This window comes from Crotalus tigris, unplaced genomic scaffold (assembly GCF_016545835.1).
Source record: "Crotalus tigris isolate CLP2741 ecotype Arizona unplaced genomic scaffold, ASM1654583v1 scf7180000018219.524809, whole genome shotgun sequence".
NCBI classification, from domain to species: Eukaryota; Metazoa; Chordata; class Lepidosauria; order Squamata; family Viperidae; genus Crotalus; species Crotalus tigris.
In genome coordinates this window covers 1-524,809 of record NW_024096888.1, presented here as the reverse complement: position 1 = coordinate 524,809, position 524,809 = coordinate 1, and the positions used below count along the sequence as shown (strand labels likewise).

The window sequence follows — 524,809 nt, the reverse complement described above, 5'->3', positions numbered from 1 at the left end:
TTGGACTTTTGACCTCATAAGATGTTGCTAGCTAAGTGTTAGGTTTGGCTCTTCAAATCAAATCAATCTTCATTCAGTTATAGACCAGCAAATAAAACATAAGAGTCACAATTAATTATAGTAAAAAGGAAAAAAATAATTATTCTAAAATATCTAAGAAGAATGAGAGTTAATACTGTGGCATTCAATGCAGTTTCTAGAACTGTGCTTGGCTGTAGTCAAGGAAATAAGATCAGATTGATCCAATAATAACATCTTGAGGTAAAGCAAATCAGAACTACCAAGATATTTAGTAAGGAATAGAACTAATAATACTAGGTGAACACCTGCGAAGAAGGGGCAATGCCTGTTGGAACAACCTCCAACAGAATAATGGAACAACTTGTTCCATTGTTTTGATTATTATCTCACTTCATGGACACAGTTTCTGTTCAAAGGAGATCTTTTGGTATCTCCCTTCAATAATGGTTCTTGGGAGGGTCTTAAATGTGGCTAAGGATAAGGCGCTTTCAAAGTTTTGGATTGTTATGTGCCTGAGGTAGCTATCTGGTTGGAGAAGATAGAGGCTCAAGAAGAGGTTTCGGGGTAGAGCCGGAAAGACTGCTTGTGGTTCTAAATCAATGGCCTGCTGTCTGGGATCAGCTAGTATGTGTATATAGCTTATCAAGATGAATCAGTTTCTCTATTTGCCACAGGAGAAGGTTGGACTAGATGGTCTCCAAGGACCTAACAGGATCTCTGAGTCCATTGTTAACAAAAACAAAACAGAAACAGAATTTAATCTAGGAGAAATATCAGGAAACAGGAACTGCTATGCATACACATACATGGTCCACAGCCCTTTGCCAGGCTGTGAATGCACGAAGCTGCATTTGTGCAAGTGGTACATGCATGATAACCCATCCCTTCCCCCCCCCCATTACCACTGACAGTCCATGGAGCCAAAAGGTTGGGGAACCACTATATTATATAATCTTAAACTGTTCATCTGTCTTAACAAATTGTTCCTGCAATCTTTATATACAGAGTATATCCAAGTTCACATCTATGTATCTAAACACACTTTTGCAATCTTAGTGCTCTATCATCAAAAGCACAAACCAGCCTTATGGTAGCCTTCTATGCAGCAGTATCATTAAAGTCTGCTGAAAAGCATCACACCAGGCAGCAAAATAAAAGTTAGAGTCACCTTATCATGGCACAGATACAGCATGAAATAACAAAGAGATTAGAAATCAAAAAAAGACTGAAAAGAAAATATAACCAACTCTAAGTTTGCTGACTCAAAGGAAACAACATGAAGAAATATATATAAAGATTGTTATGATCATAGGCCATTAGCGAGACTGAGTTAGGTATTTCCTGTAGCAATTTAAAAGTGATATTATTTGTCAGTTCCACTATTATTATTTTTCTTTGTTAATAGAACTCATAATGTCTCTTAAAAAGCCTAAATATAAAACCAAAGGGCAGAAGGAAAACTCTTGGTGTGGATTTATTAAGTCAATTTTGTATGTAAACAATCACTTACCCTACATCATGATGAAATACTAGAATCCCCCATCGCTACCAAAATCATGTAAAAAGAAAAAGGAAGATCAATATCGGTCAAAAATTAGTTGTTGATTCATGATTTAGTCATTGCAAATATTTTAAAACAGGAAAAACACAATGAAATCCTTGGATCTTATTAATTAAGTTACATTGTGAAGTCGCCACAAACTTTACTCTAGGCCATCTGTATCAATAATAATGATGATGTGGTGGTAATAATAATAACCAGTGAAATTGGGGGCAACTTGAATAAATACGATGTTTTCTCAAAAAAAAAAAAAAAAACCTGAGGCAGGGGGCAGATTCAGTCCAAAAATTCAAGAAACACAAGAGTGATTTCCCAGTCTCGGGTCACTTGGAAGTCAGATGAGGAAATCAAATAGGAGATCTGTACTTACTTTATGAAATAAGTATCTTATAAGCATACTTTATGACTTTAGATTATTTATCTAACTCAAAAATCCCTGCCAATTAGAGTGGCATTGTATGTTCTGAGAACATTGCATTACATTATTAATTTTACATTAAATGAAAGTTCTTGATATTGAATGCACCCAAAATTCTACCAATAAATTATCACCTTATCCCCTGTATTTTACTAAGGTTGGACTTCAATAAATTATCAAACTGAAAAATCTCTAGGGCTTTAAAACAAATGAACTTCCAAAATTAAAAAGAAATAATATGCAATCACGTGTACTCATTGATTATGAATGCTACCAGAATTATGTTTCAAACAATTTGTTTTGTTTTTTCTCGTGTTACTTTCTGAACTTACCCATCCTGATTATAACTGGGATGACAGAAGCAATATTCTGCAGTTCTAAAGATGTTTGAATCATAAGGACTCAAAAAAAACACCAAGGAGACATGAAAATCGGTGCACAGTGCCCTCTGCTGGTCATTTGATTCCAAAAGCAATGCTGTTTTACATTTTTTAAGACAAAATCAGCTGGCCTTCCCATCTTAAAAAAAATAGCACATTTATGAGTAAAGAGCATCAAAACTCCATGCTGCCTTTGCCATTGTGTCTTTCATTCCTGCCTCCATGGAAGTTTTAATTAGAAATATTCTAAATAATCAGGGATGGGAAAATGCTAGTGTTTGATGCTGAGAGCAAGCTTTTTCTGATTCCATACAGTGGGTTTGTGACTAATCACATACCCAAACAGCCTGTTGGATATATATCCAATAGAATAGAATAGAATAGAATAGAATAGAATAGAATAGAATAGAATAGAATAGAATAGTTGGAAGGGACCTGGGAGATCTTCTAGTCCCGTGGTGGCAAACCTCTGGCACGCGTGCCACAGGTGGCACGCAGAGCCCTCTCTGTGGGCACGCGCGCCCTAACCCCAGTCCTAGGCCTTCAACTGGGTTTTATAAAATCTTTTTGCTTTAGGTCTCCGCCACCGTGTGCAAAAAAAAAAAAAGTTCAATCAATCAATCAATTTCAACTTCTCACAGGAAAAAAAAGATCTCGCAAAGTTGGAATTGATTGATTGAACATTTTAGTCCCACCCAGTCTGCCATGACCACCGCAGCCATGCCCACTCAATGGGCCACACCCACCCAATGAGCCACACCCCCACCCAGCACCCGACGATACATAAGTGGATTTTGGGTTGCAGTTTGGGCACTCGGTCTCTAAAAGGTTTGCCATCACTGTTCTAGTCCATCCCCTGCATAGGCAAGAAACCCTATAACATTTCAGACAAATGGCTGTCCAGTCTCTTCTTAAAAATTTTCAGTGTTGGAGAATTCACAGCTTCTGTAGGCAGGTTGTTCCACTGATAAATTGTTCTAATTGTCAGGAAATTTCTTCTTAATTCTAGGTTGCTTTTCTTCTTGATTAGTTTCCATCCATTTCTTCTTGTTCTGCCTTCAGGTGCTTTGGAGAATAGCCTGACTCCCTCTTCTTTGTGGCAACCCCTGAGATACTGGAACACTGCTTTCATGTCACCCCTAGTATACTGGACTATATATAATAGTGCCTCTTTCCTTATGTCTTTCAAACCTAAAGAGTCAGTTTGTTTAAGGCATCAGGCAAAAAATAGGAGAAGGTGAATTTTAATCACACTTTAGACATAAACCCAGATGGGTGACCTTGGGTTAGGCACAATTATTACATTACTATATTATGATTATTTTTATAGATATTTCATTAGTTTTTAACTATAACAATCTCCAGTGCGTGGTGTATAGTGTGGTGTCTTGGTTTATATTTTAACAAAGAAAAGAACAGTAATAATTAACAATCAATAATAATTAAATTTGATAATTCCATAATTAATATATTACATTTCTTTGATCTTCCCTTTTCCCATTTGTATTCTCCTTCTTCAACCTTAGCCAAAATATAATTCTTAATATTTTCAATATATAAATGATTAGATATAGGCATTTTTTTATATTTATACAAATAGTAATAATTTCTATACATAACATTTTTTCAGTTTATATTATTCTCATAACCATCATCTCATTAGTTCAACATACATCCTATTTTTATAATTTTTGTTCACTTAAATTCCCTTATATTCAATCCAATTCTTATCAGTCATAATTTCTTCATATTAGTCATTTAACTGTCCAAATTTTCCCATTTAGGTACATCCTCCCAATATTTTATATCATGCATTATAAAAATACTATACTTTTTATCTATCTTATAATATCTAGATATAACATCCTTTTTAATCAGTTTATATTTCACTTATATATTAATAAAAGTTACATCAACCTACTATTTTAACATTTCATATATTATAAAACATACTATATTACTTAAATCTCTTATCTTTCTTGTTATAAAGCCCCTTTGTGTTCAAAATTCTCTGTTCTTTTAGCCATATTCAAACAAATGTTTATTCACGTAATAGTCCATCTGGTAGGGTGAGTCAAATCTCTTGTATCTCTCTCTGGTCTTCTTCTTCTGCCGAGTAATTTTCCAAGTTGATGTAATCCACTTACCCAGCAGTTCCTGTATTTTGACAAATGTTGTTGGGAATACAAAAGATGAAGCAAGTAAGATAGATACTTTCTGTCTCCCAAACTTTGATGGTTCTCCTGATAATTCTATTTTTCTTGTTGCATCAGAACCTTGAAGATTTTTCACTGTTTGTGTGAAATTCTTTTCCTTTGTTGTTTCATCAATTTGATCATACTCTCCTAATTTGTAGTCTGCTGTCTGATTTATTTGTGCCTTTGTTGTTATTTCCTGGGTATTTTTTAGCTGTAAATTTAGATTGAAAATATGCTTATTTAAATCATCAAAGTCGTTTCGGATTTCCCTGTGGTTTGAGTCTATTGTCATTTGTATTTGTCCTAACATTACATATATTTCCTCCTGGAAAGTATTTATCCTGCCTTGAAGTGTTGCATTTGGAGGCCCTTGATTTTCCAGGCTAAGTCCTTCAGGAGAAAATATTGAATGTGGTATCCTGTCATTTTTTGATACATATGTGATATCCATGTTGTCTCCCCCCTTCAAATAATCTTTCATCAATGTTTTAATTCAAAAGTCAATTGATCAGTCAGTCCAAATTACAGTTCAGTATGTTAAGCCACTTTAAATCCTTCCTACAGATTCTCCTCTAAAAGAATAGCCAAAAAGCCAAGGTTTTTCTTTTCCATAAACAGTTCTTAGATTTAAGCAACAGTCCAGGTGTTTTTGTTTATGTTTTTTTTTCTTTTTCTTTCAAACACTTTTTAATCTTGTAGCTGCCTCTTCCTTTGTTCCCAGCTGTCTTCAAGGTTATTTGCAATTCAAAGGAACAACTTTTTCTTTGTTTTTAAGGCACTCTGCCAATTTCTGGGTCCTTATTGTTACTGTTCTATTCTCTGAATCTCTATTAGATGTCAGCAGTATTTCTTTTTTCAGTTTTTCTTTCAATCAAAAAGTTATTTTTGCTATATATTTTTATAATTTCATCAAAAAAATTTGGGGTATAATCTTGATAGTTTTTTAATTCCTAAATTTGTCCAGACTGAAGTATTTTAAATCAAATTTTAATATATTTCTTCCCTCCTTTAATATTAATTTGTCACTTCCCCTCCCTTCACTTCTGGAGGTTTTCTTGTTTTGGGGATCTTTTCAAGGATTTAGATAGTGATAGAAGAAAGAAGACCAGTACTCTCACCAATTCTAAGCATGCTGTTCACCGATGGTTAAGTTCGTGCTCTGTGACTTCGGCTGCAAGCAGCTTGGGCTAGAGGCTGATCTCACACTAGCCTTTCTCCTGTCAGGTTCAGAGGGCTTTCCCCAGATCAAACGAAGTGATTGCCATCACTTCGTGATCAATGGGGTGCCTCTCCTTCATGCTCACCTCTCTGGAGCAACTTTGGACCCATCTAGGATCCCCCAAGCAGGAATAAACTAGCCGTGGGGAGCAGAGGACTGCTCTCACGCAGCCATGCGCTGTGGGCACAAAACCGGAAGTCCTCTACATTACTATATTAAAAGGAGGTATTGAAAATAATGTAGATAGTAGCAGCCTGACAACTTTAGAATTAATATTTTTGGTAAAAAAACTAAAATGAATAATTGTTGATAAGGTAAAAAAAAAGCCTCGATAGTGGACATTATAGTACCTGGAGACAGCAGAATATATGAGAAAGAACTGGAGAAGATCACAAAATACAAAGACCTGCAAATTAAAATAGAATGACTGTGGTGGAAAAAAGCAACAGTAGTACCAATAGTAATAGATGTCTTGGGTGCAATCCCAAAACATCTGGAATACCATTTGAACACCATTGGCATTGACAAAATCACCATCAATCAATTGAGAAAAGCAGCTTACATCCTATAATGATACTTTTAACATCATGAAACAACAACATCTACTTACTCATGTCCTTGGGAAGGACTTGCTAGGTGGACAAAAAATGCCCAATCCTATCTAAAGATATGGCTGATTGTGCGGCCAATAAGAATACTTGAACGATATAAAAAGAAAAGCTGATAAAAACCCTATATAAAGTTGGTTAAGATCAGGGTGTTAAAGAAAGAAGCTGAAAACTTTATTTTAGCAACTTAAGAACAAGCTTTGCAAGCTAATTGAATGAAAGTGAAAACTGAACATGTATCAAACTACATCAAATGTCACCTTTGTATTGAAAATAAATGAAACATTTGATCAGCGGCGGAAGCAAAATTTCACAAACTGACTATAAGCAGCATCAAAACCAAATTGCCAAAATTATCCATTAGAAACTTTGGCAGAAGTTTGGGTTTGAATGTAATAAAAAGTATTGGATCCATTAAGTTGAAAAGGTTTGGGAAAATAAGCAGATTAAGATCTTATGGGACTTTAAGATAATTTGCCTGATATAACAGTTATTGAAAAAAAGAAAGTCTGGTTCACTGAAGTTGCTATACTGGATGATGCTAGGATTGAGGGAAAACGATTGAAAAAAAATTACAAAATATCGGGACTTGCAGATCAAAGTGGAACACTCATCGAAAAAGAAATCCATTCTTTTGATGAAATGATAGAATATATTTTAAAAAATAGAACTGTATTTGTTGGATTTATATTATTATTTTAAACAGAAAAAATACGCTGTAATAGAGACAGAGTAAGAGCCACTTGTGATAAGGAAAAAATTAGTTTTAATGAACGATCTATTATTAAGGATACCTGAAATCCCAACTATATGTCTATTGAAATGTAACTGAAATAAGACAATTGCAATTAGTAAAGCTTAAAACAGGATATAGATTATCATAATTGCAAGGTGATTGAGGATCTTTGTTTGATTGAACTTTATCTAAAATTGTATTAACTTTAATTTTAATAAGTAATATTATTCCTTACAGTGAGCAAATTGTTTATAATTAATTTGAGCTATATGTATATGACTTTGTTTTTGAATGATTTGACACTCTGACCACCATGTTGTGTCCTAAGCTTTTGTATAAAAAAATGGAAAAAACCAATAAAACTTATATATATATATAAAAAAAGAAATCCATTCTTATTTGTGATTGGAGTCCTTGGAGCAACAGCTAAAGGACTACCTCAATATTTGAAATGTTGAATTTATTGGACCTGATTTTACGAAAAACCTACCCAGTTTGGAACTGCCTATATTCTTAGGCGCTGTTGTAATAATTCTTAGTCCTTGGTTAGGACTTGAACTACTAAGTTTCCACCAGTCTTGCACTTTTTGCCAAGAGTGTATTTAGAGCTGGGATAGTCAACCTTGGCTCTTTTATGAGTCATGGACTTCAACTCCCAGAATTCCTGAGCCAGCTGGACTCAGGAGTTGAAGTCCACGAGTCATTAAAAAAGCCAAGGTTGACTACCCCTGATTTAGAGGGATATTGATGCATACAGGCTTCAGCGTACTTTCTATATTCTATACTGAACTACACCGGCAAGGTAATTGGCTTAAAAATAGCTAAATTTGACTTTCCTACCTGGAGATAGAGGAATACAAGAGACATACACAGGGTCTTCATGTCTAAAAGGAGAGGAAATCATGAAATAACTTCAGAAGTCTTTCTTCCCTCTTTTCTTTCTTTAAGTTTAATGACACATGACAGAAGAATCATATCTTTCTCCTCTGTTCACACCTGGCACCCTAAAGGACAGTATTTTTTATTTCCTCTGATGGATGTCAGCAACATCTTTCAGTCCATTATGAACATTTAGTTCTGAAACTAACCTGATTTATGGCAGAAGATCATCCAGTTGCTGCATGGCTTGTAAGCAGCAAAGTCTCTTATTTTTTTGCCTTCGCACTGGGGCTGCCAAAGTTTCATATGGGAATTTATGTAGACGACAATATTATTAGTTGTTGCCTGGAAGCAAGAGCCTTGGCAAGGCATTTTGGGAGGAAAGACACATCATGGTTCATTAAATGATATTTTATTACTTGAAAGAGTTTTTAGAGGTGCTTTCCTCCTCTCCCAAATCAGTGAACTTTGCCTCCTCCCTCCCTCCCTCCCTCCCTCCCTCCCTCTCTCTCTCTCTCTCTCTCTCTCTCTCTCTCACACACACACACACACACACACACACACACACAAATTTCTGCCAAATAATAGAGTTTTTGCTTTGAAAAGAATGGGAAAGCAATTCTAAGAATATCTTGTCTGGGAAGAGAAATGTCAACTTTGCATGTGAAAATCTTTGCCTAATTGACAGCAGCTGTATGCATAAATGTAAAAAAACAAAACCCTTCTCATTTTCAGTTGTTGGTTTTCCAGTCCTTACCAATCTCTTCACATAGGATTACACTGATGTCAAATGGATTATTGAGGTCAGGCATCCTCCTGCTGTAAAGTATTTTAAATACATAGACGCACATATGCAGATACCACATTACCATACAGAGTATATCAAGTGATACGTAGCAAATTGTGTGTGTGCATTTATGTGTCTATGAGTTTGTACCTGTTGTGTGTGTGTGTTTGTACCTGTTGTATGTGCAGTAGTTAAGTACTGAACTGGGAGTGAGAGTCAACTTCAAACTTTTCTTAAGAATGCAAACTAACTGGATGACTTTTGGTCAGTTACTCTGTCTCAGACCTAGCTGGGAAAGTCAAAAAGCACCAATTTATATCACACTTATATCTCAGTGTGAATATATTAAATTTCCATTTCAGGATGAAGGTGTCTTCATTGAAGGTTATAGACCATAATCTATCGTGTTATTTTAATGTGGGTTTGTAGATAGGAATAGTAGATTATGATCCATAACCTTCAGCGAAGACACCTTCATCCTGCAGTGGAGATACATATACATATACTTTCACAATCACACTGAGAAAAAATCATTAATTCATCAGTATTCCCTTTTGTGTGATTTGAGAACTGAGGCTAAGAAATAATAATATATCTAATGTTGAAGATCTGAAAAGGCGTTTAAGCCCAAAAGATTAAGATCTAAAGCATTTCTCTTTATATAGAAACAGAGGGAGTAAATCAGATAAATTTTAAATTATCAAGCTTGGCAATTATGCAGAAATCATCCTAATTTTCAGAAGGATTTATGGACAGTTTCATGAGCACTGAACTGTGGCCAGAGATAGAGTTTTAGAGTTTTTTATTAGCCTACCTAGCTCATGTAAGTCCTGGGAGAATAGGAATGGGAAAGTGAAAGGGCAGGTATGTAAGTGTGTTTGTATGTGTCTGTGTGTAAAACTCATTGAAACATCCATATAGCTTTCTTGGTAATAACACAAAAGTGATTTGCCATCGCCTAATGCATTTTTTGGGGGGGAAGGTGTTTTTTTTTCCTAGTCACTGGATTTCCTGACAATCCGATCCAAATCATAACCAGGTTTGACCTTGCTTGTTTCAATTTTCCCATGAGCAGCCAAAGTTGATCTGGCTTTAAATGTATAAGGCACTACTTCTTTTTCTCATTTATGCCAGGGTTCCATTCTTTTCTCTGTTTTTTCTACAAATAGTCCTCAGTTTACAGCAGTTTGTTTAGTGACTATTTGAAGTTACAATGACATCGAGAAAGTGACTTATGACCACATTTCACACTGATGACCATTGCTGCATCCACACAGTCATGTGATCAAAATTCACAGCTTGGCAGCTGACTCATATTTATGATGGTTGCAGTGTCCCAGGGTCATGTGATCACTTTTGGCGACCTTCTGACAAGCAAAGTCAATGAAGAAGCCAGATTCATTTCACAGGCATGTTCCTAACTTATCAACTGCAGTGATTCACTTAACAATAGTGGCAAGAAAGATCATAAAATGGAGCAAAATTCACTTAGCAACTGTCTCACTTAGCGACAGAAATTTTGGACTCCGTTAAGTCGAGGACTACCTTACATTTGTTTCCCAGTTGCAAGACTGTTCTTATTCTATGCATAGAATCAGTTATAGGAATGTGCTTCTCTCTCTTTTCGTTAGTGCTGGGATGGTTTCATTCTCCTAAATCTAGTCCTATTTTTTTCCATACTGTCAAAACATGTGAGGTTCTGCTCCAAATAGTAATATGAAAAATGAACTTGGTAAAATTGTTTGTTGTTCCAGGGGCACCCTTTATGCGAGTCCTGCAGTTAAACTACTATAACAAATAGTGATAGCCTTCAAAGTCCATTACAAAAGGACTCTCGCCTACCGTTTTATTGACTGTCAGAAAACAATTCCCATTTTGTACAACAATAAAATCAAATTTAGTGTAAATTTTCTCAAGGTTAGAGCCCGTAACTTTCTAACATCAGAAGTGGAAGATGCCATAGGCCTTTTTAGCTCACCTTATCCCAGCTTGAAAAGAAACCTGAACTTCTGTCATAAGTTCTGTTCCAGAGAAAGATGTTTACAGCATTCTGATATATGACCACATAGCAACACACAGCCATGGCCTCAGAAAATGCTTCCAACTTTTGGTTTCCATTCATCTGACACACTGCAACTCACTGGGGAAAACTGAAGAGTGCCACTCTTATACCAATGAAGCTTTTTTTTCTCTCTCTTACTCTAAGTAGAAAAGTCAAGATGCAAAGAAATCCCTTTCTTCCCAGTGAATGATTTAAAAAAAAAATTAAGTGTTCATGTAACAACTAGCAGGGCACCACGAAGATTAATTTAATGTTGTTGTTGTTGTTTTAAAAAAATTCCTTTAAAATCTTGTTCATTACTGAACAATTACATCCAGGACTTACTTCTAAACAATTATTACACCAAGGATGCAACATATTAAATAGAATCAGTTTGGTTTTATTGTTGCTGCTTATGTATAATACCTATATTTTCACGATGTGGAAGCTAAGAAAATAATAATGAACAAATCAGTCTGGAGGCCCACTAAGGAGGGAGGGGCTGTCTCCCACAGACAAAATGACAGCAGAGCTTGGAATGTCTGGTAGGCAGGGAAAGATGATTCCTCTCTAACAGTTCAAAGAATATATCTGTAGCTATGCAGATAGTTGCTTTAGTCTGGCAAGATTCTGTCTGTAGGTAAACAATAAAAAAAAACCTATTCGGAAGTAACTCCAAGTGCTATTGTTGATACTTGGGCATGACAAAATCTTTAGGATGGAAAGATCAAGACATGAAAGATTTGTTTGTTTATTGTTACTTATTAAATTTATGAGAACTAGCTTCTTAGCAACTAAAGCACTTCTTTTTCATAATAATGGGATAACATGGAAATTTATTTAAATGGGCTTATGTGACATAGGTATCCCTCAACTTACAACCAGTTGCTTAGCAATTGTTGAAAGTTACAATGGACCCTCACACAAAGCTACTTATGACCCTGTTTCAAAATGGAAATCAACATTTATTTCTTGTTTCCAGCAAACCTATCCCATAGAGAACAAGGAAAGTAACAATTGTGGTATTCCCTCAATGACCACCACAAAAAAGGTCATAAAATCCAGTCCAGTAATGTGGTGACCTGCTTTATGATCATCATGGCTTCCAATCGTAATTGCCAGGCTCAGCTACAGACTTAAGTCAAGGACTATCTATAATTTGAATTACACTAAATAAATCTGTGGTATTGTGTATGCTTAGGAGGTCCTTTACTTTTTGAACCTGCATTATCATTGTTTCCTGGTAAAATACATGGGAAAATCCTATTGAGGAAAATTGCAATTAGGGTTAGGATTAGCTCACCATGAACTCGGAGAGCAAAATGGCCATCACCAGCAATCGTGGAGTGCTAGGGTAAGGTGAGAAGGGCAGTGACTTTTATAGCCTGCCTCCTGGTAAAATACATGGAAAAATCCCATTGGGGAAAATTCCACTTAGGGTTAGGGTTAGGTCACCGTCAATTCAGAGAGCAAAATGGATATCGCCAACAGACTCGGAGTGCTTGGGTATGCTTAGGAGGGCCCTTACTTTTCGAGCCTGTACTATCATTGTTTCCTGGTAAAATACATGGAAAGTCATATTGCTGAAAATTCCACTTAGGGTTAGGGTTAGGTCACCATGAACTCGGAGAGCAAAATGGCCATCGCCAGCAATCTTGGAGTGCTAGGGTATGGTTAGGAGGGCATTTACTTTTGAGCCTGTCTAATCTAGGTTTCCTGATAAAATCCATGAAAAAATCCCATTGGGAAAAATTCCACTTAGGGTTAGGGTTAGGTCACAGTCAACTCGGAGAGCAAAATGGATATTGCCAACAGACTCAGAGTTCTTGGGTATGCTTAGGAAGGTACTTACTTTTTGAGACTGCATTATCAATCTTTCCTTGTAAAATACATGGAAAAATCCCATTTGAGAAAATTCCACTTAGGTTAGGGTTAGGTCATTGTCAACTCAGAGAGCAAAATGGATATCGCCAACAAACTGGGAGTGCTTGGGTATCCTTTGGTGGACACTTACTTTTTGAACCATATATGGAAAATACATGGAAAAATACCATTGGTGAAAATTCCACTTATGGTTAAGAGCAAAATGGATATTGCCAATAAACTCAGAGTTCTTGGGTATAGTTAGAAGGGCCCTTACTTTTCAAGCCTGCCTAATCTAGGTTTCCCGGTAAAATACATGGAAAATCCTATTGAGGAAAATTCCACTTAGGGTTGGGGTTAGGTCACCATGAACTCGGAGAGCAAAATGGCCATCACCAGCTATCTTGGAGTGCAAGGGTAAAGTTAGGAAGGCAGTAATTTTTTTATCCTGCCCTATCTATGTTTCCTGGTAAAATACATGGAAAAATCCCCTTGGGGAAATTTCCACTTAGGCTTAGGGTTAGGTCACCATCAACTTGGAGAGCAAAATGGATATCGCCAACAAACTGAGAGTGCTTGGGTATCCTTTGGTGGGCACTTACTATTTGAACCAGCCTAATCTAGGTTTCCTGGTAAAATACATAGAAAAATCCCATTGTTGAAAATTCCACTTAGTGTTAGGGTTAGGTCACCATCAACTCAGAGAGCAAAATGAATATCGCCAATAATTTCAGAGTGCTTGGATATGCTTAGGTGGGCGCGTACTTTTAGACCCTGCAATATCTATGTTTCCTGATAAAATACATTGGAAAATCTCATTTGGGAAAATTCCACTTAGGGTTAGGGTTACGTCACGGTCAACTCTGAGAGCAAAATGGACTGTGCCAATGGACTCAGAGTGCTTGGGAATACTTCGGGGGGCATTTATGTTTCAAGTGTGCCTCATCAAGATTTCTTTCTAAGATAAATGGGAAAATCCTATTTGGGAAAATTCCACTTATGGTTAGAGTTAGGGCACCATGAACTCGGAGAGCAAAATGGATATTGCCAACAACCTCGGAGTGTTTAAGGCACTTAGTTTTCAAGCCTGCACTATGAATGTTTCCTCTTAAAACACCTGGAAAAATCCCATTGGGGAAAATTCCACTTTGGTTTAGGGTCAGGTCACTGTCAACTCAGAGAGCAGAATGGATATTGCCAACAAACTTGGAGTGTTTGGGTATGCTTAGGGGGGACAGTTACTTTTCGAGTTAGGTAAAATACATAGGAAAATCCAATTGGAGGAAAATTCCACTTAGGGTTAGGGTTACGTCACCATGAACTCATAGAGCAAAATGGACTTCACCAACAAATTCGGAGTGCTTGGATATGGTTAGGAGAGCACTGGCTTTTCTAGCCTGCCCTATCTATGTTTCCTAGTAAAATACATGGGAAAATCCCATTGGAGGAAATTCCACTTAGGGTTAGGGTTACATCACCATGAACCCTGAGAGGAAAATGGATATTGCCAACAAATTTGGAGTGCTTGGGTATGGTTAGGAAGGCACTGACTTTTCTGGTCTTCCATACCTATGTTTCATGGTAAAATACATGGGAAAATCCCATTGGAGAAAAATTCCACTTAGGGTTAGGGTTACGTAACCATCAACCCTGAGAGGAAAATGGGTGTCGCCAACAAATTTGGAGTGCTTGGGTATGGTTAGGAGGGCTCTGACTTTTCTGGTCTGCCCTATGTAACCCTAACCCTAAGTGGAATTTTCCTCCAATGGGATTTTCCCATGTATTTTACCAGGAAACATAGATAGGGCAGGGTGCAAAGGTCAGTGCTGTCCTAAGCATGCCCAACAATTCGAATTTGTTGGTGATGTCCATTTTACTTTATGAGTTCATGGTGATGTAACTCTAACCCTAAGTAGAATTTTCCTCCAAAGGGTTTATCCCATGTATTTTATCAGGAAACATAGATAGGGCAGGCTAGAAAAGCGAGGGCCCTCCTAACCATACACAAGCATTCAGAATTTGTTGGCAAAGTCCATTTTACTCTATGAGTTCATGGTGATGTAACCCTAACCCTAAGTGGAATTTTCCTCCAATGGGATTTTCCTATGTATTTTACTAGGAAACAGAGATAGGCCAGGCTAGAAAAGCCAGCGCCCTCCTAACCATATCCAAGCACTCCGAATTTGTTGGTGAAGTCCATTTTGCTCTATGAGTTCATGGTGACGTAACCCTAACCCTAAGTGGAATTTTCACCCATGGGATTTTCCCATGTATTTTACCAGGAAACATAGATAGGACATGCTAGAAAAGCTAGAGCCCGCCTAACCATATCCAAGCAGATCCGAATTTGTTGACGATGTCCATTTTCCTATGTGAGTTCATGGTGATGTAACCCTAACCCTAAGTGGAATTTTCCTCCAATGGGATTTTCCCATGAAACGTAAGTATGGAAGACCAAAAAAGTCAGTGCCTTCCCAACCATACCCAAGCACTCCGAATTGGTTGGCAATATCCATTTTCCTCTCAGGGTTCATGGTGATGTAACCCTAACCCTAAGTGGAATTTTCCTCCAATGGGATTTTCCCATGAAACATAGGTATGGAAGACCAAAAAAGTCAGTGCCCTCCTAACCATATCCAAGCACTCCGAATTTGTTAGCGAAGTCTATTTTACTCAATGAGTTCATGATGACGTAACCCTAACCCTAAGTGGAATTTTGCTCCAATGGGATTTTCCAATGTATTTTACTAGGAAACATAGATTGGGCAGGGTGCAAAGGTCAGTGCCGTCCTAACCATACCCAAAAATTTGAATTTGTTGGTGACGTCCATTTTACTCTATGAGTTCATGGTGACGTAACCCTAACCCTAAGTGAAATTTTCCTTCAATGGTATTTTCCCATGTATTTTATCATGAAACATAGATATGGTAGGCCAGAAAAGTCAGTGCCCTCCTAACCATATCCAAGAACTCCAAATTTGTTGGCGACATCCATTTTCCTCTCACGGTTCATGGTGATGTAACCCTAACCCTAAGTGGAATTTTCACCCATGGGATTTTCCCATGTATTTTACTAGGAAACATAGATAGGACATGCTAGAAAAGCCAGAGCCCTCCTAACCATATCCAAGCAGTCCGAATTTGATGGCAACGTCCATTTTCCTATGTGAGTTCATGGTGATGTAACCCTAACCCTAAGTGGAATTTTCCTCCAATGGGATTTTCCCATGAAACATAGGTGTGGAACACCAAAAAAGTCAGTGCCTTCCCAACCATACCCAAGCACTCCGAATTGGTTGGCAATACCCATTTTCCTCTCAGGGTTCATGGTGATGTAACCCTAATCCTAAGTGGAATTTTCCTCCAATGGGATTTTCCCATTTATTTTACTAGGAAACATAGATTGGGCAGGGTGCAAAGGTCAATGCTGTCCTAACCATATCCAAGCACTCAGAATTTGTTGGTGAAGTCCATTTTACTCTATGAGTTCATGGTGACGTAACCCTAACCCTACGTGCAATTTTCCTTCAATGAGATTTTCCCATGTATTTTTCCATGAAACATAGGTATGGCAGACCAGAAAAGTCAGAGCCATCCTAACCAAACCCACGCACTCCAAATTTGTTGGCGACACCCATTTTCCTCTCAGGGTTGATGGTGACGTAACCCTAACCCTAAGTGGAATTTTCCTCCAATGGGATTTACCCATGTATTTTACCATGAAATAGGTATGAAAGACGAGAAAAGTCAGTGCCTTCCTAACCATACCCAAGCAGTCCGAATTTGTTGACAATGTCCATTTTCCTTTGTGAGTTCATGGTGATGTAACCCTAACCCTAAGTGGAATTTTCACCCATGGGATTTTCCCATGTATTTTACCAGGAAACATAGATAGGATATGCTAGAAAAGCCAGAGCCCTCCTAACCGTATCCAAGCAGTCCGAATTTGTTGACAACGTCCATTTCCCTATGTGAGTTATGGTGATGTAACCCTAACCCTAAGTGGAATTTTCCTCCAATGGGATTTTCCCATGTATTTTACCAGGAAACATAGAGAGGGCAGGCTAGCAAAGCCAGTGCCCTCCTAACCATATCCAAGAACTCCGAATTTGTTGGCGAAGTCCATTTTACTCTATGAGTTCATGGTGATGTAACCCTAACCCTAAGTGGAATTTTCCTCCAATGGGATTTTCCCATGTATTTTACCAGGAAACATAGATATGGCAGGGTGGAAATGTCAGTGCCCTCCTAACCATACACAAGCATTCCGAATTTGCTGGCAATGTCCATTTTACTCGATGAGTTCATGGTGACGTAACCCTAACCCTAAGTGTAATATTCCTCCAATGGGATTTTCCTATGTATTTTACTAGGAAACATAGAGAGGGCAGGCTAGCAAAGCCAGTGCCCTCCTAACCATATCCAAGCACTCCGAATTTGTTGGTGAAGTCCATTTTGCTCTATGGGTTCATGGTGACGTAACCCTAACCCTAAGTGGAATTTTCACCCATGGGATTTTCCCATGTATTTTACCAGGAAACATAGATAGGACATGCTAGAAAAGCCAGCGCCTTCCTAACCATATCCAAGCAGTCCGAATTTGTTCACGATGTCCATTTTCCTATGTGAGTTCATGGTGATGTAACCCTAACCCTAAGTGGAATTTTCCTCCAATGGGTTTATCCCATGTATTTTATCAGGAAACATAGATAGGGCAGGCTAGAAAAGCCACTGCCCTCCTAACCATATCCAAGCACTCTGAATTTGTTGGCGAAGTCCATTTTACTCTATGAGTTCATGGTGACGTAACCCTAACCCTAAGTGGAATTTTCCTTCAATGGGATTTTCCCATGTATTTTATCATGTAACATAGATATGGTAGGCCAGAAAAGTCAGTGCCCTCCTAACCATACCCAAGCACTCTGAATTTGTTGGTGATGTCCATTTTACTATATGAGTTCAGGGTGACGTAACCCTAACCCTAAGTGGAATTTTCCTCCAATGGGATTTTCCCATGTATTGTACTAGGAAACATAGATAGGCCAGGCTAGAAAAGCCAGTGCCCTCCTAACCATATCCAAGCACTCCAAATTTGTTGGTGAAGTCCATTTTGCTCTATGAGTTCATGGTAACGTAACCCTAACCCTAAGTGTAATTTTCCTCCAATGGGATTTTCCCATGTATTTTACCAGGAAAAATAGATAGGGCAGGGTGGAAAGTCAGTGCCCTCCTCACCATACACAAGCATTCCGAATTTGCTGACAATGTCCATTTTACTCTATGAGTTCATGGTGATATAACCCTAACCCCAAGTGGAATTTTCCTCCAATGGAATTTTCCTATGTATTTTGTCAGGAAACATAGATAGGGCAGGCTAAAAAAGACAGCGCCCCCTTAAGCATATCCAAGCACACTGAATTTGTGGACAATGTCCATTTTCCTATGTGAGTTCATGTTGACGTAACCCTAACCCTAAGTGGAATTTTCACCCATGGGATTTTCCCATGTATTTTACCAGGAAACATAGATAGGACATGCTAGAAAAGCCAGCGCCCTCCCAACGATATCCAAGCAGTCCGAATTTGTTGACGATGTCCATTTTCCTGTATGAGTTCATGGTGATGTAACCCTAACCCTAAGTGGAATTTTCCTCAAATGGGATTTTCCCATGAAACATAGGTATGGAAAACCAAAAAAGTCAGTGCCCTCCTAACCATATCCAAGCACTCCGAATATGTTGGCGAAGTCTATTTTACTCAATGAGTTCATGATGACGTAACCCTAACCCTAAGTGGAATTTTGCTCCAATGGGATTTTCCAATGTATTTTACTAGGAAACATAGATTGGGCAGGGTGCAAAGGTCAGTGCTGTCCTAACCATATCCAAGCACTCCGAATTTGTTGGCGAAGTCCATTTTACTCTATGAGTTCATGGTGACGTAACCCTAACACTAAGTGGAATTTTCCTTCAATGGGATTTTCCCCTGTGTTTTACAATGAAACATAGGTATGGCAGACCAGAAAAGTCAGAGCCCTCCTAATCATACCCACGCACTCCAAATTTGTTGGCGACACCCATTTTTCTTTCAGGGTTGATGGTGACGTAACCCTAACCCTAAGTGGAATTTTCCTCCAATGGGATTTTCCCATGTATTTTACCAGGAAACATAGATAGGCCAGGGTGGAAAGTCAGTGCCCTCCTCACCATACACAAGCATTCCGAATTTGCTGGCAATGTCCATTTTACTCTATGAGTTCATGGTGACATAACCCTAACCCCAAGTGGAATTTTCCTCCAATGGAATTTTCCTATGTATTTTATCAGGAAACATAGATAGGGCAGGATAAAAAAGCCAGCGCCCTCTTAAGCATATCCAAGCACTCTGAATTTGTGGACGATATCCATTTTCCTATGTGAGTTCATGGTGACGTAACCCTAACCCTAAGTGGAATTTTCACCCATGGGATTTTCCCATGAAACATAGGTATGGAAGACCAAAAAAGTCAGTGCCCTCCTAACCATATCCAAGCACTCCGAATTTGTTGGCGAAGTCTATTTTACTCAATGAGTTCATTGTGATGTAACCCTAACCCTAAGTGGAATTTTGCTCCAATGGGATTTTCCCATGTATTTTACTAGGAAACATAGATTGGGCAGGGTGCAAAGGTCAGTGCTGTCCTAACCATATCCAAGTTCTCCGAATTTGCTGGCGAAGTCCATTTTACTCTATGAGTTCATGGTGACGTAACCCTAACCCTAAGTGGAATTTTCCTTCAATGGGATTTTCCCCTGTGTTTTACCATGAAACATAGGTATGGCAGACTAGAAAAGTCAGAACCCTCCTAACCATACCCACGCACTCCAAATTTGTTGGCGACACCCATTTTTCTCTCATGGTTGATGGTGACGTAACCCTAACCCTAAGTGGAATTTTCCTCCAATGGGATTTATCCTATGTATTTTACCAGGAAACATAGATAGGGCAGGGTGGAAAGTAAGTGCCCTCCTAACCGTACACAAGCATTCCGAATTTGCTGGCAATGTCCATTTTACTCTATGAGTTCATGGTGACGTAACCCTAACCCTAAGTGTAATTTTCCTCCAATGGGATTTATCCTATGTATTTTACTAGGAAACATAGATAGGCCAGGCTAGAAAAGCAAGTGCCCTCCTAACCATATCCAAGAACTCTGAATTTGTTGGTGAAGTCCATTTTGCTCTATGAGTTCATGGTGACGTAACCCTAACCCTAAATGGAATTTTCACCCATGGGATTTTCCAATGTATTTTACCAGGAAACATAGATAGGACATGCTAGAAAAGCCAGCACCCTCCTAACCATATCCAAGCAGTCCGAATTTGTTCACGATGTCCATTTTCCTATGTGAGTTCATAGTGATGTAACCCTAACCCTAAGTGGAATTTTCCTCCAATGGGATTTTCACATGAAACATACGTATGGAAGACCAAAAAAGTCAGTGCCTTCCCAACCATACCCAAGCACTCCGAATTGGTTGGCAATATCCATTTTCCTCTCAGGGTTCATGGTGATATAACCCTAATCCTAAGTGGAATTTTCCTCCAATGGGATTTTCCCGTGTATTTTACCAGGAAACATAGATAGGGCAGGGTGCAAAGGTCAGTGCTGTCCTAACCATACCCAAGAATTCGAATTTGTTGGTGATGTCCATTTTACTTTATGAGTTCATGGTAACGTAACTCTAACCCTAAGTGGAATGTTCCTCCAAAGGGTTTATACCATGTATTTTATCAGGAAACATAGATAGGGCAGGCTAGCAAAGCCAGTGCCCTCCTAACCATATCCAAGCACTCCGAATTTGTTGGCGAAGTCTATTTTACTCAATGAGTTCATGGTGACGTAACCCTAACCCTAAGTGGAATTTTCCTCCAATGGGATTTTCCCATGTATTTTACTAGGAAACATAGATTGGGCAGGGTGCAAAGGTCAGTGCTGTCCTAACCATATCCAAGCACTCTGAATTTTTTGGCAAAGTCCATTTTACTCTATGAGTTCATGGTGACGTAACCCTAACCCTAAGTGGAATTTTCTTTCAATGGGATTTTCCCCTGTGTTTTACCATGAAACATAGGTATGGCAGACCAGAAAAGTCAGAGCCATCCTAACCATACCCACGCACTCCAAATTTGTTGACGACACCCATTTTTCTCTCAGGGTTGATGGTGACGTAACCCTAACCCTAAGTGGAATTTTCCTCCAATGGGATTTTCCCATGTATTTTACCATGAAACATAGATAGGGCAGGGTGGAAAAGTCAGTGCCCTCCTAACCATACCCAAGCATTCCGAATTTACTGGCAATGTCCATTTTACTCTGTGAGTTCATGGTGACGTAACCCTAACCCTAAGTGTAATTTTCCTCCAATGGGATTTTCCAAATATATTTTACTAGGAAACATAGATTGGGCAGGGTGCAAAGGTCAGTGCTGTCCTAACCATATCCAAGCACTACGAATTTGTTGGCGAAGTCTATTTTACTCAATGAGTTCATGGTGACGTAACCCTAACCCTAAGTGGAATTTTCCTCCAATGGGATTTTCCCATGTATTTTACTAGGAAACATAGATTGGGCAGGGTGCAAAGGTCAGTGCTGTCCTAACCATATCCAAGCACTCCGAATTTGTTGGCGAAGTCCATTTTACTCTATGAGTTCATGGAGACGTAACCCAAACCCTAAGTGGAATTTTCACCCATGGGATTTTCCCGTTTATTTTACCAGGAAACATAGATAGGACGTGCTAGAAAAACCAGCGCCTTCCTAACCATATCCAAGCAGTCCGAATTTGTTCACGATGTCCATTTTCCTATGTGAGTTCATGGTGATGTAACCCTAACCCTAAGTGGAATTTTCCTCCAATGGGATTTTCCCATGAAACATAGGTATGGAAGACCAAAAAAGTCAGTGCCTTCCCAACCATACCCAACCACTCCGAAAAGGTTGGCAATATCCATTTTCCTCTCAGGGTTCATGATGATATAACCCTAATCCTAAGTGGAATTTTCCTCCAATGGGATTTTCCCATGTATTTTACCAGGAAACATAGATAGGACAGGGTGCCAAGGTCACTGCTGTCCTAACCATACCCAAGAATTTGAATTTGTTGGTGATGCCCATTTTGCTTTATGAGTTCATGGTGACTTAACTCTAACCCTAAGTGGAATTTTCCTCCAATGGGTTTATCCCATGTATTTTATCAGGAAACATAGATAGGGCAGGTTAGAAAAGCCAGTGCCCTCCTAACCATATCCAAGCACTCTGAATTTGTTGACGAAGTCCATTTTACTCTGTGAGTTCATGGTGACGTAACCCTAACCCTAACTGGAATTTTCCTTCAATGGTATTTTCCCATGTAGTTTATCATGAAACATAGATATTGTAGGCCAGAAAAGTCAGTGCCCTCCTACCCATATCCAAGAACTCCCAATTTGTTGGTGATGTCCATTTTACTTTATGAGTTCATGGTGACGTAACTCTAACCCTAAGTGGAATATTCCTCAAAAGGGTTTATCCCATGTATTTTATCAGGAAACATAGATAGGGCACACGAGAAAAGTCAGAGCCCTCCTAACCATACCCAAGAAATCCAAATTTGTTGGCGACACCCATTTTACTCTCAGGGTTGATGGTGACGTAAGCCTAACACTAAGTGTAATTTTCCTCCAATGGGATTTTCCCTTCTATTTTACCAGGAAAAATAAATAGGGCAGGCTAGAAAAGATAATGCCCTCCGAACCATACCCAAGCACTCTGAATTTGTTGGTGATGTCCATTTTACTCTATGAGTTCATGGTGACGTAACCTTACTCCGACGTGGAATTTTCCTTCAATTGGATTTTCCCATATATTTTACCAGGAAACATAGATAGGGCAGGGTGCAAAGGTCAGTGCTGTCCTAACAATACCCAAGAATTCGAATTTGTTGGTGATGTCCATTTTACTTTATGAGTTCATGGTGACGTAACTCTAGCCCTAAGTGGAATTTTCCTCCAATGGGTTTATCCCATGTATTTTATCAGGAAACATAGATAGGGCAGGCTAGAAAAGCAATTGCCCTCCTAACCATATCCAAGAACTCCGAATTTGTTGGCGAAGTCCATTTTACTCTATGAGTTCATGGTGACGTAACCCTAACCCTAAGTGGAATTTTCCTTCAATGGGTTTTCCCATGTATTTTATCATGAAACATAGATAGGGTAGGCCAGAAAAGTCAGTGCCCTCCTAACCACACCCAAGCACTCTGAATTTGTTGGTGATGTCCATTTTACTATATGAGTTCATGGTGACGTAACCCTAACCCTAAGTGGAATTTTCCTCCAATGGGATTTTCCCATGTATTGTACAAGGAAACATAGATAGGCCAGGCAAGAAAAGCCAGTGCCCTCCTAACCATATCCAAGCACTCCGAATTTGTTGGTGAAGTCCATTTTGCTCTATGAGTTCATGGTAACGTAACCCTAACCCTAAGTGGAATTTTCCTCCAATGGGATTTTCCCATGTATTTTATCAGGAAACATAGATAGGGCAGGGTGGAAAGTCAGTGCCCTCCTCACCATACACAAGCATTCCGAATTTGCTGGCAATGTCCATTTTCGTATGTGAGTTCATGGTAACGTAACCCTAACCCTAAGTGGAATTTTCCTCCAATGGGATTTTCCCATGTATTTTACCAGGATACATAGATAGGGCAGGGTGCAAAGGTCAGTGCTATCCTAACCATACCCAAGAATTCGAATTTGTTGGTGATGCCCATTTTGCTTTATGAGTTCATGGTGACGTAACTCTAACCCTAAGTGGAATTTTCCTCCAATGGGATTTACCCATGTATTTTACCATGAAACATAGGTATGGAAGACGAGAAAAGTCAGTGCCTTCCTAACCATAGCCAAGCAGTCCGAATTTGTTGACGATGTCCATTTTCCGATGTGAGTTCATGGTGATGTAACCCTAACCCTAAGTGGAATTTTCCTCCAATGGGGTTTTCCCATGAAACATAGGTATGGAAGACCAAAAAAGGCAGTGCCTTCCCAACCATACCCAAGCACTCCGAATTGGTTGGCAATATCCATTTTCCTCTCAGGGTTCATGGTGATATAACCCTAATCCTAAGTGGAATTTTCCTCCAATGGGATTTTCCCATGTATTTTACCAGGAAACATAGATAGGGAAGGGTGCAAAGGTCAGTGCTGTCCTAACCATACCCAAGAATTCGAATTTGTTGGTGATGTCCGTTTTACTTTATGAGTTCATGGTAACGTAACTCTAACCCTAAGTGGAATGTTCCTCCAAAGGGTTTATCCCATGTATTTTATCAGGAAACATAGATAGGGCAGGCTAGCAAAGCCAGTGCCCTCCTAACCATATCCAAGCACTCGGAATTTGTTGCCGAAGTCCATTTTACTCTATGAGTTCATGGTGACGTAACCCTAACCCTAAGTGTAATTTTCCTCCAATGGGATTTTCCCATGAATTTTACCAGGAAAAATAGATAGGGCAGGGTGGAAAGTCAGTGCCCTCCTCACCATACACAAGCATTCCGAATTTGCTGGCAATGTCCATTTTCCTATGTGAATTCATGGTGATGTAACCCTAACCTTAAGTGGAATTTTCACCCATGGGATTTTCCTGTGTATTTTATCAGGAAACATAGATAGGGCAGGCTAAAAAAGCCAGCACCCTCTTAAGCATATCCAACCACTCTGAATTTGTGGACGATGTCCATTTTCCTATGTGAGTTCATGGTGACGTAACCCTAACCCTAAGTGGAATTTTCACCCATGGGATTTTCCTATGTATTTTATCAGGAAACATAGCTAGGGCAGGCTAAAACAGCCAGCGCCCTCTTAAGCATATCCAACCACTCTGAATTTGTGGACGATCTCCATTTTCCTATGTGAGTTCATGGTGACGTAACCCTAACCCTAAGTGGAATTTTCACCCATGGGATTTTCCCATGTATTTTACCAGGAAACATAGATAGGACATGCTAGAAAAGCCAGCGCCCTCCTAACCATATCCAAGCAGTCCGAATTTGTTGACGATGTCCATTATCCTATGTGAGTTCATGGTGATGTAACCCTAACCCTAAGTGGAATTTTCCTCCAATGGGATTTTCCCATGAAACATAGATATGGAAGACCAAAAAAGTCAGTGCCTTCCCAACCATACCCAAGCACTCTGAATTGGTTGGCAATATCCATTTTCCTCTCAGGGTTCATGGTGATGTAACCCTAATCCTAACTGGAATTTTCCTACAATGGGATTTTCCCATGTATTTTACTAGGAAACATAGATTGGGCAGGATGCAAACGTCAATGCTCTCCTAACCATATCCAAGCACTTGGAATTTGTTGGCGAAGTGCGTTTTACTCTATGAGTTCATGGTGACGTAACCCTAACCCTAAGTGCAATTTTCCTTCAATGGGATTTTCCCATATATTTTTCCATGAAACATAGGTATGGCAGACCAGAAAAGTCAGAGCCATCCTAACCATAGCCACGCACTCAAAATTTGTTGGCGACACCCATTTTCCTGTCAGCGTTGATGGTGACGTAACCCTAACACTAAGTGGAATTTTCCTCCAATGGGATTTACCCATGTATTTTACCATGAAACATAGGTATGGAAGACGAGAAAAGTCAGTGCCTTCCTAACCATAGCCAAGCAATCCGAATTTGTTGACGATGTTGACGATGTCCATTTTCCTATGTGAGTTCATGGTGATGTAACCCTAACCCTAAGTGGAATTTTCCTCCAATGGGGTTTTCCCATGAAACATAGGTATGGAAGACCAAAAAAGTCAGTGCCTTCCCAACCATACCCAAGCACTCCGAATTGGTTGGCAATATCCATTTTCCTCTCAGGGTTCATGGTAATATAACCCTAATCCTAAATGGAATTTTCCTCCAATGGGATTTTCCCATGTATTTTACCAGGAAACATAGATAGGGCAGGATGGAAAAGTCAGTGCTCTCCTAACCATACACAAACATTCCGAATTTGCTGGCAATGTCCATTTTACTCCACGTTTTACTCTATTAGTTCATGGTGACGTAACCCTAACCCTAACCCTAAGTGGAATTTTCCTCCAATGGGGTTTTCCCATGAAACATAGGTATGGAAGACCAAAAAAGTCAGTGCCTTCCCAACCATACCCAAGCACTCCGAATTGGTTGGCAATATCCATTTTCCTCTCAGGGTTCATGGTGATATAACCCTAACCCTAAGTGGAATTTTCCTCCAATGGGATTTTCCCATGTATTTTACCAGGAAACATAGATAGGGCAGGGTGCAAAGGTCAGTGCTGTCCTAACCATACCCAAGAATTCGAATTTGTTGGTGATGTCCATTTTACTTTATGAGTTCATGGTAACGTAACTCTAACCCTAAGTGGAATGTTCCTCCAAAGCGTTTATCCCATGTATTTTATCAGGAAACATAGATAGGGCAGGCTAGCAAAGCCAGTGCCCTCCTAACCATATCCAAGCACTCGGAATTTGTTGCCGAAGTCCATTTTACTCTATGAGTTCATGGTGACGTAACCCTAACCCTAAGTGTAATTTTCCTTCAATTGGATTTTCCCATATATTTTACCAGGAAACATAGATAGGGCAGGGTGGAAAGTCAGTGCCCTCCTCACCATACACAAGCATTCCGAATTTGCTGGCAATGTCCATTTTCCTATGTGAGTTCATGGTGATGTAACCCTAACCTTAAGTGGAATTTTCACCCATCGGATTTTCCTATGTATTTTATCAGGAAACATAGATAGGGCAGGCTAAAACAGCCAGCGCCCTCTTAAGCATATCCAACCACTCTGAATTTGTGGACGATGTCCATTTTCCTATGTGAGTTCATGGTGACGTAACCCTAACCCTAAGTGGAATTTTCACCCATGGGATTTTCCCATGTATTTTACCAGGAAACATAGATAGGACATGCTAAAAAAGCCAGCGCCCTCCTAACCATATCCAAGCAGTCCGAATTTGTTGACAATGTCCATTTTCCTATGTGAGTTCATGGTGATGTAACCCTAACCCTAAGTGGAATTTTCCTCCAATGGGATTTTCCCATGAAACATAGATATGGAAGACCAAAAAAGTCAGTGCCTTCCCAACCATACCCAAGCACTCCGAATTGGTTGGCAATATCCATTTTCCTCTCAGGGTTCATGGTGATGTAACCCTAATCCTAAGTGGAATTTTCCTCCAATGGGATTTACCCATGTATTTTACTAGGAAACATAGATTGGGCAGGATGCAAAGGTCAATGCTCTCCTAACCATATCCAAGCACTCGGAATTTGTTGCCGAAGTCCATTTTACTCTATGAGTTCATGGTGACGTAACCCTAACCCTAAGTGTAATTTTCCTCCAATGGGATTTTCCCATGAATTTTACCAGGAAAAATAGATAGGGCAGGGTGGAAAGTCAGTGCCCTCCTCACCATACACAAGCATTCCGAATTTGCTGGCAATGTCCATTTTCCTATGTGAGTTCATGGTGATGTAACCCTAACCTTAAGTGGAATTTTCACCCATGGGATTTTCCTGTGTATTTTATCAGGAAACATAGATAGGGCAGGCTAAAAAAGCCAGCACCCTCTTAAGCATATCCAACCACTCTGAATTTGTGGACGATCTCCATTTTCCTATGTGAGTTCATGGTGACGTAACCCTAACCCTAAGTGGAATTTTCCTCCAAAGAGTTTATCCCATGTATTTTATCAGGAAACATAGATAGGGCAGGCTAGAAAAGCCAGCGCCCTCCTAACCATATCCAAGCAGTCCAAATTTGTTGATGATGTCCATTTTACTTTATGAGTTCATGGTGACGTAACTCTAACCCTAAGTCGAATTCTCCTCCAATGGGTTTATCCCATGTATTTTATCAGGAAACATAGATAGGGCAGGCTAGAAAAGCCACTGCCCTCCTCACCATATCCAAGCACTCTGAATTTGTTGACGAAGTCCATTTTACTCTATGAGTTCATGGTGACGTAACCCTAACCCTAAGTGGAATTTTCCTTCAATGGTATTTTCCCATGTATTTTATCATGAAACATAGATATGGTAGGCCAGAAAAGTCAGTGCCCTCCTACCCACATCCAAGAACTCCGAATTTATTGGTGATGTCCATTTTACTTTATGAGTTCATGGTGACGTAACTCTAACCCTAAGTGGAATTTTCCTCCAAAGGGATTTTCCCATGAATTTTACCAGGAAAAATAGATAGGGCAGGGTGGAAAGTCAGTGCCCTCCTCACCATACACAAGCATTCCGAATTTGCTGGCAATGTCCATTTTCCTATGTGAATTCATGGTGATGTAACCCTAACCTTAAGTGGAATTTTCACCCATGGGATTTTCCTGTGTATTTTATCAGGAAACATAGATAGGGCAGGCTAAAAAAGCCAGCACCCTCTTAAGCATATCCAACCACTCTGAATTTGTGGACGATGTCCATTTTCCTATGTGAGTTCATGGTGACGTAACCCTAACCCTAAGTGGAATTTTCACCCATGGGATTTTCCTATGTATTTTATCAGGAAACATAGCTAGGGCAGGCTAAAACAGCCAGCGCCCTCTTAAGCATATCCAACCACTCTGAATTTGTGGACGATCTCCATTTTCCTATGTGAATTCATGGTGACGTAACCCTAACCCTAAGTGGAATTTTCACCCATGGGATTTTCCCATGTATTTTACCAGGAAACATAGATAGGACATGCTAGAAAAGCCAGCGCCCTCCTAACCATATCCAAGCAGTCCGAATTTGTTGACGATGTCCATTATCCTATGTGAGTTCATGGTGATGTAACCCTAACCCTAAGTGGAATTTTCCTCCAATGGGATTTTCCCATGAAACATAGATATGGAAGACCAAAAAAGTCAGTGCCTTCCCAACCATACCCAAGCACTCCGAATTGGTTGGCAATATCCATTTTCCTCTCAGGGTTCATGGTGATGTAACCCTAATCCTAACTGGAATTTTCCTACAATGGGATTTTCCCATGTATTTTACTAGGAAACATAGATTGGGCAGGATGCAAACGTCAATGCTCTCCTAACCATATCCAAGCACTTGGAATTTGTTGGCGAAGTGCGTTTTACTCTATGAGTTCATGGTGACGTAACCCTAACCCTAAGTGCAATTTTCCTTCAATGGGATTTTCCCATATATTTTTCCATGAAACATAGGTATGGCAGACCAGAAAAGTCAGAGCCATCCTAACCATAGCCACGCACTCAAAATTTGTTGGCGACACCCATTTTCCTGTCAGGGTTGATGGTGACGTAACCCTAACCCTAAGTGGAATTTTCCTCCAATGGGATTTACCCATGTATTTTACCATGAAACATAGGTATGGAAGACGAGAAAAGTCAGTGCCTTCCTAACCATAGCCAAGCAGTCCGAATTTGTTGACGATGTCCATTTTCCTATGTGAGTTCATGGTGATGTAACCCTAACCCTAAGTGGAATTTTCCTCCAATGGGGTTTTCCCATGAAACATAGGTATGGAAGACCAAAAAAGTCAGTGCCTTCCCAACCATACCCAAGCACTCCGAATTGGTTGGCAATATCCATTTTCCTCTCAGGGTTCATGGTAATATAACCCTAATCCTAAATGGAATTTTCCTCCAATGGGATTTTCCCATGTATTTTACCAGGAAACATAGATAGGGCAGGATGGAAAAGTCAGTGCTCTCCTAACCATACACAAACATTCCGAATTTGCTGGCAATGTCCATTTTACTCTATTAGTTCATGGTGACGTAACCCTAACCCTAAGTGGAATTTTCCTCCAATGGGATTTTCCCATGTATTTTACCAGGATACATAGATAGGGCAGGGTGCAAAGGTCAGTGCTGTCCTAACCATACCCAAGAATTCGAATTTGTTGGTGATGCCCATTTTGCTTTATGAGTTCATGGTGACGTAACTCTAACCCTAAGTGGAATTTTCCTCCAATGGGGTTTTCCCATGAAACATAGGTATGGAAGACCAAAAAAGTCAGTGCCTTCCCAACCATACCCAAGCACTCCGAATTGGTTGGCAATATCCATTTTCCTCTCAGGGTTCATGGTGATATAACCCTAATCCTAAGTGGAATTTTCCTCCAATGGGATTTTCCCGTGTATTTTACCAGGAAACATAGATAGGGCAGGGTGCAAAGGTCAGTGCTGTCCTAACCATACCCAAGAATTCGAATTTGTTGGTGATGTCCATTTTACTTTATGAGTTCATGGTAACGTAACTCTAACCCTAAGTGGAATGTTCCTCCAAAGCGTTTATCCCATGTATTTTATCAGGAAACATAGATAGGGCAGGCTAGCAAAGCCAGTGCCCTCCTAACCATATCCAAGCACTCGGAATTTGTTGCCGAAGTCCATTTTACTCTATGAGTTCATGGTGACGTAACCCTAACCCTAAGTGTAATTTTCCTTCAATTGGATTTTCCCATATATTTTACCAGGAAACATAGATAGGGCAGGGTGGAAAGTCAGTGCCCTCCTCACCATACACAAGCATTCCGAATTTGCTGGCAATGTCCATTTTCCTATGTGAGTTCATGGTGATGTAACCCTAACCTTAAGTGGAATTTTCACCCATCGGATTTTCCTATGTATTTTATCAGGAAACATAGATAGCGCAGGCTAAAACAGCCAGCGCCCTCTTAAGCATATCCAACCACTCTGAATTTGTGGACGATGTCCATTTTCCTATGTGAGTTCATGGTGACGTAACCCTAACCCTAAGTGGAATTTTCACCCATGGGATTTTCCCATGTATTTTACCAGGAAACATAGATAGGACATGCTAGAAAAGCCAGCGCCCTCCTAACCATATCCAAGCAGTCCGAATTTGTTGACAATGTCCATTTTCCTATGTGAGTTCATGGTGATGTAACCCTAACCCTAAGTGGAATTTTCCTCCAATGGGATTTTCCCATGAAACATAGATATGGAAGACCAAAAAAGTCAGTGCCTTCCCAACCATACCCAAGCACTCCGAATTGGTTGGCAATATCCATTTTCCTCTCAGGGTTCATGGTGATGTAACCCTAATCCTAACTGGAATTTTCCTACAATGGGATTTTCCCATGTATTTTACTAGGAAACATAGATTGGGCAGGATGCAAAGGTCAATGCTCTCCTAACCATATCCAAGCACTCGGAATTTGTTGCCGAAGTCCATTTTACTCTATGAGTTCATGGTGACGTAACCCTAACCCTAAGTGTAATTTTCCTCCAATGGGATTTTCCCATGAATTTTACCAGGAAAAATAGATAGGGCAGGGTGGAAAGTCAGTGCCCTCCTCACCATACACAAGCATTCCGAATTTGCTGGCAATGTCCATTTTCCTATGTATTTTATCAGGAAACATAGATAGCGCAGGCTAAAACAGCCAGCGCCCTCTTAAGCATATCCAACCACTCTGAATTTGTGGACGATGTCCATTTTCCTATGTGAGTTCATGGTGATGTAACCCTAACCTTAAGTGGAATTTTCACCCATGGGATTTTCCTGTGTATTTTATCAGGAAACATAGATAGGGCAGGCTAAAAAAGCCAGCACCCTCTTAAGCATATCCAACCACTCTGAATTTGTGGACGATCTCCATTTTCCTATGTGAGTTCATGGTGACGTAACCCTAACCCTAAGTGGAATTTTCCTCCAAAGAGTTTATCCCATGTATTTTATCAGGAAACATAGATAGGGCAGGCTAGAAAAGCCAGCGCCCTCCTAACCATATCCAAGCAGTCCAAATTTGTTGATGATGTCCATTTTACTTTATGAGTTCATGGTGACGTAACTCTAACCCTAAGTCGAATTCTCCTCCAATGGGTTTATCCCATGTATTTTATCAGGAAACATAGATAGGGCAGGCTAGAAAAGCCACTGCCCTCCTCACCATATCCAAGCACTCTGAATTTGTTGACGAAGTCCATTTTACTCTATGAGTTCATGGTGACGTAACCCTAACCCTAAGTGGAATTTTCCTTCAATGGTATTTTCCCATGTATTTTATCATGAAACATAGATATGGTAGGCCAGAAAAGTCAGTGCCCTCCTACCCACATCCAAGAACTCCGAATTTATTGGTGATGTCCATTTTACTTTATGAGTTCATGGTGATGTAGCCCTAACCCTAAGTGGAATTTTCCTCCAAAGGGTTTATCCCATGTATTTTATCAGGAAACATAGATAGGGCAGACGACAAAAGTCAGAGCCCTCCTAACCATACCCAAGCACTCCAAATTTGTTGGCGACACCCATTTTCCTCTCAGGGTTGATGGTGACATAACCCTAACACTAAATGTAATTTTCCTCCAATGGGATTTTCCCATCTATTTTACCAGGAAACATGGATAGGGTAGGCCAGAAAAGTCAGTGCCGTCCTAACCATACCCAAGCACTCTGAATTTGTTGGTGATGTCCATTTTACTATATGAGTTCATGGTGACGTAACCCTAACCCTAAGTGGAATTTTCCTCCAATGGGATTTTCCCATGTATTGTACTAGGAAACATAGATAGGCCAGGCTAGAAAAGCCAGTGCCCTCCTAGCCATATCCAAGCACTCCGAATTTGTTGGTGAAGTCCATTTTGCTCTACGAGTTCATGGTAACGTAACCCTAACCCTAAGTGGAATTTTCCTTCAATGGGATTTTCCCATGTATTTTACCAGGAAACATAGATAGGGCAGGGTGCAAAGGTCAGTGCTGTCCTAACAATACCCAAGAATTCGAATTTGTTGGTGATGTCCATTTTACTTTACGAGTTCATGGTGACGTAACTCTAACCCTAAGTGGAATTTTCCTCCAATGGGTTTATCCCATGTATTTTATCAGGAAACATAGAAAGGGCAGGCTAGAAAAGCAAGTGCCCTCCTAACCATATCCAAGAACTCCGAATTTGTTGGCGAAGTCCATTTTACTCTATGAGTTCATGGTGACGTAACCCTAACCCTAAGTGGAATTTTCCTTCAATGGGATTTTCCCATGTATTTTATCATGAAACATAGATATGGTAGGCCAGAAAAGTCAGTGCCCTCCTAACCATACCCAAGCACTCAGATTTGTTGGTGATGTCCATTTTACTATATGAGTTCATGGTGACGTAACCCTAACCCTAAGTGGAATTTTCCTCCAATGGGATTTTCCCATGTATTGTACTAGGAAACATAGATAGGCCAGGCTAGAAAAGCCAGTGCCCTCCTAACCATATCCAAGCACTCCGAATTTGTTCGTGAAGTCCATTTTGCTCTATGAGTTCATGGTAACGTAACCCTAACCCTAAGTGTAATTTTCCTCCAATGGGATTTTCCCATGTATTTTACCAGGAAAAATAGATATGGCAGGGTGGAAAGTCAGTGCACTCCTCACCATACACAAGCATTCCGAATTTGCTGGCAATGTCCATTTTACTCTGTGAGGTCATGGTGACATAACCCTAACCCTAAGTGGAATTTTCCTCCAATGGAATTTTCCTATGTATTTTATCAGGAAACATACATAGGGCAGGCTAAAAAAGCCAGCGCCCTCTTAAGCATATCCAAGCACTCTGAATTTGTGAATGATGTCCACTTTCCTATGTGAGTTCATGGTGACGTAACCCTAACCCTAAGTGGAATTTTCACCCATGGGATTTTCCCATGTATTTTACCAGGAAACATAGATAGGACATGCTAGAAAAGCCAGCGCCCTCCTAACCATATCCAAGCAGTCCGAATTTGTTGACGATGTCCATTATCCTATGTGAGTTCATGGTGATGTAACCCTAACCCTAAGTGGAATTTTCCTCCAATGGGATTTTCCCATGAAACATAGATATGGAAGACCAAAAAAGTCAGTGCCTTCCCAACCATACCCAAGCACTCCGAATTGGTTGGCAATATCCATTTTCCTCTCAGGGTTCATGGTGATGTAACCCTAATCCTAACTGGAATTTTCCTACAATGGGATTTTCCCATGTATTTTACTAGGAAACATAGATTGGGCAGGATGCAAAGGTCAATGCTCTCCTAACCATATCCAAGCACTTGGAATTTGTTGGCGAAGTGCATTTTACTCTATGAGTTCATGGTGACGTAACCCTAACCCTAAGTGCAATTTTCCTTCAATGGGATTTTCCCATATATTTTTCCATGAAACATAGGTATGGCAGACCAGAAAAGTCAGAGCCATCCTAACCATAGCCACGCACTCAAAATTTGTTGGCGACACCCATTTTCCTGTCAGCGTTGATGGTGACGTAACCCTAACACTAAGTGGAATTTTCCTCCAATGGGATTTACCCATGTATTTTACCATGAAACATAGGTATGGAAGACGAGAAAAGTCAGTGCCTTCCTAACCATAGCCAAGCAATCCGAATTTGTTGACGATGTCCATTTTCCTATGTGAGTTCATGGTGATGTAACCCTAACCCTAAGTGGAATTTTCCTCCAATGGGGTTTTCCCATGAAACATAGGTATGGAAGACCAAAAAAGTCAGTGCCTTCCCAACCATACCCAAGCACTCCGAATTGGTTGGCAATATCCATTTTCCTCTCAGGGTTCATGGTAATATAACCCTAATCCTAAATGGAATTTTCCTCCAATGGGATTTTCCCATGTATTTTACCAGGAAACATAGATAGGGCAGGATGGAAAAGTCAGTGCTCTCCTAACCATACACAAACATTCCGAATTTGCTGGCAATGTCCATTTTACTCTATTAGTTCATGGTGACGTAACCCTAACCCTAACTGGAATTTTCCTCCAATGGAATTTTCCTATGTATTTTACTTGGAAACATAGATAGGCCAGGCTAGAAAAGCCAGCGCCTTCCTAACCATATCCAAGCATTCCGAATTTGTTGGTTAAGTCCATTTTGCTCTATGAGTTCATGGTGACGTAACCCTAACCCTAAGTGGAATTTTCACCCATGGGATTTTCCCATGTATTTTACCAGGAAACATAGATAGGACATGCTAGAAAAGCCATCGCCTTCCTAACCATATCCAAGCAGTCCGAATTTGTTCAAGATGTCCATTTTCCTATGTGAGTTCATGGTGATGTAACCCTAACCCTAAGTGGAATTTTCCTCCAATGGGATTTTCCCATGTATTTTACCAGGAAACATAGATAGGGCAGGGTGCAAAGGTCAGTGCTGTCCTAACCATACCCAAGAATTTGAATTTGTTGGTGATGTCCATTTTGCTTTATGAGTTCATGGTGACGTAACTCTAACCCTAAGTGGAATTTTCCTCCAAAGAGTTTATCCCATGTATTTTATCAGGAAACATAGATAGGGCAGGCTAGAAAAGCCAGGGCCCTCCTAACCATATCCAAGCAGTCCAAATTTGTAGATGATGTCCATTTTACTTTATGAGTTCATGGTGACGTAACTCTAACCCTAAGTCGAATTCTCCTCCAATGGTATTTTCCCATGTATTTTATCATGAAACATAGATATGGTAGGCCAGAAAAGTCAGTGCCCTCCTACCCACATCCAAGAACTCCGAATTTATTGGTGATGTCCATTTTACTTTATGAGTTCATGGTGATGTAGCCCTAACCCTAAGTGGAATTTTCCTCCAAAGGGTTTATCCCATGTATTTTATCAGGAAACGTAGATAGGGCAGACGACAAAAGTCAGAGCCCTCCTAACCATACCCAAGCACTCCAAATTTGTTGGCGACACCCATTTTCCTCTCAGGGTTGATGGTGACGTAACCCTAACACTAAGTGTAATTTTCCTCCAATGGGATTTTCCCATCTATTTTACCAGGAAACATGGATAGGGTAGGCCAGAAAAGTCAGTGCCCTCCTAACCATACCCAAGCACTCTGAATTTGTTGGTGATGTCCGTTTTACTATATGAGTTCATGGTGACGTAACCCTAACCCTAAGTGGAATTTTCCTCCAATGGGATTTTCCCATGTATTGTACTAGGAAACATAGATAGGCCAGGCTAGAAAAGCCAGTGCCCTCCTAGCCATATCCAAGCACTCCGAATTTGTTGGTGAAGTCCATTTTGCTCTACGAGTTCATGGTAACGTAACCCTAACCCTAAGTGGAATTTTCCTTCAATGGGATTTTCCCATGTATTTTACAAGGAAACATAGATAGGGCAGGGTGCAAAGGTCAGTGCTGTCCTAACAATAACCAAGAATTCGAATTTGTTGGTGATGTCCATTTTACTTTAAGTTCATGGTGACGTAACTCTAACCCTAAGTGGCAATGGGTTTATCCCATGTATTTTATCAGGAAACATAGAAAGGGCAGGCCAAGTGCCCTCCTAACCATATCCAAGAACTCGAATTTGTTGGCGAAGTCCATTTTACTCTATGAGTTCATGGTGACGTAACCCTAACCCTAAGTGGAATTTTCCTTCAATGGGATTTTCCCATGTATTTTATCATGAAACATAGATATGGTAGGCCAGAAAAGTCAGTGCCCTCCTAACCATACCCAAGCACTCAGATTTGTTGGTGATGTCCATTTTACTATATGAGTTCATGGTGACGTAACCCTAACCCTAAGTGGAATTTTCCTCCAATGGGATTTTCCCATGTATTGTACTAGGAAACATAGATAGGCCAGGCTAGAAAAGCCAGTGCCCTCCTAACCATATCCAAGCACTCCGAATTTGTTCGTGAAGTCCATTTTGCTCTATGAGTTCATGGTAACGTAACCCTAACCCTAAGTGTAATTTTCCTCCAATGGGATTTTCCCATGTATTTTACCCGGAAAAATAGATATGGCAGGGTGGAAAGTCAGTGCCCTCCTCACCATACACAAGCATTCCGAATTTGCTGGCAATGTCCATTTTACTCTATGAGTTCATGGTGACATAACCCTAACCCTAAGTGGAATTTTCCTCCAATGGAATTTTCCTATGTATTTTATCAGGAAACATACATAGGGCAGGCTAAAAAAGCCAGCGCCCTCTTAAGCATATCCAAGCACTCTGAATTTGTGAACGATGTCCACTTTCCTATGTGAGTTCATGGTGACGTAACCCTAACCCTAAGTGGAATTTTCACCCATGGGATTTTCCCATGTATTTTACCAGGAAACATAGATAGGACATGCTAGAAAAGCCAGCGCCCTCCTAACTTATCCAAGCAGTCCAATTTTGTTGACGATGTCCATTTTCCTATATGAGTTCATGGTGATGTAACCCTAACCCTAAGTGGAATTTTCCTCCAATGGGATTTTCCCATGAAACCTAGGTATGGAAGACCAAAAAAGTCAGTGCCTTCCCAACCATACCCAAGCACTCCGAATTGGTTGGCAATATCCATTTTCCTCTCAGGGTTCATGGTGATGTAGCCCTAATCCTAACCTGAATTTTCCTCCAATGGGATTTTCCCATGTATTTTACTAGGAAACATAGATTGGGCAGGATGCAAAGGTCAATGCTGTCCTAACCATATCCAAGCACTCGGAATTTGTTGGCGAAGTCCATTTTACTCTGTGAGTTCATGGTGACGTAACCCTAACCCTAAGTGCAATTCTCCTTCAATGGGATTTTCCCATGTATTTTTCCATGAAACATAGATAGGGCAGGCTAGAAAAGCCACTGCCCTCCTAACCATATCCAAGCACTCCGAATTTGTTGGTGAAGTCTATTTTGCTCTATGAGTTCATGGTGACGTAACCCTAACCCTAAGTGGAATTTTCACCCATGGGATTTTCCCATATATTTTACCAGGAAAAATAAATAGGACATGCTAGAAAAGGCAGCGCCTTCCTAACCATATCCAAGCAGTCCGAATTTGTTCAAGATGTCCATTTTTCCTATGTGAGTTCATGGTGATGTAACCCTAACCCTAAGTGGAATTTTCCTCCAATGGGATTTTCCCATGAAACATAGATATGGAAGACCAAAAAAGTCAGTGCCTTCCCAACCATACCCAAGCACTCCGAATTGGTTGGCAATATCCATTTTCCTCTCAGGGTTCATGGTGATATAACCCTAATCCTAAGTGGAATTTTCCTCCAATGGGATTTTCCCATGAAAAATAGGTATGGAAGACCAAAAAAGTCAGTGCCTTCCCAACCATACCCAAGCACTCGAATTGGTTGGCAATATCCATTTTCTCTCAGGGTTCATGGTAATATAACCCTAATCCTAAGTGGAATTTTCCTCCAATGGGATTTTCCCATGTATTTTACCAGGAAACATTGATAGGGCAGGGTGGAAAAGTCAGTGCCCTCCTAACCATACACAAACATTCCAAATTTGCTGGCAATGTCCTTTTTACTCTATGAGTTCATGGTGACGTAACCCTAACCCTAAGTGGAATTTTCCTCCAATGGGATTTTCCTATGTATTTTACTAGGAAACATAGATAGGCCAGGCTAGAAAAGACAGCGCCTTCCTAACCACATCCAAGCACTCCGACTTTGTTGGTGAAGTCCATTTTGCTCTATGAGTTCATGGTGACGTAACCCTAACCCTAAGTGGAATTTTCACCCATGGGATTTTCCCATGTATTTTACCAGAAAACATAGATAGGACATGCTAGAAAAGCCAGCGCCTTCCTAACCATATCCAAGCAGTCCGAATTTGTTCAAGATGTCCATTTTCCTATGTGAGTTCATGGTGATGTAACCCTAACCCTAAGTGGAATTTTCCTCCAATGGGATTTTCCCATGAAACATAGGTATGGAAGACCAAAAAATCAGTGCCTTCCCAACCATACCCAAGCACTCCGAATTGGTTGGCAATATCCATTTTCCTCTCAGGGTTCAATGTGATATAACCGTAATCCTAAGTGGAATTTTCCTCCAATGGGATTTTCCCATGTATTTTACCAGGAAACATAGATAGGGCAGGGTGCAAAGGTCAGTGCTGTCCTAACCATACCCAAGAATTTGAATTTGTTGGTGATGTCCATTTTGCTTTATGAGTTCATGGTGACGTAACTCTAACCCTAAGTGGAATTTTCCTCCAATGGGTTTATGTCATGTATTTTATCAGGAAACATAAATAGGGCAGGCTAGAAAAGCCAGCGCCCTCCTAACCATATCCAAGCAGTCCAAATTTGTTGATGATGTCCATTTTACTTTATGAGTTCATGGTGACGTAACTCTAACCCTAAGTCGAATTCTCCTCCAATGGGTTTATCCCATGTATTTTATCAGAAAACATAGATAGGGCAGGCTAGAAAATTCACTGCCCTCCTATCCATATCCAAGCCCTCTGAATTTGTTGGAGAAGTCCATTTTACTCTATGAGTTCATGGTGATGTAACCCTAACCCTAAGTGGAATTTTCCTTCAATGGTATTTTCCCATGTATTTTATCATGAAACATAGATATGGTAGGCCAGAAAAGTCAGTGCCCTCCTACCCATATCCAAGAACTCCGAATTTATTGGTGATGTCCATTTTACTTTATGAGTTCATGGTGACGTAACTCTAACCCTAAGTGGAATTTTCCTCCAAAGGGTTTATCCCATGTATTTTATCAGGAAACATAGATAGGGCAGACGAGAAAAGTCAGAGCCCTCCTAACCATACCCAAGCACTCCAAATTTGTTGGTGACACCCATTTTCCTCTCAGGGTTGATGGTGACGTAACCCTAACAGTAAGTGTAATTTTCCTCCAATGGGATTTTCCATCTATTTTACCAGGAAACATTGATAGGGTTAGCCAGAAAATTCAGTGCCCTCCTACCCATACCAGGCACTCTGAATTTGTTGGTGATGTCCATTTTACTATATGAGTTCATGGTGACGTAACCCTAACCTTAAGTGGAATTTTCCTCCAATGGGATTTTCCCATGTATTGTACTAGGAAACATAGATAGGCCAGGCTAGAAAAGCCAGTGCCCTCCTAACCATATCCAAGCACTCCGAATTTGTTGGTGAAGTCCATTTTGCTCTACGAGTTCATGGTAACGTAACCCTAACCCTAAGTGGAATTTTCCTCCAATGGGATTTTCCCATGTATTTTACCAGGAAACATAGATAGGGCAGGGTGCAAAGGTCAGTGCTGTCCTAACAATACCCAAGAATTCGAATTTGTTGGTGATGTCCATTTTACTTTATGAGTTCATGGTGACGTAACTCTAACCCTAAGTGGAATTTTCCTCCAATGGGTTTATCCCATGTATTTTATCAGGAAACATAGAAAGGGCAGGCTAGAAAAGCAAGTGCCCTCCTAACCATATCCAAGAACTCCGAATTTGTTGGCGAAGTCCATTTTACTCTATGAGTTCATGGTGACGTAACCCTAACCCTAAGTGGAATTTTCCTTCAATGGGATTTTCCCATGCATTTTATCATGAAACATAGATATGGTAGGCCAGAAAAGTCAGTGCCCTCCTAACCATACCCAAGCACTCTGAATTTGTTGGTGATGTCCATTTTACTATATGAGTTCATGGTGACGTAACCCTAACCCTAAGTGGAATTTTCCTCCAATGGGATTTTCCCATGTATTGTACTAGGAAACATAGATAGGCCAGGCTAGAAAAGCGAGGGCCCTCCTAACCATATCCAAGCACTCCGAATTTGTTGGCGAAGTCCATTTTACTTTATGAGTTCATGGTGACGTAACCCTAACCCTAAGTGGAATTTTCCTTCAATGGGATTTTCCCATGTATTTTATCATGAAACATAGATATGGTAGGCCAGAAAAGTCAGTGCCCTCCTACCCATATCCAAGACCTCCGAATTTATTGGTGATGTCCATTTTACTTTATGAGTTCATGGTGACGTAACTCTAACCCTAAGTGGAATTTTCCTCCAAAGGGTTTATCCCATGTATTTTATCAGGAAACATAGATAGGGCAGACGAGAAAAGTCAGAGCCCTCCTAACCATATCCAAGCACTCCAAATTAGTTGGTGACACCCATTTTCCTCTCAGGGTTGATGGTGACGTAACCCTAACAGTAAGTGTAATTTTCCTCCAATGGGATTTTCCATCTATTTTACCAGGAAACATTGATAGGGTAGGCCAGAAAAGTCAGTGCCCTCCTAATCATACCAGGCACTCTGAATTTGTTGGTGATGTCCATTTTACTATATGAGTTCATGGTGACGTAACCCTAACCTTAAGTGGAATTTTCCTCCAATGGGATTTTCCCATGTATTGTACTAGGAAACATAGATAGGCCAGGCTAGAAAAGCCAGTGCCCTCCTAACCATATCCAAGCACTCCGAATTTGTTGGTGAAGTCCATTTTGCTCTACGAGTTCATGGTAACGTAACCCTAACCCTAAGTGGAATTTTCCTTCAATGGGATTTTCCCATGTATTTTACAAGGAAACATAGATAGGGCAGGGTGCAAAGGTCAGTGCTGTCCTAACAATAACCAAGAATTCGAATTTGTTGGTGATGTCCATTTTACTTTACGAGTTCATGGTGACGTAACTCTAACCCTAAGTGGAATTTTCCTCCAATGGGTTTATCCCATGTATTTTATCAGGAAACATAGAAAGGGCAGGCTAGAAAAGCAAGTGCCCTCCTAACCATATCCAAGAACTCCGAATTTGTTGGCGAAGTCCATTTTACTCTATGAGTTCATGGTGACGTAACCCTAAACCTAAGTGGAATTTTCCTTCAATGGGATTTTCCCATGTATTTTATCATGAAACATAGATATGGTAGGCCAGAAAAGTCAGTGCCCTCCTAACCATACCCAAGCACTCAGATTTGTTGGTGATGTCCATTTTACTATATGAGTTCATGGTGACGTAACCCTAACCCTAAGTGGAATTTTCCTCCAATGGGATTTTCCCATGTCTTGTACTAGGAAACATAGATAGGCCAGGCTAGAAAAGCCAGTGCCCTCCTAACCATATCCAAGCACTCCGAATTTGTTGGTGAAGTCCATTTTGCTCTATGAGTTCATGGTAATGTAACCCTAACCCTAAGTGTAATTTTCCTCCAATGGGATTTTCCCATGTATTTTACCAGGAAAAATAGATAGGGCAGTGTGGAAAGTCAGTGCCCTCCTCACCATACACAATCATTCCGAATTTGCTGGCAATGTCCATTTTACTCTATGAGTTCATGGTGACGTAACCCTAGCCCTAAGTGCAATTTTCCTTCAATGGGATTTTCCCATGTATTTTTCCATGAAACATAGGTATGGCAGACCAGAAAAGTCAGAGCCATCCTAACCGTAGCCACGCACTCCAAATTTGTTGGCGACACCCATTTTCCTCTCAGGGTTGATGGTGACGTAACCCTAACCCTAAGTGGAATTTTCCTCCAATGGGATTTACCCATTTATTTTACCATGAAACATAGGTATGGAAGACGAGAAAAGTCAGTGCCTTCCTAACCATACCCAAGCAGCCCGAATTTGCTGACGACGTCCATTTTCCTATGTGAGTTCATGGTGATGTAACCCTAACCCTAAGTGGAATTTTCCTCCAATGGGATTTTCCCATGAAACATAGGTATGGAAGACCAAAAAAGTCAGTGCCTTCCCAACCATACCGAAGCACTCCGAATTGGTTGGCAATATCCATTTTCCTCTAAGGGTTCATGGTAATATAACGCTAATCCTAAGTGGAATTTTCCTCCAATGGGATTTTCCCATGTATTTTAGCAGGAAACATAGATAGGGCAGGGTGGAAAAGTCAGTGCCCTCCTAACCATACACAAACATTCCGAATTTACTGGCAATGTCCATTTTACTCTATGAGTTCATGGTGATGTAAACCTAACCCTAAGTGGAATTTTCCTCCAATGGGATTTTCATATGTATTTTACTAGGAAACATAGATAGGCCAGGCTAGAAAAGCCAGTGCCCTCCTAACCATATCCAAGCACTCCGAATTTGTTGGTGAAGTCCATTTTGCTCTACGATTTCATGGTAACGTAACCCTAACCCTAAGTGGAATTTTCCTCCAATGGGATTTTCCCATGTATTTTACCAGGAAACATAGATAGGGCAGGGTGCAAAGGTCAGTGCTGTCCTAACCATACCGAAGAATTCGAATTTGTTGGTGATGTCCATTTTGCTTTATGAGTTCATGGTGATGTAACTCTAACCCTAAGTGGAATTTTCCTCCAATGGGTTTATCCCATGTATTTTATCAGGAAACATAAATAGGGCAGGCTAGAAAAGCCAGCGCCCTCCTAACCATATCCAAGCAGTCCAAATTTGTTGATGATGTCCATTTTACTTTATGAGTTCATGGTGACGTAACTCTAACCCTAAGTCGAATTCTACTCCAATGGGTTTATCCCATGTATTTTATCAGGAAACATAGATAGGGCAGGCTAGAAAATTCACTGCCCTCCTAACCATATCCAAGCCCTCTGAATTTGTTGGAGAAGTCCATTTTACTCTATGAGTTCATGGTGATGTAACCCTAACCCTAAGTGGAATTTTCCTTCAATGGTATTTTCCCATGTATTTTATCATGAAACATAGATATGGTAGGCCAGAAAAGTCAGTGCCCTCCTACCCATATCCAAGAACTCCGAATTTATTGGTGATGTCCATTTTACTTTATGAGTTCATGGTGACGTAACTCTAACCCTAAGTGGAATTTTCCTCCAAAGGGTTTATCCCATGTATTTTATCAGGAAACATAGATAGGGCAGACGAGAAAAGTCAGAGCCCTACTAACCATACCCAAGCACTCCAAATTAGTTGGTGACACCCATTTTCCTCTCAGGGTTGATGGTGACGTAACCCTAACAGTAAGTGTAATTTTCCTCCAATGGGATTTTCCATCTATTTTACCAGGAAACATTGATAGGGTAGGCCAGAAAAGTCAGTGCCCTCCTAACCATACCAGGCACTCTGAATTTGTTGGTGATGTCCATTTTACTATATGAGTTCATGGTGACGTAACCCTAACCCTAAGTGGAATTTTCCTCCAATGGGTTTATCCCATGTATTTTATAGGAAACATAGAAAGGCAGGCTAGAAAAGCAAGTGCCCTCCTAACCATATCCAAGAACTCCGAATTTGTTGGCGAAGTCCATTTTACTCTATGAGTTCATGGTGACGTAAACCCTAACCCTAAGTGGAATTTTCCTTCAATGGGATTTTCCCATGCATTTTATCATGAAACATAGACATGTTAGGCCAGAAAAGTCAGTGCCCTCCTAACCATACCCAAGCACTCTGAATTTGTTGGTGATGTCCATTTTACTATATGAGTTCATGGTGATGTAACCCTAACCCTAAGTGGAATTTTCCTCCAATGGGATTTTCCCATGTATTGTACTAGGAAACATAGATAGGCCAGGCTAGAAAAGCGAGGGCCCTCCTAACCATATCCAAGCACTCCGAATTTGTTGGCGAAGTCCATTTTACTCTATGAGTTCATGGTGATGTAACCCTAACCCTAAGTGGAATTTTCCTTCAATGGTATTTTCCCATGTATTTTATCATGAAACATAGATATGGTAGGCCAGAAAAATTCAGTGCCACTCTACCCATCCCAAGCACTCTGAATGTTGGTGATTGTCCATTTGCCTACGAGTTCATGGTAACGTAACATAACCCCTAAGTGAAGTTTTCCTCCAAGGGTTTATCAATGTATTTTATCAGGAAACATAGATAGGCAGACGAGAAAAGTTCAGACGCCCTCTAACCATACCAAGCATCAAAGTAGTGTGACACCCATTTTCCTCTCAGGGTTGATGGTGACGTAACCCTAACAGTAAGTGTAATTTTCCTCCAATGGGATTTTCCATCTATTTTACCATGAAACATTGATAGGGTAGGCCAGAAAAGTCAGTGCCCTCCTAACCATACCAGGCACTCTGAATTTGTTGGTGATGTCCATTTTACTATATGAGTTCATGGTGACGTAACCCTAACCCTAAGTGGAATTTAACTCCAATGGGATTTTCCCATGTATTGTACTAGGAAACATAGATAGGCCAGGCTAGAAAAGCCAGTGCCCTCCTAACCATATCCAAGCACTCCGAATTTGTTGGTGAAGTCCATTTTGCTCTACGAGTTCATGGTAACGTAACCCTAACCCTAAGTGGAATTTTCCTCCAATGGGATTTTCCCATGTATTTTACCAGGAAACATAGATAGGGCAGGGTGCAAAGGTCAGTGCTGTCCTAACCATACCGAAGAATTCGAATTTGTTGGTGATGTCCATTTTGCTTTATGAGTTCATGGTGATGTAACTCTAACCCTAAGTGGAATTTTCCTCCAATGGGTTTATCCCATGTATTTTATCAGGAAACATAAATAGGGCAGGCTAGAAAAGCCAGCGCCCTCCTAACCATATCCAAGCAGTCCAAATTTGTTGATGATGTCCATTTTACTTTATGAGTTCATGGTGACGTAACTCTAACCCTAAGTCGAATTCTACTCCAATGGGTTTATCCCATGTATTTTATCAGGAAACATAGATAGGGCAGGCTAGAAAATTCACTGCCCTCCTAACCATATCCAAGCCCTCTGAATTTGTTGGAGAAGTCCATTTTACTCTATGAGTTCATGGTGATGTAACCCTAACCCTAAGTGGAATTTTCCTTCAATGGTATTTTCCCATGTATTTTATCATGAAACATAGATATGGTAGGCCAGAAAAGTCAGTGCCCTCCTACACATATCCAAGAACTCCGAATTTATTGGTGATGTCCATTTTACTTTATGAGTTCATGGTGACGTAACTCTAACCCTAAGTGGAATTTTCCTCCAAAGGGTTTATCCCATGTATTTTATCAGGAAACATAGATAGGGCAGACGAGAAAAGTCAGAGCCCTACTAACCATACCCAAGCACTCCAAATTAGTTGGTGACACCCATTTTCCTCTCAGGGTTGATGGTGACGTAACCCTAACAGTAAGTGTAATTTTCCTCCAATGGGATTTTCCATCTATTTTACCAGGAAACATTGATAGGGTAGGCCAGAAAAGTCAGTTCCCTCCTAACCATACCAGGCACTCTGAATTTGTTGGTGATGTCCATTTTACTATATGAGTTCATGGTGACGTAACCCTAACCCTAAGTGGAATTTTCCTCCAATGGGATTTTCCCATGTATTGTACTAGGAAACATAGATAGGCCAGGCTAGAAAATCCAGTGCCCTCCTAACCATATCCAAGCACTCCGAATTTGTTGGTGAAGTCCATTTTGCTCTACGAGTTCATGGTAACGTAACCCTAACCCTAAGTGGAATTTTCCTCCAATGGGATTTTCCCATGTATTTTACCAGGAAACATAGATAGGGCAGGGTGCAAAGGTCAGTGCTGTCCTAACAATACCCAAGAATTCGAATTTGTTGGTGATGTCCATTTTACTTTATGAGTTCATGGTGACGTAACTCTAACCCTAAGTGGAATTTTCCTCCAATGGGTTTATCCCATGTATTTTATCAGGAAACATAGAAAGGGCAGGCTAGAAAAGCAAGTGCCCTCCTAACCATATCCAAGAACTCCGAATTTGTTGGCGAAGTCCATTTTACTCTATGAGTTCATGGTGACGTAACCCTAACCCTAAGTGGAATTTTCCTTTAATGGGATTTTCCCATGCATTTTATCATGAAACATAGATATGGTAGGCCAGAAAAGTCAGTGCCCTCCTAACCATACCCAAGCACTCTGAATTTGTTGGTGATCTCCATTTTACTATATGAGTTCATGGTGACGTAACCCTAACCCTAAGTGGAATTTTCCTCCAATGGGATTTTCCCATGTATTGTACTAGGAAACATAGATAGGCCAGGCTAGAAAAGCGAGGGCCCTCCTAACCATATCCAAGCACTCCGAATTTGTTGGCGAAGTCCATTTTACTCTATGAGTTCATGGTGATGTAACCCTAACCCTAAGTGGAATTTTCCTTCAATGGTATTTTCCCATGTATTTTATCATGAAACATAGATATGGTAGGCCAGAAAAGTCAGTGCCCTCCTACCCATATCCAAGAACTCCGAATTTATTGGTGATGTCCATTTTACTTTATGAGTTCATGGTGACGTAACTCTAACCCTAAGTGGAATTTTCCTCCAAAGGGTTTATCCCATGTATTTTACCAGGAAACATACATAGGGCAGCCTAGAAAAGTCAGTGCCCTCCTAACCATACCCAATGGCACTCCAGAAATTTGTTTGTGACACCCTTTTTCCTCGCAGGGTTGATGGTGACGTAACCCCTACCAGTAAGTGTAGATTTTCCTCCAATGTATTTTCCATCTATTTTTACCAGGATACCATTGTAGGTAGGCCAGAAAGTCCAGTGCCCTGCTAACCTAACCATGCACTCTGAATTTGTTGGTGATGTCCATTTACTATAATGAGTTTCATGGTTACGTAACCCTAACCCTAAGTGGAATTTTTCCTCCATGGGATTTTCCCATTACTTGTATCTAGGAAACATAGATAGGGCAGTCTAGAAAAGTAAGTGCCCTCCTAACCATACCCATGAACTCCGAGTTTTTTGACGGTGTCCATTTAGTTCTATGAGTTCATGGTGACCTAACCCTAACCCTAAGTGAATTTTCCTCCTATGGGATATTCCCATGTATTTTACCAGGAAACATAGATAGGGCAGCCTAGAAAAGTAAGTGCCCTCCTAACCATACCCAAGAATTGCGAGTTTGTTGGCAGTGTCGATTTTGCTCTATGAGTTCATGGTGACCTAACCCTAACCCTAAGTGGAATTTTCCTCCTATTGGATTTTCCCATGTATTTTAAAATGAAACATATAAAGGTCAGGCTTACCACAAAGCAGTGCCCTTCCTACCATATCCAAGAACTCTGATTTGTTGGCGAAGTTCCTTTTACTCTATGAGTTCATGTGACTAACCCTAACCCTAAAGTGGAATTGTTCCTTCAATGGATTTCCATGCATTTTATCATGAAACATAGATATGGTAGGCCAGAAGTCAGTGCCGAGGGGGCGCGACCATAACCAATCACTCTGAATTTGTTGGTGATGTCCATTTTACTATATGAATTTTCATGTGACGTAACCCTAACCCTAGTGGAATTTATCCTCCAATGGGATTTTCCATTATTTGTATCTAGGAACATAGATAGCCAGGCTAGAAAGCGAGGGCTCCTCCTAACCATTCCAACGGAAGGGGCCCCCAAAACTCCCCCCCGAAAAAAAATTTGTTGGCGAAGTCCATTTTACTCTATGAGTTCATGGTGATGTAACCCTAACCCTACGTGGAATTTTCCTTCAATGGTATTTTCCCATGTATTTTATCATGAAACATAGATATGGTAGGCCAGAAAAGTCAGTGCCCTCCTACCCATATCCAAGAACTCCGAATTTATTGGTGATGTCCATTTTACTTTATGAGTTCATGGTGAAGTAACTCTAACCCTAAGTGGAATTTTCCTCCAAAGGGTTTATCCCATGTATTTTATCAGGAAACATAGATAGGGCAGACGAGAAAAGTCAGAGCCCTCCTAGCCATACCCAAGCACTCCAAATTTTTTGGTGACACCCATTTTCCTCTCAGGGTTGATGGTGACGTAACCCTAACAGTAAGTGTAATTTTCCTCCAATGGGATTTTCCATCTATTTTACCAGGAAACATTGATAGGGTAGGCCAGAAAAGTCAGTGCCCTCCTCACCATACCAGGCACTCTGAATTTGTTGGTGATGTCCATTTTACTATATGAGTTCATGGTGACGTAACCCTAACCCTAAGTGGAATTTTCCTCCAATGGGATTTTCCCATGTATTGTACTAGGAAACATAGATAGGCCAGGCAAGAAAAGCCAGTGCCCTCCTAACCATATCCAAGCACTCCGAATTTGTTGGTGAAGTCCATTTTGCTCTATGAGTTCATGGTAACGTAACCCTAACCCTAAATGGAATTTTCCTCCAATGGGATTTTCCCATGTATTTTACCAGGAAACATAGATAGGGCAAGGTGCAAAGGTCAGTGCTGTCCTAACAATACCCAAGAATTCGAATTTGTTGGTGATGTCCATTTTACTTTATGAGTTCATGGTGACGTAACTCTAACCCTAAGTGGAATTTTCCTCCAATGGGTTTATCCCATGTATTTTATCAGGAAACATAGAAAGGGCAGGCTAGAAAAGCAAGTGCCCTCCTAACCATATCCAAGAATTCCGAATTTGTTGGCGAAGTCCATTTTTCTCTATGAGTTCATGGTGACGTAACCCTAACCCTAAGTGGAATTTTCCTTCAATGGGATTTTCCCATGCATTTTATCATGAAACATAGATATGGTAGGCCACAAAAGCCAGCGCCCTCCTAACCATATCCAAGCAGTCCAAATTTGTTGATGATGTCCATTTTACTTTATGAGTTCATGGTGACGTAACTCTAACCCTAAGTCGAATTCTCCTCCAATGGGTTTATCCCATGTATTTTATCAGGAAACATAGATAGGGCAGGCTAGAAAATTCACTGCCCTCCTAACCATATCCAAGCCCTCTGAATTTGTTGGCGAAGTCCATTTTACTCTATGAGTTCATGGTGATGTAACCCTAACCCTAAGTGGAATTTTCCTTCAATGGTATTTTCACATGTATTTTATCATGAAACATATATATGGTAGGCCAGAAAAGTCAGTGCCCTCCTACCCATATCACAAGAACGTCCGAATTATTGGTAATGTCCATTTACTTTCTGAAGTTTCATGGGAAGTAACTCTAACCCATAAGTGGAATTTCCCTCCAAAGGTTTATCCCATGTATTTTATCAGGCACATAGATAGGCAGACGAGAAAAGTCAGAGGCCCTCCTAACCATACCCAACCTCCAATTGTTTTGTGCACTCGCATTTTCCTCTCAGGTGATGTGAGTAACACTAACAGAGTGTAATTTGATCCAATTGAGTTTCCATTCTATTTTACCAGGCAAACTTGATAGGGTAGGCCAGAAAAGTCAGTGCCCTCCTAACCATACCAGGCACTCTGAATTTGTTTGTGATGTCCATTTTACTATATGAGTTCATGGTGACGTAACCCTAACCCTAAGTGGAATTTTCCTCCAATGGGATTTTCCCATGTATTGTACTAGGAAACATAGATAGGCCAGGCTAGAAAAGCCAGTGCCCTCCTAACCATATCCAAGCACTCCGACTTTGTTGGTGAAGTCCATTTTGCTCTACGAGTTCATGGTAACGTAACCCTAACCCTAAGTGGAATTTTCCTCCAATGGGATTTTCCCATGTATTTTACCAGGAAACATAGATAGGGCAGGGTGCAAAGGTCAGTGCTGTCCTAACCATACCGAAGAATTCGAATTTGTTGGTGATGTCCATTTTGCTTTATGAGTTCATGGTGACGTAACTCTAACCCTAAGTGGAATTTTCCTCCAATGGATTTATCCCATGTATTTTATCAGGAAACATAAATAGGGCAGGCTAGAAAAGCCACCGCCCTCCTAACCATATCCAAGCAGTCCAAATTTGTTGATGATGTCCATTTTACTTTATGAGTTCATGGTGACGTAACTCTAACCCTAAGTCGAATTCTCCTCCAATGGGTTTATCCCATGTATTTTATCAGGAAACATAGATAGGGCAGGCTAGAAAATTCACTGCCCTCCTAACCATATCCAAGCCCTCTGAATTTGTTGGCGAAGTCCATTTTACTCTATGAGTTCATGGTGATGTAACCCTAACCCTACGTGGAATTTTCCTTCAATGGTATTTTCCCATGTATTTTATCATGAAACATAGATATGGTAGGCCAGAAAAGTCAGTGCCCTCCTACCCATATCCAAGAACTCCGAATTTATTGGTGATGTCCATTTTACTTTATGAGTTCATGGTGACGTAACTCTAACCCTAAGTGGAATTTTCCTCCAAAGGGTTTATCCCATGTATTTTATCAGGAAACATAGAAAGGGCAGGCTAGAAAAGCAAGTGCCCTCCTAACCATATCCAAGAACTCCGAATTTGTTGGCGAAGTCCATTTTACTCTATGAGTTCATGGTGACGTAACCCTAACCCTAAGTGGAATTTTCCTTCAATGGGTTTTCCCATGTATTTTATCATGAAACATAGATAGGGTAGGCCAGAAAAGTCAGTGCCCTCCTAACCACACCCAAGCACTCTGAATTTGTTGGTGATGTCCATTTTACTATATGAGTTCATGGTGACGTAACCCTAACCCTAAGTGGAATTTTCCTCCAATGGGATTTTCCCATGTATTGTACTAGGAAACATAGATAGGCCAGGCTAGAAAAGCGAGGGCCCTCCTAACCATATCCAAGCACTCCGAATTTGTTGGCGAAGTCCATTTTACTCTATGAGTTCATGGTGATGTAACCCTAACCCTAAGTGGAATTTTCCTTCAATGGTATTTTCCCATGTATTTTATCATGAAACATAGATATGGTAGGCCAGAAAAGTCAGTGCCCTCCTACCCATATCCAAGAACTCCGAATTTATTGGTGATGTCCATTTTACTTTATGAGTTCATGGTGACGTAACTCTAACCCTAAGTGGAATTTTCCTCCAAAGGTTTTATCCCATGTATTTTATCAGGAAACATAGATAGGGCAGACGAGAAAAGTCAGAGCCCTCCTAACCATACCCAAGCACTCCAAATTAGTTGGTGACACCCATTTTCCTCTCAGGGTTGATGGTGACGTAACCCTAACAGTAAGTGTAATTTTCCTCCAATGGGATTTTCCATCTATTTTACCAGGAAACATTTATAGGGTAGGCCAGAAAAGTCAGTGCCCTCCTAACCATACCAGGCACTCTGAATTTGTTGGTGATGTCCCTTTTACTATATGAGTTCATGGTGACGTAACCCTAACCCTAAGTGGAATTTTCCTCCAATGGGATTTTCCCATGTATTGTACTAGGAAACATAGATAGGCCAGGCTAGAAAAGCCAGTGCCCTCCTACCCATATCCAAGAACTCCGAATTTATTGGTGATGTCCATTTTACTTATGAGTTCATGGTGACGTAACTCTAACCCTAAGTGGAATTTTCCTCCAAAGGGTTTATCCCATGTATTTTATCAGGAAACATAGATAGGGCAGACGAGAAAAGTCAGAGCCCTCCTAACCATACCCAAGCACTCCAAATTAGTTGGTGACACCCATTTTCCTCTCAGGGTTGATGGTGACGTAACCCTAACAGTAAGTGTAATTTTCCTCCAATGGGATTTTCCATCTATTTTACCAGGAAACATTGATAGGGTAGGCCAGAAAAGTCAGTGCCCTCCTAACCATACCAGGCTCTCTGAATTTGTTGGTGATGTCCATTTTACTATATGAGTTCATGGTGACGTAACCCTAACCCTAAGTGGAATTTTCCTCCAATGGGATTTTCCCATGTATTGTACTAGGAAACATAGATAGGCCAGGCTAGAAAAGCCAGTGCCCTCCTACCCATATCCAAGAACTCCGAATTTATTGGTGATGTCCATTTTACTTTATGAGTTCATGGTGACGTAACTCTAACCCTAAGTGGAATTTTCCTCCAAAGGGTTTATCCCATGTATTTTATCAGGAAACATAGATAGGGCAGACGAGAAAAGTCAGAGCCCTCCTAACCATACCCAAGCACTCCAAATTAGTTGGTGACACCCATTTTCCTCTCAGGGTTGATGGTGACGTAACCCTAACAGTAAGTGTAATTTTCCTCCAATGGGATTTTCCATCTATTTTACCAGGAAACATTGATAGGGTAGGCCAGAAAAGTCAGTGCCCTCCTAACCATACCAGGCACTCTGAATTTGTTGGTGAAGTCCATTTTGCTCTACGAGTTCATGGTAACGTAACCCTAACCCTAAGTGGAATTTTCCTCCAATGGGATTTTCCCATGTATTTTACCAGGAAACATAGATAGGGCAGGGTGCAAAGGTCAGTGCTGTCCTAACCATACCCAAGAATTCGAATTTGTTGGTGATGTCCATTTTACGTTATGAGTTCATGGTGACGTAACTCTAACCCTAAGTGGAATTTTCCTCCAATGCGTTTATCCCATGTATTTTATCAGGAAACATAGAAAGGGCAGGCTAGAAAAGCAAGTGCCCTCCTAACCATATCCAAGAACTCCGAATTTGTTGGCGAAGTCCATTTTACTCTATGAGTTCATGGTGACGTAACCCTAACCCTAAGTGGAATTTTCCTTTAATGGGATTTTCCCATGCATTTTATCATGAAACATAGATATGGTAGGCCAGAAAAGTCAGTGCCCTCCTAACCATACCCAAGCACTCTGAATTTGTTGGTGATGTCCATTTTACTATATGAGTTCATGGTGACGTAACCCTAACCCTAAGTGGAATTTTCCTCCAATGGGATTTTCCCATGTATTGTACTAGGAAACATAGATAGGCCAGGCTAGAAAAGCGAGGGCCCTCCTAACCATATCCAAGCACTCCAAATTTGTTGGTGAAGTCCATTTTGCTCTATGAGTTCATGGTAATGTAACCCTAACCCTAAGTGTAATTTTCCTCCAATGGGATTTTCCCATGTATTTTACCAGGAAAAATAGATAGGGCAGTGTGGAAAGTCAGTGCCCTCCTCACCATACACAATCATTCCGAATTTGCTGGCAATGTCCATTTTACTCTATGAGTTCATGGTGACGTAACCCTAACCCTAAGTGCAATTTTCCTTCAATGGGATTTTCCCATGTATTTTTCCATGAAACATAGGTATGGCAGACCAGAAAAGTCAGAGCCATCCTAACCGTAGCCACGCACTCCAAATTTGTTGGCGACACCCATTTTCCTCTCAGGGTTGATGGTGACGTAACCCTAACCCTAAGTGGAATTTTCCTCCAATGGGATTTTCCCATGTATTGTACTAGGAAACATAGATAGGCCAGGCTAGAAAAGCGACGGCCCTCCTAACCATATCCAAGCACTCCGATTTGTTGGCGAAGTCCATTTTACTCTATGAGTTCATGGTGATGTAACCCTAACCCTAAGTGGAATTTTCCTTCAATGGTATTTTCCCATGTATTTTATCATGAAACATAGATATGGTAGGCCAGAAAAGTCAGTGCCCTCCTACCCATATCCAAGAACTCCGAATTTATTGGTGATGTCCATTTTACTTTATGAGTTCATGGTGACGTAACTCTAACCCTAAGTGGAATTTTCCTCCAAAGGGTTTATCCCATGTATTTTATCAGGAAACATAGATAGGGCAGACGAGAAAAGTCAGAGCCCTCCTAACCATACCCAAGCACTCCAAATTTTTTGGTGACACCCATTTTCCTCTCAGGGTTGATGGTGACGTAACCCTAACAGTAAGTGTAATTTTCCTCCAATGGGATTTTCCATCTATTTTACCAGGAAACATTGATAGGGTAGGCCAGAAAAGTCAGTGCCCTCCTAACCATACCAGGCACTCTGAATTTGTTGGTGATGTCCATTTTACTATATGAGTTCATGGTGACGTAACCCTAACCCTAAGTGGAATTTTCCTCCAATGGGATTTTCCCATGTATTGTACTAGGAAACATAGATAGGCCAGGCTAGAAAGCACTCCGAATTTGTTGGTGAAGTCCATTTTCCAGTGCCCTCCTCCAATGGGATTTTCCCATGTATTTTCAGGAAACATAGATAGGGCAGGGTGCAAAGGTCAGTGCTGTCCTAAATACCCAAGAATTCGAATTTGTTGGTGATGTCCATTTTACTTTATGAGTTCATGGTGACGTAACTCTAACCCTAAGTGGAATTTTCCTCCAATGGGTTTATCCCATGTATTTTATCAGGAAACATAGAAGGGCAGGCTAGAAAAGCAGTGCCCTCCTAACCATACCCAAGAACTCCGAATTTGTTGGTGAAGTCCATTTTACTCTATGAGTTCATGGTGACGTAACCCTAACCCTAAGTGGAATTTTCCTCCAATGGGATTTTCCCATGCATTTTATCATGAAACATAGATATGGTAGGCCAGAAAAGTCAGTGCCCTCCTAACCATACCCAAGCACTCTGAATTTGTTGGTGATGTCCATTTTACTATATGAGTTCATGGTGACGTAACCCTAACCCTAAGTGGAATTTTCCTCCAATGGGATTTTCCCATGTATTGTACTAGGAAACATAGATAGGCCAGGCTAGAAAAGCCAGTGCCCTCCTAACCATATCCAAGCACTCCGAATTTGTTGGTGAAGTCCATTTTGCTCTACGAGTTCATGGTAACGTAACCCTAACCCTAAGTGGAATTTTCCTCCAATGGGATTTTCCCATGTATTTTACCAGGAAACATAGATAGGGCAGGGTGCAAAGGTCAGTGCTGTCCTAACCATACCGAAGAATTCGAATTTGTTGGTGATGTCCATTTTGCTTTATGAGTTCATGGTGACGTAACTCTAACCCTAAGTGGAATTTTCCTCCAATGGGTTTATCCCATGTATTTTATCAGGAAACATAAATAGGGCAGGCTAGAAAAGCCAGCGCCCTCCTAACCATATCCAAGCAGTCCAAATTTGTTGATGATGTCCATTTTACTTTATGAGTTCATGGTGACGTAACTCTAACCCTAAGTCGAATTCTACTCCAATGGGTTTATCCCATGTATTTTATCAGGAAACATAGATAGGGCAGGCTAGAAAATTCACTGCCCTCCTAACCATATCCAAGCCCTCTGAATTTGTTGGAGAAGTCCATTTTACTCTATGAGTTCATGGTGATGTAACCCTAACCCTAAGTGGAATTTTCCTTCAATGGTATTTTCCCATGTATTTTATCATGAAACATAGATATGGTAGGCCAGAAAAGTCAGTGCCCTCCTACACATATCCAAGAACTCCGAATTTATTGGTGATGTCCATTTTACTTTATGAGTTCATGGTGACGTAACTCTAACCCTAAGTGGAATTTTCCTCCAAAGGGTTTATCCCATGTATTTTATCAGGAAACATAGATAGGGCAGACGAGAAAAGTCAGAGCCCTACTAACCATACCCAAGCACTCCAAATTAGTTGGTGACACCCATTTTCCTCTCAGGGTTGATGGTGACGTAACCCTAACAGTAAGTGTAATTTTCCTCCAATGGGATTTTCCATCTATTTTACCAGGAAACATTGATAGGGTAGGCCAGAAAAGTCAGTGCCCTCCTAACCATACCAGGCACTCTGAATTTGTTGGTGATGTCCATTTTACTATATGAGTTCATGGTGACGTAACCCTAACCCTAAGTGGAATTTTCCTCCAATGGGATTTTCCCATGTATTGTACTAGGAAACATAGATAGGCCAGGCTAGAAAAGCCAGTGCCCTCCTAACCATATCCAAGCACTCCGAATTTGTTGGTGAAGTCCATTTTGCTCTACGAGTTCATGGTAACGTAACCCTAACCCTAAGTGGAATTTTCCTCCAATGGGATTTTCCCATGTATTTTACCAGGAAACATAGATAGGGCAGGGTGCAAAGGTCAGTGCTGTCCTAACCATACCCAAGAATTCGAATTTGTTGGTGATGTCCATTTTACTTTATGAGTTCATGGTGACGTAACTCTAACCCTAAGTGGAATTTTCCTCCAATGGGTTTATCCCATGTATTTTATCAGGAAACATAGAAAGGGCAGGCTAGAAAAGCAAGTGCCCTCCTAACCATATCCAAGAACTCCGAATTTGTTGGCGAAGTCCATTTTACTCTATGAGTTCATGGTGACGTAACCCTAACCCTAAGTGGAATTTTCCTTCAATGGGATTTTCCCATGCATTTTATCATGAAACATAGATATGGTAGGCCAGAAAAGTCAGTGCCCTCCTAACCATACCCAAGCACTCTGAATTTGTTGGTGATGTCCATTTTACTATATGAGTTCATGGTGACGTAACCCTAACCCTAAGTGGAATTTTCCTCCAATGGGATTTTCCCATGTATTGTACTAGGAAACATAGATAGGCCAGGCTAGAAAAGCGAGGGCCCTCCTAACCATATCCAAGCACTCCGAATTTGTTGGCGAAGTCCATTTTACTCTATGAGTTCATGGTGATGTAACCCTAACCCTAAGTGGAATTTTCCTTCAATGGTATTTTCCCATGTATTTTATCATGAAACATAGATATGGTAGGCCAGAAAAGTCAGTGCCCTCCTACCCATATCCAAGAACTCCGAATTTATTGGTGATGTCCATTTTACTTTATGAGTTCATGGTGACGTAACTCTAACCCTAAGTGGAATTTTCCTCCAAAGGGTTTATCCCATGTATTTTATCAGGAAACATAGATAGGGCAGACGAGAAAAGTCAGAGCCCTCCTAACCATACCCAAGCACTCCAAATTAGTTGGTGACACCCATTTTCCTCTCAGGGTTGATGGTGACGTAACCCTAACAGTAAGTGTAATTTTCCTCCAATGGGATTTTCCATCTATTTTACCAGGAAACATTGATAGGGTAGGCCAGAAAAGTCAGTGCCCTCCTAACCATACCAGGCACTCTGAATTTGTTGGTGATGTCCATTTTACTATATGAGTTCATGGTGACGTAACCCTAACCCTAAGTGGAATTTTCCTCCAATGGGATTTTCCCATGTATTGTACTAGGAAACATAGATAGGCCAGGCTAGAAAAGCCAGTGCCCTCCTAACCATATCCAAGCACTCCGAATTTGTTGGTGAAGTCCATTTTGCTCTACGGGTTCATGGTAACGTAACCCTAACCCTAAGTGGAATTTTCCTCCAATGGGATTTTCCCATGTATTTTACCAGGAAACATAGATAGGGCAGGGTGCAAAGGTCAGTGCTGTCCTAACCATACCGAAGAATTCGAATTTGTTGGTGATGTCCATTTTGCTTTATGAGTTCATGGTGACGTAACTCTAACCCTAAGTGGAATTTTCCTCCAATGGATTTATCCCATGTATTTTATCAGGAAACATAAATAGGGCAGGCTAGAAAAGCCACCGCCCTCCTAACCATATCCAAGCAGTCCAAATTTGTTGATGATGTCCATTTTACTTTATGAGTTCATGGTGACGTAACTCTAACCCTAAGTCGAATTCTCCTCCAATGGGTTTATCCCATGTATTTTATCAGAAAACATAGATAGGGCAGGCTAGAAAATTCACTGCCCTCCTATCCATATCCAAGCCCTCTGAATTTGTTGGAGAAGTCCATTTTACTCTATGAGTTCATGGTGATGTAACCCTAACCCTAAGTGGAATTTTCCTTCAATGGTATTTTCCCATGTATTTTATCATGAAACATAGATATGGTAGGCCAGAAAAGTCAGTGCCCTCCTACACATATCCAAGAACTCCGAATTTATTGGTGATGTCCATTTTACTTTATGAGTTCATGGTGACGTAACTCTAACCCTAAGTGGAATTTTCCTCCAAAGGGTTTATCCCATGTATTTTATCAGGAAACATAGATAGGGCAGACGAGAAAAGTCAGAGCCCTACTAACCATACCCAAGCACTCCAAATTAGTTGGTGACACCCATTTTCCTCTCAGGGTTGATGGTGACGTAACCCTAACAGTAAGTGTAATTTTCCTCCAATGGGATTTTCCATCTATTTTACCAGGAAACATTTATAGGGTAGGCCAGAAAAGTCAGTGCCCTCCTAACCATACCAGGCACTCTGAATTTGTTGGTGATGTCCCTTTTACTATATGAGTTCATGGTGACGTAACCCTAACCCTAAGTGGAATTTTCCTCCAATGGGATTTTCCCATGTATTGTACTAGGAAACATAGATAGGCCAGGCAAGAAAAGCCAGTGCCCTCCTAACCATATCCAAGCACTCCGAATTTGTTGGTGAAGTCCATTTTGCTCTACGAGTTCATGGTAACATAACCCTAACCCTAAGTGGAATTTTCCTCCAATGGGATTTTCCCATGTATTTTACCAGGAAACATAGATAGGGCAGGGTGCAAAGGTCAGTGCTGTCCTAACAATACCCAAGAATTCGAATTTGTTGGTGATGTCCATTTTACTTTATGAGTTCATGGTGACGTAACTCTAACCCTAAGTGGAATTTTCCTCCAAAGGGTTTATCCCATGTATTTTATCAGGAAACATAGAAAGGGCAGGCTAGAAAAGCAAGTGCCCTCCTAACCATATCCAAGAACTCCGAATTTGTTGGCGAAGTCCATTTTACTCTATGAGTTCATGGTGACGTAACCCTAACCCTAAGTGGAATTTTCCTTCAATGGGATTTTCCCATGCATTTTATCATGAAACATAGATATGGTAGGCCAGAAAAGTCAGTGCCCTCCTAACCATACCCAAGCACTCAGATTTGTTGGTGATGTCCATTTTACTATATGAGTTCATGGTGACGTAACCCTAACCCTAAGTGGAATTTTCCTCCAATGGGATTTTCCCATGTATTGTACTAGGAAACATAGATAGGCCAGGCTAGAAAAGCCAGTGCCCTCCTAACCATATCCAAGCACTCCGAATTTGTTCGTGATGTCCATTTTGCTCTATGAGTTCATGGTAACGTAACCCTAACCCTAAGTGTAATTTTCCTCCAATGGGATTTTCCCATGTATTTTACCCGGAAAAATAGATATGGCAGGGTGGAAAGTCAGTGCCCCCTAGCCCATATCAAGAACTCCGATTTATTGGTGATGCCATTTTACTTTATGAGTTCATTGGTGACGTATAACTCTAACCCTAAGTGGAATTTCCTCCAAAGGGTTTACTCCCAGTATTGTATCAGGAACCATAGATAGGGCAGGACGAGAAAAGTCAGAGCCTCCTAAACCAGACCAAAGCACTCCAAATTAGTTGGTGACACCCATTTCTCTCAAGGGTGAGGGTGACATAACCCTAACAGGTAATAGGTAATTTTCCTCCAATGGGATTTTCCATCTATTTTACCAGGAAACATTGATAGGGTAGGCCAGAAAAGTCAGTGCCCTCCTAACCATACCAGGCACTCTGAATTTGTTGGTGATGTCCCTTTTACTATATGAGTTCATGGTGACGTAACCCTAACCCTAAGTGGAATTTTCCTCCAATGGGATTTTCCCATGTATTGTACTAGGAAACATAGATAGGCCAGGCTAGAAAAGCCAGTGCCCTCCTACCCATATCCAAGAACTCCGAATTTATTGGTAATGTCCATTTTACTTTATGAGTTCATGGTGACGTAACTCTAACCCTAAGTGGAATTTTCCTCCAAAGGGTTTATCCCATGTATTTTATCAGGAAACATAGATAGGGCAGACGAGAAAAGTCAGAGCCCTCCTAACCATACCCAAGCACTCCAAATTAGTTGGTGACACCCATTTTCCTCTCACGGTTGATGGTGACGTAACCCTAACAGTAAGTGTAATTTTCCTCCAATGGGATTTTCCATCTATTTTACCAGGAAACATTGATAGGGTAGGCCAGAAAAGTCAGTGCCCTCCTAACCATACCAGGAACTCTGAATTTGTTGGTGAAGTCCATTTTGCTCTACGAGTTCATGGTAACGTAACCCTAACCCTAAGTGGAATTTTCCTCCAATGGGATTTTCCCATGTATTTTATCAGGAAACATAGATAGGGCAGGGTGCAAAGGTCAGTGCTGTCCTAACCATACCCAAGAATTCGAATTTGTTGGTGATGTCCATTTTACGTTATGAGTTCATGGTGACGTAACTCTAACCCTAAGTGGAATTTTCCTCCAATGCGTTTATCCCATGTATTTTATCAGGAAACATAGAAAGGGCAGGCTAGAAAAGCAAGTGCCCTCCTAACCATATCCAAGAACTCCGAATTTGTTGGCGAAGTCCATTTTACTCTATGAGTTCATGGTGACGTAACCCTAACCCTAAGTGGAATTTTCCTTTAATGGGATTTTCCCATGCATTTTATCATGAAACATAGATATGGTAGGCCAGAAAAGTCAGTGCCCTCCTAACCATACCCAAGCACTCTGAATTTGTTGGTGATCTCCATTTTCCTCTCAGGGTTGATGGTGACGTAACCCTAACCCTAAGTGGAATTTTCCTCCAATGGGATTTTCCCATGTATTGTACTAGGAAACATAGATAGGCCAGGCTAGAAAAGCCAGTGCCCTCCTAACCATACCCAAGCACTCTGAATTTGTTGGTGATGTCCATTTTACTATATGAGTTCATGGTGACGTAACCCTAACCCTAAGTGGAATTTTCCTCCAATGGGATTTTCCCATGTATTGTACTAGGAAACATAGATAGGCCAGGCTCGAAAAGCGAGGGCCCTCCTAACCATATCCAAGCACTCCGATTTGTTGCCGAAGTCCGATTTTACTCTATGAGTTCATGGGGTGGTAACCCTAACCTAGTGAATTTGCTTCATGGTATTTTCCCCCATGTATTTTATTCATAAACATAGATTATGGTGGCAGAAAAGTCAGTGCCCTCCTACCGTATCCGATAACTTCCGAATTTATTGTGATGTCCATTTTACCTTATGAGTTCATGGTTACGAACTCTAAACCCTACATTGGCATTTTCCTCCAAAGGGTTTTATCCCCATGTTTGATCAGGAAAACATAGATAGGGCAACGAGAAAAGTCAGAGCCCTCCTACCATATTACCCAAGCACTCCAAATTGTTGGTGACACCATTTCCTCTCACGGTTTTTTGAATGGTGACGTAACCTAACAGTCAAGTGTAAAATTTTCCTCCATGGGATTTTTCCATCTGTTTTTAAACCAGGAAACATTGATAGGGTAGGCCAGAAAGTCGTGCACCTCCTAACCATACATGAAATCTTAATTTGTTGGCGATGTCCAATTTGCTCTAGGATTTCATGGTGACGTAACCCTAACCCTAAGTGGAATTTTCCTCCAATGGGATTTTCCCATGTAGTTTACCAGGAAACATAGGTAGGGCAGCCTAGAAAAGTCAGTGCCCTCCTAACCATACCCAAGCACTCCGAGTTTCTTGGCACTGTCCATTTTGCTCTATGAGGTCATGGTGACCTAACCCTAAGTGGAATTTTCCTTTAATGGGATTTTCCCATGTAGTTTACCAGGAAACATAGATAGGGCAGCCTAGAAAAGTCAGTGCCCTCCTAACCATACCCAAGCACTCGGAGTTTGTTGGCAGTGTCTATTTTGCTCTAGATTCATGGTGACGTAACCCTAACCCTAAGTGGAATTTTCCTTTAATGGGATTTTCCCATGCATTTTATCATGAAACATAGATATGGTAGGCCAGAAAAGTCAGTGCCCTCCTAACCATACCCAAGCACTCTGAATTTGTTGGTGATCTCCATTTTACTATATGAGTTCATGGTGACGTAACCCTAACCCTAAGTGGAATTTTCCTCCAATGGGATTTTCCCATGTATTGTACTAGGAAACATAGATAGGCCAGGCTAGAAAAGCGAGGGCCCTCCTAACCATATCCAAGCACTCCAAATTTGTTGGTGAAGTCCATTTTGCTCTATGAGTTCATGGTAATGTAACCCTAACCCTAAGTGTAATTTTCCTCCAATGGGATTTTCCCATGTATTTTACCAGGAAAAATAGATAGGGCCGTGTGGAAAGTCGAGTGCCCTCCTCACCATACAAATCATTCCGAATTTGCTGGCATGTCCCATTTTACCTATCGTTCTGGTGACTAACCCTAACCCTAAGTGCACTTTTCCTTCCATGGGATTTTCCATGTATTTTTCCATGAACATAGGTCTGTCAGACCACAAACTCAGAGCATCCTACCGTAGGCCACGCCAATCCAAATTTGTTGGCGACACCCTTTTCCTCTCAAGGGTTCATGGTGACGTAACCCTAACCCTAAGTGGAATTTTCCTCCAATGGGTTTATCCCATGTATTTTATCAGGAAACATAGAAAGGGCAGGCTAGAAAAGCAAGTGCCCTCCTAACCATATCCAAGAACTCCGAATTTGTTGGCGAAGTCCATTTTACTCTATGAGTTCATGGTGATGTAACCCTAACCCTAAGTGGAATTTTCCTTCAATGGTATTTTCCCATGTATTTTATCATGAAACATAGATATGGTAGGCCAGAAAATTCAGTGCCCTCCTAACCATACCCAAGCACTCTGAATTTGTTGGTGATGTCCATTTTGCTCTACGAGTTCATGGTAACGTAACTCTAACCCTAAGTGGAATTTTCCTCCAAAGGGTTTATCCCATGTATTTTATCAGGAAACATAGATAGGGCAGACGAGAAAAGTCAGAGCCCTCCTAACCATACCCAAGCACTCCAAATTAGTTGGTGACACCCATTTTCCTCTCAGGGTTGATGGTGACGTAACCCTAACAGTAAGTGTAATTTTCCTCCAATGGGATTTTCCATCTATTTTACCAGGAAACATTGATAGGGTAGGCCAGAAAAGTCAGTGCCCTCCTAACCATACCAGGCACTCTGAATTTGTTGGTGATGTCCATTTTACTATATGAGTTCATGGTGACGTAACCCTAACCCTAAGTGGAATTTTCCTCCAATGGGATTTTCCCATGTATTGTACTAGGAAACATAGATAGGCCAGGCTAGAAAAGCCAGTGCCCTCCTAACCATATCCAAGCACTCCGAATTTGTTGGTGAAGTCCATTTTGCTCTACGAGTTCATGGTAATGTAACCCTAACCCTAAGTGGAATTTTCCTCCAATGGGATTTTCCCATGTATTTTACCAGGAAACATAGATAGGGCAGGGTGCAAAGGTCAGTGCTGTCCTAACCATACCCAAGAATTCGAATTTGTTGGTGATGTCCATTTTACTTTATGAGTTCATGGTGACGTAACTCTAACCCTAAGTGGAACTTTCCTCCAATGGGTTTATCCCATGTATTTTATCAGGAAACATAGAAAGGGCAGGCTAGAAAAGCAAGTGCCCTCCTAACCATATCCAAGAACTCCGAATTTGTTGGCGAAGTCCATTTTACTCTATGAGTTCATGGTGACGTAACCCTAACCCTAAGTGGAATTTTCCTTCAATGGGATTTTCCCATGCATTTTATCATGAAACATAGATATGGTAGGCCAGAAAAGTCAGTGCCCTCCTAACCATACCCAAGCACTCTGAATTTGTTGGTGATGTCCATTTTACTATATGAGTTCATGGTGACGTAACCCTAACCCTAAGTGGAATTTTCCTCCAATGGGATTTTCCCATGTATTGTACTAGGAAACATAGATAGGCCAGGCTAGAAAAGCGAGGGCCCTCCTAACCATATCCAAGCACTCCGAATTTGTTGGCGAAGTCCATTTTACTCTATGAGTTCATGGTGATGTAACCCTAACCCTAAGTGGAATTTTCCTTCAATGGTATTTTCCCATGTATTTTATCATGAAACATAGATATGGTAGGCCAGAAAAGTCAGTGCCCTCCTACCCATATCCAAGAACTCCGAATTTATTGGTGATGTCCATTTTACTTTATGAGTTCATGGTGACGTAACTCTAACCCTAAGTGGAATTTTCCTCCAAAGGGTTTATCCCATGTATTTTATCAGGAAACATAGATAGGGCAGACGAGAAAAGTCAGAGCCCTCCTAACCATACCCAAGCACTCCAAATTAGTTGGTGACACCCATTTTCCTCTCAGGGTTGATGGTGACGTAACCCTAACAGTAAGTGTAATTTTCCTCCAATGGGATTTTCCATCTATTTTACCAGGAAACATTGATAGGGTAGGCCAGAAAAGTCAGTGCCCTCCTAACCATACCAGGCACTCTGAATTTGTTGGTGATGTCCATTTTACTATATGAGTTCATGGTGACGTAACCCTAACCCTAAGTGGAATTTTCCTCCAATGGGATTTTCCCATGTATTGTACTAGGAAACATAGATAGGCCAGGCTAGAAAAGCCAGTGCCCTCCTAACCATATCCAAGCACTCCGAATTTGTTGGTGAAGTCCATTTTGCTCTACGAGTTCATGGTAATGTAACCCTAACCCTAAGTGGAATTTTCCTCCAATGGGATTTTCCCATGTATTTTACCAGGAAACATAGATAGGGCAGGGTGCAAAGGTCAGTGCTGTCCTAACCATACCCAAGAATTCGAATTTGTTGGTGATGTCCATTTTACTTTATGAGTTCATGGTGACGTAACTCTAACCCTAAGTGGAACTTTCCTCCAATGGGTTTATCCCATGTATTTTATCAGGAAACATAGAAAGGGCAGGCTAGAAAAGCAAGTGCCCTCCTAACCATATCCAAGAACTCCGAATTTGTTGGCGAAGTCCATTTTACTCTATGAGTTCATGGTGACGTAACCCTAAACCTAAGTGGAATTTTCCTTCAATGGGATTTTCCCATGTATTTTATCATGAAACATAGATATGGTAGGCCAGAAAAGTCAGTGCCCTCCTAACCATACCCAAGCACTCAGATTTGTTGGTGATGTCCATTTTACTATATGAGTTCATGGTGACGTAACCCTAACCCTAAGTGGAATTTTCCTCCAATGGGATTTTCCCATGTATTGTACTAGGAAACATAGATAGGCCAGGCTAGAAAAGCGAGGGCCCTCCTAACCATATCCAAGCACTCCAAATTTGTTGGTGAAGTCCATTTTGCTCTATGAGTTCATGGTAATGTAACCCTAACCCTAAGTGTAATTTTCCTCCAATGGGATTTTCCCATGTATTTTACCAGGAAAAATAGATAGGGCAGTGTGGAAAGTCAGTGCCCTCCTCACCATACACAATCATTCCGAATTTGCTGGCAATGTCCATTTTACTCTATGAGTTCATGGTGACGTAACCCTAACCCTAAGTGCAATTTTCCTTCAATGGGATTTTCCCATGTATTTTTCCATGAAACATAGGTATGGCAGACCAGAAAAGTCAGAGCCATCCTCACCGTAGCCACGCACTCCAAATTTGTTGGCGACACCCATTTTCCTCTCAGGGTTGATGGTGACGTAACCCTAACCCTAAGTGGAATTTTCCTCCAATGGGATTTTCCCATGTATTGTACTAGGAAACATAGATAGGCCAGGCTAGAAAAGCGACGGCCCTCCTAACCATATCCAAGCACTCCGATTTGTTGGCGAAGTCCATTTTACTCTATGAGTTCATGGTGATGTAACCCTAACCCTAAGTGGAATTTTCCTTCAATGGTATTTTCCCATGTATTTTATCATGAAACATAGATATGGTAGGCCAGAAAAGTCAGTGCCCTCCTACCCATATCCAAGAACTCCGAATTTATTGGTGATGTCCATTTTACTTTATGAGTTCATGGTGACGTAACTCTAACCCTAAGTGGAATTTTCCTCCAAAGGGTTTATCCCATGTATTTTATCAGGAAACATAGATAGGGCAGACGAGAAAAGTCAGAGCCCTCCTAGCCATACCCAAGCACTCCAAATTTTTTGGTGACACCCATTTTCCTCTCAGGGTTGATGGTGACGTAACCCTAACAGTAAGTGTAATTTTCCTCCAATGGGATTTTCCATCTATTTTACCAGGAAACATTGATAGGGTTAGCCAGAAAATTCAGTGCCCTCCTAACCATACCAGGCACTCTGAATTTGTTGGTGATGTCCATTTTACTATATGAGTTCATGGTGACGTAACCCTAACCTTAAGTGGAATTTTCCTCCAATGGGATTTTCCCATGTATTGTACTAGGAAACATAGATAGGCCAGGCTAGAAAAGCCAGTGCCCTCCTAACCATATCCAAGCACTCCGAATTTGTTGGTGACGTCCATTTTGCTCTACGAGTTCATGGTAACGTAACCCTAACCCTAAGTGGAATTTTCCTCCAATGGGATTTTCCCATGTATTTTACCAGGAAACATAGATAGGGCAGGGTGCAAAGGTCAGTGCTGTCCTAACAATACCCAAGAATTCGAATTTGTTGGTGATGTCCATTTTACTATATGAGTTCATGGTGACGTAACCCTAACCCTAAGTGGAATTTTCCTCCAATGGGTTTATCCCATGTATTTTATCAGGAAACATAGAAAGGGCAGGCTAGAAAAGCAAGTGCCCTCCTAACCATATCCAAGAACTCCGAATTTGTTGGCGAAGTCCATTTTACTCTATGAGTTCATGGTGACGTAACCCTAAACCTAAGTGGAATTTTCCTTCAATGGGATTTTCCCATGTATTTTATCATGAAACATAGATATGGTAGGCCAGAAAAGTCAGTGCCCTCCTAACCATACCCAAGCACTCAGATTTGTTGGTGATGTCCATTTTACTATATGAGTTCATGGTGACGTAACCCTAACCCTAAGTGGAATTTTCCTCCAATGGGATTTTCCCATGTATTGTACTAGGAAACATAGATAGGCCAGGCTAGAAAAGCGAGGGCCCTCCTAACCATATCCAAGCACTCCGAATTTGTTGGCGAAGTCCATTTTACTCTATGAGTTCATGGTGATGTAACCCTAACCCTAAGTGGAATTTTCCTTCAATGGTATTTTCCCATGTATTTTATCATGAAACATAGATATGGTAGGCCAGAAAAGTCAGTGCCCTCCTACCCATATCCAAGAACTCCGAATTGATTGGTGATGTCCATTTTACTTTATGAGTTCATGGTGACGTAACTCTAACCCTAAGTGGAATTTTCCTCCAAAGGGTTTATCCCATGTATTTTATCAGGAAACATAGATAGGGCAGACGAGAAAAGTCAGAGCCCTCCTAACCATACCCAAGCACTCCAAATTTGTTGGTGACACCCATTTTCCTCTCAGGGTTGATGGTGACGTAACCCTAACAGTAAGTGTAATTTTCCTCCAATGGGATTTTCCATCTATTTTACCAGGAAACATTGATAGGGTAGGCCAGAAAAGTCAGTGCCCTTCTAACCATACCAGGCACTCTGAATTTGTTGGTGATGTCCATTTTACTATATGAGTTCATGGTGACGTAACCCTAACCCTAAGTGGAATTTTCCTCCAATGGGATTTTCCCATGTATTGTACTAGGAAACATAGATAGGCCAGGCTAGAAAAGCCAGTGCCCTCCTAACCATATCCAAGCACTCCGAATTTGTTGGTGAAGTCCATTTTGCTCTACGAGTTCATGGTAACGTAACCCTAACCCTAAGTGGAATTTTCCTCCAATGGGATTTTCCCATGTATTTTACCAGGAAACATAGATAGGGCAGGGTGCAAAGGTCAGTGCTGTCCTAACCATACCCAAGAATTCGAATTTGTTGGTGATGTCCATTTTACTTTATGAGTTCATGGTGACGTAACTCTAACCCTAAGTGGAATTTTCCTCCAATGGGTTTATCCCATGTATTTTATCAGGAAACATAGAAAGGGCAGGCTAGAAAAGCAAGTGCCCTCCTAACCATATCCAAGAACTCCGAATTTGTTGGCGAAGTCCATTTTACTCTATGAGTTCATGGTGACGTAACCCTAACCCTAAGTGGAATTTTCCTTCAATGGGATTTTCCCATGCATTTTATCATGAAACATAGATATGGTAGGCCAGAAAAGTCAGTGCCCTCCTAACCATACCCAAGCACTCTGAATTTGTTGGTGATGTCCATTTTACTATATGAGTTCATGGTGACGTAACCCTAACCCTAAGTGGAATTTTCCTCCAATGGGATTTTCCCATGTATTGTACTAGGAAACATAGATAGGCCAGGCTAGAAAAGCGAGGGCCCTCCTAACCATATCCAAGCACTCCAAATTTGTTGGTGAAGTCCATTTTGCTCTATGAGTTCATGGTAATGTAACCCTAACCCTAAGTGTAATTTTCCTCCAATGGGATTTTCCCATGTATTTTACCAGGAAAAATAGATAGGGCAGTGTGGAAAGTCAGTGCCCTCCTCACCATACACAATCATTCCGAATTTGCTGGCAATGTCCATTTTACTCTATGAGTTCATGGTGACGTAACCCTAACCCTAAGTGCAATTTTCCTTCAATGGGATTTTCCCATGTATTTTTCCATGAAACATAGGTATGGCAGACCAGAAAAGTCAGAGCCATCCTAACCGTAGCCACGCACTCCAAATTTGTTGGCGACACCCATTTTCCTCTCAGGGTTGATGGTGACGTAACCCTAACCCTAAGTGGAATTTTCCTCCAATGGGATTTACCCATTTATTTTACCATGAAACATAGGTATGGAAGACGAGAAAAGTCAGTGCCTTCCTAACCATACCCAAGCAGCCCGAATTTGCTGACGACGTCCATTTTCCTATGTGAGTTCATGGTGATGTAACCCTAACCCTAAGTGGAATTTTCCTCCAATGGGATTTTCCCATGAAACATAGGTATGGAAGACCAAAAAAGTCAGTGCCTTCCCAACCATACCGAAGCACTCCGAATTGGTTGGCAATATCCATTTTCCTCTAAGGGTTCATGGTAATATAACGCTAATCCTAAGTGGAATTTTCCTCCAATGGGATTTTCCCATGTATTTTAGCAGGAAACATAGATAGGGCAGGGTGGAAAAGTCAGTGCCCTCCTAACCATACACAAACATTCCGAATTTACTGGCAATGTCCATTTTACTCTATGAGTTCATGGTGATGTAAACCTAACCCTAAGTGGAATTTTCCTCCAATGGGATTTTCATATGTATTTTACTAGGAAACATAGATAGGCCAGGCTAGAAAAGCAAGTGCCCTCCTAACCATATCCAAGCACTCCGAATTTGTTGGTGAAGTCCATTTTGCTCTATGAGTTCATGGTGATGTAACCCTAACCCTAAGTGGAATTTTCACCCATGGGATTTTCCCATGTATTTTACCAGGAAACATAGATAGGACATGCTAGAAAAGCCAGCGCCTTCCTAACCATGTCCAAGCACTCCGAATTTGTTCACGATGTCCATTTTACTATATGAGTTCATGGTGACGTAACCCTAACCCTAACTGGAATTTTCCTCCAATGGGATTTTGCCATGTATTGTACTAGGAAACATAGGTAGGCTAGGCTAGAAAAGCCAGTGCCCTCCTAACCATATCCAAGCACTCCGAATTTGTTGGTGAAGTCCATTTTGCTCTATGAGTTCATGGTAACGTAACCCTAACCTTAAGTGTAATTTTCCTACAATGGGATTTTCCCATGTATTTTACCAGGAAAAGTAGATAGGGCAGGGTGGAAAGTCAGTGCCCTCCTCACCATACACAAGCATTCTGAATTTGCTGGCAATGTCCATTTTACTCTATGAGTTCATGGTGACATATCCCTAATCCTAAGTGGAATTTTCCTCCAATGGAATTTTCCTATGTATTTTAACAGGAAACATAGATAGGGCAGGCTAAAAAAGCCAGCGCCCTCTTAAGCATATCCAAGCACTCTGAATTTGTGGACGATGTCCATTTTCCTATGTGAGTTCATGGTGAGGTAACCCTAACCCTAAGTGGAATTTTCATCCATGGGATTTTCCCATGTATTTTACCAGGAAACATAGATAGGACATGCTAGAAAAGCCAGCGCCCTCCTAACCATATCCAAGCAGTCCGAATTTGTTGACGATGTCCATTATCCTATGTGAGTTCAGGGTGATGTAACCCTAACCCTAAGTGGAATTTTCCTCCAATGGGATTTTCCCATGAAACATAGGTATGGAAGACCAAAAAAGTCAGTGCCTTCCCAACCATACCCAAGCACTCCGAATTGGTTGGCAATATCCATTTTCCTATGTGAGTTCATGGTGATGTAACCCTAATCCTAACTGGAATTTTCCTCCAATGGGATTTTCCCATGTATTTTACTAGGAAACATAGATTGGGCAGGATGCAAAGGTCAATGCTGTCCTAACCATATCCAAGCACTCCGAATTTGTTGACGAAGTCCATTTTACTCTATGAGTTCATGGTGGCGTAACCCTAACCCTAAGTACAATTTTCCTTCAATGGGATTTTCCCATGTATTTTTCCATGAAACATAGATATGGCAGACCAATAAAATCAGAGCCATCCTAACCATAGCCACGCACTCCAAATTTGTTGGGGACACCCATTTTACTCTCAGGGTTGATGGTGACGTAACCCTAACCCTAAGTGGAATTTTTCTCCAATGGGATTTACCCATGTTTTTTAGCCTGAAACATAAGTATGGAAGACGAGAAAAGTCAGTGCCTTCCTAACCAAACCCAAGCAGTCCGAATTTGTTGGCAATATCCATTTTCCTCTCAGGGTTCATGGTAATATAACCCTAACCCTAAGTGTAATTTTCCTCCAATGGGATTTTCCTATGTATTTTACTAGGAAACATAGATAGGCCAGGCTAGAAAAGCAAGTGCCCTCCTACCCATATCCAAGAACTCCGAATTTATTGGTGATGTCCATTTTACTTTATGAGTTCATGGTGACGTAACTCTAACCCTACGTGGAATTTTCCTCCAAAGGGTTTATCCCATGTATTTTATCAGGAAACATAGATAGGGCAGACGAGAAAAGTCAGAGCCCTCCTAACCATACCCAAGCACTCCAAATTTGTTGGCGACACCCATTTTTCCTATCAGGGTTGATGGTGACGTAACCCTAACCCTAAGTGTAATTTTCCTCCAATGGGATTTTCCCATGAAACATAGGTATGGAAGACCAAAAAAGTCAGTGCCTTCCCAACCATACCCAAGCACTCCGAATTGGTTGGCAATATCCATTTTCCTCTCAGGGTTCATGGTAATATAACCCTAACCCTAAGTGTAATTTTCCTCCAATGGGATTTTCCTATGTATTTTACTAGGAAACATAGATAGGCCAGGCTAGAAAAGCAAGTGCCCTCCTACCCATATCCAAGAACTCCGAATTTATTGGTGATGTCCATTTTACTTTATGAGTTCATGGTGACGTAACTCTAACCCTAAGTGGAATTTTCCTCCAAAGGGTTTATCCCATGTATTTTATCAGGAAACATAGATAGGGCAGAGAGAAAAGTCAGAGCCCTCCTAACCATACCCAAGCACTCCAAATTTGTTGGCGACACCCATTTTCCTATCAGGGTTGATGGTGACGTAACCCTAACCCTAAGTGTAATTTTCCTCCAATGGGATTTTCCCATCTATTTTACCAGGAAACCTAAATAGGGTAGGCCAAAAAAGTGAGTGCCCTCCTAACCATACCCAAGCACTCTGAATTTGTTGGTGATGTCCATTTTACTATATGAGTTCATGGTGACGTAACCCTAACCCTAAGTGGAATTTTCCTCTAATGGGATTTTCCCATGCATTTTTCCAGGAAAAATAAATAGGGCAGGCTAGAAAAGTTAATGCCCTCCTAACCATACCCAAGCACTCTGAATTTGTTGGTGATGTCCATTTTACTCTATGAGTTCATGGTGACGTAACCTTACTCCGACGTGGAATTTTCCTTCAATTGGATTTTCCCATGTATTTTACCAGGAAACATAGATAGGGTAGGCCAGAAAAGTCAGTGCCTTCCTAACCATACACAAGCACTCTGAATTTGTTAATGATGTCCATTTTACTCTATGAGTTCATGGTTACGTAACCCTAACCCTAAGTGGAATTTTCCTCCAATGGGATTTTCCCATGTATTTTAGCATGAAACATAGATAGGACATACTAGAAAAGTCAGTGCCTTCCTAACCATACCCAAGCAGTCTGACTTTGTTGACGATGTCCATTTTCCTATGTGAATTCATGGTGATGTAGACCTAACCCTAAGTGGAATTTTCCTCCAATGGATATGGTTAGGAGGGCACTGACTTTTCTGGCCTACCCTACCTATGTTTCCTGGTAAAATACATGGGAAAATCCAATTGAAGGAAAATTCCACTATGTTTCCTGGTAAAATACATGGGAAAATCCAATTGAAGGAAAATTCCACTTAGGGTTAGGGTTACGTCACCATGAACTCATATAGTAAAATGGACATCACCAACAAATTCAGAGTGCTTGGGTATGGTTAGGAGGGCACTGACCTTTCTGGCCTACCCTATCTCTGTTTCCTGAAAAAATACATGGGATAAACCCATTGGAGGAAAACGTCACCATACTCATAAAGTAAAATGGACATCACCAACAAATTCGAATTCTTGGGTATGGTTAGGACAGCACTGACCTTTGCACCCTGCCCTATCTATGTTTCCTGGTAAAATACATTCCCATTGGAGGAAAATTCCACTTAGGATTAGGGTTATATCACCATGAACCCAGAGAGGAAAATGGATATTGCCAACCAATTCGGAGTGCTTTGGTATGGTTGGGAAGGCACTGACTTTTTGGGTCTTCCATACCTATGTTTTATGGGAAAATCCCTTTGGAGGAAAATTCCACTTAGGGTTAGGGTTACATCACCATGAACTCACATAGGAAAATGGACATTGTCAACAAATTCGGACTGCTTGGATATAGTTAGGAGGGCGCTGGCTTTTCTAGCATGTCCAATCTATGTTTCCTGGTAAAATACATGGGAAAATCCCATGGGTGAAAATTCCTCTTAGGGTTATGGTTACGTCACCATCAACCCGGAGAGGAAAATGGATGTCGCCAACAAATTTGCAGTGCTTGGGTATGGTTAGGAGGGCTCTGACTTTTCTCGTCTGCGCTATCTATGTTTCCTGATAAAATACATGGGATAAACCCATTGGAGGAAAATTTCACTTAGGGTTAGGGTTACGTCACCATGAACTCATAAAGTAAAATGGACATCACCAACAAATTCAGAGTGCTTGGGTATGGTTAGGAGGGCACTGACTTTTCTGGCCTACCCTATCTATGTTTCCTGGTAAAATACATGGGAAAATCCAATTGAAGGAAAATTCCACTTTGGAGTAAGGTTATGTCACCATGAACTCATAGACTAAAATGGACATCACCAACAAATTCAGAGTGCTTGGGTATGGTTAGGAGGGCATTAGTTTTTCTAGCCTGCCCTATTTATTTTTCCTGGAAAAATGCATGGGAAAATCCCATTATTGGAAAATTACACTTAGGGTTAGGGTTACGTCACCATGAATCACATAGTAAAATGGATATCACCAACAAATTCAGAGTGCTTGGGTATGGTTAGGAGGGCACTGACTTTTCCACCCTGCCCTATCTATGTTTCCTGGTAAAATACATGGGAAAATCCCATTGGAGGAAAATTACACTTAGGGTTAGGGTTACGTCACCATCAACCCTGAGAGGAAAATGGGTGTCGCCAACCAATTCAGAGTGCTTGGGTATGGTTAGGAGGGCTCTGACTTTTCTGGTCTGATCTAACTATGTTTCCTGATAAAATACATGGGATAAACCCATTGGAGGAAAATTCCACTTACGGTTAGGGTTACGTCACCATGAACTCATAGAGTAAAATGGACATCACCAACAAATTCGGAGTGCTTGGATATGGTTAGGAGGGCACTGGCTTTTCTAGCCTGCCCTATCTATGTTTCCTGATAAAATACATGGGATAAACCCATTGCAGGAAAATTCCACTTAGGGTTAGAGTTATGTCACCATGAACTCATAAAGTAAAATGGACATCACCAACAAATTCAAATTCTTGGGTATGGTTAGGACAGCACTGACTTTTGAACCCTGCCCTATCTATCTTTCCTGGTAAAATACATGCGAAAATCCCATTGGAGGAAAATTCCACTTAGGATTAGGGTTATATCACCATGAACCCTGAGAGGAAAATGGATATTGCCAACCAATTCGGAGTGCTTGGGTATGGTTGGGAAGGCACTGACTTTTTTGATCTTCCATACCTATGTTTCATGGGAAAATCCCATTGGAGGAAAATACCACTTAGGGTTAGGGTTACATCACCATGAACTCAGATAGGAAAATGGACATCGTCAACAAATTCGGACTGCTTGGATATGGTTAGGTGGGCGCTGGCTTTTCTAGCATGTCCTATCTATGTTTCCTGGTAAAATACATGGGAAAATCCCATCGGTGAAAATTCCACTTAGGGTTAGGGTTACGTCACCATGAACTCACATAGGAAAATGGACATCGTCGACAAATTCACAGTGCTTGGATATGCTTAGTAGGACACTGGCTTTTGTAGCCTGCCTTATCTATCTTTCCTGGTAAAATACATAGGAAAATCCCATTGGAGGAAAATTCCACTTAGGGTTAGGGTTACGTCACCATGAACTCACATAGGAAAATGGACGTCGTCAACAAATTCGGACTGCTTGGATATGGTTAGGTGGGCGCTGGCTTTTCTAGCATGTCCTATCTATGTTTTTTTTGGTAAAATACATGGGAAAATCCCATTGAAGGAAAATTCCACTTAGGGTTAGGGTTACGTCACCATGAACTCACATAGGAAAATGGACATTGCCAGCAAATTCGGAATGCTTGTGTATAGTTTGGAGGGCACTGACTTTCCACCCTGCCCTATCTATGTTTCCTGGTAAAATACATGGGAAAATCCCATTGGAGAAAAATTACACTTAGGGTTAGGGTTACGTCACCATGAACTCATAGAGTAAAATGGACATCACCAACAAATTCAGAGTGCTTGAGTATGGTTAGGGGGCACTGTCATTTCTGGCCTACCCTGTCTATGTTTCCTGGTAAAATACATGGGAAAATCCAATTGAAGGAAAATTCCACTTCGGAGTAATGTTACGTCACCATGAACTCATAGAGTAAAATGGACATAACCAACAAATTCAGAGTGCTTGGGTATGGTTAGGAGGGCACTGACTTTTCTGGCCTACCCTATCTATGTTTCCTGGTAAAATACATGGGAAAATCCAATTGAAGGAAAATTCCACTTTGGAGTAAGGTTATGTCACCATGAACTCATAGAGTAAAATGGACATCACCAACAAATTCAGAGTGCTTGGGTATGGTTAGGAGGGCTCTGACTTTTCTAGCCTGCCCTATTTATTTTTCCTGGAAAAATGCATGGGAAAATCCCATTATTGGAAAATTCCACTTAGGGTTAGGGTTACGTCACCATGAATCATATAGTAAAATGGATATCACCAACAAATTCAGAGTGCTTGGGTATGGTTAGGAGGGCACTGACTTTTCCACCCTGCCCTATCTATGTTTCCTGGTAAAATACATGGGAAAATCCCATTGGAGGAAAATTACACTTAGGGTTAGGGTTACGTCACCATCAACCCTGAGAGGAAAATGGGTGTCGCCAACCAATTCAGAGTGCTTGGGTATGGTTAGGAGGGCTCTGACTTTTCTGGTCTGATCTATCTATGTTTCCTGATAAAATACATGGGATAAACCCATTGGAGGAAAATTCCACTTACGGTTAGGGTTACGTCACCATGAACTCATAGAGTAAAATGGACATCACCAACAAATTCGGAGTGCTTGGATATGGTTAGGAGGGCACTGGCTTTTCTAGCCTGCCCTATCTATATTTCCTGATAAAATACATGGGATAAACCCATTGCAGGAAAATTCCACTTAGGGTTAGAGTTATGTCACCATGAACTCATAAAGTAAAATGGATATCACCAAAAAATTCGAATTCTTGGGTATGGTTAGGACAGCACTGACCTTTGCACCCTGCCCTATCGATGTTTCCTGGTAAAATACATGGGAAAATCCCATTGGAGGAAAATTCCACTTAGGATTAGGGTTATATCACCATGAACTCTGAGAGGAAAATGGATATTGCCAACCAATTCGGAGTGCTTGGGTATGGTTGCGAAGGCACTGACTTTTTTGGTTTTCCATACCTATCTTTCATGGGAAAAGCCCATTGGAGGAAAATTCCACTTAGGGTTAGGGTTACATCACCATGAACTCAGATAGGAAAATGGACATCGTCAACAAATTTGGACTGCTTGGATATGGTTAGGAGGGCGCTGGCTTTTCTAGCATGTCCTATCTATGTTTCCTGGTAAAATACATGGGAAAATCCCATTTTTTGAAAATTCCACTTAGGGTTAGGGTTACCTCACCATGAACTCACATAGGAAAATGGACATCGTCCACATATTCAGAGTGCTTGGATATGCTTAGGAGGTCGCTGGCTTTTGTAGCCTGCCCTATCTATGTTTCATGGTAAAATACATGGGAAAATCCCATTGGAGGAAAATTCCACTTAGGGTTAGGGTTACGTCACCATGAACTCACATAGGAAAATGGACGTCGTCAACAAATTCGGACTGCTTGGATATGGTTAGGTGGGCGCTGGCTTTTCTAGCATGTCCTATCTATGTTTTTTTTGGTAAAATACATGGGAAAATCCCATTGAAGGAAAATTCCACTTAGGGTTAGGGTTATGTCACCATGAACTCACATAGGAAAATGGACATTGCCAGCAAATTCGGAATGCTTGTGTATAGTTTGGAGGGCACTGACTTTCCACCCTGCCCTATCTATGTTTCCTGGTAAAATACATGGGAAAATCCCATTGGAGGAAAATTACACTTAGGGTTAGGGTTACGTCACCATGAACTCATAGAGTAAAATGGACATCACCAACAAATTCAGAGTGCTTGAATATGGTTAGGGGGCATTGTCATTTCTGGCCTACCCTGTCTATGTTTCCTGGTAAAATACATGGGAAAATCCAATTGAAGGAAAATTCCACTTCGGAGTAATGTTACGTCACCATGAACTCATAGAGTAAAATGGACATAACCAACAAATTCAGAGTGCTTGGGTATGGTTAGGAGGGCATTAGCTTTTCTAGCCTGCCCTATTTATTTTTCCTGGAAAAATGCATGGCAAAATCCCATTAGAGGAAAATTCCACTTATGATTAGGGTTACATCACCATGATCCCTGAGGGGAAAATTGATATTGCCAACCAATTTGGACTGCTTGGGTATGGTTGCGAAGGCACTGACTTTTTTGGTCTTCCATACCTATGTTTCATGGGAAAATCCCATTGGAGGAAAATTGTACTCAGGGTTAGGGTTACATCACCATGAACTCACATAGGAAAATGGACATCTTGAACAAATTCGGACTGCTTTGGTATGGTTAGGAGGACGCTGGCTTTTCTAGCATGTCCTATTTATGTTTCCAAGTAAAATACATGGGGAAATCCCATGGGTGAAAATTCCACTTAGGGTTAGGGTTACATCACCATGAACTCACATAGGAAAATGGACATCGTCCACAAATTCAGAGTGCTTGGTTATGCTTAGGAGGTCGCTGGCATTTGTAGCCTGCCCTATCTATGTTTCATGGTAAAATACATGGGAAAATCCCATTGGAGGAAAATTCCACTTAGGGTTAGGTTTACGTCACCATGAACTCACATAGGAAAATGGACGTCGTCAACAAATTCGGACTGCTTGGATATGGTTAGGTGGGCGCTGGCTTTTCTAGCATGTCCTATCTATGTTTCCTGGTAAAATACATGGGAAAATCTCATTGAAGGAAAATTCCACTTAGGGTTAGGGTTACGTCACCATGAACTCCCAAAGGAAAATGGACATTGTCCACAAATTCAGAGTTCTTGGATATGGTTAGGAGGGCGCTGGCTTTTGTAGCATGTCCTATCTATATTTCCTGGTAAATTACATAGGAAAATCCCATTGGAGGAAAATTCCACTTAGGGTTAGGGTTATGTCACCATGAACTCATAGAGTAAACTGGACATTGCCAGCAAATTCGGAATACTTCTGTATAGTTGGGAGGGCACTGACTTTCCACCCTGCCCTATCTATGTTTCCTGGTAAAATATATGGGAAAATCCCATTGGAGGAAAATTAGACTTAGGGTTAAGGTTACGTCACCATGAACTCATAGAGTAAAATGGACATCACCAACAAATTCAGAGTGCTTGGGTATGGTTAGGAGAGCATTGCCATTTCTGGCCTACCCTGTCTATGTTTCCTGGTAAAATACATGGGATAATCCAATTGAAGGAAAATTCCACTTCGGAGTAAGGTTACGTCACCATGAACTCATAGAGTAAAATGGACATCACCAACAAATTCAGAGTGCTTGGGTATGGTTAGGAGGGCATTAGCTTTTCTAGCCTGAACTATTTATTTTTCTTGGAAAAAAGCATGGGAAAATCCCATTAGAGGAAAATTCCACTTAGGGTTAGGGTTAGGTCACCATGAACTCATAGAGTAAAATGGACATCACCAACAAATTCAGAGTGCTTGGGTATGGTTAGGAGGGCATTAGCTTTTCTAGCCTGAACTATTTATTTTTCTTGGAAAAAAGCATGGGAAAATCCCATTAGAGGAAAATTCCACTTAGGGTTAGGGTTAGGTCACCATGAACTCATAGAGTAAAATGGACATCACCAACAAATTCAGAGTGCTTGGGTATGGTTAGGAGGGCTCTGACTTTTCTGGTCTGCCCTATCTATGTTTCCTGATAAAATACATGGGATAAACCCATTGGAGGAAAATTCCACTTAAGGTTAGAGTTACGTCACCATGAACTCATAAAGTAAAATGGACTTCACCACCAAATTCGGAGTTCTTCGATATGGTTAGGAGGGCACTGACTTTTCTGGCCTACCATATCTATGTTTCATGATAAAATACATGGGAAAATCCCATTGGAGGAAAATTCCACTCAGGGTTAGGGTTACGTCACCATGAACTCATAGAGTAAAATGGACTTCGCCAACAAATTCGAAGTGCTTGGATATGGTTAGGAGGGCGCTGTCTTTTTAGCATGTCCTATCTAAGTTTCCTGGTAAAATACATGGGAAAATCCAATGGGTGAATATTCCACTTAGGGTTAGGGTTACGTCACCATGAACTCACATAGGAAAATGGACATCGTCCACAAATTCAGATTGCTTGGTTATGCTTAGGAGGTCGCTGGCATTTGTAGCCTGCCCTATCTATGTTTCATGGTAAAAAACATGGGAAAATCCCATTGGAGGAAAATTCCACTTAGGGTTAGGTTTACGTCACCATGAACTCACATAGGAAAATGGACGTCGTCAACAAATTTGGACTGCTTGGATATGGTTAGGAGGCCGCTGGCTTTTGTAGCATGTCCTATCTATATTTCCTGGTAAATTACATAGGAAAATCCCATTGGAGGAAAATTCCACTTAGGGTTAGGGTTATGTCACCATGAACTCATAGAGTAAACTGGACATTGCCAGCAAATTCCGAATACTTCTGTATTGTTGGGAGGGCACTGACTTTCCACCCTGCCCTATCTATGTTTCCTGGTAAAATACATGGGAAAATCCCATTGGAGGAAAATTCCACTTAGAGTTAGGGTTACGTCACCATGAACTCATAGAGTAAAATGGACATCACCAACAAATTCAGAGTGTTTGGGTATGGTTTGGAGGGCTCTGACTTTTCTGGTCTGCCCTATATATGTTTCCTGATAAAATACATGGGATAAACCCATTGGAGGAAAATTCCACTTAGGGTTAGAGTTACGTCACCATGAACTCATAAAGTAAAATGGACTTCACCAACAAATTCGGAGTTCTTCGATATGGTTAGGAGGGCACTGACTTTTCTGGACTACCATATCTCTGTTTCATGATAAAATACATGGGAAAATCCCATTGAAGGAAAATTCCACTCAGGGTTAGGGTTACGTCATCATGAACTCATAGAGTAAAATGGACTTCGCCAACAAATTCAAAGTGCTTGGATATGGTTAGGAGGGCGCTGGATTTTACAACATGTCTAATCTATGTTTCCGGGTAAAATACATGGGAAAATCCCATGGGTGAAAATTCCACTTACGGTTAGGGTTACGTCACCATGAACTCACATAGGAAAATGGACATCGTCCACATATTCAGAGTGCTTGGATATGCTTAGGAGGTCGCTGGCTTTTGTAGCCTGCCCTATCTGTGTTTCATGGTAAAATACATGGGAAAATCCCATTGGAGGAAAATTCCACTTAGGGTTAGGGTTACGTCACCATGAACTCACATAGGAAAATGGACATCGTCAACAAATTCGGACTGCTTGGATATGGTTAGGTGGGCGCTGGCTTTTCTAGCATGTCCTATCTATGTTTTTTTTTGGTAAAATACATGGGAAAATCCCATTGAAGGAAAATTCCACTTAGGGTTAAGGTTACGTCACCATGAACTCACATAGGAAAATGGACATCGTCCACAAATTCACAGTTCTTGGATATCCTTAGGAAGGCACTGGCTTTTGTAGCATGTCCTATCTATGTTTCCTGGTAAAATACATAGGAAAATCCCATTGGAGGAAAAAATCACTTAGGTTTAGGGTTATGTCACCATGAACTCATAGAGTAAAAGGGACATTGCCAGCAAATTCGGAATGCTTGTGTATAGTTAGGAGGGCACTGACTTTCCAGCCTGCCCTATCTATGTTTCCTGGTAAAATACATGGGAAAAATCCATTGGAGGAAAATTACACTTAGGGTTAGGGTTACGTCACCATGAACTCATAGAGTAAAATGGACATCACCAACAAATTCAGAGTGCTTGGGTATGGTGAGGAGGGCACTGTGATTTCAGGCCTACCCTATCTATGTTTCCTGGTAAAATACATGGGAAAAATCAATTGAAGGAAAATTCCACTTCGGAGTAAGGTTACATCACCATGAACTCAAAGAGTAAAATGGACTTCGCCAACAAATTCGGAGTACTTGGATATGGTTAGGACAGCACTGACCTTTGCACCCTGCCCTATCTATGTTTCCTGGTAAAATACATGGGAAAATCCCATTGGAGGAAATTTCCACTTAAGATTAGGGTTATATCACCATGAACCCTGAGAGGAAAATGCATATTGCCAACCAATTCGGAGTGCTTGGGTATGGTTGGGAAGGCACTGACTTTTTTGGTCTTCCATACCTATGTTTCATGGGAAAATCCCATTGGAGGAAAATTCCACTCAGGGTTAGGATTACATCACCATGAACTCACATAGGAAAATGGACATCTTGAACAAATTCGGACTGCTTGGGTATGGTTAGGAGGACGCTGGCTTTTCTAGCATGTCCTATCTATGTTTCCAAGTAAAATACATGGGAAAATCCCATGGGTGAAAATTCCACTTAGGGTTAGGGTTACGTCACCATGAACTCACATAGGAAAATGGACATCGTCCACAAATTCAGAGTGCTTGGTTATGCTTAGGAGGTCGCTGGCATTTGTAGCCTGCCCTATCTATGTTTCATGGTAAAATACATGGGAAAATCCCATTGGAGGAAAATTCCACTTAGGGTTAGGTTTACGTCACAATGAACTCACATAGGTAAATGGACATTGTCCACAAATTCAGAGTTCTTGGATATGGTTAGGAGGGCGCTGGCTTTTGTAGCATGTCCTATCTATGTTTCCTGGTAGATTACATAGGAAAATCCCATTGGAGGAAAATTCCACTTAGGGTTAGGGTTATGTCATCATGAACTCATAGAGTAAAGTGGACATTGCCAGCAAATTCGGAATACTTCTGTATAGTTGGGAGGGCACTGACTTTCCACCCTGCCCTATCTATGTTTCCTGGTAAAATACATGGGAAAATCCCATTGGAGGAAAATTACACTTAGGGTTAGTGTTACGTCACCATGAACTCATAGAGTAAAATGGACATCACCAACAAATTCAGAGTGCTTGGGTATGGTTAGGAGGGCACTGACTTTTCTGGCCTACCCTATCTATGTTTCCTGGTAAAATACATGGGAAAAATCAATTGAAGGAAAATTCCACTTCGGAGTAAGGTTACGTCACCATGAACTCATAGAGTAAAATGGACATCACCAACAATTTCAGAGCGCTTGGGTATGGTTAGGAGGGCACTGACTTTTCCACACTGCCCTATCTATGTTTCCTGGCAAAATACATGGGAAAATCCCATTGGAGGAAAATTCCACTTAGGGTTAGGGTTACGTCACCATCAACCCTGAGAGGATTATGGGTGTCGCCAACAAATTCAGAGTGCTTGGGTATGGTTAGGAGGGCTCTGACTTTTCTGGTCTGCCCTATCTATGTTTCCTGATAAAATACGTGGGATAAACCCATTGGAGGAAAATTCCACTTAGGGTTAGAGTTATGTCACCATGAACTCATAAAGTAAAATGGACATCACCAAAAAATTCGGAGTTCTTGGATATGGTTAGGAGGGCACTGACTTTTCTGGCCTACCATATCTATGTTTCATGATAAAATATATGGGAAAATCCCATTGAAGGAAAATTCAACTCAGGGTTAGGGTTACGTCACCATGAACTCATAGAGTAAAATGGACTTCGCCAACAAATTCGGAGTGTTTGGATATGGTTAGGAGGGCACTGACTTTTCTAGCCTGCCCTATCTATGTTTCCTGATAAAATACATGGGATAAACCCATTGGAGGAAAATTCCACTTAGGGTTAGGATTACGTCACCATGAACTCATAGAGTAAAATGGACATCATCAACAAATTCAGAGTGCTTGGTTATGGTTAGGAGGGCACTGACTTTTCTGGCCTACCCTATCTATGTTTCATCATAAAATACATGGGAAAATCCAATTGAAGGAAAATTCCACTTCGGAGTAAGGTCACGTCACCATGAACTCATAAAGTAAAATGGACATCACCAACAAATTCGGAGTTCTTGGATATGGTTAGGAGGGCACTGACTTTTCTGGCCTACCATATCTATGTTTCATCATAAAATACATGGGAAAATCCCATTGAAAGAAAATTCCACTCAGGGTTAGGGTTACATCACCATGAACTCATAGAGTAAAATGGACATTGCCAGCAAATTCAGAATGCTTGTGTATGGTTAGGAGGGCACTGACTTTTCTACCATGCCCTATCTATGTTTCCTGGTAAAATACATGGGGAAATCCAATTGGAGGAAAATTCCACTTAGGGTTAGGGTTACGTCACGATGAACTCATAGAGTAAAATGGACATCACCAACAAATTCAGAGTGCTTGGGTATGGTTAGGAGGGCACTCACTTTTCTGGCCTACCCTATCTATGTTTCCTGGTAAAATACATGGCAAAATCCAATTGAAGGAAAATTCCACTTTGGAGTAAAGTTATGTCACCATGAATTGATAGAGTAAAATGGACATCACCAACAAATTCGAATTCTTGGTTATGGTTAGGACGGCAATGACCTTTGAACCCTGCCCTATCTACGTTTCCTGTTAAAATACATGGGAAAATCCAATTGGAGGAAAATTCCACTTAGGATTAGGGTTATATCACCATGAACCCTGAGAGGAAAATGGATATTGCCAACCAATTCGGAGTGCTTGGGTATGGTTGGGAAGGCACCGACTTTTTTGGTCTTCCATACCTATGTTTCATGGGAAAATCCCATTGGAGGAAAATTCCACTTAGGGTTAGGGTTACATCACCATGAACTCACATAGGAAAATGGACATCGTCAACAAATTCGGACTGCTTGGATATGGTTAGGAGGGCGCTGGCTTTTCTAGCATATCCTATCTATGTTTCCTGGTAAAATACATGGGAAAATCCCATGGGTGAAAATTCCACTTAGGGTTAAGGGTTACGTCACCATGAACACACATAGGATAATGGACATCGTCCACAAATTCAGAGTGCTTGGATATGCTTAAGAGGGCGCTTGCTTTTTTAGCCTGCCCTATCTATGTTTCCTGATAAAATACATAGGAAAATTCCATTGTGGGAAAATTCCACTTAGGTTTAGGGTTATGTCACCATGAACTCATAGAGTAAAATGGACATTGCCAGCAAATTTGGAATGCTTGTGTATGGTGAGGAGGGCACTGACTTTCCACCCTGCCCTATCTATTTTTCCTAGTAAAATACATGGGAAAATCCCATTGGAGGAAAATTCCACTTAGGGTTAGGGTTACGTTACCATGAACTCATAGAGCAAAATGGACTTCACCAACAAATTCTGAGTGCTTGGATATGGTTAGGAGGGCACTGGCTTTTCTAGCCTGGCCTATCTATGTTTCCTAGTAAATACATGGGAAAATCCCATTGGAGGAAAATTCCACTTAGGGTTAGGGTTACGTCACCATGAACTCATAGAGTAAAATGGACATTGCCAGCAAATTCGGAATGCTTGTGTATGGTTAGGAGGGCACTTACTTTCCACCCTGCCCTATCTATGTTTCCTGGTAAAATACATAGGATAAATCCCATTGGAGGAAAATTCCACTTAGGGTTAGGGTTACGTCACCATCAACCATGAGAGAAAAATGGGTGTCGCCAACAAATTTGGAGTGCGTGGGTATGGTTAGGAGGGCTCTGACTTTTCTGGTCTGCCATACCTATGTTTCATGGTAAAATACATGGGAAAATCCCATTGAAGGAAAATTCCACTTAGGGTTAGGGTTACGTCACCATGAACTCATAGAGTAAAATGGACTTCGCCAACAAATTCGGAGTCCTTGGATATGGTTAGGACAGCACTGACCTTTGCACCCTGCCCAATCTATGTTTCCTAGTAAATTACATGGGAAAATCCCATTGGAGGAAAATTCCACTTAGGATTAGGGTTACATCACCATGAACCCTGAGAGGAAAATGGACATCGTCCACAAATTCAGAGTGCTTGGATATGCTTAAGAGGGCGCTGGCTTTTTTAGTCTGCCCTATCTATGTTTCCTGGTAAAATACATGAGAAAATCCCGTTGGAGGAAAATTCCACTTAGGGTTAGGGTTACTTCACCATGAACTCATAGAGTAAAATGGACATCACCAACAAATTCAGAGTGCTTGGGTATGGTTAGGAGGGCACTGACTTTTCTGGCCTACCCTATCTATGTTTCCTGGTAAAATACATGGCAAAATCCAATTGAAGGAAAATTCCACTTTGGAGTAAGGTTATGTCACCATGAACTCATAGAGTCAAATGGACATCACCAACAAATTCAGAGTGCTTGGGTATGGTTAGGAGGGCACTGACTTTTCTGGCCTACCCTATGTTTCCTGGTAAAATACATGGCAAAATCCAATTGAAGGAAAATTCCACTTTGGAGTAAGGTTATGTCACCATGAACTCATAGAGTCAAATGGACATCACCAACAAATTCAGAGTGCTTGGGTATGGTTAGGAGGGCATTAGCTTTTCTAGCCTGCCCTATTTATTTTTCCTGAAAAATGCATGGGAAAATCCCATTGGAGGAAAATTCCACTTAGGGTTAGGGTTACGTCACCATGAACTCATAGAGTAAAATGGACTTCGCCAACAAATTCGGAGTGCTTGGATATGGTTAGGAGGGCACTGGCTCTTCTAGCCTGCCCTATCTATGTTTCCTGATAAAATACATGGGAAAATCCCATTGGAAGAAAATTCCACTTAGGATTAGGGTTATATCACCATGAACCCTGAGAGGAAAATGGATATTGCCAACCAATTCGGAGTGCTTGGGTATGGTTTGGAGGGCACTGACTTTTCTGGCCTACCATATCTATGTTTCATGGGAAAATCCCATTGGAGGAAAATTCCATTTAGGGTTAGGGTTACATCACCATGAACTCACATAGGAAAACGGACATCGTCAACAAATTCGGACTGCTTGGATATGGTTAGGAGGGCTCTGGCTTTTCTAGCATGTCCTATCTATGTTTCGTGGTAAAATACATGGGAAAATCCCATGGGTGAAAATTCCACTTAGGGTTAGGGTTACGTCACCATGAACTCACATAGGAAAATGGACATCGTCCACAAATTCAGACTGCTTGGACATGCTTAAGAGGGCGCTGGCTTTTGTAGCCTGCCCTATCTATCTTTCCTGATAAAATACATAGGAAAATTCCATTGGAGGAAAATTCCACTTGGGGTTAGGGTTATGTCACCATGAACTCATAGAGTAAAATGGACATTGCCAGCAAATTCGGAATGCTTGTGTATGGTTAGGAGGGCACTGACTTTCCACCCTGCCCTATCTATGTTTCCTGGTAAAATACATGGAAAAATCCCACTGGAGGAAAATTACACTTAGGGTTAGGGTTACGTTACCAGGAACTCATAGAGCAAAATGGACTTCACCAATAAATTCTGAGTGATTGGATATGGTTAGGAGGGCACTCGCTTTTCTAGCCTGGCCTATGTATGTTTCCTAGTAAAATACATAGGAAAATCCCATTGGAGGAAAATTACACTTAGGGTTAGGGTTAGGACACCATGAACTCATAGAGTAAAATGGACATTGCCAGCAAATTCGGAATGCTTGTGTATGGTTAGGAGGGCACTGACTTTCCACCCTGCCCTATCTATGTTTCCTGGTAAAATACATGGGAAAATCCCACTGGAGGAAAATTACACTTAGGGTTAGGGTTACGTTACCAGGAACTCATAGAGCAAAATGGACTTCACCAATAAATTCTGAGTGATTGGATATGGTTAGGAGGGCACTCGCTTTTCTAGCCTGGCCTATGTATGTTTCCTAGTAAAATACATAGGAAAATCCCATTGGAGGAAAATTACACTTAGGGTTAGGGTTAGGACACCATGAACTCATAGAGTAAAATGGACATTGCCAGCAAATTCGGAATGCTTGTGTATGGTTAGGAGGGCACTGACTTTTCTGGCCTACCATATCTATGTTTCCTGGTAAAATACATGGGAAAATCCCATTGGAGGAAAATTCCACTTAGGGTAAGGGTTACATCACCATCAACCCTGAGAGGAAAATGGACATCGTCCACAAATTCAGAGTGCTTGGATATGCTTAAGAGGGTGCTGGCTTTTGTAGCCTGCCCTATCTATCTTTCCTGATAAAATACATAGGAAAATCCCATTGGAGGAAAATTCCACTTAGGGTTAGGGTTATGTCACCATGAACTCATAGAGTAAAATGGACATTGCCAGCAAATTCGGAATGCTTGTGTATGGTTTGGAGGGCACTGACTTTCCACCCTGCCCTATCTATGTTTTCTGGTAAAATACATGGGAAAATCCAATTGGAGGAAAATTCCACTTAGGGTTAGGGTTACGTCACCATGAACTCATAGAGTAAAATGGACATCACCAACAAATTCAGAGTGCTTGGGTATGGTTAGGAGGGCACTGACTTTTCTGGCCTACCCTATCTATGTTTCCTGGTAAAATACATGGCAAAATCCAGTTGAAGGAAAATTCCACTTTGGAGTAAGGTTATGTCACCATGAACTCATAGAGTCAAATGGACATCACCAACAAATTCAGAGTGCTGGGGTATGGTTATGGTTAGGAGTGCGCATTAGCTTTTTCTAGCCTGCATATATTCTTCCCTGAAAAATGGCATGGGAAAATACCATTGGAGGAAAATCCACTTAGGGTTAGGGTTACGTCACCATCAACCCTGAGAGGAAAATGGGTGTCGCCAACAAATTTGGAGTGCTTGGGTATGGTTAGGAGGGCTCTGACTTTTCTGGTCTACCCTATCTATGTTTCCTGATAAAATACATGTGATAAACCCATTGGAGGAAAATTCCACTTAGGGTTAGAGTTACGTCACCATGAACTCATAAAGTAAAATGGACATCACCAACAAATTCGGAGTTCTTGGATATGGTTAGGAGGGCACTGACTTTTCTGGCCTACCATATCTATGTTTCATGATAAAATGCATGGGAAAATCCCATTGAAGGAAAATTCCACTTAGGGTTAGGGTTACGTCACCATGAACTCATAGAGTAAAATGGACTTCGCCAACAAATTCGGAGTGCTTGGATATGGTTAGGACGGCACTGGTTCTTCTAGCCTGCCCTATCTATGTTTCCTGATAAAATACATGGGATAAACCCTTTGGAGGAAAATTCCACTTAGGGTTAAAGTTACGTCACCATGAACTCATAAAGTAAAATGGACATCACCAACAAAATCGAATTCTTGGGTATGGTTAGGACGGCACTGACCTTTGCACCCTGCCCTATCTATGTTTCCTGTTAAAATACATGGGAAAATCCCATTGGAGGAAAATTCCACTTAGGATTAGGGTTATATCACCATGAACCCTGAGAGGAAAATGGATATTGCCAACCAATTCAGAGTGCTTGGGTATGGTTGGGAAGGCCCTGACTTTTTTGGTCTTCCGTACCTATGTTTCATGGGAAAATCCCATTTGAGGAAAATTCCACTTAGGGTTAGGGTTACATCACCATGAACTCACATAGGAAAATGGACGTCGTCAACAAATTCGGAGTACTTGGATATGGTTAGGAGGGCACTGGCTTTTCTAGCATGTCCTATCTATGTTTCCTGGTAAAATACATGGGAAAATCCCATGGGTGAAAATTCCACTTAGGGTTAGGGTTACGTCACCATGAACTCACATAGGAAAATGGACATCGTCCACAAATTCAGAGTGCTTGGATATAGTTAAGAGGGCGCTGGCTTTTGTAGCCTGCCCTATCTATCTTTCCTGATAAAATACATAGGAAAATCCCATTGGAGGAAAATTCCACTTAGGGTTAGGGTTATGTCACCATGAACTCATAGAGTAAAATGGACATAGAGTAAAATGGACATTGCCAGCAAATTCGGAGTGCTTGGATATGGTTAGGAGGGCACTGGCTTTTCTGGCCTACCCTATCTATGTTTCCTGGTAAAATACATGGCAAAATCCAGTTGAAGGAAAATTCCACTTTGGAGTAAGGTTATGTCACCATGAACTCATAGAGTCAAATGGACATCACCAACAAATTCAGAGTGCTTGGGTATGGTTAGGAGGGCATTAGCTTTTCTAGCCTGCCCTATTTATTTTTCCTGAAAAATGCATGGGAAAATCCCATTGGAGGAAAATTCCACTTAGGGTTAGGGTTACGTCACCATCAACCCTGAGAGGAAAATGGGTGTCGCCAACAAATTTGGAGTGCTTGGGTATGGTTAGGAGGGCTCTGACTTTTCTGGTCTACCCTATCTATGTTTCCTGATAAAATACATGTGATAAACCCATTGGAGGAAAATTCCACTTAGGGTTAGAGTTACGTCACCATGAACTCATAAAGTAAAATGGACATCACCAACAAATTCGGAGTTCTTGGATATGGTTAGGAGGGCACTGACTTTTCTGGCCTACCATATCTATGTTTCATGATAAAATACATGGGAAAATCCCATTGAAGGAAAATTCCACTTAGGGTTAGGGTTACGTCACCATGAACTCATAGAGTAAAATGGACTTCGCCAACAAATTCGGAGTGCTTGGATATGGTTAGGACGGCACTGGTTCTTCTAGCCTGCCCTATCTATGTTTCCTGATAAAATACATGGGATAAACCCTTTGGAGGAAAATTCCACTTAGGGTTAAAGTTACGTCACCATGAACTCATAAAGTAAAATGGACATCACCAACAAATTCGAATTCTTGGGTATGGTTAGGACGGCACTGACCTTTGCACCCTGCCCTATCTATGTTTCCTGTTAAAATACATGGGAAAATCCCATTGGAGGAAAATTCCACTTAGGATTAGGGTTATATCACCATCAACCCTGAGAGGAAAATGGATATTGCCAACCAATTCAGAGTGCTTGGGTATGGTTGGGAAGGCCCTGACTTTTTTGGTCTTCCGTACCTATGTTTCATGGGAAAATCACATTTGAGGAAAATTCCACTTAGGGTTAGGGTTACATCACCATGAACTCACATAGGAAAATGGACTTTGTCAACAAATTCGGAGTACTTGGATATGGTTAGGAGGGCACTGGCTTTTCTAGCATGTCCTATCTATGTTTCCTGGTAAAATACATGGGAAAATCCCATGGGTGAAAATTCCACTTAGGGTTAGGGTTACGTCACCATGAACTCACATAGGAAAATGGACATCGTCCACAAATTCAGAGTGCTTGGATATAGTTAAGAGGGCGCTGGCTTTTGTAGCCTGCCCTATCTATCTTTCCTGATAAAATACATAGGAAAATCCCATTGGAGGAAAATTCCACTTAGGGTTAGGGTTATGTCACCATGAACTCATAGAGTAAAATGGACATTGCCAGCAAATTCGGAATGTTTGTGTATAGTTAGGAGGGCACTGACTTTCCACCCTGCCCTATCTATGTTTTCTGGTAAAATACATGGGAAAATACCATTGGAGGAAAATTACACTTAGGGTTAGGGTTACGTTACCATGAACTCATAGACCAAAATGGACTTCACCAATAAATTCTGAGTGCTTGGATATGGTTAGGAGGGCACTGGCTTTTCTAGCCTGGCCTATCTATGTTTCCTAGTAAAATACATAGGAAAATCCCATTGGAGGAAAATTCCACTTACGGTTAGGGTTAGGTCACCATGAACTCATAGAGTAAAATGGACATTGCCAGCAAATTCGGAATGCTTGTGTATGGTTAGGAGGGCACTGACTTTTCCACCCTGCCCTATGTATATTTCATGGGAAAATACATGGGAAAATCCCATGAGAGGAAAATTACACTTAGGGTTAGGGTTACGTCACCATGAACTCATAGAAAAAAATGGACTTCACCAACAATTTCAGAGTGCTTGGGTATGGTTAGGTGGGCACTGACTTTTCTGGCCTACCATATCTATGTTTCCTGGTAAAATACATGGGAAAATCTCATTGGAGGAAAATTGCACTTAGGGTTAGGGTTACGTCACCATCAACCCTGAGAGGAAAATGGGTGTCGCCAACAAATTTGGACTGCGTGGGTATGGTTAGGAGGGCTCTGACTTTTCTGGTCTGCCATACCTATGTTTCATGATAAAATACATGGGAAAATCCCATTGAAGGAAAATTCCACTTAGGGTTAGGGTTACGTCACCATGAACTCATTGAGTAAAATGTACTTCGCCAACAAATTCAGAGTGCTTGGATATGGTTAGGACAGCACTGACCTTTGCACCCTGCCCAATCTATGTTTCCTAGTAAAATACATGGGAAAATCCCATTGGAGGAAAATTCCACTTCGGATTAGGGTTACATCACCATGAACCCTGAGAGGAAAATGGATATTGCCAACCAATTTAGAGTGCTTGGGTATGGTTAGGAAGGCACTGACTTTTTTGGTCTTCCATAACTATGTTTCCTGGTAAAATACATGGGAAAATCCCATTGGGGGAAAATTCCACTTAGGATTAGGTTTACATCACCATGAACCCTGAGAGGAAAATGTATATTGCCAACCAATTTCGAGTTCTTGAGTATGGTTAGGAAGGCACTGACTTTTCTGGTCTTCCATGCCTATGTTTCATGGTAAAATACATGGGAAAATCCCATTGCAGAAAAATTCCACTTAGGGTTAGGGTTACGTCACCATGAACTCACATAGGAAAATGGACATTGTCCACAAATTCAGAGTGCTTGGATATGGTTAGGAGGGCGCTGGCTTTTGTCGCCTGCCCTATCTATGTTTCTTGATAAAATACATGGGAAAATCCAATTGAAGGAAAATTCCACTTCGGAGTAAGGTTACGTGACCATGAACTCATAGAGCAAAATGGACTTCACCAACAAATTAGGAGTGCTTGGATATGGTTAGGAGGGCACTGGCTTTTCTAGCCTGCCCTATCTATGTTTCCTGGTAAAATACATGGGATAAACCCATTGGAGGAAAATTCCACTTAGGGTTAGGGTTACGTCACCATGAACTCAGTGAGTAAAATGTACTTCGCCAACAAATTCAGAGTGCTTGGATATGGTTAGGACAGCACTGACCTTTGCACCCTGCCCAATCTATGTTTCCTAGTAAAATACATGGGAAAATCCCATTGGAGGAAAATTCCACTTAGGATTAGGGTTACATCACCATGAACCCTGAGAGGAAAATGGATATTGCCAACCAATTTAGCGTGCTTGGGTATGGTTAGGAAGGCACTGACTTTTTTGGTCTTCCATAACTATGTTTCATGGTAAAATACATGGGAAAATCCCATTGGGGGAAAATTCCACTTAGGATTAGGTTTACATCACCATGAACCCTGAGAGGAAAATGTATATTGCCAACCAATTTCGAGTTCTTGAGTATGGTTAGGAAGGCACTGACTTTTCTGGTCTTCCATGCCTATGTTTCATGGTAAAATATATGGGAAAATCCCATTGCAGAAAAATTCCACTTAGGGTTAGGGTTACGTCACCATGAACTCACATAGGAAAATGGACATTGTCCACAAATTCAGAGTGCTTGGATATGGTTAGGAGGGCGCTGGCTTTTGTCGCCTGCCCTATCTATGTTTCTTGATAAAATACATGGGAAAATCCAATTGAAGGAAAATTCCACTTCGGAGTAAGGTTACGTGACCATGAACTCATAGAGCAAAATGGACTTCACCAACAAATTAGGAGTGCTTGGATATGGTTAGGAGGGCACTGGCTTTTCTAGCCTGCCCTATCTATGTTTCCTGGTAAAATACATGGGATAAACCCATTGGAGGAAAATTCCACTTAGGGTTAGGGTTACGTCACCATGAACTCATTGAGTAAAATGGACTTCACCAACAAATTCAGAGTGCTTGGATATGGTTAGGACAGCACTGACCTTTGCACCCTGCCCTATCTATTTTTCCTAGTAAAATACATGGAAAAATCCCATTGAAGGAAAATTCCTCTTAGGATTAGGGTTACATCACGATGAACCCTGAGAGGAAAATGGATATTGCCAACCAATTTGGAGTGCTTGGGTATGGTTAGGAAAGCACTGACTTTTTTGGTCTTCCATCCCTATGTTTCATGGTAAAATACATGGGAAAATCCCATTGGAGGAAAATTCCTCTTAGGATTAGGGTTACATCACCATGAACCCTGAGAGGAAAATGGATATTGCCAACCAATTTGGAGTTCTTGGGTATGGTTAGGAAGGCACTGACTTTTCTGGTCTTCCATGCCTATGTTTCATGGTAAAATATATGGGAAAATCCCATTGCAGAAAAATTCCACTTAGGGTTAGGGTTACTTCACCATGAACTCACATAGGAAAAATGACATCGTCCACAAATTCAGAGTGCTTGGATATGGTTAGGAGGGCGCTTGCTTTTTGAGCCTGCCCTATCTATGTTTCCTGATAAAATACATAGGAAAATTCCATTGTAGGAAAATTCCACTTAGGTTTAGGGTTATGTCACCATGAACTCATAGACTAAAATGGACATTGCCAGCAAATTTGGAATGCTTGTGTATGGTGAGGAGGGCACTGACTTTCCACCATGCCCTATCTATTTTTCCTGGTAAAATACATGGGAAAATCTCCTTGGAGGAAAATTACACTTAGGGTTAGGGTTACTTCACTATGAACTCACATAGGAAAAATGACATCGTCCACAAATTCAGAGTGCTTGGATATGGTTAGGAGGGCACTGGCTTTTCTAGCCTGGCCTATCTATGTTTCCTAGTAAAATACATAGGAAAATCCCATTGGAGGAAAATTACACTTAGGGTTAGGGTTAGGTCACCATGAACTCATAGAGTAAAATGGACATTGCCAGCAAATTCGGAATGCTTGTGTATGGTTAGGAGGGCACTGACTTTTCTGGCCTACCATATCTATGTTTCCTGGTAAAATACATGGGAAAATCCCATTGGAGGAAAATTCCACTTAGGGTTAGGGTTACATCACCATCAACCCTGAGAGGAAAATGGGTGTCGCCAACAAATTTGGAGTGCGTGGGTATGGTTAGGAGGGCTCTGACTTTTCTGGTCTGCCATACCTATGTTTCATGGTAAAATACATGGGAAAATCCCATTGAAGGAAAATTCCACTTAGGGTTAGTGTTACGTCACCATGAACTCATAGAGTAAAATGGACTTCGCCAACAAATTCGGAGTCCTTGGATATGGTTAGGACAGCACTGACCTTTGCACCCTGCCCAATCTATGTTTCCTAGTAAATTACATGGGAAAATCCCATTGGAGGAAAATTCCACTTAGGATTAGGGTTACATCACCATGAACCCTGAGAGGAAAATGGACATCGTCCACAAATTCAGAGTGCTTGGATATGCTTAAGAGGGCGCTGGCTTTTTTAGTCTGCCCTATCTATGTTTCCTGGTAAAATACATGAGAAAATCCCGTTGGAGGAAAATTCCACTTAGGGTTAGGGTTACTTCACCATGAACTCATAGAGTAAAATGGACATCACCAACAAATTCAGAGTGCTTGGGTATGGTTAGGAGGGCACTGACTTTTCTGGCCTACCCTATCTATGTTTCCTGGTAAAATACATGGCAAAATCCAATTGAAGGAAAATTCCACTTTGGAGTAAGGTTATGTCACCATGAACTCATAGAGTCAAATGGACATCACCAACAAATTCAGAGTGCTTGGGTATGGTTAGGAGGGCATTAGCTTTTCTAGCCTGCCCTATTTATTTTTCCTGAAAAATGCATGGGAAAATCCCATTGGAGGAAAATTCCACTTAGGGTTAGGGTTACGTCACCATGAACTCATAGAGTAAAATGGACTTTGCCAACAAATTCGGAGTGCTTGGATATGGTTAGGAGGGCACTAGCTCTTCTAGCCTGCCCTATCTATGTTTCCTGATAAAATACATGGGATAAACCCTTTCGAGGAAAATTCCACTTAGGGTTAGAGTTACGTCACCATGAACTCATAAAGTAAAATGGACATCATCAACAAATTCGAATTCTTGGGTATGGTTAGGACGGCACTGACCTTTGCACCCTGCCCTCTCTATGTTTCCTGTTAAAATACATGGGAAAATCCCATTGGAGGAAAATTCCACTTAGGATTAGGGTTATATCACCATGAACCCTGAGAGGAAAATGGATATTGCCAACCAATTCGGAGTGCTTGGGTATGGTTGGGAAGGCACTGACTTTTTTGGTCTTCCATATCTATGTTTCATGGGAAAATCCCATTGGAGGAAAATTCCATTTAGGGTTAGGGTTACATCACCATGAACTCACATAGGAAAATGGACATCGTCAACAAATTCGGACTGCTTGGATATGGTTAGGAGGGCGCTGGCTTTTCTAGCATGTCCTATCTATGTTTCCTGGTAAAATACATGGGAAAATCGCATGGGTGAAAATTCCACTTAGGGTTAGGGTTACGTCACCATGAACTCACATAGGAAAATGGACATCGTCCACAAATTCAGACTGCTTGGATATGCTTAAGAGGGCGCTGGCTTTTGTAGCCTGCCCTATCTATCTTTCCTGATAAAATACATAGGAAAATTCCATTGGAGGAAAATTCCACTTGGGGTTAGGGTTATGTCACCATGAACTCATAGAGTAAAATGGACATTGCCAGCAAATTCGGAATGCTTGTGTATGGTTAGGAGGGCACTGACTTTCCACCCTGCCCTATCTATGTTTCCTGGTAAAATACATGGGAAAATCCCACTGGAGGAAAATTACACTTAGGGTTAGGGTTACGTTACCAGGAACTCATAGAGCAAAATGGACTTCACCAATAAATTCTGAGTGATTGGATATGGTTAGGAGGGCACTCGCTTTTCTAGCCTGGCCTATGTATGTTTCCTAGTAAAATACATAGGAAAATCCCATTGGAGGAAAATTACACTTAGGGTTAGGGTTAGGTCACCATGAACTCATAGAGTAAAATGGACATTGCCAGCAAATTCGGAATGCTTGTGTATGGTTAGGAGGGCACTGACTTTTCTGGCCTACCATATCTATGTTTTCTGGTAAAATACATGGGAAAATCCCATTGGAGGAAAATTCCACTTAGGGTTAGGGTTACATCACCATCAACCCTGAGAGGAAAATGGACATCGTCCACAAATTCAGAGTGCTTGGATATGCTTAAGAGGGTGCTGGCTTTTGTAGCCTGCCCTATCTATCTTTCCTGATAAAATACATAGGAAAATCCCATTGGAGGAAAATTCCACTTAGGGTTAGGGTTATGTCACCATGAACTCATAGAGTAAAATGGACATTGCCAGCAAATTCGGAATGCTTGTGTATGGTTTGGAGGGCACTGACTTTCCACCCTGCCCTATCTATGTTTTCTGGTAAAATACATGGGAAAATCCAATTGGAGGAAAATTCCACTTAGGGTTAGGGTTACGTCACCATGAACTCATAGAGTAAAATGGACATCACCAACAAATTCAGAGTGCTTGGGTATGGTTAGGAGGGCACTGACTTTTCTGGCCTACCCTATCTATGTTTCCTGGTAAAATACATGGCAAAATCCAGTTGAAGGAAAATTCCACTTTGGAGTAAGGTTATGTCACCATGAACTCATAGAGTCAAATGGACATCACCAACAAATTCAGAGTGCTTGGGTATGGTTAGGAGGGCATTAGCTTTTCTAGCCTGCACTATTTATTATTCCTGAAAAATGCATGGGAAAATCCCATTGGAGGAAAATTCCACTTAGGGTTAGGGTTACGTCACCATCAACCCTGAGAGGAAAATGGGTGTCGCCAACAAATTTGGAGTGCTTGGGTATGGTTAGGAGGGCTCTGACTTTTCTGGTCTACCCTATCTATGTTTCCTGATAAAATACATGGGATAAACCCATTGGAGGAAAATTCCACTTAGGGTTAGGGTTACGTCACCATGAACTCATAGAGTAAAATGGACTTCGCCAACAAATTCGGAGTTCTTGGATATGGTTAGGAGGGCACTGACTTTTCTAGCCTGCCCTATCTATGTTTCCTGATAAAATACATGGGATAAACCATTGGAGGAAAATTCCACTTAGGGTTAGAGTTACGTCACCATGAACTCATAAAGTAAAATGGACATCACCAACAAATTCGAATTCTTGGGTATGGTTAGGACGGCACTGACCTTTGCACCCTGCCCTATCTATGTTTCCTGTTAAAATACATGGGAAAATCCCATTGGAGGAAAATTCCACTTAGGATTAGGGTTATATCACCATGAACCCTGAGAGGAAAATGGATATTGCCAACCAATTCAGAGTGCTTGGGTATGGTTGGGAAGGCCCTGACTTTTTTGGTCTTCCGTACCTATGTTTCATGGGAAAATCCCATTTGAGGAAAATTCCACTTAGGGTTAGGGTTACATCACCATGAACTCACATAGGAAAATGGACTTTGTCAACAAATTCGGAGTACTTGGATATGGTTAGGAGGGCACTGGCTTTTCTAGCATGTCCTATCTATGTTTCCTGGTAAAATACATGGGAAAATCCCATGGGTGAAAATTCCACTTAGGGTTAGGGTTACGTCACCATGAACTCACATAGGAAAATGGACATCATCCACAAATTCAGAGTGCTTGGATATAGTTAAGAGGGCGCTGGCTTTTGTAGCCTGCCCTATCTATCTTTCCTGATAAAATACATAGGAAAATCCCATTGGAGGAAAATTCCACTTAGGGTTAGGGTTATGTCACCATGAACTCATAGAGTAAAATGGACATTGCCAGCAAATTCGGAATGCTTGTGTATAGTTAGGAGGGCACTGACTTTCCACCCTGCCCTATCTATGTTTTCTGGTAAAATACATGGGAAAATACCATTGGAGGAAAATTACACTTAGGGTTAGGGTTACGTTACCATGAACTCATAGACCAAAATGGACTTCACCAATAAATTCTGAGTGCTTGGATATGGTTAGGAGGGCACTGGCTTTTCTAGCCTGGCCTATCTATGTTTCCTAGTAAAATACATGGAAAAATCCCATTGAAGGAAAATTCCTCTTAGGATTAGGGTTACATCACGATGAACCCTGAGAGGAAAATGGATATTGCCAACCAATTTGGAGTGCTTGGGTATGGTTAGGAAAGCACTGACTTTTTTGGTCTTCCATCCCTATGTTTCATGATAAAATACATGGGAAAATCCCATTGGAGGAAAATTCCACTTAGGGTTAGGGTTACATCACCATGAACCCTGAGAGGAAAATGGATATTGCCAACCAATTTGGAGTTCTTGGGTATGGTTAGGAAGGCACTGACTTTTCTGGTCTTCCATGCCTATGTTTCATGGTAAAATATATGGGAAAATCCCATTGCAGAAAAATTCCACTTAGGGTTAGGGTTACTTCACCATGAACTCACATAGGAAAAATGACATCGTCCACAAATTCAGAGTGCTTGGATATGGTTAGGAGGGCGCTTGCTTTTTGAGCCTGCCCTATCTATGTTTCCTGATAAAATACATAGGAAAATTCCATTGTAGGAAAATTCCACTTAGGTTTAGGGTTATGTCACCATGAACTCATAGACTAAAATGGACATTGCCAGCAAATTTGGAATGCTTGTGTATGGTGAGGAGGGCACTGACTTTCCACCCTGCCCTATCTATTTTTCCTGGTAAAATACATGGGAAAATCTCCTTGGAGGAAAATTACACTTAGGGTTAGGGTTACTTCACCATGAACTCACATAGGAAAAATGACATCGTCCACAAATTCAGAGTGCTTGGATATGGTTAGGAGGGCACTGGCTTTTCTAGCCTGGCCTATCTATGTTTCCTAGTAAAATACATAGGAAAATCCCATTGGAGGAAAATTACACTTAGGGTTAGGGTTAGGTCACCATGAACTCATAGAGTAAAATGGACATTGCCAGCAAATTCGGAATGCTTGTGTATGGTTAGGAGGGCACTGACTTTTCTGGCCTACCATATCTATGTTTCCTGGTAAAATACATGGGAAAATCCCATTGGAGGAAAAGTCCACTTAGGGTTAGGGTTACATCACCATCAACCCTGAGAGGAAAATGGGTGTCGCCAACAAATTTGGAGTGCGTGGGTATGGTTAGGAGGGCTCTGACTTTTCTGGTCTGCCATACCTATGTTTCATGGTAAAATACATGGGAAAATCCCATTGAAGGAAAATTCCACTTAGGGTTAGTGTTACGTCACCATGAACTCATAGAGTAAAATGGACTTCGCCAACAAATTCGGAGTCCTTGGATATGGTTAGGACAGCACTGACCTTTGCACCCTGCCCAATCTATGTTTCCTAGTAAATTACATGGGAAAATCCCATTGGAGGAAAATTCCACTTAGGATTAGGGTTACATCACCATGAACCCTGAGAGGAAAATGGACATCGTCCACAAATTCAGAGTGCTTGGATATGCTTAAGAGGGCGCTGGCTTTTTTAGTCTGCCCTATCTATGTTTCCTGGTAAAATACATGGGAAAATCCCGTTGGAGGAAAATTCCACTTAGGGTTAGGGTTACTTCACCATGAACTCATAGAGTAAAATGGACATCACCAACAAATTCAGAGTGCTTGGGTATGGTTAGGAGGGCACTGACTTTTCTGGCCTACCCTATCTATGTTTCCTGGTAAAATACATGGCAAAATCCAATTGAAGGAAAATTCCACTTTGGAGTAAGGTTATGTCACCATGAACTCATAGAGTCAAATGGACATCACCAACAAATTCAGAGTGCTTGGGTATGGTTAGGAGGGCATTAGCTTTTCTAGCCTGCCCTATTTATTTTTCCTGAAAAATGCATGGGAAAATCCCATTGGAGGAAAATTCCACTTAGGGTTAGGGTTACGTCACCATGAACTCATAGAGTAAAATGGACTTTGCCAACAAATTCGGAGTGCTTGGATATGGTTAGGAGGGCACTAGCTCTTCTAGCCTGCCCTATCTATGTTTCCTGATAAAATACATGGGATAAACCCTTTCGAGGAAAATTCCACTTAGGGTTAGAGTTACGTCACCATGAACTCATAAAGTAAAATGGACATCATCAACAAATTCGAATTCTTGGGTATGGTTAGGACGGCACTGACCTTTGCACCCTGCCCTATCTATGTTTCCTGTTAAAATACATGGGAAAATCCCATTGGAGGAAAATTCCACTTAGGATTAGGGTTATATCACCATGAACCCTGAGAGGAAAATGGATATTGCCAACCAATTCGGAGTGCTTGGGTATGGTTTGGAGGGCACTGACTTTTCTGGCCTACCATATCTATGTTTCATGGGAAAATCCCATTGGAGGAAAATTCCATTTAGGGTTAGGGTTACATCACCATGAACTCACATAGGAAAATGGACATCGTCAACAAATTCGGACTGCTTGGATATGGTTAGGAGGGCGCTGGCTTTTCTAGCATGTCCTATCTATGTTTCCTGGTAAAATACATGGGAAAATCCCATGGGTGAAAATTCCACTTAGGGTTAGGGTTACGTCACCATGAACTCACATAGGAAAATGGACATCGTCCACAAATTCAGACTGCTTGGATATGCTTAAGAGGGCGCTGGCTTTTGTAGCCTGCCCTATCTATCTTTCCTGATAAAATACATAGGAAAATTCCATTGGAGGAAAATTCCACTTGGGGTTAGGGTTATGTCACCATGAACTCATAGAGTAAAATGGACATTGCCAGCAAATTCGGAATGCTTGTGTATGGTTAGGAGGGCACTGACTTTCCACCCTGCCCTATCTATGTTTCCTGGTAAAATACATGGGAAAATCCCACTGGAGGAAAATTACACTTAGGGTTAGGGTTACGTTACCAGGAACTCATAGAGCAAAATGGACTTCACCAATAAATTCTGAGTGATTGGATATGGTTAGGAGGGCACTCGCTTTTCTAGCCTGGCCTATGTATGTTTCCTAGTAAAATACATAGGAAAATCCCATTGGAGGAAAATTACACTTAGGGTTAGGGTTAGGTCACCATGAACTCATAGAGTAAAATGGACATTGCCAGCAAATTCGGAATGCTTGTGTATGGTTAGGAGGGCACTGACTTTTCTGGCCTACCATATCTATGTTTTCTGGTAAAATACATGGGAAAATCCCATTGGAGGAAAATTCCACTTAGGGTTAGGGTTACATCACCATCAACCCTGAGAGGAAAATGGACATCGTCCACAAATTCAGAGTGCTTGGATATGCTTAAGAGGGTGCTGGCTTTTGTAGCCTGCCCTATCTATCTTTCCTGATAAAATACATAGGAAAATCCCATTGGAGGAAAATTCCACTTAGGGTTAGGGTTATGTCACCATGAACTCATAGAGTAAAATGGACATTGCCAGCAAATTCGGAATGCTTGTGTATGGTTTGGAGGGCACTGACTTTCCACCCTGCCCTATCTATGTTTTCTGGTAAAATACATGGGAAAATCCAATTGGAGGAAAATTCCACTTAGGGTTAGGGTTACGTCACCATGAACTCATAGAGTAAAATGGACATCACCAACAAATTCAGAGTGCTTGGGTATGGTTAGGAGGGCACTGACTTTTCTGGCCTACCCTATCTATGTTTCCTGGTAAAATACATGGCAAAATCCAGTTGAAGGAAAATTCCACTTTGGAGTAAGGTTATGTCACCATGAACTCATAGAGTCAAATGGACATCACCAACAAATTCAGAGTGCTTGGGTATGGTTAGGAGGGCATTAGCTTTTCTAGCCTGCACTATTTATTATTCCTGAAAAATGCATGGGAAAATCCCATTGGAGGAAAATTCCACCTAGGGTTAGGGTTACGTCACCATCAACCCTGAGAGGAAAATGGGTGTCGCCAACAAATTTGGAGTGCTTGGGTATGGTTAGGAGGGCTCTGACTTTTCTGGTCTACCCTATCTATGTTTCCTGATAAAATACATGTGATAAACCCATTGGAGGAAAATTCCACTTAGGGTTAGGGTTACGTCACCATGAACTCATAGAGTAAAATGGACTTCGCCAACAAATTCGGAGTGCTTGGATATGGTTAGGACGGCACTGGTTCTTCTAGCCTGCCCTATCTATGTTTCCTGATAAAATACATGGGATAAACCCTTTGGAGGAAAATTCCACTTAGGGTTAAAGTTACGTCACCATGAACTCATAAAGTAAAATGGACATCACCAACAAATTCGAATTCTTGGGTATGGTTAGGACGGCACTGACCTTTGCACCCTGCCCTATCTATGTTTCCTGTTAAAATACATGGGAAAATCCCATTGGAGGAAAATTCCACTTAGGATTAGGGTTATATCACCATGAACCCTGAGAGGAAAATGGATATTGCCAACCAATTCAGAGTGCTTGGGTATGGTTGGGAAGGCCCTGACTTTTTTGGTCTTCCGTACCTATGTTTCATGGGAAAATCCCATTTGAGGAAAATTCCACTTAGGGTTAGGGTTACATCACCATGAACTCACATAGGAAAATGGACTTTGTCAACAAATTCGGAGTACTTGGATATGGTTAGGAGGGCACTGGCTTTTCTAGCATGTCCTATCTATGTTTCCTGGTAAAATACATGGGAAAATCCCATGGGTGAAAATTCCACTTAGGGTTAGGGTTACGTCACCATGAACTCACATAGGAAAATGGACATCGTCCACAAATTCAGAGTGCTTGGATATAGTTAAGAGGGCGCTGGCTTTTGTAGCCTGCCCTATCTATCTTTCCTGATAAAATACATAGGAAAATCCCATTGGAGGAAAATTCCACTTAGGGTTAGGGTTATGTCACCATGAACTCATAGAGTAAAATGGACATTGCCAGCAAATTCGGAATGCTTGTGTATAGTTAGGAGGGCACTGACTTTCCACCCTGCCCTATCTATGTTTTCTGGTAATATACATGGAAAAATACCATTGGAGGAAAATTACACTTAGGGTTAGGGTTACGTTACCATGAACTCATAGACCAAAATGGACTTCACCAATAAATTCTGAGTGCTTGGATATGGTTAGGAGGGCACTGGCTTTTCTAGCCTGGCCTATCTATGTTTCCTAGTAAAATACATGGTAAAATCCCATTGAAGGAAAATTCCTCTTAGGATTAGGGTTACATCACGATGAACCCTGAGAGGAAAATGGATATTGCCAACCAATTTGGAGTGCTTGGGTATGGTTAGGAAAGCACTGACTTTTTTGGTCTTCCATCCCTATGTTTCATGATAAAATACATGGGAAAATCCCATTGGAGGAAAATTCCACTTAGGGTTAGGGTTACATCACCATGAACCCTGAGAGGAAAATGGATATTGCCAACCAATTTGGAGTTCTTGGGTATGGTTAGGAAGGCACTGACTTTTCTGGTCTTCCATGCCTATGTTTCATGGTAAAATATATGGGAAAATCCCATTGCAGAAAAATTCCACTTAGGGTTAGGGTTACTTCACCATGAACTCACATAGGAAAAATGACATCGTCCACAAATTCAGAGTGCTTGGATATGGTTAGGAGGGCGCTTGCTTTTTTAGCCTGCCCTATCTATGTTTCCTGATAAAATACATAGGAAAATTCCATTGTAGGAAAATTCCACTTAGGTTTAGGGTTATGTCACCATGAACTCATAGAGTAAAATGGACATTGCCAGCAAATTTGGAATGCTTGTGTATGGTGAGGAGGGCACTGACTTTCCACCCTGCCCTATCTATTTTTCCTGGTAAAATACATGGGAAAATCTCCTTGGAGGAAAATTACACTTAGGGTTAGGGTTACGTTACCATGAACTCATAGAGCAAAATGGACTTCACCAATAAATTCTGAGTGCTTGGATATGGTTAGGAGGGCACTGGCTTTTCTAGCCTGGCCTATCTATGTTTCCTAGTAAAATACATAGGAAAATCCCATTGGAGGAAAATTACACTTAGGGTTAGGGTTAGGTCACCATGAACTCATAGAGTAAAATGGACATTGCCAGCAAATTCGGAATGCTTGTGTATGGTTAGGAGGGCACTGACTTTTCTGGCCTACCATATCTATGTTTCCTGGTAAAATACATGGGAAAATCCCATTGGAGGAAAATTCCACTTAGGGTTAGGGTTACATCACCATCAACCCTGAGAGGAAAATGGGTGTCGCCAACAAATTTGGAGTGCGTGGGTATGGTTAGGAGGGCTCTGACTTTTCTGGTCTGCCATACCTATGTTTCATGGTAAAATACATGGGAAAATCCCATTGAAGGAAAATTCCACTTAGGGTTAGGGTTACGTCACCATGAACTCATAGAGTAAAATGGACTTCGCCAACAAATTCGGAGTCCTTGGATATGGTTAGGACAGCACTGACCTTTGCACCCTGCCCAATCTATGTTTCCTAGTAAATTACATGGGAAAATCCCATTGGAGGAAAATTCCACTTAGGATTAGGGTTACATCACCATGAACCCTGAGAGGAAAATGGACATCGTCCACAAATTCAGAGTGCTTGGATATGCTTAAGAGGGCGCTGGCTTTTTTAGTCTGCCCTATCTATGTTTCCTGGTAAAATACATGGGAAAATCCCATTGGAGGAAAATTCCACTTAGGGTTAGGGTTACGTCACCATGAACTCATAGAGTAAAATGGACTTCGCCAACAAATTCGGAGTGCTTGGATATGGTTAGGAGGGCACTGGCTCTTCTAGCCTGCCCTATCTATGTTTCCTGATAAAATACATGGGATAAACCCTTTCGAGGAAAATTCCACTTAGGATTAGGGTTATATCACCATGAACCCTGAGAGGAAAATGGATATTGCCAACCAATTCGGAGTGCTTGGGTATGGTTGGGAGGGCACTGACTTTTCTGGCCTACCATATCTATGTTTCATGGGAAAATCCCATTGGAGGAAAATTCCATTTAGGGTTAGGGTTACATCACCATGAACTCACATAGGAAAATGGACATCGTCAACAAATTCGGACTGCTTGGATATGGTTAGGAGGGCGCTGGCTTTTCTAGCATGTCCTATCTATGTTTCCTGGTAAAATACATGGGAAAATCGCATGGGTGAAAATTCCACTTAGGGTTAGGGTTACGTCACCATGAACTCACATAGGAAAATGGACATCGTCCACAAATTCAGACTGCTTGGATATGCTTAAGAGGGCGCTGGCTTTTGTAGCCTGCCCTATCTATCTTTCCTGATAAAATACATAGGAAAAGTCCATTGGAGGAAAATTCCACTTGGGGTTAGGGTTATGTCACCATGAACTCATAGAGTAAAATGGACATTGCCAGCAAATTCGGAATGCTTGTGTATGGTTAGGAGGGCACTGACTTTCCACCCTGCCCTATCTATGTTTCCTGGTAAAATACATGGGAAAATCCCACTGGAGGAAAATTACACTTAGGGTTAGGGTTACGTTACCAGGAACTCATAGAGCAAAATGGACTTCACCAATAAATTCTGAGTGATTGGATATGGTTAGGAGGGCACTCGCTTTTCTAGCCTGGCCTATGTATGTTTCCTAGTAAAATACATAGGAAAATCCCATTGGAGGAAAATTACACTTAGGATTAGGGTTAGGTCACCATGAACTCATAGAGTAAAATGGACATTGCCAGCAAATTCGGAATGCTTGTGTATGGTTAGGAGGGCACTGACTTTTCTGGCCTACCATATCTATGTTTTCTGGTAAAATACATGGGAAAATCCCATTGGAGGAAAATTCCACTTAGGGTTAGGGTTACATCACCATCAACCCTGAGAGGAAAATGGACATCGTCCACAAATTCAGAGTGCTTGGATATGCTTAAGAGGGTGCTGGCTTTTGTAGCCTGCCCTATCTATCTTTCCTGATAAAATACATAGGAAAATCCCATTGGAGGAAAATTCCACTTAGGGTTAGGGTTATGTCACCATGAACTCATAGAGTAAAATGGACATTGCCAGCAAATTCGGAATGCTTGTGTATGGTTAGGAGGGCACTGACTTTCCACCCAGCCCTATCTATGTTTTCTGGTAAAATACATGGGAAAATTCAATTGGAGGAAAATTCCACTTAGGGTTAGGGTTACGTCACCATGAACTCATAGAGTAAAATGGACATCACCAACAAATTCAGAGTGCTTGGGTATGGTTAGGAGGGCACTGACTTTTCTGGCCTACCCTATCTATGTTTCCTGGTAAAATACATGGCAAAATCCAGTTGAAGGAAAATTCCACTTTGGAGTAAGGTTATGTCACCATGAACTCATAGAGTCAAATGGACATCACCAACAAATTCAGAGTGCTTGGGTATGGTTAGGAGGGCATTAGCTTTTCTAGCCTGCCCTATTTATTTTTCCTGAAAAATGCATGGGAAAATCCCATTGGAGGAAAATTCCACTTAGGGTTAGGGTTATGTCACCATCAACCCTGAGAGGAAAATGGGTGTCGCCAACAAATTTGGAGTGCTTGGGTATGGTTAGGAGGGCTCTGACTTTTCTGGTCTGCCCTATCTATGTTTCCTGATAAAATACATGGATAAACCCATTGGAGGAAAATTCCACTTAGGGTTAGAGTTACGTCACCATGAACTCATAAAGTAAAATGGACATCACCAACAAATTCGGAGTTCTTGGATATGGTTAGGAGGGCACTGACTTTTTGAACCCTGCCCTATCTATGTTTCCTGGTAAAATACATGGGAAAATCCCATTGGAGGAAAATTCCACTTAGGATTAGGGTTATATCACCATGAACCCTGAGAGGAAAATGGATATTGCCAACCAATTCGGAGTGCTTGGGTATGGTTGGGAGGGCACTGACTTTTCTGGCCTACCATATCTATGTTTCATGGGAAAATCCCATTGGAGGAAAATTCCATTTAGGGTTAGGGTTACATCACCATGAACTCACATAGGAAAATGGACATCGTCAACAAATTCGGACTGCTTGGATATGGTTAGGAGGGCGCTGGCTTTTCTAGCATGTCCTATCTATGTTTCCTGGTAAAATACATGGGAAAATCCCATGGGTGAAAATTCCACTTAGGGTTAGGGTTACGTCACCATGAACTCACATAGGAAAATGGACATCGTCCACAAATTCAGACTGCTTGGATATGCTTAAGAGGGCGCTGGCTTTTGTAGCCTGCCCTATCTATCTTTCCTGATAAAATATATAGGAAAATTCCATTGGAGGAAAATTCCACTTGGGGTTAGGGTTATGTCACCATGAACTCATAGAGTAAAATGGACATCACCAACAAATTCGAATTCTTGGGTATGGTTAGGACGGCACTGACCTTTGCACCCTGCCCTATCTATGTTTCCTGTTAAAATACATGGGAAAATCCCATTGGAGGAAAATTCCACTTAGGATTAGGGTTATATCACCATCAACCCTGAGAGGAAAATGGATATTGCCAACCAATTCAGAGTGCTTGGGTATGGTTGGGAAGGCCCTGACTTTTTTGGTCTTCCGTACCTATGTTTCATGGGAAAATCACATTTGAGGAAAATTCCACTTAGGGTTAGGGTTACATCACCATGAACTCACATAGGAAAATGGACTTTGTCAACAAATTCGGAGTACTTGGATATGGTTAGGAGGGCACTGGCTTTTCTAGCATGTCCTATCTATGTTTCCTGGTAAAATACATGGGAAAATCCCATGGGTGAAAATTCCACTTAGGGTTAGGGTTACGTCACCATGAACTCACATAGGAAAATGGACATCATCCACAAATTCAGAGTGCTTGGATATAGTTAAGAGGGCGCTGGCTTTTGTAGCCTGCCCTATCTATCTTTCCTGATAAAATACATAGGAAAATCCCATTGGAGGAAAATTCCACTTAGGGTTAGGGTTATGTCACCATGAACTCATAGAGTAAAATGGACATTGCCAGCAAATTCGGAATGCTTGTGTATAGTTAGGAGGGCACTGACTTTCCACCCTGCCCTATCTATGTTTTCTGGTAATATACATGGAAAAATACCATTGGAGGAAAATTACACTTAGGGTTAGGGTTACGTTACCATGAACTCATAGACCAAAATGGACTTCACCAATAAATTCTGAGTGCTTGGATATGGTTAGGAGGGCACTGGCTTTTCTAGCCTGGCCTATCTATGTTTCCTAGTAAAATACATGGAAAAATCCCATTGAAGGAAAATTCCTCTTAGGATTAGGGTTACATCACGATGAACCCTGAGAGGAAAATGGATATTGCCAACCAATTTGGAGTGCTTGGGTATGGTTAGGAAAGCACTGACTTTTTTGGTCTTCCATCCCTATGTTTCATGATAAAATACATGGGAAAATCCCATTGGAGGAAAATTCCACTTAGGGTTAGGGTTACATCACCATGAACCCTGAGAGGAAAATGGATATTGCCAACCAATTTGGAGTTCTTGGGTATGGTTAGGAAGGCACTGACTTTTCTCGTCTTCCATACCTATGTTTCCTGGTAAAATACATGGGAAAATCCCATGGGGGAAGATTCCACTTAGGGTTAGGGTTACTTCACCATGAACTCACATAGGAAAAATGACATCGTCCACAAATTCAGAGTGCTTGGATATGGTTAGGAGGGCGCTTGCTTTTTTAGCCTGCCCTATCTATGTTTCCTGATAAAATACATAGGAAAATTCCATTGTAGGAAAATTCCACTTAGGTTTAGGGTTACGTCACCATGAACTCATAGAGTAAAATGGACTTCGCCAACAAATTCGGAGTGCTTGGATATGGTGAGGAGGGCACTGACTTTCCACCCTGCCCTATCTATTTTTCCTGGTAAAATACATGGGAAAATCTCCTTGGAGGAAAATTACACTTAGGGTTAGGGTTACGTTACCATGAACTCATAGAGCAAAATGGACTTCACCAATAAATTCTGAGTGCTTGGATATGGTTAGGAGGGCACTGGCTTTTCTAGCCTGGCCTATCTATGTTTCCTAGTAAAATACATAGGAAAATCCCATTGGAGGAAAATTACACTTAGGGTTAGGGTTAGGTCACCATGAACTCATAGAGTAAAATGGACATTGCCAGAAAATTCGGAATGCTTGTGTATGGTTAGGAGGGCACTGACTTTTCTGGCCTACCATATCTATGTTTCCTGGTAAAATACATGGGAAAATCCCATTGGAGGAAAATTCCACTTAGGGTTAGGGTTACATCACCATCAACCCTGAGAGGAAAATGGGTGTCGCCAACAAATTTGGAGTGCGTGGGTATGGTTAGGAGGGCTCTGACTTTTCTGGTCTGCCATACCTATGTTTCATGGTAAAATACATGGGAAAATCCCATTGAAGGAAAATTCCACTTAGGGTTAGTGTTACGTCACCATGAACTCATAGAGTAAAATGGACTTCGCCAACAAATTCGGAGTCCTTGGATATGGTTAGGACAGCACTGACCTTTGCACCCTGCCCAATCTATGTTTCCTAGTAAATTACATGGGAAAATCCCATTGGAGGAAAATTCCACTTAGGATTAGGGTTACATCACCATGAACCCTGAGAGGAAAATGGACATCGTCCACAAATTCAGAGTGCTTGGATATGCTTAAGAGGGCGCTGGCTTTTTTAGTCTGCCCTATCTATGTTTCCTGGTAAAATACATGGGAAAATCCCATTGGAGGAAAATTCCACTTAGGGTTAGGGTTACGTCGCCATGAACTCATAGAGTAAAATGGACTTCGCCAACAAATTCGGAGTGCTTGGATATGGTTAGGAGGGCACTGGTTCTTCTAGCCTGCCCTATCTATGTTTCCTGATAAAATACATGGGATAAACCCTTTCGAGGAAAATTCCACTTAGGGTTAGAGTTACGTCACCATGAACTCATAAAGTAAAATGGACATCACCAACAAATTCGGAGTTCTTGGATATGGTTAGGAGGGCACTGACTTTTCTGGCCTACCATATCTATGTTTCCTGTTAAAATACATGGGAAAATCCCATTGGAGGAAAATTCCACTTAGGATTAGGGTTATATCACCATGAACCCTGAGAGGAAAATGGATATTGCCAACCAATTCGGAGTGCTTGGGTATGGTTGGGAGGGCACTGACTTTTCTGGCCTACCATATCTATGTTTCATGGGAAAATCCCATTGGAGGAAAATTCCATTTAGGGTTAGGGTTACATCACCATGAACTCACATAGGAAAATGGACATCGTCAACAAATTCGGACTGCTTGGATATGGTTAGGAGGGCGCTGGCTTTTCTAGCATGTCCTATCTATGTTTCCTGGTAAAATACATGGGAAAATCCCATGGGTGAAAATTCCACTTAGGGTTAGGGTTACGTCACCATGAACTCACATAGGAAAATGGACATCGTCCACAAATTCAGACTGCTTGGATATGCTTAAGAGGGCGCTGGCTTTTGTAGCCTGCCCTATCTATCTTTCCTGATAAAATACATAGGAAAATTCCATTGGAGGAAAATTCCACTTGGGGTTAGGGTTATGTCACCATGAACTCATAGAGTAAAATGGACATTGCCAGCAAATTCGGAATGCTTGTGTATGGTTAGGAGGGCACTGACTTTCCACCCTGCCCTATCTATGTTTCCTGGTAAAATACATGGAAAAATCCCACTGGAGGAAAATTACACTTAGGGTTAGGGTTACGTTACCAGGAACTCATAGAGCAAAATGGACTTCACCAATAAATTCTGAGTGATTGGATATGGTTAGGAGGGCACTCGCTTTTCTAGCCTGGCCTATGTATGTTTCCTAGTAAAATACATAGGAAAATCCCATTGGAGGAAAATTACACTTAGGATTAGGGTTAGGTCACCATGAACTCATAGAGTAAAATGGACATTGCCAGCAAATTCGGAATGCTTGTGTATGGTTAGGAGGGCACTGACTTTTCTGGCCTACCATATCTATGTTTTCTGGTAAAATACATGGGAAAATCCCATTGGAGGAAAATTCCACTTAGGGTTAGGGTTACATCACCATCAACCCTGAGAGGAAAATGGACATCGTCCACAAATTCAGAGTGCTTGGATATGCTTAAGAGGGTGCTGGCTTTTGTAGCCTGCCCTATCTATCTTTCCTGATAAAATACATAGGAAAATCCCATTGGAGGAAAATTCCACTTAGGGTTAGGGTTATGTCACCATGAACTCATAGAGTAAAATGGACATTGCCAGCAAATTCGGAATGCTTGTGTATGGTTAGGAGGGCACTGACTTTCCACCCTGCCCTATCTATGTTTTCTGGTAAAATACATGGGAAAATCCAATTGGAGGAAAATTCCACTTAGGGTTAGGGTTACGTCACCATGAACTCATAGAGTAAAATGGACATCACCAACAAATTCAGAGTGTTTGGGTATGGTTAGGAGGGCACTGACTTTTCTGGCCTACCCTATCTATGTTTCCTGGTAAAATACATGGCAAAATCCAGTTGAAGGAAAATTCCACTTTGGAGTAAGGTTATGTCACCATGAACTCATAGAGTCAAATGGACATCACCAACAAATTCAGAGTGCTTGGGTATGGTTAGGAGGGCATTAGCTTTTCTAGCCTGCCCTATTTATTTTTCCTGAAAAATGCATGGGAAAATCCCATTGGAGGAAAATTCCACTTAGGGTTAGGGTTATGTCACCATCAACCCTGAGAGGAAAATGGGTGTCGCCAACAAATTTGGAGTGCTTGGGTATGGTTAGGAGGGCTCTGACTTTTCTGGTCTACCCTATCTATGTTTCCTGATAAAATACATGTGATAAACCCATTGGAGGAAAATTCCACTTAGGGTTAGAGTTACGTCACCATGAACTCATAAAGTAAAATGGACATCACCAACAAATTCGGAGTTCTTGGATATGGTTAGGAGGGCACTGACTTTTCTGGCCTACCATATCTATGTTTCATGATAAAATACATGGGAAAATCCCATTGAAGGAAAATTCCACTTAGGGTTAGGGTTACGTCACCATGAACTCATAAAGTAAAATGGACATCACCAACAAATTCGAATTCTTGGGTATGGTTAGGACGGCACTGACCTTTGCACCCTGCCCTATCTATGTTTCCTGTTAAAATACATGGGAAAATCCCATTGGAGGAAAATTCCACTTAGGATTAGGGTTATATCACCATGAACCCTGAGAGGAAAATGGATATTGCCAACCAATTCAGAGTGCTTGGGTATGGTTGGGAAGGCCCTGACTTTTTTGGTCTTCCGTACCTATGTTTCATGGGAAAATCCCATTTGAGGAAAATTCCACTTAGGGTTAGGGTTACATCACCATGAACTCACATAGGAAAATGGACTTTGTCAACAAATTCGGAGTACTTGGATATGGTTAGGAGGGCACTGGTTTTTCTAGCATGTCCTATCTATGTTTCCTGGTAAAATACATGGGAAAATCCCATGGGTGAAAATTCCACTTAGGGTTAGGGTTACGTCACCATGAACTCACATAGGAAAATGGACATCGTCCACAAATTCAGAGTGCTTGGATATAGTTAAGAGGGCGCTGGCTTTTGTAGCCTGCCCTATCTATCTTTCCTGATAAAATACATAGGAAAATCCCATTGGAGGAAAATTCCACTTAGGGTTAGGGTTATGTCACCATGAACTCATAGAGTAAAATGGACATTGCCAGCAAATTCGGAATGCTTGTGTATAGTTAGGAGGGCACTGACTTTCCACCCTGCCCTATCTATGTTTTCTGGTAAAATACATGGGAAAATACCATTGGAGGAAAATTACACTTAGGGTTAGGGTTACGTTACCATGAACTCATAGACCAAAATGGACTTCACCAATAAATTCTGAGTGCTTGGATATGGTTAGGAGGGCACTGGCTTTTCTAGCCTGGCCTATCTATGTTTCCTAGTAAAATACATAGGAAAATCCCATTGGAGGAAAATTCCATTTACGGTTAGGGTTAGGTCACCATGAACTCATAGAGTAAAATGGACATTGCCAGCAAATTCGGAATGCTTGTGTATGGTTAGGAGGGCACTGACTTTTCCACCCTGCCCTATGTATATTTCATGGGAAAATACATGGGAAAATCCCATGAGAGGAAAATTACACTTAGGGTTAGGGTTACGTCACCATGAACTCATAGAAAAAAATGGACTTCACCAACAATTTCAGAGTGCTTGGGTATGGTTAGGTGGGCACTGACTTTTCTGGCCTACCATATCTATGTTTCCTGGTAAAATACATGGGAAAATCTCATTGGAGGAAAATTGCACTTAGGGTTAGGGTTACGTCACCATCAACCCTGAGAGGAAAATGGGTGTCGCCAACAAATTTGGACTGCGTGGGTATGGTTAGGAGGGCTCTGACTTTTCTGGTCTGCCATACCTATGTTTCATGATAAAATACATGGGAAAATCCCATTGAAGGAAAATTCCACTTAGGGTTAGGGTTACGTCACCATGAACTCATTGAGTAAAATGTACTTCGCCAACAAATTCAGAGTGCTTGGATATGGTTAGGACAGCACTGACCTTTGCACCCTGCCCAATCTATGTTTCCTAGTAAAATACATGGGAAAATCCCATTGGAGGAAAATTCCACTTCGGATTAGGGTTACATCACCATGAACCCTGAGAGGAAAATGGATATTGCCAACCAATTTAGAGTGCTTGGGTATGGTTAGGAAGGCACTGACTTTTTTGGTCTTCCATAACTATGTTTCATGGTAAAATACATGGGAAAATCCCATTGGGGGAAAATTCCACTTAGGATTAGGTTTACATCACCATGAACCCTGAGAGGAAAATGTATATTGCCAACCAATTTGGAGTTCTTGGGTATGGTTAGGAAGGCACTGACTTTTCTCGTCTTCCATACCTAAGTTTCCTGGTAAAATACATGGGAAAATCCCATGGGGGAAAATTCCACTTAGGGTTAGGGTTACTTCACCATGAACTCACATAGGAAAAATGACATCGTCCACAGATTCAGAGTGCTTGGATATGGTTAGGAGGGCGCTGTCTTTTGTAGCCTGCCCTATCTATGTTTCTTGATAAAATACATGGGAAAATCCAATTGAAGGAAAATTCCACTTCGGAGTAAGGTTACGTCACCATGAACTCATAGAGTAAAATGGACATCACCAACAAATTCAGAGTGCTTGGGTATGGTTAGGAGGGCATTAGCTTTTCTAGCCTGCCCTATTTATTTTTCCTGGAAAAATGCATGGGAAAATCCCATTAGAGGAAAATTCCACTTAGGGTTAGGGTTACGTCACCATGAACTCATATAGTAAAATGGACATCACCAACAAATTCAGAGTGCTTGGGTATGGTTAGGAGGGCACTGACTTTTCTGGCCTACCATATCTATGTTTCCTGGTAAAATACATGGGAAAATCCCATTGAAGGAAAATTCCACTTAGGGTTAGGGTTACGTCACCATGAACTCATAGAGTAAAATGGACTTCGCCAACAAATTCGGAGTGCTTGGATATGGTTAGGACAGCACTGACCTTTGCACCCTGCCCAATCTATGTTTCCTAGTAAAATACATGGAAAAATCCCATTGGAGGAAAATTCCACTTAGGATTAGGGTTGCATCACCATGAACCCTGAGAGGAAAATGGATATTGCCAACCAATTTAGAGTGCTTGGGTATGGTTAGGAAGGCTTTGACTTTTTTGGTCTTCTATACCTATGTTTCATGGTAAAATACATGGGAAAATCTCATTGGAGGAAAATTCCACTTAGGGTTAGGGTTACATCATCATGAACCCTGAGAGGAAAATGGATATTGCCAGCAAATTCAGAATGCTTTTGTATGGTTAGGAGGGCACTGACTTTTCTAATATGCCCTATCTATGTTTCCTGGTAAAAAAATGGAAAATTCCCTTTGGGAAAATTCCACTTAGTGTTAGTGTTAGGTCCTCAAGAACTCATAGAGCAAAATGGAGATCGCCAACAGACTCGGAGGGCTTGGGTATGATAAGGAAGGCACTGTCCTTTCGAGGTTGCACAATCTAGGTTTCCTGGCAAAATAAATGGGAAAATCCCATTGGAGGAATATTCCACTTAGGTTTAGGGTTAGGTCATCATGAATATGGACCATTAAAATGTGTAGTTATTCATGGGCAAGCCAGTCCAAGCACAAAATGTTGGTCTTTCTCACAAAGAGGTGACCTTGTTTAAACTGGCTCAAATCATGTGTCATAATTACACATTACATTACAGCTACAACAGACATTGTGTCAGATATTAATTTATTTCTGGAAGGCTCATTGGTCTTTAGAGATCTTTGGGTTTTTTGGAATGATATACCAGGCACCTGGAAAGCAAATGATGCCATGGTTTCCAAGAGGTTAATTTTGATTCCTTGCCTTTATCCTGCTGTATTTTGGCCAGATATTTTTTTAGTGTGCAATGAAATAAAATCCCATTACATCTATAATAAACATTTTTATCTTTCCTTGTTTGGCATAGGAAGTGTTTACCTAAATAATAAATAAACTTGTCCACAACAACAGAATGTAGCCAGGAAAGGAAAGTAGGAAACCCTTTTTATGATAATAAAAACAGATGAGCAATTTAGGCTGGAGAGTCTATCAGCTTTATTCTCTTGGCCATCCGGACACTTTCCAGGTTGAAGAATGTCGCAGTTTAGTTCCTTCCAAGTGGTGGAGCTGTGTCATTTCAGCTACCAGGGACAATGTGATTAGTGGTATAGAATCCTTTGAGCATGAATACTTATGGAGAGAGAGAGAGAGAGAGAGAGAAGGGACTATTGTAAACAGATTTTAAAGCAATTTTCATGCTTCATTTATTTTTTCACATGATGCAAGGTACTTCTTTCACATGCTTGGCAAAACCAGAATAATTAAGCAATCTCCCAATTTGTTCCAAAGCTGAGCATCTTGCCTGACAGAACAATAGCATCAACTTGTTAACTACCATTGCATCAATTTCTTTTAACCTCTTTCTCGGCTGCTGACTTTGGCTTCTTATTGATTTTATCTCAACTCCTTGCTCTTGCCTTGCTCCCGTTTCTGACTTTCAGCCTGTATTCTCATTATGATTTCTGTCTTTGGACAATTTAATTGTCTACCCTCAGTTACAGCCAATGCACAGCTGAACTCCGGGCCTAATAATCCTTTCAGTGCTTCAAAAACACAGGATCATCACATATATTTGAACTGTACTGTGGTCTTTGAAATCGATTTGTTCATTTCAACATCTTTTAATATTATCAAAATGCAAATATACCATGGAATAAGTGGACATAATGGTGTTTCATGTTAGATTTCAACCTGCCAAAAAGAGTATGGTTTGAAAAACTTAGTTTTTAGATGGGATGGTAAAAATTGGCAATTAAAATCCATGGAAGATTTAATACAAGAAAACATTATTTATTCATGGTTTCAGTATAGACAATTATTGGAAAGGTGGAAGATAGATTGCAAGGTGGGTTTGCTCAGAGAGGATGAGAATTTGTTCAAACAAATAAAAGATCAAAGACGAACCCATATTAAAAGAATTTATGGGGTGTTAGTGGAATTGGATTCAGAAGCAGAACTAGTTAAAGATTGTATGGTTAAATGGGCACAAAATTTTGATGAATTGGTTCCATTAGATACTTGGGAGATTATTTGGGTGAGGAATGTCAAATTTACACAAGCCCCAAACTTACGGGAAAACTTTTATAAAATGTTTTACAGATGGCACCTTGATCCACAAAAAATGTCTCGTATGTATTCAAACTTGCAGCCTAAATGTTGGAGATGTGGTTGCTTGGACGCCACTTATTATCATATTTGGTGGTTATGCAAAAATATAAAAGCTTTTTGGATTAAGATATGGTGGAATATTCAAAGAATTTTTAAAAGAAGGATAAAATTTACTCCACAATTGTTTTTGTTGGGTATTGTTTCCGATTGTGACAGTAAAGAAACTATATTAATGTTAAATCTAATTACAGCGGCTAGGTTGTTAGTAGGGCAATGTTGGAAGAAGGAATCTTTGCCTACTTTGCAAGAATGGTTTCTTAAAGTTTCTCATTTAGCAGAAATGGCAAAGATTTCGGCTTTCTTGAAAGATCAATCGCAAGAGAAGTACCTTTTGGTATGGAAAAGATGGATAAATTTTATACAATACAAGTATGATATAAAAAATATTATTTAGCTTTTGAATAATTTATATTCAAAGTTTAAGATATTTTTTAGATATTTTTTTTCTTTCTAATTTCTTTTTTTTTCTTTTTTCTTCTTTTTCTTGTTTCTTTTCTTTTTCTCTTTCTGCTTTTTAAATATTGGTGTTAAAGTATTTTATGATTTGTTTAATTATTGTAACCAAATTTGTATATGGTTTATTTGTGTTTAAAATTTTTTCTTTTAAATTTTAATTAAGCCTGTATTCAGCTCTGGGAAGGTTGGAGGAGGGTTGGGGTGGGTTGGGAGGGTTTGGGGAAGGGAACGTTTTTGTAAAATTTTAAAAATTTTCAATAAAAAAAAAGAAAGAAAAACTTAGTTTTACTGATGATTGTGTTAATAAAGAAAAGCTATGTTGGATCTCATCTTAAATTTGAACTCTCAGACTTTCAGAATTCAAACAGACAAGCACCTGCAACATAACACCCCAGACCTAACAACTGTCGATAAGAAAGACAAAAAAGTCTGGATAGTGGATGTGGCAGTGCCTGGAGACAGCCGAACAGAAGAGAAAGAGCTGGAGAAGATAACAAAATAGAAAGACCTACAAATAGAAATAGAAAGACTGTGGCAAAAGCAAGCAAGGGTAGTACCAATAGTCATAGGCGCCTTGGGTGCAATCCCAAAACAACTGGAGCACCACTTGAACATCATTGGCATTGACAAATTCTCTATTAGTCAATTGCAAAAGGCGGCCTTACTAGGAACTGCTTCCATCCTGCGACAATATCTGTAATACCATCAAACATCCACATCTGCCTATCCCAGGTCCTGGGTAAGGACTCGATAGATAGACAAAATGCCAAATCCAGTCTGAACATCTGGCTGACTGTGTGATGATTAATAATAATAATAATAATAATAATGTAATAAAGTTGGAAGGGATCTTGGAGGTCATCTAGTCCAACCCTCTGCTCAGGCAGGAAACCCTATACCATTTCAGACAAATGGCTGTCCAGTCTCTTCTTAAAAACTTCCAGTGTTGGAGCATTCACCATTGGTGGAGGCAAGTTAGAGTTATAAAAATAAAAATTATATTATTTTTAAAATAAAAAATAAATGCATTACTAGTTACAGTTGAATTTCAGAGCATTCCTTTTAAGAAGCATGTTTTGAAATACAGTATTGAAGGCATTATTACCTCTGAAAGTGGGAGATTTAAGACAAGAAATAATATAATTCACCACTAGAGAGCGCCTTTAGTAAACAAAATTTCATCATAGATAGGTGTTTCATATTTATGTGTGCATTTGTGTAATGTGACACTGGTAGCATTTCATACACATGCTGTCTCTGCACGTGGATAACAAGGCTTCTGATCTACAAATCTGTATAATAATGCAGTTGTAACACTATGTAAATACAGTTTGTTTTTCTGTTTTACATGCATTACTGTAAAAATTTCCAGAATATAAATATTTTGTTTAATGCAAGGAAATGTCATTATATATGAATGTACAATCTGGGTGTTTACAAGTGTGCATACATTTGCTAAATTTTAATAATTATTTTAATATTTTTTTATAAAAAATTAGGGTTTCAGAAATCAGTTCTATGATATTACATTTTCTTGTGGTACAATGCATATCTATTTAAAAAATTAATTCAGTAATTAGTTGCCTTATGCTATGAAAAGTATTACAAGCATTGGTGTTTACCACCAATTATCAATTATTTTTTCAGACTTTTTTTCCCATGAATACTTTGCATTAGCTTTAAGGCCTCCAGGAAAGAAATATAACACAGGCCTCTAAGAATCATAACATAGATCAGCAAATAAGAAATGGATCTGTTTTTGGTGCAAAAGATGGGGCAATACTGGAGGAGAAAGATCACATTTTACTAAAACAATGTTTGTTGGATTCTAAATTATTAAGGAAAAAGAACAGATCTTTTAGAAAGACTTTTTTTAAAAAAAAATTTAATTGTGGATGGGAAATTTTAGGGCTCTGGTTTGCTGTTAGTATCTTGGGATCATTTAGAGAAAACAGGATCAGTTTGATTGTGTAAGAAGACCCATTTCATTCTTTAAAATCACTGTACATTTTAGAGGTGCCAGGGGCCTGGAAATAGCCAGTTTCTTGTTAGCAAGTGGAAAAATGTTGAAAGAATAAGATGCTTACCACCTAGTTATTTTGGCTTCTTTTGTTATTAGATTTGCCTTAGCCACAGGCATCTTTGATGACTCTGTACCAGTGATGGCGAACCTTTTAGAGACCAAGTGCCCAAAAATCGCCAACGCCTCATCCACCCGCAGGGCTACCATTGCCTCTATGGCCCACCACAGCAGATCACCCAGGTGGCCCAGCAGCATCATGGCAGCCACGCCCTCCACCCGTGCCCCACAGCATCATCTTGTCCCCGTTGCCCAGCTGCCATATCCTTGGCTATGCTGCTCAGTGTGGGCCGCACCTGGGGGTAACTCTCCTCCGGGGGACTGCTGGTAAGGAGGGGGCCATGGGAGGAAGCGGGGCTGAGTGCCTCCTCTGGCACACATGCCATTGGTTCGCCACCACTGCTCTATACAATTTCATTCAACCTTTGTTAATAGTGAGATGCTTCTTTCTTTTCAGCATATAACAGCTTCGTTTAGAGACAGATTCGTTCCTTTGAGCCTGACAGGATTATGTAAGATGGGGGACTGAACTGGTCCCAATCGTATTTTCAAGATCAGGGGGAACTATCCTAGGAATAAACTGTCATCTCATCCCATAAGAGACTTTTATTTCATCAAGGAAGTATCTTCCTAATTTGAGTTTCTGAAAACAGTTAAGTATTATAGAGCCAGTATGGTGCAGTGGTTAAGGCAATAGGCTAGAAATCAGAATATTGTGAGTTCTACTCCTGTTTTAGGCATGAAAGCCTCCAGTCACTTTCTCTCAGCCCAACCTACTGCACAGAGTTGTTGTCGGGGGAGGGAAGGAGGAAGAAGGAATGTTATGTATGTTTACCACCTTAAGTTATTTATAAAGTAATAAAGGCTTGGTAAAAATCTAATAATTAAATAATGTAACAACAATGAAGACGCAATCATTATATACCAATACATAATAGAAATAAAAATAAGGAAGTTTATCTTTTATCTTGAAAATCCACTCTTGGGGAATTAAGTATGGAAACATGAAAAATAGGGAAGCTTTCATTTTATGTGCATTTTAATCAAATCAGTAAATATCAAAGTGCCAATTTAGTTTCTATATTTTAGTTGTTGCCCATGTGTAAGAATGTCGTTTAGTTTTGACACAATGTGCAGATTGTGCTGAAAAACGTACATTCAGATTATCAAGTTTGATGGGTACTTTCCACTAGGGAAAGTACCCGTCAAACTTATTAAGCTGTTGTTTTGCTACATACGGTTTTACTGTCCACTTTGGAAATCAGATTTCTATTTTCCTGCATCATATCCAGACTTATATATTTTTCCCCTTACTTTTATTTGTAAAAATGAGGAAAGAATGATGCAATCTGAATCATGACCCAAACTCTATCATTAAATACTTGCATGCAACATTGTGACACAAGTATGAAAGGGTGGAGTTTGCATAATATCTCTACGCAAGTTTCATCACTGTGGCTAGCGGTGGACATTTCTGAATGAATAAAACACACCGTATTAAATGCTAGTGTAATTTGATTTTCTTTAGTTTTCCGTTGAAAATTGTTGCAAACCAATGCCTTGATCAGTTATTATGGCCTAAAACTTCACAGTGTCGATCTGCAATTCCCAGGATCCTTTGCAGATATGTCAGAATTAATCAGGAATTCTGGGCATTGTAACCCAATTCTGGGCTGGGAAAACTGGCTGAGCTCTTGTTGTATTAGTAACCTTAACCAAGGTTAGCCAAGAAAGAGACTTTGAATCTCCCTTAATCTGAAGAATATTTCCTCTGGTCATAGAACAAGAAGAGACGATATTAGAGCACAGCAAAGTATTTCCTTACCTTTCTCATTCCCCCAGTACAGAAATAACCTAAGTGGTCCAGGCCAGGCAAAACGAGGTCAGATATGAAAAGACAAGTTCCATACAGATAAATTTCAGGTGGTAAAAGCAACTGTAGTTTGCTGATTTTTTTTTTTTTTTTAGGTAATGCATATACTAGAATTAATGTTTTGCTGATGGAAAAAAAGTTCTTCAAAAGGAGTGTTGTGAATTCAGAGAACATGGTATTACTGAAAAATTTCCACCAGATGGTGTAATCCTCAAGAGACTGAAACGGATTTTTCTCTTAGCCCCTTGTTCAGAATTTCAGAAATATACATACAATAGCAAGAAAAATAAACATCTAAAGAGACAAAATGAAGAAAGCTCAAGTATTTAACGTCTTTTCTTCAAATGTTTAAAAATATATAACGGGGGAAAAAAACCTATATTGAAAGGGGAAGGAGAATGGTTAAGTTCATCTCAATTATGCCTCTTATATAACTAGGCAGTTGTAATGCATCTTTGTGAGTTGAAGGGTTGTCTATTTAGACAGCAGTGACTGCTCCCGAATTCCTCAGCAGGTTGCCCATCAAAATAGATTCTCTCTCTCTCTCTCTCTCTCTCTCTCTCTCTCTCTCTCTCTCTCTCTTTCCCCCATAGTTAATGATTTCATAGATGCACACCAGAGATCTCTATTTTCACTATTTCTCTGGCAAACTTCCAATGAAATCTATGAGAACTAAGAGTCAGATGAGATCTTTTTTTCCCCTGGTGATTCTGGAATAAAACAATCTGATTGCAAGTCCTCCAAAATTTTTAAATGTCAAATCAACATCATTACCCTGGGAATCATGCTAGATTTAGATAATAATAATAATAATAATAATAATAATAACAACAACAACAACAACAACAACAACAACAACAAGAACGTTGGAAGGGACCTTGGAGGTCATCGAGTCCAACCCCCTGCTCAGGCAGGAAACTCTATACCATTTCAGACAAATGGCTGTCCAGTCTCTTCTTAAAAACTTCCAGTGTTGGAGCATTCACAACTTCTGGAGGCAGGTTGTTCCACTGGTTAATTATTCTCACTATCAGGAAGTTTCTCCTCAGTTCTAGGTTGCTTCTCTTTGGAGAATAGCTTGACTCCCTCTTCTTTGGGGCAGCCCCTGAGATATTGGAACACTGCTATCATGTCCCCCCTTGTCCTTCTCTTCATTAAACTAGACATACCCAATTCCAGCAACCGTTCCTTATATATTTTAGCCTCCAGTCCCCTAATCGTCTTTGTTGCTCTTCTCTGTACTCTTTCTAGAGTCTCAGCATAAGTACTGAAGGCCATTCCTCCTCAGAAGCAACCTATACTATTGGTGGTTGCAATTTGTGTCTGGTTGGGTTGGGTGTTCTCCATGCTATCTTGCTTCGAACAGTTGTGTCTCATTATTGCTGTTAGCTTAAATTATTCCCTTTGTTAGCCACTTTATCAAAGATTGATAGATGCATCAACCATGTCCTTTCATTCCCTTGAAAAGATACAAAGCACTGAAGCATTTTGTAGACAGATGAGGCAGTAACCAGCACACTTTACAGAGCCTTAAATCTATGTAATGCCACTTTTTTCCTCTATTTGGGGGAGAATGTTAAGCAATTAAGTCCATTGCATCCCTAGTTTTTTTCCTTGGTAGTATATCCAGCACCTTTCTCTTCTACTCTTGAGTTTTTTAGCATCTGATCATAGAGATAGATGGACTTCAAAATTTATCTCAAACTAATTAGCAAAGTTATAAATACTAACTCTTTGTCCATGGTCCTCTTCTGCTTTCTCTCTTTCAGTGTCTATCTCTGAAAACCTGGAAAAGAGAGTATGATGTGAATAGGTCTGAAGGAAGTGGTTCTCTCTCTATTCTATAGCACTGCACTCTCCAAGATGGACACAATTTTTTATTGAGCAAGCTACACAGAACACAGTGATAAGGCAATTGTAGGACATAGCAATTAATGGTATAGCTGTGGTGGCGCAGTGGTTAGAATGCAGTACTGCAGGCTAATTCTGCCGACTGCCAGCAGTTTGGCAATTCAATTCCCACAGGCTCAAGATTGACTCAGCCTTCCATCCTTCCAAGGTCGGTAAAGTGAGTGCCCAGTGTGGTTTCAAAATGGTATTTCTGTTTTTATTTAATTTGATGGTTGCAAAAATTAAAACACCCCAAGGAGTATGACATACTGAGGTTCTAGGAAATTCTCCTCACCAATCCCAAGAAAAATGTTTAGAAAGAACTATGGAAATAAGAAAATCAAGTCTGATCCTTGATTTCCTTATTTCCAGAGCAGAAAAGAGGAGGATTTTTTTTAAAAAAGAAGTTTCCAAACAACCATTGGCATAAACAACAACAACGGCCACAATACATTTCAGTGAAAGCAGACTCAAAACTGGAGAGATTTTCCATTTCAAGCAGTTTTTATTTTGTTTATTTCTTCTTGCCTTCTTTGCTTTCTCATTCATCCTCACACTGAGAAACATAACTAGCTTTGCTGTTACTTAATGTCCAACTTCATCTTCTTGCTGATAAGAAAGGAAACATTCAGAACAGGGAGCTCATTACAGCTCCTAAAAGTAATGTTAGCTCAATAGATTTTTAAACTCATCGCTGAAAAGGTATAGCTAGCATTGAAAGTGTAGTGACCTTTCACCGAAAAATAATGAAGTGAATCACAGGATTTTTTCAACTTTGGGTATTATCTTTAGTACTCCCTATACTGCAAGCAACTACACAGTAATAACTAAATCTTGCTGCATTGTCAAATGACACAGTCCTGTAAAAAGCTATAGTTGTTGTTCCATTCCATTCCATTCCATTCCAGATGGGCTTGTAAACAATCAAATGATTGGCTGAACAATCATTTATCCCTATTATGCTGGGGATTAAGACATTCAACTTTAACACTACCCTTTTATTACATCCTGAGAAAGTAGAAAATATAATATTTAAAAAATACATTGGATAAAAATAGACACATCTAAATGGCACTGTTGTAATCAGCACTCATTAATTGAAGACAATTATCCCCATATTGCTACAGGTTAGAGGTATGAACTAAAATTGAATGCATAGTATTATTGTACAGAAACACACAGCAATATATTGTCATACAGCTGCATATACCAATATACACAGTTACTAGCTCCTCAAGCATTCTAGTCAATATTACTTCAAGAGCAGTATCTAATACTAATACACACAACTAATACTTACAGCCCACTAGGATGGTTTTGGGTTCAGGCAAGTATTGAGTAGGCAAGTTTGGGGCCCAGAAACTGAATGTAGAATCCCAGGATTTTGAGATGAAAAATTGTTGCTAGATTCATAAGCTTAATTTTCAATCATATCCATATTACTTAACTTGACAGAGGTTAATATTTTTCATATGTCTCTACTGCAGTGGTTCTCAACCTGTGGGTCGGGACCCCATTTGGGGTCGAACGACCATTTCATGGGGGTCGCCAAACAACACAGTCTGCCATTTTTTCCCCCTTTTCCTTAGCTGTGCTACTCCCTTTTATTCTATTGGCTTTTGAAAGCCAATATAATAGACTCTCTTGAATAGAGTCTAATTCTATTGGCTTTCAAAAGCCAATAGGACTTGTCCAGGCTGTCTCTGCCCTGCTGAGCCTGCCAAAAGTCCCATTCTGCAAACGGTGCTGCACCAGTTGAGTAGTCCTTGACTTATGACCGGTTGAGTAGTCCTCAACTTACGACCGGTTGGGGGCCACGGCATTAAAAAGGTTGAGAACCACTGCTCTACTGGAAGTAATCGTGATTGTCCTTTAACTTAAAGTTAAAAGATTTCTTTTGAAATACAATGTATTTTAGGGATGTTTGCAAAACATACACAGTTAGAACTCTTTCAGTCTTAGAAGTAGGCCAAAAACACTTTGGAGTGTGTATACAGTAGCCTCCCTCAAATACTGCAATCCAAATATGTTGGAATGAAAGTCTGGCTGGGGATTCTGGGAGCTGTAGTTTCCACACTTTATACAACTGGCACCTGGAGGATGTTTAAATATAGGTGAGCAAAATAAGAATACAGGTGGTCTTTGACTTACAATTACAACTGACCCCAAAATTTCTGTTGCTAAGTGAGTCATTTGTTAAGTGATTTTTTTCTCATTTTATGAATTTTCTGCCACAGTTGTTAAGTAAATCATTGCAATTGTTAAGTTAGTGACATGGTTGTTAAGTGAATCTGGTTTCCCATTGACTTTGCTTGTCAGAAGATCACAAATCTTCACATGATTCCAGGACATTACAACCGTCCTAAATATGAATCGTTGCCAAGCATTTGAATTTTGATGACATGACCATGGGGATGCACACCACAAGTGTGAAAAATAGTCATAAATCACTTTTTTTCAGGGCCAGTTGTAACTGCATGAACTATTGTAAGTCAAGGATTACCTGTGGAAGTACCTAATTTAGTGTCTTGAAAATACTATCAGTTTTCAACTTGTGCAGGGTTTACTGAAAAATTATCATAATTCCTTGGATGGTTGAAAGAGCAATTTCCCTTTGACAATAAACATACCCACTTCATCACTTTGATGCCCATTTATCATATTGATTCTCTGAAGGACTAAATAGAGGAAACTTGACACTGCAGCAAACATGAGTATGTTTGAAGGCTACATTTGAGGCCATGAACATGCTGCTTTTCCTAGGACAGAGCTGCAGTGTAATCTCCAAGTGTGCGATGAGTCACAGATCTTGAAAGGGTAGCTGAAGCTTTGGGATTTCCTTTTCTGTTGGTTGGGACGTGGTGGGAAGACATATTTTGTCCCCTGGAGGCTTATATGCTCCTTTTCCCCCCCTTTTCCAAATGAGGTGTGAATTGAAATTTTGAAAGCTGGCTGAATCTATGCATCAGCTCATTGCAGTGCTCCAGGAACTAAAAAAGGACTGGCGACAAGTTACCTTAATATTTCCTCTTTATGCCAGTTGCTGCACTCAAAACAAGCCCCATGTTGTTTTTCTGTTTGGGTGATATGGTAGACCAATTCTGGTTGGTTTGCTTTTTCTAGCTGAGTAGAAAAAAAGCTTCAGCATCCATTTTGAGATTAGAATGAGCGCAGTTTAGCATGTACAAAGCATTTTCATTTCTTATCTGCTCTCCTTTTAAGTAAAAGAAAAGTTCAAAGCAGGTTCTCAGTGAGTAAAAAAACTGGAAAAAATAAGCGGGGATAAAGCTAAGATTATATTTAATGCAGAGCATAAGGCTTTCTGTTTTCATTAATTCAAGTCATAGCAGTTTTGGGAGTTGTCAATGACATAGGCAAAAAGGTTTATCCCTTCTAGCTTGATGCTTTTAGAATCAGAGTTGGAATTACACACAGGAGTCATATGTCACATGCTACATCCCCACTAAAATATACTTTTTAATTGGTTTAAAAAGAAATTTACAGGTTTCAGCATTAAGCTGGATCTCAGATTATTCAAAAAGAAGGAATAAGAGGGACAGAGTAGTCATGATTGCCTATTTCTACTCAAAATTTTTACTTCTGCATTTTTGGTACCAATAGGGGATGTGACAGCCATCTTCAAAAAGCACCTAGACCAGGGGTGTCAAACTGCCGGCCCGCGGGCCAGATGCATCATAGCGAAATCGCATCCACCCCATTGCCGGCAATGGCAAAAAAGTTGTGATACGTCACAACATTTCACATGATGTTGTGAGTTTGACACCCCTGACCTAGACAAATAGGAGTTGCTCCATACTGAACTGCATACATTCCCACAGCAGAGACTATTATCCTGCTTTGTTATTTAACTCTGAAGCAGGCATATGAAGGTTTGATTCCAAAATGTGGACACAACATCTAGATGTCAGTAAAGGAAAACTCAACAGCTCAAAATCCAGTATTTTGTTTATTTATAATAAATACATACTAAAGTTTGTATACTGCTGTGTTGGCTTAGTTACTCAGTTGCAATTGAATTCCTTTCTAGATGCCCTTTTTTGTCTTTTTAACCTTTCTTAATCTTTTCACCGCTTTTTCCATTGTGTTGGGTTTTTCTTAGCAGTTTTTACTCTCAAATTCTGTTAGAAAGCAGCAATTTTCCAAGGAACTGGTTTTGTACAGACCTTCCCAGACACTTGCTCCTTAAACAAGGAGCAAGTGTGCACGATTATACTTTGTGCAGCCTTTTCCTTTTCAAAGAGGAGGAGCTTAAAACAGTTGCTAAGTCAAAAGCTAGCATTTCAAAGGGCTTAACAAGACAACAAGGCAATTTTGGAATTTTAATTTGAGATAACTCTCAATAAATAGCCATGGCAATAGCCCTTAGACTTATATACTGTTCCATCGTGCTTTACAGCACTCTCTAAGCAGTTTACAGAGTCAGCATATTGCCCCCAACAATCTGGGTCTTCATTTTATTGATCTCACAAGGATATAAGTTTGAGTAAAATAAAAGCAGTTCTTTCTCAGAGTGAGGCCCTAACAAACTGAATTTGGCTCACATACTGCTCACATCCTTTTCTTCTAGGTTTTTTTTTTTTGGGGGGGGGAAATGGCTCTACTTTGGCTGTAATTTTAATGCCATCTAATTTCCCTAGGATACTAAGGATCTACATTAAAAATCATGAAATAAATCCATTGTGAAGCAGAACGATTTTTTTTCCAATTCATGGAAGGGAGGGGGGGCTACACAATCTTTGACATTTCATTAAAATATCCACCAAAGATTTTTGTGAATGTTTTTTATTTATATGTATCTAGAAGCAGATACATAAATTCTTATACAATTCTTTTCAAAAAATGTGCAAGAAATTACTATAATCTTTTTAACAAACCAAAACACATTTAAAATCAATGGACTTTGGATAATTCATTCTGTTGTGTGCTTAGTACAAATAGTGCACACATTATTGAAACATACAGAAAAGTGTAAACTACAGCAATCTGGATTTTAAGTATTAATTTCATGGCACTCCATCACCACTATAAAATTTTTTCCCAATACACAGTAATACAAAATTTGATAATTCCCCTCCCCTCCCATTATTGGCGTAAAGAGTTTGAATAATTTTCCAAATACTTCAAACTTTACAGTATTTTTTTTTTTAGGAACTATCCCAACTTTGTTAACAAATGTATAATTCACATTTTATAACATTTAAGGTTTACAATACTAATGGATTGTTGATGTAATTATATTTTAGCTTATTAAAATTTCAGTTATGTGGCTGAAGACCATTCCTTACTGGAATTCACAGTCAGTTTATTGCTGGTATTTTTGATTTTATTTAACAATTCCAATATTTACATATTAAGAAATGCATTTCTGTGAAAATTTACCCAATGATCTAAGTAAATTCAGGGATAATAGTAAATTATCTGATAACAAATTTATTGATAATAGCAGCTGGAACCTGCATTCCCTTTCACTCAAGCAATCCAATCTAAATTACTCTGTAAAAGGCAAATTCTGTTTTTGCAGTTACAGATGTTTTGAAATATATTGAGAGCTTCACTACTTTTAATTCCAATTCTACAATACGTAAGATTTTCCATTGGAAAAAAAATTCCCCACATCAAAGATCTAGATTTAGGTGAAACATCCTTTTAAGTTTATCATGATACTCTTTGTGAGCTGTGTGACAAGATCCTTGAAATATGAAAACCATTGTTTTGGCTCTGTTCAGTGAATTCCTGTAAGACATTATGTCCAGTGCTGATAATCACAGAAGGCAGGAGCTGCAAGTAAAAGCAGTCTTATACTTGATATGTAAGATTTAAGTATGTGTTTTTGCCTTATGAACAGACAAAAGTAGTATCCATTTGCGTGGTTTGGGGAAGTACTGAAATAAGTAACGTTTGAGACTATGGCATTCTGTTTATAGACCAAATGTAAAGCATTGGCTAATATATATTATATGGAAAAGAGAAACAAGAAACTTGCTGCTTGTACATGAACCAATGTGCCAGATTTTCTGCCTCACAGATAAATATATATAGCACTCTCTTTCCCTCATAGATAAGATAGTTATAGATAGATGATAGATTGATTGATAGATAGAGCTTTTTATCTCTATTGCCTTCATATGCTATTTCTGAAAATTTCTAAGTCAAAATTATTTTCTAATTTATTAAAGATAACAGCTAGATAAGGGACAGATATATCTCAGCAACACTGAAAATAACTGTTGCTTCTAACAATTTAATCTATTAAAAGATTTGGCAAATTTTTAAAGATTCTCTTATTTTTGAAATCAATCTGAAATCTTCTAAGTGTGCATGTAGATTGGTCATTTATTTCTCTTACAATCTACAAAAATTGATCACTTTAGACTCAGGATTTCTTTACTGCAGCTCTCATTTAAAAAAAAACAACTTTTTTGTTGAATACAGAGAAATGCAACCATAAAAGCAACTTTTGTTATTGCTTTATTTTTATGATTAACTTTGTTACACAGTGGGTTTTTTTGTTATTTTACTCTTCCTCTACTGTAACCTTTTTTAAAAAAATTGTTACTAATATTTTCCAATTGCATTTATTAACTCAAAGTAGATTAATATGCAGGCTAGAGTAATTTCTTAAAAATTAATCAAATTTAGGTTTATATTAATACTGTCAGAATGGATTTGTTTCTTCTGTCAACATTTCAATAGCACAAACCAATAGAATCTAAATTTCTCATTGTGTTACAAGAAATGTTAGGCAACTAAGGTTTTCCACCTTAAGGGTGCCCCTTTTCTTAAATATAAGCATTTCTTCTTAAAATTTACTAAACATGTAATAGCCTTTGTGATCTCCGACATGAGCAGCACATTTGCTCAAGCAATGTAATATTTGAAAGAAAAATACAATTTTGTTGCAGCACTTTTTGTAAATAGGTATTTCCATGTTTCAGGAGTTGTTCTGAATTGTCACACTGAATAAGGGAGCACTTGCTAACCGAAATAGGTAGAAGAACAGAAAGCAACATATACTTATGGCTAAAAGATACTTGCTTTCTACAATGATTAAACAAGCAAGAAAGGCAATTCGCAAGAAAGTTTTGATGACATTTTCAATCAAAAGTCATTGAAGAATTTGCCATTCTTTTTTTTTAATTTAATGTGCAACCTACTACTAATCAACATACACAGAGAGAGATACAGCAAAGATCTTAATTGGCACAATGAAGATTAGGATGTTCAAAGCAATTGTCAGTAACTGCTTGTCTTACTATCTTAAAGAGCTGCTACTCAAAAGACCTAGGTGGATTACTTCTCAAGTGTTTCCCAACTTTCTATCTAACCAGGAGCTGCCATAGCCAACCAAAGCAGAAAACAAAGACAGTATTGCCTTTGCTAGGTTGTCTGTTCATCAGCCTGGAAGAACAAAATAGATCTGCTCCTACTGATGTACAATTCTTGTTCAGCCAAATGCAGGTAGCTCAAGGCTCGTTCCTGTCAGTTTTACTCATTAGTGTTTAGTGAATGAGGGACTAGTGCATGACACTGGCTGTAGCTATTCTAGTCTGGCTCTCTGGAAAATGAGGGGCAGACAGAAAGGGTAAGGAGAGTACTAAAGAAAGATCTTCTCATTCACATTGCCATTTGTTAATATATGGTGTCTTTCCGAGTTCTATATTATGAGAAAAAGTTGTTTATTCTGTGAGGGATACTAGGCGTGCAATACAAATAGTAATGAACTGAAGATGTAAAAAGATGGTGACAAATGCAGTAAGCAGGTTCAGTGTCTACCATACAGCCAGAAATATGATCGGGCTATTAAAAATATAAATATGGAATTGTAATACCACCATAGTTCCTCAAATCATTCTTTGTTAAATACTGGGACTTTAAAAAAAACTGTCATAATATACATTAGTTACTCCAGAGAACTTTCTTCATCTACCACTAACTAAACAGTCCTTTATTTGATATATCCTAGAGACAAGGATTTTACTCTAACATGTACTTTCCTACTGTAGAAAAAAAATTCCTTTTCTTCACTAGGCAAAACATGGTACCATCATATATCATTGTGCCTTTTATATATAAAATTTGTAATCTTGCTTGGGAGTAAAAAGTAAAAAAAAACAAAAATGAAGATTTTGCATAAATATCAGAATGGCAAAGCCAAGATACACACATAGAAAAATTTTGCCCAGGAATTTAAGAACATCTCTCTTTATATAATTTATTTTTCAAAATCTATTATTCTGTAACTTAGTAAGAGAGCTGTTTCCCCCCTCTATATCCCAGAGCAAAAGACATACTTTGTCTCCGATACTCTCATTTTTTATGATCTAAAAAATATTTTTTTTAAAAAAATAGAAATTTAGCATATTGACTTACACAACCCAAGATGTCAGGCCACTGCAGCACTTTCATATGTTAATTGTATAAATTCAGAAAAACCACAAAAAAGGTAGAAGACGCAGGAGTGAAATACCCTAAAATAAAGATTTCTCAAATTTTCATCACCCTTTAAATGTTTTAATAATCTGCAAAATATTCAGTATTCAAATGAGAAAATGCAAACAAAAATGAAAGACACATCGCAGTGGCACAAACTAATTTCTGTAACTTTAAAACCACACTCTCAAATTGCATGATTTTATTCAGAAATTTCAGAATACAATTTCCTATTTGTTAAGATTTTGGTTCACAGAAATTCTTATAAACGTAAGAATGCTTTGCCTCCACAGTATAATGTTCATCATGGAAAAACTTGCAGAAATAGTCTTTTGACCACAAATATTTTTAAACAGTTAGGCTGTAATTCTTTATAAACGTATTGGATTTTTTTCTACAAAAACATACACAAAACAACACCATCAGACTTAAAGCCTACTGAAGGCAATGCAGCCAATTAACATCAACTTTCCCCAATTTTTCATCAAAACAGGAGAAGGCCTTTGTCAAGACTGAGTCAAGGCTGTAAAACAGCCTCATTTATAGGCCTTCCAATTCATTGGAAATTTCTCCTATGCAGACCCCACTAAAGTGAGAGAAAATAATATACTGAGGCTGTGGAAATCCCGTTGTTCCTGGCAGATTATCCCATTACAAGTATCCAAAATTGTATGGATTTTCCTTTTTTCACATAAGAACTTGTAGAAATGAAAGTGGTAACCCATTTGAATATTTCCTATGGTGACTATTTTGCTATTTAATGTCATTGTCTTTAATTTTAAAACATGCACTTTTATTTTAAAGATTAATAATCGGAGGTTAATTTAGGTCCTCGTCACTTGCCAATTAAACTAAATTATAACGATGGAAAATTAATGCTGAACAATAAAGTACATTTAAAACTGAGGCCATATTCTATCAAAATTAAGTACTTCTTAATCTTATCATTTTCCATGGGAAAAGGTTATACATGTGGTTAACTCATCCAAGGAAATTAATGGAATTTAAATTCCCTTTAAGATGAGCTGTTTAAGATCCAATTGTTGGTAGTAATTGCAGGATACAGGTAGAACTGGAACCAGATTTCTGTTAATAAACAAGGTAGTGGTTCTGCCCAATGTTGTTATCTTTTTTGTTATTATCTTTTATTAAGAGAATCACTACAGTTAAGTAACCCATGTAGTTGTTAACAGAATCTGGCTTCCCCCATGACACAAATGTCATAAATGGCATTCACATGACCCCATGATGCTATAAATGTCATAAATATACTGGTGTACAGGTAGCCAAGCAACTGAATTTTGATCATGTGACCATGGGGATGGTGTGTCCTAACTGCAAGGACCAGCTGTCTGTTTTTTTTTTTCAGTATCATAACTAAATGAATGGTTGTAAATTAAGGACTACCTGTACTTTTAAATTCAATGCCACATATTTTTAAAGTTTCAGTGGGGACAAATCTCACAGTTCTGAAGTTACCTGAATAGTTTTATTTAAATCAGATTTCTATAACCCCTTCAAATATTTTTAAAATGTTTTAAGTAAGTTTAGCTTTTGTCTGAATATTATTAATGACTTTCAGTATTTATTTTACAAATGTTTTTCAACGGCTATTTTCAAATTAAAAATGCTTAAGAATGAAAAAAAGAAACAAAGCAACATCTGCAATAATGGAACTGCTTAGGAGAAAGGAAGCTTTCCAAATATATGATGCAAACTGTATTGGATCACATATTCCCTCCAACCAACAGTTAGGGAATTGTTTTAAGCATATATCCAAGTTCGGTACATCAGTATATTTTACCCCAAATTTTTTTTAAATTAACAAAAAAAACCAAAAAAAAAAAAAAAACCAGACCATTTGAAAACGACAAAATATATCCTATCAAATTTCAATTTTTTACTTATGGTTGAAAACACATGAAATGTGCTTCAAATGCATAAAAATCACAGTGGATTAGCAGCAAAGGAGATGGGGAGTTCAAGGACAATGTTTATCATTCACATTGTGGTTATTTTGCACACTGAATGAAAGATAGTTATTTTACTCTTCTAAAAAACCCGTTGACATCATTGTTTTAGAAAAGAAAACCCCCAAATATCATTAAACTCAAAATGCATTACTCTTCTTTATGCACAAAAATGAAATTATGGCAGCAAAAAAACCCTAGTAATAATTAAGTTTGTAAACTGTGTATCAACCGCTCTCTTTAATTTTTTGTTGTTGTTCTTATTCCCAAAGTGCAAGCTGCAAGTTTCCCATAAGCCTTCAGTAGTGCTTTTCTTGTAAATAATCCTTCATTTTGTTTGGCAAAGGCAGTTTCTGAATCAGATCTATTCTAGTGTACTGACGTATAACAAATCGACACAGATACTGCAAGGAACGCACTTGCATGAAACGAGATACTGGATTGGTTAGTCTCACTGGGTAAGTTGTAGATCCAGGTAATCGAGATCTCGAATAGCAAAATGCACCATTTTCAGAGTCCCTAACTGAGTGTTCAATTAGGTCAACTATAGAAGTATGTCCTTCCACATCTGGTTGTTCGTAAAAGCTAAACCTACCATTTGAATGCTCAATTCTAGTATGAAGTGTTTTACCATGAGAACGGAAACTCAGACTTAAAAGATAACGGTCATCAGAGCTGTCTCGCACAAGAAATGAACCATCAGGAACATTAGCCAATTTTCCCTCGGCTTCCCATCGTGTAATTGGACCCCAGTACCATCCTTGTTTTGCTAGTTTTTTTAGTTCTTCTGTGAGACTTGTTACAACCATCGGGCCACTATTTTGTACAGAATCATAGACTCTTGCAACTCCAGGCACAGAGTTAGGATCAAAATTCAAATGGCAGCGCATACTTTCAGCCACATGAACATCTGTGCCATTCAGGCTGTTAAAGTTCCTTTGGATTTGATTATTCTGTATTGGAGGTAGCAATGGCGAGAGCGGAGGAACATCATTAACTCTTGGACTTTGCAACATGATTCCTGTTGTACCAATCAATAAACCATTTACTGCTTGGTCCACAAAGATATCCGGAGCAACTACTACGTCTTGATTCACTGAACCCTCTTCTTCGTGAAATGTACTACTACCCATCTGAGAAGAAACAGTTGAAACCTCCATGGGTGAGGAACTATCCAGACAGTAACTACGTGATCCTTCCAAAGGATACATTCCCTCATCTAAAGGCACAGTGTACTGAATGTAGTCCTGAGGCATAAGTCCAATAACTACAGGCACGTGTTCATCAATATGAAGATGCAAATCTCCATTCTGAGATTCTGTACTTTTGAATGCACTGTTTTGTTCGTGGAACCTGCTGTCTGGCTGCAAGTCGTGGAAACCTTTACGAACACCATTCAGTGCAGGACTTGGGTTTGAAGAGTGGACCAAGGCCTTTACTTTCACTTCCATTTTTATACATGTTTCTTCTGAGTTTGTTGGCCGAAGGGGCCATGGTGTTGGACTGTAATGGTGGTTTCGGAGGGATGTGGATCGAAGAGGTCTTTGAGCTCTTACATCTTTGAAAGTTATTGGAGCAGAAGAAGAAGAAAAGGTATCTTCATCAGCAGAGCTCACGGATGGCGTGCTCCCCTTTCCACCTTTTTGCTTCTGTTTTGCTGAAAGTCGTCTTTTTAATGTACCCATTAAGCTTTCAGTCTTTGATCTGCTTTTGCCACCTTTCTCGTCTTCACTGTTGATGTCACAACTAGCCAAATCTTTACTATAACAGCTGGCAAACATGGAGTCATCTTTTCCAAAATCATTTAATGATGGCTGTGCAACCACAACAAAGTCACTGTCATCTTTACTTTTATTTAAGTTAAAAGATTTGCGGATGGTCTTGAGACTAATTTTCTTCATTGTGAGATGCAGCAATTCTGGAAGGGTTTTTATTTATTCTTTACTGTTCCAGAGATCTGTCCCTAAAACGTATGAAGCAGATGCTTCCACATTGATGCGTCTTATCCAGACTCATTAACTCTCAAGACCCATTTCCTGAAAACAAACAAACAAACAATAAATTTCATGCAGGATATGATTTGTATAGTAGATTAGTAAAGAAATTTGAACAACCAAAATAGAAACTAACAAAATCAGCAAAGCACAATTAATATCAACATTATTAATGATCAATAAGGGGGTAATTTATTGAGCAAAGTTTATTTCATATATTATGTTAAGCTTTGTTCTGTTGGTTTATTCTTTGTTTCTCATATTTTGGGTTAGGACATATTACAGTTCAGAAAACTGTCATCAAACTGTACATTCACATATTTCATAGCTATTATTTTACATCATTTTTCTTCTGTTTCTATTAGCTTTAATACTATAGTGCTAAAATGACCAAACTGGCAAATCTCAGTTGGTGCCTGTCCAATAAATTGAATTTTAAAATATGCTTTTTCTTCTGATTATAATCTGAAAGAAGATAACCATTTCATTCTGTTTCAGACACTCATTAAATTTGGCAAGTATTTTCTATAATCATCCCAAATTGAAGAGGCTTATGGTTAAAAGCATTAGCCTATAATTTGTTTGGATGTCCAATCTGATAGGCATCTGGACCTCACATATGTAAGGGCAAAGAAGAAAGCCCAATAAGAAAAAGGAAATGCAACTCTGTGATTGATAATTTTGCTTCCAATAAGCAAATTACTTTACACAAGCTCTCTTTTTCATGTCCAACAGCCATGTTCTCTGGAATAATATAAAAAATGCATTAATAATAACTGTAGAAAATATATTAAAGGATATATACAGGATATATATATTAAACACCATACAGTAATACAAGTCAAAACCAAATCACATTATATATCCAAAATTCTAAGACATGCTGTTATCCTGGCTTCAGACCCCCTTTTATTTTATTTATATTTATATATATACATATATATTATATATATACATACACACACACACATACACACACACACACCCTTGCTAACCACAGCTTGCCCGTCCAATGTACTCGAAAACAAGATATTGAGAGGGAATTACATAACTATGAAATGTATTATTGCTTATAAAGAAGTAGCAGTCATGGAGATAAAAGATTCAATTACGGTATGTAGGAAGAGGATTAATACTAGGCTCCTTTTGAAAACTTCCTTCTCAAAGCTGGTATTGTGTCAGGAAAAAAATAGCTATTGATACAGCTTTTCTTCTACATAAACAGCTTTAGGGAAAAGGCTGATGAGTCAAGGCATGCCATGGTGTAAAAACTTACGTCCTTTTTTATTACTATTTAAATTATATATTTTAGCAGTAAAGAGGCAAGCTATAATGATTTACTAATTTATTACATCTGAACATCTCTCTCATATATCATATCTGCGCTTTTAATACTAAGTTACAATATATATTTGGGGGGCTATTAGTTTTACTGCAATTGTGCCAATTTACTTAATGAGTAGATATAGAAATTACCAAATTGATTTCTAATACAATGCACAGTGTGAACCACAATACGAAACACATACACTTATCTTATTTCTTTAATGGCTCTAAAATGACCCAAGACCAAGTATTCACAATATCATTATCTGCAGAGCAACCTTGTATATGCCAGGAAGTTTGGATTATCTCTGAGAGACAATGCCTTGTAAGTAATTTCAGCTGTAATCCAAAACCACTGATAGTAAAAACAAACAAACAAACCTATAGTAATTGGATTTGGCTTTCTGCTTGCAAACTATCAGCTTACATGTTTAGTATATAACTTTGCAAGTAATATTAAGTTCCCAATGATTTTCCAAGTATGCCTAAATTAAAACTGCATGTTTGTATTAAAATGAAAAGAACTACCTAGCTATTAAGTGAGACTAGCTACACTGGAAAAATTAATCAATACTTTCCTGTTTAAACTCAGTGTAATGATGGTGAAAAATGTCAAATACAAAACTTCAGGAAAGTTTCAGGAGAATCTTAGTGGATTAGGAAAAATTCTCAACTTCCACATAGAAATAATAATAGAAAACAAATCTGGGTTGCCTATCCTAATAAACTGTGGCTACCGTTAGTCATTCCACTATTATGGCCTAGATCGGGGTCTACAACCCCTGGTTCGTGGACTGGTACCAGTCCATGGCATACCATCAACCAGGCCACCTAAACAAGCAAAGCTCCATCCACAGGATGCAGGCAGCATGCTAAACCATATCCCCTCCAGTTCACGGAAAAACCTTTCTCCGTGGAACCAGTCCCTAATGCCAAAAGGTTGGAGGCCGCTGGCCTAGATGTTTTAAAGTAATTCTTCAAAAATCTGTAAGAATATTTGAAATTTTGCAAATCCCATTCTGAATTTTTGCAAGCCTGAAGAAAATACATGGAATACTGGCATGCTCATGCAATAGGTTGTGGTTCTCATGAGAGCTGAGCCACATTTAATTTTTTCAGTTTTAAAAATTATTTTAAGCAACATACATACATACATACACACCCCATGCTAGTCTCATTTGTGACAAGCAGTATTATGCAAAAGAGAGAAAAGAGTAGAAAACAACAAGCAAGATGAATTAAATACATTAAATATCAATCCAATTTGTTATAATTCTCCATATCTTTCTATCCTTGCAAACCATCCTTGCTTCCAATGTACTGCAGGTACTTGTTAGTTTTGGGATGCAGGCTAAATTCTCATGAGAACCACAGCCTATTGCATGAGCACTCCAGCATTCCTTATATTTTCTTTTTGCAGGAATTGGGATTTGCAGAATTTCGAATATTCTGACTTACCCAATAGTTTCTAGTTTAGGGATCCTAGCTTCCACAGAATCATATAAGCATTCTTGTGGCTCTTTATGTAGAACTGGTTTATTTGTGCTTGTGGCATTCTGGCTGTAATTTTCAGAATTGACCAGTGCTATAATTATTATTGGTAGGAAATGCTACCATGTGACATAAGTCCAGTTATGTCTGAAAACCTAGTCTATGTCTTCCTATTTACTAAAAAAAATGTAAAAAGAATATTTTTAATTTATTTATAGAAGTTTGTGAACACTATTGAAGAAGGAATATTTCTCCAGCACTGTGTTATAACTCCGGCTTTAGGATTATTTCCATAAAAATATCTTTAGAAAGGTTAGACATATTTCAACTAATAACAAGCACAGATTTTGTAAAACAGATGCCATAAGGTCCTATGCATAGCCACTGACATCCTTGCAACTCTGCAACTAACTGCAGTTTTTAAAGATTCTTCCAAATTAGCCATATAATTTGATCTGTTGTCTTTTTTAATCACGTAAGTACAGACATTTTTTAATACAAAAGTTATTGTTTGTAAAGATATTAACTATTTATTATCAACAATAGTTTGTGCAATTAATAAGTGCATAATCATTTGTTGTAAATTGTTTAAATATTGTGATACATTATTAGTAGAAATTAATTAACTTTGGGGCCCTAAATTTTATTTTGCTTAAGATTCATGCAAACGAAGTGCCACTGCACCCAATGCTTCTTTTAAAGCAAAGATTTCCATGGTGTCTAAATCTGCCTTCAAACTGTTGATTATAATGTCTCCTATTAAGTGCCCAGATATTAAAATATGCATATATCATCAGTCATATCGTCACACTTCATCTCCACACAGCTTTGTTAAGATAATTTAGTTCTCTATCATTTCAGCACTCTTTTATTTGCTAAGATTTTTCAGAACTTTGAAAGCAAGTAACAGCCTTGCATACTTGGCTGATTTTGAAAAAGCTAAGCAGGGTCAGACTTAGATATGAGACCACCAGGAAATCCAAAGGCTATGAGGAAAAAAAATCTTATAAGTAAGAGAGCAAATTAAAGCCACACTGTTAACTAAACAAACAACTATTTCCATATAGTTCCCAAGACTATATAGGCAGTCCTTGACTTCTGACAGTTTAATTATGGTTCAAAGTTACAAATGCCTTGGGAAAAAATGATTTATGACCTCTATTCGCATATATGAACATCACAGCATCACCATGGTCATATGACTGCAATTTGGGTTCTTGGCAACTGGCTCACATTTATGACCATTTACAGTACCCTGTAAGGCATGTGATAACAACTGTGTGATTTGGCTTAATGACCGTGCTGAATTGTCTTTACTTAGCAATCATCACAAAATTGTTGTAAAATTACTCATCTTATGACCACAACAACTTATGGTGGAAATTCAAGTCCAATTGTGGTTGTAAGTTGAGGACAACCCACAGCTTGACTTACCGCATTGTGACAGCACACAGCAGAATAAGACCAGTTTACTATTTGGATTGAAGGCTACCAGGAAATTTCGAAATTATAGCCCAGACCAGAAAGTTAAAAACAATCCTGAAGAACTCCCATATTTTTGCCAGGATAAATAAGTGGATGTGTAATTTATTGACTGGGTTGCATGCTGCTTTCATTACCAGACTAACTCTAGGTAAGAAGTATTCATTTTATTTATTTGCCAAATTTATATAGCTGTCCAACTCTCAAAAAGTTGGTGATAAGTTGGTGCCACTTGTGTCTGATACTTTTGGTGTCAAAATTATACTTGAACTTGGATTTGCAAACTTGAAGGCTATTATTCCATAAAGAAGATAATAATAAATAAAAATAAAGTAGATATCTAAATTTAATTTGAAATGAATTAAAAGTAAATTCATAAAAATGATTGCTCTTACTGTATTTTAAAATATCCCCAGATCTGGGGAGTTTATTCAAGGCTCTGTGGGTCCTTTGATTGTGTCTCTTTGTTCTGTCATTCTTTATCTGTTTTGAATACTGAATATGCAACTTAGGATATTCATCTATAAAATATTGTCAATTAACAGATATTGTTACATGTTCCATGAAAGCACAATGCTTGAAAAATTAGCTTGCTGCTCATTTGTCATCTGTTTGACTGTTAACAGTGAAATGATTTTTATAAATGTCCGGAGTACACTTTGTTTGCTTTATCATAAAATATCAAAGCAAGTATAACTTGTTTTTTTTTTAAAAAAAAAAAAAACAAAGCGCAACTAATAAAAAGGAAGAAATTTAATGAGCCATTTGGATATTTTCATGTAGTTCCATATAAGAACCATCAGCAAATATAAGTGGACATTGTTCACAAACAGCATTATCAGCACAATTCAGAAACAACAACTCAGTTGGGATGATTGTAACCCACAATTCAGGAAGCCTGGATGAAAAACAGGAATAAATAATAGGGTGAAATATTCCTTCCCTATTATCCTTCCGCCATGGAATGGTTTTAGAACAAAAACTCTGTTCTGTATCTAGCTAAGATTGCCAATTACATCAAGCAGGAGAACTTTGAATTAGATAAATAACCATCATTTCCCATAATGGGAGGTGGCAAAAAGAACCATTTATGACACCATGGGGATCATTCATTTCTTAAAAATGAAAACCAAAACTTGATATCAAATATATGTGTTTATGTAGCATTTATGTAGTATTTTTATCAAGGGGAGAATTTATGCTCCCTTCCTCTTCCCACAACGTATACACACATAACCCATTTCCTCATGGATAGAAAAGGTGTTGTAATTTTAATCTGTAAACTATCCCTGTATAGAAAGACTTGATAGCGATGTGCAATCTGTTGCTTTTCAGATGCTGATATGGCCATGCTGGTGGGCATTTGGGAATATATTTCCACAATTCTGGAGGGCTATTTTTTATGCTTCACCAGCCTTCCTCTAATCAACCTTGTAAATCTTACAGGAGTAAAAAAGAAAGCCATTCAGAATGCAATTTGTTAGCTATAGTATATACAATAGTGCTGGATTAAATGTACAGTAAAACTAACACAACTAAGGTTATTGTTGAATAGTGAAAGGTTAAACAATTGGTCAATTTAAGCATATTTTTGAAACTCTTGAAAAAAAGAGAGGTCCTTGGTTCTGTTCTAATGTTCTGTATTAAACTATACTTTTACAGAAAGCCAACAAGGATAACCAGAGATTAGAAACTGAGCCCTATGAAGAGAGTCAGAAAGAGCTGATATATTTAATACTGCAAAAAGAAGACAGAGGAATCTGATAGCGCTCTTCAGATACCTGAACAGATGTCACATCAAAAAGGCCAGGACCTGTTCTTTATCAAGGAAGAATAGATTTAAATGATAGAAAATGAATTCAGCTGGGATGTTAGGGAAAAGCATCTCAAGAGTAAATACATTTCAACAGTGGAATTACCCAGACTCCTAATCAACAGCTCTTTACTACATGCATTCAAGGAGAGGCTTGATAACCATCTCCTGGGGATGCTTGAACTTTGATATTTAAATTGATTCTTGCCAACAACAGATGATTAAATTTTAGCTTACATGGCTATTTCTTCTTAAGGATTCTACTTTATCTTTTATAGAAAAATAATAATTGAAAGTATCATTAACAGAACTTCTTTTTTTCTGGCACTTGACTTGAAAGCTATTAACATGCATGCCCAAGCCAGAGGAGCTGTCCTTCCCTTATCCAATTTTCTTTACTCCTGCTGCAAATGAGGCAAATGAGAGCAAGACACAGAACTCACAGAAAGCTGGTAGCTCTTTTTTTTTTAAAAGAGCTACATAAAATAATTTTTAGCCTGCTATTACATAACACATAATAATTTCAACATAATAAAAATGTGTGAGTTGGACACACAAACTAAACAAATAAATAAAAGCTGAATGGAGAAATCAAAGGATTATCTGATTGTACACGTGCCCACACTGTGGGACTTTTCCTAGAAGATTATTCAGATAACACAGAGGAACCCTTGAATTATCTGCAGTGATTCTTAAAAAATAACAGCACCTTGGTACTTAAAACAGCAATTTAGAGCAGTGTTTCACAAAGCATCCCTCCAAATTGTTCACATAGCCCTAATATTTAAGGTGAATTTCTGGCAAAACTGATAATGATCATCAACCAACACAGAAGTCTATGGTTAGATGCATACAGAAGGAACTGAAAGGTTAAAAAGAAAAACTTCTGGCTTAAACGGGCATCCTGATGAAATTCAGAGCAACAACAACAACAACAACAATAAGATGATGGTGATGATGATATAGTTGGAAGGGACCTTGGAAGTCTTCTAGTCCAATCCCCTGCTCAGGCACGAAACCCTATACCATTTCAGATAAATGGTTGTCCAGTCTGTTCTTAAAAACTTCCAGTGTTGGAGCATTCACCACTTCTGGAGGCAGTTTGTTCCACTGATTAATTGTTCTAAGTGTCAAGAAATTTCTCCTTAGTTCTAGGTTGCTTCTCTCTTTGGTTAGTTTCCAACTGTTGCTTCTTGTCCTGCCTTCAGGTGCTGTGGAAAATAGCTTGACTCCCTCTTCTTTGTTGTAGCCCCTGAGATATTGGAACACTGCTATCATGTCACCCATCGTCCTTCTCTTCATTCAAATAAACATACCCAATTCCAGCAACTGTTCTTTATATGCTTTAGCCTCCAGTCCCCTAATCATCTTTGTTGCTCTTCCCTGTACTCTTTCTAGAGTCTCAACATCTTTTTTACATCGTGGTGACCAAAACTGGATGCACTATTCCAAGTGTGGCCTTGGAATTATTATGGAATTAATGAAAAATATACAAAGACATGAGTTTCCTTTTAATTTATCTGAATGAAAACAAATAGCTCCATGGATAACCCTAATAAAAATTCTTACAAAAATGTCTCCATTCTTGTTCTCTTCATTTTTTTGCTTCCTAAATAACCTTATGTCAGAGCAGATGGATGATTTTGAAAAAGCGATGAGACATTACCCATGGCTTTGTATCCAAGTTAAAATAGATTGCTAAAGTGTTCGATATTGCTGAAATCCCAACTCAAGTTACAAAGCTCAATGGTGTGACCTTAAATAAACTCTATTTTGTACAACTCTGCTCCAACTACTTTACTGTAACAATATATTGGGGCACTGGCATAGATATGCACATTTATGTTTCTTTGTATGCTGCCAAAAAAAGAAATGAAGGAACCAAAAAAGAAAATAAATAAAAAGGAATGGGAATGGTATTTGGGGAAAAACTTGAGAGACAGGGCAAAGAGATGCTGCCTAGGAAATGGTCGGATAAGAGACAGCATAGTCTACAGTTGGTAAATGGACAGGACAGGAAACTCAAAAAGGACCCTCCCTAGTTTCTCAACATGTAAAGGAGACCGCAAGAAAATTGTACTTTTAGACTTGCAAGATTCTATTAATGTAGCTTTACAATAAAATAGAATTAGGTTATCTGGTCATGTTTCCTATTGCCTGGTAAGGCTGACAGGAATAGAAATCTATTTCTTCAGTTCAGCTGCCATAGTCTTCTAAAGAAACAGCATAGGCTATTCATGTTTTTTGTCTATACACATTGTACCTAGATTGTAGACAATTTGCACGCAACAACAAATACTGGCTTATCATGTTTGAATTAATAGGCTGATGCATACTCCTCACTATTTCTTGCCTGTCTTCCACTACTAGCAGGGAATAGTTACACAAAACAGGAATCCCCATCTGTGATTTGTTTAGTACTACACATAAATCAAGATACTAAACTTATTATTCTTAAAAGAAGTCAAGATGAAGCCTAGTTTTAAATCCCAACATGTCAAGGAAGGCCAAACAAAGTATACTTATGAATTTCCAAACTAGTTGTGCCAAAGAAGGAGTTAAGTGTGGATCAGTATACTTAGTCACGACATATGTGAATCATGTAACTATAAACCTTTATACTGTAGTTTCTCCCCAGCTTATCGCTTTAAAGTTCAATAAATTATGCAACAATGAAGAATTCTATACCAAATTAGATAGCAAAGCAAATTCTATTTTTTCTGTGTCTGCATGTAAATAATTTTAAAAGGCTCCTAGACAAATCAATTTATAGCATCATGCTTCACCTCTTACCCCCATCTAAATCTGATACAGCCACTATACTATATTGCCAAAGATCTGCCTATTTAATGATTATTCCATTTCAAATAGCTGTAAGAAATTGCAACTGACTCACTGATGGTAGACACTATATACTAATACAGATTTGAATTTATGAAAATTAGTGAGTAATTTATGGACAACTCTTTGTTCCTCCTCCATTCACTTGTTTTTATTCTGGCTGTGAAGGAAAGCTTACCCATCTTTAGCTCTACCAGACTAAGAGCATAGTCTTCCCTGTGAAAACACAAGCTATTCAGAAATACAAGCAAGCTACTATCTTTTAAAATATATTTACAAGCTGCCTTAATTTTTAAGAACATCATCTTAAAAACACTACTAAGAAAAGAAATAAGCAATCTGGTCCCTTCAAAAGTTTAGAATTTTGATTCAAAATCAGGATGCCTAGACTGAACTAGAGTTAACTGAACAAAACTTACATTTTTAAACACTGTATAGCATATCTGCATAAATTATTGCTATTATTTAAAAATAATTATAACTGATGTTTGTAAAGCCCTCAGCATTTTGTTATTTATTAATCAAATTTATATAGCCACACATCTCACAATAAGTGACTCTGGGCAGTATATAATAATCAATAAAAAAGGATATTGTATAAAAAACCAATTTAAGAATAGAAAAATCAGCATTAAAATGAAAATGATTAAAACTCAAAATATACATATAACCCCAATCTAAAGCCATCTAAACAAATTTCCAATAGCATGGGAATACCAGGCCTGATAGCATAATCAGGCCTTGAGGGATTTCCACAATAAAAGGCTAATATAATTGGGAGGAGGCGGTCCCTCAGATAATTCAGTCCTATGCCACAAAGAGCTTTAAGGATTAAAACCTTTAAAGTGCCTTCAATTGGACCTGGAAGCAAACTGGCAACCAATGAAACTCACTCAGGGAAAACAGATGAGTAATATGAGCTGTCTTAAGACCACATATAACTGCCTGTCTCATTGCATCATGTACTTCCAAATGCTCTTCAAGGGCAGCCTCATGTAGAGGGCATTACAACGGTCCAATCTGGAGTTGAGTAGGCCTAGGGCATGCATGACTGTGACCAGAGACTCCCCATCTAGGAATAGATGTAAATGCTACAACTCAAAGCTGTGCAAGGTCCCTACTAACCACAACTGCCACCTGGTCCTTGAGAAGAAATTGTGAGTCTTAGGAAGACCTAGATTGCACACTGGGTCTGTCTGGCGTAGTGTGACCTCATCCAGCACCAAAGATAGCATAGTCCTAGAACTAGTAGATCCCCAAACCTGGATCTATTCAGTTTTGCTAGGAGCCTGTTGTTCCCCAACCAGATCTCCAGACACAAGCTTAGCCAGGAGCTAAGATATATAACTGGATATCATCAACATACTGATGATACCTCACCCCATAGTAATAGATAAGTTTATCCAGTGGCTTCGTGTAGATGTTAAAAGGTATGTTCAAAGGAAGGTTTCATCTCTCTCTCTCTCTCTCTCTCTCTCTCTCTCTCTCTCTCTCTCTCTGTATGTGTGTGTGTGTATGTATGTATGTATGTATGTGTGTATATATATACACACACATACATACACACACACACACACACACACACATACACATATATATATACACACACACATACATACACACACACACACACTCATATATACAGGGCTTTTTTGTCACAGAACACACTAGAACAGACAGATTTTCCAGAGTTGTGTTCTTTTCCTGTTGTTTCCCTTCCTGTCCCTGTTTGTTTTTGAAAATGCCCCGCTGGTGGTACAGTGTGAGCGGGGTCCCTCCGGCACTGTCTGCCTCCTCTAGGAGCAGCTATGAGGCACTGGAGCACCACAGCCAGGGCGTGGCTTGATTGGCTGGGTCAGACCATGTGGTGTGGAAGTCGATGGTGGCGGTGGGAGACACATAAACATGGAGGCCATCTTTCACAAGAGCGTGAGTGAGCCTTTTGTTTTCCCTTATAGAGGTGGGGTGTGAAGTTAAAAAGAGACGAAGCAAGAGGAAAGAAAGGCGGCTGGCGTGGAAGCTTGCCCGACAGCAAAACTTTGCTGTCTCAGTTCTTTGAGTAGTTCAAAGGCTGGGATGTCTACGAAAATCTCTTTTTAGTCTTTTATACTTTATATTCAAACTGCAGAGGGGAAGAATAAGAATAAAGGCAATGTCTTGTGATTTGGAGGTATTATTATTATTAATATATATAATCTGATCTATTTATTAAATTGGATTTAACTTAAAAGGTAAATTAAAAGAAATCTATTCACTGACAAAATTTCAACTTTAATTTGTTTCAAGTCAATATCCATATTAAACTCCTAATGTAAAATTTTCTACTTTGACAACTTCTTAAAAATAATTCAATCTTTTACAAGCAACCAAATTTATATATACTGCTCACAAAAATAAAGGAACACAAACGTATACGTTTGTGTTCCCATTATTTTTGTGATCAGTATATATTTGGTGATGGAATGTATGATAACTTTGAGGAAAAGGGAGTGGCACTATTGCATAGGAAACCATCTAACAAGGCTGGCAAAGCCCATAAAAGTTTAACAATCAAAGAAAAAAAAACTTAAGGAGAGCCTGCCCTAATGATTCTAGCAGTTAAAAATGGCAGGCAGAAAAACTGTACTTTCAGATTTGCAAGATTCTGTTAATGTAGCTTTACAATAAATGTAGCTCATCCAGTCATGCTTACTATCCAATTTACAGTTCAAATGAACTGTAATACTGAGAATTAATGACAGTACATATACAGAAATATAAATTATGTATACAGGTAGTCCTTGGTTTATGAGCAGTCGTTTAACAATCATTCAATTTATGATGGCCTTGGAAAGGATGTTTTCTGGACTGTAAAGCACTTCTGACCATAGTAAAAGTTCCTGGTAGCTCATTACCCCATCACACAACCATTTCAGACACCTGGAAATCTGTTTGTACTTACGACTGGCCAAGAGCCCTGCAATAACGTGTTCATTATTTGCAATATTCTTTGCTGACTTGCCCAGAAATCAAACGGGGAAGTTGGCAGGGAAGTTTACAAGCTGCTACTCCAAGGCTCCTTCCAAACTTTTATTCTGCCAAGAGGATACCTTCTCATCTCTAGGAGCTGGCTGAAAGATCTGCCTACCAAGTGGAGCTCAGCCTCTCCACCAGGATGCAGAAAGGAGCTTGGATCCCAAAGAAGACTAGCCAACACCATAGTATTTGTGATAGTTTAAAAGGCCCTTTCTCTAAATTGCATGATGAACTAAATTGCAAATGCACAGGTATAGTATAGGAGTGGTACCTTGCTCAATAGTAGCAACTGTGAGAGGGATCTTGGAGTCCTAGTGGACAATCACTTAATATGAACAGTGTGCTGCAGCTGCCAAAAAGGCCAACACAGTGCTAGGCTGCATTAACAGAGGGAGAGAATCAAGATCACTTTACAATGCCTTGGTAAGGCCACACTTGGAATACTGCATCCAGTTTTGCTTACCACGATGTAAAAAAAGATATTAAGACTTTAGAAAGATACAGAGAAGAGCAACAAAGATGATCAGAGGACTGGAGGTTAAAACGTAAGGAACGGTTGCTGGAATTGTGTATGTCTAGTTTAATGAAGAGAAGGACAAAGGGTGACAAGATAGCAGTGTTCCAATATCTCAGGGGCTGCAACAAAGAAGAGGGAGTCAAGCTATTCTTCAAAGCACCTGAAGGTAGGATAAGAAGCAACAGATGGAAACTAACCAAAGAGAGAAGCAACCTAGAACTAAGGAGAAATTTCCTGACAGTTAGAACAATTAATCAGTGGAACAACCTACCTCCGGAAGCTGTGAATGCTCCAACATTGGAAGTTTTTAAGAAGACACTGGATAGCCATTTGTCTGAAATGGTATAGGGTTTTCTGCCTGAGCAGGGGTTGGACTAAATAACCTCCAAGGTCCCTTCCAACAACAACAACTTATTATTATTATTATTATTATTATTATTATGGATCATTGCACAGTCAGCCAGATGTTCAGACTGGATTTGGCATTTTGTCTACCTATCGAGTCCTTACCCAGGACCTGGGATAGCCATATGTGGATGTTTGATGGTATTACAGATATCGTCGCAGGATGGAAGCAGTTCCTAGTAAGGCCACCTTTTGCAATTGACTAATAGTGAATTTGTCAATGCCAATGGTGTTCAAGTGGTGCTCCAGTTGTTTTAGGATTGCACCCAAGAAGCCTATGACTATTGGTACTATCCTTGCTTGCTTTTGCCACAATCTTTCTATTTCTATTTGTAGGTCTTTGTATTTTGTTATCTTCTCCAGTTCTTTCTCGTCTATTCTGCTGTCTCCAGGCACTGCCACGTCCACTATCCAGACTTTTTTGTCTTTCTTATCAACAATTGTTAAGTCTGGGGTGTTATGTTGCAGGTGCTTGTCTGTTTGAATTCTGAAGTCCCAGAGCAGTTTAATTTTATCATTTTCTATGACTTTCTCTATTTATGATCCCACCAGTTTTTGCTTACAGGCAAATGATATTTTTTGCAGATCTTCCAATGCACCATTGTTGCTACTTTGTCATGCCGCTGCTTGTAGTCAGTCTGTGCAATCTTCTTGCAACAGCTTACCAGGTGGTCCACTGTTTCTTCAGCTTCTTTGCATAGGCGGCACTTACTGTCTGTTGCTGTCTTCTCAATTTTGACTTTGTATGCATTTGTCCTTAAGGCTTGGTCTTGTGCAGCCAGAATTAGTCCCTCGGTCTCTTTCTTCAATTTTCCTGCTCTTAGCCATTGCCAGGTCTTGTTATTATCTGCTTTCCCAGCTATTTTTTTCATGTATTGGCCATGTAGTGCTTTGTCTTCCCATGCCTCTATTCTGTTCTTCATTTGGTCTTTCTTGTAGGCCAGTTTGGTCTCTCCAGTAATCAGTAAGCCTTCCTGATATACTAATTTAAGTGCATCTTCAGCATTGTTTTTCAGATATTCTTCCAAAGCTATTTTTTCTTCTTCAACCATCTGATGTACTTGTAGCATTCCACACCCACCTATTTGCCTTGGTAGATAAAGTCTGTCAATGTCACTGCGTGGATGAAGGGCATGATTCATTGTAATTATTTTTCTGGTCTGCCTATCCATTGCTTTTAGTTCTGCTTGAGTCCAGTCCACTATTCCAGCTGTGTACCTAATGACTGGAATTGCCCAGGTGTTGATTGCCTTTATGGTATTTCCTCCACTGAGTTTGGACTTTAAGATCTTCTTCACTCTCTTGATGTATTCACCTCTAATCTTTTTCTTGACTTCAGTGTGCTTGATGTTGTCAGCTTGAAGGATACCCAAGTATTTGTAGTAATCTTCCTCATCCAGACTCTTAATGTTATTTTCGTGGGGCATCTTGATTCCTTCAGTTTTCACTACTTTTCCTTGTTTGATAGTAAGTGTGGCACATTTGTCCAAGCCAAACTCCATAACAATATCTTGGCTATATATACGGACAGTGTTGAGCAGCAATTCTATTTCAGATGATGTTTTTCCAAACAGCTTCAGATCATCCATGTAAAGGAGATGGGATAGTCTGGTAGATGTTTTTGATGTTTGATAGCCATGTCCTGAGTTATTCAGTATTGTTGACAGAGGAAACAGTGCAATAACAAATAGAAATGGTGACAATGAATCTCCTTGAAATATTCCTCTCTTGATATTAACCTCTCCCAGTCTCTCACCAATGATCTGCAATTGTGTCTTCCATTGTGCCATTGATCTTTGCACAAATTTTGTGATGTTTCTACTGACTCCTGTTATTTCTAGGCACTTGATTATCCAGTCATGTGGCAGAGAGTCAAATACCTTTTTGTAGTCAATCTATGCCACATTCAGGTTGGTCTTTCTTTTCCTGCAGTTTTCCAAGATCATTTTGTCTATTAGGAGTTGATCTTTTGTTCCTCTGCTATTGGGGCGGTTTCCTTACTACTACTACTACTACTACTACTACTACTACTACTACTACTACTACTACTACTATATTATTATCTTTCCAATGATTGCAAGAAGCTGCCTGCAGCACAGTAAATGGAGGCCTCAGTAGGAAGGCATTCATCACGTTGGCTGGGCATGTCTACAGCTGCAGAAAAAGCCAAAGGCGAGTGAATCTGGTTATGGTGGGGCGGGTAGAGAGTCCAGGTCTCCCAGCATGGTGGGGCACGGAGTGTGCTTCAACATTACTTTGCTCAGGAAGATTTTGGTTACAACTGTGGCTATAACTTGAGCACCATCTGTATATTCTAGGAAATGCAATAAGTTGCATTTTTATCATTCCAGCTGCTCTGATTTAGTTAAAACACATTATCCTACAATCTAATAACTAATGTTCTTAGAGAGTTGCTAATGAAATTATAGAGGTTAATAAGCATCTAGAAAATTTGTATCAGGAAGAATGTTTTTTGGCAAATGGAATTTATGATCTTGTAGTAGTATGCTTAACTTCATGGTACCTTTGAATGACTTTCTGTATTTCACTGAACTCCAGTTTACAACATTTCTTACCATTAATAATGATAAAAATTCAAGCATCTAAAGCAATATACAGTGGGGCAAAAAAGTATTTAGTCAGCCACCAATTGTGCAAGTTCTCCCACTTAAAAAGATGAGAGAGGCCTGTAATTGTCATCATAGGTAGACCTCAACTATGAGAGACAAAATGAGAAAACAAATCCAAACAATCACATTGTCTGATTCGGAAAGAATTTATTTGCAAATTATGGTGGAAAATAAGTATGTGGTCAATATCAAAAGTTCATTTCAATACTTTGTTATATATCCTTTGTTGGCAATGACAAAGGTCAAGCGTTTTCTGTAAATCTTCACAAGATTGGCACACACTGTTGCTGGTATGTTGGCCCATTCCTCCATGCAGATCTCCTCTAGAGCAGTGATTTTTTGGGGCTGTTGCTGGGCAACATGGACTTTCAACTCCCTCCAAAGATTTTCTATGGGGTTGAGATCTGGAGACTAGCTAGGCCACTCCAGGACCTTGAAATGCTTCTTACGAAGCCACTCCTTCGTTGCACGGGCGGTGTGTTTGGGATCATTGTCATGCTGAAAGACCCAGCCACATTTCATCTTCAATGCCCTTGCTGATGGAAGGAGATTTGCACTCAAAATCTCACGATACATGGCCCCATTCATTCTTTCCTGTACACTGATCAGTCGTCCTGGTCTCTTTGCAGAGTAACAGCCCCAAAGCATGATGTTGCCACCCCCATGCTTCACAGTAGGTATGGTGTTCTTTGGATGCAACTCAGTATTCTCTCTCCTCCAAACACGACGAGTTGTGTTTCTACCAAACAGTCCTACTTTGGTTTCATCTGACCATATGACATTCTCCCAATCCTCTTCTGGATCATCCAAATGCTGTCTAGCAAACTTCAGATGGGCCCGGTCATGTACTGGCTTAAGCAGGGGGACACATCTGGCACTGCAGGATCTGAGTCCCTGGCAGCGTAGTGTATTACTGATGGTTACCTTTGTTACGTTGGTCCCAGCTCTCTGCAGGCCATTCACTAGGTCCCCCTGTGTGGTTCTGGGATTTTTGCTCACCATTCTTGTGATCATGTTGACCCCACGGGATGAGATCTTGTGAGAAGCCCCAGATCGAGGGAGATTATCAGTGGTCTTGTATGTCTTCCATTTTCTAATTATTGCTCCCACAGTTGATTTCTTCACACCAAGCTGCTTGCCTATTGCAGATTCGGTCTTCCCAGCCTGGTACAGGTCTACAATTTTGTTTCTGGTATCCTTCGACAGCTCTTTGGTCTTCATCATAGTGGAGTTCGGAGTGTGACTATTTGAGGTTGTGGACAGGTATCTTTTATACTGATAACAAGTTCAAACAGGTGCCATTAATACAGGTAATGAGTGGAATACAGAGGAGCCTCTTAAAGAAGAAGTTACAGGTCTGTGAGAAATCTTGCTTGTTTGTAGGTGACCACATACTTATTTTCCACCATAATTTGCAAATAAATTCTTTCTAAATCAAACAATGTGATTGTCTGGATTTGTTTTCTCATTTTGTCTCTCATAGTTGAGGTCTACCTATGATGACAATTACAGGCCTCTCTCATCTTTTTAAGTGGGAAACTTGCACAATTGGTGGCTGACTAAATACTTTTTTGCCCCACTGTTATCAACAAGAAACACACACACACACACGGAGTACACATTATTTTAGTATTCAATTTCTCCATTCCTTTTTTTAATATTACCTAAATTCCATAATTGTAACATATAGAATCAAAACAATTGCAATGCTTATATTGCTTTCTAATCCAAAAGTTGAGGCACAAGGATAAGTTTTAACTGGCAGTTCATCATTTTGTAAGTGAAATACCTTGGTGTTTAATGAATGATCACCGATCAAGATCCACACCTATAACCACACCTATTAGTTCACATACAATTGGCTTTTATATTGTAAGCTGTGAATATCCAAGTAATCAAGTAATCAAACAATATACATGCAGTATTCTTTTAAACATTTATGAATCCATTTTCCCAAAGAAGAAAAAGAGATTGTTTAACATATGCCTCCTCCCTGGAACATCTTAGCACTGTCTATAATACACAGGAATAGGTATTTGAATTAAAGGTAACACAGGCTTTACCAAATCCTTTTGTTGGTCACAGGAAGAAAAGAGTCATGTATTATTTATTATCTAGAAACACATCCGTGGGAGGATTTATCATCGCTAGACTGGTCTTCCTGTACTTACTTGACTCAAACCTATGCCTCCCACTGAATTTAGCTACTTACAGCAACTTCATAGCTATAAAATTATCACCACCAGATTTTTTAGTTTGAAATGTTTTCACAGCAACAATTGTTTTATTATTTGAATAAAGTATCGTAGTATTTATCTGTTGGAAGTTCAAAGGGATGCATTTTATGAATAACACAACTTCCTTAGTTCAAGATAACAAATGATTATTTCTTTTAAATAGCTTAAAATACAGTAAGTATACTATATTAAAAGCCATGCATTTGTCACCAGATAGCACTTACATGACGCTAACTGCCTTTCCCTTTAAGGTAATTTTATTGTTTGATGTTACTATGGATATAAAACATTCCATACATCAACTGATAATGACCTTGAAAAAGATAAAAGATAAAGTCTTGAACTTGATTAGTTCTTGGATTAAAAACCACAAAGAAATCCAGGACAGTGGAATACAGTAGGCTGGATGATTAAACAGATGAATGGCAAATCTTTATCATATTGATGTCAAGAAAGCGACATAGATCTGTCCACATAGTCACCATGGATTAAGCCTTACTCCAGGAAGACTGTACCTTAACTTGCTTCAACTAAAATGCTTGTTAAATAATTAACCAATAATTTGTTTTATAACATATCATATTATGTATTTCCAGTCAAATAATTTCCTTGAAGTGCCATTTCATTAATGTTTGATAAAATTATACTCATTCTATGTCCTCATCAAGAATGAATTCTACATCTCATTCTTTTATATCAGTAAATGAGAAATATTAAACATATTTGAGTACTTAAGTCTATTCCTGTAGCAATTCTACCTTTGCCCAATAAAATCTTCTCTTAAGAAAGTTGTATAGAACAGTACAATTAGAAAAAAGCTTTGCCAGTTAAATTTAGAAAGGCCATTTGCTGCATCTTGAGTTTTCTGCAGAGGTGGCGCAGCAGTTAGAGTGCAGTACTGCAGGCCACTTTAGCTGACTGTATTCAGCAGGTCAGCGGTTCAAATCTCACCGGCTCAAGGTTGACTCAGCCTTCCATCCTTCTGAGGTAGGTAAAATGAGGACCCAGATTGTTGGGGGCAATGTAAATATATATATGCATTGCTTACTGGTGTACACCGCTTAGAGAGTGCTTGCACTTAAAGCGGTATATAAGTTTCATAAATAAATAAATAAATAAATTTAAATAAAGGAGAGTAAAAATGATTAATCCATAATTTCAAATTTGCTACATGAAACATTTCTAGTCTTTAATTAAAAATACTTAACACTAAACCTGAATAGTATTATACCATCGATACAATATTATCAGATAGCATTAAAGTTTAGCTTTTTCTGAAAGGTAAGTATATTCCAGTCTTTTTCCTTTATTTTTACAATTACACTAAAACTGTCAATATCTTTTATTTGTATTGTATCTTTAAACTAGCAACTAAAAGAACTAAAAACAACATATCCAATTATTAAAATGTAGAAAATAAGAATTTAGGAAAAAAAATTGAAAGAGTACATAAAAGTCCTTTGGAACTGTGATGTAATATAAAAACACTTAATAAATAATAAATGCATAAATAACTAAATGCAGATGAAGAAAAAGCAATTCATATGTCAATATAAATCATGTAGTGAGGAAGTGATATATAGAACAGAACGCTCATTTTTGCTAAATGCAGGAAATTTAAGAAAAAATGAAAGTAGTTCTGAAGGGAGGCAGAAATGAAAGAGTATATATTATGAAAAGAAATCCCAATGCACTTTTACCATTTTTTTAGTTAACTATTTACCAGGTAATAAGCGCACAATTATTATTCAGTTTTTTGAAGAGAATTGAAACTACAACATTTTGTCACTGGAAAAAAATCTGTTTCCTCTCTTTATGCTCATATATAGCTTTTGGGTGTGCCACTTATGCTGACCTTATGCAACATCACAGGAAGTCAGGACATTTTGCTAACCAAAATTATCCCAAATTATTTTAAAGTTTACTTTTTAAATGAATCAATTTCCGTGTCCCACCAACAGGAGAACCTCATCCAATATTTAAAAACTAAGGATGAAATTAGTCACCACCAGATGAACTTTACTTTTGCATAAATTTGTCTCATTTATTGTATTTCATTTATTTTATATTTAATTGTAGATTTTATTCAGTCTTTCCATCTTTGAACTGTATGATAGTAAAAAGACAACTAGGCTACCCATGATGCAACAAAGATACTTTACATATGTCATGGACACAGAATGAAAAAAATTCTCCACTATAACTTTCTGTACTTGGTGCATCCAGACTTATTAAATTATAATGGCCATGCTAACTGGAGTAGAATCACCATTGCCTGGACATTCTAGCTCAACTCAACTGGAAGATACAAAGTTCAAGCAAGTTATTCTCTCAGAACTGATTTCAGCTAACTCTATAGTACTAATAAGTGTGGTCTTTTAACACTTAGGTAAATGATGCAATGTGATTTTTTTTTTACAGATCTGAAAAACAGTATCTATTATATCTGCAAATGATAGTTAAATTCAAAATAAGCACAATTGTAGTATGTTGAGGAAGAGAAAGGTAAGCTGAAGAATCTATGTTAAATATTAAAAACCAAAATGTGATCATGTAGTTATCTGGTTTCCTAGAATTTTATAGGCCACAAATGGATGAGTTTACTGAACACATTGACATGATTTTGCTATTAAAAATATTTAAACTTATTTAAACATTGAATGCAAACAAAGTATCTATTCCAGTACTAAGTCCAAGGTTTATAACCTTGAGCATTTGAATGGACAGTCCCTAGTTCCTGGATATGTGATTAATTCAAACTATTAAAGTTAACTAAAATCCGCATTGTATCATTTGTATGGGTACAGTAGCAACAGAAGTCAAATTATTTTACGAAGTAATTATTAGAATGTAGAAATGAATCTTGGCAATGTATAGTATTCAGACTGTAAACACCCCAACCCTAAAAATATGTGTTCACACTGATATTAGGCTTAACTGCACACAATGCACATAGAAATGAACAAGAAACTAAACAAGATCTAAGTTATGTTCTATGTAGGCCATTTTATACATGACTCTCATCATACTATTTTAGCTTCACCAGAAGCCTTCCTCCTGTTAAAATTACACTAGCATATGAACTTTAATACATGTTTTATAGATTGTTTTCAATTTTATATAAAGGCAAACTCCCTGAAAAAAAAAACTTCAGTAAAAGTTGAAATACAACTTTAGGATCACCTTCTACATATTTTATGCAGGATATTTACACAAAGAAAGTAACATAGTTTCCCTGAATTTTGTACCATTTGGGCACCAGCCTTAGAGCCAACTGTCTCAACTAACAAGTTAAATACACTTTTTCCAAGATGAAAGTGAGTGAGGATGGTGTACTGTTAATGAATGTTTACTTCAGAGAGATTATTGGACTCGGTTTGTGAGAGGCCTACTTTAGAACAAAATTAATTGTCTAGACTTCATTGTTTCTGATGTGTGAAAGAAGAAAGGAGGCTGGTATGGGGCTATACTTTGGATTCCCAGTAGGAGTTCTTCAGATCCTTCCATCATCAATCTCAGCCTGTTCCCTATTCTCCCCGCCTTTCACCCTGCAGTTCAAAGGGGGTTCTCAAAATGAATAAAAACAGATAAAAGCACACTGCAGTTCTCCCCCCCCCCTTCCTTTGGCACCCATACTAGTGCCTGGGACTTCAGAGGGTGGAGGAAGGAACATCAGGATGGTGTTGAAAAGTGCTTAGAAGGTGAGCAGGAAGTTTATAAGCCAGACTTTTCCAGGTGGCCCCGAACTCCAAAGGGAACCCAATCCCAACGCTGTTCTTAGGGGTGATTCGATTCCTTAGGGTCCGGGCGCAGCTGATTTTGGCTGGGGATGGGGGAGCTGTTAGGAAGGTGGAGGCTGTAACAGAGAGCCGGGATAAAACCGCAGGACAGTCCCCTGGATGACCACGCTGCGCCTCCCTATCCCCTCGCAGGCGCCAGCAAAGCTCCTTCCCCCCCCCCCAGGCCTCGGCTGTGCAGCTGCAACCCCCCGACAGAACAAAAGGGGAAACGAACGGGGCTGAACAGGGATGGGCGAACTAAGGCCGAGAGTCAGGCCAAGCAGGAAGACTTCCACGCTAAAGGCCGTCGCTTGGCTTCATCGGGGCCTGAGTTCCCCCACCACCTCCCACAACCAACCCAGGCCTGGATTCCCGTTCTTGCACCGCCCGAACGCGCGGCTCTCGGACAGGAAGCGTAAGAACAGGAACCGCGCAGAAGAGGACTCACCGAAGGCAGCCAATGCCGCTGCCGCTGCCAGTGGCGGCCGTCGTAATGAGCTGAGTCCAGGCCGGCCGGGCTCAAGCGCCGGCTCCGCCTCCGCCAAGCTCCCTTCTCGTCTGCCGCCGCTACTTCCTCCTCCTCCTCCTCCTCCTGCTGCTGCTGCTCCGTTGCAGCTGCCCCCGCCTCCTCGTCCTCCTTCCTCCTCCTGCGCCCTCCGTCTCCGCAGGGGCGCGAGGGGGGATGGCGAGGGCGCTACTGCCGCCGTCAGTTCACGTACGAGAAAGCTTCACACGCGCCTGCCGTGGCAGGGCAGAAGGGACGGAGTCCAGGCCTGCCGTCTCCCTTTCGCGTTATTTGTTGTTTCGCCGTCCGTGACGGCCGTCCGCATTCCTTACGCCCCCGTCCCTCTGGTGCCCCGCTTTGCCCTCAGATGCTCGCCTTTTTCTTTTTGGCCAGTTTTATCTTTTTAGAGCAGCTTCTTTTCACACTCCCAACCTCAACGCAGCCGTGCACTTTAACTGGGCAAAACATATTGTCACTGTTCGGTTTTCTTTCCTCAGTTAAGGAGTTGAGATCTCGTCCGACGCTGCCCGTGAAAGGGCTTGCATTTCCCAAGAAGACGCACAGTACTCCATGCCTGTTAATATGCGTGTCGAACCGCCTACATTTCAGTGGAGTTCGCTACCTTTGCCCATCTTTTCTGGAAATAATAAAGTACGCCTTTCTAGCTGTTCCCCTGCAAATCAAGAAACGACCGTTAAAGGCTGGGCGAATTGACAGGATTACAAAATGTTTTGTAAACTATTAGTTTTTTTTTGATAGAACGCATCATGCATAGCTTCACATGATTTGAAAGGGGAGGGAATACGAAGAGCTTTTTAACTTCCTTCCTTGTCCGGGTTGGCTGACCTTCTCTAGATAGTTAAGACATAGTGGCTGTATAAGGAATTGCATGTTGTTGCTTTCTATTGGCTGCTAGCGTGAACCACGTTTTATTGTAGTATCTGTGGCAGCCTTTCTTAGGCTGATGCTCTCCAGTTGATTTTGACTACAATTCCCAGAAATCAAAATCAACATGGCTGTTAAATTGCAGGTTTAAAATTCTGGTAGTCATAGCCAGTGCTACATATAGGAGACTGCCAAGTTCAAAAAGACTATCTACTCTTAATATTAGAAACAAAACAAAACAAAAAAATCCTCAAAGCATTGATGGTTCCTTTTGCTACTTTAGATGTATCAAAGTATCAAACTGGAAATCAGAGTGAAAAATTATGGGCTAGGTATATATAACGTTTAGAAATCTGATTCCTGCAATCTTTGGGCCCATCTGATGTTTCAATAAAAATAGTTTAAAAGTTTGAAATCTGAAAGTTTTCATTTTCCTGTAATTTCTACTCCTATTATCTGCTGCAATTTTAACTCAAAAAAATGCAAAGTTGTGGAATTAATGTTTTGCTTTGATTCTTAAGTCCTTTTGTTCATCCATGTCTTTGCATGAGTTTATCCTTTTTCATAGTTCTCTGAGTTTAGCTGGTTTTAGCATTTAAAAATAGATTTTGCTGTTGTTTTTATTCCAACTGAGGGTGGTCTCACTCAATTGGGAAGACTAAAGAGTTCAAAGAGAAGTAGTGGACATTTTGGAAAGAAATAACCATGTAATGCTGGATTTCTTGATTTGAAGGAGATAAATTGAGGTTAGTCAAATGTATTCTTAAAATAGATTTTAATAAACATTAATTATTTAATAAGTAAGAGAAGTATAAGTAAATAAGTAAGTAAGTAAGTGAGGTTAATAAGGAGCCAAATATCTAGAGAGCAAAAAAAGAGATAGCAAAAGCACAAAATAATTCTATCAAGGGAGAAAATGTAACCCAATATTGAAAGCTAGTATGACTACACAAAACCTAAAATAAATAGAGACAGATGCAGGCAGTGGAAAGAAGTACTTTTGCAAGAAAGAATATGCAGAGATAGCCAGATTCCTAAAGATAATGTGAATAAAAGGTAAACTTTAGAGTGAACTAAGGTTAGCTGAGAAGAAATAAAAATGATTTCTTTGGATATGTTTTTAAATGAAAATGAAAAGAACTTCAACTACTTTATGAAGATGGCAGAAGTATGAGATTAGACAGAAATACTCAATGATCTTTTCTAGAAAGCTGCATGATCCATAGGCAGTTGGAAAAACTGGTCTGAAGGATTAATATTCTGTTTTGAGCTTGACAGAATCTTGAATGAATTCAAATCTCCAAGGGTAGGATTGAATGTTAAAGTACTGTAGAAACTTGAAGAACAAAGATTCCTTATTTTCACAAAAGGGTGGAGGGAGGGGACAAAAACAATGGGAAAAGGGGAAAAAATCTGAATTCCAATCAGTCTAATATCAGAACCTATAATCTAGAAAGATTAATCTACAACATATAAAAATGATTGAATCGTAGGTACTTTGAAAACAGCGTTCAACCAGCCGTCAATATGTATTTTGTTGTGGAGATAAAAGCAACAAAATATCTTTTAATGGCATAAAACAACTACAGTGATCACTGGATTCTTTGCCAATGCAAAGCAAAAGAATCCCAAAGCCCACAAGGCTACAAGTTAGGGTTAGGGTTATGTATCATAAAAATGATACATAAGCTGGCACCTTGATCCACAAAAGATGTCTCGTATGTATCCAAATGTGCAGCCTAAATGTTGGAGATGTGGTTGTTTGGATGCAACGTACTATCATATTTGGTGGTCATGTAGAAATATAAAGGCTTTTTGGATTAAGATTTGGTGGAACATTCAGAAAAATTTTAATAGAAGGATAAAATTTACACCAAAATTGTTTTTGTTAGGTATTATTGTTGATTGTGATGATAAAGAAATTATTCTAATGTTGAATTTAATTACAGCAGCAAGGTTGCTGATTGGGCAATATTGGAAGAACTCTTTGCCTACTTTAGAAGAATGGTTTCTTAAAGTTTCTTATTTATCTGAAATGGCAAAAATTTCGGCTTATCTGAAAGATCAATCGCAAGAGAAATATATTTTGGTGTGGAAAAGATGGGTGAATTTTATACAGAATAAATATGAGATTAGAAAGTATTACTTAGTTTTTGAATAATCTATGTTTAAGAGTAATGGTTAGAATCTTTGCTTTTATGTACTGGAGTTAAAGTATTTAAAATTTTGTTTTTTGGATGTATGTATAATTGTTTGGTGTTCATTTAAGTTGTATGTTTTTTGTTGTTTTTAACCCTGTATTCAGCTCTAGGAAGGAGGGGGGAGGGTGATGGCGGGGTGGGAGGGGGGGATATTTTATTGTAAAACTTTAAAAATTCTCAATTAAAAAAAAATGATACATAAGCTTACAGAAGCAGTATCAAGTATAACATGACCTTTATTGCAGGAATAAGGGATGAGGAAAACATGGGTTAATTTACTATGGCCTGACTTGGCATTTCTACAATCTACTCTTCTAAAAATATTCCAAGCTTGCCCTTTCTACTGACTTAGCACCTTCTAATGGGATCAATGTCCTTTATCGTATCCATATATTGACTCACATTAGACCATGAAAAAGAAAACAACCTGATTTTTGTTATGCATCTCCTTTACTTCCAGGGTCATCAGGTAATTTCAGTTTGCTTGCTCTAATATGCACTTCAGAATTATATATATATATTGTATATCCCACGATTTGCTGACTTAATTTTTTATTGGTTAATGTCTTAGTGAGTTTGTGGAAAATATGCTGCAGATCTACGGTAATATAACTTGACTTGAGTAGAACAGTTGATAAAGTACCTGAATGGCTTGCTGGTTGAAGATATTGTTTGCAAACTACTTAAGAAGTTCATCAATATTTTTATTCAAATAATGCTCATCAAACTGGGAAAAGATAATAAGTAGAGATCCCAAGGATTTGTATGAAGTTGACTCTTCATTTTATATGACATATAAGAAAAGCAAGGGATTAGAAATTCTGTACCAAGAGACTGAGGAAAATTGGTATGTGTAGTTTGAGAAAAAACGATTGAGGGGAAATGTCAAAGTACTCTTCACTTCAAGGCCTACTATAAAGAAGAGCATATTATAATAGATTTATATTACAGAAAGACAATTTCCAATTGAGTATCAGGGAACTTGCCATTGTGGAAGAATTTTCATAGTGGAACATATCACTAATGTAGTGGTATCTCCTCTTTACTGGATGTGATCAAGAGCTGTGAAGAGCTATTTGTTTATTGAATTTATATGCCACCTACCTCGCTATTAAGCAACTTTTAAGCCATGCATTAGAGATTTTAAACTGGATTCCAGATAGTATGGAATCAGGCTGGAGGGCCTTTTCTAACTTTCATGATTCTATGCGCAGATAATCCTTGTCTACCCATTACAATTGTAAGACATGATGGCTGTAAAGCAGGTCATCACATAACTGACCCAATTTTACTTTTGTGGTAGTCATTAACCGAATCACCATGGTTAAATGACTCTGCAGTTGTTAAGCAAATCCACTGTTTATTATGGGGCATTTTTTGCCCCAAACCAGAAGTAAATGCCAGTTTTTGGCAAAAATATTGTAAATCACATCCATATGGCTGCAAGATGTTGCAAAGGGCCATAAATGCAGGCTGGTTAGTGAATGTCCAAAATATAACCATGTGATCATAATGGGGGGCTCACCTCTGGAACTTTGAAACAGGTCATAGTACCTGGGGGGGGGGGTCTATCATGGTTTCAACTGATCTCTAAGCGACTAATCAGAAATCAAAGATTACCTGTATGCAAACAGTAAGCTTTGCTGGAAGTATTTCAATTATATTTAGTCTTTTTTGAGTGCAGAATCTGGATCTACCCACTCCCTTAACTGCTGCATCACATTGGTGTGTGTGTGCATGTGGTACTTGCAATTGAAGAGTCTGTTTCAGAGTTTACTTGCAAAGCTGTTTCTTTTAAACCCATGCTACTCCTGGTCCAGAGATAGGCCTGCTTATGTTATATTTAACACTGAAACCTACTTTGGGACATTTTCACAGGATGCATGTACAGATTTATCATGCATTTAATTTCAAGGCCACCCAAATCCAAGGTGAATCTGGGTAATTTACAAATTAAAAAGGAAATAAGTCACATCAGGAAAAAAACAAAAAAAACCCTGACCAGACGTTTGATCTAAAGCAGTGGTTCTTAACCTTTTTGAACGAATCGCCCCCTTGAGCCAATGAGGAAGTTGTCATCGCCCCCCTCCCCCAACATAACCTCTCAGTCACAACATAGGAAATAATTCTTTAATTTATGCAAACACTTTTTTTGTTTTCTTTAAAATTGTCATCAGGACATATCGATGCAAATAATTTATTTCCAGTCTTTTCCCCACATCTCCCATATTCTGGCCAATAGCGCACCACTGTATGGGTAGAGGCTACTGCACAACGTGCATGAAGATGCGTATTCACATATGTACGGCTAGCTGGAGGAACTGTACTGTATTGTAGCTAGCTGGAGGGACAGTTGAAAACAATTCAATCCGCTAATAGCGAGCGATCTGATGTTTTTGTATGACAGATATGCAGCAATTCACTGTACGAAAAAGTCTCAAAAGTGTCCCCAAAACTTCTCGCTCCATCGCCCCATATCGCCCCCTTTTCGTTCCTTCACCCCCGCATCGCTCCTTTTCGTTCCATCGCCCCCCTGAAAAATGAAATCGCCCCCTGGGGGGCAATATCGCCCAGGTTAAGAACCACTGATCTAAAGAATCAAACAGCAAAAAGAAAAAAAAAAGCTAAAGGGGCTCAACCACCTAGGAGAACAATCAGGTGTTTAGCAGTACGTATGTATTTCCCACCTTTATTACTTTTAAAAATAAGTCAAGGTAGTAAACACACAATATTCCTCCCTCTTCCTATTTTCCCCACCACAACAACCCTGTGAAGTGAGTTGGGCTGAGACAGGAAGACTTATCCAAAGTTATCCAGCTGGCTTTCATGGCTAAGATGGGACTTGAAGTCATGGTTTCTCATTTTCTAGCCTGGTAGCTTTCAGTTTGCATCTATATAGTTATCTATTCGAAAGAAATGATAGAGTTTGTGATTATTTTAAAAAGATATGAGATAAAATATTGGTAGGATTACAAATATTGATATTGAATTCATCCAATCTGTGCATACATAAGCTTTCAAGATTCATTATGGTGTGGCAGTATATAAAGTAAAATACATAAATTTGAGTACCTATGTGATTTTTAAATACTGTAGCCTATTGGCAATGCCCTTTTTAAAAGTCAGATTTAAAATGACCCTTAATCTCTATTTTCACTTAATTGACTAGAGGCTAAAGAATCATGTGTAACATTCATTCATCATTATGCCACATGTCATTACTTTATATTCCCATCTGCATTATCCAGCTGTTTTTTTTCTTACAGCATTTGTATTGCAAATGTGCTGAAATGAATTTATTGTAAATTTGCATCAGGATGTGAATGGAATTTGTCTGAAAACATGTAAGATGCAATCATGCATATTTGTGAAAATTGCTAGGTGAAGCAAATAAATTCATTGGATACCTTCTTTATTTAGACCAGTTAAGTTAATAAAGCATCAAATTTGCACAACCAACTATAAAAAATTAATCTGTTAAGGTAATTTTAAATTGTATTTAATATGTAAGAAACATGATATTAAATACTAACTTTTACTCCAATCTTATTACATTATGATTTCTAAGGTTACTTAGACATTTTAAAGAAATACATCTTAATTAGATCAAAAATATTTTCTAGTAAGAATGAAATATGGAAAGAGGAATCATCCTAATAAATCATCATTAAAACATCAATTGTCAATGTTTGTTCTTTAATACAGCTATTTCTTCAGTAGAAGAACAATGTTCTATCATTACAATTTAAATCTGTCGCAATAGAACTCATAGTCATATGTCTATTTCCTGGCAAAATACAAATTTCTTAGTTTTATCCTTGAACTAAAAACTGGCATCTATTTTGTAATTACATTTATCTTATAAGGGCAGGATGTGTCACTGGCTAATTTCCTTCTGCTTTAATTTTAATTTGGAGGATAGCAGCAACTATTTTTTAGTAGCAATGTTGCTACACAGAAATTGAGTTTTGAAAAAAAAATCAGATAAACAAAGAAATGAAGTACAAGCTGTTCTTTTTAGAAATAACCATTTAACAGCAGCTTTAGTTTATGTGTGGATCTTTTGTTTCTGGTTCTGGGAATGGCATATGGACAATTCCTCTTACCCTTAGAGGTCAGATTCCATTATATGTAACTGCCACATTACAAATTAACAAACAATGCTATTTGTGAGCATTCACTACTCTTCTTTGTTAGTCATGCAAATGGTTCTGCAGTGATGCTATTTCAGCTTTCTCAGATGATTGTTGTTTCAACAACAAAATGTAAATAAAAATCCAAAGCATTAAAGACTATTAAATGTGAGCAAAGTAACATAATTCAACAATAGAAATGAGTAATAAAACACATGTTGCCATACTTTTGTTTTATGTTGTAATATATTGTAACTGAAATTCAAAGATTAATTCTTGAATGTAAAATTCACAAAAGTGCAGAGAAAGCCTTATCCATCTGCAGCAAACAAATTCTGCTCACACTGATAATAATTTAGTCAATAAGACCATAAAGGCATCAAATGAATTTCTATATTTTCGGGGAGTAAGCTGTATAACTGGTATCTCCCATCACGCTCCATCATGGTTTAATTATGGTTTGAAATACACGGCAATAAACTGCATTTATATAAGTCACTAAACCACAAACCATGGTTTCAGTAACCATTCTGTCTAGATTTGGGCAACAGTCTAAACCAAACAAACCAGATGATACTATGTTGTGTGAATCTGTCTCTGGGTATTATAAAAAGTAGATTTGGGCTGTTCCCAATGAAGATTTACTGATAAGTTTGAAGTCCTCAATCTATTATTTCTTTCTCCCTGGATATATTCAGACTAAACTGTAGTAACTATTTTTGATAATGGCCATATTTCTTTTAATGGAAGCATTTTTTATTTATAGAACTAGAAAGGAAAACCTTTTTTCTGGCCGCATTTCCCCTGTGCTTTACTTACATAGGTGGACGTCCTTTGCATTAATCCACAGGCATAAATCTACTGGCATATGCTGGATGCCACCCTTAATATTTTAAATACCAATATTATTTTTAAAGTTATATCTGTCTGCAAGAACAGTATTTTGAAAGATGGCATAGCCATAGAATAAATTTGAGCTTCAAAACCTTAGATGTCCACTAGATGGCAACTAAGAGTTGTCTGTATCTTTTTACTTTAGCGGTCATTCATAGATTTGCAGTCAAGATATCATAAAGTCAGCACTGAGGCTTCATATATACATACAGTACATACATACATAAGCAAGCAAGGAAGCAATCAAGCTATACCAAACTAAAATTGCTTTCTGAATGAAGACCTTACCAGTATATTGCATTATTCCTGTAGAATTCAGATTATTGACAATAAAACTGATCACTATTATTTTTATTGATCCAAAATAAATGCAAAAATAACCATGAATTCAGAAAAAAGCAGGATTATAGCACTCAGTTTAAATGCTTGTTTGTCTATAAAAATGCTGAAACTGTGCTATGTTAATACTATAAAAATATACAGAAAAGGAATACTGTAATTTAGGCAGATGTTATTATCTTACCCTACAAAATATCTAATATTTACATTAACCATATAGTACATTTTATGGCCAGTCATAACTTGCAGATGATAAAAGGGCAATCAAATCCAACTGTTCAAAGCAATTAAGAATCAAATCACAAGACTTCAGTTGCCTTAAGGCTCTCTGCTAGATCTGGCTTTGTGTCCTGGATCTGCTGAATCATCATCTGACTGGCAGCTGATAACAAACAGCATTTCTCCTAAAACACAGAACATTCAGTCTCATCTGACTATAGTGTTTCTAGCAAAACAATTCTCTTAATTCATATGTAACTACAAAATTACATTTTCAGGGCAATTTACAAAACTTTTATCTAGTGGGACAAATGCCCTTTGACAGGTTGTACAGAAGTCTGACTGTTTTTGATTCAGGCCCTGTCTCACTGAATAATCGTATCCCAACAAAATCAATCATGCCCTTTATTTGCATCACATTGCTTTTATCTTATCCCAGTCCACGAGTAAGTTACTCTAAAGTCATAATTAAATATACCAATTTAAGTTCAGTATTTTCTTCTTTAAGTCAACACTACCCCTACTAAGATTCATGATGTATAAAGGTAATGTTTTATCACTTTTTATTCTGGACACGAGCCTATGAGACATGGATTTTTATGCATAATATACCTGCAAGATGTAGAAGTATAAGCTACCAATATTGTACAAATTGAAGAATATGATCCTAAATATACTTGTTCACCAGCAGATATTTTAGAGTAAACATAGGACTGCAAGGTGTGGATGTTTACACTTAGACTGCAAGGTGTAGATGTTACACTTAGACTGCAAGGTGTGGATGTTTACACTTAGAGCTCTTCTGCAGACGTGTGTGTACCCTTCCCATACATGCCTTCTACCTTTCCCCAAAGCTGGAAAAGGGTGATAGGAAGAAAACACTGCTCAACTTCTGTGATGATTGTTTTGCAGTGAACTGTTTTCTGGATACATGAATGGTTAGACAAAATATAGCAAAAATATCATTATTCTAAATAGCAATCAGCAATCTCTAAATTCAGTGATTAAGAGATATGAAATGATTTTATTACAATAACAGTATTTTACTTTTATTCAAAAATTTACTGTGGCTTCTAAAATGTTATTTGCTTTGCACAATCCAAAGAGTTATTCTAATAGTGCCTTTGTATTGTTCAACTAGAAACTGTTTTCCTCTGATTATATTACCCACTACATAACAAACTGTTTTTGAAACCCAATTTCAAAATTCATTTGAGTATCGCTGGTAAAGGACCGTTTGCTGTTCAAATAAACATTTTATAATCCAGCATCTTGAATATTAAGAACTAGATAAATACTGTTTGAGATCCTAGCAATTTCTAGAAAAGAAAACATTTAATGAACACCACCAAGCTTGGCATCCACTATAGATATGCTAGATTATAACGCCCATAATTCCAGCCATGTGTGGGAAGTCACCCCCCCCCAGAGAGGAAAATATTAAAAGAGCAGAAAAAATATATTTCTTCAGGATCTTGGAGTCGCAGGAAAGCATGCCCAGTTTTCTAATAGTCTCAAGTCTGTCTACCCCAAGCAGAAACCAGCTCTATAGAAATGCAGATGCAGACCATTCAGGAAAGTTGGAGCTAGAACAGTGGTTCTCAACCTTTTTAATGCTGTGACCCCCAACCGGTCATAAGTCGAGGACTACCCAACCGGTCATAAGTCGAGGACTACCCAACCGGTCGTAAGTCGAGGACTTTCCCTGCCCGGGAGTGCCGCGCATGCGTGGTGCTGCTCTCTACGCCAGCCGAGGTGTAGCTGTCAAGCGGCAGAGACGGCGCAGGCCGACCACCGGCTGGGCCACCAGCTGGCCCAGCCCAAGGGAGGTAAGGCTGGACCCCACGCTGGACCCCACGCACACCAGCAACCCTCCCTGCGCCCACCGGCCTCCCACCTCCCACTCCTGGCCCTCTTTTACTTATATTTTAGTAGTTGCTCAGCAGGGAGGGGTAGAAACTTTCAGACAGCTCGCCTTCGCTGCAGACAACTTGCAGCACCGTTTGCAGAATGGGGCTTTTGGCGGGCTCAGCAGGGCAGAGACAGCCTGGACAATTCCTATTGGCTTTGGGAAAGCCAATAGAATTAAACTCTATTTAAGAGAGTCTATTCTATTGGCTTTCAAAAGCTAATAGAATAAAAGGGAGTAGCACAGCTAAGGAAAAGGGGGAAAAAATGGCGGACTGCGTTGTTTGGCGACCCCCGTGAAATGGTCGTTCGACCCCAACTGGGGTCCTGACCCACAGGTTGAGAACCGCTGAGCTAGAAGATTAAGAAGACAAAGACCTAAAATCTGCATACCTCACCCAAACTCATTAGCCCAGTCCCAGGGAAGCAGGATATGATCTTTGGGACATAATAGGCTATAATACCAAGGCCCAGAAAAGCACACTCAGACTCAGTTCAAAGTTCATGCCACAGGAACAGGAAACAACTCAAAAGAAAAGGCTTCAGAAGGTATAAAAAATCCACTCCCTACATGTGTTCCCTTTCTTTTCTGCCAGAGCCATCTTCCTGACTGGGTCTCCTTTCCAATAAACTACAACCTTCTTCCCAAAGCATTTGCCATGTTTATTCCCAGCTTGGATGAACCAGGATGAAGACTTTTCTTCCAACACATGGAAGCTGGAAATTATAGAGTTAAACTTGTACTGACCAAATGCTCTCATTAAAATACTTCTCTTGTATTCATTCATTTGTACAAAGTTTAAGCTATTCATCACTAGTGTGAGAATTCCTACTATTACGTTTAGGAAAAAAAAACTAGTTGTGCCTATATGAGTCAAAAGTCACCCAATAAAATAGGTCTTTTCTTGTTTTTCTTTCTTCAGAAATTTATGAAATTATTAAAATGTGGGAAATATTATTGCATATGAGATTCCAGCTCATTTTGTTGTTTCAGTTCATAATCAACTTCCTGCAAACTTAAAACAGCTGCTTCTGGGAAGATCCAAATTTCAAGTCATGAACATCTGAGGCCTAAATGAATAACATAGTTCCCATTTTCTGAACTTCAGATTATGTAAAAGAAACAAAAACTTTTTAGCCATGGATTCTACTAATAGATATTCTTCAACTTACAACAGTTCATTTAGTGACCGTTTGAAGTTACAATGGCATTGAAAAAAGTGACTTAGGACCATTTTTCATACATATGACTGTGCAGCATCTCCATGGTCATTTGATCAAAATTCAGATGCTTGACAACTGACTCATATTTATAACAGTTACAGTGTCCTGGGGTCATGTGATCATCTTTTGCAACCTTCTGACAAGCAAGTGGGACAGATGCACTTAGCAATAGTGTTACTAACTTAACAACTGCAGTGATTAACTTAACAACTGTGGCAAAGGAAGGTTGCAAAAGGGACAAATCTCACTTTACAAATGTTTTACTTAGCAACCAAAATTTTGGGCTCAACTGTAGTCATAGGTTGAGGACTACCTAAATAGTGATCTCTAATTTCATGTCCTCCTGATATGTTTGTAATTGGTTCTATTAATTTTTTTTTATTGGAAATCTGTTCCTGACATTCAACCCAAAGCTTTCCTGTAACTTAAAACCATTATTTCATGTGCCGCCATTTATTGTGGGATGCTTCTGAAGAGATATCATGGAGAGGACAGCTATCATTTCTTTCTGTTATAACAGTACTAAAGATTTTCAGCTCCTCTTTACAAGACTGATGCTTAATCTTCAAGTTTGCATTTGAATGATTCATGTAGTCACTGTTAATCCAGTTTTCTGGGTTTCTAAGGTACATATATTCAGGGGGGAAGGTGGCAGGGGAGGGGGGGCAATCATCATCCAAGATTGTTTAGCTGACCTCTTTTTTCAAGTGGGCTTTTAATTGTAACACTTCTGTGGAAAGGATCCTAAGAAGTTTATTAATGTTTCATCACATTTGTTACATTTTTATTTACAATTGTTTATATAGTTAAACCCCTTTGAAATGATTACTCCGATAGATGAGAAGTAAATAATTGCAGCTAATAATAAACTTGCCTCATGAACTGGATTTGCATAATATACTAGGTAGAAATGGTTCAATGTGTTGAGCGGGTACACACACACACACACACACACACACACACACGTTCTTCGAAGTACTGTGTTCCCAGCGATACATTTGATTCCAATACACACTACCAATACACACTTCAGTGCTGCTTGAAAAGTCAGAGACATGCACATAACACACCACTGGAAGAACCTCGCTGCCAGAATAAATAAACAAATTGAATGTAAAGTAGAAATTGGGTTGTGATGGAAATAATGTTCCAATGTTCCACCCGCTATATATTAAGCTTTATAGTCTTCAGTTACACTTAAGATTGCCGCAACTACAACTCCCAGAATTCCCAGTCAGTCTAGATTCTAGAAAATAGAAACAACTTCATGAAATGTTATTCTGTATTCTGGCAGTTGTGATCCAAAATCGTAGGATTAGGGACGGTTCAGAAAAGGTGTTGTATACGCTCGCCTAGAGGAAAAAATTCTGGCAGAGGTTTTGCCATTGAGAAGACGACCTAGGCTGAAAGCCAGACGGATTAATTTAGTTCCTTGCAGTTAAACCCGTCGTTAAAAAAAGGGCGCCACTAGCAGAACGACGCTTCCAGAACGCGAGGGGAAAAAACCTTGTTCTCTAGGCAACTAGAAGACTCGAGTCAAAACTCGCGAGAATTACCAACCACGCGAAAACTATCTCCAATAAAGAGCCTCGTCTGGGAATACACAGGACATATGGGCGGAGCCAGAGATGGAACTACATTTCCCAGCAGCCTCTTGAGAGAAATAGTCTCCCGCTTTTTCCTAGCGCATTCGCGTTCGCTACGGCGCGGCGGTTGAACCTGGGCCGCTCTGGGAAGGCGGTCGCGATGGCTGGGTGCAATGTTAATGCCTCGTCTCCCCCAATCGAGTTGACTTCGCTTATCCGGAAACTTCGTAAGTGCTTGGTTTGTCCGCACGGGCTGCAACGGGCTGCAATTCGGCGGCTGTTTTTACTTTTGAATCCCTAAAAGTTGATAATGGGTTTGCTTTGGGGATGAAAAAAAGTAGTCCTAAATCACTGTTTAGCTGCGCACAAACTCCCAATCCAGTATTGTCAGAGTATGCAAACCCCAGTATGAATCTGTTGATTGTATGCAGAAAAGTAGCATATTCTGCTCCTATTTCTCTACTTTTTGTTTTGAGTTTGGTAGATTTTTCAATACGATCCCTTTTCAAATCGCATATATTTTTATACATATTGATTGGTGACTGTGTGCCATCACATCGGTGTCAACTCTTAACGACCACGCAAAACAGATAAATGGCCATCAAAATCTTCTATACAAAGGGAATGCCAAAAGTAGGGGAAATTTATAAGAGTGTAGATGTTAACATTGTTGCAGTAGAACTGCACAAAATTGACTAGAATATAATGAACAGAGGAAGTTTGGAAACTAAAATATTGAAACTATCAGGAAGTGGAAAAATTGCCATTGCAAAAACAATAATCAACGCTTTTAACAATAAATATTCCTAATATTAAAAGAAGAAAAATGCTTAGAGAATAGATTATATGAGATTATAGTTGAAAGATGAACATCACATGCCTTGTCTTTTCTAAAAAAGTATCCTAAATTTTCAGTGTGATGTTTCAACACAAAATCGATTCACTAGCTAGTTTTATGTAAAGCAATACCTGTTAGTGAATATACAGGCATGTATGTGTGTGGATATCACATACACAAGAGTAGATATGGCTTGGTGGTTACATTGCTGGATTAGGAGTGCAGAGACTCAGGCTTCTAATCCATCCATAGCCGCAGAAGCTCATTGGATAATTTTGGACCAATCACTGTCTCAGCCCTAGGCTAGGAAGTTAAAAACATCTGTGTATCACCTGCATTAGATCACTATGCTAAATTATGGTCTGTAATCTTCAGTGAAGACACCTGTATTCTGCAGTGGATTGATTGGAACTCATAAAATGTGTGAATGTGGGTGTGTGTATGTAAAAAAAAAATAACTTTCTCTTGCAATGTTTCCCTTTTTTAAAAAATTTAACAGGTCACGAGCTGTCTGAAATTAGAGAAAGAGCACTTAGGAATATTTTGTCTAAATTAAATCACAGTTTGATTACATATGATGATCTGGTTCAAGAAAAGCTACTGTTTGTCAGTGTTTTAGAATGGTTCAACTTTCCTGTAGTACCAATGAAGGAAGAAGTTTTGAACTTAGTGACCAACTTGTTAAAGGTATTGCTATCCGTATTCCTTTTTTCTGAAAGTGTAATAGAAGTAGCTAACAACTAATGTCTATATTTATATTTAAAAAAGCAGAGCATTACTCAATTTAATTTAAACATTCTTTTGAAACAAAAACCTTAAAATATGCACTTTGTTACATTTTAAAATTTTGCCAATAGAGATAGTCTTTGATTAACAATGGTAATCGGGTCTGGAATTTCCATCGCTAAGAAATATGGTCATAAACTGCAACATTATAGTACTGCATTGGTCAGTGAAAGTGCCGGTAGTCCTTGACTTACGACCACAATTGAGTCCCAAATTTCTGTGGTTGAGTGAGACATTTATTAAATGAGCTGGGCCCCATTTTAATGACCTTGCTTGTCACAGTTTTTAAGTTAGTCACACAGTTGTTACTGGGTCACTGCAACTGTCATAAATATGGATCAGTTGCCAAGTATCTGGATTTTGATCAAGTGACCATGGGGGATGCTGCAATGGCTGTAAGTATTAACAATGGTCCTAAGTCACTTTTTTCAGTGCTGTGTAATTTTGAACAGTCACTAAATGAACTATTTTAAGTTGAGGACTACCTGTAGTTCTGGCACTCCCTGTTGCCATTATTAAGTAAAATCATGAGTTATTAAGCAAGTGCCAGGCAGCTTATAAGCAGGCTGCCTATTAGGAAAGGGTGCTGCTGTGTGTGAGAAGGTGGATGGTTTTTGGCGGCGGGGGGAGGGAAGTTTCACAGGTTGCCTATGAGGCATGATATGAACGCAACAGGGCTGGGGGTGGCTGTTTCTGGGCGAGAAATTATGTGAGCAACTCACTGAAGCAACTTGTGACCTTCCCTGGCAGTTTCCCTATTAACTTTGCTGATGGGAAGCCAGCAGGGAAAGTTGCAAGACACTGCAACTATGGTAACTGTGACCCAACTGCCAAGCACACAGATTGACTGTAGGAGTGCTAGGACAGCCAAAACTTCGAGAACCCAGTCATAAGTAACACTCATTCAGACCTACTGTAACTTCAAATGGTGCTGAACAAGAGAATGTTAAATGAGGACTACCCAAACAGCATATTCAGAATATGTCTAGCAACAGAACATTGGGAACTAATATTCGAGATTACTTTATGTATTTGTTCGTTCATTTATAAGGCTACCTCAATTGCAATTAAGCTTAATTCAAAATTCTGTGCTGTACAGAGGAAAAAAAAGTGCTAGTATGATACTTATACTATGTACTATATAGTACACACAATGAATGAACTCTATGTAGTGTAAATCTATATGCTTATGTGTACAAATATAGAGATAAGTATTAAAATATAGTAACAAGGAGGCAAATACTACATGAAACAGAGAGTCTAAACTACCCAAGCCCCAGATTCTATATTTGCAACCAGGAAAAGATGAGGGTTTTTGTTATTGCTGTTGTTTGGCTTTTTTTGTTGTTGTTGTTGAAAAGTTTGCTGTAATTAAAGACCTAATACTTGTTTAACTCAGAAGAGTTTAGTCATTTTTCCGATAATTTTAAATTTAATATTGCATTTGTAATTTTAGCGTCCTTCTGTTGTGGAACAATTGGTTGGGATTGGGGCAGTAGAGTTCTTCACTCAGCTTCGCCCCAATGTGGATTCCAATCTACAAGCAGTGATTGATGGGATTCTTGATGGGCTGTTTGTGCTGCCTTCAGACATCACTTTGAATTATCAAACAAAGCCTTCTCAAGGTGGACCAGAACCTAATACAGGTAATTTATTCATTATTCACAGTGTGTTATTAGCAAAGTTTCCTGAATCTAATGCTGTTCGTGTTCAGCACTGTTGATCCTTTAAGTACAGGTAGTCCTCAACTTACAATTTGTTTAAAGACCGTTCAGTGTTATGACACTGAAGAAAGTGACTTACAGTCCTCACACTTGCAATGGCTGCAACATATCCACAGTTACATGATTAAAATTTGGGCTCTTGGCAACCAGCATATATTTAGGACAGTTGCAGCATCCTGGAGGGGGGGGGGGAGAGGCCACGTGATTGCTATTTGCAATCTTCCCAGCTGCCTGACAGGTTCAAAATAGCCGGAGCATTCTTGAGTTCAGAGCACTGAAAAGTAAGCCAGATTCACTTAAGGTAGACATGTCAAACTCGCGATGTCATGTGATGTTGCGCAACATACTGGGAGTGTTTTGCCATTGCTGGCAATGGGGTGGGCGCAGCTTCCATATGATGTGTCCGGCCCATGGGCCGGCAGTTTGACACCCCTGACTTACAGTAAGGACTGTGTGATTCACTTAATGACCTCAGTGATTTGCTTAACAGCCAGGGCAGAAAAATGTTGCAAAATTCAGTGTGACTCATTTAACAACCATCTTGCTTAGCAGCAGAAATTGTCATCCTCGTTGTGGTAGTAAGTTGAGCTCTACCTATGATTCCAAGAAGAAAAACGTAAAATTCTCGATAAATAGTGGCATTGGGGATCTGGACTATAACAATAGAAAAATAAATAAAAATAATGCTGATACATACTATTGTTTTATGTCTTGTCAAGTAATTCCCCAAGAATCTCATGCTGGATATTTTCATCAAGGGAAAAACCATTCACAAGAGTCCGAAACGCCACCCAAACAGCTAACTGGTAGGTAATTGCAATATTTATTTGTAAATTTTCTCTCAGTAATTTATCATTGATCAACACAGAAATTACAGCTAATAGTAATAGCAGATGTTTACAGAGCTGGAGTGTATACAATTGGTTTATCAGCTAAGCATGTTTTGTCCCAATATTTAATTATTTCTTGCACTAACCACCTAATTAGAAAAATATATGTAATATTTTTCTATCCATCCAGGAGTCTTAGCTAAAGAGAAGCTGTTTCTAATTATATCTCTGTTCTGTAAGTATAAGGACAGCACATAAGCAATTGATTCAGCTTTATCAGCACCAAATAGGTAGATGTGATCCAAGTATTTTATATATATATGTCTGGCTGAAGAGAATTAAGAAGCTCAAAATAGCTATTCCATTTCTCCCTTTATTCTTTGTTAGCAATCTAAAAAAATGTATATGTAAATGATGCCACAGTTGGTGACTGCTGCCTGTGGATGGCTCTAGATTGAGCTGATACAGGCAAAAGAGAAAAAAAAGAAAAAGAAAAAGAAAGAAGATTTCTTTCTCCCATATTTGGGCCGACAGGGTGCATCAAAAAAACACTCAAGGTAAATCTCCTTCCCCGCCGGTATGCTCCAGTCCTCATCCCCTCATTAGGGGATGACACTTCTTCCGGATGTCTCAGGGAATGCGGGAGATATCTTGCCACACTGGACGTTGTTCCTTTATTATACAGTAGCCTTCTAGTTCTTTGGGGCTGCTGAGGGGTGGTTGTTTCTTCCATGGTCTCATTCTCTTGATTGCATGGCACATAGTTGGATTGTCTTCCTTGGGGTGGGCGGTTGTGTGTGCTCCACATCCTCAACGTCTGGTGCGCCGGGCAGAGATCAATGCGCCGGTTGATTGAATCCCTATCAGAGAGCCAAGTTTCTTTAAGTAGCCGGCCCCCTTTTGTGGTATCACTGGACAGGATATGCACCTTGTTGAAATCAAATTGGTGGCTAAACTCAGCCATGTGCGTCCAAACCTGTGAATATTGCTCACCCCTTTTGATAGCCAGTTTATGCTCATGGATCCGAGTTTTTAATCTCTTGGAGGTCTCTACCATGTAGTTACTGCGGCAGTTTTTATAATTGATCTTATATACCACCGCAAATTTCTCCATGTTGGGGAGTGGGTCTTTGGGGCGCATGACCTTGGAACGCAATGTCTGATTAGGTCTATGGGCCACCTTCACGTTGTGGGGAGCTGGTAGTCTGGCTGTTGCTTCAGAGACATTATTGATGTAGGGGAGGAAGATGCGTGTCATCTGTGATGGTGATCTGCCAGTTTGCAGGTTCTCCCGGGGTTTAGGTGGCATGCTATGGCACCTAATGAACCTCATCGTAATGGCTATCCGTTATAAAGCTGCATTTAGGACACATTAGTGCTTAATAATGCCTTAAAATTTTTATATGTAAATAATTTGGAGCTAGATAGTAGTTGAGTCTGAAATATGCCGGAAATATGTTAAAAGCTAAGACAAATAATAGCCCTCTACCATGTGATGTAATTTAAGAATGGCTAATATGTTCTTTCAGACCAGTTGTTCATATATGCTGAATGTCAGTAGTCCTTGACTTGTGACCATTCATTTAAGGACAGTTCAAAAGTATGATGGCCTTGAAAAAAATGACTTATGGCCTTTACTTGCAATTATGACCATCAGTTCACCCATGGTCTGGTGACTGAAATTGGATGCTTAATAACTAACTCTCATTTAAGATTGGTTGCAGTGTCCTGCAGTCACATGATCTCTATTTGCTACCTTTTTTGCATATTTCCAGCAAAAGACATCCATTGGGGAAGTTGGATTTGCTTAATGACTATGTGATTTGGTTAAAGACTATGATGAATTGCTTAAACCTTTATACAAATTGTCATAAAAGTGGTTCTGACTCAACGATTGCAACAACTTAAGACAGAAATTCTCGTCCAATTGTAGTTGTAAGTTGAAGACAACTTATATGTCTTCCAGGATATATTAAACATCCATTCATTGTTCAGCAGGTAGATTTTGTTTTGCCTTTCAGCAAAGAACATTTGTTTTTGTTTTATATTAATTAATTTGTAGTTCTTTTTCTAAGCAATACAGAACAGGTTTCTCTAAGCTTCTCAAATCTGTTGGTGAGATAAGAAGGAATGCTGTATTCTCATGTTATAAAAGAATCAATATATGGTTTTCCACTGTGAGGAGAAGTAGATATTAACGATCAGACTGATTGTTTGAAATGTGACAAGGAATGATAAATTTACTCAATTTACTTTTAGCTTATTGATAACAATGAGCTTCAGTGTTACTTTTTTCTCTGTTTGGGGTATTGTGTGTTCTGTTGTTATAGCAATGAGATCTCTGACATAGTGATGGATTGAATGTTTTGATGGCGATAGAATTTTTATGAAAATTTTAAATACTTTTGGTATGTATTGGTTAGAAAAATTGGTAGGTTTGGAACTAAAATTAAACTTTACATAAAAGAAGACTACGTAGTGTAACTGTTGATTAACGGTGTAAAGACTGAATAAATTAAAGAAATGGGGAAACTTGGCGGGGGGAATATTTCAAAGTTGTATAAAAATACTACCCAGTAAAGTAATAAACTGAATATGAAAAGATAAGTGGTTTGAACAAAAAGGGGAAAATGAAAGAACCCTGACCTTATGTTGAGAAAGACCAGAAAAAACTGAATCATTAAGAGAGGAATTAGACCCAAGAATGGGAAGAAGCCTGAGAACAAAATCAAAATAATTCCACTTTAGTTTTATTTGGTGTAAGATAGAGCAGAGAGTAACTCTGTCAGGTTCTGGAGATTCTGTTCTAGTCTATCATAATGACGAGCACTGCTGGAATCCCTGCTGTGCCTCTTTCTAACCTTGCCTGGCTCAAAAGCTGAAAACAGAAGAGCATGGAGGACATTAAGATGGCTTCTAAAGAAACAAAGAAATATTGAACTGTGAGGATTGAGCTTCCATATATGTCCACAATCACCAGTCATCCACTTTAAGGCCAAAAGTACCATTCAAAAAGTCTGCCAAACTGTGGGAAATATCATGGTTCTGACAGATGAAACCCTTCAAAAGGCATTGTTTTCCTTGAATCTTTTATTAGGGAAGCAAAGTATCAGCACTACATAGTTGAACCCAAAACGAAATTCCCTTCCCCCGATACAAAGTAACAAAGTACAATTCCCAATAAATTGTCATAAATCACATTCCCCAATTAGCTTAAAGTACAGGCTTTCTCCTTAGCTCCACAGCTCACCAAAACGTTATCAGCTTGTCCTTGGGTTCTCCCACAGCCTTATGTTATGGCTAGCTGAGCCTACATTCCAACACCCACCCCCCTTGCTGCACCTGATTTCTAAAGCAAGAAATCATTTAAAGGAATAGAGAAAATGGCTGCATTTTCATCAGTTGTCAAAGTGGGAACATCCAATGTTAGCAGCGTTGACAGGAAGAATGGGAAAAAGAAGTTGCAGAATTAATCTAAACAGTGTAAGAGGGCAATTAATTACTTTATGTATTCCCCTTAGTATCAAGAAAAAGTTTTATCTAGCCATCAGTTCGAGTGAATTCATCTGAGGTTGAACCATGCTGAATTGAGTTTCTCATAATTTACGCAAATAGTTTAAGCCATCCAGTTGTAGATCTCCAGCATATTTTTCGTTCCTGTATTAAAAAGTTGTGCTGCAGCCAATTAAGTAATAAATATTTAAAATCTAGTTTCAAACTCAATTTCAAAGTACGTGTTTACTTTTTAATGTAGAATTTTGAAACTGGACATTAGCAATGCCAGATTTTTTTCCTTAAAAAATATTAACATTAGGGGTAGTATAAACACTGTTGTGTAAACACTGTCTGTTCCTATAAGGAAAGCATTTGAATAATTTACACTTGCTTTTTTTTCTTCCAGTGAGGCATGTAGTGAAATGTCTGAAGTTTTCTACCTTTCCTTGGTTATCCCTGACCACCACAGACAGACATGTTCTTTCATCAAGTGAAAGGTAAAATAAAATTAGTGCTATTATTTATCTCAGAATATTAAGTGTATTTTGCCTCAATTTATGAATGACTTTGAAGAGTGTAACTTTAGCAAAGCTATGACAAAATCAACTTAAGCCTCCCCCCCCCCTGCTTAATTGGACAAAAGTTCAATTCTGCCCCTCAAATTGATGCTCTTGCTGAAGCTAGATTTTCCCAGCTTGGGTTGATTTCATTGGTGAAACATTAATCTCCTTAATGGTAAGCTCCCATTGATTAACCTTATGCATTTAAAAGGCTGTGGTGTACTGAAATACATGGGGCTTAAAAGGTCCTAGATTTGCCTGAATTGGGCTCAAGAGCAGCTACCTGTATTGTAATGTTGTTAGCTACTGTCTTAAAACAGTATATACAGTATATATTCTTTATACATACAGTACTGGAGAGCCTCAAGACATGAAAATTAGATCTCACAGATCTCAAAGGAGTGTTAGGTTATGCTACGGGCTGTAAGAAAGCTTGCTAGGAGGCAGTATTTGAAGGCTCCCAGTGGCTAGAAATTTGATAACTTTCTATTGGATTAGCACTGCACTAAAACCAACAACAGAATAAACATTCTTGTAACTCTGCAAATCAGTGCAGGGTTTTTTTTCCTCCTTGCATAACATCTCAGACTCATTTCTAGAAAAACTCATGAGTAGCAAAAGGCAGAGATACCATGTGATAAAGTGATGATTGCTGGATGCTCCATAGAATACTAAGACAGAACTCTGTTCTCAATCTATGTTGTATGTCTCAACATTTAAACTATGCTGTTGTTGGTTTATTATCCAGTCTAAAACTAAATTAATAAGAAAGATTTAGATAGATTTGCAAGGCAAATGCCTAGCGTCATTGTTTACATGTGTTTTTTAGTTCACTGAGAAGCAAAAATTCCAAGTTAATTTGGAATACTTGTGAGCTTCTGCGAGATGTTATCATGCAAGACTTCCCTGCTGAGATCTTTTTACAGAGGCCAAAGATTGTTCAGGTTAGAATGCTTTCATTTAATTAAAATGTTTCACTGGTTCCTTTGGGTAAACTAATATTTGGAAACCTTGAAGTTGTCAGGATCTCTGCTTTGAAACACAGTGTGACAGCAAGACATTTTTCTATACTGAAGCCAATATATTCAAAAGTGGACATTTTCCTCCTACTAACTTCAGAGGTAGATCTTAGATTTTCTTGATGTTACTTCCTGTGAGAAGGATCAGTTCATTGCAAAAGGCAGCGTTACTTAGAACAGCTTGCATCCTCTGACAATATCTTTAACACCATCAAACATCATCTGCCTATCCCAGGTCCTTGGGAAGTACTTGATAGGTGGATAACAATGCTAAATTCAGTCTAAACATCTGGCTGAATGATATTGACCTGCATGACTTTAATTTCTCTGGGAACACAAAAGTTTCGCTTCCTGAAAAACTTGGTTATTATGATAGGCTCTTTCAAACTGAACACAAAGATAGTTTTAGAATGACTGTATCTCCTAGGAATCTTGAGAAATATGAAATTAACTCTTAAAGACTATTATGTGTAATGTTTCTGACCTGCATGAGTTCAAGGCTAAAAGTGTTTTGCTACTGATTTTCAGTATCAGTATCTGATGTATCTCGCTGCAGTGTCCAACAGGAGTCAGCCATCATTGATGGATTCCAGTTGCCCATTTTTCCATTGTGGCAATGTCTTGGTGAAAGCTTTCACCATATTCACCCCTGACTGCACCTAAATTTTTCAGGAAAGAAGTCCAAGTGTGAATGCAGAAAATGACATAGTAACATGTTGCATTTCAAGGTCTTGTACGCTGTAAGAAGTTTGTCAACTAGCTGAATGCATTTTGGTATTCTATAGTTGCCCAAAAAATTCTTAACAGCATCCTTGAATGCTTTCCAGACATCTCTGAACCATCTTAAGGCTTTGAATTGGAAATTGGAAGTAGTGGCTTATTATGTCTGTCTTCTTATGCCTGACAAATCTGACATTTGATCATATAAGTAATATGAGAAGGAAAGGTAATGTTTGCCTGATACATGCCTGAGATTCATCTAAAATATGAATTGCTTTGATTATATGGATATGACTCCATTTAATGTACAGCCTATAATTTAGGGTATTTATATAAAACTCCAGGGATAGATGTTTATACTCGCATCGAAAATTGCAATCCCTAAGGGTGTTTACAAGACAGTTCACTTCTTGAACAAAATAAAAATCATCCTCCTGGAATATAGTTTCAGGAAATAAATGTTTTATAGTCAGTCCTTTATCATGGACAAAGAATAAAATGCAAATGTTTTATATTGAAATAATCTGTCGAAAAATACAACTGTAAAAGTCCCGAATGATTGCATAGCAAAAATTCCATGGACTTTGGGTTTGTTTCTGATTTGCAACATTTGACAATATTTAGGAAAGAAGCATATGCATACATATTTAGGACATACTGAATATATTAATCAGGCAGACGTGTCTATTTTAAAAGTATTTTGCTCAAGTCAACAAAATGTACTTGTTTTTTATTTTAGAGTCTTCTGAGTCTAACAACACTAGGCCTTGCAAAAGATGGACAACATCACTTGGCATTGCAGGCTGTCTTATCTTTAGAGCAACTTTGTGTTTTGTTAAGGAACAGACTGAACTTCCATAGAGATCCAAGTTTTGTCTCAAGTGATACAGGTTTGCATATAGCTCATCAGGATAACCCAAGTCTGTTTTATTCATCATTAACTTAATGATGTCTTTTTTTCCTGTTTTAAGTAAGATGTAGAAGTGTAATTGCTCAAATGGCTTTTACTATGTGAAAAAAAAAGAATAGTGGAGAAGAGTTTCGGGATTCAAACTCAATTTACTTCCTGCAGCTAAGGAGTCTGTTCTATCTAAAAATGTTAATAAGAAAATGTAATGGTGGGTTGTAACAGTTAAAATAGTGAAATGAATATAGCAGAGTACATTTCAGGAGTAATCATTTTAAGCAGTGAATAATGGAATTATAAATATTATTTATGTTCAGCATACCATGTAACATTCAGCGGATCCTAGATCTGACTTTATTTTTGCATTTTTTCAGGATTTCCTTCATTAATGACAGAGTGACAAATGGTTCTAGATATGTTGGCTGTGCAGGTAGTCCTCGACTTACAACCACAATGGAGCCCAAAATTTCTTTTGCTAAGCAAGACAGATGCTAAGTGAGTTTTGCCCCATTTTGCGACCTTTCTTGCCACAGCTGTTAAGTGAATCACTGCAGTTGTTAAGTTAGTTAACAGGGTTGTTAAGTAAATCTGGCTTTCCCCCTTGGCTTTGCTTGTCAGAAGATCATAAAAGAGGATCACGTGACCCCAGGACATTGCAGTCGTCATAAATATGAGTCAGTTGCCAAGCATCTGAATTTTGATCATGTGACCATGGGGAGGCTGCAACTGTCGTAAGTGTGAAAAACAGTTAAAAGTCACTTTTTCCGTCACTAAATGAACTGTTGTAAGTCAAGGACTATATGTATCACACATAGGAACATTCTATAGCTATTGCAGCAAGGGCTTTATTTGAAACTCCTTAGCTAATACCATAGATCATACCAGCCTTTCCTCATTATGTTTTATTGGTATATGGGTCCCCATTTAGATATACATTAATCCTGCTTTGCATTCATTATTTCTCACCTTTATATATTTGTTCATTTCCCTCCCCCCATTTTTGCTGCATTTTCTAGTTATAGCAAAAGGAAAAAAAAATATTCTAACTGAATCTTCTGAGTATTTGAATATAGCCTGAAGGCAGGGATAATGGTGTCCATTGAATTTTTTTTCCTTGCGCAGCAAGAAATAGATTTTTCCTTTTAAGTAAAAGTATGTATTTCTGATATGACAGAGGTCATATGTTTCTATCTATGTATGTTATGAAAGGTACCATTTCCCAGAATTCCTCAATGTCATATTGCCAAGATGCCCGAAGATTTCCTCATTCCCAGAATCCATCTCCTGGAAGCAGCAGCCCTCGACCTTCTGTAATAGGACGAATAGGCCAACGTCCAAGGGGTGATGGTCAGGATTGGGATGCAGAATCTTCCAGGTAAGAAGACTGCTGGGAATATTATGATTGTTACAAAAGGAATGCGTTTCTCCTCCTCCTCCTCCTCCTCCTCCTCCTCCTCCTCCTCCTCCTCCTCCTCCTCCTCCTCCTCTGTATTTGCATTATTTAGTTGTTGACTTGTAGTTTATTGAAAGACCAAAAAAGATCCTTATTGAAGGACCAATAGTAGTTTAAATGAAATGATATGTAAACTTTGTCCTTGTTCTTATTTGTATCAATTATATTGGTTGAACAACGCAGTAAATCATTGAACAACGCAGTAAAACATAATATACCTGTAAGTCTGGAGTAATTTAAACTTCCTTCTGCTGCCATTAAATTAAGCTAGGATTCACAAATGAAGGCAAATGTACATGTCCCAGGATAATGTTGCAGGATACAATCTGGGTCGGTCACCGGGACCAGAGGTTTAGTTTTCTGAGCTTTTGGACTCATGCTGGAGCCCATCTTCAGGGAGCTTCTCTCTCATCAGAATGCTCAGAAGACTAAACTTCTGGTCCCAGTGACCAACCCAGATTGTAAACTAGGATTATTTGGGATTGTATTTCCTTTTATGTAAGTATTTCAGTGTTGCTATTCCCAAAAATAACCAAAATAACCAAAAATAGCACAAAATAAAATTCTAATTTTATTAATATTTCATAAAAGGTATTTTATTGTATGCAATTATACCCTTTTCCAGAAATTTTTATCATTGCATGTACAAACACATAATGAGTTCACATCCTTGATCACATAGGAACTATAAACAACAAGACATACATTTGAGCAAAATATAGGATGAGATATATAAAATTTTTGTGGTAGAAGATGTAGATAAATAGTTATGTACCCAATGATTGTGCTGAACTTGGCTATGAAGTCCTAATTGGCTTAGGGAAATGTAAAACTCTTTGAAGTTGCAGTTATCTTAAAAAGCTTTATAGCCCATCACCAAAAATAGGTTACTTGGTGGGAACAAGGGATCCTGTGGCAGCATCCTAAATATGGAATTATCTTGCCAGAGAGGATAAATTAGCTCCAATACTAATATATTTTTATGTAGGTAGAAAGAAGGCTTTTGATTCTTACTTGCCTTCAGTGGCACTCAATTCTAACCTCTCCATTTTCTTTGACTTGTTAAGGTCTGTTTTCAATTTTATTTGATATACCTGATTTTTTAAGAGGTTTGATAGTATCATAAATCACCTATAAAGTTCTTGTTGACAAAAGATATAGAAATTTGTTTTATCCACAGGATAAGAAACATGGGTGGAATTACATTAGGTCCATCAATTGTTGTTTGAGTGGAAGAATTTTTTTAGGCCAGTTTTCCCATTCTTCCTGATTATTGGTTATTTTTATAATATAGTGCTGGCTATAGAAACATAATGTCTTTTTTACATATATCATTGTTTTGTTTTTTCATAGTGGAAGCAGCACTCATGGTAATGTAACTTCTGCAATATCTAATCCATCACCTTTGGATATGGGTCATGTTGACCTGCCAGAATTGGAAAATGTGGACGTTTTGGAGCTACAGTTTCAACAATTTAGTCTTCCTCAGTTCTGTGTAGCCATTTTGGAACATGCGGTGCCTCTTCTTAAAACAGGTAACGTTTATTTTTAAAGGAATTTTTGCTTATAGTACTTTATTTGTGACTGTTCTTCTTTTACTACACAAAAAATGTACTTGACATGTCAATCTGAATGGTTTAGTTGTGAATCTAAGCACCTCCATTTGCATTTTTCTATCTGTGTAGTAGTCAGTGTGAAAACTGCAATGTTTTGGAAAATTTAACACTTGCATTTGGGGTTCTGCCTTATATTCATCTTATCTCCTTTTAATTTATAATTCTTTCTGCGCTAAGGGAAGCTCAAAAGCAAAATAGAATAGCTACAGTTATATTTCTATTTCAAACTTATGTTTATAAAGATTAATAGTTCACCCAATATAATTTTATGCCGTCTTTCCTTCAAGTTGATTAGGACATTCTTCATGGTTCTTCCTTCCCTCCATCCCCTTCCTTATAGCAACCAATTGAGCTATGTCAGTTTGAGAGATAGTTTATAAAGCTGCTTGAGGTTACTGTTTTATTTTAACATTAAGCTGTCTAGTTTTACTGTCTTTTTACCATTTTACTTTAAGATTAAAAGAAGATATTTTGACAAATGGGTGGGAGAGATAGAAGAACTGTTGGAGGCAATGGATAGGAAGATCATGTGGGATTTAATAGCTCCACTTTCTTGAGGCATTGCAGGAAAAAAATGCCCTCTTTATGGCATGTAATTTGTAACTAGCTGATTGATAAAGTGGTAGCTGTTTATAATGTAGTTTCACGTAGAGAGAAGAACTGAAGAAAGTAGCAGACTTGGTCGGAAGAATTTTCATACTGTTTTCAGCAGGAAGGCACTGCCTCCAAAATATAGAAACTTCAGAAGTTCTAGAAGTTATTGAGCAGTAAGGTTGAGGCAATGACGTGATGCCAATCTGTTTTAGTTGTTCTAATTACACTCTGTTTCTAAGGCTAGTTTGAAGAGTTGTTGCTGATACTTAAAATAAGCATTCAATATCTGAAGTGCAGTCTTCTTTACGAATAACCCTTCCTGAACTACCTCTGAAACTTTTGTTCTGGCTGCACTCACAAAAGAAAACCATGTGCAGTTTATAGTGTGGGACACTATTTATGGAATGCCTTTGTCCGATTATTACCATAAAGGCCTCAGATTAAGTTTTGATAGTTTGATTTTGAAATGTTGAGGAGCTAGTTGTGTTCAAATGGAAGGTTTTATATACACTACTTTTCTTTTGTTATTTACTGATTTATGCTACTTTTTATTTCTTTTTACTTCTTATAATGGCATGGTACTCCACTGAAAGCTTTTGTTAAAATATACAAGTGGTCCTCATTTAAACATCTATTCATTCAACAATAATTCAAAGTTGACTTGTGACATGTTCTTCCAGTTAGAACTGTCAGGGCGTCCCTGTGGCCACATGATAAAAATTTGAATCAGCTCTCATTTATGGCTACCCTCCTCCTGCTGACCTTTGTCATCTTCACCTACTTCCTCTCTACTGAGGACTCACCATCCTGGCCTTGGCCAGAGAGGTGCTTTGTGCATTGCTTAGTGATGGAAGTTCCAATCCCAATTACTGTTTTTAACTGAGGACTACTTGCAGTAGTATTATATAACAATATTTCATTTAGAAAATATTAAACTTCTAAACAGGGGAGTCAAACTCGCAACATCATGTAACATGTCGCGACGTATCACAACTTTTTTTTGCCATTGCTGGCAATGGGGTGGACACGGTTTTGTATGATGCATCCGGCCCGTGGGCCGGCAATTTGAAACCCCTGTTCTAAACTGTCTCTGGCAAGGAAAAAAAAAATCTTAAGTTTTCAAAGCTACTGCTGGTATTTAGTATAGTGCAGTTTCATCCGAGCAACAACCATCACGATGCAAGGAAGGGAAATGAATAGTGTTCCTTTTTTCAATTCTTGATTATTTAAGAAATCCTTACTAATTAACATATTGTATTATTCAACAAGAAGGAACTTTACTAATCTTACTCTCTTATCAATTCTCAGGTAGTAGGAGAATAACCATACAAGTGTTGGAATTGGTTGCCAAAGATCTGTTACTTATTGTTGATGCTGTGTCTGAAGATGTTTGGGAAGACGAGAGTCTCTTTGGTCTAGAATTTGTGAGGATTTAAAATTCTTCTATTTTAACCAGAAAAAATTGCTTATTTATTTGTTTGCTACTGTAGTTATATTTATGCACCGCCATAATCAAGGACCAGTTCTGTACAGTGATTGTCAGCGTATCTTAAATGTGTCATCTTTTTATCTTTAAGATGGTTATATTACATCTACTTTATCTCTGTTTTAATTCTATCATTATGATTGGTTAGGAGCAATAATAACTGAATGATCTGTATTTTTTTAAATGCAGTCATAATGGGTATAAGTAAAATTCATTGGGGGACTCAAGAACAATCTTTCTCTCTCCATTATGTGGCCTTCTCCTTAAAATCCTATTCATATTTTTCAGACTGCCTTGCTTTATTTTTTTCACTAGAGCAGTCTGCTTCTTTCTCTTCTTAAGAGTAAGAATTTGCAAATAATGTTGTGACAAACTTGACTTTTTCTCTCTACTTGTCTTAAAAAAAGTCCTTGAAACATAAAGTAACAAAGAACAAAAGAACATTCTTAAAGGAGAGCATCCTAAACTAATGCAATAAGCTGTTAACCCAGGGCTTTGGCTGTTCATTAGTGAAGAAGTCCACCTCACTTCAGCAATTGCCCTTACATGGTATTTTTAAAAAATAGGTTGGCACATACTTTCTTTGTAGATTTGTAATGATTAAAAAAATTGTTCAAGAATCTATTAGGTACCCTATTTTGACATGAATGGAGATAGTAGAAATACATATTTGTGGTTTTTATTTTGGTTAGCCGACATAAATGCTATTCATTGATGGGATTATGAGATATAAATTAAATAACTAAATAAATTAAACAATGAATAAATTCTCCAGGGAGTCTTTACCTTCAAACGGTTCCTGCATTAGCAAGTGACTGTATTCCTGGCTTCTGTTGGGAGTATTGATTTGCAATTTTTTTTTCATCTACAGAAAGAAAAACTGATTGGAATTCTAGATTTATTAGGTGAAGTCATTACCTATCACAAAAGTAACACCAGCTCAGAAAAACCTGAGCTTGCAGTAGTGCACCACAGGATGGCATTTGTTAGTGTTTCACTTTTCACAGTTCGACTCCTGCAAGTATTGCTACCTGTAGAGAAGGTGAGATGTGCCAATTTCTTTACATCTTCAAAGTTACTTTGGGAGAAAATGTGTAAGATAGTATGCATTTAAATGGTACTATTTCAATTAGACACAGATAAAGGGAAATATAGTGCAGAACTCTTAAAAACAAGAAAGAGCCCTCTTTGTTATGTAAAGGTTTTTCCCTGTTTCCCTCAAAGTCATCTCCCTGACTCTCTACAATATCAAACAACCTGTAGCATCTAATAGATTACTAGAAGTAGTTGGTGTTCTGTCTGGTTTTGAAACATACTCATCAGTATCTAGTTTTCATTGTTTTGTTTCCGTCATGCTAAGCTGTTGCTTTGACTTGGTGTTCAAATTTCATATTCCTTATAGTGATGTTTTCAATTGCAGTTGTCAAACACAAGCCACTTGATGTTGCTTTCATGCAGAATAGATTTCTGGTTAGAGTTAAAGACCTTGTACTGTAATGTTTTGCAATACACTGTGGAACCGATTGCAAAATAGCATTTTAAAGGGCCAAGTATAAAAATGACAAGTGTATTGTCTGCCCCCTAGTGGCTGGATAAGAACCTTACATCTTAAATGACAGTGCCGTTAAGCTAGAGATTTTCTGATAATCGTCAATTCTGCTGTTGTGTCTGAGCAGGTCTGGAGCTTATTGTTATCTCTGATTTCAATTAGAGGTTGGTACAGATAGTCCTTGATTTGCAAACCATTTGTTTAGCAACTATCCAAAGTTACAGTGGAACTTTAAAAAGGATTGGGACTTTCGATGGGTCCTTGCACTTATGACTGTCACAGCATCCTCGCAGTCTCATAGGTGCCTGGAAACCGGCATGTATTTATGACAGTTGCAGTGTCCCAACATCATACGATTGCCATTTGTGACTTCCCACCTGGTTTCCAACAAGCAAAGTCAATCCGGAAGCTGGATTCATTTAACAACCACGATTCTCTTAAGAACCGCAGTGATACATCTAACAACTATAGCACAAAAGGTCATGAATCCCGGTGCTACTTACTCAACAATGTCCTCAACAATGGAGATTCTGGAGCCAATTGTGGTTGAAAGTCTAAAGAACATTGCTGGGCATTTTATAATTTTGCTCCTCTATTCCTTCTTTAAAATTGCTTTACTGCCTTGTGAACTTCAACGGATACCGATATCATTTGCACGTTTATAAACTAGATAATTCTGGTTGATGTTTTTCCTTTATAGAACCACTTAAAATAATATGTATTTGTGAAGATAGATTCATTCCATGTGATAATGCAATATAATTTATGAAGCAACTAAAATAGTTAATAAAAGGAGGCTGAAATATATTTTACCTGATGGGGGCAGATATAAGCAAATTATAATTATACTGTCAATATTTATCTTTTTGGATTATTGAAATCTCTTTTGGGGATAGGAGAAGGTATAACTCAGTTCCTAAGTGTTTATCTAGGATTTTAGATCTTTTAAATAATCTAGAAGAAAGTGATAAGAGATTAAAAATCTTGACATATGTCTATCGTAGGAAATTGAACAGTTACCTTTTTGATTTAAGCCTAGTTTTTTGCAAACATTCTACAAAAACCTGGGTTGCTATATTTATGCTGGAGGTTATGAATTCTATAGCTCTATGCAATGCATCCCAAGAGGTTTGCCATCACTTTGATGTAAATTGATGTAATATCTCTACAAATTAAATACAATTTTGTTTGAAGAAAATATGTTGGCCAAATATTTACCAATAATCAAAAGTTAAGGCTAAAAATTATGAAATAGGTTGACTTTTCAATAGACTTATTTCTAAATCTTTTTTCTTTTTCTCCCTCAAGGCCACTAGTGTTTTACCAGAGACTTTAGTGACAGCTTTGTTTGTCCTTTCCATGGACATGCCATTTTCTTTGGAATATCCAAATATACATGAATCAGTTACATCTTATTTGGAACAAATGAATTCAGAAAACTACAGTATTTATAAACAAGCTGCAGAAGCTGCCTATTCAATTGAGTGTGCTTGTAATTTTATGCTGGATGTCCGCAAGGAGGTAAGACTTAAATTGGCTTAAATGAAAATCAGTGGTTAGAAAATGATGTAAATGCATTCCTAGACTTACTTAGGTGTTGTGAGAGTACTGTACTCCTGATAATCCATACAATTCCCAAGGAGTCATTTGAATCCTTCAAATATTTATATTTTCAGCCTTGGCTCATGGTAACAGGCATTTGGTTATATTGTTTTGGCCATTCCCACCTAGCTCCTTTTACTGATGGGTTCTGAAAGACATATTTCTATGGGTTGTTATAACAGAATAACAGAATTGGAAGGATTATCATGATATATTGTCGTGATAAAACATGTTAGTTATCAGATATCTGTTATCAGAGTTATTATGGTATGTGTGAACTGGGATTCTTGGATTGTCACGAATGAAGGCAGATGTCCCAGAATAACGTTGCAGGATCCAATCTGAGTTGGTCACCGGGACTAGAGGTTTAGTCTTTGAGTATTTGGATTTGTGCTCTCATATTCTGGTGAGAGAGAAGTTCCCTGAGGGTGGGCCCCAGCACAAGTCCAAAAGCTTGGAAGACCGTACCTCTGGTCCCGATGTTCAACCCAGATTGGATACTTGGATTGTCTCTCAGGTCAGCTAGGACTAAGAAGAATAAAACTTGGCTTGTGCCTTTGGCTTGTTAGAAAGCGTCTCTGGACCTTTCAATTGCCACATGTTGGTAAGGAATCATCCACTGAATTAAAACTTTGAATTTCGAAGCTGTATGAATAATACTGGTAGTATTCTCATTTCTTAAAAAGATAGCAGAATTATATATTCTGTTAGAGATATCATTCATCATCTTATGTGAAGAACATGTTTGGTTTTTTTCCCCCATCTTGTCATGTTTTGTATATTGAGATTTCTGTGTGTATACATTTTTGTGGGGAAGAAAAAGAAAGAGAGAGCTTTGACTCAGGTGCAGGATATTTCTTTTGATACAAATATCACCCTGTTCTTTAAATTTGATCTATGCTAAAAGTATTATGCAAGCTTAGTCCCTTTTGCAGAAGATACTCATAAAGTTTTGACCAAAAATGTAATATTATGACATTAACATTAATAGGTATATTAATTTCTGATGAATTATAAATTGTGGCATTCTGCAGTTAATAGTTACCCAAACCAAAGTTTGCTATCTATGCTAAATAAAAAACAAAAAAGTAACCCCATCTTGCTATTGATGAGCAAAGTAAAAAAAATCTGTTGATATTACTGGCATAGATCTTCTTGAATCTATTTGATCAAATCCTTCATTATTCCCCCAGTCATCTCAATTTAATGAAATGGTGGTGGCAGATCCATTTGTACATGGGGAAAAAAAACTTGTCTCTGTGTTCCATCCCTATTAACTTTAGTCAGTTTTTTCCCCAATATTTAATAATTTGATATGATTGTTGGTAATCCTACTGGTAAACTGGTTCGTCTTCTTGTTTATAGAAATGTTGAGAATTTCTGCTTACTTGTTACATTCATCATTATTGGTAAATTATTTTTGTTGATCATAGGACTGTAAGCTAGTTCGTAGATCATTAATTCATCTGTCCCTTAAAATTAAATACATTTTAATTTTTTAAAAGGGAGAAAAAAATCTTCTTGATTTAGTTGAACTGGCAGAACAAGCCATAAAAAGTCTTCCATGTCACCAGTATTTTGATCTACTTAAGGAATTCCTCAACATTTGCTCAGATATGTAAGTCGGGCAATTTGCATTCAATATTTAAATCTTATGATGTGGTTCTGTGATGATATTTCAGCCATTAAATACATAATCAATATAAATTGTTATTTCAACTATCAATAAACATATTGGATAAATTATTTATGTTTTGTTGCTTTCAAAATAATAATGGAAAATAAAAAAACCCCGAAAGGAACAAAATGCAAAAATACATACGTTATTAGAAAAAGAATACATAATGAATGCTTAAAAATAAGTGAAAAAATTTAAATTACTATATTTTGTATAAATGAGCCCCATATATATACTTATCCATATAAAATTTATGTTTACAGAGGATATTTTATAAATCTATGACATCATTATTCTGATAAAGGGATGGGGAATTTGCACAATTTGGTGCCATTTATGTGGTAACTTAGCTATGTATTGATTAATTTTTTAGACAGTCCAACATACACATCTGTCTAATCAAAATATAGATTTTTGTGTTTGTGTGTTATCTACATCTTATGGTTTACAAAGAAATTTTAAGGCAAGCAATGATCACAAAAGCTTCCCAAACTTTACTACCTTGACAATGGTGACATCCACAAATGTATCAGAAAGAGCAAAAAGTGTTAAAAGTAAAAACTTCCTTCATTTCCATACAGTATTAACCTTGTGAACTCTAAAGCTTCCTCCTTCTGTTATGTATTCAAGATGGACAGTGATTAATATTTATATGTTACTTATGCGTAAAAGGTATAAGTCTATACATATGCTATATATAGTATGTTTAGTTTAAGCAACTAAATTTCATTTTTAATGTGTGCCATTGTGCCCACAGTAAAAAAATGACAATAAAGGTCTGTCTGTCTGTCTGTCTGTCTATCTACCTACCTACCTACCTACCTACCTACCTACCTACCTACCTACCTACCTACTTACCTACCTACCTACCTACCTATCTATCTAGCTATCTAGCTATCATCTATTTTTCTTCAGAATAAAAACTACAAAATCAGTTTAACTGGTTAAATTAACCCAGGTCTCTTAGCTTGCCAGATTTCATCTTCTTAGGGAATCTAGTCAGGAAAGACAATGAATAAATAATTGGGTAATAATCCAAGACCTCTGTATGTCTTGAGTAGGGAGAATTTGCTATCTAAGCCTTGAAGCCATTTCTGTTATACTCTGTTTTTCTTGTTGTAGCTGGAGATCTGCTGGAGCTGACCCACTACTGCAGACTGAAAGTCAGAAGGTGCTTTTCCATCTGTTATCGCATCCTGTGCCAAATATTAGAACAGAAGCCTATCGCTGCTGTCTTGAAATTGTTAAGGTTAGTATTTTACAAGGCCTGTGGTTTCTTCAGAATTTCTTCTTTTTCCCTCCACCCGCTTTTATATGTAAATTCCCCCTTTTTCCATTTAATAATCTCACAGGGATTTGGTCAGGCTGAAAAACTGAATCTTTCACTAAATAAAGTTGGGATTGCCTGATGTTAATTAATTCTGAGTTCTTTTTTAATTTGCTGAATTTCAAAGAGGAAAGGATATCTGCTTGGTTTTCTTTCTTAATATAATATATTATGATTTAATGATATCATTGCCTTATGGAAATAACTGCATAGTGGACAGTTCTTTTTTGTCTTCACCTATTGTCAGATGAGAGCATTCCCTCACGTTCTTGCTATTTTCTTCTCGTTCTCTCCCAGCAATCTTAAAGGTTGGCAGGAGGGATCAAGCAGAAAAGCTTTCTTTATTCCAAATTACTCCTCTTGTGGATCACTGGTTTCTTGCTGTGAGAAACTAGCAGTTTTGAGCTTGGATGACAGGATGTATTAGCCATAGGAAACCAGCAGTATAGCTCTCAGTTGTGAGCTTGAAAAGTTTTATGGATATGGATATGGTTGCATGTATATCTGTGTGTGTGTGTGTTTGTGTATTCAAGTCTGAAAGTGGGTTGCTCTATCTAATTCAGTAGACTTTTGGTATTTTCATGTGTTGTCAGGATAATATTTAAACATCTTTTATCTTTGTTTTAGAAATGTTTAGGCATTCATAATACTGTAAAGTCTATTCCTTCAATCAGTTGTGGTGTACATTTTCTGCTTCATCCCAAAGTTCTTTATGAAATATGCACTTTTGGGCTTCAGGATTCCCAGCATGAGGTACATCTTTCTGAATATGATACCCTTCCTTGAATTAATCTGTAAATTAAAAGAAATTAGTAGATCAAAAGCTTTGTACCTTTAGAAACTCTACCGTGTTTAGCTTGTTAATTAATTGTTATCTTGCAACTGACTATCTGCATTATATTTATTATTTTTACTAAAATTAAAGGAACTTGCTATTGTTTTCAGTATGCTTAGGATTGCAACAAATTTCAGTTTGAGAATTTTCAAAAGTATAAAAATAATTTTAAGTAATGGAGAAAATGACGAAAGTGCAGTTAGTCATTTGGTAGCACTCAGGCTTGCTTTTGATTTTTATATAATTATTTTTCATTTGTTTACTGAATATTTCTGTCTCTCTCTCTCTCTCTCTCTTTCTCTCTCTCTCTCTCTCTCACACACACACGTACACACACACGTACACACACACACACACACACAGAGTTGTCGTAAGATTGAAGTTCAATTCGTATCTTAAGATCTTTCTCTAATATGCTCTTCTTTTTTTATGGGTAATAAGCAAACCAACCTTAAGTTGTGAAGATTTTCTAAATGCTTAGACTAGGGCAGGGGTCCCCAACCCCCAGTCCATGGACCAGCACCGGTCTGCAGCATGTCAGAAACTGGTCCGTGCAAACAAGCAAAGCCCCATATGCAGGATGCAGGCAGCACGCAAAACCACACCCCCTCCGGTCCGCAAAAAAAAACCTCTCTCCACAAAACCGGTCTCTGGTGCCCAAAAGGTTGGGGACCTCTGGACTAGGGCACTATTTTTAAAAGCCCTCTTCCGTGCTTTATTGAGGGCATTTCTTGATCTGAATCACACTCTGCTTGAAGACTGTTCAGTGCTAACAGGCAGATTCTTGACAATATTTTATCACTGTTCTTGTTTTTTTTAAAAAGGAAAAAGAAAACCACAAAAGCTATTTGGTGCAATGTTCCAAGGCAAAGCCTAATTTCCATTTCTGACAGCAGCAAATTGGTTTGAACACTCTTTATTGCGCTATTGTATCTTCTCTCATTAAAACAGGTGTGCTCAGCTGCCACATTTCTACTGATGTATCTTCTTCAAGGCCGATTGATGATGGCAGCAGAGACCTGGAACAAGTTTATTGAAACTCTCTATCCTGTTATTCCAATTCTTCAGGTAATCTCATCTTCTTGAAAAGTAGTTTATCTTCAGATAAGCTTAATTGCTTGGCTGAAAAAAGCAGTACTGACACTACACAATAGGGGAAAATATGTAAGCAAGGCAACCAGAAATAAAGGTGTTGCCACTAGAGTTGTTGCTTGAATGCTTGTAACTAAAGCTGAATGGGTAAGTGGCATTGGACTTTTTAAATAAGACATATCATCTTGGAATTGGTGATGTTATCGGGAGGGATATCTACTGTTCAGAACCATCCTGAATTTTTATTGATCATAACTTGAAGGTTACTTGGGGAAAAGGCTTGTGGGATATGTGGATCAATTTAATATAATTACTCAATCAGGAAGCATCTTATAAATATTGCCTAAAACTTTTTCAAACACAGTTCCAAGCTCATCTTGTGAAAGTTGTATTTTGCGTGTGTCACATGCCAATATTCTTCTACCTACACATAAAGCAAAATTCTTCATCTTTTTTGAATAGAAGAGAGAATATTTGTAGGTCAGGGTTGAACTGTGGGGTCCCTGGTGCTCCCTGGCTTGATTGTTTTCTTGCCGATGCTTCATTACCAAACTAGGTAACATCATGATGTTTGGTAATGAAACATCTGCAAGAAAACAACCAAGCTCAGGGAGCACCAGGGACCCCACACTTTTAGAATGTTAAGAATGTTTGTTTGTTTGTTTGTTTATTTGAAAGTACTGAGTGCAGACCCCCATTTTTCTTCTTGGAACACAATGTAGGAGGTACATAACTATTCCAATTAAAAATATTTTTAAAATCCTGATTATTATATTTTTTTAAAGAAAATGTCAGAGGTCGCATGGAACGCACTAAAGGAACGTTAATGAACCTGGGCATTACATAAGGAACTCCCACTATAGGTAGTGCTGGAAACATTTTGCTGTATTTCTGGTGGGCAGTGGCGATGTCAGCACAACCCAACAAGGCAAAATTGCTGAGAAAATGGAACATGCTTTGTCAGAAGTTTGTTCCTGAGATTGGAACATCTCCCACAAACAATGAATGTTTGAAAAACAAATGGCAATTGCCTATCAATTGGTCTATTAACTTCCTGTTGCCAATTACTGAGAGAGTTTTCTTGATAATAAAGCAATAGTGTCTCTTTTGGAGCATGATATTTACTTATGCTAATTACCTGCCTCTGTTAACTTGTAAGTATTTACTTAGGGTTATGCAAACACAGAAGAACCTCTAGGTAACTGTATTCTCACCCTGAGTGAAACAACTACTGAAAATGAAGGGATTCTCCCAAGAACTACTAGGTTAAGAGCTTCTCTTCGTCTTCTCTTCTCGAAAAAGCCACTGTGAGTAAATTACTACATGTCCTTTTAGCCAATTTGCAAAAAGATAGAAAATGGCATGCAGCCCAAGTCACAACCCTCCACTTAGATAAATCATTTTAGAATGAAATAGCACATCCTTTAGAATGAAGTAGCACATCCTGGAAACTATGCCAATCCTTAGAAGGTTGTAAAATGTCTGAAAGACACTAATTTGAAAAAGCAGAGGAGTGTAGAAATTGATTATGACTGACTGGGCTGAAAAAGTAGTGACAAGATTGTTTTACTACTGGGAAAGTAGAGTACAGAAATTATAATACTGTTTGAGGTGACAAGCAAATCAACCTGTAAAACATTGGCATTGAAATCTCATCTCCTGCATTTTTACATTAACACTGAGTTGATACTGGACTATTTGATTCTGTGTACTTTTTTTGAAAACCTAAATTATTACCTGGCAGCCAGTGCTGTCTGATGTCATGCACATATTTGAAACATTTTAATTCAGCCAACCTGGCTTTTAACAGGAACAATTAGTCTGTGGTCATAAGACATGTACACATATTTCTTCAGTAAAAGTTTGGAAATCTTCTAAGGCAATACTTTGCTTCCCCAGAGTTCGTTCTGTGGCACTCAAACAGTTAATGTTTCACCTTGTGGAAGAAGAAGAGTCCCATCTGAAACGTCCCCTGTTGCACGGCAGCATTCTCTCAAGTGTTTCTAACATCCTTATTGTGGAAAACCCTATTGAACTCAAGCTGGATGACACAAGAGAATCTGTTTTTAAGGTGAACGTAGAAAACTTTGTACAAGGGGAGAGATCTCCTAAGCAATGAAATAGCAATAATAGCACTTAGACCTATATACTTATGCTTATACTTATATACCGCTTCATAGTGCTATACAACCGTCTCTAAGCAGTTTACAGAGTCAGCATATTGCCGCCAACAATCTGGGTCCTCATTTTACTGGTGTCAGAAGGATGGAAAGCTGAGTCAACTTTAAGAAATGTAGTGCAGATGATCCTGTTGAAATATAAATGGCACTGAAAAAAAGGATTTATGATCATTTTTCACACTAGTATTCCACCGTCCCCATGGTCAAAAAATCAACATTCAGAAGCTTGGCAATTAATTCATATTTATGATGGTTGCAGTGCCCCAGAGTCATATGATCACCTTTTGCGACCTGAGACGCAAAGTCAACAGCAAAGCCAAATTCACTTAACAACTGTGCCGTTAACAACTGCAATGATTCACTTAATAACTGTGGCAAGAAAGGGCTTAAAATGGGACAAAACTCACTTAACAAATGTCTCACTTAGCAACAGAAAAATTGAGCTCAGTGGTGGTCGTAAATCAAGGACTACCTGTATAAAACAATTAGGATAACCTATTTTCTCATATAATCTACTAGAGATTATACAGTCACACAACAGGAAATCCTAGCAACTCCCCAATTCTCTATAAGCCCTGAAAATGAATTTGGGAAGATTATAAAGCATCACAAGCAAATCATTTTATGAGATATCAGCCTCAAAAATGGATATTTGGGCTTTACCTCTAGAGACGACAATATTCTAGCTTGATCTTGTGAGTATTTAGTTCTGAGCTGTTGTGAGAGAAAATTGAAGCCCAAGGTAGTGCTATGTATTGTGCTCCTTCTTGGTGACATTAGTCTTGAGATGGCTTGAGATGATATGGGAAAATATTTGAACAGATAAATAAGAGGATATATTTGTTTTATCTTTAGGCAGAGACAGTTGAAAAATTGTACAGTATCTTTATATCAGACACTATTGATTTGACTTTGAGGAAGTCAGCAGCGGAGCAATTAGTGATAATCATGCAAGGTAAAGTTCTTCAAAATACAATTTACCATTAAGATACAAAGTTGTTCCAACATGGGGAAAGTCATGGCATGATGGATAATTCAGGTGATTATTTTTCTCTTGTAATAAAATCCGAATCACCTTTAGCCATTTTTTATGTATTGTGTATGTTCTTGCTGCTTATATGCCAATAGTATGATCTCCTAATTCACTTTCCTTAAAACGAAACCCAAAGACACTGTATAAATGGAGTAATATGAGAAAGGGATTGGCTTGCTAGCTAGAAAGATGAATACTGCGTTTCCCTGAAAATAAGACCGGGTCTTATATTAATTTTTGCTCCAAAAGACACATTAGGGCTTATTTTCTATTTAGGGCTTATGTTTGGGGAAATACGGTACTAAATGTGTCTGGCTGATGATTTTAATTGGGGCTTATTTTGGGGGTGTGGCTTATATTACGAGCGTCCTGAAAAATCATGCTTATTTTCTGGTTGGATCTTATTTTGGGGAAAACACAATAGAAGCACTTTACTCTGCAACATTTTGTGGCAAGTTTCATGCACATTTTTAGCTCCTCTTTCAATTCTCCAGGATCTGGTTCAAAATACTTCTCTTCAAGTACATCAGCATATCCAGAAGGCATCAGAGTTAGCAAAAATATTAAAAAGCTAGGAGGAAAAAAAAAAACCTATACCAGTAATTCCCACTATCCCCTCCCTACCTCAAAATGGACCAAAGATTTGTAACTGAAGAGTACATTCAATGCATTATTGTTGGCAGGGCAGGAGAGTAGGGTGGTAATCAGAAAGCTAGAGTTAAGATATTTGGAAGAGTGACAGGGAACTGAAGTTGACGACAAATCAGGACTTGTGATTCACTATTTAAATCTAGATTGCAGGAATGAGATACATTTACTTATCCGTACGTAATTTATCTAGTACCTAGTATCTATTTAAAGATAAAGCAATTCTGAATCGAGTGTTATAAGTTGTTGTAAAAGTGTATATATGGAAAGTTAATGTTTTATTTTTTTTCTTCCAGATTCTAAATTACATCCAATTATCAAAAGTATGGGTGCAGTGGACAGAATTCTTGCATACTTTACTAAGTGTGTTGCTCAAGATGGCAAGGTAAATATACTTCAACTTTTCTCTCAGAAGAACCATCCCACGGCTCCTAATATTGTATGTTCAGTCAAATAATTTTAAATAGGAATTAAATATTTTCTATTTGGAATATGATATTGTCTCAAGATGGTGACTAAACATGTGGACTACTTCAGTGTCTAATTCTTAGACTCTATATCACTTCTCAGCTTGTAAAAAAGAGCTAAAAAAAATCCTCATACAGAAATGTGCTGTTTAAACATGTTTATACAGAGCAAGAAAGGAGCTAATATGGAACCCCAGACTCATGTTCTTCCTCTTCTTTCTCCTCTTTCTATTTGATTAGGAAGCAGAATAGTTTGTTATAATTTAGCTGATCCCCAAGCTTAATTTAGCTGATCCCCAAACTTAATTTAGCAGATCCCCAAGCTTAAAAAGTAGCAATCATAAAGGCTTGCACCACAACTGGCTACATAAGGCCATTCCAGATTGTTACCTTATTTAGGAATTGATTGTGGTACATTTTTTCCTTAAATAAGGAATGGCCTTATCTTTTAAAAAAATGCTAGCATTTCACTTCTTTTTTTTAAAAAAACCACGTATATGAGGTCCATTTTCCTCATAGAAAGCTTTATCAAAAAAAGCAAAAACCCTCAGCAGCTTACCTTCCAGACAGGGAAGTGAAGAATGATGGGAATTAGGAAAATAATATTTTTTCTCTTGTCTATACTGGTATGCTGTAATATCATTATTAGCCATGTGCGAAGATAGGTGGGCCATGACAGTGGGTTGAGGGAAAGTGGGGAGCCATGAAAGAAATGGTGGTTAAATCCTATTGAAATTCAGATGGTGCAGGGAGTAGATAAATTTACACGGAGGTTCCTTCAGGCTGACTCTCAACTCAGTGGTATTGCTGAAGAACTGCAGGAATAGCTGAATGAGTTATCCCATCAGTTATTAAATATTGAAGAACGTGTTTAATTTTTTTCTTCATGATTTAAATAATGCCAAAACCGACCAAGCCCAGCTTCAGAGATTTTGGAACAATTATTTATTGTATATCTAAGGATGGTTTGTTCAATTTCATGATTACAAAACAATTTTCCCAGCAGAAACTAATTTTGTAAATAAATTTATAAAGGTTTTGTTTAAAACATTAATAGAACCCTTCATTTAGTTTAATTTTATTTATCTGTGAGTGAGTTGGGATAAAATATTAAAAGTCCCTGCAAATTTTCATCTATATTAGATTCCGTGCTTGCTTCAAAAATGTGCCACAGATTATTTCTATTGCCTTTATATCTTTGGAATTAAATACTGAAATATGAGCTTTTGTATGAGAGATAGATTCTCTGGATTTGTAAATAATGGGCTAAGGTAATGTATTGAAAAACATTATTCTAAACTTCCAAGAAGTGTTGATTTCAGAGAAGTTTCAGAAGTTACTCAGTAGATCACTACTACAGATTTTAGTTAACAAATCATATTTTTTTTTTTGATAGATCGTGGACTGTATGATGTTGCCATGTCTTGCACTTTTGCGGAAACTTCTTTCTGTTGATCCAGTCAAACGTCTGTCATTGGCTTACCAGCCTTCTGTCTTGCTTGTGTTATTTAGAGGTATCATCATAAAACTAAAATAAAAATAAGTAGAAAGCATTTGTTTTTATACCTTCGAATTAAGCAATTAAATATCAGGAGTGATATTTTTACAAGCATTTTGTTTCCAAAAGCTGGATATATTTGTATTTTCTAGCATGCAGTTTTAGAAGCAAAATTAATATTTCCTATATGTCTTGTTGGTAGATCATAGGAGCAAATACTTAACTTTGTTCAGAAATTTGGTATTTAGACTCTTGAAAGCCTTTATGCTATTTAGAAAAACCATGTAAATGTCTTTGTTCTGTTTTCAGTTGCCTTGATATTCCAAGATTATGGTGCTATTACCAGTGAAACAGCAGTATTACTTTGCCTACTACTTTTTGATGAAGCAGCACGGAAAGAGATATGGTAGGGTAATCTATAGTGATTGGTTCTGTGTTATCTCATTACTCCTCTAAGCAAACTATCCTTTTTAATGCCAGCTGCAATATAAGTAAATTATAGGCAACATTTATGTTTGTATATCATGTGCATTTTCTCACTCTCTCCATTTTTACTGTCTTTATCAAATAGCAGAATGTAAAACGCTGGCTGATTGTCTTCTTGCCTTTCACTATAGCAATATTTTAAATTATATAGATGCAAACATAAGAGTAGCATGGTGACCTGCTGACATCTTTGAAGAATCAAAGGCCTATCATTGGTAGAAATATAATCAGACCTACTTTCTGCTCATATTAGAGATGTTTCAGGACCTTTTACCAAAATAGATACCCTGGCTACGAGGTGACTAATTAAGATGTGCTAAGGTAATAAATGCAGAACAGAAAGATATGACAGATGTTTCCATCCCATGTTAATTGCTGATGGATTAATAAAAAATTTCTATTAAAAACTCTTAAGCACAAAGGTATTATTAAGGGTAATATCTATATTTTTAGTAATGGCGTTATTGCAAAATACTTTTGGATAACATTGAAATAATAACTCTTCAAATGAAGAGTTGATCCAGATATTCAAACTTACTTTTTCTTTCCAGTCCTAAGAATAATATTTTAATCTTTTAGTTAAAATAAATTTTAGTTCTCTTTATAAGCTGAAAATTGGCCACTATTTTAGATAATGATGCTGGTGTGATTGCTTCAAATGTCTTTGGCAGAAATTACTTTATGTTCTATTTCATGGTGGTTTATTTGTTTTAGCATTTTGTTCTTTCAGTTCTACACTGCCTTGAGTTGTTTTCGAGAAGGCACTTATACATTTTATATAAGATGTGAAATATCTTAAAAGTTATTTAAAAACATTATATATAATGTTGGCATCCACAGCTGGCACCCCAGTCCTAGGCCTTCAGCTGGATTTTATAAAACCTTTTCGCTTTAGGCCTCCCCCATCCTGTGCAAAAAAAAAAAAGGTTCAATCAATCAATTTCAACTTATTGTGGGAAAAAAAAGTTCTCACAAAGTTGGAATTGATTGATTGAACTTTTTAGTCCCATCCAGTCTGCCATTACCACAGTAGCCATGCCCACCCAATTGGACCACGCCCACCCAATGGGCCACGCCCACCCGGCACCCGATGATACATAAGTAAGTTTTGGTTTGCAGTTTCGGCACCCGGTCTCTAAAAGGTTCGCCATCACTGTTCTAGCTTATTGCTTACAAACACTTCTGCTTTGTGCTGTTATATGGAAAGAGATTTTGCAAATGAAGTAGCAGGAGGGCACCCTGTTTCAATGAGTGGCAGTCAATCTGGTATTTCATGACGAGACAGCCATATTGTGATTCTTTATGTTTTTCTACTATCCTGGCTACTGCTTCCCCACTTTATATTACTTGTATTGTAAGACAGAAATCAGAATTTCCCAGGCTAGAAAGTATCCTTATTTCAGTGTTTATCAGCTGCCTCTCAAGATCAGCAAATATTAGTTGCATAGTTATTAAATGAGAAAGGTAGGAAGGGAAAAACTCCAAGAGTGTTAGTTTGGGAACCCATATCTTTAAAAAGGCCTTTTATACTTTGTCTTGCAGCTGGCAAATCCTCTTTGTGTATCAGACTTCATTCTCGTCTGGAATAAGAAATTGTGTCAAAGAATCTTCTGCCAAATTAAGCCAATTCCTGAATAACGAGAAACTTAGGGCTCGGATTTGCTACTGAGCCTAGTGCGAAACCTGACAGACATAAAACTAAAATGCATATTTCCTGCACTTGAGCATTGCCCTGTGTAGACATGATGGTCTACACAGCTGCATAAGCTGAAAGTATATGACATTTAAGGCACATACTGATTAACACCTAAAGTCTTCTTTGGTTTTGTTTGAATTTATGTGTTTGTTTATGCAGGGCTGATACTGTTTCCTGTGATCCTTCTAGCATTTCCCACTTCACCTTGCCTGTTACCGTTGTAAGGAGGTAAGAGTTATTATTCATATTAAAAGTTACCCGTACAGAAATATTGGCTTTTGCACTATGAAGGAAATATTTTAAATCAAAAATATCTAGAAAGCCATCCATAGATGTTTGAAGGACCTTAACATGAAACACAACAACACTTATTTGTTTTTGTTATTTTTTTTAAAAAAAGAACCCTAAATGGATTAAATTACCTTTGTTCCACAAGTAGACTTTTTGTATCAGTGGTAGCATCTTCTTTTTTTTGTCACAAATTGTGACAGCAAAAACTTCATTTGTGTTCCTAGTTAAAGTATGAAAACCGTTTGGCTCAGTCCATTGTGACATTTTATTTATTTGTTTATTTGTTTGTTTATTTTTCACATTTGTAATCCACCTATCTTCCTCAAAGAGGGCTCTGGACAGGGTACAATAAAACATTAAAATATAAAAAAAATATAAAAATTAAAAATTTAGAAGGGGGCAGGGATGATTAAACATTGTTATAATTAGTTAAAAGACAAAGGGAGGGTTCTCAGGACACTAACTAGCCCCGGGTCTGCGTGTTCCTCTAGGCCAGTGGTTCTCAACCTTTTTATACGGCGACCCCGGACATAAGCAGGTGGCGCACATGCGCGGCGGCGCCCCCTGCGCGGCACGCACGTGCGGCACCGCCCCCTGCGCGGAACACATGCGCGGCACCACCCCCTGCGCGGTGCGCATGTGCGGCGCCGCCCCCACACACCGCCCCTGTGCGCATGCATGGTGTCGCACCCATGCGTCACCCCCTGCGCAGCACGCATGCGTGGCGCCGCCCCCTGCGCCGGCTGACAAAAAAATGGCGAATTGCATTGTTTGGCGATCCCCGTGAAATGGTCGTTCGACCCCAAATGGGGTCGCGACCCACAGGTTGAGAACCGCTGCTCTAGGCTCCCAATGTGAGGTCATAAAGCCATGTTTTGACTCCTTTTTCAAAGCCTAGAAGAATGGGGGCCTGCCTAGCCTAGAATGGGGGGGATATTTCACAGGGTGGGGGCAACAGTAGAAAAACTCTCTTCTTAGATTCATTTATGTTGCCCTCTTCCATCCACAACTCAGTTGGGCATACTTGAACCTTATGCATTTTTGTAAGCAGTGTTACACCTTGCAGTTTACACAGATTTTTTCTTCTTTTTGTTATTCTGTAATTATACTTCCCACCCAAATATGGGGAAACCAACTCAGAGATTTCTAAGCAATGGTTGTGGTTGCTTGAACAGTCCGAAGTGACATAGTTCATATATTAACCATAAGCCATGATTTGCAAAGCAAAGGTCTGCATTCATTCATGCTGATGAAAACCAAACAAGCTGCAGTTGTGACTTAAATGTGATGTACATAGTACTTTGCAATTTATTGCAATGAATGATAGGCTGGCATTAATGGAATTGGAATTATGTGTGAACCCCAATGACTATAATTTGTTAAACCGTGATTAAAATGAACTATGCCTTAGTTCAGTGTGTATGTTCAAACCAATACACAGAGCTAAAACATGAAAGTGCTCCTGTTGAGTGTTGCTGTTTGTTCAAAGTATAACTTGAGACATAAGTGCATAAGACAGTGATTTTTAAATTGGATTCTAGTTTATGATCAATTGATTTTACAGAATTGATTGATGTAAAGTCAATGTGGGGAATGTCGTTAACTTGAATAGGAACTCTTTATATATTCCATGTAAGAGTAGTATATAAAGAAATATTTGAGAAGTCTTAAACCATGACTAATAATCAAATAGTGAGCAATACAAATTTTGTTCTCCAAAAACAGCACTATTTCAATTTGTTCCTTTTTATTCCTAAAGGTATCATCTGCCTATTAAAGTCTCTGCACATCATGCTGTCAGTCCTAACTCAGTGGTGTTACCATTTTCCTGTGAATTCTGGGCCTCAAAATATGTGTCAGATATGCTAAAAATGGCTTGGAACTTGTCTTGGTTCCATGGAGCAGATAATTTAGTTGCACTCACCGGTTATGAGACAGTAGCAGAACAGTAAGCTATTCATTTTGTTGTTCCAATTTTTTGTTATTTCTTCTAATTTGTATTTAACAAAGAGTTAGTTTTGGGTCTTCACTTGGAAATTTTTATGCTTTTGTTTTAATGAATGGCACCTACCATAAAACATTGAAATTCCATTTGGGAAAAGGGTTGGGAATCTAACTCTCTAAGATTAGACTTCAAATTCTGTCATCTCCAGCTAGTGTGATTAATGATCAGGGATAGGAATCCAAGAATGTTTTAAAGTCAGAGATTCCTAACAAAATTTCCAGTGATCCATACTCCAAATCATTAAGCAATTAGACAGGGAGTTCATTTTTCCATATCCTTAGTTTTTCCTTAAACTTTCCATAACTTCCAATCTCGATTGGACATATTTTGGGGGGAATCTGTGTGTATTATGTAAACTTATGAAAAACACTGTAATGAAAGATTTCTTCATGAACTGCCCTGTAGAATAAAAAGACAAATGCTATTTGATGGTTCTAAAACCAAAAAAGATAAAACTTTAAATTAATGTGATGAAAGAAAAAAAACCAAAATATAAATTGCAATGCTATATAAGTTGGTTACTTTAAAATAAATCCTTTAATTATCATTTTAATGTTCTTTTTTTAAAAAATTCCAGATTTTCCAGCACTTTAAAGCTCTCCTCAGAAGATATTATTATCCTTAAGTTAACGTGTGCAACCTTCGGTCTGCAGGATTGTCTTAATGCCATCACTCAAGCAGCATCCCACGGGGAAGTTAGGGCTGCTGTCACAAAAATGAATTTTTATATTTTGAATGATAGGCTGGCATTAATGTGCAGCAGTAGTCCTTGTGGAGCCACTTTCAAGTCCTTGGCTTGGCAAACAGCATTAAGCAGGTTGGTGTGTAAGTACAAGATACCTAACTGACTACAAAGCCATCTGTCACTGTAGATTTAGCTTTGAAATTTTAAAAGATAGCCAGTTTCTTTAGAATCTTCCCAAGCATTTTCCGGAGCAACAAATGCTTTTGAAAATGGTAAATTGGTTGTATTTAGCAACCAAAATGGAAGAAATGTTCACATCCACAGGCTGGCTAAGGACAAAAAACTGGCCCTTTTGCCCTTCCTACTGTAAACAGTGTATTCACCTGCCTGACAGAATATTGTGAGGAATGCCTGGATCAGTGACTCACTTAATTTTAGCAATTTTCTAGCTGTATAATTTGTGTGTGTGTGTGCATGTGTGTATGTATGCATGCATTTATGGTTCATGGAGGCTAAATGCATAAAAGAATAGGGAAAAAGATAAAGGCAATACATTTCTTCTCTGACCATTCCTTCTGCTATGTTTTTTTTTGAATATGGTGTTTCATGGTTGAACCTTTTGATGTATTATTATTTTTATTATTATTATTATTAAAATAAGACCTTTTGCATTCAACTGCTTCACATTTCAGACATTTATATTCAGCATCAGCATATTGCTGTTTTCAGTCTCTTTAAGTTTAACTTCATATTTCAGCAAACTACATTCATCATGTAATGTTAGAAACAGGATACAGCTACATAATGACATGTACAATGTTATGGTTTGTACATAACAGGTTTCTTCAAGTGCTTCCAGCGTCTTCAGAGGATGAAAAACTTTTGGCTGATGTCGTATGTTTTTTAAACAAGTTTATGAAGGAACAGAAGAATATTTCAGAGTTTGAACACCTAAAATGGATCTTGGACATGGTCCTGAAGCATGTAATGGTCTAGAATAACATTTGATTTCAACAGATTATGTATTTTCATTTGTACCTTGGTATTCAGCTGCTTTGAAACTCATCAAATTTGGTACTCAATGTATTTTGGCACAAAAATTTTGTCCCGATACTCATTGTTTGTTTGGTATTCAGTGCTCAAGCTTGACTTGTCAGTGTCGGCTACCTTGTGGCTCACTACATTATTCCTTGGGAGAAATTGGTACTCATCGTTTTAGGTACTCCTCAGACTTTCCGTAACAATTAACATAGGTACAAGGTACCTCTGTACATACTGCTCTGTGGCATTACGCTTGACTCAAAAGGTTCCTTATACCTCTATTCTGCACCACATGGGCATAGTAAGTATAAGAAGGGGTATATATTTTTTCTTTACTTTTTTATTTTTATTTTTGAATGGAGCATTCTGTATGGGTAATCTAAATTAGGAGATGACAACTTCTTCCCATAGTATGGTCTAAAATCCTGACCCTGCCTACTGGAATGAATTGGAGGAGCAGTCCCCTCTAGGGGGATCCTGATATTCTGCAGAAAAAGAGCCTTTGTCCCATTAGTCATTCGTTCATTTATTAGATTTTTATCCCACCATTAAAAGTTATCTTGCATAAAGGTAAGATGCACAAGAACTTCCATAACAGGAAGCTCATGCATTAGAAATAGTCATGATTTTTCAAATAAAAGTCAATTTTAGATCAGGAAAAATGTTATGCTTGCCGTAGAATGACTGTTGTAATAGAAAGTACATTTAAATATATTCACCAAAAGAAAACTCTCCTCAAAAACTCACTGAATCTGAAAGGTTGTAGCCAGGGAGTCAGTGTCAGTTAGTAAACCATTTGGTAAATTTGTCTTGTTTCTGCCAGGAAACTCTTACCATCTGCTTGCTTGAATTTTTATATTATTGAAATTAGTTTACTGAATAACTGGTGATCTCATGCTGCATATTCTGTATAAATTGTTAAGAAAATTTACGTAGCTTCTTTCTAGTATGGGAAAAGCATATCAACCGATAGTTTCAACCTGAGTTTTGTGCTCTGTTGGAGAAAAGGTAATGAAACAAGTGTTCTGTACTGATATAATGCTTTGATCTCCTTTTCAGAATCCAAAATCTCTATTAGATCTTTTAGTACAGCCAGAATCTCCGGCCCAAGATGAAGCTGATGAGCTAAAGACAGCTGTAAGACAACAATTGCAGAAAGAATTGATTGCTTTCTTTAATACACTTCTACTCAGCTTCATGTCTGTTACTGACAGGTATGGCATATAATGAGATATCTAACAATATAAATCACTAGTTTATGCTTTCTTGGCAAGATTTCTGAAGTTGTTTGCTTTTGTCTACTTCCTGTGTCTAAGTGGGAATGATTGACCCAAGGTCACTCAGATAGTTTCCTACCTAAAGTGGGACTAGAAATCCCAGGTTAAGCCTGGTGCCTTAACCACAAGAACAAACTGACTCTGTAATACGTTATCTTACCATCTTCTCTGTTTTTTACAGAAAAGATTTGGAACTTACTGGCTATTTCCGAACAGAACTAGCTTTGAAGCTTCTGCAGTATTTGCGAATAACAGATGCCCCTCATTTCTATGGATTACCTTCCTTGGAAAGGACATTAAATAGTATGGTTCATGTCACAGCACTCCCAGGCTGGAGTTCATACTCTGTCACAATGGAGCCATTCATGATTTGCAAGAAATACTTAGCTGGGCTTCTTGAGGTAAATGAACAATGTGTGATTGGGAAATAAAAAGAATGGATTGACCCTGCTTTAAACCGAGCGCTTAACACTCCAGCCAAAAGTTCACCAGAGAGAAGGGGAACAAGTTTCACAGTGTCCAGTACAATTGGAAACTTTTCTAGGGAGCTTATCTGTTGAAAATATTTTAGTATACTATTTTACCAGGTTCTGGTCAATGAATAGTGTCATTAATAATTGTATGTTTACACCTTTCATTATTGTGGGCTACAAACACATGCCTGTTGCTAATTTTGAAAAATATACTTATAATAGTTAAAAGTCATCTTTACCCTTCTGAACATGAATGAGAAAATAGCATATATTGGATTTTATTTTTAAATAGCTTCCATATTATTTGGTTAATTTCTAAAAACAAAAGTCTAATCCTCAGATCATTTCCTTTGTGAGAACACCACGAATAGACTCTTAACATTTTGACATAAAGCCCAGCAGAGTAGAATATTTTTTAATTGTTGTTATGTGTAATTTAAATATATGTTCATCATTGTGTTAAAAAATACCTCACACTGAAAAAAGTCTTAGAGCAACTTCTGTGTAATTAGTAAGAAAAAGATCTTCCTGCTGGACAACAGTCTAAATGAGAAATCAGGAAAGAATGGAGTCTTACAATGTGACAAGGGATTTTGTAGCAGTTTTTAGGTTAGTATACTTAATTGCCACAAAATGAATAAGGGAAGAGAGTGAATTAGCTTTCCTCAACCATGATTCGTCTGATCAGATCCATTTCCTGCTGTACCTGTTATCTATTGCTTAAAAATAACAGAAATTTTATTAAAGGCATCCTATATCACATCTAATTTGAGTTTTTGAACATTATGCAGAGTTTAGAAAATGAACTTGATAGTTTAAATAAGCAGATAGTTTAAATGAGTTTGATAGTTTAAATAAGCAGAATAAAATTACCATGCTCCAGATCTTTAGACATACATTATGAAGGCTTAATTCTTTCAAAGGAAATATTATCTCTCATAGTTTATATATCCAGATATATTGTACAATAGCTCTCAGTTCTTGAGACCTTGATTAAAATTTTACAGGCTTTTTAAATTCTCCCACTTTGGGAGAATTTGTGACACAATTAATACATTTTTTTGCATCTTACATCTGGCCAGAGCCCAATAAGGACAAGAATTAATAATTGTTGAATGTATGCATTGAGAGAGTTGAAGCTGTTTCCGAATTCAGAAAGAACAGAATATGCATGTAAAAGAAGTTTCATTTCCCCAAGCAACCTTCAAAACTGTTCCAGAGTTTAACTTTAAGGATTGATAAGCTGATATTTGTGACAAAGTTATGATGCCTTTGAACAGCATTTTTTGCTTCTCCTTTTAGGTCATCTCATCTTTTTATGTTGAATGGGGAGGCAATGCCATGTCTTTCATGGGGAAAGGAGTTACCAAGAGTGCTGTCCTTTGTTTGCTTCACTTGTCCCATGAAATGAGTATTCAGGCTCTAGATGAGGTAAAGTTCTCCTCAATTAGTACGTTGCTTAGTATTGCTTTTTTGCACCTCATTATTCTTGATATTATTTTTACATTGCGGCATGAATGTTATATTTTTGGATTGAAAGACAATTTGTAAGATTTCTAGTAAAAGTTATGTATTATTCCAGCCTTTTAATAGTGGGAAGGAGAATCGAATGTCTAAAAATTAGGTGAATTGATATCTTCATTTGTTTTTTTAACTCTGGTTTTGTTACATTGACATGTAACTACTACTATATTTAAAGAAATGTGACTTAACTAAAAATAATAGTCTCCATAATTGTTGAGAGAAACTGAAAGTAAGAAGAATGAGAAGACGATACCTAGAAATGAAGGTTTTCTCCAGTAAAAATTTCCAGAAACCTTTTACATAAAACCTTTTTGTTCAGTTTCAGAGTTATTTCCTCCAGAAAATACACTGTAAGGATTCTTTCTCCAACTAGGCTAGATGAAATAGAGTCACTTACATTCCTATAAAAGATATAGACTCTGTTTTGTATTCTGTGTTCCTTAGGTGGGATATATTCAGCTTAATTTAACCAACAATAACCTTTAATAAGAACAGAACTTTAGTGTTAAATTAGCATAACTTTATTATACATTTATAACTTCAAATATAAAATGCAGTTTTGTAAGGAAAGAGAAATGAGTTCCTGATTTTATTTTTACTTCCATTTTCCTAACTTTACTAAATTATATGGTGACCTTTTCTCCTGTGCAATGCTTTTAGCTTTACAAATATTCTAGCGTCCTTTTATTTCTTTATATGTGCTATTTAAGTGCTGGTTTAGGATATACATTTCACTGACTCAAAACATTCACAGGTTCGAATGTTGGAAGATATACAAACAGTTTGTAGTATATGAAAACTGACTTCAGAGAGAAACCAAAGATTGTTTGTTTGGTTTTTAACAGAAATAATTTCCTTCTTAGGATTGGCTTTCTCTCTGGTTCTTGCCATATGATACCAGTGAAGAACAAGGTCAATTTCGACAAGGCTTAGCATGGCTTATTCCATTATGGGTAGATAGAGATCCCGAGGTAAGTAAAAATCACATCTTCTATTGCATATTTTTCTATCGTCATGGCCATAATACTGCTGTTCTTCTAGTGAAAATATTATTTACTAACTTGGCTCCCAGGCTTGAAACTGCAGAGTAGGAAATAATAATCTTAGTAATTATGTGGTTATTTCTTGATTCAGATAAAGTGTGGTAATAACTTAGATTGTGCGATCCTTACGTTACTGTTCATCTTTACCACAACTACAGAATACAAAGGAGAAACTTTCTTTATGTTGTTTTGCAAACCCCAAAAATAAATGGCTTCTCCCTAACCTTTCTTTGGCATACAACATCAGATTAATGCCAATAGAAGCAGAATCTTTTTAAACAAAACTGATGATCATTTTTCCTTGGAATTCTTTTGTTCACAAAAGAACAATAAATATACTCAGAATCTTAAATTTATATGTATGCATTTCATTTCATTGACATATAGATGAATGATTATTAATACAATAGTTGCTTTCTTTCTGTCTTGAATATGATTGAAATGGGAATTTTCTGCATCTAATGCTTCTCAGTTAACAGAGGTTTTTAGTCTTTTTGAAGAAATCATCTACTGCAGGGGTGTTAAACTGCCAGCCCACAGGCCGGATGCGTTATGGCGAAACCGCGCCCACCCCATTGCTGGCAATGGGAAAAAAGTCATGATACGTCGTGACGTGTCACGTGACATTGCGAGTTTGACACCTCTGATCTATTGGTTCTTAAAATATCTAAGTAAAATTGTCTGCTCTGCCATAGACCTCAATCACCTGTGAGATGCTTTCCTTTTTTATTTGGAATAGTTAGAGAAAGAATCAGAGGTTTGTAACATGGTCATCATTATGATCAAATTGTAAATTGTTCTGGCAATTGTCAGCTACTGAATAAATAAGGAAGGCAGATGTTTTGCTTGTGTGCAGAGATCAGCATACAAAATGGCACAACTTTTGAAAATGGGAACTAAAATTAGATAGAAATTTGCTCTGCCCTAATCTAACTTCTCCTGCAGCATAAGAGTTTTCATTGTGTTTTGCCTCATATCAAATATTGATCTACACAGGCTGTTAAAGCATCTCTCTCTCTCCCTCCCTCCCTCCCTCCCTCCCTCCCTCCCTCCCTCCCTCCCTCTCCCTCTCCCTTTCCCCCTCCCTCCCTCCCTCTCTCTCTGTGTTTTCTACCTACACACATGTGCACACACCATTTCATTGAATGTGGATTGGACATCTGGTTCACATTGGGTTTTTGATGTGGTTCTTTAGTACTGAAAAAGTTTATTCAAAGCTTTTAAACAAGGAGGAGAAGAATGGGCACAGAGGTTTTTTTTTTTTTAAAGTGGTTTTGGATAAATTGAATGAGAGAAAAAAAGAAAGGATAATTGAAGGAAAATAGTCATTATTATAGCCAAATAACTACAGTAAATATAAAAGTGGAAGGGTCTGGATGAAATAATCCTGATTTTCTGAAGTTGTCTATTTATAAATGAAGATGGCAGTTGGAGAACAGCTGTTCTAATGACTTCTTTCTTGTCTCTCTGCATTGGTCGATATGAAAAATATGAATTACAGAAGAAAATCCTATTTTATGCTGATGGATTACTTATTGCTGGAATAATCATCTTGAATATTATTGCTATAGCATAGGCCATCCACTGCTGTAGTAGGTGAAAGTACAGTTGTTCAATTTAAAGTATCTTTTAGAAATCTACCAGGTGTAGGAATATATCATTTCTCCCAAGGAAAGGAAAAGCATACTTTCCTTTTTATTGAACCATTGTTTCGACAAGCCCACAATGCTACCCTTTGCTAGTTGGGTTGAAATCTCACAGGAAAAAGCGGTTGACATGGTAAAGGATATGAGAATTAGTTAAGAGCTCTTTTGTTCTTAGAATTCTTAGAGGCTACATGGAAGAGGGATTGATATAGACTCAATTTGATAATACAAGTAGTCTGCAGTTAATGATAGTAATTGGAACTGGAATTTCAGTTGCAAATCAATGCGGTCATGGAGTGCAATGTTACAGCATTATAACACTTACCAATGGCAATCCTAGCAGTCCCCGTTGCTTGTGTTAAGCAAGGACCTCACGTGACTGCAACTTGTGACTTCTTGCCAACTTCCAACAAGCAAAGTCAGTGGGGAAGTAGGAAGTCACAAGGCTTGTAAGCATGCCAGTGGGCAAATGAGGGCTAATGAGTGTTGAAGGAAAAAAGAGGGAATGAGGAGTGGCACTATGCAAGAATGGCAAGAAAGGAAATGCTGTCCATTGACAATGAGCATGCAAGGGAAAAGTGCTGTGGTGCTGCATGAGAACCAGTCATAAATACAGATGATCCTTGACTTACAACTGTAAGTGAGATTGGAATTACAATTATGGAATATGAGATCATAGTGGGAGGCATTATGCCATTGGACCTAATTTGGGGGGGCTTTTTTTTTGCAGCAGTTGTTAAGCAAACTTTCCCCATTGAAGGCTTTGCAATCTCCATCATTAATCATGCAAATATCCTTACCCCAGATTTGTGCTGTATCAGAAACTGGAACTTAAATCAGGAAAATCCCAGTTATTAAGCTGACAAAAACCCAAAATATGATCACATGACTAATCACTAGTTGGAGGCTTTGTTGTAACTTTGTTCATTAACTGAGGACTACTTATATTCTTAACAAAGTTGGGTCCTATGTTATTATAATATATGCACAGCTGAACAGAAGATCTTAAAACAACTTCTATTGAGAAGTGTTAGAACAACAAGCTTCTGATCTATATGTCATAATTGCATTTTTTTTGTTTCATGCAAAAAGTCCTAAAGGGGCTTCCAACCAATCTTAAAATTAATCAATCCTTTTTCTCATCAAAGGTGTCAATTAATGCCATCTCAGCCAGGTCTACCATCCATTCTTCCATTGTACTTACCATAGTTTCAGATCTTTCCATTATTATGCATATAAAAGTCTTGCTCCTTTTGTCATAAATAGAAAAAGACTTCCAAGTAGAGTTCCATGAATTTTTTCCAACTATTTGCTAATTAGTCCCAAAAGGAATATCTCTGGTTTCAATTTTATGTTAAACTTTAAGATCTTCTGAATCTTAAGATGTATTTGAATTCAATTTCTTTAGTTGTTTTACATGTTCACCAAGCATGATAAAAACTCCCTTCTTTTTCACATTTCTAACATACATTTAAGGTATCTGTATACATTTAAGATTATTTTTCTGGTGGTAAATACCAATGATCCATCATTTAATAAAAAGAATCAAGATTATATGTTCAGCAGAGTTGATGATGGCTAATCATGGATTCATAGGTGTTTATTAGATAAAGTTGTAATTTTCTCTGTTTTACATTCTAGTGTGTAAAATGTTTTCCAGCATAAGATTGTTAGATTCAGAAATATTTTTTTTTGCTGTTTAACTATATTGTGGGGGAAGAGGAAAAAAAAGATAAAATCACATTTAATTTACTGAGATTTTAAATTTGGATCTTTTTTATTCATTTGGGTTTAGGATAAAAAGTTTTTCTTCATGCATATGTACTACTGTAGCTTTATAGGAAAAGGATTAGTTTCTTATGTTTGAAAATATTTATCCTGGAAGACATTGTATGTGGACTTTGTATGTTCCATTAATTTCTAAAAGCATATGTTTAATATTCCGCAACTAGGTTGAGGCAAATAATTTTAAAACCACACTATTTAATCAGTTCTTAACTTAAACAGATACTTATAAATCATCAACGTGCTATATAAAATGCATTGAGAAGTTTACTGGGAGGATGAGTTTTAATACATAAATAACACCCAGAGTTTTGATTTAAGATAAACAGCCACACAAATATTTAAATAAATTTAATGTGATTTTTTTCGTATTGATATCAGGTAAAGTTCACTTCACTTGCAATAGGATCAGCTCTTACATCACTAGACGTGGGCTGCTTTGCTTTAGCAGAAAGTTGCCAGAACATTTCAGGAGGATTATGGGGAACTGTAATTAACATTCTTCTGGATAAATCCGAATGCAGCATGGTGCGAAGAGAGGTTTGTAAATCCCACAACTGTAAAAATGAATTTTCAACTAATTATAACTTGATAATTTGGGGTTGAATCAAGTGCCTACATCAGTGCTCTCAACCTCAGTGCCTTTAAGACGGGTGGACTTCAACTCCCAGAATTCTCCAGTCCACCATTCTTAAAGGCGCTAAGGTTGAGAAATGCTGGCATACATCATTTATCTAGAAAACTGTATACTTAGCTTTTCTCTGTCTCTCTTTCTCTTCTGAAAAGATTCTCCAAGGAAGAGAGAACAATAAAAACCGTTACAATGTGGAATTAAAAGCAAAACTTTGATGATTCTTATATGAATGGTGTTAGAGTTGTCATCTGCTGCATTAGATACATTGCTCCAAAGAGACTTCAGTAATGCTTATCTAGGATTTTACTATATCTATAGGAATAGGATATTTCCTATATATTCTTATATCTAATAAGATCGCTAAATGTTGATAAAACAAAGGAGATCATTGTAGATTTCAGAAAGAGCCGGCATACTCATACTCCATTCAGTATCAAGGATCAAGCTGTAGAGGTGGTCAACAGTATTAAATATCTGGGGTTGCAGATAACTAACAATCTGAATTGGTCTCTCCACACATCATACTTAGTGGAGCGTGCAAACCAGCGTCTGCATTTCCTGCGTCGGATGAGGAGAGCACATCTTTCTCCTTCTGTCCTGGCCACTTTTTACAGAGGCACGATTGAGAGTATTTTAACAAACTGCATCACTGTCTGGTTTGGTGGCAGCAGTGTCTCAGATAGAAAATCCATACAGAGATTGGTCAGGACAGCCAAGGAGATCATAGGAAGTTCGCTCCCTGGTATTCAGGATGCTGCTTATAAGCGCTATGTGCTTAGAGCTCAAAGCATTGTTAGAGACCCCACACACCCACTTTATGGTCTGTTTCTGTTGCTCCTCTCTGGTAGGAGGTTTCAGAGTATTTCTAGCAGGACTACCCAATTGTGTAATAGCTTTGTTCCCTATGCCATCCATCTGGTAAACTCGCAATATTTTTTTTCTCATCATGCACATGTATACATCTGAACTAGACGTTGTTTCTCTGTGTCATATAATATATGTGTATATATGCATAATTCTGTCTTTATTTTTGTCATATTTATGTAGTGTATATTGGAGGTGGTGATCCTTTGAGAACTGAATGCAAGGAAATTTCATTTTAATGTATGCCGATTAGTGTACATTCAAAGTGACAAAGTTATTATTCTATTATATTATATTCTAAACCACTTTTTGTGTTTTTCCCAAGACCTTTCTTACTCCTGTTTTTTATACAGCATGAGATGCCTCTAGACAGGCCATCTAGGTATTCTGGGATTGCAATTTCCCAAGAGACAAATGTAAAACAATGAAACCATTTTCTGTAATAATCTTAAGGGATAGCTCATCTTTGTCCACAGTGTAAATAAAGTTAACCATGATGAAAAATTAAGTTATAAGAAGCATTTTTTCAGAAGGTTGACTGAATGATTAAAGCATTGGCACTAAAAATAAATTTAATACTAGCTACAAATACTTTCATCATTTTAAGCTGCTGATCTATGCAAAAATTTGTTCGAAAAATTACATGGAAAGGAAATTTTCCCTCTCTGCATCAGTTCTGCTAAAAATGCAAAATTTGATTTCTTTTTAAATAATCCACTGCATAGCCAAAAGCTTAAAACAGAAAAATTGTAAATATGAATTGCATTGATGATTCACCATGTACTAGCCTAAGTTGTTTTAACTGCAGCCAGATGGCACTGTTGATGCTTGTTTGTTTTTTCTTTGTAGGCTGCATTCATTCTTCAGAATCTTTTGGTTATCCCACTACCAACTGAAGAGGCCAGAGATGTCAATTGGAAGGTGACTGGTTTACTTGATGTGTTATTAATAGGATTATGCACAGTAATTTGTAATTTAGCAAGAGTATAAGCTGTTTTAGATGTACCTAGATGTGAAAATATGCATAATTTACCTTGTTAATAGAGAAGCAAAAGGGTTTTTTTTTCCCCTCCTAGTCTTGTTGATCCTCAAACAAAGCTTTCTATATTAGACAAAAACAAAATCTTGGTGGTTTTCAAATTAAGCTAACCTAAAAAGTAGTTTTAGAAATGTCTTGAAAATAGACCCATCTTTGAAATAAGATAATACATTTATAATTCATTTTTAAAAGAACATATATCTGAATTCAGTTTCAGTGATAAATGTAACTTAGTTGTAATTTATGATCATAGAAACAATGTCCTAAGGCAGTGATGTCAAACCTTTTAGAGACTGAGTGCCCAAACTGCAGCCCACTTATGCATCGTCGAGTGCCGGGTGGGTGTGGCCCATTGGCTGGGTATGGCCAATTGGGTGGACATGGCCCATTGAGTGGGCATGGCTGTGGTGGTAATGGCAGACTGGGTGAGACTAAAAAGTTCAATCAATCAATTCCAACTTTGCAAAATCTTTTTTTCCCCCGCAAGAGGTTGAAATTGACTGATTGAACCTTTTTTTCGCCTAAAGCGAAAAATCTAGGTGAAGGCCTAAGACTGGGGCGACGGCGCGCAGAGAGGGCTCCGAGTGCCACCACTGTCCTAAGGCCATAGGATTATGGATTTTTCCATATCAGGTCAAAGATAGAGGTATAATCTCAGAGGCAAATCTGCCATCACATTCCTTCGCCCTTGCTATCAAACTGATCGGATTCAATTTGTTTTATGTATTTTATGTTACAATATTTATCAAGATTTCCCCATCAAAATGCTTTCCACAGTGGTTCAGAATTAATTTATGGGTTGATCATGGCCTACAGCAGGGTTGGAGAAATATGGCCTTTTTACGATTAGTGAACTTCAACTCTCAGAATTCTGTGAGCCACATGGATGGATCTAGTAAAATAAAGTGCATCAATATAGATGAGATAATGCTGCTTAAGTATTGTTTTCTTGTAGTTGGGGAGAATTTATGAATTTACGAAACAAAATGTAATACAACTTTTTAAAGCTGTATTTGGAATGTCTGATGCTGTTGATATCATATGATGGTATCATATTGTCTCTGTCTCTGTTCTCCTTAAAGTTGGAGTTAGAAAAGGGGAAGTACTAATAAGCAGGTATTCTTTTTTTCAGTGATTTTATATTATAGGGTAAAATTTATACAACTATAAAATAGATGCATTAAAGAAAAAGAAATAAAAATAAGGCATAGAAGAGAATAAACAGAAGAAAAAGGTAAAAAAAAAAAAATCCGCTCCCTTCATCAAACATCTCTTCATTCCATAACTTTCTCCAGTATCTATACACCCATCTTTAAAACCTCATCCCTCACTATTAAACAGCAAATGTCCAACAGGGGTTATCAGAAATGACAACATAAGTATCACAAATTATCTGTTACACCCAGATTGAAACCATCCTTTCTCTTTAAATAAATCCCCCCAAATAAAAATTCAATCCCACTCAAAAATAATTAAACACTATCAGAAATAGCCATCATAATTCAGTCCTAATCAAGGAGCTATTTAATATTCCTGAAAATAATCTTTTAGCCTTGGTTAAATAAATTAATTTTATATATTTTCTGTGGACAGTCTTTTAAAGTCCTCAAAGGAAGTTCTAGCATCCCTCTTCTCATACTCTTCTCCTCTCTGAGTTCTTTTCTTCATTTTTATCAAGCCCTCTTTGTACTTCCAATCTAGAAACCCCAGAAAACCCCTCTTGTAAATTCAGTATAAGAGAATAATCCAAATCACTAATCTAGTTTATTATTTGTTTCTTTTTCAATTTTGAATAATCATCTTTCATTTGTAAATCCATTATTTCCATCTTTTGTGAACTGTAATTTTTAATTCTACTTATAAATCAACTTCAGTTTTATTCAATGGGGCTTAATCCTCTGCAATTATACCAGCGCTGCTAATAAAGAGTTAAATAGGTCAAAAACTTCATGTTACCATGACTGAAATGGCTTTTTTTTAAAAAGTAGATTTAAAGTAGATTTCTGGTGCCCTCTAATGTCTAATCTTCAAAGTCTTTTGAATCAGTACAGATTATAAACAGAGCTTTTTTCCCCCAAGGGAGAGAATCCTTTCAATCAACATTAAAATCTTAAATTTATCTGCGCCCTTAATCTGTTTGAAACTTTCCAAAGCCAGGGATAATCATCCTCTTGCTGTATATTCCAGAAAATACAAATCTTCATACTTGTAGTTAAAATGCTTTTTTAAAGGATTGAAGGACACTCACCCAGTGATTTTGCATAAAATTTGCCAGTCTGAAGGTTCTTAAACTTTAAAGAAAGCCAAAGAATAAAAAAATAAAGTTCAAAGTGATTAAGAGACAAGCCAATCAAAGTTAAGTTTATATAGGCAATATTAAGAAACAAGTCAGTTGAAGTTTATATAGGCAATATTAGTGGCTACAAACACAACGTAATATTATGACTCCCAGTTGGTAGCAAGCCTACTGCAAAAACATACATCCTTTCACAAAAAACCAACTGCACAGAGCACGTATGGGTGATTAGATTATTTCCCTGTAATTCCAGAGAGATTTCAGCCAGAATGGAACATTTAGGCACCAATCCTTGGCCATGCCACCTTCGTCCCCAGTCACCCACCTCAGCCTATTTACAATCAGCTTTCCTCCTCTGCTGACCCTTCATGGCCTCTGCCCCTGGCCCTTCATCCCTGCCCATTCGCCCAGACACCATTTGACCTGGGCCTTTGGCTGCATGGGACAAATAGTCCCCAGCCAATCAGATGGCAGGCAGAAGGAATGGTGCTGTGGGAGCAGCGTGTGATGCAAAAAAATTTTTTTTTGAAAAGTGCTGTGACTGTTCTGCAGGATTTTTTTTAAAGGGGCTGCGCTTTCAGACCAATTAGGTGGCCCCAGAGCATGGTTCTGATAGGACATGTGGGGGGGAATAGGGCCGAGTTATAAAAAGGTGTCAGAGGGGGCAGACAGGCAAGATTATGTTGGGGGCAATGAAGAAGGGAGGGAGGGGCACCTCTAGGGGGCTTCACAGAGATGACTTGGCTTGCAATTCAGCCAGCTCCAATGGAATGAAAAGGGTAAGGAAGAATGACCTGGCACAGCTTCTGGCATTGTGGGGTGGTGGTGCAGGAGGCGAACGGTGGCGGCACGTGAGGGGGCAGGCGAATGGTGGCATGCGGCTTCTGGCGTTGCAGGGGGTGTGACAAGTAAATGATGGTGGTGCACGGCTTCTGGTGTTGCGGGGGGGGCACCACCCTGCCATTACCTCTGCGCCTGGACTCCGGCCTAATGCCCCACCACGCATCACCACCATTTGCCCCACCCTGCAATTCCAGAAGCTGTGCACCACCACCATTCGCTTAGTGCGGCCCCCACAATACCAGAAGCCCCTTGCCACTACTGTTCGCCTGCCAACCCCCCCTTGCCACACCAGAAACTGCCGGGCTTGCTCTTCCTTCCCCCTTTCATTTTGTTGAAGTTAACTGAGTTGCAAGCTAAGCCGTCTCTGCGAAGCTCCCTAGACATGCTCCTCTCTCCCTCTCTTCCTGGTTGACCCCAACACACTCTTCCCTGTCTGCTTCTGGGGCAAAGGGTTGCTGCCTAAACGTCCTAGAGCCATTTCAGCTGCCCTGTTCTACAATTAGGCTTTTTTTTTTTTAACCACAGTGTGTTCCTCTCCTTTAGAGGAATGCCAGTTCACCATTAGACTCACTGGAAGTTGAAGCCTGCATTCTTCAGTCCTTTTTCAAAAATCACTGATGTTCCTATTGCCCTCCCTGCTGAAAATCTAAACAGACTAGAATTGGCTTTGTTAGCAGTGGGAGACAGTCTTTTTGGTTTAGTAATAAAAGTTATAGGGCCAGAAAAGCTTTTTCACAGTTAAAGGAACCAAAGGAATCTCCATGACAGCAAGACTCACTACTCGGACTGATGTGTGGCTCTGTTACTCTCAAAGGTAATGGCATCAAAGAGAGATGTGTGAAAGCAGGCATTGATAGAAACTTTATGTTATTCAAACAGTTGTTTGCAAAATTAATTTTAAAACAACTTAATATAACTACTTGAAGGACATAGAGATGAAAATGGAATTCTTGCTTTGGGGAACATGCCAACCCAGCTTAGTAATAGACAGTTTGGCAAGCTGCCTATTTGAGACTTGTCAGTGTGAAGCTGTTATCTTAATGCTTTTTAGTATGCTTGTGATTAACTTTTTAAATATTTCATGGATGCTTAAGAACTCTTTTTCAATAGTAAGTCTGTGCTTTTTAAATAAATCTTATTGGATTGGACCCAGTGAGTGTTGGGGGGGGGGGAGAGCGAGCTAGTAGCAGTAATTAGCATATGCCAATGGAAATGCCAGTTGAAAAATTCACAAAAGTTGTAATAGTTTTTTTAGCCATTCTTCTTTTCTCTTTAGAAAAATTGAAGCAGTATTTTGTTTTTCCAAGTTAATTTCACTAGTGTGAAATGTAAAATAATAGTATGACACATAGCTCTTCTCTGTCTGTCTGTCTGTCTGTCTGTCTGTCTCTCTCTCTCTCTCTCTATCTCTCTATCTAGCTATTTGTTTTCTGAGGTTTTCGCAGGTGTTTGTATGTAGGTCTTTGGTTATTTGGGTTTTCTCCTGTGTCAAATTGGAAGTGTCTTGGCGATGTATGAGACCCACACTCACAGAAAACCACCACCACAAATCCACGCAAAAAGCAAACCCAAACCGATGATGAAGCACAACCACAAACCATAAGCCAGACCACATCTGCATCATTAGCCACTTTAAGCCCCTCCAATCCCTACATGAAGCAAACTGACACCCACCATGAAGATGAGGCACGACCACGAATGCGAAGCCAAACAATAGCAATGCAGTTCATCATCTCAAATCCCCCTGCAACTCAGACTAACCTGAGCACAACAAAGCCCCCACCCAAACAGAATACTCCCCCATCCAATCAGAGCACAGCCAAGCTCCTAACCAATCAGAACACACTTCCACCCAATCAGAAGACAGCCAAGCTCTCACCCAATCAGTTCATACCCCCACTGGCAGTTAAAAAGAAGAAACAGCTACGATCACACATTGCTCCTAGAAGCACGAAGCCGAAGACACCAGCCTGAAGATGACGAATGAGACTTCGTCGAAACGTCGCCAAGACACTTCCAATTTGACGCGGGAGAAAACCCGAATATATATATATATATATATATATATATATATATATATATATATATATATATATATATATATATATATATATTAAAAATTAACCTAAAAATTGAGGAACATAGTCTCCTGGGTGTATACATATTCAAAGGATAAAAACGAAATACTTCTGACATGAGTGATGAGAGGATCAATCGACCGGGCCCCATAACGAGGTCTATGAGCCGTGTGCAGGCGCGTTGTGCTTATAAGCGAGCTCCCCCACCCTCTGGCTTTTAACACCCTGACGATGATGGCAGCAATACAGCCATCGAAAGCTAGGTTATTTTATTAAACATTTAATTGTTTTACCTCCTGGTGCTCGTTTTTATCCTTTGAATATATATATATATATATATATATATATATATATATATATATATAGAGAGAGAGAGAGAGAGAGAGAGAGAGAGAGAGAGAGAGAGAGAGAGAATGCATCAGCAAACATCCAACTGATATCCAACATAGTTGAAATAGAGTGGGTTAAGTTCAGGTTTCTTGAGTCACTGGTGGAAAAATAGAAGTACAGGGCCACTGCTGTCTTTGAATTGTTAATATGGTGCCTTGTTTCACTGAAAACTAAGATGCAGGTCATTTAGGCACTGTCCTGCTGGTCTTGCTCAAATCTTACAGATTTGAGACATGGACATTGTTAAATGCAGGCCTGAACAAGCCTGATGGTTTCCTAATGTGACACCAATAACATCCACTGGAATCTCCCTCCACAGCTGCCTGAAAATACTTTAAGAATGAGATTCAGTAAATAACCTACAAGAGAGGTTGAAATGCAAACATGCAGATTAAGATGATTTGGACATGCATGCAGAATGAAGGAACATAAACTTCACAGATCAATATGGAGAAAGTAAACTACACAGTGAAAGTTTCAGTGAACAGCACAAACAAAAATATGGCCAAAGGAAATTGAAGATGGATTGAAAAAAAACCTGACTCAATTTAAATGGTACAAAATAACTAGCCCACAATTGGAAAACATGCAAAACCAGTGTAACTGAAACACCATAGCAACATCCTGGCTCTGAGGTTAACATTGTCCAGATGCTCACTAAGAAAATGAAAATCAAACCTAAAATTTGTGATGGCTATTTACAACCTAAGGTATATATTGATAGTCTAGACTTTATGACGGATAGCATAAGAATGAATTTGGCAAGAGTCTTTGGAACAGATTTCCATTTATTGAATGAAAGATGTCAGTGTTGTCTGCCAGTTCTGTATTGGGATTAACAATTTTAGATGCCACTGGGAAGCTAGCATAAAGATTAATATAATTTTAGGTGCCGCTGCAGTGCTAGTGTAAAGATACTATTTGCCACTTAAAACAGATGCAACTCTGACAACCTATGTTAAACATATTAGAGTTACAACTGAAATCACATTGAAGGTGAAAGAACTGAAAAATGAGCCCCAGCCATATTTTTTCAGTTCATTTCTTTTAAAAGATTTAAAAAATAAAATTAAATATTATTTGAAGCAACCAATCTGAGGTTACAACCCATATTTCTGACATCTGACTCATTTTTAAGCTGGTCTGTAATGTAATAAACTTCATAGAATTCTAGGATACTGTAATCATTTCATTTTGTACTAATACATTTTGCAGCATTGTGTTCACACTTCTGCCAACATACACAGTCAATCCCAAATTTGCTCAAGTCTTAAATTGCAATTATGAAGCATTCACCTAGCAATTAAATTTGCTATTTCAAATGGAAAATAACCAACTATTAATGTACTATTCACCTGGAAAGATGTTTATAGTATTTCTGAGTTTTTAAACAAATGGTATCAATGCAGTAGTGCAAGATGATTTTGCAAGAAGCCAATTAGTTTGCAAGTTTTTGTGACTGAGTGTCTGACGCTGAACAGTTCCTTTCAAGGTATCACCACTTTTCAAAGGATGCACCAACTTCTGTATCAGTCATAAAAAAAGAATCTCAGGTTAAATCCTACTTCCTAAAGTCACAGTTGCAGCTGTTCAAATAGGGAATCAGCTGTTTTCATCCCACACCATTCAGAACCTCATATAATCCAGTTTCTTAATCATTAAATGTGCATCCCCATTTCAGAGGTTCTCTGAATCATGCAAGGAGCCCACAGTGGGAGAAGAGATGGTGGTTTGGGCAGGGCAGGACACATGTTGCATGCAAGTAATCCATGGCCTAAAGTTTGAATGCAATGATTATTTAAATTATATATCTTATTTTAATGTCTGAAGCACTTGAAAGAACAGTATATGTGTGGTGAATATTGCAAAAAGAAAATATTACAAAGAAGAACAGACTGAGTAGTGCACAAGATTAAATACATATCAGTGCAATTAATATACAAGAGTGATTATTTGCTGGGTTAGTATTTTCTTCTCTTACAAACAATATTTTTGAAGTCAGTAATCATCACATTTAGTTCCAGTTCAATGGATCACAAATGTTATATAGTTTCAAGGTGCTTGGTATCATTTCACACACATGATTATGACTCCAGTGGTTTTAATATACCTTTGAGGCTGTAAACTACTAGGCATAAAAATCTAAAATTGGACTCAGTTGAGCCAAGTTTTTTAAAAGATTGATTCAATGTGATCATTCTTAGCATCTGCAAAGCTGTCATGCTTGACTTGGTTGGTACATCTTGCTTGGATATTCTGCACTTGAATTCCCATTTTCTGTGATAGAGTTAAAGCATGCATGCCCAGATAATTAGACATTTTTTTTTCCTTGAGGCTCATTTGAAACAAAATGTAGTGATAGATACTTTCATTAGTAAAGATTGGGAGGGGAAAATGAAGGGCTTCCGTAAATATGTGTTTATAAATTCTTTTTTTCAACATCCTGAAAAGTTTTAATAATCAACTGTGGCCATAGATTTCACCAAACCGCCCCTACGGTTTTCTTGCAAGGTTTTTCAGAAGTGGTTTGCTATTGTCTCCTTCCGAGGGCTGAGAGAGAGTGACTGGCCTAGGGTCACCCAGTTGGCTTTGTGTCTAAGGCAAACTACAGCTTAGGGTCTCCCGGTTTCCAGCTTGATGTCTTAACTATAGGACCAAACTGGCTGTCAACCATATTTCATTCAGTGGTTTTCATGAGTGCCCAGTATACCTGTTAAAATTAAGTTATAGACATTATGTGAAAAAAAATAAATAGTGCAGGGAAGAACAAGGTAAGGAGAACAAAAAATAGTGTTTAAATTATTAGTTAAATCCTCCAGATTATAACAGACGTTGAAGTTTGTTTGAATTCTGCAATTACAATTGTACCACAATTAAGAGCTTGGAAGTTAGTTTTCAAAAAAAGTGAAGACCCATGAGGAGATTCCCCCCCCCATAAGCTATAAATTGCAGTTTACCTGCATTTTCATGGATTTACAATTGAGAGATTCTTGCCCACATTTGCTGTGAGAAGAAAAATGTGAGAGTTGCCTAATTTGACATCAGATTATTAACAATCAGAAAAACAGTTTTCTACTTAAGAAGTATAGTTATAAAGTACAGATAGATTTTGCTTAACAACCATCAAGCAACCATTCAGCTACCATTCAAAGTTACAATGGCACCGAAAAGGTAACTTTACAACCAGTCCTCACATTTATAACTGTCACAGTCTCCCACAACCACATAATTCCATTTGCATATTTCACAACGGGCTTCTGACAAACAGAGTCAATGGAGAAACCAGCAGTAAAACTGCAAATCATGTTCATGTGATGTTTTGTTTGATGACCTGTGGTGTCTTGTGTAATGATCAAATGGGAAGTGATGTAAGTCAGAGGTAGTTTTGCTTATGTCTGTGTTGCTTAGCAACAGAGTTGCCAATCCCAGTTGTAGTCACTAAGCGAGGACCACCCGTAAACAAAATCCTCAAAACTGAAAGAAAAGAAGGGGAGGAGGAGGAAATTTAATTTGTGGTACTCTACCTTTGAGTCACAGGATAAGAAGCTATAATGTAAGGAAGAGAAAATTTTCACATCTTCCTTCCTTCCTTCCTTCCAGGGGCCCTGCGTACACGATGAAGCAACTGGTTTATCTCTGTCTGGAAAATCTGCTCTGCAGGCCTTGCTCTATCATTGCCACTTCTATGAGCATTTGAATGAGATGGCAAAGATATGTTATCTGGGTCGGTATACCTTTGATGTGGATTTTTGCTTGGGAGATCAACTGGTATCAACAAAGAATAGCATGAACGGTAAGTGATACTTCCAAGAATTCACGTAGTATGAATCTCACTGTTCTTCCCCATGTCCTCAATAATTTTTTCTTATGATCGCAGTTTTAATTATGTGACAATATAAACTATTATCCTCTGGGAATATGTAACATTACAATAAACTAAAATAAACAAAACTTTACTCCTTAATCTAGTTCAATGTTTGGGGTACAGATTAAAAAATGTGTCTGTAGTTGGAGGTAGAAAAGGAAGTTTTTTTTAGTAAAGGTTATTCTTTCTCATCATGAAAAAGAATAATTGACTGTGTGGAATTTCTAAAATGTGTATATTAATTAAAACGTTAAGGAGAATGCATCTATAATATAAAGAAAGGAAGAGGCTTTAGAAAAAGACAAGGTACGAGCCTGGAGTTTATTTCCCTGTTCCTTGTGACTGTGTTAATGATGTCCTGTGAGAAATTCCATACTGGGTTTATGAAATACTTTTTCATTTCATGAGAATTGTTGGCAGCACTCCATAGAGCGCAGGGCCCACTTCATATGTATTCTTTGAAGGGAATATAGTGAAAACTATCAATTCTCAGTGTATCATGGAGATTTGTTTGGCAGACAATTAGTCTGGATACATGAAGTAAACAGTTGGTGGCTTATTGCTGTCTCTTGTATAAAATGATAGGGAACTTGTTGTGGCTGTGTTCTTTGCAATCAGCATTCCCCCCCCCCCCGCTCTCCTTCTCCATCCTGCTAAATCAAGTGTACCTTCACCTTAAGTCTATTCACTGTTGAGTAAATCAATATCTCAGGGCGTAAAATTATACACAACAGTTTGTCATCAGTTTTATGACACAAAATGCTTATTAGTGAAGATTAATTACCATGTCCCACACTTCAGCTTCACAACTGAAGATGCAAAATATGCAAAATATTGAAAAAAATTTTTGAAAACATTTGTATATTTATAAAGAAAAACCTTTGTAAGCATTTCACCCACTGTTGACTTTTGCTTACTGGACAATGAAAGGGGCTGTTTAAAGGTTAAAAATAATTAGGTAAGGAAATCTAGTTAGGTTAATTGTGTTTTCTTGGTGTTTTTAGCCAAACCACAAACTATGGTTCCCTGGATGAGGCTTATGGACAACCAAGTTATTATTGGATATCTTAGATTCCACAGCTCACTATCTACAGCAGAGGTGGGGAACTATGGACCCTTTATGACTTGTGGACTTCAACTCCAAAGAATTCCTAAGCAGCCATGGTGTCTCAGGAATTCTGGGAGTTGAAGTCCACAAGTCACAAAATGGCTATAGTTACCCACCCTGAAATACAGGGAAGGGTAAACCTATGCCCAGATTTACTCTTGCTTTTGAAATTATGGAAGAGGCATGGCTCATCTTGAAATGACATGAAATGCTTCAACAGGCTAAAAATTTATTGGTGGCAAGAGTAAAATTTTATAACCATGGATTTCCTCTGTCTCCCCTTTCCAGACTTTGAAGATTCTCTTTCTGCTTGGAGAATCCAGGATGGTGGGAACCAATCTCCACATTCTCAGTCAACTACTGATACTTGGGTCAGTTGAACATACAGTGAAATGGGATAGTCCGGAGAACTAGGATTCCATTATACTAGTTGTGTTTTTTGTTGAATTTCTTAATACACTTTAATTTTTTTTTTAATTCCTCTTTTGCTCACCTTCAGAACCTTTCACCTTTCAGCAGGAAATGTTAAAAATACTTGTGGATGTTTTCAGGGTGGAAGACATCCAGTAATTTTTGTTAGGAAAAGTAAAAAAAAAAAATACTTTCACTTCCAAAAATGGAGTTCTGTCTAAAACAATGCTACTGCACGCCACAATATTTCTTTGTATGTGAACTATTTCTATTAATATTTTCTAGAATGGTTTCTATATCTGACATTAAGCAAATTAGCATTAGCTACTGAGAATAGGGTAAACCAAGTTTTTTCCTCTCTCAAGAAAATTGACTCTTGTAGGTAATTATTTTATATTAAGTATAAAGTCTGTAGTCTTAAGGTGACCAGTGACAATTAGTTTATTCCCATTTCATTTCTTTCAAGAAAAAGCCATTAATACAGAATCAATATTCAAACTGTCTTGTGCTTTACTTTGCTCCTGAGCCTTGGAATTGAAAAACATGGCCCCTCTCCTGAATGGACTGCTTTCCACCTGCCCTTTGTTTTTCCAATGACTAGATTTGCTATCATACTATTTTTTCACCAACCATGTGAGAACTAACTCCGACACTAGCTAGTGAGTATTCTTGAATCACAGAGGTTGATGAAAATTCCCAGCCTGTAGCTTTTAATCTTTTTCAATAAATGTTAATTATTTGGTATTCTTGTGAGCTTTCCTAAGTGGTAGGATGGAGCCTTGCCATGTTCTCTGAAAAAGTAATGTGCTTATGCTCTGGCCACCAGGGTGCACATACATCTTTGTTTTTGACTAGCTCTGTGCTGGATTCTTTAATTTCATCATTGTCATCATCACTGAGAAGTTGATGTGCTGAAAAAGGAAAGCAGAAAGCTGTAGCATCTTTTTGTTATTTATAGTATGCTTCTGGGCCCTCCATAGGCTGCTCAGATAATAGAAATGAAAACATCTTATTTCCCATGTGTAACAAAATGGGAAAGGAAATGCTTTAAATGGTATAGTGCTTAATGGGCACAAGTTATTAATTAAATTGAGAGTGCCTTAAATGACTCTCTTGTTCCTTGTTGCACACTTAGCAAAGAGGAGGGGATATTTGGGTTGCTTTGTGTTATAAAGGAATTCCCATCCACTCTGTAAGGCTCTAGAAATACAGTCATGCTTAAATTAGAGGTCTTATTACAAATCCTTATCCCTAGTTCTATGACAAAGACCAGTTTACATATCAATAGAACTGATTGAGTTTGGCTTCTGTGATGCCTCTGGATGAGTCTCAATGTCCCATGTGTTAGATGAGGTTTTATAGGTCAATTATACTAAGATTACATGATCCATCACCATGCTTCATGTATAGTCGCCATCTGTTTCTAAACACAGTTCAGTATGGTAATTATGACATATAGAGCCTTATAGACTATTACGAAGAGACAGTTTGGCATAGTGCTTAAAGTAGTACCAGGTAGGAGATCATTAATTCCAGTCCTGGCTTAGTCATGAAGTCAGTTAGGTGAACTAAGGTAAGACTTTTTCAGACCTAGGAAGAAGAACGCAGTAGCAAATCACTTCTAAAAATCTTGCCAACAGAAATACAGGGCATTCGCTAGGAATCAACCTGACCCAAAGGCATGTGTGTTCATACAACACACACACACACACACACACACACACACACCCCACAATATTTGAAGCACCATATTTTCTGGAACGGTTTTCAGAAAATACCTTTCCCTTTGCCTCCTTAGCATGCCAAGTGTATTTGGTGGGAACAGGGAGGTGAGAATGGAGAAGGGATGACATGATTTTGTCTCAATGGCTACAGAAATTCTTCTGAGATGATTTACTTGAGTGAATCCCCTGCAATTTTCTTGCTTCGTTTACGTGCTTTGAATTCCATTACAGTAGTCTGAATTTATTTTATTATAGTCCCAGTTTTAGTATTTTTTATTGCTGCTAGGCACTGTGAGCACCATTTGGGCGAAAAGATGGGGTATCTCAGCTAAAGAATAAATAAAAATGCATATTAAATAAAGTTATCAACTTGGTTCTTCTTAGATAATTTCAGTATCACCATCACCGGGATGTGCTATGGAAGTAGAAGCACCCTCTTCGCCAGCTGTTAGTCTTATTCACGATGCATCATTGAACCGACTCATAACTCAAGGTTGGATACACTTGAGAACTATATTAAACAACTTCATTTCTTGGTCATGCTATGTACACAGTACATGCTAAAAATTTTGGAATGGATTGTCCAAACAGCAGACCATCGCCTGGTAGTTTATTTTTGAAACTCTCAGGTGATCAAGGCATGGGGTGGAAAAGCTGAAAGATTAGCTCTGTACACCTTTCAGATATCAGCAGCTCTGTTTTGAAATACAATGTGTTTTACAATTGTAAATGTTCCAAACTGACAAAACTCTCTTTGGGCCTGTATTGTCCTAGTCCTATGAGTCTTACTGGACTGTTGCATGTTGTTCTATCCTAACAGAGGAATGTTCAGTTTAAGAAACAGCAACTGGCAAGTTGGGTTTTTATGGGAACATTTGGCACAATAGTTGTTTTGAAACTTCATGTAGCTAATAGAATTGATTGATTGATTCTCTGTTGTTCATGTCAGGGTGAGGAATATATCTCAAGAGTTTCATGTAAATCCACATTTCATGTAGCTTTTTTTCTTCTGAATGTTGTGTTCTAGGTCAGAGTGACACAACCACAACAGCATCTTCAAGTCCACATGTTTCCCCAGAGGCTGTCATTAGACCTAATCAGTGTATGGTAGTCACACCTCCTCTCCTATCAGCTGTGTGTGGCGTGTTGGACAACCTGCTAGTTGTTACTCCAAAAGAGACTAAAATTGCTCTTCAAAGAGCACATACACTAACTGCTCTCAGTAGGTAAGAGATCAATAACTAGAGAGCTTGCAAATAGACTGTGACAAATGATATCCCAAGCTTTGTTACATATATTGATAAACTGTTGAGTGTTCTGAGAATTTAAAAGTAACAAACCAGAAGAATCCCTTTCTTCTTGAAAATGGAGCAAATCTGGAACATCTCGAAGGGCTGAAATTGTCGGGGTTGGGACCAATGTGTGTTCAGGTCAGAAAGAACTGTTGTGTATACATTGGAGGCCTCTTAATGTCAGGTCTGGGGAAAAAAACAAAATCTATTAACTGGATAGGCTAGGAGGAAAAAGTTAAGGATTTAAAAGAAAGAAAGAGAATGAGAGAGAGAGATTTGATTTTTGGGATAGATATATTTTTGTATTAAATAAATAAATATTGTTTATTAAACTTACATGCTGCCTGAACAACTTTCTCTGTATGACTTTTTGCTTGCTTGCAATAATGAAACTCCTCTGAGTCAGTGAAGCTTTTGAAAAACTGATACTTTGGAGGGTTGAGATTTATTGTCTATATGGAATGTGGTTTGACAGTTTTTAACAATTCCATACTTATTGAATTAGGAGTTGGTCAAAATAAAAAGTAACTGTTGTTTTAGTTGAGATTATAAAAGCACATAATTTTCATCTGTTTTCTGACTTCTTAAGACCTGTATATAAAAAGTAAAACATAATCTTTTGACTCAATCTTATGCATTAAATTTGCATCATCCCTAAATAGTGTACTATATTTTCTAAACTTCTATGCTGAGGCAAATGTTTAAAATGCATAGTGAAATAATCTGTATATTAAATCTACTTGAGATATACTTTTATCTTATTATCCAATGACTACAAAAGTAAGATTAAATAAAATAAAATACATTAACATTCATAAAAGAGTCATTATACATATATCAAATCAACATTAATAATGTGTTAACATAAAATAGCTGTTGATGTTAAAATTAGTTTTGTTAAAAGTATGAATTTGGAAGTCCTAAATTTAGCTTTGTCAACTGTAGAGTCATAAGATGACTAGGTATCTTGATCCAAATAGTTTTGCTATTTTTGTTAACCAGACTTTATCTATAAGAGTTTACAGTTTGTGTCCAAAGAGACTACTTCCCACTGTTAATTTCAATAGCCTAACTGCACATAACACGAAACTAAAAATGAACTACTTACGGTTTAAACATGAATCCCTTACTTCTCTTTCACTGTCAATAGTCTTGGTTTGACACTCTAGAATAGTATTCTCTAATGAGGACTAAAGACTAAGACTTTGTGTCCTAACTTAAATAAAAACTTTTAACTACCCTAATCCTAACCTTATAGATCAGACATGTCAAACTCGTGATATTGTGCAACGTATCTGGATGGTTCTGCCATTGCTGGCAATGGGGTGGGCGTAGCTTCCAGATGATGCGTCCGGCCCGTGGGCCGGCAGTTTGACACCCCTGTTATAGATGGTCCAATGTCAAATATAGTAGAATATTTAGATGGACTCCCAAACTTTAAGTAGAGCCTAGATTGTTGGGTGGTGGCTGGAGGAATGTTCTTTCATTCTTTTCCCTGCATATTTCTGTGGTTTTTGTTTTTTGAAGTCCTACAATATCAGTCCTCTATATTAGTTTTTCCATTAGGCACAACTCTCCCTCTGGATTGGATGTGATTGGACTGGTTGTATGTAAACAGGCACTGAGTTCAAATAGACAAATCAGTAGGGTGGTATCCCTAAAAAGGGAATTAAAACTTATTATGGATCAGGTAGCCCTTTCTTTGAAGGATCATGTACACAGCATTTAGTTGTTTAAGATTAAAGCTGTTCCTTGCTGTCCAGTGGTACCAGTTGTATGTCCTCCATGGAGAAATTAATCTGGTCACCTTTGTCCGCCTGAATCTAGCTAACTATATGAAATGGCCACATCTTTGGGAAATTCAAAAAATACAATTGTATTGTATCCAAGTTGTTTTTTACATATGCATTTTATGGGCAATAAAGCATGAATCTCAGGGCTCCTGCACTCAGTTTATATGCAAATCCAGCTCATATCTGGTGTTGGTTCTTACCTGCAGATCCCCAAGGATCTAAGGCAGTGCATCCGAGAGGTTGCCAGCTCTCTTCTGAGTCTCATCTGACTGCATGTTATGTGTCCCACTTTCTAGCAAAGGGAAACTTGAGTTCATAGAGCATCTGTATATAGAAGCAACCAGAATGTGGAGCTTCTTCCACAACAAAATAAGACTATTGTTTGTTTTATTTGCTTTTTAGGCAGCTAGAGAAAACAACATCATATAATTTTAATTGCTTATGCTGCTGTCTGGTTTTATTATTATTTCCTTTTTGTAGCTTCTATATTTTATTGCCCTTGTTATATGTTCCCTTTTATTGACCGGGGTGAAATCCTGTTGGTTTCTAAATAAATGTATATTGGCGATTTCCCCTTTATAGTGGAAAAGAAGGAAGGTGCATTCGTGTTCATACTAAACAACAACTTGCCTCTATTAATGCAAGCCACGGTATGAGTAAGCAAGACCATTTTTAATGATTTGTGCTGGAATTCATATTTATTTCTCTTAACATATATGTCTTTGTTTTTGTTAGTCTTGTAAATTCTGGCTTGCTGGAGAGATACATATTTGAAATGAAAGCTCCTCTGCCTTGGCCAGCTCATGAAGAATATTCCAAAATGCAGGTTAGTTAGTGCTTGGTTCCTGTTCCTTTCTAGTGAACGACTTAATTTGCTTAAAAGTTTAACCTCTGTTTTTGAAGTGGATTTAATTAATTGGCACTCTATTGTTCATTTTATTAAAGTTGTCAGATTACCCAGACTTTATTGGTGTTTATTGTGAATATTGAACATAATGTGTCCTAAGGGAGAGTTATGGTTCTCTTCAATTGATGAGAATATAGGCTATAGAATATAACCTACTAGAGAAATAAAGTTTAAGGTACTTGCTGTACCTTGAATGTGTCTCTGCATGTGGAAAGACTCTTACAAATAATTAAGAGTAATGACAAAAATGTTTCTTCAAAGGAATAAATGCTTCTTCCTTTAACCTGCCCCTTCAGCAAACTTCTGTTTCACCGCAATCCAGACAAAGTGGCTTTGGACAACTTTAACAAGTTTTCCTTTATTATTAAAAATACTGTTGGTCATATATCTGTTCCAGAGTTATCAAGCTGCCTTAGCTGTTAAAGTTAGTGGCAGAGTCCAGAACATAAGAATATTGAGCTCTGTGACTTTGCCTTCTGGGGAAAAAAATTTCACACATACAAAAAAAAATAAATAAAGTAGTCTGATCTATCTATATAAATAAAAATGTAAGTGTTCGTTTGTTCAAAATCTTAAATCTCCGAAAGTTCTTCACCGATTGCTTTGAAATTTTGGCACAACGTTGCATTTGAATCGTGTTTTTATATACCTATATTATATAGCTGTCACACCTGTGACAGGGAAAAACATGCTTTTTTGAAAAACAGCACCATCTGTTGGACGTAAAAGCAACACACGCTACATGTGCTTTCTCTTTTCTTTCTTTTTCATTTAACCAGACTGAGCCACAGCAACGCATGGCCAGGTACAGCTAGTCAGATATAAAAATACTGTTTGGTCAAGTACCTGTTTTCTCTTTTACCCCAGTTCTTTTCCTTGCCCTTTCTGTAATATCCATTCAATTTTGACTCTGTGGACAGGGACTACTCTACTTTTTCATATCTGTGGCACTGTATAGATTAGTAAAAAGAACTCATTAACAACACTTTTGTCCCTTTGCTATAAATATGCATTTCCTCTAAACCAATTTTTTTCAAACTGGGGAACTTTATGATGTGTGGAATGCAACTCCCCAAATTCTCCACTGCTCTAAACCAAACGTTCCCAATTCCTAGTCAGATCTATATTTTATAACACTGATCTCCACCATAGTTAAGCTTGGTGTCAATTCAGAAAACCAATGTCCTTTCTCAGAAATATTTGTTCAGAGTGTTCTTTCCTTCACGTTCACCAACAAGATATTTTAGAATTAGAGGTGAAGTAGACAGTGGCAAGTAGCAAGGTGCAAGAGATGGATTACTCTACTTTGATGAAAACTTGTCTTTCTTGATTTCTAGCCCAAAGTCATTCCATCAGGTTATTTATCTGAACTATAAGATACTTCAGTATGTTGGTTTCCTTCTTCCTATAAACCAGTCAGGGATAGAGTTTGACTTGAGTGGAGTAAAACTCCCATGAATCAATACAATTCTTGACATTGGAAGCTGCTGTCAATTAACCAATATAAGCAACAACTTCTTATTACTTGTAATCTTGCAGAACAAATTGGCATTTTAAAATAGCATATTCGGATGTTACATCTGTTTTATGCAAGATAGAGGTTTAAAACAATAAGTGGTTAATTTTTATTAGGATTATTACTTACTAAAAATTACATTAAAATTGCCTAAGATGCTACAGCTACTAAGGAGGCAAAAATAATTTCATCTTAGAATTCATCTTTTCTTGCTATAGCTGAGAACTGAAGAATTGGGGAGGGGGAGGGTTGAATACCAAAGTGCAGGAAAGAAAGTGCTTGTGTGCTTAGGAATCTGTGTGCCACAACATCTTGCTCTATTAATTATTCAAGACCTGCAGTGCCTTAGTTGATTGCTGTGTAGTTGTAAAACTCAGGTAACTGAATTACTGTTGTGCAACTGAATACGGAGAAGTGACATCAAAGCTTCTTTGATCTGACTTCCCCATGTGAATCTTCTTGTGAATGGAAAGGAAGATAAAGTGTGAGCAAGATCAATAATATGCTCAATGAGCTTTAGCGTTTTTCTTTTTAGAAAGATGTATCCTTTCCCCTAGGTCTCTATTAAATCTGGTTCAAAGGGTGCCCAGTTGCAAAACTTTGGAAACTTGACATGTAAGCAACAGTTACGCCATAAAAATACTGAAATAATTTATTCCATCCCTCCCCCTACACTCAACCCCCCCATGCAAAACCCTCTGTTTTTAATGGTCTTTACAAGTGGTACAGCTTTATTCTCATGAGGGCAGGCATCAGGAAACAGATGGGAAATGTTCCAATTTCCATGGCAATCAGATCATTCCTCCCTCTTTCACATTCTCAGTTGCTGAACAAGTAAAGCAGAATATCTGCATTCAAGTACCCCTCCCAGGCAAGCAGACCAATGTCTGATAACTTTTTCGGGCAGCATCACACAATTTTGCAAGCACTATAAGGCAAGGTAGAAAGAATCATTTAAAATGGCTAAAGCCATTTCACAATCCTGAAATCTTACAGATTTTCACCCTTTTAGCTTTCTACTGTTATATATTATCTTGAGTATATGAAGTATATTAAATAATTTATTCTACTTTTTTCTTTAATTAATACTCTTTTGTGTGCAGATTAGTGTTGAGTAATGTATGGCTGCCATGTTGCCCACTCTAATATATCTTGCTTGTATTTTCCTCTTGATTGTCAGGTGTGATGAATTGGAGTCATTAGGGCCAGAATTAGAGAGCCAGTTTGGTGTAGTGATTAAGGCATCAAGCTAAAAGCTGGGAAACAATGTGTTCTAATTCCGCCTTGGACACAAAACCAGCTGGGCCACCTTGGGCCAGCCACTTTCTCTCACTCTAGAAAGGAGACAGTGGCAAACTGCTTCTGAAACCCTTGTCAACAAAACTGCAGACACTTGTCCAGCAGCTTCCAAGAATCAGACACGACTGAATGGAAGGGGGGGGGGGAGAATGGGTCAAGAAGCTTGCAGATGTTCCAGTCATAAATTTATCACGGTGTCTCCTAGGAAAGCAAGGAGAGTTGCCTGTTTGCATCAGATGGCCATGATTCTTTGTGCATATGCAGCCTTATTCATAGTGTAACCAATTTGAAGATATTGGTTGCTTTGGATATACATCTTGATCTATCTATGACAGTGGTTCTCAACCTTTTTAATGCCGTGACCCCCAACCGGTTGTAAGTCGAGGACTACTCAACCGGTCGTAAGTCGAGGACTACTCAACTGGTGCAGCACCGTTTGCAGAATGGGACTTTTGGCAGGCTCAGCAGGGCAGAGACAGCCTAGACAATTCCTATTGGCTTTTGAAAGCCAATTGTAAGGACCCACCCCACTTTGCATCTTAAGAAGACAGAACTCTTGGAATACTTCTTCCAACAGGAATCCTTTATTAAGAGAAAATGGTTGCAGGCATGCTAGACAGGACTTGGGGTTCAAGCTCTTCCATTCAAGGTTTTAAGGGGTTCCCCAGTAGTCCCACCCAATCAACCCCCCTTCCAGTGATAGTTTCAAGTATCACAATTCCGCCCCCTTTCTTCTTTCTTCCGTCTGGATGGGGACTTCAGATAACTACATGAAAGGCAACTACCCTCCTTTGGTATGCTAACGCTTCGAGGTTACAATAAACACACATTCAGCATTCCGCTCTTTGAAGTGTAAAGAAGGAAGTGAGGGCCATAAAGCCCCTTTGTTCTCCCCCTTCTCTCCCTCTTATGGCAGAATCCAGAGAAGGCAGAATTGGGAGTTTCTATATTTGATAATTTAAAGATGAAATATAATTGGATTCTGACATCCGGCCCCTCTTAACAATAAGAGAGATCCACCTGAAAGAAAACACAAGTATAAAATTTAGTCAGGCTTGTTAGGATACTCTGTGTGAAACTTCTTCAATAGCTTCGGGGCTCTGACATGACGTTTATGGACCCACTCATTTTGTGAGGGAGGGAGGTGTTTCCAGGCAACTAGGTACTGAGTTGCCCATGATATCTCCTAGAATCAAGGATTTCCTTTATTTCGAAGTGTTGTTCACCCTCCACCATGAGTGGAGGTGGTGGTGGGGGGATTTTTGGCCGTAGATGTTACTGATGCTCTCTTTTCAGCAAGCTGCAATGAAAAATTGGGTGTATTTGCCTGAGGTTTTTGGGTAATTCTAATTCTACTGTTACTGGATTTATGATTCTTTTAATTGGAAAAGGTCCTATATATTTTGGTCCAAGTTTTTTACAGGGCTGTAGGGACTTTAGGTATTTTGTAGATAAGTACACCATTTCTCCTATAATGAATGGTGTAGGCTCAACCCTTTTTTTATCGGCTTGTGCTTTGTATGCCCGCCTAGCTTCATCTAGTGATTTTCTGACTATTGGCCAGGTGTTTTGTAGGTTTTCCATCCATTCTTTCAGTGAAGGGATCGTTGGTTCTTTTGGGGTTAACTCTGGCATAGGGTTGAAACTTTGACCGTTGGCTATTTGAAAAGGAGTGTAGCCTGTGCTGGAGTGGACTGCATTATTGTAGGCAACTTCTGCAAAAGGAAGTAAGTCCGTCCAATCACTCTGTTGGAAATTTAAAAAACATCTCAAATATTGCTCAAGTACCGACTGGCAGCGTTCCGCTTGTCCATCTCCTTGAGGGTGGTGGCTAGATGTCAATCCCTGAGTGGTCCCTAAGAGGGATAAAAATTCCTTCCAAAATGCAGACGTAAATTGCACTCCCCTATCAGAGATGATGCGTTGGGGTGCCCCGTGCAATCTGTAAATGTGCTGGATGAAAAGTTTTGCTAAGGCCTTTGCAGTGGGAATTTTTTGGCAAGGGATAAAGTGCACCTGTTTGGAAAATAGGTCCGTGACTGTCCAGATAACAGTATTCCCATTGCTTTCTGGCAATTCCACTATAAAATCCATGGCTATTTCCCTCCAGGGGGCTGAGGGACTTGCCACTGGTTGTAATAGCCCTGGCGATTTCCCTTGCAACCTCTTTGCTGATGCACAGGTTGGGCAGCTGGCAACATAACTTTCTATGTCCTTTTTTATTGATGGCCACCAAAATTGCCGTTTAATTAAGTGTAAAGTTTTTACAAATCCAAAATGCCCTGCTGATTTTGTGTCATGGCAAAGTTGCATGAAAGTTAGTCTTTGAGTTGTTGGTATATATAACTTTTCCCCTACCCAAGGCAATCCGTCTCTCATTGTGCACACATGTTTGTTTTTCTGGAACCAATCATCTGTTTCCAAACTTTTTCTGAATTCAATCCCAGTTTGGCTGTCCAGTTGTGGTTTTATTTTGGCTTGGGTTCTTGTGGTTACTGGCGCTGCCAGTTGTGACTCTGCCATTATTGGTCTAGAGTCTGTGGTTCGTGCGCTGTTATATTGGGGCATGCGAGATAGTGCATCTGCCAGGAAGTTCTTTCTTCCTGGTAAATGTTTGAGCTTAAATTGGAATTGGTGAAAATGCTGGGACCAGCGGGCTTGTTTGGGATTGAGTTTCCTGGAAGTTTTCAGGGCTTCTAAATTTTTGTGATCAGTCCACACCTGGAAGGGGATTTTGTTGCCTTCCAGGAACTGTCGCCACGTGAGTAATGCCCAACGTATCCCATAAGCCTCCTTCTCCCATACGGGCCAGCGCTGTTCTGTTTCCGTGAGTTTCTTGGATGTATATGCACAGGGTTGCAATACTGCATCATCATTTTCTTGTAATAGCACAGCCCCCACTGCCACATCACTTGCATCTGCCTGTATTATGAAGGGCTTGTCCATGTCTGGGTGCCTTAGTACTGGTTCGGCAGAAAAAAGTCTCTTTAGTCTCTCAAACGCTGCTTGGCACTCCATTGTCCATGTTAGTGGCTGGCTAGGTTTTACTGAGGATGTTCCCTTCGTTTTTAGTAAGTTAGTGAGGGGCAAGGCTATCTGTGCAAATGAGGGGATGAATTGGCGGTAAAAATTTGCAAAGCCCAGGAAACTTTGTAGTTGCTTTCTTGTGCGGGGTGGTGCCCAATTTAGTACTGCTTTGACCTTCTCCGGGTCCATTTCAATGCCCTGTGGGGATATGCGATAGCCTAGGTAGTCTATCCTTTCCTGGTGGAATTCGCATTTTGAGAGTTTGGCATATAGGTGAGCGGCTCGCAGCTTCTTTAAAACCGCTCTGACAAGTTTGACGTGTTCTTCTTTTGTTTCAGTAAAGATAAGAATGTCGTCCAAGTAAACAAGGACCCCCTTAAATAGGTGCTCCCTTAGAACGTCATTGATTAATTGCATAAAGACTGCAGGGCCCCCTTGTAATCCAAATGGCAAGACTTTGAATTGATAGCACCCCATGGGGCAGTTAAATGCAGTCTTCCATTCGTCCCCTTCCTTGATTCTCACGCGATAGTAAGCTTCCCTTAGGTCTAGTTTAGAAAAAATTTTCCCTTTCGATAGGTGTGACAGCATGTCTTTCATGAGGGGCAGCGGGTATAGGTTGCTTTCACTGATTGTATTCAGGGCCCTATAATCCACGCATAAACGTAAAGAGCCATCCTTCTTCTCTCTAAAAAGGACCGGGGCAGCCACTTTAGGCTTGGCTGGCTCAATGAAACCTCTCTCCAGGTTTTTTTTTATAAATCTTTCCATTTCCTCCTTCTCCTTTGGGCTCATGGAGTATAATCTGGGCTTCGGGAGTTTTGCCCCAGGCTTGAATTCAATGGTACAGTCTGTGGGTCGGTGGGGGGGAAGCTCATTCGCCCTCTCCTCACTGAAGACTTCAGCAAGGTCCCTATATTCCTCTGGTATTTCTGTTAATCTTTTTTCCTCTCCTATGGATGCTTTTTCTATTCTTGATTCTGGTAGCCTCCCTTGGGGTTTTAAGTCCATAGGGTCCCCCTTCGGGAATTTGATTTCTGTCATCCTCCAATTTACCCAGGGGTTCCATTTTTTCAACCATTCCATCCCTAGAATCATTGGGCATTCCATACCTGGGGTCACCACAAACGTTAAGTCCTCTTCATGGTTGCCCAGGGAGAGGTGTATTGGCAGAGTGGCTAGGGTAGCTGGCACCCCCCCTGCTATGGATCCATCTAGCTGGCCAAATGAGATTGGTTGTTCCAGTCTCCTGGATGGGATGCCCAGATTCCCCACTAGTGTTGGGCTAATGAGGCAGCGGGTGCAGCCAGAGTCTATTAAGGCTTTCACCTTCACAGCTTCGGGCATGGGGGGGATTAATATAGTCACTGTTTTGAAGATGGGTGTGATGCATCCACTTACCAGGGGTTCGCCCTCCGAGCTGTCATCTGAGGCATCCACCGTCCCTGTGGTGTAGGCTGGAGTTCTTTCCCCTTGGTGAGCAGAGGTGGGGGTTTCTGCAATTTCCATCATTTTCATGGCTGTTTCTTTTGGCTTAGCTGAATACCCTCTGGGTTTGTTGATTGGGGATCTGTCTGGGTTGTGCTGGGGGGCCTTTGAGCGGCATTCTACAGCTCGATGCCCTTCTCTTCCGCACTTGAAACACCCCATTTGCTTCTTGGCTGTATCCGATGATTTCACCGGTTGGTGTGTCAGCTCAGGCGGGGGGCGGCTCCATTGTTTTCTTCGGCGGTGCCTCTTCAATATGTCGATCTCTGCTTCCTCTGCCAAGACGTACCATTCCTCAAGTCGATGTGGGTCCCCTCGGGGCAGGCAAGCATCATATAGATCATAGTTTAGTCTGTCTTTGAAATGGCCAAGGAGGATGTCTTCTGGCCAATTCAGTTTGCTGGCAATGGCCCGGAATTCTTGTGTATACTCGGCCACTGGGCGTTTGCCTTGCCTCATCGTTGTTATTCTTTCACGGGCTTTGCGATCAGCCAGGGGGTCTTCAAATCGTCTTCTCAAAGAGGACATGAAACGGTTGAAGTTACTGAGTTCTGGGGCATTGGAGTCATGCAAGTTCACTACCCAATCCGCAGCTGGTCCATCCAGGGCAGATTGCACGATCCGGATGCGGGCTTTGTCGCTGGGAATGTCCTGCCCATATTCCTCCATGTAGCTGAGGACTTGGGTTAGGAAAAACCCCAAGCGTGTTGGCTCCCCTTTGAATTTCACCTCCAACGGTGGACGTCTTGGAATGGATCGGTGCCTCCGTTGTGGGTGGTAGTGTCTGGTCCGGTAGGGGGTGGGGGCTCCTGGATCAGTAGATGTCCCTGGGGTTGCAGGTTCCACGTCCCCCTCGGTGTCTCTCCCTTTGTGGCTCCAGGAACTGGGGCGGCCGTAGGGCTCAGTATTCTCCTCTCCTAGGGAGCTGAGAGTTCTCTTCATCAGGTCAATAGCTTTCTCTAGGATCCAGTCTGAGTACGGTACCCAGCTTCCTCCCTCTTCACTTGCGTGCAGGGATTTCTCCATCTCCTGCTTCCATTCTGGTTGCTTGGTCCCCCGTCTCAGGGTCACCTTTCTTGATTCCTTTCTCCACTCACTTTTCTTTCCAACGTTCATCGACCAGCGAGGCTTGTGGTCCTGTGTCTCCACCACCACTTCTTCTCCCGAGGAATCTGACCTCTCAGATCCCAACATCTGGCAAGGTTCCAACTGGGTCAGCGGCTCTCTTTCCAGGGAGTTTTCCCCCTCTCTTTCTCCATTGTCTGACATGGTAAATTTTTTGCAAAATCCCCCGGCAAGGGTCTCCCTTCCAGGTGGATTAATTTTGCAAGTCCTGTCTAATGTAAGGACCCACCCCACTTTGCATCTTAAGAAGACAGAATTCTTGGAATAATTCTTCCAACAGGAATCCTTTATTAAGAGAAAATGGTTGCAGGCATGCTAGACAGGACTTGGGGTTCAAGCTCTTCCATTCAAGGTTTTAAGGGGTTCCCCAGTAGTCCCACCCAATCAACCCCCCTTCCAGTGATAGTTTCAAGTATCACAATTCCGCCCCCTTTCTTCTTTCTTCCGTCTGGATGGGGACTTCAGATAACTACATGAAAGGCAACTACCCTCCTTTGGTATGCTAACGCTTCGAGGTTACAATAAACACACATTCAGCATTCCGCTCTTTGAAGTGTAAAGAAGGAAGTGAGGGCCATAAAGCCCCTTTGTTCTCCCCCTTCTCTCCCTCTTATGGCAGAATCCAGAGAAGGCAGAATTGGGAGTTTCTATATTTGATAATTTAAAGATGAAATATAATTGGATTCTGACACCAATAGAATTAAACTCTATTCAAGAGAGTCTATTCTATTGGCTTTCAAAAGCCAATAGAATAAAAGGGAGTAGCACAGCTAAGGAAAAGGGGGAAAAAATGGCGGACTGCGTTGTTTGGCGACCCCCATGAAATGGTCATACGACCCCAAATGGGGTCCCGACCCACAGGTTGAGAACCACTGATCTATGAGATGTTTGCATTGTATGCTGTGTTTGGATTTTCTGATTTGTTGATTGTAGAATGAAAAAGAGGGAGGGATAATACAAGAAGCTTATTATATTTTAGATGTCTAGTATAAAGATTTGGTCTGCACCAAACAGTTAGGATCAGAATTAGAGAATCGGCTTTAATAGTTGATTTCTGTGCAGTTTTAAAATATATGATATGAAAAAAATGTTATGGCTTTCTATACGGAAGGGATTTTCTATTTGAAAAATAGAAGAAATGTATCTTTTTGTTCTCAGTGATTAATGACCATTATGTAAATTTTATTCATGTTAATATTTTCAATTTACATAATTCCTTACTAAACAAGCAAACACTTTAATGAGGTACAGTAGTAATGCCAGGCTCTAATGCTATTTTCTGTTTAATTGTTTGTTAGTTTAACAGTATTTCTAGTTAACTTCAATTCAAAATACTGCAAAACTTTCCAAACTCTCTTTTTAAGAGGACCTTTAATGTGAGCGCCCAGCAAATGAAGTTCAGTAACACACATACACAAGTATCTGTGTGTGTATAGATAAAGAGAGACAGAAAGTTAATAGGAAAAAATGTTCTTGTGACAAGGTTTACATGTTGATGTTATGTACATTATCAAAATCTTGTGATAGGACAGTATGAAAGTTGTTTTTATTAGTACATGAGCAGATTTTAATTCCAAATATATTCTGGATTAAAGGCCTACATTTGAAAGATAGAATGCCAGCCCTATAGTGTTCTAAGGATTATTTTAGAAACAAATGTTTGGATGAATGGTTAAAGCATCAGGCTAGAAACCAGGTGCCTGAGTCCCACTTTGAGCATGAAAGCCAGTTGGGTGACTTTGGGTCAGTCACTCAGTCCAATTCACCTTGTAGGATTGTTGTAGAGGAAGTAGAAAAAGGAAGATATGTTGGATATGTTCGCTGCCTTTACTTATGTGTAAAACAATAAGATTTTTAAAAAAATTGTAAAAATGTCCAAATATCAGAATCTAATAATTTTGTGTTTTTAAAGCAGATTTTGTTTCTCCTGGAATTTGTTTCATCATTTTCTCAACTGTTGAAGTCATGTTTGTTGGTGGACACTCATCTTGTGCTGCAAGATGAGTTATTGAAACCTCTTTTGGAAAAGTTCTTTGTGATTCTTTCCTTTAGTTCCAAGGACAGCATAGATAAGTATATTGGTAAGGAGCAGATATCTGAAAATTTTGTATAAAAGTTATATGAGTTGATGTCAACGTTCTGTTTTCTACACTCCGGAAAGCAAAGCAAAGTATTACCATAACTTGGTGATATTTGTTGAAGATTCAGTATTTCCAAATAGGAATGAAAACATTTCTACCTGAAAGTTTATCCATATAGGCAGTACAGAGCTAGATGGAACAATGGCCTGGAAAGGTGATGGGACCCCTAAATAGAATTCATGGTCTCCTTGGGAAAACAATTATATATATATATTTATTCAAGAATATTGGTAAAAATGCGACTCCCGGGCATAATTATGAATAAAAGAATAAAACACGATCACCGGGAGGACTGAAGTAAGAATACTTTACTAAAAATATACTTATACTAAAAAGTTGCCAAGCTTTCGCTGGGGGAACTCCCCAGCATCGTCAGGGCTAAAAGGCCAATGCAATAAAGGTGGTTTAAGTAGGCTCAAGTAACGTGAACCTACTTAAACCACCTTTATTGCAATGGCCTTTTAGCCCTGACGATGCTGGGGAGTTCCCCCAGCGAAAGCTTGGCAACTTTTTAGTATAAGTATATTTTTAGTAAAGTATTCTTACTTCAATCCTCCCGGTGATCATGTTTTATTCTTTTATTCATATATATATATATATATATATATATATATATATATATATATATATATATACACACACACACACACACACACACACACACACACACACACACACACACACATACATATACAAAATTATATATATTTAAGCTCAGAACCCTTTTGGAAGGACTTGAGTTTTCCAATAAAGTCATAACAGTCCTTTTTACATGTTATTTCAGTTCATCTTTGCTAACCCTTGATTAAAACATTATTTTTGCTAATGTTTCTTGCTTTGTGTTAATTAAATGGGAATAGCACCAAGACTGCCGTTTAATTTCTAGGAAACAAAACATGGTTTTAAGTCCTAGGTAGGCCTGTTGCTTGCCATTGTTACTATCAAGAACTTAAAATGCAGTAATATGTTTAGCTACTTTGAAGATAACTCTTGAGCTATGTCTCGAAGATATAAATCTGTGAATACGGTCATAGTCTGTTAATGTGAAACACAAAAATTTCAATAAATATAAAGATAGATATAAAAAAGCAAATATTACAAGCAGATTATATCCAACTTCACTTGTATATATGTTATTGTGGCTTCATAATTTAATTGTAGAATATTCATATATTATATTTGTCATCTTTCTACCTCTAGGATGGTGTATAAGTCTTGTCCTTCTTGTGGACTAGACAGTTTCTTATCTTTTACAATAGTTAAACAGGTTAAGCTGAGCTTTTACTTAGATGCTTACCTTTTTTCCTTATGTTTACATGGCAGGAACTGAGTTATCATCTGCAGTTCATCGAACATGGGAAGACCTGCTTGTTTTTTTAGCTACACTATTAAGAAAATGTGGCCATAGTGCACTACCATTTGTATCTCTTGCTCTAGCAAAGCATTGGGCTTCTATAATAGGTAATACCTGGTTTTAAAATAATGTTTGGTAAAGCCTTTAGCTCCCCTTTGCCAGTTTTGATACCATGGGTTATGGTATGCTTCAGGAACACCAGTCAGGGATGAATCTGTGAAGAATTTGGATTATGGTTCTATTCTTGATTGGGTAGATCATTCATAAGTTTTGTCTCTTGGATTGAACGATATCAGAGATGAAGGGTCTTTTAATGTCCAAGAGCCGCAGGTAACACTTTGTGGTTGAGATAATGATGAAAAGCAACTGGAGCCATTGATTTATTCTTCCTGGATTGGAAGAGAGGTTTAAGTTGGATATGAAACTACTTTTTCATGTATTCATCCCAAAATGTCAAGAAATTATGCCACCAATTTCTGGCAGCTGTACAGTAATCAAAGATGACTTTGGGACTTGAAAAGAATAGCCTGGAGGGCCTTATGCAAGCTTGAGGCCTCAGGTTGTCTGCCTTTGCATTAATGAATCTTAAATTAAATAATGAATCTTAAATAATTTACCCTTAAATTATTGCTATGAAACCCAATTTATTGTTTCATGCAAAAAGTATAGGACACAAGAAGCCTACAGCGAGATAGGTTTATAGGTGAGGACCATCCTGCTAACAGGATTTTTTCAATTTTATGCAAATCATTAATGTTTACACACATAATAGAAGGCTAACATGTGGAAGATATAGTGATGGCACCTGCAATTTACAAGGATGTCTTCTGAAAGACATCTGAGGGACCACACCTTAGCAATAGCTTTTTTGAATAACTCAGTTTCTCTATCATGAATCCTTTGTTGAGGTTAAACTTTTTTTTCTGTCAGAACCAAAGGTTTTCTCTCCCAAAATAATTTAGAAATGCTTCCTCTCTATGATTCTCCAAACAGACATGCAGACTTGGAATAAACCATTTTTAGAGAATTTGTTTCAGCTGTTACTAGGCTCCATCACAGTTCAAAGTTTACTTAAATGGATGTTTTAAATAAAATATAGGTGGTAGGGCATATTTCGATGTATAGTCAACATAATCATCCTGTTACTTATTACCTTATATTTATTTCTGTTTGTTCATTTCATATCCTAATACGTCATTTGATATTTATGAAACTGCTGCATCATAAAATTTGTATCTCTTTGACCTTTTAGATACATTATGTGAATGTGTCCGTCTTTCTACCAGACAACCAAGTTTGTGTACAGCCTCCTTATATTTCTTAGCCCTTCTTTTTGTTGAAGAAGGCAAAAGAGAGTTCAGCAATAAAGAGGACTCTTGCTACCAGCCAACAGTGTCTTTCCTTCTTGATGAAAAGAAGAACCAATCATCTGTAATCAAGCTCTGCGAATTGCTAATTCAGGTAGATTTGTGAAATAGTGATACTCACCTACATTTTCCTCCACTGTGAATGCTTTGTCAAGATAAGCGAGATCAAATTGAAGAGGTGGTTATTTATTTGTCAGAAATATTTGGTAAAAAGATGATAGGGATGGCACAATTAGGAGCGAAATCAGTTCAGAGTTGTATAAGACATTTACATCTCAGAGTGTTGTCTATGGAGATTCTCAGTCATCTAGGTCATGGTTGTCCCAAAGGTACTTTTTCAAGAGGCAACTGGATTTTCTTGTTTTTGTTTGAAGACATTTTGCTTCTCATCCAAGAAGCTTCTTCAGCTCTGACTGGATGGTGGGGAATGGAAGGATTTATATTCCTTGCAGATTGCTGGTCATTTGCAATTTTCTAGAGAGTAGTAGAAACTTGTCTGCCCCAAACACAAACTGAGCAACATGGTATATGCAGTACGGTGCAATGAGACATGTGCAGATCTGTACATTGGGGAAACAAAACAACCACTTCATAAAGGCATGGCACAACACAGGAGAACAAACTCATCAGAACAAGATTCAGTAGTCCATCTGCATTTAAAAGACAATGGCCACTCTTTTGAAGACAGCAAAGTCCACATTTTGGACCAAGAGGACCACTGGTTTGAAAGAGGGGTTAAAGAGGCCATCCAAGTCGAATTTGAATAGCACTCTCTCAACAGAGGGAGAGGGATACAACATCATCTACCTCCAGTATACAACACAGTCCTTTCAGCAGTTCCAAGAAGGCTCCACAACGATTGGCACTACTCAGGTGACCTTGAGGACAGATAAACCTCCAAGTGGTTGTTTTGTTTCCCCAATGTACAGATCTGCACATGTCTCATTGCATTGTACTGCATATACCATGTTGCTCAGTTTGTATTTGGGGCAGACAAGTTTCTGCCCTACTGTATTCTTGGATTTAAAGTGTGCACGTATGTTGTGTTGGTTGAAGATCTTTCTGAGTTTTTCAAAACCAACCTCAGCCCAGACCACATATATGCCATGCTGGATCTCTCCCTGACCACTATCTATTTTAAACACAATGAAGGTTTCTACAGATAAAATCACGGCTGTGCCATGGGTTCACCTGTGTCACCCATTGGGGCCAATCTCTATGTGGAAATTTGTGATGCTGAAAGTTCCTGAAATAGAAATGAATGTGTGACACCTTTAAGTAATGATATTAACAATATAGTTGATACAGATCTCAGAGGCTCCTGGAAAATTAATTTCATAAATTATGTGGGTTTATATATGTTTTCAGATGACTAGCAAACATATGTAGTAAATAGCAAATATCTTTTAAAAGGGATACTTAAATTTCATAGCTAAATTGTAAATACATGACATAGCCTCTCCCCCCAATAAATCTAACCAACATATACACCCGCTATGATCTTTTTCAGAATAGTTAAAGAATACTGTAAGCCAGTGGTTCCCAATCTTTTCTTCACCATGGTGCCCTTTTAAATACTTTTTGTGGCCACGGACCAGGGCCACAGACCCCCAATAACTAATTCAAGATTTAAATCATAACATTTCTTCAAGCCTTCACAGACCCCCTGTGATGACATTGAGGTCCTACGGGGTTGAGAACCATTGGTGTAAGCAAAATGCGAGTGAAGGAACATTCAAGAGTTTTGGAAGAAAACAGTTTCTAGGGACGATGGATGGATGCAAACTGGTTCTGGGAAGGAGAGGGAAAATTCTGGGAAAGGAGCAGGGACAAAAAAAAAGCAACTCTAGAATTGGTAAAGAAAAAAATGTTTAAAATGTACCATCAACTAAACCTTCATAAGCCTTGATTTAGCTATCTTTTTCTGTTCTTAATTCTATTAATAGGGCAGTTACTTATAGTAAGATTTGTTATTTCCCTTTTATAAGCAATTATATTTGGTTTCTAATACTATCTGCTGATGCCTGTACTTGTATCCTGGCTTCTTTAATTGATAATTTATATCAGATGAGATGAATTTTTTAATTAAAAGCTTCATACAGCTTAATTTTTCCCACCATATCATTACAGTGAATGTCACTATTTCATCCTATGTGGGTCTTAGAATTGAGATTTGATGTTGTTACCCTATAAGTGCTTAGAAATGTATTTATGATGACATTTCAACAAATCAATTGCAGAATATGTGGAGAACTGTGAAGTTGGAAAGGAATTTTGAGGAAGCAGTGAAGTGTTGTTTATCACACCAACAATTTGGTAATAAATCTTAGCTGTGTAAAAGAAGGATCCTGCAAAGGACATGCCAATACTACTGGAGCAGATGGATTCACTTGCTAGTTTTTAAAGCACATACATTGCAGGGGCGAAAAATAGAATAATACAGAAATCAGAAGCAGTTACCCAAAATAAAGGAGATAAAATAATTTCTAAAGTTCAGTATTGAGTGTGGGAAATAATTGAGTGAATCTCTAAAAAGTATTTAGTCAGTCCTTTATTAGTATATAAAGAAAGACTATTACACTGAGAAAAAAGAATCTGCTTTTCTTTTCCCTATAATAATCATAATAACATATAAACAATCTTGAGGGCCAATAATTTTAACTAGAAAAAATATTGTAAGTCTATCAAGGTATCATTGCCTAAGAAAAATATTTTAGACAATAGTTTTTGAATTATAATAGAGCTGGCTAAAAACAGTTTTCAATTTATTTATTTTTTATTGAAAATTTTTATAAATTTTACAAAAAAACAGAAAAAAAATACGATTCAAAAACAAAAAACAACATATACAAAAAACTAAACATAACATCCCCTTCCCCATCCCCCCCCAAAACACCCCCCTTCCCCCCCTGAGCTTCCCAGAGCAGAATATAGGCTTAATTAAAAAGGAATTAAAAAAAATTATATATAAAAAAGAAAAAAAAATTAAGACTGAAATATATATATATATATATATATATATATATATATATATATATATATATATATATATATATATAAATATTATGAAAAAGCAATATGATATTTTTTTATATCCAATTTAAATTGTATAAATTCTATCCATTTATCCCAAACAGCAAGAAATTTCTCTTGCGTTTGTTCCTTTAAAAAAGCCGAAATCTTTGCCATTTCCGCCAGATAAGACACTTTGAAAAACCATTCCTGCAGTGTAGGCAAGGATTCCTTCTTCCAATATTGTCCTACTAACAGCCTTGCGGCTGTAATCAAATTTAACATCAATATAACCTCCTTTGTATCACAATCAGTAATTATACCCAACAAAAATAACTGCGGAGTAAATTTTACCCTCCTTCTGAAAATTCTCTGAATATTCCACCATATCTTAATCCAAAATGCTTTTATCTCTCTGCACAACCACCAAATATGATAATAGGTGGCATCCAAGCAACCACATCTCCAACATTTAGGCTGTAAGTCCGGGTACATGAAAGACATTTTTTGTGGGTCAAGGTGCCATCTATAAAACATTTTATAAAAATTCTCCCTTAAATTCTGTGCCTGTGTAAATTTAACATTTGTAACAGTTTTCAATTTTTAGTGAATCTAGATACTGAAGCCAGACTTTCTCATTTATTTTGCTTTGATAATGAAAAAATGTCCTTGCTTGTTAAAAAGAAGAAGAAGATGACAAAGAGCAACAGTGTTTTTTTTTTTTTTTTTAAATGTGAATCTTTCTTGAGTGCCTACACCAGGGCTTTTCAACCTTTTCACCCATTGTACCACTTTTAGGATATGATAGTATCCGAGTACCACCAGTTGCCTAGCAAGGTGTCAAAAACTTGATGACCAAAAAAAAAAAAAAAAAGGAAAAAATCGATGAAGTACAGGTAGTCCTCAACTTACAACAGTTCGCTTAGTACAGTTCGAAGTTACAATGGCACTGAAAAAAGTGCCCCCTCAACCACAGCTGAGCAAGACACCTGCCTGCCTACCCGGTGGCGCTCTTCCTCCTGTCCGAGGTTTTTATTCTCACCATCTACTGGATGGTTGCAACAGGTTTTGGTTACTTCACATGATCCTTGTACACTGTGACCATCATAAATATGAATCATTGCCAAGCATCTGAATGTAAATCATAAGACCCTGGAGATGCTGCAATATTCCAGCTGATCGGCACTTCTTCTGGGCTCAGCAGAAGCGCCAGGATGAGCGCCGAGCTCCAGCTGGAGCCTGACACTGATCCTGGCACTTCCGCTGAGCCCTGACAGCCCTGCAGCATCTCTCACTCAGGCTTGCTGCCACCGACTCAGCTCATTCCCCTCCCCCTACTTTTCTAGGATGGTTGCGTACCATCTGGCAGGTGCCAATGTACCACAGGTGGTACCCGTACCACTGGTTGAAAAGCCAGTGGTACGGACCGCCGTAGCCAACTTGCTGTGGCCAACTTATCATTGCCAATTTTTCATGGCCAACTTGCTGCGGAACAACTTGCTGTGGGGTAATTCGACAATTCAGTTTAATTATTTCAAATAATTAAAAAATGATAAAAATATTTTAATTTTTGTCATTCAGTTTTCATTTTGTCATCCTTTGTCCTCCTTTCTTTAATGATTCTGTTCCATTATTTCTTTGAATTAGTGCAGCGGCTCTCAACCTGTGGGTTGCGACCCCTTTGGGGGTCGAATGACCCTTTCACAGGGGTCGCCTAAGACCATCGGAAAACACATATTTCCAATGGTCTTAGGAACCGAAACACCCCTCTGCATCCGTCTCCATATGGCCTCCTCCACCATTTGCAGAGAGAAAGAGGGAGGAAACAGAAAGAGAGAGAGAAAGAGAGAGAGGAAAGAGAAAGAGAAAGAGAGAGGAAAGAGAGAGAAAGAAAGAGGGAGGAAACAGAAAGAGAGAGGAAAGAAAGGGGAAAGAGAGAGAAGAGAGGAAAGAAAGAGGGGAAAGAGAGAAACAGGAAAAGAGAGGAAAGCGAAAGAAAGGGAGGAAAGAGAAAGAAAGAAGAAAGAGAGGAAAGAGAAAGAAAAGAAAGGAAAGAGAAAGGGAGGAAACAGAGAGAAAGAGAGGAAAGAGAGAAACGGGGAGAGGAAAGAGAAAAAGGAAAGAAAGAAAGGAAAGGGAGAGAGAGGAAAGAGAAAGAGAGGAAGGAGGAAAGAGAGAAACAAGAAAAGAGAGAGGAAAGGGAGAAAGAGAATGAAGGAGGAGAAAGAGAAAGAGGAAAGAGAGAAAGATGGAGAGGAATGGTGCTTCTCCAACCAGACTGGGCGGAGCCGGTGGAGCGGCCTTCCTGCACCCCCTCCCCGGCCAGCTGGATGGGGGGGGGTTGGGGGTCACCACAACATGAGGAACTATATTAAAGGGTCGCGGCATTAGGAAGGTTGAGAACCACTGTATTAGTGTAACACTTGTTCTGTGGGGAGTTGTCCTGTCGTGAGTGGGCCACAGCAAGTTGGCTGAGATAAATCGGCCATGGCAAGTTGTCGTAGACCCCCTACACCATGTGCTCTGTTATAGGAATTTAACGCAATCCATGTCTTTATTTTTTGTTTATTTAATCTAAAATTTAGAGACTTCCCATCCCTCACTCACAGAGCAATATTGGATTGTTATGATTGAGTTACATGTCTATTATTTTTTGTGTACCCCTAATGTTTAATTTAAATATAAAGGATGATCAGTAAAGGTAATTCAAATAAAAATGTGAAAATTTCTGCATGTCAGGATCTTATATTTATCTTTGATAACCCATTCTGCTTTTTTCACAGACCTATGAAGTAAACTCTTTTCAAGATGTGGTAAAACGGGTTGCTGCTAGTGCCTTGCTTCCCTTTTTAGCTGTTAGTAGAAGTGCCCAGAAATGTGCCCTAGAAGGTGAGATGTTACCTAAAAATTGGGGATTTTAAAGCAGGTGTCATTCATTGTGTGGTTATATAGAAAGAATGTCCCGATTGTAACAGCTTTATAGTGTCCAGCTATTGTTGGATCTGTTTCCTGTGATGTGGATGATGGCTTGCTGGTTATGTTCACTGTCAGAGAAATTAAGAACCTGAGAGTCAATAGCAGGTTCTTGTTTTGCCAGGTATGTTCTTGCTGTGTGCGTTGAACAGATGCTCATTGTCACCATTATGGCCCATTTTCAACAGATAGTGTCTTAAGTGAGATTAGTGACAAGAAGCTGATGATTCATATTACAGCTTCTTTTGGATTTATGCATCTAAACAATCGGCCAGGATATACGTGTTCTTCTTATATACCCTGGTATTAGCTGTTTATAGATACAGAGTAATGACTGCAGGAAGCAATGCCAATAGAATGATTTTGATATTTTGAGTAAGACAATCGTGGAAAACCTGGCAGATACAAAACTTTACAGAAAAAAATGTCTTCAAGAGGCTTGCCCAGTTGTTACAAGCTATTTGGAAATAGATAAAAAAAAAGAAAAAAGGAATTTGAGAAAATGTCCATAACCTTTTTTTCTTTGTCTAGAATTAAATGATACTGGCTGGAAAGATGCCAATATAAGAAAGTATTTTGATTCTTTCAAAACAATTAATGTATCCCCAAGCAAGTATTTTATGTCTCAGAATCAAAATAGAGAAGCAAATCTGAATGTAATACAACTTTTGTTGTTTACATTTTTCAAAGTTTTGCTAATGAATAATTCAGCTTAAACAATATCAGATCTTCAATCTATCAAGGCCAAATTGTCTCATTTGCTCAGTACACATTTGACCACTGCACATTTTGCCAATATTTTGGAATAGATTGATTAATAGAATGCATTTTTCTTTATAGCCAACCTCATAGAGACTGGCTTGGAACAGATGAAACATGTTTATACAGAACTGAATCTAGCTTCCTTGAAACTTGGAAAAGCAATCCAAAGAAAAAGGGTATTTTACTATATTGATATAAAAATTGTTGAATATCTGGTGTTCTTCCTATCCATTTTATATCTTTGTTTTGTACATATAAGTTAGTGAGACTTTGTTGTTGTTGTTGTTGTTAATTGCGAAGTCGTGTCCGACCCATCGCGACCCCATGGACAAAGTTCCTCCAGGTCTTCCTGTCCTCTACCATCTTCTGGAGTCCATTTAAATTCACACCTACTGCTTCAGTGACTCCATCCAGCCATCTCATTCTCTGTCGTCCCCTTCTTCTATTGCCCTCAATCTTTCCCAGCATTAGGCCCTTCTCCAGTGAGTCCTTCCTTCTCATTAGGTGGCCAAAGTATTTGAGTTTCAACTTCAGGATCTGGCCTTCTAAAGAGCAGTCGGGGTTGATCTCTTCTAGGACTGACCGGTTTGAACGCCTTGCAGTCCAAGGCACTCGCAGGAGTCTTCTCCAGCACCATAGTTCAAAGGCCTCAATTCTTTTGCGCTCAGCCATTCTTATGGTCCAACTTTCACAGCCATACATTGCAACTGGGAAAACCATGGCCTGGACTATACGCACTTTTGTTGGCAGGGTGATGTCTCTGCTTTTTAGTATGCTGTCTAGATTTGCCATAGCTTTCCTCCCCAGGAGCAAGCGTCTTTTAATTTCTTGGCTGCAGTCCCCATCTGAGGTGATCTTGGAGCCCAGAAAAATAAAATCTGTCACTACCTCCATTTCTTCCCCATCTATTTGCCAAGAATTGAGAGGGCCGGATGCCATGATTTTGGTTTTCTTAATGTTGAGTTTCAAGCCAACTTTTGCACTCTCCTTCTTCACCCGCATCAAGAGGCTCTTTAGTTCCTCTTCACTTTCTGCCATTAGAGTGGTGTCATCTGCATATCTTAGGTTGTTGATATTTCTCCCGGCAATCTTAATTCCAACTTTTGATTCATCTAGCCCTGCCTTTCTCATGAGACTCATGAGTCTCGTGAGACTTACTGTCTTGTATATTTAGGTTTTAATAGCCTGGGAATGATGAAAATCCAACACCTCTGGAAAAACAGTATGCTCCTTCTTTAGAATTTTTTTTTTTTGGGGGGGGTAGCATCTTGTATTATCATCATTGGATGGAAATGGTGGTTTAGGATGATGGGAGTTGTGGTTCACTATTTCTGGAGGGTTGCAGTTGCCATATACAGTAGTTATTAAGAATGCTTCCTTAAGAATTATGTTGCATTCTGGAACTTCTCATCTTGTAGCATTACCCAGATATGATACCTCGATTTCAAATGTTTTATTTTCAAAAGAGTGCATGTTCAAGCTTCCATTTGATTCTGAGTATCAAGCACCAAAGGTTAACTGTTACAATGTGGGGCAAATGCTTTGAAAAACAGAAATAACACAGTACAGAAGATGCGTATAATCTTACCTACTACTTCACCTAGGTGGCCTTCTAAGGTAGGCTTGAAAATAAGTGGAAAAAGCACAGAATCTGCCTGGAGGGCATTCTCAGGGATGGAAAAGTTAAGCAGCCTCTCCCCCTGCTTTATATTATATTGTATCAGCAATCAAAGGCTGGCTGGAAATATTTATGTGGTGTTTTATTTTCCTAAATCTTACACAGTATTCAATATCCAGCTTCAGATGGAAAAGAAGAGGGATGGAGGAAATCACTTACCTTAAGGGCATATATTAAAATCTTGCACATCTCACTTTCAAAATTCTCATTCTGATATTGATTATATGACTGCCTAAATCAACATATAAGATGCTTACTACAAAGTATATCTGTCCATAAATAGGCTCTTATTGAAAAAGGGGGTGGATAAGTGGGTGAGAGTAGTTATTACCGTATTTTAACTGAATATCGTCTTATTCCCTTTAAAACATAACTTGCTAATTAACATTTCTCAAGTGATACATGCAACCACGTGAAATGATTAGAATACCATTCAACCCAATCTGCCTCTGTGTACATTTTAATCAGTTATTTGGTAGCCTTTGTACAAAGAGAAATGATGACTCCTAGTTGGATGGATATGCGATCGTGTTATGTCAACCAGTCTTTGTAGATGGTATTCAATATTTTAATTTTAAATTTGGTGTAATTAGAAAAGTCTTTATCTTAATATGTACTTGTATAATTATGTCAATAGAAAGAGCCGAAATCTGGTGAGTCTTTTACAATGAGGGTATCTATATTGTTTCACTCATTGCATTGCTTTAGTTCCTTTCTTTTTAATGCTCTTTCGAAAGCAAATTCTTTTATTATCAACCAGTAAATTTGCTCTGGTTGAAAATATAACATCCAAAATAGATCTTGGGTGGCAACTACCTTCTTTATGCAGGATGGAATTGTCTCTTCCTGTTTTGGATGGCCACTAAACTTCAAAGGGGTTTCCCTCCATGAAAGACAAATACTATTTTCTTGATACTGGGACTGTCCATGCTTGATTAAATTCATTAAGATTAAGATAACCTTTATTGTAATTTTTCTGTGTACACAATGGCACACATTAAAATGAAATTCTGATGCCCGTTCTCGAAAGAAAAAAAAAACCACCATCACTAAACAATGTCACCATCCCAAGGATAACAATAATAATATAATAACATCAGCAGCATCCATAAGTGCCACATTATACAAAATGTACATACATACATAAATCATATTCCATTTTGAATACATAACAGAAAAAAGAGCCTTGAGAATTAACATGGTTGATACTATATGGTACAAAGCTATTACAGAATCTAGCTGTTCTGCAGAAGCAAGTAGGACTGTCTGTGTCATATGAATCAGATTCTGCTTGTATATTGATCTAAATCAATGTTTTGTTCTACCAGGAAGACAACCTCAGCAGAGAGTTAAAACTTGCCATGCAGCTCCTAAGAAATTCTTTCTTTCGAAATGAATCCTGCAAAGTAAGAGACAAGGGAAATGTCTAACTCCTCAGCTAAAATGTGCTGAAGGTCTGTCTTGTCGGGGATGTTTGCAATATTGGGAACAATATACTTATGACCTTATCTTTTCACTTTCTACTAATCCAACTGTTTATAGATGCCTAGCATCTGGGTAGCAATGGTGATGGAAATGAATTATTTAGAAATACAAAGAAAAAAAATTGACACACTTATTTTATTTATCTTCCAGATTGTGATTTATCTTCCAGGTTGTGTCATAATAACTGTTCAGGGATATGCAGAGGGTTGAGGATGTGAACGATGGTTTGGTCCCTTGTTTTGTTTTAATATAACTGAACTTTTATTCATGCAACTACATGAAATAATTAGAATGCCGTTGGTATTCCTATGTTTATTGAGAGGCATTAGGTTAAACAATTGCTTTTTATGTCCCAAGAGGAAATAATATTTTCTCACAAGGTGTAATATTTACAGCTCTATTTTTACCTTTCCAACTTGGACCTTCTCCAGATGCATAGATTCCAACTCCTAAAATTGTCAGTTCATCAAAGTTGACATATTTTTGGAGGACGTGGAGGTTGGAAAAGAGCCCTCTGTGGTCAATGAGCCCTTAGATTTTGCATTGGCTTCACAATCACATTTATAAAAGCTCTTTCAGTATTGCAACATCTTCTCGTTATTTGACAGGCAGCAGCCCTTGGAACTCATCTCATTTCTATTTTGCATTCTTTGTGGCCTTGGCTTCTAATGGATGATTCCTTGATGCAAGCAGCATTGCATTTGCTGTGTGTCTATACTGCAAACTATCCTTCCGGTGAGTGACACTTCAATCATTGCTGCATGTGGCAGGTGACCATTAAAGAAGAAAGAAAGAAAGAAAGAAAGAAAGAAAGAAAGAAAGAAAGAAAGAAAGAAAGAAAGAAAGAAAGAAAGAAAGAAAGAAAGAAAGAAAGAAAAAACCTAACTAGAGTTAGTCGTTGTTCAAAATTCACTTTTCCAGGTCCTCGTGTTACACAAATGACAGTTCTCTCCCCCTCCCCCATTTTATTATAGCTCATCCTGTTTAGCAACTGATTCATGCAGCGACCATTTGCAGATGATGGTGGAAAATTTAGAGTTAGGTGTAGGGGCAGGTCTGTCAAGCAAAGGAAAGCTGAAGGAAGATTTTAGGCACGGTTGCAGTTTCACTTTGCTTAACAACCAAGTTGTCAGTTCCAATTGTGGTTACTAAAGGAGGACCCTGTGTTCCAACAGAAATGGAAACACTTATGCCTTACTACCTCTGTAAACAGTTGACTGTAGATGTGCACATGTGAGAGAGAAAAAGTTACTATTCACTTTTTCTAGCATGCTTTTATTCTTTCCCTCTTAGCAAATATATTCCTTTTCTATTAAGGTTGGCATAAAGTACCATGAAGAATTATTAACTGTTCGCATATTAAAATTTCTTAATATTTAAATGGCTACACTTGTTGAGAGATGCAGGCACTTGATGACAGCATCTGATTGCACTAACATTTCATTTGAAAGAAACTATTTTTTCTTAGTTAATCATGTTAAAAAGGTTTCAGGTTTTTTTTAAATAAATCGGGGGCTAAGGTGGGTGGATAGTTCATGAATCTTCTGTAGCTACAGAATGTGAATAATCTTAGTTCAACAATTCACGGTAATTTGTAATAGAAATTACATGTTAGCAATGTTCTGTGTAGGAACCTTTGCAAGCTCTTTTGTGGAAGTATATCGGAAAAAAAATGTAATAGAGGAAAGTACAAAATTTAATCCAAAGCATGATGAAATATAATGGAAAGCAAATGATTTTGTATTTAAAAATAGCTTTGGAACTCTTCATGAATACCTTCATTCCTCTGCATAGAAAAACTGAAAAGGTTAATGTGTGCATAATTATAGTCATAGTGTTAATTTCCTTAATTTCATAAAAGTTGAATTCAGTTTAAATTATATTCCATTTTAAATTATATATTTGTATAACAATCTAAATAAGTTCTGCATGTCCAAGATTGTACATGTCCATGGAATGTTTTTGTTTTTGTTTTCAGGCAGCAGCATTGCACTATTTGTCATAACGCGTTACTCTCTTTAAACTGAGACTACATTCAAAAGTGGCTTATACTGTGGTGTAATATATTCCAACAAAAAACTCCATCACTTCCATTACACACATCAAATCCTTGGAAATGCTTCTAGTAGATTTTTGGGTTATAGCTATGGCTAAGATCTCTGCCTGCAAATCAAATGTATTCATCTCTCAAACTAAATTAAGTTCCTTGTAGCTACCAGCAAATGCCTATCCCTCTGTAAAAATATGTCACTGAGAAGTCATTAATAGTAGAGAAGCTTTCATATTTTACTATCTCTTGACTCAGAATTTGAACCTGAATGATTTCACTTGAAAGAGCAGGCAAGCATTATAACCCCCTAATTCTTCTCTAGCTTGGATCTTTTAAACTGATCATTTAAAAAAAGTCAACTCCCATGGACCTATAAGTCTCCAAATATTCACCACTTAACTTTTCTGGTAACATCCAGAAATATGTTAAAGTTGGAAAATGCTGGTTTAAGAGAAGTAGGAACTCATGCCAGATATTTTGAGTTCTTGTCATTCCCAAACTGATGTTAGAGATTATTACATATCTTACTTCATGGCTTAATATATGTCATATTCTTCAAAATATTATACATTAAAATGCATCATAATAGGCTTCTAATGTCTGGATTTCCATCATTAGATGATGTAAAATTATTCATATTATGTTTTGTCATTGTTTTATGAAGATGAATGATCAAGCCCTTGGTGGATGTGTTTTCATAGATCATGTTATGCCAGTGAGTTCTATCACTTTATGTTTTAAAGAAGAAAGCTCTTCTTTCTACTTTTAATCATCATGAATCACTTCCCTTAATAGTACATTTAGATGATAAATACCAACATGACTGTAGATAGAATAGGGCTAGAAGAAAGAGCTGGAGATGAGAGCGGATGAGAAAACAAAAGGAATATTCTGCTTGGAAAAATACAGATGATGGAATCTAAAATGAGGGAACTGATGATTTATAACTGTAGCTTTTTCTCGATTACTTTTAAAACAAAAAAAAAAATAGTGCAGATTGAGGGAAATGAATACACATGAAAGGGATTTTGAACTATGCATAAACAATTTATTTCCTGTAAGCATGGACATAAGAGAAAGAGATGGATTTCATATGAGAAAAAGCTTGAAACAAGATTCCTTTGTTTAATCAACATTGTACTCCTGTAACGGTTGATAAAACTAAGTGTGTTCTGTGATATTGAGTGGTTTATATTAGTTTTGTTGAGTTCTTGATGCTCTTTTAAGCTTGGTTGTTTGCTTGCAGACGTTTCATTACACACTATATAAAAAAATGTGAGTTTGCACTGATGATATCACCTAGTTGAAACATATGCAGGCTCATAGAGCATCAAGAATTTCATAGTTTAATCCTGAGGAAAAAATACTTTTTTTATATGAGTTTTTTTGAAGGTTTTTTTTAAATCATAATGAAGATTTTTGAAAACTGTAATTTTAACATGGAATGAGATTGTTTACCTGCAAACAGGCCACTTAATAAAAAGTTCTCTCCCCCCCCCTCATATTTACCTGTAATAATATTTTGATTTTTAAAGGCTGTGCTTCTCTTTGTGTGGCAAGTAGCAGCTTGTGCCCTTTCCAGACAACCCAAAGAACTGTAGCTGGGAACTCACTTATGCATAACATTATGAAGTTAGCAACTCAAACTCTGTCTGAGAACGGCATCATTCAGCAGATGACTTTTAATCTTCTGGCAAACCTGGTTATATCTCAAGACTGTAAAGGTCTTCTTCAGAAGGTAGGCATTCAATGTTCTGAATATTCTGATAAAATTCAGGAAGTGGTTTTGGTTTTGTTTAGTCTCAGAGAAGATGTTAAGATAATCTGAGTTAAACAGCTAAAATTGTGAATGGAAGACTGAGGCTTATAATAAAGAATTATAGTGCAAGCAAACAAAGCACGTGGAACACAATTATGTGTGTGTGTGTACATGCATTCATATGTAAGTATATGTAGATATTGCATCTATGGATTCTTCATGAATCATCTTTCTTACCTTTGAATACTCAATTTTCTCAATTGTAGGGATTATTACTGCAATGTTTGCTCACTTGTAGATCCTGATTAAAGATATAAATAAAAGTATGTATTATTATGTATAGTTTTTCATCACTGATTTCTGTGGAAGAAGCTTGCAGATATTACCACATCCAAATATATGTTTTTATCAGCCAAATTATTGGCCGATAAAAGAGTAAGAGAAAAACTGTCTTGTCTGTTCTGTTTTTTAGTTAATATTTCTGCTTCTTAGCTCAGCAAAACTTTCATTCCTGCATGTTTAATGTAAGCGTCTTGGCATCGTTTGTACATGACTTACGCTTTAGGGATAAATTATACCTATTGTCAGTATAATTTGTCACATGTCAGAAGCGCCTTTTGCAGAGGAAATATTTCCTCTGTTCTTTGCTTCTTCTCTTCATGACAGGGTGGTTATCCTGAAATGAAATTGTGGACTAAAGCTCTCCCCAGAAGTGATTGGTTGTGTTGAAGCAAAGTCACTTCCTGCATATGTCAGAAACTTTCCCAAAGGCCTTTGTCAGTAAGACATTGTCTGCCCCCAGCCTGCCACTTTATTTTTAAAGCTCCGAGTGCAAGGCATGAGCTCTGCCCTTTTTGTAAAAACCCAAACCAGAAGTTTCTGCATAGGTATGAATAATATTGTGGCATAGATAACTCTCTTCCCCAGTTTATGATTAGTGTGGCATCAGAAAGGAAAGAGCATGGGGGAACAAAGGAAAGCAAGCAACAAGATAGTGGCTGTTAATGTTTTGTTGTTATTATAGCTGCTAACTGTGATGGAAGTGGGCTGCTCATGGAAAGAGATGATACCATCAAGCCCCAGAGCCATGTGTCTTCTCCTCAGATTGGGCATACCAACTGGGGAAGGCAGATCCTCACTCTTTGTTTCTTCTCACCACCTTTTTCCATTTGGATAGAAACATTGTCTATAAGGTTAAAGCTGCCCTGATGAAAAGGAACGGGGACAATTGCAGTAGCTTTTGAATGTGTGGGATTGATTGAGATGTTACATTTATATTTTGCAATATAGAATACTGCAAAACACTATGAGTGCATTTGTATGTGTGTCTGAGAGAGAGAAAGAGAGACTGGCACTATGTATTTAAAAATCAAGTTAACAGATGTATGAGCAATGTAAGTAGTAAAGCAGTAAATAATTAGATGACAAGGTTTTTCTTTAAAACCACATAAGTGCTTTAAATTGAAAAGATGCAATGCTGGGAGAATTAAAAGGTTCTTTGCTAGTCTTGAAAGGAGCAATGTAAGAGCTTCCTGTAAGAGGCAACAACCATTGCTAGAAATAATGAATTAGATTTAGAATTCCATAATAATGCAGACTATTAATATTTTCATCACTAATTCAGAAATGACTGAATTATTCCCTACCAGCTCTTTTATTTTGGATAATCCTTCCTTCCTTCCTTCCTTCCTTCCTTCCTTCCTTCCTTCCTTCCTTCCTTCCTTCCTTCCTTCCTTCCTTCCTTCCTTCCTTCCTTCCTTCCTCTACCCTACCCTACCCTACCCTACCCTACCCTACCCTACCCTACCCTACCCTACCCTACCCTACCTGCAGTTAGAAAGTGAACTTTTCACAACCACTGTCATAACTGCTTTATTGGTCTGTAACCCTGGGTAATAAAATTATCTGAAAACCTATTTCATTTCATTTGTATCCATCTAGCATTTCGAATAGCTGATAGATGGAACAAATATTTGGGTTGCTTTTTGATTTTCTAGCAGAAAATTTAGTTGTTGATCAAATGGCTTGTATGCAAGAAATTGCTCGGTTCAGCTTTTGGCAGCCCCAAGTAGAAAGAGCCAGGACATATTGAAAGGCCAGAGAATTGCTTGTAGTTTGATGGAGCAGTTGCCTGTCTGCATAGCATTTCCTGACAGCAGCTTAAGATACATGTTTATATCTGAAGGAAGTTTCCTTTTGGAGGCTTTTAAATTAATTAAGGGATGTTTAATTTCACATGTCTGACAGGCTCAGAACACATCTATTCCTGAAGATAGCTGGCTTTAAATATCTACAGGAAGCATCTGGCAATGTAGAGCTTCTAAATTTTGTGTATCGTTGAGTTTTTTCTGTAGTAGGAATAGGCAACAATTTTATGCACAGTTGCAGAAACTATAACAGGGTCTGTTTGCAGCACATGAGTATATGTTATGGCTTTTATATCTCCCAATGCTCTTTTGCCTATGGTCAGCTTCTCCTAGCCAAAAAAATCTTCCAGAAATGTACTTCCTTTTCCTAAAGACTTTGTGCAAGTTCTTCAAAGGACTTGAGGACACCAGAGTTTGCATGCTGTCTCTCTCCCCTTACTGACAGTATTTCTTAAACTGAAATGTTTCTCTGACAAATTGTTATATTGTACATAAGAAAAAAATACTGTATCTTGCATAAAAAAAATCTTAAATTGTCTTTACATCCTGTGTATGATTTTTTGATGCCTGACTTTTTTTGTTTTCACATAAGTATCAGTTATTATTAAAATAAAAGCGACAGAATGTGTTTTGTAGACAACTTTATAAATAATCCATCTGATTATAATTATATGTCCAGATTACTATAAAGTGATTGAAGACAGAGGATTTATTTTCACTTTATAAATGGCATCGTTTAAATTGATGGGAAAAAATGGTCTATTTTCAAGTATTGTTAAAATATTCTTAATTGTAAAAGGACTAAAGCCTTTTTGTATAGGCCAGGATTTTCAGTTGAAGTTCTGACTAGGATGAGACAGAAATGAGAACTTAGTTCTCCTTAGATGTTCCTGAACTACAGTTCCCAATATCCATTGCCACCAACTAGCCAGGTTGTTGGATGTTCCAGTTTAGCAACACCTAGAGCACTGGAAGTTCCTCATCTCCAACACTGGGAACAAAACATGTTAAAAGTCAGAAGGATAACTCAGAATAAAGGAAACTAATTTATTCAAATGTAACAAAATTTCTAGTTGAGTGTCTTATTCAATATTGAGGGATCCTTGGTGTTCTCTGAATTTGGTTGTTTTCTTGCAGACATTTCAGTACCCAAACTGATGTTGATCTCTAATTTGGGTAATGAAAAATCTGCAAGAAAACAACCAAGTTCAGAGAGCACCAAGGACCCCTTATTTCCAACCCTGAGCTACAAATATTCTCCTTTATTGATTATTCAGTATTTCCAGAGGTGGGAAGTAACATGTTTTGTTAATGGATTGTAAAAACTAATTCCTTAATAACCACTCATTTTCTCCTGTCCTACTTTAGAATAATTTTCTACAGAATTTTTTGTCACTATCATTGCCAAAAGGAGGAAATAAAAGCCTCAGCATGCTGGCTATTGCTTGGCTAAAACTCTTACTGAATTTATCATTTGGAGAAGACGGACAGCAAATGATTGTTAAATTGAATGGTGGCTTGGATCAACTTGTAGAGATGGCCAAATATAAACACAGAAACAATCCATACATGATCCTTCTGATTCTGCACAATATCTGCTTTAGTCCAGCCAACAAACCCAAGATACTGGCAAATGGTAAATACCTATTATCTGGCTTTAAGCCATTCTTCCCAACTAAGGACTTTTTAGACATACAGTATGAGATGACAACTAGCCAAATTATTGGGTTGAGAAAAGGTGGAGCTAGAGCTTATGAAATAACCCTACTATATATTTTCAGGCTTAGAACTGCAATGCTACAATAATAATAATAAAAACAAATATACCTATGAACAGTTGTTTATAATTCAGATAAGATCCAGTTTTAGAATCAGGGAATCCTAGATTTTCTTTGCCCAACTATTCTGGTAGACTATTACACAAGATTTTTAGCAAGGTCTCCTCTTCATCACTGAACATATGTTGAAGGTAAGAAGGAGGGAAGAAAGACCTATAAATAAAGACAGTGGATAGGAAAATGTAAAGTGCTGGCCAAGAAAGGAAAGGTTTTATTATCCAGTTACAAAATCTTTTTTAAAGATAGCTACACCAAAGGACAGTCTAATTGATGTTTTGAACAAAGTTCATAATAGTGCGATAGAAGGTAATTTTTGGAGGCCCAATCACAAAGCTTGCACGAAAGCAGAATTATAGGATTTTTTTAAATAGTGGGAACAGATAATACGTATCAATGTCTGAATCGTTTACCTCAATGTATAATAAATGTAAATGTAGAATATGTGCAATATAGAATATTTATAGTATAATTAGCACGAGAAGGTAGCCAGTAATTTAAGTCTTGAAAGCTTGGCATTATTTCTTACATTGAAGTTTATTCTTTACATCTTTTAATAGGGATCTGCAGTAGCCTAGATCTAAAGGGGGAAAGGTGATCCATGGAATACCTCTGGCCTTTTTTTTTTAAGCAAGCTGGAAAAGCTGCCAACTGATGCTGCATGCACACACCCTTGCGTGGTGTTCCATATCACCTTTTCTCCTTCCCATCAGGATCACTGTCTTTTTTTAATACCACTACAACAGAAGAAGCTACCATATAGAAGTTACTTGAAATGAAATTGTTGTGACTTATATAAATGTAATATATATCACAGGAAGTGGGAAATTACTCACAAGAATGCATTGGAGAAACTGAAACTGTGATATAATAGCCTTTAGACAGATACATGTGCGGTCTTTTGTCTTCCTCCTAGATAAAGCTGTTGCATTGCTATCTGCCTGTCTGGAAGATGACAGTCCTGCAGCTCAGAGAATAGGAGCATCTGCAATTTGGGCTTTGCTTCACAACTATCAGAAGGTTAATATTTTAAAGGCTTGCAGATTTTATTTCTGATGTGTGCATACAGAAGCACTGCAGTTTTCAATTAGGCACTAATCTCTTAGTCCGCATGTGTATAATAATACATACACAAATACATGAGTCCCTATACATATATAAGCACATTTCCACCTAGCCTACATTTTCATAACATGGTCAGTAGTACAGCTAATTGCCATTGAATATAATCTGAGAAATCCTTGACAAAATCAAAGAATGTAAGAGTTGGAAAGGTCCAGTGGCATCTGTAGCAAACTGCAGGGTTGAAGTGATGACACATGTGATGATGATATGACAGAAATCCCCCGTTATGTATGTACTCATACCCCAACATCCAAAACAAGTGCATAAATTGCAGCATGCATCATATGCATGTGATAACAGAATAACAGAGTTGGAAAGGACCTTAGAGATCTTCTAGTCCAACCCCCTGCCCAGGCAGGAAACCCTGCCTATACCATTTCAGACAAATGGCTGTCCAGTCTCTCCTTAAAAACTTCCAGTGTTGGAGCATTCACAACTTCTGGAGGCAGGTTGTTCCACTGATTAATTGTTCTAACTATCAGGAAATTTATCCTTAGTTCTAAGTTGCTTCTCTCTTTGGTTAGTTTTCCATCCACTGCTTCTTGTTCTGCCTTCAGGTGCTTTGTAGAATAGCTTGACTCCCTCTTCTTTGTGGCAACCCCTGAGATATTGGAATACTGCTATCATGTCTCTCCCCCCCCCCGTTCCTTCCTTTCATTAAACGAGACATACCCAATTCCAGCAACCGTTCCTTATATGTTTTAGCCTCCAGTCCCCTAATCATCTTTGGTGCTCTTCTCTGTACTCTTTCTAGAGTTTGAACATCTTTTTTATATTGTGGCGATCAAAACTGGATGCAGTATTCCAAGTGTGGCCTTACCAAGGCGCTATAAAGTAGTATTAACATGTCTTGTGATCTTGAGTCTCTCTCTCAGTTAATGCAGCTTAGGACTGTGTTGGCCTTTTTGGCAGGTGCAGCACACTGCATGCTCATATTTAAGTGATTGTCTATTAGGATTCCAAGATCCCTCTCACAATTATTATTATTGAGCCAGGTACCACCTATACTATACCTGTGCATTTAGTTTTTCTTGCCTAAATGTAGAATCTTATTTTTTTTTACCATTGAATTTCATTTTGTTAGATAGGGTCCAATGTCAAGATCCTTCTGTATCTTAAGCCTGTCTTCTGGAGTGTTGGCTATTCCTGCCAGCTTGGTGTCGTCTGAAAATTCCCCATAATACATCAGGAATTAATGAAGTCATGTATGTGCTATTAGCCCTTTCTCACCTCTTGACTAATCTAAGACAATGCTGCAGTCGATGAAAGCATGCAGAAAAAATGGTGGGTCCTATTTCAGTCAAGAACATACTATTTAAAATCTTCGAAAATTATTTTGGTTCTTCAGTATAAGTAAACTGAATTTTAAAAAAGGAAAATTATTGAGCCAGAGTCTCTCTTTGTATTTATATTTGCTGGGTTCAAATGTTTATTATAAAAAGATCATAGAAAATGATTTTTTTCTTTATGTAATCCAGAAAGCACATCATCTTTCTCTGAATGTAGATCTGGCAAATAAGCTGCTCTTTTCTTCCAAGAATTTCAAGTCTTGTTTTTTTCCCCCCCTAGTTTGGTCTGTTTTCCATTCATTCTCTCATAAGGAATTTCTTACTCTGCTGTCTCTTCTTTAGCAATTTCTTACAAAAAAGAAGAATGTTTGCCAATATTCTGTTACACTCCACATTTCAAAAAGAAAAAACACCCAAGCATCACAGTCTTCTCTGGCATTCAAGATGGAAAAAGCACAGGTCACTAGTCCCTTAAAATTACTTACTGCATAACAATAAGATTATGGCTGTGGATTCAAGATAATTAAAGCTCCATCAAGGCTTTAATAGATGATAAGATGTCTAGGCTACTCTGCAGCTTTGCTGTTGTATTTCTCTCACTTTCTACAACCATTTCTCATTACTGAATATCAAAATTCAGGTTCGGCTTTGTCTGATTTACACTAGAGCAATGTTTCTCAACCTTGATAGCTTGAAGATATGTGGACTTACACTCCCAGAATTCTCCAGCCAGCAAATTTCCTTTTGTATTCATTTTTCTTATTCCTACATTCCTGTTCTGAATATAGTTTACGAAACTCTTACCATTGATATGAATGTAAATTATCATTAGAATGAGTCTGATTAAACCATATATTTTTCTTTTCCATCTCATAAAAACACTTTTCCTTTGCACTAAATTTCTGCATTATACATTCATTCAGCAAATTAAAATGGGTATAACACAGCATAGACTATCTTTAAAAAACACAGTGCTTGTTACTATATATATATATATATATATATATATATATATATATATATATATATATATATATATATATATATTTTCTGAGGTTTTCGCGGGTATTTGTATGTAGGTCTTTGGTTGTTCGGGTTTTCTCCCACGTAAAATTGGAAGTGTCTTGGCGACGTTTCGACGAAGTCCCATTCGTCATCTTCAGGCTGGTGCTTTCAGCTTCGTGCTTCGAGCAGCAATGTGTGGTCTTAGCTGTTTCTTCCTTTTAACTGCCAGTGGGGGTATGAACTGATTGGGTGGGAGCTTGGCTGTGTTCTGATTGGGTGGAGGTGTGTTCTGATTGGTTAGGGGCGTGGCTGTGCTCTGATTGGCTGGGGGGTTGGCTGTGCTCTGATTGGCTGGGGGGTTGGCTGTGCTCTGATTGGCTGGGGGAGTGTTCTGTTTGGTTGTGCTCAGAGTTAGGGGTTTAAGATTTTGGGCTGCCCTGCCATTCCTTGGCTTCGCGTTCGTGGTCGTGCTTCCTCTTCATGGAGGGTGTCAGTTTGCTTCATGTATGGATTGGAGGGGTTTAAAGTGGCTAATGATGCAGCTGTGGTCTGGCTTCTGGTTTGTGGTCGTGCCTCATCATCGGTGTGGCTTTGGGTTTGTTTTTTGCGTGGATGTGTGGTGGTGACATCCTGTGTGGTTTTTGTGAGTGTGGGTCTGGTATCATTTTTTGTGTTAGGGAGTCGTTTGTCAATAAGGGCGGGTTTCCAAATGGCTGGTAGGCGGGAGGTATCATCTCGCTTGTTCATGCTGTGTGGGCGTTTTTCTATCTCGATGGCTTCTCTGATTATTCTGTTATTAAAATGTTCACTTTTGGCAATGGTTCTGGTATTTTTAAAGTCAATTTCATGTCCTGTAGCTTTAAGGTGTTGGACCAGGGAAGATGTCCAACACCTTAAAGCTACAGGACATGAAATTGACTTTAAAAATACCAGAACCATTGCCAAAAGTGAACATTTTAATAACAGAATAATCAGAGAAGCCATCGAGATAGAAAAACGCCCACACAGCATGAACAAGCGAGATGATACCTCCCGCCTACCAGCCATTTGGAAACCCGCCCTTATTGACAAACGACTCCCTAACACAAAAAATGATACCAGACCCACACTCACAAAAACCACACAGGAGGTCACCACCAAACATCCACGCAAAAAACAAACCCAAAGCCACACTGACTATGAGGCACGACCACAAACCAGAAGCCAGACCACAGCTGCATCATTAGCCACTTTAAACCCCCCAATCCATACATGAAGCAAACTGACACCCTCCATGAAGAGGAAGCACGACCACGAACGCGAAGCCAAGGAATGGCAGGGCAGCCCAAAATCTTGAATCCCTCTGCAACTCAGACTAACCTGAGCACAACCAAACAGAACACTCCCCCAGCCAATCAGAGCACAGCCAACCCCCCAGCCAATCAGAGCACAGCCAAGCCCCTAACCAATCAGAACACACCTCCACCCAATCAGAACACAGCCAAGCTCCCACCCAATCAGTTCATACCCCCACTGGCAGTTAAAAGGAAGAAACAGCTAAGACCACACATTGCTGCTCGAAGCACGAAGCTGAAAGCACCAGCCTGAAGATGACGAATGGGACTTCGTCGAAACGTCGCCAAGACACTTCCAATTTTACGTGGGAGAAAACCCGAACAACCAAAGACCTACATATATATATATATATATATATATATATATATATATATATATATATATATAAATAAAATAGCCTATGCTTGTTCTGGAATTTTTGGGCTGATTGTGATGCAGGTTCATATTCAATAGGGAACATTCTGTTATGCTGAGCATTGCAAACAGCTACCTTTGGGGGGAAAAAAGCTTATTTTTATTGTGTTATTTCACTGAAACTGTTTTCTTTCTCCTGTTCTACCCTGCTCTACCCCCCTCATCAAACAATTCATGTTTTGCATTCTTAAGTTTTTCTGAATGTCATAGCCTCATGGCCTGCCAAGGAAGAAGTAAAATGAAGAAATGATTTGAAAAGCATCAGCGCAGGGGAATTAACAAACATTGAATTATTCTTTTTCTTTTCTTTTTTTTTATGCTACAGGCAAAAGTGACTTTGAAGAATCCATCAATAAAAAGAAGGGTGGATGAAGCTTTTATGTTGGGAAAGAAATGTATGTTATTAACAAGTTTGATTTCCATCTTAAACAAATAGCATTTGATATGCAAATATGTGTTCAATTTTTAACTTTGCCCAAGAATACAACACTGGGAATTCATGAGTGGGACGGGGGTCAGATAGGCTGGGAGATATTCTCAAATGAAAAGATAACTTTCTAAAAACTTTTATGAATTCTGGATATTATTTTTTTAAAGTCTGTTTGCTCGGATAGAGGGATAGAGAGAAATACATATGATTTGGAAATTATGTTTTGGGGAAAATGGCACTAGAATGTCCTACAGGCAGGATGTTAGTGGGATGGGGAATAAGCAAGAAAGTCCAATCATTAGGCCCAAAGTTTTAGCTAACAAATTTCGCAATTCTTCAAAGTTAGTAATAAAATGAAAATTGTAGGTGGAATGCACTTATTAGTGATAAGCATCATGATTATCCAGCTGCACTTATTATTCAAGTACAATAACAACAAAAAATGGTTGCTTCCTGGTTCTTGCCAGTGGGTAAGGATCCTATCTGACAGACAATAAAAATAAAGGGGATTGCCAGGCTAATATAAGCACAGCTGGAAAGTAATTTTTGGATAATTCACTAGATAAAAAGCCAATTAAGCTTTCCCCCAAGTATTCATGGAAAAAATGTTAAATTGTACTTGAGGAGCTGAATATTACAGATGTTTTCATAGTTTAATGAGATTTTTCTTTACAATATATTGACTAAACTTTTAGAGAAATACAGTCTATAATTAAAACAAAAACAAAAAATAGGTGTATCATGAGCACGTTGTATTTTATATTGAGAGAAATCTATAATGTTTCCCATGGATATTCTTGAACATTATGATTTGGTTGGTGTATATGCTTTAGAAGTATTTCATTTTCAGAGACACTCTTGATTTATTTTCACATCTCTTGACTCAGTCATAAAACATTTCAGTAAAAGAAAAAAAAATAGGATATCAAGATAATTATTTCACAAGTCAACTTGTATAGCCTTCTCTAGAGAACCAATTGTGGATTATCTTGATTTATATCCGAGCTACTTACAAAGTGAAACAGTTATATAGTGAAGCAAAATAATAACTGATATAATTAGCACAAGCAGTACTCTTATTAAATCATAATGAGTTGTATAGAAGCCTGTGTCCACAAACTCAATTTAATGCCTGTGCAAGGAAGAAAATAGAATTTCCATGCATAGAGAAGCTTAATTCTAGGCATAGGATAATTGCCCATTTTTTTTAAAAAAAATGTAAGAATTAAGCATGTGTTAAATCCTTTCTATAAAAATAAACACTTTTTTAAAATGTTAATTTGTGCCCTGTTTTATATACTAAATGTATAATATAATAGAAATCCGTAGTGAGTTAAGAGTTTGCAAGCTATGAACAAATAATGGGATGTTTAGTTGCTGGGATAGCCAAAAGTACTTCTGTTCTAGAACAAATAGATTTCAAACATGAGCCATTTTATGTACAATAAAATCTGCATGTTTAGAAACAACATGCTCTAAATCAGAGGTGTCCAATCTTGGCAACTTTAAAACTTGTGGGCTTCAGGTCCCAGAATTCTTCAGCCAGCTCTGGGAATTGAAGTCCACAGGTCTTAAAGTTGCCAAGCTTGGACACCCCTTCTCTAAATGATAGAAGGAAATATCAAATGAGACATTGTTTGGTTAAAGACCAATGTGTTCCTCACCCATTCAAATAGATTTGTAAAGCTCTATGTATTATGTAATATATTGTAACATTGTCTAAATGTATTGAATAATCAAGAAAGGCCTGCAGAATGGTGTGATGCCTCAGTTTGAACTTTAGCATAATGAGATAGAACTGGGAAAACCAATGTTAGAAACTCTGGAGAGGCATTGCTAGTGAGTGTAGGCATTCCTAGATCAGGTTCAAACTCAGCTGCCGGATTTTGATGAAAAAAATGTATTTTAATTTAATATAACTAAATAATGGAATATCAGAATTGTAACTATTCACAACAACATGACAGTTGAAGAGGTTTGGCTTATATTTCTCTTTTCAATTGAGACATTTATCTGTTATTTTAAAAGCTAATGCATTTCCCTTTTAGGTCTTCAACAGCCACAAGAAAGTCAAGAGGAAACGTATCACATAAAGTGCCTGGAAACACTTGTACAGCTTCTCAACAGTTAACAGACACATTGTTAAAAAAGGGCACATCAATTGGACTGACTTCTCCAAAAGGCATGAGGACTAAAATGGCATATTAAATCCCTTGCATTGGATTATCTACCCAGAAAAGGAAAATTTGCACAGTTTTTGACTTAATAGTAGAATAGGTCAATCCGAAGAATGTACAGTAAATGTTTCCGTGGAAATGCTGTTCTAGCATTGTGATATTACAGATAGATGTAAGAAAGTAATGAAGTAGCTAATTTTAATTATGTAAATTGTAATTATGTGAATATATATTTTTGCAGTGTTCGAGCTTGTATTAATAAATATGTTTTAATAATGCGAATGTGGAAAGAAGTGCTGTCTCTTTAGGGCAATGACCCAGTTTTGAGATATAAGAATGGGTGCTGGAGATCTATGGAGACATCAGCAATAGTCAAATGTTTCTAGAGGAATTTGAGGATGAACAAATTGTGGCAGGAAAAAAGTATGAGATGTAAAATATATTAATGCATGTTTAGCCTGTTACATAGGTTGCTCTTAAAAAAAAATAGAAAAACAGAGCAAGATTGTTTGACATGCTCAAGATGTCAAGTTGAGTAAGCTGATCCTTCATTTTTTACTGCTTCCTTCTCTGGGAAGATGAGAAGAGGTCAAAGAAACGACACAAGTTCTCTTCATCCAATCACATTCTGTCTTTCAAGGTCACACCATTGAATGCCTTGCTTTACATCAATAATATTTTAAAATTATTATTTTTATCCTTATTTTCTAGCACAATAAGCATCACTTCCAAAATCCGTATGTCTTTTAATTTCATTAAGGTAGAATTTAGATCATTTTCAAATATTTCATTTGTTTTAACATTTTTTTCAAAGAAGGAATAACTGATACAAAGGTACTTCACTGAAAAGAAAGACTAAACGAAAGACCATTTTCTAAACCAAATGCTTAATTTATTGCTTGCTCCCTTCATTGATAGTGATTTGACTGCTACATCTAATAATTTCTACTTAATCATAGCCCCACAATCAAACACTGAAGTGAAAGTTCAAAATAAGTTATAGTTGTTTTAAGAAACAGTTTTATAAGAAAATATAGGCAAGACCACAAATGTTGGTGATGTTTATTTGGGACTGTATAAAATTGATGCCTGAAATGTCAATTTTTGCTACAGTAGAGTATCAGAGAATTTATGTCAAGCTACTTTTTTTTAAACAAGAATTTGTACTCTTTATTTCTTAATACAATCAAATACCTTTTTACAGGAAGTTTAGAACATGTTTAACATCTAATAATTCACCAATTAATGTTTACCAATCCCAGTTGATTATGTGAATAGATTCCTTTGGAAGATAATATGTCCTTGATAACAGTTGTATATGTGGTATGAACCATCTTCTAAATTTCAGGTTACCCTTGTTTGATATTTTAATGGAATGAAAATCATTTTTAAAATATAAATGAGAGAAAATGACCTACTGATAACAGCAACATGGCATTTTCTATAATAATTGCTGCTGGGGGAAAAAATGGCAAGTGTAACCACTGTGTTTGAGAGATCTATAATTCTGTGGGTTGTGGAGGAAATTTCTTGCATAGTGGAAACAGCAAGTAACATCTTGGGTTGTGTGCTGAAAACCATAGATTTAAAGATAATTTGTCAGTTGCAATTACAACAAAGCAAAGGGCAATATATCAGCTGCAAAACGTTACCCAGAGGCATCAGACAACATGTCATATGTCAGCCAAATTACTATATTTTTCCCCATGCAGGAATTAAACAGATATACCAGCATTTAGGTCAGAATGCATTGGTGGCAAAGCAGTGGCAAGACCTCCCCCCTCCTGTGGGAGGTGGAGTTGAAAAAGTTAGGATGGTGAGCAAAAAGGCTCACTTGAAGTCCCACTCTTATTTAGCACGCATCACTTGGATGCAAAAGTGGCAGGCTTTGGGCATGTTTCACTCTCACCTTCTAATTGAGCCCAAAATTTATGTTGTTAAGTGAGACATTTGTTAATGAGTTTTGCCCATTTTATGACCTTTCTTGCCATAGTTGTTAAGTGAATCATTGCAATTGATAAGTTAGTTACCCAATTGTTAAGTGAATCTGGCTTCCTCATTGTCTTTGCTTGTCCGAAGGTCATAAAAGGTGATCAGAAGACCCTGGAACACAGCAACAGTCATCAATGTGAACCAGTTGCCAAGCATCTGAATTTTGATCACATGATCATGGGGATGCTTCAACGGTCGTAACTGAAAAATGGTCATATGGTCCATGCCATTATAACTTTGGACGGTCATTAAATGAACTGTTGTAAATCGAGACTACCTGTATACTATTGTGGATCATCTTGGATTTGCCTATTTGATGAAGTACTATACTCAAATTCAAAATAAACTTTTCAGATCAATTTAATCCCCAATTTATTAAAATTCAAGAATCCCTTTGTTAATGTTCAAATTAGAACCATGGCTCAGTCTTTTGAAATCCCATTTTGATACTTAGTTATTTGGATTATGTTAACAGAGATTAACTGAAGTCTGACACATATAGTAATGAGACTACATGAACTCAACAACACTCTGCAAGGAACGGGGTCAAAAATTTAACATTTCTCTTTCAATATTATTAATTATATTTAAAGTTTACATGTAGTATGTTTTCTTTAATTAGTATGTTTTTTAACTCAGTTATGACTGCATAACTTTAATAGAGTCTCTTATATGGATACTTATGTCTTATAAATAATGATTTGCCACTTTGAATTGTAAAGCAATGGATTTTATCAGAAACTTTCTCAGCAATGCTGGAGCAGATCTTATCGTATCATGCATCAAGATATCATCTAGGTTATCCCATTATTTGGAAATAATTAATTTGTCTTTGAAAAATAGAAATCTGTTTAGTTTTTTTAATTTGAATTTTTTATTCTGATCCTCAAATACAGGTAGTAAATCTAACTATGGAGAAAACTGTTTTGTTTATCAATGGTGTATTTAGCATATTTGACACGTGGATGGCTCTACTCTCTGCTTTGCGCATAACACGTAGAAATATCACTGGTTCTATCTTCATCACTACACTGCCAATCGCAAACAACTGATTTCTGGCAGCAATGACCCAAACCACAGCTACCACTCCCTCTTCAGATAATCTCCTGGTGATTTTTGACAGCACCCCCTTTTTGCTTGCCTCCGGGGCAATCTGATCTCACCACCCTTCTTTTGGTACATTACCGTTGTTCAGTTATCCATCACTAAGCTCACCAAAATCTTTCTTCTCCGAAGCTGAAACTTTTATATCGCATTCCCATCAAATGTGAAAAAAACATTTTCTTTGGTTTAAACTTTGTCAACAGTTCAAGAAATATTTACAAGTTACATTTAAAAAAAACAAAAACTCAAGATGGTTGTGGTAATGTGATCAAAACCCTACCTTCTCCCTACGGACAGAGCTTCAACTACATTGCTGCGGCTGCCGTTTCAATTTCTTTTCTTGCTACAGATACCACGAAAACCTATTTATCAGTGCCCTACATGCTTGTTTATTAGAACTTTTGGTATAACTTCAAATATGGTTTCAAGAATCTCTTTAGAGTTGTTCAAAAAAGTTACCACTATGGTGCAATCAAGCCAGGCAGAACCTTGAGTACAAAGATGTCATCATCACCATTTTGATTTTTTTTAACCATACCCTGCTAACGCCTCCGTATTTTTTTCAATATTGTCAAGATTATATTACTTTCATTACTTTTTTTTGTATGCTAATTGCTGCTTTCGCATATTCTGGAAAAGATCATTCCTGTATTGAAGTACCTTTAACTCTGTGAAGAAGAGTCAAGCTTATATAGCAATCCCCTTGCAAATGAAGCCTTCCTTGATGCTACCTGGTAAACATGGACAGTCATGAAACCCCCATCATCCTAGAATGCCAAATGAAAAAAAAAGTCATTTGGATGGAAAAACAATACACCAAAAAGGATGAGGTGGTTATTGTTAAAAACTCTTTGTTTGACAAAGCAAGCTAAATTAATGTTCTCAGAGAAAAAAATTGCAGCAAAACTGATGTATTGAGCTGTGTCTTTTGTAGGAACGGGTTGAATATTTTTCATTTAAGACAAAGCTGTGGTTTTTATCAAATAGCAATTTTATTGCCTGCTGTCCTGAAAGTCTGTAAAACATGAGGTCAATCCCATAGGCTTTCCTCTTCCCCAGAATTTTTGCAGTTTCCAGTCAGGGCTCTTTGCCAGTTTCAGTCAAGACTTTGCAGAGAGAAATTAAAATCCAGAATAGTTATCTGATTAAGAAGGATGAAATATCAATAATAAGGTCAATCAGATTAAATCTGCAGTTCCAAATGCTGAAATGTTACAGTCATATATATCCTTGTGCTGCTACTGCTTCTGGCTCATCCTGTCCTGAGTTTAAATCAAAACAGCTACCTCTGATGGCAGTATAGTGCCAGGTGTAATTTATCTTGGCACACTGCTTTGCAGCCCTTAGATAATACATCTGATATGGGAAAGCGCATTGTGCTGCTGTCCTGAGTAGAGCCTTTCATGTGGCATTTTACTGAGTAACTTCAAATTAAATATGATGGAATTTCTGTTCAGTATATCATCCTTGGAACTTTACAACAGGAACAATGAAATGCTTATCTTGTTTCCCAGTATCTCCATTTCACAGCTAGGTGATACAGCCTGAGGAATTATGTTTCAACCAATGTCATTTCTTATAATACTGTTAAGATTGTCTTCTAACTTTATGGGCTATACATGCTATGTAATATACAGCTTTTGTCTGTTGGATTAAAATGGAAGTATTTGTTTGTTTATGTGATTGACATAGCCATCCATCACCCAAGCAACTGGGTAGCTTACAAGGATTAAAAACACAGAGAAAAACCAACAATGTATAACCCCAGTGTACAAGGATAAAGAATAACCCTTCTCATATTGACAGTATTGTATGAATCAAGGAAGCTCATATTGATAACAGGAGGGCTCATCTATCCACTTGGCCCAATGAAAGACTATCAAGGATCATCTAGATTTCCAGGGAAATGCTGTTGCACATGCAGCTGCTATTGCTGAAAAGGCGTAACTCTGGGGTCCAACAAAATGACATTGTTTAATGGCAGAGACCTGGTGAATGCCCTCTCTGCTAGATCTGGTTGCCTGAGCAAAAGCTATCAGGGAATGCTGACATAACTATGAACTTTCCTATCTTTAAGGGGATGTATTAGTAATTCTACAAAAGGAATGGGAGATCTAAAAAACTCCATAACTTTAGGGGCCCGCCTTCCCAGCTCTCCTTACAGCCACTTGCAGTCAGTTGTCCCTGCAGTGAATTGGCTATGTGGAAATGTCCTGCGGTGACTTGGTGGTGAGTTGGCAGAGGCGACAAGCTGACAACAGTGAGCTGACCGCACCAAGCTGACTGCTCTGAGTTGTCCTAGAGCAGGGCTCTTCAAACTTCACCCTTTTATGACTTGTGGACTTCAACTTCCAGAATTCCTCAGCCAGCGTGCCTGGCTGAGGAATTCTGGGAGTTGAAGTCCACAAGTCATAAAAGGGCCAAGTTTGAAGAGCCCTGTCTTAGAGCCACCCCATAACAGTCAATATTCTAACAATTTAACATTCATCTTAGTCCACAATTCTAGATAGCCTAAATCTAGCCACAAGAATATGACAAAAAGAATGAACAGACATTTCACTTAAATAGAACTTATGATTAAAGACTGGTATTGATTAAAACCATCCTAATTGTCAGAGAACTAGCAAACTTGGGTTACATATCTTACAATGCAAAATTATTTTCTGTGACAAACATCAAAATGTAATTGTAAATAACTTCTGAATCAGCCACTTTTGCTCTTGAAGGGAGTTTTTGCACAAGATAATGCCTTTTCCTTTAAGATCAGTGTATACAGAGCAAATATTTATGTCTCACATTTTGTGACCACCTTGCCTGCCTAACAAGACAATATGTTTAGGCTTTATTGCTTCAGCCCAATTAACCGAGGCCAATTAAATTAATTTACCTTTTACTTGACTGAAATGGAAGCTAAGGGGACCCAAAGGTGCTTTTTCTTTTTTCCAAAAAGCCACTGGACTTTCTTTGTTTCTGCTTGAAGACATTTTGCTTCTCATCCAAGAAGCTTCTTCAGTTCACTTCATTCAGAACTGAAGAAGTTTCTTGGATGAGAAGCAAAATGTCTTCAAGCAAACATAAAGAAAGTCCAGTTGCCCTTTGAAAAAGCACCTTTAGGACAACCATGATTTGGATGACTGAGAATCTCCATAGACATGGAAACTAAGAAGAGGCTTTAATTGATCCCTGGCAAAGAAATTCATTTGCACAACAAAAAAAGGAAAGGAAGGAAGGAAGGAAGGAAGGAAGGAAGGAAGGAAGGAAGGAAGGAAGGAAGGAAGGAAATAATCAGAAAGCAAATTTTATAGATAGCAACAAAGTGCTACTAATGAGACAGAGAAAACATTGTGAGAAAACAAAGAACCAATTCAGGCAGTAATCAATCAATCAATCAATCAATCAATCAATTTTCTTAGCACAAAGTTAGAGCACAGAAGTAATATTGGAAGTTCTAAAAGGTAAGAAAGTAGCCTGTGGTGTCCTAGATTGTCATGGAATTCATGACAACTTGTGTAAATGAGCTTCCTGTGTCTCTTTACAGACACTCCTACACTACAAGAGCTCCCCAAAGTGATGCAGCCCTTTGTCTAGCTAGTTCAGATAAAAATACCATCCTCCCTATCATGTGACCAGGAAACACAGAAAGCATAGATGAAGCTCTCTCAGTCCTTTTAGCTGTGCTGAAGATGAATTGCCTTGTGTTCTTGGCGATGGCTTTTCTACAGTCCTATCAAAGTAAGACTCATTTCTTAACCAATACATTTCTTTCTTGTTGGTTTTTTGCCTGCTTACTTGTCTTGGGAATCTATGAAGTTTCGAAGTAATTTATTCCAATAAAAGACCACTGCAATTTGTTTCTGGTGTTGCAATCCTATGGATGTTTACTTATTAGTGAATCTGACTATATTCAAAATGAATTGGATAATGGAGAATTGTAGCCAATATTATAACCTCATCATATTGCTATTAGTAATAACTTTGGAGATGGGTTTGCTGAGCTTGCTGTGCAACTATAAAGAGTTTAGTTTGAGGAAAACACTTTGTTTGATCAGTGCAGCATGTGTTAAATGGATATTTTTTAACAAAATAAAATGTTTAACCAAGTAAACATGTTCTATTTAGGCAATGTATCTTTAACGGCAGAAGGAAAACATGTGGACTCAATTGTGAAACTCTCCAGGACCATGGCTCTTGAATGTGTCTACCCAAAGAATGCATCTATTTCTCAGATAGAATGGCAGAAGGAAGAGAATCAAAGCAAAAGTAGCATTGCGGTCTTCAGGCTACCTTATGATCTACATATAGAAAGCAGCTATAAGGCCAGAATCCTGGTCACTAATTTTACCTCAAACAATAAGACCTTGATTTTCAGCAAAACCACTGAGGAAGATGTTGGTTTTTACCGATGTTCCTTTCATGCTTTTCCAGATGGGATCTGGGAAAAGACGATATATGTTGTTCAATCTGGTAAGGTAAATCTGTTTATTTCCATTTTATAAGCTGCTGATAAATTCAAATTCTGGATATTTGCTTTTGGAGTCAAAAGGAAATCAAATTTCAGTGAAAATGCCCTCAGGTGAACTTTTCCTACCTTCTCTATGATGTTACAGTGAGTTTGAAGCAGCTCATTCCTCACCCAAAGCCATTGATAGTCAATATATTCTAAAGGAGAAGGAACAGAGATTTTAAAAGTTGGGATGCTACAAAGGAAAAAGAAGATCTTAGCTTTGTCGTCAAATGCTTAATTGGTTAACTCCTGCACTGACCAGGGATTAGATTAGATGATATTCAATGTTACTTTTAACTCATTAGTTCTATCAAACAATAAGTGTAATTTTTGGAACAGAATAGCAAAACGTCACCTGTCAGAACTCTTGTCCCTTTACAGGTATGGTCACCATCTCTGACCTGGTTCACATATAGCATAAAGAATAAATACGTTTTTTTTGGTTTGGTTTTGTGGGTCTTGGGAACTGCATGGTTTGCAAACTAAATGTATTCATCACATTTTAAATACAGCCATCTCCCTCACAGAGGAAGACTTCATGACTTTATGACTTCATTCAACGCGTGAATCCAGGCTACTGTGCTTTATTTTACAATGGTGGCATAGAACAAAACATAAAGCAGTGTCTTTCTTTTGCACATACTACATTCCCCAGTTTGGAGTCTCACGACATTTGCATGTAACAGGAAGAGATTATTTTATGAGAAAGAGAAATTTGAAAAAAATAGAGTGCCTATTCCTTGTTCACCTGCCCATTAGTTTTATGCTCTAAAATGACTCCTTATTTCCTCACTGCATGGAATTGACTTCTTTTTGCTAGGAAAAACATTCCTTTGCAACATCATTAAAAAGGGAGGGAGAATAAATTTGTGAAAAGAAGGTTCAAAGGGAAACTTACTGTAGATTCAAGAGACTTCACCTCCCTGTTAACTGATGTTTAAAGGATTTTTCTTAGCAGAGCAAAAATATTCTTATGCATTTGTACATAGCAGGAGATGTTGAAACACAGTGGAAATAAAAACTAGAAAAGAAGTGTTCTTTCTTCCTTTCTTCCTTTTTTCTATAAATATGCCTCTGCTTAAGTTACCCATTTGCTTATAAAATAATTTTAAAATTGTGCATTATGCCTTCATGGCACTTGCAATATTTTCTATCGCCTTCAATCAAAAATGTCATCTTAAAAGTATATTATTTTTCCTTTTTGGCAATGAACAATTTTGCACTTAAAAACATTGCTGGTGGGTTTAGACAATGAGTCAAAGGCTCTTGAGATGTACTTTTCACAGGTACTGTTGATATTTTATCTAAAGAAAAAAAATGGTACCAAAGGAATTACTGCTTTTCTTTGTAGATGCTGTAGATTATTGCATTCACTACAATTTATTCCATCAGTTATTAGGAGCCTTTACTTTGGGGAGCTGCCATTGTATGCACATGAAAGAAGCAGACTGTATTCCTGGCACCCTCTCATTCACAAACTTTGTCCCAACTGAAATTTTAATTTGCCTCTTGCTTGGGACTTCGAGTATTGTAACTTCTAGTTCAATATTTCTCAACCTCGACAACTTTAAGAAGTGTGAACCTCAATTCCCAGAATTCCCTGGCCTGCATGGCTGGCTGTTCCTTCCCAGTCAGAATACCCTCCTGGGGTGAACTTTAATTCTCAATATTCCCCAAACAGCCATTTAGTTCTGGGATGACAGAGAATACTCAGGCTAGGGAGGGCTGTTTTAGAGTCCCCGGTTTAAATTCTGAATAAATCATAATAACAATAGACTAGGAAGGTTCAGGCTTAGAAAGTCCTCCATGCCAGCAAGGATAAAATATAATTAGAAGTACAATTTCTGAAATTCATGAGGAACTAGACATTTGCCTTTTATAGCTGATATCAAGGCTGAACCTAAATATTTGAAAATTTGGCTGAGATTTTTAAAAATCTGTGACCAGTAACTTGTTTCTGATGAATATATAAAATTTAGATAAATACTCTAAGTACATGTTTGTATTCATATTTGTGTGCGATATAAGGACTCTTGTTTTTAAGAGATTGGTATTTATCAGATAATTGTAAATCAATAACTGGGACTACAGTTTTGACACAATTTTTAGCTCCTGTCTATGGCTGTCATTCATTGTAACACGAGTGTAGTTCAGGATTATCTGGAACAGCACAACATCAGAAACATGATATTTCTTTTCCTCCACTTTTAAGGGTTCTTTGTTGAAAAGGAGAAAGTATAGCTTTCTGAAGATTCCAATCTTCATTGGAATAATTAGGAGCACATTTTTCTTCCTTTGTTCTGTTCTGTTTCCCTAAGACCCTACCAAGAATCATAAGCCCATGAAATTTATTGACAAAAAATGTAAACTCTGAATTTCCCAGTCTGGCTACTGAGTCACAGATTGTGCTACTGAGCACAGTCAATGGCTAATCTGGCTAAGGATTATGGAAACTGATGAAACTATTTTGCTAGTTTAGTTTGCCAATAAACCATCAAGCATAATTAGGCAGTATGAAAATAATTCTTAAAAAGGCTACTACCTACTGAAAATTAAAGAGCAGTATAGCCATAATTTTCATGCATGGATATTTGCTATGTGATAGTAGAAAGTAATTTGAAATAACTATGGCTTACGTGTCATGTGTCAACTCCTCAAGTCAGTCTAACTATTAAATGATAGAAATATGAGATTGTTGTATGGCAGAAAGAAAACCAAAAAGCAAATCTGCAGCTTAAGAAACCATAAATCTGAAAGTAGACAATTCAGTGAAAGGTAGCCATAAAACGATATGCATGCTTTCATATTAGTGAAAGGGTTTGACATGATTCTTTTTTTCTATTGTAACTAACTGCTGATGAAGAACAAAAGAGTAGATGAATATAGTAAAAGTATGTGACTAGAGTTGTTTCTTGCACTCAGTAAATATAAAAAAATTGCAAGAAAGGGTAGGAAAAAAAGCTGAAAGCTGTATTAGATCCACCAACCTTCTCTTTCTTAGCAGCACCCAATTTTCTTGGGTTCAAATAATCCTTTTAGACGTTTTCTTCACTTATGTTTTGCTAAAAGTCGAAATGTCTGTTTGACATGATTTACAGTCACACTAGGTAAATGTGTTTTAAGAACTGTTTGAGGTAAAGGACAAAACAGTCAGAAGGGCAGTGCTTTAATGTTGCAGTTGCAGTTGTCATCTTGACGTTTTTGAATCCCCTATGGACAACCCTGAGCGATCAAACACATTTAACATCTTTTCCCGTAATAACTCTCCCCATTTTAGAAAATAAAACAGAATGTTTAATTTTTCTTCTGCTTTTATTTAATATATGTTATACCCAACAGCCAACAGTAAATAGCCCAACCAAAGAACCATTAAGACCACCCCCACCAACACAGTCAGGGCAAGCCCCCAGAATATAAACTGAGAGCAAACCCCACTCCTTACTAGCACTGATGATGTTACCTATCTTGGGGAATGAAACATCTGCAGGGAAACAGCCAAGCTCAGAGAGCTCAGAGGACCCCTCATTTCAATCCTGAGCTACAAATATTCTCTTTTATAAATTATACCCCTCAATTATTAGGAGCCTGGTGTAATTATAATTAAATATAAGCATTAGCAGCATGTCATATAAAAGAAAAAAAATAAAGACAAGAGCAGGTGTAATAAATTGTTAAGAGTCAAATTACAGTGACAATACATCAAGCAGTTTCTAAAGCCCAAAGTAGGAAACAATATACAGTATGGCTTGGTGGCTGTTCCTATTTTGGGGAAGAACTTTCCATCCAAGATATATTTACTTCCAATTATTTCAATTCATGTATAAGGTAAAAGATTTTTTTTTTCTGTGATATATCCTGGCATTACTCAAGAAATTTAACTGGTTCTTATTTTTCTGATCAATAGATGTTATAAATATGTAGACTATTGTGAATGGTGATTTTAAATGTTACTTGTATTTATTTTACTGCTTTATATTGCTGTTTTTAATTAACTTGTCAGATGTTTTGAATGCTTCTAAAGAAAACAAGGCATGTAACATTTTTGAACATAAATACATTATGCATGACATTATCCCTATCTCTCTTACTTTTATCATTTTTTTTTTCAAAACAGGGGCTTTTGAATTTTCAAACTTGTCAATTCATCATTTGATTACTAAACCAGGAGAAAACGTCACTTTTGAATATCGGTCTAATTCTGATGCAGCAGCGAATCGAGTGACATGGGAAAGAGTGCAACCTGACTGTATAGATTTTATAATCCAGTGTGTGGATTCTGAAATGCCAGTCTATGGTTCGGATTATCAAAATCGTGTAGACTGTATCTCTGAAAGTTCGATTGTACTTTGGCATGTCACAGCTTCTGACTTTGGAATGTATCGCTTTTCTTACAACAAGGTGAACGGAGAAAATGGAACTGGCTGGATAAAATTGATGATTAATAGCCATGGTAAGTTAAAGGTAGGCATATAATGACGATTATATTATCATTATATAATTATGATTATGATGAGTCACATAGCCAGCCAGATGTTTAGAATGGATTTGGCATTTTTGTCCATTTATCGAGTCCTTCCCAAGGTCCTGAGACAGGAGATGTTGTCATTTAATAATTTTAAAGGTATTGTTGCAGGATGTAAACTGTTCCAAGTAAAGCTGCACTTTGCAATTGACTGATTGTGATTTTGTCAGTTCTGATGGTGTTCAAGTGGATGTTTTGGAACTGCACCCAAGGCACCTGTTACTATTGGTCCTGTCTTTGGTTTCTTTTGCTACAGCCATTCTATTTGCAATCCTTCTTTATATTTTGTGATTTTCTCCCCAGTTCTTTCTCTTCTATGCCACTGCTCCATATATAGCAATGTTTTTGTATTTCTTACCAACAGTTGTTAAGCCTGGAGTGTTGTGTGGCATGTGATTGTCTGTTTGAATTCTAAAGTCCCAGAGCACTTTAGCTGCTTCATTTTCTATTACTTTTTATTTTGTGGTCCTACCAGTTCTTGCTTGTAGGCAAGTGGTATTTCTTGTAGATCTTCCAATGCACCACTGTTGCTACTTTGTCATGCCGTTGTTTGTAGTCACTCTGTGTGATCTTTTTGCAGCACCTAACTAGGATGTTCACTTTTTCTTCAGCTTCTTTGCAGAGATGGCATTTGCTGTCTATAGCTGTCTTTCCAGTTCTGGCATTGTATGTGTTTGTTCTTACAGCTTGGTCTTGTGCAGCCAGAATTAGTCTCTCTGTTTGTTTTTTCAATTTCCCTGCTTTTAAACATTGTCAGGTCTCTTTGCTTTGCCTGCTGTATTTTTAATGCATTGGCCATGTAAGACTTTGCTTTGCTAAGTCTCTTTTCTATTCTTCATTTGGTCTTTCTTGTAGACCAGTTTGGTCTTTGGGTATTACATAAGCCTTCATGGGGTACTAGTTTCAGTGCATCTTCACGTCCTTCAGATATCCTTCCAATGTGCTTTTTTCTTCTTTAACTATCTAGCAACATTCCACACCCACCAATTTTCCTTGGTTAGTATAATCTAGCATGATTCATTATCATTATTTTTCTGTTCACTATTCCAGCAGTATATCCAATGACTGGAGTAGCCCAGGTGTTAATTGCCTTGTTTTTCCTCCACTGAGTTTTTACTTTAAGATCTTCACTTTTCTGATGTGTTTACTACTAATCTTCTTGACTTCACTATGCTGGATGTTGTCATTATTTATTTTGGTTTGTCACATAGTCAGCCAGATGTTCAGACTGGATTTGACATTTTTGTCCACCTCTCCCAAGGATCTGGGAGAGACAGATGTTTAAAAGTATTGTTGCAGGATGTAAACTGTTCCAAGTAAAGCTGCCTTTTGCAACTGACTGATGATGATGAATTTGTCAATGCTGATAGTGTTCAAGTGTTGCTCAAGTTATTTTGGGATTGCACCCAAGATGTCTATGACTATTGGTATTACCCTTGTTTGCCTTTGCCACTGTTTTTCTATTTCTATTTGTAGGTCTTTGTATTTTGTTATCTTCTCCAGTTCCTTCTCTACTATTCTGCTGTGTCTGGGTACTGCCATGTACACTATCCAGACTTATTTTGTCTTTCTTATCAACAATTTTAAGTCTGGGATGTTATGTGGCAGGTGCCTGCCTGTTTGAAGTCTAAAGTCCCAGAGCACTTTAATCTCTTCATTTTCTATTACTTTCTGTATTTTATGGGACCACCAAGTTCTTCCTTGCAGGAAAATGGTATTTCTGGCAGATCTTCCAATGCAATAACAATTTATTATTATTACTATTATTATTATTATTATTATTATTATTATTATTATTTACACAAAAATGTAAAGTCACAGCTACTGGTTCTTTAGCTGGGGTTGACCTTCATACACATTGAATTCTTCCCAAGAACCTAGGATTACTATTTATAATTATTAAAATATATGTGCCCACTCCCAATGACTATAAAATGCTACCTCTATAAAAATATGTTAGCAAAACCTTTGCAATGCTTTTAAATAAATATATGTTAACTTGTTATGTGACTGGTAAATATCTGAAAAATGAAGAGCATGAAAAAAGTTAAGCACATTATCTTTGACTGAATGGTTTAAAAGTAGACAGGAAAGGAAATGTTGCAAAAGTGTTAGGGAGGAAATGTTGCAAAGGTGAGAGGTGTCAAATCAAATACAAACATATTACTGCATCCTATTGCAAAAACCTTTTCCATCAGTTTAAGCAATGAAGACTAAAGAACCAGATCTATGTCCTGGAATAACAAGACACCCACAAATCACACTGATGGAAACTCCTTTAAAAAGAAAAACACAAAATCCCCTTTTTGCATTTGAAGAGCACTGTCTTTTGAATGCTAGACATCAAATTAAGAAAAGGCCAAAGTAGTTATATCCATGTTTAATTTTTTTTCATAGAAATAGTTTTCTCATGGCTCCCCTGGGTCAGGTAACAATTTGTTTAATGCAAAAAAAAAAAAAGAATTTACAAAGATACCTTATATCACAGCCTATTCAAAGAGTATTGTTTTGATGGCACTTGGACACATTTTCCAAAATATTCAGACAGAGGTTTTTCACTGCTGTGATCTTTTCCAATTACCAGCAGATGCCACAAATTGAACACACTGCAAAGCAAGTGTTCAGTGTGAGTTCTGGCTCATACCCAAGAATATATTCTGTCAGAAAAATGTATCTTCTCTTCTTTCTGCTTACAAGCTTAAGCTCTTCTCTTACAAAATGTCTTTGCAAGAATATCTCCCTATTTTTGCTGCCCTTCTATTGATTTCCATGTAGAGTTGCTCCCATTGCAGCTGAATGGGCAACTTCAACCTGAGGTCCAGGTATCTTGCTCAGAGACCTTAAATCATAACAGGACTGGTCCTTCTCCACTCTTCTATATCTTCTCCTCTCTTTTCTGCTTTCTTTCACTTGCCTTTTGTATTAATCCTCATCTTTGCTTCCACATGTTTCCCAGCAATTTTGGTAAAAGAGGGAAGTAGCTAGCTAGCCAAAATTGCTAAGAAAGTAATCAAGGGAAATAATGGCATCTTCCAGGATGAAGGACTGAGAAAAGGTACAGAACACTTTGCGCAGAAAACCAAGTGAATATGAACGTAACAATTCAAATATTAGTAGCAATAGCAGACAGCAACAATAAAGTTGTAAGTCCCTCATAAGTATTTTTGCTTATTGAGCCACAAAATATATAATTTTGTTTGTTTTTAAAATCAGAGTGCATCCCAATCAGAATGGAATGGCTGGTACAGAAAATCGAGGCAGATGTCTCTTTTCATAGGCTGCTCCATTGCAACCCTGATACTTTTTCCTTATCGTCAGCCACAGCTATTCTCAGATGTTGCTTTTTTTCACTTTTCACATGCCTCATTTATCACTTTAATGGAATAAATTTCATTGTTTGCCAGCAGTGTTCTTTTGGAGTTTCTTTGCTCTCTGCTTGGATTTCAGGACTTTTGTTGCTACTGTGCTGCCGATCCTGGTTCCAGATAATATGAGTACTAATCCTCTAACTGTGTGGCAGCAAAGTCAATTAACAGCCTTTTTAAAAAAATATTTTAAAGCAGCCTTTGTTGGTTCAGGAACTCCAGTGTTGTTGTTCCCAAGTAAATGACATAACGAAGGGCCAGATTCCGGAAAAGAGTTGGGATACTTGAAGGTGGTGTCACTGGATGCATCCCTCTTTTGCAAGAAAAACTCAAGGGAGGAAGTCACACAGAGATGGACCTGGTGCTTAAACACCCCACACCTTTGCTTTCTCTTCCACATGGCTCAGTGCTTCTTGCTGTCACAGACCTGTTTTTACACTTTGTGTGCTTAGCAAACGTTGCAAACCTTTTAGTAGCGAAATATCTAACAAGTGGCTCTACCTGTTTGTTTGGGTTGAGTGTGTTGGAACTGACAAGCTGTCAGTGTTTCTTCTACAGAACTGCAGTGGAGGGGCAGTGAAGGTTGAAATCACTCACCTACATGTTTCTAGGACTAAACTTCAAGGCAGGCTTAATAAGTATTTCCTCCCCTGAGGGATGTCAGAACAGGTGATTTGTCTCTGCTTTCCCCATCTTGTTTCTAGGAGATAGGGCTAATACATTAAAACTGGTGGAAATTTATGCCTGACTTGAAATCCTGAGAAAAAAGAAAAAGAAACAGACCCTCCTGCTGTTTGTATATTAGTCACTACAAAAAAATAAAAAGCACCCAGACATTATTTGTTCTTATTTTTTTTAAAAAAAAATCTGAGTTAAATAAAATAAATAAGGACTATAAAATCATGAAACCAGATTACTTCATCATGACCCAAATAACAGAGATCTCTGAATGGTCTTGATATGTAGCCCAAGTTGTGTTGAGTTTGCAACTTTCTTATTGGCTTTGGGCCAAAGCTGACCATTTCTTTTGCAGAATTTGGATGGGGCGGGGGAGATTGAAACCATTTTTTGTACACCATGTCTTCATTCCATATCTTGGATGCCCCAGAATACTGATGAAGATACCTTGATAAATTTCTATTGACTGCTGAACTTAAGCGAACTCTAGGTAATGATTGCAGGGTTTCGGTTATGATGGACTCTGAAGAAGATAACATGCATAGGGTTAGGCAGTACCCAGCACTAACTTTGTGAGTTCAGTCAGCCAATCTTCCTCCTCTATGCCAATTCAGAAGAAGTTCTTTGAAACTGGAGGTGTGACAGAAAAGATGTCACCCAGCTTAGCAAAGTGCTTTTTAATTAATCAGCACCTGGACCAATCTCAAACTGTTCCCTATCTTGGGAGGTCATTTGAGAACCCTGTACTGTACAATTTTAGGCAGGAAGGTCCTGGAATAAGACAAGAGGGGGCTGGAATATGAAGTCCCTAACAGCAGTTAAATTTGACTAAGATTTCTTATTAGAACCCCTAATAAAATTCACATCTTACTATCTTCATTCTTCTGAAATGATTCTGTGGATCAGGACATCTCAACCTTGGTATGTATAAGAACTAACACATCTCAAAGTTACCAAGTTTGAGAAACATTTTGCTAGATTCTTCTACCTAGATTAAGTGAAGGACATGATTTAGCTCTGCAAAACAGATCATCGGTACTTTATTGTTTTTGAGACTCATTGCTGCAAATGAGTCTCAAAAAAGATTGGGAAATATAACCTACTATAGGATTTTATGTGAGGAAAAGGAGAGAAGCATCAATTCCCATCTGATTAGTTACAACTCCATTAAATCACATTTTCGTATGCTGAGAAGTATTCCAACAGAGTGTTGGAATTTTCAGCTTTTGAAGTCACACACCAATGACATGCTTTATTCCCATGCATAGCTTTGAGAAATAGGCTGGAAACACAGTCTTTCAGCTTTATGTCTCAGACAGTAGTATAGGAAATTAATAATGAGCTTTACCTGGATTTTTAGAAGATGAATTTGATAAGGTTCTTCAAGAAAATTGTTATCCTCAGCCTTTGAGATTTGAATTTATATGAGATATAACATAAAGTCTACCTTCCTGCAGGCTTTCTGTTTTTTATTTAAAGAAACTAATCCTTAAAAAAGTGTCATAGATTCTCTAGGGGTTCTTATTAAGAGATAGTATCTAAAGCCTATCTTAACATAGAAAGCAGAAATTTTACTATTTGCTAATAATACAAAAATGGAACATCCTTAATATCCTGTTCTCAGATGTCTATCTTGAAGGGTTTCTTCTTTGTGAAAATCGTTGATACAGCATTGGAGGCAACATTTCCCCTCTCCTTTCACGCCTCTTGAAATGAAACTTAACATGTTTTGAAAGCTATCTGTGGTTGATAAACCTTCACTCAAGGTAACTCTATATTGTAAGGTGTGGAAGAGGAACTGAGGACTGTACAGAATTGCACTTTCAAGCATTCCTTCCAATAGGCCATACTGACTAGCACTGCTAGGAGCAATCTCAAGCTACATCTAGAGAGCCACAGGCTTCCACAGATCTACTACCTTGTAATGGTCTATGACAGTATTCTCAACTTGACTAAGATGTGTAGACTTCAATCCCAGAATCCCCCAGCCAAGGTTCCTTAAAGTTGCCAAGAATGAGAAAAACTGGTCTAGGGTTATCAAACCCAATTATCTAATAGGAGCATGTGCCAGGAACTGCCTAAAGAAGTATGTAATGATGCCTTATCAACAAAATGTAATGTAGTTTGAATCTTTTCATTGCATTGGATGCCAACAAATTATTTCTCTTTTTACTTAGAATTCATATACAGGGACTAACTCATGGAGTTTCTTCTATAAGCACTACATGGCTGTAAGAGTGATACCATTTATGCTCAGAATGTCAGCTATTGTGGATCAATTTGACTTTCTAAATTGATTACAAGATAATTATAATTATTTCAAAAGATAAGTCATTCTTCTGTATTCATACTCTGGTCTTCTTGTCTTTCTCATTTCTTCTCGTATATTTGAGACTTCCTTATACAGAGCGTACGTTATTTGAAATGTCTTCTGATGATGTATTGTTCAGAAAATCAACTTTTCCTCTTATTGATTATATTTATTGTATTTTCTTTGTAGCACCTTTATTTACTAAGCTGCATATGATTTTTATTGGAAGTGCTGCCTTTTTAATCCTGGTTATTGTGGTTATACTTATATACAGAAGGTAAGATATTATTCTGTACTATAGCAGAATGCACCCAGTATGCTATGTCCCCCAAATCTGAATGCTGTCATGTTTTCTAAAGTTAATGTCATGCTGATTGCCGTACAAGGAGTGATAACTATGTTGTCTTTTCTGGAAGTTGTTACGGTTGGCATAGAAGCATTTAGGGGAACTATCTTGCTGATTTTTGCCAAGGAAAAAAGTTTTTTTCATGCCTCAGTCGTTGGTTGAAAATGTTCAATTACAAGTTAGTTAATGGACCTTTGCAAACACATAAAAATGTGGCTTTTGTTCCAGGCTTATCTTTCAGACTTTTATTCTGAATATCACTAAGAGTCTAAAATTGTTCTTGTATATTTTTATTAGAATGCTTCAATATAATAAAAGAATACAAAACAAACAAAAAGAGATAGAAAGTAAGATAAAGAGAAGAAGAATAAAACTGCTTTCCATCAAGTAATTGTCATCTTAATATTTTCCTCATTCTCTTCATCTGTTCTTAATCCCCGAATCTTTAATTCAGTCTTTTCTTATTTCAACAAAAAGTCCACATAAGATTTCCAGTCTTTTTTAAAAAAAAGAGAAGAAAAGAAAAGAATATTGTTTGTTGGATAGTCTGACATTCTTGATGGGATGGATAAGGAAACTATTGTGTCAAAGATATCAGTTAAGTTGATTGGTGTAATATTTTACTCACCTACACAACCTGATTTAGTTGTGCCATCTGAAATAAATTAAGTTTAACAATGATAAAAAGAATTAATAGTTAACAACCACAAAATTATTTTTGTTCATTTAGTTGTTGTGTCACCAAAAAGAGGAAAAGGATTAAGAAGATGAGAGACTACAAAACTACTTGTAGACAGGTATGTGCAGATGGCAATTGTTTCGCTGGTGGACTTTTAAAAAAAAAAATAGTCTCCAAACCAAAGGATCCAAACCATATGGAAACAATATTTTTAAATAACTGTACCAATTACAATGAGAAACTCCTGACAGTAGCAATGACTAAGGGGATTCACAGTCTTATTAATCAGGCTTAACACAAGGAAAGGGGATTAGATAAGTACGGGTAATCCCCGAGGCACGAATTTAATGGAGCCTGCCCATTAAGCTCATAAGTCAAAATATTTGTCAAATAAATCAGACTCAATTTTACAAAATTTTAAAATAAAATTCATTAATGGAATCAAATGGGTCATTAAAGGAGCAAAGATCTGACTTATTATTTCTTCTGATGGCTGCCTGAACTGAGAGACTTTTCCCGCTCCTGCTGCTGGCTGCCTATCAGCCGTTTCTGGTTTCAGGAACTAAATTGCCTTCCAAGCAGGCAGCAGGCTCTCTCTTTGCAATATGGTTTTTTTTAAAAAAAAAACATTTGTTGTTAAGCAGCTGAAGCTTCTTCAGAGGAGTTTAGATTTACAGAACTCTATGACTGTTTTTTTTTAAAAAAACTGTTGCCACTAGATTAAGCATCTCCAACTATGCATTAAGAGGCAGATGGGGGTGAGGTTTACAGAACTGTTGGCTTGCAACAGTAACTGAGATGGAAGGGACCTTGACATCATCTAGTCTAACCCACTGCTCTCACAAGAGATATTTCTGATAAATTCCTATCCAGTCTCTTCTTAAAAGCGTTCAGTAATAGGGCACCCACAACTTCTAGAGACAATTTAAATTTAAAACAAACTACAGTAATATATGCTAATCTCAAAAATAAAAGCAAGTAAACACAACATTACAGAATGCTTTGTGAGGAGGCTGGCTAGCATTTCTACAAATACTGTACATAGAAACACAATAGTTTGCAAAGTACAGTACTTTAAAAGAAAAGCAGTTTGCAAGCACAGCAACAAAAAATTAAAATACTTACAGAAGCAATTCTAGTCCTGAAGCTCAGGCAGCAGCAGATTCTCCACCAGCACTAACAGAAAAACTTGGCACCGCCTCGACTCTTGTTTGGCCATGTGACCAGGGACAAAAAAAAAGCCCTGCCTGCTTCATAACCCTAACGGCCCAGGCAACTCACAGAGCTAAACATGGCCACCGCTACAGCAGACAGTGAATTCAAGTCACATGGCTACATAGGCCTCTTTTTAGTCACAATTTTGAATTTCTAATGTAAGTACCCTTTCTGAATGAATTCGTTTTTGTGAAAATTTGTTAAATAAACGTTCATACGTGGGGGATTATCTGTATATAATAGACCTCACATTAATGCTCATATTAAGGCAGAGTTCTCCAGATCCCTTTTTTCTCAAAGTCTTCTGAAGAGATAACCTTGCTAAGGGGGTAAGATTGAAAGATTCTTGTGGTTCTTATATATCATGTTTAGGAAACATCCCGTTTCTTTCCTAGACTCAGAGAATTTCATTAGTTCATTCCACTACATCTAGTAGCTGGACAAAAAAGGGCATTTTTAGGATAGATTTTTGTGTCAGAAAACTAGTTGTGCATTTTGGGTTCAACAGCTTCTTTGACTAGGAACTCATTGGGGGAAGCATGTCTATAGATACTTATGGACCAAGGTGGGCCTTGGCCTGATCCAACACAGTTGTTCTTATGTCTTAGGATAATGCTTTGGTAAGACAAACAAATGTTTGAACAACAAAGTGGAAAACCTTTGGCACACTTCAAACTGCCCCAGGGCAATTTATATAAGATGCTCACAAAGCACAAAAACTTTATTTACTTATTTCTAAAATGGCATTATAAACTGAGAATCTATAAGCCACACAGAACTCCTATATTCTATTAAGAATTTTCTTGTTTCTCCATAATAGTCATTAGCTGAGCTGATTCTGTTTTATTCCTAGTAGGTACCTAATATTTAGCTTTTCATGGTTTGCCTGCTACAACCCTCATTCAGTGATCGGTCCTTGCAGTTGCAGCCATTGTAACATTCCTGTAGTCCCATTTATTACTATTTGGTCACTTGGTAACTGACCCACATTTCTTACCATCACAGTGTCTCCCACTCACATGATCGTGATTTGTGAACTTCCCTGCTAGCTTCCTACAAATAAAGTGAATGGAGAAGCCAGAAGGAAGTCAAAATCATGATCACGTGAGATCCTTGCTTAATGGCCTGCATTGATTTGCTTAATAACAGCAACCAGGAATTGGTGGTACTGCCATTGCTAAGTAGCAGAGTAATGTGACATTACATTTTATGATGCCATTGAATTGCTTGGAAACTGAAATTTCAGTCCCGATTACCACTGTATGCATATATATTTGCTAATAACATATTTGAACACAGGCTATGGATCAGCAGCATTTTGGAACACCCACACCATTGCGTGATTGCCTGTCTAGGCAAATCACATTTTTAACATTCACCATAAATCGCACACAGAAAGCTCTGGAATGAGACTGCTGAAATGTCATGACATTTGTAGCCATTTTAATTTCAAAATACATTTTTATTTAATTTGTAACATCGGCAGGTACAAGACCTGGTGCGCAGTGGGAATATGTGCAAACTACTAGCACATAATATTTTAAGCCTTAAAAAAAATCTACTTCTACAATAAGAATTAAGGTTAAATCAAATCAAAAGTTCCTATTTTCAACTTTTATTTTGATGTGATGCTCCTCTGTGACTCTTCTGAGATTGAACCCAGTGAGTTCTACATTTTTTCCTTGTAAAGTGCAGCTTTCCTCATAACGAAAGACAACTGGCCAAAGAATACTCTTTATTTTAGTACATAGTGTAGATTGGGAGGTTAGATAATTCTGAAGAAATTCCTTGGCCGGGGTCATGCATCAACTTATGTGACAATATGACTGATTTGGTTTTGGTTTAATATGTTGTGTTAGCTAATTACGGATTTTATAAACCTCAGTTAAACAAATTATGGTTTAGTGATAGATGTGAATCTAGTCTATACCTTATGTTTTTTTCTTTAATGCCTACCACAACTGCAATAATATAATATGGTTGTGTACTGTTGTTTTGATCCTAACTCTTAAAGTGCAGCCTGAGGAGGAAAGTTTGCCTCTGTTGTGAGCGTTTCTGTTTGAAGGACAGTATCTTTTTGCTATTTTTTTTCTCATTACTATTTTTTTCTTTCCTTTATAGCACCAGCATCAATACAAAAACTGGCCTGGTGAGGGCTCAGCAAATACCAGTCAAAGTCCTACTGCAACAGAGGATCCAATATATGTCAACTGCAAACAGTTTATGAAAAAGTGAGCTTATTGCCTTATATCAATGAACTACCTCAACTCACCCCATTGATTTTTGGGATTAGAATCAGAATATAGCAAGATAACCAATGGTTTCATTTTTACCTAGTAAATCATGAAAACAGGAAATTAAAAAAAACCTAGCTTTTTTTTCTCTTCAGATGCATTGATTCGTAATGGTATATCTGACTTTTTCAAAAACACTGTTAGCTATATGAAACGTAACGAAAACCTATTGTGCTAAATAGAACTGGCATACTCAGGAGATAGGATATATTTTCATAGAAGATAAAATAATAGATCTGGAAGGAACCACGGAGGTCTTCTAGTCCAACTCCTTGCTCAAGTAGGAGATAGTGGCCTTCTTGACTCCAAATATGATGCCCTTCCTCCTTTCCTAATCCTAACTGGTAACATGCCATTTACACATCTCTGCCAACTGCAAAACGCACTTCTCATGATCGCTTTGTCTAATTCACTGAGAAGGCAACCCAGAATGAATACAGTTTTGTCATAGTTTATGCAGTATTCCCGATGTACATATTTGCAAAAGTTGACTAGAGTCAGCAGGCACTGAAACAAGGAATTTAGTTAAAAGAAATTCATGCAGTGACGATACAGCTATTTGTGAATATCTTTGTTTTAACTTATGTATTAATAAATAATTCTATGTAAGATCAATTCACTATTATTTTAATGTGATGTAATTTTGTTTTCTCATTTGTAGCATGAAGCAAAAACCTACTTTTGTACAAAGTGAGCTTCAAATTGGTGTGCTGTTAAATATATTGTAACTTTGATTCAGCAGATCTGTCAACAAGATAATGTTATGTGAGAGCCATGGTTGAAGTATGTATCTGAGGAGAGGAGAAATCTCATCTCCAAAGATTTAGGAGGGCAAATGACAAAGTTAATCAACATAAATACAAACCAACAAAAGCCTGTAAAAATCAGGAAATTCAAATAGTTGACTCAATCAGGACCAAGTTTCCCTTTCAGGTGGGCCTTAAAAGATGGGAAACTTTCACTTTGTGTTTTTTGATTTTCTATCCTGAGATGACTTTTCTTCTTGGACTGGCATCCAACCAAAAGAGATCTGGAGAATAAGAAGGGACTAACCATTTGGGAAATATAGAGATAAATGTACATTAAATTCTTTAAAAAAATACATTTTGGATTTATCTTGTTTCTTTATATCCTTTGTATAAGATATACATACTTTCTCTCCTCTCTATTATGCATGCTCAAAAGATCAAAGTCTGCAAGATTTTTCTCATTGTCTACAATTCTCAATTAGCTCTAAACTTAATCTACATAACAAATTACCTCTATCTTTTGTGGAATCAGTAGTCTCATCCTGACAAGGAATTTATCCTACCTTGCATTCCAGCCACTCTGGTAACTCTAAAAATGAGTTTAGAAAAGCTAAAACCAGTTTCTTCTCTGGGAAAGAGTGCCCAGGATTTTGAAACAGCATAAATGTGTAGACTATGGACTAGGACGTTCTCACTTGGGTCAGCCAAAGGGCTAATATGGTATCTACCAGTGCACGTATGTGCAAGTACACACTCTATTACAATATCACTAAGATCACATCAGATGCAAAACAAGATTCAGAATAGTTTCCTTCTACCTGAGAAAATAAATTACCACTTCACTCTCACTACTGGTTATGCTCTTGGTATAAGCAGAGGAGATTCCCAAGATCAAAAAGAGATTACATTCAATTCTGGAAGCTACAGGGCCTGAGATGATTTGGTCTTGTGAAGTTAATGTAGACAATGCACAGATAAATATTGGGTTTAATCCTGGCCATTTTCTCTAAACCAGCACTATGCAACATATCTGAGTCCTGTGGTCTAAAGGGAAGGGAAGGACCCCAAGTTAATTGAATGGAATTAAAATTAAATTAGTTAATTATGTAGCAAAACATAATTAGGGACCCACATCATTCAAGATTGTGTCTCCTACCACAGTAAAATTACTTTGTAGTTAGGCTGGGATCACAGCAGACATTTTGAGTGGTCACAAATGCACTGTGGTATCATGTTCAAAATCTCAGATGTCTTGATTGTGGCACCACACTGCTTTTAGAATGTCATAGTGACACAGCAATTCAGACACTTCTTCATATACAGCTTTTTCCAACCCCGTGCTCTTTAGATATGTTAAAGTTGGATTCTTACCAATCTAAGACAATTCTTTGCCTAACGTATTTCTATTTTGTTCGGTTGATGGCTTTTGTTGCAAAATTTTGAGCTTTGTGGAGAGGGCAAATTACACACTACATCTTGGTACTTGTTTAATCTGATTTAATTCAAATTTCATAGATGGTTTGGTTCACAGGGAAAACTGGATCATCACATCACACAGAGCAGAAGAGCAGTGTATTTAACTCTTTCCATTAATAGAACAAGAAACAACAGTAAATGTATCATTCTGCCAAGACAGCACATCAGTGAACAGTAGCTGAATGCCATTTTAAGCCACAAAATCCTGTTTCTGCCCCAAATACCCTTAAGCAACTTTCATTCATCCAAAGTGGCGGAAGCTTCTCTTAAAGAACCAAGCATCTAAGAGAAATATATGGCTCATAATTTTCTCTTCCTCCAAAATGATATAACTTTACTGACATTTTACATTGTGAATTTTCAAGTGTGAGATTCTTTGTCCAGCTTCTCCAAGGAAAATGAAATGGTTGAAAAGCAGATCAACATGGAAAAGGAGAAAGTGAGGGTTGATTGATGATCTTAGTATTCACTGTTATTATGAGAACTCCATCTGGGACACAAGCTGGGGAAAGGGGCTGACAACTAGGTTTGCTCTATATCAAATAATAGCAAAGACTGAGTAAGAGGTAGGAAGGCCGTTTGTGTTAATCCTACTTGATTCCAGTATTCAAACTTCACAGCATCATTGACAACCAAAGACTAAATCACTAGACTGGACTAGTTAATTGTGAATAAACAACCATTCTAGAGAAAAATGTAGAAATCAAGGCATGTCTTACAGGTGACAGAAAATTCTTCTGGTATCATATATAATAAATATGTTTATAAATATTATTAAGAATAAGGAAAGGGGATCTAATTTAGATGGAGACCAAAATCTTCTGTTTCATTTTTACCCAGATCAGAATGATGATGGAATATTGGTGCAAAGCAATCAATTTCTTTCAATAACTCAGATTTACAACTTCAGGATATAACATGACTATTATTAATTTCAGTATTTAAATTCCCTTTTATAGACTTTTCATTTTTATGTTTTGGTTTGCTCAGCAGTTGGTTCTGGCGATAGCTATAGAACGCTCAGTGAACTTTCCATTCTGTGAAACCATTAAATCTGATATGCAAAGATGCATTTCGCATATGGGTGCAGCATAGGTGGTCCTCAACTTACGACCACAATTGAGCCCCAAATTTCTATTGCTAAGCAAGACTGTTGCTAAGTGAATTGCATCCCATTTTATGACTTTTTTTGCCACAGTCGTTAAGTGAATCACTGCAATTGTTAGGTGAATCATGTGGTCATTAAGCAAGTCTGGCTTTCCCCCATTGTCTTTGCTTGTCAGCAGCCGGTGGGGAAGGTCGCAAATGGTGATTGCCTGAGTCCAGGACAGTGCAATTGTCACAAATACAGAAGCACCCAAATTTTGGTTACATGACCATGGGGATGCAGAGGTCACCAACCTTTGTCAGTTGGCAGACTGGAGGAAAAGGGAGGGGGAAGCATTTTATATGTGTGCGTGTGTGTGCGTGGGGCTGCAAGCACACGTGTGCTGCAAACGTGGCACCCTTGTGATACTCACTAGCCCTGCCCTGTTCTTGCGTGGTGCAGCGTCTTGTTTCTGTGGGGTTGTGGCAGCTGTTGTTGCGCCTTGCAGCAGGCGGCGGCCTGTGGTGGAGTCCATTTTTGCACCTTGCAGTACATCCCATTTTTTCATCCCGAGGCGTGGCAATGGTTCATTTTTGTGCCCCGCACCTGCGGTGCTAGCCTGTCCCATGGCCCAGTGGCCAGTAGGCCACGGTCCACTACTGGGCTGCGGCTATAATGGTCGTACAGTGTAAAAATCATTCTTAAATCACTTTTTTCCAGTGCCATTACTAACAAATGGTTCTAAATTGAGGACTACCTGTAATCTAGTTCATCTACACAACATGGGGGGAAAAAACGTCCTGTCTCAGAACACCACAAGCGTCATGCAGAATTCTTTGAAAAGAAATGTACAACCTCTTGAGATAATTCTTCTTGAATTAGAACAGTCCTGCAGGTTAAGTACAAAGAATTCTACTGGGTCCTCAGTCAATATATCTACCTGCCTATCAACTAGGAAACTCTGTGCAGTGGAATAGTTTGTTTCCCTTGGGTGAATGGGAAATGGCAAAGACTGTTTAGGCATGCAAGGCTGTATACTCTACTAAACCCATTTGTAATTTGAACTATTGCTTTGCCTTACTCATCTGGATACATCTCCCCTTGGATTAGATCCAAGTACGCATATTTGTTTTCTTTTAATAACTTAGGGAATTATAAAGTATGGCCATTCCTGTAGATTTTTAGCAATTGTACATTTTGTGAAATGTTGCTCTTACAGGAGATGCTATGAATAAGTAAATTATGACATTACTTGAAAGGGCTATTACTATCGAACAGACACTCAGAGTTTTGTGAATAGCTTGCATTAGGTTGACCTTCCTTAATTGGCACTGTATAGGAGTGTTAAAATTGTAGCCCTTAGGTAATATAGGAATGCTAGCTGGGAAGTTTAGGAATTAATATATGAAAGACGCTTTATTGAAGAAAGTTGCAGTCATAGGATTTATATGTTTCCGCTCCTGTTGCATTGTTCTTTGCTGGAATCTAGCTGAGGTTCACCAGCCTAACAATTCTGAAAAGGATGGGTAATGGATAGATGAAAGCAGGTTCTGACTGTGAAAACTCACAGAATTATGTAATGGGAATAGAAGGGATTTTTCTGAGTGTTATTTCTCATGGGAAAATAAAGGAGGACAGAAGTATGGATTATTTCAAAAGTTTATCTAGAGGCAATGCTGGACATGAAATCATTTTTGTCATTTTGAAATCGTTCAGGAGAAGCAATTCTGTATATACTTCCCCTTTAAGTTCAAAGAAAACTTGTTTGGATGAATGTAATTTTGCATATAGTGTCACTGACTAATACACTAATTATTCCAGAACAGTGTGATTTCATATTGAAATTGTCAAATGGATGACCAGAGCTACAGAAAGAGGATGGTTGCATGTTAGCACAAGCAGGAACAGTAATTTTGCATTGTTGTAATAGGTAGCTTATCATTCTCCCACAGAGGAAGTTGTTTTCTCTACTCAGTGGAAACATGGTGAGCGAGATAAAAGAAAATAAGTGGAAGAGATGCTGCGTGGGGGGAAAGAGTGATTAATTTCATCAGATCACACTGGTTTCATTCAGCAGCTCTTCACTGAGGTGTATAAGCCTGCAAGGGATTAGACTGCAAGGAAGGCTTGGGTAAGAAAAATCTTCCACTGTAATGTATTAATAAATGTTTAATTGAAGTAGACGTTTCCTTCACATCGTTTATAAAAGGAATAAAAGCAAACTTCTTTCCATCAAACTGTGGTAGATAAAACTTGATTTTTTTTTTATGGAATGGGAAACTCAATTCTCTTCCTTGCCACATGTTCTGTGCTGGTTTGATAAAACAATGAAGAAAAGCATAAATTTAAACTACGTCCTTTTCTACTGGCAATAAATAGTTCTTGATATATATGTTTGATTTGACAATGTTTATGGAGAGTGAAAGATAGGGATGGGAAAATTTTGTTTTTGCTTTCATTTTTGTTTTACCATGTCAACTTCTCAACTGATTTCTTAATACATCTCAGTTTATGTGCTATTTCATCTCTTAAATGGATGGGCACCCTACATGATTCCTTTCTATGCAATTTATTTGCAAGTGACAACATTTAACAAAAATTCAGGCCTTCCCAAAAGTAACATTCTTATGCCTCTGAGGGAGAAGATCCATATCTTTGATGTGCTCCAATACATAGCATTGCTTTACTTTATTTTGTTCCTTCTGGCCTTGTTTTACTACAGAAATGACTTCAAAATTGATACTTTAGATAAATTACACACAAGCATTTACTACCAGTGTGAGTGTAATTTTATTTATAGCAGTTAAAATCTATTTAGAATTGGACTATAGGCAAAAATGAAGAAAGAATCTTTTTTACATTGAAGGGTGGTACCAGACATTTAAATACTGTATGGAATGTAGAATAACATTGCCAGATTCTTATGGCAAGGGGACTATTATATGAAGCATGTGTTTCAAGTTTCAATATTTCTTTGATCTAATTTAGTTTGCATCTAAATTCAATTCAAAGTAGCTAAAATATGCAACTCTAAGTAGTTTGTGTTTCAAATGGCCAGACTTGCTTTAGCGATCAGCTGCACAACACCCATATTTGTGGTCCTTTTCTTTAGTGCTTAAGGATAATCAGTGATAATCTTTCCAATGCTGACATCCTCAATTTGCAAAATTTGATTTGGGTATGGAATAATATTTAAAGTTAACAAATGATGGGTGATAGAAGGTGGTAACAAATGACATATTGATGGAAAGCCTAAATAAATGGAGTTAATCAGACAAATTAATATAACCATGACACATGTTGGATTTCGAAAATATTGCTCTGAAAAACTGAGAACTTCAATAGTTTCACTTTTTCTATCATTGGTATTGACATTCATTTTTTATAGTTGGAAAAATCCGAAATAAGCAAAATATGCCAATAAAAGACTCAACCGTTTTAAACAATCCAGTTCCATGTGACTGTAGGAAGGAATAAAAAGTCATTGTTTACAGATAATCCTCACTTAATGAATGCCCTATATAATGACCAAAGTTATAACAGCACTGAGCAAATAACTTTATGACCACACACACACACCTGCCACACTCTTGTGACTGTTGCAGCATTCCTACGAATTGTGTTATTTGTTATTTGTCCACTTCACATCTGGCTTCCAACAAGCAGAGTCAATGGAAAAGCTAGCAGGAAATTGCAAGTTGCAGTCATGCAATGCTTTGCTTAATGGCGACATCACTTAGTGACAGACTTGCTTGTCCTAATAGTGGTTGTTAAATGAGGACAATCTGTAATAAAATGCAAGGGCAAAATGTATCTATCTGTAAGATCCGGGGTAAAACTGAGTAAGATATTATTAGTACAGGGACTCCATCACAAAATAAATGCTGATAAGGAAGAGAGAAAACCCATGCTGTTGCCTAAAAGACCTCAATAAAAACAACTGCTCTTGAAATTATTCTACCAGCCAGGCATTTTGCTATGGAATGTTGGGCTGCCATCAAGTAATGTGATGTCAATTCTTACCTGCACAGTATACAGGGCTAAAAGTATACTGACTACAAATTCAACTATCCAAAAATTATCTACAAAAGGAAGACTTTGACAAGTGTATTTTAACACGGTCTTCCTTGACATCTATAACCACTGTTCCCCAGTAGAAAGCTGTGGATTATTAGGTTCAGAATGCACATAGATAAGAGCAAATCTGGGCATAAAAATTCAGTGTGGCAAATATTCTAGGCAAATTACCTCTTAATACACAACACAATCTATTTTCTGAAAGGCTACTAAGCATCACCATGCCATCCCATTGACAGTATCTATCTATTTATCTATCTTGTGTATTAATTTTAATAATGAGAATCTGATTAAGAGTCACTGGCTTCTTCTCACAAGTGAAACTTTAGGCCCTAGTCCTAAAGATATACATGCATAAATCCCATAGAGGTTAATGGGACTAAAATGTGCATAATTACTGGAAGGAAACCTTCCAAACCCTTTGAAGTTTTGTAACATGTAAGAATGAGCCAGGCTGATGCCTTGGAGATAAAAGTGGTTACTGTCATGGACAGGCAGATCTGATGGCAGAGTTGATCAAAAGCCTCATATTGCAAACATGACATCCACCCTCTTAGAGCACATAATGTTTGCGGTTATGCAGAAACATCAACTGCATACATCCATGATTTTCAAGGGAATTCTTCTTTTAAAAAAACATGGACAAAAACAACTATAAAATTTAAATAAATAAAAGACTTAGACTTCTGCCTCAAGGAAGCAGTGATCCAAGCTTTTACTTCCACTGTCATCAGGCGGGAGACTCCTCTGGACACCTAAGGAAAGATCAATGGCTTCCAGGGCCTGCAGGTAGATTCCACATTAGAGTGTCTCTCTCTGTTCAAACACCAGATGTGTGTCATTGCACAAGGTCCGAGCTGTAGCTGAATCCATAGCTGCTGGAAAGGGACAGGCGTGGCTCATGCTCTTCACTTTGTTCTGAAGTGTAGCTGGGAAATGTCTGTGCACGAGCCACCTTTGCAAGACTGTGCCCTGGGAAGGAGAAGCAAGGAGACAAAGGAGAAAGAGTTTATGCATCTTTCTTTCTTTCTTTCTTTCTTTCTTTCTTTCTTTCTTTCTTTCTTTCTTTCTTTCTTTCTTTCTTTCTTTTTTCTTTTTAATTACTGAAACCATTGCCATATCTTTCTTTTGCTTTAAATGATTAGTCAACAACTTACCAGATCTTTCACCACTCTCCCAATATCTCTGTTGTAAATATGTTAATGTGAATTCGGTCTCCTGTGATAGTATAGTATTTAGCTTGTATTTCTTCTTTAGTTTTTCTCTGTATAAGGTAGTAGATGGACATCTGTGCCGATAAATATGTCAATTCACCTTTCAGGTCATTTTTCCCTTTTATTTTTAAGCTTATTTTTGTACAACTCATAAGCAATTTTGGATGTAAGATTTATGTGCTTCACGTTCAATAATTCAAGCATTTGATGTTTCTGAATTCAAATCAAAGTATTGCAAAGTCTCTACCAGCATTTGCTGTACAAATTATTCAAGATGGAGACACTAAAATATTGATTTCAGTTATTTTATCTTTGATTTCTCTGTTATTTTTTATTTTCTATATTGCTTTTCTTGTATTTGTATTTATTGCTGATCAATAACAATAAATAAGAATGTTGCTAATAGCAGTATGGACAACAACATTGGGCAATTACTGTTTAAAGCCATATTTAATGAGCCGGTTGAATGCACAGGAACAGACCAATCAAGAAATCTTATGAGTAGCAGCAGAATGAGTGAAGAAAGAATGAAGAGCAGACTATGAAGCTGTAACCTGCATTTTCAAGGGCAATATAATCATTAGATAATTGACTTTATGACATCTAAAGTGAGAAAGTACCTATAGCTTTATAACTTACTTATTGGAGTCTGTTAATTTCTTGACTGTCAGTATGTAATGTCACAGCTTAGATGTCTTTCAGTTTCAAAAAGCTAATGCATAATTGTATTAAATGCAAGGTGGCAGCCAAATAATGAAAGGAATGCATTAGTATACATTGTTGGTTAGAATATTAGAGGTTTTTTGTAAGTTGTTCTTGACCGTCATTACTCATCCATGAGATTCCAGCTGATGAGATTAAAATAAATCAGAGGTTCAACAAAATGCCGTGTTAAATTAAAGCCACCCTCTTTATAAAAATAAAGTTGCCTGATCTTAATGTTGTGCTTCTTATTGCAGATATGCCAGAATTCCCCTGAAAGCATAAACTTAATTCCCATATACTCTGTCTTTTAATTACCAAGTATATCTCTAAAACAGACATCTTTTTGGACTGTGAAGGAAATGAAGCAACTTTATTTCTTTCCTTTCTCAGTCATAAAGGCAAAGCATGTATTAAACATCTTAAGGCGAGCCTGTGTCCATCACATTACATGCCCAATAATATGAAGCAAGTAAGGTTACATTTTACATACACAATCCTTTAAAGTATGTGTGTCAAACTTGCAATGTCACATGACATGTTGCGACATATCCTGACTTTTTTTGCATTGCCAGAGCTGGGATGGGTGTGGCTTCTGCATGATGCAACCGGCCCACAGGCCGGCAGTTTGACACCCCTGCTCTAAAGAATCTGGGGGCTGGGGAAGTTTCAGTAAAATATAAATCTAAGTAAATAGCCCAAGCTAGAAGATGGGCTTTACACTTTACTGCTAAACAGAAGAGTCTGATTTTGTAATACTGAATAATGAAAGTGAAAGGGAAAAAAAATAATCATAATATTGCACATTTCCCCTCTAAACCCATCCCTAGTTCTATTATCATGTTCACTGGGATGTAACATGTCACTATTACCAAACTATGGATTCCTAAACTAGATGATCCCAATCCATTCTTTATGACAGATATTTTTGCCCTTTCATTTATAATTAAACTATGCTTTCCTTTCCCTTGTGTATACATTAGCTCTATAGATCATTTAGATCTGTTCTACCCTTCTCTTTCTCTTGGTTTTGCAGATACAGTGCATGTCTATTTTATTGCATTTGTTAATTAATGCTCTTTAGCATTTACCATTCTTACATTGCACGTCATTAACTAATTTATGCCACAGTTGCCCTCAGCTGTGTTCAGTGAAGCAGTATTGACCTTTACCATCCTCTATGCGTTTGGACAATCAAGGCCTTCTCATATTGTAATGTATTTTAGAAAGATACAGCAGACTACTTCACTAGCCTTGGTACTAAATTATTCCCATCTAATCTTAACTTTGGCATAGTTAATTTTGGCATATTTTGATCAGTTAGTCCAAGGTACCCCAATTCAGGAGCTATAACTGCCCCCCCCAAACTCTGCAACTTCAACTGTAAATGAGAAATTTGAATCAATAATTTATTGTCAGGAATTGAAGGGAGAAGATAAAATATTAAGCTAAGACTAGAACAGCTTTTTTCCCTCAGATTTCATTGAACTGTGAAAGTAAATTAAAAGTTCATGATGTTTGTAATGGTCTCACCCCAAAAATATTTTTTTTATCACCAATGATAAATCCTATATATCTGGAGCCAAATACAGAAACAGAGCTGAGGATATTTTAGTAAATACGTTTCAGAAGTGTATCAGATTTTATTTAGAGACAATAGCTTTATGTGAATATGTAACAGAGGAAGTCCTATGGAGATGCTTAACTTACCAAGGTAAGAAGAAAAATGTTGTTTCAATAAAATAAATTATTCTTGTTGGTATTAAGAACATTTAAATAAAACTTGTATGTTCTTTTTTTTAAAAAAAAAAACCCCAATTTTTAAAAATAAGATAGTAGATAAAACAGGATAATAGATAAAATGCCATTTTTCCAGATTGTGATCCAAATAAACTAATTCATCTGAAGAAGATATTTCTCAGGATATGAAATCTTGGGACTAGATTTATATGTATATATCTATATATGTGTGTGTGTATGTGTGTGACTTTAAAGATCAAATACTCCCAGAAAAACGTGTAGATCACTAAGACTTAATGGATGAAATACATAATACACTTAGCCATGAGTTGCATTACTCCAACTCATATATTCAACTTGATAGTAAATAAATAACCAATGTGTGTTGAATTGAGTTCTTAATTCTTTATAATCTAGTAAACAAGCAAGCAAGAAAGCAAACAAATGATTTAGCCCTTTGTGGAAAGATATTGCTTCAAGCTTGTAAGATTTATAATGTGAGACTGGCCTGGTTCTGACTGTTGCATTCTGAAGATAATTTAGCATCCAAGAAAATCCTCTTCATTTTCTATCACATTTGATTTTTTTATTACTGATGGTTTAATATTGTTTCGATCATGCTGACTCTTAGGAGCTCGCAAACAGAAATATAATACAACATACTATAACTATAACTCAAGTAACAATTGTCATACATAAAAATATAATTTTTAGGATCGATTGTCAACAGTAAAGGAACCAGCAGCCAAGAGGAAGCTAGTTTTAGGCTAGTATCTAATAAGGTAGCAATGAAAGCCTTAGGGGAAAAAAAAAAAAACAAAGAGAGAAAGTGACTGGCATCAGAAAAAAAAATGCAATTCAATAAAAAGACCCTGAATCTGTTCCTCCTTATCCAATCCTGAACAACTGCAGGTATTGGACCATGAACTTGACAGCATCACTGGGTTGACCAAAAATTGAAATATACTGCTGAATATTGCCAGAATACTGATGGTACCTGATGGGTAACAATTTTATGTATTAAATAGATTATTAAACAGAAAGGTGAAAGTATCAATCCCTGAGACACCCAGAAAATCAGGGATCTGATTTGGCCCACCTATCAACACTGCCCAGGACTAAACTGCCAATTCAAAAAAGAGAAGTCTTGTAACATTGTGCCTCCCTTTCCTTAACTCCTGTGTGCGTTAATCCCTCAATATGTTGAGTCAGATCCATAGTGGGCATGAACTCTGAAGCCACATTATACACATCAGAATTATCATTCTTGGAGATCCAACAGACAACTCAGCAATGAAATCAAGCAGAGTCATTGCAAAGGAAAACACGAGAAATGCAATTTCTTTGAGGGAAGTTAATTTCAAGCCTGTTGAAATTCAATAAAAAGATGGCAAAAGTGCCAAGGCTGCATCTGCATGACAGCTGTGGGCTGTAGACTGCTCATCTCCGAAATAGTTTATTTAATATTACAAAGGATATGTGCTGTAGTTGAGCAGCAATTACATAAAGGCACCGTGGTATCAATTCCTAACCATTCCCACACAGCTTTACTCAGCAGTCACAAAATATAACCATGTTAGAGAAGTTTCTTTCTCCAGTGCAATAGTATTTCAGGGCCTGAATTACATAGCTGAAAGCTCCATAGAACGTGCTGTTTTATGAAATCAGCACTTAAGAAGCAACTGCAACAGTCTTTATAGTGTCTTTATAAAGTTATATGAAATTCTGTTTATCTCACTGAACAAAAATTGTTTGATTCAGGCAAGGATTGGAAAGACTATTTAAAAAAAAAGTGATTACTGGCTTGAGATGGGGTTTTAAGACACAGGCTAAGATTGAATATTGTCATGTTTATACTCCTCCTCATCTGGCAAGTCCATCGGGCATTATCCTAACCAAGTGATGCAAGAGAAAGTAGCTTTCAACTGATTTGTCTGTCATCTAGACCAGAGGTCCCCAACCCCTGGTCCGTGGACTGGCACCAGTCCACAGCATGCCAGCAACTGGTTTGCGCAAATAAGCGAAGTCCCATCCATGGGATGCAGGCAGCATCTGAAACCACGCCATCTCCAGTCCGCGGAAGAAGCTTTCTCCATGGAACCAGTCCCTGGTGCCCCAAAGGTTGGGGACTACTGTTCTAGACATACATGCCGTAATGTAACAAATCAGTTTTAAGCACAGTAACAAAGTTTGTGTAAAGATTCAAGAAAAGATAATGCTGTAGCTGTAGCTGCTCACCTTTTTCTTTCATCCAAATCTGTTTCAGTAAATGCTATATTTACAAAAGATTTACTATAGAACAGTTTCCTTTCAGAGAAAGAGATATTATATCTATACACTGACATGAAACGTACCAGTAAGCCATGGAAATTAATATGATTTAATTCTGATAAGACATGCATAATATTGCTCTCTAAAACCAGTGACTTGAACATTGGTGAGGTGTTATTAAAAATCTTCAGACATAGTGCTTTTTAAAAAAATAATTTTTAATACTTAAGAATACCTAGAAAATATGCAAACACAGATATGGGGGCATAACTTCCACTGATACTATGAATGGAAGCAACCAACTGTAGTAGATGAAAATGTAGTGTACATAATTCTTCAGCCACAGTATACTGCTTCTTGTTCAAATAAAACCCAAAATATAGGCTCTAGAGCAGGGCTTTTCAACTAGTGGTACAGGTACCACCTGTGGTACATTGGCACCTGGCAGGTGGTACACGACCATCCTAGAAAAGTGGTAGCAGGGGAGGCGAAGGAGCTGAACCGGAGGTAGCACCGCACAAGCCTGAGCAAGAGATGGCTGGAGCTGCAGGCTGTCAGGTTCAGCGGAAGCACCAGGATCAGCGCCAGGCTCCAGCTGGAGTTAGGCGCTGATTCTGGCACTTCTGCTGAGCCCAGAAGAAGTGCCGATCAGCTGGAATGTTGCAGCATCTCCAGGGTCTTGTGATTTACATTCAGATGCTTGGCAACTGATTCATATTTATGATGGTCACAGTGTCCCAGGGTCTTGTGAAGTGACCAAAACCTGCTGCAACCACCCAGCAGATGGGGGGAATAAAAACCAAACACCCCCACCCCACCCCTGCTGCCAATCCTCAACAGAAATGCTCACAACAATGAAAACCTCGGACAGGAAGAAGAGTGCCAACGGGCGGGCAGGTGTCTTGCTCGGCTGTGGCTTGGGGGGCACTTTTTCAGTGCCATTGTAACAGTCACTAAGTGAACTGTTGTAAGTCGAGGACTATCTGTACTTTATCACTTTTTTTCTTGTTTTTTTGGGGAGGTCACCAAGTTTTTGACACCTTGCTAGGCGACTGGTGGTACTTGGATGTTGCTATATCCTAAAAGTGGTACAATGTGTGAAAAGGTTGAAAAGCCCTGCTCTAGAGCAGTGGCTCCCAACCTTTTCTAAACCCTACACCTCTAGAATGCTTCTAATATATTCTCGCACCTCTTACAAAAGTTCGAAATAACAGTAACAAATTATGCATATACATTATAATTTTGAAAACCCAAGTTTTTGCACCCCCTGGAATATTGTCTCACATCCCCGGTTGGGAACCCCTGCTCTAGGGCCTGTTTCTCTCTTTTGGCCCATTCATTTCTTTCTGCTACACAAAACATTGCCCATATCTGTAGTACTTAATAAGAACTTCTTAATTCATTCTTTGCCAATTCAATTCACAACACAGAATATTTAGTACATTTTATGGATATCTGCTTTATTGTCCTGTATGCAAAGTCGAAAAAATAAATAAAGAGATGATCACTTAATGAGCATAAGAGTGACAAGTTATGAAGAAGCGAAACAGTAAACAATTGCACGTCACCATGAGCCAGAGTTGCACTTAACAGTTTGTCTTCTTGGATAATAAGGTTGTCTAAAAGTAATTTAGCAATTATGGCTATCCCTCACTTTTAGTTAACGCCAAATCAATTGGCTAGCAAAGTTAAGTGGTGTGTTCAGTTGAATGCATCAGGCTGAATATGAAACAGCCAATGCCACTAATGACCATGTGCAAATGATTACTCCTGAAACAACATTTAGAATTTATTACAATGGTGCTCAGTCCAATAATGTCTAAATCGCCTTGATTACTCAGGAGAAAACCAAACCATTTTCATCCTTTTACTATTTAAATTGTTGTTGCTAACTCTGTTTCCAGAAAGATACTTTGCTTCTTAACTCTTATATAGTCAATAGGGCACATAACTATCCTGTTCTTTTTTAATTGCAAAGACGTGACTATAGTTTAGTAATACATTCTATACTTTGCAGATAAACCATTGTGTAAGAATCCAAAACCACTGCAGGATAGAATAAAGTACAATACATTTTTATTTAAAATTAGAATACTAAAATTAAATGAAGAGAACCGGTTGTTCACATATTTGAATCCCACCACTGGGGTGAGATAATCAGATCCATAGGGAACTTCATTGTCAAGACTGTATAACTTCTGAATCCATTTCTTAAATATTCATGCATTAAATACTGATGTAAATATGGGGGCAACCTATGTCAAAAATACCCCACAGGTATATGGATCTCCAAGCATTCCAACCCTCTTTCCTAAGTTATTCCCACAAAGCTCCATTTTGCCCATCTATGAAGAAGGAAACTATTATCTATTCCATCCTGTATGAAGAAAAGCTTCATTCTGGCTTTTGAATTTTTGAAAAATACTTGTATTATATATTATAATGCAATACAGCATACAATATTGTATTATAGAGATGTAAAGCAAGATGGGAGAATAGTTGGGATGAAGATTAAAACAGAAATATACAAACATACAAATATACAAAATATACAAACATTTGTGAATGATAGTTTCAATGGTTTTAAAATTAATAATGAGAAAAACAAAGATGTTCACAAAAATATGAGAATGGAACAGCAAAAAGAATTAGTGGTAAAGACTGGATTCCTGACTGAGAAAAAGTAAAATACTGTGGCATTACTATGATAAATATGAATTGTATGTCATTTCAAAATAATTTTATAAAAATAATTATGTCAAGGTATGAAGTGAAATTAACAAAGATTTAGGAAGAAAAAATATATTTATCGTTTGGAAGAATTTCTGTGGTGAAAATGAATATGTTACCTAGAATAATGTTTTTATTTGAAACAATATCTGTTTTGAAAAATGATACACTTTTTAAGCAATGTCTAATCTATCTATCTATCTATCTATCTATCTATCTATCTATCTATCTATCTATCTATCTATCTATCTATCTATCTATCTATCTATCTATCCAGATTTATATGCTGGGGAAAAAACTAAGGGTTAAATACAAAATTCTTCAAGATGCAAAGGAAAGAGAAGAACAAAGACTGTCTGATTTTAAATTGTATGTTATAGCCTGCTCTTTAGTTTGGATATAAGAGTGCTTTTGAGAAATAAGATAATGTTAGAATTAGAACATGGCCTTAGTTTGGATGGCAGGGGTATTTATGGCAAACTTGAGGTTAATATAGATTTCAAAAACTAAATCACCCAATGATCTTCATGCTTAAATATTTGAACTCAGTCTTCTCTGTCCCTAACCTAGAAAGCTAATTATTCAACATACTAATTTGCATGACTATATAGGCAGGAAAAATGAGTCAAGTCCAAATTGTTTTTTTGTAACAAGTATGCTACAATGAGGTTAGAAATCATGAATAAACTTATATACTGGGCCTTCAAGATTTGATTCATGAAAACAAGACATATAGTTTCATTTAGAAGCAAACAGAAATGCCTAGAGAACATCATGAAAAGTATGAGTAGGAGGACGCCTTGGGGATCATCTAGTCTAACCTAGAATGAATGAATCCAACACCAAAACCATAGAATTAATTCTATGAAGAGTCAGAATTCAGACTGTCAGCATCTTTAATACTTTGACGATAGAAGTTAAAATATCTGGGTTAATAATTTATGGCAGCTTTACAGAAAAAGAACTATATGAAAAGCCATTTGAAAAAATTAGGAGAAAGTGCTGGTGTGGATTTCATGCCTGGCATCAGTGAAGCAGTTATGAGTTTCTGTGATGCAGGGCTCTGGTCTATGAAAAAGGCCTTCGGTTGCTTATGTGATGAGAAGAGATACACCATAAAGTAGCTTGCTTCGCCTCTGAAGATGCCAGCCACAATTGCTGGTGAAATGTCCCAACAACAGAATTGGATCATGGCCGTTCACCCTGAAAGCTCACCATTGCTTTCTTAGGACAAAGTGTTTTGAAAAAGAAATTTTCACTTTTCCAGAAATACCACCCAACTATATATTTTCAGACTGAGGTCTGAGAGGAAAATAATAAACTTACATCAGTTAATCAATCTAATCGGCCTTATATGGTCCTGTCCTATAATTTTATTTAAATTTAAAGAACTAACACTATCCATACTATGTTTCATGAACTAAATCACTATCATACTTTTTTAAAAAAACTTCCAATTTCTGAGAATAAATTTCTAAAAAAAATATTGCCATTTTCTTTGCCACCTGCTTCTTTGAAAGCAGTCACAAATGAAGGTGATGATGGTTCTGTTTAATCTTTTTTTTCCAAACCTTTGACAAGATGTGGAAAAACATATGTAGAATGTTTTACAGCAATGCTGACCAGTTAATATTTATCATGTAGCCATTCACTAATTATGCAGCAATTTGTGAACATCTTTATTTCAACTTAAGTATTAAGCGATTAGAAATGTAATTATATGTAAAATAACTTTGCTATTAACACTGTACCTCACCACACTGTACTCTCCTTAATATTTACTATAAGAGTAAAACATGAACTTGCTTTTAAGCACAATAACTTCCAAACTGGTAGGATTTCAGAAAAGGTTATTTGTAGTTTGATTCGTCTTTCCTAAAGAGAACAGGAACCAGCATTGCTGCCCTGATCTTAACATTGCCATAACCACTTTAGGGTAGAAAGAAACTCTTGCTTACAGTATATCTCTATTTTGTAGAAGCAAAATCTTGCTCTAGTATTATAGTAATGCCTTCCAAAAATAACAGAGTGAAGCAACACTCACTACAAGTTTCAATTTACTTCACCATTAAGTGTTGTTAGGAGCTGTAGTTCAGCAACATTTGGACTGAACATCACTATTATAATATACAAGTTAAAATAATATCTCAGCTGCCCACAGTTCTGGAAATGCTATCCCATTTTTACTAAAAGGGTTTTAAGCGCATGCATCATTCACCAAGCCCATCTAACTAAAATCCTGATCTGCTTTGAGTTTTGATGATGCCAATTTGCTTTATTTTTTGGTGCACATGTGGCAGCTTATATCTCTGTGGTATCTGATGTTTGGGTATATCTTTTATCAAAGATGTAGCAGGTGAATGAAACAGAAACTACCTACTTAATGATGGCATTGTAACAGTGAAGCTTTCTCTCTATGGAGACATAACTGACTTTTTCCTTGATAGCTTTTTAATGCCAGTTGCTAGTGGTAATATTTGGATGCTGCTGAAATTTTAGTGTTTTAATTGGAAGTCCAAATTTTATTTTCTTGGAAGGTTTTTTTTCCATGTGAAAGCAGCTCATCAGATTTCAATCTCATTCACAGAATGCATTAACATTTTACTTAAAGCAACATAATAATGATATTATTTGTTTGCAGGAAACACATATTTTACTTAAAGATCAAAAATATTTAGTCAATTCTTGTTTGGGATCTCATTTTGTATCTTCTGCTCCTGGGAAAAAAGGGGGTGTAGTCATTTATGTTAAGCAAAACTTATCAGCCTGCTTGGTAGAATCTGATCCTCAAGGGAGATATGTTATGATTGAAGTTGGTTTATATGGTAAGAAAATACTTATAGTGGGACTGTATGCACCAAACCAACAACAGGAACAATTTTATAGATTGTTGCATCAGAAACTAACTTTGTTGTATTATAGATCTGTGATATTAATGGGAGACTGGAATGGTGTGTTAGATATACAAAGAGATAAAAAAGGATCTTCCACTTTTTTTAAACAGGCTAAACTACCCAAAGCTTTTTTTGACTTGAAAGAGGACTGGGAGCTGCGAGACTAATGGCGTGAACGTAACCAGGAGGAGAGAGACTTTACTTTCTTTTCAGATAGACATCAATCCTTTTCAAGAATTGACTTTTTTTTGATTACAACTGATTTATATTTTAGGGTAAAGAATGTAAAAAATTTTCCTAGGACGTTGACGGATCACAGTCCAGTTTGGATGGAGTTGGTTGATGAAAAAGAGGAGAGGAGATCGTGGAGGGTGAATGAGAATTTATTTAGACAAGAAAAGAATATTCAAAATTTAAAGGAACATTTAAAGGACTATTTTGTTTTAAATATGCATAAAGGAACTTCAATGTCAATGGTATGGGATGCAGGTAAAGCCTTCATGCGTGGGATTTTGATACAAATGAATAGTGCTCAGAGACAAAAGCAGATTTAGAAATGTAAGGATTTGGAAGACGAGATTAAACTAAAAGAAAAATCTCTGATTCTAAATCCCACAGATGAAAAGGTTAAAGAATCTATAAAATTGCTCAAAACACAATTTAATATGTTGATGGCTGATCAAACCGCAACTAACTTATTGTATATGAAACAAAATACATTTTGTAATGCCAATAAACCAGGGAGATGGTTGGCTTACCAATTGAGAAAGAAACAGAGACAGAGAATTATAGATAAAATAAATTATAATGGTAAATTGGTGTATCAGAAGGAGTTGATTAAGAAATCTTTTTTAGATTATTATCAAAAACTATATAAGAGTACTAACGTACAAACTTTAGATATAAATAATTATTTAAGTGAAGCCAACTTCCCCAAATTAACAGAAGATCAGAAACAAGAAATTAATGGTTTAATTACTAGTGAGGAAATTGAGATGGTGATTAAAGAATTAAAATTAGGTAAAGCACCGGGTACGGATGGCCTGACATCTATTTATTATAAAACTTTGCTAGAAGAAATGATTCAACCTTTATGTGAGCTTTTTAATAATATATTACAGGGTTTAGAGACTCCTCCGTCATGGGGCAGAGCCTTTATATCTTTAATTCCAAAAGAAGATCAAGATCTTACTTTACCAAATAATTATAGACCTATATCTCTTTTAAATGTAGATTATAAGATTTTTGCAAAAATCTTAGCCAATAGGCTTATGAGGATTTTTGCACCAGCTTATACATAAGGATCAAACGGGTTTTATAACTGGTAGGTATATGAAGAATAACGTTAGACAAATTATTAACTTACTAGAATATTTAAATAAGAATAATCAAATTTCTGCAGGACTGATATTTTTAGATGCTGAAAAAGCTTTTGACCAATTGAATTGGCAGTTTATGTTAAGATTAATTGAGGATATGAACTTTGGAGAAAAATTTTTACAAGCTCTTGGTGCTATATATCAAAAACAAACGGCACAACTTATAGTCAATGGGGGTTTGTCAGAGGTTTTCACAATAGAAAAAGGGACAAGACAGGGATGTCCATTGTCACCACTACTGTTTGTTTTAACTTTGGAAATTCTGCTGATTAAAATTCGAGAATCCCAGGAAATAAAAGGAATAGAAGTTAATAAAAAAGAATATAAACTAAGAGCTTTTGCAGATGACTTGGTGGTTACCTTGTCTCAACCTACCTATTCTGTAGTAGAGTTGTTACAATTGATTTACCAATATGGATGGGTTTCGGGTTTTAAAATGAATAATAATAAGACTAAAATATTACCCAAAAATATGACTAATTTGGATAAGCAGACTCTGGTTAACTTGACAGACTTTGAAGTTGTTGATAAGATAAAATATTTGGGGGTCACTTTATCTGTTTCTAATGTAAAATTATATAAAAATAATTATGAAAGGTTGTGGGTCAGGGTACAAAGAGATTTGAAAAATTGGGAGAAGTTGCAATTATCCCTTATGGGAAGAATTGCGGTGATTAAAATGAATGTCCTGCCAAAGTTTCTCTTTTTATTTCAAATGATACCTATCTTAAAGAATGAGGTTAACTTAAATGAATGGCAGAAGGTATCAATAAATTTATTTGGGCAGGGAAAAAACCAAGAGTAAAGCTTAAAATTATGCAAGATATTCGTGAGAGAGGTGGACTCAAGGTACCGAATTTGAAATTGTATTATGATGCTGTGGCTTTAACATTACTTAGTGACTGGGTTAATTTAACAAATATAGAAATACTCCACTTGGAGGGTTGGGATTTACTTTTTGGATGGCATGCCTATTTAACTTTTAATAAAAAAGTTGATCGGGTTTTTAAATCTCATATTATAAGGATTTCTTTACTTCGGGTTTGGAGGAAATATTATAAAAGTGATTTTAAAATACCATTATGGGCTATACCTTGGCATGCGATAGAGGGGATAAGGAGAGGAGTTAAGATGGATAGTGTTTCTTATGCACAATTACTCAGATGGGATGGTAAAAATTGGCAGTTAAAATCTTTGGAAGATTTAGCACATGAAAATATTACATATTCATGGTTCCAGTATAGACAAATAGTGGATAGATGGAAGATAGATCGTAATATGGGTTTGCTTAGAGAAGATGAAAATCTTTTTAAACAAGTAAAAGACCAAAGGCGAACTCATATTAAGAGAATTTATGGGGTGCTAGTAGAACTGGATTCAGAACCAGAACTAATTAAAGAATGTATGATTAAATGGGCACAAAATTTTGGTGAACCAGTTCTACTAGTGGGAAACCATCTGGGTGAGGAATGTTAAATTTACACAAGCCCAGAACTTAAGGGAGAATTTTTACAAAATGTTTTATAGATGGCACCTTGATCCACAAAAAATGTCTCGTATGTATCCTGACTTACAGCCTAAATGTTGGAGATGTGGTTGTTTGGATGCTACTTATTATCATATTTGGTGGTCGTGTAAAAATATAAAAGCTTTTTGGATTAAGATATGGTGGAATATTCAAAGAATTTTTAGAAGGAGGGTAAAATTTACCCCACAATTGTTTTTGTTGGGTATCGTTACTGATTGTGATGCTAAGGAGGTTATACTGATGTTAAATTTAATCACAGCCGCAAGGTTGTTAGTAGGGCAATACTGGAAGAAGGAATCTTTGCCTACCTTGCAAGAATGGTTTTTTAAAGTTTCTTATTTGGCGGAAATGGCAAAGATTTCGGCTTTTTTAAAGGATCAATCGCAAGAGAAGTTTTTTGCGGTATGGGAAAAATGGATAGATTTTATACAACATAAGTTGGATATAAAAAAATATTAGTTGGTTTTTTAATAACTTATATATAATCTTAATATTTTATAGATTGTATTTTTTTTTCTTCTTCTCTTTCCTTATATTTCTTATTTTTATTTTATCTTATTTTACTTCTTTTTTATATATATATATGTATACATCTTTTCTTCTTTTTCTTTTTTATTCTTTTTCTTTTTAAGCATTTTTCTTTTTTAATATTTATGCTTTTTTTAACATATATATTATTGTTAATTATCTTATAAGTTTATGTAATGTATTTAGATATATTTATGGTTTATACTTTTTAAATCTTTTTTAAAGATTTTTAGAAATTTTAATTAAACCTATATTCAGCTCTGGGAAAGTTGGGGGGATGGAGTGGGAGGGTTGGGGTGGTTGGGTAGGGTTGTTTTTTGTTTTTTGTCTTTTCTTTTCCCTATTTGTAAAAATTTTAAAAATTTTCAATTAAAAAAAACATTTATTTCAAATTTCTTTAATAGGTTTTGTTGTATTTTTGAGCTTATTTTATTGTGTTACTTTTTCTATAAAACATTCCTGCAAACTCCCTATTCACGATTCATGATCAGAAATATTCTGCAGCAGGAGTGTTTTAATGCAGCATCAATCCTGCACTCAGTTGTGGCAATGGTTGTTAAATAAAAAACAGGACTTTCACTTAAAACCATTGACCATGACGTAAATAAATTTGATTAAAGAATCCCTTGTATCCATAACAATTACAGCAAAGCTTCATTGTCACTTTATTCTCTTTTCAAAACAATTTCTATTCTATTAAACTAAAGTATATTGAATTCTCGAAGAAGAAACTTTCAACAAAATATGAAATTTCAATCTGATATTTTATTACATGCTTATATATACAAAGAATATGACTCCGATCACTCATAGCTTCTAGCTGTAAAAATATTTATATTAGATATCCCAAAGAAATATTTTATAGAGTGAAGGTATGGTTATATAACAGAACTGTATTTGTTCTGAGTCGCAATTAGGTTTAAAGGAATAAAATACCTATATACTTGCATTGTGCAAGTTACACAGTTGTCATGTGACTAGACAGAATGTGACAATAGAAGAGCAAATCCCCGTTTGATGATACTATGAATAGTTCATACTTTCTTTCTTATACAAGATAGAACATCTGATTCCTTCTAGATACAGTGCAGTGTCATAGATTTAGCATTAAGTGATATTTCGTGTAATTCTATAGTCATATGAAGTCAGCTTCCTTCAGAAGGTGCTATCTCCTACTTAATTGCGATTTCTACACTTTAGGTGAGTTACTCTGGGATACAAATACCAGCTTTCAAGTGAACCAACTTGAAATGATGAAATGCATAGCTCTACTATCTGAAAGTTTATATTCAAAATACTGTACACTTGGGAGTCAAAGCTGATTCACTTCTAAGTGTGTTCAGTCCACCAGTGAAGAGAAGCATGACAGCAGAGCAAAGCAACAATTAACAAGTTCTATTGAGACTCCAGCTGCTGGAAGAAAAAAAGAACCACTGTCAAGCCCAGTCCAAGAATGACATAGAACAATCCAGTCAAGTTTTTATGCTCACACCAATAGACAGCATGTTGCCTGGTTAACCCTTTACCACTCTCATCCTAACAGATATACCCTGGGAGATTCTAGGGAGTGGCTACCTTAATTATTTTCCTTCACTTTGTGTTGTCTTTTGTCTGATCCTCTTCCTTGGAATGTGTTCCCTCCTTCTTGAAAAACTGTCACTTCATTATAGTCCATCACAGCCTATTTTTCTTTACAATGTCCACACTTGGTTTAATTAACATGGCATTTTGTTTTCTCCATTCTCTGGTATATATTAGGGATAACATGGAAGCCAATGCCTTTGCATCTTTCTATATGGAAAAATACAGTTGCACATTGCAAAACAAAATATGGGTAATTGCATTTATTTATATTTATTCATTACTACTTCTGCTTCCTCCCAGTAAAGTGGTGAATGGTGTCTTCAAAGAAATGTCTATGCAATTTTCTTGTCTATAACACAGAATGATATGTAAGAATGGCCTTGAGAAACAGGAGGGAAAGCCACAGACTGAATAACTGGTATGTGAAAGATATTTCAGTCCACAGAAGGAGAGGTTACATGGGAAATGTTTTAGAAGATACCCTACCTAGTTCTTTGGAGATTACAAAGAAAGGAAGGGAGAAATACTTCCAGTCTTGAAAGTTTCTTTTAATGTAACCTATTCATTATTGTGCTTCTTATGATGAAGGGCTAACAAGAGATTTATCACTGCCTTATTCAGGGACATTTCACCAATTACTGGTCTAGACCAGTGTTTCCCAAACTTGACAATTTTAAGGCATGAGGACTTCAACTCCCAGAATTCCACAGCCAGCAACGCTGGCTGTGGAATTCTGGGAGTTGAAGTCCACATGCCTTAAAATTGTCAAGTTTGGGAAACACTGGTCTAGACAACACTCTTGGTATTCCCTGGTAGTTATCATCCAAACAATAACCAGGCTTTTCCCTGCTTAGCTTCCAAGACGAGATAAAATAACCAGGTGCAGAAACACTGATTTTCTCTCTGTCTCCAGATTACACATACAAAACTGAATAGTTAGGTGCCGGGATTTACTTTTCAAAACATTATATTCCATACAATAAAATAACACATAGTATAATATGCATTGAGTCATTTACTGTTGTCTGGTTGTGAGTCTATTGAAGAACTTTGAATTAAGGTTTACTTGTACATAAAATATTTTACTTGAATAGAGATAAATAGCAGCAGCTGTGTGTGTAACTTAGTTGCCTGCTGACTCAGATCAATAAAAGTAGTTTACTCTATGTTACATTACGCTGCAGTTTTTTCTTTTGAATATCTCTATATTTGCTGTGAGATAACAAACATAAGTATCTAGAGAAGAGATCAAAAGAAGAAAGGAAAACTGTCTTCATGTACAGTATTTCAGAGGCTGTCATAAAGAAAATGGAGCAGGGCTCCAAAAGGAAGAGATTAGATCCAACTGGTGGAAATTGCAGGGAAATTTCATTACAGACAAGATGCAAAGACAGTGCTTATACACTGGCTTATATTTCTTTCATTTTGGTTATGAAATGTTATGCATTCTGTACAGTGTGAGATCTGTATGGTTTCAAATGGTGTCATATTCAAGAGAAGGTGCAAAAAATGTGCTGCCTGATAATGTGATTATGACACTCAAATTTATTTATAATAAAGATCTTCAGGCAACTATAATAAAAATATATCACCATGCAGTGGGGGCAAGAAACAGCTGGCTGAATCTATAGTTTCAAGAACACTACCTGAAACATACTGCATAGTATCTGGAACTTACATTCTTTCTGCCTAAGTGAAAGAAATGGCTTTTGATTCTGAGAGATTCCTTGTCCTGTTGAGGTCTATGGTTACCATTCTGAAACTGTACCGAGGGAGAAACATTTATTTTAACAAATCAGAAACAATGCAGATGTTAATGTAATGCAATTGTCTATTAATAGAAATACATCAATTTATGATACAGTGGCAACTTTATTTGTGTTAGAAATGAGCATCATTTCGCTTGAAGAAAAAAACATGTTCATAATTGTGTCTGTCAAGTCATCTACAATTTTTCCCCCTGGAATCCCACTTCAACTGCAGAGGTAGTAAAATGAATCTAGGCACAGATTGTTTTGAGTGCATTGCAATGCACTTCTTAATGTGCCATACCCATGCACTCTAAAGCATCTTTTTCTTTTGAATACAAAGCACTATATAAGCCTGTTCTGTTTAATGTTTTCTTTATATAGTCATTGAATTTTACTGTATTATTACAGTTCAATAGAAAACTATGAAGCCTAGCGTTCATTTATAGTTAAAAACATTTATTCATTAAAAGTACTTTCTACTATTAAAGTAGTTCTATCATATCAAAAATATCTAATTATAAGAGGAAATGTTATAGTCAACCACAGGATAGTGCTGTTCAGCTTTGAAGCAGAATATATTTTGTAATAATTTAGACAAGCTAATCCACCAAATGAGATAATTTGGCTAGTGGCAAAACAAGAAGAAAGGTTCTCACTTAATTAATGAATTATCACAAAAACTGACTTCCAGTAATACCCCATGTTGTTAAAGTTTATTAGTGTATCCTAATAAACTGTGCAATCTTCATTCCCTTGACTTCCTTTGTTTTGATTAATTCCCAAGAAAGGGATCATCTGGTATTTGTTCCATGGGGTATTTGTGAACAGATGTGTGGACAGGCAGCCAAGCAATGGTCTTATATGTCACAGAATAAAGGAACAGCAGCACTCTAAGGATTAACTTGCAGCAATAAAGCTCAAAAATCCATAAAAATATATTCAGAAATACACTGAACAGAACAGAAAGCTTTTTTTGCAACAGGAAAAAAAAGAACTGTAGATACTTGGAAGACCCATTTAGGTATTGTGCCAGTGATTTAAAGAACTTCTTGATAATACCATTTTTAAAGTCATGCCAACAAAGAAATGTTATATTAATAACTGCTTGATTTATTTTTGTGTTTGGGATGGACGAAAGAGAAAACTTGTATGTCAGAAATCGATACAGTTCTATATTAAAAATACATTTATAATCATGGGAAAAAATTCAGACAATGGGAGCAATCTACGTAAAAACAATGTAAACATTCTGAAGTCTTTTGAAAGGAAGAGAGAGATTTAATTCACACAGTAAAATAGGAATTAAAAAATGCTCATTAAGTGAATTCTTTGTCTGCAATGGGAGGGTTTTTTTTTTTTTGCCAGAAACTGGAAGTAAATGTTGCTTTTAGCAAAAAAAAAGAGTCATAAATGATGGTCATGTGACTGTGAGACACTGCAAATGGCCAGTTGCCAAGGCTAAAAATGTGATTATGCAACCATGTATGTGTGTATATGTGTGTGGCTGTCAGAACTTTGAGCCTGGGTCATAAGTACCCTTTGGAAGGTCTGTCAGAACTTCAAATGGTCTCAAAGCAACCAGTCATAAGTCAAGTATGGCAAAAATCTAAATGGAAAAACAAATAAGTAAATTTCTAATATTTGCCTAATTTGAATTAAAAAGCAATTTTTGTCCTATTTCTCTATTTGTGCTTCTGCATTCCTTTCATTTAATCACTACTGTCTTCCAAATCAGCTTTCTTGTTTTGCTGAACATTCAGAGGCTAAGCTTCTCCAAGTCTCTGGAATCATATAAAGGTCTGTGAGAACAGTCTAAATGTAAAGTATTTGTGACAGGAAAGCAATAGTTCAGCAGATGATGCCTGATTTACTATGACTACCTAATTCTTCAAGATAGGTCAAAGTCAGATGTGGCCTTGGCAAACACCAGGTTATATGGGTATCTTGTGAGGTGTACAGATGCTGTGAACAATAAGAAATATGTTGCCGCTTTATTAAACAGATATTGTATGAATTACTGTTTTATGACATTTGGATGTTAGTCTAATCCAGAGGTGGGAACTGTGGCCCCTTTATGACTTGTGAACTTCAACTCCCAGAATTCCTGAGCCAGCATAGCTCATAAAAGTCATAAAAGGGACATAGTTCCCTACCCATGGGGCAAAAGATGAAAAAGTACTCTTTTAGAAAAACTGTTTCTAGTTTATTCTGTCTTATTCCAAAATATTACATACTTTGAAGTTTACCGCCAAATTATAGGAGTTTTTCCCCATTGTGTACTACTCAATATACAGCTTTTGGGAGAAGAAACACATTTGCTTTTTTTTTGCATTTTTGTTGCTATTTATCAGAACTTGCAAATAACAATATATAACAATAAAGAATGAAGTCTTTTAAGTCTTGTAAAGTGATCCTATGGAGACCATTCTATAGATACACAAGATGCTCTATTGAGCAGATTATCTCTTAACTATTGGCTCCATCTGATGAACCTTAATATGTCCCTTTAGCATTCATGATAAATTATCTTGAGCAAAATTTGACTACCATTTTTTCTAAGCAGTTTGCTATTCAGCCCTTGAGAACTATAATCAACTTGCTTCAAGAAGCCAGCACAATATTTAGGCAACATTTATGACTGAACTCTAAAAAATCTTGATGACTAGCTATAATCTTAAAACACTTTGGGGAATGTTACTTACTCTCATACCAATTTTAGTATTTCAAGATGGTGAAGATGAAGTATATAAAGTGAAGTATTACAAAGAACTAAAAAAGGAATGTTTGGAATAGAATGGCTAAGTAGAAGGAAACCAATATTAAACCTTCTAATGCCATTGCTTAAATATAGTAGATCAATTGTTGACTGTGAAGGTCCCAAGGAATTTTCTAAAATTTTAAAGACACCATATAACAAACACAATCAATACCAACCATTTTCCGTATGTTTGTTCTGTTAGAACACACAAACATGTGAAAAAGTAACAGAATATAATCATTTAAAATGATAATTTACAGATAACCCCCGATATATAACTGATTGTCTAGCAACCTTACAGAGTTAACACCCAAAGGTACTTATTGGTTCCAAAATTTTGACTGTTGTGCCCCTCCCCCCAGTATTTCGGGCACTCGGCAACCAGCCCACATTTATGGCCATTTGCAGTGATTTACTAAACATTAAACATATGTAGCCAAAATGGCACCAATCATGCATAAAAGTGCCAGTGAATTTGAAATTTAAATTTAAAGAGAGAAGCAACCTGGAATTAAGGAGAAACTTCCTAACATTGAGGACGGTTAACCAGTGAACAGCTTGCCTTCAGAAATCGTGGGTGCTTCATCACTGGAGGTTTTTAAGAAGAGACTAGACAGTCACTTATCTGAAATGGTATAAGTTCTCCTGCTTTAGTAGGGGGCTGGACTAGAAGATCTCCAAGGTTGTAGTTGTAGTTGTAGTTGAAGTTCTAATTCTATTCTATTCTATTCTATTCTATTCTATTCTATTCTATTCTATTCTATTCTATTCTATTCTATTCTATTCTTGAAGTAATACAAAAGTCTTTGTGAGGTAACGTAAATGACTGTAGGAAAATAAAACAATCCAAAAAGGAATCAGCACATACATTGGATGCATTGTGCACTCGAAATTTTAAAAGGCAAAATTAAGAGATACGGGCAGAGGTTCATTTCTCTGCTGAAATACTGATTCAAAATGAATATAGCCTCATCGTCTACTGAAAAAAAGTTGCCATTGACTTTATTAGGCAAACTTTGCTTTCTCTCTTCTCCAACTTGAAAACTTAGAATTTATCTTTATAGCAGGGATGATAAACAATAGAATTAATGATATTTCTAGATTCCTGGTGTATATTTGTGCAGGTAGGACTAAGAATAAAAATTCTTGCAAAAGTGACAAAGGGAAGATAGCAAGATCTTTGTGAAAACTATGGCGAGTTTGCAAAAACCTCTACTTTCTATGGCAAAAAAGGGGGACACAATGAATAAATTTTAAAATTATTTTAAATTATAGTACAAGCAAAACGCACACTTTATCACACTTATTAAACACATTAAGGACTTTGGAAAATATCACTCATATATATTTTCATGTTCTACATTAATTTCTATACATATGTGCATTCTATAGATTTCTCTGAATAACAAGGAAAGTATGCAGTACAAAGTAATTGATCATAACCTGTTTTATGGGTACATAAAACAATTAACCTTTTATTAGAATTTCCCAAGGTTACTTTCTTCCCAGCCATTATTCCCCTTTATTCTGAAACACAAACTAAGTTTTGTGTATTAACAAAGCTCCATCAGAGCTACTTGCATTTTATATATTTCAGAGTTTGAATCTAATTCTTTTTCTCTCTGAATATTCAGGTCAGGAAGCACATAAATTTATGTCCTGTCCATCTCACTGTCAGAGTGACTCTGGGCAGTTTATAGATAAAAACCATAAAAACATATAAAAACACATAGCTAAGAAACAGTTAAAAATAATTAAAAAGATAATGCCTTCTAACTGCTAACTACCATCAAGACTGCATACCACTGTTAGATTCCCATGCCAGTTGGCAGAGCCAGATCTTCATGTTATTTCAGAAGGCCAGAAGAATGGGAGGTAGCCTCACCTCTGGGTGCAAAATGTTCTATAGGGCACGGTCAATGGCAGAAAAAGCTCTCTTCTTAGATCCCACCAGTTGAAATTCTTAACCAATGAGGTTTGCATCATATCCTTCCTACCTGACTGGTGGGATGGGACAAGATAGGTAGCCTTGTCCCATTTCGTGAAGGGCTTTAAAGATCCCATGCCATAAAAGGCTTAAATTGGGCCCAAAGCACACTGGCATCCAAAGAAGCTCACACAACAAAGATGTTACATGAGTAGCCCTCAGGGCATGTAAGATTCTCACAGGGCTGCATTCTTTACCAGCTGCAGCTTCTGAATACTCTTCAAGGATAGTCCCATGTAGAACACATTGCAGTAGTCCATATGAGAGATGACCAGAGCATGAGTGATTGAAAAAAGGGCTTCCTGGTCCCGGAAGGAGCGCAACTGAGGCACAACATGAAGTTGAGCAAAGGTCCCCCTAGCAGATCCTTTTCCTAAAGCAGATGCCATGAGTCCAGGAGGATCCCCCCAGGACCGGGTCAGTGCAACTCCGTCCAAGACCAAAGATGATAAACTCCCCAGATACAGAGAAGCCCCTCCCCCCATCCATAGTCACTTTGCCACTCACAGTCACTAATACTGAAGTTGCACATTTCTCAATAAAGAAAAAAGGGCTCCATTTGTATAGCAAGAGAATAACAACAGTGATATGACACACTGATCTCTCTGAATGAATGTTTCAAGAGTGAAGTAAACTTTGAGAATTACTAGGTGCTGTCTCTCACGTACATATCTTCTCCTTTGGATACTGGTGTATAATTTCATAGTGTATAGCAAGCTGTTCTTTCCCCAAACCAGTCAAATCATACAAAACAGATAATTATTTTTAAAAGGAAAAGTAGATTGCAAAGCTACAAAAACAGTCAAAAGAGAGTTTGGAGGAAGAGAAAGGTAGAGTGTAACTTGTCAAAAAACTCTTTCTGGCAATCAGGGGGATAAATGAATCTTTTGTTTCTTTTTGCTTTATGCTTTTGAAAAATCCTCTGTACTAAAGTGTATGAAATACCACTTAAAAACATGTTAATAGCCCATTTGGAGATCCTATTTATTATATGGAAGCTGTAGCCTCTCTTTTAACAGAATGTATGTGCAGACATGCATGACTGTAAAAGATCAAGACATTTTTGCTAAAGCTATAATAGGGAAGGAATAATTTTTATTTTTAGTTGGCTATTAGCACTGGTAAACTAAGTGCTACAACACTGAAAAAAATATTTTCAGAGAGATAATGGTATATATATAGGGGGGATGGTAGCAAACAAAGATTTAGGACAATGTCATGCTGTGAGATGCTTTTGAGAATAGGACTATGTTCTCTACAATTTCCACAGGGTTTTCAGTAAGTTTGTTTTCTATTTTTTTCACTCCCTCCCCAATAAGGTTCTTTATTAAAGCAAATGCAGAAAAGCAACACAACATTCTAGCATCTATGGAATGTAAGAATTGCAAATGAATGAATGACAGAAGGAATGGATGTTATTGCCCGTTTTAGGCAGTTTAAAGAAAAATAACTATTCCAGTTTTCTCTATTCTCTAACATACTTTCTGCCACGATCACAGTTTAGGATGCTAAATTGACATTGTGGCTGACATTATCTACTTTAGACTACAATGGTTGAGTCTCTTCTGTTCCATTCACTGGACCTTACTCTTTCGTAACCATTTTTTGCTACAGAAATGTTAGATATATTTCTAGATAGCTAAAATAAGGTGACTAACCGTCCTCCTTTAGGGAGGACAGTTCTCCTTTTGTAAGTTCTGTCCTCCCTTGAAAAGTGTCCTCCTACATGTCCTCCTTTTCGATAGTTGAAGACTAATCTGCAGGCCTTTTTTTCCTCATAGAACGCTCAGAACGGCGTTCCGGCACCTTTTTTGATGGTTTTTTTTCAACTTTTCATGAGCTGTACTACTCCCCCTATTGGCTTTCGAAAGCTAATAGGAATTGCTGCTGAGCGTGCCAAAACACCCAGCTGACAAACTTTGCCCATGCAAGTTGTCTGCAGCAAAGGCAGGAACTTAGCAGCCCTCCCTGCTACCCAACTACACCATCTCCTAGTTAGTTCCGAAGATACCCGGAGGAGACTGGAGTGGTAAGTTTCTCTTGCTCTTCGGCTCTGCTAGGGCAATAATGGCTGCAGGCGCAAGAAGCAGGAGCGGCGGGGGTGCTGTGGGTGGAAGGTGTGAGGAGCGGCAGCGGTCAGCTGCCCCCCATGCTGTGGGAGCCGCAGGGCCCTCTCTACATGGGGCTGCGCAGGGTGGGCGGTGGTGCTGGCGGGATGGCTGCAGGCGGGGTGTGTTGATGGCGGGCTGCCCCCCAAGGCCAGAGCTGGCATGGCTGGTGCTCTGAGAGCTGCAGGGCCCGCTCTACATGGCGGGGCAGTGGTGCTGACAGGGGTGCAGCGGGCGGTTGACCCTCCATGGGCCAAGCCAGCTTTTACGATATTTTTTTCTTCAATTTATTTGTGTCCTCCTTTTCATTGTAAAAAAGTTGGTCACCCTAGCTAAAAGTTTTGCACAATTTTGGAACAGTACTTTCCAAAGTGGTTGTTAGTCTCATGCAAGCTCCTTATATACATAAATTTACTGTGTATTTGAAAGAGTCCTGGAAAAGTTTTTTTCAACTGTGGCTTTACAGGTAGTGCTTGACTTACAGTTGTAATTGAGCTTAGAATTATGATCATAGGCTGTTTAAATTGTGACTATGCTTGATTTTAGGACCTTTTTTGGGGTAGTTGTTAAGCAAATTCTGTGGTTGTTAAGCAAATACCACGATAGTCAAATGAGTCTGTTTTCCTGAATGAGAGTCTTTTGCCAGAAATTGGAAGTAAATGCTGGAAAAGGGGCAACAAATGCCTAAAGTTGTAGTCATGTGACTGTGTGATGCTGCAAATGGCTATAAATACAAACTGGTTATCAAGCACCCAAAATGCAACCACATGATTGTGGGGAGATACAACTGTCAAAACTTCAAAAAGAGTCATAAGCAGCTCTGGAGAGGGCCATTGTACCTTTGAGCAGTCACTAAGTGAACAGTCATTAAGTGAGGACTAACTGTAATGCTCTCTTGAGAGACTACTAGTTCTATTCTGAACAGAATGCTGATTTGAACAGGAAAGGCGAGCTGAATTTTGCCTAGTGTGATTTGGCCTCAGTTAACATAGCACAAGTTTTACAGGGCATATTCTTCAAAGGTTTTATTACATGGCTATTCCTATGCCAGTTTGGCTAACTTCTACCTACCCATTTTGCCTTTACCTTTATATTGACAGATATATATATATCAGTTATATATCGCTACGATGTAAAAAAGATGTTGAGACTCTAGAAAGAGTATTGAGAAGAGGAACAAAGATGATTAGGGGACTGGAGTCTAAAACATATAAAGAATGATTGCTGGAGTTGGGCATGTCTAGTTTAATGAAAAGAAGGACCAGGGGTGACATGATACCATTGTTATGATGTCTCAGGGACTGCGGCAAAGAAAAGGGAGTCAAGCTATTATCCAAAGCACCTGAAGGCAGGACAAGAAGAACGGATGGAAACTAATCAAGGAGAGAAGCAACCTAGAACTAAGGAGAAATTTCCTGACAGTTAGAAAAATTAATCAGTGGAACAACCTGCCTCCAGAAGCTGTGAATGCTCCAAAACTGGAAGTTTTTAAGAAGAGACTGGACAGCCATTTATTTGAAATGGTACTGTATAAGGTTTCCTGCCTGAGCAGGGGGTTGGACTAAAAGACCTCCAAAGTCCCTTCCAACTCAGTTATTTTGTTATTCTGACTGTAATTATTATTCCATTGTATATATCGACTGCATACTGTATTAATTATCTAACAAAACATAGTAAATTATATTAGGTGCTTATAAAATAATTGCTACTATATCTGGATGCTGTTGGCTATGGCTGCCCAACAGCATTGCTACTCCCTTACAGCACCGGCTATTATTGCTTACTCCTTCCCATTTCAGCCTGTGACCTTTCAGCCTATGACCTGTCAACAAGGTTATTTTTGTACATAGTTTAGCACACTTTCAGAAGAAAGCTGGATATGACATGACATAGGCAAGAAGCATTTGAACATATGAATCCTGTTACTTGGGCAACTTGAGAGGGACCAAAACATGCTATTCTAAGCATCTTCCTATATTTGCCTATCCTTGTCCCAATACATGTAAATGTAACTATTGATGGCTGCTTTTTTTTTGCTGGTTAATGATTGGTGGGGGGGGGGAAAGTCAGGGAAATTCACTGATCACATTTTTAAAATTTATCCTACATTGAAACAATCAGATCAACATCACTTGCCAGCCTTGGTACTGTGGCACAATATGGATCACTACCGAAGGCAGCACAATGTATGCCACTCTATTTTTTTTGCCCGCTTTAAAGTGGCCACCTCGATGGGCCCAGAGGTTCACTCTAGTTTATTACCATCATGGTAAGCTGTGGCTCATCTTGCTGTCTAAACAAAGCCATAATGCAATATATTTTATATTCTTTTCATTTTTTCAGGTCATAGTGAGATGAAAGATCACACTTAGGAGAGTTATTTAAATAAGAATGTAACTGTAGATATGCCAAAATGATGAATGCCCCAGCAATTCCTTTAACATACTTTAATTTGCAGATAATTATACAGGCACAAAGGAAATGCCTGCAGGATTAATTTAAAATAACAACAACAGCTGAGTAGAATGACTGAGAAAATTATTTTAATGTTCTGCATATGATTTTTTTTGTAAAGTTGTGCAATACAATTTATTTTGCTTCTAAACTCTGGATTTTGCATTTGAATGAAATAATTATTGTCTTTTTTCTTCTTCAGTGGTAAAATGAGTATTGATAAAATATTAGAAGTATTTTTCCTAATTACTTTTTAAATGTACAGCAATAAATTAATAGCTAGAACAATAATATTATCTTAAGTACTGAACAATGATAAGTACCATTAAAAACTAAAGCAAAACTTTAAAAAAGTCTGAAGACCATTTGAAAACACCTATAAGAATCATGCACATAATTTCCAGATTATAGTTTTACAATTTTTCCTGTTTATTTATTTCAGATTTTATTTATTTATTTATTTATTTATTTATTTATTTATGAGACTTATATATCGCTTTAAGTGCAAGCACTCTCTAAGCAGTGTACACCAGTAAGCAATGTATATATATATATATATTTACATTGCCCCCAACAATCTGGGTCCTCATTTTACCTACCTCGGAAGGATGGAAGGCTGAGTCAACCTTGAGCTGGTGAGATTTGAACCGCTGACCTGCTGAACACAGTCAGCTAAAGTGGCCTGCAGTACTGCACTCTAACTGCTGTGCCACCTCGGCTCTTAATGAACAATGTCAATATAACAGTTCTAATATATAAGACAAGAAATATATAAGAGAGCAGGAAGAGCCCCACCATCCAATACTGAACTACAAATATTCTCTTCTATCAGTACTAAGATAGCAGCAACACGGTAGTCCTCACTTACTCATTGTGGTTACTCATTCAGCAACCAAAATGACAATAGCACTGAAAAAAGGAAATTTATGAGTGGTACTCAAACTTGCAGTTGTCACAGCATCCCCACAGTCATGTAATCATAATTTATACATTTGGTAACTGATGAGCACTTACAAGTCTCAGGGTCCCATGATCATTATTGAGATCTTCACAGCCAGCCTGTGACAAGGAAAGCCAACCAGGAAGCTGGCAGAAAGTTGCAAGTTGCAGTCATTTGACCTCATGCTTAACAACCATATGTGACACCAGGCCTTAAAATCAGAGCTGGAATTGATATTGTAAGTTGGACATGGTTATATGATAGTTCACTTTACAAGCACATTGCTTAGCAACTGAATTGCCAGTTCCAATTGCAGTCACTAGGTGAGGAGTACTTGCATTTCAGAATTTTTCCACTATCTCTTAGATTAATTATTTCAGTTGAGTTGTTAATTACTGCTATCATCTGGGTTTTTAGTGAATATACTGGATAGGATTTGGAAAGAGTTTTATGAATTGTCAGCTGCCAAGAATACCATAATATAACTTCCCTCAAATAACTGCATCTGCTATATATTTGAGAATTATTTTAAGATTTTTTTCTTCTTGATGTTTTGTAACAACCAGGCTTAAGAGTTGTATCTGCATTTAATGGATTATTTCTAGTGGTCCCAGTTGTTAATGTTACCCAGTGTGTCTTGTTTAATGAGAGTCACTGTGAGTAGGCAACTATATAAATTTTCTAAAATAGATAGATAGATAGATAGACAGACAGTCAGATAGATAGATAAGTGCCATTTGCTAACTGCCTATCATAGTTATGTGTTGATTTATTTCATTCCTTAAAACCTAGACTGCAACTTTTGGTGTCAACAACTTTGAAATTGTGAGTTGACTTTTAACATTTTATTTTAGTTATGTTGTTTGTATTTTATACTTGTCAACTGGTCGGAGAAGATTTTTTTAATTAAAAGATGGGGTTATACATTAAATAAATTATGAATTTCCAATTTCCAAATATGCAGGAGCAAAAAAAAAATGGTGTCAGTGCCCATAATTATTTGACTGCACAAAGGTATAAATATTACATAGATGAAAATCAGAAGAAATCTATAAGGACTGTTGATGTTCCTTTCCCCATGTTAACATTTCCCTGATATATTAGAATAAAATAGTTAAGCCAATTTTCTTAAGCAAGATTTGTTGAAAAGAGATAGTAGGATAAATTTACATATCCTGCTAATCTATTAATGGCTATACATGACTTATAAATTATTTAGAAACTGTATAAACATTTTGTATTGATTCAGGCAATGTATTAAGGCCAAAACAAGTAAATAATATTATAGTTTAATGCAATACGTGAATCATTAATTATGAAATTCTGCCACCTTTGTCATGTTGGAGAGGAGTTTTACAAGAGGGAAAAACAAAACTAATTTTATGTCCCATTGCCTATGTGGCTGGATTACTCATTTATGACTTGTACTTTAGGCTTCAGCAGAAACATTGTTCTTCCTATCTTCTAAGGAAAAAAATTGAGTTGTTGATCTATAAAACTGATCCATTTGTCATAAAATACATTTACTAAGTACCTCTTAATAAATATATTTTATAGAAATTGAACAAAATGTTGTGGATTTCAACTTATATCATTTTCTGCATCTAGTATTTCAAAGTCTCCATTCTATAACTATAAATGGAATAATGAAAAACTATAATTAAGCTCTATAATACTATTTTAATTACAAAATTTTAAAAATGTTATTTCAAAAAGCTAAATTAGATTATATTTTTCTTGTGTTCACAGAAACTGTCAATTTTGTTTTTAATGTACACTATTAAACTAAGTTCCCATAATGATTCTAGAATAACCCTCCTGAAACATTAGCATAGTTTTCAGTCATTTATTTTTCTGTGTCTCAGAAAAGCACTTTTGTGTTCAGTTCTTCTCTCAATACTTTTATCTTCTACAACATAATGAATATGTTTTTACATTATGAAAACTAGCTATTTAAGAAAACAGAAAGGCTATACATTAATATTGGTCTCTTTTTTAAAATGTTAGTTACCAAGAATATATAACCAAAAATTAAACATGAAAAGGAAATGAACAAAGAAAAGAGCTAAATGCAACAGTTATTTAATTAGTTATATGAATTTATTAATTCTATTGACTTTATTCATTATATTTCTAGAAAAAATATCTAAATAGTATATTATTGAAAGATAACTTAAAACCCCAAGGATATACTTTTCAAGTAAATTTGGTTATGGTTATGGTTTAGAAAGATAAGAGATATAGATTGGTTCTAATATCAATGCAGGCAAAAAATGGATCATAGTTCCAATAAAATAAGATTGCTTTAACATTTTCTTGCAGAAGAACCCCTCTCTTCATTGTATAATTGATAGTGGAAACAATAAAATATTTGATTTGGACATAAGTAAACAACATTTAGTCCATTATTTTTTCAATGTTTTTAATGATATTTTTATTCACTGTCCTATGCTAAGAATTTCAGTCTTAATTATGTTCATCTTGATACCGTTTACCCTCATATCAATCAGATACATATCTACCAAAGAGTAAGATATGTAAGATAAGAGTAAGATTTTCAGTAGGAATTGGTATTAAATGAGTCTGCAGTTTCAATAAATCACCCTGACTAATTTTCAAATCTGGAATAAGGGAATTTTTCTTCCACTAAATTATTTTTTTTACTGAAAAAAATGTAGCATAGGTAGAGTAGAAAGAAAATGGAGTATAACACGATTTCAACATGCACATATTGTGTTTACTTGAAGTCTGTTTCAAAGAAAAATTTTTGTTTTGCTTTATTACTTGCCTTTAAGACATAAAACCACATGCTGCACTATATACATGCATTTGTCTTTTGCAGTATTTTCAAGAGCTGCCCACCTGCTGATGTTAATTTAAGAATAGAAGTATTTTTAAGCGAACTAAGCATTTCATTTCTTATTTTCCTTACTTCACATTGTTCTAGCTTAATCAAAAACAGTTAAATACTCTCTTAGGCAATACAGTCTGTAGGTTTTGTTATTTTCTAAACCAGATTCCTGGTTTTTCCAAAGAGATTATATAAACATATATTCAAAGGTATGCATATCATTGTAGTAATAACAGGAAATAGTGCATAAACCATGACATTGTCAATAAAAAAACCCTCTTTAAGACATTTTAATCCATTCTTACCTAGAAAATGTCCAAGTTAACAAATGAGAAAAATACAAATAAGAAGTAAGGATGCCCACAATTCAACGTGATTTGGAAATTCTTCAGACTTCATATGAATATGAATATAGCATCTGTCATTCACTAAAACTGCCCAACTTTTTTAGGCTTTTATGGGAGCCTGATGAAATCTTATGATTGGATTAGATATTTAACATGGTTCTTAAAGCAGCAGCTAACTTTTTCCTCACACACACACAAAAGAATAAAAAAAAATCGATGGACTGCTTTAATAAATAGCAGAGATGTTGAACTTATTATAGGCCCAATACATTTTTGGAGTCACTATTGAAATGTATGCAGCCATATTAATAATCATGAAAAAAAATCTCAGCCAACAATATCAAGGATCATGAACAATAAGGGCAATAAATACATTGTAGCAAGCATTTTGTCTCTTTTGACCCTTTTTATTGTTTGTTGACCTGTGTGTTACAGGCAGAAAAGGAGAATATACATACATATATACGTACCTCCACAAATTCTCAAAATGTCTCCATCTTTTTATCTTAAGAATAAAGAAGTGACACTGAAGGAGCACTTGATTCTACTCAGCTCTATTTTTCGATTACTTTAAACAAAACTGTATTTAAGAAACACAAGTCACCAAAAATAATCTTGGAGTAGTAGCAGCATTTAATTCTTCATGGTATGTTTTTATTTCATCAAATTATAAATGTCCCTGATGATTTAAGGCTGTACAGTGCTGTACAGGAAAATAATCTGATCTAAAGACATTGTTTCTGACAGTCCATCACTCTCGTAACATTATAATTTCATTTTTTTTCTACAAGAAAGACATCAGCAAAAAGCCATCTCAGCTGAGGATTAACAGCATATTAACTCTCAATCTCTGTACTTTGATTTCTATACACAATCATACTCCCACTTATTAATATACCATGAAAACTATACCAGAAGTATATTGTTGGGAGGTGTTATTAACTTTAATAATTTTTATTATGCCAAAGTTGGTAAGTTAATAATTACACATGTGTGTGGTTCAGTGAACTGCTCAGATAGTAAACCCATAAGATGATAAAGGCAAAAGACAACAAAGTAACCAGAAGACTGGAGGAGAGCATATATAGGGATAAAATGATAATAATTTTGGTAATTAAACTGGACCTATGTCCAGTCCAACCTATAATTTTGACCTCTATCTGGCTTGGGTGAATGAAGACACATATAAAAGAAGCTGCATATGTGCCTTTATTTCTATCATTTTTCAAAAATAAACCCCATCATTTTCTGGATGTTTTTGATAACTGGGATTTTTTCTTTGTCACAATAAAACATTGCCTTATCTGTGGTGTACATTTACAGAAAAATAATTTGCTAGTAGCCATCTTTTATCCACCAAGTTCCAAACAAATCTGGGGAAGTTTAGGGTGACTATTTTTTTAGTCCTTTACTCCAGTCATGATTTCAATATAAATTAGAGGAAAAGTCCAATGAAAATGCAGTTTGCATGGGGTAGAACCATAAGAGTATATTTTGTACACAAAACACTTTTACCTTTTTCCCCCCATATTTGACAAAGTGCTTTGAGTAATTATCTATTTATCTATGGTGGCAAATATCCCACATTCTGTGTAGAATATGCCAGTGTAAACAAAATTAAATCTTTTCTAGTAGCAAATAGCTTCCTCTGATAAATTCCATATAACCCTTCCACATTAGTTGCCAAGACTCAATATGTCTGCCTGCCTGCCTGCCTGCCCGCCCATCCATCCTTCTATCTGCCTTAGTAATTTAAATGGTAAGAAAATCATCAGTGTAGATGAAAGCAAATTATGAGGGAAACCTAATGGTTCAAGCATCTTACCTTACCTTGTAAACTATATATTTCTCCCATGCTGTTCTGCCGAGTGATGTGATGCCAGTATGCACTACGAGGAAGTGAGATCGACTTAGGTAACGTCATTGGTTCGGACAAACTGGTCTGAAGCTGCAAAGATAAAAAAAATACACCATAGCATGTTTCAGAGTAATCTGTCATATATGTTTCAAGATAACATTATCACAATCAATTTGTTAAGCTGATGTATTTTAACTCACAATCAATTATATTTTATTGTGTCCACTAATGCTGGCAAAAGTTTGATGAAAACCTACAAATCAACATATTGTTCCTTAAATTATCAAAAAAGCCAGTTTGTATAGTGCTTAAGGTCCTGGCCTAGAAAGCCAGAGGCTGTGAGTTCTAGGCCTTCCTTAGGCATGAGAAGCTGGTTAGTAAGTTTGAGCCAGTCACAGTGTCTCAGCCCAACCTATCTCACTTTGTTGTTATTGTGAGGAAAATAGAAGGCAAGAATATTAGATATATTTTCTGCCTTGAATTGTTCAAAATATATAAAAAAGGCAGAATATCATCATCATCATCATCATCATCATCTCCTTCAGTCCAAACTCAGCAGAGGAAATATAAAGCAATTAATATCTGGGCAAATCCAGTTATTAAATACATAGTTGGAATAGCGAATTGGAGTCAAGCAGAACTAAAAGCCTTCCACAGGAAGACCAGAAAAGTAATCACAATGAATCCTGTCCTTCCTCCACATAGCAGTGTTGATGGACTCTACTCATCAAGGAGCACGATGGGTGAGGAATGTTGCAAGTACCCCAAACAGTTGAAAAGGAAGAAGGAAAAACAGTGGAAGACTATCTGAAGGACAATGAATAAGATGCCCTGAGATTAGTACACCATGAAGGCTAATTGAGAATGAAACCAAGCCTTAAGAACAAGTGCACACAAAGCAAGGATTGAGAAGAGAGCAAAAGAAAGCAAATGCTGCCTCTAAAAAAAAGCTGAAGAGTCATCTAAGTTGGCTGCTGTAAGACGATCACACAGACCGATGACAAACAATGATGTGAAAAAGGAGCAATAATGGTGCATTGAAATATCCACAAGAAACACCACTTGCCTACAAGCAAAAACTGGTGGGACTATCCCAATGGACAAAGTAATAGAAATGAAGCAGCTAAAGTGCTCTGGGATTTTAGAATTTAAACATAAGAAAGACAAAAAAGTCTGGATAGTGGATATGGCAGTACCGGTGATAGCAGAATAGAAGAGAAAGAACTCGAGAAAATAAAAAAAATAAAAGATTAGCGAATAGAAATAGCACAACTATGGCAAAAGAAAGCGAAGGTAGTACCAATAGTAATAGGCACCTTGAGTGCAATCCCAAAATATTGGGGATTGCAACATTTGAGCACTGACAAAATTATCATCAGTCGAATGCAAAAGGCAAATTTACATGGAACAATGATGATATCTTTAATACCATCAAACATCTGCCTGTCAGATCCTTAGGATAGGTGGATAAAAGTGCCAAATCCAGTCTAAACATCTGGCTGACTGTGTGATGAACCATAATAATAATAATTGCACTTCCACTTTGTAGCAGTATACTTGTTACTGTAGTTGCATTTCAAGAGGAAATCTGGCAGGCAAACAAAAGACAATATGCACTTCCACTCATGGTTACTTTCAAACCTGTTCAGGAATGTAATGGTTTTTTTTTAAACCCAAGAAGTAGAATCAATAACTATCTATACATCTAGCTGCCTTAATAGTTGCAAAGGAGCAAAATTGCAGATATTGTTCAAGAGATGGGAATTTGAATATAGGGTTCTCCATAACACTATAAACTACCTATCTGCTCAAAGCAAAGGGTATGTGATGTACTAGGAACAGTGTCTTTCATATAACTAGCTCCTAAGATAAATGGTGATCTATGCCATTTCTCTATATATTTATTGTCTTGCTGAAATAGTGGGCAGATAGATTTTAGTTGACAGGTTTGTTCATAACAAATAACAAGGAGCAGGTTAATCAAATGAACAAGTGACTAAAGATGAAGGTGAGTAAAAGGTACATGGTGCAGAAACTACAGTGATCAATTAAGAAGGAAAGTGGGGCAATATTTTCTAATAGACAGCTTGTGCAATTAGTAGAAAAGGTTCTTTATAGTGTGAGCTGTGCCACTTGATGTTGAGATCTATGCTTTTCCTAGCTACTTTTGGTGACTAAGAGGACTATGAATAGCTGGAGTCAAGAGGTTATGAATTTCTTTCAGAAAGGATGCAGTGCCATCAATCCTGAAAGAGGTGGTAATGCACTGTCTTCTGAAGAAGCTTTATCTTGACAACTTTTACCCAATACAAACATTTCCTTTCTGGGGGAGTTTTGGAAAAGGTGATGAGAAATCAGCTTCAGAGGATGATATAATATAGGAATCCTCTTCAGCATGGATTCAGACCTCTGCATAGATCTGGTACATGAACTACATCAGGAACTAGAAAATAGGAGTGAATCCCTGCTAAAACTAACTAATATCTCATCAGCTTTCGATACCCATTGACTACAATATATGGATTTTGAAAGGTAGGGATACCAAATTACAGTGGTCATGCTCCTACCACAGCAAATAGACTCAATTGATAGTAATGGGAGATGAGTATCAAACCCATGATCTCTCCAATATGAATATCTCAGGGCTTAATTCTTTCCCTGCTTCAGGATCCAATCTGGTCAGTCATCGGGACCAGAAATTTTGTCTTCTGAGCTTTTGGATTCATGCTGGAGCCTATCTTCAAGGAACTTCTCTCTTTCCCTACTGCTGTGTAATATCTATATGAAATCAATGAGAGAGACATTATCCATTGTTTTGTTTTGCTGTAAGATACTATCAATATGCTGATAATACTCAATTATAACCAATACCTTGGGCCATAATGGATATACTATAGAAATTCTGACCTAGGATCTGGAAGTGGTGATTTTGGGTATGGGCCAAAACAAGTTAATGATGAATCCAAGAAAGATGGAGTTCCTGGAGTTCAGAAAAATCATGGTTCGTTAACACCTTTAGTGATTGTTCTAGGAGTTACTCTCTATCTTCAAGAGGAGGCCTGAATTCTGCTCTAATGAGTTTTCACAAATAAATGAAAACCTTCTCTAGTTCTGAGATACAACATTAGGTGGATGTTATGTTTTGATACCTATCTTTTTGATTAGTACCACTGCACTATATATTTTGCTTTTTAATGTTCCACAATTGTTAACCTTTTTTTCTTGTCCACTGCTTACTGGCAGCATAGACATGTTCTGCAACATAAACACTTTAAATGAAGCTAAATGATAACAGATTTAGATCCTTAAAAAGCCAGTACAATTTCACATAGTGCATAATAAAATAATGCTATTTGTGTCCTCAAAATATGGTGATAGCCACCAACTTAGTTTTAGAATTAATGAAGGAGAAGGGAATCGATAGTCAAACATCATGCTGGGAAACTACTTTACGATCAGAGGTAACATGCTTTTGATTCTATGGAAGAACAAAAGGAGTTCTGATTAAGGACCAAAAGAGGAGAAAGCTATTACTACTACCAATAGGCCTCTGCTGGTCCATAACTCCATCCACTGGGGAGAAAGAGAGAGGAGAGAGGAGAGAGGGAGGGAGGGAGAGGGAGGGAGGGAGAGAGAAATGGAAAGATATGAAAAATTGATCCCGCCTTCCATTATTGTAAGGTTCTTCTCTCACTGTTGGTTAACGATTAGAAAACTTGCAATATACTTTAGATGAATCTATTTTTCTAGGATTATTTCTAAAATTCCAACTGAAGTTTACAGTTCCCATATTTGTGAAAGAAATCCCTGACATCTTTTCACTAAAAAGAAAAAAAAAGTGATATGTAGGTTTTGTCCAAGCCAGACTGGATTTGTGAGTAAGGCTGAGTAAAAACTGGCTTACTAAAGCAGCTCTAAAAGGCAGTGTTCTGTGTAAAGTTCATGGGTTTGCAAGCAGCAATCTCATTAGGAGGTAATGATTCTGAAAAACAGCATTAATTCTCATGTGGTCTTTCTACTGCAGCTATTGTACAATGATTAAAGGACATTGGGGACGGGATTGAAAAGAACTTATGGGCTGTATTGTCTGCTTCTCACAATCATGCTGCCCTACAACCCTAATTTAAAAATATATAAAAATACTATAGATCAATACATGCAGACAGGACATTCATTTAAACAATGTTTAGAAGTAGTAGTAATTTATTGATTAATCTTGTGACCTTATCAATAAAATAAAATAAAATAACAATAAAATATAGCATATGGTCTATTTCTGGAGTGAAATAGGAGGAAATATTTATAAAATAATATGTATTAAACAAATCTCCCTTACAGGGTACTCCAATTTATTCAGTGTCCAGGATTCAGAGAACCACTACCTTAGTTATAAACTTAGCACTTCTATATATAGTATGTACATTTTCGCCCAGGAGGAAATATAACTATCTGTGAACTGGATACTACTGGGCTGTTCTTTCCAATAGGGATTATAAGTATTTAAGACTAATGGGGGCATATAATTGACATTTGAACAAAATATGAAAAATATTTCCAATGGTTGGAGTACTGCTTATGGAGGTTCTCTCATAATTTGGCAAATGGCAGAAGTGCTCATATTTCACCATAGAGTCCAACAACTCAAATATTGCTCTAGAATAGGCGCTTCTTAAAATTTGTGTCCAACTCAATTTTCGTTTTGAAAAATCGTTTTATTCTTAGCCAATCAACCTAGGAATCTATTTTTAGCCAACAATTCCATGTTAGTTTAAACACTAATATCTAGGACTCTGTTTAAAAATTTCCCTTGCCTAGGAGGTAATTGAGAGTAAATGCTGCATAGAAAACCCATATTGTGAAATAACGCTGGAGAGTTGGCTGACTCAGGAATTGGGCTGGTTTTCGCTTATCTATTCTGTTAAGCACATTTTGAGAAGTCTATTAGGGTAACAAAATTTGGAATTATTGTATATTTACATTTGGTCAATTTTTTTTCAGAAGAAAGCCTCATTTATGATTTCATATAAATAACTGCTACAAAAGACAATTACTCCAAAGTAAATTGAATGCTCTGGACAGGAGGATTCCAAGATCAGAATAAAATACTCTTTCTAAAAGTTTAATTTTATGTTTCAGATATTCTAATATTCTGTTACTGGCTTGCTCATTTAAAAAGAAAAATCTTCATTCGTAGAGATTATGACAATATTAGCCAATTGAGCCCACAACAGATTCTATCCATGCTACTAACAACTGGGACTAGGGATATGTCAGTAATTTTTTTTTACTTCTTTTTTGCTATAGGCAAGGTAAAAATAAATGAGATAAAATATAATCCCTTTATCTTCTGTTGTACTTCCATTTGGAACAATATGCACTATGCATGTGCAATACAGATATTGCTATAATGCTGAATTTTCAGTTTGTAAAGACACAGTTTCAGTAGTTTTGTTGTGTAGGATATTTTCCCTGTTGTTCACAGATTCTGCTGAAGTGAATCTAACAGATTGTTCTTTACTTCAATGATGACATCAGTTCTGGGGATATTTGTGCGGACATACTGTATGCAGTCACAAAAAGCATGTTTACATGTTGATTTCTTATGACTTTAAAACATATTTTTCCTCTAAATCTTTTCTTTATGCAGTTTTCAATACATTGGCTGATTGGCTTACCTTCATGGTTCTAGAATTAAAATTATTGTTCCCTAATCCACATGACCTAACTTCATGTTCTATTTTGTGAAAATCAAGATTTACATCGAGTCAACTTTTGGGGTTTATAATGAATATGTATTATAGATGATAGATAGATAGATAGATAGATAGATAGATAGATAGATAGATAGACAGACAGACAGACAGACAGACAGATATCTATATATCCCTTTCAATCTTATCAAGTATATAGTGATCCAAAGTATATTATAGAGATGGATTTTCAAAAACATTTGACACTCCCTCTCCTAATAGCAGCTCTTATAGATTGGTAACTAGTTAAAAAAACAGTAAAAATAAATGGGCAATTGTCTCTTAGGGAAGATATGAAAAATGAAGTCCTCCACAAATCAGCTCACATTGGATAGTGAAAAATTCTGAATCAAGAGAAGTATATATTTTTCACAATATAGTTGAACTGTGGATTCACTACCAGCAGTTGTGGTAAAGGCAGCCAGTTTGGGTGGTTTTAAAAAGGAACTGCACAGGATCATGGAGGATTAGCTTTAGCAACAAGAATTAATATTTTGTAACTGCCTTTTGAATAACAGGCAAATGTTTTAAATGCTGATTACCAGAAACAACAGTCAAAGACTTATATCTATTTCCCTTTAGTCTAGATTTGTGAGCATCACAAAAACATCTATTTGTCTACTGGGTTGCACATAATTCTGGACTATGTATATTTCATGGCAGTGTTCCAGATCTCTGTCTGTCTGTCTGTCTTTCTGTGTGTGTTCACAACTCATATACAATCTCTCTCTATCCACAAGTCTTTTTGGAACTTATACTGAGAGGTCTGCAAGCATCGGTACTGTTGCTCATGGATGCCTTTCGAGTTTCACTTCAAATAAGGAAAAACTACTTCAACCTCCAAAGTTGCTCTTGAAGTTTTAAAAGCTCCATTACTATGGGATATGGGCTATTTGATCTCATACAGTATATCACCTAAATGATATCTGAGATCAAAACATCTTTTTACTACAAAAGAAAAGCAAAAGCTTTTTTTCCTTCAAAAGAAGCAGTGGGGGGAATTTTACCTTGAGATGAATAGAATTCTCCCTCAGAAACAAATACATCCTGCATAATAGTACCATTTCTTGCTATTGAAATCATAGCATTTATTTATACAAAGGATTTTGGTCTAAATAGTGAAAGATAAAAGCAGGCCCTTGAAAGCTAAAGGTCAGTATAGTAATATTCCATATTTGCCTTAATGCATCATCAGGGTTTGACATGGTACATGATTTAATCTCCAATAAACATACATTAATGTAACTTTTCACAGTTGCCTCTTTTTAGTTAATTTATTCTGGGTTTTTTTCTATATTCTCTTCTTTTGGTTCTTCAGAGTATTTATTTAAATGTTCCTTTAAAGCTGTAAGGTCCTTAGGGCAGAGATCTGTCTTTTGCTTATTGTCACCCTATGAAGAGTATAAGATGGCTGGCTATTTATCACCTTAACAACAGAGTGCCCCCTGCTCTGTTTTGTCTCAGAACTATAAATATTCTGCATCACATGATAGCAAATTGCAATGCATCTCTTTCCCTGGCAAGTAATTTGTGCCATCTTGGGCAATGCAATATTAATATTGGCATCATTGAACACATTTCAAATTTCTAAAATATTACCATTGATTTATTAGGAAAGATACTACTGAGGACATTTTGATATATATCCTTGATCACTATATTATATAACACAATCTCTTTATGTTATCATGGACGTATCCTTTCAAGGAGAGGTGGGCAACACCTGCAGGCTGCATTCCCTCAGAGCTAAGCTGCTGGAGGCTGTGATTAGTGGGAAAAGCATCACTGAGCAGAATCAAGAGGACAATTCTCTACCAAGACAATTCTCTCTTGTTGACAAATCTTTCTCTCTCCTTTTCTCCCTCCCTTCTGGATCATTCCAGAGATTTTAACAGAGGGTTGTCCAGATATTTTTCCAGAGGGTTTTAAAATCAGGGGCCAGAATTGTCCATTTTGCTTTAAGAAAGAATAGGTTTAAGATCCAACTCTGAAGTGCCCAATGAAATTTGAATTCATTGTATTAATCTTTCATCAACTATACTAATATTTATGGAACACTTTTTTAAAAAAAAAAAATCTCGACTTCCGAGAATTTACCTCTAATAAAATAGTTGCTAACTCAGACAAATTCAAGGCAGGATGGAATGCAAAGAATGATTCTGCTAGCCAAGGCTATGTACATAAATACTACAAATGAAATGAATTATGGAAGACATAAGATGCTACTTTTACCAGATCTCTTGTCTCCAAATGTTTCCAATTATCAAAATCTATCATTTGATGACCCATGTGACCAGTCATTTTCTGGCTCAAGAGAAGAATGTGTAATATTATGATGGTTTTGTATATTGTACAAACTACCAATTTCCTTCCTGAGACAAGGATCAGATAGAATTCCTTCCTCTTCCATGTAGAAGAATCAAACAGAATAATCTATAATACCATAAGTGTGAGTGTCTGGGTGCCTAAAGATGCAGGGCAAAAGGTGAAGCACATAACTCTCTTTCAAATGCACTATTATATCCTGATTCCCAGCATCTGTCATCTGAGATGGTTGATAAACTTCATGCTATAACAGGATTCTCTGATTACAGGTGGCTTGTTTGAAGCATATTGTCATCTTCTCTGGTGCAATTTGCTTGGCTTATGATGAAGGGAGTTTCCCTGTTTACACCACATGGCATATACTGGCTTCTCCAGCTGATGCAACGATTTCATGTTCACAGTGTTAAGGGCCTATGAATCACACTACTGGATGCTAGTGGTGTCTGCAGACAGCTTCCAGCAATTGGAACTAGCCATAACTATGACTGGATTTGTTTGTAACACTAGTGCTAGTGGCACAACTGATAGACTGTCCTGAGTGGTCTGCAGGTCTACTAGCTTCCTTTGGTGCAAGTGAGTGCTGTGCCAAAACGTATCATTTGGGCAATCATAAATGTGGGCCTGCTTGAATTTTGATCACATGACAGCGGCATTCTGCAAAAGCTGGAACTTCAAGCATGTATTTTTCATTATTATAGTAATTTTGTTTATGGAGATTCTCAGTCATCCAGGTCCTGGTCGTCCAAAAGGTGCTTTTTCAAGAGGCAACTGGATTTTCTTGTTTATCTTTGAAGACATTTCATTTTCCGTCCAAGAAGCTTCTTCAGCTCTGACTGGATGGTGGGGAATGGGAGGATTTATATTCCTTGCAGAGAGCTGGTCACTTGCATTCTTTTAGAGAGTTGCTGAGGCCACTTGGAGGTTTATCTGTGTCCTCAGGGTCACCTGAGTAGTGCCAGTGGTGTGGAGCCTTCTTGGAACAGATGAAAGGACTGTGTTGTAGACAGGATGATATTATATCCCTCCCGCTCTGGTGAAAGAGGGACATTCAGTTTTGACATAGATGGCTTCTTTGACCCCTCTTTTTTGAAAGTAACTTTTTATACAAGTAGTCCTTGACTTACAGCATTAATGGAGCCTGCCCATTCATGTCGAAATCGAGGATTACGTTAAATGAAGCACCTAACTAACAACCTCCTTGTCCCTGCTTTCCACAATGCATTCATTAAACAAATATGCGGGTCATTAGGTAGAACATGGGGTGACTTAGGGATGGAAGAAACCAAGGGAGGTCTAGTGCAGACATAGGCACTCCCAGGAGGCCTCCAAGATATCCCATGCTCCACTTATTGCATAACTTAAATATTAAAACACACACACACACACACACACACACACATATAATAAAACAAATAAAATCTGAAGTGTTACTTTTATTTTAAGAAAACTCAAAATATCCTGTCTTAATTGAACTTCAAGTTTTCTAAATCTGAGGGAAAAAAAATAATACACTATAAAACAAACAAGATTTATTGCTGCCTTGGTAGCTGTATTTTATAAATAAGCCTGCCCACTTCTGCTGTTTGCATTATTTATACAAAGTGAAATAACAGATTTTCCTTGCTTGAATATATATAAACTGGTAAGACTGTATTAATTAAATAAATCCAGCTATGACCAAATCTTATGTCTACTGTAATGATTCCAAACATTGTCCAAGCACAATTCAGATAACAAAACCAGATTTTTAACACCTAACTAAGATGCAAGCATTAGGAATAGAAAAGTTTTTTCTCTGTTCCCTCTTCCTTCATCTCTTCTCTTTACAATTACAATATTCAACAGGACCTAGCCTTGTTGTTTTGGATGTGGATGATGAGTGAGGGAAAACCTCTTCCCCTTTTCTCTAATGTAAGATATAATATTACTGTTGAAATAAAGCATGCTGAAAAATATTTGTTTTCCACCACTTACTCATCTATAGAAAGTCTACATTAATCTTATTCTCCTTGTACTTGTACTCAAACCATAGCAGATCCATAGCAGATATGATCGAGCAGAAGATGAATTTCATTAAAAAAATGCAAAAGAAGTAGGATAAAGACTAGAAGGTAATTAGATAAAAAAGAACTGGTGAGAATAATATTTCATGAAGAGAAGATATTATTAAGGAACGTGATTTTTGCTACTTGTTTTATACATATACATATGCTAAAACACCCTTTACTCTATGTATTAATGCAATTATTGATAGATAAATATGCAATTATTGATAGATAAATATATATTTATAAATATATAAAGAGAAATTTTGAAGTTTTATGTCATATATCTGCCAACTTATTTAGAACAGAGGCCCCCAACCTTTTGGGCACCAGGGTCTGGTGCCATGGAGAAAGGTTTTTCTGTGTACCAGAGGGGGTGTGGTTTTGCATACTACCTGCATCCCATGGATGAGGCTTCGCTTGTTTGTGTGGCCTGGTTGCTGGCATGCTGTGGACCATTGCCAGTCCACAGACCGGAGGTTGGAGATCCCTGATTTAGAATATCTTTAATTTGTACATAATTTCCATATTTTCCCAAATTCGTTACATTTTTGCTGTCCCTCAATTACATTAATAAAGATTTATAATAATGACACTGCAGTCATATTTCACCTTTCTTGCATCCAAATCTTCCAATATTTAACATGAATAGTTACTGTGGCTTATTCTAAAATAAAAATTGGACAAAGAAAGAAGAAATTAGGCCAGTACAAAGCCTCATAGCTGGTTGAGTTGTGGTGAATGACACTTAAGATACCATAACATATTTAATTTCAAGCAATATTTGAGTTCTATGGGCTAAATTATATTTCATACAAATCTCTTCCAAGGGTGACTTAGTTTCAACTATTAGTGTGTGTAATTTACGTGAATTGTGATATAAGTAATATGGAAGCTAACTGGAGCAATATGATTTATAATAGGTTTTTAGAGAGACCTTGTTAGTTACTTGCAAACCCATATTTAATATATCAGAAATACCATAGAATGTAAAATTCAATCAGTAAGATAAATTTCATATCAGAACTATTCTTCTGATCAATAGATTTGAAAAGGGTACTTGGTGATATTTTTTCTCCTTTCCTTCAGAGCTCCTTAGATCAACTCTCACAACTGGCAAGAGGATAACTAAAAAGAAATCCACAGTAATTTAATATGCGATAACATATAGCTGCTCTGAGAGTATTGACTTTCCCCTAAATGGGCTTTTCTATTGAAAATACCTTGGTCTCCTAGAATTAAACACTTAAGTCAAACTTAGCAGAAGAGAAAATATCCATATGAGTCAATCAGAAAGATATATAACATTCTCAATTTGCTGCAAGGCTGCTTGGTGAAACTTAATGCAATAGCCTATATTTACTTAGCAGTTCAGAACTTTATAATACAAAACCTTCATGATTTAAACATTTGCATTACCTTTCTACTAGTTGATACGATTTTAAAAACGGAATAAAAATAAAGAATGCTGTGATGTCTTAGATGGCTAATTTATACAGTTCCAAATTGGTAAGATATGGCATCTGAAACTCCTTCATTTTTAAGCTATTAAGCTTAAATGGCTAGGTAATTACCGTAGGGAAGATCTGGGTAACTAGTGATTTGCGAAACAAGGAATATGAATAGAATTTTAAAAAATACTCTTCATTTCCCAACATCTTTGTTTATGTTTCTCAGAAAGATCTATAAATAGCCCTTGAATTGCAACCATAATAGATTCTGCCCACTATGGTCATGATGTTCATAAAGGAAGTTATCTGTGTGACTGGCCTGATTTTATGATTTTTTTGCAGCAGTTCTAAAGCAAATGCCACAGTCATAAAGCAAATCCATTGTTTGTTACGAGCACGGTTTTGCCAAAAACCGAAAGTATATGCTATTTATCAGCAAAACCATAGTAAATGTAGCCATTGGCCACAGGATGCTGCACACTTCCATAAACGTGAGCCAGTTGCCAAGCACGAGATCACATGAATGCGGGTATAATGTTATGTGTGGCCATTGGAACTAGATTGTAAGTAAATACCCCCAGGAGGTCCGTCATCATAACTTCAAATGGTCGCTAAGCAATCAGTCAGATAGATAGATTCCACATAGAAGAAAGAAAACACATTTTTAAGATTTTAAACGCTCTACTTTGTTTTGATGAATTTAGCCAAAACTTACATGCAATTATATGTATTTTGACCCTCTACCTCATTAGGAAGGAAAAAAAAATCTTATTGATGGCAATGTACCAAGGTTTTCTCACTTCCATAATGGTTATGTGTGTAAATGTAAATAAAACAATAATTTTAATAAAGAATAGTTTGATACGAGTAATATCCTTTGCTTAATCATTGTCAATTAAATTAAATATAAGGTTTCTTACATAAATCAGATTTTATTTCAAACACTATTTCCTTCGAAGAAACAATCTTTTAATAATAGTAAGGGTCTTACCCGTGCTTTCTGTTCCATCTCCATCATCAATCTTTCATGTTGTTCAGCTATTGCCAGTGTTGCAGAGTGGACTTTCTGATAGATCATCTCACCTTCTCTTGTCTGAAAGGTAAATAGCCCTTCTCCTGTGTCACACATCCTAAAAAATGTATATACGTGTATATTTATATTAAGATGAGTTTCTGTTTTAAAGAAAAAACTGAAATACTTTCAAGTAATATCACACCAATTTGCATGCTTAAATTTATAGGGGTGTGTGGGTGGAGGTATATATACACTCACATATACAAACAAGATTATGTGAATAATCAAGAATCTCCTTTAGAGATGTACATATAAAAATATTGAAGGAAGTGTCCAAGCCATCACCTTATTTATGATTTTTTCTTTTTTTAATATATTTTATTGATTTTTTACAATAACAATCTTTGATGCTTAATAAACAGCATGCTGTCTGGGTTCATATATTTGAAAAAACAATCAATAATGATTAATTTCTATAATTCCATGATCAATATAATAATTAATAGTATGTTTACTTGATCTTCCCTTCTTCCAATGGTATTCTCCTTTGTCAATATTAGATAAATATAATTCTTAATATTTTCAATGCATACAAGATTGGATATAAACATTTTTTTATGTTTGTACAAATAACAATGACATCCATATATAACATTTTTTATGTTTCAATTGTATTTGTAAAAGTCATCTTGTTAGATCACTGTGCCCAGTTTTCAAAATTCTTATTTAAATTTAATTTTCCCGCAATATTCAAACCATTTTTATCAGTCATAATTTTTCAAAATTATCTAAATATCAAACTTTGCATTTACATACACCATCCCAATATTTTCATATTTCATATATTATAAAAATACTATACTACTTATATATCCTATAAGATCCACATGTTACATCTTTTCTGAACGGCTTATATTTCAACTATATTTGTAAAATTCATCTTGTTAAATCACTAAATCTTATTTTCAAAATTCTTATTTAAGCTTAATTTCCCCTCGGTATTCAAATAATTCTTCTCAGTCATAATTCTCTCAAAATTAATTACCTTTAAACATCCAAACTTTCCATTCACATACATCATCCCAATATTTTTACATTTCATATATTGTAAAAAATACTATATTACTTATATCTCTTATCCATCTTACTATAGGGTTCCTTTATATCCAAAATTATCTATTATTTTAACCATATTCAAACAAATGTTTAATCATGTAGTACTCCATCTGGTAAGTCAAATCAGATCTCTTAAGTCTAACTCTAGCTTTCTTTTTTTGCCAAATAGCTTTCCAAGTTGGTATATTCCGCTTGCCAGGAAGTTCCTGTATTTTTGTAAGTGTTGTTGGGAGTGAGAATGACAAGTTGAGTAGGATGCGCACTTTTTGTTTCCTGGACTCTGATAATTTTCCTGGCAGCTCTATAATCCATTTTGTTAAATCTTCTTTCTTATCCTTGAATTTGTTTTGAAGTCCTGAAGGATAAAATATTTTTTTCCATTTTCATTGTTGTGATAAAAACTTGTAAAAACAGATTTTTTTCTGTTTGTGTTAAGTTGTAGTTCTCTTCATTAGTAGCTTCCTTATTTAAATCACTTTCTTCTAGTTTGTATTCTGTTATCTGATTTGTTTTTTATCATTGTTTTCTGAGAGTTTTTTAATTGTAAGTTTAGATTGAAGATGTGCTCATTTATGTCATCAAAGTTGTTTTTGATCTCATCATAGTTTGAAACTATTGTCATTTGAATCTGTCGTAGCATTGTGTACATTTCCTCCTGAAAAGTACTTGTCTTGTCTTGGAGTATTACTCCTGCAGATCTCTGATGTTCCAAGCTAGGTCTTTCAGAAGGGAATATTGGGTGTGGTTTCAATGGATGCAATATCCATTTCATCTCCCCCTCCCAAATAGTCTTTCATCAATACCATAGTCTCTGTAATTAGCCTTATCAAACCAGCCAATCTCAAAATCCAAATAACCAAATCTTATATAGTTCTTATCTTTATGTATGGTTTTTGTAATCCAATGCATTTCCAATTGTCAAGGCATCAGTGAAAGCATTTAACAATTCTTCTATTCAGGGGTCAATTATCAACTAGGCAAAGTTGCAATCCAGAATGTTTAGCCACCTTGAAGCCTTCTAGTAAATTCCGCCCTAGAAGATTAGTCAAAGTTTTTTCTTTTTCTGCAAACAATTATTGAGCTTAGACAACAGTTAAAGTTTTCTTTTTTGGCAGACGCTTTTTAAGCTTATAGATGGCTCAGTATGTTTTCTTTTTTGTTCCCAGCTGTTTCCTATTTGGCTGAAGGTTATTAAAGTTCAAGGGAACAGATTATTCTTTGTTTCTGGGAGTCTTGCCAATTTCTGAATCAGAGTTGCTGTTGTTCTATGCTCTAATTCTCCACGAGATGTCAGTAGTATTTATTTTCCAACTTTTTCAAACAAATATATATATATATATATATATATATATATATATATATATATATATATATATATTCAATGATGCAATCTTCGATCTCCGGGAAGAGTATACTCCAGAAGGGGACCAGGGAAGACTCTTGGGAACATCGGAATTGATCGTATGGCCCAGAACACGGGGGAGGGGTATGCCCAACCCCAGGGGACTGATCAAAAGAGAGGGGGAGAGAGAAAAGAACAGAAAAGATGAGGCACGCTTCACGGGTGGAGAGGGGATATTTGAGAAGGGAGTAAGAATGGAGGAGAATAGTCAGGAACAGCAGGTAGAGCTGCAGATTAGAGGGGGGGAGGAAACAGGAGAGAGTGGAGTTGATAGGTATGGAAAAGGGCAGGCAGGAATAACAGGCAGGACAGCAGTTTTTTTGGGGGGAAATTTTGGGAAGGAGAGTCCAATAGGAACGCAGGTCGGTAAATGGGAACAGTATGTAGGACAGCAGGTAAGGGAAGGAAGAATGCTGGAAGAAACAGCAAACAGAGCAGTGGATTGGAGAGGGGGGGAGGAAACAGGAGAGGGGGGGACTGACAGGAAAGGAGAAGGGCAGATAAGAATAGAAGGCAGGACGGCAGATTGGGGGGGAGGAAAGCTTAAGAAGGAGGGTTTAACAGGAATGGATGTTGGCATGTGGGAACAGCATGTAGGATGGCAGGTTAGAGGAGGAGGAATGCTAGAAAAGAGAGGATGTACAGAAATGGATGAACAACAGGTAAGTCAGCAGATGATGGGGAGGATATTGGAGAGGGGAAGATGGACAGTGGGGGAGGAGGGTAAACAGGAACAGCAGGTAGAGCAGTGGATCAGGAAGGAAAAGATATTGAGGAAGAGAACATCAATAAGGATGGTTGATGAAAGGCAGGAGCAACATGTTAATCAACAGGTGGGAGGGTTGAAGGAAGGGGGGGAAGGATGACAGGAATGGACAACAAAGGGTGTATGAATCGGCAGGCTGGGAGAGGAGGGGGGTTGGAGGAAGGAGTTGTAATAGGAACTGGCAATGGTATGCAAAAACGGGAGGCAGATCAGCAGCCCAGGAACGTGCTACTGATAACAGCACAGGGAGGGGGAGACAGCACAAGGATGACAAAGCAAGAAAATACCAGGTTAGAGTGCAAAAAAGAGAGGGCGGAACAGTTGAGGCAGTCACGAGCAATCAGGAAGAGTGGCCCTGTCACGAGGGCAATGAGTAGGCAATTGGATCAGCAAGGGGATAAAAAGAACTTCCCACCCCCTAAGCCCTACTCTGAGGACGCTGGCAGAGGACCAGCGAAAACTAAGTTGTTTTAATTTTTGTATATAACTGTTTTTATTGTTTTAAATGTTGTTTTAACAATAAATAACTGGAGTATACTCTTCCCGGAGATCGAAGATTGCATCATTGAACAAATAAGCCCGGGATTCATATTTTTATAACTATTAAGGACACACACACACACACACACACACACACACACACATATATAATTTCATCGAAACTCTTTAGGGTGTAAAATCTTAACAGTTTTCTTAATTTTCAGATTTATCAAGACTATAGTATTTTTGATTTTTTTCTTTTTACAAACAAGTTCTTAGGAAACAATGTGATGACAGGGTAATCAATTATCCAAGAGCAAAATCATACATTTATAATTCAAATTAGATCATTAAAAACTCTCTATTCCCTAAAATAGTATATAATATTCAAATTAATGTATTTCAATACAGTTAAGTCAATCAAAACAATCATCGATAACATTTCATCTATATGAATCCAAATCCTGTATTAAGCTTTACTATTTTCAGTTAGTATATTCTGTTTCGCTACAATAAAAATGTTATTAACACTTCAGGTGTCTCTCCATTCCCTTATTCCTTAACATAGTCAGTAATCATTTATTAATATCATTTCTTATTTTTTCAAAAATCCCTGTTATTCTTTTAATTATCAAATAATTATCCTTTCTAACAACATAGATATTATTCCAAAAAATACATTTCTACTCTATTTTTTAAAATCTATACTCTATCAATCAATTAATATCTAGGTCAAACTCCTTTAACCCCCATCCAGAATTGCTATATCCACAACAAACATGTTAATACACAAACAAACATCTTCTTACTAAGTTCAAATATTTAATTAATGTTTATTCAATCTAATGTCTTATTCACCTATCTTAAACCGTAAATCAATCCATATCTAGAAAACCTTTTAAATCCGTTATGTAGAGTTTTGGATCACACTCTTAAATCTTATTCTAGCTTTCTTTTTATGCCAAGTAGGTTTCCATAACAAAGCCTCAATATCAACAAATAAGTCTCTTATTGTGCCTTGTGGTATCATTTGGGTCAAAAAAGAGCATCCCCTCCTCTGTTTTGGAGACCTGACTCCTTTGTTGTTTTAAAGATTCAAGTCTCGACATTTGGATCTGTTGAGTAGAACACACAATTATATCCAATTTTGTACTTAGTAGTTGATTATCCAAGTTATCCTGGTTCTCAATTTGTTGTATTTGTAAATCCATTTCTGTTGGTTTTAAGATTGTGAGTGATTTAATTACAGTCATTTTTTGTTCATCAGAAATCTCATTAGGTTGTGTATAAAATGAAGTAGAATCTTCTTTAATGTTGATTGGTTCCGCTGCTGTTGTTTCTTGGTCTGTAGAATGTTCAGATAGAATCTGGAGGTCAGTTTGTGGGTTCAAAGTAAAATTTCTGTTTTTTACTTCTGTAGTATTCTCTTTTATTTGTAAACGTATTTGCTAAGTGGCTTCATGAATTTTTTCTAATATAAGTTTACAGTTAAGTTGTGAACAGGGTTTCTCCATTCCGATAGTGATTAGAAACAGTCCTGTTATCTTTTAGTGGAGGCTATATTCAAAAAACATTTAACCAGTGTCCACCCCCACAAACACAGCTGTTGAATTTCTTTGTCTTTTCCCTTTTATGATGATCTGAAGGTCAAGCCAGTCTCAACATCAAACAGGGAAAAAAGACAGTTGCAATTTTAACTTTCTCCATAAGGTGTCCTCAGTAGATTGTAAAATTTCTTCCCAGACACCAAACTATTGTTAACAAGATCAGAAAAGGAAGAAAAAAAGAAAAAATATATATTCTTCACATATAGACTAAATACAGTAATAAATTCAATAATAGAAATTTTTCAAGACCCAAAAATAGATGGAAAAGTAAAGAATACAATTAAAGTTAACCCAGAAAATTTAATCTTTTCCCAATTCACAAAGGCCAGTCTTTAAGCTTGAAAGAGTTCTCAAAAATGCTTTTTCTCAGGAAGCAAAAAAAAAAAAAAAAAAAAAGAAAGAAAAAAAGGAGGAAAAAAAAGAAAGAAAAAAAGAGGATTAAGAGAGAAAAAAAAATCTCACCCGGATCAGCTACGGTGGTTCTTACGTTTAGATGTTCTTCTGACTTCTGGTTTCAGCAGCAAAGTGATCGGCCATTTTACTGGCCGATCTTTCCTCTGTCGGCCCTAAGGAGCATTCTCGGACCGCGGAAGGAGCTGCCCTTGACAAGGGCCTCCTCAATGGTAGTTGCCCATCTAGGGTAACTTTTCGATCCGATTAAGAGAGAAAGCAGCCGGCGAAGAGAGCAGTCTCTCCGCACAGCTGCAGATGCTGCAATCCAGAACTGGAAATCCAGACTATAGTGTTATTATTTTCATTTCAGTATATTTCTTTTCCCCCTTAGAAGTTAATTTGCCGCTTCTGTCTATGGAGGGGTGGGGATTTAGTCTCCTCCCTCACTTTTGGAGGATTTCTTGCTTTAGAAGAGAAGAGAGAAGATCAATATTCTCACCCAGTTTCAAGCACGCTGGTCACCATTGTTCTGGTTTGTGCTTTTGGATTTTGGCTGCTGGTAGCTTGGGCTAGACACTGATATGCAGCTAGCCTTTTTCCTTCTGTTCTGTGATCATCGGGGCAACCCTCCTTCTTTGTCACCTCCCCAAGGTGACTTTTGACCCATTTAGGGTCCCCTGGCAGGACAAGATCAGTTGTATGTTGCGGAGCCCCGCGAACCCTTGGTGTGTCGCTAAAGGGCGGAACCGGAACTCTTATTTATGATTTTTTTTTTCAATTACTTCAGTAATCACTGTTCATGTTTCTATGTTAGGTCCTGAATTTGGAAACAAGTTTCACTGCTTGGCAACTGTACAAAATAAGTTAAGGACTTTGGCTACACCATCCAATATGACAACATCCTATATAGGTTTTTGCCTCAGCATATTATGCAGCCATCCCATTAAATCCTGATTTAGTGCTAACTGGGACATACTGAACAATCCATGATTAGGAAAATCATGGCTTAGCATGCTATGTGATGCCCCAATCAATGAGATTTAGGTTCATTGCCTATAGGAGGAGAGGCAGAACATGGAAGTGAAGTCAAGAGAGGAATCAGCCTGGAGTTGTTACTTTCCCACAAGCAGTGCATGTCTAGCTCCTCTTGAATTCTATTAACTTTTTATCTAGCACCAATTTAGTGCTGATCATTAGTTGATTAGATGAACAATAAATCAGCTGGAACTTAACATGTAGTCCTGATTTTCCACACCTGACACTGCAAAGGATTATGATATAAGATTCAGATGACAAATTTAAGTCTGTAGAATTTATAATACAATATAGAGATATAGGATTGCATAAAAGCAACTGTTCTGTTTCTAATATATAACAGGTAACTTCCTGTGGAACCCATTACATCCCTTCAGTTCCCAATAGACAAGCCTATATTCAATATATGAATCTCAGAGACCCTACTAAACAACATGTTCCTGAGCCTAAAATTATGGTCATAAGTCATTGTGATTAAGTGGGTCACCATGTGATAGCGCCCAATTTTACAAACTTTTTTGCACCAGTTATGAGAGTGTGGTAGTTATTAAGCAAACATGGCAGTTGTTAAGTTAATTTATTTTATCCACATGGCATTTTTTGCTGGAAACCAAAAGTAAAGTCTGGAAACAGGCAAAAAGCATGGTGGTATGACTGTGGGATACTGTGAATATCCCTAACTATGCCTCAGTTGCCAAGTACCCAAAGTGTGATCATATGATTGCTGGGACAAGGTGTAGGAACTTTGAAATTGGACCTTAGTATCTATTAGGAAATCTGTCTTAACTCTGATCAATCATTAAATGACTGGTCATTAAGTAAGCAATGCACTGTAGAAATGATAATTCTAGTGCATAGAAATATAATACAAGCCCATTATATTATTCTGAAAAATGTTTTGAAAGTTTCTTTAAAAGTTCCCTTAAAAAGTTTCTATGCAGCAGGGACATGAAATCAAAGTTATTTACTTAATGGTATACTGTTGCAATGAAGGAAAAAGCCAGAAATCTTTGAAAAAAATAAAAATACAGTTCATAACCCTATGGTTCTACTTTCAGCATGGGACAGTCAATAAACTAAGGTCATCATTAAAGTTAGCAAAGGTTAACCAATAAAAAAGAAACTGAAGCCAAGAAAGACTAAGCAATTAATCAGTGTATATTGACAGCTGACAAGCCCTAAAGGTGAAAGTAAAGAAGCCTGTAGATCAAAATGAAGATCAATACTTTAAAAGTGAATAGCCACCCCAGAAAACAGAAAAATGGCAGCTCAATTTGTGAAGATTCAGCTCTTATCAGTTGACTTTTTCTTTTATTAAAATCAAAGAACGTTCTCTACAACAATCAAAGTATTATCACCTTATGACCAGGCTTTTTTTCTCATAGAATGTCCAGAATGGAGTTCTGGCACCTTTTTTTGGATGGAACCTGGTAGGGTAGGCAAGGCAAGTTGTATGATGTGTGTGAGTTCCAGCACCTTTTTTTTTTTTTTTTAGAAAAAAAGCACTGCTTATGATTATATTCTGTGAACATGATTCATATTTGAAATTTGAAAAAAAAAGTGATAATCCTGGATGTGGATGAGTTGCTTATTTTTGTTTTTCCTTCCTATTTTAATGGATTACTCATAATCCCTGTTTTCATAATCTATCATTCTATCAGATTTTGTTTGCTATGTATAAATGGTGCATTGCTTTCCTTTTCTCTATATATTAGTTACATCCCTGTGAGATTGTAACTCAATATTACAGATACTGGACAGAAAATAAGGCAACTCACAATTTTATTGGCTTGGATTAACCACAAAATGCTGCTGGTTGATCAGCTACTCTGTATGCTTGGCTACTGAACAGGAACATTTCTTTTTTATTTATCAGCTCCCATCTGAATAATTAGAGCAGTGGTTCTCAACCTGGGGTCGAACGACCATTTCACGGGGGTCGCCAAACCACGCTGTCCGCCATTTTTTTCCCTTTTCCCTAGCTGTCCTACTCCCTCTTATTGGTGGCCACACCCACTTGGGGGTCACCACAACATGGGAACTGTATCATGGGGTCATGGCATTAGAAAGGTTGAGAACCACTGAATTAGAGGAATAACATCCCAAATAGTGTTGTTCCCCATTAGGAACAGCCAAAAGAAATAAGGCATGGCAATTTAAACACACGCTTATGTGATTAACAGAAGTATGGTTGACAATGGAAGCTCATCCTTTTTTTGGTGAGAAATAAAATAAAACCTTGATTCTCCAAACATTCATGTAGTGGACTTAATTGGATTGTACCTCCAAACAGTGGAAAAAAGCCCACACTTTCCAAAGCAGCCAGAATAATTATCATTTGTCTTAAATGATGCAGCTGATAGAAACAATCTATGATGACCTGATTGAATATATAATATGTCAATTAACTAACTGATACTGTTGGATGCCTGACATCCTTTCATGAAAACAGATTGTGTGGGATAGATTATTAAGGTAATGTATTCTGAAAACTTTATGCCAAGGCTGCTATCAACATTTTAGCAAGTAAAGAGCCGAGGTGGCGCAGCAGTTAGAGTGTAGTACTGCAGGCCACTTTAGCTGACTGTGTTCAGCAGGTCAGCAGTTCAAATCTCACCTGCTCAAGGTTGACTCAGCCTTCCATCCTTCCGGGGTAGGTAAAATGAGGACCCAGATTGTTGGGGGCAATGTAAATATATATATACATTGCTTACTAGTGTACACCGCTTAGAGAGTGCTTGCACTTAAAGCGGTATATAAGTCTCATAAATAAATAAATATATTTAAAGCTACATTTAGGATCTGGAGAAGAACTCTGTCACTTTTCACTGATTTAATAGTATGAATTCCTGAAGAGAATACCATGCTGTTAAAGAGACATCTCCAAAAAAAATATTTAGTTTATTCCGTGAAGATGCTTGAATCTAGATTATACAGTTAACTATAAAAATATAAAGCCTTTACTAGCTTTTTATTGCTTTTATCTTGAAAATCATTTATCGCAGGAATATCATTTTGTTGGTATAGTTTCAACTTAGAAGGCTATTTATCAATCAAATTTTTATACTGCCATACTTCACAAGCACTCTCGCACACTCTCATAAACCCTCACCAACCTGTACCTCTTATGTACCCTTTGTCTATTTTTAGTAGATCTTTACTTATTTTTCCCCCTCTATCCATCATGAATTAATTGATTCGATAGATTTGTCAATCACAGAACAATAAAAAATATTCTTAAGAATTATAGTATGCCTAATCATGTATTGCTGAGTTTAGGATATAAAAAATACAGAGTCAACGTTTTATTAAAAACTGATAAATACGGCATCACCAGACAAACCCAAACGCTGTAAGCCAGAATATAATGTTGCCTAACTTTGTATATTTGAAATGCAAATTAATTAAAAAAAAAAAACCAACACAAACCCAAACTTACAGAAACAACTTTGCTGACAATAGGTAAAGCAACTATTCTTGAATGTGCCCCTTTTACACTGTACCATGACAAGGCTGACCTCAGCAACAACAACGATTCTTTGAAGGTAAAGTATGTAATTTGAGTTCTATGAACTGATACTTACCTTCCAGATTCAAAAGTGAACCATGTTGAATCACGCCCATATCTTCTCAAAGAACTGAGAGGCCACATGACCAGTTTAACCTTAGCATTATGGATATCCCAGAGATAAATGTTTTCATGTGTGATCTGCATCGTACATTCACCATAGATATCTAAATTTGGTGTAGGCATAAGATATACATTGAATCGTTCTGGAAGACAGAAACAGAAATAATACATTCAAAGTAAAAAGTGTGAACCACAATTTCCATTTTGTCTATCGACTGAAGCATTTATTAAAATAAAACTTAAATTTAAAGATAGGAGGACATAATTGATTTAGAGGGCAGGGTTATATTTTATTCCTACCATATTTCAAAAAAGAGTTGAGACCCTATTAATGAAAAAAACTTTGCCTCTTTTTATGACCTTCATGAAATGATATAAATCACTTTCCTTTTTAGCATTTATAATTTCAATTAGTTCATTTACTTAGGAAGGTGCACCTGTTTTCTAGATTTAAAGAACTTAGCATATTTTAGTAACAGACTTACAATACACACTTTAAGTCTGTTATTTTAAGCTTTGAAAACTACACTTAAATATTGTTTTATTACATTTATATCATTTTGTTACATTTATATAGTCATTTATTTGGTTATTTAATCTATCCTTATTGATTGGATGTGTGCTAGCATATGAACCTATAATTTCAAATTATATAATACTAAAGTTCTAGACTATCTCTTTCTCTTTATATAATTCCTTATATAGTTATACTTTATGCACGGCTGTGGCTGTGTGCAATTCACAAAGACAGTTTTGTCGCAGTATGCTTGCTGATAAATGCTTCTGTCAAAACCATTCCTAAGGAATAGCAAGAATGAGCATAAAAACACAAAAACAGAGATTTTGTATAAAAATTGGCAGCAGCAAGTGGCAAGGCTAAAATCACCACTAGGTGATTTGTCATCAAATTCCAGTGGTACTATTTTCAGGGGCAAATGAGGATGGGATTCAGGACAAATTTTTTAAAAAAATTAAAGATAATTTTCACAATGTGAAACTCAAGTGTAACAATAACTGCTCAGCAAAATAATATAAACTAATACTGTATAAACTAACATACATCTATAAAGATGTATCAGTGCATCTAATTTTAAAGTGATACTTAGGCAGTAGTACAGACATTGTCCAGTAAGGTACCAGCAGAAATCCATTCTAACCTAGATTTATGTTCTCACAGAAGTAACTTTTTGAAAAACAGAACACTAAGCTGGAAATATGCTTCAGAATTAATGTAAAACATTAGAAACCCAACAGGAATGAAGGTATGAAAAAAGACAGTTAATGAACAATTTCATGTACAATAATGTTAAAGATTTCAAGCTATGAATAAATTTGTAATTATCAATATATATATTAGTCCCTCAGCCTACTTGATTTTGTTTTATTGATAAGCTCTGAAGTTAATTCACTCAGTATTACACTATCTATATATAGATCTCCAAAGCTATATGTAATCACTAATCACATTAGTGCTCTAGTTTACAGGATGTCTAAATAAAAAATATCAATGATGATTATGAGAATGTATTTTGTTTTTATACAGTTTTCAGAATATTAATATATTGCTACCAAGTAAAGCTTCTTCCATTACTTAAGTATTCTGTGCAGCTACTCCAGTTTTTGAGGCCAATGCAAACATTCCTTTTTTAAAAAAAATAAATAAATCTTTGTGAGTACTTTTCAGATTCCTACCAACATTTTCATAAACATAACCTGTGGATTATATTATTAAATCTATATAGTTGTACCATAGATGTAGATGATATTAAAGCTATTATTGATAATTATGGAAAGCTGGACGAAGTAATGCTAGGCCTGTTTGGTTATTAATAGGTAAGTGGCTAGTTTTGATCCCAAATCACATGTGAAGAGAGCACTGTGGAATAACTCCATTTTAAAAATAATGGGGCAGACTTTCGGTTGGAAAGTTTGGGCTAACAAGGGATTAATATTTTAAATCAGTTGATTCTTAATAGTTGGTTTAAAGCCTTTGAGTCTAATTTGCTTTCAATATACATTTGGCAATTTATACAACTGAAACGGGTATTAATTAAACAGTACGGCCTAGGTGTTTTAACATGCTCTGAGGCACTTCCAATTTTAGTTTCTTTAAGAGATGTTGCATTTTAACAGAAAGTCACAATCTTTTAAAAAAATATTAAAAATATTAAAAATTCAAACAAAAGCTAGGATCAGTTATTTATCAGATCTGTTGAAGAAAGAATTGGAATATTAAATTTTGAAAAATCAATGGATGATTAAATATATTTTTTTAAAAGAAAGTTTGTAAATGCTGAAAGTCCTTTTAAAAACCTACGAAATGTGTATTAACAAACTAGATCAACTTTTTGTTCAGTTCAAACTCATGAAGCAATCGTCTGAATGGAGAATACTGTCAGCGTCCCATATCTTTTATTTTACAGTTGTGACTGCAATTAACTCCCATCCCAGCTGGCTTCTCTTTATTTTTGTGAATAGTTTAATTTCAAAATGAACTATTTCATGAACAGTCAAATCATATCAAATCTATCTTTATTACGATTTTGGTCCAAGATATATTAATTGGTATTGTTATAAGCCAATGGCTACCTGTACACATAATCTATTTTTAACATTCACAGGAAAAAATGGGGTTGAAATTTTTGAAAAGTTCAGTAAATCAGGGAAAAATCTCCCTCGCCACCTTAAACTATTTGAGATTATTAGAAAAGAACATTAAGGAAACACAGTATGCTCAAAATGTCAAGACACATTTATTTCTTTCACACTGAACATCTTAAGGTGTGTTGTCCATTAAAAAGAAAAGTTCCTGATTAGACTGAACCTCAACTGTGAAACAAAGAAACAAAATCAATAGTAATTACCCAAGAGTGGAGACAACATATGCAGTGAAATTTAGAAGACTTAGAACTAGTAATGAAAAAAACTAGATATTTCATTTACCAAGCTACTGGGTAAACATGACTATCACAAATAGTTCTACAAGAAATCATTTTATTATTTTTCTCTTTTGTAACACTAATGCATTAGACATACAATGAAACAACAATCCTCCTACTCCAAATCAAATCCCATTTTATCCATTTTAATCCAGAACACAGTAAGATAGATATACAAGAGTGGTAATAAACTAATTATAGATGCACATATTTTGATTTGTTGAAAAACCTTGCTCAAGTCGAGGATTGCAAAATCATAAGGGGAGTCCTTTATGCTATGAAGCAAAAATGTAAATTTAAGAATAAGCTAAAAGGAACTGAACATAAAATTAATGTGAGTTAATAAAGCTAAAATAAATAGGAGTAAATGCGACAGCATAGAACAGTGTTTCCCAAACTTGACAATTTTAAGGCATGTGGACTTCAACCGGCTGTGGAATTCTGGGAGTTGAAGTCCTCATGCCTTAAAATTGTCAAGTTTGGGAAACACTGGCATAGAAGAAAGTGTTCGATCTCATCCAGTTCACAAAAGGCAGAAGTCTTGAGAAGTTTTACAAAACTGGCATTGTAAAAGAGCCGATGATAAATGATCAAATCAGACTTTCAAATATGCTCCTAATACTTGGGAAGTGTATACTAATACATATAAACTGTTGGACTAGATCTTTAGGAACTCCTGAAGCATGAATGCATCTCTGAGGTTTGGCTCTATTCATTTTCAGTACTGCATACATAGAACTGGCCATCCTGCTTTTTTTTTTTTTTTTTTTTAGCACAATTGGTTGCTTTGAGTCAGTTCGGAAATATAATTATATCTTAAAGAAAAAGAAGAAAATACAGACAAAATTCAAATGATAGGCAAGCCTAATGTGATAGTCCGTGATAGAGAATGACCATTCATAAATAAATACAATTAACAGAAGAGGGATATAAGCATGAAAAACAAAATATTCTTGACAAATCTACACTGGCTTTAAAATTCTGATTCCATAATATGAGCTCATTCATAATAAATGAGTAATTTAATGGGTTAGCTGGCAACCTAGTCATACATATTTGCAATTGAGATTTTAGCAATAATCCAAGAAATAAACTATAAAAGAATAGGCATCATCTGCTCTTTAGATGGCTTGGGCTATAATTCTATCTCTTGCTGCCCAGGGCTGATGGAAATTGTAATTCCAAACATGAGAAATATACCTGGTTGTACAATATGGTTCTGTAAGAACAATACTCTTGTTTAGATGACCTACCTAATCTGTGACTGTTTGCAAAATGGATGAATGCAAAGAGTAATTAATCAAGAAATATTCATATGAAAATGAACATAATTATATTAACTAACTTTGGTTAGAATAAAGCATTTTCTGAATTTATAATTACACAGAACTGAATTTGCTATAAATTAGAGGATGGAGGAAAGTATGACTTGGCTTTTTTTGCTGTCAGTACAATCTGTTATGTACAATTTTATCCCTTTTTGCAATCTTAATTTGCTCTGTTCAAGAACTACACTGTACGGAATACTTTTTTTAAAAAATATGGATATTAACATACAATTATTTTCCATTTCCTGGTTCATATGCACATTAAAAATAAATCAAAAGAATATCTCTTTTTTCCTTTAAATATAGGTGAATAATATGAATCAGCAAAAGGTGTACTCCATTAATGATATTATTAGTTTTGGCTCTAATTTGACTGAATGATAGGTAAAGGTAGCTCCTGATAGTTTATTAGTAGTTTAAATTGAGATATGGATGGTTCCTCTTATGCTGGATTTCAGAATGGCCATCAAAATTTAGATTTATCAGCAGATCTTTAGGGTAGGAAAGTGAGCTGATGCTTCCTATACGGTAATGTGGATTATAATAAACATAAAATTTATCTCTGCAACATTGTTATCGATGTTTTCGGCATTTAAAAAAACTTTTAAAGTATATATGATAGTCTATGTCAGGGGTGCCAAACTGAGGCCCATAGGCCAGATGTGTCATGGCAAAACCGAACCCACCCCCATTGCCGGCAATGGAAAAAAAGTCACAATACGTCACGACACGTCACGTGATGTTGCGTGTTTGACACCCCTGTTCTATGTAAACCACTCAGAGTTGGTCTCAGTTGAAGTAGCAGATAAGTTGAATAAAAACCCTGTAAATAAATAATAAATTTGATCTTCTGCCAAGAAAATAATAACATTCAAGATAATAATTAAAACAGTAGTTAAAAAGTAGACTAACTTTTGCTGTCTCTCTGAATTATTTTGCACATAAAACTGATGAAGTATATTAAAATCTGATCTAGTGGTTTGGTCTAGTGATTAAGGCACCAAACTAGAAACTGGAAGAATATGAGTTCTAGTCCTGCCTTAGCATGGAAACTGGCTGGATTATTTGGAGCAGTCATTCTCTTTCAACCCAACTTTTTCCACAGGTTTGTGGTTGTAAAAAAAAATAGGAGTAAGGAGGAGTAGGCATGTTTGTTGCTTTGAATTATTTATAAAAATAAAGGTAGAATAAAAAAATATAAATCTAAAATCTAAACCTTTTTTTAAAAAAATAAGTTATTTATGATTGTGAACTTCTTAAATACAATTCTGACTTTAGGCTAAGGCACCATTTACATGTCAGAAGTCCTTTTTATAATAAAAAATTCAGTCAAATGCATCCTACGTAGGTTGAATGAAAGGGAAAATATTTCTAAACTAAATTATTTCATTAAATAAAACCTTGTGATACTCATTAATACTTTACCCAATTATATGAATGTGCATTTATATTTTGTTTTATCTTGATACAGGTAGTAAAGCACAGCTAGGTTTCCATCAATGTTGCATTACAACTTTTGCTTTGATGTGCAAGTAAGAAGTAGGTTAGAGGAGTTTTTTAAAAAATATGTTTGCAAAGAAGGAAATACTTCAGTTCATTTGCTAATGCTCCTGTTATAGATAGTTTATCTAGTTCTGATACCTGATTTAAATTTATTAATAAATATTTTGCATCGTGTCTTGCTGTGTGTAGAAACTGTAATGCCTGCTTTTCTTTCTAGAGTTAAGGTGACAGCTAGCTTTAGCTCTGCTAATTTAAATGCAAATTTCGGCACTGGGGGATATTTATCAAAATTGCAATGTCTGGGGTAGTGAAACTAATGATTCAATTCTGCATATTACTAAAACATCCATTTTGTTCAGGTCTTGAATTTAAATGCTGCTGTTAATTATGGCTACTTGGAGTCTCACGGTGCGTTATGAATGGAGAACCCGGGGATAGTGTCCTAAATAGATTAATTTCAAAACAGTTATTTAATCCAAAACAATAAATATGTTTTAGTTATCTAAACTGAATAAATAAATAAGATACATAAATGTTTTGTTTTTTTACTGTGATCTTTTGGCAATTTAAAACAAATTCTAACCTGATGCATCAGTTCGCATTTTGCGCCAATATATTCTCTGGTCTGATGTGGCCCAAGAGAATTCTACAAAAAACTCAGAAACATTTCAGCCTGCTCTTGACCAAATTATGATTTTGCTTATAGCATTCATAAAATTGACTCAGGTTCATTCTGGGAAGTCCTATACCAAATTTTCAAAAGTTCCATATTGGAATTTCAGAAACTAGAGAGTTCCATCTCTAGTCTTAGTGAAAACCATTGACAATGTTTCCTTTTCACTAAAAATTTATCCAGAAAATATTTCATAGTGATGATTATTCTTTATGTAGTAATGTCTGTATTATTAGAATATGATAAAAACCTAAAATACAGTAATGTCTGTATTATTAGAATATGATAAAAATCTTTGCCTTGTAAATTACTCATAAATCACACCTTACCTTAGTCCATAGTTTTGAAAAAAGTCAAACCTCCATAATAAATTTTACTTACCTTATCTAAACTGTATCCATAAATCAACTATTTATATGCAACATAAATATCCCAATAAGCCTAACCTCTACAATATGATAAATGAGCTTCTGATTTTGAACTATGTTAAGTAGATTATCTAAACACATACCATTTTGTTCTCTTTGAACTCCAGCAGCAAGTAGATCAGGTTCACCAAGGCTTATATCATTAAGTCTAGTTCCAAGACATTCTATGCAAAGATGTTTGCACCACTCTTCTGCCTCAAGCTCTGACAGGAAAAAAAAATGCACCAGGAATGTTATTAATAGAATATTACAGGGATTGAGGAACAAATCAAGTACACTATTAATGATGAATGTGAGAAAAGACTGCAAAAAATTGAAGAAAAAGAAAAAAAAACCTAGGTGTCAGAGAAGATGGTGGAATTTGACAAGAAAAGAAGCCAAAGCCAAGAAAAAAAAATATTTTAGAAAGGAACTTAACAAAAAAATTCAGTGAGCTATTAGAAGAAATAAGATTCAGTGATAGTTACATCTCCACTGGTTTTCAAAAGCGTTCTCTAAATTCAGAAGGTTTAATATCAAATTGGCATGTTAAAGGAGACAAATTTGAAGACCCCTTAACTCACATGATTTATTCATGTGTTCAGGTTCTTCCATATTTATTGAACAGACTTAATACTGTGAACACAGTTTTACTAAAGGAGTTAAAATCTAAGGATAAAATGGTTAGATAATTGGAATAGGAAGAACTCTGGATCTGGAAAAAAATGCGAAGAAGATTGTTATCTGATCTTAGAAAAAGATTTGGTCTGTTATCAAAGGCTGGCTTGGCAAAACATAAATATTTAATGATAAGATTCAGTGATGACAAAATGTAATTAGTACCTTAAAAGTTGAATTATTACCCTTTTCAATATATATGATTATTTTATTCAGTTACCTTTTTTATTCCTTCTACTCATATGTCTAGATTTAATTTAGTTATTAGATTAAACAGGTCAGACAAGATAATAGCAAATGAATTATTGCTGGGGACTAAACTCCAAATTTTAATATCAGATACTAGCATAAAAATTATTTTTAACTTTTTTATTATATTTAAAAATAAAATAACATTAAATATGGTTAGTATATCTAGTTTAATATGTATTTAATCATATTAAATGTACAACTCATTGCTGCAGATCAGATATAGATATCTATCTTCTACTTTTGAATAATTCTTTTAATCAAAGAATTTACTGTTACTGGTATCTTGATACATTCTAAATACTATGGTTATGGTCAAAATATAAAACTTCCTAAAAATCCTAATCAAAAGCCACCTTAAAAATGTACATTAAACTTCCCATATTAAATGTTTTATCACAATACAAAGCAATTACAATTGCCAAATCTTTCCTGTTTTGACAAATATGCAAAAATATTACAGTAGTTTGGATATTTCCCATCATTTTCCCAAACAGTTCAGAATATCTGCAACAAATATCTGGGAGGAATCTGAAGATGCAATAAAAGCAGATGCATACACTTGCTTCATCATGTTTTTTACCATCATATAGTCTGAAACCCATCTCCTTACCCAAAGTTTGATTATTTTCAGTGTAATTCACCCACCACCATTAATCTAAGTACCTTTTCATTTGCTTCATTTCTTGGAGCTCCTTTGAAAACCTGCTTTTTCCTGCTTGGCAATCTGCCTTTATCAGAGCTCAAACAGGTAGTGTACAAACCAGAGCTTCATACTTTATAATTGGGATATTGTCAAGCACGCTCAGGAAACCATCAAGATTCATTAGTTCCTCTGATAGATCATTATAAAAAGTCCTTTGTCATTTCAGAGATCCCAGGTGCTAAGAATTTGTTGCTAGATAAAAAAACTGCTCTGAGATAGAAAAGCATAAACCTATAAGTTGCCCAGTGTCGCCTTATAGAGGAGATGGGAAGCATAAAAATTTAATAAATAAATAAACACATATGTCTTCCATATTGTTCCATCTGCTCCAAAATAAAGATTCAGAATGTGCTTACATTTGTTGGATTTAAGATTACCTGGGACAAAGAGACCAAAAATACATAAAGAACTGTTTTGCTTTGTGAAGGCTGGAACATACAGTGGTTGATGTACCTACAATTTGTTAGAAGAAAAAAACAATCTCAAAAATGAGAAGCTTCTAAGAAAAATGACAGAATTTGAAATGCTTATACTGAATTGAGAGCATCTACTAGAACATATGTATTTGCCATTACTTAAATGTGACATGGAGATAGAACAAATTAACTTCTTCATAAAACAGAGTCAAAACTTTTAAGAAACAGTCACAAAGGAACAATGAGAATAATTATGGTACAGCTTTATAAAATTTAACATTTTAGCTTTATAACTTAAGAAAAAAACTGGTATAAAATGTTTTATAGAACATATAAAACTATGTCAATAATTGACAAGAAAGACAAATCATACCTAAATGACTGGAAAAGGCCATGAGACAGAAGGAGAATTTTACCAAATGTGACAGGCACATCAAAAAAAAATCTCAAAATTACTGGAAAGAAATACAGAGCACTATTCAAAGCATATTTTGAAATTAAGTTTGAAATTAAACTGTACGTACTTCTTATTACTAAGTATAATTCCAAAATATATTAACAAAACATATCACAATTCACTAACTGTAGTTCTAATTATTAATTGGAAAAGAGAAATATTACTGAATGAAGGCATGTTATCAGACTGGTTACCGGTACTTAATCTTGGAGAATACATAATAAATGGCAAAATTTACAACACATATTCACAACAGAAGTTTAACCCAATTTAAGCAAGAATGGCTTCCATATAAAGTATATATAGTCTGCAGCAAGGCAAATATAAGTATTTAGAGTATGGTTTATAACAACTAATTAAAGAATTGAAATTATAAAAGGTTAAGTATCAATAAATATTGTACATTAGTTGAAATAGACCAAAGAGGAAGAAACGAATTATCTATAATGTTTTTAATAGTTTTTCATTTTTTTAAATTCTTAAATAACAAATAGTGGAGGATTTTGGAACATCATTCAGAGACTCAAATCCTTCTCACATTGTTAAAATAATTTAATCTGCATAATGTACTTTATGGATAATTTCTCATAAACAAACTGAGCACTAACTGTATCATCACAGTAATTCCTTTATTCACTTACTGATTACTGTATTTCTGTATCAGCTATTTTCTTTCTTTTCTCCTTTTGCTTGCTCTTGCTCTTTTTAATGATTAATGAATAAATTAAAAAAAAACATTACCTGGGACACGTTTATGGTAATATTGAAGACATGACTCTCCAGGCCAATTTATTTCCTTTCCACCACCAGAAGCATTCGCATTGAAGTCCCCTGCTTCAAAGGCCAGAGAGACTCCAATACTAGCTTTGCAATGAAGTTCCAGGAGAGTCACTGCAGGACAATGGGTTGATAAGTCTATCAAAAGAAACCCTAGCTTGTCCCCAAAGATCAGTTTCATGTATAGGCACTTTCATCCAGCTGTTTCTTATGTAATGTTACTAATTATTGCCATGACTTTACAACTAACCTAAATGTTTGACCACTTAGACCCAAGTATGGATGTTTTTTTTTAACTTAGAAGGGGATCTACACAAATGTGTGGATCTCCAATCTCCTGAATATGTGCTATATCATTCTCCCCAGTGTCTTGGCCATGCTTTCTCCTGCCCATTGCTGTCTAAATGTGGGATCCACCTCCTCATCTACAGCACCAGAACCTAATAATCCTCTTTATGGTATTATGTTCAGTTTCTGCCATATCTCCATATGTCAGTTCTTGTGCTCACCACTCAGCTCTAGTCATATCCAAACTATGCAACCTACTCTACACAGGGCTACCCTTGAAGAGTATTTAAAATGTACAAAATGCAGCTGTATGAACAGTTCCAGGAGCCCCCAGTGTGGCCCATGTTACAAAGCTATTGAACAAGCTGCTCTTATTGCCAGATTGCTTCTGGGTCCATTAAAAATATTGCAATTACTTTTACAGCCCTTTATGACATTGGTTCAGATTACCTGAGGAACCATCTCACCATAATGGGATTGACCTGTCCAGTATAAGGGGCATGCTGCAGATCCCATCAGTCAAGGAATTCTAGCTGGCAGGGTCCAGGAGGAAAGCCTTTTCTGCTGTGCCTTCCACTCTCCGGAATATCGTGTCCTTCAAGGTGACATCTGCACCCACTTTGTGGCCTTCCAAAAGGGCCTGAAAACCTGGCTGTGCAATTGGCTTGGAGCCTGGATGGGGGTGTGTCACATTATAGGTGGTTAATGGACTGTATACGACTCTACCTCCACTCTGTGTGCATCTTGCTTCTTTCCTTACTATATTTCTTAATTTTAAGTCAATTTTAATGTTAATATAGATTATTTTAACAGTTTAATGATTATCCTCTAGGCGAGATGGATGGCATATAAATTTAATAAATAAAAATAAAATATAACCTCATCTTAAAGGTTGCAATATCCAGGGGCACTTCTATGGGCCCAATGAAGCTAATTTCCTCTATTTAATCAAGTCAAAGCTTACCACCATGAATACACCTACTCACTCTCAGTTAATGATAACTGTGAGAGAGCAATGTCTAAAACTCTTTATGAAGCAAACACTTTTAAGTGATCATTTCTTCTGGAATCTGTATTAAGATCTTTCTAAGAAAGAATACAAAAGTGTATTGTACACTGACTAGAACTGTCAGTGTATCTGTCACCATGTAAAAGAATGAAGTCACATATGAATCTTGAATTATACTTTTATGGGCATAGAAGTGGAACCTCTAAGGACAAGAAAACGGTGACCCTCAGATGTTATCGAGGAAAGGGGTTTTGGGAATTCCCACTCCTGACTTTAGGAATAAGTTTTACTAAAAGTTATTTTTATTTGTGTCTGCAATATGCAATGGGGATAATGTTCGTTGTCTTTGTCCACTCCTGACAACCCAAGCAGAGATACTGAAGGAGGCAGAACTGTGGGATTGTGGGCTTGCAACATTATTTATAAAAGCTGCTTAAGAAGCTACTTGAAGAAAGAGGTCAGGTTCAGCAAAGGCTCTGGAGACTGTGGCTGCACAGCTAATGGAGTCAAGAAATATAAATTCTACTTTCTTCTTCTTGAATCTTCTCTCACTGATACTTTCTCAGTGCAGTGAGAAATCAATAGTCTCACAATATGCTCTAGTCATCCAAATCTTCTGTTTCCCAATTAGGAAGCCTCAGTAACTAAGGTTAGCTATAGCTCAAGATAAGCCCTCTTTCATACTTTTTAATTTTTTAAGTGTTAAGGTTGATATATTTGCCCTTTTAAAAATACAGCCTTAGGAAACTAAGTGTCCTGTACCAGGTTTCGGCCACAAACAAGATTACTCAGAGATCACCAGTTTTACTTCAAAGCTGAAGAATTAACAATGAAGCAAAGGAGTGTAAATGAAGAAAAGGCTTGCCTGAAAAGTTTGCTTTGAAATATGAGCACAAAATAGCCATGAGCAAAAAAAGCCATGTCAAGGTTGTCAGCCAGTTCAAAGATCAGATGCCCAAGAGTAGAATCTACACATGAATTGAAGGTGAAATGTTGTTTGCAGCAAAGAGAACCTAACTCAGAGCTTTTTCTTAAATAAGGCAGCAGCCAGCTATCACTAGTCACAATGAGTCTTTGGTGCTCCTGAACTTGCTTGTTTTCTTGCAGACGTTTCAATACCCAAACTAGGCAACATCATCAGTGCTAGTTACCTAGTTTGGATAATGAAACAGTTTGCAAGAAAACAAGCAAGCTCAGAGAGCACCAAGGATCCTTCATGTCAATCCTGAGCTACAAATATTCTCCTTTATTAGTATTATTAATCAGAAAGTTTACTCCTTTGCTTAATGAGGAACCTAAGAGAACATCAATGTTTTGCTGTCTTCTCTTATCTGCTTGGGGAAGCTAGGAGGTCTTACGTCATACTTACCTGACTTTTCCAGCTGCTCAGAAGATGCCTGAGTTTGTTCAGCCTGGTAGGATTTCTGGCTTTGTGCTCCCTAAGGCTGACGTTCCACAGATTCATCTGGAGCAGCTTCTTCAGGGCCACATACAGACTCAGAAACTGAGTCCTAAGCCTGGGCATTAAGAAGTTTAGCTGCATATTTGGCAGTAACAGAAAAGAAACTTGCAATATTCTGATCTTTGTCATCTACAGCTAAATATTTTTTTTCACTTAAACTTAGTTATTATTGTCACCTTATATCTAAGTCCTAAAAGCGTAACAGTAAATGTTCTCCTGGATTCAGTATAAAATTGCCTTTTGACAATTTCTTTGGACAGGGATGAATATAAATCTGGCCTTGGGTAAGCCTGTGTACAACAAACTTTTATTAGAGATTTATTGGGGGGCAAGTAGACATTTACAGCTACTTTAAAAAAAAAAAAGCATAGGAAAACCTACTCACATTAAAATCTGAAACCAGAATATAACATGTATACAAGGTATATGAAACCCAATGGATAACTAGAATATACAACACTTCATCAATATTTCACAAAGAATTTACATTTACATAGCCTCACTGATTTAAAAATGACAGTGCTTAGATAATTATTTTCATCCAAAATAATATTTTGCCAAAAAACGAACATATTAGAGAAAATGGGAAAACAGCACTTGACAGTTTTTTTCATGTCTTTGGAAAGTAGGTTAGCTCTTTGAAAAAATTTGTAAAAGCATGACCCATAGAATAGTGTCGCATGACTATCACACCTTCAAGACTCTCTGAAAATAATACACATTTAGAGACAATACACAAAAATGACATAAATTTATATACATGGAATTTAAGCCATTGACAGATGATGTATGAGTTTCTGGGTTTGGATAGATTTCAGTGAATAACATGGTAATTTACTGCATCTAACCTGAAATACCAGATCTATTTTTCATTTTCTGTTTTCTGTCACTGTTTGGTCTCACTTGCGTTTGGCTATTTATGTTGTATTTGCAGTACAGGCAGCTGTAAATAGATTAATCATTTGGGGACTTTTTCTTAGATTCAGCATCCTTTACTGGCTGAAAGTCTGCTAAAATGACTGGAATACTTAATTCTAATACACAGTACAATAACTTATCTAACGGTAAGCTCTTGTGCTGAAGGCAATATAGTCAAAATAATGCTACTGAGAAACGGGTGAGAGTTATTAGCATGCCTGAGGCACTCTAAGTATATCTTTAAAAGAAATAAAAACACACATATAAGGGAACAATCCTAAAACCTGCAAAACAAAATTTAAAAGCACAATACATATTTGCAATAGCACATCTTGCTAGGAAAAGACAGCAAGGGAAGAATGGAGTGAAAAATAAAATGGAGTGCTATAGAATAGGGGTGTCAAACTGCTGACCTGAGGGCCAGATGCATCATGGCAAAACTGCACCCACCCCATTGCTGGAAATGGAAAAAAAGTCGCGATACGTCACAACACAACATGTGACATTCTGAGTTTGACATCCCTGGCCTAGAGGGTCAACAACCAGAACAGAGGTGTTATGTCCCGAGCCTTGCAAACGGCTCGGGGCGTTTGCAGGCGGTCCCGGGCAGGTGCAAAGCTGCCCGGGACCAGACAGGCTGTCGCCAGCACCGTGCGCATGCGCGGGTGCTGGCGCGGGAAAAGTATCGCATTGACCCGGGAAATGTCTATATAAGAAGCTGAGAGGTTTTGGAAGCTGCTGAAGCCATCTACTTGTAAGCTGAACGCAGAATAAAGAAAACTGAGAACTACAACTGCTTCTCGTGTCTTACATTCCCGCGAAGGACTCAACACTGGCGACGAAGGTGGGATGCCTTACATCGCCTGGAAAGGAAGAAGTGTAAGCTTACCCAAGTGAGTCCTGAGCGGCGGAACGGCGTTGACTCGGCAGCTACTCGCCAATCCAGTGCGCATTCGGGGGTAGGCTGGCTGATAGACCCGTCTCCTGAAGATGGCAAAGGTTGGAAGGCTTTCGGAGTTCGACGTCTCACATCCAGAGCGGTGGGAGTCCTACGTAGCCAGGGTGGAGAACTACTTCAAGGCAAACCAAGTGAGGGAAGAGAGCTTGAAGGCTGCCACCCTGCTTTGTGTTTGCGGTCAAGACGCCTTCGACATCGCAGAAAACCTTGCAGCACCTGTTCCAGTAGAGTCTGTCAGCTACGCAGATCTGAAGAAGCTACTGAAGGAGCACTTCCAGCCCAAGATGTCCGTCATCGCATGGCGCCACACCTTCGAGCAGAGGGATCAACGATCCGGTGAGTCGGCCAAAGAATACATCGCCGCATTAAGGAAGGCCGCCAAGCACTGCGAGTTCAAGGACCTCGAAGAACGACTGAGGGACCGATTCGTGTGCGGGTTAAGGCATCGAGGTCTACAACAGAGACTTTTCGCTAAAGAAGAATTGTCCTTCCAAGATGCCTTAAGAGAAGTCACCGCAGAAGAAGCAGCAGGCGGCGCCGTCAAGAACATGCGGCCGATCAGAAACAGTCCAGAGGTTGCATCCATGCACCAGGAAGACGTCCAGAGGAACTCTGAGGAGGATCCGGATGAGGAAGTCGACTGTCTCCACCCCACAAAGGAAGGAAATCAGAAGGGAAGCTCTTCAGCTCCACTCAAGTGCATCGGCTGTGGAGGTCGCCACAGGAGAACCGACTGCAAGTTCCGCTCCGCTACCTGCCGGGCATGCGGCAAACAAGGACACATTGCAGCTGTGTGTCTGGGCCGACGAAAGGTACAACCTCAGGAAGAACTGCGCCTGAAAGGTACCAGGGTCCCAGCCAGAATAGGGTAGGGTTTTGCGCTTCGCGAAGAAGCATCCTTAGGACAGGCACACACAAGCCCATTAAGAAAAAGCTGTCACTCAAGGTGAAGCTACAAGGGGTTCCATTAACTATGGAACTAGACACAGGGTCTGCCCTTTCAATCATCTCCTTGCATACATTTAGGAAGATTTGTTCCGGAAGTGGAACTCAGGCCAAGTTAAGGCCTTCTGACATTGTGTTAACAGATTTTCAAAATTCAAGAGTGTGTGTTAAGGGGGAGGCCACCCTTAACGTGCAATACAAGAGTTTTGAAGGTCCACTAGACTTATTAGTAGTAGGGGGTGAACGAACGAGTCTCATAGGACTCGATTGGTTTGAGGCCCTGGGATACACGTCACAGGACTCAACAGCTTACAAACACTCGACCTACAGGAAGTCTGCAAAGAATTTGCAGATGTTTTCAGCCCCCAGCTGGGCACATTCAAAGGACCCCCTGTGTCCTTAAAGCTAGACCCCACTGTCACTCCCATTAGAATTAAAGCAAGAAGGGTCCCTTTTGCTTTAAAGAGTAAAATTGACACTGAGTTAGACAAACTGATCCAACAGGGAATTCTAGAACCTGTTGATTCCAGCCCTTGGGAGACCCCCATTGTCACGCCTCTAAAGGCAAATGGGGACATTCGCATTTGTGCTGACTACAAATGCACTCTGAATAAGGCATTGCAGCAACATGCCTATCCTGTTCCTGTGGTCAGTCATATTCTGGCCTCCCTCAAGGGGGGGGCGCGTTTTTGCAAAGCTTGACCTAGCTCAAGCGTATCAACAGCTGCCTGTTGATGATGCTGCTGCTATAGCTCAGACTATTGTGACCCACAGGGGAGCCTTTAAGGTAAAAAGGCTACAGTTTGGAGTGAATGTCGCTCCTGGGATTTTCCAAAGCGTAATGGAAAACACACTACGGGGTATACCGGGGGTTTGCCCCTACTTTGATGATGTCTTAATTGCAGGAGACTCCACACACATTCTAGCTGAAAGGCTAAGGGCTGTTCTGTTAAGATTCAGGAAATCAGGCCTCAAGCTCAAAAAGACAAATGCAAGATTGGGGTGCCTTCTACTGAATTTCTGGGGTTCAAAATTGATGCTGCTGGGATTCACCCTGCTGAATCCAAACTAACTGCTGTTTAGAAGCACCTAGGCCAAAGTCTAAGGCCGAACTTCAGGCCTTCCTGGGCCTCCTGAATTTCTACAATTCCTTCCTTCCACATAAAGCCAGTGTGGCTGAGCCTCTTCACAGGCTACTAGACAAGCAAGCAGTGTGGCACTGGTCACAAACACATGAGGCTTGTTTTAACAAAGTCAAGGCCTTGCTCACTTCTAACAGTGTACTTGCACATTTCAACGAGTCCCTTCCTGTGTGCATCGCTTGTGATGCGTCCCCTTACGGGGTAGGAGCTGTCCTGAGCCACCTCAGGTCTGATGGAACTCAGGTTCCTGTTGCATATTACTCCAGAACATTGTCTTCTGCTGAGCGCAACTACGCTCAGATAGACAGGGAGGCTCTGGCTGTTGTTGCTGGAATTAAAAAATTCCACGATTTTCTATATGGCAGGCATTTCACGGTCTTCACTGACCATAAGCCTCTGCTGGGACTGTTTACCACACGTAAGCAGACTCCCCAGATCATTTCCCCCAGAATGCTTAGGTGGTCTATTTTTTTGTCTGCATATGATTTTTCTTTACTCCACAAGCCTGGGAAAGAAATGGGCCATGCTGATGGCCTCAGTAGATTGCCTCTGCCAGTAGTAGAAGCTGACCCTGCGCCAGCTGTCAACATTCTATCAATCCAAGCCTTGCCCGAGCTCACTCTTAGTGCCAGGGATGTTGCCGCTGAAACAGGTACAGATCACACACTTTCACGTGTCCGTTCCTGGGTTTTGTCTGGTTGGCCTGAGCACTGCCCTAGTCCTGAGTTTCAGAGTTTCTGGTCCAAAAGGAACGAGCTGTCCCTTTCTCAGGGTTGTCTGCTTTGGGGAAACAGAGTTGTCATTCCCACCTCAATGAGGACTAGGGTCTTAGAATCCCTCCACGAGGGTCATCCTGGCATTGTTCGTATGAAGGCTCTTGCGCGCAGCCACTTGTGGTGGCCTGGTTTAGATAAAGATATTGAGGCTAAGGTGCATGCATGCCACCTGTGCCAACGATCTTGCCCAGAGATGCCCCAAGCTCCCGTGCATAGATGGGAGAAAACGCAGTCCCCATGGTCTAGGGTGCACATTGACTACGCTGGGCCCTTTCAGGGCCAGTTCTTCTTGGTCCTTGTTGACAGCCATTCAAAATGGCTTGAGGTTGTACCTGTCTCATCCATCACCACTGCAAAGACTATTCAGGTACTGAGGGGGATTTTTGCTGCACACAGGCTTCCAGATGTCATTGTGTCTGACAACGGCCCTCAATTCACTTCCTCCGAATTCCAAGCTTTCTTACAGGCTAACATGATTCGTCATGCCACGTCTGCACCCTTCCACACGTCCACCAACGGTATGGCTGAACGTATGGTGCGCATCACGAAGGACGCATTGAAAAGACTCACCTACGGGGACTGGCATCACAGGTTGGCTGACTTTCTCCTTTCTTATCGCACCACACCGTCTAGTTCTACAGGGAGAAGCCCAGCTGAACTTCGTTGGGGGCGTCAACTTACTACTAAACTTCACCGGTTGCATCCGGACAGACTGCCTTCATCTACCTCACATCCTAGGGCACCTAGACAACTACTTGTGGGTGCCCTGGTTTGGGCTCGCAATTACGGGCCTGGTCATACATGGGTCCCCGCTTCTATTTCCAGGGTCACAGGTCCTCTCTCCTACGAGGTAGCCCTGGACAACGGTCGTGTCCTGCGTCGGCACATCGACCAACTCCGCCCTAGGCGGGACCTTTCAGATGAGACTCCTGGGTCTTTTCCAGGGGGGGAGGGGGACCCTTTGGAGCAAAGGGAAGGGCACGAGTTGCTGCCCATCTCCACGGATGGAGCCACTGACGGCCCATTTCAAGCTTCCGCAAGTGCTCCGAAAAGGAATTCATGGAGCTTACCCACACAACAGGCACTCACGCCTACTCCAGCCAGGGAGTCACCCCGGGGGCATACTCACTTTCCACACACATCACACAACACTCCAGTCACGGAGGATACCCGGGAGCATCCCAACAAATCATTCCCCGCAAGAGAGCTGGCACACAATCCCCAGAGTTGGCCTGACCTTACCCCTAATCCTACAGGGGGTCAAACTTACAGGGAGGTGGTCGAGGAACCAAGTCCCGACCGCAACACCTCTAGCCCAAATCAGGGAGTAACTGAGTTTTGGGAAGGTACAGAGACCCACACGAGCCCGGACACAGAACGGGGCTTAGGGATTGGACAGCCTCCTGACAGGTCTTGGACGGACCTAGGAGGTTCTATAGAGACGCCCAGCAGTGGCTATCACTTCAAGGGGCCCGAGGGCCTACAGCTAGGCAGGTCAACCAGGTCACAAAGTGACAGAAGCCCTGGCCTGACGAGCCCGGTGGGCGAGCAAGCAGGCCAGGCATTGGGGCAAAGTCCTTGGAAGGCACCAAGGCATGATAAGGGGAACAGGCTCTTGTCACCCCTCAGTCAGGGAACACCTGTCAGAAACCCAGAGCTGAGAAGGTCACAGAGAGCAAGGAAGTCTCCTAAATACTTAGAGGATTACATAACATTGCTGGCTAAACAAAAGCCAGGTAACGGTAGGAGCACTGAGAAGCAGAACACTGTATAAAATAATGATTATATGTTGGTAGTAGTTTTAGCCCGGGGGAAAGGGGTGTTATGTCCCGAGCCTTGCAAACGGCTCGGGGCGTTTGCAGGCGGTCCCGGGCAGGTGCAAAGCTGCCCGGGACCAGACAGGCTGTCGCCAGCGCCGTGCGCATGCACGGGTCTGGCGCAGGAAAAGTATCGCATTGACCCGGGAAATGTCTATATAAGAAGCTGAGAGGTTTTGGGAGCTGCTGAAGCCATCTACTTGTAAGCTGAACGCAGAATAAAGAAAACTGAGAACTACAACTGCTTCTCGTGTCTTACATTCCCGCGAAGGACTCAACAAGAAGCATTACATATTCAAGCCTTTTTTTTTTTCTTGTAGGGTTCACCTTATATTTGCTAGAAAAACATCTAAACTGGAATAATGTCTTCGTGTTTACCTATTTCCACTAAAATAACTCTCAATTATAAATATAAATTGCCGTGCACATTAATATAGAGTATAAATTTAGGTTTCTACTAAGAATATAGCAAACAAGATAAAATAGAATTTAAATTTTCAAACAAGTTATCTAAAATATTATTTTGTTTCTTTTCATATATGCACGTTCTTTTTTCCGTGTAAAAGTATCCTTATTACATTTTTTTGCTATGTCCCAAATAGTTCCGAAAATCCTTACCTATCTTTAATTATAAATTATAAATAGCAAGTTATTGATGCTATAGAGCAGACAATAAATAAATAGTGTAGTTGCTTCTATGCATTTATAGATGTTTAAGTTGTTTTTACCCACTGATTAATCTTGCCCCTAAAAGGCCTCTACCACCTACCAATAAATTCTGGCTAGTTCTTATGCAGCAGAAGTAAGACAGGCCCTTGTTTGCTCATTGGAGAACCACATTGTGCCTACCACTGCCTCAGCCATCCACCTGTGATGGAATGTGGGAATGAGGCGAAAGTTTGGCAACGAGGTGGCGCAGCAGTTAGAGTGCAGTACTGCAGGCCACTTTAGCTGACTGTGTTCAACAAGTCAGCGGTTCAAATCTCACCGGCTCAAGGTTGACTCAGCCTTCCATCCTTCCGAGGTAGGTAAACTGAGGAACCAGATTGTTGGGGGCAATGTAAATATATACATACATTGCTTACTGGTGTACACCACTTAGAGAGTGCTTGCACTTAAAGCAGTATATAAGTCTCATAAATAAATAAATAAATAAATAAATAAATAAATAAATAAATAAACACAGAGCTTTCCTAGACAAAGACCCAAAATAAGAAACTATGCAGCTATGAGCTGGATTGGGCAGTGGGGAAGAGGTTCAGGGTAGCCATACCCTAGAATCTCTCAGGTTATATCTAGTAGGTTAGAAGGTTACAGCTTTAATTTGGCAAGATTCTGTCCATTATGTACAAGCAAATATAAAACTGGACTCAACTGGATTTCAGTGTATCATCTCTGGGCTTCGGCCTTGACACCATCACACTCTCATTTCACCCAACCAAATTAGGGATAAATCTTTACTCTCCTATGAAAGTCTACACAAAATCTTAGGATTTGCACTGTAAATATGCTTCGAAGCACACTGAAAAACATCTTGCTTCTGTTTTTATTTATACAAATTAGACATAAAAATTAAAATTAAAAAAAATCTAAATGTAAAGGTCAAGGCGATTGAAGATCAATTTATGGATATTTTAAGATTACAGTTAAACTAGGAATAAAATGCAAATTAGTTAGCAGAGCTCCATCAACCATGTCTCCAGAAAGCCCCATTAATTGTGAAAGAAGGTAAGCAAGCAAAAAACCTCCCAAAATAATTAAGCAAAATTGTGGCTTTAAAAAATTACTGACAAAGTAGAGGAATTAATTAAATGGGTATGTTCATGTCATCACAGGAAAAATGGAATTTTAGGAAAAAACAATACAATTCTAACCCACCAAAAATGAATATACTGTATCCAAAGACAGACCACAAGACAGAATATATTGAATAAAATGGCTTATGCAAAATATTTTACAGTTTTGAATCAATACTCAATACTCAAAGATTCAGCTGGTTCAAGTTATGCATTTATAACAAACCTTTTGAAAGCTAATACATTATATAACTATCACTATTTTGAAAGCTTCTATAAAAGAGAAAATTAAAAATATTGTGCCCTCCTTAGCAATTATTCATTGAACAAATCAGGTGTAAGGGCAGATCATGCCAAAACCTTTTCCACTGTTTCTAATTCTATGAAAGAACAAAAGATTTTAATGAAATAATTGATCAGAGTTCGGACAACACAAGAGTATTTCTGAATTTCTGTACGCCATTTTCATAGTATTATCTGCCATTTGCTAATTCTTTAAACCCAGCCTTTTTTTAAAAAATAAAATAAAATAAAGTAGACCAATAGTTTCACAATAACGTTAATATTGGCAAATACTGTGAAATGTTGGTAGTCTGCTCTTTTAAAGGTCAACAATGAAATCTGAGCAGCCACAAAGTTGAGAACATTATAGATTTCAGTCAAAGTGATGGGAAAAATTACTGACTTTGCTAAGAAATATGGTGACTCTCCATTTTTAAAAATAGATTAAAGTAATCATATTTGAAATTCACTTGACCAATATTCAGCTGCCAAAAAGTATTCTAATTAATAAATTGAGATAACTAACATGAAAAAAAAGATATATTCATTTACAATAGATCTTCAAGATACATTGAAATTCTCTCCTTTTTTTATTTGAACTTAAGTAAACATCTCTACTGGACTTGTTTTCTGCATCATCTACCAACTATCAGCTGCCATTATGTAATACAGTTTTAATTACTTTGGGCACTGCCATCCTGAATATGTATTTCTTAGAAAAGACAGGATAGAATTGTAAAGCACCCTAAAGAATTAATCTTTTTTCTTTTCTGATAGGAAGGAGAAAAAAAACAAACAACCCCCCCCCAACCTATCGCCTAACTGTTTTCTTTCTGCCCAGTATTTCTGAGTCCCTTGTGATATATTCAAGGCTGTGTTTGCTGTATGGTTTGTTCTCATATGGATCAGTAGGATAGGATATTTCTTAACGAACTTAAAGAGTCTTGAGATTCTTTCTGTCACATTCCAGATGTGGGATGGCAACTTATTTCTCTTGACAAACCATTTAGCCAAAAATTGCTTTTTAAGTCCCTGTCAGTAGGGAACTTCATCACCACCCACTTTTCTACCTTTTTTGGACAAATGGAATTTTATTTAAATGCCACTTATCCTGATTGCAAATGCCAGGTGGTCTGTCTATCTTTATTCTGGTGAGTATTCATATACACATATACCCACCTTACACTTCATAAGCAAAGTAGTTAACTCTTAGAAGGCATGACAAACAAGAAAAAATGCTTTAGAAAAAAAGCAGTTAATGGTCCAAACTGGATTAGTATTATAAAACAGTGTACATTGTCAGGTAAGTCAAATCTCTCTCCAAAGTTCCTTTCTTTTGAAAAATAAACACATGGATCAACGTGAAGTCTTTTTAATTTTAATTTAATATTTTTTTTTCTTTCAATACGCCTGCATCAGCATGTATGACAGTTTTTCTAAACAGAGAATGAGAGAAATACATTCTTTTCATCTCATGTATAGTGGCCCTGATCTGGATCAAACCACCAGTATGTATGACAGTTTTTCTAAACAGAGACAATGAGAGAAATACATTCTTTTCACCTCATGTATGGTGGCCCTGATCTGGATCAAACTACCACAAACGTACTCTCAAATAAAACTTGAATGGCAAGTGCATATAGGTAATCCTCCACTTACAACCATTCATTTAGTGACACATATGACTGTTGCAGCATTTCCATGGTCATGTGATCAAAATTCAGGTGCTAGGCAACTAGGACATATTTATGATAGCTGCGCTGTCCTGGGGTCATGTGATCACCATTGGTAACCTTCCCAACTGACAAGAAAAGTCAATGGGGGGAGGGGAGAAACAAGATTTGCTTAACGATCACATGATTCACTTAACAAGTGCAGTGATTCGCTTAGCAACTGTGGCAAAAAGAGTTGTAAAATAGGACAAAATTCATTTAACCACTGACTTGCTTAGCAACAGAAATTTTGGACTGAACTGTGATCATAAGTCAAAGATTACTTTGTATGCAATTTTTTTTTGCATTGCGTAGTTTAACTAAGTTCTATCACAAACGAAAAGAAAGGAAGGATATAAATGGAATGAATGAATGAATCAATGAAACAAATGAAACAAGCAAATTCACCATTCTCAGCTTATATGAAGGGGTGAAAGGATTATGTAACATTGTTATGTTTCTCCCTGACAACCTCTTATTTGACTCTACCAAAAGCTCACTTATTCTTGCTAGATTGTGTGATTAACAATATAGAAACAAATGTTTTTTCTATGTCAAAGATAGTTAAATAAAAATACAACTGTGCTGTGGATACATTTTATACTCTGTTTGCATCCATAGCACTGTAAACCCTGTTCTTTTATATTTTATGGCATAATACAAGGAGCTATGGAATTTTTAGAACGCCACGAGGCCCAAAGGTAATTTGGTTAATGAAACGTTGCTTGCTTTAATCCTTATTATGTTAGGTCCTAAAGCCCTTAGCTCCCACTCTTGGTCTGAGATAGTGTTTGCTATTACCTCCTATGTTTCAAAGGGAGCTCACATAGCATCCAATCCCTAACCTTGGAGTGTCTCATAACCTGTATTTTGATTTTTTAAATGCTACATTAGAGCAATTAAAGAGTTAAAATGCGAAAATATTCTATAATTCCACTCCTTAGCCAAATATCATATTTACATTTGGATATAGAGAATTCAGTTCTTAGCCCTTCTCCTTGTGAAATAATTATCAATTATAACCAATCTCCTAAGTGATAAATAAAATAAAATTTTAAAAAGAGAAAAAAGAAAAAAAAACTGCAAATAAATATTTTTATAAACTTTTATTTATTAAGTTAACATTTTGACATCTAGTGTTTAAAAACAAATTTACAATACTATTCAGCTCATGAGAAAAAAAATACATGGTAACTTATGTATAAAAACTATAGTGTGTAAAAGAAAAATATCATTGTGGAAAGAAACCAGAAGGTGCTGGTCTGTTTGTAAAGATATATGTTACGAGAGTTTGAAATTAATATTACTGTTTATAAAGCTGTAGGAAATAGATTCTACAGAACAAACCATATTTTTAGAACGCAGAAATTTATAGTAAGGGTGTAATACAATAAAAGAAAAAAAAGAGCCAAATTTCTTTTATTTATTGTATTTTTAAAAAATAATTAGTGTTATTTGCTTATATATATATGACACCATTTTGTTTACTATCTTAATGATAAAGGTATATAACATGCTTCTAACGCAAAGCCAAATACTTTTTAAATAAATACAAAAGGTCTGTAGTAAAGTCCAATTATTAACTATCACAACTGTAGCTCTATGAATAATGTATTTATAGTTGTGCATATTCTACAACTTAAAAATGTGCTTGGCTATTTATGAAGCCACTTTATGAGATTATGTGAAAATATCAAACTGTTTTAAGATCAATTGGATGATTAAGCATGGCTCTAAATTAAAAAAAAAAAACCCACTGAATTGATGATGGTTGGCAGGATCTTTAAGGCAAAAAGAAAACCAATCACTAGATTCAGCCTTCATTACTCTATTTTGACCTTTAAATTGGTTCTAATTTAAGAATCTAAATCCATTTTTTGTGTTCCACTACAATTTCATAAATTTTCTCAGTTATACCTCTGTATCTCAGTTAAACAACATGCATTTGTGATACTACATTTTGTGATACTACATTTCTCATTGTCTCTTGAAGCTTATTTGGTCTGCAGTTTAGCATTCTTGAAACTGTTGGCATTAATAAGACATTAATATATGGAGTAGAGCCATGTAAAGCATTAAAAGAGGTGAATTTTAAATCATGTTAATGCAAGCTAAGGACTCTTCCTTGAAGTACAAGGAAGCTATACCTTTTGGAGGATTGGCAAAGCTATTTCCAAAGTCACATCCAGCTGTCTACATGTAAGTTTATACACACAGCTGGCAATACCTGCACAGAATGATATAATGATGGGGCCTTGAGTATATGCAGGGACCAGTTTCTACTGATTATGGGGTATATTTCTCAACTACTATATGTTTTAAATTTTATATTGTTGTAATCTCTTTTATTTGTTTTTTTTAGCCTCCCAGTCACTTGTTGAGATGGGTGACTATAAAAAACTGAATAAATAAAATAAAAAGTGGAGATCCCACAAGAGGGAGCAGTGAGGCAGTCACTTTTGTGAATGACATTTAGCTATTGAAGATAGTAAAATTAGGAATTATGAAGACTCCTAGTACTGGGAGAACAACCATAAGGGGAAAATCATACCCAAAATATGTGATGTGATGAATGTGATGAATATGAATAGGTATGGAATTTGAGTTATAGTAAATAGCTGAGTAGATGCAAAAATTCAGCTGCTGTGAAAAATGCACCAATATACTACTGGTGTATTTCATATAGTAGCATGTATACAATTCTATATTGCATCACCGATTAGATAATTCAGTACAATTTTGTTCACCTCATTTTAAAATAAAATAAACCTGAAGAAACATTATATGGGTAATCAGTATATGAGGTGGGAGTTAAAAGCCTTATTCTCAACACTGCATTTGACACATAAGTCACTAAATTGAATTCTGGTCCATACATCTTTAAAGTTGCAGAGGTTGAAAAACACTGCTTTACCCTAACTCAGGGGTCCCCAACTCCTGGGCCATGGTCCACTATTGGGCCGTGAGCCATTCAAAATTGGGCCGTGGAAGCGGCAAGTGAACACATGCGTGTGCATCCCTACTTGCATCAACAGCAGGTGACCACATGTGTATGTGTTCCATTTGTGCAAGCAGCAGATGCCCATGCCCATTGTTAACACAAATGGACCTGGGTATGCACTCACCCACCACTTGCATGCAACTGTCCCCTCTCCCTCCCCACTGGACTGCAAAGCCGGAAAAGTTGGGGAACTCTGATCTAATGGGTTTTCACAAATAAATGAAAACCTATTCTGAGGTACAACATTAGGTGGATGTTAGGCTTTGATATCTACCCTTTTGATTAGTGCCACTGCACTATATATTTTGCTTTTTAATGTTCCACAATTGTTAACCTTTTTTCTTGTTGTACACTGCTGCCAGCATAGGCATATGAGAAATAGAGTTTTGCAACATAAACACTTTAAATGAAGGTTAAATTTAGGTCCTAAAAAAATTACAATTTCACATAGTGCATAATAAAATAATGCTATTCGTGTCCTCAAAATATAGTGACAGCCATCAGCTTAGTTTTAGAATTAATGAAGGAGAAGGGAATCAATAGTCGGACATCATGCTGGGAAACTACTTTAAGATCAGAAGAAACATGCTTTTGATTCTATGGAAGAACAAAAGGAGTTCTGATTAAGGACCAAAAAAGGAGAAAGCTATTACTACTACCTAAAGGCCTCTGCTGATCCATTAGAAACATACCCATCCATTGGGGAGAGAAAGAGAGAGAGAGAGAAGAGGGGTGGGGGAGAGAGGGGGGAAGAGAGAGATGCAAGAGTCTATTATAGTATAATTTATTTCCAATTAATACTGTGATTTTACAAATAGAAGATTTTCTCTAATGAAAAATGTTTAAGTTTGTTCCTCATGAATCATATTCTAGAAAGTCTCAGAAACAGAAAACAGAGCTAGAACAATTTCCCCTCTTTAGTTTATTGTAGAAGTATAACAAAATAACAGAATATAAGGGACCTTGGAAATCTTCTAGTCCAACTCCTGCTCAAGCAGGAAACCCTATACCATTCCAGGCAAATGATTATCCAATCTCTTCTTAAAAACCTCCAATACTGGAACACCCACAACTTCTGGAGGCAAGTTGATTAATTGTTCTAACTGTCAGAAATTTCTCCTTAGTTCTAGGTTTGTTCTCTCCTTGATTAGTTTCAATCCATTCCTTCTTGTTTGTAATAATGGAAAACTAAAGTAGCTACAAATAAAATGAAACTGAAGGTGAATTTAACCTGGAATTAGAACTGTTCTTTGTACTCTCTTACAGGCATGGAATTTTTAGTATTCTAGCACGTTTCTATAACAAGCTTGGCAACCAACAAAAGTGCACATCACTGCTTCTCTTACAGCTTCCCTGAGGCAATGTTTATTCAGCTCTAAAAGTTGCACTGGAAACTTGAAAAAAAAAAAACCTTTTGTCCACCTTGAGGACAAAGTAAGAAAATGATAAGTAATAAATAAGAAAAGAAGCTTTTTTAAAAATACTGAAAGGGTGAGATATACCATCCCATCATGCAACAAACAGTTATGCACATTCCTATTAAGATGAATTATGTATCTTAATCCATATGAAGTACTGTTTCATAAGTAGCAAAATTTGCTTAAGTTAAAGATATGGTAATAACTGCTTACCTGACTCACAGGCAAATGTTTTTGATGTCTTATCATGAAAGATAATTGCTACTGCATGCTTCTTGGTTTCTCGAGGCAGTCTGGTTATGTTTTTGATGTTCTGTAACTCTGTTACCTTAAAATTAAGGGATACAGAACATAGTTTTGTTTATAAATAGCAGGATAAACAAATAATACCCCCTCTATTTTCATTGTAGTATTTTCCATCCATCAGAATGGACTTAATTGTAAAGTAACAGTGTATCACTGTAGAAGTGTACAACTCACTTGCTCTGGCCTATGCAATTACTTATTTTTTATAAGATAATTTTTGGAAATAAAACAGATATCCCTATCAGTTTTTGCAGCCTTGATTTGGAAATTGTTCATGGTATAAAGTGCTTGTCAAAATTTCTAAAATGGCAAATTTGTTGTGGAAGCAACACCAAATAGCTTCTGTATTCTGAAAGTCCACAGAAAAATAAAGACAGCATATCTTTCTGTTATCCATCACACAAATTAACATGACACAGAGATTAGGGGTTTTTTTTTTGCTTTAAAGAGAATTGCTTGTTCTATTGATAACCAGGCTTGACTTAAAGTACACAAGTTTAGCTTTCATCTTGAGAATTTCAAGATCAGCATTTCTACTAATTCCCACTAAGTTTTTCTCCATCTGCCAAAGAAATAGGCTATCAATATATAATAACTGGCAGGGTCAGGCAAATAGAACTGAAAATAATATTTTTCATTTATAGTTAAGAAAAAGAGAGAGAGAATAACACAACAAACAAGATATGTTCAATAATTTGATTAAGGAATCTTTCCAAAATGCGGGTGGTTAGCTGCTATTATTGTTATTATTTATTCCACCTTTTTAAAGTATAACTCAAGCAGTATACCTAATACTTTAGCCTCCTATTCACTATATATTGGATTCAGCATAAACAGAAAGCATGTTGAAATATTTTTCTCCATTGCTTTCCACTCAGTACGGATAGTCCTCATTTAACAATGCTAATTGGAACCAGAATACTCACTAAATGAAGTAGTTGTTAGGCAAAACATTTTATAGATGTCTAGAATTGCTCATTTTGTTCACGTGATATAATAAAATATGTATTTTACATAGACAAGAGTCCAAAGCAATGGCCCATTCATTGTGGAATGTCACATCCCCCCAGGGACCTGGGAGGCATACTCTACATGGATACCTCTAGAATTGAAGAACATAACCAAACTATAGAAATTATGACAGAGATCAAAATTCTTGTTGCTCAAGATTCCCTTGTCCGGAAGAAAAAAACATATTTGCAGAGGATCAAGCTGATCCTTATGAAAGGCAGATCTACCATTTATACTACCTAATACTCCACCTCTCATCCAAAAATACTCCTCCTGAACACAAACTTCCTTTATGTTGTCTTCACAGACTTCAAAGCAGCTTCTGATTCTGTATCCCAACTTAAACTATGGGAAAACTGGAGGTCTTTTTGATTTACTGACATTTACTTTATCTAATACGTATGCTTCATGAAGGGAAAATAACTCCCAGGGCCATCTTACCACAGTGATTGAAACTGAGAAAGGCGTCAAGCAAGATTGCATATTAGCCCCATTCTTATTCAACTTCTACATCAATTCCATGGTAGCCTACCTCCTTAACACAAACTTTCACTCTCCAAAAGCAGCTTTGTTGTCCTCTAGGGGACAATGCAACAATACTTTCAAGAATACCTACTGGCCTTAAAAGAACACTGACAACTCTAATACAGTATTTCAAAGAAGAAAGACCAGCTAGACCTCAATTATCAGAAAACTAAAATCATGGCATATGTCAAAAGCCTCTCCTGGAGCATAGATGGCTACAAGACTGAACAAGCCTCTTATTTCAGAGGTCTCCAACCTTTTGGGCACAAGGGACAGGTTATGTGGAGAGAGGTTTTTCCGCAGACTGGAGGGGGGCGTGGTTTTGTATGCTGCCTGCATCCCGCAGATGGGGCTTTGCTTGTTTGTGCGGACAGGTTGCTGGCGTGCCGTGGCCTGGTACCGGTCCACGGACCCGGAGTTGGGGACCCTTGTCCTATTTCAAATACCTGGGAGTGTACTGCCAACATCAGGAAATCTATAGGGTTTATTGAAAATATACAGAGTACTCGTATGCTATCTTTAAGTTCCTCAAGACAAGAGGTGGCTACTAATACTTAAAGCAGTCAAATTATTCCAATCAATAGCACAACTTTGTTATGATATCCAGCTGTACCTCTTCTTTAATTTTGCACTATTAGAATTTGTTCAACCCAAATCTCTTAAGATTTGCCGTTTAAGTTCCAAAATGTGTCTCTAATGCCACCTTAAGATGAGTCCCATGAAAGTAGAGGCTAGAATGTGGGTGACATACTCAACTATTGGCTCAGGCTATCCTTTTTTGCCCTCAGCCTTGCTGATGGAATTAATTATGGAAAATGATTTTCAGACTACATGAAAAAAGGTAGTGGCAACTTAACATTTCAACCTTGGGTTTTCCTGTAGTTTTTCTACTCAGCATGGGATATGATCAGGACAAAGCACTCATTAAACTGTGTGTAGCAGACAGGGTGCCAATTGGATCTAATGAGGTCTTCAACCTTTATTGCTAGTGAATCTAACAGGTATTCTGCCTCCCCTAGGACATACATAACTAAACTCAAAATACCCAACTGCTATTGGCACGATATCAGGTCCTCTCTTCAGTTATCCTTGAAGGCTGATACAGGAATTCCCTACCCGGAGATAGAATGCCACTGTGAGTGTAAACATACAGCACTAGCCTCATTTCACCAGGGTAATTCTACGCTTTGCTGCTGCTTTGGTATTAACCATGCTATGTCATGTAATATTACTAAATTCTATGCAGCAGTCCATCATATGATGACCTGTATCATAAATTAGTCTTAATGAGTACCTAACTTCATCATGGCCATCATACTAGGATACAGTAAAATGTGTGATGTGATAGACTTATTCTGCCCAACTTTTATGCACCTTCTATACCATCTAATGCTCCTTTTAGATTTATTTATGCTTTTGTTTTTTATCTACATTTTCTGTTTTATAATTATGATTATTCTTAAAACAGATATATTTTCTATGGTTTTCAGCTGACTATAGGCCACACTTCTTATGCTTGTCTTTGTAATAAATATATGATTTGATTTTGATATGGACAAGTCACACAAGGACTTCAGACTATTAGATATCTAGTATAGTTCTACATACTCCAGCACTGTTGTTATACATTTTGCTATTTGTTGGACATAAAGCTGCTTCTGGGCTTAAATTACTATGATTATAATGTCTAGTCAGTCTGACAGCACTAGTCTCCATTATAAACAATCATTATTTTCACAGCACCAAAGCAGGCAACTCTTACTTTGGAAGCAATCTACTTTATCGGATATGTGTATTATTGCTTAAACTCATTTACTAGAATTGTGACTATACAAAGTTTCCTGGCTATGAATCCTTGCATTCATAAATCTTTACAACAAATCTTTAAATAAATACCAAATATATTAAAGTTATCTTTTTTCAGGTCTATGCTGATATTCAAAGTACAACAGAATCATAGGTATGTCTCTATTTTATTTTATTTTTTGCAAGTCTACAGCTCGCACAGAACTTCAACCAGTTTGTTTATTCTAGCTTCTTCTAAAGTGACCAGATAGCTAGGTATCTCTTGGGAATTCACTAAGTGGCAGAAATTCACTGAACTGTAAATTAATATAATCTTAATTTACCCTATCTTTATCCCTATCCCCAAATCCTAAGAGGCTGTTCTATAACAAGATAAGAAAACTTCAAGTGTTCTTTTTAAAGCAAATGAATAGATCTAGAGTTGACAGACCCATGTTCAAGGCTAAGTATCAGTAAACTGGAACACAAAAGCCTTTTACAACAGCAAGAATGTGAAATAAAGGAAAGATACAGAAATACCAGGACATTGGAAGTGCCATGTTCAAGACATTAATCCCCTATGTGAGGACATGGTGAAAAAGACAAATTTGTGGTTTATACAGAAAAGAAATGCTGTTAATATATTAGAGAGAGAGAGAGAGATTGGAGATAAATCTCTCTTATAAAAATAATTTTGCTTTCCTGGAACATAGAAATGAAAAGATTCCTGGTACAAAAACAATGCTGCTTACATTGTGGATTTCAAAGAAAAGCTATCCTATCACTATTTCTGAAAATACCAAGGTCAGGAAGACAATAAGATAATAAGCAGAAAATTGTCAGCCTGGAACCCTTGTATTTTTTTCTGAAATACATTGTGGGGTTTTTGTCCCAATTCAAATGAGCCTACAACCTTCTTCTTTTAATTTTGAGTCTCCCTAATTCCTTCATGAGGACATATGTCTTCACCAACTTTTTAGTGAAATTCTTTGCTACTGTACCATACAAGACAGATGAAAATAGCTAACTATTCAAATTCTTGGCAGCAACTATTTCATGAGAATTAAACATATATTAATCATGCTCCAAATTTGAAAGGAATAATGAATTAATCCACAACACTTTTGCATTTGGATGAGCATGGCAATATCACCAGAGTGGGCATGACAAGGAGTTACAGTTTACAAAGAAAAATATATTTTGAAGACCATAGGACATGGCAGGCAATATTTTATAGTGACAAAATGGATAAGTTGATTTTGGAAGTATTGAGGAATTGTAGTAGCAAAATGATTGTTTAATAAGATGCTCATGTGGCTCTTTAATATGGGAAAAATCATACTAATGAAAACCAATCACACAATTTGTGGATATTCTGGGAATGGTGCATTTCCAGTGCTAATATATGAACTCAACAATGACCAGTGTTATTTGATGCATTCTTGAGCTGGTAAATCAAATGCTGATTATCAACTTATGAAGAATCTTCTATTCTGGGCTTCCGGTTTGCCATCGTGGCCACCGTGGACACTGGAAGCCAAGCTCCGTCTTCCACGTTCTGTTTTGCTCTGCTGGGGGACCCTGGAAAGGGTCAAAAGTTGCCCTGAAGGGGCGATGAGCAAGGAGGGTACCCCTGCTTGATCACGGGAGGGCGGCAGCCCTCCTGATCAATCCAGGGCAGCCCTCCAAACCGGCAGAAGAAAGATTGGCCATAGTAATATGGCCTGTCACTAGGCTGCAGACAGCTGAAGTCAAACTTACCACCAAGCACTTTGAAAGCAACACGGATAAAACTGTGAGATCAATGTTCTCTTTACCCTAAGTACTTTTTTTTCTTGTAAAAGCTGCCTGAAATATATTTCCCCCTGTGAGGCGATAGGGAAGGGAATTTCTATCCCACCCTCTAAGAATAGCAGCGATTGACTACCCAGGGGAATTAAAGCATTAAAAGAACAACTTTAATCTAATTGGATTTATATGTTCCTGGAACTTGGGGACCAAAAATTTTCCTATTGTTATTGGAGACTTTTGCTTTTATCTACAAAAAAGAAATAAAATTGGAAAAAGGATTATAAAAATTTTGGACTTAAAAAACCTTAAATGGTATCATTGACATCTTGTGGCGAAGTTTGGTATTACAACTTGTTATCTCCTAACAGAGACTTGGCTCAAAGCCCAGACCTTAGATAAGACTCTTTTGACCTGGGCACCATCTGTGAGAAACTCAGCTGTAAGAGAACAGCTGGGCAGCATAACTGGCCTACTTCCTATCTCTTTATTTGAGGAATATTGGTTACTATATGAGATGATGAAATACCTTAGACTATAAAATCTTGCTTGACAAACGACTATAAAGACTATTTATAAACATGTGAAAGAGATGGATGAAGACCAGGAAAAGGTCCTTTCCATGTTGAAAGCAATACATGAAACCATTATTTCAGCTTGTGATAAAATAAGACCTAACATAAAAGATCAAGACGCCAGCTTAGATACACAAACCCAAACTTTGATTACAACCAAAGAACTAACAATGCAGAAGATAACAGAAGAAGTGGAACAATAAAATATTAAGACAGAGGACTCAACTGACCAACAAATACAGTTAACAGAAAATCCAGAAAAGGGAGTGACAACACTGAAAATGGAAAAGACTTTCTATATAAATCAGAAGAAAATTGAGAAAGAAGAAGAACAGATTGAATGGAAGATAAACATATAAGAGCCGAGGTGGCGCAGCAGTTAGAGTGCAGTACTGCAGGCCACTTTAGCTGACTGTGTTCAGCAGGTCAGTGGTTCAAATCTCACCGGCTCAAGGTTGACTCAGCCTTCCATCCTTCCGGGGTAGGTAAAATGAGGACTCAGATTGTTGGGGGCAATGTAAATATATATATATATATATTTACTGGTGTACACCGCTTAGAGAGTGCTTGCACTTAAAGCGGTATATAAGTCTCATAAATAAATAAATAAATAAATAAATAAATAAATAAATAAATATCAGGGCAATAATGGGGAATTGGAATAATAGGGAGACAACTTTATGAATACAAATCATAAGGGCTTTACATGGTCCATAGAACTGAGAGCCTCTGTATAATCAATGAAGTATATATTGAGCCTGTTATTTGCCATTACATTGATATTTCAGGAATTTTTACTTTTGAGCCCATACATCAATGTGCCACATCTCTTATTTTCTCTCCTCACAAAATGTAACTGAATGAATGCTAAGCTTTACTTATTCATACCATGTAATTTAATTACATAAATCTTGTTTTTATTAAAGTTATAAATACGATTCACTAACATATAGATTTCTATTCTTGAGAAAAACATGCTAGAAAAAGTATAAGGTTAAATAAGATCAAAATGCTTTCCTAAACAGAGATTATAGTTCCAAATCAGTAGTACTATTCCTGGCCCACTGGGACAAACTATATGCTCAAATAACTGTTTTGGTTTATTAGTCTATAATTTCTTATGAAAGCTGAACCAAAAGAATTTACTACTAAAATAAGTTTAAAAACTAGGATCAAATGTGTTTGCTATCCTAGAGGGAAAAATACTTTTAATTAAGCTAGAAATCATGGGAAACTGGGCTTTAATAACTGTGAAAATTACTTGTACTGTTTTTTTTATAACTGATCCAAGAAATCTAGGATTAGAAATACTATAGTTAAGACAAGCTATGTTATCACTGTACATAAAGTCATACTTTGCTATCTAATCCTAAACCTCTTATCACTGAGTAATTTTCTGTGTTAATTGTTTTAACCATTTTAGGCCATTAAAGTAAGTTAAAAGCTATCATAATACATTATAAACCTATAAATTAATTGCACAGTACATGAAAGGGTAGTGTTTTCTTCTTTCATTCAAACTTTGATCTCTTTTAATCCTTTTACTTGCCTTTATATTTGTTTCTAGCTCCACAACGTATAATGTGATAAAGTTCTTTAAAGTCATTAGAATATTTTTAAATGGTTGTTATCATAGTTTTCTACTAGGGATCAACAAAAGCCTCAATCTTACTTCAGATTAACTTAGAAGTTTCTGAAATCTTCTGAAAATAGTTAAAGCCTCAAAAATACCTCATTCATAATAGCAAAAGAAAAAAAAAACTATTAAATAGAATTTAGAAGACAACAGTACAGATGAATTGATAAACCTTTGTTTCATGGACAATCTAGTAGAATTGGGAATGTTTTTTACTCACATTTTACTGATATAGTCTCTGAACTGTATCTTTTTCAAGAAAATAGTAGAAGTAGCTAAGTGTGACTGCAGGGTTAAACAGCAAATGATTTTTTTTTACCAATTGGATCTCAGTGGAAGCAGAATGGGGAGGGAGGGTTTCATCTCTTCCTTGAAGCAAGTATTTACACACTCCTGAAAAGTCCAAAATATTTAAGAATTTTCCAAACCATTTGGAAAATTTATGTGAGGCTAGTTTAAAAATGTGAGAGACATTTTTAATGGCAGAAAACATAGTTTCAATTTTCTTTGGAAATAACTGACATATGTAACTTGGCAATTGAATTGTTCAGCCTTGATTGTAAATATTTATAGACAAACACCATGATGTGTTATGAAAACTACTGATTTATTCAGCAGTGTCTGCAGGGGAAGAAGGAGTAATTGTTCTATTTTCCTCCCCCTTTGGTAAGTTTGTTGATATTGCATGGAGGGCAGAGGAATACAATTATGCTGCCATGCCCATCATGCTGTCTTTTGTGTCCCTAGGATGCTGCTGGATTCATTTCTACAAACGTTTTGAATATGAACAGTCTGGTGTGCAACTATGAAATTCAACCTGTTTAACTGGTAGCACTGGTTTACTTTTTCTGGAAAAAATTCAATCTTCACACAGTAGCCATTTTGATAGCAGGACCTACATTTTTAATAGTTCAGATGGTGGTCTGTTATAATAGTTTTCCAATTAACTTGAGTTCCCAAGGCCAGCTATATATGCATCTCTAAGTCAAAATAATGTTTACTTTTTCCTAATGAAAATTGTTGTTGAAATGGACCAAAATTGAGTTTAATACAAAATGCTATATGAACCTATTTAATTAAATGAATTCATGCATGAACTACAACATACTTGGATGATCTTCAATATTCAAAATTTTGCAACAGATATTTTTTAAAAAATTTACTATCTCTTTTATTTCATCTCAAAGAGTTGCATGGTACTTATCAGAAATTATTGTTTATCTTAATTGGGTAGTACAATTTGAAGTTGATAGTAAAGTGTTAATTTGGAATGTGGAATAGAAATCATATATTCAAATATCTTTAGAATTAAAGGATTAATTTAAATATTTACACTAATATTTAAATATTCCCAAATATTCCCATACATCACTAACACATACTGCCATTTTGTTTTGAATCCTTTTTCTGGTTAATAATAATAATAATAATATAACAATAACAACAATAATAATAATACCACCATTTCAGACAAATGGCTGTCCAGTCTCTTCTTAAAAACTTCCAGTGTTGGAGCATTCATCGCTTCTGCAGGCAGGTTGTTCCACTGGTTAATTGTTCTAATTGTCAAGAAGTTTCTCCTTAGTTTTAGGTTGCTTCTCTCCTTGATTAGTTTCCATCTGTTGCTTCTTGTCCTGCCTTCAGGCGCTTTGGAAAATAGCTTGACTTCCTCTTCTTTCTAGCAGCTCCTGAGATATTGGAACACTGCTAGCATGTCCCCCCTCGTCCTTCTCTTCATTAAACTAGACATACCCAAATCCAGCGGCCGTTCCTTATATGCTTTAGCCTCCAGTCCCCTAATCATCTTTGTTGCTCTTCTCTGTATTCTTTCTAGAGTCTCAACATCTTTTTTACATCATGGTGATCAAAACTGGATGCAATATTCCAAGTGTGGCTTTACCAAGGCATTGTAAAGTGATATTAATACTTCATGTGATCTTGATTCTATCCCTCTGTTAATGCAGCCTAGCATTATGTTGGCCTTTTTGGCAAGTGCAGCACACTGCTAGCTCATATTTAAGTGATTGTCCACTAGGACTCCAAGGTCCCTCTCACAGTTATTACTATTGAGTACCCCTTATACTATACCTGTACATTTGGTTTTTCTTGCCTAAATGTAGAACTTTACTTTTTTTCATCATTAAATTTCATTTTGTTAGATAGTGCCCAGTGTTCAAGTCGGTCCAGATCCTTCTGTATCTTAAGCCTGTCTTGGCTATTAATGCCAGCTTGGTGTTGTCATCTATCCCCTTGTCCAAATCGTTGATGAAGATGTTGAACAGCACTGGGCCCAGAACAGAGCCCTGGGGCACCCCACTACACACTTCCCTCCATGTAGATGCAATTCCATTGAGGACCACATGCTGAGTATGGCCAGTCAGCCAGCTACGAATCCATCTGGTGGTGATGCTGTCTAACCCACATTTTTCTATCTTATCAAGTAGTAGTTTGTGATCTACTTTATCAAATGCCTTACTGAAGTCCAAGTCAATTATATCCACAGCATTCCTCTGATCCACTAATTTTGCCACTTGGTCAAAGAATGCAATAAGATTTGTCTGACATGATCTGCTTTTGACAAACCCATGGCTTTTAGTAATGACTTTGTTTGCCTCTAGGTGTTGGCTGATTCGTTGTTTGATTATCTTTTCCAGAATCTTCCCAGGTATTGAAGTCAGGCTGACAGGTCTGTAATTTCCTGGGTCCATTTTTTTTTCCTTTTTTGAAGATGGGAGTTACATCAGCTCTTTTCCAGTCCTCCGGTAGTATGAATGTATGCAATGCAATTCAATTTAATTTTTATGCATTTCATGCTATGCCTTATTCAAATTGAAATATAAATGAATATACAAAAGAATACATATGGTATATGATAACTGATATGGTTCACACAGCTCTCCACATGTTTAGAATGGACCTGACATTTTTGTCCACCTATAGAGTTCTTCGCAAGGACCTAGATAAACAAGTATTTGTTAAAGATATTGTTGCAAGATGTAAATTATTCCAAGTAAAATTGCCTTTTGCAATTGACTGATGGTAATTAATGCTGATGGTATTTAAGTGGTACTCCAGTTGTCTTGGGTTGCACACAATGCGCGTATCACTGATGGTATTATTTTATTACTATTATTTTTATTATTTCCTGTTCAAGTCACAGCTGCAAGTTCTTTTTTATAATATATTTTATTGATTTTTTAACATAGTCATCTTAATATTTGGTAAACAGTGTTTTGTCTGGAGTTACATTTAAAAAACATTCACTAACAGTTTCGATGATCTATAATTCACATAATAGCTTTACTTGATTTCCCCTTTTTCCCTTAATGTTCTCTTTTGCCAACCTTAAGTTAATACAATTCTTGTTGTTTTTATATATAACAATTGTGTATAACATTTTTTCTAATATTTCTACAGATAATAATCACATCAATATAATATTTCTTTTCTATCTCGTCATTCTGGTTGCCTCATCATAGATCCTGTTTACAGATCTTGTTTACATTTGTTTTTCCCACAATGTTCAGGACATTTTTGCTGGATAAGATTTTCTCAAAGTTAATTACATTTAAATATTTAAGTCTATTTTTCTCATATAAGCCATCCCAATACTTTTACCTTTCTTAAGGAATAAATAAGACAAAAAAGAAAAAAGAAGAATAAGAGTAAAGAAAAATAAAAAGATAATATACTACTTAAAATATATATTCCTCCTAAGCTAATACATATTTATTTCCAAAAATTTTCTTTTTTACCTGGTCTTCATGCGCATGGAGTTTTTTCAAGGACCTGGAATGTTGTAATCTGTCAACCCAGAATATGTGCAGATCTGAGTGTGGCCTTTTGCAATTGAGAGATGAAATTTTGTCAAGGAACTAGTTTTCTAAGTGTCATCCAAGATTTTTTGGTATGTCACCCAATGCACTAAGAACCAGTGGGATCTTCTAATTCTGACTTTCAATTCTCATACTTTGTGATTTTCTCCAATTTTTTTTCTATTCTACTATCCCTGGTATTGCCACATCACTTTCTTCTTTTCAACCACAGTTATATCTGGGATGTTATGTATTCAGAAATATTTTAATATTTTAACCTGCTCATTTTCAATTTTTTTTTAATTCTACGTTCCCACCGATTTTTCATTACTGGTACATGATAATTTTTGCAGATGTTCCAGTCAATCATTTTGGTTTCTGTATTGTATTGTTGTTTATAATCAGTTTTGCAATCTTGGACAAGCTGAATACATGATTTATTCTTATTATTATTAAACAAACTCCCAACTCACACACAGGTAATTCTGGGTGGCTTACAATGTTAAAATCCACATAATAAAAAAAACATATACATATCACAGTATAAAATCAACACATACAAATCACAATATGAATAGTAATATATACATTCTGAGAAGCAACTATATGACTTCTTGTCACTTTAGTGGTGATTGGGTTTAGCTACAAATTTAAAATTCCGACCTTCACTTAATTATTACAAAAGTGAAAAGCAATTAACGTCTGGAATTAATGAGATTTTTCTTAAGGAAAGCCACAGTGCAAAGTCAAATATTAGTTCCTAAAGTCCCTTTTTTTTGTTATCAAGGTCTGCAAAATCTTTTCTATTTAACAGAAAATATCTAGTGATCACAATATAATATTAGATATGTGCATCTGAAAATCTAAATGCTGAATAGATACATGGAAAAAGATGATTAGGGAATGACACTAGCATTTCAGACCTTAGAAAATATAATTTAAATATTGAATAGAGCTACCAATGAAATATTTCTATATTGTTGAAGAAGGGAAGCATTCCTAAATGGTCATTTCAGAAACAATTAATTCAAACTAAAAGCAGTAAGCAGCTGGTTGATTTGATTCCTGGATAGCTGACAGGAGAACTTAGAGATCTTAACCAACAAGAATTTTAACAGCTGATTTATAGCACCTTAAAGACGTTTTTGCTCAAGTTTTTACAGTTAAACCTCTACATCACTCCAACAAGTAGAGTCAACTTTACGAATGCTTATATCATTACAGCTCTATTAGTCATTAAGGTGTCAAATTTTTTGCTTCTGTGAGCACTATAGAAATAAAAATAAAGTAAAATAAGATAATTCCAATAAGTTAATTTTTACTTTCAATTTTATTTTTATTAACCGTTTTAAAGGTTTTTAGTACCTTACACTTCTTTTACTGTACTATGCAATACCAGTCTGATAAAAGCAGAGCAGAAACGCACTTGAACCTTCAATTCTATATGGAGCCCAAAGCTGGGGGAAAAAAGGACACATTCTGAATGACTGCACTATTTATATTACTTAAGAACATACTTAAATATGACACTGTCTCTTTGAGCCAACACAATCAATCTACTTGATAAGCGCAAATTATGCATATTGGTAGCTTCATCAGGCAATGAGGCAGTATTATCAAGCCAAGATATTTCACTTTGTTTCCCAAAACACATACCAGTAGCACTGCCAGAACTGCAGAATTGCTGCCTAATCCATAAAGCCTGCCAACAGAATAAAATTGTATTCTTTATGCCAACAGCACAGTGGAAAAGCCAAAACATAATGTATGACTGCTATGCAGGGTTTCTAAAAACCTGAGAGAAGGAGAAAGGTGTTCATATATCAAACCTCATGGTACAGTTTAAGTGCTATTTAAAGACTAATATTCACCATTTTAATAATACATTAAAATTATCCAGATAGCATTGAAAAATGATTTCACCAGCTGTTACGTTAATGAAAAAGAGGTAAAACTAAGTAAAATACCATAAAACAAAAGTGTCAGAACATTTTCCTCTTTCACAAATGATGCTATAAAAATCTGATGTTCACTAATAATGAGAAAATATCACCCACAGTTCTATTCCTCCCCTTATCTTTAATCCTTGAGGATGAAACATTTTCAAATTGGCATCATAGTTCTAAGTCTTATGCTTTTTCTCATGTGGCATTTAAAATACACTGAACATGAATATTTGTAATTATTGCTTCAAACAATCTCAATAGACCTGACAGGATGGAAAATATCATAAATACAGAAGAATACAATTTTAATGTAATTTTGAAACAAGGAGGCAAAGAGATTTTCAGCCTGTAAATTCATTTTTAGAAATACTAAGAATGTACTGTGACTAATTTTAATGTATTTCTAACCAACTGTTTATCTGCTCTTATTGTTGTAATTCTTTATTGGTATCTTTGAATGTTGTTTAGCTACATTTTACTATAATTATAATAAATTCTCTTTCATTCAGTTATTGGTAATTTTTAATGTTTTTTTGTATGTGAATTTCTGGTTAATTATGCTTTTATATTTTTAATCTTATGATTTTAAAAATATATATTTTTTATTGTAAATTGCCCCAAACCTCGCCATGTAGATTGCATACAAATATTATATGATCAGTAAATAAAGGTAGAACATATGTTAATATGTTTCCCTACAAAGTCAATTCTTGCTCAATGACAGACCAAGGAGTTAACTTGAAAAGGCAAGAGGAAAGAAAATCTAGAGGAGGTCTGCGCAACTTGTAGAAGAGAAAGGCCCACACTGATAAATTAAAAATCTTTGTGGTCTGCAAAGGAATGCTGGTGGGCTAATCAACAATTTGGTGACTAGAGGAGCATCTACAGTGTTGGAGATGGTGTCAGGTTAAGTCATGAAGGCACTAGGCAACATGACTTTCAGGGCAGTGATGGTGATTTTATTACTTTTGTTTTTTTTTTAAAAAAGTCTGTGCTCTGTCCAAGGGTGCTTAGTAGGCTGAATATATCGGTCTGGTCTAGAATTTATTTTGGAGCATTCAACTATCTAGAGACATCCATTTTTTGCATTGCAAAGGGCCTTTCATCTGTTGTATATATGGTTTTATTCTTGTGTGCAAAAAGGATTCTAAATTAATTGAGTTATATCCTGGTGTAAAGTCTGACAGCTTGAGTTAAAGAGCCTATAAAATCTCAAATGACTCCAGTTGTTTTGTTCAAGTATGCTAATGTTCTAAGGTAAATATTATTCATACTATATAATATCCAGATGAGCACCTCAGTAGCATGTGGTAGTTCTATGAGGTGTGGTGGACTTCATAATTTGTTGACTGAAGAAACCACCTTGCCATATGTATATATGCAACTACCATTATTTTTCAAGCTACATTAATTGAACACATGGCACACATCACAAATCAGATTCCTCTTTAATGCACTATTCCTCTGCTTGACCATAGGACATTTAGAAATGCAATTACGTTCTTTTGCTTCCAAAACATTCTTCCTTATCTTCCTGGTACACTGATCACCATAAAAATACTCAAGGTCTCTTGGGATAAGAATAAGTATGGTATTTAAGGAACGCAATAGAAAGCATTCACAATGCACGATGTATTTAAATTTCATTTTGTTTGAGGCAACTTCTTATAAAAGAATTGCCATTAATTTGTTTTAATAAAATAATTTAAATCAATTTTTCGCTTGATTTCAAATTAAATGAATTATATTGGTTGACAATGAGATTTTTTTAGTACAATTGCCAAATGCAATAAACTTGTTCTAGGTATATGTGTGCACTAATTATTTCAACACCAATACATTTTAACAACATATTCTATTTGTAAATGAATGCAAATGCAAATTATACATTTTTTGTGCAAAAATAAAACAAAATAACAGATTTAAGAGCTGTTATCATTAGTTATTCTTAGATAAAAAAAATCCCATCATCCAAAACTTTGTTATACTGTATTTAACGAACGGATGGTTGGGATTAAAAAAAAAAAAGACTGACTATATTTGATAGTGTATCACCATGGCATTAAAATAAAATTCGAACAGCGTATGAAAAATAAAGGTACCCTAAATCTCTGAAAGCTATAGCCATACATTTTCCTTGATAGCATTCTATTGCCTTCTTTTTAGCATTTTTTTTTCAACTTCCCAGCTTAGCCAACAATTATGGGATTCTTATGTGGTTCCCCATTCAACCAGCCAATTCTGCTTAGCTTTTAAGAGCAGCCAAAGTTAGCTATGGGTTACATCTGTTGCTGCAAAAATATTGTTTGGGCCAATACTTGACATTACAGAACCTGTTTCAGCCTAGCCTTGTAATTCCCTGGTAGTCTTCCAACCAAGTTCTAGTGAGGGTTGGCTTTTTTTTTTTAGTTTCTGAATTCAGACAAATTTGACTAGGCATTGCCATCCAAGACCTAAAAATTCAAGGACTTTCTTTCTTTTTCCTAAAAATCTCAATTAATTTGTTCTCTTCCATTTCTTCTCTAAAGGTATAACTGCAAATTTGCTCATTACCGCACTGTTTCTCCCTCCCTCTCTTTCTCTCTTTTCATGAGACTTGATATGGAAAAGAAGCAAGCAGAAGGTTTCAGATCTGAAAATAGGGAGGAGGAGAAGGAGGTGATAGTGCTCACAGTGCAGAACACTGATGGCAGGTTAATTTTCAGTCACAGCACTACCTTGTTACATAGAAGACAATACAAATACCTCCGATGATGATTGTTACTAAAAGGATGGCAAGGGTTCAAACAAATTCTAAAAGCCATGTTCTGTATGCTTTCCTACTTTGTTTTAACAAAGTCAAAGAGAGAATGTTCAAGGAATTAAAAAAATTAGAAGAATAAATTCTATGGGTACAGGAGTTAGAACTGCATGAAAGAAAGAAATCTTGCTGAGAGTGGAATGGAATTCTTGTCAACCTCCTCCAAAATCCTGTTGCTTTTAAATATTCGCACCTTCTTATGAAGATGAAGTTGCGTAAACAAAAGCAGAATTTTACAGCAGAGTTGTGGCATTATAACAGAGATGCAAGATAGATACTCCCACAGAACACCATCAAAAAGGCATGGGGAGAGTTTTCCTTCAGTTCGAAGCTGAAGTTTCTTTTTAAGAGATCGGGAAAGACAATAGAACATCCATTGAAAACGTGCCTATAACAGACCAAGTAAGGTGGCATAGTCTTCTAAGAGGCCTCTGAGAATCCAGGTAGTCCTCAACTCAGGACCACAACTGAGATCAGAATTTATGTTGCTAAGTAAGAGAATTGTTATGTAAGTCATGCCTGATTTTGTGACCTTTTTGCTGTGGCTGTTAAACATATTATTACAATTGTAAGGTGAATCATAGATCATTAAGCGAATCCAGCTTCCTCCATTGACTTTGCTTATCAGAAGCAAGCTGGGAAGATCACAAATGGTGATTACATGCTCAGGATGCTGCAGCTATCGTAAATACATTCCAGTTGCCAAGTGACCAAATTTCATCACATGACCATGAGGATGCTGTGATGGTCATAAATACGAAGACCGATTGTAAGTCACTTTTTTTTAGTGCCATTGTGATTTGGAACAGTCATCAACAAATAGTTATTAAGTTGAGGATTACCTGTAAGACCTACCAAATATTTCCAGGAGGAAGGAGCTAGAAAAAGGACCAAAGTGTCAGGTGATCAAAGAAAGACTCTAAGGCGCAGAATGGTTGCCAGCTACTAAACAAACTGAGTAAACTATAGTGGGAACAATGCCAGGAAGGAGTCCTAAACAATAGATCTGTCATATATTTCATGGTAATGATCTATATTTTTATTCTGCCTTAGGCAAAGAATAAAATCTTTGCCAATCAAGCATAGCAGCATTGCTTGATATTGCTGTCAGCAACAATGCTTCGTCTTAAAGAAATGTATCTCCTGACATAAAAAACAGCACCCAAGTTTCAATAACACATGGCCTTAATTTATTACTACCTAACAAAAACACCAATAAAACCTCTAGAGAAACAACTACCTCCTTTTAATCCGATATGAAGTATAAATTAAATGTATAAATTAAGTAACAATTAACAAATGTCTACTGACTGTGCTGAGATTAAGGTCTAGCTTTGAACTATATTTAATAGTGGTACCCATACTTGTCCTTGAAGCTATTTTGGATTATTTTTCAGCTCTATCAGACAACAAGAAATATATTTTATAAAAAATTGAAATACGTTTTACCAAATTCCTGGTAATAGTTACAGGTCTATGCAATCCTTTAAAAATGGGATTTGATGAAATATCTTATCTCAGTTATATTCTTTATGAATGAAAGCTAAGCACTACAAGAGTTTAAGGAAGTCTATCAACTTTCTTTTTTTCAAAATTCAAGCAAGTGGTTGAAGTAAGGAATGCTATTTAATAAACTTAGAGTCACTTTTTAATTAGTGTGACATATATGCCCTCATCAAAAACAAACCATATCCTTCAAGTTTAGTAGGTAAATATTTTAGGAGGAAGATGATAGTTGAATGTATAAACAAAATATAGAATTTTTGTATATCTAAAAAATTTGAATGATTGGTACCTTTTTCTTGGAAATAATTTCCAAAGGCCAGCAAAAATGTAAAGATAATGTAGTTCATGAATATAGGACCTTAATTTGTCTGATATGTTAAAACTTTGGCACACTTATTAGAATATATATGTTTGTAGGTAGTAGTACATAGGAATAAAATGCCTTCTTCTATGTGGTTACTATAAAACTTTACTTCATTCCAAGAGGGCATTTCGTCTCTTAAATGGTTGATCACATAGTGTTTTTGCTAGGCAACTTTCAGCTTCCATGAACCATGCCCCTCTATCATATAGAAATAGAGAAAAGTTATAGTCTAGCGCTTTCACTAATATATTAAATTTAATTCGTAGGAAGCTCACTATAAGACATCTACTCAAATATGCAGACATTCAATTCTACTGAACTGCTATACTATAAAAATTATATTTGCCGTTTCTTGCTCAAAATCACTGTATTAATGTAGCTCAGTCTTAAGAATATTAGAAGAAATCTAAGTAAACTCAGGCTAAAGAGAATATTTAATGAATTACAGTTCTTTTGATGATATACAAATGGAAAAGTTTCCAGTACTAAATGTCAGAAAGTAGGATAGCAAATGTCCAATATCTAAACTATGGTACTTTTATACATGAATTTTCTCAAAATCTTTTCAGTCCCAGGCAAGTGTTTAAACTTCATTGTTAACCTCTTAAGAAAATGACTTCAGATATTTAAACACACTGATATTTTGTGTTTAAACGGTATACTGAATTACAGTTACTGTAATTAGTATAGATTACAAACTTTATCATTAATTAATTGTGCATGGTTACAGAAAGGATGGAAAGAAGGCAATCATGTTTCATTATCTGAGCCTACTTCAACAGCATCAAATAATGTTGCTTCCACTTCAAATGTGGCAAAAAGTGGTTTAGCTTTCTGCCTAAAATAGTTGCTACTTACCTTGTGAAAATTTCTGAAATATGCTGCCTTCTCATCTGGAAATTTTTCTAGTCTTCGAGGCCCTTTACTTGAAGCTTTCTTGAAAACCAGCCAGCATCTTCTGAAAATCTACAACAACAAAAAAATAAATAAAGAAAAATTACTCTCCTTAGAAAACTCATATTGCAGCCACCTGAATATGATAACATAGAACTTCGATACTGTACATTTTCCCTCATTTTATTTATAAATAAATATTTATCTGTTTCATGTAAGATATAGAATAGTGAAAAACATTCATAGTTTTTAGAGAATTTTGTATCTCCGATTTCATTCTTAATCTCAAAAACACCTGAATAGTTTGGAAGGGAAAAAAATTAGCACATTTCTAGTACTAAATTATTTTTCAAGATCATGTATTGTACTATTGTAAAGTTGGTTTGGGTACAAATACCAGCTTCATTGATAAACATAATCTAAGCGTGCTTATTCAGAACTAAAATTCATTTAATCAATAGGCTTTATTCTGAGCTAAGCATGTACCAGATTGAAGCCCTAAACTAAACTAAATTCTTATACTAAATCTTGTAAAAGAAAATTAATATCCTTTGATATTCCTCCAGCCCCTCTTTAGCATTTGCAACTGGTTTAACATCAGTGTGCTAATTGTCTCAATGACATATTCACTAACCAAGTTGATCCCAGCCCCTGAGAGAACATAAATTATTTTAGTATGGGGACCGCATGAGGTGTTCAGGAACAGACAGATGTTCAGATAAAATGGGAATTGAGCAAGGAGACTGTACTGAATTACTTGTAACAGCAACTTTACCCTACATTATCTCTAGAAATAATGTTACAATGTGGCAGACTTCCAGTAAACCTAGTAGAAAGTAAATACCCAGAGGTAGTGCTTTTCATGTTCTTTGATATCTGGTGTTTTAATGAATACCTAATTTATAATGGTTTCACTTTCTGGTCCTTGAGTAACAAGAAGCTCTTTTGTGTTCTGCATCTCTAAGGTATTAGAATCTGTTCCTTTCTTCTTTGTTAATTTCTCTCACTATTGTTAATGCTGATAAATGTATTCAATGTCTGTTCTTTTTAATCTAATTTACACCTACTCCTTTTATTTGAATATTTGAAACAGAAGCGATCAAGAGCAATACTTTAAAATGTACAATATTGTATTAGGCCTCCAATATATTTAGAGAGGCTACTTTTTATAGATTATGTAGCTTCTTTTGCCCTGAACTTAAAGTGCTTAAAAATAATTTTGTGCAGCAATAAAATATTCAACTATTACAGTTAAAGAAAGCTGCTGATTTATTTCTTTACCTAGAATTATTTTTAAGAAACTTGCATGAGAGTACTGTATCAAATTATAATAAAAATAGGAGGCCCTTTTGTCAAAAGTATAATATTTTATAAAGGACCATGATGATTAAAAAAAAAAAACCTGGTAGTATTTCCATCATCAACACCATGACTATTTTTTTGAAAAAGAAATTTTGAAAGAGTTCAACTAGAAATACAATAGGAAAGACGGAAGGAATAAACTTAAAACTTTCTCTTGCCAACTTTAGCTATTTCAAACTCCCTCCTGAAGTTTTAAAATACCTATAACTGACTCTCAATGTTGCTAATGACAAAATCCCTGTGACTGAATTTCCAAACTAATTCATTATTCAATCCTTTAAATCAGTGGTTTTCGACCTGTGCGTCGGGACCCCATTTGGGGTCGAACGACTATTTCACGGGGGTCGCCAAACAAGGCTGTCCGCCATTTTTTTTCTGCTTTTCTTTGGCCACGCCCCTGGCATCTGGTGATGTATAAGTGGTTGGGGGGTCACCACAACATGGGGAACTGTATTATGGGGTCGCAGCATTAGAAAGGTTGAGAACCACTGCTTTAAATGATAGTTGAGATAAACACTGTGAACTAAATTGAATGACTTTTGGTTCTTATCAGTGAATTAAAAAGTCTTGAGCACAATAAGCCTACCCACATACAATTCATAATTAGCAAGCAATCATGGACAAAGTATTACTTAGGACTGTGTGAACTTAGATTTAAAGCATGATGCTTCCACAAAGCTTATAGGATGACCTTGGGCCATTCACTAACTCTTGGACTAATTTATTTCAGAGGTTTACTATAAAGTTAAAATAAAATGAACAATTTATGCTACTTGGAGGAAAAGTACAATATCAGTGAAAGAAATCACTGTCAATTCAGTGTGCGCTGAAATTATTAAATCTATTGAAAGCAATGCTAACTGTTGAAAGCAATGCTATCTATTGAAAGCAATGCTATCTCCAACTTTAGTTAAATGTACTTGCAGCTGGGTTGCAGCTAAAGTAAATTGTAGGCTTCTAGCGAGGGGGGACATGATAGCTGTGTTCCAATATCTCAGGGGCTGCCACAAAGAAGAGGAAGTCAAGCTATTTTCCAAAGCACCTGAAGGCAGGACAAGAAGCAACGGATGGAAACTAATTAAGGAGAAAAGCAACCTAGAACTAAGGAGAAACTTCCTGACAGTTAGAACAATTAACCAGTGGAACAACTTGCCTCCAGAAGCAGTGAATGCTCCAACACTGGAAGTTTTTAAGAAGAGACTGGACAGCCATTTGTCCGACATGGTATAGGGTTTCCTGCCTAAGCAGGGGGTTGGACTAGATGACCTCCAAGGTCCCTTCCAACTTTATTATTATTATTATTATTATTATTTCAGCTATTGAACAAATCCAATATTTTAAGCTTTCATTGTTTGTTCTGGGGTTCTATTTTTGTAAACAATCAAACAGGCAATTTTTGTAAAGTGGAATAAACAAGTAATAAGGTCAGGATGATAGGGAGTATCATGCATTACAAATGAATGTATATTTATCCAAGACATCTTGTCCAACAGAAACACGGTTAACTATTTAGGTACAGTTAGTTACTATATTATTTCTGATCCACTGTCAGCTGCATGAATTTCTCAGACTTTCTCAGTTCACAACACCCTTACTGTCCCTGTGATTTTTTCATGATACCCCTACCTCAAGATCAATCTTGAGTTTGTACTTTGTGATCCTATGGTTGCTCCTATATTGTGATCCTGTATAAATCAACTTCAGCACCATGGATAGTTTGGAAACGGCCCTGCTGCATAAGGTTGTAATGGGCAGACCAGAGTTGCTACCCATTTTTTGCATGTGGCACTTTTTTTTAGTAAACTAAGGTTTACTCCACATATATTCACCTGTGTCCTATCTTTCCTTCGGAGAAGGGGAAGTTGTAGAGAAAGTGATTGAACTGAAATTGCAGACAGCCCTGGATGAAACATTATCTGGACCAGCTTTAGGATAGTCCAGGGAAGTGAGGCAAAAGGTTATTTGAGTTATAATCTGAGGATCATAGAGCTGTAATGAAATTGTCACAAAGCAGCAGAGTTCCAACAGGCAGGAGTTTGGGGCAAAAATGTGCAGATATTGTGATAAATAGAGCAGTTATTCCTAATGAGAGAAAGGCTGGAAAATTCTGGAAATGACCCTGGTGTACAAACAGATATGCCAAATACCATTACTCTGCTCTCCATTGTACACAGCATGCTCTGGACCAGAGTGGTCTTTCTAGCTGTGGTTCTTCATCCTCTGACAGTGGACACCAAATCCTGGTGATTTTTGGGGTAGCCTCAGGTGTCTGGATGCTCAAAGCATCCTCAGGCTCAGATCCAAACAGCTCTCCCAAAGCAGATTCAGTTGTGTTAGGCCTCTTTGAATCAGAGTTGGCCATGACTTATAATGCATGGATAATCTAATGGATACTCTGGTCGCCAATTGGCTTCTGGGCACAATTCAAGGGGTGCTTTTCATGACTTGGGACCTAGGTACTTGTGCAACTGGCTTTTCCCTATAATGTCTATCCAAACAGTCAAAAAGATGTAGTAGGTCGGGCTCTCTATGTATCTCACCAGGGCTCATCCACTCTCTGGAATAATATTTCCACTTGATACACAATTGGCTCCTTTTAGGAAGCTGGTGGAAAACTGGCTATTTCATCAAGTCAGGAAGGCTGGATTGGGAAAGTAGGTTTCTTTTTTATTATTCTTAATACTTTTAACTATGACTCTCAATTCCACAGGAATACTTCTAATGGTTGTTTTTAATTGACTTTATATTTTAATCCCAATTATGTATTGGTGAATGGTCTGCTACTCAACTGGCAGAATGGAGTGTCCCATCAATCAATCTTGCTATACAGAATGTCTCCTGCAGTAATCCATCCAATTGGTGCCTCTTTTTATGTATATGTGTATGCGTATATGTGTACATGTAGACATATACAGTATATGGGGAGTTTTCCCAATGAAAGCTTGGCAACTTTTTAGTATAGTAAAGTATTTTTAGTAAAGTATTTTTATATATAACTCTCCCGGCAATCAAGTATTATTTATTCTACATATATATATTGCTAACAAAGAATGGGATAGCTATTTCGAGTTTCTTAACTCTCTTCAGCCACACTTACCCTTCTGAGATTCAAGCCTGGGCTGTGTGCATGTTAGGCAGCTGTATTTACCTCTAGGCCACAGGCTCCTTCTCACTTTGTCAGCTGTATCAGGGAGGGAAGAGACAGGGGGAGGAGATTTACCTTGAGTGTTTCTTGATGCACCCTGTCGGCTCAAATATGGGAGAAAGAAATCTTCTTTCTTTTTCTTTTGCCTGTATCAGCTTATACACACACACACACACACAGTATGTATGTGTGTGTGTGTGTGTGTGTGTATCCATGTTTATTTTATAATTAGATAAATGTTTCCCTATTTATCTAGCTGATAGTCAACATTCCAAAACTGTTATGTCTAGGAAATCTATCACAAGGGGATTCCCTTCTGTTTATTCTATATTCTGTTAAAACTTCTGCAGTATAAACAATGGAAAATTGTTTATACAAGGTTTATACGAGGTGGCGCAGCAGTTAGAGTGCACTACTGCAGGCCACTTTAGCTGACTGTGTTCAGCAGGTCAGCGGTTCAAATCTCACCGGCTCAAGGTTGACTCAGCCTTCCATCCTTCTGGGGTAGGTAAAATGAGGACCCAGATTGTTGGGGGCAATATAAATATATATATACACTGCTTACTGGTGTACACTGCTTAGAGAGTGCTTGCACTTAAAAGCGGTATATAAGTCTCATAAATAAAAATAAAATAATAAAAAATAAAATTATTGTACAGATATTTAAAAATATATGTATACTGACCCAGGAAATATTAGGTTAGGTTAATTTATTAGATTTGATTTTTAATACTCCAGTACAATATCTATTTGCTACAAAGCAAGCAGTTAAGTTCCTCTGAATTGCTTCATTAAAACATAGAATTTAATACAGATGGCATCTGTTTATTCCTCTCTGAATCGGAACAATAAACAGGACAGAGAAGTGTGGCACATGGTCTTATAAAAACAGACTAGTCAAATATATTCTATTTCAATCACAAGAAATATTGTGAGACCAGGATAGAAAATTAGATAAAATCAACTGTCCAATCTTCACTTCAATGTGCGCATGATCTGCTTTATGTGTTTCAATTAAAGCATTTGGTGTAGCACAAAAACCTACTTTTTCCAACTTCATGTTCCCTATCCTCCTACTCATATTGAACACCAGTTATGGGATTTCCCTTCCCTTCCATATACCTCTTTTCTCCATCTTGTTTTGGTCTGAATGAAGCTCATCATTAGAAGGCACAGCTGACTGACTATTCCATATCTGTATCTATCCATCTTTTATAAGGACATGTTGTATTAATTTTTATGTACAGCAAAAGTTACACAAGGATCAGCATACATCAAATAAAACTGCAAAATGAAATTGCACAGAAATTAGCCTTTCTTCAGTTTAAACTACACCATATAAAACAATTCTTACATATATTTCATATGCTTACATTTATTCACCATAATGAAACAGGAAATTCAGACACTGATAAAGTAAATTTAATTTTCTTGCATATAGTTTTAATTAAAATAGTTTTACTGATATACTGGGGATATATTGCAGATATACACAAGCAAGTAAGAGCTTGCCAGAACGAATGAAGAGATGTACAGATATTCATGACTCCATATGGAGTATGGGACTATATGAATAAACTAAATAAAGGAAATTAAAAAGACTTCCTAAAAATTGTGATTAGACATTACATTTACAATAAATGTATCAGTATGGTTTACTTCGGCAATGAAAAAATAAAATTGTATTATTAAATTAAAAAATATGTATATCTTTTTTCCATTAAAAAGTTTTGACAAAATTAGTATGTTGTACCACAAAGCTAATTTCCTTAAAGCAGACAAGGATAATTTAAAAATCACAAACTTTACTAGTCTGAATGAGGAAATATTATTTTTATTTGCTTTTTTAGTTCCTCACATAGAGAAATCACAGGCAAGTTTCTCATATCCTGCTGAATCACTACTGACTCTTGGCATCTTCATAACCAGTAAGCGATGTACTCCAGATTGTGTTTTGTGTGGCAAATTACAACCAATAATGCAAGTGAGTCATAAAGAAAATACTTCTTGTAAGGCTGCATATTTATGCTTCTTCTTATGAACTTTATAAATTATAATTGACTATTTCATAGAGCAGCACTATCATTATTCTCAATATTGTAGGAGGACACCTATGGCATTAGTCTCTGATAGTCTGGTAGCATCTTTTCAAAGTAATAAATGTTATCAAAAGACATAATCTTTCATGAATCCCTTTATCCAATACAGAATCCAGATGCAGAGTTGATCTGAAAAGGCACTAACAGGTTTCTTGATATTTTACGGTCAAAATGGTAAACCAACGTGAAGAATATATACTGTAGTAACACGAAGAAATATTCTACTTGCAGAATACAGAATTTTACTCTACAACTTCTGTATAATAGAAATGAACTCATTACTAAGAAGTCATAATGGGTGACATAAAATAGTGTATATTTCAACTTTCATTGTACAACTTCCTTAAAAAAGGAAAGTAACCTCTAATGTTATATTTACATATTGGGGTATGAATCTAATTAAATTTAGTGTGACCCATTGAGTGGTCACACTGAATTTAATTAGATTCATGTCCCGCTATATAAGTACAGTGGCACCTTGGTACTCGACTGCTTCAAAACTCATCAAATTTGTTCCTTGATACATTTAGACATGAAAATGTTTTCTCAGTATTCATCATTTTTTTGATACTCAACATACAGCAAAAGGAAGCAGGGGATAACCACAGAGAGAAGGACAGGAAGTCAGCCATGCTGGGAAGTTCACTGACACAGGAAAAGGGACAGTCAAGAATCCCTTCCTGGCTGAAACAAAGGGCCATGTGGTATATAATAAGGTTTGTTTGATACTCATCCTTTTTAGTACTCGTTGAGCCTCCCAGAACCAATTAAGGACAAATACCGAAGTATCACCATATGATATTAGCAGATATGTATATATGTGAAACTGCACTATAAGATATATAAAAATATTGAATCTATGGATAATAAAATAATAATGGAATAATGCCTTTTAGTTATTTTTCAACTTTTACTATAGCTTCAACTCTTTCCCTCAAAATGGTACTATAGGGCACTGCATGCCAAACCACTAGACACAGGAATAGTTTATTCCTTCATGCCATCAAATCTGCTGAACACATCATTCTCAGTGCTGTCTAATGTCTATATATTTTACCCATGTAGTATGGCTGTACTATTATCATTTATCATTATCTTTTTTACTCCCTGCTCTTATTGGTATGACAATGATGATTCTTGTTGCTTTGCGTGTACACTGAAAGTTTCTGCATTGGAGACGAATTCCTTGTGTGTCTAATCAGACTTAGCCAAATAAAGTATACCAGTTGTTCTCAACCTGTCCAAACCAAAAGATGCTTGTATTAAATAAGCAATGCTATTTTGTAAAAGATAAAAATCAAAATGTGGTTTTTCCAAGAAGTGTTTTGCAGGGAAAGGAACCTGGAGGAAAAATCAAGGCTGGGAGTTTCCTTGATGAAAAGAGCAGCAAAAGAAGTAAGATAGAAAAGGAAAGGTGAACGTAGATGAGAGAGTATGCTAGCCATACAGTAGAAGAGAAATAGGGGACTACACACCAGCTTTGTTCTATTTGTGCCACAAAATCAGTCTAGGATCCTTCTGGATGTTTTTTGCCTAGAGAAATCTGGAACAAAACATTCTGAGCTTTATCTCACCTGCACTGTAGAAATGGTTTAGCACAACTTCCACAGCACAAACATTTCTTTTGGATTTAAAATAAAAGATCTCCATGTTGTATAAAACCATGCAAGCTATGCATTTGCATATATTAAAATAATCTAAGAAAACAAACAAATGAAATGGGAAGTGATGTGTAAAACAATAAAAATGAATAGAAATAACAAAAGGCTAAAAAAAATAGGGAGGAGTTAGATACAGCAGCAGCTGCATGCTGGATACCATCTTGCAATTTAATATTAGCAGCAGCGCTAAATTACAAATCTTGTTAGTTAAGCCCCAGATCCTTTAAAACAACAGGCAATTGATAGGGAACATAAGAGAGAAAAGGATATACACAGCAAGCAAACATTTAGGAAGTAATTTCCTTCCATACAAGGAAGGTGAATGATCAAAGCTTCACATGTAACTGTAATTAGAGAAGGACATTTCAAAAATCAATCTCTGAAACTATTATTCATCTCTCTAGACATGCTAAACATAAGCCACACTTAGACTTACTTATCTTTTCCAATAATAATAGTAACAACAACAATCTACATAGGACTATTCCCTGTTTTCCTTATGAAGAGATTTACAAACCCAGTCTGCATCTTGAAATTCCATGATAGCTGAATGTTAGCAATTATATCAAGTCTGCTCTATATGTCCAAATTATCATTAGTTATCACTCTTACTGTGTAGCACAAGGGTGTCAAACTCGCAACGTCACCTGACATGTCACGACATATAGTGACTTTTTTGCTATTGCCGGCAATGGGGTGGGCGCGGTTTCGTTATGATGCATCAGGCCTATGGGCCAGCAGTTTGACACCCCTGGTGTAGCAAAACATTACAAGAGATAAAGGAGAGCCTACCCCTAGGTCCTATGAGGAACAGGCAGAAGAGGATATGGTTTTGCATTGCTAAGACTGGAAAAGGAAGATCTCTATAAATGTTTCATTTTTATATTTGGTTTGCTTATTTGAAAACTGCTGTCTGGAAATGAATCTTTCTTTTCAGTAAACAGCATATATCAAGAAATAAAAATCAATATTCTCTTCTTCCTTCCCCATTTATTGAGTTTTGAGTAATCCCTCTACAACTATTATACCATATTTTCCTCTCTGCAATGCCACTTACATTCTACTGAAATAGCATTTTCTATTACAGATGCTTAATACATTTGCATGCTATTGGGCACCTGTTACTTGACAAGATAAATGTTGTTTATCACAATGAAAGAGTGTCTCATAGTATGAGAACACGTAATTACTAAAATGTATTTGAGTTTTTAGAATTGAAGATTCTGACCTTCACATACAACATAAAACATAATATTTATGCTGAAAGACAGAAACTCTCTACTTAAATCTCAAATATTGCATGTTAAGGGAAAAGGGAATTGTCAAAATAAATATTACATTATCCAAATCATGTAACAGAGTAACTTTAGTTTAAGCAGAGATTCTGAATGGAATAATAATCACCACCACCTGTTCTAAGCCACTGAAGGACAAATTCAATCATTTTTACTGCTCTAATTGAGAGCATTACAAGTTTAAAATGAGCCCTGGGAGCAATAAAACTATTTTTATATTAGCAATACTGGTATTAGAATGCTTTGCACACCTAACCTTATTTGTGCCAATGCTATTGTACGGCATATGTCTATCAATAACACTCTTAGTGTCATGCAGTCTTTAATTATTCAGAATGTCAAGATAGAAAGAAAGACAGGCTGTTTAGTAATGCTCCTAGTAATACAATGAATCCTTAATTCATACCCAGATCTCAGTTTCAAATGAGATGTATTTATGTTTTGGAAAAAAATGCCTGTAAATATTGAATTTGTGTGTGAACATTTGATGTAATTAGATGAAATTTGCAGACAGACTTGTTCCTTATGAAGAAATAAAGCTTGCAAAATTTCAAATAATACAGGATTTTATGCTAAGCAATTCTGCGAGGTATTTGAAACTGAACTAAATCTCAGTAATTTTAGCAGCAAAGAATAGAACAGTTGTGTTAGATTGAATCTCTGATTACAGCACTTAATAGCCAAAACAATTTTGTACTGAATTGCCATCTATTCTGTGTTGATAACTTTATCTTTATTTCTCTCATCACCAAGTATATTCTAGTTTAATACAATTCTTCTGACAAATAGATTCTATTACAATCTGGTTCATCTACAGTTTTCTGTAACTAGTTCTTTAGTTATAGTTCACTAACATCAGCTTCAGATAACTAACTTGGTTAGAAGACCAAAAGCTTGGGAATAAAAATTTCAATTATTCAGGCCTTTTTTCATATTCTATCATTCAACCAGAATTTCTTAAATACTGTTGATAGAACAGTTAGGAACCTCCCTATGTATTTTTAAGAAATCAGTTAAATCCTCCAGACTTATAAAATAAACCAGAGTATAATCTGTCCATGACACTTGTATGCCAAGTCCATGACAAAATTACCCCTTCACTGTTGCTGAAAATAATATCTAATATATATTCAGCTTTGTGTTTATGGCCAAATACAATTCAAGACAGATTACACCGCCTTGACATGAAATTATACTGCTTTAGACATGAAATTATAGATATTCTCGAATAGTCACTTTCATGAATACTAAAATTGCCCAGATTAAGTTACCTGGAATAATCTAATGGTAGTCCGTATATTCAGATACTCAGGAAGGAAGATTATCAGATGGACAATGGGTAGAATTCAAACAAAAGCAGTTGTCCAAATCCATTCATTCAAATCAGTGTTTTTGTTAGAAACTGGCAACCCGCCCCCCCACAGAAATTGACGAAAAACCTTGTGAATTGTAATTACCTCACCGTGGAACACCGCAACTAGTCTAAATATGATCTCGCTTTCAAGCAACTGAAATGTAGTCATGTCACCCTCAGGAGTGGCACAACATTTTATGACATCTGGAAGATCTTTACGGGCCATAAAGCATCCTTTCTGAGGCTGTTGTAATTCCAAATTGTCATTAAGTGATTGCTTGTAAGAAAAGGATTACCTCCAGTATGTGAGATTATGTTCTAAAACCTTATCTATTTTAAATAGCATGCCACTTAATCTTCATTTTACAACCAACTAGCCTATATGAAAAACACTGCCAAGCTGACCACCCACTTCTGTAAGAGCATCAATAAATAAAAGCAAATCTGGTTGCACAAAGGACACAACACAAATGAATTTCTTTGGCTGAAGCTTTAAAAATCGCTTTCAAATTGTTTTTTTCAAAATATTTAATAAAACCACCTTAATGAGCCTCATCAAGTCCATCAGCAGAGAATCTGAGTATTAGCAATAAAAGGAAAGCTCACACATTATATAGTTACCTCATGCAGTAAAGTATAAATGGTTCCATATGACAGTAGCCATGCAAAAGACCATTAAAATACAGTTTCTTGCAATAGAGAATAAAACAAGTTTCAGTGTTCCAAAATAATCTTTTGGAAAGGAAAATCCAAGGAAAAAAAATCTGCTATAGTAACCAAATTCAACTGGTATATAAAACTCACTGATGGACTGCCCCCTGTTTTGGAGCACGCAGAATTGCAAATACGACTGTGTTCTGCATCATCTTAAAGGAGGCTGCTTTAAGATGTTACAAACAGGTGTTGCTTTTGTGCTCCTGTATGCCCCTGAGTACTCTATGGTAGGGAACCCCAACCCCCGTTCCATGGACTGGCACTGGGCTGCGGCTTACCAGAAACAGGTCTGGGCAAACAAGCAAAGCCCCATCCATAGGATATAGCATATAGACATGAAATCATGCCCCTTCCAGTCTGCAGAAAAACCTCTCTCCATGGAACCGGTCCCTGGTGCTCAAAAGGTTGGGGACCTCTGCTCTATGGAGACTGAATCCAAACTGCTGCAGAGCCCTATAGTTAGCTTTCCATAACCAATTTTCAAAATGTAAACATAGATATGAAGTATGTAGCTTAGAAAGCAGAGAGAATCACAAATAATCAAATCACTCTTCCCTGATACACGTAGGTAATCATTATGGTTCTGCATGTATGCATTAGGTTTAGGGACACTACAATAAAGATACAGGTATACATATAACAAATAGCATCAAGATTGATTAGTAATACCATAAGAAGCATGGGAGAAGCACAAAATTGGCATGAAAAATGAATACATTTCTATTCAATACAAAAATTGTGTTCTGGAAGATTTCCCACAGTCTAAATTTAAGCATTCAATATTCCATGACTAATCCTTTGAGCCAATCGTTCTCTCTAATTACATTTCTTTTATACTAGAATACCTTTTATCTGTCCCATTCAGAGAAGAATGAGCAACAGGATAAATTCTGAACACACTCACAGGACCCAGCAAAGATAGTCCTTGACTTACAACCACGATTGACCCCAAAATTATTGTTGCTAAGCAAGATAACTGTTAAGTGAGTCACCACCCTCCATTTTATGACCTTTCTTGCTACAGTTGTTAAGTGAATCACTGCAGAAGAGAATCTGGCTTCTCATATTGACTTTCCTTGTCAGAAGCTCCCTAGGAAAGTTGAAAATGACTATCCCAGGATCCAAAAATGCTACAACCATTGTAAATACATGCTGTTTGCCAAGTGTCCAAATTCTGATCACATGATTATGGAGATGCTGCAACTGACTTAAGTGTGAGAACCAGTCATACGTCATTTTTTCAGTATCATTGTAACTTTGAATGGTTGCTAAATGAATGATTGTAAGTCAAGGATTTCTGATAAGCTAATTCCCCCTATCAGTACATTATTTCCCAAACTGAGACATTACATATAGTCCCTTAAAGTAAATATCAAGAACAGGAACCTGAAGCCATCAAGAAACAGACAGACAAGGTTCATATATACTCTAAGTTGGGGAAAGGGAAAGTCAGTGGTCCCTTATAACTCTACAGCAATGTTTCATTAGCCAGAACCACAACATTATGATTTTATGCAATCAGTCACAATAAACCATGTTGTAGAATGAAGTTATGCTATAGATTCTAAAGTTCAGAAGAATAAGCACAGAGAAATCTATGTCCATAAAATGTAGAAAAATAGCCAAAGACTTAATGGGTGGCAGATAACTTAAAATAACCCAAATTATAGTTTTTTCTTACTCTGCTCTCAAAATGTTAGCAATTACTCATTCTGAAGGAGAAAAAAAAATAGAATAAAGATATTTCCCCACCGGTGACTTAAAATGTCTTTACAGCATCAGTCAGCCATTGCTGAAGTAAATTAAAGCTTGTCTTAGCATTACTTTCTTTTGGCCCAGCAATGGAGCGATGAAATTAGAAGATCCTTTATGTCTCTGAGGGAAAAATGATCTAAGTCATTCACATTTTTTCATCTAATGTCTTGTGATTTTTTTACAAGTGTTCCATATTAATCATGGGTCACATTCGTTTGACTTCCTTATAGTAATCTTGCATGATTGTGATCTTTGTAAGGATGTACACATCACAGCATTTGAATATCTTTTCCAAGGCCTTCAAGGGTGCTATTTTAAGTACTAGTCTGTAGCAAATTACTTGATTTTTGTTACTTTTTGTTGATGGTTCCTTTTTATTCTTTTTTATTGTTGATAGTGGATCCTAAGAGGCAGAAGCTATTTTTCATTATCTTCATTGTCAGTTCTAAAACTGATTGTGGTCCTGTTGTCATTAGTTTAGTCTTCTTTATATTTATTCTTAGTTTCTCACCGTGCTCCTTGCTTTTCATTACTAGAGTTGCACATTCGTCTTCTTCCAATCCATCTTCCCTTAATATATATTTAGCATATAGATTAAATAAATAAGGAGAGAGTGTACAACCTTGTCTCATTCCTTTGCCAATCTGGACCCAGTGTGTTTCTTCATGTTCTGTCCATTGTAGCTTCTTGTTTTTTATATAGGTTTGCCATGAATACAATGTCTGGAATTCTATCAGTATTGTATCAGTTACAGTAGCCTGCCAACTTGGTAATGATCAGAATAATTACCTAATTTCATCTACTACTATAGATTCTTATAAATATAGAATATCATCTAAAGTAGCTTGGACAAGATATTTTTGTACACTGCTTCCATATTTTTTTTAATCTTCTTTGAATCAGTTACTATCTGGTGGCCTTCAGCATATCAATTCAAGATTAGAATCTCCTTCTGAGTTCAGAGATCTTTTGTATGCCTTTTCCTTGTTTTCCACACCTTTTTTCATCTTTATGTCTTTACAGAATCTTCTAGCATTCTCTTAATTAACTTCTTTCCTGAGCTATTGGTATTTCTTGGTTTGGCTTCTCTTCTTTTTTTGACTTGTCTTTTTGGCAATTTCTATAGTTCTGATGTCCAGTGTTTTCTTTTGTTTCTCCATTTTGGGCAATCTTTTTATCTTAGAAAATCTTTATTGTAATTTTTTACTATGGGCACACTGGCACACATTAAAAATGAATTTTAGTTGCTTACTATCAAAGTGTACACATATATAACACATGTTTTAAAATGCTATATACAACATATGTATAAACCTATATCCTTACATATAAATAACATATAAACATTAATCACTGTCTATCTTGAATACATAATTGAAAGAGGAAGCTTTAGAGTTCACAAGATCAACGTTGTATATTGAACTTTGCCACATTCATGCTTTATCCATTCCATATTCCTACTGTAATTCTGACTTTGGAGCTTCAGACTTTCTTTTCCTTTATGACAATATCAAAAATTAGGCATCTCAAAGGCTTTAGTTATACCTTATTTAGTAGCAATTAGGCCATATCAGAATATAAAATATAAAACACAAAACAATATTATATATTAAAATATAATAAAAGTGGGCAAAATGCAAATCATATTGCATATTACCCCTACAACTTATCCAAACAGATCCACATAAACTGTTCTCAACTGTACTATTTTGTTCAATTAAAGGATTGTATTATATATATTTTTTGAATTCTGACAAGTTTTGTATGGTGTGTGGTCCAACATTCTGATCTTTCTCTTTCTTATACAACTGACATTAAAATATAATATACGTATTATGTTTTCTATCTCTAGGGCTCAGAAAATAGAAGTACATTCATTATAAGGAGCCAAGACTTTAGTCTAGCCATATTATAAACACCATTAATATTCCAAAAGATCATCGGCTCTTTGTCAGTAGCATGTTGAGTGCCATCCAACTTGATGGGCTTATCATCCAACATTATATTGTCAATCATTCTACATTTTATATCCACATGGCTTTCTTGGTAAATTTATATTGCCATCTCTTACATGTTGATGCTTTTGCCATTATAACTAAAGTGATTATCTGTCTCCAGCATCTGCCTTTATCATTGCTACCCAATAAAAGTGCCTGTTTCCTTTAGCTGAGTAGCAGGATGATCTTCACACCTTGGGTAATCCTGTTCGGAATTATATTATATAATAATAATAATAATAATAATAATAATAATAATAATAATAATAATCCCCCAGTGAGGCACTACCTTGACGTGGCAATTATGTCATTAGGTCTGGAATAACTGGACTCAAGCAGAGCAATGGATCAGAAAAATAATGACAATGAATCACATTGACATTATCTACCAAGGCAAATAGGAAGCTACAAACATCAGATTGAAAAGTCATTCCACTAAAGACACCAGCTATTCCAATTCGATGGCTACTTCAGTCAGCATTGTTGAGTGCCATCCAATTTGAATGGGCAACTCCAAACATTACATTAGCATCATTCTACATTTTATATGGGATCTTGGTAAATTTAAAAAAAACAAAAACAGTGCACCACAAAAATGGAAGGTTAGACTAGAAAATAAGATCAGCAAGTTAAGATCACATGCAAGCAAGCTAGAACAGATGAAAGAAAAGAAGCTGAAGAACAAGAAGACCAAAGAATACCTAATCAAGAAATACCACTTAGAAACAAGGAAGATCAAGGAAGCACTGGAAATAATAAAGCAACAAATAACAGCTATAGCCAGGAAAATCAGTAGATATGAAGCTCGAATTGCAAACTATAGGCAGAACCTCCAATTTCAATCCAATCAGAAACGTTTCTACCAATCCATCAATGGAGAAACTGCAAGGAATCAGTCAGTACCTGACAAGGAAGAAACAGTGCAGTTCTGGAAGCAGATATGGGATAACCCAAAGAAATACAACAAGGATGCGGCTTGGTTAAAAGAGGTGGATGCAAATAAAACAGAAGTTGAAATGAAAGAACTAGTAATAACAACAAAAATGGTAGAAAAAAGAGCAAAGAAAATCAAAAATTGGTCAGCACCAGGTGAAGATGAACTGCATGGGTTTTGGTTGAAACATCTAACTGTTATACACCCACTCATTGCCAAGCAGTTCAACAATGTACTACAAGGAGGAGAAATTGAAAAGTGGCTAACAACTGGGAAAACCTACCTAATAATGAAAAATCCAGCAAAAGGGGCAACACCAGGTAACTACAGGCCAATTACCTGCTTACCAACAACTTTCAAATTACTAACTGGTGTGATAGCTGATGCAGTACAACAGCATCTAGTTGAAAACAATCTCTTTCCACCTGAGCAGAAAGGAAACCGCCCAATAGCAGAGGAACAAAAGATCAACTCCTAATAGACAAAATGATCTTGGAAAACTGCAAGAGAAGGAAGACCAACCTGAATGTGGCATGGATTGACTACAAAAAGGCATTTGACTCTCTGCCACATGATTGGATAATCAAGTGCCTAGAAATAACAGGAGTCAGTAGAAACATCAGAAAATTTGTGCAAAGATCGATGGCACAATGGAAGACACAGTTGCAGATCAATGGTGAGAAGCTGGGAGAAGTTAATATCAAGAGAGGAATATTTCAAGGAGATTCATTATCACCATTACTATTTGTTATTGCACTGTTTCCTCTGTCAACAATACTGAATAACTCAGGACATGGCTATCAAACATCAAAAACATCTGCTAGACTATCCCACCTCCTTTACATGGATGATCTGAAGCTGTATGGAAAAACATCATCTGAAATAGAATCGCTGCTCAACACTGTCCGTATATATAGCCAAGATATTGTAATGGAGTTTGGCTTGGACAAATGTGCCACACTTACTATCAAACAAGGAAAAATAGTGAAAACTGAAGGAATCAAGATGCCCCACGAAAATAACATTAAGAGTCTGGATGAGGAAGAGTACTACAAATACTTGGGTATCCTTCAAGCTGACAACATCAAGCACACTGAAGTCAAGAAAAAGATTAGAGTGAATACATCAAGAGAGTGAAGAAGATCTTAAAGTCCAAACTCAATGGAGGAAATACCATAAAGGCAATCAACACCTGGGCAATCCCAGTCATTAGGTACACAGCTGGAATAGTGGACTGGACTCAAGCAGAACTAAAAGCAATGGATAGGCAGACCAGAAAAATAATGACAATGAATCATGCCCTTCATCCCGCAGTGACATTGATAGACTTTATCTACCAAGGCAAATAGGTGGGCGTGGAATGCTACAAGTACATCAGATGGTTGAAGAAGAAAAAATGGCTTTGGAAGAATATCTGAAGAACAATGATGAAGATGCACTGAAATTAGTATATCAGGAAGGCTTACTAACTACTGGAGAGACCAAACTGGCCTACAAGAAAGACCAAATGAAGAACAGAATAGAGGCATGGGAAGACAAAGCACTACATGGCCAATACATAAAAAAATAGCTGGGAAAGCAGATAATAATAAAACCTGGCAATGGCTAAGAGCAGGAAAATTGAAGAAAGAGACCGAGGGACTAATTCTGGCTGCACAAGACCAAGCCTTAAGGACAAATGCATACAAAGTCAAAATTGAGAAGACAGCAACAGACAGTAAGTGCCGCCTATGCAAAGAAGCTGAAGAAACAGTGGACCACTTGGTAAGCTGTTGCAAGAAGATTGCACAGACTGATTACAAGCAGCGGCATGACAAAGTAGCAACAATGGTGCATTGGAAGATCTGCAAAAAATATCATTTGCCTGTAAGCAAAAACTGGTGGGATCATAAAATAGAGAAAGTCATAGAAAATGATAAAATTAAACTGCTCTGGGACTTCAGAATTCAAACAGACAAGCACCTGCAACATAACACCCCAGACTTAACAATTGTCGATAAGAAAGACAAAAAAGTCTGGATAGTGGATGTGGCAGTGCCTGGAGATAGCAGAATAGAAGAGAAAGAACTGGAGAAGATAACAAAATACAAAGACCTACAAATAGAAATAGAAAGACTGTGGCAAAAGCAAGCAAGGGTAGTACCAATAGTAATAGGCTCCTTGGGTGCAATCCCAAAACAACTGGAGCACCACTTGAACACCATTGGCATTGACAAATTCGCTATTAGTCAATTGCAAAAGGCAGCCTTATTAGGAACTGCTTCCATCCTGCGACGATACCTGTAACACCATCAAACATCCACATCTGCCTATCCCAGGTCCTGGGTAAGGACTCGATAGGTAGACAAAATGCCAAATCCAGTCTGAACATCTGGCTGACTGTGCGATGATCCATAATAATAATGATGATGATGATGTTGGAAGGGACCTTGGAGGTCATCAAGTCCTGCTCAGTTTCGGACAAATGGGTGTCCAGTTTCTTCTTAAAAACTTCCAGTGTTTAAGCATTCACCGCTTCTGGAGGCAGGTTGTTTCACTGGTTAATTGTTCTAACTGTCAGGAAGTTTCTCCTTAGTTCTAGGTTGCTTCTCTCTTTGGTTAGTTTCCACCCGTTGCTTCTTGTCCTGCCTTCAGGCGCTTTGGAAAATAGCTCGACTCCCTCTTCTTTGTGGCAGCCTCTGAGATATTGGAACACTGCTATCATGTCCTCCCTTGTTCTTCTCTTCGTTAAACTAGACATACCCAATTCCAGCAACCGTTCCTTACATGTTTTGCCTCCAGTCCCCTAATCATCTTTGTTGCTCTTCTCTGTACTCTTTCTAGAGTCTCAACATCTTTTTTACATCGTGGTGACCAAAACTTGATGCAGTATTCTAAGTGTGGCCTTACCAAGGCATTATAAAGTGATATTAATACTTCACGTGATCTTGATTCTATCCCTCTGTTAATGCAACCTAGCATTGTGTTGGCTTTTTTGGCAGCTGCAGCACACTGCTGACTCATATTTAAATGATTGTTCACTAGGACTCTGAGATCCCTCTCACAGTTACTACTATTGAGCAAGGCACCCCCTATACTATACCTGTACATTTGGTTTTTCTTGCCTAAATGTAGAACCTTATTTTTTTCACCATTGAATTTCATTTTCTTAGATAGCACCCAAGTTCAAGTCTGTCCAGATCCTCCTGTATCCTAAGCCTGTCTTCTGGAGTGTTGGCTATTCCTGCCAGCTTGGTGTCGTCTGCAGATTTGATGAGTTCCCCATCTATCCCCTCGTTCAGATCATTGATGAAGATGTTGAAGAGCATTGGGCCCAGAACAGAACCCTGGGGCACCCCACTACACACTTCCCTTTATGTAGATGTGGTTCCATTGAGGACCACATGCTGAGTACGGCTGGTCAGCCAGCTACGGATCCATCTGGTGGTGACGCTGTCTAACCCGCATTTTTCTATCTTATCAAGTAGTAGGTTGTGATCTACTTTGTCAAATGCCTTACTGAAGTCCAAGTAAATTATATCCACAGCATTCCTCTGGTCCACTAATTTTGTCACTTGGTCAAAGAATGCAATAAAATTTGTCTGACATGATCTGTTTTTGATGAACCCATCTTGGCTTTTAGTAATGACTTTGTTTGCCTGTAGGTGTTCGCTGATTCATTGTTTGATTATCTTTCCCAGAATCTTCCCAGGTATTGAGGTCAGGCTGGTAGGTCTATAATTTCCTAGGTCCATTTTTTCCCCTTTTTTGAAGATGGGAACTACATCAGCTCTTTTCCAGTCCTCTGGTAGTTCCCCAGTGCTCCAGGATCTTTGAGAAATATAGCTCAATGATTCTGCGATCACATCTGCCAGTTCCTTGAGAACTCTGGGTTGTAATCCATCTGGTCCTGGTGATTTGAACTCGTTTAGGCTGGCAGGTGCTCACTTACCATTTTCTTGCCTATCTTAACTTGCGTTTCTATTCTGTTTTTTATGGCACTATTTTTGGTAGGTTGGTCTGTTTTTTCCCTTTGTGTAAAGACAGATGCAAAAAATGAGTTAAATAGTTCTGCTTTCTCCCTGTTGATTGTCACCTTCTTGCCACTTTCCCCCACTAATGGACCAATCAATTCTTTCATTCTTTTCTTGCTTTTTACATGTTGAAAGAAGCTTTTTTTTTTGTTATTTTTGACTTTGGTCGTAAGCCTTAGCTCATTTTGAACCTTAGCTTTCCTCACTTCATCTTTGCAGGCTCGGGCTATTTGCTGATATTCTGACTTAGTTATGTGCCCCTCTTTCCACTTTCTAAACTTGTCCTTTTTATCTTTCAATTTATCAGAGAGTTCTTTATGCAGCCATGCTGGTTTCTTTTGAGAGCTGTTATTTTTCCTCTTTGTTGGTATTGTGCTAGACTGGGCCTTTATTCTTGGTCCCAATCTTCTTGACTCATCCAGGAACACCCCACACCCCTGCTAAGATGAGGCAGGATACCAGGACATAGAAGGCAGGGTAAGGATCTTGGGTCCCTTGAATCTCACTGGCAGAATCACAAAAATGAGACAGTATAGGTATCTTTTAGCACTTGAGTTAACAGTAAAATCTAGGGGAAAAAAACCACACCATAGAAACAATCTATGGAGGGGAATCACAAAGCTGTAATATTATTGCATACCCATATTTTACACATCTGAATCTTCTTGAGAATTTTTTCCCCTTTGGGACATTAAAAATGCAGATTTTGCTTAAGGTTTCTTAACTGCCCAATTCACATTTTGATCTGGTAATCATGAGAATACAAATTAACTCAACATTGGCTTCCTTTAGCTAGCATTTTTTATTCACTGGCATATGGAGAAAATGTATTTCATGATGAAATAAAGTACCCTTTCTGTTTTTTTGTTTTGGTCTAACTTTAACATTTTCATATTAAAATATTTGAGATCGTAAGAAAACAAATATAAATAGTGGAATATTATATCCTAAACTGAATACACTGAGGAAGATTTAATTACATTTTTAAATGCTTAATCAGTATAACTACATGCGTAACCTCAAGGTATTATAATTAAGGATGAGACTATTTGTCTATAATTAGAAATGAATTATTTATAACTTGTAAAAATATATGTTCCTAGTACAATTCACCACAAATATTAATATGAAAAACTGAGTCTGAAAGTTCATAATGTATTCATATTTAGAAAATTAAATTACATAAAATTTTTGTAGCTCACTGAATTTTAAATAATACACATTTTTTACAGTTTTTATGATTCAAATGCCTTCTCATAGCAATTGTTAACACAGAATTCTGAAAATAATTACCAATATGTTGCCCTATTTCTTCTGTATCCTTTTTAAAATTCAGAAATAGTATACCTCTGAGTAAAAAAACCTGTGGATAACTTTGAGCAGCTTGATCTTGTGCTCTATTTTTATTTAATCTTGAAGAAAATAAAGTTTAAGAGAATTTGCAGAGGAGATCTTGATATTCCTCTTAATGGAATTCAAATAAGTTAATATGGAACTACAGATAGTTCTTGTTTAGCAACTGCATCAGTGACTGTTCAGTTAAAACCACAATGAAAAAGTAACTTTGCACTGTATCCCCAATTTACAACTTTCACAGCTTTTTTGTCTGTTATGTGTTCACATTACAATCAGGTTAGTACATGTTGTTCTGTGCTGAACCATTTTTTTCTACTCTCCTCCTCACAGAATGGAGAAATTGCCCAAACAAGTTATCTCTTCTTGAGCCAATTTTCTTCACAGTGCATCTCTAAAAAGTGCTAACCATAAGTTAACAAGCAAGCTCTGTAATCTTAATAAGTTAATTAGAACCACCAGCAGCTGCCTTAAATTGACAAGACTTTAATCAGTTTTATGCTAAAGGTTTTTCATTGCCTCCTAAGCGGCTCACAGCTGTGAGTGTGCTACTTAAACAGCCAGCCCTAGCATATTCCTTTTTTTATGTGTATTCCCCCATTGTGGAATGCGGCTTCTTACTTTCTTATAATTCCTTCCTCTTCAATGAATATAAACACAAACATTAATTCTCTTCTTGCCAATTATCCCAATGGCAGGGTGAGCATTCCAAAGGGTGGGCAATGAGAAAAAGGGGCTACATTTTTGCCTTTTATCTGGTTTTCTTATAAGTTGAGTTCCTGAAATTTTTCCCATCATTTAGATTTATCTGGCTGTTTCAATCAGAATAGAGCTGGAAGGGACCTTGGAGGTCTTCTAGTCCAGGGATCCCCAACCCCCAGTCCATGGACCGGCACCGCAGCATGCCAGAAATCAGTCCACAACTGATTAGCAATAGTTGGTGGAATCTTCTATGAATAATTTCAGTAAGTATTTCTTTCTTTATTCCCAAAGAACACATTTTTTGGTGAGAATTTCTTGAAAACCCTTTTCTTTTTATTTAACAGACATAAAAGAATAAAATATATTTGAGAAAAATTAGTGAATGGATGGATGCCCACCCAGAGTCTGATGTCAGTGATTTATTTCCAGGTTTACCAGAATAAGATTTGTGCTCTGCATACAGGATACACACATTTTCTCTGTTAAAATTAAGGAAATATTAATACTTGAGTGATTTACCATTCCAAAATTATCAGCCTTAGGCTCTGTATCTAAATAAATTTATTTCTCAGTGCTGTGTGCTGTTATGCCAAAGTTTACTGGAGTCTAGCAAACACATTTGTCATAAACATTATGGAAATTATATTTCCAAGCTGAAAATATGTGTAACCGTAAGTAAAAGTCATCTAAAGCAATAATTCTTAAACCTTTTTTCCCCTCTCAAGACCCTTTCCTACTTTAAAAAATTATGAAGGACCCTAAAAGAACTTTTTTTTTGTTTGCATGGGTTATATTTATTATATTAAAAATTAAAATTGATGCATTCATTGCCATTCGCAAGACTTTTTGAATGAATTTTAATACTGTATTATTGTTCAGCATAGTACAGCAAATAATTTTGATTCTGTTGATTCCTGTGAGGATATTGGGGGAACCCCAGGGTCCTAGGACCACACTTTAGGAAACACTGGATTTTGCTTGAATAATTGGGTATTGACTACTTACACATTATCTTTCTATAATTAAAAATGTATTGAAAATATGTAACAATAAATGCATACTTGCTTGTTTATGTAAGAAAGAATAAGAAGAGAGAATCTGGTTGGGGCAATGAAGTGCAACAGAATTAAGCAATGATACAGAAGCAGAATGGCCTCCTTCATAGAAAAAAGAAAGGAAAGGAATAGAATATTCCATACAAATAGGCGCTTAATCTATCAATGTTTTCTTATTTTGTTGTTTTTATTATTCCCCATATAAAACCTGAGCTAGAGATAGTATCATCCCTTCTATCAAGCACTTTCTCATTCATTCTGCTTAATGTGTATTTTAGTTTAAAGTCATCTACAATAAAATACTAGAGAAAGCAGAAAATGAAGCCTTAATTTACAAGTACAAAGTCTTTCCAATAAAGCAAATCAGAATGCTATTTGGCATATACATTTCAGTAGATAGACAGGCACACACTATTAGAAATAAGGGCAATATCATAATAGTGCAGAAGAACCCCATAGCCATGTCCTAAACCAGGGGTAGGCAATTATGCTGACTCAGGAATTCTGGGAGTTGAAGTCCACAAGTCATAAAAGAGCCAAGGTTGCCTAGCCCTGTAAACATTCAATATAATTGACTTAAGTCACTGCACGAAGAAATGACAAGTTAGATAACAACAATAACAATTACCGCAACAAACAATACATGAATTGTGCTGTGGTCACATTTACTATGACATTTGTTTAAAAGTCAAGTTGTAGCCTGTTGGGAAAGGCCTTAAAAATTAACAATCTGAAATTTCTCAATAAAAAGAATATATTTTTCTCAACTGAATTCTTTTTTAAATGTACTTTCTAGTGTACTTTCTTCTACTATTACGTAAAAATGTGATTACCACAAGACAGAACTGACTCTGTTACAGAATCCTTGTTTAGTACCAAGTTGTAATATTAAAACAGCAACAAGGGTTTAAGACATTTATGTTAATTCCTAAAGGACACTACTTGTTGCTTCTTCAGAATCAAGGGTATTTTTCCATCGGAGCACTGTGATATATTCAGAATGTTTTCTGGCACAATTTCTTCAAAACAAGATGACAAAAAATAAAAGGGCCAATAAAAAAGAAAATCAAACAACAGCATTTGCCCAAGTCCTATCTCTTTTGATAATCTCTTATTTATAAATCCCACTACTCAGATAGGATGATTAAATATGCAAAATGTTTTTGCAATATTATATTTATGAGATTTTGTTTTAAATTACAAGCAACATTAGCAGGTTTGGGCTAATACTACTTGTAGCAGAAGATCTAAGAGCAGCTATATTTATATAGGTGTATATTGGTCAAAGATAGGATAGACCAGTGGTGGTGAACCTATGGCACGGGTGCCAGAGGTGGCACTCAGAGCCCTCTCTGTGGGCACATGCACCGTCTCCCCAGCCCTGCCTCCTCCCACGGTCCCCTCCTCACCAGCAGCCTCCCGGAGGAGAGTTGCCTCTGGGCGCGGCCCACACAAAGCAGTGGAGCCAAGGACATGGTAGCTGGGCAGTGGGGACAAGACTCCACCCTTGCGCCCCATTGCATGCAGATGAGGTTGCAGGGCATGGGCGGAGGGCATAGCCGCCATGGCGCTGCTGGGTTGCCTGGGTGATCTGTGGCGGGCCATGGAGGTGGTGGGTGGCCCAGCGGGCAGGGTGGAGCGGGGACGGTGGTGGGGGGCAGTTTTTTGGGCACTTGGTCTCTAAAAGGTTCACCATCACTGGGCTAGACCCTATAGAAAACAGAAAAACACACTAAGAAAAGAAGCTTTTCTAGCAATTATTTCTTTCTCTCTATGATAGCCTTTCTTTTCCATAATACAGCAGCATAGTTTTCTGCTTCTCTTCAATGAATTATTATGAATTGTCTGATGCTACATAGGGCCATTGCATTTTAAGGCATTAGAATTCAAACAATCCAGTTACCATTATTACTGTGTGGCAAATGAAGTTGACTAGATTGAATCAGCCTTACGTATGGAAATGGAAGGATATTGTTTCATTTTCTTTTTAATGAAAAAGAAGCAGACAGTTTATTTTCCAGGTTCTATGAATTTTAAAACAATATGTAAGATTTTAAACAGCAAAGCTGTTTGCCAAACTTTCTGTTCATTTTTATCTATGTAAACATGACCTTTCTTTACGTTACTCTCTTTTCTATAATTTTAGCTGCAACAAATAATCTGGTTGAAGAAACTCCACATGTGCAGCCAAGCTTTGCTGCCCTAATCAACTGGATTAGTTGAGAACAATTGCTTAATACAGTGTGATGCACAACACATGAACACACACATCATGAACACACAAGCAAGCAATCACAGTTGAGGTTCTCTTTATAAATTTCAGTGGTAAAAGGAATACACAATATAGAAGCTGCCTTCCCACTAGTGAAGAAATTTTGGGTGATACAATGATAGGACACACTTCTATGCCAGCATTATTATTTCTAGAATTAGGATAATTAACTTTATCGCTTAACAGTACAATGCAAGAAGGGAATATACAGAATACACAGTCAGAAGAGACCTTGGAGGTCTTCTAGACCAACCTTCTGCTCCAGCAGGAGGCCCTATACCATTTCAGACAAATGGTTATCCAATCTCTTTTTAAAAACCTCTAGTAATGAAGCACCCACAACTTTTAAAGGCAAGCAGTTCAACTGATTAATTAATGTTAATTAATTACTACTCTTGATAACAGGAAACAGCTGGACAACTTATTTCTATTAGAAATGTATTTGACATACTTACAGACTTCTCAGAAAATGAAACACAAACATATATAACTGTTTGCAATAGTGGCAAATTGTAACTTGGGTGTAGGATGAGGGTGAAGGTTCGTTGTCCGAGCTTGTGGGTTATTTTCTGAATGTTTAAACTGAACCACTGAAGATATTATCTAGCCTGGTAACGAAATGTTCAGAAGATAACCCACAAGCTCGGACAACGAACCTTCACCATCATATATAACTGTTTCCTTGAAAATGATTCCTATCTTAGCAGAACCTTTTTAGCTACCTTAAACTGAACACACTGCACAAATTTGAGTGACAAACCCCAATGCCCGCACTATGCTGCAGTCAGCAAATATCTTTGGCCCTATATTTGACCTTACAGGTGCCTAGTGGCACAGTGACAAAGTGCAGTACTGCAGGCAAACTCTGTCCACAGCCTGCAGTTCAATCCTGACAGTCTCAAGGTTGACTCAGCCTTCCATCCTTCCGAGGTCAGTAAAATGAGAACCCAGATTGTTGGGGGCAATATGTAAGTAATGCTGACATTATACACCACCTAGAAAGTGCTGTAAAGCACTATGGAGCGGGATATAAGTCTAAATGCTGTCACTATTATATACAATTTTAATTGCTTGCAAAACTGATTTTAAAGCATGGCTTTAGCAGAGCTGAGCCGGTAGTAGCTGAAACTGAAACGAAATGAATTACTGTGAAAATTATGGTTTCTGCATTATGAGAAAGTCACAAGAATAGATTTTCAGTGTAAATTATAAAAGACTGAAAATAGTACACATGGATAAGAAACACCTGGAGTATGTTTGTGACAAATATGCGTTTCTTTCATCTGGTTCATCACACTTAGCATAAATATATTCTTGAGCACCCAGCAACAGCAGTTTTTGAACTGCTATTCAAAGGCCTCGGCAAAGAAGGTTATTATTTATGTCATTCTGGAAATTCATCCTTAAGATCTAGCACTAATATAGCTTCAATGTTGTTGGCTATCTAGAATCTAAATTTAGCACTTTTAGACAAAAACAGAAAAGACAGGAAAATAAAAATTAAAGGAGACAGCACAATCACAAATTTACACAATAATGGGGGATGGGGACCTTACTCTGATCTCCCTGCAGATGCTATTCCAAAGTACCATTATTTTCAGTGAAAAGCATCTTCCTTTGGTTTCAGTTGCTCTTTACTTCCTAAATTATAGGATCATCTCCCTAGGTTGGGGTGTCAAACTCGCAATGTCTCGTGACGTGTCGCAACGTATTGTGACTTTTTTTCCACTGCCGGCAATGGGGTGGGTGCAGTTTCGCCATGATGCATCTGGCCCAGAGGCCGGCAGTTTAACACCCCTGCCCTAGGTGATCTAGCAAGTTGAGCTGATTGAAACAAGCTATTCAGCAAATACTCAGATATCAAGATATAAACAGCTTTATAAGTCAGATCCATACTTTAAGCTGTATCCAGGAATTAACCAGCAACCAAAAGATCACAATATCAGTATTGTATGTTCTTAGTGTCTAGTAATGTAATGGGAAAAAGGAAAAATCTCGAGGAACAAGAGAAAGAACAGCTATCCCAACATAATGATAAGGTAAAAGAAATATGAGACCGAGGCAGAAATGTAATTCGAGAAAGCATTTCAGACATGACCTTTCCTAGTTTTCAAGAAGATAAGGGGAGGGAGCAGGGAAGCTCATTCAAATCTGCAAGATTCTCTTACTATATAATAAAAGTAACATAAAGTTTGACTTTGGTTTTCTAATTGAATCTACTGTTATCTACTGTGGAAGGCTGACAGGTAGTGCTTAACACATCAGCTGGTCTAGTTTCTGAGTAGTCTTCAAAGGCAGCTCAATGTAGAAAGTACTGTAGTAATCTAATTGAGAGCTTGCATTGTTGAATTACTGTACTGGCTACCGTACTATAAGACAGCTTCTGTTGCATCAGCAACACTGGAGCAAATCCCTTCTACTTACAATTGTATCTGTGCTCAATCCCCAAATTGCAAACCAACTTCTTCGGATAGAACGCAAGAGATTGTCAATATTTTTTTGTAGAAGTGGAAGTTACCAGAAGGCTTGAAGGTGGCTGGGAATTCTGGAAATGTTAGTCTTAACTTTTTTATAGGGAATAAGGTTGGAAAAGGCTAATCTAACCAGTTCTCAGATTTATACAGTTCCAAATAAAGAAGTACTACATAAATTTACGGCTTATATTCATTGATCTGTCCAACAGATAACATGTCTACATATAATAAAGCCCTCACCCTTTTGATATATGTTTTTGTTCAAACTCATCCATGTTCTTTTTGAACAGCATATTAAATCTACAGCCATAAGCTAGCACTATAAATTAGAACCATTCATACCATAATGCCAATATGATCTAATTGACAATCTTCACTGAACTCCAGCCATTTCCCTCTATCTAGCAAAACAATATTGAACTTTCAAACCACCTCCCATTCCTTTTATTGAACAATAAATCAATTAGCACTGAATTCTACAAAGATATTGATTAGAATATTTCAGCCCTGGAGGCCAGGAATAAGTTAAATATGCTTTACAAGCAAGAAGTTAATTTTGAATCACTTTAAAATGCTGAAGAAAAATGCAAATTTTCTTATTGCTGTAAAATAATCTAGGCATACAAATATTTATTTTTGCAGTGGTACATAAAGTTAGCACATATGTGATACTAAACTTTCATGTCACCTGAACTTCCTTTTTGTTCTGAGGTTTTCTTTGCCATGTAACAAATATAAATGTATGGAATATATTAATATATTAAAATATTATAAATAGATACCACATATTCTTGGGAGCCAGTTGGTTTAATGATTACAGCAGTGGACAAATAACAAGGAAGTCGTCCTTTAGGCACAGAAGCCAGCTCAATATATTTGGGCAACGACACTCACTTTCAGTCCAACTCACCTCACAAGATTATTGTTATGAAAGAAATAGGGGGAGGGAAGATTATGCAACTCACCATGGGTTGCACTAATTAAATATAGAATATTTAACTCAAATAAATAAATATTCTTTCTTTTAACAACCCTGTAATCCCTTGCAACAGGGTGGAGTCAGAGCTACTGATTGGAGCTGATCGTATACTGGCTGGATGCCCTTCCTGATGCTTATGCAGAGCTCACAGCAGATATTTTCTCTTTGTGCCCAGAGAGAGAAAAATCTGCCACCACCTAGGATCAAACTCACAGGTCCTGATTGTGAGGCAAGAGCTCTACTTCTAGGTCACCTTACCACTCTAACTGAAATAAATAAATAAATAAAATAGGTATATAAAAGCTGAATCAAAAAGCTGGATTTAAAGACAGAGTTCAAATTACAAAGCTCACATGAAGGATGAAGGTGATGTGATAAAGTATTTTTCCATTTTGTTTTGCAGTTCATTTGTATAAATATTCTTATTTTGCCTTGTCACTGTTTCATAAGATACCATAACAAGATATTGCCTTATTACTGTTTCATTTAAAACTGAATGTTTCTTCTTAAAAATCAAATCAATTACTTTTAAAACAAATGTTGGATTTGGAGGGGGGAATTCTTCTAAAGTAGAAATACAAATCATTCCAGTTACAAACTAAGTTCAGAATAACCAAAAACTCTCAATCTTGATCAGCAGTCAGATCTTAAACAGCCCAACTATCAAGGAGAAAAACCTCGCTTCAGAAGGCTTCATCTAGTAATGGCGCTGCAAAATTAATTGAAAATAATAGATGTTAAATGACTCAGGCTGTCTGTGCTGTCTGAAGACTTGTACTCACCCAAAACATAGAACAAAACAATGCTCAAAGCTTCATGACCTTTTCAGACACTGAGTCACTGCTGTGGCACATTAGACTCTACAAGCACAGACGGCAAAGTGTGCTGAGATTCTTCTTCAAAATATAAACAGTTAAAAACCCTTCAAAAATGTACAGGCAACTTGAACAATGTTTGCTGTTCAAATATATTTTGATCCTCAGCTCTCTCAGTCTCTGTGCAGGTACTGTACTACCATACCGATATTTTCAATCAGGCCCTTTGTCTGTTTTGGGGCATTGTAAACCTGTGGACTTTGATCTAATTCTCATAGCTAACATGACTGGATTTGAGAATCAAGTTCAAGAATAAAGGACACCACTGTTTAAAGATATATAGTGCCTCCAAGTTAGTTTTGACTCCTGGCAACTGGACAAATCCCTGCAGCTTTCTTGGCAAGACTTCAGAATGCCATTTCCTTCTTGCTGGGGCTGAGACAGTGACTGGCCCAAGGTCACGGACCTGGCTTATTATCAGTTGCTCAGTCTCCAGTTTAAGAAAAAAGGCAAATAGCAAACCACTTCTGAAAATCTTGCCAAGAAAATCTAGTTCAAGCAGTTGGCAAGAATCAACACTGACTCAAAGACACAAATAAATGAATAATTAAATAAATACATTACACAGAATAAATGTTTAGTAATATGTTTAGTAATATAGTGTACAATTCCATTTGGTAATTCAAATTGTATAGGCCATGTTTTTATACTAATTTTTGGCTGAAGTTCTACAGTGATTCTTAACTGCATAATGTAATATTACAAGTGGTTATATTTAACAAAGTTACAACTAAGACATTTGAAAATCTGTGTTTTATTTATACATGTTGTACTTTTTATTCTTTTTTCATGTTTTCTCTTGAATTTGTGTGTGTTCAAAGTGTTTGACTAAATAAAAAAACATTAAAAATGTGGACCTGAATTGGGCTAAAGGGGATGCTGGAAGAAAACATACCATCTGTTCTTCCTTTGTTGGCAAAAATAGAAAAAAAGTCTGTAACTCATGGAGATCATTAAGCTCTTTGTTATAATCCTGGGGGGGGGGGGAAACTTGTCATATTTTGGTTCCATTACATTTATGGTGATATCTTGAGGCAAAAAACAAAACAAAACAGTGAGAGCTCCACATTCCTATTTGTTTCTTTTTTCCCCCTTTCAATAACAAGATAGGTATCAGAAAAAGTCTTTGATAAGGACCCAAATTGTTGGTTCACCGTAATAAATTTCATTTCTCAAAATAATGTACCTCAAGTTATTATTATGACTCATTATGTCACAAGTAAAGTCAAACTCCAGCTCATGTAATAGCTAATGCAATATCAGCTAAATATATTGAAAAGCAAGTGAGATAGGTCAAAAATAATAGAATAGAATAGAATAGAATAGAATAGAATAGAATAGAATAGAATAGAATAGAATAGAATAGAGCTGAGTCCAACCCCTTATTCAAGCAGGAGAACCTATACCATTTTAAATAAATGACTGTCTAATCTCGTCTTAAAAATCTCCAGTGATGGAGCACCCACGATTTCTGAAGGCCAGCTGTTCCACTGGTTAATTGTCCTTACTGTTAGGAAGTTCCTCCTTAATTTCAGGTTGCTTTTCTCTTTGATTAGTTTTCAAACATTGCTTCTTGCCTTACTTTCTGGTGCTTTGGAGAATAATTTGACCTCTTTTTCTTTGTGGCAGCCCCTCAAATACTGGAATACTGCTATAATATCACTCCTATTTCTTCTTTTCTTTAGACTAGCCAGACCCAAATCCTGCAGCCATTTTTCCTATATTTTAGTCTCCAGGCCTTTGATCATCTTAGTTGCTCTTCTTGAACTTTTTCCAAAGTGTCAACATCTTTTCTGTAGTATGGTGACCAAAATTGGTTGCAGTATTTCAGGTGTTGTCTTGCTAGGGTTTTATAAAGCGGTACTAATACTTTGCGTGATCTTGATTCTATGCCTCTGTTTATACAGCCCAAGATTGTATTAGCTTTTTTGGTTGCTGCTGCAAACTGCTGGCTCATAGTCAAGTGATCGTCCACTAGGACTCCAAGGTCCCTCTCACAGTTACTGCTTTTGAGCCAGGTCTCGCCTAATCTGTATTTGATAACATCTTCTAGCACAGACATGTCAAACTTGTGACGTCACGTGACATCACACAATGTATCGGGATGGTTTTGCCATTGCCCGCAATGGGGTGGGTGCGGCTTCTGGATGATGCATCCGGCCCGTGGGCCGGCAGTTTGACACCCCTGTTGTAGTGTATTGAAACCAAGGACACAAACAAGGCTGTAGGCTCTGAAACTCAAAAGAGAGTTAGAATTCTGGAAGAGATATGGTATAGAGAATAAGGGAGATGACCTTGATAGAGATTTTTATAGCCAATGTAAATATAAGTTGCTGTAGACATCCTATGAAGTTGATTTCATATCTGGTCTACCTAGTGAGGCTGTCAGATGAAATTTCCAAAGGGTTAGAGTTATTAGTGAAACCCTTCAAATTCCAAATCTTAACAAGAAATTAATCAAAGAAATAGTGCACAATATACCTCAAAGAAGTTTTTTTTTTCAAAAAGGATTTAATCACTCTCCCTTTTAAGAAATATGCTATTATGGGGTTCACATTATATTAAATGTAATGGAATTAATACCGATAACTTCTCTTTAATAAAATAGATTCAGCTCCATGACATGTAATTGCTTATGTATTTGTTAGTAAGACATCAGACAATAAGATCTTTGCTCAATATCCCATGTCTAGAGAAAAATAGATAAAGATAGGAACTATAAGTAAACACTACAACCTTAGTTAGGTTCAATTGCATGTGAAAATGATTGTGTTCAGATTTGCAAAACTGTCATAAAATGTCCCTTATGGGGATAAGCTTTTATTTAGAAACTGCTACTTCTATCTGAACAGCATAGGAAAATGGCCAGAATGACTAGACAGAAATACACAACACCATCAGATTCAGTTGCAGTCAATATTTGTTGCTATCAGAACAAAACTGCTTTGAAATGGGAAGGGAGTGAGTGAAAGTGCAACAGTCAGAGAGAAGGCAAGGTTTTTCAAAAGTTTTCAGATTCTCTAATTTTTAATCTTGAAATATAATTTTGCAAAGATAGAAAAGACATCTACTCATTTAGACATTTCTAACAAAGTGACAGAATGAACATCAGAAAACTTTGTAACAAAAAGCATATTCAGATCCTTGATGGCAGTTGTATCTTTTCTTCAGAAATAGAGGCACAGGCCACTGGATTGCAGGGAAAGAGACAAAATACCTCTAAATAATTTGATGTTTTTTTATAACAATGGTATTATTTATTTATTTATAATCCAAGTTCAATAATAAAAGTAAAGTATAATGTAAACTGAATAAACTGAACCAGTTAATAATGTTAAGGAAGCACCAGGTGGTTTCTGAAAACCACAGCTACCAATAAGAATTTTGCAACCTTCTTTAGAGGTTTCTGAGAATTGATCACCTAGGAGAGCAGTAATCTCATTTCTGAAAAGGGCTATATTTTATGCACTGCAACTGCAAATAATAAATTATTTCCACACTAAGTAATCAGATTTTCTTTAAAAAAATATTTGTTTGCATTCCCAAATACATTTTTTTTCAGTTGTTCATTCGAAAAACTCATTATCTAAAATCTTACTTTATCTGTCTTTCCTTCTTCATACCATTCCATCCTAATTCCCCATCAAACTAACTTGATGGATCAGTGATCCACAACAGGTGACAAAGGGCTCATCAGAACAGAAGATGCAACACTGAGCATCTGGCTAGCTGGTAAATGATGCACAGGTTTTTTTCCTGGGACTCGGGAAGATTGACTATAATCCTCTTGAGAGCTCTTGGTGAGATATGATGCCCTACATAATGTCTGTTGCCAGTGAGAGCCCTGGCAGCGAATATCTTGGCAGATAAGGACACATGGAGTATCACCTCCTGTATGGAATCAAAGTTTATGTAGTTGAGGCCCAGAACATCTGGCAGAGAATGATGCCCTATGCATTATTTACTGTCAAAGAAAGGCTGATGAGTCTCCTATTTGTCTGATGAAATCTCTGCTACATTTTTCTTTTGATAAGACTGTTTTCCCCTTGGAAAAAATATGGGTGGTGTGAATGCTGACACAGAAAGTTAGGCCTGGAGTATGTCTCATTGAAGTCTCAGCAGCCAAATAAATTCGTATGTATATATTATATAACTATTTGCGCTGAGAGGGAATGGAGCTTGCATCTCTTAGATCAGGGGTTCTCAACCTTGGCAACTTTAAGACTTGTGGACTTCAACTCCCAGAATTCCTCAGCCAGCTTTGCTGGCTGAGGAATTCTGGGAGTTGAAGTCCACAAGTCTTAAAGTTGCCAAGGTTGAGAACCCCTGTCTTAGATCCATTTTAAGTATTCATACTTCCCTGTATTTCTATTTGACCATAAGGATATTTTTAAAGTTATTAGAATTAGCATGTTTAAATGCTTAGTTTTGTACCATAATCTTTAATATAGTCAAGAATGTCTGTTTAAAATTGAAATAAAATCGCACTCCAGGGCAGTTTTAGCTTGCAACAGGCTGCAGGGAAACAGTTATTAAAAAGAATTGAATACTAAAATGTTTTGCTGTAAACAGGGGTCTTCTTTTGCACTTCTCTGGAGTAAAGTTTCTAAATACTAAGCAATAATCAAGATGTTTGCAGAAACATCTTATTATAGAGATGTGGAAAACCATTGTTTTAAGGAGAAAACATCTGTGCTATATTTGAGATGGATTCTTTTGGGAGTTTTTTTTTTTTATTTTGAAACATAATTTCAACATCAGCCCATTACATCAGTCCGTCCTGTCCAGTCAGGCAGGGAAGCTATGAGGGAGATGGACAATTAAGAGATGTGAGAAATAAAACAAACAAACATATACTAAAGTTATGTTGTGGACTTCGTCAGCCAAGAACTCCGAATGGTGGGGTCTCTGCTTTCCACAGCCTTCTCTGCTGTTGCTCCCACCCTGTGGAACACTCTTTCCCTCATTCTCCTGGCCTTCAAGAAAGGCATAAAAAAATGGCTCTGAGGCTTTGGCTGGGATGCACAGCTGAACCTACAGCTATTGGCCTGAAGATCTCCCAATGCTTTTTAATTAATTTTAGCATTCTTTACTTCTTTTAAATTTTAAATACAGATAGTCACTAATTTATGACCACAACTAAGCCCAACTTTTCTGTTGCTAAGTGAAACATTTCTTAAGTGAGTTTTGCCCCATTTTACCAGCTTTCTTACCACAGTTGTTAAGTAAATTACAGCAGTTGTTTAGTTAGTAATGTGGTTGTTAAATGAATCTGGCTTCCCCATTGACTTTGCTTGTCAGGAGGTCACAAAAGGTGATTGAATGTTATAATACAAAGGTTGATAGGGTTTTTAGATCTCATATCTTAAGAATTTCTTTACTCCGGGTTTGGAAGAAATACTATAGAAGTGATTCAAGAATTCCATTATGGGCTATGCAATAGAAGGAATAAGGAGAGGAGTTAAGATGGATGTTATTTCTTATACACAATTACTTAAGTGGGATGGTAAAAATTGGTAATTAAAATCTATGAATGAATTAGCACAAGAAAATATTATTTATTCATGGTTTCAGTATAGACAATTATTGGAAAGGTGGAAGATAGATTATAAGGTGGGCTTGCTTAGAGAGGATGACAATTTGTTAAAACAAATTAGAGATCAAAGTCGAACCCATATTAAAAGAATGTATGGTGTCTTGGTGGAATTGGATTCAGAAGCAGAGCTAGTTAAAGACTGTATGGTTAAGTGGGCACAAAATTTTGATGAACCGATTTTATTAGATACATGGGAGACTATTTGGGTGAGGAATGTTAAATTCACGCAAGCCCAAAACTTACGGGAAAACTTTTAAAAAATGTTTTATAGATGGCACCTTGCTCCACAAAAAATGTCTCGTATGTATCCAAACCTGCAGCCTAAATGTTGGAGATGTGGTTGCTCGGATGCTACTTATTATCATATCTGGTGGTCATGTAAAAGTATTAAAGCTTTTGGGATTAAGATATGGTGGAATATTCAAAGAATTTTTAAAAGAAGGATAAAATTTACTCCACAATTGTTTTTGTTGGGTATTGTTTCTGATTGTGATGATAAAGAGATTATTTTAATGTTAAATTTAATTACTGCGGCTAGGTTGTTAATAGGGCAATATCGGAAGAAGGAATCTTTGCCTACTTTGCAAGAATGGTTTTTTAAAGTTTCTTATTTAGCGGAAATGGCAAAAATTTCAGCTTTCTTGAAAGATCAATCGCAAGAGAAGTATCTTTTGGTGTGGAGAAGATGGATAAATTTTATACAATATAAGTATGATATAAGAAAATATTATCTAGCTTTTGAATAATTTATATAAGTTTAAGATATTATTTAGAAGTGTAATTGTTATTATTCTTTATTTTTTTATTTTTTTTATTTTTTTATTTTATTTTCTCTTTTTTTCCCCTCTTTTTGTTTTTTTATATAAAATGGAGTTAAAGTATTTTACAATTTGTTTATTGAGTGTAATTATATTTGCTTAAGGTTTACTTGGGTTTAAAACTTTTTTTCTTTTAAGATCTAGTTAAGCCTGTATTCAGCTCTGGGAAGAATGGCGGAGGGTTTTGGGGTGGGTTGGGAGGGATTGGGGAAGGGGTTTTTATTGTAAAATTTAATTTTTTTTAATAATAATAATAAAAAAGGTGATTGCATGACCCCAGGGTACTGCAACTGTCATAAATAAAAACCAGTTGCCCAGCATCCTAATTTTGATCATGTAACCATGAGGATGCTGCAATGGTCATAGATGTGAAAAACAGTCATAAGTCACTTTTTTCAGGTCTGTTGTAATTTTGAGCAGTTACTAAATGAATTGTTGTAAGTGGAGGACTACTTGTACTGTTTTTATGTTTTTAATATTTTATTGCACACCGCCCTGAGGGAGATGAATGGTTCTTATATACAATAGATAAATAAAATTTATTTAAATAGAAGCAGAATAGTTTCAAGCTCAAAGCATCACATGAACCCAGCAGTACAATCTAAACTCAAGGTGTTTTAGGCTAGTATTTTCATTCTAATTGTTGTGTACACTACTATTGCATGGTATTTTAGTGTCACAGAGGCATTGATGTGACTAATTCCAAAATAATTTGAAGAGCAAGATCTAGACAACATCAGCTAATTCTTGAAAAGTTCCACATATTATCCTTCTCACACTGGAATTTTGTGTTAGCATATATCAAAATGTCCAGCAAGAATTCATGTAAATATATGTGCACATATCTCAGAGGAGGGTTTTCATTATCTTAAGTTGTACTCAACTTTCATATGTATGAAGTAATCATACTTTTAAAGAAAAACTAAAGAACAATATTTTAAAAAATAAAATCCTGTAAGATGATCTTTATTTTTTATTGCTTAAGAGTGTGTGTGTGTATATATATATATATATATATATATTTGTTTTCTAAGGTTTTCGCGGGTATTTGTAAGTAGGTCTTTGGTTGTTCAGGTTTTCTCCCGCGTAAAATTGGAAGTGTCTTGGCGACGTTTCGACGACTTCGTCGAAACGTCGCCAAGACACTTCCAATTTTACGCGGGAGAAAACCCGAACAACCAAAGACCTACATACATATATATATATATATATATATATATATATATATATATACACACACACACACACACATATATATACACACACACACACACACACACACACACACACACACACACACATATACATACATACATACACACCCACACACACAGTTATGGTAGATAAAATTTTGATCATTAAACCCCAAAGAGCCTACAGGCTTTCAAAAACTGCATAAAAGAGAATTAATGACAAATTCTTTATCATGAATCTTCACAATCAGCTTTAGTATAAAACACCAGTTGGTAGAAATAACAATATTTGAATTTACTAATATTAGTATTTTTCTTAATGTTCTTTTATCAGCGCTTATTACCTTAGATGCTTAAATTAAGCTTTTTACATATGCATTCCTTGTAATAAGAGAGTGTGCTTATGCTATCATAAGTGAAAGCAATCAAAATTATTGATTCATGCTTCAGGGGAAAAAAAAAGATTCAATCAGTAATATAATTAAGAATCAGAGATGTCTGGCCTGGAAGGCATATTATAGATTGTCCATTCTATAGTTAATGTAGTTCTAGTTCTACCCTCTAGAAAACAAGGCTTTTTCATCCTTACATGACAGCACGTCAAATATTTGCAGATCGTATTACTCTGTTATGCTTTGCTTCTCAAGGACAAATGTATGCATCTCTTTCAATTATACAACTTGATAGCTAGTTTGGGAGCTAGAACACAGGGAGGGAAGGAACCTGCCTCAGGTATGCTCTACAGCAGAGTTCCCCAACCTTTCCAGGTTGGCGGCCTGGAGAGGGGGGGGAAAGAGGGAAAGATTTTGTGGGAGGGGCTGGAGCCCATTCATGTGCAGACCCGAGCACTCATTGCTTCGCGCAAGTGAAGCCAAGAGCACCCATGTGCTCATGTGAGGCCCCAAGCACTTGCATATAGTGAGACCCTGAGCACTTGCATGAGTGGGGCCCCAAGAGCCTGCATGACTGCGGCTGTCCACGTACACGTACCAGCCAGCCACTCATGCAGCCTGGTTGTGAATAGGCCATGGACCGGTAGAGGGCCATGGCCCAAAAGTTGGGGACCCCTGCTCTACAGGTCCTAAAATGCATTTAGCGTACAAAGTCCACCAAAATATTCTTAGAAAATAAAATGCAATCCAATGCTTTTTTTTTTTTTTTTGCTTTACAAGTTGTTTCTTTTTTTGGTGACTGGCTGCCATAGCATTGTGCAACCATACTCATAAAATTCAAAATATGTCCATTTTTAAAAAAATAAGGCAGTCAATTGGAATTTATAAGTGCAGCCTGACCAAACTAGGATAGGATTGAATTATTAACTATGTACCATTCAAAAGAAGTAGAAAAACCTATCAATTAAAAAGCAGAAATTCTTTTTTAATCTTAAAATAATGTCTTGTGTGTGTGTGACTGCCCATAGTGATGTAACATATCCTCAAAATATCATGAAAGTTTAATGTTTGGAAAGATGCTTATTGCTATGTGAGAGAATTTTATTTCTTGAAAGAGGAAAGCCATCTAGCAATTTAACATCATAAAAAGCCAAAAACACTGTTAAGCAAATTAAAAAAAGAAGGCTAAAGTTTCAGGAAGTTAAGGGTCTACTTGCGAATAGTACTAAAATTTTGTTGCTTTAAGAAGTCTACTCATTAAAATCTAAATTGCTAGGAATATGTCTATTCACCTAAATTTGATAAAATGTTGTTGCTGCCAGTTCATCAGTTGAATATTTTTTTTCATCAAGCTATAGTAGTCAGTGGCATAAAATTTTAATTGATACCTAGCTTATGTATTTTCAGATCCCAGTTTTCCATATTTCAGAACATGCTGAAACTGTACAAGGTAGAATAATTGAGACTATATGTACGCTATCTGAAGAAATTGTTTTGCTATCGAATTCCAATACATTGAAACGATTCTTATTCTTCTCATAAGATCACTGAAATTCAAAACCAATGGCTATTGCTAGCTAAATCCAGGCATCAGTACTTAATACAGATTTGCTTTTGGTTTAAATCAGTGGTTCTCAACCTTTCTAATGCCGTGACCCCATAATACAGTTCCCCATGTTGTGGTGACCCCCAAGTGGGTGTGGCCACCAATAAGAGGGAGTAGGACAGCTAGGGAAAAGGAAAAAATGGCGGACAGCGTGGTTTGGCAACCCCCGTGAAATGGTCGTTTGACCCCACAGGTTGAGAACCACTGGTTTAAATGAAAGGGCAAAAATGTGAGAAAAGGTTTTAAAGTAACTAATACTTAATTACATTGGTGTATACCAGGCATGTCAAACTCGTGACATCACGTGATGTCGTGCAACATATCGGGCTGGTTTTGCCATTGCTGGCAGTTGGATGGGCGCGGCTTCCACGTGATGCGTCCAGCCCGCGGGCTGGCAGTTTGACACCCCTGGTGTATACAACATAAAGCATAATTAAAGTTGTCTAGAATGTCACCATAAAGAGTATAAGAATCTAGTGAAGTTTTCTTAAAAAATAAAATTCTCATCAACTTTGGCAGCAGCTCTGATTTTCTAGACAATGAAAAACTTTGCAACATAATTTCATTCCTATTTAATACAACTAATGATAATGCAATGAACTAAAAAGTAATTCTTTTCTTTAAAAAACGTACATGAATCCTACATAAATTATAAAATTAATCCTCAAATAATATCCTCAGAAGATTGATATTCATAAAGAAAAAACCTTATATTCAGTGGGGTTTTTTTTTGTTCTATGAGTAGTCCTTGGGTGACCCCAATCCCAAACCAAATTGGGCCTGGAATTTCCATAGCTAAGCAAAGTAGAGTAGAATAGATCTGGAAGGGACCTTGGAGGTCTTCTAGTCCAGCCCCCTGCTCAAGTAGAAGAACCTATACCATCTCAAACAAGTGACTGTCTAGCCTTTTTTTAAAAATCTCCAGTGATGGAGCACCCACGATTTCTGGGGACAAGCTTTTCCACTGGTTAATTGTCCTCACTGTCAGGAAGTTTCTCCTTAATTCCAGGTTGCTTTTCTCTTTGATTAGTTTCCAACCATTGTTTCTTGTCCTGCCCTCTGGTACTTTGGTGACAGCCTCTCAAATACTGGAATAATGCTATCATGCCTTTCCTATTTCTTCTTTTCTTTAGACTAGTCAAACCCAAGTCCTGCAGCCGTCCTTCATATGTTTTAGTGTCCAGGCCTTTGATCATCTTAGTTGCTCTTCTCTGAGTATTTTCCAAACTCACATCTTTTTTGTGATAGGGTGACTAGGGTTGTGATAGGGTTACTATGGTTTTATAAAATCGTACTAATACCTTGCGTGATTTTGATTCTATGCCTCTGTTTATACAACCTAGGATTGTATTAGCTTTTTTGGCTGTTGCTGCATACTGCTGGCTCATGGTTAAGTGATTGTCCATTAGGACACCAAGATCCCTCTCCAAGTTACTGTTTTTAAGCTAGGTCTTGCCCTATCTGTACTTGTACTGTTGACTTTTCCTACCTAATTTGCTTTTCTCCACTTTAAACTCATTTTGTTGGATAGGGCCCATTGTTCAAGTTTGTCAAGATCTTTTCAGATCCTGAGTTTGTCTTCTGGGGTGTTGGCTACTCCTGCGTTTGGTTGTCAATGCTGCTAACATCGGATGTTCTTGCTTTGAAAACAGATGGAAATGTAGCCATTTTTTCTCTATCGCTTTCAGAGTTCGTTGATGCTGGGAGGGGGAATGTGGGATGAGAGTCCAGCTAGTCATAACAATAATAAGTCAGCCGTGAGAACCCAAGGGTATTAGGTCCAACGTTGATAGAGATTTGGCGGACTGGAGAGCTTGGGAAAAAGCCTGCGCTTCAAGTTAATTGGGGAATGTGATTTATGACTGTAAATTGGAGGAGGGAATTGTCCTTTGCTACTTTGTGCCAGGGAAGGGGAATTCCGTTTTTGGCTTCAACTATGTAGTGCCAATACTTTGTTTCTCGAATAAAAGATTCTTTAAGGAAAACAATGCCTCAAAGTTCTTTTGAAGAGATTCATCTGTCGGAACCATGACATTGGTGTCATCTGCAAATTTGGTGAGTTCCCCTTCAATTCCCTCATCTAAGTCATTGATAAAGATATTGAAGAGTACTGAGCTTAAGACGGAACCTTGTGGTACCTCGCTGCTTACTTCTCTCCATATGGATGTACTGCCATTGAGGTCTACTCATTGAATACGGTTCGCCACCAGCTACAGATCCATGTGGTGGTGATGTTGTCTATTCCATCTTTTTCTAGCTTACCAAGGAGTAGTTGTGGTCTACTTTTTCAAATGTCTTACTGAAGTCTAAGTATACAATGTCCACAGTATTTCGCTGGTCTATTAATTTAGTCCCTTTGTCAAAGAATGAAATAAGATTAGTTTGGCATGATCTGTTTTTAACAAACCTGTGCTGGCTATTAGTTATAATTTGTTTGCTTCTAGTTGTTCACAGATCTGTTTTTTAATTATCTTTTCTAGGATCTTCCCAGGTATTGATGTTAAACTGATAGGTCTATAGTTTCCCGGGTCCATTTTTTCCCTTTCTTGAAGATGGGAACCATATCAGCCTTTTTCCAATCCTTAGGTACTTCCCCGGTGCTCCAGGATTTTGAAAGATGTGGTGCAATGGTTCTGAGATAACATCTGCCAGCTCCTTCAAAACTCTGGGATGTAATCTGTCAAGCCCTGGTGACTTATATTCGTCAAGGTCGGATAGGTGTTCTCTTACCATTTTCTTGCTTATTTTAATTTTTGTTTCTAATTTGTCTTTTGCAGTGGGGTTTTTTTTGGTATGTTGGGCTATAGTTTCTTTTTGTGTGAAGACTGATGCAAGTATGAGTTAAGCACCTCTGCTTTCTCCGTTGCATATTTCTTTGCCATCTTCTCTCTTTAGTGGACGTACAGTTTTCTTGACTTTTTTCTTGTTGTTAATATGTTGGAAGAAACTTTTTTTATTATCCATGATTTCTGTTGCAAGTCTTTGTTCATTCTGAGTCTTTGCTTTCCTTTGCATGTTCTGGCTGTCTGCTGATAATTGGCCTTAGTTATGTGCCCCTCTTTCCATTTTTTGTATTTGTCCTTTTTATCTTTCAGTTTGTCAGAGAGATCTTTGTGCAGTCATGCTGGTTTCTTCTTGAATTTCTTGCTTTTCTTTTTCGGTGGTATTGTGTTAGTCTGGGCTTTTATGATCGCATTTTCCAGAGTTTCCCATGCTTCTTGGGTTGTTTTGCCATTTAGGATTTTCATCCATGGGATCTTTCCTAGGTTCTCTCTGAGTTTGTTAAAGTCAGCTGTTTTGAAGTTTAAGACACTGGTTGGATTGTTTTCTATTGCTAGTGTTTGCGTTATATTAAATTCCAGTATGATGTGGTCACTTTCACCAAAGGTTCTGGCAACTTCAACTCCCCATATCACTTCTTCTCTACTAGTTAGAATTAAGTCCAGTATGGCTTTACGTCTAGTTCCAACCTCCACCTTTTGGATGACAAAGTTGTCAGCTAGGTTGGTTAGGAATCTGTTTGATCTCCCGCTTGCTGCAGAGTTTGTCTCCCAGTTGATATCTGGATAGTTGAAGTCTCCCATTACTACTGTGGTATGCTTCCTACATACATTTGTTAGCTGGTTGGCAAAGAGTTTATCTATTTCTTCTGATTGGTTGGGTGGCCTGTAATATAAAATATACACTTATGATAATGTCACTTTTTTTCTCTTTTATATTAACCCATATACATTCTGGAGAGATTTTATCTTGGATCATGTGCATTTCTATAGATATATAGTATTCTCTTACATATAGTGCAACTTCCCCTCCTCTTTCTGTAGACCTGTTTCTTTTGAACAATTTGTAAAGAGTTATTGAATGAATGGTTGTTGTAACTCACAGACTGCTTATAATCTATGCCTGGTATATACTTTAGTTTTCTACATACTCCATTGATAACATATCCCATCAGAAATGAACTACATAGCTAACTCTGAAAAAGATGTTTATTTTTTGTTAATCATAATACTCTATTACTCTCTGTGTATGCAATACAAAGTATAATTAAAGATGTCTAGTATACCACAATAAATTTGCTTAATTTTTTTCACAAGTGGTAATAACAATGTAATTGTTACCGATATGTAAGCAGGAAACAGATCATTAACAGAAGTTACTGTATTAATATATTCTAATACTCTTTTAATCTTTCAATGACTAAATTAATTAGCTACTATAGTCTGTAAACTGAAATCATCCCACTGAGTAAATTCAGTTGCAAAAAAAATAGCTGGCATCTTGTTTGAAGAAAATCATATTCTCAGAGTTAATGATGTTAAATCATCTTGATCTTCTATGTAACAGTTTCTTTGTCGTAAAAATATGCTTAGGAAAATCTCTTTAGGGGAATGGAATCAATTTTAAAGGGCTGAAAGGAAAGCTTCCACACCTGCTATTATTTTCTCAAGATATATAAACTCTTACTACACCAAGCTTTTTGAACCTGCAAGATTATAGAATTAAATCATAGGACAAGCTTGGGAAACAAAATACTATAAACAATATATCCCACAAATAATTTTTGGATAATCAAAAATTAGTATTTATTATGACTCATGTTTCTTTATCCCTATAATTAGTCTTTTGGAAATTCTTTTCAGACTTACGATGAAGATGTATGCGCATCTAATATGCATATATCAGATAGGTAAATACTCATTTTGTTTTTCTGGTGTCTATTCAGACAAACAAAGGTGTCTTTTCAGAAAAATAGTTTGGTTGAATAAATGGGCTAAAATGTTTTAAGTCACCATTCAATGGGTATGTAGACAATTTAAAAGCAATAAATAAAAAGTTGCATAAGTAATAAAACTAGGAATTGTAGATTTTTTTTAGAAGTCTATTGTTTTATTGATGACTGTAAATTTGGGTTAAGCTCAGAAATAAAATGAGATGTGAACAATTTTATATCTTCAGGTTAAGTATGATTTTGCATTCCCTCTTCTGAACGATATATTCTATCCTCACCATCTCAAGGTTGACTCAGCCTTCCATCCTTCCGAGGTTGGTAAATTGAGGACCTAGATTGTTGGGGGCAATATGCTGACTTTGTAAACCACTTAGTGAGGACTGTAAAGCACTATGAAGCGGTATATAAATCTAAGTGCTATTGCTATAGGAAAAATGATACACCATTAACCAATCAGAAACTGCCAACTTACAGTAAGACTGGGACAAGCTGTTGCACCACGACAATGTTTCAGGTGATTTGGAACAAGAAGATTTTGGGATAAAGAAACAGACTTCTCATTAACTTTCCCACACTGCTTCTTTTTTGTTACATCAATGAGGGTTTTTTTTAATGGCAAAACCACAGAAAAGAAACTCTGAGTTTATATGTCACATTGAGGCACAGTTTATTTTAATTACACTCTAGTGTAAAGCCATACTATGTTCATATAATCCATTATACTAAATCCAAGAGTCTCTTAATATACTCTGTAAATTAGTCTGGTCATACTTCTATTATGCTTTCCCAGATTCCCAGACATATGCTTCTCTCCCTGGTAGATATCTTGAAAGAAGAACCTCCTATGAGAATGAGTCATGAGAATTTGCCATCTTGCAGCAGACAATATATTGAAATTCAGTTGCTTTAGATTGTGATTTCCCCTGACTTTAGGGCAGTGGTTCTCAACCTGTGGGTCGGGACCCCACTTGGGTCGAACAACCATTTCACGGGGGTCGCCAAACAATGCAGTCCGCCATTTTTTCCCCTTTTCCTTAGCTGTGCTACTCTCTTTTATTCTATTGGCTTTTGAAAGCCAATAGAATAGACTCTCTTGAATAGAGTCTAATTCTATTGGCTTTCAAAAACCAATAGGAATTGTCTAGGCTGTCTCTGCCCTGCTGAGCCCGCCAAAAGTCCCATTCTGCAAACGGTGCTGCACCAGTTGAGTAGTTCTTGACTTACGACCAGTTGAGTAGTCCTCGACTTACCACTAGTTGGGGGTCACGGCATTAAAAAGGTTGAGAACCACTGCTTTAGGGTGATGCTGGTTTTGGTTGATAGAGCAGAAATCTAAAATATTGGAAAACCACTTAATTGCCTTGCCTTGCTGACTTGTAAGACTCAGCCCAATCAGACTGTTTTCTGTAATGCAGAGATAACAACAATAAATTCAACCATGTTGATATAATTATAAAAACAAATGTTTTTCATAGAATTATATTTCTAAGGTTGTCTAAAGATCTAGCCAGTAACACACCAGGTTTCTCTTCATTTTCCCAGACTTTTGGTAGTGCTTAAATGGCAGCACTAATTCTTTCAGTTCTTTTTGATACTAATTATCAGAATATCATTCAGAACTGCCTGCAAGGCTTGCAACTTGAGGCACACTGTTACAATGGTTTCTACTCCTCCCTGTGTAGGCAGGTCAGAAAACAGTTGTGGAAAAGAGAGATTGGACCCTGGATCCTTTATACAGTATGGAGTGCCTCAAGATTCAGTTCTCTTTCAGTTCTATTCAGTTCACCATTTAACAAAATCATTGGAGAAGTTTCCTTTCAGGGTAAAGTATCATCAATATGGAAAGGATACTCAACCCTAACTGAACTCATAAATCGCATGGTGAATATTCATTGAAAGTCCAACCTATGCCAGGACAGTACCATCTCAGACTCTTGATCAGGTTATGTCTCTCAGAATGAGCAGCTTTGTAATCTGGAGGTTGTTCTAAGTCATAGCTTCAGTTCAAAGATCAGGTAGACATCAGGACCAAGTTGGCTTTTGCAAAACTTCAGCTAATGGGTGAGCTCTGGCCTTATCTGAAACAGGATGCAGTAAATTAGACAAATGTAGATTAAAAATCAGATCACTGTTATCCGCATGACCACCTGGAAAATTTAGCCAGTTCAGAATGCACAGCATATGTGTTGTAGTGTCACATTACACTTCTATTACATATGCTGCACTGGTCACTTTTGTTATTCAAATTGCACTGTCACACAAGTGAGTTGTACTTAAGTGCCATTCATAGTGGCAGTCACTATCTATAAAATCTTATACGGTTTGGAGTCTGGTAACTTTGGGAATGCCTTTTGCTAGTAGTTTTTGCCAATCCTACTCAAATGCCCGCTAAGAATCCCCATCCAGCTGCAGATATACCATAAGTGTTACAATGGTGGATGTAGTAACTCTCTTCCTCTGAAATAGCTTACCTCTGAAATGCAGATAACCTTTTAGACCTTTTGGAAGAGTTAATACACGACTCTTCTGAAGAGCCTGTGAGGATTAACTGTATGTAACAAAACCACTATTTACAGTTCTATTTAACTTCCCAGTTTTATATTCCTAGTTACTATTGAAATAACTTTAATTTCTGATTTGTACTCTGTTTTTAACATGTAAACTTTGTAAGCCACTTGGAGCCTGTCTGGTTACACACAATAAGGGATATTTCATAAATAAATATAAAGCAAATGAAGAGCTTAAGAAGATTGGTCATGGTCATATAGCTGACAAATTCCAAGAAAATTGGGTATCTTACTGTTGGAAAAGAGGTTTGAAAAATATTGATGATGTAATTTTGTGGGATGTACTGTATAAATAAAAATGAACATTTCATGCTACAATACTTTATTCCTTTGTATATTTCATAAATGTTATAAGTCTTTCTTTACCCTGCATCCATTTTCAATACTGTATATAATAAGGATATGACTAAAACAGGAAAAATAATGTCAATAATACATTGTTGGTAAAGAATTAAAGCATAAATGTCTTTTTCTGGAAGAATTTACAAAGCAATGTCACAAGCAACTTTCATTAATTCTTCTTAAAAGGGTTTAATGTAGGAATTCTCCAGAATATACACAGGTACTGTTGAAGGTCAATAAGATTTAATGATTGACTAGAACTGAAGAAGGAGTGAAGCCATCATTTGTAAGCTATGTTACATGAGAATAATAAATAAAGGGTTTAGGAAATAAACTAATTTCAGGATACATACATTTTTATATATGTCCATTACTTATATACATCTTTTAAGTACTATTTCTCTGCTACATAAACAATAATGTGCTGCTGGGATAAACTTGAAGAGCTTTAATGAATTATTATATATCTATTATTCCAGATGTAGTAACATTAATTAAGATATCGCTAATACTATTTCTGCCATGGAAAAGAAAAGCTATAAAGAAAATAATTACTAAGATGATATATAATTATATAATTAAAACTCATTAAATAAAACAAGTGTCAGCTGAGACTTCAATCTCTTATTAATTTTATTGCATTTATAGGCCATCTTCTAATAACCATATAGCATTTGTATGTATAATCCATATTAAGCGTCAATATCATAGAAACAAAGAAATAAATTAATTAGTAAAGCCATAATAAAACTGAAACACATTTTACAAGATGAGAGACATCCAACAAACTGGAACCTGCCACAACTTTATTCTGTCAATTTTGAATTTTTAGATGAGCTACACTTAATTTTCAACTACTAAAATTAACATTGGAAAAGTTTCCTTTCCTGAAGACAAACTGGGACTGAAATTTCTGTTGCTAAGCAAAATGGTTGTTAAGCAAAATATAAATTCAGGCCAGTTTCCAAGCAACCCAATTTTGATCATGGGGGACAGAACTTTGAGGATCGGTTGTAACTGCCATTTGTTCAATGTCATAATAACATTGAACGGAATTACACAGAGGTGGTTACCCAAACTTTTCGTGAAAATCATTGGTGGTAGAGAATCCACAAACTCCATAGACTGACTGTTATATGGATCTTACCATTAGGAAAAACCAGGAGACTGTGAGTTCTAGTCCTGCCTGAAACCTAGCTGAGATACCTTGGACTAGACACTCTCTCCCAGCTCAACCTACCTCACAGGGGTGTTGTTGTGGGGAAAATAGGAGGAAGGATTATTATGTATGTTCACTGTCTAGAATTATTTATAAAAAATAATAAAGGTGGGATTAAAATATAAAATATATAAATAAATACTAAACCTTGCTTCAATGTCAACTTAATACCTATAATGACTTCTTTTCAGAAAATAACAATTTCATCTCACAAAACATTTTATTTTAATGAAGCATTATTGTTATTGAAAATAATGTGCATACTTGATCATTTCTACAAATAGTTTAAACATCCGTTGTCTATAAATCACCATTTGAGGCGCCTCTTCTATATAAACCTGCCATTCATTGAGCTTCTCCTCTAATGCTAACACTTCCAAAGAAATGGAGGAAAGTATTTTCTGTCCTTATTGTTTTAAATCAACTATTGTAATTACTCCATGCTGCATCTAGTTAATGACTTCCCTGAGGTATTCAATTATTTATATACTTTTTCCAGATAACATTGTTCAATCAAGTTTACTTAAGCAATCACCTATCTACAAAACCTTTTGGAGTAAAAACAGAGGGGATATTAGAAGACTGCAGTTATTATCTGTCAGAACATTGATAAGATAATGAATGTTCTAAACTGTTTTGCAAAATCTGCAAGGCAAACTGTGGTGCTGGCAAAGTCAAAATGGAGATAGTAACACTAGAAACACAGAGCCTACATAAATTCTGTTGGTTTTACCCTTTTAATGAGAAGTGAACTTTCTTTTTTAATGCTCATAACGCAATACTATAGAGCAACAGTATATATTCAAACCAAACTGCTGAAGACAAAGAAAAAGGAAAGAGAATAGTGGTAGTCTATTGGGGAACAATGGGATGTCAAATATGTCCTAGCAATAGAATATATAATAATGTGGGGGGGGAGAGAAGATAGAAAAACACACAGTTGGAGGATTTTAAATTGAGAGTTCACATATTTTCAGCTGAAAGCAGTTTTTCCTAAGCTCATGATTATACAGTTTCTAAATGTACAGTTTTAAATACATTTTGGCTTTAAGCACAAAAATTGACTAACATGAGCTCTGAATAATATATACAAATCAAAACTGTATGTTTGAGGAGGCGTTAATTATGTGACAACAAAGAATGCCCAGTCCATACCATATTTGAAGCACCCTTGCCTGCTTCAGATTCAACAATTATACATTTCTAATAAGAAACTTAACTGCAAACTAGAATGAAGTCCTACTGAACAGTTAACAGTGTTTTTGTTTTAGTGAAAAGGTAGTTTCCCACTTTTATCCATGCCAATTTAAACCCACTTATTTTTCCAACTTTTCAGCCTTATATGTTATGGCCTTGAAGCTGAAAAACTATTAGCTGTTTACACAGCTGACACTTCTGTCCTGTGAATCTGGACTTATCTGTCATGCCTACATCTGCCCAAGATCATTCACAAGTCAGAAAATAAGTGTGCTTTAGTGAATGTGCAGTTTTAACATATAATAAATCTTCTATAGAAAGGGGAAAAATCTCTAGAAAATCTAAAGTCAAACACTATTTGTTTCAACTTATTTCTGAATCTGTAATATTTATAAAAGTCAACACATAATTTTAAGGGATTGGAAAGAATTGCATCTTTTGTGTTTGAATAGCCTGAAATATAAAGAAACTGTCAGAAAGCCAGGCTAAATTATTAATAATCAGAGTATGGATAAATATTATTTGTCTGCAAAGCATTTGAACATAGTCATTTTGTTATATTTACAGTTTAAGAAAAAAATGCTGTGCAGTACTGAAAAGTATAAAGGAAATTGCAAATTATTCTATAGATATGATCTCAAAAACCCAGTTTTCAATGTCTTTTTTTATTAAAAAATAACAAAAATGTGTGCCTTCTCCCAATAATACACTGGACTGAAGAAACAAAAAGTTAGTAAGGAGAAACACTACCAAAAATGTTGAAAAGAAAATCCCAGTTCCTTAGATCACGGGTCTCCAACCTGTGGCCCTTGGCCTGGTAGTGGGTCGTTACCTCCTGGCCACCTGACTGCTTGCCAGGCTAGACAGTGTGAAGGCATGTGCGCGCACACCCCTTCACTTGTGCTAGCGCTACCGCCGCAGGGCACAAAAATAGGACGCTGTGCCATGGGGTGCAAAAATGGGCAGCCGCTGCGCCTCAGGGCATGAAAATGGGATGCTGCTGCACCTTAGGGTGCAAAAACGGGCCGCCGCTGCACTTCAGTATTCAAAAATGGGCTGCTGCTGCACCTCAGGGCGTGAAAACGGGCTGCTGCTGTGTTGCAAGGCACATAAATGGACACTGCTGTGCAGAAACAGACCACCACTGCACCTCGGGGCATGAAAATAGGCCGCTGCCCTGCTGCGAGGCTCAAAAACTGCCACAACCACCACCACGGGGCACAGAAACAAGGTGCTGCACCACACAAGAACAGGGCAGGGCTAGTGAGTATCATGCAGGCGCTAGCCCCAACCTGTTTGTGGCACACGCGTGCTCGTGGCCCTGTATGCATGTACGCATGTAAAATGCTTCCCCCTCCCTTTTCCTCTGGTCTGCCAACTGACAAACGTTGGTGAGCTCTGCCTTAGACATGTATGCACGCCACGCTGAAACACTATACACAATACTGTAACTATTGACTTTTCAGACTCAAATCCAAAATATGCATTTAAGAAAAAGTACCACAATAATATAAAGAATAAAAGTCCCAAAGTAGTTTACAGTCATCTCTAAATCCCCATCACTGTTCAGAATAAAATAAATAAATAAAAATAATCCATTAAATGTTTTAGAGAGTTAGAATAGAATACTTTATTCCTTGGTCAAGGAATTTGTCTTGGGTGCATAAGCTCTCATTGTACATGCAAAACAACAAAATAATCATCATCATCATAATGACAAAGTAATAATATTCATAATAATGCCAATAAGAGAAGGTAGTGGAACAGGCAAGAAGGATAATACTAATGAAGCCATACTATATGGGTAATCATATAAAGATGATTTTTTAAAAAGGCAATGCATAACCTGTGCATCACTGTTTCAGAATTACTTTCTCATCTAAACAGAGAAACAGAATGACCACAGACAAAAGGCAGTGGGAGGGGGTATGGCTTCCAATTTCCTGCCAGCTTCCCCATTGACTTTCCCTATAGGATTTTGAACGCATTCTGTAAGTTAGTCCATTTGAGGTACATTGATTCAAAAATAGTTGCCCTTTGATGGAGTATTTCACCCTAATTGAAGGTTATAAGCAAACAGACATGAGAGTTTTAGCAGGATATAGATTTAAGAGATGGTGGCACTAGGACTGATGTACTGAAGACAAGATTTTTTGCAACAGATAGGCACCTTTCTCCAGGTCACACAATTTTATTTTGCAGTAAATGAAACTGTTTTCTGAATTTTACTGTATTCTTCTTTTGACTGTAGTTCTGTGACTATTGTATTATTTGCTTCTCCATTGTCTTAGTCTTTCTTCCAAATATATAGCTTACTCTGCACATATAATCCGAGCTTTTGTAACATTTCATCTTTATTTTTGAGAAAGTAAATGAAAATATATTTTGAAAAAATGTCTGTAAAAATTAAGGGAAAAAAATCTTTCACCTTTGTTTTCAGGATACTATCCATAAAATTAACTCAGAATAAGTCTATTTTCCTGTTTTTATGTGTATAGTAAGTATCTCCTTCAGAGTGCATTCCATTTAATACAATCAGTACATTTGAATTCAGATAAGCGAGATATAATATTAAAATCCTTTGTTAATTGTTTTCTCCATCAACTTTGAAAAATATATTGTTTCCATGACCAAATCTGTGATGCCAAATCCCTATGCAATCTTTATGAAAATACTCCTTTGCAGTATGTGCCTTTCCTGTTATACATTTTGCTTTATAAAGATCCTCCTTTAAAATGTCCTCCAGGGTCTTTGTTTTTGTAAAGGAAATAACAATTCTTTAATAAGTTTTTTCTTTCCATCATTCCATTTCTTCTGTTTCTTCCAGATTCATTAGGGTTTTTTAGGATATGACCCACACCAAGATACTCAACAGCATTTTCTCTGGAAAGGATTGCAGCTCAGTGTAATCAAGTTTCTTGCCTAGATCACAGTAAACCATCTTATCTTAACTAATCTTCCTCTCTGACAAATGTAATTGCATCAAACCCCCAAAACTCCTCCTCCTTCTTTTAAAAAAACCACCCTGTATATAATTAAATCTGCTTTTGAGCTGGTCACATAATCCGATATGAGAATCTGCATATCTTTTCTGAAGCATAATATTCATGTAGAGAGAAATTGAAATAATACAGTAATTTACAGCAGGAGTTCTGAAGACTGATGCTTATCTTTAAAAAATAATATCTTAACTGGAAAATTAAATTTAAATTGAAGACCTGAATACCAGATCTAGCTGCATCTGAAGTAAAAGAATAAAATACCATGGTATCTATACGTAAGACCTCACTTAACACCTGTCCTGTTTAGAAAATGTTTGAAGTAATGTTATGTCCAGCACCCACATTTATAACTGCTGCAGCGTTCCTCTCTTCATGTAATCAAAATTGGAGAAGGTACAAATTAAACCAATTATATTATTTGAGATAAATATAAATTTAAAACACCTTCTATTTTTTGTTGTTGTTATTGTTCTATTGAAAAGATATCCTTTCTCCCAAATAATGGAATATATTTAAATGCTGCCATTTCTGTGTAATAAAACTAATTTCTTCCTAGAGTTTTTCATTCAAGTGCAGGGTTCACTTTTTTTTCAAAACAACAACAACAACAAAAAAAAAAACAAGAGTTGAACTGAGTGCCTCCCTGGATCAACCAAGTGTTGATACATTGCTTACAAAGGAATTAATTGACAATTCACCACCTGAGCCTGATGCCATGGGCTGAGAAAGAGTGACTAACCCAAAGTCACTCAACTGCTTTCATGCTTAAAGCGGAATCAGAATTTACAATCTGCTTTTTTCTAACCTGGTGTCTTAAGTATTAATTCAAACTAGTTCTCCAATAAAACAAATATTATAGCAGGATTAAAATCTGATACATAATCTTTAATTTCAAATTCATATTTTTTTAACATCTTTGTTTAAATTAAGGATGCAAAAGAAGAAGAAAGGGGGAAAGAACACATATGCATATATAAGTAATAGTTATAAAAAATTGGATTTTTTTAAAAAAAGACAAGATAAAATAAAGGGCATTCTAGTAGTCTCCTTTCCCTTCATTTCTTTATCCAAGCTGCAAATTATTACTTGAGTATGTTTATACTATAGTTTGTATATATGCAATTGTTTCTGATTTCTACTTGGATCATTCTTTGGCTTTTTTAAAAAAAAAAGTTTCTCTTTTTCCTCAAAACCATATTCTTCGTTTGCCTTGCTGTGCGATATATTATATATACGGGAGCCATTCCTCATGATTTATCACAAAGTACCATGGGCTCCACAGTTCAGCTCGGAGCTACAGATATTCTCTTCAATTGGAACCATTTCTGTTGAATGTGATTAGACCTCTGCTGTGAATATATACAGGTAATTTTTCCTCTGCAGTATTTAAGTGATATATTCTTCAATCTTCCAGTGACTTTTCAGATCACCCACCTATTCCTTATCTCAGGGAAAGTCATCAGAGAGGACTACAGAGGCAGGTCTTCCTAATTCCACTTCCTCTTCTTTGAAGCAGCATTTTTCCTGAGTCCTGATTGGCCCCCAATCCTGCTGAGATTTAGAAAAGCCATTAAAACCGAGCTGCTTCAGCAGGTCAGTAGGCCTTGGAGGCTGATAAGTTATGAGATAGATTTCTCCCGCAGTCTACTCCCGCAGTCTAAATGTCTGTCTGAAGTATTACTGCTATTATGCTTTTTTCTATAGCTAGTATTGTTTTGATCTTGTATATGGATTATGGGTATGTGAACTGCTGAGTCAGTAACAACAGGAGTGGCATAGAAAAGCAAACATAGTGAAACAAATCATTATACAGCTTTTGAAAATTCAGCTAGAAGATGAATAAAGGGCTTATTTCTCACAGACCTTACACTATTATTTTAATATACGAACCTATAACTCTTAAACTGTCTACCTGAGGCTTATTTGCAAACCACAGTTTGTACTGTCATATGCCATTATTTATAAATTATAGTTATGTAAAGCCTTGTAAAACTTCCCTGCCTTCATTTGTTTTATTAAATGAGAAAAGGCAACAAGATTAAAATTATAGATGTTTGTTGTGTGTGTGAAAATCCAAACTATGTTGTGGTTCCTAAAAATGATTCTAGTGAACTATAACTTATAAAAGTGAACTATATCTTAATGTGGTTTTCTATTTATTTTTATTTGGCTTCTCCAAATAGAGAATCCAATATCTGTGATGTCCAGCAACATTTTAGTGTTAAACCAAATTATCAAAATTTGTCACCAACTTCAAACAAAAATATTTTTGTGTACTCCCCAAACAGTGGTTGCCACAGTTTTGACTGTCCTCTTCCAGTTTCGGAAATTTTTATCCGAAGAAGTAACATTAATTTTAAAAATTAAGAGTAGCACACAAGGGCTACTCTTAAAAGGCTGTCAATAATAACACAAGAAATAAAACCCTTACCCACTAGTTTAACAATATAGAGGCCACTTATAATTTAAACTTAATATTCCAAGTGTGGCCTTACCAAGGCATTGTAAAGTGGTATTAACACTTCACGTGATCTTGATTCTATCCCTCTGTTAATGCAGCCAAGCACTATGTTGGCTTTTTTTGGCAGCTACAGCATACTGTTGGCTCATATTTAAATGATTGTCCACTAGAACTCACCCTCACAGTTTCTACTATTGAAAAAGATACCACCTATACTATACCTGTGCATTTGGTTTTTCTTGCCTAAATGTAGAACCTTACTTTTTTCAGCACTGAATTTCATTTTGTTAGATAGCGCCCAGTGTTCAAGTCTGTCCAGGTCCTCCTGTATCTTAAGCCTGTCTTCTGCAGTGTTGGCTATTCCTGCCAGGTTGGTGTCGTCTGCAGATTTGATGAGTTCCCCATCTGTCCCCCCATCCAAATCATGGATGAAGATGTTGAAGAGCACTGGGCCCAGGCCAGAGCTCTGAGGCACCCCACTACACACTTCCCTCCATCTAGATGCAGTTCCATTGAGGACCACATGCTGAGTATGGCCAATCAGCCAACTACGAATCCATCTGGTAGTGATGCTGTCTAACACACATTTTTCTATCTTATCAAGTAGTAGATTGTAGTCTACTTTATCAAATGCCTTACTGAAGTCCAAGTAAATTATATCCACAGCATTCCTCTGGTCCACTAATTTTGTCACTCGGTCAAAGAATGCAATAAGCTTTGTCTGGCATGATCCATTTTTGACGAACCCATGTTGGCTTTTGGTAATGACTTTGTTTGCCTCTAGGTATTCGCTGATTCATTGATTATCTTTTCCAGAATCTTCCCAGGTATTGAGGTCAGGCTGAATCTGTTTTATCTTCCACTTAGTGCAGAGTTTGTCTCCCAGTTGGTGTCAGGGTAATTTAAGTCCCCCACTATTATTGTGATGTGTTTCTTACATACCATAGTTAGCTAACTAGCAAAAAGTTCATCTATTTCCTCTGTTTGGTTGGGTGGCCTATAGTATACACCTATGGCAATGTCATTTTTCTCTCTTTTATATTGACCCAAATGCATTTGAGACAGCTTTCATCACTGTTGTGCTCTATTTCTGTAGAGATGTAGTTATTTCTTATATCGTGAGCAACCCCACCTCCTCTTTTATTTGGTCTGTTTCTTTTAAATAATTTAAGTCCCCTAGCTGTGTGTTCCATTTGTGGGTTTCCTCCCACCAAGTTTCTGTAATAGCAACAACATCATATCTGCTCTCATTTACCTGAATTTCTAGCTCACCCTGTTTATTGCTCATACTCTGTGCATTGGTGTATAGACATTTGAGTCCTTTATGACTGACCCTGTGTTTACTTTCTACATAGCCTGTCTGGTTCCTGAGTTCCCCTGAGTTTTAAAAAGATCTGGAAGTTGCATTTTGATACAGATGCTTTTAATAATTTTAGAATTTTAAAATCCACATCTTTAGCCTGTAACGCCAGCTAAAAATGGATATAGCTTTGAGTGAAAAAAAAAAAAAGCTACCAAAACTGGAAGTTTGCCATCAATCAGTCAAAATTTCTGCATTTCTTTTTCTTGCTTCCTTTCTCTATTCATGTATCTCCTGATCTATCTGGCAAAAAACCCCTCTCAAACCCATGGATTTTAAAAACAGTGCCCAAGTATACCATTAAATTATTAATAATGTTAATTCCTGAAACATGTTTCTAAAATATTGTATTTTAACTCTGTACGTATTTTTCTTTTATTTATATTTATTCTTGAGACAAATTATTAATAGATTTATGAGATATTTACAGTTTTCAGAGGTCAACTGACACAATTTACACTGAAAGTATATATTGAAGAATACAGGCATGGTTTAGAATTCACAATGATGTTAGGAGGTGCCATTTTTCTGGAGTTGACCTACTATTGCTATTCTCTTTTTAAAAATAACTTTGGTTGATTATTTATAATCATATGTCAACATATTACTGGTTAAATATGGTATTCAATGATTCTAGTAGAATCTTAATGTGGAATATTACAGATATTTAAATAAATATGTAATCTTAAGCACAACTACTTGAATATGATCCTTACTGCAGTGACTGGCTTATTTCTATGTAGGAATAGGGATAGATAATATATATTTTTTGGCCTATAAATGCTTATTTACTTGCTAATGCCAAACAATTATTTACGCTTGGCAGACTGAAATGTTTAAAAAATATTAAAGTTCAAGTCCAACTTGAATGACAAACTGGAAAGAGATAGTAACAATATTAAAATACAGGATTCTTTGTTTCCAAAATATTTGCAGGTTCTTGCAAACAAGATGACATTAAATGATAAAATGTAAGAAAAGAATAACTGGTTTAGGCAGCCTGACTTCTAGAATAACTCATATACACCAAATTTCTGGTGTAAAACACTAACCTAAAGTCCTTGTGATTGGATTTATTGCAATGTGCTGAACATGAGACTAGTCTTGAAGATCATCTGGAAACTACAGCTAGTTCAAAATGCAATGGCACAACAATAACAGGTACTGCTGATTATTACTTTGAGAGTTTATATTATATATTATATTCCTAGGCTGCATTACTAGAGGGATAGAATCAAGATCACGTGAAGTGCTGATACCACTTTATAATGCCTTGGTAAGACCACACTTGGAATACTGCATCCACTTTTGGTCGCCATGATATAAAAAAGATGTTGAAATAAAGAATGCAGAGAAGAACAGCAAAGATGGTTAGGGGACTGGAAGCTAAAACATATAAAGAACAGTTGCTGGAATTGGGTATGTCTTGCTTAATGAAAAGAAGGGGTGGTAGCAGTGTTCCAATATCTAAAGAGCTGCCACAAAGAAGACAGAGTCAAGCTATTCTCCAAAGCACCTGAAGGCAGGACAAGAAGCAATGGATGGAAACTAATCAATCTAGAACTAAGGAGAAATTTCCTGACAGTTAGAACAATTAATCAGTGGTACAACTTGTCTTCAGAAGTTGTGAATGCTCCAACACTTGAAGTTTTTAAGAATAGATTAGGCACCCATTTGTTTGAGCAGGAGGTTGGACTAGAAGACTTCCAAAGTCTCTTCCAACTCTGTTATTCTGTATTCTATATAGTACTGTAAAATTTCTTGTTTTTTTTTAATTGAAGAGCGGCAGAGAAATTACTTTTCTAAAATATAATACGTATTTGGTCCATGCTCAAAGCTTCTGATCAAATTCAGGATATAATTCTTCCTTCCTGTTCTTTTCCAATCTTCAGTTATTTTCTTGACCGTACCTTCTTTCAGTGAGACCCAACTTGGTATTTTAAAGATGTTTTAATCACATTTTCAGACATGACCCAGATGGTTAGTTCCCAGAAGATATTTAAGCTCTTTATCACACAGCGCTTTTTACCTTACTTCATATCCCAGCAGGATACACATCAAAACTACTTTTTAAAGCAAATAATGGTTTAGAAACTAAGAATCCAACATTACAAATCAATCTGATATGGGAAAGCCTCCAACTGCTTTCCCATATCAGATATACTCTTTTCTGTATACATGCCTCTGTGTATGTAAAAAGTAAGATAAAGGAGTCCATATGGGTTTTACTCCGCTAATTGTAGCCAACTTTAGGGAGCAGTGCTCATCTCCATTTCTAGGGCATTGAGCTGTGTATGTATGTCCATATCATGTGTATGGTTTTTAAAGATTTTTTTTGATTTATTAGATTTATTAGATTTATTAGATTTTGTGTAGCAAACATACACTTCCCTCTCCTGCCTCACAACAACCCTGTATGATGAATTGGGCTGAGAAAGTGATCCCTTGACTTTCATATCTAAGGCAGGACTAGAACTCACCGTCTCCTGGATTCTAGTCTGGTACCTTAACCATTATCAGCCAAAACTCAATCCACAGCAGTATAATGTCCTTTGTATTGAAGAATTCTGAGGTTTTTCCATTTTCCAGTCTGGCCGGCCTCAAACTCGTCCAACCAGGCTCTGAGCCCAAGACAAAACTAGTTCCCATGCCTTTTCACTTCTAGTCCAACATCTTAACCACTAGCTATTACCATATGTGTGACTCTTATGTGATCCCATGCCCAAAGATATTAAAGTACATAACAGAATACAAGTCTCCTCTTTTTCAACACTTGCTGCATTGATTCTCATTGACAGCAATTTCTTTTTCACTTCATTTCTAATTCCATATATCAATGTGATGGTTAAGAATTCTCGCAGCAAATAAAAGTTGAACCTACATCTTTCATTTCTTACAGTTTTTCCCCAAATAAAAGTTATGCTTTAAGCATACATTAATTAATATAACTCAACAACAACTGTGATTATAATATTGTCACACATCAATGTATATCAATGTAATTATTAGATAAATATCATAGGATTTTGAAATATTATCTGAACAACAGAGGAAAGTAGTGCAAGATTGGAAAACGTGGAGAGACCTGGCCCACTGAATCGCCAAAAGTGAGACACAACTGAATAGATATCATCATCGTCATCATCATCACCATCACCACACTAAAGAAATAAACAGGTACCATCCTTTACTGCATTTTTATTTCTGCAATTGGAGAAATGCATATTTAACAATATATTACTTACAGTAATTAATCAATATGTTACAGATTGTATTGATCTCCAACTTCAGCTAATTTATGTTGCATCGCTGAAGCATTATCTTATGACATGTTCATTTCATAAAAACCAGCAGATTCCTGTGTGAAATTCAAAGAAAATTTAACAGCAGCTTCAATTCCTAATCATGAGCAAGCAAGCAGCCTTCACATCCCAGCCCCAACTCTCTCTTAGTTGAAACAGCTGAAGATATTGGAAATGGTGGTGGTAGATGATAGAGAAAATGTGCTAGGGATTGAGGCAGAAAAAGAGTTCCAAATTCTTTTCAGAGGAGGAATTGAGGAAAAAAATTATTATAAATCTGATTCTATGATTTTGAAACCATTTCCACCTTCACTGGAAATCAACATACTTTGATAACTTTTAAAAACAACAGACATCACCAGATTGAGAGAAACATTATGTACTATAGGAATGATCCAGAAATCAGAGAATAAGTAAGGACTACTGAAATATTCCCAAACTGAAAAACAAAGGTGGCAGGAGTAGGGAAATGAATATGGTTTCTTTTCATTTTTAATTTTTTTTTAGCATAAATGCATCAAAGTAATATTCAAATGAAGATTTAAAAACTGGGAAATTACTGTGAATGAGTGAAACAGAGAGAAGCAGTGTGAAGACTGGACTGAGCGAATTAATGGGTAGATGGAAGATTATGTTAGATTGAGTGAAGGCATATGCAAAATGATGTATGAATTTAATAGATATGGGGGGAGGGAGGTGAGGGAATCTAAAAAACTTAAAAAGGAGTATGATACCAAAAGTTTTGAAATCCCTCTACTACAATAAATAAGCATTAAGCATCTATATTTTTAAATAACCATCCTCCCCAATACTGGAAAATTATGATTCCTTCAATCAAAAAATACCTCTCACATATTTTTCTAGAAACAATCTCATGTTTTTATCTGAATAGTTTTCCACTTCAAAATATGGTTTTGGCTATTATACTGGCGACAATAAATCAAACTGAAGAATTATAACTAATTTCCTCAAAATAAGACTGAAGCAATGTATAATGTATTTTAACTGCTGTACTTAGAAAATACTTCAAATATATATGCTAAGTTACATATTCTCTACACATTCAAAGACAGCAAATGTGACCAAACAAAAGCAATGTTAAATACTGATTATTGTTCATGGATAAAGAGGGCAATGAGACAGAATCCTGTGTTTGATAAGGTCTCCTTAAGTCTGGTTCATAATATTTCAACTTGGAGAAACCAGGAACTGAACTTGGAATTTTTATATACAAGAATAACACATTCTGCATCCAGCTTCCTAAGCTTTGCTATACTTCCTTACAGCAGGGGTGAATAATAATCATATTCTGAATTGAATATGAAATTTCAGAGGAAAAAAACATTCTGGATCATAGCATTTGAAAATGAACAAATTTAATTTCTGATGACATAATTTTGAGAATACTAATCCTGCAACAAGTAACAAAACTTGTTTCAAGAATAGAGAAATAAAAAAAATATAAGATCATTATTGCAGTAATTTGATATTGGTCACGTGATTCGTACAATAAGGTCTCATTTTCTATAGATTATCAGCATAACTATATCACACATAGTTCATATTTAATTCCAAAATAGAATTATACATGATGAATAATTTCTTAGTTTTTTTACTGTAGCAACAGTTTGCTTAAAGGCAATTTCTTATGATATCATCAGAACACATCTGCTTAAATTTGGATGTCTGTATCCTGGCAACAGAAAAATATATACTTCTCATCAAAGTATATTACATTTCGAATCTGTAAAAACTTGGTTTCTACAATTATTTGCTGTTAAGATTTTTTTTCTTTTTCTTGACAGTAATTAAATGCTGAACCATATTCAAGTATTTTTATTTTGAAAATAATGAAGCAACTCAGATTGCTTTAAACTATCTTATTATTAATACATGATGGTAGGAGGAAGAACCAACTTAGACTGGCAACCCTGAGATTTTATTTTTTTTAAAAAATGCTAACCGGAGATATGAATATTAATACACACAGGCAAGCAGGAAGTGCCTCACTCAGCAGCAGTTGCAACTGAATAAAACTTCATTAATTACACATTCAAAATAATCTCATACTTGCAGCTGGAGTATCTGTGTAAGGGTTTTATCAATTATCAGGTTATTATCCAAATAATTAAAAAGATGTTATAACAGACATAGGGATTTAAATTTCAATTCAGTGATTTTGTGTTTCTTAAAAAAAATTATCAGGCTAAATAGTTAAAAATTTAAAAAAGCAAGCAAGCAATGTATTATGATCTCAGAACAGTGTATAGATGTAAGATCTTTTGTAATTCATAAATATCCAACTAGCAGTGAGAACATAATGAAAACTCTTTAATTGAACATCACATAGACAGACTTAACCATAGTTTCAAAAGGAAAGCTATGAGCATCCTAAACCAAGTTAAGTCCCAAAAAACCACTAGAGAATTCCTGGAAGTCTGGCACTTTGATAAATCAACCATCAACATGCACAATAAACAATATCTAAATACCATTCAAAAAAGATAATCAAAAAGCCATAAAGGAAACAAAAAGACCAAAACACCTTCTGGCCATCAATCAACACTCAGATGAGCAGAAATTAACACAAGATTAACATTATACCAACAATCAAGAAGAAAACAATACCCCAATCAAAGAACTGCCAAACAAGCTAACAGTAAATAACAGCCCAATCAAGGGACCACCAAGACAACTCCCATCAACCCTGACAAGGTAAGCTACAAGTATTATAAATGAAACCAAACCCCACTCTCTACTGGCACTGATGATGTTAACTAGTTTGGTATTGAAATATCTGCAAGAAAACAATCAAACTCAAAGGGCACCAAGGACCCCACAATTCAATTCTGAGTTACAAATATTCTCTTCTAGAATAGAATACAGCTGGAAGGGACCTTGGAGATCTTCTAGTCCAGTTCCCTGCTCAAGCAGGAGAAGCTATACCATCTCAGACAAGTGATTGTCTAGCCTCTTCTTAAAAATCTCCAGTGATGAAGCACCCACAATTTTTGGAGGCAAGCTATTCCACTGGTTAATTGACCTCACTGTCAGGAAGTTTCTCCTTAATTCCAGGTTGCTTCTCTTTTTGATCAGTTTCCAACCATTGTTTCTTGTCCTGCCCTCTGGTGCTTTGATGAATAATGTAACCCATTTTTCTTTGTGGCAGCCCCTCAATAATGGAATACTGCTATCATATCTCCCCTATTTCTTCTTTTCTTTAGACTAGCCAAACTCAAGTCCCGCAGCCGTTCTTCATATGTTTTTGTCTCCAGGCCTTTGATCATCTTAGTTGCTCTTCTCTGAATTTTTTCCAGATCAACATCTTTTTTGTGACATGGTGACCAAAATTGGATGCAGTATTCCAGGTGTGGCCTTACTAGGGCAGGGGTGTCAAACTCGCAACATCACATGACGTGTCATGACGTATCATGACTTTTTTTCCATTGCCGGCAATGGGGTGTGCACGGTTTCAGCATGATGCATCCGGCCCATAGGCTGGTAGTTTGACACCCCTGTACTAGGGTTTTTATAAAATGGTACTAATACCTCACATGATCTTGATTCTATGTCTCTGTTTATACAATCCAGGATTGTATTAGCTTTTTTGACTGCTACTGTACCCTGCTGGCTCATAGTCAAGTTATCGTTCACTAGGACTCCAACGTCCCTCTCACAGTTACTGATTTTAAGCTAGGTCTCACCTAATCTGTACTTGTACCTTTGATTTTTCCTGCCTAAATGTAAGGCTTTGCTTTTCTCCACATTGAAATTCATTTTGTTGGATAGTTCAGGTTTGTCAAGATCTTTTTGGATCCTGTGTTTGTCTTCTGGGGCGTTGGCTACTCCTGCCAGTTTAAGTTTAGGATCAGCAACTATTGTTCTTTCCTTTGTAATATTTAACTATTTTGCCTAATAAAGTATTTAAGAAATTTAAGAACAAGCACCTTTGGTTTAATGTTGGTTTGCTGTCTTTAACACTTTTTTACATTTTACAGAAGAAAAGGCCAGGCAGGTTTTCACAGTATTAAAATTCTCTTGTTACTAAGATGTTGCAGAAATGGAATAGGTGACACAAATGACTCAAAACCTCTGTAGTCTTAGAAATCCCCCTAGCAATATAAAGTTCTAATGTTTTTTTTCTTTGTTAACTCTTTCCCCTACAGATCCATTCACCTGTAATCACTAATCTACCTGACATACAGTATTCCAACCAAGAAACAGGCCTAAACTTGCCTGGTATTTCAGAAAGCAAAATAAATCACTTTCACTTGAATGAAAAGCCATAGAAAACCAAGATTTATCAAAGTTCAAAATAAGCAATTTCCCCCTTCCCTTTTGTTTTCAATTATCATAGTTCCTGGCTTCATATAAACTATTGTTCCATCATCTGTGGAAGCATATTTTTAACTGCTGCTTAACAAAAATATGCTGAAAAGAAGTAAATTTTCGCTTGTACCTTTGACTATTGTATATGTTCTTGCATGCTTTAATTCACTGGATTAAGTTCTCAAACCCAGGCTCACTAAGAAAACATGCGTTTCTAAAATCTTCTGCTGCTTTCAGGACTCCAAGCAAGATTCAACGGGAAACAAGATCTTTCTGTCCATTTTCCACCTCTTACTCCTTCAAATCCTATCTTATCTGTAAATAACAATAAAGGAGCAACTTAAGTTATAAAAGAGTTATAGCCAACTAGTCAATAGACTACTAATTTAAGAGTCATCACTTAGCAGCAGACCCTAAATCAGTGGTTCTCAACCTTTTTAATGCCGCGACCCCCAACCGGTCATAAGTCGAGGACTAAACCGGTTGTAAGTCAAGGACTAAACCGGTCGTAAGTCAAGGACTACCCAACTGGTCATAAGTCGAGGACTTTCCCTGGCTGGGAGCGCCGCACATGCATGGTGCCACCCCCTGCGCCGGCCGAGGCGTAGCTGGCAAGCGGCAGAGACGGAGCAGGCCGACCACCGGCTGGGCCACCAGCTGGCCCAGCCCAAGGGAGGTAAGGCACCCGCCGGAAAAGGGGGAAAAAATGGCAGACAGCATTGCTTGGTGACCCCCGTGAAATGGTCGATCGACCCCAAATGGGGTTTCGACCCATAGGTTGAGAACCGCTGCCCTAGATCTATTACAAACAGAACAAAATACATCAGAAGATCAAATGCATAATACAAAAAACGCAATCAGGTAGCTATCTTTCTTTTATGGAGTTAGCTGAAGCATTGTTCAGGCAAAAATATTTTTTAAGCACAATTACATTATATTTTGTGCTGTACAATTCTGAGGCATTAATAATGTTGATTTGGTAATAAAATTATGCATGCACATAATACGCCTTTGATGTGCACAGAGTAGAAATAATCTGAGTTTCTATGAAAAGCTTTTCACAGATCTTTCCAATGTAGCAGCAGCAGCAGAAAAAAAAAAATCAAATTCCAAGGGATGATTTCTGTTCCTGTAAATAAGTAGAAACTTACACTATTAAAAGTAATTTAATCTGAAACACTTTGCAATAACCAAGTCTTCTAATTAATTTACTATTTAATCCACTTAATTTAAGACTTAATTGGTTTTCTTTTGATTAGGCAACAAAGTCCCAAAGAAACTGCACCGTGAACTAGTTGAAGAATTTCCTTAAGTCAGAACAAATAATGCAGATCTTAATTGTACTGTACTCCAACTGTACAGTATTGTTTTCAGATGTTATTATTTCTAATTTATATTTCTCATAAAATATGTTTGTAAATTAGTGCATGCAAAAAGACTAGCTTTACAGCACAAAAACTGGAGAAGAGTTCAGATGGAACTTTCCATTCTAGGCTATGTTGTGCGAACAATATTATTAAGCATGAATTATAACAACTAAAAATTGAGTTATTTAAACCAAATCTCAAATCATCTTTTCAATCCCTGGTGCCCTTAAGATCATTCATCAAAATCTTACAGTAAACCATTTGATAACAGTTCTAGTTTTAGAAGAAAGATGGAAGAAATTAGTACCTCCATAGGTTTATGCATTATGTTAAGATGTAACACAATTTGTTTCATTTTGGTTTGATAAATATGGAAACCCAGCCACTGTGATAAGTAAACTAGGGTTTGAGGTTTAGTAATGTGTGAGCACAATCAATCATAGTATGATCAGTAAATCACAGTTAAATGAATCATGGCTTAAAGCAATGCACATATTTATTGTATTAGTAATTCTTTGGGTTCATGTTTTTCTCTTCTCTGTTATAGCCCATTCCATTTTGTGGCTTCTAGCAAACTTTAATTCACCATATACCCACACTGACAAGATATAATTATCACTCCAAATCAAAACTACAAACCAGTGTAAAATAATGAACATTCAGATATAACCGAATGTTGCTGCAAAGCTGGATTTAACTAAATGCTGCAAAGCTGGATTTAACTAAATCAATGGAGTATATAACGCAGGTGCAGGCATCTGCAGAATGTGGTTTCTTTGTCAAAATTCCAAAATAGCATCATAACATCAACTCCACTGTTTTATATGTAATATCACAATACACATACAAAGGGGGCAGAACCTGAGAATAATGCTGATTTCATCATTTACCTTCCATAGAAACACTTGGGAAGAAGTATATGTTTTTGTTTTGCTTTTGTTTTTCAAAATTAAATCCATGCACTTGGAACATTTTGGACACCTAATTTATTTTAAAAGTTACTTCTTTTTAGACACAAAATAAAGATTCATGGATGTTGATAAATCTTAGCCTAAAATCCAGTTTATATATATTAAAGATACTTAGTTGGCTTCTGACTTGACTGACACCATAATCTTTTTGAAGCTAAGGAGAATTAGAATAAAATTATGAGAACTTATTTAAGAATAATATTCACATCAAGATAAGCCAATCTTTGCCATAAACAATGTACATGTGTCGATGTCAATTTCAAAAATATAAGGAATAAAACATCAAGAGTATTTTCCTTTTCAAAAGCAATTTTAGTGTGTGTGTGTGTGCACGTGTGTGTGCGTGTGTGTCTTAGTGGAGACATGAAATCTGAACTTATATACCTCTTATGGATCCCATTTGATAAAAATGATTATGATGATGCCTCTTAAGTAACAAATCTATAGTACAGTACTTGTATTTCCATTTTTAGCTGTAATAGTGTAACATCCACTCTGAGCTATACTAACAAAAGCCATAGTTTTTGATAAAAGCATGCAAGCATAATTAATGTTGACACACTGGAGAGGGCTGTCTATTTAACACTGGTTAAATTATTTTCCTGAGAAAAGAACAGATGTTGGAAGAGTAATACTGTCATAATGTGATATTGCTGAACTACTATTGATATGTGGGAAGTTTTATGTAGCTGATGGGCAGCTCCAAAGGCATGACATACAAGCTCATAATACTCATAATATAGTAGCTACCATCTGTATCAGCAGACAGTTAAAAAATAATGATAAGGCAATCATAGTTGGATATAGCTCCTGCCAAGATAAATAAAGCATTTGCTCTAAGATTGGGTCCATCTAGGGCGGGGTTAAAATATACTGTGACTGCTTGGCACCATATAATGTTCAGCTGTTTCACCACAGACAAAAACATTCCTCAGCTCTGTTTTTGTTTTTTAAATGGAACAATTGCAGTGAAAACCAACTAATTATTGAAATTATGTTAATATGGTAAGAATATACAATATTTATAAAAATGCTAATAATTTCATCTGTAGCTGAAGCTAATTATTGGAAGTCAATACAGTTGTTTTTACAGGACTTGCTTATAAATGTATTAAATTAAAATCCAATCTTGAGTTAGGTTATATAACCAAATATTTAAAACACTAATGCATAAATGCTGATTGAAATACCATAAATCAGATACAGTATGTACATATAGGTGTGTATACAACACAGATACATGCATCCATGCTCAAAATTCTGAAACTGTTTTAAATAAAACCATATTATTAACATGTAAACATGCCAGTTTCTAAGGAAGGAAGTGCAAAATATTTACCAATTATCATATGGCACAGAAATATTACTTTTCCTGTGTTAATTTTTATATTTATAACTCCATGTAATAAATATGTTCATAAGCAGTACATAACATATGATCAAAAGCACTGATTTATTTGTCAGTATAGTGTTATGTATTGTTTAGGCTTATAACACTTGGCGATAAAAATACATTTCTTGATTGACAGTAATTTAATTCTTGCTCAGGGCATTGATACAAAGGTATTGCAAGCTCTGCCTTTAAGCAAAGTCATATTGTAAATTATCAAGACAATTTAATTCAGAATATTAGTGCTACACCTTCACTCAAATATATTTTCATTTAGCTATCTGGTTAAATGTTTAACTAATTTACAAGGAAGGCATGTTACTACATCCATGAAACTTTTTCTGCCTTTATATCCATAAATGACTTCACCCACAGAAAAGTTAGCTATTCAATCAGCTAATTTGTGTTCCATCTAGATTCTAGATAATGGCAGTGTTCAATTAACCTCATGACTGAGATCACACACTATGATTGGGCTGAAAAATGCCAGTTTTTGTGGCACAATCTCAGGCAATGTTTGTGGAGGCTAAAACTGAAATGGAAGTGATTTGTCTTTTAGAAGCCTCCCATTGTCTTTCTATCTTTTTGTTTGTTTTTTGAAGAAGCATCATATCCCTAGAATTGGCTTTTTATTACTGCATTTCAGCAATCCTGTTTCAGAATGACCACAACCACAAATAGTGTGCTACATGTTGCATGAGAATTGCATAGTTTATCCTGGTTACATATTAGTATGAAGTGTGACTAAAGATTGATCAGGTGCAATCAAAACAACTTTAACTCTTACTGTCCACACAGAGATACATTTCCCCAAGATGATCTGCCCCTAACTTCATACTTCAGTGGGGTACCTAACATCACACTATAATTGCTTCCATTCATCCTTTATTTCTTATTTTTATCTTATTGTTTATTTCTTTATTATTTTTACAAATTGCTCAAGGAGGCAAAATATCAACACAGCTTCCTCCTCCTATTTTCCCCACAACAACCCTGTAAGCTGGGTTGTGCTGAAAAGAGTGATTGTCGTTAAGATCACCCAGCTGGCATTCATGGCTAAAGCAGGACTCAAACTCACTCTCTTCCACTGTCTAACCTGATTTCTTTACCACTAGACCAAATTGGCTGTCCATGCTGCTGGTTATGCTCTTCTCTTTTCTTCCATCTTTCACAGCATTACAGACTTCTCCGGAGAGCTAAGGCGTCACATGATGTTTCCAAAATATGGTAATTTTGATCATTTGATCCTTTACTTAATTCTTACTTGATTTGTTTAATGATACATTTTTTTTTATTTCATCTGTGGTGTTCTCAGAAGCCTTCTCCCGCATCAAAATTGAAAAGGATCAATACTCTATCTTCAAGTCCAACTTTCACTTTTCATAAAGTGTCACAGGAAAATCACTGCCTGAATGATTTTGATCTTCTTAGATTTAGACAGATCATAACACTTGAATTATCTTTTCTAAGGCCTTAATTGCTGTCCAATCAAGTGCTAGTTTGCTCCTTATTTCTTGACTGTTGCTTCCTTTACAACCGATAGTCAATTCTAAAAAGAAAACACTATTTACCACTTGACTATTTCATTTTCAATTCTAAAGCTAATTGTGCGACTTATTACTATTTGTTTGGTTTTAAATTTAATCTTATTCCCATTTTTTTCCATTATGTTAATTTTCTTTGCTAGACTTCCAGAACATTTGCATGTTCAGCTATCAGAGCAGTGTCATAAGCATAGCATAGACTATACCAACATCTACTTGCTCACTTTCATTCCTGGATATAAATGCATATAACTCCAAAACTCCAAATTAAATTGATTCCAAATTCATGAGCATATGATGGGAAAGAATGATGAGATGTGATGATTCCTATAAATTGATTCCCAAATTCAACATACACACAAAATTGTTGATCACTAACATCTTCAGATTAGATAACTAATAATATGCCAAGATCTCAGATAACTTCTCCCAGTCACACAATGGAAAATACTATGCTGATTTTCAAATAATTTGCCCTGATATACAAGACAGATCCTGCAGCAATCTCATACTATAAACCAATATTGTAACCAGGTATTTCTCATTTACATTCAAGCTATTTTAATATCAATTTTAATCCTACTTGAGAAAACCTATTCACTTAGTTACTATGGTCACTAAGAGTCAATTGACGGCACATAATCAATCAACCAACTTATTCTGTTGAAAGGGGAGAGAAAGCAAATACTATTCAACTTGCTTCTATTAAAAGTTATATAATCTCATCAACAAATCATATTCAAAAATGAAAGTCAGAGATCTCGCTTTAAAAACTATAGCATATAGCGATAAGGAGAAAAAAAAAGAAACTGAGTGACTGTTACTTCTTTTCTGCTTAAAATGACATTGGATCAGCCAGCTTTAAATATAAATGGGTTGATTTGGAAGTCAAATCAAAGGTACTTTGCTTTCTTGCTTGTGAAGACATTATATACTGAAAATAAAAATAATGTTCACATCACAGTAATTTTTCATTTGAAAATAGATGCTTAAAGTGGGGCAAATATTTTATACATCATGGCTTTTAAACAACCAACAATAACACCAAAAAAAGCATTTCAATTATTGCTTCAATCAGCATACATTATAATGAATATAGCCTCTTCTAAATAATACTTGTAACCACTTAAAAATTGGCTTATAATTAGTGGCATACATCTATTAATTGTAAAAACTTGACTGAAAATTCAGTAACATAGATTCCTAACAGTACTTGCACATATAAATCTTGAATTTTAGTAGCAAATTAAAGGTTTTATACAAGTACAGGTAGTCCTGGATTTACAACACTTCACTTAGGTACCATTCAAAGTAACAGTGTCACTTAAAAAAAGTGACATAATCAATTTTCACATGTACGACCATTGCAACACCCCCATGGTCGGTCACATGATCAAAATTAGGATGCTGGGCAATTGGTTCATATTTATGACAGTTGCAGTGTCCTAGAGTCATGTGATCACCTTTTGTGAACTCCTGACAAGCAAAGTCAATGGGAAAGCCAGATTCACATAACAACCCTGTTACTAATTTAACAACTGCAGTGATTCACTTAACAACTATGGCAAGGAAGTTTATAAAATGGGCCACATAGCAACTGTCTCACTTAGCAACAGAAATTTTGGGCTCAATTGTGGTCATAAGTTCTTATTGGTACTACTATAATAACATTAATATTTTATTATTAGCATGCAGCTATTAATAATAACACTTTTACTTTGCCAAGCCTTCTCATTTTTCATGCTCTGACCAAGACTCCTGCCTTTTAGGGTAAACCTTATAGGTCATTCTGCCATCTTCAGGGAGACATAAAAATTCATCTCACTTAGAACCTTCCCCTAATCTATATGTGAGTAAGTGTTTTCACATTCAGTCCTGGGTTTCTGGCAACTAAAAGAAAATAAGAAAATGCCATCTGCTAGCCTTGTTTCAAATGGCATGACTATGGGCTTTAGCACGTCTTTCCTTTTACAACACAGGTTCCAAAATACAGCTTCCAAAAAATGTAAACTGCTATCTTAAAACAAAAATATAAAATTCCGAAACAAAAATATTGAAGATTCTGTAGCAGGGATTCCAGCAATGTCAATGCTTTTGTTCAGAAGACATGTCAAGAAAACACTTCAAAGGTCAGTTTGCGATTGTATCTGCCTTAGTCATGAACTCCCTTTTAGCAAAGAACAGCACACCCAAGCAGAGATAATATATACTATCAATATGATAAGCTTTTAGTCACTTACAGAACTATATGAAATTTCTCAGGCCTCCCCTTTACCACTCCTGAAAGGGGAGTACATTCACATAATATACTAAGTACATATAATCCCTTGAGATAAAAACAATTTTAACTACACAGCTAACTCTCCTCCTAATGCAGCTTATGAAAACGGTAAAAGTTTTATCTAACCCATGTCTGCTTCACTGAACATACCCACTACAACAGAAATGAAGATTCCTGAAGTTGTAGTGTAATTCCAAAAATATACAATCTATATGCTACTAGAATTCTCATTGTCATGACCTTTAACTGGATGAAATGGTGCAACATGGAACAACAAATTTTGAACCAAGGTACCTTAAATGGGCTAACTTTCAGAATACTTCCAAAATACGGCGAAACCAGTATGAAGTCAGAAGTTTATCCTATCCCCACTACTATTTTTTTGTTGCCTTCCCTTGGTCTTTCTGTTTCTCTGTTTAAGTAAAGAAATATCTCTGAAGCAATGACCAAACAGGACACAGGTTGTCTAGTGTTTAATTAAATTATCAAACCATATGTATTTCCAGAAACAGCGTAAGGCCCAAAACTAGTGCAGCCCTCATCATGGTATAACAACAAACATTAAAGAGATACTAGAGAGAGATTCACTTAGTTCAATAATTTTATCAGGGCAAGTCAATCCAGTAAACAATGTTCCACAGATCAACATGAACAATAAAAAATATAAGGTACCAGAGACCAATAAATGCTGATTGTTGGGATTATTAAATATGTTCCAATTCCAATTGGTAATATGTCTAGCAAAATCTAACTAACATATTGATTCTGTACATCAGATCTTGTTGCAAAAATCCATTTATCCGTTGTTTTTCAAAAGGAAGTAACTTTTTGTAACATTGTAGCCATTATTATTAAATATTTAAAATTCACTTACATCATCTTAAAATGACAATATGTATTGTTTATATCAAGGATTGGAGTTTTAAAGTTGAATGGGAATTTTATCATTAACTTATTGAAACTAAATCACTGATAAGCAATTGGGTGCTAGTCAATTGTTTTGTTTTAGACCAACTACAGTACTATCAACTTCAGTTTACATGGGAAGCAAAAATCTGGAAAGCATCAGTATATACATACCACTGCTATAGAGTGGTAGGGGTGGAAAAATATTTGACATTAGTCATTTTCAATACTAAGTCACAGAAACAAGGAAAAAATATATTGTTTCATATGGAGCATGGCAAAAGCCCTTTCTAAATAATTCCTAAGTCATTATTGGACTTAGTGGCAATCCTATATTTCCAAACTGATCTTGTGCTATCTTTCCAATGTTGAAGAATTCTTTGCTAATCATTATGCTAAAAAAAAACAGGTTAGATAAACCAAGTTAGATAATAAACCAGGTTAAATGGAGATCTAGAATATGGTGTCAAACTCAACCACGTCATGTGACATATTGTGATATATCACAATGTTTTTTGCCTTTGTGAAGCTGCAGTGGGCGTGGCCTGTGCGTGACACATCCAGCCCATGGGCTGCCAGTTTGAAACCCCTGGTCTAGAGAGTTGCTTTTTTTGTACAAAATGGTATCTGTTGAAAACAATTGAAATATTTAGCATGAGAAAATCTCTAATTAAATATATAAGCATTTGTTTTGTCTATAAATTACTATGTTTTAGCAATACTTACCTCAATTTTATATGAGATTTTTTTAAAAATGATATAGTTACATCTTGTATTTGTATTTGTATTTAATTTTATTTATATGCCGCCCAATCCCAAAGGACTCAGGGCGGCGTACAGAGATTAAAACAATCATAAAACAATAAAATAATACAGTCATACCGCGAGTCCGATCATATCCCGCCCCCCCTCCCCGGGGACATCAGCCCCAGGCCTGCCGGAACAGGAGAGTTCAAATTTAAAAATGTTACTTGAAAGAAGAAATAGTGTCAAGCAAGAATGAATAGGTACTGAATGAATGTAGATTGGGTACTTTTGTTCATATAAAGAAAATTAATGAAGACTGAACTAGAAAACAAATAAAACAAGGAAGACTGAATGAGTCAAGGATAACTGACACAATTATTGATTGGATGAAGTTGATGAGATCATGAAAATCAGAGAGACAAGAAGCTTAAAGAACAAAATATATGAAGTAATATATGATTCTGAAGACACCAAGGATGCTTTGCAAAACCAAATGGTATGGAATGGTATAATGATTTAGTAAACTAAAATTGACTATGCTTCCTTTTCTTTTTCTTTCATGATGCCTTAATTCCCTGGCTACCTATTTCTTTCTCCTTTCCTACCCCTACCATAGCATTGCTTGTTCCAAAAAAGAATAATATGATGGCTATAGATGAACTTATATATGTAACTATTTGTTCTGTTTTTATGGCAACTATGTTTATTTTTCAAACTTAAAAAAATTAAAAGAAATTTAACGTTGTGATTTGAAAAAGAACACCCTTTCCAAACAAAGAAACAACTCCAATTATCACTGAAATAAACACAAATAAATCATGATAACTAGCAGCATTTTTGTACTCACTTTTTCAATTATGTACAGTGTTTTTAAGTATGTATAGAGCAACTTATTGGAGACAAACTAGTTCTGATATTGTTTGACAAGTAAGGTGTAAATTATACAGTTCGCAGCAAGTAGCAGGTAACTTATGCAAAGCAAACAATAATTTCCCAGGAAAACTTTTTAAAATGGAAAATAGTATTGACTGATTGTATTGTATCTTTTATCATTAAAAAAATCTAGTAATTGGTCAGGTTACAATAACAAATAGACATTTATTTGACATGTAGCAGGAAAAAATTTTGGTAAGGTGTAACAAGAGCAAATATCTCCATCTGGTTATACATGAGACTTTGTATAGTATTTGCCTTCAACCTGTGAAATACTCTCAGAACAGTCATATTTCCTAACAAATTCCTAAAGAACTTTCTATTCTGGGTAAGTATAATGACAGCATTCAGTAAGAGCTACAACCTTTTTTGACTCCTGGTAGCCAGCCAAATTCTGAAGCAGACCAGGATGCCAAAAATTAGGTGAATCCCTTTTCATTACTTATCATCATTCTAAGTGACAGTAATGTTTTCTTTAAAGCCATAAATCTTCCCACTGCAGGCCTATACAGTCTTTCAGCTGAAGTGAAGAGAAAGCAACTGCCACCTGCCAATTCTCTAGACCATCTGCCCCTTGCACTGAGTCTGTATATTTTCCACCAGTGGTGTTGAACCTTAACTACTACCTGAGTAAAAGTAAAAGCCTTTAACTTGTATTCTACCCCTTCTAACTACAGCCAAGGACAGTAAATTTTTGGCAACAAAGTGATTTGCTATGCTTCCTCCCATTGTTGTCTTTAAAATTTCCACTGTAGAATCCAGGAATCGCCTAGTGGATTTCAATTCAAAGCAAAGGTAGACTCAACCTTGCTTATCTTCTAAGCTTTTCCAAGGTCAGCCAGGTGCTGCCACCTGCCGAGAACCTTAGCTAACTGGGGTTTTCCTGATGTCCTATCAATCCAGTTATCACAAGGGTTTTCTGCATTTTTTTCTCTTCCTGTCCCCCACTGCTCATGCTTGCCTTCTCCCAAGAGCAGTTCAAGTTGAAATCACAGCTCTGTCAAGCTTTTTCCTGGTGGCTGCTGGAGGAGGAGGAGGAGGAAATCTTTCTGCACGAAGTTTACAACACTCTGACCTTTGACCCAGTCACACTCCAACCTGTTAATCGCTGCTATCTGAACCAGAGATGGGTTATAAGGGGAGTTGTTCTGCTTACAATTTCATCAAGGCATTTCACTGCTCAGTCCTATACAATCTTTCTCCTGAAACCCCATTATCTTCAGGGGCATTTATTCAATGGTTAACTCATTTAGGATTTCAGCCTTTTTTTTTTTTTTTTTTTTTTTTGAGGGAAAGGAAGTTTTAATACATGGCCGATTCAACTCAAGCTGGCCAAGCAAAACCCAAACGTGTGCCTTCCCCCAAAACCAGGTTGAGAGAAAAGGGCAATCCTCCCAGGATGAAATCAGTCAGATTTCTGGCCAAAGCATAGCCAGCGGCGGTAACAAGCCGCAGTCCTATCCACACTTTGTTCAGATTCATTCTAACTGACATCCGTGGGGCTTACTCCCGAGTAAAACCCAGATGCCTGCCCGCACGCCTACCCGAGATGCCAATACCGTAACATTGCCTTCCTCGCGGGGAACAGGCAAGGCAGGCGCGCAATGCTCGGCGAACAGGCAGGAGGCACGCCGAAGTCAACAGCAGCAGCTCCAGGCAAGCGACCGGCGAAGCCGAGCCAAGAGCGAGCCCTTTCACCCACACCTGACCAGCCTGACCCCTCCGATCTTCGCCAAGTCAGACCCAACGCCTCTTAGCCCGAAGACTGCCCGCCTTCCACCTCCACCATCCACCCAGCCGAGAGATGACAGAGCTCAGCGAGGGGAAAACAAAGCGCGCTCGGCACCCCTTCTCACTCACCCCGAGCTTCCTGCTGCGGATTTTCACGTAGCCTTGCTTGACTATATCGTTAAAGTTGGAGGCCATGGCCAGGAGGAGCGGGCTAGAAAGGCCCCCGCTCGCGCACGGGATCGTCGCCTTCTTCTTCCTCTTCTTCGTCTTCTTCCTTCTCCAGCTGCCGCTGAGTGCCCTTGGCCGCCGGCTCCCGGGGAGCTTCTGGCATCCAGGCGGCGGCGGCGGCTGTGGCTGTGCAGGACCTCTGGCGCGCGCCGGGCACACACTGGCCCAGTGCAGCCCGCCCACTCCGCCTGCGGGGCGCCGCGCTCAGCCCAGGAACCTTCCCGGCCGCCCTAAGCGCGAAGCGTGCGGCTGCTTTGGACCTCAGCGGGCGACTGCAAACGCTACGAAGCGGGAGGAGGCACTTGCCGCGCCGTCATTGCCTGAAACCCAGAAGAAGCAGCTGCTTCCCCGGCTCTTCCCGCAGCTCCCCCCTCTGCAGCCAGCGTCGCTCCTCCGGCACCTAGAGGCTCTGGAGCTGCTCCCGCCGCACCAGCCTCCCTCCAGCGCGAAGGAGAAAAGGAGAGCAGGGGGAGGGCTTCCCGCTCGCTTCCTCCTTTTTTGCACCGTCTTCCCCATCAAGGCGCATCTTGCCACCCGTGGAAGGTAGCTGGGAAAATGTCAGCCTTGCTATTCATGCCCGAGCGCACCTTTCCCTTTTATTTTCTCTCTCTCTCTCTCTCTCTCCCATCCACCCTGCCTGCCTTCCTCTCTCCTCCCAGCTGGCCAAGCCCGCGGGCCTAGCCAGTCACTTCCACTCTCAGATCTGAACTATGGCTCTGGAAATGTCTTTTGGCCAGTTGATTAGACTTGGGAAAACTGAGGATTAATTGACACAGAGCAGAGACACAACATAGTTACGGAAAGAGTGATCACTTTTTTCTTACATTGATATGAGAAGATTTCTGACTAAAACAGACCAGTCCATAACATGGCTCCTCTTTCTAAATTGCTGGGATTTGGATGCAAATTCATTAATGCTCATTTGCTGATAAATTCACTTTTTCATTAAAGTAGGATGAAATGCCCTAGGAAGCAACACCATCCTTTTCCAGGATGGTGTCCTTCAGAGAAGTTGAGATTCAGCACCATTATGGGGGCTGAAATCCAACCTATAAGGCCTCAAGCCACTACTTTACATTCTGAATTCCTTTTAGGTTTCGAATAATTTATTATCAGAATTTTACCCTTAGGCTCTTGGGAATGTGTGACGTAATACTTCTACAGTTGTACTAGTAATATTTGCCATACCCAGAAAAATCCATGCTCTGTTTATTCAGAAGTAAATCCCATTCATTCAATGGGCTTAATTACATCCAAATAAGTATGCACCAGATTGTATACTTCATTCTTGCAATGGCAGGGAAGAAAGCCTGGGTCATTCTGCTATCAGAAAAATAGCTTTTGTGCATTCTTTACTCAAGAATCTACAAAAATAATAGCAATCTCCTAATTAAAAGTTGAATGTTTGAGGAATCCTTTCTATATCATTTTATATTCCATGAAACAAACCCTGAAAAAAAACTGTAATCCATATTTCTGATCACTATAACTCATAAGGCAGTTATACTACAAAACAAGTAGTATACAGAATATATAGAAAAGCAAATGAAAGTGCAGGTCACAAATCAAAATTAAGCCTACATTAGTTTCTGACAGGTTTTATTTACTCATTTCAAGAATGTGTACAAAGCTCATAACAAGTTCCTAGAATGACTGAAAATTACCTATTAATTAGTAGGCAATCCTGAATGATGCCGATTTTATATATTGGGAGTGGGTCTTCTTTTTGTACGCTAGTATTAAAAAGAGATCTTGAAATTTAAATTAAATCCAAGAATCTTTCACCCAAATTATCAGTCTTCTCCATATGATGAGAATTCTGTCAAGGTCAGGAAAACTTTGCATTTTGAAGAAATATACAATTAAGTAAAAAGTTCTCCAAGGACAAGAGATTTTCTTCTATCACAAAGCATTGATTAATAACATTGCAGTCTTATCAGAAATAAGCTCTTACTAGCTTTTTCTTATCTTGTGTCTTCCAGATGCATTGAACTGCATCAACTCTATGCAATACAATGCAGGTTTTCTGTATAAATATCACACTGTCTGATTATTAAAGGGGAGATCAATGGACCACACAATGTTGGGGATCAAGGAAAGAAGTATATGTCTGGTGTCCTTCTTCCTCTACACATATATGTATATGGATACCCCTTATGGAAAAGAGGATTACAATGATTTGATTATAGCATAATCTAAAGCATATGACTGAGCAAAATCCAATGAATCAGCTAGACTAGGAACCCAGCATTACTTTCATTGAATTGATCCATATCTCAATGAATTTAAGCTTCATTGAATTGAGTAGGTTTGCTCAGCAAGGCTATCGGCACTATTCACTATGGTAACGAAATAAAATTAAAGCCTTATTGGAAGCTTAATCAAAAATGCATACAGAATCTACAGATGAAGAAAAGCTGAGATGCTTCTTCCTTTGACAATTGAATCCTAATTTTATTGATTCGATTTGATGCATGCATGAATGCATAATAGTTCCCTTCATGAAACACCTCCAAGCCCTCTATCAGTTAAACAAAACTGTCTTTAATTACATTGCAACTTAAGGCAGCTTTAGAGATAATTGTGTTTCCAACAATACTAGGATAATGTATTTTGAAAAGGCTAAGGAAAATACATAGAAGAAATATATTCCTTCTGCATTATCCATTTATTGGGTTTAAAAAAATGGCACAATCTATCTCAATATTTCATTTTGGGCATCTGCAGTGATGCAATGTGATTTAGTCCCCAAAGTAAACCATCAGGTGCATTGCACTCTCTTAAACATTAAGGTGGAAGTAATTTGCTTTTATGTGCTGCTTTGCTTTAGCTTTTGTGGGCATTGCCTTTGAACAGAAGAACACTGAAGGGCCAAAGAAACAGACAACTTGAAATATCATGGCTGTTCCAATCCAATAAGAAAAAAAAGACTGTGTCACTTCATTTTGCATTTGTGTTCTGATAGGATTATTCAGGACACGTACAGACTTCAAAAGATAGTTAGGATTGCAGAAAAAGCACTTGCAACCAGCCTGTCCTCCGTTGAGGACCTGTACACTTCACAAACCAGAAAGAAGACTGAGAAAATATCTACATATCCCTCACATCCTGGATATAAACTCTTGCAACTTCTCCCCTCAAGACACCATTACCATTGAATGCCAAAACAACTAGACACAAAGACAGTTTCTTCCCCATGCCATCACTCTGCTAAACACCTAACTCCCATAGCACTGTCTTATGCCTAAATATATTTACCCACATAGAAATCTGTATTGCTATTATCCTTATCATCTTCTCATCTTTCCTACCTTTTCATCTCCTCATCTTTCTCACCTCTCAACTCTCCTATTACCTTTTCCTATTGGTACTGTAGATTATGATTAATCAATTGTTGTTTGTATCTTATGACTTAATGATTGTATCTTATAACTTAATGATTGTATCTTAAGATTTATGACCTGTGACTTACTGTTTTGTTGTTGTTTGTATGTACACTGAGAGCTTATGCACTGGAGACAAATTCCTTGTTTGTCCAATCACACCTGGCCAATAAAGAATTCTATTCTAAATTACCTTTGCTTTGAATCTCCCTGTCAAAGCTTTGTGCAGGCTTACAAATTATGTCTGTTTTAGCTATTTTGTTTTACTTAAAGATATAAAATTTCTACCTACATTTTTTCCCTACAGATAAGCTTCAAGGTGGCCAACAATGATAATATGTACAATTATAGTTGAAACAATAAAGCAAGTCAGTTAGAATATAGCCATAAAAAAACAGAACTCGTTCCACTGCATTAAAATCTCATTTGTTCATTTTTATATAGGTCAAGACCAGTAATAAACATTATTAGGGGCTTCAGCAGAAAGTCACTGTAGATGCCACAAATCTGTCATTACTTTCTGTTAAGGAAACAGAGCTACCATTTCTTCCTTAGACGCAAATTTTCAGATGTCAGAATCAACCACCTAGAATGCCTTTGCTTATATGTTGCCACCAAATGTAATGAGCAGCGAGAAAATTTGTTCAGGAAGTGAGAAAATTTGTTCAGGAAGCTTTAAAATGGATCTAACTGATCTGGCTGAAGAAATCCAAATGATCACAGAATATAAAAGTGTCTTCTGCATCCCGCTGCTGCCATACACTAGCTCTCTGGATTTTTGAAACCCAGACCTAGTAAAATCCACGCAGAATGCAATCATTTAAGCAAATTAGTTCTACATATGAAATATTTTCTTGGTTATATCTATATGTTTATCAAAAATGGGGAAATAATTAAAGATTTTTTAACAGATAAGACTTCTGTAAAGCTCAATTTGTTCTATCTAAAGATTAGATTAGATAACCTTTATTGTCATTTTTTCCTGTGGGCACAATGGCACAAGTTAAAAATGAAATTTAGTTGTTTGCTCTCAAAGTATACACATACATAACACACATTTAAAACATATTATATACAACATATGTACAGACCTACACCCTTACATATAAGTAACATATAAATACTATTCATTGTCCATCTTGAATACATAACGGAAGGAGGAAGTTTTAGAGTTCACAAGGTTAATACTGTATGGAACAAAACTGTGACAATCTGGATGTTCTGCTTCGGATACCATGGAGCCTCCTTCCAGAAGGTAACAGGAAAAACAGTTCGTGAAGAGGATGTTTAGTGTGATCTTTTCAGCTATCCTCACCACTCTCTGCACTGCCTTCCTGTCTGAAGCAGTGATACTTCTAAACCAGACTGTGATGCTGTATGAAAGGATGCTTTCAATTGTCCCTCTGTAGAAAGTGGTAAGAATAGGGGAAGGTGAAGAAAAGGAAAGGTGAGCAATAGGCATCCTCAGCTCCTTATACCACAACCATTCCAGAGTCCCTAAAATCACATTTCTGAAATTCAATAGCAAAATGCTGGGATGTGTGTCCCCATCTCTATTTCATGGGTAGATTTCTGAAATCATGAAGAAGGTTTCTAGATATCCCTACTTTAAATATTTTCTACATCAAGTTGGTATGCTTCAAAGTTCCTGAGTGAAATTTCTTTTAGTGATTGTTTATATATATATATATATATATATATATATATATATATATATATATATATATATATTGCTTTGATTTCAGTCATCACTCTGTAATGATTTTGAGTGCTTAAAGCAGATGATAGCTAATAAAATACAAAATACAAATTAAAAAAAATCAAAGATGCAAATTTAAACAAATTCCAACATTAAGTAACAAAAGGCTGATGAAAGAGATGTGTTTTAACTGCATGACTGAAACCAGAAAGAATAAAGGCCAAACACCACTTTTAAGGGAAAGCATTCCCTAATCTAGGAACATATTCAGAAAAAAAGTCCCCCGCCCTATTTGTCATACCAGCAAGCATCCAAAAGCAGGAACATCTTGAGAGGGGCTTCTCTTATGGTCCTTAAAAACTGGAAAAGTTCATAACAAGAAAGTGCAATATTCTCAATTCTTTTATGGTAACGTTTCTATACCTACCTCAGATTTGCATGCATGTATTTTGTTCAAAGACGATACCTGGATTGTGGGATCTGGTGAGAAATTTCTTTAAGAATCTCATTATGGTGATTATTATCTATATTGACAGCTGATGAAATTAAAACTGAAATAACAATGAGTTAATAGTAGGGATAAAAAACATTAGGAAAAGTATACACTAAAAGGATAGCTTCATTTGAAATATTTCAAAACAGAAAGTATCTAATGTCTGAAGAGAAATTACTGTATAGAACAGTATTTGGCTGTAATTAATCACTGAAGTACTAGCAGATTGATCTATAATAATTATAGATCTGTAATTCCATATGCAGTTCCTTAAGATAGTGAGTTCTTAAATGTGTTCCTAAACTTAAAGGTTAATAGTAATACTATACCTAAAACTGTGCTAGATAAACAATTTGCCAACATGCTATCTTTAATATATGATCCTTATACTTTGCACAGTTAACAGCTTCAACTCATATTACATTAATAGCAACTTTCAGACACTTTGAAAAATGGTAGTATACTACAAAACGTTTTGTAGTGAAAGGAATCAGCAATGAAGGTGTGGATAATTTCTGTTAAAACTGATCAGCTTAGGAAAGCTCACAGTTGCTGCATTAGTGTAATTATGGAACGACTTCCTCACCACACTTGCTATCTGTGAATTCAATAACAGTTCCAGGTCACAAAGAAATCTTAGATTTAAAGATGTTTTTTCACAGTAACTGCAACTCTATCAAAAATTGCATGTACTTGGAAAGTTGAGAAACGTAGTACTTGGGAAACTTAGTTTCCAAATTATATATATTGGACTTACCTGGATTTGGACTTACCTGGATTTGATTTCAACCTGTTTTCTCTTATTCAGCCCATTATTAAGCATACATACATGCTTGTGTGCATACATACATACATGTTTATTATGGGTTTTGACCAACATCACAAATAAAGAAGGTAGAACTGCTTATAATAGAAGAATAAACAGTAAAACAACACATCTAATCAGAGCTTTGTACAGTTGTATATTTCATATTTTTGTAGTCTGTATTTTGTAGAGCTATTTTGCAACTTAAAATTGAAGTGAGGAGACAGCTTCCTTTAGAACAGGCATGTCAAACTGTAGCCCACGGGCCGGATGCATCACGCTGAAACTGCGCCCACCCAATTGCCGGCAATGGGGGAAAAGTCGTGATATGTCACGTGACATCACGAGTTTGACATGCCTGCTTTAGAAGATAATAAACTCTTTCTGTATGATCCTTAGTTAGGGAAAGCAAAGTATGTCTTGGGATATCATAGAAAAGAAAATATATAAGCAAGAGCTTCCACCTTGCTAGAACCACAAAAAGAAAGTCTCTGAGGATAAGGAGTCTACCTACTAACAGTAAGAAGGAAAAGTGTTTTAAAACAGGGTCTTGAAAAAACCATCTGTGCTAACTGAGAATTAAATTATGGAAATACTATGTAACAGGACTTAGATAATATTCAAGGATGCAAATAATCCCTTGGGTTTGGATGGTGAGGAGGAATAACAAGCCGATAGGACTCCACTCCAAAATTCTGATATTTTTTCTAGGCTTTTTTTTTATCTAGAAGTTGAACAACATGAGGAATAAATCAAATTCTACAGGACATCATAAGTTAGTGTTCTATATAAAAGGTGTCCCACCACCAACATTTGGATACAGCCTGATTGGAAGGACTGGAAATCTAAGTCCCAATTCCACTAGCCAGGCCAGATGGACATCATGGTTGAGGATACTGAAACTCGATGAGAAATCTAGGAAAATTAATAGAGCCAAACTACCTAATCCACTTTCCACCCAAAAAGATGATCAGTTTCAATATTATATCCCTAGCAAAATGCCAGACAAAACTGGATCTTATTTATTTGAGATGGATGCATTCCTGCAAATTTTTCATTATATTCCAAAAGGGATTATGTTCAAGCATTTTCTATGAAAGTATTTGGATGTATTACCAGGAATATATAATAGTTGCTACAGATTCTGAATTGATCGTTTATGACTGCGGGATACATTACCCTTTACCTATTTTAATATTTGTTCATTTTATACTTGATTGTTTTAAATTAATGGCCTTCCGACTCTATTTCCTTTCATATTTTAATAAGGTCAGCAGTCAATTTGCTGAGAGAAGAGAGAGAATGCTGATATTCTGGCAGCTGAATCAGAATAAAAATAGTATTTTTTTCACAGCGTCTCATTTTTTTTACTCTACTGTATAATATATAGCTTGACATCTATAGCAAAGCTTTTGCTTCTGAATAAAGAATGGATGGAAAACTGTACATGATTCACGCTTTCAGTCACTAATTATATTGCCAAACTCGACCATCAGAAGAAAATAGGAAATCATTGGTAAGATAATAATATGTAAATGCAACTCACGGCATTAGGAAATATAATTTTGTTTATAGGATATAAACAAAGCAATCATACAGAGATATCTTTGTGTGTTATGTGCATATGCACATGCCAAGGGCTAACCTGGAAGAGTTCCTTAAAATATTTTAAATGCTACATGAATCCTTTAATGTTCTTCAGAGGGACTGGATGTATTCATGTAGCATTTAGCATTTATCACTATGGTCCAACTAGCTAGCTTTCCATGGGCAACTAACTAATTTTTAAAGAAATGAGCAAGTCCATAAACATTTTATTTCTTTTTATCTATAAAGACTTTCCAATGCTGCAATAGATATTTCACACATAGGGTTGTGCTAAATATTCCCATGCAAATACTTTTAGGGTAAAAAATAAAGTCTGGAATAAAGGCAAAACGAGGCAGCACATTTTGGATGTCATGAAAAGGCATCCCCCTCCCCTTCAAAAAAAGCAAAAAAACCCCACATTTTTTTGTTAAATGTATCTTTTCAGGTCGAGGAAGTGAAGCTTTTGGGACTTTTTAAATTTCAGATGCCAACATAATTTAATCAGCATAACCAGCACTTTCATCATGATGGGAAGAGAGCAACATTTGCTGCTCCAACTGAGGTATCAAAAGTCATCTTAGAATAGCCATGAAAGGAGAGCAGAGGGAGCAAACTTCCCTAGCACGTTATTACCAATAGCAATTTTATGACTTTTCATTACTCAAAAGAGTACAGAGGAAGCACAAAGGAAAAAGGTAGCGTATATCATATGCTTTAGGCAGTCTCAGAGAATAAACTTGTCTACAGAAAGTTTCTGATCCAGTCAAGAAATCTGGCGTGTGAAATGGGAGGGTTGACAATTCTTGTTGGAACTTCTCTTGCAGTCCCCGTGCCATTCCAAAATAGGCTCCAGAGTAGATTTTTCTAAGCTGGGCATATATCCACTTGCGAGAAGAACTGTTAGAAATCCCTGCCAGCCTAGCTATAGCTGATGATACTGGGAGTTGAAGTTTACACATCAGAAATGAAGTAATGCTGGGAAATATTTGTTTAGAAATTGGAGGACTCTTCAGAACAGTAAGGAATGTAATGGTGAGAATGTCAGGAAGGCAAAGTTTGATGACAATCCTTTTCTATTCTTTTTTCTTTTTGCTGGTGGGAAGAATCTTTTTTAAAAAATAATTTTATTAAGCTTTAATAACAATAGTAACAGATAACGGATAATATCCAAAAAAAGAAAAGAAAAAATGAGCAAAAGCTGCAAGAAAACAAAAAAGAAAGAAAAAGTAGAAAGAAAAAAAACCTAAGAAAGCAACTTTCCACTTGGATCACAACATGTGTATGTATGTATATATATATATATATATATATATATATATATATATATATATATATATATATATATATATATATATTAATTACATGGGGCTCAAACCCACAGGCCATAGTCTGGCACTAGTTCGTGGCCCACTAGGGATAGTGAATCCCCATCTGCCCACATTTGGGATCCAGGCAGTGTGCTAAATCACAAACCCCAGTCTACGGAAAAACCACACTCGACATAACCAGTCCCTGGCACTCAAAAGGTTGCGGCCACTGATACATTACACAGAAGCATCTTCAATCCACCAGTCTTTCCTAGAAGTAGCCAGTGGGAAGAATCTGAGTGGAATTCAATTTAGGTAAAATATAGCCATATAAGTGCAAGAGGCTGGAAGAGTTTATAAAATCTGATAAAATCTCAGTGTATATTACAAGTAATAAAGTTGGGAAACAGAGGCGAATAGTGGACATTATTTTATATGCAGTAGAAAACGTTAGAACCTATATTTGTGCTAATTTAAATTAAAACACATGCTTCACAAAGTATATCAGAAGTTAGATGAGTAATCAGTTCAGCTTGGATTCCAAACTGTTGCAATGACCAAGTACATTAGATTCATTTAAGAAGGACTTGCCAATCCAATGCTAAAATTGCTCCTTTTTGCTCTTTCAAAAGTTATGGGTATTTTTCCATCCATGCCACCCAGTGTCCCTGCTTTCTTTCTGTTCCACCCTTCTCCTTTGTTACAGTTATTATATATTTATAGAAAATTATGCATTTGAATGTGACATATGCATCATCCATCCCCTTATAATCATGGCTCATTAGCACTCAAGCACACAACAGCAGGTGAAAATGTGTCTCAGGTCCATAAAGGTTAAAAAAGTCTCTCAGAACACCATTAGGGATTCATAAATTTTGTCATGCAGCTGGAGGTCGGTTCTGTTCTCAACAAGACATGGACCTGAATTTTATTTGGGATACATTTGATAAATATCATAGAAGATTATTAGAGCATTTCATCCCATAAATATGTATAAATTACCTAACTAAGATTGCTGAATCAAACGTATGAGAGGCAGTAGCTGCAGTTCTGCCGTGCATGTTTTAAGTGTGGTGTGCAAAGTTTCAGTTTTCCAATTTTACAGATGGAAATAGGTTTAAAACTTTTGTCCACCAACTGCTTTCTTAAAACTGCTTTTCTTAAACTGCTTTTCTTAAAAATTCTCCCATATCTCAATTTCAGTTAGTGATACCTGCAAATATTTCACAAAGAAGGCTACTATAGTAATCTTATTTGTTATCAAGTTTTGGCAAGTTTCTAATCTGATAACAATACTCTACCAGTTTAACACCTGTTTTAACATCTTGAGATACAGTACTGGCTTCCTAATTTAAGAGGATACACTTATAATTATCCATGCAGGCTGCTGCCTTACTGGCATTGGGGGTACAAAGAGCTTAGTTCTATGGCACAATTACAATGCCAGGGATGTAGTTAAGCAATTTATCAGATCACTTTAAAATGTACTTCTCATAACAAGAGAAGCTCTCCCTCAGAAAAAAAAATAGTTTTTTTTCTAGCTTAACAACCAACTTATTGAATTACTACTCATTGCAGCAAACTATTCTCTTCATTTTCTTGCTCTATTAGTAAGAATCATGATAGAATGGAAGAATGTACACCCACTGCTGCAAATTAGGCATGATTTTTCCTTGGAGTGTTGCATAGTAATCCTTTTTAGCCAACTCTTATGGCACAGTCATTGACTTTACTTGATACAATATCTTGATATATTCCAAATACTAGGAAAATAGCCAAGAACAGCATATGCATTTTTAACCCAGCAATTGCTCCAAAGTCAAATTAACAATCCTAATGATGTTGTCCTAAATTGTGACAATATTAGGATAAGATCAAAACATATGATTGTTCCAGTTCCCAAATTGTATCTCCAAGAGCAAGGTGGCTGCAACTATCATGTATGTTTATTAAACATTTTATGTGGTGTACAATATTTAAGCATATTTTGTTATTGTTCTTAGTGTTGTATTTACTCAAATACAAGATCATGGACATTTAATTTCACAATACGTAAAGTGATGCTCTGCTGATTTATCAAGACAGGGCATTAAAGCTCATTTTTTAGAGGCTATATAAATACCAGAATTGGAAAAAGACTGCTTAAAGGATACAGAGGAGACTATATGGAGCACACAGCCCTACTTTCTAAAAATTTGTCTGTTATTTTTTTCTAAGTCTTATTATCTTAATAAGTGCCCTGCTTTGTTGAATGATAGGTACAACGAACTAGCCATGTTAGTTTGCAGTGTGTTTCTCAAGAACATAATAATTTACTGAAGCTATGCAAGTTACAAAGCCAACTGCTTTTTAAATACTATATGCTAATCTGTATTTATTAGCAAATGGTAGCTCCTGTTTGTAAAGGAACCCGAATATAAGTACATCATCTAACTTGTATAATATTGTGGAATAATAATGTGGAAGGTAAGAAAAATGTTTAGAACTGCAACAAAATTGTATTACAGTTGAAAAGCTTATTTCTTAAATTTTAAAATGCTGCTAATAATGTGAAATAACAATATAAAATTGCATTACTTTTAACATGTATTTCAACTCTTCATTGAGAAATGGAAACCTTGTTGTACAGTGCTATAGAAAAGCCTTGTGTTTCATCAGAAATAAATAGAAGATTATATGGCTAGAGTTACTGTTTTTATTTTAAAAGCAAGTATAAACAACTGCTTTTGATTAGGGACTCTTTTCAAGGTCAGCACATTCTTAACAATTTTAGAGATTTTAAAAAAGAATGTGAACACACCACAGTCTTTCCAAATCCCAGCAATGAGACACAACAGGAGGTGTTTTACTAGATCATTAATATATGCCTCCAGTACACTGTTACGTTCAGGACTCTAGTCTCAGGAAGTGCATTAATCGCTAAATAAATCAAGCCCTGAAGTCCAAAACATTACATTTCATTTAGACTTTCCTGCATTATTTCTTCCCTATTTTCCTAAATTTGTATTTCTAATGTAAAACAAACTTGTTTGCAGCAGAGGAGAAGGAAATGTTGTTTGCAGGTCTTCTGAAAACTTTAATGAAACGGTCTGTCCTATCTATTTGGTGAAGTATCTGCTCCTTTCAAATGATAATTTATTTTCCAACACTGTCCGCCACATTGGGCTTTCAACCTCAGGTATAAACAAGGCCTTTTCTCTTAGGCATATCACTGAAGTAATCAGAATTTGCACCTTAAATCAAAATGATGTAATGACCTTGAGAGATTTGCCAAGGGTGGGAGAGAAGATTTGTTAATGGTAAAACTAATTAATTCTGTGATTTATTTTTTAAAACCCGAAATCTACATTAAGCCAAATGAAACTTCCCAAAACAATTATGACAGCTTTTTAATTTTCATGAAATTTTCATAAGATTTGACATCCATAGAATAAAGTACAATTATTATTTATTATGATATGGAAACAATATTTCAGATAAAAGTCATATTAAGGTTTTTTTTTTTTTTGCAACCACATTGTATTGCTGCTCCATATTTAGTAAGAGTATATATTAGGGATTATATCCTGGCAAAAAGAGCAACAAAATATAACTATTTTTTGTTTTTATTTTATCTGCAGATAGCCAACCAATAGACCTTTATAAAATGACAGCAGATGATCCAAGGGCTGCTGTGAAGAATATTCTAGACATCTGATGGATAAAGTTTCTCAGATCTCTTTAGTGGCTGACCCTGACTTGGAAAATCTGGTCAAGGTGATTTTAAAGCACAATCTTGCTTGGGAAGGGATTGATTTTGTGATCCTGAAGAAATGGACAAGTTCCTTGGAATTATTAAGCCATCAGTTTATTACAACCAGATCTTTCATGTAAAGGCCTTCTGGGAGTGTGATTGATGGTAGTGAATGAGGGAATGATTCCACCAGCTTTGAAGGAGGTTGGACTCAATGATTTTGGATAACTTTTATCTAGTCTCCAACTTCTCCTTTTAGGGAATGTTGTTGAGAAGATGGGTGGGCTAAAAATTGAATGGCCCTATCTGGTTTTTCAAAAGAACCATGAAGCTGCAGCAGTTTTTCTGCACTTTAGTCTAGGGTGAAATATAGAATCACTCTGTACATGACTTTACAGACTTTTGGTGAATGTTTGTGCCATCAGGAGAACCACCTTCCTTTTCTGTTTTGTTCAGTGTTTATATCTTGGTTTTTATTCTGCATACAGAGTCGTAAAAGACTTGGGCAGCCTTTAGAATTCTAAATTAACAAACAAATAATCCCTAGGGTATTTTTCACATGTACAATTGCAAAGCCATGGCCTTCTGGTAATATTGAATATTTGATCCATTTTAAAATGCTTAAATTTAAATTTGAGGTATTAGGGCATCTAAACATAATCAAATGCTATGATAAATATTCAATTCCCTTGTGTATTAGGAAGTATTTAACTTTAAGCTATCAAAAGTCTCATCTGTGAAATCTAAAACCTTAAATATGTACACAATTTAGAATTACCATTTTGAATACATTGAAGACCTTGATTTCATTCATCTTTGAACTGCTACAACAAACAGGGTTTCCCTGACATATTTTGCTCTGCGGAGCAAGGATAAGGTATTATATTGTATGGAAAGAGCTAGATTGACATCTACCATTGCATTTGAGGAAGTGAGGTACATTAGTTGGTTTAGGACAGTGATGGCAAAACTTTTAGAGACTGAGTGCCCCAAAACCGCCCCTGCCCAGCCCATCCGCTTTGCTCCGCTCCCACCCCAGTTCACCCCCACTCCACCCCCTGCCCAACCTGCAGGGCCACCCATTGCCTCCATGGCCCGCCGCAGACTGCCCAAGTGGCCCAGCAGCACCATGGCGGCCACGCCCTCTGCTCGCATCCTGCAGCATCATCTGCATGCAATGGGGCGCGAGGTCATAGTCTTGTCCCCGCTGCCTGGTTGCCATGTCCTTGGCTGCACTGCTCTGTGTGGTTTGTGCCCAGAGGCAACTCTCCTCTGGGGGGGCTGCTGGTGTGGATAGGTCTACGGGATTGGGGCAAAGACATGTGTGCCCACAGAGAGGGCTCTAAGTGCCGCCTCTGGCACATGTGACATAGGTTCGCCACCACTGGTTTAGGACATTGCTTATTTTAAACTTGGAAAAATAAAGTATCGATGTATCATTGAAATATAAATGTAAATAATGCATAATTTTTTGGGAATAAACTATTATTGCTTTCAAAAATTCCCTTTAAAAAGCTAATGCTCCTATATTTCTTGTTTTATTAGGTACCTGCTGTTTATTAAAAAAATAGAATCTCTTTTTATGTGTAATCTCGATAAAGCAAGATTTTTTTCAAATAGATTTTCCTGAGATCACAGAGGTAACTCATCTTTGAGAATATGTTGTCTCTCCCATCCATGAAATTAAAGTATGATCCAGCTGTTTGAGGTAGATATGAACAAAAATGAAAATTCCTATTTAATCTTTTATTTTTATTATGCTTAAACATGCATTTTCTGTCATTCTATAATTTGTCCAGTGTTGCCTTGGAAAGCACACAGATTAGCCACATATTTGTATTTCTCATTACATAAAAAGTTAAATTCTTAAACCAGACATGCTAAATGGTAAGAAAAGAGAGATGAAGGATTTTTTTCTCCAGAGAACCTCACTAACTGTGAGAAGCTATTGAATAAGATTATAAATAACAGCCTGAAACAAGCTAGTTTATTACCAACATCACAATCTGTGAATGGCAGAAAAACTCTCAATATTTTTCATCTTTATTTCAGTATAAATGTGGCTTGCATTTGATACATAGCAGTCACATGAGTTCTTTTGCAAAAACTACCTTAGGCTTTTTAAATTTATAATAAACCTATTTATCAGATATCCTTGGATGCCTATGTCTTTTGAAGATACTGATTTCTTAAAAACATTACAAATTCTGTGTCTATTTCACACGGTGAGTCATTAAATATTATTTATTTAGTTAAAGCTTTATTCTCTACATAGTCTCTTGATTCTGTATAACAAACAGTAACACTCAATGTATATCAACTTCAAATAGCATCCTGGCCATACTTCCCAATTTCTTCTGCCTCCCCATCATCCATGTATCACACCCTATGTTTCTGGATGTATCTGGTCCCCAAGTTCAGTATGGCTGTGTGGGAATTCAGCCCCACCCCACCCCCAGAGAAAGAAATATTTTTGGAAATATTTAAAAGGCAGAATATATTTCCCTAAAGGATTTTAAAGGCAGAAACCAACCCTGCCCACAAGTCTCTCTGTCCCAAACAGAAACCAAGTCTGCAGAATTGCAGATGTGATAATCTTGTCAGAAAGATTGGAATCAGGAAACTGGGATTAGGAGGAAAGGTCCCTAGAATCAACAATCCCTCACACCAAAAATCTAAGAGTCATCAGCCACAGCCCCAGGAAAGCAGGATTGAACTTTGGGACACAATATGATTAACCTACCACCATCAGAATATCAGAAAGGCACACTCAGACTCAGGTCAAAGTTCATGCCACAGGAACAACTCCAAACAAAAGGCCCAAGAAGGTATAAAAACCATTCCCTACATGTTCTTTCTCTCTTTTCTCCCAGAGCCATCTTTCTGTTTGGCTCTCCTCTTCAATAAACTGCAACCTTCCTTCTAAAGCAGTTGCCATGTTGTTTATTCCTGGCTTGGACTGAACCATGATGAAGACTTTTCCTTCAACAGCTGGAAGATACTATATAATGGAAAGTGGCTTATATATAATATAATATAATATATTATAATATAATATAATATATATATGACATATTACAGTACTATGGGGTTTGAAAATCTAATTTACATATTTTTCTAGAAATGGCTAACTGTTTACTTTTTAATTGACTAGAAAAATGTTTTTAAATTCCACCAAAATAAAAATTACTGCCTTATAAAATGCAGTTGGATTTCTAAATGCAAATGTATATGCTCTCAATCCAACTTCCCAGAGACTGTAGTCAACAAAACTGAGAAGAGCTGGTTAAATTAAATTAGTTGAACAAATGAGCATAGACCAACTGCTGTCTACTTTGGTAGGACTACACCAGAGTAAATGGTCAAAAAACGCAGACTTATACTGATAACAATTTCCATAAATCAAGAAAATAAAGTATTGATATTTCTTGGAAGAAGTTCCAAATCTACTTTGCCCACAAAATCACAGTGCTTTTAAAAGTGTTTTGCTAACATAAACATTTCTCTGCAATCTATCATTTCCAGACATTGCTTGAAAAAATGCATCATGTAATTGCTGGAAAACCTTTTTAATCTTAATACACACATTTATTATTTACTTAACCTCAAATGTTTCCCAAAAAAGATAGGAAACAAGTGTAGACCAGGACTAGTGGGGGCAGGGGGGGGGGAATCCTGCATAACACTTTGCATAACATAACAGAAGTTTGCCAAGTCCAGCTAAAACCAATTTCTTTATAAAATGCATCTATTTTTTTGTGTTTCTTCCTACCTCCCTGGAGGCATACCCACATAAAATGAATTAACATATATTGCTTAAAATGTACAGCCTGTAGAATAAAATACTCCTTTTATAAAGTCAATTGAGCTCTATCCAGTGGTGGGATTCAGCCAGTTTACACCACTTTGGCAGAACCGGTAGCTAATTTTTTGTTGCCCAGGCCCAGAATGGACTTCCAGAAGTGGCATCCACACAGAGAACCAGTTGTTCACATATTTGAATCCCTCCAATGGCTCTGTCTACACGTACATTCTATTCTCACATGGACTAAACTGGTTGGAAATGAGGTTTGGAGGGAGAAAGTGCTATTTAAACCAATTTGAGGTCCTGGAAGAAACAACGACTATGATCCAAGAATTGAATGAGAGGAGGAAAGAGATAACAGGACAGAGTTCTAAAGAAGAAACAATGCCTGGTTAGATGTTACAAAAAAATTAAAACATATTACCCAGCAGCTCCTTCCCAACAACTGCTTATCTGTAAGGCGTTCAGGCTTTTCAGCAGGAATGTCTAAAGTCTTTAGCACTTCCTGATATTCCTTTATTCAACAGCTTCTTTTGTTCTTAACTAGGGAATGTAGATGGCCGTTCAAGTCAGACATGATAAAATATAGCCTTGTGATATACTGGAAGAGTCAGATTATAGTGAAATAAATAATTTGCATTGTTTTGTTGCCATCTGAAAACTTGTTAATTCTGGCAAAATAGGACCAACATAAGGCAGAAATTCTTTTTTTAGCGATTTAAATCATTCATAGGTAACCATTGAGCTACAACAGACACCAGGGGCCCATCGCCAACAGTGCTTTCAAGAAAAGCTACACATCATAACATTCATAAGTGTTCACTATCTTCATCCATCTGTCCATATTCCTATTCTTGACTCAATGAAATGGATAATTTAGGTTGCCAAAATTCTTGGTTCCCCCCCCCCTCAGATTATGTCCTACAGATACATAATAAGCTCTATTCTACCAGAGTTTATTGAATGTACATTGAATGTGGCTTGTTGGCCATATCTTAGATATGCCTAAAGACTGGCATCCAAAAATTACACTACTTTGGATACTTTCTGGAGGAAAGAAAAAAAATGAGACTGATCTCAAAAAAACCTGGCACCAAAGCCTTAAGGAATATTTTAAGATTATTAATGTCCCTTTGGACGATGCTGAAGATGCTGCGAAATGATTGAAACTGCAGGAAAACATTTGCTGCCCGATATACTCTGTACAAGACCTAATGATAATTCTAGTAGAATGGAAATGCAATGTCAGAAAGCTTGCACCAGATGTTTCTTTGATCAAAAGTTGATCAAAAGTACATAATCTTTAAAATATATAAATTTAAATTATATAAATTTTGGCTCCTGTTTAAGGACTGGCTAAAGTTACTTGCTGCTTAAATGGTGCACTATGTCAATTCACCCCTCATTTCATTATGTCCATAATGAGGCAAGTTATATTGTCATATGAGATGGAACATCCCGGTAAGTATATTTTCTTATCCTAGGCAATAAAAATGCCATAACTAACTAATTACCTGTCAGTCTGCTTCCTTCCATATCACCCAGAATCAGCAGTCAGGAGTTCTAATTTCATTTTGCCTACTGAAAGAGCTGTCCTGCACAACTGAATCTTTAAACTGCAAATGGAGGTAAGCTGCAAGGTTCAGATCAAAGAAAGGATTTCTATTGCAAGTACAAATGACCTCGTGAGCTGCAGCTAAAAGGGCTTCTAGAAGTTTATCCCATTGATTTAAACCAGAAGGTTAACTCTGCTTGAGCTTCACCATTCTGATGTTTGCTTGAATAGAGGTTGAGATAAATATGAGAAATGCACATGCATCTTTTTAAAGCTGATGTAATTCCATATAAATATTGCTTTAATATAGTGTCTTATTTCTTTAGGGAGAATATTTATTATACAGATCCATTTTAAATGTGCAGTGGGAACCTCGCTTAAAATATTCTGGGAATATAATGGCCACTGCTGTAAAATATTTATTCATTTACAGCTTTAATGTAAGTACAGTACATTAAGAAATAATGCATATGAGTCAAACTACAAAGGCTAGGTTGCTAACACATTTCATCCTCAGTGGCAACCTTCACTGAACTTTTAAATCATACTTGTAATATAGAATTCAGTTCAAAATTTATTATAGTATATAAAAGTCTTTGCATGCATGATAAGCTGTTTTATGGAGATGGAATGTGATCTTGTTACATTAATACAAAAAGTAAGCTACTTTTGCATTAAAAGAATAACACAAACATTATAGCTGATGACATTAAAATGGACATCACACATAGACATTTATATAAAATATCATACCTTTTTGAAACTATTTGATCAGTTGCAATTCCTTTATATTGTCTTTTTGAATGTATTGTTTTCCATTAGGATTAACTTTTATATGATCTGTTTGAAAATTATGCCATTGATACTTTCTTGATACAATGAACATTACATTTTTTCCTATTTAGGTAGCATCATATAATTAAGTTAAACTAGGCATAAACCACTGTAAGGTCAGTCTTGCACAACCTTTGTAAAGCCTTGCACAGCACATTCTGTGACTGTATTGCACCGAACCAGTGATTAGCCATGAATAAAATCACATTTGGTTGAGTTGAATTCCCACACCAAACTGAAACTTAAGTTCTGATTTACAAAAGTATATCTAAAGAGATCTCAGTTGTGATCTATGAATTCAGCCCTTTTGATTTGCAGTGTCCTATTTTTTCTATCTTTGGAACCAAACACCTCAGATTTGCTTGTGATATCAAAACAACAGTAAAAGTGTAGAAAGGTTCATCTATTTGTCTCATTCTCCCTGAATTTAGAGGGATATAGCTAAATTACTATTTGTTTTTCTTCTACTCTGAGCATAAAGATAGCTGTTCAAGCACTATAGCCATGCAATTTTCATTTTTAAAGAATTAAGCAATAAACCTGTTTTTGTGGCTGTTGTTGTTAACACATAGTGTTAATGCATTAATCACGATAGGTGTCCTTCAGATATTTCATTCAGAAATCTCCATGGGTTTCAGAGACACAAATCAGTCATTATCACTGCTTTTGTTATATCCAATTTATACAAATGTTACCCTAGAACCAACTGAGTAGTGTGAAACACTACATGTAACATAGACAATCTGCCCCAAACTGAGTTTATTAATGCCCTGTACAATAACCAAGCTGTGGTTTGCCTAGTTGCATTTCATATTTTCATGTCCCATTTTATTAGCTATATTTTACCTGTAAGTGGGATGAATGGGATCATGCTCTGTGCTCCTCCAGTGAAAACATTGTTTTGTTAGTGTAAATATTTCCAAATGCAGGTATTAAACCAGCAGCATTTTTAACCAAACAATACAAATAAAGAAGAATCTAAATGAAATGGAAGTTAATGTTGCACAGTCAGATCTCATTAATTAAATTTGTCTTGTAACAGCAACATGAATTATTCTTAGCACAGATGATCCATATAATAGGGGGAGCAGTGGCAAAATATTTCAGAATATTGAATAAACAATATTTGCTTGCAAAATTATTGATTAATTACTACAGAACAAAATAGGTACTTTCTTTTGAAGTTAGCAGAGAGAGAGAGAGAGACACACACCCTCTTGTATTACCATATGAAGAAACAAAATCAAATTCTCTTTTACCCATTGCTTTTACTGTCCTTTTTTCATCTGGAAGGTTCTCTTTTTTTTGAGGAGATGAAAAGGAAAGTGATAACAGAATAACATAGCTTGCTTTTTTAATTCATATTTTCAGAGAGACATGCTGTATACTGTCAGGCTTCTCTGTGATCCATTAAGCCCATAAAATCAATTATATCCAGAGGGGGGAAATCAAAATTATGACAGATCATCATGGTGTTGCAATACATTATTGCTTTTCATATAGGTATGGAAGGGGAGGAGCTTACAGCACAATGCTGCAGCCTCCTTTTGACAAAAGCAAGGAGATCCTGTGGATTTCTATATACAAAAACCCACCAAAATATAATTTTTAATATGACCACAGAGACTTAAGCAACAGTCATACAAATTGCGATTAGATTAAATGTTAATTAAATTAGAACAGTATACATTACATTGCATTTTTATCTTGGCCTCCCTTTGCTTTGTACAGCTCCCAATATATAAATCAAAGGCCAATTGCAGCTTTCAGCCTGATGGGTCTGCAACTGTAAATACTGCAATTTTTAAAATATTTTGGAACGATTTTTTAAAAGGCTATTTTCCAAGTCAGATGATTGGAAAGATGCCTTTTTCAAGGTTAAGAAAAAAAAGGCTTGGCTATTGGTAGGTCAATACTGGAAGAAAGATTCGTTGCCTACTATAGAAGAATGGACAATTAAGGTTTCTAATTTAGCAGAAATGGCTAAAATTTCTGCTTATTTAAAGGATCATACACAAGAAAGATATATTATGGTATGGAGAAGATGGATAGATTATATTCAGATTAAATATGGAACTAAAAAGTTCCATTTATTTTATGATTAAATTTTAAATAATAATAATTATTAATAGCATTTTATAATGGGAATTATTTAATTTATTTACTGTTATTATGGTTCTTTATAATAATTGCTTTAAAATGGATTTGTTTATAATATTATGATATTAAGGTTTAAAGGGAGTTAAGGGTTAAGTATGAATTTAATTATTGTATAATTTGTTAAATTTAATTAGATTTTGTTTAATATGTTTGTAATAATCTTGTACTTGGCTCTGGGAAGGGGGGCGTAGGGGGGTGAGGGGGTGGGTTTGTGGGTTTAATTTTTTTTGTTAATTGTCAATAAAACTTTTTCAATAAAAAAAAGAAAAAAAAAGGCTTTTTCAAGCTTAAAAACACAATTCATGTGCTAGGGCAGTGTTTCCCAAACTTGACAATTTTAAGGTATGAGGACTTCAACTCCCAGAATTCCACAGCCAGCAACACTGGCTGTGGAATTCTGGGAGTTGAAGTCCACATGCCTTAAAATTGTCAAGTTTGGGAAACACTGTGCTAGGGTAAGGGATTCACATAGTTGATTATGGAAATCTGAGTTCCTGTGGAGCTTGTGGCAGGATGCTTCCCAATCATCCATCATGGGAGCTTGTCCCTATCATGTAGGTTCAAAATATATGAATTTCCTAGAGACACCTTCCCTTCTCCATAAGGTGAACAGTTGAATCAAAGAGCTGAGGAAGAGACAATGTGTTATTGGGCATTTTTGAGCTGCTGTAGTAGAGTATAATGGAGCATTGTGAGTGCTAGTTACTGGAAAATTTGCTGTTTTTGATAAATAAGTCACTGTATGTTTGTGGGAAAAGGAAAATGGCAGAGCTTGAATAGAAATTTTAAAACTTCTAAAGACATGGCTATTCAATAAATTAGTGACTAGGATCAGAAAAAAAAAGAAAGAAGGAAAGAAAGAAGGAAGGAAGTGGGATCATGGATAATAGAGGAAAGATTTCGTCATAGTGCAAATATCTGAATACTAAGCAAATTTACCCTTTACACTGGCAGCAATGCATGTGTTCCAGTGACAAGGACCTCAGACTATCTTTTCACCTATCCTATAAGTACGTTTACATAATTCATACCCTTATCTACATCCAATATTAAAACTTTCTTTTTAAGAAAAAGTGGTTCTCTCATTCGCCTTCCCTTTCTCACAGAATCATAAATAATCTCTAACTTCTCTTTGAATAATAAAATCTTCCCCTGGCTGTTCATTAGAAGTTTTATACTTTAAATTATTGTTATAGCTTAAAACTGAAACTCAGTTTATGAGGCATGATAAACTGGTTTTATTCTTTTTGCTCAGTTTTTGAAAGTGTCCTTACATTCATTACCCCCTTGTACTACAGTCGGGCTGAACGATGTAATGTGTATTTAATTGTTCTCAATTTATGTTCCTCTGAATGTAACTTCATTATTTACTTCATTACAGAAGACTAAGAATGACATTTTCTACAAATCCTCTAGTTTGTACATACTGTAAAACAAAATGTGTTCTTTGAGATGAAAATGGAAATCCTTTAAGCTTTCTATGGTAACTTTATAATGGTTGAAATTAAACTCTAAAGAGATTTTATAAGAGAGAGAGAGAGAGAAAGAGAGAGAGAATCAGTGTTAATTTTATTTAAGTGTGGTAAAGAATTTGCATACAGTAAGTAGAAGTCTTCCTTGGAAAGGAATTGGTTGGGATCCAGATAGGCTGCCATTTGAACAAGGAAGAAAGAGGAATTTTCATCAGTTTCCTTTGTCCTTGGGATATAATAAAGCCATCTCCCACATTGTATCAAGTGTTCCCACCTTCCAGATTAGATATTTTCAGGAACTTTACAGGGAAAGAGAATAATTGAAAATGATCTTATATTTCCTTCAGTAATCAACACGGGGCAGAAGAGGGGAGGGGAAAAAATCCCATCAAGATAGTGGCTGTGAACATGTATCACTTTTGCATGCATGTACAAAAGGACGGTGCTTTGATCATGCTTCTTCAAATTGCCCTGTCTGACCTAGCCTATCCAACATATATCCAGAAAGAGCTAGAACTGAAAATAAAACTCTTCTGATCAAGAACATGAGACTAATTCATAAGAATAAATTATATGGGAAAGACCTTTCCTGAAATAGCCTGGCTCCACTCTGAAAGTCATAACCAACATTTTAAAGGCTGAGCTTACACTACAAATAACTTGGCTTCTCAAAAAATAAATTAAAATGCTTAATCTGTAGGCTGTCAATACATATTCTGAAAAGTAACATCCAACTCAGAATCCATCACGTTGTCATGTTTATTGTGCTGTTATTATTGTTGTTATAAATTGGTGTTTCCATTTTTTAAAAATATCCCTTTAAGTCATTATTTGACTCCTGGCAACAGTATGGACAAGACCTTGCATTTTTATTAGTAAGATGCTGCCTGCAACCCGCGGATAGGGCTTTGCTTGTTAACGCGGCCTGGTTGCTGGCATGCCATGGCTCGGTGTTGTTCCATGGACCGGAGGTTGGCGACCCCCTGCAATAGGATATCATAAAAATTGGCTTTCATCTCTTCATTCATATCCAGAATGGTTTCTAAGAACAAAATGTATGTATGATCAAACTTGTTCCTGTTCTTGTACTATGGATAAGTAGGCATTACAGCGAGACAGAGATAAGGGCAGGGTAACCATTTTATAAGTACATCTTGCATTAAATAGGGAAGGATGGTTAAACCATATGACCCCAAAAACTTTGTAATCATGTGTGGTATATGATTACAGTCTAACTAGGAATATTGAAATCATTATATCAGAGTTTCTTGAAGCCCTACCTGCCAGCGTTCTCTGATTTTTTTTTTTGGTGATCAGTTGCCATTTTAAAAAGCATTTTTTTTTTTTTAAAAAAAATTATTTAATTTCTTCAACCTTGTACCCTCCAGCCTCTGGTAAGGTTATAAGAGTGCAGAAAATTGTGTTAGGTGCTATGCTCAGGATTTTCAAGCGTGGCAATTAAGAACAGATAAGTTTAAATGTCAGAGCAATTTCTAACCACTGAGCTTGCCATCTGTAACTCCACTAGATTAATATATGCAAATGGGTCTGCTGGGGTGGAAGAGACAGATATAATCATAGATGAATGCTAATAAGCATCTTCAACAACCCAAGTTATATCTAGCATTTATCGTTTGAGTGGGCTCAGTCATAAACAAGCTACAGAGGAATTGCAGATGTTCTGAGCCATGTGATAGAAAGTATAACCTTAAACTTACTGGTTTTTTTTCTGAGTTAGTAATGCTATCAAGAGCCAGAATCGAATAGTAAAGTATTGTCATGTCTATCTATTCCAAGTGACATAGTAGAATGTCTACTGAATTGGTTGTAACTCACTGTTAGTTTATTCTGACCCATAAGCTGGTACTGTTTGTGGCATTGGATAGTAAAGATATTAGTAAGGATACATTATAAAATTGTTCTCCATTTACCAGGTTTAGGGATGGTTTATGGATGGCGGAATATTTCAGGATTTTCGTTTTTGCTATAACATTTTATTACAAATTTTTGATGGAAAATCAACAACACTAAAATTTGGTAGTGCAATCAGACGAACCCATGCCCAGCATGCTACCACCCATACATTATAATATTTTTCTCAATCTTTTAGAGTTTAGACAACATTTAAGAAGTATGGGCCTCACCCCCACTCTCCCAAAAAATCGTATGTTGGCTGGTGATTTCTGGGAGTTGAAATCCACATATTTTAAATGCTCTGAGATTCAGAAACAGTGCACTATACAGACCCAGCTTTGGAATCATAAGGAAGCTTTTAGAACAATTGTATCCCTTAGACCAGGGGTAGGCAACCCAAAACACTTAAAGAGCCACTTGGACCCGTTTCCCACCAAAAACAAAACACTGGGAGCCGCAAAACCCTTTTGATATCTAAAATGAAGATAACACTGCATATATCCTTTTTTACCTTTATTATAGGTGTGTGTGTGTTTGTGTGTGTATGTGTGTGTGTGTGTATATGTATATGTATATATGTATGTGTATACACACACACACACACACACACACAGGTAAAAAAAGGATATATGCAGTGTTATCTTCATTTTAGATGTCAAAAGGGTCTCTCTCTCTCTCTCTCTCTCTCCCTCCCTCTCTATCTGCCCTTGGTCTGCCACTCCTCTTCCCCCGCTCTCTTTCTTTCTTTCTCTCTCTCTCTCTCTCTCTCTCCTCTCTCTCTTTCCCTCCCTCTCTCTCTCTTTCTCTCTCTCTCTTTCTTTCTCCCCTCCCTCTTATCTGCTGCTCACCTGGCAAGCTTCAAGCTGTTGTCCAACAAGCAACCTCGTCTCTTTTATGACTCATGGACTTCAACTCCCAGAATTCCTGAGTCAGCCTAGCTGGGCTAGCTAGCTCTCTCCTGCCCTTCCTGCTTCCTGCTTCCTTCAGAGATGCAGCAAAGGGAGGAGCTCCGCCCAGTAAGCTTTTCAGCTCCTCGGAGAATACTGTGAGTGCACTCTCTTTTACACATACACACAGACACACACATAAAAACACAAACAAACACACACACACACACACACACACACACACACACACACACAGAGAAGCAGGGAAGCGCAATTGCCTCTCTCTGTCTCTGTCTCTCTCTGCAAAGGCAGAGGAGGCTGGGAGCCACAGGGGAAGGCTCAAAGAGCCGCGTGCGGCTCCGGAGCCGCAGGTTGCCGACCTGTGCCTTAGACTAACTATCACATCCTCCCATTAATTATTCCCAATGCTCTGATCCATGCTATATGACTGGAGTGAGGAGCTACCTATTTATTTTTCCTAAGCTGTCAAAAGTTTAGGAGATTCTAAACTACGAAAATGGTGGTTCCAAATAACCTGGTACTGATAACAGTGTAAATAATAATAATAATAATAATAATAATAATAGCCTGGAGACAGCAAAATAGACGAGAAGAACTGGAGAAGATAACAAAATACAAAGACCTACAAATAGAAATAGAAAGACTGTGGCAAAAGCAAGCAAGGGTAGTACCAATAGTAATAGGCTCCTAGGGTGCAATCCCAAAACAACTGGAGCACCACTTGAACACCATTGGCATTAACAAATTCGCTATTAGTCAATTGCAAAAGGCGGCCTTACTAGGAACTGCTTCCATCCTGCGACGATATCTGTAATACCATCAAACATCCACATCTGCCTATCCCAGGTCCTGGGTACGGACTCGATAGGTAGACAAAATGCCAAATCCAGTCTGAACATCTGGCTGACTGTGCGATGATCAATAATAATAACAATAACAATAACAATAACAATAATAATAATAATAATAATAATAATGATGATGATGATAAAGTTGGAAGGTACCTTGGAGGTCATTTAGTCCAACCCCCTGCTCAGGCAGGAAACCCTATACCATTTCGGACAAATGGCTGTCCAGTTTCTTCTTAAAAACTTCCAGTGTTGGAGCATTCACTGCTTCTGGAGGCAGTAAAGCTGTAAAAAGGTTCCTTACTCCTGTTCTATTATAATAGAATCCTCAGCAATAGCAAAACAACACATTTAATTAGGGCCATCCAATGTTCACCACACAGTATGTGGAGATTTCAACTTATGGCAGAAATGCCCTCAAACAAGGTTCCAGGAAGAAAAAGATAAAGAGAAATGTAAATGTCTTTTAGTCAAAGCCTGACATGACATCTTCCATACATACTGTTTCAGGCTTCAAAATATTGGGTCAAAATATTTTGCCACTAGAGACAAAAAGATAAAAATTGCCTTCCCATTTCATACACAGAAGCTGACTGGACATCTGACTGAGAGAGCATTCTGTATTAGACCTGAGTCAGAATTTCTCTACACTGTCTAATTCCTTGTCACCAAATTAAGGCAGCAGTCACTTTTGTGGGTGGAAAGAGTTTTCATCTTTCTCCCTTTGCACATGTGACCCCCAAGCTCACATGTATGAAAATAGCTTTTCTTCTCCTTCTTCTCCTCCTCCTCCTCCTCCTCTTAGTCAGGAAAGCTAGATAAATGGAAAGGAAGCAGTAATTAACAACATAGATGAGAGAGAATTTAGAAGTTATTAAGAATGGAAGAGAACTTTAACTTTGTAAATATAAATTTAACTTTAGTTTGTATGGATATACTTTTATGCATGAATGCATATTACTGTATATAAAATTATATATATCCAGGAAGATTCACCCACAGGAAGGAAAGCAGCTGACAGCTACTGACCTGGAACAGCCTAGTGGAAGGTAGCATGTAGTTCAGACTGAATTCTTTGCAACTTGTTTCCAAGCTATCTCAGTCCACACATCTTTTTTTTTAAGCCAATTTAAACTATGGCTGCCATGAACCCTGGACAAGAGCAGCTGAAAAGGTAAAGATGGTCCTCAGTTGTCTCACTCTGCCTAATGGTAGAGTTAGCTCTGTGGCAATATGGATGTAAACCTGAAGTTTAAATGAGAAATATAACTTACTTACATAAGAGTATTACTGATAACTTAGTCTATTCACTGAATGTGCTGTGTTGCTTGGTTCCCATTAATTTTCTGCATGTTTTTTCCTCCTTCGCAACATCTACCTTGTTTTGGAAGGTCAACATATACATTTTTAATCAAGCAGATCCCACACATTGCCATTCTCCTATGTAAAATTTGAAATAATGATGAGGGAACAAAAAGAATAATAAATGATGACAATTGACATGAGTGAGGATAAAAGAATTGTGTCTACTATTCTAAGGACATCATTGAAAAAAATCTTTATTGCCAAGAGTAGAGGGTTTTTAAAAATATTCTTTAAGTGATGAGTGATATACTGTATATATGCATAATTCAGGGAAGCAAACAGTTGGTGAATCCTAATCCAAAATGTGAACTTGCGTATTTACTTTATAGGGATAAAAATACAAAACATGTAGTTTGAATATTTTTAAAGGGATTAGACAAATCAATGGATGAAAATATTGTGGTGGCTGTTTGTATCATTGTGTCATGAAAGATATTCCTCCACTATATTGCATCTCAATGACCATGCTTATTGTGTCTGTGTCTAGTTATAGTTTAACAGCATTTGGCGAACTACAGTGTTGTGTCTTTCCTGCTGATCAACCAAAGATACCAAAGTCCAAAGGAGGTTTTCCTGCTGCTTGCTTTATTGCAACTTCTGGAATAACTAATTCTAAGTCTGCAAAAAATGTAAACAATATAACATACACAAGCAGTCCAAGGTAACTGAGTAAGATTGTGTACTGCATATACTTATACAATAACAATAATAATGTAATATATTGCCTCTGCCAATATGCAGATATTATTTATATAAATCTGGGCACTGTAGTGAATTTCATATGCAAATAAGATAACATATCTCAACATACATAGGAATGCGCGGTGTGTTCTGAGGACTATGGAGCAACAAAATGTTGCCCCTTAATTCAGAATTGGTCTGTAATAAAGCCTGTCTCTTCCATGATTTAATTGTTGATGAGAGGACTAAGCTTTTGTATGCATTAAAAAAAAACCTGGTTGGACATGGGGATAGGGAAAGGCTTCCTTCAGAATTGTGCCCATCAGTACTTTGAGTGTGGCATCGGCTACAACTCTGTGGTGAAATGGCTAATATTTGAGAGATTCTAGTGATTGTTGGGGTACTGGTTCTCAGATAATCAGATGCTTACTATTTGTTTTGGAATACCATTTTGCAAAGAATTATCTCAGCATACCTATGATATGCATGACAATTGTAGAAATCAGTGAAAATAACTCTGATCACCTGAACATCTATGCACAGAAACAAAACTACTGTGTTCATAAACATTCCTGCAAAACCTATACGAACTGTGGTCCAACTGACAATGGGGAAGTGGTGCAGTTGGAGATGTTTTTTTAAACACATGGATCACCTGAGCAACTTCTTCATCTATTCCTGGCTATTAAACAACATTCCAACATACCTTTGACTGATGAGTCAGATTCAGTGCAGATAGCAAGGAATCAAAGCTTGTCATTGGGAGAGTCCAAGCCCTAAATCACATCACCAGATTAAAAGGACTTTAGCAGCAGACATTGGCATCACTCCTTTCCAACTAAGGAAAGTCAGGGTTCTGACTACATAACAGGTTTTCGAGACCTCGTCCCTCATTGAAAACAATTGTCTTATTTCCAATGATACATTATCCCTTGCTTTCTAAGCAAACACTTGGCTTCATTTCTCAATTGGATTTTGGAGACTTCTCTGACTCTAGAACATGGCCTGTTCTTGTATGATCTAAGTTTTCCTGCCTACAGTTTTTTCAAGCAAAATAGCCTTGCTTTGATGATATAGTTTACATAGTAAGAACTCAGACTTTTATATTTTCAAGCCTGTATAATACTTGCTCTTATTTTTGCCACAGTTACTGCTGAAAGATTTACTGTAGGTTAGTTAAAGCTCACCAGCCTGCAACTGTCTTGCTGTCTCTTTGCCTCAAAATCTAAGGCTTACATAGCTTGGTTGTTTGTTGTATGATGTCAGGCACACAGTTGTGAAGCAAAACTCAGCAGAGATTTTTTTGCTGTGTACTGTATTCTATCTATTCTGGGTTGCTGTGTAGACTTGAGATACTGTTGTGTCTCTTCTACTGTCTCTTTGAATCATTTCAGCTTTGATAGAAAGACCATTCATCACTGTGAGAGACAACATGTCAAAGAAATCCCTATCTGACATGGATTTTCAGACTGCTTAACTCTCTAGAGATAAACAAGACAATCTATCCACATTAGCATGATTACACATCCTTTTGAATTCTGTTTTATACCTGTTCATGCCAGGGAACGAGGTCCAAAACTGCTGTAAGCATAATCCCCCTTTTGTAGCTTAAAAAGTAACAGTAGTGGCTGATGATCATTGATGAAAGTACTTCCATACTTGTGGACAAAACATTTAACTCTCTAAAGCAGGGGTGTCAAACCCGATCGCATTGCGGGCCATCTCGTGACATATCAGGATTTGTTTTGCCCTTCTGCTGGGATGGGCATGGGCGTGTGTTTGAAATGCCTGCTCTAAAGCAAACTTGGTACCTTTTTATTGTACATATTTTTTTCAGCAGTTGTGAGGATGATGCAAAAGTTATGAGCTGTCCTCTTTCATGAAGTATGCCATGAGCATGCCGTTGCCATATTGTGAAGCATTGCAAGTCAGTCTCACTTACAGTAAGTGTAGGTTATAATGTGAGAGCGCAATATTTGATGAGTTTGCATCATTTTGTCCATTGTAGTAACCAATCCACTTGCAGCAAAGTGTTTGAGCAGTGGAGCACAGCGGCTAAATTTGGCAAAAAGTTTCTATAATAACAAACTCTGCAAAGGATAGTAGGTATGTCATAACCTGGAACCCTGCTACATTCATAATTATCTGAATTTTCTCACTATGCTAAAATTGTTGCATGGTGTTCAAAGGCCAAAGTTAGCTGATCTCTGCAATGCTATCTTGAAGGTTTCTCAGATGCACACCAAAATTTTCTCTGGCAATAATGATCCCATTTAACATCTGGACAATCTTCTAGCATTTGTTCAGGGCCCTCTGACAAAGTGTTGGTAAAGATGCTATTCTACAAACAAGTTATAATGATATTAACCAGTGAAAGACCTTGCCATCAGAAGCTGTGGGGGCTTCTTCACTGGAGGTTTTTAAGAAGAGACTGGACAGTCACTTGTCTGAAATGATATAGGATCTCCTGCTTGAGCAGGGGGTTTGACTAGAAGACCTCCAAGGTCCCTTCCAGCTCTATTCTGATTGATTGATTGATTAATTAATATGTCTTTGTATAATTAATATGTCTTGGAATGTTCCTGTATTTCCATTTCTGCAAAATAATCAGCCTAATGAGCTTGAAATTCAATAACTTTGAAATCACCATAGATCTTGATGGATCTGTTCTTTTTAGTTGCTGCATGCTGCATCTTTTACAAGTGTTTCGTTTAAATCCGCATTGAGTTGATGTATGTGAATCTTTGCCACAATCATAACACAGTTCATTTCAGCCTGTTCCTCTCTGTCTGTATGAGGTTGCAAGCTTATTTTCATTTGTTTTTACTCCTGACTTGCAACTCTGTCGTAGTTCCAGCAGCAGTTTCCATGGAGATAACAATTCCTATGGACAACAATTTCAAGTGCTCCATCTGCCTCTTAAAGAATATTTTTTATTTTTAGTTTTTTTCCAGAATTCCATAGACTACCTGATCTTTCACTACAGTGAAATTTCTTTATTTTTCAAATGTTCAGACAGTTTTTATCAACACCAGCCATTGCAGTGGATTCTCTCTGCCACTTTTAGTTTGCACATACTAAACTACAATCACTCTGCAAATGCTAATGGTTTAGGAACTAAAGCTTTGCACACTAAATTTACTACTTTGGAAAGTTTTTTGTGCAGCAGTTAAGCATCTCAATGAGCTGTATGTTTTCTATATCATACAGTAAACAGGGATCATTTTTTAACCTTGTGAAACTTTCATTTTTTTATTTTGTAGCTTTTTATACATTATTGTTTGTATCCCATTTTTCATATGCTGGTCTATGATTGTAATAAAGATCTGATTGGTAAATAGGCATCCTTTTTTAACATCACATTTTCATCAAAAATTGTTCATGTCTTCCCAATTGATTGAATGAATCTTTGATACCTGTGCTCTTATGTCTTTACTTACTGTAACCAGTTTACCATTATTATTCATTTATTTATTTGTTCAAACTGCCTTTTCTCTCTTGCTGGAGAAAATGGATGACTTGTTAAGATTTCTATTTCTGTTTAGAAGTCTTCCTTTGTCGATATTGCTGTGTCTTTTTTACTGATCAAAAAAAGACACTGGAGTCAGAAATGCATTTTTTTCAGCTGCTCGACTGAACCTTGGAAATCTGGAATTACAGTATATGCAGGCAGTCCAAGGTAATCAAGTGACAATATAAAATTGCAGGCATGCCTAATCAGTCAATAAAACCCAACCCACAACCCACAAGTTCCCTATTTTAGTCCAGCTCTTAAATTCATAGGTACACTGCTGAAATATCAAGACAGAAAAATATTGTCTTGTGTCTTGCTTGTGATTATGAGAAGCAGATGTTTGGCCATTGTGGAAAATGAGATGTTAGACTAAATGGATCCTTGGTTTAATTTAGCAAAGCATTTCTTATTATTGTGTATATAACTGGAAGCAGTCTTCTCTCCAACACACATCACAGGAGAGATTGTTTTGTTTCCAATTTATATATCTATCCTTCCATGTGAATCTCCCCCATTAATTTCCAAAACTCCACTTATAGACATGCATGTGCATTCCTGTATTAGTCATTTGTTTTCTTGAAGCCTTCTAAGATGGATTTTATTTATTTATGAAGTAATCCTAAATTATCCAATAAATCAACATTTTCTCATTTTCATGCTTAGTATCAAAACAGTTTAAAAGTGACCAACATTGTCTCCTCCTATTTGAAAACAGGTTTGTCTCAGCGAGAGATAAAAGGTTTTGTTAGTACTGAATGTCAATTTTTGACTTTATTTTAATAACTATCTTTCTATAAACCTCTATGGGTTTTCTATTAGGTAGAGAGGCAAGCTGGAACAACAAGCAGGATCAAAATTGTTGTAGTTGTTCCTGGAAAACAATAACTTTCCAAGTTTGGGAAATGAGTCTATGAAGATGAACTGAGTGAGGATATGGGACATTTCAACATTAAATGTAAAGCCAAAAATATTGAGGAAGAGAAGGATGTAAAGCATGGGTGTCCAACCTTGGCATCTTTAAGACTTGTGGACTTCAGCTGTCAGAATTCCCCAGCCAGCAGTCTTAAATTTGCCAAGGTTGGACATCCCTGATATAGAAAATGGTGGTTTGTTATCATACCTTTCATCACCTCTGCTAGACAGTCCTCAGCATGTTTCATGCTAATGGTAGCCTGATGCTATCATGAAAGCTCAAGTACTAGCCAAACAATTCCAAAATTCCCTTTAAAACAGAGACATGAAATTTGTCCCCCTTCTCCAAATATTCCTAAATCACAACTTCTACCACTTCTCAGTACTGGCAAGTGATAATGCTGAGATTTGTAATTCAGCAGTAGTAGATGTTAAAAAAGAGTTTTCTTAATGAGAAACCTAGCAACTGTGTGGTAGCTTCCCTAAAAATCATCTGGTGTGCACACCATTTACCACCTAAGAACAGATATATTGTCTGACCTCAGAGAATCCATTTTTAGTTCAAGTGGGTTGACAGCTAGCCCCCCCCCAGATTAACAATCCTCGAACTCTGAGATGTGAAGCATGCCATAAACAATGTGAATTCTGAAACACATAGGCATCTGTGGAAGAGATCCTCAGAGCAAGAAGCTGAGGAGTTAAATATTATAATGGGAATATGAGAGGAAACTTTCCCCCCATCATAGATACTGTTATATTTTACTGTATATTTCATCAGCAGTGGCACTGCATGACAATCCAGCACAACTGACTTCAGGCAGGCTTTGCCTTTGTTTATAGCTGCACATTAGCAATACAGTGGCATACTCAACCAGTAGTGATATCAGGAAATTTAGAGGCCAGCATTAAAAGGAAGAGGTGACAATAACAAAGAAAGGCCCTTTCTAAAGGAAGTGAAGGCTCTTAATTCTACATTTTATAAAGCTCAGAGTTTTAAATCAAAAGTTTACATGTACCAAATCATTTGCTGATTGAGATTTTTTTTTTGTCCACACTGTTTGACAGGTCTAGATACAGTGTCTGGATGAATCATCTCTTTTGGAGAGCAACTGCAGCTTTCTTTACCTCCTGTTCTTCAATAAACTGCCAGCTGATTTCATGGCACGTTTTCCTCACTGGAAGACAGGAAATAATCAGCATCTGGCAGGAACAGATTCGTAAATCAAAAACAGTGTGCAAGCATAGGTCTGGGGGGGGGCATCTCCCCACCCAAAAAGTATTTCCCATTCTCTGGAAGAGTCATGGAACTTTATTATGTTCTTCCTCTGCCAGTCCTAAGAAGATATCAAGAACACGCAATATTAAATGAAATGTTTCCTCTGTATATAAAAGTGCTCTATGCCTCGAGAACTCCTTTTGTTTAAATATAGATATTAAGTGTCACAGGTAGACTTCTTGAAGTGTTTTTACTTAGATCTGATTTGATTCCACCTAAATAGCAATAGGTTGAGGAATTGTGGGGCCTTGTTTGCTAATCTCGGTAGTAAATCTTTTTGTATTTTCCATATATTGAGAAGATGCCAATTCAGGAGATATTTTTTAAATATATATATTTAGCCTACTTTCATTATGCAAAACTAGAAACCAGATTGTGGAAGGCTAAGGCAGCAATTGGATGCACATTGACTTTGGAGCACTTCCACAAAAATAGGGCTTTCTTTTGAATTAGCATTACATTGTTACACAATATGTAAAACCTGAAACTGAATGTATTTGTAACAGCCTCATGCTCTTTATCACCATTTCCTTTTCTTGACACTAGATTATATCAGAAATAGGAGTCTCTGATAAAAAGTAAACTACAATATTATATATCTCTTCTTCTTGAGATTAAGATTCTGCAATTGCTAATTTTGTAGCATGAAACTTTCAGGTAGATATCATATTATATAGATGAGTTTTCATTATTTAAAAGTGGTTTCACTGCTTGGTTGGTAAAAAATATTTTCTAATTAGGTCTCTATGAAGAAAACATATTGTAGACAATTGTTGCTATAATGCTTGTACAGTTCATATCAAAACTAAAAGGTTTTCACCTGAAAGATGTGTGCTGTAATTATAATAGAAACTCAGAATAAACATTTTACTTAAAAAGTATATTCTGGTCTTCAAAACATAGTTCCCTCAAGGAACTAACAGCATTCTAAAAGCATTCTAAAATTAGCTAACGTTTTCAGAAAGTGGCATTATATTGCATTGGGTGGGTATGCTACACTTCAAAAAGAAAAAGCAGAATTTTCAAGAATGAATGCATGAATAATATTGAAGAAAAAGGTTATCAGTATGGAAGCATTTGTGTTATGGTACTATAAAAATCCTTTTTCCATAAGATGCCAGTGAGTTTGTAGATGATGAGAACCAGTTTTTTAATGATGCAGTAGACTGAATGAGCCTGAAAAACTGAGATTCCACATAGGAGCAAAACAGTATTGTTTAACTTTAATACACATGAGTGAGTTCTGTTCTAATAGCTTCGCATGGGCTCACATTCTCCTAAACATATATGGCTGAATACTATCTTAGAAGGCAAAAATATCTCTTGGTAAATCCTTCCTTTGGATCAAGCTCCTTCTGCTGCTAGCATTTATAAGGATTTAGATGTTTTGAAGATAACTCTTCAAATATCTACTTGGAACATTCTGATGCTGGGCTGTCTTCATATTACTTCAAAGCATAGTTTTTTGTTACCTCAACCACCAGATCTAGGATCTTGGTTTTATCGTGGGATGAAAATAGGATTGAAAGTTAGTTACTTCCTTAGATCAAAGCTTCTTTAGATGTTTTGGGGTTGCAACCAAGGTGACTATTACTATTGGTAGTATCTACTTCTATTTGAAGGTCTTGGTATTTTCAGATTTCCTCCAGTTCTTTCTCTTCTCTTCTACTGTCTCAAGATACTGCAGTGTCCATTATCAATAATTTTTTTTCTTTCTTATTGAAAACAAAAATGGTTAAGTCTGGGATGTTATGTGTAGATGGTTGGTTGCTTGTATTCTAAAGTCCAAGAACACTTTAGCTTCTTCATTACCTATTACTTGTCTATTTAGTGGTCCCAACAGAGAGCCAGTCCATGATTTTCAAATATTATCTTTTTATTGGATTTGACATAACAGATCATTTTTTTTTCAAAAATATTTCTGATGGGTAAGCAACTTTTCTTCCAATGATCTTGCAGCTGCTGGGTCTAGTTGCTCAGGTAGCCTATACATTACCAAATTCCAGGAACAGCAGCACCTAATACGGTCCTTGTTGATCTGGGCAATGATCTATCCAGGATGTGTTTCTGTAAATTACAGCTCACCATGTTGTTTATCTTCATCTGGCTCCACTGATGAGACCTGTTCAGAATGATTGAACCTTAGTTTTCATCTTCCTAAGAGCATAAACAACTATGTACATATTATACCTGACAACTTGGATCCTCCCTCTCAGAAGAACTGTAAATAAGGGAGTTGGAATTAGACTAATGCTAGAGGTACTGATCTTTATTTTCATTCTGTGCCATGGAAAGTCACTGGATATTTTTGGTCATTCACTATCTCTCAGCCTAACCACATCAACAGATAGTTTCAAGGGGGGAAATTGGAGGAGAATTTAAGATATATATTACTTTGAGCTATTGGAAGAAATAAAAAATAGCTTTCTGGCATCGTCATAGTGTGTCAGCCCACTTATATATCTCTTAGCTGGTGCTACCTGGGGAAAAATAGGGTGGCTTGCAATGTGGTTTCTACTTCTATCCTAGCTTGGATAGCTTGGATATGCATGTTTAGGTAAAAGTCCTTCTTGGATACAATTGTGACATACTACCTAAAAATATCATTACTGACCACTATTTTCCTTACAACTAACATGGTCATGAAATACAAAGAAGACCAAACAGGAAGTATAAAGCCACTCTTAGAATTGGCAATGATAATACTGAAGCAGTGGACAGCTTCTGCCTTTTAGGTTCAATGATCAACAGTAAAGGGACAATCAGTAAGAAATATATTACAGATTAATATTAGCACTTCATAGTAGCCATGAAGATCTTGTAAAAGATATTGAAATGCCATGATGTGTTTATACCAAAAGATCAGGATATTCGCTGTGACAATCTGTGGAAGTTAAAGATGGCCTTTGAAGATGCAAGATAGAAAGAGTATTGATGTATTTGAACTCTGCTGTGGGAGAAGACTCCTGTGAATAGTGTGAAAAGCCAAGAAAACAAAACAACAGATCATTGAACAAATCAACACAGAGTTCTCACTCAAGGCACAAATGACCAAAATAAAATTATCTTAGTTTGGACACTTTATGCAAAGACATAGCTCTCTGGAAAAGGCTATAATGCTTGGAAATGTAGAAGGAAGGGGAAGAAGAATACAACTAGCAGCAAGGTAGATGGACTCAGTTACAATGGTGATGAGTGGACTATTAGAAAACTGAAAGATCAAGTTAGGGATACATTCTCATGGAGATAACAACAACAACAACAACAACAAAAACAACAACAACAACAATAATAATAATGGTGTTCAAGTGGTGCTCCTTGTATGCAATCCCAAAATAACTGGAGCACCACTTGAACACCATTGGCATTGACAAATTCGCCATTAGTCAATTGCAAAAGGCGGCCTTACTAGGAACTGCTTCCATCCTGTGATGATATCTGTAATACCATCAACATCCACATCTGATTATCCCAGGTCCTTGGTAAGGACTTGATAGGTAGACAAAAATGCCAAACCTAATAATAATAATAATAATAATACCCCCAGTGAGGCACTACCTTGACGTGGTTGTGGGGCTTGTGTACTCTGAGGAAGATGAGAGCTATGCCAGAGGTTCAACCATACTGGACAGGTCTCATCAGAGGAGTCAGACAAAGAGTGTCTCTCCCATAAAAAATATGGTGAGACGTAAATTGCAGAATGCCATACCGGCTCGGACGTCGCCCGGGTTAACAAGGTCCGCACTAGATATTGGAGTTCCTGGATATCTGGTGAAAAATGGGTTACAGGACTCAGGACTGTTGGCTGAGCAACCAGGGCCAGCAGCTGCAGAACTACTGGAAGAAAAGGTGTTTACCCGTCGCAGATACACAGTGATGGAAAACAAAGAAATAATGATCTGTTACTACAGATCAAGTCCAACAAGAAGAGGATATCTAAAACGAATGCACCAGTTCTGGAAAGAACAACATCCAGAATCAGAAATAACAGAACAGAGACTAGCAGATCAACGCCGATTTATAACATGAAATAAAGTATTCACAGAAACAGAATTGGACGAACTGCAAAGGTTTACCCAGGGCAAAGAAATCAAAGCCTTACCAGAAGTAATTCAGAATGTAGAGGCAAACCAGGGGGAGTTGGCAGTGAAGGAATCCAGCAGAGATATACAACTGTTCTCATTTGGAAACCAGGCACCTCTTCCTCAGGAAGAACAAAACCCTCTAACTAAAGAAATAAAAGAATTGAAACAAAGAATAACTGAGCATCTAGAACAGCACAAAAACAACAGAATAAGACTACCTGCATTGAAGCTTGTTCCAAAGAAACAGCTAGCACAAGCATTAAAAGATGCAAATACTGCAATAACAAGTATAAGCACCAATTCACTGCAAGAAACAAACCAACTAATGTACAGCATAGCTGCAGTTATAACAGAATATCTGGGATGCAAAATCAACAAAAAAGAAAAACAAACAAACAGTGCACCAGAAAAATGGAAGGTTAGACTAGAAAATAAGATCAGCAAGTTAAGATCACATGCAAGCAAGCTAGAACAGATGAAAGAAAAGAAGCTGAAGAACAAGAAGACCAAAGAATACCTAATCAAGAAATACCACTTAGAAACAAGGAAGATCAAGGAAGCACTGGAAATAATAAAGCAACAAATAACAGCTATAGCCAGGAAAATCAGTAGATATGAAGCTCGAATTGCAAACTATAGGCAGAACCTCCAATTTCAATCCAATCAGAAACGTTTCTACCAATCCATCAATGGAGAAACTGCAAGGAATCAGTCAGTACCTGACAAGGAAGAAACAGTGCAGTTCTGGAAGCAGATATGGGATAACCCAAAGAAATACAACAAGGATGCGGCTTGGTTAAAAGAGGTAGATGCAAATAAAACAGAAGTTGAAATGAAAGAACTAGTAATAACAACAAAAATGGTAGAAAAAAGAGCAAAGAAAATCAAAAATTGGTCAGCACCAGGTGAAGATGACCTGCATGGGTTTTGGTTGAAACATCTAACTGTTATACACCCACTCATTGCCAAACAGTTCAACAATATACTACAAGGAGGAGAAATTGAAAAGTGGCTAACAACTGGGAAAACCTACCTAATAATGAAAAATCCAGCAAAAGGGGCAACACCAGGTAACTACAGGCCAATTACCTGCTTACCAACAACTTTCAAATTACTAACTGGTGTAGTAGCTGATGCAGTACAACAGCATCTAGTTGAAAACAATCTCTTTCCACCTGAGCAGAAAGGAAACCGCCCCATAGCAGAGGAACAAAAGATCAACTCCTAATAGACAAAATGATCTTGGAAAACTGCAAGAGAAGGAAGACCAACCTGAATGTGGCATGGATTGACTACAAAAAGGCATTTGACTCTCTGCCACATGATTGGATAATAAAGTGCCTAGAAATAACAGGAGTCAGTAGAAACATCAGAAAATTTGTGCAAAGATTGATGGCACAATGGAAGACACAGTTGCAGATCAATGGTGAGAGGCTGGGAGAGGTTAATATCAAGAGAGGAATATTTCAAGGAGATTCATTATCACCATTACTATTTGTTATTGCACTGTTTCCTCTGTCAACAATACTGAATAACTCAGGACATGGCTATCAAACATCAAAAACATCTGCCAGACTATCCCACCTCCTTTATATGGATGATCTGAAGCTGTATGGAAAAACATCATCTGAAATAGAATCGCTGCTCAACACTGTCCGTATATATAGCCAAGATATTGTAATGGAGTTTGGCTTGGACAAATGTGCCACACTTACTATCAAACAAGGAAAAATAATGAAAACTGAAGGAATCAAGATGCCCCACGAAAATAACATTAAGAGTCTGGATGAGGAAGAGTACTACAAATACTTGGGTATCCTTCAAGCTGACAACATCAAGCACACTGAAGTCAAGAAAAAGATTAGAGGTGAATACATCAAGAGAGTGAAGAAGATCTTAAAATCCAAACTCAATGGAGGAAATACCATAAAGGCAATCAACACCTGGGCAATCCCAGTCATTAGGTACACAGCTGGAATAGTGGACTGGACTCAAGCAGAACTAAAAGCAATGGATAGGCAGACCAGAAAAATAATGACAATGAATCATGCCCTTCATCCACGCAGTGACATTGATAGACTTTATCTACCAAGGCAAATAGGTGGGCGTGGAATGCTACAAGTACATCAGATGGTTGAAGAAGAAAAAATGGCTTTGGAAGAATATCTGAAGAACAATGATGAAGATGCACTGAAATTAGTATATCAGGAAGGCTTACTAACTACTGGAGAGACCAAACTGGCCTACAAGAAAGACCAAATGAAGAACAGAATAGAGGCATGGGAAGACAAAGCACTACATGGCCAATACATGAAAAAAATAGCTGGGAAAGCAGATAATAATAAAACCTGGCAATGGCTAAGAGCAGGAAAATTGAAGAAAGAGACCGAGGGACTAATTCTGGCTGCACAAGACCAAGCCTTAAGGACAAATGCATACAAAGTCAAAATTGAGAAGACAGCAACAGACAGTAAGTGCCGCCTATGCAAAGAAGCTGAAGAAACAGTGGACCACTTGGTAAGCTGTTGCAAGAAGATTGCACAGACTGATTACAAGCAGCGGCATGACAAAGTAGCAACAATGGTGCATTGGAAGATCTGCAAAAAATATCATTTGCCTGTAAGCAAAAACTGGTGGGATCATAAAATAGAGAAAGTCATAGAAAATGATAAAATTAAACTGCTCTGGGACTTCAGAATTCAAACAGACAAGCACCTGCAACATATCACCCCAGACTTAACAATTGTCGATAAGAAAGACAAAAAAGTCTGGATAGTGGACGTGGCAGTGCCTGGAGACAGCAGAATAGAGAGAAAGAACTGGAGAAGATAACAAAATACAAAGACCTACAAATAGAAATAGAAAGACTGTGGCAAAAGCAAGCAAGGGTAGTACCAATAGTCATAGGCTCCTTAGGTGCAATCCCAAAACAACTGGAGCACCACTTGAACACCATTGGCATTGACAAATTCGCTATTAGTCAATTGCAAAAGGCGGCCTTATTAGGAACTGCTTCCATCCTGCGACGATATCTGTAATACCATCAAACATCCACATCTGCCTATCCCAGGTCCTGGGTAAGGACTCGATAGGTAGACAAAATGCCAAATCCAGTCTGAACATCTGGCTGACTGTGCGATGATCAATTAATAATAATAATAATAATAATAATAAGAATAAACCCCCAGTGAGGCACTACCTTGACGTGGTTGTGGGGCTTGTGTACTCTGAGGAAGATGAGAGCTATGCCAGAGGTTCAACCATACTGGACAGGTCTCATCAGAGGAGTCAGACAAAGATTGTCTCTCCCATAAAAAATATGGTGAGATGTAAATTTCAGAATGCCATACCGGCTCGGACGTCGCCCGGGTTAACAAGGTCCGCACTAGATATTGGAGTTCCTGGATATCTGGTGAAAAATGGGTTACAGGACTCAGGACTGTTGGCTGAGCAACCAGGGCCAGCAGCTGCAGAACTACTGGAAGAAAAGGTGTTTACCCGTCGCAGATACACAGTGATGGAAAACAAAGAACTAATGATCTGTTACTACAGATCAAGTCCAACAAGACGAGGATATCTAAAACGAATGCACCAGTTCTGGAAAGAACAACATCCAGAATCAGAAATAACAGAACAGAGACTAGCAGCTCAATGCGATTTATAACACGAAATAAAATATTCACAGAAACAGAATTGGACGAACTGCAAAGGTTTACCCAGGGCAAAGAAATCAAAGCCTTACCAGAAGTAATTCAGAATGTAGAGGCAAACCAGGGGGAGTTGGCAGTGAAGAAATCTAGCAGAGATATACAACTGTTCTCATTTGGAAACCAGGCACCTCTACCTCAGGAAGAACAAAACCCTCTAACTAAAGAAATAAAAGAATTGAAACAAAGAATAACTGAGCATCTAGAACAGCACAAAAACAACAGAATAAGGCTACCTGCATTGAAGCTTGTTCCAAAGAAACAGCTAGCACAAGCATTAAAGATGCAAATACTGCAATATCAAGTATAA

The 524,809-nt window shown here is 37.2% G+C and overlaps 4 protein-coding genes and 1 long non-coding RNA gene across 13 annotated transcripts; 2 read left to right on the top strand and 3 right to left on the bottom strand.

Annotated features, from left to right (window-relative positions):
- Positions 1–127,569: 127,569 nt before the first annotated feature.
- SOCS6 (suppressor of cytokine signaling 6) lies at positions 127,570–158,018 on the bottom strand. Its single transcript, XM_039349038.1, has 2 exons — positions 157,182–158,018; positions 127,570–135,239 (listed from the first exon to the last, which is right to left on the bottom strand). Exon 2 carries the CDS (start codon positions 135,102–135,104, stop codon positions 133,503–133,505), a length of 1,602 nt encoding a protein of 533 aa, XP_039204972.1. The 5' UTR covers positions 135,105–135,239; positions 157,182–158,018; the 3' UTR covers positions 127,570–133,502.
- Positions 158,019–170,680: 12,662 nt separating this feature from the next.
- Positions 170,681–272,835, top strand: RTTN (rotatin). Of its 6 annotated transcripts, none has more exons than XM_039349027.1 (49): positions 170,684–170,854; positions 171,965–172,152; positions 173,708–173,897; positions 174,695–174,781; positions 178,707–178,797; positions 179,690–179,804; positions 181,339–181,489; positions 182,716–182,881; positions 184,313–184,494; positions 186,478–186,593; positions 187,527–187,697; positions 189,513–189,725; positions 191,312–191,424; positions 192,607–192,733; positions 193,439–193,564; positions 194,598–194,714; positions 195,909–196,045; positions 196,638–196,809; positions 197,774–197,873; positions 198,896–198,984; positions 200,463–200,580; positions 200,874–200,970; positions 202,906–202,974; positions 204,797–204,985; positions 205,620–205,859; positions 206,567–206,711; positions 207,828–207,982; positions 208,227–208,446; positions 209,821–209,949; positions 210,906–211,013; positions 214,898–215,056; positions 216,864–216,935; positions 226,261–226,453; positions 227,922–228,004; positions 230,153–230,261; positions 230,796–230,994; positions 233,589–233,679; positions 244,131–244,296; positions 245,680–245,817; positions 246,963–247,171; positions 252,873–252,978; positions 253,903–254,000; positions 256,831–256,908; positions 257,596–257,722; positions 260,573–260,775; positions 264,312–264,579; positions 265,695–265,798; positions 270,272–270,341; positions 272,425–272,835. In XM_039349027.1, exons 1-49 carry the CDS (start codon positions 170,788–170,790, stop codon positions 272,505–272,507), a joined length of 6,744 nt encoding a protein of 2,247 aa, XP_039204961.1. In that variant the 5' UTR covers positions 170,684–170,787; the 3' UTR covers positions 272,508–272,835. The 6 variants fall into 6 exon arrangements, with proteins under 6 accessions (XP_039204964.1, XP_039204961.1, XP_039204960.1 ...); XM_039349026.1 differs by having other exon boundaries at positions 244,128–244,296; XM_039349029.1 differs by having other exon boundaries at positions 170,728–170,854; positions 172,077–172,152; positions 244,128–244,296.
- Positions 260,791–485,014, bottom strand: DOK6 (docking protein 6). 3 transcript variants are annotated; one of them, XM_039349036.1, is made up of 8 exons: positions 482,355–485,014; positions 406,165–406,272; positions 387,463–387,577; positions 366,547–366,666; positions 359,546–359,735; positions 349,139–349,277; positions 336,549–336,666; positions 260,791–261,097 (listed from the first exon to the last, which is right to left on the bottom strand). In XM_039349036.1, exons 1-8 carry the CDS (start codon positions 482,418–482,420, stop codon positions 261,069–261,071), a joined length of 885 nt encoding a protein of 294 aa, XP_039204970.1. In that variant the 5' UTR covers positions 482,421–485,014; the 3' UTR covers positions 260,791–261,068. The 3 variants fall into 3 exon arrangements, with proteins under 3 accessions (XP_039204970.1, XP_039204969.1, XP_039204971.1); XM_039349035.1 differs by lacking the exon at positions 260,791–261,097 and adding an exon at positions 302,205–303,924 and having other exon boundaries at positions 482,355–485,010; XM_039349037.1 differs by lacking the exons at positions 260,791–261,097; positions 406,165–406,272; positions 482,355–485,014 and adding exons at positions 302,205–303,924; positions 368,453–368,528; positions 372,392–372,539 and having other exon boundaries at positions 387,463–387,539.
- Positions 276,706–293,426, bottom strand: LOC120310539. The gene is made up of 4 exons (XR_005557388.1): positions 293,180–293,426; positions 280,238–280,308; positions 279,992–280,081; positions 276,706–276,790 (listed from the first exon to the last, which is right to left on the bottom strand). It is a non-coding gene; the product is annotated as an uncharacterized LOC120310539 (long non-coding RNA).
- CD226 (CD226 molecule) lies at positions 279,082–296,928 on the top strand. 2 transcript variants are annotated; one of them, XM_039349032.1, is made up of 7 exons: positions 279,086–279,381; positions 279,769–280,113; positions 284,268–284,603; positions 291,219–291,306; positions 292,106–292,172; positions 295,391–295,500; positions 296,225–296,912. In XM_039349032.1, exons 1-7 carry the CDS (start codon positions 279,333–279,335, stop codon positions 296,289–296,291), a joined length of 1,062 nt encoding a protein of 353 aa, XP_039204966.1. In that variant the 5' UTR covers positions 279,086–279,332; the 3' UTR covers positions 296,292–296,912. The 2 variants fall into 2 exon arrangements, with proteins under 2 accessions (XP_039204968.1, XP_039204966.1); XM_039349034.1 differs by lacking the exon at positions 279,769–280,113 and having other exon boundaries at positions 279,082–279,381; positions 296,225–296,928.
- Positions 485,015–524,809: the final 39,795 nt, after the last annotated feature.

Coding starts and splice junctions, on each gene's coding strand:
- SOCS6 (XM_039349038.1), bottom strand. CDS start 135,104: ATGAAGAAAATTAGTCTCAAGACCATCCGCAAATCTTTTAACTTAAAT.
- RTTN (XM_039349026.1), top strand. CDS start 170,788: ATGGCTGGGTGCAATGTTAATGCCTCGTCTCCCCCAATCGAGTTGACT. Junction 216,936..226,260: donor CCAGAGATGTCAATTGGAAG/GTGACTGGTTTA, acceptor CCTTCCTTCCAG/GGGCCCTGCGTACACGATGA. Junction 256,909..257,595: donor TTCGAAATGAATCCTGCAAA/GTAAGAGACAAG, acceptor GTTATTTGACAG/GCAGCAGCCCTTGGAACTCA.
- CD226 (XM_039349032.1), top strand. CDS start 279,333: ATGAATTGCCTTGTGTTCTTGGCGATGGCTTTTCTACAGTCCTATCAA. Junction 279,382..279,768: donor TTTTCTACAGTCCTATCAAA/GTAAGACTCATT, acceptor TGTTCTATTTAG/GCAATGTATCTTTAACGGCA. Junction 292,173..295,390: donor ACAAAACTACTTGTAGACAG/GTATGTGCAGAT, acceptor TTTCCTTTATAG/CACCAGCATCAATACAAAAA.
- DOK6 (XM_039349035.1), bottom strand. CDS start 482,420: ATGGCCTCCAACTTTAACGATATAGTCAAGCAAGGCTACGTGAAAATC. Junction 387,578..406,164: donor ATTTCAGAAATTTTCACAAG/GTAAGTAGCAAC, acceptor CTTAATTTTAAG/GTAACAGAGTTACAGAACAT. Junction 349,278..359,545: donor TTCACTTTTGAATCTGGAAG/GTAAGTATCAGT, acceptor TACATTTTTTAG/GATGTGTGACACAGGAGAAG.